The sequence below is a fragment of the Patella vulgata genome, chromosome 7 (genome assembly GCF_932274485.2).
Source record: "Patella vulgata chromosome 7, xgPatVulg1.2, whole genome shotgun sequence".
In the NCBI taxonomy this organism is placed as follows: Eukaryota; Metazoa; Mollusca; class Gastropoda; family Patellidae; genus Patella; species Patella vulgata.
Genome location: NC_065885.2, coordinates 8,672,093 through 9,171,476, shown reverse-complemented (window position 1 = coordinate 9,171,476; position 499,384 = coordinate 8,672,093). Strand labels below are relative to the sequence as shown.

The window sequence follows — 499,384 nt, the reverse complement described above, 5'->3', positions numbered from 1 at the left end:
TCAGAGCAACGAGGGGGTCAGGAAGTGTTCTCAGGGGTGCTGTAAAATTGACGGACAATGTATCTATTGATTTTATGGTCGACAATTTTTTCACGGGGGTGGGGGGGACTTCTTGTAGAGGGTCTCCCCCGCCCCGCCCCTCCCCCTAATTGATCCCCGAATCAACAGTTAAAAGGGGACATATTCTGGACATCGTCAAATGCATCTTGTACCCGAGTATGGTAGATAGATGGATTTATCATTCAAAGCATACAACATTATAGAAAAACATTATAAATTACATTTTTTATCAAAAAACTTATTTGAGGGCCCCTTTTATGGTGAGACCCCTGGGTGCAACCCAGCCCCCCCCCCCTTAATCAAGTCCTGCAGGTGAATGTCGACCTCTATTTTCCATAATGAAAATATCACCATATAATCTAGGCTTTTACTCAATAATGAAACCGAGAAGAACATGTGCCGTCCATTTTCTATACAATAATTACTGACGTTTGACCCTAATCCGTCTACGAAAAGATTTTTAATGGATTTATTTATAAGGGCATTGAATAGTCTGATGAGTGTAACATATTGTATTGATATAGAAATCAAATTAAATGAAATTGGATTTAATGTCCTACTGTTCTGCTCCTATACTGGCCTACTCTTATATCGAATTCCAACTGCCAAGTGATCTTTTACGTGCACGTCAGTGTATATATGGGACCTCGGTTTTTCGTCCTATTCGAACGACTAGACAGCTGTCCTTGTCAGGCCCTCTTTCTGCACCACTGACAAGGGGAAACCAGGTCGGAAAATCTCGATGAACTTACATTCGTTCTAGGTATATTAAAGTTATTATTGACTTTTATTTAGTTACAATTACTTTTTCAAAAAATAATATAATACATAAGATTTTCAGTACTAATTGTATTATAGCTGTCTAGTCGTTCGGATGGGACGAAAAACTGAGATCCTGTGTATACATTGGCACGCATGTAAAAAAAAATCCCTTGGCAGTTGGGAATCGATATAAGAGTAGGACGTATCGCCGCTGTCTGGGAAAAATTTCCCTGATAGCATACTGCATGACGTATGGCCGTCTTCATTAGCCCAGTCGGGGCAGAACAAGTAGGACGTCAATCCCCATTTCATTTCATTTTTCCTTCTTACTCAATTACAATCATAAATTTCATGCAAAAAATAAAACCGTCGGCATTGGCCCGATTGGTGCAGACAAAATAGACCGACAAGAAAGGAAAGAAAGAAATGGGGTTTAACGTCCACTCGACACAGACTAGGTCATTTCGGGACTAACATATGGTTTAATTTTATTTCAATAATTCGCTTGCGCATAGGGGTCTTTAGCAGTGGGAGGAAACCGGAGGACCCGGAGAAAACCCACGAGGTTGGAGAGGCGACTCAACTCCTTGTCACTTTAACCGGGGATTCGTCATGGGTCACGAGATGTAAAACAGGGCTTGCACTAATCCCAACCCTAACTCTAACCCTGGACCTAGTCCCAATGCTTACCTTAAACCCAACCTACAATCTCGCCAACAATCACGTTCCCTAACCTTATTTACAGCTAACTTGACAAAAGTTGACCTGGCCTTAACAAATAGATTTAGCCGGGCTTTTACAAAGTATCTTTCAAATACTAATTGGGAAACAAAATAAGATAAGATATTTATTGTAGTGAACACCCCATTAAGGTAGTAGGGTATTAGTAAAACAAATATACATTGCAATACATAAATCTCAATACAATCTCAGCATCATAAACAATAATATAGAGTTACGATATAATAATTAAAATGACTTGACCCTCTTGATATGGGTGAATAATAAACTTATCAATTTCATAGGATTTTATATGTTAATTTCTTTTTTTTTCTTTTTTGTTATTTTTTTTGTTTGTTGGATGAGATGTCTTCAATCAACCTTTGACCTCTATAGACTCTCTCTCTCTCTCTCTCAAAAACGTTATGCCTAAAAGGATTCTGGATTTTTACGATTGGGAATATGTAGAATGAAAGATTTCTCAGGTATCCCATGCATGGCAGTTTAATTTGACTAGTATTACAATTTATTTACAAACAGAATAACAGAGGCCATTGTTATTTTTACAATTTGGGAAAATAAGGGATCCGCCATAGTGATATAAAATGGTGAGTATCGAGTTATTTCTTGGGGTATCCCCCAGCAGTTGAATTTGATATTCTTCTAGGAGAGGACTCCAAACTGCTTTAGTCTCAATGGAAAGAAATGCACTTAACCACGGAACCACGACTCACCTGGGATCCACATTGGGTCGTCTTTGACAAAGCAGTACACGGGGTCCCTTTCTAACATACATAGATTAACATGGGGCCCCTTATATGCTCATGGTGCCCTCGGGCAACTGCTCAGTGTGTCCACTGATACACAATCTACATACAAGGGACATAACTCACATTAACTTCATTTTTCTTTTCTTTCTGAAACAGATTTTATTGATTTTTATATTATTTGTGGGTGCGGCACTTTAGGTCTGCAGCACTGAGAGAAAATGGGTGTTTTTCTGGACAGTATAAGGGTACAAAAGCTTGATACACTTTAATTCTTCATCGAAAACACTGTTTTTCGCACGGGGGGGCCCGAACCCTTAGCTCTAAACAACACTCGGCAAACCTCAGCAGATTCCAGTACCCTACATGTAGCCTTGGCTATATGACGATAAGTGATATACAGTTTAGTTATTAGGAAAGCTTGCCGCTTTTAGAAAGAAGTTGTAACAATTGCGTCGTTCGAAGAGTGTGCAGAATTTTCAGTGCAAACTTGTCCTTGTCTAGAGAAAATCGGATAAACTTGAGAGAAAAACAGCTTCAGATTTTCAAATCTTTGTATGATAAAACATTCTTCACAGGCGTCGTCATACCGGGCAACGTCGTTGGTAATCCGGGAACTTGAAGGTAGTTCCAATTGCGGACTTCGTCATACAGCCGAGGCTAGATGTAGTGTTCCGGAACCCGTCGAGGTTAGCCGAGTGCTCTAACCAAGTCATTGATCAAGAACCGTCTGGCCACAGATCACTAAACATTTGCCCATTGACTTTAATGTTAATTCTCGTCTCTTAGACCGGCTCTAACTTTTTCCCAAATTTTCGTTGGGTAGAACGCTTTCTACCACAGATGGAGCAACATGTGGCGACTTCTTGCCCAAAAGCACGTATGAGGTTCACCATGGAAAACTTGAAATACACAAGCTGGAAGTAGAGACATGAAAACATGCAATTTTGGACCCTACATTACAACCTAACCAACCTCTCAACTCTTGTATCCTTCCGCCTCAAAATCATGAATATTCACCAAAACCTGGTAGAAAATGTATTTTCAAACCCTTTTCTTCGATTCTACACCAACAAGTCAACAAAAATCGCCATGCAAAAGGGAGGGAAAGGGAGAGAAAGACTAAAAATAACTTTTGCACTACATTCGTGCGTAGAAATATTTGGTGAGCTGTGTCCTATATAGGGGTGAAACTTCAGGTATCACCAAAAAGTCGTTTTTATATGCTTCCCATATGTTCTGGTAACATACCGGTGAAAGGAAATCAAAATCAAATAATAACTGCAAAAATGATGGCCCTTTAAGTATACATGCCGTTTTATGTACAGTAGTGCATCTCAGGTCCATGGGCCTTTTGTGCTAAAATTTAAAAATCTTTCTTATTAAAGGCAGTATTTGAGTTCTGTAAAAAAATTAGAAAAGTTACAAACAAATTACACAGAAAACACTCATAAGCTGGATTTTTTTTCAAAAATATAATTTTTTACTGCCATGTCATGAAAAATGTACAAAATTTACATGTAGCATCTTTAAAAACCCCCCAATTATTTTCCACTTTTTAGATAGCCAGACCGAAAAGGGATATATTTTTAGAAATCCTGGCCAATATACAAACAGAAAAATCACAAATCAGCTTCATTGATTGTAATATTAGTGATCTATACTTAAACATGTATCCCCACCCCCTAAATATGTCACTGACTGAATGAATCTAATCTTTGGTTGCAGAAGTAACATCATCAAAGCAATCTGTCTAATAGCTATGTTTTACCATCCCTGGCTAACATATGTACATATAAACTAAAATATGTGCAATAAATATGAATTATGGTTAAAAATAGGCCTTGATGAAAGAAAAAAATGCCATATTTGGTCTATGACCACCCCTCTCTAACAAAAGGGTCACAGAATACACAATTTTCACAAATTTGGGAAAATTTCAATGTTTTCAACATCTCAAGGCTCAGAGGCACCATACAAATCTTTATTGCAATTCTTGTGCTGAAGCAAGATGTCTGGACCTTTACATCAATTGCCTGAAAAAATTAAGTCCAAAAAGTAATTATGACAGAGTTGACAAGATGAAGGAGGCCTGAAAAGGAGCAATATTAACATTTAACTGTTCTATAAGTAACATAAATGCAACAATCACCACAAATCCTAGACTTTGATAAGAAAATATTGAACATTAAGCTGACATTTACACATCTACACCAGTTTTATATTAGGGTGTGGTCTCATTGGCCTGACATGTCTCTGGGTTCTAAGTTTGACTTTAAACAAAAAGGCTTAGAAATCTTTGAAATGTACAAAATAGCTATATATTAGTGAAAAACAACATTCCTAGCTGTAATTCAACCACAAATTCCAATTACTATCATTTAATTGTCAACACAGGTGCAATTAAATTTCTCAAAACACATTAATAAAAAGGGTGGGGTGGGGCATTTATAGCCTCTCCTAAGGAATTGGTGGAGTTAAAAATGGCTAGAAAGACTGGAATATTGCTTTCTACGTGAAGGAAATGCAAGAATTTAATGTTACAAAGAAGAAAAAAATGCTTGTTCTGGGTAAAACAGTAGCAAAATTGAGCCAACCCGTTTTGAACATTTTGTACAAACCCATCTGCTGTACATTATTAACTCAGTTTTACCATTTTTTAATTTTCTGTAGGAAAGCTGGGGCTATTTCTAAACCTGATAAACTTGTAGATCCCATCTAAGTTATATTAGCAATGAAAATCAGATGCATTTTAGACATTTTGACTCATTTGAGTAGTCATGAAAGGATTGATTTCTACATTGAAATGGGGGGAATTCAAAGATTTTCTGTGAATATTCTTGATTTTTAGACAAAATTTGGTGAAATTACAATACTGTTCACTGTATCTGTGCTTTCTGAGGTTGAATAAGCCAAAATTAGGCATTAAAATATTTTTCTTACTATTAGAAATTAAATAAAAACTGAAAATTGAGAAATTTGCAGTAAAATCACAATTTTTCTCTAAATTTTGATTTTTTTTTTTTTAAATTTAACTTTTTTTGGTTTTTCAGTAGTCAAAATATTTTATTCATATTTTCTGAGAGTTTAATCTTCATATTTTCAAAACTAAGGCATATCAGTCTCAGCCTGTCACACATAGACAGGCCACAGATCACTAAACATTTGCCCATTGACTTTAACGTTAATTCTCGTCTCTTAGACCGGCTCTAACTTTTTCCCAAATTTTCGTTGGGTAGAACGCTTTCTACCACAGATGGAGCAACATGTGGCGACTTCTTGCCCAAAAGCACGTATGAGGTTCACCATGGAAAACTTGAGATACACAAGCTGGAAGTAGAGACAAGAAAACATGCAATTTTGGACCCTACATTACAACCTAACCAACCTCTCAACTCTTGTATCCTTCCGCCTCAAAATCATGAATATTCACCAAAACCTGGTAGAAAATGTATTTTCAAACCCTTTTCTTCACCAAAAAAAAGGGAAAGGGAGAGAAAGACTAAAAATAACTTTTGCCCTACATTCGGGTGACGGCGTAGAAATCTTGGGTGAGCTCTGTCCGTCTGTATGAGCGTCTATCATTCGGCAAACCTCGACAGATTCTACGCATCTAATACAGGAATCTGCCGAGATTTGTCGAGCGAGTGTCTATGGCACATCGACCTGACTTTTGGTTATACTAACAGTAGAATCTGTATTAAGCAGTCACTCAAGGGATTTTCATAAATGACTACTTAACGGTAGTGACGTCTTAATAAAAATCTCAGTGTTTGTTAGTGCTGACAGCAAATAAATTTTACGCTTGGATGCATTGGGAGCAAACATCAGTACATGCATCGGTAAATTTGGTCGTCGCTGAAACGTGCTTGGAACGAAAATTCTTTGACTCAGATCTCGGATGTAACATGTACAATGTCCGCGTAGCATAATAGTTCTAACGATGGCATCTCATGTAAAATAAATTTGGTCAAATACAATAAATACGAAAATCAAACGAATAATGTTTTGCTTCTGGCCAGAGTTATATCCCTTGTTATTGGTTATTGCACCACTCCATGTGTAATGTAATAAATATCAGTATTTTATATATTTATATCGGGTGAGCCACGGTTTGTGGAATAAGTAGCATTGTCTACTTTCCTTTGAGACTAAAGCACAAGGATCTACCTCTTCGGGGGTTTACCACAAGACTAATTCGATACTCACTCTCTCTTTTTTTTTCACTTTGAAAAAAGAAATGTAGTCACTCCTTTTTTTTAAAAAAAAAAGTTTCAAAATTAATAAATAAAATCCGATTAAAAAATATTTAAACATGCATTATGCAAGACCAAAATCTGCTTATTACAAGTCTTTCTTTAGGCTTGAAATGTTATCTAAATTATCAATTAGACATTAATTAACTTATCCAGACCATAATAAACTCTCGATGTCAAGGCTAGCCTTCGATGTAGGCTGGATTAGATTCCTATATGCCGCTAACGTCCAAAGATAATTAAATCAGAAAAGTGGATAATCGAGACTATGCTGTTTATATTAATGATTTTAGTAATGATAACCGAGACTATGCAAAAATTTCACCGGCTTCTTTCTCGGCTCATAGTGGATCAATTTGACTGAAATTTTCAGCAAATTACCTTTACACTATCTAGTTTTTAGCTATTATAGCGAGAACTGCCATCTCTTTATCTTATCTCCCATAATGTATCTTTAAGTTCAATTTTATTTACTATATATATACTATTCAAAAAAAGTAGGGGATATTTGATTTTGGGGGCATAATACTAAAATATGCAAATGACTACGAAAAAAGTCACTATAGAACCTAACAGAAGAAACATTTCCAGTTACATGTGACGCCCAAACGCACCAATAGCTACCGCATGGAATGCAGGTGATGCTTGGGATCATCATGGGGGTCCAACCCAAGATTTGCACGACTCTGACTTTGAATGTTACAATCATTGTGGCATTGAATTCCAGGGTGGAAACATCAGTTTAATTGTTTTAGTGACCAGAAAACAAATTTTTATATGCGTCGGTTTACCCAAAATGAAAGTTTACGTGCCTTTGGCATGCTACAGATCGGCACAACACAGGCGGTTGTGGCGCGGACGATGAATGTTTCTCAGTCTGTCATAAGCAGGCTATGGTCCAGATACCGTGATACACAATCTGTACAGGACAGACCACGCTCAGGTCGACCAAGGGCGACAACTCAAGCCCAGGATCGATTTATCCGTACCTTGGCCTTGAGAAATCGTGTCATCACAGCAAATCAGATCAGCGCTCGTCTTCAAACAGACACTGGTGTGAGAGTGAGTGGCCAGACGATTCGGAATCGACTGCATAGGGGTCACCTTCGCGCCCGACGTCCTCGCGTGATCCCTTGTTTGAGAGATCATCACATTCAGGCAAGACGTCGTTGGTGTAGGGATCGTCAACACTGGGATAATCGACGCTGGAGCAATGTGATGTTTTCAGATGAGTCAAGGTTCACTGTTGATTTTTTGGACAGACGTAGGAGGGTGTGGCGTCGTCGAAACGAGCGCTTCCAAGACGTTAACGTAATCAGACATGATCGATTTGGGGGTGGTTCTGTTATGGTGTGGGGAGGCATCACTGTTGCTGGAAGAACGGCTTTACATGTTGTTGCAGGGCGTGTTACAGGCCAGTACTACCGGGACAACATCTTGGCAGTCCATGTTGTGCCGTTCGCACGACGTCATGGCCGCCGTTTCATCTTCCAGGATGACAACGCAAGATGTCACAGGGCCAGGATCGTTACAGGTTACCTCCAACAACAGAACATCACCACATTACCTTGGCCAGCACTGAGTCCCGACCTCTCCCCCATCGAGCATGTCTGGGACATGCTTGGACAGAGGTTACGTCAACGTCAACAACGTCCTGCCAATGTCCAAGAACTTGCTGCTGCGTTGCAACAGGAATGGGACAATCTGGACCAAAATGACCTTAGACGTCTCATTAGGAGTATGCCACGTCGGATCAATGCTTGTTTGGCAAACAGAGGAGGATTTACCCGTTACTGACTTGGTTGTGATGCTGTGGTAACTTTGCTGTTTGACCCCGGGTATCATTTTACCCTTATAATGGTCAGTCTGTGCCTTACTTAGTCTAACGATCATTTGGAATAAATCGATGAATGTGAACTTCATTTCATTTTGTCATTTGTTTCTTCGTCAGTTTCATTAGGTGACTTTAATAACACTTAAAAATCAAATATCCCCTACTTTTTTTGAATAGTATACTAATTAACTGATTATAAAAATTACATTATATTTGTTAGGGAGTGGGGCTTTACGTCCGGGGGCCTGGCGCCGCAACCCTGGCACTTATCATACTTATTTCTCTCGTTATACTCACACTTTATCCAAAATAAAAAAAAATACCTGGTATTATTATCTTAAAGCATTCCTCGTGGGTTTTCTCCGGGTCCCCCTGGTTTTCTCCAACTGCTAAAGACCCCTACTCGCAAGCGAATTATTGAAATAAAATTAAACCATATGTTAGTCCCGAAATGACCTAGTTTGTGTCGAGTGGACGTTAAACCACATCTCTCTCTCTCTCTCTCTCTTTCTCTCTTTCTTAAAGCATTCCTCGTATCAAAACATTCAAGATATAACGCAATTTCTACATGGAAATAATAGATAATAATAATTTGTCTTAACTGAAACAGACGCAGAGATGTGGGGTTTAATTGAAATAAGGGGAATTAATTATCTTTGATCAATAATCGATCAATCATGCGTATAGATCTTGTAAACAGATCTTTTGTGTCCCTTGCATTGGTTATATCCAAGATAACGCAATGTTTACATTGAAATATCAGATAATAATGATTTGTCTTAACAGAGATGTCGGGTTTTAATTGAAATAATAGGAGTTATTTATCTTTAATCAATAATCAGTCAATCAGTCATGCGTTTTGATAACTGTCTCCGCCAAAGGATGTTGTTAAGAGTTATATCCCTTGTATTGATTGTTGCACCACTCCATGTGTAATACCATAAGTACTAGTATTTTATATATTTATATCGGGTGAGCCACGGTTTGTGGAATAAGTAGCATTGTCTACTTTCCTTTGAGACTAAAGCACAAGGATCTACCTCTTCGGGGGTTTACCACAAGACTAATTCGATACTCACTCTTTTTTTTTTAAACTTTCTTTAAAAAAAAACACAAACTACAAACAAAATTTTAAGACAAAACCGAAAAATCACAATCACGCCAAGAAGCTTTCTTTATATGTGGTTTATATGATAGAATATGTTTTATAAAACTGTAGAAAAATAACGAAATGATCATTTTAAAATAGGAAATATTAATTAGTCTAGCAATGTGCACCGACGGCGACATGATAGGCGGTAATTCACTATTTCCGTCCTTCTTGTGTTTAATTCCTGATAGTTATAGCTCTGTCAATTTTATACAAGATTTGGAGCAAAGCATTGCCAGATGTTGTTCCGTCTGTGGCAGAAAGCGTTCATCCGAACGAAAGTTTTGAAAAAAATTCGAGTCGGAACTTTGGTGGTCTGCATCGGAATACTTTTAATTTCAAACAAGAGTTACCTACCTTTAAACGAAAATTAGTCGCTTGTATGGTCGAACGCCCCCGCCAAAATGCTAGTATTTTACTGAAATAATGTCCTATTTCATAATTGGACTGAAAGCTTTCCAGATAATGCAATGATGTATTTTTTCAAGATTTGCACCAAAGACGCTAAGTTGCCAGTATCCGAACCACACAACTTATTTACATCGCATACAGATTGAGATTATGGAGTTGTTTTTTTACTAATATATAAATGCATTCATTCACTTAATTTGAATTGTTCGTTTGTTCGTTTGTTTGTGATTTCTGCGTGTTGTGTCATGTCCGTATATTTGTTTTTGTGTAAATTATGTGTGGTGCAGTCCCCCTGCACTTACTATTGAAGACGAGGGCAATGTTTTATCCCAGTTTCACTAACATAAGTAGACATGGTATTTCCCTGCCTCGTGCAAGACGTACACTAGTCGTTCCCTTTACTAAGACCAGGATGTTGACATATTAAGGATGAACGGGTGCTTTAGAAATCACGAACGTTTGGTGCAAAAATGATTTTCGAGATTCACTAAACTCTTCGTTGCGAGTCTTGCAAGTTTTAAGTGTTTTTTTTTTTTTTTTTTTTTTTTTTTTTTTTGGGGGGGGGGGGGGGGGGGGTGGTGGTAATGAATTCGACGAACACTTATGACAAACGCATTCTCTAGTAGTAAGTGTAAGGGGATCGCACCACACAACAACAAACACCCAAGGACAAACCCGCGGACAATACACACAATATACACATAAATTATAAACAATACACACATTATACACATAAATTATAAACAATACACACATAAATTATAAACAATACACACAATATACTCATAAATTATAAATAATACACACAATATACACATAAATTATAAACAATATACACATAAATTATAAACAATACACACAGTATACAAATAAATTATAAACAATAAATTATAAATAATACACACAATATACACATAAATTATAAACAATACACACAATATACACATAAATTATAAACAATATACACATAAATTATAAACAATACACACCATATACACATAAATTATAAACAATACACATAATATAAACATAAATTATAAATAATACACACAATATACACATAAATTATAAACAATACACACAATTTACACATAAATTATAAACAATAACAGCAAAACTAAATCAAATTAAGTGAATGGATCCAGAATTTTCAATAATTAGGTGATTTGTAAGGTTAATTTGGATATAGTATTACTTGAAATCAATTACATTTATTTTGTCTGTGAGAATGAATGCGTGCACGTTAAAGATCCCTTGACAGTTGGAATTCGAAATAAGAGTAGGCCGTATCGCCGTTGTCCGGGCAAAATCTCCATCATAGAACATTGCATCGCTACGGCCTACTCTTATATCGAATTCCAACTGCCAAGAGATCTTTTACATGCATCCCAATGTGTACACGGGGCTCCGGTTTTTCGTACCACCTGAAATACTATACGTTGTCCCTTGCCAAGCTCTCTGTACTGCAGACAGTATCTTTGTGTTAATTGTGAGACGTAAATAGAGCGATTGGAATCAGCATTTGTTCGAAATTAAATATTTAAACACCTTTCAACAGAAACACCCACACTAGTGAAGGAAGTTGCCACGACATAAAACTAAATATAAACGGCTACTGGGCTGATCTACAAGGGCAATGTGTGAAGTGGTTTGCGGTTTCGCAGTTCAAGAATAATATAGGGGGACGAGCGGGGGCGTTTAGCCCGACCTAGATTACATATAGACCGTCAGCTACTTCGCTTCATTTTACAATGACATTAAATTGACAAATACCCATCAGACTGATTCAAATTCAACTGCTGTCGGGCAATTAGACAATCTGTATCAATTTACAATGAATATAAATCATGAGAGAAAAATCAATACACATATCCTTACAACTTAGCTGAATAATGTGGTTTATTTATTTATGCACCTCACCTGAATTAAGAATTATTAATTAAGATATTGTACGTCTTTAACAAGCTGAAACAATCTATACTTTACTCGTTATGAGTAAACACTCTAAAATGAGTTATAGTTGTGTTACTAGTGCAATCAACGCCGTATTTTACAACAAAAAAAACCCCACTAAAATTGTACTACACAAATACTTTTGTAACACAATTTACGGTGTAAAATTAACACCTTATTCGGAGGAATGTTTCCCTAAAATAATAACACCTGTTCGTGTAAATGCAATAAAACGCTTGTAGAGGGCTAGTTGATCTCAAACACCCTTTAGCGGCTACAATTACACCTATCCCGGTGTTCAGTACCCATGAATATCGATTTCATTTTTGCAACCCAATAAACGCCGTAAAATTAACGCTGTGCTATGATTTATTCCCCCGTAATAGTTATACACCCTTTGGTAGTGGTGTAACTTATCCAAAACACCTCACAATTACACCTTTTCAGGTGTTCACTAGTCACGAATTTCGGTTACACTTGTTAGGTGTAGTTCTTTTAGTTGGTTATCCTTGGAAAAGTATTACATTTAAAAAACGCTGGCTGTGGTGTAAAGTTTACACTTTATTATTAACACGGCTTATAGTTTTTAATTACATCCATTTTTAACAGTGTACTAAACATATTCCAAATCTGCAAAGCCTTCAAATGGGGCAGGGGCAGGGGCGGATCCAGGAATTTTCGCAGGAGGGGGTTTGCCAGGTCCCTGAGACAATGTATCCCCCCCCCCACCTCCCGCATGGTCTCTATCGTCATTTTGGCGTATATACATACACGTTGAGCTTTTTAAACAGAGACATTCAACATCTCGTTTGACGTCAATTTTTATTATGAATTAATACAATGACATTGTGATTCAATTTCATGGATGCAAAGCATCAATTGTGATATCACATAATGTCTATATCATTATCTCGTGCTTTGAATGCCCATCCTGTCCCACATCTGACGATAAGGGATAAAGCACACGGCCGAGAAACTTTTCTAATAAAAAGTTTTGATTTACAAAAAAAAATATGTAGCTGAGCAGGGGGGTCGCGCAGGGGGGGTTTCGCCCCCCCCCCCAACCCCCCCCCCCCCCCTCTGGATCCGCCCCTGTGGGGACAATATTTGCCTCATAAATAACATGATCTGGGACAAAAAGATAATCGTAGAATTTACTGTAGAAAACACTATAAATAAACCTATAGAATACTTTATATTTTTATTTAGACATTTTAGGATAAATCTGTAGGAAAATTATAGGATTTGCACTACAGAAACTGTAGAATATTTGGGCCCATTATTTCCTACAGACCCCCAAAATTCTGTAGAATATTATATAATTACATCCTATGCAAAATGGAATAGACCCCCCCCCCCCACCCCCGCGCCCACCCTCATCACCGAACCCTCTAGAATATTTTTGGCCATTAGTCCTTCTGATGAGACGAAAAACCGAGGCCCCGTGTATACATTGGAATGCACGTAAACAATCCATTGGCAGTTGAAATTCGATATAAGAGTAGGCCGTAGTGCCGCTGCCCGGGCAAAATTTCCCTCATAGCACACTGTGTGGCGTATGCCTGTCTTCATTAAACCCCATTTCATTTCATTTCATTTCCTACAGACCCCCACAGTCTGTAGAATATTACATAATTACACCCTATGAAAAATGGAATAGCCCCCCCCCCCCAACCCTCTAGAATGTTCTATAGAAAGTTACACTGGAAATGGGGTTTAACGTCCACTCGACACAAACTAGGTTCTTTTGGGACTAACATATGGTTTAATTTTATTTCAATAATTCGCTTGCGCGTAGGTGTCTTTAGCAGTGGGAGGAAACCGGAGGACCCGGAGAAAACCCACGAGGTTGGACAGGCGACCCTACTCCTTGTCACGTACAACCGGGGATTCGAAACCACGCCAGTTGACTCAATGACAGGTCTTATGGTACAGCGCGCACGTGCTAACCACTCGACCATCCAACACCCCCCCCCCCCCCCGTTAAAGATAACAATCCATTAACTCCATGTTGACGAGTCGTTAAAAGTTAGCGGATCTTTGAGCAACCGGCCCCATAACTATTTCTGGAATCTTGTTATGCAGCATCTGAATCTTAAGATGCGAAACCTGACCAGAAAAATGGGGCCACGCCCCTTTCTTTTTCCCCTAAAAAGTAGGGACGGTGCAAACATTTGCCTCTTAACAGTTGGAAATCTTTGAAGAATAGACACAAACACCGCTGTCTTGGAGAATTTCTCGGATATTCAAATCTCCAATCCATCTTTTTCAGATAGAACAGGCATATGCTGCCTGGTTCACCACATCTCATTTGTAGAAATAATTTGACAAAGGTATTGGAGAAGAACGGCGGGGCTTTAGATAAAGGGATGGCGCCTATAATACGCCATACAGTGTGTTATGAGGGAAATTTTGCCCGGACAGCGGCAGTATGGCATAACTCTTATATCGAATTCCAACTGGCAAAGGATCTTTTACGTGCACGCTAATGTATAACGGGACCTCGATTTTTCGCCCCACCCGAACGACTAGACTGCTGTCCTTGTCAGGCCCTCTATCCTGCAACACTGAGAAGGGGAAACCGGAGCCTTATATATAAGGCTCTGGGGGGAAACCACGTTGGAAAATCCCAATGAATTTTATCAGTCAATGTAGGGATCGAACACGCGATCTCTATAGGCCAGCGAGCCAACGTCTTACCTACTTAGTCACCACCGCGGTTCCAGACAGCTTAGAGCGATTTGTGTTGGTATATTGTAATATCATACTAAACCACCATCTCTCTCTCTCTCTCTCTCTCTCTCTCTCTCTCTCTCTCTCTGTGGGGGGTTGGATGGCTGAATGGTTAGCATGTGCGCGCTGTATCATAAAGTCTGTCAATGAGTCAACTGGCGCGGTTTCGATTTCCCAGTTGTACGTGACAAGGAGTGGGGTCGTCTGTCCAACCTCGTGGGTTTTCTCCGGGTCCTCTCACTGCTAAAGACCCCTACGCGCAAGCGAATTATGGAAATAAAATCAAATCATATGTTAGTTCGGAAATGACCTAGTTTGTGTCGAATGGACGTTAAATCCCATCTCTCACCTCTCTCTCTCTCTCTCTCTCTCTCTCTCTCTCACACACACACACACACACACACACTTTAGTCGACAGGTTAGGTAATCGGTCTACTATTTGACACCATTATGAAACTGATCATTTCAATGAACGGTGACATGTCATGACATTACCTGGTCATTGACTTTTCGTATGTCAAGCGTGTGTTTTACCTGTATGTGTTGCTATTAACAACAGTAATATTTTGGATAAGAATACATTGATAAATTACATAATGTTTCCACTTTCGGCAAATTACAAAAGATAATAACTACGTTTTTTTCTTCCCTATCCGTTTATCTTCCTTTAAATGTAGGCCTATTTTAAAGTAACACCATTTCCTGCTATAGAAGCCCGTATAATGAGAAGCCAGTTGACTCAGTGATAGACCTTATGATACAGCGCGCACGTGCTAACCATCCGACCATCCAACCCCCCTTATAATGGGAAAGCATAGTCACATAGATTCAAATGTGTCTCCAAACACCGAATTCTTTTATTTTAAGACTACCAAAAACATGGTTATTTCTTTGGAAAAAAAAATATATTTTAATGCGTGCGTGCGAACGGGGAAATTTTGCATGGACATCAGATAATGTAGGTCAAGTCTTCTATATGAATCCAAAACGTATTTCAATTACGAGACTTGTACATGACAAGAAGGGTCGCCTGTCGAACCTCTTGGGTTCAACTATGCCCCTCCCCACCCCCTACACACACTGCTAGAGACCTCTACACGCAAGCGAATTATTGAAATAAAATGCACCACATATTAGTCCCGAAATGCCCTTGTTTGTGTCGAATGGGTGGTATAAACCTAACCTTCACCTTCCCTCTCTCTCTCTCACCAACCTCGTGGGTTTACTCCGGGTCCTCCGGTTTCCTCCCACTGCTAAAGACCCCTACGCGCAAATAAAATCAAAAATCATGTTAGTCCCGAAATGACCTAGTCGAGTGGACGTTACCCCCCCTCTCTCTCTCTCTCCCTCTCTTTCTCTCTCTCTCTTATAAATAACCTCGATATTTGTTGAATATAGAAACTATCTGTATGTATCAGTAATAACATCAAAAATCTACCTGTGGTACTTGTCTTTTTATACCTAGCGGCCATAACAAGTCCGCTAACAAAATATTCAAATTACTGTCGTCACAACATTTTGAGCACACATTTCTGTGCGTCACGTGTATTTATCGGAAAATACTCAAATTGATTATTTAAAGATACATTATGTAAGATTTAGATAAACAGCTGACCGTTCTTGCTATAATAGCTCAAAAATAGATAATGTAAAATGATAATATTGAAAATTTCATTCAAATTACTTCATTCTGAGCCACGTTAGCACGTTGATCCCGCCTTAACTACTGTAACAGTGCATATTGATGAACTATGCACAAATAGTTTAATTAAATATTTAAAATAACATATTTCATCAATATACATGTTACACTATTTTGTAAAACTGTCGGACGTTGCTCCAGGAACATGATAATGCCCCTTTAAAGGGACAATAACACCCTTGCTGGCTTGACAGCTCCAGAAAATAAATAATAGCCTTGTTCTAAGTACTAGATGTGTTAGTGTCCTACCTTTTGTGTAAATTATCCATTAAATCCTATTTTACTTGTCCAGAGGGTTCAAAAATATTTTTAAATCCAAGTAACATTTGAAAAGCTTTACGTCAGGCTTTTCAAATCATTTAGTTCAATTTTTCCAATTTTTTAAATTAGGTGTTTTAAGATGAAATTTGTATCATCAATTAATTTCTTGACCAGAATAAAGATTAGGACATATTATTCAGTTACAACAAGAGTGGTATTGAGCCTTTAAACATTCGTTTTAGTGTAGCTTGTGCAGGGGATTCCCCAATCACTCAAATGGCGTTCAGCTACTTCAATTTATCACAAAATGTATTTATTTATTTTCATTCCTCATTCGAAACAATAACAGTCATGGTATATACAACTTGTATCCTTTTGTTATTTTAGTGTCTATTTCAGCTTTATTCATTCAGAGGCGTTTGATTATTCCACCGACCACGATTCCTTGGGTGGGGCCAAAACAACAATATTCTTTTTAGTCTTGGGAGACACAATGATTATCATACTTTAGGCGTTTTTACGAGAAACCGATTATGGTTAATCGATTTGCAGATCCTTTTCAAACATATTCACGGCAAAAATTAGCCTAATCGGTTTCACTTAATTGTCGTATTTACCACGACGATTTGCCAAATCGATTATGCAAATCTTGCTCGCCTGCCGGATTGACGATTCGATTTCCAAAATGGCGTCCCCCACAAGGGACACGACGTGCTCGACGTTAGTTTATTTTCTTTTAATTTCACGTTAAAATATGAGTATCATGGAATTCCTTATACGAATACGGGGCATTTTGGAACAGTCAACTGATACAACTTCTCGTTTTTATTTTTGGGCGGTGTCCTCAAGAACAGAATAAAGAAAAATGAATTTTTTAACATTTTTCCTTAATTTTTCAGACTTCTCGGCCATCTTGCGAGGCAACCCTTCGCGTTTATTAGAACCGATTCGAAACCGATTTGTTTTCTCGAAAAAACGCCTTTTATATAGTGACTGTATATTGACCAATTGCTTTCACATCTGACGTACTGTTATGACAGATGACAATCGAACAGCTTATATCACTGTGTCCCTTTTACTTTGACCTGGATTCAACTCATGTTCCTGGGGGTAAGGTTTTGGCCATGTATTGATCAACAAATATCGTTTGATAAGATTACACGCAACCTGTAACGTTTCTGTCCATGTCACGTCATTCCAAGTTCTAGTTTCATAATTATTCTTGGCATCGAACAAAGGAAGTAGAACTAAAATAGGTAGTCAATTGGACGGATTTTTAAAGCCGCCATCAGATGATTCACAACATTTCTATAAAGTATATGTAGCAAAGATCTCTGTGTTAAAATTATATTTAGAATTTGTTCGATCCCTGCATTGGCCGAGAAAGTACATACAGATTTTCCGACGTGGTTTCCCCTTGTCAGTGATGCAGAACGGAGGGCCTGACAAAGGCAGCTGTCTAGTCCTTCGGATGATACGAAAAACCGAGGTCCCGTGTATATATTGGAATGCACGTAAAAGATCCCCTGGCAGTTGGAATTCGATATAAGAGTAGGCGATAGTGCCGCTGCTCGGGCAAAATTTCCCTCATAGCACACTGTATGGCGTATGCCCGTCTTCATTAGCCCAGTATAGGAGCAGAACAGTAGGACGTTAAACCCCATTTCATTTCATTTCATTTCATATTTAGAATGTGTTTAAACCAGTTCTCAATCTCCATCATAGAGATAAGTTTTTGTGTATCTCTGGTAAAACTAGCCGGCCATACGGGGGGGTTGGATGGCTGAATGGTTAGCGTGCGCGCGCTGTATCATAAAGTCTGTCATTGAGTCAACTGGCGTGGTTTCGAATCCCCGGTTGTACGTGGCAAGGAGTAGGGTCGCCTGTCCAACCTCGTGGGTTTTCTCCGGGTCCTCCGGTTTCCTCCCACTGCTAAAGACCCCTACGCGCAAGCGAATTATTGAAATAAAATTAAACCATATGTTAATTCCGAAATGACCTAGTTTGTGTCGAGTGGACGTTAAACCCCTTCTCTCTCTCTCTCTCGCCGGCCATACGTCGGCCATTTTGAATGTCACGTGCTGTATCCTTCCGTCAGTCGCTCCACAAAGATCCAAGATGGCAGCTCAAACTCGCGTTTCTGTAGAAATTTCAAGTATTTAGCCGAATCACTCACATTGTGCGCTAACAATAGTTCCCGGAAAATCATCAAACGGCTATTTTCGAATGAACTTTTGATGTCAAGATCTGGAAAATGTTCCAAGGATCATTAATATGTAACTCATGCAAAGAACCGATGCCCAATTGTCGAGAAATCCTGCCAATCAGTAACCACAGAGGGTGGAGGTAAGGAACCGATTTCACACTGATGAATGGCCGGTGAGTTTTGCCAGAGATAAATGAAGGGTAAATTTATCTCTGGGATCGAAATTGACCAGTTCTGTCAGATTTGTAATATTGACTGACACCAACATTGTCCTTTAAAGGGACAATAACACTCTTGCTGGCTTGACAGCTCCAGAAAATAAAAAATAGCCTTATTCTAAGTACTAGATATGTTAGTGTCCTACCTGTTGTGTAAATTATCCATTAAATCCTATTTTACTTGTCCAGAGGGTTCAAAAATATTTTTAAATCCAAGTAACATTTGAAAAGCTTTACGTCAGGCTTTTCAAATCATTTAGTTCAATTTTTAAATTTTTTTAAATTAGGTGTTTTAAGATGAAATTTGTATCATCAATTAATTGGAATACTGTAAAATAGTAAAATTTGTTGACCAGAATAATGATTGGGACATATTATTCAGTTACAACAAGAGTGGTATTGAGCCTTTAAACCCGCGTGTCCCTTTAACGTCCAATGATATCAAATGCATTGATTCGTGTCATTATATTTGGCAAGAATAAAAGTCAGTGTATAAAAAAACTATTGATTATTTTTGAGAATATTGATTCAAGTTGCGGAGTGTAAATAATTTGACCAGTTTTAATACGACTTGTTTAGCTAAACATAGACACATTTAGTTTATTTATAGAATCACGTACCGCCTAATACGGGCAAATTATCATTACATATCTCCTCACAAACACGGCATCCCTCGTTAAATTACTCTAGATTCTGTTTGAGAACAAAGTAAAGAATGGAGTTAAAATATCTCCAAGAAAATACGTCGGTCATTTCAAGACTAATATAGAGTAATTTATATTTACCGGGGTCACTTGTGCATTGGGAGGAATTTTGCTCGGATATCGGTGTTTTCGCCGACATTTCTTCGAAGGGTCAATTTTCGTGGAACCGGACCTTAACTAAAGGTTATTTCACGTGTCACAAATAAATGCAATATTTTCACAACTGGAAGACAATCTGATTCAGTAACTTTACAAATATACCGAAATTAAACAAATATAATGTCATATTTCGATTAACGAATACCGAAAAATAGTTTAAGATGTTGTACATCTCTATATTCTTTTAAAAAACAACTTAAAACACATTTATTTAATCAGGCTTTTAACTGACTCTGTATACAATCGTTAACATGCCCATAATCTTGTTGTTTATGTATGATTTACATTGTCACTTTGTAAAGTGCTCCTGAACATGTTATATGAAAGGGTGCACTATAAATATGCTGTAATAATAATAATAATAATAATAATATAGTTTCATCAGTCTGAATGATAGGGACTATATAACGTTAACCCAACGTCACAATTATTACCGTGACGTCATATTGCAAAAGGTGCGCGATACGTCATTATAATAACCAAGTTTGATACTCCGTGTTATTAAAACCGATCCAAAAATTGATTATTTGAATTATATCGAAATTCATTCTAATAATGGCTCAGAATATTCGAACGTTATCACTAGCACAAAAGACGGGTTCAACTGATTAATTTTGAATAATCGTACAACAGAATATGCCGGGACTTCGCCCCTTTAGGAAATCTAGGAGACTCCCCAAATATTATCGGTATATTACCTGCACTGCAATTTGTCTGCGATATCACCTCGGTGGAAGCGGACGTAAAATACAACTAACCCATCAATGCACTGCAATCAAAAGAAGTAATACGTCTTATTGTCCAACAGAAAGCCACCCGTCCAACACCACCTCGTAGCGCCGACACGGATGACATCTCCATGTATATACAAGAACATGTATAGAACAAACTCGGAAATAACTTGTCTGCGATATCACCCTTGGTGAAAGCGATCATTAAACTCCACAAACGTACGAACAATCTGGAATAAGATGTTTACCGTGTCTCAATCTTCCCTGGGAATACTGCCTCTACCATTGGCCTATCGTTCGTTCTATCTCTGTCTCAATCTTCCCTGGGAATACTGTCTCTACCATTGGCCTATCGTTCGTTTTATCTAGGTCTCAATCTACCCAGGGAATACTGTCTCTACTATGGGTCTATCGTTCGTTCGGTCAATGTCTTAATCTTTCCTGGGCATACTGGCTATGTATCAATCTTCCCTGGGTATACTGTCTCTACCATCGGCCTATCGTTCGTTCGATCCTTATTTTTCTCGTTTGGTTGACGTCTAGCTAACCTGTTCCAAAAAATAATCAGCATTCTTTTTTCTGAATGTCAAATCGTGTCTCGAGGTTGGCTTGAAAATACGTATGTGTAACTGAATAAATATAAACCAAACAATCTGATTAAAATACAGATCTATATTTCGTTTCGTTTTTTTATACTTTCGATGGCCTACGCTACATGAAGATCTGATCATTTGTACTGGGAGGTCGCGTCAGTGGTCATACAAGCGGCTTTTGACAGAATAATCAATCAGCGTTGACATTTCTAGTTGTTTACCCACAGTTCCGTGCATCAAACACCAAGAACTCGCCGTAACATTGGCTAATCCCTCACTCCATCCAAAACGCTAGTTATATATCAACTCTTCCAGATCCGAGTGTAGTAAAGACAAGTAAAACGAAATTTTGAACTATAAAAAACGAAACGGAATAGGATCTGTGTTTTAATCAGATTGTTAACCCAAAGTAAAAAGATATTGGAAAAAATGATCTTTCACTAAGACATGTTTTTCTTTTAGCTCGTCGGAACGGAAATCTTCTAAATAAACATTCATTAATATTACATACATATAGTGTATCGTGTATACATCTTTTAAACCTATAACATACACGTGTAAATACTGTGTATTATAAAGTGATGTGTATTGTTATATGTATTGAGGTAATACACATTAAATACGTCGTGTTCCCTGTGTATTCCCTTATACAGAGAGAGAGAGAGAGAGAGAGAGAGAGAGAGAGAGAGAGATGGGGTTTAACGTCCACTCGACACAAACTAGGTCATTTCGGGACTAACATATGGTTTAATTTTATTTCAATAATTCGCTTGCGCGTAGGGGTCTTTAGCAGTGGGAGGAAACCGGAGGACCCGGAGAAAACCCACGAGATTGGTCAGGCGATCCTACTCCTTGTCACGTACAACCGGGGATTCGAAACCACGCGAGTTGACTCAATGACAGGCCTTATGATACAGCGCGCACGTGCTAACCCCCCATACATCTACAGAGTTGTATGTGAATTGTAAAAAAGGTAACTTTTTTTTTAAGTTTATACGATTTAGCTTTTTGTGGAATTAGACGCTATGGGGCTGTTTAACGAGGTAGATCGTGTTTACGACCATCGATGTTTCAGCAACAGAGGTTAAATAGGCACCAACTCAAGTGCACATACCCTTGTCAGTGATGCAGGACGGAGGGGCTAACAAGGAAAGCTGTCTAGTCGTTCGGATGGGACGAAAAACCGAGGTCCCGTGTACACATTGGCGTGCACGTTAAAGATCCCTTGGCAGTTGGAATTCGATATAAGAGTAGGCCGTAGTGCCGCTGTCCGGGCAAAATTTCCCTCATAGCACACTGTATGGCGTATGCCCGTCTTCATTAGCCCAGGTTAGGAGCAGAACAGTAGGACGCTAAACTCCATTTCATTTCATTTCATTTCAAGTGCACATACGAGCTAACTTATTAGTGGTACGGTTAGGGTAAAAATCCACTGTGGTCGAATCATCGTACATTTGATTAACACGCACAAGATTTTATACAGTTATCATCAGAAATAAATAAAAATACCTAAACAACATATGACGTTGCAAACTGGGTTAGGAGACGTAACGCGCACCTGTCGAAATGTGATGTCACTGTGACATTTGTGAAGTGCTCCACATGAATTAACTGTGTCTGGTGCCATTTCTGAATACTTCTAAAAAAAAAACAAAAACAAAACCCCACAGCAAAGTCAACTAATGAGTCCAATTACAGGTTCCGTTAAAACAATTTGTGACATCCTTGTTTCTGTTTCATATGTTCACATATAGTCTGTGTCAGTGGCGTAGCTACAATTTCTTACCTATAAAAGCACCCCACCCCCACCGATATTCCCTCCCTCATATATCAGCTTCTGTATGTAGGGCCTAGCTATTATGAAACATGATTTATTTCTATTCTCAATCTTCTGTCAAACATGTTTTATCATTTAAAGATATATGTAGTGGGATTTCTCTAGACATGTATGAACATATTTAGCGTTAATAATTAATTACATGTACACGTCGAGCGACAAATTGCTATGACAGGCATGTTTTTACTGGATGATAATGTTCTCTTTTTTTTTTGTGCTTTGTTGCTTTGATATATTTCTGCGTTACATCAAATGCACAGGCTAAAATCTTAAAAAATAAATAACTTATATATTACTTTTTAGTACTTTTGTAGAAAAACTATTTCGTACCATGACATAAATAATTCTCATGATGAGTTCTTGTCTCTATCTGTTCTTGTTTCAGAATATTTAATGCGGCAATCTTTTGGAAATTATTCCGAAAAGATAAATTTTCAATTATTAATAGGGAACTGCGATGTATTATTATTCGAAATAAATTTAACAGTCGTCATAATGCCGTAGATTGGTCGTTATGGCAACGCGATCGATCGCTATTTTGATATTTTCATGAAAAAAAGATTTCCGAAAAATCATGCTATTTGCGGAATCTTGAACTTAACGGAACCAAAATAGATAGCTAAGTCTCGGTTCTATGTCTAGAAATGATGAATGAATGATTTTCGACATGTCAGCCAGTGTATATTATTATTAATATCTCGGATAAACAATTGAGCTTATTATGGCCCATACTTCATTTATTATGTCCTAGAATGCATTTCACATTATAATGAACAAGGCGTCGCTTTCCTAATCTGCGCATGCGTCAACTATCCGGGGGTTACCGCTACTGTTTGCAAGGGCACCGCACCCAAGATTGTCGACCAAAAATTGTAGCGATATATGCCGTGAAAAAGGGGGAAAATTTGGGTCTTTATGACTATTTTGGCGGATATTGTTCATATTCAATTTTCATAGGGTGAGTATATTTCATGTGTGTGGTTTTTCCGTGCTTTTATGATGCATAAATCGTGAAAATCGGCGTGTTAGTCGAGCTAGACGAACAGTCATGTCGGATGGCTCTATGCAAATTGTCGTTATGAGGCCAAAATAATATGTCTTTTCTTCAGTTCCTGTTATCACGAGAATAACGTCGACACTTTCTTTGACCAGAAGAATATCTCCTGCTGTCGTTTAGGTAGGCGTTTCGCTCGTTTTGCAGTGTAAAGTCTTTTCTTTTTGTGTTTATCGAAGCGTTCCGCATAATGATTTTACTACACGACCATAACGGTGATGTATGAAATATGGCTGGCTACAATGTTGCAGACGTTGTCAACAATGTTGTGTATTTCACGGTCTGTTGTGATATCAATTGGAATAATGTGTTTAGATGTATTTAATGCATCGTTTTAGACCCGGATATTAATAAAAACCTCAGAATAAACGTGAAACACGATTCTCAAATTCTCACAGAATCATCAAAGATGGCGAAGAAACCGGCATTGGTCGTATCGATTATGCAGAAATACACGGTCGCCATTTTAAAAGCTGAAAGACTGCAAAATTACATTGCAGGATCCATGGCTTTTTTACGCGAATCTGCAACATTGTATACAGTTTATCCCGCCTTTTTGTGAACCGAATAAAAAACAAATTCGTGAAGAGGGATATGCACCATTGTTTTGACAGTTTTGACCCAGATTTTAGACGTCAAATGGATTTCAATCCAATGAACCTGATGTCTGATAATGGATGGAAGACTACAGAAAGGGCTGACTCATAAACCGATTTCACATTTTATGTGATTATTTGTGTGGCTTTATGAAAATATTAGATTACCACCAGTTGTTGTTTGTTAATAATCAAATTTTTGTGACTGGAGCAATTAATCACAGCTGTGAGATTCTCATTATCAAAGCCCATTGTCTGAGGGACCTTTGTCTAATTGAAGAAATTTAAGGCTTATAATGAGGCACAGAAGTCCCTAAATTATGTAATCTCTCTTACTGTACAAAATAAAACAGTTTTTGCCATCGAATATCCCACAACGATCTGAGAAATGTTCCCATTTCAGTAATGATATATTTTGAAACATTTTTTGGGGAAACTTGACTCCCTTTTTTGTGAGGATATTTTTGAAGTGACTCGTACCTTCATCAAATTGTAGAACGGGGTTCCTGAGAAAATGTACTTAGTATCTTCGTCTTAGAATGGAGTTATTTTAGGAAAAACAATTATGAAATCATACAGAAGCCAGATATAAATTTAATTCTTTCTTCAATACTATCCAGGAAGACATGATATGCCTATTTTTACACCTGCTGTAAATTAATTGTGTTTGATGTTGGTTGTGATGAAATATAGAATAATAATTGTATCTTTTTCTATTGCAGATTTTTTTATTTCTAGAAAATAACCATGAGTAGTGAACTAGAAGCCCTCCGCCAGGAAACGGAACAGTTAAAAAACCAAATCAGGGTAAGAATGTTGTAACAGTAAAACAAAATTTCCCCGTTATTCAGAGCCAGCCTCTAGAAAATCCACTGGGAATCATCCATCATGCTTGTTAAATATAGTTCGCGTCATTACTAGTGACTAAAGACCAAGCTTTCTGGATCTATACTAGAGGCTTGTTATTATTTATCACAGGCGCGTTGGTCACTTTCAGCCATATACGAATGATGACATAATTTTGTGACCAGTTCGACAAAAAGTTCTGTCTGTCCAAACAAATATTTTATGAACAATTCTTTTTTTCCTTGGAGTTCAGTGCATGGTTATCACACAGTTTTAAATACAGAGTGTGGAGTCACCAATTTCTGCCCTGTTGGTATGAACACAGATCAGAACGCTTGTTCTACTGTGGATGTGAATTTCTAGAGGCAAGCTCTGAATAATAAATTTTCTGTATATATGGTCAGGTTTTCCCTATACATCATACTTCATGTTCTGAAATGTATTCTGAATATTGTAACCAATGTTCGTCTCATCTTCCGGTACATGTACAAAAATAAGGGATCACGTGGGTAAGTGGGTAAGACGCTGGCTCGCTAGCCTGGAGGTCGGGTATTCAATCCCTGCATTGCCCGAGAAAGTTCATCCAGATTTTCCAGCGTGGTTTTCCCTTGTCAGTGATGCAGGACAAAGGGTCTGACAAGGACAGCTGTCTAGTCGTTCGGATGGGACGAAAAAAGGAGGTCCCATGTACACATTGGCTTGCACGTAAAAGATCCCTTGGCAGTTGGAATTCGATATAAGAGTAGGCCGTATTGCCGCTGCCTGGGCAAAATTTCCCTCATAGCACACTGTATAGCGTATGCCTGTCTTCATTAGCCCAATTTAGGAGCAAAACAGTAGGACGTTAAACCCCATTTCATTTCATTTCTATGGCCTAAACATCTGGGACTTTTTAACTTTTAGTCATTTGGATGAGACAAAAACTGAGGTCCCATGTATACATACATTGGCGTGCACGTAAAAAAATCCCTTGGCAGTTAGAATTTGCTATAATAGTAGGCCATAGTGTTGCTGTCCTGGCAAAATGTCCCTCATAGCACACTGTACGGTGTATGCCCATCTTTATTAGCCCATTAGTAGCAGAACAGTAGGATGTTAAACTTCATTCATTTTAAGTTTCAGGATAATGTTAAAACATGCATTTTAATTACCAAATTTGTAGCCAACAGAATTGATATATCTATATATTTATCCGGATATAAATATAATCTGTTGTAATTCAGGAAGTGAGTGCACATCACTCCCCATATTATTGGATTGTGTGCTACCACACACCAATTTCTAGCCCACAGAACGAATATTTCAGTGTATTCACAAATAAGTCCATCTGGTTTTACAGTCAAAACTTTCATGTTGTAATTCCACTTCAATTATGCACTACCAGAAAGCACAAATAAAATTGTATTGCAAGAAGTGAGTGCATATCACTCCCCATATTGCTGAATTATACACTTTCAGAAAGGTGAATAAAATTGTAATGCAGGATTAGGAAGTGAGTGCATATCACTTCCCATAATTATTGAATTATGCTTTACCAGAAAGTGTGATTAAAATTCGTGATGTAATGATAAATATACATGTAGTGCAATGCAGTGAGACATATATTTACTTTTATGAGCATGGATATTGATTTTCCACGTTAACACGAACCCCAACTTTTTCAGTAGGTTATGTTGTAAATAAAATTCCCAGGCCACATCAGAAATGCCTGGAGGCTCTTGATGTAATAACCTTGGTTAATGTTTTGTTGGATTGAATATGAAACTTGATTGAAAAATATGAGAAATCACCAATTAATTGTCACACAAATATCTGTTTGGTTGTTAAATATGAAATTTGATTAAAAACAAAATGAAATGAATAACAAATTTATTCTCACACAAATATTCAAATAGCATTAAAGGAGCTAAATCTCATTTTTTGACACATAAAAATGGACACAAATGGGTCACAACACATATAATAATGTAATGTGAATGTATATAACCTTATTTACCTTCAATCTTTTCTGTTTTTACTGTAATTTCTAATCAGTAATGTTTGGCAAAATGTGGAAAGAGTCCAAATTGAATGACAGTCTTTGGGGGTCGGGTTATTCCAGTCTACACTGGTGGTATTCTCCTGTGGGATGTGTTTAGCATCGTTTACAGAGTTGCTCAATTACAAATGTCGTTAAAAAAAATTCTGGCATGCAATGCATGTGCCAATTTTAAAACTTTCATTTTGTCTTAAATATTGGATCAGAAGCCCATCTTTTCACGGTAAGATAACATCAATGTTGATAAAATTGACCAATAAGTTGTGTTTGCAATGTCGAAAACTGTGGATGATATTGAGTTAAAGACATGCCTCCTTTGATGAAAATTAAAATTACCTATTGTAAGTCTACGTGTATGTTGAAGACAAGGAATTTGCTGTTTTTTGTTTATTTAATGGAGATCCGCTAATATACAAAAAGATAGAGAAATGGAGTTTAACACGCACACAACACTAGGTCACAAACTATCTGATTAAAACACATATCCTATTTCGTTTCGTTTTTTTTTTTATAGTTCAAAATTTCGTTTAACTTGTCTTTACTAAACTAGGAACTGGAAGAGTTGTTATCATTGACGTGTTCTGGATGATGTGAGGGATTGATTAGCCAATGATACGGTTTGTTACGGTGAGCTTTGGGTGTGAACTGCATGGAACTGTGGGCAATCCACTAGAAACATCAATGCTGATTGGTTAATCATACATGTATATCTGATGTCATAGGGTCAAGCACCGCTCGTATGAGCTCTGACGAGACCTCCCAAAACAACTGGTCAGATCTTGTAGTGTAGGGAAATGAAACGAAATATAGATCTGTATTTTAAACAGATTGGGTCAAAAAGAGATGTATGAATCCAAACCGATCCAAAAACTGGCTGTTTCCATGAAATCAAATGTTCAAATAGTATTGGAATAATGTCTTATAATATTGAGATGTGACCAATAGCAAATTGACTTAAAAATTATATCCAAAACTTATTTACTTTATTGTCTCTTGCTTTTTCGAGGGATGCAGGAAACTATTGAAATAGGTTTGTTCGTACGTCCATCCGTCCATCACACCGTGTTGAAAAGAATAACTCTTCTTCTAATTCATAGGTATATTATGTTAAAACTTAGTGTAGATGTTGTTTATTCGGTGAATGTAGTGTTTAAAAATAAAAAAAAGTGAAATATACAAGTAATTGTACTCATGTGAATATTAATTTAAAATCCATGAGTATTACAGAAGTGTTATGCTCATAATGTTTGTATTTCATTCTTGAATAGCTTGTTGATAGAATACACAATTAAACACTAATATAAAAGATAAATCGAATGCACAATACAACAGCAGTATATAGATTATAATGCACAATTCAACAGCAATATTGTAATACAACAGCAATATAGATTGTAATACAACAGCAATATAGATTGTAATACAACAGCAATATAGATTGTAATCCAACAGCAATATGGATTGGAATACAACAGCAATATAGATTGGAATACAACAATTCAACAGCAATATTGTAATAAAACAGCAATATGGATTGTAATACACAATTGAACAGCAATATTGTAATACTACAGCAATATGGATTGTAATACACAATTGAACAGCAATATTGTAATACAACAGCAATATGGGTTATATAATACACAATTCAACAGCACTATTGATTGTAATACAACAGCAATATGTAGATGGTAATACAACAGCAATATAGATTATAATACAACAATTCAACAGCAATGTTGTAATACAACAGCAATATGGATTGTAATACACAATTCAACAGCAATATAAATTGTAATACAACATCAATATATATTGTAATGCACAATTCAACAGCAATATTGATTGTAATGCACACTTCTACAGCAATAAAGTTTGTAATGGACAGCAATAATAGAGATTTTAACATACATTATGGACTGTGTTGAAAGAGCAAGATCTAAATACATGTAGAAGTTACGAAAATGGTTAAGGGGTTATGGCCTCTAACATTACTTGGTAATCATAAAAAATAATGAGGAGTAACATTGCCTTCCTAACCTCAGTTCCTCCCACTGGAGGGGAGAGCAATAGTTTGTAGGTTCTGACTTTAATAAAGATATATTTCAAAGAGAATCTACATGTATAGTCGATTGACATACCGATCGGGTCAATGATCTAAAATTTATTCCTCCCCATTGAATGGTCGTATTTTATTCATGAATGAAACAAATATCTCCCTTTATGCTTGTCTTGCTTAATTACCATATTATTCTAGAGAATACTGTACTTATAAATAGTATATTGGTAATTATACTAGTGTAGTCATAGCTACTCTATTAATGGGTATAATATCAGTCTCATATACAACCTTTATACCATACTCCTGTATATACATGTATGGTATATAATATATAGATAGGGCATTATTGTTATACCATAGCTACACTATTAATGAGTATAATATCAGTCTTATATACAACCTTTATACCATACTCCTGTATATACATGTATGGTATATGATATATAGATAGGGCATTATTGTTAGCTATACCATAGCAGTGGGTACATGTATATATATTACAAGATTTTAAATTACACTGTTAACTTTTAGCCCAGAAGGTGGGGTTGGGTCGTTTAGTGGTTTAACGCATGCACATTAAATGACAAGGTCTGTCATTTGGTCGTCTTCATTAGCCCTGTTCGGAGCAGAACAGTAGGACGTTAAACCCCATTTCATTTCATTTCATTTCTATCATTTGGTCAAGGGGCATGGTTTAGATTTCCCGCTTATATAAGACCCCTACCCACAAGTATATTATTGAAATAAAATTGAACCATATGTTATTCCCGGAATGATCTAGTTTATGTCAAGTGGATGTTAAACTCTTATCTGTCTCTCTCTCATGAGCTTCTTAAACAAAGCAGGGAGCCACTGTGGCTAAGTAAGACGCGGGCGGTGTGCGAGAAAGTTCATCAAGATTTTCCGGCATGGGTTTCTCTTGTCAGTGGTGCAGGATGAAGGGCCTGACAAAGACAGTTGTCTGGTTGTTCGGATTGGACTTAAAATAGAGGCCCTGTGTAAACATTAACGTGCACATAAAAGATCCCTTGGCAGCTGGAATTCAATATAAGAGGCCTTAGCGCCGCTGTCCAGACAAAATTTCCCTCATAGTCAACTGTATGGTGTATGCTCGTTTTGATTAGCTCAGTCGGAGTATGACGCTAAAACCCCATTTAATTTTCCTTTCTTAAACAACTCATAGTTGTCTCTCTGTCTAGTCAGCAGACAATGATTTACTAATTGGAAAATTTGCTCAAGTTGTCCAAGAGAAATGGCAGACACTCCCTCATTAATGGTGGACAGTAGAGACAAGCTTTCTTAAACAGGACAGAGCCAGTATAATTATTCATTAGAGTATAGCATTAATTACTAGTACCTCTGCTGCCCTACAGATCTTATATCACATTCCATACATAGCCATAAAGATTACCCTGACGTTAGTCTCTAGACTACCTCAAAATAAATTACTCTTACATTATTGAAAATATACATGGTACGGTACATGAGTTTGGCCCGATGTATCAGGGATTTAAGAAGCTGCGTACAGGAGTTTGGCCTGATGTATCAGGGATTTAAGAAGCTGTGTGGATCGATAGTTATACTATCTCTCTGTTGTTGTGATACGCACAGTGTTTTGAACATGAAACTACTTACTACATACACTGCACATAGACCACAACTTCCTCACAAGGCAGACCGCAACGTCCTCACATAGCCCCCTCATAAGGCAGACCACTACTTACTCACATAGCCCCCTCACAAGGCAGAATAAATACTGTTGTCCACTATAATCAGATTGCTGTTGACGCACACTTGCTACTGTAGACAATATAATAACATAATTGTCATTGAACATTTTCAAAATCAGATTTTCGTGACTTGCTTCTGCAGACAATATAATACCGGTAACTTAATTGTTATTGAACATTATCAAAATCAGATTTTTGTTGCTACATTCATTTTGGTTGATGCAATCTTATCTTCTGAGCAAAGGTGAGGGAGGAAAATGGTATCAAATATCTTGATGAAGGGGTTGTTTCCAGTAATTATGGATGACTGTTGATGATAGATACCAATTAACACCAGATATTCCTTATCTAGATTTAGCTGGATTTCCGCCAAACCTGGGTTGTTGGGACCTCACACATTAAACTACATATTCATCCAGAAAATTTCAGTTTTAAGCAGACAGAGGAACTTGCAAGGACAGTGTCAATTTGTTCGGGAAAGACAGAAAACCTGAGAACTCGTTTACACATTTGCATGCATGTAAAAGTACCCATGAGATTTGGAATTTGAAAGGAGAGTAAGCCGTTAGTCGCTGTCCAACTTCCAAAAATAAGATAGTTTCACTTATTTTGAATTCCTAATCTGTTATGAACAAAAATGGTTAATTGTAATGATGAATTAGCAAACATAATTATTGTTAATGCCTTAAAATTAACTGAAATATTGTGGAAGTTGAAAATAAAAAAGGAATTGCTAATTTGTCAAGTCATCTTTCTAATCCAGTTGAATTCTAGCCAGGAGATTCTTTTGAAATATTTGGACAATTTCTGAAATATGCAAATGATGATCATTGATTAGAATCGATACATGTACATATGCAATTTCCACACAAGAAAACTTTTTTTTTTTTCAAAACAATAAAGTATAGACAGAAAAAAAACCCATAGGCTACCTAAGCATAGCAGAAATTACTTCCATTATTATTGAAATATCATCAAAAAAACATTTATTGGATATGAATTGTTGAATGTCACAAGTCTAAAGTAATAAAAAAAAACTGATTTAGGTCATGAACATAAAATTTTAATGAAAAACAAAAATTGCCTCGAGTAACAGTAAATTTAGATGATTATACCGGTAATCAGCCTTTGTTGGCCTATTTTGATTTGAATTCACACGTGACATTTCTTCAAAACAAAATGCTGTGTCCGTGTACATTTAAGAGCAGAGATCAGAAGATCTGTTCTAAAATTTGGGTAATCAGTCAACATATATAACTTAAAATAAAACAGGAAATACATTGTTAAATCTAAACGGCCCTTGATTGTATTTGTCATATTTGTCAATTTTGAATGACTGAAAGTGAAATTCAGTCGGTGATCGTTTAGTTAATAAAAGGGATCTTTTTTAGGACATATTTGTTATTCTGACCATTTACATGCCATAAATTTGAAGAATTTCTAAAACCTTTGGACCACTGCTTATTTTTCCTCTGTGTCTTATCCGAAGAGCTAGAGGATCTATTTATATGGAATACAACCACAAAATATGTGAGTGCCCTCTTGTCAGTGATGTATCTGTCTAGTCGTTAGATAGGATCAAAAAATGTGGGCCCGTGTATACAGTGGCATGCATGTAAAAGATCCCCTGGCAGTTGGAATTCGATGTAAAAGTAGGCCATAGTTCCGCTTCCCAGGCAAAATTTCCCTCTCAGCACACTGTATGGCGTATGCCCGTTTTCATTATCCCAGTCGGAGCTGAACAGTAGGATGTTAAACCACATTTCATTTATATTTTAGTGCAACGTTTCAACAAGTGTTCTCTTATTGATTTTAAGAACATATAAAACTCCCCACTCAACAGTCATACAAATTTTATTCGTCTTAATGTTTCGGGTAATATTATGGCCCTTTTTCAAATCGTACTTTATGTCTACTCTCTCTGCCTGCATCGTCGTTTGATCCAGCAGCAGCTATCCTGTCCAGCCTGTGCTACTCTTTTCAGGGAGTGTTGCCTTCCACCAATCCACCCCACCCCACCCCACACTCTATTCCAGCTTTTCAGGGAGTGTTGCCTTTCCCCTTCCATATTTCCTGTATACATGTATATAGTTATATTGCCATTTACATGTAGTATTTAAAAATGATAAGAGAATAGATGTTTTTCTACAGCATGAACATGCTTAATGGTGTATGAAAAATATCACTTTCGGGCTGTGTCTGTCAGTGTAACCATGAACATTAAACATATATTTGTAAGGCCATGTAAAGCCGAAGTGAGGGTAGTATTTAGTCTGAGATAGAGTTTGTATATATTTATATCTCCAGTGTGTTAAATACATATCAATATACATTCTGGCTTCGAAAACTTTGCAGAGGAAATAACCTCGACTTGAATTCATAGTTGTCTACTATGTTGGTTAAAGCTCCCTGTCTTTAATCTGCAAGCTAAAAATAAACTCAACTAATGAGACTGACTCACTCTTAGGCCAAACAAGATATGGAGTAATATGTAGTCAGTACATTGTACCGGGTACACATCGGATTAATTTATCTTGATCTTATTAACAGAACATCGCCACAGATGTGCACAGGAGATTTTGTGGATATATTTTCCCAGAAATTGCGGATCAATATGTATGGAAAATCCTAACTTTTTTTTTAGGCTGAAAGTTTATGCCTTCTGGTGTGTGTCTTTTATCTCCGATTTTAACTTTCTCATTTGATAATGCAATGCAATGCAATGCAACAGAAGTTTAGAAAATATATGTAATACATGGATTCAATTCTGGGCCCTGTTTCTCGAAATCTTAACTAAAGATAAAATCCAAATTTTAGTAGATTGTTCAATTTTGATTGGCTAAGCACGAAAAGCAATCTAATATTATCCAATCAAATTACTAAAATTTGGATTTTGTCTTAGTTAAAATTTCGTGAAACGGGGCCCCTGTTCTGTATTGGGGTGGGAGGGGGGGGGACACTGTGACAAGAGTAAGGTGCTGATTGACTAACCAGGAAGTCCCTTGTTTGATACCGTTGTTTTCCGAGAAATACATCAAGATTTTCCTGTGTGGAATAGTGTCTAGTCATTCAGATGGGACAAAAAACAAGGTCTTGGGTACACATTGTGTACATGTACATGAAAGATCCCATCACAGTTGGAATATGAATTACTGATCTGGCAATATTCATTTTATTCATTATCCATTTTGACCAGTCTTATCTTTCAGGAAAAAAATTGATTTTTGGACCATCTTTTTCTTGGGGTGACACTCTACGAAAAAGCCTAAGTCTCCGTCAATTAAAGTCTGATCAATATGAAAATTGGCATGCTCATTCTTTGAACAATTCTGCATCGATTTAAAATGCATTATATTTATGAATTTCATCTGACTACATGGTCAGTTTCTGGTCCTCAGTAAAGTCGTACTTGTTTTCATTCCTAACATCAACTGGCTGTCAATTCATCTAAAAATAGGGGGGTTGGATGGCTGAGGGTTAGCACGTGCGCGCTGTATCATAAAGTCTGTCATTGAGTCAACTGGCTTGGTTTCCTCCTCTGCCAAAGAACCCTACGCGCAAGCGAATTATGAAAATAAAAGGGAACCATATGTTAGTCCCGAAATGACCTAGTTTGTGTCGAGTGGACATTAAACCCCATTTCTCTCTCTCTCTCTTATCTTAAAATAAGTGTGGAAAATGAACTTTAAATTACATCTAGGTCATTTTTCAATCAATAAAAAATCTGGGAATTCTTTTTAATAATATTCTAAAATAACTCCTGTATTTTAAGTAAAATGTGTAATTTGATCTAAATGTAATTTTGTACTATAAATAAAATTAATCCACTAGGATGTTTTCTCTTTAGGTTACTCATTAAAAATAAGGTCTATTTTAGAAGACTAGTGAGTGTTTTTTTCATTGATGAAAATACATCAAATAATTCTCTTGATACATGTTCGAAATGAAAAAAATAGATATTAAGCGTTGTTTTTAGCCATTTCGGTATTGGGTAATAGAGCCTCCTTCACCTCGTGACATTTAAGTATTGATCGGAATTCTATCTGGAATATAGCCAGTATTCTGGATGTTTCTCAAATTCAACAATAGAGAAAAAAACCAAAATCAATTAAATTGAACAGAAATTTTCATTCATAATGGTAGATTCTTATTCAGGACGGAAATAAAAACATCTGATATGAAATCAATAGTAGAATAGGATTGACACTACAGTACTTCTTTAGAGAGGAGTTCACTTTGATTGTCCATTCCTGTATTGGAAATCATTCTTGGCAAGAATTGTACCTTTAATATTCCATTCCTGGCTAGATTCAGTCTTTTAAATTGTGTACCATTTAAATTCATGTATTTGAAACCGTTCATGAAGAGAACCATACAATATGGTTAATATTCCATTCCTAGAAAAGTCATGGCTCTTTTTGAAACTGTGATGGTGTCATTTTAAAAGTCATAGCTCTTTTTGAAACTGTGATGATGTCAGTTTAAAAGTTGTGGCTCTTTTGGAAACTTTGATGGTGTCAGTTTTTGAAAGTATGACATCGTCTGTTTAATTGGCGTACTATCAAATTTTATCATCACTTTAGACATTTTGACATGTAAATAAGTAAATTAATGAGATACAATCCTTAGAGAGCACAGAGGCTCTTCAAATACACATTTAGATGTACGGGCCGTATATTTTGATCGACCAGCCTTGCCAAATTCAATTCACTTTCAATTAGTTTAGATCATTCTGCTACTTTCAAATTTGATAAATAAAAAAAGAGAATATTCCATTAACTTAATCAAGCGAGACAGACACCTTTTACGATAATATGGCTGCCTTTCTCGTCAAATATTTATACTTAACACTTTTAATTGAGTTAGAATTGATCTTTAAATTGTTTTTTTTTTTTTACGACGGCTCAAATTTTTTGTGTGATATTGTCGAGAATTTAGTCTGGTTACATTAATTTTTAAGTAAATTTCTTTACTTATCTACTAGTATTGATTCTGTTATGTTCATTAATTATGAAAAACAAAGAAAATTTCTGTGTTAAATGAGAAACAAAGTCCAAAGTTTAATCACTTGAGTCACACATTTTACAATTTCAAAGTGGGTGTTGATACATGCTGGTTTTTGACAAAGTGTGTGTGGTTTACAAAGTGCGTTTGTCGTTGACTGGTCATTGACAAAGTGTGTGTGTATTTGACATGGTGTTGAGAAAGTAGGTGTGTGTTTGACATGGTGTTGAGAAAGTAGGTGTATTTGACATGGTGTTGAGAAAGGTGTGTTGACATGGTGTTGAGACAGGTGTGTTTGACATTTTGTTGAGAAAGTGTGTGTTGACATGGTGTTGAGAAAGTAGGTGTATTTGACATGTTGTTGAGAAAGTGTGTGTGTTTGACATGATGTTGAGAAAGGTGTGTTGACATGATGTTGAGAAAGTGTGTGTTGACATGGTGTTGAGAAAGTGTGTGTTGACATGGTGTTGAGAAAGTAGGTGTATTTGACATGGTGTTGAGAAAGTGTGTGTGTGTTTGACATGGTGTTGAGAAAGTAGGTGTGTTTGACATGGCATTGAGAAAGTGTTTGAGTTGGCTACTACTGTTACATGTACTTTACCTCTACTACTGTCACTACTACTACATGTACATGCTTTATGAAAAGAGTGCTTAAATATTATTCATAGCATCATCTTGCCATATATAGTTCAATAAATTAATACATTTCTTTCATACGTGATCAGATGAATAGCTCCTGTCAGTTTCATATTTCATACAGCAGGATTGGAAAAAATTCAATATAAACATTTATTTTAGGAAGAAGATTTCCTATTACAATCTAATGAAAACTTAATATCTGTAGTAATATATTTCAAATTTTTCTCTTTTCAGGAGGCACGAAAGGCTGCTGCAGATGCCACCCTAGCCCACGCCACGGCAAATTTAGAAGCCGTGGGAAGAATACAGATGCGTACGAGACGTACACTTAGGGGCCATCTTGCAAAAATTTATGCCATGCATTGGGCGTCAGATTCCAGGTTAGTTTGTACCCTGAAAAAAAAAAATTAAATAGTTGTCCCTGTTCAATAGGACATATTTATATCTAGTAGGGCACAGATATTTAAATTTTTCTTCATCAGTTGTAATCACAGGGAGAACAAAGAAAAAAAATTTTTGATAAAGGAAATATTCAAAAATCCAAAGTAATTTGAGTTTGTCCAAATTCAGTGCTCGACAACCTTTTAGGATTGCATTAAAGGGACGATCCCGATTTAAACAGAGTCTCAAAAATAAAAGTCTGAGTACGTATGACATTTAAGTGCCAAAATATAGAGGAATGTTGTATTTACCTTGTCTCAAATTTTCAGCTCAAAATATTGAGTCGCTTGGACGTGAACGTTAAAACTGCTTATCCAGACACTTAACCCTTTTAAGATTTTGGGTCAATTTTTTCATTGCGTAAACTGATAAACGATTCCGGTTCCTTAAAAGAGGTCTATTTGGCATTTGTCGAATATCAACCATCGATTTGCAACATGTAGTGATATCCACTGTTTGAACCAGTGCAATTAATTTAATACTTTTATTAGATTTAGAATTTAATTGAAAGCTCTATTACATGTATCTATAAATAACATTTATAGATCACTGTTTTAATATTAGGATAGTATTAGGATCGTCAATATTAGAATAAAAGTAACTGGTTACTGCCGAGCACTGAAAGTTTAGACTTTACATGTTTTATCTAACAGTTATATATGCAGATCCTCCTTAAGATCATTCTTAGTCCTACACGTAGTTACTAAGTAATAAGATTAAGGTTGCTACTACATGTAACTAACTCCAAGCTGATATACAAATTAGAATTTGGATCTTTCTCCTAATATGTAGATTTTGATATATTATGAGCTGTATTTACTCCACATCCAGCATACTAAACTTTCCTTCATTTACTAGTACAGAAGAAAAAGTTAACAAAAATAGAGGCAGAAAGTGTACTGATAAACAAAAAGCACAATCTATAACTTGATTTGAAAGAAATTTTAGTTTGTTGGATGAAAGTAAATAATATAATAATTCTTTTACAACTAAAGATATGCAGATTTATAGTTTTAAGAGCTAGAGAGAACCTTTCGATTAGTAATCCAGATGGCAGAGATATTTATCAAATATTACATTATAGGATCTAGCTAGTAGTAGTACATATTATACATCAGACATCTTCATGATATCAAGGTACTATGCTGTACATCTGTTACCTTGAATGCTCCAGCCGACTTTGTTGTACTGTACAAGATTAGTGAATCCAGCTTGTTAACTGTACCAATCACAGTACATATTGTAATTCAATATATTAGGTGTTCTATTTTGAGCTTAAGTGTTTTCTCTTTGCTTGGGTGCCTGGGTGTTCTCTTTGGGCTTGGGAGCCTGGGTGTTCTTTGGGCTTGGGTGGCAGGGTGTTATCTTTGGGCCTGGGTGCAAGGGTGTTACATGTATCTTTGGGCCTGGGTGTTTTGCTTGGGTGTATGGGTGTTATCTTTTTGATTGACAGGGTTGTGTGTTCCTGGGTTTGAATTGTATCCTTGGGCAACGTATTTGAAAACTTACAACAAGGGATTGAACTTAAGTACAGAAAATTGATTATTTCTACCCAGATGTACAGCAAGGTTGGCTGAATGCCGACTTGGTATACGTATCTCATAACACCTTGATGTTGTGAAAATGATAGTATAAAATCATATTGGTTCTCAATTCTACTTGTATACTCATTGCGGACTTTATTTATTTTAATATTTTCAAAGTGAAATAAGGTTTGTGCCCTAAAATGCCAATATATTCAAAAATTTTAATTCCCTTGAAATTGACTAAATCAAATAAATCTTTTAGAAATTTCATTAAAAATCAATATTGAATCTTGATTAGAAGTCAATTTGTAAAAGGTTTTAAATTTTTGAAACTGAGGCGTGGAAATTTAGTTAGTTCTAAAAAGACTCAAATTTATTTTTAGATTTGCTCTGCTCCTTTTTAACGCATGTTTAAACCCTTAGATAGCTTTTTAGTTAACCCAATTCCACCCTTTTTTACAATTTATTGATTCTGGGATTTCCTTCATCAAACTCCTGTGATAGGGTAATTTTTGAATTTGAATAAGAATTTGCAAGGAATTTTGTCCCAAGAGGATTTTGTAGACCTAGATATTGGAAGTTTGATGAAAGGTTATCCCAACATTGTTTGTTGTCTACAGCAACAAAGCAGGAGATGAAAATCATTTATTTCCAATAATATTTCCTTTTGACATTATTGAACTTGATAGAGTTCATGTAGAATGCACTTAGTTTAATGAGAAAAACCTAACACACAAATTAGAACAGTTTTCATACCACGTTCAAATCAAATCATTAGCTTTTAAAGGCAGTAAAAGTTGAATGTGTTACTGAAAGACAAACTTTCAAGTAGAATTTGACATTTCATAACTTTCAAGCCATTAAATTATTCTTTATCGATAAAAAGGCTTATTTCGATATTTGTCATATCATTGCCTTTAAACTTTCAAGTAGAATTCAACATTTCATAACTTTGAAGCCATTAAATTATTCTTTATCAATAAAAGGCTTATTTCGATATTTGTCAAAAATGACGTCATTGCCATTAAATAATAAAACAAAAATTGTTCTGATTTGCGCCTTAGGTTTTAAAATAGTTTGATTTTTAATGTAACTGTTTTCTCAATCACTTCTAGAGATTTTCATCTTCATACATGTAAATGTCATCCATTCCACTTTTCAGACTTTCTTACTTTTAATCTAATTACTAATTTTACTTGTCATTCACCTGTGTCTTAAACCCTGTATTTGTTTACCTAAAATATGTGTCCTATGTTTTATCCTTTTGTTTTAAAAAAAAAAAACAACAAAAATCTTGAAAATAACCAAATAAGTATTTAATGAAAGAAGTTTTCATGAAAAGCCTAAAGAACATTTTGAATTTGAAGTCGGTTCTTCATGTTATATTTGATTGAGCGAAGGAAAGATGTTGTAAAAGTGCAAAAATTATTCGGTGGATGTAACCAGTTTATGACTGAAATAGACAGTCAGGGGTTGGAATCGTAGTGTTGGTTTGAGGCGATCCTATGTCAGGTTCCTGTTACTATTTTGTCATTATATGATCCACGTCCATATTGAGTGCTCAATCTCTCACAATACCATCAACATAATTTTCTTGCCCAAGTTCCAAGTAAGATAAACAATGAATAAAAAAACCAACTTGCCATAGAAATAAACCAGAAGTGTACTGTTCGATCTGTGAGAAGAAATCGCTCCCTTATGTCGGAATTATTTATCGTATCTGTTTCGATGAGATGTTTATTTCTGAGAATTCAATCTCTATGGCCGGATGGTATAAATAATACTTAGTTATCGCTTTTATGTGTATTGGTAATAGGAAAGAAAATAATAAGGGAATAAGGGAATAAATGAATTTAAAACACACCATAATGATCAATAGGCTTAAACCATCTAGATATTATTTCATTTACAATAACTTGTAGTAGTCGGACGCTGAAGACTTGTCATCTTGAAACAGCTAGTGAAAATAGCCACGAATTATTCACAGCGTTGAAGAAATCAATAATTCTACTAGATAATAGAAAGGTATCCGGGGAGATGAGTGCAATTATAGCGCACGACTATAGACGAAGCCCAGCATGCAACATTTCTAACGAGATCTGTAGAAAAACACAGCCTGTTCTTGTACTTGAACGGCGAAGTATGGAATGAAGAATATCTGATTGAATAAAAGAACACACTTCACATACATGTAACTGGTTTAAAAAAACCAAAAAAATAAAGAATATTAAAGGAAAATTATATTTTGATCTGTATAGTCTTAACAAATTCCAGCCTTAACTAGGAGTCTAATTGTAAAAGGACAACATATGGTGCTTACAACAAACTGTCTTTAGATTGACAAGTCTTTACTTAATCCTTCAAAAATATACAGACACATTTATCAAGTTAAAATATTTGAAGCAAGTGTTGGTGACAGCCGGCTGCAGTCTGGGATATATAATTAAGATAGGACAAACATTGTGTAGTTGTAAATTTATTTTATAAAGCTTTAAATTCATTACCATGCGCAGGATGTGAATCAACCGCAGAATGTGACTCAACCGTTTGTGAAATTTTATCTTTACATTAGAAGTTAGACGAGATTCATCGTCTTGTATTATACAAATATATATCGGAATAGCCAACTAATCTAACTTCCAAGATAATAATTTTAAAAAAACTCACAAATTAATGCAAAATTATGTATTCTCCTTTAGATAAAAAAAAAATCCAAAGAAAGAAAAAGAAAAGTTGTGTGTCTTCAAAATGGTTGATAATAGCTTCTAAATATTTTAAAAAAAGTATTTCACTCTATAAAAGCCAAATATAAGTCAATTTTAATTAGCAAATAGGGTAAATATGCCTGTTTAAATGACCAAAGTATTTCATTTTCTTAAAACAAATTAGAAGACAGTTTTAATCGCAACAGTATTGGATTCCGAAATAGAATATTTGTCATCAACATTCATTGTCACACTCATAAACCAAAATCTCATCTCGTAACATCTAAACAGTAAATATCTTGATTTTTATTTTTATAAGGATTTTAAAGTAAGTAAAATAAACCAATGTCGTAAAATGACACGAATCAATCAATATTAGTTATTGATAACGAGGAAACGGTAACTCTCAGTGTTTATGTATAAATATTTATATATATACAGTGTAATACAATATAATCAACAGTTCGATATATATATATATGTAAATGTATGTTAAAATCGTCCATATAAATATTTGTCATGAATTGTCAAAACTATTTATTATGTGATGTTTATTTATTCAAAATTTGTGTTATATTTATGAAGTTATATATATATATATAGATGATACATGCTGGAAATGCTGTGTATTGTCACATTTTTTTGTGTGTACAAAATGTCTATCTAAAATGGTATTAAGTGTTCTGGAGGAAAGTGTTTCAGACATGTATGTGTCACCGTCCACTTAAAATGGAGCGATACCGTTACACGGAAAACATCCTCTGTGCGTGCTGTCTCGTTATTTTACAAATACATGTAAGTCTGGCCCCCTGAGTTCACAAGTCTGAGGATGCTTTGTGAACTCGGGGCCAGACAAAGCCTGCTGTGAAACAGATGGGACCCCAGAAAATTAATTTGAATTCAAAGTAAATTTAGTAATGCAAAACAAGTTCGTCAATGTTCATTATTTGGTGTAACTTCATTATATATTTATGAAAACGTGTCTTCCTTGTTCCTCCTAATATTACTAACAACTGTACTCCATTCTTTTCAAATCCTCATTTACGGAGAATTGAATCTGTACTTTAAATCAAGTAGGAGTTGGTTTTGTGAAAGAAGGTCCTGTGTGGTCCTGTGTACACATTGGTGTGCACGTAAAGGGATCCCTAGCAGTTGGAATTCAATTTAAGACTATTTCCTGAAATCACAATATTAGGGTCTTTGAAATATGTGGACTCCATTGGCTTCAATTTGATTTGGTCTGATCCCAAAAGGACTTTCTACATTGGATATTCACGAAAATGCATGTGAAAAATACCGTCACATTTGGAATTGAAAGAAAATTTGGATGAAAAGCACTGTCTTGCCAAAAATCTCCTGCCTTGAATTGCACATGTAACCATAGAAAATACACATAACAATATGTTAACCCCAAAATTACTGTATTATTGTGTAGGGAGATTTATATCTCGATCGTTGCATTTCAAGAATACAAACAAATGACTTCAAGAAAGAAAACATAATGTAATCTAACAGGAATCGAAACAAATCTATCAATCTATTTGGAGAAGGAGATTCATAATAACCTTCCCATCGGGAAACCTTTTAACAAAATACAGATAATTTAACAAAAGTATTGTAACCTATTTAAATATCTAATAAAGTATGTAGTGTCTTTAGTTATACAATTCTGTCTTGTAATGCCTGCATGTTGATGTTGTAACATTTTGCCATGATTCAATATTAAAAAAAAATCTTTTTAATGTTTATGAAAATTATTGATGTTGTAATCTTAGCCTACTACCCTTGTTGGCTTCTCAGTATTATTATTTATGTCAGTAAAAAATGTTTTTAAATATTTTTTTTTATTATTTATTTATTTAAATGACAATATAATTTAAGATAAAGTTTTCAAATTGTCATGAATTTAATTTTATTAAACCATATTTGGTATTGAATAATTTACATGTAATCAAATAATATTTTTGCTAGATTTAAAAATGTTTCAATCCTAAATAATTTTTATGGGAATTTTTTTTAATTTGAACTGAAATGAAATGAATGTATATGAAAATATTTTGCTAACTAATAATTGTTATGCTGTCTAAGTGGTAAGCTTGACATGACTAAATCCCACAGTTGACAAAAAATAATGGCTTAATTTGGGCAGAGGGGATGAACTCAAAAGGGATTTTGTTTGTCAGAAGAGGTGCCATAAGTTTGTCCAAAAAGTATTTGTTAAAAGAAATCAAAACGAAGGTGGCTTAGTTTTGTTTGTTGAAAGAAGAATAAATAGGTGACTGGTGAGAAAAAAAAAAAGTTTAATCTGCCAAAATGTTTTGACAGATAAAGGAAACAAGTTGCTATAAAGGAGTTCTGTTTTCTGAGAGAAAAGGCAGGGTTAGAACAAACTGAGGAAAGGGTTTAATATCATGATGGCACTTGCTCAAAGTCTATGATTTTATAGATATTGATATTCAGGCTTCTGCAGTTAATGTCCAAGAACATTCGTCTGATAATTTTGATGCATTATTATTGATCGAACATGATGAGATGTAGTAAAGGTATGCGATGGCCATTATGATAAAGAAATAGTCTTGAGGTCATATTCCAAGGATGTATGGAACCTCCAGGCAACTACAATATTTGGATGGAAACATCTGTGGTAATTTTGAAATCGTCTTGATAAAGTGTTGAATTTCCAATCATAAAATCTCTATGGATATTCTCTACAAATTTTTTCCGTTGGAGACGTGGAGTAAAATATTTTGAGCTAATTTTACACTCTTGTTTTTGGATGATGTAAAAATGTTGGCAAGTTGTCAAGTTTCCGTCGTCGTTAATTATCGTAGTTGGACTTTGGTTTATATTTTTTATTTGGCAGTAATTATTGCATGTCGTATACAGTCAGACAGACTGTGTAACCATTAATAGGATCATCATGTGATTATGAAATGAATATTGTTTAAGCTGATACAATACCCAAAAGGCATAGGATACTGCACATTCATTAAGATCCATTTTCAGATGATTCTTGAAATATTTGCGGGTTGGGTGGGGTGGGCAGGGACAGTGTGAATGTTATATAAAGTGAAAGCCAACTTAAGGCTTTGCGTAAAGAGGTAGTTAATGTTGGTGGGGTTGCTTCAGTTTCATTTTTGCTTAGCATTTGGTGAGTTCTGGTTATTTGTAAGGTACATTTTTTGCGAAAAACTGTTGAGGTTAGTTAAAAGGGGGCGGGGGGAGCAAAATCCATGCCTGGCAAGGTCTTAACAATCCATGTTAAAATAATGTAGGCTACATAAATATTTTTGTTTTGTTTGTGTTTATTTGTGCCGCCAATGCCCTGTCTTGTATATTTGTGGTTCCAGTTCCTCATCTCAACTGTGTGTGATCCGCTCGCTATCTGAGTAGTCTCCACACAGAACGTACTTCTATTGTTTTATCCAAAAGTGAAAGTGGACTTTGTTCCTATGGTTTTGTATCTTTGTTTTCATTGTGATGTGTATCGCTCCCCCCTCTATTCGATGTTCTACCCCTCTATCTAAACAGCTCCTGCAGTGCTGACATCTATTTGTACAGTGGTGTTATTCGATAAATAGGGCTGCAATGATACCTGATAGTGGATTATGTGATTAAGATATGAAAAGTCGAATTGTTTTCATCTGAACTTGCCCGGAATATAATAACTCTGACAAAAACCTCAAATATCAAGGAATTCAGCTTCAGTATGCTGCTCTGTCAAAATCTGTGTGGATTACAGCGTTGTTGCAGCCCTAATGTCAAAAGAATTGATTCCGGGTATCCCCAAACACAAACTAAAAATGATGTTTTGAACATATAAAATGCTCTTAATTATACGAGTCGGGTTGAGGAATACCAAAAGCCTTTAGTAATTCAGTGTTGTTAATTTCAGTATACAGGTTCTCTCCCCTTTTATCCCACGATTATCCTACTAACGATGTGTCTCCACTCCAACCTTATCTCAGCTGTGTTGTTGGCTGTAGTGCTAAATTTTTATGTCATCTGTGCATGAATTAAAATTTTGAAAACAAGTAGCATACAAAATTGAAGATATTCCCCAGACTTCGGTGTATTAAGGTTGGTTTCTTAAAAGCTTTACCCCCAAAAATAATATTTAAAAGGTCAGGGCAGTAAATTGGGGGATATACACATTAGAAAAATCATTACTCAGATGATAGTATTGACATATATTTTTCAAGGCACCCCCCCCCCCACTTACCTGTTAATTAGGACTGATAATGAACTGTATTTGCCTATAGTAAGCCATGGTATAATACAACTGAAAAAACAATGAAAGATTGTTTCTATGCATGGTTAATTAGATGTTTTGTAGTATAATAAACTACAACTTGGCAAATTGTCAACGTCAACCAGGAACTAAATAAACCACAATTACTTACTTACATATAAAACCAAGAAATATTTTCATTGTGGAAATACAGTTTAGTCTTAAATATTTACCTTTACTGTTGGAAGGGGATGGTGGAAGAAAAGGGGTTTGAAACCTATTCATGGGTATTTTAAGATTCATTTAAATATCCAGGAACGGGGTCAGCAAAAATTGATTTTAAAGGGACAATGTACAGGTTTCAGATAGAAGATATTTATCAAAGGATAATTAAAATCAAGTAAGAGTTCTGTCAAGAAAAATGTTTTTAACCGAAGAATGAGAGGGTTTTGGCTATATTTATCAAAGGGTTTTCATTTCTATCAATTTAAAGGGATAATGAAAGGGGTTTCTATTTTCTAATATAATAATATTTATCAAAGGGAGATCCGAGTTATATCTTGAAAAAGATGGTTTTGAAATGAACAGGAAAAAATTGAGTTTTATAATCTACATTTATATGCATGTCAAATTGATGAGTATAATCATGGAATGGTATTTAAGCATGCCATACATGTAACCTAACTCCGCATTGGGTAGAATGAAATAATTTGGAAAATAACCTAGTCCATAGAGTTCTGTTATTTAATGAATTGGTACATTATGAATATCTATCGTCTTCAATTTTCCCTAACTATCCCACTTGTTTCACTCGTAAATTCAGGTTTTTAATAGTTTTCAAATTGGTTCAAATTTCATCACCCCACCCCCTCCGGCCCTAAATCTTTTACCCTACTTTTGACTAACAACTCATTACCCCTACTAATGTGTTATTGTCAGCATTGTTTGAGAATACCGTGTGTCCCCTTGTTTACCAATTCATTCTACTTCTGCCACCTTTATATAATCCCAATTGTTATGATTCAATCCATTTTCTCTTGATGTGCTTCCACATGTTATATCTTGATTCTATCCTACTTGTTACACCTTGATCTGATTCCACTTATCATGCGTGTGATCCAACCCTACTTATTACTTGATCAAGTCCCACCTGATATATCTTGATCCGGTTTCCGATCTCACTATATCTTTATCCGTTTTTCTGTTGTCACTTGCTATATATTGATCCTGTCCCACTTGTAATATCTTGATCCGCTTTCTGGTCCCACTTGTTATATCTTGATCCGGTCCCACTTGCAATACCAGTCCCACTTGTTATATCTTGATCCTGTTTCTCTATGGCTATATATAGCTATATATAAAAGTTGTATTGGTCTTTGTTGATTTCGTTTCATTGTGCTTCTAAATGGTGTTATGATTACTGAAATAAGAATTCCCAGAAGATGCTCAACTATGGACTGCCGCCATCTGCTTTCATTTTTTTGTCCTTGCAGCTTTTATTCCCCCCCGTTTCCTAGCAATATATTCTTGGTATCATGGTAAATTATCTTATTAAAATACAATGTTACGTGCAAGGTTTGTTTTTTGAAACGTGTTTTGATTGTTAATGATGTAAATTTGTTGTATTCAGAAATCTAGTATCAGCTTCACAAGATGGTAAATTAATAGTATGGGATGGATATACAACTAATAAGGTAGGTTAATTGTCTCATTACCCATTGGTGGATATTTGTTTGAAGGTGGGGGGAGGTGTCTCATTAATCAATGGTGAATATTTGTTTGGAGGTATTGTGGGGTGGGGTGAGGGTTGGAGGTCGTCCTCCGAGGAAGTTTGAACCATTGTGGTGTTGTGGTGATATATGTAGGTGTCACATATCTGAAACCGAATATAACATTCAGTTTCGTCAGCTGCATCAACCCAACCAACAAAAAGCTCAAATTGACTTGTTAAATAGAAACAGAATAAAAGTGAAAATTTTATACTGTTACGTTGATTGTGGGAGAGTCTGTGGTCCCCACCAGGATGCGCCACTTTCATTGATGATATTCATTAACTTAATTGTTCAATTCCTTTCTCGGCTCCGCAAATTTGGTTTTATAGAATAGAAGCCTTTGGTATCAATTTGTTGTTCTTGTGGAATTTATATAGTTTCCCAATACACAAATGTTTATGAAGGAACTCATTAGAGCCAAAGAGACGCAGTCTAAATTATTTCTGGTTTTCATGTTCGCAAAAAAACGATTGCTTTTAAATTTTAGTGTATTTTTTTTGTGGGGTTGCAGATCTTTATTTGATAGGGTCTTAAATTTTATATATTTGTCAATTTCAGGTACATGCTATTCCATTGAGGTCCAGCTGGGTTATGACGTGTGCCTATGCGCCATCCGGCAGCTATGTGGCTTGCGGGGGTCTGGATAATATTTGTTCAATATACAGTTTGAAGACACGAGAAGGAAATGTGCGAGTTAGTCGAGAACTACCAGGCCATACTGGCTATCTATCATGTTGTAGGTTTATAGATGATAACCAAATAGTAACTAGTTCAGGAGATATGACCTGGTAAATATAGTCTACTCTACTTTTACTTTAGCATGCAAATTTTCACGAAATCTTAAATCTGAAATATTCATTGACTACGAGCTGAAGTTTGTATTAGGATTTTTACCCTCAACCAATGAAAAGTTCATATCTATAAGACATTGAGTCGACTGGCGCGGTTTCGAATCCCCGGTTGTACGTGACAAGGAGTAGGGTCGCCTGTCCATACTGGTGGGTTTTCTCCGGGTCCTCCGGTTTCCTCCCACTGCTAAAGACCCCTATGCGCAAGCGAATTATTGAAATAAAATTAAACCATATGTTAGTCCCGCAATGACCTAGTTTGTGTCGAGTGGACGTTAAACCCCATTTCTCTCTCTCTCTCTATCAGACATGTTTTAAGTTTTTATGAAAAAGTCTGTATGTCTTCCTGTAGGACATTGTTCCAAAATATTACTTTCAACCAAGACTATTTGTTTGGATGGGATTTAACACCAGAGTCCACTTTGTATTCGTTGGCATTATGATGAGGAGGAGGTAGAAATGTTTGGTTAAAATTCCCCTCATGGCAAACTGCATGGTGTATGCTGCCTTCATTTCCTGCTTAAAATGTATCACTTAAGTCAATTATTGTAAATTGACCATCTGAAACTCCTCCGGGTTGCTCAGATACATAGGGTCAGAAAATGTCCATGTACGAGTTTTGTAATCTGATAATGAATCCAGTGATTGTTACCATTTCTGTTAAGTTTTGACAGCCACCATATTGATGTCATCATTTTTACTTTTATTCCGTTTATTTTATCTTATAGTGCACTGTGGGATATAGAAACCGGTCAACAAACTACATCGTTCACAGGTCACACCGGCGATGTTATGAGTTTATCTTTAGCACCAGATTTTAGAACATTTGTTTCAGGGGCCTGTGACGCCTCCGCAAAGGTTTGTACAAAATTTGGTTTTACTATTCCTTGAACGATGATCATGAATGATGGCTTACGTTTGAATAAATCATGACCGGCTGAAATTGTCAACATAATAGACTCTTTATTTTACAAGGATAGCAAATATTGGGCATATATTCAAGTATTCAAAATGGGACTTCCCATCTGATAAAATGAAATGAAATGGGGTTTAAAGACGTACTGTTCTGCTCCGACTAGGCTAATGAAGACGGACATACACCGTACAGTGTACTATAAGGGACATTTTGTCCTGAAAGCAGCGCTGTGACCTACTCTTGCATCCAATTCCAACTGACAAGGTATCTTTTATGTGCACGCCAATGTGTACACGAGACACCAACTGATAAATGAGGATTGGATGGTAGAGTGGTCTAAAGCATGATTTAGATCATAGGATCTGTCATTGACTCGAGTGGTGTAGGTTCGATCCCAACCTTGTACCTCAGAATCTGAAGCTACTTAGACAAACTGCTTACTGAAACTTTTTTGTCCCCCGCCTTTCGAAGAAAGCAGGGGACTATTAAAATGGGTTCGTCCGTCTGTCTGTCTGTCTGTCTGTCTGTCTGTCTGTCTGTCCGTCCGTCTGTCTGTCCTTCTGTCTGTCCGTCTGTCTGTCCGTCACACTTTTTGGGACACAATAACTCTCTTCCTAATTGAGCTAGAATGTTCAAACTTGGTGTATGTGTTTATTAGGTCAGTGCCTTGATGGAGTTCGAAGATGAGCATTTTCCGCTTAGGGTAAGCAGAGATAAGTAATTTGATTGGTTGATGCTTTGGGACACGATAACTCTCTTCCTAATTGGGCTAGAATGTTCAAACTTGGTGTATGTGTTGATTAGGTCAATGCCTTGATGGAGTTCGAAGATGAGCATTTTCCGCTTAGGGTAAGCAGAGATAAGCAATTTGATTGGTTGATGCTTTGGGACACGATAACTTTTAATTGAGCTAGAATGTTCAAACTTGGTGTATGTGTTTATTAGGTCAATGCCTTGATGGAGTTCGAAGATGAGCATTTTCCGCTTAGGGTAAGCAGAGATAAGCAATTTGATTGGTTGATACTTTGGGGCACGATAACTCTCTTCCTAATTGAGCTAGAATGTTCAAACTTGGTGTATGTGTTGATTAGGTCAATGCCTTGATGGAGTTCGAAGATGAGCATTTTCAGCTTAGGGTAAGCAGAGATAAGCAATTTGATTGGTTGATGCTTTGGGACACATTAACTTCAGTTCTAATTAAGTGAGATTGATGAAACTTGGTGTATAGTTTCATTACAGTAATACCTTGACTAAGTTTGATAATGAGCATTTTCTGCTCAGGGTAAGCAGAGCGATACGCAATTTGATTGGTCGAGACTTTGGAAAACAATAACTCTCCTACTTTGATTGTCCCCCGCCTTTCGAAGAAAGCAGGGAACTATTAAAATGGGTTCGTCCGTCTGTCTGTTTGTCTGTCTGTCCGTTCCGCTTATGGTAAGCAGAGATAAACAATTTGATTGGTTGATCTTCGAATTGAGTAAATGTTCATGCTTATTGTCCCCCGCCTTTCGAAGAAAGCAGGGAACTATTAAAATGGGTTCGTCCGTCTGTCTGTTTGTCTGTCCGTTCCGCTTAGGGTAAGCAGAGATATACAATTTGATTGGTTGATGCTTTGGGACACTATAACTTTAGTTCTAATTAAGTGAGAGTGATGAAACTTGGTGTATAGTTTCATTACAGTAATACCTTGACTAAGATCGATAATGAGCATTTTCTGCTCAGATTAAGCAGAGCGATAAGCAATTTGATTTGCTGAGACTTTGGAACACAATAACTCTCTAATTATTTTCCTATTTCGGCGGGGGACATCAGCCTCACTGTTGGCTTGTTATTTACATTTTGCGATAGAATTTTCTCAACTAATAACTGACCATTATTTATTGTTTTTTTTTTCAGCTTTGGGATGTTAGAGATGGCATGTGCAAACAGACTTTCTCAGGACATGAGTCAGATATCAATGCAATCACAGTAAGTTTTTGAATATTTGTACAACTCATGAAAATAGACTAAAACGGATCAAGGTGTCAAGATCTCAACTGACTTAAAATATTTTAAACTATCCTGACTTCTGGGCGGTTGGATGGCCGAATGGTTAGCACGTCCGTGCTGTATCAAAAGGCCTGTCATTGAGTCAACTGGCGTGGTTTCGAATCCCCGGTTGTACGTGACAAGGAGTTGGGTTGCCTGTCCAACCTCGTGGGTTTTCTCCAGGTCTCCGATTTCCTCCCACTGCTAAAGTAGCAACACTGGTATCAGTGACCTATTTTCAAAACTGACATTGTTTCTATTGCACATTTTCATGTGGCAAGCAGTAGGATCACCTGTCTCATCTGGAGGGCTTTCTCTGTGTTCTCCGGTTTCTTCCCACTGCTAAAGAAACCTATGTGCATGAAAAGTATTGAAATAAAAGTACATGTTACTCCCAAAATGACCTAGTATGTGTTGGGTTGACTTTAAACCCAACTTCTTATTTAATTTCTAATATTGTGTTTTTGTACTTCAGTACTTTCCCAACGGATTTGCATTTGCAACTGGATCTGATGACGCTACTTGTCGTTTGTTTGATATTCGAGCTGATCAAGAGATCGGCATGTATTCACACGATAACATCATTTGTGGTATCACATCCGTGGCCTTCTCTAAGAGTGGACGCCTTCTGTTGGGAGGCTATGATGATTTTAACTGCAATGTATGGGATGTCCTAAAGCAAGAACGAGCAGGTACGATATTCATATTGCAACATTTTTAGTCCCAGCCTTTCGAAGAATGCAGGGGACCTTTAACCCCTATCCTTGCATCAATACAAGTAATTAATGAGTATCATTTATCTATTTCTGGATTGACTCGGGTGACATCAGACTCACTGTTGGCTCATAGTTCGGTGCAGGCGTTGCATCGACTTCCTGATCCTTAGGGGGAGGTCTGTACCTTTTGGGATCTGTGTGTAGTTCAGAGAAGGGGAGTTGGATGGCTGAATGGTTAGCATATGCGCGCTATATCATAAGTTTGTCATTAGTCAACTGGCATGGTTTCGAATCCCAGGTTGTGCATGGCGAGGAGTAGGGTTGCCTGTCCAACCTCGTGTGTTTTCTCCAGGTCCTCCGGTTTCTTCCCACTGCTAAAGACCCCAACACTCAAGCAAATTAATGAAATAAAATTGAACCATATGTTAGTCCCGAAATGACCTAGTTTGTGTCGAGTGGAGTTAAACCCCATTCCTCTCTCTCATATGTCAGCTTAGAGGAAGTCTCAACTTTTAATAGCAACCAAGCCCCTGTCACTTGCGTATGTTAATTGTGATGTTAAACTAAACTTGCTTGTGATATTGACTATTTGAAGTTAAGTGGACTGCAGCCACTGCTTGGGCAAAATTCTCTTTTCAATAGGTCACCAGTTTAGACATTTTTGTTCGCCCACATTGAAATGTGGTGGTATATTGCCATCACCCCCATCCATATCTACGTACGTCATCCACAATTTCTTGTGAACACTCTACAGACTACATTTATCATCTGATTGTCTTGAAATTGATATATGTTTACATCAGTGAGTTGAAGAACTCTATTTTATTAGATGTTTCTTAATTAATTTAATTGAATTAAAATATCATTAGTATTAAAATATTATTATTAATGTTTTACAGGTGTATTAGCTGGTCATGATAATCGTGTTAGTTGTTTGGGTGTTACCGAGGATGGCACAGCCGTAGCAACCGGATCCTGGGATAGCTTCTTAAAAATCTGGAATTGAGGCTAAATGTCCTCACGAACTTGTGTCTTGTTAGCTTCTCTTTTCTATTAACGGCAGTTTAAATCGTGAAAGGGGAGGCAATTCTTGTATTTGACAAGTCAAAAGAACTATTAATTTAGACTGTTGACATTGTGCTAGAAGATTTCAATATGGCCAGAAGAAGAAAATAACAAGATAGAACAGAAATATAAAATGAAAACTTAAAAAAAAAAAAAACAAAAAGAAAAAACATCATTGAGTGTAAATATGTAACTGGTGTACTAAGACGTACAGCGGACAATTTATGTAAATGTACTGTCTCTTCTACTTGACCGTTTTGTTTCCTTTTATTTGATTGGTAGGTTAGCTCATCACAAAGCTGCCAATTATAATATTACCCACAATACAACAGTCAAAATGGATCCAGTACATCTGCTCAAAAAACAAGGATGACAATATTACAAGCCTCTTCAAATTACCCGACAAATAATAATTCTTCTCTCTCTTCAATTTGACGGAATTCTATACTTCATGTTTTTTAATCTTAGGTGTTTGTTTCATAGTTGTCATGACAACACGATGTTGTGACAGTAATTGATGAGATGGAGACCTTGGATCTATTCACACACCTGTTTTTGAATTGTGAGTCGCCTCGTTGACGTCGTTATCATTGGCTTTCTGATATTCTGTAGTTTTCGTGACTACGATTTGAAGGAAGCGGTTTATTTTTGTTCCGCTTATGGACGGAAATTGCTTAATTCTGTTCGCGAACAGGGGTAAGAATGAATTCTCTCTAATTTTATTAATTTTTGTTTTTATGAATTAATCTGTACCATTATTTATAAAAGATTTTTTATATTGATATGATGATCATGTAATGCATTTTTAATTAACAGTAAAAGTGATAAAAATCCAAAAACTCCTGTGAAGATATAAATCAAACTTGACTTAATTTTTTTTGTTTTTCATCATTTTTAAATTTTATTTTGACGGCACGATCCGAGTCATTCTAAACAATAAATATTCAACTTTTTTTTTTTTATTTCTGTACTCATTACCACATCAGAAAAATGACAAGTTTGAAAACAAAACTTGAAAGGAGACCCAAACATTCACGAGCTCAAAGCATTTACAATTAATTATTTTATATGTGCGTGATGTAAAATTAGATGTTGCCATGAAAACAGTAGTCTTGATTAACTTGTGATCGAAACGTTTCATTTCATTTTGTGTGAATTTGAACTCGTTTTGAATGCTTGTATAATAGAATGACCAGGTTTTATCTTTTTCGTCAGTTTGAATCGTAAATAGAAATAATAAACAATATGGCTTAAATTTTGGGCGTGTGCAATTTGTAAAATTTAGATTTAATTACAAAATCTTTAAAATACATGAAATTGTGTACAGTGATCTTTTCTAGATTTTTTTTTTTATTATTTGGTTTCAAACTATTGTGATTAAACCAACAAAATAGGTCATAACAGATTAGTAAATGTATGAAGTTTTTATAGCGCGTATCTTTGTAAATATGATTTCTATTTAAAAATTCATCAGGTTCCGAGCAGATGATGAGGATTCCAAATCGAGATCGAAAGATTAAAAAAAAAATCGCAAATTGAAAATTGTGTCTTAAATCATGTAAAATAAAGAAACATCATTATTAAAACGGATGTTAAACTGTTCTATCCTTTGTGTCCAGAAGTCGCGAAATAATGCGATTATTAATTTGCAAATTTTCTATCTTGACAGTATTACTCGTAATTTTTCGACCTCGTTTTCAAATCCTTGTCGATTAGGTTAGTTGTCTTTACGTATTTAACGATTGAGTCAGATGAATGCCGCTATTTTTTGTCCATATATATATATATATATATAAATATATATAATTATGAATATTTGTGTGTTTATGGAATTCCTAAACCCATTTTAAAAACCTTGATGTATGATCATGAAGGGAATTAGGTAAGGGATTTTGTATATTCATCAGTTTATGTAATTAAATATTGTCCTGTTAAGAAGATTCCAAAGCAACGTCATTTTGTGCTAAATTATAACACAATTAATGCCTACATTAGCTAATATGTCTCGTCAGATTTCATAAAAAACATTGACAGTAATAGTTTCAACAAATCTAAATTATTAGTCAATATGTCGGGTTTGATGGCTGTGAATTCCAATCTAGTTTTTGTTGGCAAATTCTGAAAATTCTTCATTTTTCTACGAAATTGAGACACAAATCTTGACATTGAAATCTGGACTTAAATTTATGGCCGTCCCACTCGACTTTAAAAATCATAATATTTATTGCAATCATCTTTTCTGTTTTAATTTTTGTCACTATTAGAAATGTAGGATAATTTTTAAAAAGGGCACGTGACCGAGAAATGCTATTTCCCTTGATCCTTCAATTAACTCTTTATGAAATGTTGTCCATCGCGTCTTTTATCATTCGTCATCATGAATACCGAAAGACCAAGTATATAATCTTCATTGAAACATGTAGATATTAATTAATTATTTGTGTGATATTCGGCAGTGTATGTGCATGTTTGTGGCTAGATTCTCACTAATCGGTGTGCACTCATCTTTTAAAAAAAAAAAAAACACAGCGTTTCTCTTAAAAGTAAAGAGAAAAGGCCTTGCCAAATTTCATTCACAAAACGACACAAATATTAAATTATTGTTTCTGTTATATATTTCGTTTCTTAATTTTTTATTGACTGATTATCGCGATCTGAAGCACAAAATCGTTGATCAACACCTTCGTTCAAGCGTGAATTTACTAAGAGCAAGAAATGTACGTCGACCTCCCTGCAGGTTGGTTCAATTTTATGATTGGTCAATTACTTGGGTATTTCTATCATCATTCGTTTTGAAAGTATGGCACATGTTTGAAACGTTTACATCTCGGGGACGATTGTCCTTTCATCTCTAGTTCTGCTTAGAATAAATCATAAATTCGCTAGAATAGGTCAAAGGTCAGTCAAGCTTTTGTATTTTGCTACCATCTATCTGCATCTTCGACATATCTTAGGAATTTTTCTGTATTCATTTTGAATATGGACGTGCATTGTTGTAAGACTAGAACGTACAAGGCTATGAGATTATTGAATGCTTTCTCATCAATTCATAATTCTCTTTGTTTCCATAGAAACTAGTTACTATGGCTACAGGTGCTGCACATTGTCATAGTTACTAAGCCAGTCGTGTAAGTTTATGATTTGGTCCACTTTGATTTCCTCCTCTCAAAGCTGACTTGGACCATTCATAATTCTATTGTCGTCGTGGAAACAAAGTGAAGAAACTGGTGTCAAGTTTTTATCGTCATCTCATTTTGGAAGACGGGATCTGTCGTCTTCGCTAATGAAATCATTCTAATGTTTCTAAGTTGATTAAATGATATAAATGTGTTATAATAGTTAAATAACTTATAAATAAATGTAGCGCATGAATTGGATTTGATATAACACCACCATATTTGGACTAAAGTTATGAATCAATCAACATTTGATTGGATAACTGGTCGACCAATGAAATCTTGTTCCCACTATTTAAATACTACCATAATCTATGTATGCGAGAATGTTGATATAGTGTTGAGTGTCTGTATGTACTGTTTATTCTCCAACCTTTGCTTGTGTACCAATGTAAGTAAACTCTTCAGAAACATGTTTTAAAAATTGCTTATGTCCTTTGGTATAATTATAATAACTGTATATTTAGTCTCTTCAGTTTTTAGTGCAAACAACAAAGACAACAACTTTTGTTCAATTTGTTAATTTAATTACAATTTATCATTGTCACATGTAGAATTTGTGTTAAATTAAGCGACACATTCGAAGACATATGATTTAATTTTTTTTGTAAAAGCAACTGATAGGTCTGTCCCTCGTGTTTAAAATGGTACGGACCAATCAGATTCGTCGACTAGTCTGATGATAAAGAATTACGTTAACCCACTCATATTCTATGTGTACATGTATTATTTCATTTGTCAATTAAAGCTATTGGTCTTTAAATAAAAAAAAACATGTCTGCTTTATTTCTTCAAGACAAGAATAAGACCAGGGCCCTTATTCACGAAAACTTAAACTAAGATACAATCGAAATTTTAAGAAATACTGCAATTCGATTGGCTGACCAGTAAAATCAATTTGCATATATCCAATGAAGTTGCAGTATTTCTTAAAATTTTGGTTGTAACTTAGTTTAGGTTTTCGTGAATAAGGGCCCAGGGCCCTGTTTCTCGAAATTTTAACTAAAGATAAAATCCAAATTTTAGTAGATACTTCAATTTTGATTGGCTAAGCACTAAAGTCAATCTAATATTATCCAATCAAATTACTAAAATTTGGATTTTTATCTTAGGTACAATTTCGTGAAACAGGTCCCAGGGCACTCGTTTCGGTCATGGCGAAGGGGGTTTGGGGGTCGATTGGTCAAAAGATGTGTGCTTTAGATCATAATGTCTGTTATTAAGTCAACCGACGTAGTTTCGATTCTCAGCTTGTACAGGACAACCTAGCGGGTGTTTTTTTTTATCAGGTCCTCCGGTTTCTTCCTAGTGCTAAAGATCCCTATGTGCAAGCGAATTATTAAAATAAAATCAAACCATATGTTCGTCCCGTAATGACCTTGTTTCGAATCTCAGCTTGTCCAGGACAACCTAGCTGGGTTTTTTTTTTTATCCTGGGCCCTCTGGTTTCTTCCTAGTTCTAAAGATCCCTGCGTGCAAGCAAATTATTAAAATAAAATTGAACCATATGTTAGTCCCGAAATGACCTAGTTTGTGTTGAGTGTTATTGAGTCAACTAACGTAGTTTCGATTCCCAGCTTGTACAGGACAACCTAGTGGGTGTTTTTTTTATCAGGTCCTCTGGTTCCCTCCTAGTGCTAAAGACCCCTACGTGCAAGCAAATTACCAAAATAAAATTGTACCATATGTTAGTCCCGAAATTACCTAGTTTGTGTCAAGTGAATGTTAAACCCCATTTCTTTCATACTTCTGTATCATATCCTATTCGGGTTACTTACTGATTTTTGCAGAGTCACATTTCAACCAATGTTCCCTGAAGCAATGTCGTCGCAAGTTTTACAACATCTAGCTTCATAAGATGTGCGTAGTTCCGGCGAGATCAAGCCTTCTATTGAAGATGATTTCAACCAGGATTGTCTAGTCCTGTTCAGGCTGCTTATAAAAGGTCGCTCAGTAAGAAATAAATACAGTTGTAGTAATTGTTTCGCATCGGTACGAAAACGAAAACATCATCGATTCGTGTGTACTTGTGACGTCAATCCGTAATGAGTGTTCGGCCAGTGAAAAACGTTACGCGTATGGAGCTGGATTTACGTAGGTATGCAAACGAATATGTTTCTTGTCTCATATATTGAACTTTTGCACCATTTTTCGAGGCTTTGTGTATATTGCTGTTTGTGTAGGGTTCGTAGAATGTGCTCAAAAGCAGTATTCTGCTTGATTTGTTGTACATCTGCCCAAAAATTGATTGAAAACATTGACTTGACCGAGAAGTCCATGGAGTGGAAAATCTATTATCGTCAACGGGTTGCGAAACCGAGTGTTAGAGGATACAAAAACCGAAAACGTAAACGAACATATGTTCATTTTGGTGTTCGTTTTCGTACCGATGCGAAAGGTCCACTGTCATTATCCTGAAACGGGATAGCCTACAGTAGAAACAGTCAGAATTACAATTTAGTACTACAACAGACATGGTCGCTGTAGTCATGTCATGGGCTCGAATCTGAGTACAAAGTGCACTGCGCGTAAAAATAATCCCTTGACGGCAATTCTGCAAAGAACTCAGACCGCAGAAAGCGTGTGCTAAGTGTTGTGGTTTGGGTCCAAGCCATAGACATGGAGTGTATCTTCAAAGCAAATACTGCCAAATCTGATTAAGACACAGATGCTATTTCGTTTCGTTTTTTATAGTTCAAAATTTTGTTTTACTTGTTTTTACTACACTATAGTGTAGTGTAGGCCATCGACAGTATAGACAAACGAAATATAGATCTGTGTTTTAATCAGATTTATTACTGCCTCAGTTGAATTCTGTATGATGATTGATCATAATCATTAATTTGATTGTAAACCTCAATTGCATTTTTTTATGACAGTTGATCATATTATATTTATCACCAAACCTTCACTGGGGCTTAAATTATAACCCATTTAGACAGTTGGATGGCCGAATAGTTAGCGCGTGCACGTTGTATCATAGGGTCTGTCATTCAATCAACTGGCGTGGTCTCGATTCCCCGGTTGTACGTGATGAGGAGCAGGGTCGCCTGTCCAACCTGGTGGGTTTTCTCCGGGTCCTCCGGTTTCCTAGCACTGCTATAGACCCCTACGCACGAGCGAATTATTGAAATAAAGTTTAACCATATGTTAGTCCTGAAATAACCTAGTTTGTGTCGAGTGAACGTAAAAACTCTCTCTCTCTCTCTTCTCTCTTGGTTTAGCTTGACTGCATGTATACAAGTCGGTTCGCCTGAATTACAATAGACAAAACCCTGTTGTTTGAAATAGTAGATTAATCCTATAGCCAACCTTTGCACCGGGGAGAATCTAATTATAAAACCTACATCAACATTCAAATGAATTTTCGGGTTGTCGGCCATCTTTCTCTCAATATATACACTATAATTATGTACTGTGATTTCTTCCTGTCGATTATGCAGGACGAAGGGTCCTGCAAAGAACAGTGTCTAGTTGAGTAGATGGGACAAAAACACAAGCTGTGTGTACACATTGGCGTGCACATAAAAGAACCCTTCACAGTTGGAATTCGATGAAGAAATGCCACTGTTGACATACAGTTTTTCTCCAAGCTGATTAAAACACAGATCCTATTTCGTATCGTTTTTATAGTTCAAAATTTCGTTTTACTTGTCTTTACTACACTTGGATCTGGAACATGTAGTGTAGGTCATCGAAAGTATTAAAAAAAAACGAAACGAAATATAGATCGGTATCTTTGTCAGATTGCTTTTTCTCATAGCACTCTGCATAGCAACCGATGCATTGTAAGCAAGACCCAAATCTGCCTATTGCAGTTCTTTATTTTGGCTTCAGATGGTTTATAAACTATTGTTTAGTCATTTATTCGCATGCCAAGCCTATAATCAACTCTCTATCGGATGGCCGAGATTTAAACGGATTATAAGACGATCACCATTTAATTTAAATATTTTATCTTCTCTGCAGAGCCCTGGATTAACCACATGGTCACGAGCTTGGTGCTTGTCAGTCCCTCCATCAACAGCCTCTCGCCATATTAGCGTTTAACGCAAATATGGCGGACATGGTCTAAGCAACTCAATATCTAAGCCACCCGATCATCTAGAGAGTTGATTGATTACGGGCTTGCCGTGTGAACACGTGTTTAAATAATAATTTATATAACATTTGAAGCCAGAAACACGCCCGACAATAGGTAAATTTAACTCTCGTATAATTCCTCTTTAATGGCAAGAAAATCTATATGCTGCTATTTAAAAATGTGGGTGTACATATCATTGGTAATTCCAATAGCGTATACTATGCTATGGTATACGATAGAAACAAATGCACCACGCCCAGATTATACCCGTTGGCGCGTGTAATATAAAATGGAAGTCAAGCTATATAATAAAATATAATATGACATGTCGGACTTTATTGCGATACTTTGTCCTTCCGTGATTCATTATCTCTTGCGTATTATAACCTCATCATTAAGGGAGATTAAAGAGACATTCTACACACAGGTTCATCTACTTCATACTTCGAGAATATATCTCTGCCCCAAATGGCCGGCATATCCAAAAATAAGTACATGTATACTGTTTGCTCCGAAATCTGAGAACCAGGCTTGAAATCATTCTGCACACTGAGATCCAACTACATGTACTTCATACTTCGAGAAAAAATGGGGGGTTGGATGGCTAAATGGTTAGCGTGTACGCGCTGTATCATAAAGTCTGTCATTGAGTCAACTGGCGTGGTTTCGATTCCCCAGTTGTACGTGACAAGGAGTAGGATCGCCTGTCCAACCTCGTGGGTTTTCTCTGAGTCCTCCGGTTTCCTCCCACTGCTAAAGACCCCTACGCGCAAGCGAATTAATGAAATAAAATTAAACCATATGTTAGTCTCGAAATGACCTAGTTTGTGTCGAGTGGACGTTAAACCCCATTTCTATCTCTCACTCTCTCTCTCTCTCTCTCGAGAACAAATCTCTGTCCTAAATGGCAGCCATATCCAAAAGATAGTATATTGTTTTGTAATGTGGTTCTACCCCGTTTCTCATCTGGCATAAGCACAAGGGCTAAATAAACCTATTTAATTCCATTAAATGGAAGCAGAATAAATACTTCTTAAAATTCTCGAAATATACTTAGTGTTTTCGACTAAAATCGTCGATTTTGGACTTAAAATGTCGGTCAACATGCTTATAGTGTCTGTTCTCAAGTGACGCTAACTGTAGACAGACAGCCTAAGTTTAATATGGTAATCTACGTCATAGTCTATATCGTGCTTTTTAAGACACATTCAGCGTGGTGTGGAGGGGTGGTGTGTGGTTGGGAGGGGGGGATGTTAGCGTAGAGACAAGGGTGACTCTAGTTCAGCTCTGAACGTAGTTGTAATGAGACCTACGTTCAGAGCTGAACTAGGATAACATAGGTCAATAGGTCGCTTTTTTTGGTAGAAGAAAACAACAAAGTGGGCCGAGGCCGTAAATTATGCCAGATAAAAAGATTGGGGACCCTTGCGGTCTATATTATAGAATTATGCTATGTCGAAAATTATTAAGACGGCATACCTCTTTAAATCAAATAAAGCTAATCCACACCATCCACGTTTTTTTTTTCAAAAAATTAATTATTTGATTTCCGACTTAATCATTTCTGAGTGTTTGGAGAAAGATAAAGGTTTGTCCAGTGTAATCAATTGAATACATGCTAACAATAATTAATAAATTCCGAAATGTCTTCCCAAGATTAAATTTATCCACGAATCGATTCATCATCGAGTCTCCCCAACAAACGTCGATAAAATAAAATATAAAGCCGGAGACCTATAAATTTGACACGTAGTTAGCATCAGGGCGTGGTGACCTTTTGTTTTGCTCGTGGAACAAGATCATTGGGAGGGGCGCAACAACTGAAGCGGACACAAAAACTCAATGGACAGAATCTGTTCTTCCTTCAAACTTGACTGGACGTTTCTGGCAGAATTAGCCTACCCGGAAACATTAGTTTGCGCGATATCACCTCGAGTCGAAGCGGTCATTAACCCCCGCCACCACTTTTAACGGTTTGACATGTGCAGTTAGCGTTCCTACATCTCGGTTTTATTCATATCCAACTAAGCTCGCATATTTGCACACGGCCTCTTATTGGTGAGAGAGAGAGAGAGAGAGAGAGAGAGAGAAATGGGGTTTAACGTCCACTCGACACAAACTAGGTCATTTCGGGACTAACAAATGGTTTAATTTTATTTCAATTAGCTTGCGCGTAGGGATCTTTAGCAGTGGGAGGAAACAGGAGGACCCAGAGAAAAACCCACGAGGTTGGACTGTTATTGGTTCCTGGTTTCTATACCTCAACTATTTTATAACATCCGTACGTTGATTTAGTTTTATATTATATAGTCCTATGCATTTCTTGATTGACGTGCTTTAAGTCTAAATCTTCAATACCCTATCCCACCATCCCCAATAGAGAAAATTGAGAGAGAGAGAGGGGGAGAGAGAGAGGGGGAGAGAACGTCCAGTCGACACAAATTTACTAGGTCATTTCGGGACTAACATATGGTTTAATTTTATTTCAATAATTCGCATACACGTGCGCGCTGTATCATAAGGTCTGTCATTGAGTCAGCTGGCGTGGTTTCGATTCCACGGTTGTAGCTACATGACAAGGAGTAGGGTCGCCTGTCCAACCTCGTGGGTTTTCTACGGGTCCTCCGGTTTCCCCCCACTGCTAAAGACCCCTACGCGCAAGCGAATTATTGAAATAAAATTCAACCATGTGTTAGTCCCGAAATGACCTATATAGTTTGTGTCGAGTGGATGTTAAACCCAATTTCTCTCTCTGTCTTTTTCTTTCGTATATAGTAGTGTATAGTAGGTCTATTAAGCCTGAAGGGGTTGAAATTTCAATGACATGACCTACCCACAAGACGGAAGTACGTGTAAAAAAGCATGTCTGTAAATTCTATTATACTCTTTTCACATAAATTACGTTGTAAAGTGTAATAAACAACGCGATATGTTTTCCCATTATTCAAGAAGAAATGCACGCCGTCTTGTTGCCGCGTTGGGTTATCGTATACAGAACTCTATTGGGGAATAATGCCCTTACACCATCAATTGATTTCCAACGCTTAAGTTTCAGGAATGAATTTTAACCAGTACTAAGTTGTAAGAATTATTACTCTAGTTCCTTTCGTCGATCTATAATAGTACTCCGCAACCTGGAATAGCCTGAACAGGATTTCACCGTTACCATGGCCACAATGACGTCAACGAGTAGAAATCAATGCGGAGTATTTCTCTGCGTTCAGGTTGAAGAACACGAGCTGACAATGTAAGCTGTTGGAATTATAAAAATAATTGTCAGATTTTGAAACATTTTTACTATCATTATCCCACAATTTCCAAGTGCATTTTAAATTTATTAATGTTTTTATTTACATAAAGCTGAGAAAAAAAAATACAAAAAATACAGCATACTTATTTATAGTAGGCTACACACGTTAAGTGGAAATCTATATTATATATTCTATGACGTCATTGGAACGGTTTATCGTCTAGACTAAATGCAGCTTAAAATAGCGCGTAGGGTTTTATTTGAATAGTAATATTGGCACGTGCTCGATAGATTCTTATTAACCGTACTCCACGGAACAAATTTAAATATATTCTAAAAATATAACAAAAACAACCAGAAATAAAACTTAAACCATTTAAAAAGCTAAACCAAATAAACCAGTACTTATTTCGATAAAATTGGACTATTCTATATTCCCTATTTGTTTTGTTGTAATATTCCGATGATGCAATAATAATAAATTGACCGCTAAAGGGCACCGATAAATATAAATATAAGGTTAAGTGAGTATAGGGGTTTTCAGGAATTTGAACAGGGGAGGGTGGAGACAGCATCTAGGGGATTACTCGAAAATTGTATACAATTAAAATTAGAAGCCCTTGAGACAAAAAAAAAAATCTTCTTTATAGGTTCACACGTGTATATTATGATTATAGTGGGCAGAAAAACGGTGACAATTCGCATGTTTGACGGCATTGTTCGATCAATGCACAGGAGAACAAAATATGTAAGCCCGTTACCCCCCCCCCCTCTCCCTCTCTCTCTCTCTCTCTCTCTCTCTTTCTCTCTCTCTCTGGCTGCTGACGGTCTTTGTATCGATCTAACGTTCTAGCAAGTAGCCTAGATGCACAGCCCCAACACAACATGGCACGTTTAATTGTGCAGCCTATGTTTTACTAAGATTTCAATCTGTAAATGAATGTCGTGTCTATTCTACCTCCGATTATAGATTACTGTAATGCCTTTTTGTTAAATCTGTCATAAAAGTTAACAACATGAAATGTTATAATTTCTTAGAAAGCAAGAGCAATGTATAGATATTAAGCATAAAATGCGTTATTTAAGAGATCATCGGTGGTCGAGAATTGAATTGAATTGAATTGAAACATGATCGGCATGTAATAATTCATTCGGCACACAGATATCCATCTACTCCATGCTTCGAGAATAGATCTCTGTCCTAAACGGCCGCCATATCAAAAAATTAGTAGTATACTGTTTTGTAATGCGTTTCTACGTACTCTCCATTTCACATCTGTCATACACACTAAAGACTAAATAACCTTTTTTTAAATTTTATTAATGGAAGCAGAATGTATATTAAACAAAATTATCGAAGTATTCTTAGTGTTTTCACATCTGTCATACACACTAAAGACTAAATAACCTTTTTTTAAATTTTATTAATGGAAGCAGAATGTATATTAAACAAAATTATCGAAGTATTCTTAGTGTTTTCACATCTGTCATACACACTAAAGACTAAATAACCTTTTTTTAAATTTTATTAATGGAAGCAGAATGTATATTCAACAAAATTATCGAAGTATTCTTAGTGTTTTCGACTAAAATCGTCGATTTAAGACTTAAAAAATGTCGGCCAACTAGCTTAGTGTCCGTTCTCAAGCGGAGCTAACTGTAGACAGACAGCCTATACCTGCTCTGTTGTATTCAGAATCTACCGACCCGATCTATTCAGTAAATGTTATCTGTTGTATTCAGCGTGTCATCTATTGTATTCAGTATGTCATCAATTGTATTCAGTGTGTCATCTATTGTATTCAGTATGTCATCAATTGTATTCAGTATGTCATCTATTCAGTATGTCATCAATTGTATTCAGTATGTCACCTATTGTATTCAGTGTGTCATCTATTGTATTGTAGTGTGTCATCTATTGTGTTGTAGTGTGTCATCTATTGTATTCAGCGTGTCATCTGTTGTAATCAGTGTATGTCATCTATTCAGTATGTCATCAATTGTATTCAGTATGTCACCTATTGTATTCAGCGTGTCCTCTATTGTATTGTAGTGTGTCATTTATTGTGTTGTAGTGTGTCACCTATTGTATTCAGCGTGTCATCTATTGTATTCAGTATGTCATCTATTGTATTCAGTATGTCATCTGTTGTATTCAGCGTGTCATCTATTGTATTCAGTATGTCATCTATTGTATTCAGTGTGTCATCTATTGTATTGTAGTGTGTCATCTATTGTGTTGTAGTGTGTCACCTATTTTATTCAGCGTGTCATCTATTGTATTCAGCGTGTCATCTATTGTATTCAGTATGTCATCTATTGTATTCAGTATGTCACCTATTGTATTCAGCGTGTCATCTATTGTATTCAGCGTGTCATCTATTGTGTTGTAGTGTGTCATCTATTGTATTCAGCGTGTCATCTGTTGTATTCAGTGTGTCATCTATTGTATTCAGCGTGTCATCTGTTGTATTCAGTATGTCATCTGTTGTATTCAGTGTGTCATCTATTGTATTCAGCGTGTCATCTGTTGTATTCAGTATGCCATCTATTGTATTCAGTATGTCATCTATTGTATTCAGCGTGTCATCTATTGCATTCAGTATGTCATCTATTGTATTCAGTATGTCATCTATTGTATTCAGCGTGTCATCTATTGTGTTGTAGTGTGTCATCTATTGTATTGTAGTGTGTCATCTATTGTATTCAGCGTGTCATCTATTGTATTCAGCGTGTCATCTATTGTATTGTAGTATGTCATCTATTGTATTGTAGTGTGTCATCTATTGTATTCAGTGTGTCATCTATTGTATTCAGTATGTCATCCATTGTATTCAGCGTGTCATCTATTGTATTCAGTATGTCATCTATTGTATTGTAGTGTGTCATCTATTGTATTGTAGTGTGTCATCTATTGTATTGTAGTGTGTCATCTATTGTGTTGTAGTGTGTCATCTATTGTATTCAGTGTGTCATCTATTGTATTCAGTGTGTCATCTGTTTTATTCAGTATGTCATCTATTGTATTCGGTGTGTCATCTATTGTATTCAGTGTGTCATCTATTGTATTGTAGCGTGTCATCTATTGTATTCAGTATGTCACCTATTGTTTTGTAGTATGTCATCTATTGTATTCAGTGTATCATCTATTGTATTCAGTATGTCATCTATTGTAGTGTAGCTAGCGTGTCATCTATTGTGTTGTAGTGTGTCATCTATTGTATTGTAGTGTGTCATCTATTGTATTCAGTATATCATACATTGTATTGTAGCGTGTCATCTATTGTATTCAGTATATCATCTATTGTATTGTAGCGTGTCATCTATTGTATTGTAGTGTGTCATCTATTGTATTCAGTATGTCATCTGTTGTATTCAGTGTGTCATCTGTTGTATTCAGTATGTCATCTATTGTATTCAGCGTGTCATCTGTTGTATTCAGTATGACATCTATTGTATTCAGTGTGTCATCTATTGTATTCAGCGTGTCATCTATTGTATTCAGCGTGTCATCTATTTTACCTGACCTATTCCATTTTCCATGTATTTCACCTGATCTATTGTCTTCAGTGTGTCATCTACCCTACCTGATAAATTCATCGTTTCTTCTACCCCCACCCCCCGTATGAGATCCATTTTACCTGATCTGTTGTATTCAGTGCAGTTAAGGCATTCGCTGATAACGCCCATCACATTAAATTTATGTAATCTCTCGATGACGTTACTTATCTCGAACATTCGTTATTTTGGTTGCCAACTAATTTAAGTTTTTTTTAAACGTTATATTTGAGAATTTAAGAGTTTGTATATTTCATAAAGTTTGTTGTCAACTGTAATACAGCGGAATGGTTAACGCGTGCGCGTTGCATCATTAGGTCTGTCATTGAGTCAAGTGGCGTGGTTTCGATTCCCCACTTGTACGTGACAAGGAGTAGGGTCGCCTGTCCATGCTCGTTGGTTTTCTCCGGGTACTCCTACTGCTAGACTCCTAGCTACGCGCTAGCGAACTAATGAAATATAATTGAACCATGTGTTATACCCGAAACGGCCTAGTTTGTGTCTAGTGGATGGTGACCCCCCCCCCCCCCTCTCTCTCCCCCCCCCCCTCTCTCTATATATATATAGTTGAATATTCTTGGTTATATTATATTCTATTTAACTCTCTCTCTCTCTTCTCTTCCCTGTATAGGAGCAGAACAGTAGGACGTTACAAACCATTTCATTTCTTTTCATTTCTCTCTCTCCCCCTCTCTCCTCTATTATTATAGGTGAACATTCTTGGTTATATTATATTCTATTTAGCTCTCTCTCTCTCTCTCTCTATCTATAGATTAACATCCTCGATTGTATTATATTATATTGTATTCTGTTCATGTTCGTACGTGTATCATATAGATATGATATATGTATGTATTCGTGAAGATATGGTTAATAAACGACCGGTAGATATTATAGGCTATATTAATTAATAATACGGACAGAGGGGAGTATATAAATCTATAAATAACTTGACCGGTACGGAAATACACTTCTTGATAGATCACATTTATTACTATCATATATACATGTCACATGATTCAGCACCCAGTATGCGTCACACTTAAAATATGCTGATCATCCATTTTTCTCATATCTAATTGTTACGACTTTTAATCCACGCTAAAATGGAACCAAATTGATTGATAATCATTTATTAAAGATACATTATGGGAGATTAGATAACGAGTTGACAGTTCTCGCTATAAAAGTTAAAAACTAGATAATGTAAAGGCAATTTGCTGAAAATTTCAGTCAAATTGATCCACTATGAACCGAGAAATAAGTGATTGAAAGTTCCGCATAGTCTCGGTCATCATTACTAAAGTCGGTACGACAAAAATCATAGTCTCGATTATCCACTTAATCGTTAAATCGAGAAGGAAAGTTATGCAGCAAATCGTATCATAATCCAACAAATATCGCAGGCTATAGCGTTGACATCGAGAGTTGATTATGGTCTGGATACAGTAATTAATGTCTAATTAATAGTTTATATAACATTTCAGGCCTAAAGAAAGACCTACAAGTACAATGGGCAGATTTAGCTCTTGCATAATGTATGTTAAAAGAATCAAACCAAAATACAAAATATCAACGATGGATAATCTCCCAGTTCTGATTTAATCGGGCTGAAAAGTGTGGCGCTGGCTTATTTATGTTTTCGGCAGAAGATGCCAAATGTTGTATTTATTCAGTTCATTATATCCTTGTAGCCTAATGTTGTATTTATTCAGTTCATTATATCCTTATAGCCTATTAGTTTTAGTGATCCAGCTTTCATAATATTGTAGTTCTCTGTCAATTCAAAATATCTTAAATGACGATCATTAGCTTCGATCATAGTGGATCTTAAAATTCCCAGGCCAGAACATAGCAGGGTTAGCTAGCATGAGTCTTAAAGTTCCTTGAGGAACGGAGCGTCCGATCAGAGACGGTTCCTAAAGGAACTACGGTCTTGCTAACCCTGTTAGACAAAATTACCAAGAACACCAACCTATCCTCCATCAACTTCACGTCATTATCTTAATATGCATGCAAAATCAATATATAGAGAGAGCTGTCTAAAAACCGGTTTGAACTCCTTCGCGATGGGAAATCGGTAAACCCAGAGAGAAAGAGAGAGAGAGTAATGTCCTATCGACACAAACTAGGTTATTTCGGGACACGCAAGTCTACTCCTTGTCACGTACAAGTTGGGAATCGAAACCATGCCGATTGACTCAATGACAGCCCTTCTTACCCAACGCGCACGACACCCAACCCCCCAGAAAAGGCAAAGAATGTTCAAGCGTGGAAGGTCAAGGGAATTAACTCCAGTTAACAACCTCATTTTCGACCATAAAAAGACGTGAAATTACAAGGATTCACACCAATATAGAAAGGCACAACTCAGGTCTCTCATACAAAACTATTTTCTCGTAAAACTCAACGTTTTCTTCCTAGAAGTTCTTTAATCATTCAATTATGAATATTTGCCTGAAAAGCGATTTAAAATCAACAAAAGTCTTTCTTGTGATTAATGAATGAAACCCAAACAAAACATATATGTTAAAATATTTTATATAGCAAGATGTAAATTATAATAAAAATATATTGAGTTTCCATAGAAACGTCTTAAAATATAAAAACGTTGGCAGTGATGAATAACAGAAAAAAGTTAAAGGAACATATTGGGATTTTCCTGCAAGTCTGCTTAGAAACAAAAGAATTTTGCACAGTCAATTTCCACTGAACTCCTTGAAAAAAACTTGGCACCATCAAGGCTACAAGCTATAATGTGTAAAATTCGTATAGAACCCTAGAACATCTACACAGACAAACATATTCACCAAAATCTCAGGTCGTCTCTTGGTCCCATTCAGGCTACAAGCTATAATGTGTAAAATTAACAGATTCACCAAAATCTCAGGCTACAAGCTATGTGTAAAATTCGTATAGAATCTTAAAACTTCTACATCTTTACTCATGAACAGATTCACCAAATCTCAGATAGTTTCAACAACCAGACGATGTAAAAACTTATATTTTAGGCTTAATGAATGAATGGTGTTTAAAATAAACTACAAGTATTATACTATATCCAATTCCTTGGGCCCCTATTAAACCAATCTGATTAAAATACAGGGGCCTATTTCACGAAATTTTAACTAAGATAAAATCCAAATTTTAGTAATTTGATTGGTTAATATTAGATTGATTTAAGTGCTTAGCCAATCAAAATTGAAGTATCTACTAAATTTTGGATTTTATCTTTAGTTAAAATTTCGTGGAACAGGGCCCTGATCTATATTTCGTTTCGTTTTTTTTTTTTTTTTTATAATTTCGATGGCCTACACTACATGAAGATCTGACAAGTTATAGCGACGTGAGTTTACGTCTGGGGTCAAACAAGCGGCTTTTGATCCTATGACGTCAGACATTAATTAATCAATCAGCGTTGACATTTCTAGTGGTTTACCCAGAGTTCTGTGCATTAAAAGGCCAAAACTTCCCGTAACAGACCGTTTCATTGGCTAATCCCTCACATCATCCAGAACACGTCAATGATAACAACTCTTCCAGATCCTAGTATAGTAAAGACAAGTAAAGCGAGATTTTGAACTATAAAAAAGGAACGAAATAGGAACTGGCCCCATGTTCACAAAGCATTCTCAGACGTAAGTTAAGAATTTACTCAAAATTGTTCTTCTTATTTTAACTATAATATAGCCCTTTATAAAACTTTTGTTTCTTTAATGTAGCAAATACATTGATAAGAAAGTATATGCAAAGTTTTGTGTTTCTGGATCAAAAATATTTCTCATAAACAGTGATTAAAAGTTGAGTAAATTCTTAACTAAAGTCTGAGAATGTTTTGTGAACCTGGGGGGCCTGTGTTTTAATCAGAAGGCTGTTGAACAGAAGCACACATTGAGACTATAATTATTACAGTTATAGAGTTATAACAATACATGATATACATATAGATCTCAGACTATTAATTACACAACAGATTTTTAAACAAAAAAAATCAACAAGAAATAAAAATAAACAAAATGTACAAAAACAATAAAATGGTGGCAGTGAGAACAATAACAAAACAATTTTATATTATTTACATCCACAAATATAACCAGACAAATGGTGCTGGAAATAAGACACCCTCATCAATTAGAATTATACGCACAATTTTATATTATTTTCATCCAGAAACATTACCAGACAAATGATGCTGGAAATAAGACACACCCATGAACTAGTTTTATATTATTTACATCCGCAAACATTAGCAGACAAATGGTGCTGGAAATAATACACACCTATGAACTAATTTAATCAATTTACATCCACAAATATAACTGGACATATACATCACTGGTCCCGGTCACCATACACCACTGGTCCCTGTCATATACACCACTGGTCCCTGTCACCATAAACCAGTGGTCCCTGTCACATACACCATTAATTGGTCCATGAAATACACCACTTGTCCTTGCCACATACACCACAGGTCCCTGTCACATACACTACAAGTCCCTGGCACCACTGGTTCCTGTCACTTACACACTACTAGTCCCTGTCATATACATCATTGGTATTTGTCACACACACCACCGCTCCCCATCAAACACACCAGTGTTCCCAGGCCCACACACACCAGTGGTCTCTCTCACATACACCACTGTTCCCCGTCCCATACACCACTGTTCCCTGTCCCATACAACACTGGTCCATGTTACACACACCACTACTCCCCCGTCACACACACCAGTGGTCTCTGTCACATACACCAGTGGTCCCCGTCACACACACACACCAGTGGTCTCTCTCACATACACCAGTTCCCCGTCCCATACACCACTGTTCCCTGTCCCATACAACACTGGTCCATGTTACACACACCACTACTCCCCCGTCACACACACCAGTGGTCTCTGTCACATACACCAGTGGTCCCCGTCACACACCACACCAGTGATCTCTGTCACATACACGACTGGTCCCTGTCACATACATCAGTGGGTTCTGTCACAATTCAGGTTTTATCGAACACCAAATTTCATAGTTTACAGATGTTTCAACTACCAATGTTTCTGCCACATACGGTAAGGTCACATAGCTTAAATAGATGCTAACTAGTGCTAACAGTTCGGGTTACAGACCTCTCTGTTCCCTGAACATCCAGGTAAATAAAAAAATCATTCTCCAGGCATAGTAAATCTGATAAATGTATAAAAATATAAAATATTAAATGCATAGTTTTAGTCCCAATCAACTTTGAGCAACATTTTATGAACAATAATGAGTTTTCGGATAAATATATAGCACGATTAGAATCATCAGCAGTTCAAGACGCTGTATATCGCCAAGTTTGACGGTTTAAAGCAGTGATTCTCAACCAGTGTGCCGCAAGATCTTTCTAAGTGTGCCACGAAAATTTTGAACGGCACACTAAGAAAATGCAAAAAAAACATTGAGTATTCACTGGTGTCTACTGATAAGTTCATAGCTGTGTTTTTCTTTATTTAGTTTGAATCATTCTATGTGTCTATGACTAGTCTCTGTCTGTTTTATACCGTCTGACTTGCCATGCTTTTATTTTGAAAAATTCAAATATTTTTCATATATATTTAGCCAGGTGTGCCACTATTTTTTTATGTGTTTCAAGATGTGACCTTGGCAAAAAAAGGTTGAGAACAACTGGCTTAAAGGGACATTAGGTAAGATTAGATAAAGAGCTGACAGTTCTCGCTATAATAGTTAAAAAATAGATAATGAAAAAAAATGTACTGAAAATTTCAGTCAAATTACTTCACTTTATGGTTATATAGCACGATTTGGTTCATCAGAAGTTAAACGTGCTGATCACCAAGTTTCATGCCTTAATCCGCACTATAATATACTCTCATTAATCATTTAAAGCAGCATTATGGAAGATTAGATAAAGAACTGACAGTCCTTGCTAAAATAGTTAAAATATAGATAATGTAACAGGAATATGCTGAAAATTTGATTCAAATTACTCCAATCTTAGCTGAGAAATACTAATTTAAAAAACACTGTAGCCTCGATTGTTATTGTTACCGTTGTTACGGTAAATCATGAACGGTCTTTAGACTGCAGATCAGATTCAAATCAGATGGCAGGCTAGCTTTGACATCGAGAGTTGATTATGGTCTTGTCATGAATGTTAATAAATATCTAGTTAATAGTTTATATAACATTTCAGCCTGCAATAGGCAGATTTAGCTCTTGAATAATGTGTGTTTAACATTTAATTAAAATATCAATCGAATTATCATCTGCAGAGTAGGCCTAATATTGACAAATACTGAACTCATATTCAACTTTCACAATATTGTAGTTTACAACGGCTTCAATTTCCCTTAAATAACGATCACAAGACCCAGCATTTTTTACTTAATCCCCGGAGGCTTACCAGCTGAAGGAGGATCCTGGCCTGCAGCCCCCAAAGTCCATGGCTTAATCTGTGGGCAGGTCGGCCATATTTAAAGATCACCTCGTCCTGCTATAAATAGTTACGGGGTAGCCCTTTCTAAAAATACACTTTTCACTGCAAGTACTGAGCTAATTCTGATCAAATAAACAACACGATCATATCTAAATAATCCAGGAAATTGAAACCCTGAACCTGATTAATCATGCATAAGAAAAGAATGAATTAAAATGAAATGAGCAATAAAATAGGGGAATACAAAAATGTTTAAAAGCAAAAATGATTGATAGCTGCAGATTGAAGGATGGAAGCTTCTGTTATATTCTGATACATGATCCATATCTTTCAGCCTGATCCTATTCCAGGAAAGAGATAAACGTGTGGCATTCGTAGTGAGCTTTTATATTCGGACATCTGTGACATCTGATCCATGTGTATGGTTGGTGTTCGCGAAATTTTCTTCGATACAACAGCATTTACCTGAATCACAGAAATATCAGAAAAGATAAAATGTGGTTTACCATTCTCCTCCAATCGGGCTGATGAAGATGAGTGAAAAGATAAAAAAATGAGTGAAAACTAGGTCATTTGTAAATTTGTATTTTAATTTGCATTTCAATTTTGTATTTTAATCTGTATTTTAATTTCGACCAAAGCTGTTCAGCAACACAGAAAAAAATCGGAGATTACAAAGACGTATTACGTATTATGGATACAATAAAGACTTGCAATAGGCAGATTTAGCTTTTACATAATGTATCTTTAATGCAATCTGAAATTGTATAGATCATTTGGCACAAAAGTTGTGCTGCCTCTGGTATACACAATTACATAGATGTTTTTCTACGATTTTGATAACGAAACCTAGCTACTCACTCTGTTGAATAAAGTACAGATATCGTCATGTTTAGCGTGCTTCATGAAAACTTTAACAATGGCTTCAATATACCAACTACCTCGTTCACGATTTCTCCATGCATAATATCCTGAAATTAAACATTAAAGGCATACATCACAATTTCTCCTGAAATTAAACATTAAAGGCATACATCGTTCTGTGATTAACACAAAGACATTAATACCAAAAAGGTAAAAAAAAACTTACACTGTGAGCTATGATAGAAATTTCACTCTGAGAATAATGTTTCTACTCAAATGTACTCTTTCCAGAGTGGGAGAGAAATAGGGTTTAATGTCCACTCCACACAAGCTAGGTCAATTCGGGACCAACATATGGGTCAAGGAATTATTGAGCGTAGGGGTCTTTAGCAGCGAGAGGACCCAGAGAAAACCATGAGGTTGGACGGGCGACCCTACTCCTTGTCACTTTCAAGCATGGTATCGAAACCATGACACTTAATGACAGACCTTGTGATTTCAGGAGCAATGTTAACCCACTAGACCACCCAACCCCCGTACGCGTAAAACCACTTGACCAACTTCCACACGCGTTACACCACTAGAACATCAAACTTCCACATACGTTAAACCACATGACCACCCAATCTCCGCACATGTTTAACTGCTAGACCACTCAACGCCCTGCACGCTAATGTGAATACTGGACCTAATTCTTTTGACTAGATGCAGTTCCTTGCCAGTCCCTCGTCCTGCAGCAATGACAAAGGGAAACCAGGCTGAATCTTTCTCAGTCAACACCTTCTGTCTAATGAGCTAGCGCCGTTCTCACTGAACCACCATGCTCTATTTAGAATCAAAGTCTTTGAGAAATAATTACTTAAACTCACCAGCCTGTGTAGGATAGCCAATAATCATGTCGGATAAAGTGGGAACTTGTTTCACCACTGGACTACCATCTGTTTCATCTAAACTTACACCACGATCAAACGTTTCTATAAAATATACACATTTAAATCTTACTCTCATAGATTCAGGAAATATCTATATCACGGTTAGTGCTAAATCATAAGGCCAGCTAAATTTTTCGTCATAGGTCATGAGATGTAAATAGGGCTAGCACTAATCCCAACCCTAACCCTGGACCTAGCCCCAATGCTTACCCTAACCCACAATCTCGCCAACAATCACGAGCCCTAACCTTATTTACATCTCAGCGACCTTGACAGAAATTGAGCTGGCCTTAACAAATAGATTTAACCCTATATCATTATATCAAATATACAATAGAAATTATTTCAAATGTACTTCTACAAAATATATACACATTAAAATCTTACTCTCTTAAGATTCAGAAAATATCTACAGTACATGATTAAAATACAGATTTATATTTCGTTTCGGTTTTTTTTTTATACTTTTGATGGCCTCTACCATATGTAGATCTGACCAGTTGTAGTGGGAGGTTGCATCTGGGGTCCTACGAGCGGTTTTTGAACCTATGACATCAGACATTTGATTAACCAATCAGCGTTGATGTTTCAAGTAAGATACCCACAGTTCAGTGCATCGCGCGCCAAGAACTCGCTGCAACAGACCGTCTCATTGACTAATCCCTAACATCAACTAGAACACAGGTTATATAAGAACTCTTCCAGATCCCAAGTAAAACGAAATGTTGAACTATAAAAAACAAAACGAAGTAGGATATGTGTTTTAATCAGATTGTAAACATACAATACAAATCCTTGCAAACGTGGGAGATTGTGTTAGCAAAAGGACTGACCAAGAAAGTCAGCAAGGTTATTATCTATTAAGATTTAGGACTGGATAATCTATGTGTTACACAACTATTTTCCATTAAGATTTAGGACTGGATAATCTATGTGTTACACAACTATTTTCCATTAAGATTTAGGACTGGGTAATAGTCTACAAGGGTGAAATAGTCCAAGGAAATGGTCGTTTATTTTATTTACTACTTTAGATTTCGCTTGAAATCCCTCTCGAAAAAAAAAAATACAATACACATCAAACATAATTAAATTGCTAAACAAAAGGCAGTGTTTTCATGGGACAATAAAGTCGTGTCAGATTGAATTGAAAATAAAGAAGTTTTTCTGTTCAGGCAGTAGAATGATTTACGACACCTGACACGACTTTATTTTCCCACGAAAACACTGCCTTTTGTTTAGCAATTTAATTATATTTGATGTGTATTGTATAATGCGTCTCCAAACAAAGGGCCTTCTTTTAATAAGACTACAGGTATTCCTACCTCCTCGACATGCCTGTATTATAAATATCTTCGGCTTTCCACGTAATCCGCTACATCTGTTATTATCAAACAACGAGAAAACATAGTCTAACACAATCTTCTCTCCATCTGTTCCGTAAATATACCCTTCTTCTCCGTGACTCAACAAACAAATAAAAGATGCGTTACTTTCTTCATGTTTCTCCGATTTTGAAAAGTTGGTGACTTTTTCCAGGATTTCCTGAAACAGGTAAAATGATACTGACAGTATGAATATAGTAGAGAAGAGATTTTATAAAAATGATAACATGTAACATTGAGAGAAATGGGGTTTAACATCCACTTGACACAAACTAGGTCATTTCGGGATTAATATATGATTCCCCTTAGTGTAGGGGTCTTTAGCAGTGGAAGGAAACTGGAGGACAAAGAAAATACATGAAGATGCACAGTGAGTCGAAACCATGCCACTTGACTCAATGGCAGACCGAAACAATATTTTATTCATTTAAATTTACAAGAATTCCAACTGAAACGGGATCTTTTACGTGCATGCCAATGTATACTTTGGACCTTGGTTTTTCATAGAATCCGAACGACTAGACAGCTATCCTTGTCTGGCCCTCCATCCTGCACATGTCGGAAAATCCTGATGAACTTTTCGGCCAATGTAGGAATCGAACACCTGACCTCCAGGCTAGCGAGCCAGTGTCTTGCCCACTTAGCCACCGTGGCTCCAAAATTCTGTACAAATTAAAACCTAATTTAATTGCGTAATAATTAAAACTGATTTTATTGGAAATTTTTAAATAACCTACCCTTGCAGTCAGACCATCAGTATCATTATATACCGTCACATTGAAATGTAGTTGAAGGAGAAGAAAATGGATATTATCTCTGTCGATATCAGTTCCCCGTCTCGGGGGTTTACCTGTCACCTCATTAACGTTAATTATTAACGCTTCACCTCGTGGTAATTTTTTCATAGGATATGACTGAAATAAAAACCAACAAAATTAGATGATTTCATTTGTTTTAACTTTCTATGAACCCAAGATTGGATAATAAATGTTGAGTATTTAAACTATTAACTCCCCCAAAACATTCTCCATATCCGTCTTGGTATTCAGTGGCAGACACAGGATATTTGGTGATGTCAGGTTCCCACTGTCGTGCGATGCTTTAAAGGTCACCGGAAAAGGTTCATAAATTTTTTAAATAATGCAAGTAATTATGTCAACATATCCTTTCCATAAGTATAACACGAACCCGAATGTCAATATTACCTGCAACAGGTAAATTTCAACGTTAGCAATTTCCGCCATTCTCCGTGGGTAGTCGTAACTTTCCGTAAATTTGACGTCATTTTAGTCCTTCTGCTCATATTCTAGTCTATATTTCTATGTGCAGAAGGACTAAAATGACGTCACGGATTGCTTATTGACGGAAAATTCCGACTACCGACGGAGAACGGCGGAAATTACTAATGTTGAAATTTACCTGTTGCAGGTATTATTGACGTTCGGGCTCGGGTTATACTTATGGAAAGGATATGTTGACATAATTACTTGCATTATTTAAAAAAAAAATTGATGCTTTTCCGGTGACCTTTAAGATCGGATTGTCCCTATTAAGTCCACCATCTGGCACGTTTTGATACGTTCGGATAAGTTTCAATACGATCAACACAATTGCTACAACTTGATAGGACCACCACAATTAAAACCACGATTTCAATCGCAGCATTAATCGTGATAGTGGGAACCTAGCATAAGCAGAGGGAGGCCCAGGGTCCTCCTCCGAGAAAATTTGTAAAAATTGTCGTGTCAATGGTACATTGTGGTGCATATCTGGACACAAATATAAAATTCAATTTAATCAGCAATAAACAACAAAAAACTCAAATTCACACGTTTCAATGAATATCTTAGACTGTGTCTTACGGGAGGGGGAATACCCAGTATTGTTCAATTATTGTTGTAAAATATATTTGGTACTGGCATGTAGATAACACCTGGGTGATGTTGATACTGATAACAGATAGAAAGTAAATAAAATTACTGATTCTGGTAAATTTCTGGCTGTTCTGAGACTCGGTGATAAAAGATAGTGGGGATAAGCTCAAAAATTTTGTATGTTCTGGAATTTTGTTCCACTGACTCAATGATAAAAGATTGGGGAAAAAGATTGGTGTTTTGTAATATTTTCTATCAAGTACAAATTGTAAGTATATCTGTGCCTCATTACCAAAAATCTGACTGACAGATATAATTCATAGTCAGACATTTTCATTGAGTCAGATGAGGCTAAAAAGATGATCAGAATCATGGATATCCAGTATATAAGATAGTAACAGAACTCGGAACACTTCAAATTTCAGGAGGTTTTTTTACCAGATTCCAGGAGATCCTGTATAGAATTCTACATCATAATGTAATTTTTTTACGCTTCAAGAACATTGTTCGACTGACACCAGTCCATTTACGGCAACGAACTCGTGAACTTTTGAAGAAACATTTGATGACTATGATCAGTTTTATATCTTAAAATATATAGCAAAACCACAAATGTTAATTTTCCAGGAGTTTGAAGGAGAAATCTTGTGTTTCCAGGATTTTCCAGTAGTGGAAATCACATTTTCATTTTTCCAGGATTTTCAAGGAGTTTCAAGGAGTGTGCGAACCTTGTTTATGGGAAACAATCACAGGTTTTATTCTATAAGTATGACGTACCCAATATATTCGATATTCATAGTGAAGCCACTCAACATACATTATGCAAGAGCTAAATCTGCCTATTACAGGTCTTTCTTTATGTCTAAAATGTTATATAAAATATTAATTAGACATCTATTAACAAAACAAGGCCATAATCGACTCTTGATGGCATCGAATACTAGAGATTTTAACTAGATTAAAACGGTTCTCTATTTAAAAATTTAATTCAAAAATGTGAAAGCGAGGCTAAGATGCGATTATACCAGTGCCCTGGTTACCACTGTGCACACATCTTGTCAAAACTACAAACAATGATAACTTGGCTGAGAATGAAGTTTTCAATATTTTCTTTTTTTATCATCTATTTTTGAATTATTATAGCAAGAATGACCAACTCTTTATTAAACTCTTAACTAATGTATCTTTAAAGATTATGTAAGACAGCAGACAACACCCTGATGGTTTTTAGAATTCTGTATCGTTGCAAAAGAAGTCCTGACAGTTGTGACTAGAAAAGAATTACCTGTCTTTGATTCTCTATAAAGAACTGCCTGGTTGAACTTTCTACACATACATTAACAGGTCCATCTGTTAGATCTATATCATTATCAACCATATTATCACATATTACACGCTGTTCATTTGATACGACTTCTCTTCTTATCACTGGTTAAAATATGAAATATAAAATACCCATATTAAATATTCTATCATTTTACTATTGGGCTTTCCCTTTTTCCATTAAAGGACAATAGTAGTGTCAGTCATTATCATGTGATAGAACTGGTTAAACACATTCCAAATATAATTTTAACACAGATATCATTGCTACGATAGATGTGTTATTAAGATTTCAAGAAATGGAAGTGATGAACGCTAAAGAAAAACTCAAGTTATCCTTCTGTTTAACTGACATTTGGTCTTCGAAGGAATTATTAGTGAGAAGAAATTCGCCTGTGTATCTGTTATCACTCGTCACTTCAGTCAGTTACTGGTATAGAAGGATAACTTGTGTTTTCCTTTTGCGTTCGTCACTTCCTATTGTTGAAACATTGATTACTCACCTATCGTAGCAATGATCTTTGTGTTAAAATTATATTTGGAACAGGTTTAACCAGTTCTATCTCATATGTGATAATGACTGGCACCAATATCGTCCTTTAATACAATATAATTGTGGTACCGAGATTCGCAAACAATTTAACATTAGGTCAGTCTCAGATAGGAAATCTGTCTTCATTACCTCAGTCGGTGCAAAACAGTAGAATGTTTTAATAAACCCCTTTTCATTTCAGATAGGGAGAGTGAGAGAAATGTAATTTTAACGTCCACTCAACACAAACTATGTCATTTCAGAACTAACAGACAGTTCAATTTTATTTCAATAATTCGCTTGTGCGTAGTGGTCTTTAGCAGTGGAGGACCCGGAGAAACCCCACAAAGTTGGACAGATGACCCTACCAATTGACTCAATGACAGACCCTATGATACACGCTCATGCATTAACCATTCGGCCACCCCCCCACCCCACCCCCTATTTTACATAGAAAATAATATGACACTGTTCTCAAATAATGTTCAGTTTCCACTTTTTAGTAGTACACACTCGGGAGACCAAGTGGCTCAGTGAGTAGGTTGCTGGCTCACTAACCTGGAGGTCCCCTGTTTGATCCTGGTGATGGCGGAGAAATATTATCAGGATTTTCTGGCATGGTTCCCCCTTGTCAGTCGTACAGGACAGGGGGCCTAGCAAGGAACAACGAATGGTCGTTCGGATGGGACATGGACTAGACAGTATTTCATCACCACGTTAATTCCATTTCACAGTGGTATCATGAGACATGTAAACTCGTTGCTATTGCCAAACTCGGCCTGTGTTTGCTCAGTTGGTGGAGACAAGTAGGCCATTAAACCCGATTCCATTTCCATTTATGTGTACATAAGACTTGCATGTTTTTTGTGAAACAAATTATGGCAAGCTTAATTTCCTTGATTCTACATCTACTCACCTGAAACATATGAATCATTTTCTACTCTAGAGTTATCTCTCTTGATTTCACTCTCTGTTGATTGCGAATCTCTTCTAGGTATCAAATTCCTCATGGTATCTAAAAAAAATATATCAAATAAAAATAAATAAAGCCTTAATAAATAAATGTTTATACAAACAAAACAGCCATCCCCTACCAGTACCAGGGAGTTCCATTGTAAACTATTTTATTTTTCAAATGATCAATGTTAATACATTTGCTGGCACCAGGCAAAACATTACATTGTTTTCAATTTTCTTAAAGGACAATATTAGTGACAGTCATTATCACTGTGTGTGAGATTGTGAGAGGATATCTGACAATTCATGAAAAAAATTGACTGTCACTATATAAGAGAACACGAAAGAAAAATAGAAAAAGTCTGTAAAATGAAATGAAATGAAATCGGGTTTAACGCCCTACTGTTTTTATAAGGTACAGAATGAATAAACACATTAGGGAATGTACAGGCTATTTCTATTTTTCTTGTGTTCTCTTATCTAATGACATTCAATTACTTTTTTGAATTGTCAGATATCCTATTACAGTCCCATATAACAACTTTTGGTCTTCGAAGGAATTATTAGTGAGCAGAAATTCGCCCATGTATCTGTTATCACTCGTCACTTCAGTCAGTTATATAGAGGGATAACTCGTGTTTTCCTTTTGTGTTCGTCATTTCTGATTGTTGAAAACTGCATTACGCATCTATCGTAGCAATGATCTCTATGTTAAAATTATATTTGCAACGTGTTTAACCATTTCTATCACATATGTGATAATGACTGGCACCAATATTGTCCTTTAAGTGTGCCTCTAATAATTGTTATTTTAATAAGATTTTTAAATACTGGTGGACGTCAATAAATTAATAAATTTTAATAAATTTACATACAGATTTAAAAAATAAATACATCACCTATACTATCACATCGTGCGAGTTTCTCCATTGAAGGAGAAACAGTTTCTGTACACTGTTGATGATTTTGTGTTGGAACAGGAATAAATTGAGAATTAGGAGTTTGACTCATGGAAGCCCGTGGATCTAATATATAATGTTTTGTCAAAAAAACTTGCTCGTTCACCATATAAGGTCTTTTGGAGGCAAGTAGCAATCTTTCTGGATTCCCATACTGTGAAACATATTTTAGGGCTATATCTCCTTCTTTGGTATTTTTGATAAAAAGTTGTGTTGGCGACAGGGATCGTGTTCTCTTGACCCCTCGGAGTTCCTCGTTCGAAACTTGTACACTGGATTTAGGTTTCAAAAACTCAGTCACGATACTTTCTTGGTCATCGGCTATCAGAGCTTCACAAAATTTGTCGAAACAGTCGGGACCACGTTTCGGTAAAATATCTAATAATTCTTCGGATTGTTCATCTGGACTTCGACCATTCTACAAAAAAACAAAACATGATCAGCAGGCCTGGAATTAATGGCAAGCATCATCAAACTGGTAACTAACATTTATAACTTCGTGCCAGATTAAGAACATCAAAAACAGTCGTTGTTGTATTTTAGAGGAGAGTCGAAAAAAGCTCCTCTTAATCAACAAATTGAAAAAATCGTTCCCCTAGAAAAGCTCTCCCAGTTTCGATAAGAGTGATGTAGAAATTAAGAAGAGTGATTTAGAAATTAAGAAGAGTGGTCTGATATTAAGGAGAGTGATTAGTTGTATGTATGGGAAATGGTTCTGAAGATCAATAACAGCATGTTAGGGGGTCATTCCTGATTTTATAAATGATAATAAACACACGATGACTTTGTAAAGGAGAGTTATTTTCAATTTTAAGGAGAGGGAGAAAAACTCCTCCTCGGTCGACATTTAAGTGAGTAGCAGGCGCCCGTGAGCGATCGCTCGCCTTAAAAAACAACGACTGCAATAAAAACACTGCAAAAAAATTTATTACAGACTAAATGACAGACAATAGAGGATTTATGCCTGGTCAAGACTGAATTTGTCAATTACAGGTACCTTATTTTCAGGCTTCATGATAAGCTAACGGTACATACATGAAAGCATTAATCAAATTCTATGATCTATTCTTTAAATGGCATTTAGTAATTGGATCATAATCAAATAACACACTATTTATGGATAACAATTACTGTGGTTTATTTCACTGCGACGTTTCAACAAGATTTTACAAGTCGTTATCAAGCATACTGTCCCTACAGTATATTAGAATATATTAGACATCAATATGGAGATGTGGCTGTCAACCTTATTAACCAAATATGTAAGTGTGAAGATAAGTATATACGTACATGCAACAGTGTTACCTTTTTAATGAGATGTAGGGACAGTATGCTTGATAACGACTTGTGAAATCTTGTTGAAACGTCGCAGTGAAATAAACCACAGTAATTGTTATCCATAAATAGTGTGTTATTTAAATTCTATGATCATTAATATCATTTTTTAAGAGATTGAGGCATGTTTATCTTCTGAGTGTGGGAGCCACGATGACTAAGTGGGTAAGACACTGGCTCGCTAGCCTGGAGGTCGGGAGTTCGATTCCTGCATTGGCCGAGAAAGTTCATCAGTATTTTCCGACCTGGTTTCCCCTTGTTAGTGGTGCAAGACGGACAGCCTGACAAGGACAGCTGTCTAGTCATTCGGATGGGACTAAAAACCAAGGTTCCGTGTATACATTGGCATGCATTTTGCAAGAGATGGATAGAGAACAAGCTAAAAACAAAAACTATTTTTTGTATAATCTGGGGCCATAATTCAGGAAGTTACAATGCGATATGAGTGAATATCGAAAGGAAACAAGATATTTGGGTTATAAACATGCATTTCAAGCTTCATCAAAATCGGATCAAAATTGTGACCTCTAGAGTGTCCACAAGCTAAAAACGTGATTTTTCGTACAATCAGGGGCCATAATCCATGAAGTTATGGTCCGATACATGCCAATATCGAAAGGAACCGAGATCTTTGGGAGATAGACCTATATTTCAAATTGTGACCTGTAGGTCCACAACCAAATTGTGGATGGACGGACGAACGGATAGGGGCGACGATAATATACGTCCACATGAAAATGTGGACGTATAAAAATTTAATGATCATATAAATATAATCTTAAAATGATGAGGCATATATTTTTTCTGAGTCCACATTCATACAAATTTCTATTTTATTCAACCTACCCTGATCGTTCTGACCATTCGTTGATTTAAAACTTTGCGGGTTATAAGCTGAGTAAACAGACCATCGTTGGTGTTTAAATTCTCCACCAGTTCTGAACGCTTCCGTATCAAAAGATCTCGATGTTTGGGATCCATCTTCAATCATTGAATCAAGTTTTACGAATAATTAGCTAGGCTAGACCATCAGGGCTACAAGTAATGAAATTAATTCTATGAACATAAAAGCAAAAATTTTAACATGGCGAAAACAGAATCGAATTAAATTCAGTTTAATAATTCAAATTGATTTAATTAAATGATTAATGCTTACAAGTCTTAATTCATTCCTGGCAACTTGAACTGAATAATTTTCTCAGTTCTAAATTTAGGCCTATATGTATGCCAGTATTAGAAAGTGACATCAGCATTTGAAATATTTCTTTCTTTGTTTCCAAAACTTTAAATCTTCTACATGTTCAGACAAGTATGATGTAACAGCTGCCCATTTAATTGGTACCGTAATTGATTGGTTTCCATGGCAACCGAGATGAGAAAAACTGTCGCTTGATTTATTTCTCATTCGGCACTACTACTACTAGTGAAAGTTTTTCGAGAAGACCAAACTAATTTTTCCTTGGACTTCGACAACTATTGAAATGGAGTGAAAATTGCGAAGTTTTTAACAGGCCATGCAAAAGGATGGAGGGGTGGTGACTGATGGATCCGGGAAAGGGGGACTATTTCATTATTTGACAGTTGACAACATTTAGCTCAAATTTGGTTTAACCCACTTGATCACTTCAATTATCCGCCATTTTTAAAAGGATCGTCCAAGTTTTGAGCTGAATCAGTTATTAACAACTTATTTCTATATAACTAAATGAGTTTAACCAAACAACTATTGCATATCACCTGTACATTCTCAATTTAACGGTACATAACACCATACGCAATAATCGTGGGGTATCGTTTGGCGCCAATTAAGCGTGTAAAGAAGTCCAGTTTTACCAGACCCTTTCCACATTCAGTTGAAAACAGCTAGAGATACTGGACAAACAGGACCACGTACCGTTATCTATATGACGTCATGAACAGGTGCCCGAGGGGAGATAATCATGTATGGGAACTGGGATCAGACCACAGTTTATATCTCCAATGATTTTATTCAATTTCTTCTTGAACATTACTGGGAATCTAAAAGAAACAAACATGTGCTGTTACAATCAGCTTATCAAAAACTGTGAGCGGGGTACAGGGGTTGTTGACACACAATCTAATTGAAAGTTGTGGCAGCCCCCCCCCCCACGGCCCACCCCAACTACACAACAACCACTATGTCTAGCCTAAAATCTAAAATAAATCTAAAATAAAAACAACCAGTCCTGGAAGTTGTATATAATCAATTAGTTATTATCATGGACTATAAAGTCCATGCAGCCTATATGGCGCAGGGCAAAAGTTTCAGTGACACCCCCCTCCGCCCCCCCTTGTTTCATACTGTAACTGCTTTGTTCAGTACCCACTCTCAGTAGATTTTTTATGATTCAAAGAATTTTAAAATACAATATTTATTAAGAATATTCTTACAAAATGAATATTTCTGGTATGCACTTAGATAATTTGCACCCCCACCCCCAAGAAGTGTCCCCCTCAGCCTCCCCCTATGTGAGGGCCCTGGGTCCATGATATTATGTAAGAGATTATAAATGATATATAAGGCAACAGTAAACTATAATATATTATTGTTTATTGATCTAAAGATCCATGACTGTATTGTGGAATAAATATTATTAAGTTCACCACCTGTGATATTCAATATTTGATTAACATGTACCCTGGTTATATAGCAATCATAACATTATCCTAGCCAATTTACCATTGGAATTGCTCAACTTGCAACTGATAGTAGCACTAGGTATTTTCAGCCAAAACTGGAAAACAGTCTTGTACTAACAACATACTCAAAATATACATAATTTGGGGAAAAGTTATTTTTAAAATATTCACTAAGCCACCCTTGGTCCCTCTGATTATTTCAGGGAAAGTATACAACAGCATATAATATTATGTACTGTACTGTACTGTACTGTACTGTACGAAACAAGAGGGGGGAACAGCAATACTCCCTTAAAAAATTAGCGGAGGCTGAAACAGGGGGGCTTCTAGTGGTTCATCAATGAGTCAACTGGCGTGGTTTCGATTCCCTGCCTGAATGTGACAAGTAGTATGGGCGTCTGTCCAACCTCGAGGGTTTTCTCCAGGTCCTCCGTTTTCCTCCCACTGCTTATGACCCCCTGCGCAAGTGAATTATTAAAATAAAATTGAACCATATGTTAGTCCCGAAATGACCTAGTTTGTGTCGAGTGGACATTAAACCCCAATTTTCTCTCTCGTTAACCCGAAATGTTATGAAAATGAATAAACCTCCCTTCGTTTCTTACTTAAAGAACTGCTGTAGAGCTGGGATGTTTTAAATATATATTTTATGTACCTACAAGACTGGTTATATTAACAATACATAGTTTGATGACCAATTTATACATAATATAACATTATATGACATATTGTTATATCACATGGTATAAGTTATTGTTCTATAATTACCTATAACCATCAGACAGTATAACAAGTAATTAATCAGACAGAGAAACAACACACCATTGTCTGATATTATATGTAATGCATTATAGCCATTGACCTATGACCTGTCTTGTATCAGTTGTGATTGACACAAGACATGTCTCTCATTAACATCTGATTGTAAGTTTCAGTAACTAATAGGACATTTAATTTGTATTGAATGGTTCATTATAGCTTCTGTTCAACTGTCAATCAAAGTCTGTTACTAAGAAATTGAAGAAATAAATGATTCTCTTGTTTGATCAAGGGGTGCAGGTTCACAAATGGAATATTTGTTTCTGAACCATCTAGGCCTATTTATGCCTTAAAATGTGCTATGAGTGGAATTTGACTTGACAGCCTATTCTTATTGTGAATTCCAACTGACAAGGAAAATGAAATGAAATGAAATGGGGTTTAACGTCCTACTGTTCTGCTCCTAAACTGGGCTAATGAAGACGGGCATACGCCATACAGTGTGCTATGAGGGAAATTTTGCCCGGGCAGCGGCGCTACGGCCTACACTTATATCGAATTCCAACTGCCAAGGGATCTTTTACGTGCACGCCTATATGTACACGGGACCTCGGTTTTTCGACCCATCCGAACAACTAGAAAGCTGTCCTTGTCAGGCCCTCCGTCCTGCATCACTGACAAGGGGAAACCACGCTGGAAAATCTGGATGAACTTTCTCGGCCAATGCAGGGATCGAACACCTGACCTCCAGGCTAGCGAGCCAGCGTCTTACCCACTTAGCCACGTGATCCCCCAACTGACAAGGGTTCTTCATGTGTACACCAATGTATACACAGGACCACCAAATGACTATACATTGTACCCACACTGATCAGCAGTGAATTTTCGCTAGGCCACCACTACAATCACTGATAATAGGATGACATCGATGCAACTTAATGAGTCCCAAATATTAACTTTTTTCTTCCGTCAAATTAAATTCTAAAACATTTTTTTCATTTATTGGAAAAATAAATAAAGACGTTTGAATTGTTTGTAGGTAAAAATCATTTCCTATTTAGTGTAAATGGGTATTAAAATAAGTAAAATTCACCATTTAGCCCGAATCAGTAACGTCTTATGTAAACAATCCACGCACTATTGAGCCAATGATTGACGCCGCGTGGTGATGTGACGTCACGTGTCGAAACAGTCATCTGTAACAGAGATATTAAAAGATCTCTGTGAAACAGATTGCATTGTCCCTGGAAAATCCTAAGCTACAGCCTTATTTCAAATTGCAACTGTTAACAGTTCTTTAACTGACATGCTGACATGTACACAAGACCTTGTGTTCGTACAATCTGATCGACTTGATGTTGTTTATTGTCAGACAGGAACCCTGTCTTTAAAGTTACAATTTCATATTTTGAAGTTATATTTTTAAAATTTATTAAAATAAAGCCTTAAAATAGATGATATCTATAAACAGCCCTACCTTGTTAAAGAATAATCCTAATAATAATATAATTCACTATTTGCAGTTGAGAAATTGGCAAAAATATCATTTTCAACTTCAAATTCAAATGTTTGAAGATAGCTATTCCATGGGGGGAATAGGAAAACAAGGGAGGTAATTGTGTTATTATTTCCTGTGTCAATGATTTTTAAGTGTGGGAAATAATGCCTATGATCGTATAATAGTGAGTTGATAACCTATTGAGCAAAAAACAAAGAAATAATTATGTTTTGACTTTCTTAGAAAATATGAAATTCTCGCTTTAATAAAATTGTCTTTTACCATGGGTTTAATGTTTTACATTATTCCTGCATTAACCTGCTAATGAAGACCGGGATACACCATGCAATGTGCTATGAGAGAGAAAAATAAATAGGGTCATTTTGGGACTAACATATGATTCAATTTAATTTCAATAATTCCCTTGCACGTAGGGTTTTTTTTAGCAGTGGGAGGAGATCGGAAAACCCAGAGAAAACCCATGAGGTTGGACAGACGACCCTTGCCACGGACAACCTGGGAATCGTAGGGTGTTTTAGCAGTGGGAGGAAACCGGAGAACCAAGAGAAAACCCATGCGGTTTGACAGACGACCCTTGCCACGTACAACCTGGGAATCGAAACCATGCCACTTGACCGCCTGAGTATTGTGGCAGTGCTTAACTCACTGCTCCTCTCCTGTCTTTAATAAGATTATCTTCAACCAAGTAATCCTTAATACTTTCTCTATTCTCCCCCACCCCCCTCCCAACACCTCAAAATACATGAAATGGGGTTTAGAAGATGGGCTAATGAAGATGGGCATACGCCATACAGTGTGCTGTGAGGTAAATTTTTCCCGGACAGCCATGCCACGACCTACTCTTATATCAAATTCCAACTGGCAGTGGATCTTTTACATGCACGCCAATGTGTACACGAGACCTTGGTTTTTGGTCCCATCTGATCAACTAGACAGCTGTCCATGTCGGGCCCTCTGCCCTGCATCACTGATAAGGGGGAAACCACGCCAGAAAATCCTGATGAACTTTCTCGGCCAACACCAAAATAAAATAAACAAAAGGCGTTTAAGGTACCTATATTTAATTTAATATTTTATTATCATAAGACAGTTAATGGACACTCTTGCATTTGAACTAATTTAGCCAAGTAACAATAAAGCATACAGAGAGAATTGTACATGTAAATCTAGTTACTACTAGCCAAGGGGAGATAATCACAAGCATTTACCTAATATTAACTATCCTATAATCAATAATATTAATAATCACTAGGGGGAATTCAACAAGGTCAATTACAGATCCTTAAAAATATCATGCATGTGCTTCTTGAGATACGTTGTAATGAAAATTAGTCGGAGTTCGCCAATATGAAAATGGAGTTCCTTAAACAGCTAAGTGAGTACATGTAAAACATAACTAAAATTTATAAAATTGTGATAATAAATTTAAACATAATATTTAATATGTAAAAAATAGCAAAAAAAGAATGAGATAGCTCTCATTGTCGTGAATTTCTCACTAAAAATTATTTTTAAATCTGAGAAAAGATTGCAAATCTAGGGAAAGATACTTTTTTAAAATATTTTTTTTCAAAATCAAGTCTTAGTGAGAAAAGATGAAAAAAATCTGAGTTTGGGTCATTTGGTTGGTTTTTCTTTTTTCTAATTATTAAAAACACACCTCCAAGTCTCAGATCTTTGTGTTTAGTAAGAAAACACATAGCAAAAACATTCAGAGGCCAATTTCTTAGTTTCCTTATTTCTATGTTTTAATTATAGATCGTGGATTGAGAGTCAAAAAGGTCTACGAAATTCACTTCTTTTTTTTTTCTATTTTTCAAAATCAGAATTTCCCTGCACGTCTTAAGAAACACAAGATCTTTTGTACGCTATTTCAATGTGACGTTTCTATACAATATCGTGATTCTTAACGTAATTCGTGTTTTGGCACTCAACAATTTGATCAAAACTCGGATACAACCTTTTGAATCTGCAGTGAGGCTGTCCACCGGTTAAATCTCCCAAAATCAAGGAAAAAAGAAGGGCGACGATGTCCAAATATAATTGTCCTTAAAATTGACCATAATAAAAACAGAATGTACATTGAGATATTTATATAAATATTATTTAAAAATTTTCTACATAATAACATGTTAAAAATCACAACTTCCTAATTAAACAGAAATTCTATTTCTCCATCAGAATTATTTTATTTTTAATTAGTAAGTATTAGGTTTAGTTTTCTTATGTTGTATAACCTTTCGACTTGATTTAAAAAAATTTAGACTCAAATATTTTCAAGATTGTTTCTTTTCTTTTGTTAAAATTTGTACTACTAATTCCTCCAAAAACGCAAAAAATATTTCAATTTAAATTTTTCTGAATACCACTTCGGGCTATATAAATACTAACAGTTTTCCTCAACAAGGCCTCTATACAATAAGCTTGGCAATCTAACTTTGAAAAACAAACTTATCAGAGTCACCGTGGTATGATACAGGTAAAGGAAATTGAATAAACTAAACCATTACCAGTTGTAGTCATAACAACCATAGTCACCATATATGGTTAGCAAAGTTATGAGTAATACTCGTACTCATTAACCATTGCTACACTCCTGTTTTGTACATGTATCAACAATAATATTCAATAATCCATATTGTATTCATTGTAGTGACCTCTAGGGTGCTTTGTTTCCAATTCAGGGCCTATTTAATCAGAACGAATGTGCAGGCTTACTTTTACGTAGGTGGAGCTTACAGAGTTCCAAGAAAATTCAATGGATGAACGTGGTTTTAATAATAAATTGGACTAGATTAATCTTTCTCCTTGGTCCAGTCCACAACTAAGTTAGTCACCCAGCCTTGGTATAGACTTAGCTATGATTGTCATACTACCATCCCTATAGAATAGAGACTAACCAATACCCATTACTTGTAGTACATTGTGCTTGTCAATACGACAATTACAGCACAATCCTTAACAAGGACGTCCCAACACAGTTGTGGTCAGAAGAGTTGATACCCTTGGTACAGACTTAGCTATGATTGTCGTAGCACCATCCTTAAAGAATACAGACTAACCAATACCCGTCATGCTTTTCAATACGACAATCACGGCACAATTGTACCCAGGACGACTAATGCAGTAGTAGTGGGCAGAAGAGGTGACAATGTGTGATGTAATAAGGAACATTTAAATATAAGCCAATAATAATGATCAAATATAATAGTAATTTTAAAAATTCACATAATTAAAGTAGCTAGTACAAATGTTTATCAAAACAACAAATGAAGTCATCTACAGTTCTTCTGGTTGAGATTCAACTAAAATTACATACTAGTGCTCGATCGAATACCCTTCAAAAATATTATAAAACCAAGTTTCAAACAGTACAAGGCTAAGTATTAAAAATTTAACAAAATTCTGGAAAACATACAGGCATTATGTGTGGTCTAAAGGTCAATGTCATGCTCAAAGATCATTTAACAACTTAAAATACAGATACTATCTCGCATGTGCATTTTAATGAAATCATCCCGCACGTCCAATAATTCATCTAGTATAAATAATAAGACTATTGGCACAATGCCCAAATTATTCTTTGAAATAATTATACCCAAACATCAAAGGATGACCCAATCATCAAAGGATGATGTCACATCTGTATTTTAAGTGTAATTAAATAGTCAAGTGCGAAACATGTGTCCAATATTTCAACTAGTATAAATAATGAGCGCCTAGCACATTGCTTGTACCACTATTTGAAACAATGGTACGCCAACATCAAAGGATGATGTCACATCTGTATTTTAATAACACTTAAGATCTGACATATGAGGTACTGTTTTGTTCTAATGCCAGCATCCTTTGATTACCTTTTCTGATAATTAAAAGAAAAAGATTAACTAGGTTATCAAATTTATTTGGAGAAAAAAACACTCAGATTATTACACTTGCCATTTGTGCAACTAACCGAGTCAATATTTGACTAGTGAAGTTTGATCATTTTTAAACCATTGATCAATTTTTTCAAGGCATGGCCTATAATTGCAACTAATCATTATAGAAATTTGTTCTTATTATCGAAAATATTATCAACTAATTATTTCAGAAATTTGTTCTGATTATCGAAAACATTTTCAAAGGTGTTTGAATATACGTCATACTCGAAGAATTTCTATCAACTAATTATTTCAGAAATTTGTTCTGATTATCGAAAACATTTTCAAAGGTGTTTGAATATACGTCATACTCGAAGAATTTCTATATTTTGTTAAAACTGTTTGAAGTAGAATTGCATGTAATTCCCTGAATTACTAAGCAAGGTATTATTATTATTACTATAGTCTAGTATAGAATGGGTTCGTAGGAAATGTTTTAAATATGGAGATCAAAAATACCAAGTGCATAATAAAAAAAAAAAAATCAAAAAAAATCAGCAGTTAATGCAAACAAAAAGCTCTGATGCATTAAATTAAAACAACATTTAATTCTTCCCCGTTCTACATTCTAGCTTGGCATTAAAATACCAGATTCAATTTAAATTAACACTTTTCCCCCATCTTAAATTCAAAATATTTCGAAAAAATCTGAACCCTCACACTCAGGCAAATGAAATAAAAATAATAAACTAAAAAAACAAAATAAACTATAATTACAATGTTTTATATCCAACTCACTTCTAAAGTGTACAAAATGGTGACTTGATATTTTACAAACTGGATTTTCATTTCTTAATTTAATGATACTCCACAAAAAAACTGTATTACATGAATTGATAATTTACAATTTGAATTTCAGATTTAGTTTTAGCAATTTTAACGCAGAGATGGAAGGCCTACAATCACTGAAGCAACAAGTAACATGACAGTTAAGCCAACAATTCAATAATTAACAGGACATTTTACAAGGGCATAAATTATGTACGGCACTACTGGCTTGGCCACATGGATTACAAAACACAACTACTAGCTCTCTTAAAACTAGAAATCAGACAATCTGTATCAAAAATTGAAATTATATCCACTTACTATCCTTTCCATCATAAAAGTTCTGCTAAAATGGTATCAACGAAAACAGTTACCTCTGGTGACTAGTGGCGTCCATTTCAGAAGGATTTTTCATAAGGATTTGGTTTTACTTAGTATGATAAATATTGCGTTTAAATCTTATTAAGCTTAATGGAGAGGAAATATCTAAATTTATTTCAAACTTAGAAAAAGATTGCCTGATCTGCTTTAATGTTGAAGATCGCATGTGAAATAATGTTTGTAATGCATGTGTCAAAGACAGTAGTTTCACGTGGAACAATCGTGGACTTTAAGCCATTCATCACAAAACAAAAATGGCAAACTCGTGAAGTTATATATATATCTTAATCTATATATAGACATCAAAAGATCCTGCCTGGTTTTTTATTCAACTCTTTAGAGACAAAGAGAGACAAACAACTGAATAAAAAGAAAGACAATTGTGTTGTATTTCACTGATAATACACGATTATAAATTGATAATATTTCAAGATTAAGAAATGACTAAATGAACATAATATCAAAGTTGAATATTTATTATTACGGTAATTGAATATCCATACATTTGGTCACAATCTAAATAGTGTCAGGATAAAATCACCATACATAGCTTTTAAATAAAGGGCTAGGCAGTTGAGTAATTAATGTCAGTTTGCTGGCTAGGAACACATTTAATGTCACAAAGTAACCATTTCAGATTATTAATAGTAATATATCGTTTACGTCACTGATACTCGCCAAGCCAGACACAAGGTCTGTGTCTGCACCGCATCTATGTAGATCGTACAAGTTAGATCAACGTATAGGCATATTACATTCTGCATGGTAATCATAAGGTCAAAAGCATTAAATAGTTCTTTCTAAATGATGAATCTCTAATCTTGTTCCTCGTTTTCTCCCGAGACATCGGAGGTCCAGAGCGTTAGATTATCACGGAGAAGCTGCATTATTAATGTACTGTCCTTATAATCCTCTTTACTTAGACCGTCAAGTTCAGCTATCGCAGCGTCAAATGCTTCCTTGGCTAAGCAACATGCCTTATCTGGTGAATTTAGGATTTCGTAGTAAAATACAGAGAAATTTAGTGCAAGACCGAGACGATTTGGATGTGTTGGTTGCATCTTGTCCTTCGCAAGATCATACGCCTCAAGATAGGCAGACTGGGCATTATCTATGGCAGCTTTTCGGGCATCTGCTTCAGCAAATTCAGCAATATACCTAAAGTAATCTCCCTTCATTTTCAAGTAAAAAACTTTAGCATCGTCGGCTTCAACGTTGGGCAATAAATCTTGGTCTAACAGTTCTAGTACTTCTCTACAGGTTTTATTCAGCTCATCTTCAACATTCTGTCGGAATTTCTTGGCGATTTCTTTCCTTTTCGGCGTCTCGGCTTTATTTTCAATCATGCATATCACTCTCCAAGACGATCTTCGGGCTCCAACAACATTTTTATAAGCTACTGAAAGTAAATTTCTCCTTTCCGAGGACAGTTCTTTTTCGCTTTTCGTAACCTTTTTCATGGCCGTTGCCATATCATCATATCTCTCCGCCTGCTCGGCTAATTTAGCCCACTGAATATTATCTTCGGTTTCCTTACACTTGTCGGGCATCTTGGTTGGTTTTTAGGTTTTAAAATTAGAGGAAAATATCAAAATAGCTAGTAGTTTTTAGTCTGTAGTTTTAATACAAACCCGGTAATTTAGAGAAGATGGCCGCCTTCTTGATAGTTCATTTGTTCCTACTTGATTACCCAGCCGCTAAAAATAACATTGAAATAGACATTGGCAATGGTTGTCTGGACAACTGAGATTAAAATCGACCGATTTCTTGACACGCGCAGTGCGGCGTCTTTCCAGGAGTTGCTTCCCTTCCACTGAATTTACCGTTATGACAGCTAAAAATAGTACGTTGATTTATTCTGCCCGAATCGTCACTCAACAAGTATTTCTACTCAAACGGAGAATGAATCACCGATAAACTAGCGCGAGTTGTAATTCTAGAATAAATAGAATATATATGATGTATTATGATTGCCCTTCTCTTTTACATCAATGAATAAATATACAGCATACAGAAATTTATTGTCGGTGAGATTAGGCTTATTATAATGTTATATTGTTTCATGTGTTCAATTCGAATGACACATAAATAAAAGTCTATCTATTACAATATATTGCGTAATGTAGTTTTTGTATATTAATACACGTTATGTCCCAACATTCTACAATAAAGGTTATAAAGAGTTTAAGATAATACACAACCACAATATTAGCCGATTTCATTAAAACTTATGTTAAAAAGTTAGGCCTACAAAAGTAGCCCACTTTCATCAAGAACTAGTTTAGTCTAAGTAAAATCTGACTATTCAAATCATCAATTTGAAGTTATGGTCCTTTAATTTAAAGTTTACACAACGCCACCTTTATGTGTTTAACACAAATAAAGAAATGACTCTCCTATCGTGTTGGTTACGTACAAGCCATGCGCGTGTACAAAGGGTGGGGATGGGCCCAAAATGGAAATGAAATGAAATGAAATGGGGTTTAACGTCCTACTGTTCTGCTCCTAACATGGGCTAATGAAGACGGGCATACACCATACAGTATGCGATGAGGGAAATTTTGCCCGGGCAGCGGCGCTATACGGCCTACACTTATATCGAATACCAACTGCCTAGGGATCTTTTACGTGCACGGTGCACGCCAATATGTACACGGTACCTCGGTTTTTCATCCCATCCGAACGACTAGACAGCTGTCCTTGTCAGGCCCCCCCATCCTGCATCACTGACGAGGGGAAACCACGCCGGAAAATCTGGATGAACTTTCTCGGCCAATGCAGGGATCGAACACCCGACCTCCAGGCTAGCGAGCCAGCGTCTTACCCACTTAGCCAGGGATGGGCCCAACCAGGCTGTATATTATTCCACAATATACCCTTTCTTCCTCAGCAATATGCCTTCTGTTGTAAATATTTCCACAATGTACCTTTTTTACCTCAATATGCCTTCTGTACTTTTTCACATCCCAACCCCTTGTGACAGGCGCGTATCCGGCGCACGCCCCCCACCCCCATTTTTTGCGGTGGCGAACAATATTTTGCTAAAATATATATTCTCGCGGGAAAGGAATTAACAGTCAATTTAGGTTGGAAATCGTAATTTACTCCGAAACGAGCCGGTTGGTGACTTGGTTGATTGCCCGGCAGTCCGCCCACCGAGGGCCGGGCTTCGCACTACCGAGTTTGGCCAGCCCCCCCCCCCCTTCTGAAAATCCTGAACCCGCCCCTGTGTGATCCCGGGTCTGAAATGTTTTGAAAGTTGCATGGCCTTTAACGTCATAATTTGGAGTATATCTGGGGTAACTGGTGGTCACTTTGCATTATATCATGTCTATTAATTGTGTGTTCTCAAAATAATTTGTCAGTGAAAATAATATCCGTTGTCATAGTCGAAGGATAAAGAGGAAGCGAGGGAGAGAGTGTTTGACGTCCACTGGACACAAACTAGGTCATTTCGGGACTAACATATGGTTCAATTTTATTTGAATAATTAGCTTGCGCGTAGGGGTCTTTAGCAGTGGGAGGAAACCGGATGACCCGGAGAAAACCCACGAGGTTGGACAGGCGACCCTACTCCTGGTCACGTACAACCGGGGAATCGAAACGACTCCAGTTGACCAAATGACAGACCTTATGATGAAGGATGAAGAAATATTTTTCAAAGAGTTAAAGAAATCTTTTTATTTTTTGTCATTCAGCGAATAACGTCAAACAAACAAACGTAAAACGCAATGCTGCTGTTTTAGCCTCGCTCCACTCTAATCGTTTTCATATATTATTATTTTTTTTTACAGCATATTTGTAGTGCGCTCTTTCATATAACATGTTCAGGGGCACTTTACAAAGTGACAACGTAATCATAAATAAACAACAAGATTATGGACATGTTAACGATTGTATACAGAGTCAGTTAAAAGCCTGATTTATTAAAGTTGTTTTTTAAAAAGAATATAGAGATGTACAACATCTTAAACTAAATGGTAGATTATTCCATAAAACAGGTGCTTGATAACTATATAAAAGAGTGCTGAGCATAAGAGACTAGTTGAACAGTTTGGGGCTTTAAAAGTAGTTTATCTGATATACGTAATGTTTGGCCAGGTGTATAAAGTTCTTAAAGATCTGAGAGGTAAACAGGAGCTAAATTATTTAAACATTTAAAAGTAAGTAATAAAATCTTAAAATCAATTCGATATTTAAAAGGTAACCAGTGTAAATTATATAAAACAGGAGTTATGTGATCACATTTCTTAGTTAAAGTAACAAGTCTAGCTGCAGTATTCTGTACTTATTGTAATTGATCTATAAGCTTTAAAGGTAAACCAACTAAAAGTGAATTAAAGTTATCTAATCGAGAAGTGACCAGAGAATTAACAAGTGACTTAGTGGCCTCTACAGTTACAAATTTACGTATTTTACCTATATTTCTGATATTAAAATAGCACAATTTACAGATATTATTTACTTGAGCTCCCATAAGCATAAAACTATCAAAGATTGCGCCAATATTACGAGCAGAATAAGATGGAAATATATCACAATTACAAATTACAACAGGGGGGTTATCATGTGCAAATTTACATAATTGTTGCCTTGAGCCTAATAACAGATATTCGGTTTTATCATCATTCAATTTTAGAACGTTCTTTGACATCCATTTTCTAATTTCACTAATACAGTTCTCAAGTTGCAATTTTGAAAAATTGAAAGAAGATGGACAAATTGTTCTATATTTTATAAATAAAACTTAAGTTAGAGACAGGTCTGTAATTTTTAAAACATTAGGATCCAGTGTTGTCTAAATGAGCACAAATCTTGCCTCAGATTTGATAAGATTCTCGGGTAATCACCAAGACCTCACGCCAAATTTGACGTTGTCTCCATCTTGGACCCCTCGCCCCCCCCCCCCCCCCTAAATGCTCAAATTTATGATTACGCCCCTGCAAGCCAGTCCAATCGAAATAAAGTTTTTATTATCTACACGTGTAATTAAACAACAGTCTGTACATTAAAATAGTGGGTCACATCCTTTTTTTTTAAAAATTTTGCCATAAAGGTAAACGACCTAGTTTGTTGTGACTCAGTGGCACTCGGCAAACCTCAAATGGAGGGCAGGCTACCGGAATCTGCTGGGGTGTGCCGAGTTACTCAGTAGTTATGGCTTTAGCACGTCTATCGAGTACCGAGTTCGATTCCGGTCTTGGCCGAGATAATTCCTCGGGATTTTCCAGTCCATCCTGCCCTCACCCCACCAGAACGAAAGGCCCGGCAAGGATAACCATACCGTCGTTTAAATCATGAATGGGACGAAAACCCGAAGTCCGCGTGTACGTAACAAGTACAGCTGTCTAGTCGTTCGGGTGGGACGAAAAACCGAGGTCCCGTGTATACATTGGCATGCACGTAAAAGATCCCTTGGCAGTTGGAATTCGATAGAAGACTGGGCCATAGTGGCGCTGCCTGGGCAAACTTTACCCTGTAGCACACTGTATGGCGTATTGCCGACTTCATTATCCCAGTCGGAGCAGAACAGTAGGCCGTTAAACACCCCATTTCATTTTCATTTTGCATTAACATGAGTTAAGCGTGTATGAGGGTGTCGGGGGGGGGGGGGTAGTTTACGTAATTAATCGAATGAACTGTACACCAAGAACAACAAAAAACCAACAACCCAGAACAAACGCTGGTATACAGTGTTCTATTTTTGTCGATTTACTGTCTTTTTATGCCATAAGGTGGGTCGGTAGGTATTTGGAGTACAATACAACAGATTAGCACCCTAGCAGATGGTAGTATGTGTGTAAAACCTTCAATAATTCATTGTCAATAATTACCTAATTTATTGATTAACAAAATGTCGTGTAAGATACATTATGTAAGATTTAGATAAAGAGCTAGCCGTTCTTGCTATAATAGCTCAAAAATAGATAATGCAAAATGAATATATTGAAATGTTATTCAAATTACTCTATTCTGAGCGAAGGTATTAGCCTTTGAGGATTTGACAAGATGTGTGCATTGATTGTAACCAATGTTACTGATTATTTGAAGTTAAGCCTTGTTTCTCCAGAGAGTTGGCAATGGTCTTGTATCAGCTAGATACGTATCAGTGTTAAGCCCGTTTTCACTGATTATTTTTGTCAAAAGTATCGAGCAATCAAACTACACACTAAGTTTCATCACTCTCTATCAGATAGAATCAAGATTATCTTGTCCCAAAGCATCGACCAATGAAATTGATTAGCTCTGATTAGCTTTAGCTTGAAATGTTACTCATTGAAATCAGTCAAGACATTCACCTAATGAACATTTACATCAGGTTTAAACATTCTACCTCAATTAAAAGCAGAGTTTTTATGTTCCAAAGTCTTGACCAATCAAATTGCTTATGCTCCTTAGCCCAGGAAGAAAATTCGCACAATCGAACTTAGTCAAGGTAATGATATAATAAATCTATATTCAGAGTTTCATCGCTCTCACTTCATTATAACCAAAGTTATCGTGCCCCTAAGGTATCAACCACTCAGATTGCTTATCTCTGCTTATGTCTGTAAGCAGACAATGTTCATCATCGAACTCCATCAAGGGATTCACCTAATGAATGCCTACACCAAGTTTGACATTCTACATCAATTAGAAGGAGAGTTATTGTGTTCCAAAGTCTCGACCAATCAAATTGCTTATCGCTCTGCTTACCCTCAGCAGAAAATGTTCATTATCGAATATAGTTATGGCATTGATGTAATAAAGCTATACACCAAGTGTCCTCACTCTCACTTAATTAGAACTCAGGGTTATCGTGTCCCAAAGCATCAACCAATCAAATTGCTTATCTCTGCTTACCCTAAGCAGAAAATGCTCATCTTCGAATTCCATCAAGATATTGACCCAATAAACACTTACACCAAGTTTGAACATTCTAGCTCAAATAGAAGAAGAGGTATTGTGTTCCAAAATCTTGGCCAATCAAATTGCTTATCACTCTGCTTACCCGTATTGATGTAAATAAACTATACACCAAGTTTCATCACTCTCACTTAATGAGAACTAAAGTTATCGTGTCCCAAAGCATCAACCAATCCAATTGCTTATTTCCGCTTTCCGGAAAATGCTCATCTTCGAAATCCATCAAGGTATTGACCTAGTAAACACCTACACCAAGTTTGAACATTCTAGCTCAATTAGAAAGAGAGTTATTGTGTGACGGACAGACAGACAGTCAAACAGACGGACGGACAGACGGACGAACCAATTTTAATAGTCCCCCGCTTTCTCCGAAAAGCAGGTGACAATTATTGAAAACAAGAGTAGCCCCCCCTTTTACTAAAAGCTTATTAACCAACGTTATTCCTCATGCCACAAAAATCTATCTCTTTTAGAAAGTCCAGTATTCTGCTACAGAGACCCGCTGGGTCAAATGTCCACAGGTTTGACGCCCACTCGACACAGACTAGGTCACTTTGGGACTAACACACCCACGAGGTTGGACATGGGGTTTAACGCCCACTCAACACAAACCATGTCATTTCGTGATTAACATTTGGTTCAATTTTATTTCAATAATTCGCTTGCGCGTAGAGGTCTTTAGCTGTGAGGGAAACCGGAGGACCCGGGGAAAACCCACGAATTTGAACAGTCGGCCCTATTCCTTGTCACGTACGACCGGGGAATCGAAACCACGCTAAATGACCCAATGATATACCTTATATATCTTTGAGATGCTTGCACTAAGTCACAATAAGCTTGTTACTGAAATTAGGAATAGGCAAGGTATTTATAAATATCATAATGATAACTGACATGACTTGAATTCTACATCTGTGTAACTATATATGATTTAAAACGATTATACGATAATAGCCTAATAATTATAATAAAGTTCAGCTGAAGAAATTAAAATATAAACACGAACGGAAATTCGCAAATAAAGTGAAATGTAATTGAGCATGGTTGATCGTTCAGTTTGTATTTGTAAGACACTGTAGACAGTAAGATAACGCAATCTTCTTCTACTAAACCTTTGCCATTGTTTGGTTCACCGTGGTTCCACCTGTTGATATCTGGAGTCGAACCATCGACCCACACCATCTTACCCTCTATATCTATATCATTCATCCCTATCCAGTAAATGCCACCTGAAAACAGGAGAGAAGACAATCAACACGAATTGGTCATTTTAGGACTAACCAGGCCCGTAACTAAGGGGGGGGGGGGGTCGAAGCCCCCCTGCGAACAAATTGTCGACTATAAAAACAATAGATATCCATTGTCCGTCAATTTTACAGCACCCCTGAGCATTGGCGTAGGAGCTCAAAGTAATTCAGGGGGGCATAAGAGAAAATTGCCCGAAATCAATACCGTTTTTTCGGGCATACATATCATAAGAGAGCTTCGGGTATATTTTCGGGCATGCAGTGGACAAGAAAAAGACGAGAAAATACTTTTCGGGCTGTGTGGATCTCATAGAAATAAGTTAGTTATATTTTTTCTCTAAACGTTAATAGAAAAAAAGGTCGTCGAATTTGTCATTGCCTATGCCCCTGAGAACACTTCCCACCCCCTTGTTGCGCTAAGCTAGTTACGGTCCTGGGACTAAAATGTACGCTTAGTTTATTTCATTAATCCGTATGGGCGTATCAGTCTTTAAAATAAAGATGTGACGTCACCCATTGATGTTGGCGTACTATTATTTCAAATAATGGTACGGGCCATGTGCCAAACGTACATTATTGATACTATTATGTATTTCATTAAATTGCACGTGCTGGATAGTGTCTGTATTTTAAGTTGTTTAATGGTCTCGTGCGTAATAAATAACGTGTCAGATACATTATGGAAGATTAGATAAAAATTCCCGAAGTTTACTCTGTGTTTCGACTAAAATCGTCGATTTAGGACTTAAAATGTCGGTCAACTAGCTTAGTGTCTGTTCTCAAGAGGAGCTAACTGTAGACAGACAGCCTAAGTTAAGTATGTACTAAAGTCTGTACGATTAAAAACATAGTCTCGATCATCCTTTTCATGATTAAATTATGAATGGAAGTCGAGCAGCAAATGAGGTCATAATCCAGTAAATAACACAGGCTAGCAATGCCATCGAGAGTAGATTATGGTCTGGATAAGTTAATTAATGTCTAATTAACAATTTAGATAACATTTAAGGCCTGTATCACTTTGGTCTTAAAGCAGTAACGAGGTCTGGGCATAACAAGACGAGTCACTTCAAAAGATAACTTTACTAGCGGCCATGTTGTACAGACTACATACGTAAGTAGAACGTGTATGGTAATTAGGTCACATGATATTATAATGCGATCACATGCTACATCTCCCTTCTTTTAGTGTTTACCTTTAGGTTGAAATAAAACATGTAGAAATGTATATATCATGTGAACAAGTAAAACAAACAGTCTGTAACAGTTAAACTTTATGTTATTTAACATGAACATAGAACTATAAATCAAATGTCTTATTGTTTAGTGTCACACATAGGTATCAAGGCTTGTTAGTCCATCACGTAGTCTTTAAAACGCTGCGGTTGCTGAATAACTCTACCAGACCGAGTTACTCGTTGTTCACGATTCTAGGTAACACACTGAGGTGGAATATCAGGAACTTTGACAGGTGGTCTAGGAATTGCTGAGCTATCCACAGAAGGTTGGTTGGACTCTAGCGGAGGAGAGATATTGAAGCTAACACCAGATTTCCGTAAATGACGTCGATTTCTATGGATCTATTGTCCTCAGTAACCACGTTGTATGATCGCGCGTTTACATTTCCGGTTACTTTGGCTTTAAGCCAGGTCTGTCCACGAGTCTGACCTTGAGGTTGAACTTGCACCACATCCCCTTTCCTTAGTGGAGGTAGGTCTCTAGCACTCACGTTGTAGTACTTCTGACGTTTCTTTTCATGACGTAGTTTGGAAGAAAAGTTAGATACCTGTGGTTTTAGGAGTTTTTTGGTAGTTGGTAACAGTGTTCGAGTTCGTCGACTCATTAAGCGTTGTGCTGGACTGGCTGCAATGCCTTGAGTTGGTGTGTTGCGAAAATCCAGGATTGCAAGATACGGATCGGGGATTTTGCTGTTTTGACGGCTTGCTCTGCTTTACCGTTACTCTGGGGAAATCCATGTGATGAAGTGTTAGTCTTGAAATTCCAGAGTTTGCTGAATTTAAGTAATTCTTCAGAGGTGTAATATGAAGCGTTGTCCGAGAAGAAAGCTTCAGGAATACCATGTCTAGCGAATTGGGATTTTAGTTTACGAATGATTGTAGCACTGTTAGTAATTTCAAGATAGGCCAACTACCAGAAATTTGAGTAGTAATCTACAGTAATCAAATAATTATTACCGTCAAAAGTGAAAACGTCACTACCTACTTTGGTCCATGGTTGACTTGGTAGGTCGTGTGGATGGAGAGTCTCCTTCTGTTGCTTCATAACAAAGGATCGGCAGATATCACACTTGTCAACAAAGCTCTGCGACAACATCCTTCAATACCAACATGAGAAGCATGTATCCGTTGTAGCATATCACGTCTCAGTGACTGTGGAATGACAATTTGTTGACCTTTGAGAATAATTCCATTCTCCACAGTTAACTCATCACGGATGTTAAAATATGGTACCACTGCTGGGTGTAAACTGTCTTTATGCTCTGGCCAGCCTCTTTGGATAACCTGACTAACAGCTTGTAGGCCGTTGTCAGTTATTGTGTGGTCTTTAACATCTTGTAGACGTGTAGAAGTAATTGGGAGATTTGAGACTTGGTTGACGTTTTCCATTTCAATTGCAAAGGAGCTCGGTTTATCGGGAAGCGGTGCTCGGCTTAAAGTGTCCGCTAAGTACATACTTTTTCCAGGATAGTATACAATAGTTGTGTCATACACTTGAAGGCGGAGTAACATTCTTTGCAATCGTTTGGGGGCTTTGTTGAGAGATTTCTTGGCAATGATTTCCAGTGGTTTGTGATCTGATTGTACTGTCACGTGTCATCCATACGTGTAATGATGAAACTTCTCGAGACCAAAAATCACCACCAATAATTCCTTCTCTATCTGCGCATATCTAGTCTCAGCGTCAGATAGAGTTCTGCTTGCGAATGCAACAGGCTGTCCATTCTGAAGAATTGCGGCCCCAAGCCCAGTGTCCGAAGCGTCGCACTGTAGCGTAAGTTCCTCTTTAGCATTGAAGAAGCGAAGAACGGGGTCTTTGCTCACCAGGGACTTGATTTGTTTGAAAGCTGCTTCCTGAGTGTTATCCCAGTGCCACAAAGTGTCTTTTAAGGTCAGCTGTCGCAAGGGCCCACACAGATCACTAAGCTGCGGTATGAACTTTCCCAAGTAGTTGACAAAACCTAACAGCCTTTGTACAGCGGCGACATCTGTAGGTTTAGGCATGTCGACTACCGCACGCACCTTTTCCGGGTCCATCTTTAGGCCTTTGTCCGAAATTACGTGACCCATGAATGTAACCTCAGGCCTTCGAAGTTTTACCTTGGCCAGATTCAGTTTAAGGTTTTTCTGTCGACAGCGTTCCATTAAGTTTTCCAAGTTTCTGTCGTGATCACGCGAGGCGTCGTCGTACGCGGCGCCTTCACCGTAGACAAGTTTGTCGTCATGTATAGATTTGACGCCTTTCAAACCTTCCAAGACTTGTTCCTGTCTTAGTTCATAGACTTCAGGTGCGCTTGAGATGCCAAACGGCATTCTACGCCATCGACACCGGCCGAAAGGTGTATTAAAGGTTGTTAAGTACGAGCTGTCGTCATCGAGTTTAACATGCCAAAATCCGTTTTTAGCATCAAGGGTAGAAAACACTTTGGCATTAGTGAGATCGGGCAATATATCTTCTTCAGTGGGTATCGGGTGGTAGCTACGTTTAATAGCAAGATTCAAGTCTTTTGGGTCAAGGCAAATTCTAAGTTTGTTTGGTTTCGACACTAAAACCATACTAGAAACCCATGGGGTCGGCTCAGTAACAGGAGCTAGGATATTTAAGTCGGTTAGTCTATCAAGCTCAATTTTGAGTTTGTCTTTGAGAGCGATTGGCACTTTACGAGGTGGGTGTACGACTGGAGTAACCGCAGGGTCAATATCAATCTTGTATTTACCCTCAAGTAGCCCCGTGCCCTTAAACACTGTAGGTAGTAGACAACTGATCTACAGAAATAGGTGAATGTATCTTAGCCGACTTAGAGTCACTCACAGAAAGAATGTTATCAAAGTTCACTTGTACTAGGTTCATGGCTTGAATAGCTTGAGCACCCAGAATTGGAGTACAAGATTTATCGTTAACAATCACAAAGTACGTTTTGTAACGTTTTCCGTCTTTAGGGTTTTGAAATTTAATAGAGCATTTCCCAGTTGGTTTGATTGTAGATTTGTCATAAAGAGAAAGCATTTGAGAGGTCTCTTGTATGTTATAGGAAGAGAGGTCACCAAGTTCATGAGATGGCATGACGTTACACGTAGCCCCACAATCTAATTGGAATTTTACATGTTTACCTTTTACCAACATTGTTGCAAATAAACGCTTAGGGAACCTCTGTTCAGTTACAGCATTAACTGCGCTATCGTCTGGGAAATAGTCAATAGTTTTTATTTCAAGGTATGTTTCGTCTTCTTCTGAAGATGAATTCACCGACACAAGATTTAATTTACGTAGTTTACGACACACTGAGGTAAAGTGATTTTTCTGGTGGCAATTATAACACTCAAGGCCAAATGCCGGACATTTATCACGTCGTTTTTCATGCTGCTGACCACAAAACTTACACGGTCGATCAAGTTGTTGTGACCTATTTTGGTTGTGTTTCGGAGTATGCTGTTTATAGGCTGTTGTTTTACTTCTATAGAACTTTGCTTGGTTGTCTGTCAGGCTTGTTTTTAACAGCATGAACAGTGGATAAAGGGCCATTTACTGTAATGCTTTGTTTCTTAGAAATTTCCGAAGCACGACAGATATGTATGCATTTGTCAAGGGTCCGATCAGCTTCTCTGAGTAGCCGTTCTCGGCGTTGTGAATCCTTAATGCCACAAACGATCCTATCTCGAACAAGGGAATCATTGAGTTCACCAAAGTTGCAAGTTGCTGCTAAAATACGTAAATCTGTCACGTATTTATCGAAACTCTCTGATTCCTGGTTACGCATGAAGAAATGGTAGCGTTCAACAGTCTCATTCTTTTTTGGATCACAGTGTTCGTCAAAAACACGAAATACGTCGTCCAGTGTACGCTCGGCTTCGGCGTTGCCAAATCAAGCGTTGAATATATTTCTCTGCCTTGAGGTCTAATTAAATATTTGAACAGTTTCAGTTTTAAGTCTTCTGGCTTGCCAATCATAGCTAATTCCATATATAGTATTAGCTCTTCCTTCCATTTTTTTCCAATGATCAGCAATATTACAAGCGTCCATATCAAGTTGTCTTGAAGGTTTAAGTATAGACATAGGCATGGCTTGTTGTTGTTGTTCTGTCATTATTGTGAAACAGGCAGCACAGATTTAATTTAGTCTGTGTTAGATTAATGCTGAAGGAGTACTGTATTTAGAAAACGGCACAGACTAAGGTAGCTTGATGAAGAAATTCACTGTGCGGTAGGCCTAATCCTAATGTAGATTTGGAAGTCTATAGACACAAAACAACTGTAGGTCGGTAGATTTCTTAAGACAGTTCCTAATTGATTAGCGTAGAGATCTCGAGGGTTCTATTCACAACTTCTGACACCATGTATCACTTTGGTCTTAAAGCAGTAACGAGGTCTGGGCATAACAAGACGAGTGACTTCAAAAGATACCTTTACTAGCGGCCATGTTGTACAGGCTATATACGTAAGTAGAACGTGTATGGTAATTAGGTCACATGATATTATAATGAGATCACATGCTACAAGGCCTAAAGAAGACCGTGCAATTGGCAGATTTAGCTCTTGCATAATTTATGTTTAATGTCTCGCACTCGACCATTAAACCACACTTAATTGATCAGTCTAGATTAATTTTAACAATGAATGTGGATTACATAAAATGTTAAGCACTCCTTCGGTTGACAGGGTGTGTGTGTGTGTGGGGGGGGGGGGTAGTCGAATTGTAAGTGCGTGCGCGTTGTATTATAAGGTTGTACGTGACAAGGAGTAGGGTCGCCTGGCCAACCTCGTGGGTTTTATCCGGGTTGTCCGATTTCCATCCACTGCTAAAGACCCCAACGCGCAAGCGAATTATTGAAATAAAATTGAACCATACGTAAGTCCCGAAATGACCTAGTTTGTGTCGAATGGACGTTACCCCCCCCCCCCCCCTTCTCTCCCTCCCTTCCCCTTTCTCCATCGGATGACATGTTTGGAAATAATAGATCAGTAAATGTACCTGTTCATCTCTTAAAGATTTCTAGGAAATTACATAAACAAATATCGAATACTTGGTGATATGAGAAACAAAATGAATAATTTAACATCTTTCATTCAAACTATGTTGCAGTGGCGCATACAGTTTTCAGCCAATTAACCGTTTTCAACATTTTAAAGCTGGCATAACGGAGATTGTAATCTTCTTTTGTTAAAATGAATAATTTAACATCTTGGATTTAAAAGTCGGTGATGCATTTATGAATATCTTTTCCATCCAATTAACCGTTTTCAACATTCTAATTCTGGCATCAGTGGCGGTGGCAACGGCAAATCAAGCGATGTGATTTTATACAGATTAATTTCTCGAACTCCTCATTAGACTTTACGGTATCCTTATAGTTAAATGGTAATTTTTCAACCCGATATGTATTCCTATCCGGTAGTGACGAATTTCTCCAGTTTAGAACTTTGAAATTTCCAAATGCAGCAGTTGAAAATTGTGAAATGATCGATTTCAATATTTTCGTAGTTTTTGTATGCATTTTGGTTTTGCTTAATACTCCAAATTCCCGCATGTAAAATTATGAAAATAAAGTTCAGGTATAATACTGTTCGGAATGATGATTAATTGTGCAGGAGTAAAAATTAAAAGAGTGTTTTAGTAGGTTTGTTTTTAACGAAAACACGACATGTTTTTTTTCTCGGATTTACATGGGCGCGTCCGAAGTAAACAAAGACGATGTGTTGATACATTTACACCCCAATCATCAGTTAGTAGTCTGTCTATGTATGGGTTGCAAAAAAAAAAAAAAAAAGATTAGCAAGATTAATAAAAATATTATGAATTGATCTCTTTTTCTTTGCTTTTGAAATTAATACTGGTAATTGCGCGAGGGGAGGTAATTTATTTTAGTCACGATTGTCCGGTCTATTTTTTGCCAAGGCACAGAATTTTAAAGGCTTCGTGGACGTTGCCTGTCCATCTATACACGGTCCATGGTCAAACGAACGGACTTGCGAACCTTGACGAAGCTCGCCCATGAGCGTCAAGTAGGGAGTCCTTACGGAGAGTATGGGGGTCCTCCCCCAAAAAATTATGGAAAATAAACCGCCGGAAATGAAGTCTTACAGTATTCAGGCACCGAATGTCGAGATAAATAGAGCTGACCAGATACCGTCTGTCTCCTGAGCATTAGTTTGAGCACAGGAGCCTGTAACGTGGAAAATATTTGAAAATTAACATCATATCTACTAAAAGAGAATCGGCTTCAGACGAGTTATTTGCCCCTAAGTTAGAAATTGGAATCAGACCAGTTATTAGAATCCCACATTTCTATCGCTATGCCCCTCTGGAGAGCCTACACAATTCATACATACATGTATTTCACATTTTGCGTAAAAGGCAGAGCCTATAGCTCTAGAATGCAAGATCTGACGCGTACCAAAGTCGAACTCATCAAATAACTTTTGATCCTTGTGTTAAGTTTCATCTAATGAATCGGACATGGTTAGCGTTTGAAAAAAGGAGATTTTAGATATTTTCAAAGCTAATTTTACAAAAAACCGACAAGGATATGGCTTTTAATGTTTGTCCATATAGTGTAGCAAAATTTCTACACTGTATCGAAATGCTGATTTTCTTTTTTGCATAAGTATCAATTTGTGGCATTTAAAGGCTCAATACCACTCTTGTTGTAACTGAATAATATGTCCCAATCTTTATTCTGGTCAACAAATTGTACTATTTTACAATATTCAAATTAATTGATGATACAAATTTCACCTTAACACACCTAATTTTAAAAATTGGAAAAATTCAACTAAATGATTTGAAAAGCCTGACGTAAAGCTTTTAAAATGTGGCTTGGATTTTAAAATATTTTTGAACCCTCTGGACAAGTAAAATAGGATTTAATGGATGATTAACACAATAGGTAGGACACTAACACATCTAGTACTTAGAATAAGGCTATTTTTTTAATTTCTGGAACTGTCAAGTCAGCAAGAGTGTTATTGTCCCTTTAAGCACCCCATACACAGTTGACGGTACTTGTTGTTATGTAAAATTTGATGGCAAATTCTTCATCTATATAAATCAGAACACCAAAATCGAGTCATAAAATAATAGTTTCAAACCTTGCGAAAGGGTACCGCGATTCAAAAGGTCATATCTCAGTCAATATTAATACCAGTCATATTTTCTGAGGGGGTCAATTGATAATTTTCTGAGAATGTCTGCTTGACATGGAATGCCATTATTCTATAAAAGACCAGAATATGGGTGGCATTGACGATGATCATTTTAATGATCTACAAATTTCCTACTTTGTGATATTATTACAAAAAACAAAGAGACAAAGGGAACCATTTAGGTAATACCACCCGTGTTTGTTCTGCATAAGGGATCTTCACTACAAAATCTACGAGGGAGGCCTGCAGTCCTGAGCTGTATCATTTACTATCTTTAATACTTGAAAATTTGTTTGAAAAAAAGTGAGATATCGACTCTGTATAACACGGCCTAACGGTTCAGTGACCATCTGCCGCATAGGCGTACGGGGAAATTTTTGACTGGGGGGGGGGCGGTGGTGGTTGGTGCCCAAAAAATGTAGTTAGGTTCTTAGTATCTTACATAATAATAATAAATTCGCTGTTAAATTGGACACATTGAAGAACACAATATTTTTTTAATACAACTTTTACAAAGTACAATTGTGTGCCCAAATTTTCCAAGCATTTGGTGCCCCCCTCCCCAGCTCGTACGCCTATGCATCTGCGTAGTATTTGAAGCAATGACAAGATTCCTTGACTAAACATGTCCGTCGTCCAAGATACGCTATTGATATCAAAGTAACTTGTTATTCGTCAAATATACGGAACATTAAAGAGAAAACAAGAACAATGGATAACGAACCAATTTAATTGCAGATCGCCGAGGCGGATTAATGAACCGTTCATCGTTTTTGTAATTACTATCAAATAGCTGGTTTACATGTTACGTTAAGATACCCACGCATGCTTATGTAAATCGAGATATTTTAATGCCAGAAACAACACAAACCAGTGCTCAAGTTTATCAAATAACACAAGCTCGTGTTGAAACTTGTTTGAAAATCTACACATCACTTGTGTTAAAATTTATGAAGCTTGAAATTGATAGAAAAAATTGAATTAGCACTGCCAAATCAATACTAAATAGATACTTTGAATGTTATAAAACAACTTTAAATCCAATACTAATAAAATACTAATGACCCCCCCCCCCCCCACCTCTCCCCACCCAATAACAAAATAAAAACTATTTAATTTTTAAAAAAATAGATATGTACACGACGCACCTACTCATCCCCTCTACCCCCTCCCCCCGCAAGATATAATTTCAATAATTCTCTTGGGCGTAAGGGTCTTTAGCAGTGAGAGGAAACCTGGCGTTTGCAGTGTATAATTGGCTGGGATTCTTTGTATAAGCACGAGTGTTAGAGCGGGAGCCCAGGGGGGGGGGGGGAATCTAGTTGAAAGGTAAACCAATTTTCTCCTATATGGTATTAATGCATGCATATCTGGTATCATCAGACTTTCGAGCTAATCTAGCCTTGTTGGTTGGCATGGCATTTTGAGCGTGGAATACCACACCCACCACCAGATACCCGGCAAACTTACATTCTGATGATACCAGATATACATGCATTGATACCATATAGGAGAAAATTGGTATACTTTTCCACTAGGTTCACCCCCTGGGCTCCCGGTCTATGTTACATTGATGTGCCTGGAGGATCTATAAACATAGCAGGTACCGGGTTTCCTACCGTAAGAAATGGAGATATTGGAGTATGTAAACTGAGACGACTAAAACAACAGTAATACCTGGGCCCTTATTCACGAAAACTTAAACTAAGATACAATCGAAATTTTAAGAAATACTGCAATTCGATTGGCTGACCAATATGCAAATTGGATATATGCAAATTGATTTTACTGGTCAGCCAATCGAATTGCAGTATTTCTTAAAATTTCGATTGTATCTTAGTTTAAGTTTTCGTGAATAAGGGCCCAGGGTGGCATGAAATGGTAATGCGAGAAACTCCTGGGCCCTGTTTCTCGAAATCTTAACCAAAGATAAAATCTAATTTTAGTAGATACTTCAATTTTTATTGGCTAAGCACTAAAATCAATTTAATATTATCCAATCAAATTACTAAAATATGGATTTTATCTTAGTTAAAATTTCGTGAAACAGGCCCCAGATAAGGAAATTGTTAGTTACAGATGCTCTTTGGTACCTTAGTTACATGTAAGGATAATGTGGGAGCGCTAGTGGATGAAAACAACAGTCATTTGTCAGAATGGTTGTTGAAGTTTCGAAATCCTAAAGGTCAAGAAGCACTGTGGCTTGAAATACTAGCGGAATATCGATTCGTTATCAAGCACAGACCAGGACGTGAGCATAGAAATGCCTGTTCAGGACACCATGCGTACAGTCTTGAAGATGATGTTCTCTACAGATGCTCAACACTGAAAACAGGAGAGAAGACAAGGAACAAAGGTATACTATCCCCAATCGGATGGACAAGTAGAGAGATTCAATAGGACACTACAAGATGTGCCTTCGGCTGACCGCATGAGAGAAAAGTATGTTGAAATTGTTCCACTTTGTGTCCCAAATAGGCCTGCAGCGACTACAACATCTCAGAACACAAGATTGTATTAATGCAATGCAAAACAACACAAGCTTGTGTAGAATATTTTAAACACAGGTCCAACACATATTTTTGTCAGTGTACAACAGCCATCGTTAAACCACACTTAGAACATAAGAAGTCTAAACACTAGTTATCTCATCCACGCGGTCTAAATACAGATGATCCTTTACTGGCTTGTTCATGTCGACTACATGTCGAATACATGTATTCCCAAAAGATCTTTTTAACCCACTAATCATTTTTGTCTCAACCAGTAAGTACAATAATAGATTTATAGTATTAAATCTTCGTACGCAATTATTAAGACGAGTTTTAAAGAGTTTTTAGCTTAAAATAAAGGGATGATAATTATGATATAGCAGTGACAGATAATGTCTGAAATCAAAACATAACAAGGGGTGGGAGATGGGGTTTAACGTCCACTCATAAAACAGGCCACCCCGGGACTAACATATAGTTTAATTTTATTTCAATAGTTCGCTTGCGTGGGTTGGTTTTGAGAGAAAGAGATGTTAATTTAAGTATTGTAATGTAAACTAAGCTTGTAACCTATGTATCCAGTGCTTGATATAAAATTTAGGAACGAATTGGTGCATTGTTATTCCTGGTAGACAAACGTCTTAACGGCTATAAGAAGAGAATAAGAAACAAATATAACCATAGACAATAATAGACGATCACAAGGCTCTTAAAAGATGTAGTAGAAGAGAGTATGCGTCATGCGTTGGGTGTGGAGAGTTTTTGTCGCTGATACTTTCCGCATCTAGCCAGCGATGCATAGCACTGCATATCACTACATGTACATCTTACATAATGCCTGTTTAAACCTGAGAATGCTTTGTGAACTCGGGACCCGGTATTCTTTGCGGGGTTTAATATTTAATATTGATTTACGACATCGAGAAACGTTTTGTAATATTGTATAAATAATGGTGTACTTAGTGTACTTACTACGCATCATCTTTATTCCTTCAAGTTTTAAAGCTAACTCCGTCTGTTTCATGATTAACAAATTCCCACCATCTTGCTGACATGTTGTGTTAGCTGTCGACCAATTTAATCCATAGTTAAATGCTTCCATACAAAATATTCCACCAAACAATGGCAGGTACGCAGACTGATTTTTACATCGTTCTGTAAGGATTAAATGAAGAAAATGTCAGCGAGTTTATCTGTCGAGTAATCAGGGCCGTAACTAGCTCAGAGCAACGAGGGGGTCGGGAAGTGTTCTCAGGGGGGCAGTAATATTGATGGACAATGTATATCTATTTTTTTTATGGTCGGAAATTTTTTCACGGGGGGGGGGGAGCGAAACTTTTTGCGGGGGGGGGGGGGTCGCCAGTCTACTATCGGTGTAGTAGACTGGAATAAACAGACGCTAGAGATTTCCATTCGATTTGAAATTAGAGTAAAAACGGAAAAGATTGAATCTAAATGAGTTTTATACTAAACAGCAAAAAAAAAAAGAAAAAAAAAAAAAAAGAAAAAAAGTACGATTTCAAAATCAGGGAGGCACTTTAATCAAATCATTCTAGAAAACGACTAACTAAATGGATAAAAGCAATTTTTTGTGAACAGCATGTTGACACATTCGTGATTAATTCATCACGATTCCAAGACATTACGAGAAGGTTTAGAGTCTGTACACAGTCTATTTATCAGTATCTGGTGTGTCCACCGCGAGTGTCAATAACAGCAGCGCAGCGTCTGTACATGGAGTGGACCAGACGATTGATGAACGCCATTGGCACCTTGAACCACACTCTCAGAAAAGCTTGGCACAATCCATCGACTGTATTTGGTCTCGGTACGACGTTATTAAGTCTCCTCTGAATTTCATCACAAAGATGTTCAATCGGGTTTAAGTCCGGACTAAGGGCTGGTCAGTGCATAACGTAGACACCGTTCTGCTGTAGAAGGTCCCGAGTAACTCTGGCGGTGTGGGCACGGGCGTTGTCATGCTGGAAAACGTTGTTTCGATTACGTGCGAAATGTATTATGGTGTGGGGTCTGAGAACTTGGTCGATGTAGCGCACTGCTGTGATGCCGCCTCCTCTCCCTGGACCAAGATTTTGGAACACCACAGGATCAACTCTCTGGTTTAGGCCGATTCCACCCAAACCATTATGGCGAGGGGTGAGGATCGGTGCACGATAAGGTCTACGGCAATGGGTGTTCTCTCTGGTGAGACGTCGGCGCAGTGTATCGGTACTGATGTGTCTTCCGTGTGTTCCCACTGTCTGACGTGTTGTCTCAGATGCCTGTGTGAAGGGATTCTACACGTGCTATCGCACAACATTGAGGTCTTGTCTACCTGTGGTAACCTTTGGTCAACCAGTTCGAGGTGTTGGTGGCCCGAAAGCGTTGCTGACGCCTACAGATGGTCCGAATATTGGCCAGCGTCGAGTCTTTCAAGCGTCTGGTTCCTCTGAGCTGTCGTGAGTCGTGGCATGCTGCTGACGATGTAGTGTGAATGATTCAACCAGGTATGGGTGTGCATTTTATAGGGCTGGTCCCGCTGAAGAGCACGTGCAGCATGAGCTACATGAAAATCATGGAGAACACATTACCATCTCAGAAGTCAGGTTGCGTTTTTGAGAACATTTCCTGGGTTCAATTCTATGTTTGGGAAAGAGCCTTATTGCTCAGGTAAAGTTGGAGAGGTCGTTACAAATATACAATAAAAACATTTGACAAGTTTTATGCAATGCATCTATTCAGAGTAACATACCAACCTGCCGTTTCTTTGGCTGATTAGTATACATTCATATTACATTATTATATCCGTTGTGACCCATTTGTGTCAATTACTAGGTCCCAAATATTAGCGATTTAGCTCCTTTAAAGTAGCTAAGTCTCTAACTCAGTTTCATCCAAAGTCTTCAACATTGAAAACACAAATTATTTGTCAATTTAAATCAATATTGACGCTGTGATCTTACCGGGAAAAGATGGGCTTCTGATATTCAATATTAAGAAAAAATAAACATTTTACCATTGGTACACGAATCGTGTACCATAATGCGTTTCAGCACCATTTGTAATAAGGTACGCGAAGTACGAGGCAAGACATATTCCACAAATCATGTCAAACGGTAACCTCATATTCTTTTCTGGACAGCATGTGCAATAAATACTATCAGTGTAGACTGGAATAACCAGACGCTAGAGACTGTCATTCGATTGAGACTTCTGGCGTATTTCCCTGAACATAAATGATTAGAAATTACAGTAAAACAGAAACGATTGAATGTAAATCAGTTTATATACGTTCATATTACATTATTATATGCGCTGTGACCCATTTGTGTCAATTACTAGGTCCCAAATAATAGCGATTTAGCTCATTTAAACTTACCGTTCAAATACTGATCAACATGTAGAGATGTTATGTTGACGGAACCCAGCCCTTTATCCACCATATTTAAAATATAACACGTATTATCACCACGATGGTGAAATAATTTACATCCATGGTATGAGGTACATTTCATGCCACACGTGGTCAAAGACACGTCTTTAAATGAAACAGAATAATCCATAGTAACCTTATTTTCTAATTCAATTTGTTTGTAGAAAATGGCCTTTGAGTCTGTCGTCGAAATGAAAACATACATCAGGCTAATATAGAAAAGACGTAACCTGGACATATCTAGATGTATTATTATCTTTAAAAAGCGATACAAAAGTTCGTCTAAACGTTATGATGTTTCCTTTACTCTTTGCTAATTAAAAGAAAGCACGCAAAGAAGCAATCAATACTGCTTCACGATACCGGATTTGTTCGTATTATTTATGAATGCCCAGTGTTTTTTTTTATAATATTCATAATCTTTGAGGGGCATTTAGTAACTGGATAGAGTAATAAACTATACTTATGGAAAAACAGCTACTTAATTTATTGGGGCGACGTTTCAAAGACTATTCTCTCAACGTTATCAAGCTAATACATTAATACTAAATTATGAAGCTAATATATACAGAATATCTATAACAACAATTCATGAAACCATACAGGACAACAAAAAGATCAATGAGAATGATATTCTACAAACACTAATTAACTAAAGTTAAACATACATTGGATACTCGCGATTTTAACTAGATTAGAATGATTCGCCATTTAAAAATCTAATTAAAAAATGGGAAAGCGAGGCTAAGTCTCCAATATATCAGTGCCCTGGTTGCTCAATAGGTTGTCAACTCACTATTATACGATCGTAGGTTATCTTTCTCACACTTACAAATCTTCACACCGGAAATAATAACACAATCCCCCCCAATTACCTCCCCTGTTTTCCTATTCCCACCATGGAATAGCTATCTTCAAAAGTTTGAATTTGAAGTTAAAAATGATATTTTTGCCAATTTCTCAGCTGGCAATAGTGAATTATAGGATTAATAGGATTATTCTTTAACAAGGTAGGACTGTTTATAGATACCATCTATTTTAGGGCTAAATTTTAATACATTTTAAAAATAAAACTTAAAAATATGAAATTGTAACTTTAAGTGAAGCCGTTAAGTATTAAGCAATTTGGTAGCTATGATGACAGATACAAGACTGCTGACAGAATGGAACAGCAACTACAATATAATTTACATGATATACCATAGTATGCTTAGATAACGGAAATTAACTTAATTGTATTAATGTATTGGCTTGATAACGTTCAGGGGGTAAGTGGGTAAGACGCTTGCTCGCTAGCCTGGAGGTCTGCTGTTCGATCCCTGCATTGGCCGAGAAAGTTCATCCAGATTTTCCGGCGTGGTTCACCCTTGTCAATGATGCAGGGCGAAGGACCTGACAAGGACAGTTGTCTAGTCGTTGTCTAGTCGTCCCGTGTACACATTGGCATGTACGTAAAAGATCCTTGACAGTTGGAATTCGATGTAAGAGTCGGTCGTAGTGCTGCTGTCCGGGTAAAATTTCCCTCATAGTTCACTGTATAGCGTATGCCCGTCTTCATTAGCCCAGTTCGGAGCAGAACAGAAGGACGTTAAACCCCATTTCATTTCATTTCATTTGATAACGTTGAGAGAATACTCTTCGAAACGTCGCCAAAATAAATAAGCAGCTGTTTTTCCATAAGTATGTGTTATAGTTTATAATATTCATGTTAACTATAATCAACGACAAACGAAACGCATATCAAAATAAAAATTTCACTAGGGTAAATTTAAAATGGCTGTGGAACAGTTAAGGGTTGGGATTAAGAGACAGAGAGAGAGAGAGAGAGAGAGAGAGAGAGAGAGAGAGAAATGGGGTTTAACGTCCACTCGACACAAACTAGGTCATTTCGGGACTAACATATGGTTTTAATTTTATTTCAATAATTCGCTTGCGCATAGGGGTCTTTAGCAGTGGGAGGAAACCGGAGGACCCGGAGAAAACCCACGAGGTTGGACAGGCGACCTTACTCCTTGTCACGTACAACCGGGGATTCGAAACCACGCCAGTCGACTCAATGACAGACTTTATGATACAGCGCGCGCAAGCTAACCATTCAGCCATCGTAATTAAGAAGGAAGTAGTTTACAAATTTATTTACAACATTAATATGATGCATCTTTACAGTCAAAACGAGGCTGAAACTTAGTAGGGTGTATGTATGTCCTCTATTAGCATCAACACCAACTACGCACCGGCGATACATGGATGCAATAAGTTAGTTTATAACAGCCCTAGGTAATCGAGCCATGGTTCCTCGAACTGCCTCTGTAAGTTGTACAGCTGTCTGTGGCCTGGAAATCATTTGGTCAATCCTCCTTTTAAGCTCTCCCTTTATGAAGGGGAGCCGGGTGGTCGAATGGTTGGATCATAAGGTCTGTTATTGAGTCATAGAGTCAACTAACGTGGTTTCGATTCCCCGGTTGTATGTGACAAGGAGTAGGGTCGCCTGTCCATCCCCGTGGGTTTTTCTCTGGGTCCTCCGGTTTCCTCCCATTGCTAAAGATCCCTACGCGCAAGCGAATTATTGAAATAAAATTGAACCATATGTTAGTCCCGAAATGACCTAGGTTGTGCCGCGTGGACTTTACCCCCCCCCCCTCTCGTCTTTGATTACCTTATATGATACATCACATCTGACACTATGCCCGGTCTCGGGTTCGCGCCAATCTGATTAAAACACAGATCCATTTTCGTTTCGTTTTTATAGTTCAAAAATTCGTTTTTACTTGTCTTTACTACATGTAGTGTAGGCCATCGAAAGTATAAAAAACGAAACGAAATATAGATCTATATTTTAATTAGATTGGGGTTCCCGCCGTGTATTGAATGTTTCGCAGTGTCTCAGAGCCATGCGGCCTCGGGTTCGCTCTCGGCGTTGGCCAGTGGTGCAGAACGGATGTCGTGACAAAGACAGTGTCTAGTCGTTCAAATGGGACGAAAAACCAAAGTGCGTTAAACCCCATGTCATATCCAATCTAATTAAAATACAGATCTATATTTCGTTTCGTTTTTTTTATTATACTTTCGATGGCCTACACTACATGAGCATAAGACCAGTTGAAGTGAAAGGTCATACGAGTGGATTTTGACCCTATGACGTCAGACATTTGATTAACCAATCAGCGTTGGATGTTTCTTGTGGGTTACCCACAGTTCCGTGCACCTCACGCCAAAAAACTCGCCGTATCAAACTGTTTCATTGGCTAACCTCTCACATCACCCAGAACGCGGGTTTTTTAATAACTATTCCAGATCCCAGTGTAGTAAAGACAAGTAAATCGAAATTTTGAACTATAAAAAACGAAACGAAATAGGATCTGTGTTTTAATCAGATTGCGTCATATCACATTGTTCAACATTTTGACTTCATGAACAATTTGTTAAGTGAGTTAATTTAATCCCAATTTTTTGCGTGTTTTATTTGTAAATGTTTGTATCTTCAGTAAAATACAAAACAGAAAGTATATTTTTTGTATTTTAATGGGGGGATCACGTGGCTAAGTGGGTAAGACGCTGGCTCGCTAGCCTGGAGGTCGGGTGTTCGATCCCTGCATTGGCCGAGAAAGTTCATCCAGATTTACCGGCCTGGTTTCCCCTTGTCAGTGATGCAGGACGGAGGGCCTGACAAGGACAGCTGTCTAGTCGTTCGGATGGGAAGAAAAACCGAGGTCCCGTATACAAATTGGCGTACACGTAAAGTTTCCTAAGCAGTTCGAATTCGATATAAGAGTGGGCCGTAGCGCCGCTGCCCGGGCAATATTTCCCTCATAGCACACTGTATGGCGTATGCCCGTCTTCATTAGCCCAGTATAGGAGCAAAACAGTAGGACGTTAAACCCCAATTCATTTCATTTTCATTTTGTATTTTATTGGTCGTATTACAGTTACGGTTTATTAATATCAGTTTACATTTATATTAAATAATTAAATAATTTCACAACTTTACATTCTAGTTCCGTAATAGTTCAATGTCTTTGTTTAATTTAGTTTTGTATGTATTAAAATTTGTTCTAGTCTTTTCTGAAGGCCCCAAATATCAACCCGAACGCCTCACAACATGGGTCACAACAACAATGGACACACAGGGCCCAGAATTTCTGTAAACATCCACAATTAATCTCCAGAACTTTGAATAACGGAGTGACGAACCACACGTGGGTAAAGGCTATTCTAGCAAATTCACATCCCCATTCAGCAGCAATACACATACCACAACACAAGGTGGCGAGTTTATAGATGAAATTTTTCCATATATTGAAACAGAAGAAGGAGGCTCTCCATACACAATCTATACTGTGAGCACCTTCAGGTTCAGCTAAAACATCCTCAAATTGAACCTGAATAATAAAGAAAACATGGTCTTAAAGGCATGAAAGGAAATGAAATGGGCTTTAACGCCCTACTGGGCTAATGAAGATGGGCATACGCCATACAGTGTGCTGAGAGGGAAATTGTGCCCGGACAGCGGCACTATGCCTACTCTTATATCGAATTCCAACTCCTAAGGGAGCTTTTACGTGCACGCCAATGTATACACGGGACCTCGGTTTTTCATCCCATCCGAACGACTAGACAGCTGTCCTTGTCAGGACCTCTGTCCTGCACCACTGAAAAGGGGAAACTACGTCGGAAAATCCCGATGAACTTTGAACTTTCTCGGCCACTGCAGGGATCGAACAAGCGACAACGAAAGCCACAACAAGTGAAAAACAATTTTTTGTACAAAATATTATTACACTGTGCAAATTTAACTGAGAATTTTGAATATATGATATAAATATTCAGTAAATAATAAGTTGCTAATACCCCCGTCAGACCGGGGTGGCGTCCTTACCGCACTGCTATGGCGACGGAAAATGGTCTCAGAGCGCGTCAAGATCGTCCAAAGTGCTGTGAAACGCCAGATATGGTGCTGTATTCTCCATGGTCGCCAATGATCGCCGAGTCACAGCGTTTGTTTTGAGAATGTTCAAAATAAAGGCCAAGGTTCTGTGATCTGACCCGGATAGCTGTGAGAACGCGGCTTTTTAAAATTTGGAATTTTTTGGGACATTTTCTTGCATTGTTTTCACGTTAGCCGGCGACTTTGGGCGTTTCCTGGTTGCCGTACTGCCGCATCAGCGCAATAAGGACGCCACCCCGGTCTGACGGGGGCATAAAATAAGATGATACAATATATATTATAAAGAAATATAACACTTAAACAGCAATTGTTACCAGGTATTGAAACTTACACCAACAAAATCATTAATGTTATTAGGATCCCTGTTAACCATATCTAGATCAGCCATTTTGATGTCAAGTTTGATAGTTGGTAGATTCAGATGAAGGTAAAGAGTAAATGTTACTAGTTTGTGGTTATCGGGCAATTTATATCGTATAACTGTATATCGTTGTCACGTGACACAAACATCACCTTAACAACCATAACTACTTGCAGTTTAGCGTTTATAACACCTATGCATTCCGTGACTACTTTCAGTTTAGTTCTCTTATATAATCAACAAGAAATAAACGAGTCTAAACATTTGCTGATCACTGGGGAATTTATGGTTAATACATGGGAGTTATAATATTTCATTGATAAGCCTGCATTATGACGTTAATCTTATTAAGAAGATTATCTGATTAACAACTGTTGATATTATAGTTAATTGACGGGGATTGTTTCAACTGGTAAACGGTATTCGTAAATTGATTAAATAATCCTATTTTCAACTATTTTATAATGTTGATGACTTTTTTGTTAATTTAATGTCGTTTAGGTTAACTTGATTGTCCATACGGTGGAACAGGACAGAGAGCCAAGCAAGACCAAGCGTCTAGTCGTTCGGATAGGACGGAAAACTGGGGTTCACCCGTGTACACGTTAACGTATCCTTGGCAGTTATTCTTTGATGAAGAGCGGGAGGGAACACCGCTATCCAATCAAGACTCCTTCCTAACGCACGTGGAGCCACGGTGGCTTAGTGAGTAAGACGTTGGCTTGAGAACGTTCATAGGTATTATACGGCGTGATTGGCCACGAAAATTCATAGCGATCATCCGGCGGGTTTCCCAATGTCAGAGGTTCTGGAAGTTGTGGAATGATTCTTATTTGGTTCTTTCACTTTCGTATTGTTCGTAGCAGTTCTTAGCTCGACCGCGAACGTTTTAGCCTATCTACGAATTTCGGAATGTGTAGATCTATCGTTAACCCGTCATAACCCTTTTGTATCGTCCGTAACAGCTTTCCTTTCGATTCTTTGACAACTGAATCGAACAGGATGCTGTTACGGAGGATAAAAAAGGATTATTGCGTGTTTACGAATTATATTCGCAGACCGGCTACGAAAGTTTTTGATGAACAAAACTTTAATAACAGAGCTACGAACAATACGAATATGTACGAATCAAATAAGAATCATTTCCGAAATTCAAGAACAGTCGACGATTTATCTACGAATTGAAAAAGATCTATGAATTGAAAAAGTTTGGATTCGGGACGATTCGTGATATTCGTAGTCCACGTGAAAGCGGGGCAACAGATGGGGCACATATCCGTTTCCGACATAACAGTGTCCTGAGCCCAAGTGGAAACATCTTCCGGGACTACAGCGAATTGCGGGTTCGGCAGCGATAGGTGGCTTTAATAGTGTTTAGGGACGCAAGAACATGCCGAATCACCACTAATATTGCCGAATATCGTAAACTTTTCGTAGTTTTATCGACATCATTCGCGGCGATCGTGTCGTATTCATTTTATATAAAGTATCTTTGTATATAGGCTAGGACAAAAACAAGCCTGTCTTCGTTGATAGATCTCAACACCACATAAACGTATTGTATCCACCGCCATGTTTAATGGGGTCATTGCTGATTGGCTATAATTTTTGGAGTTGGATAGAGGTTCTAATGGAGACAAAATTATATTAGATTCCTTGGCTATATTTTGAATTATTATTGTGTTTAGATGGATTTAAATTAACTTTAACATAACAGCTAAAATAGCTTTGCCTAGTTTCTCATATACAAATGGAGAAATACATTTCCCAATCTTATTCACAACATGTCTAATTTTCACATTTCTCTTCGAGTCTCACATTGAGTCACACGTGTTTGTTTATGTACGGTAAATCTGTCTCCAGAATAACTTCACCCTTCAGTAAATATACGGCGACACGAGGGCGACTTCAACTTCGCCCTAGGTTCTTTGGAGGGCGAAATCAGCGGTAGTTGGGCGACTATTTCGAACACGTTGCCCACTAGTTCGAGCCCTGTTTGTAACTGCTTCATAGTTGCCCCCGATTCTCTACGATTGTTTTAATTCTTAGCCGAATCGCCACGAATTTCGATTCGGCACTATTCCGTGCGATTCGTGGTGTTCGTAGCCCTCGTGAAAGCGAGACATAAGTATAATGTCTGACGTTTATTATGTACAAGTTCATGCATAAGAGAAATTAAGATATAATACTAAAAAGGGTGATCAGAGTCAAAGTCTCCACTACCCCTACATTCCGCCAATCAATTCTGACTAGTCATAGAGGGGACGCCGCTAGCCATAAAGTTGACTTTTTCACCCAGGAGATATGCCAAAAGAAGCACCAATTAGTAAAGAGTCCGTCACCCCCTCAGGATTTTACGTTAACTCGACACATAGTTGTCTTTAGCAGAAGGAGGAAGCCGGAGTACCTGGGGAAAGCCCAGGATGCTGGACAGGTGGCCCTATACTACTTGAGTCAATGACAGACCTTATGATCTAAAGCCCACGTATTAGAATCCTCGACCAGCCAACCCTAAGCAAAACTAAGAAATGCACTGCAACTGAGTAGTTGTTGCACGTCTGAGTTATAAACTAACTCATGCAGGACACGGTGAGTTATAAACCAACTCATCCAGGACACGGTGAGTTATAAATTTACTCATCCAGGGCACGATTATCTATAAACTAACATCCGGGACACGATGAGTTTTAAACTAACTCACCCAGGACACGGTGGGTTATAAACCAACTCATCCAGGACACGGTGGCTTATAGACTAACTCATCCAGGACACGGTGAGTTATAAACCAACCCATCCAGGACACCGTGAGTTATAGACTAACTCATCCACGACACCGTGGATTTAACGTTAACTCGACACATAGTTGTCTTTAGCAAAAGGAGGAAGCCGTAGTACCTGGGGAAAACCCAGGACATCCACGACATCGTTTGATGTGGGAGCTAAAGGACATTGTGGAATCTAAAACTGCACCAATGTTTTTGGCTTCTGGAGATTGAGCAAGACTTTCGTGTTGAAATTTAAGAGGTGGTATTGATAATCTACTAAGTTGTTGTTTTGTTCCAATTACCAGATACCGAGTTTTTTCAGGATTTAGTTTCAGAAAGTGTGATGTCATCCATAATCTGATTTACCAAACTTTTCAGCAATTTTAGTTGGTATAGGGCACTCCATACATCACAGGGACCTTAACAGATTTGACGTTATCAATCTTGATACATTGTTGTCTGTTTTCTAGTTATGCTCGGAACTAGTTTAAAGCAGTGGCACGAGCCTTTATTTCTTCCTGCAGAGCTTGGAGAAGGTCTTCGACATCGAGAGTATCAAAGGCAGCCGATAGGTCCAAAAGTATCAGCAAAATACATTTTTAATCATTAATAGTTTGGTATATACATGTATCATTAGTTATTTGGATTAGAGCTGTCTCGGTGCTGTGAAAATGTTTGTAAGCAGACTATAAGATGTTTGTTAAGTTGTTCAATTCCATGTGTTTTGATAGTTGATCAAGTACACAGTTTTGAAGGGTAGCTAAGGTTACTGACAGGCCTGTAATTTTTCATCATAGCACGATCAAGGTTCTGTTTCTTGAGAAGTGGTCGAATGAGGGCTTTGCTCAGTTTTTGGGGGAACACCCCTCTTTTAGGGAACTGTAAGAAGAAGATGAATGTTGTCTTTGAGAAGGGTGGTTGGTGCTGGATCCAACTCGCAAGATTTCGATTTGGTTTCCTGGATTATCTTAAGTAGTGATTCGTTCGTATAAATATGGAAAGTCTTCCACAAATTTGCTGTTATGATTCTGTAAGTAGGCATTGATAGTGTCATAGAAGCTCGAACCCCCATGGTATCAGTCCTAATCTTTAGAATCTTATCCCTAAAGTAGTGGACAGACCAGTCTGCCAGTTCATTAACAGAATTATGTGTTGAGAGGGTCTCGCTGAATAAATTATTGGTGATGGAGAATATCTTCTCGTGGATTCGTTTGTGGTAAAAGTCACGCTTTTTTGCGTCCACAAGTTTGGCCACCCCTTGGGATTCTGTTGCAAATATTTGTTTATGTATTTCAAGTTTAGTTCTGGTTCATGTCATTTCAGCCTTTATGCCTGATTCTTCTAGCATCCCTAATGGAGTCACCGAACCGTGGGTATTGTGCGTTCACAACTTTAGCTCGGTTCCGTTCTGGGGCGTTATAATTATATCTATGCCTTATTTGACTGTTACGTAAATTAATAAGTGCATTACATGATAACATTCGAAGAGACGACTGAAGTGGTCTTTCTGCGATGTGTTTTGAGAACATTTCAGCATTGACTAGTCGCTTAGGCATGAATCAAAAATTTGAATATCGGAAATACTTAATTCTTCCGTTCTAGTTAATACTAGGTCTAATGTATGACCTTTTGAGCAGGTTCGTTGATTAACATGTTGTGTGAGACCGAGTGTGTCTATGGTATCCTTAAATTTGATGGAAGCATAATCATTTGGATTAGCAACATTAAAATTAAAATCTCCACAATTGGCACGTTTACCACTCTTTAGAACAAGGGACCCAAAATAGTCAGAAAAATCAGAGAAAAAATGTGATGTTTTCTTCGCAGACTTGCTGCTTATTGGTGGTCGGTAGATTACAACGATACGATAAGTTAAGCTTTTAGATTGCACAGTATAGTTTCCATGTGCTCAAATGATCCAAATCTGTTTGTGTGTAATATTCTGGTTTGTGTAAAATTCCTACTCCCCAAACTCTTCCCGGTCTAGAGACACACTCGAGGTGGAAACCAAGAGACTTTAATTCACTTCTAATAGGTCCAGAAGTCTTATTGTTGTAGCACCATGGGTCGTCTGTCAGACGTGGAAAGCGGACATGTCGCAAAACCGATCGACACGCCCAGCGTATGACCCATGCATTCTTTTCTTACTACATATTTTGGAACAGCCCTTGATCGTCTAGTATTGTCCCTGGTTGTATTTGTAATGCACTTCTTTAACTCACGTTGTGTATCCTTAAATGCCATTCTGACATCCCACGTTATCGTATGATTAACAAACAAGATGGCAGGTACAAAAGTGCGGTTTCTACAGTTTTATATCAAGCTGGATTCATAGTTAAAAGCATAGATTATAATAAAGTCATTCTCTACTCTCAACCCAGATATCCCTTGAAGGGGCTGACAAGGAAAGCTGTCTAGTCGTTCGGATGGGACGAAAAACCGAGGTCCCGTGTACACATTGGCGTGCACGTAAAAGATCCCTTGGCAGTTGGAATTCGATATAAGAGTAGGCCGTAGTGCCGTTGTCCGGGCAAAATTTCCCTCATAGCACACTGTATGGCGTATGCCCGTCTTCATTAGCCCAGGTTAGGAGCAGAACAGTAGGACGTTAAACTCCATTTCATTTCATTTCATTTCATATCCCTTGAACCTCAACGGTCTCTCCTAATGAATTTCTTTATAATGTTTCCTATCTCAAATCTTCATGGTGTCTACCCTAGAGCGAACATTCTATTATTTATATACTCTCAGATTCACAGCCCTTAATTATTCTTTTGGTTAATTATGATGTAATTAATCATGTGATTGGTCACTCATGCCAAATATGGAATGGTAACTTTCCTATCACGTGTTTTTAGACATAGAATTTATCCCTGGCCTTAGACCCCTTTTGCTGTTATTCTCACAATATTTCATAAACATCTTAATTTGCGTTTCAAATAAACTCATACCATAGCTGATGAGAATAATTAATCAAGGTTGTAATATTATTATACATATGTGCACAAAAACCGCCTTAATAGTAAATGAAATGAAATGAAATGGGGTTTAACGTCCTACTGTTCTGCTCCTAAACTGGGCTAATGAAGACGGCCATACGCCACACAGTGTGCTATGAGGGAAATTTTGGCCGGGCAGCGCCACTATCGCCTACTCTTATATCGAATTCTAACTGCCAAGGGGTCTTTTACGTGCATTCCAATGTATACACGGGAACTCGGGTTTTCGTCTCATCCGAAGGACTAGACAGCTGTCCTTGTCAGGCCCTCCGTCCTGCATCACTGACAAGGGGGAACCACGCCGGAAAATCTGGATGAACTTTCTCGGCCAATGCAGGGATCGAACACCCGACCTCCAGGTTAGCGAGCCAGAGTCTTAAGCCAGGCTGACACTTGCACGACTTTTGGCCAAGATTTTGTCGTGGCAAGTCGTGTCATTTTGGGGCACGAACTGGGAGGCTCCCACACTGTTCACGACTAGTTCACGCATAGTTCACGACGAGTTCACGAATGCGTGTCCATCAGTGTCCACATTGACACGAACTGGCACGACGAGTTAACGCATAGTTTGCGCATTGTTTACGCACTTCCCGCATTGGCACGACGAGTTTGCGCAATTCGGACGGTGTCGTGCCGACTTGGGCACGCCATATAAAAACGGGGCCTCCCCAACCCCTGGTCATTTTTGGATTGGCTGTGGAAGAGACAACATGCTGAATGTCAGAGACACAATCATTGCAGGGAAGAGAAGATGCCTATACCTGGCAGCTGCTCTAGCCATTGTTCAAGAGCAGCAGAAAAGGCTGGAAGAGGCAGAAGAGCAAGAAAAGGCAACCCCACTTCGAAGAAAGAAACAAAGGAAAGTGTGGGTCAGGGAATGGTTGACCTGAAGGCAAGAGTTTGGACAGTATGACAGTTTACTGACTGAACTCCACAAGGAAGATCAAAGGGGCTACAAAAATTACCTCAGAATCACACCTGACCTGTTCCAAGAGATGGTTGAGAAGTTAACCCCTCGCCTCCAAAAGCAGTCCACCTTCATGAGGGAACCGTTTCAAGTTGGACTCAAGCTAGCTGTCACCCTCCGCTTCCTAGCCACTGGAAATTCCTATCCAAGTCTGCAGTACAGCTTCAGGGTTGAAGCAAGTACCATCTGCAAGTTCATACCCGAGGTGTGTAAAGCCATCATCGCGGTCTACAAGGACGAAGCGCTGCGCTGCCCCAAAACTGAAGAGGAGTGGAAGGAAGTTACTGCCAGGTTCAGCTCCAGATGGAACTACCACAACTGTCTGGGGGCTGTGGACGACAAGCACATCGCCATGAAGAAGTCACCCAATGCTGGCTCTCACTACTACAACTACAAGGGCTTCCACAGCATTGTTCTGATGGCAGTGGCAGATACTACCTACAAGTTCCTCTATGTGGATGTTGTGTATCAACCCATACACCTTGAAAACAAGGTATATAACTATTACTTATATGTCTATGTGTTTGTCATTTTAGCTGTGTATATACACCCATTTTGTTTCTTTGTTTTAATACTATGTATGTATATTATCTAGAGAGAGGGGTTTTACATAGACTGAGCCTGTTCCCCTATCCCATTCATACATCCTGAATAAAAATATTGTTTATAAAAAAAAAACTATGCCAAGAGCAAATGGCCGTACACTCCATTTACTCGAGAACACAATCTATATTTTTATCTAAACTCAAACATGTATTAAACATGCATTATGCAAGAGCAAAATCTGCTTATTACAAGTCTTTCTTTAGGCCTGAAATGTTATCTAAATTATCAATTAGACATTAATTAACTTATCCAGACCATAATAAACTCTCGATGTCAAGGCTGGCCTTCGATGTAGGATGGATTAGATTCCTATATGCCGCTAACGGCCAAAGATAATTAAATCAGAAAAAGTGGATAATCGAGACGATGCTGTTTATATTAATGATTTTAGTAATGATAACCGAGACTTTGCAAAAATTTCACCGGCTTCTTTCTCGGCTCATAGTGGATCAATTTGACTGAAATTTTCAGCAAATTACCTTTACACTATCTAGTTTTTAACTATTATAGCGAGAACTGCCATCTCTTTATCTTATCTCCCATAATGTATCTTTAAGTTTTTACTTATTAATAATTATTTCAGTCACACATTATAAATCTCTTATTTCATAACGTGACTTGCACACACAATCTGAAGAGAAGACAACATAATACCAGAATCTAATCTTTTTAATAACTAGACTAAAGAGTACAATGTGACATTATCTCAAATGACACGTTCATAATAACTTCGCGTGAACAATTTAAAGCAAAAAGCATCCTCGCGATTTATAAGGCATAATACTTAATGCTGGCAATTCTACTGCCACAACTTTAACCTTTATACTCAAATAGTAATTGCAGGGGGACTGCAGCACACAAAATTTACACAAAAACAAATACATGGACAAGACACCATACTCAGAAAAACACAAATAAACAAACAATTCAAAAAAGGTGAATGGATCCGGGGGCTAGCCGTAAGCGTCCACTGCGCTGTACAGTCCCGGGTCTGTAGTGACACAGACTTCACTCAAATTTGAAAACAATCAGGAATACAACCCAAAGAAACCATTGTGTAATGCCAGCATGAGTCATGATATAACCCCCTTTATTCTTTAATTTCTTTCTAAACGCTATTCGCGATTTATACCGGGTTTTTTCTCTTATTATAACCTAACCTTATATACAAAAGTTAAACTACTTATTTTACCTTTTACTTGGCTAACTTTACTTGAACTAAGAGTCTAAATCATTTTAGCTCTACTTAGCTAAACACATATATGGACGACACAAATACGAATTTTAACGAAAGGCCAACTTTATCCTTAACTCTGCCGTCTTTCCACTTTGATCCGGAGACACTGTTAATTCTTTATTTTATTCCCTATTCCGCATTATTGTTATTCCTCATATATCTAAAATTTACTAACCTACTCCCTACAGACCCACTTTAAATTTAAAATAGCGCAAACTTGACATTCCAATAGCTAATCGTATTACATTGCTTATCAACCTGTCCATCAAAACTTAAAGTAGCTAAGTCTCTAACTCAATATCATCCAAAGTCTTCGACGATGAAAACACGAATTATTTGCCAATTTAAATCAACATTGGTGTTGCTATCGTATCGTGAAAAGATGGGCTTCTGACATTCAATATTTGAGACAAAATAAACATTTTACCATTGGTACACGAATCGTGAACGATACTACGTTCCAGTGCCATTTGTAATAAGGGACTCGAAGAATAAGGCTAGACATATTCCACAAGTCATGTCATACGGTGAGGCCATAGTCTTGTCTGGAGAGCATGCGCAATAAATACTATCGGTGTAGACTGGAATAACCAGACGCTAGAGATTGCCATTTGATTGACACTTCTGGCGTATTTCGCCGAACATAACTGATTTGAAATTAGAGTAAAAACGGAAACGATTGAATGTAAATCAGTTTATATACATTCATATTACATTATTATATGCGTTGCGACCCATTTGTGTTAATTTCTAGGTCCCAAATATAAGCGATTTAGCGATTCGTCCATCACCCCCACCCCCACCCCCATTCATTAACAGTGTAGATTTTGGTCAAGTTAGAGGTGAATAACATTCATCCCTCCCTGTTTAACACTTCGATTTCTTTAAAATACACAAAATGCAGAATACAAATTTAGAAAACACTGCATCTACCATGATCCTTGATATCACACACAGTTGTAATGAAATTTTCGCACAGAAATATTAAATGAAATGAAATGAAATGGATTTTAACGTCCTGCTGTTCTGCTCCTATGCTGGGCTAATGAAGACGGGCATACGCCATACAGTGTGCTATAAGGGAAATTTTGCCCGGGCAGCGGCACTATCGCCTACTCGTCAGAAATATTAAAATACAGTTAAGTTAAACAAAACACATTTTACAAATCTGATATGACAAATGTCTGATTTATAAAACAAATATTGATTTGAAGATACAAATTTAACTTTAGTGTACAGATGAAGAAATAAGAATTAAGGACACAGCTTTAAGAACTAAGCACACTGAATAATGAACTGTTTGGTCTTCCATACATTTGACAAGGAATGACCCTACAATTATATCTGTGACTATAATTCACCCTCGGTTACCCAGTGTACTCATTCCGTTCTACTCCACTATACCCTGGGTTAATCGATAGGGTTTTCACGATTTCAAAATATCTGCCCTGGCCTAGAATGTAGCTACAGTCTACGAACCAATCAGAAAACAGTTTACAAACCAATCGTTTCGCCTTCGTTTTTATAAGGGTAGATAACCATATTCATGTCCATTTACTGAATGATTTATGTAAATAATGTATATATTTATAATTTATTTATATTTAATTGTATTATCAAAATCTGTAGTATGTGTTGTTGATTTCAAATATAACATCTATATGTTTGACTTTTGTTATTATTATTACTATTCGTTCTTTGTCAGAAATATGTCATTCTGTTATGTTTATTATTATTGAACTTATACTTGGCAATTTGGTTCACAATAACTTGTCAACGATATCACTTTGACATAAAATTCCGGGAACGAACGAACGATTCTCAATAAAATTAATGACCCTACATTAGTTATATGAACGTCTGGTCTTCATTAATATAATATATAATTGGTTGTTAATAATTACGCATTTAGAATAGGCCAACTCCTAACATTGTCCGATGAGAGTTACTTCCCTTTGCCAATTTTCTTTTGAAATAACAATTTATGGGATTGGTCGATAAAAATAGCACAATCATCAACTTGAAAACGTGTCTCCCGCATAGATTAACCCAGGGTATAGTGGAGTACACTGGGTAACCGAGGATGACTATAATTTGACCTAGAAATGAAGTGAAATGATGTTTTACATCCATCTTTTCTGCACCTATTGGGCTAATGAAGACGAGTCGAAATATAGAATATTTGTTACTGAAAGAACTGATCATCATTGTCCATTTTAACAGTAGGATGTTGAACACAATCTGATTAAAATACAGATCTATATTTCGTTTCGTTTTTTTTATACTTTCGATGGCCTACACTACATGGAAATCTGGCCAGTTGTAGTGGGAGGTCGCGTCAGAGGTCATACGAGCGGCTTTTGACCCTATGACGGAAGACATTGATTAATCGGCGGGGGGGGGGGGCGAATGGTTAGCACGTTCGCGCTGTATCATAAGGTCTGTCATTGAGTCAATTGGTGTGGTTTCGATTCCCCGGTTGTACGCGACAAGGAGTAGGGTTGCCTGTCCAGCCTCGTGGGTTTTCTCCGGGTCCTCCGGTTTCCTCCCACTGCTAAATCCCCTACGCGCAAGCGAATTATTGAAATAAAATTAAACCATATGTTAGTCCCGAAATGACCTAGTCTTTGTCGAGTTGTGCGCTATACAAATATACAAAGATAATAATAATATCACAGAGTCTAATAACATATTTTATTATGTGCATATTATGATGAAATCGATTCTCCCTTGTCGTTAATTAATATTAACTATTTCTAATATTATTCATGTGTCATATAAAATCATCAAATGTTAATAATAAACATTATTTGCTTCATATCATTATTTTATTTTGTCTACATTAAATATCAACGGGTTCTAATAACTTAAAATGTTCCATATAACATCTAGAGTTTAATCATATATTAAAACACAGATCCTATTTCGTTTCGTTTTTTTATAGCTCAAAATTTCGTTTTACTTGTCTTCACAACACTAGGATCGCGTTCGGGTTAATGTGAGTGATAAGCTAATGAAATGGTCTGTTACGGTGAGTATAACGGTAAAGAGATTTACCGTTATAGGTTTATAATGGGTGATAAAACGAATTCTCTGATATGAGAGAGAGAAATGGGTTTTACTGTTTAGCATATCTTTGCTTTAGTGTGTTACGCTTCATTTGCAATGGCATGCTTCAAATAGGTTCTACACAGCGAGCAGTAGCCAACATGCTTAATGTGTCACAGTCTGTGTGGAACCGGTACCAACAAACACACAATGCTGATGATAGAACTCGATCAGGTCGTCCTAGAGCCACTACACAAGCCCAGGATCGATATATTCGCACACAGGTCCTGCGAAATCGAGGACAAACGGCCAATCAGCTTTCTGTAAACTTGTACCAAGTTACAGGAATTCGAGTTACACCACATCCTGACACCGATAGTTCTGTCCTTTGCTCAATGTGCAGGTCGACGTTGCATCTTTCAAGGTGACAATGCCCGTGCACATCGCTCGTGTCGTGAATGACTACCTCCAGCGTCACCATATAGTCCATATGCCTTGGCCAGCCACGGGTCATGACCTTTCCCCTATGGAGCATGTCTGGGACAAGATTGGGAGACGTGTTCGTCGACGTCAACGTCAACCGACAACACTGCAAGAATTGACCGTGGCACTGCAAGAGGAGTAGGTCAGATTGCCCCAAATCGTGATTGGACGTTTGATTAGGAGCATGCTGAATGTCTGAGGATTGGTGGAGCAATTACTCATTATTAAGACAAAAATCAAAAACGTCAATTTTCACTTTTGACAGTATATCTCTTTGCGAGTGAAATGGGGCCGTCAGATAAGCCGCCCATATGAACTGTTTATGTTCATGAGTAGGCAATTGGCCTGGTATTAACATACACTGATTACCTCTAATAAAAACAGCAGTGCGTTTCCGCAGTTTTGTATTGTTTCTGAACATCCCCTACTTTTTTTGAATAGTATATTACGCAATGACCATTGCGTCGTCGGACGCAGGGCTAGCTCGCTCGCTCGCGGACAAGGCGGTTGGAGGGTAAAGCTCGGGAGCCAGGTTTGGCCGCTAATCCACGCAACGGCCGGCCCGCGGAATTCCAGCCCGACCGTCTCTCAACCGCATCTCTCTCAAACCCTCGAGCGCCAGCCAGTGGGTCTCGAGACGGCCACTCGTCGGACGCAGAGCTAGGAATTCCAGCCCGACCGCCTATCGGCCGCATCTCTCTCAATGACCATTAAACAGCTTAAGATACAAACACAATCCAGCACGTGCTTTTCAATGAAATACGTCAAGCAAGTCCAATATTTCATCTAGTATACATAATGTACGATTGGCAAGTTGCCCGTACATTATTGGAAATAGTGGAACGCCAACATCAAAGGATGACGTCACATCTGTATTTTAAATATCCATACCCTGTGTTGTGTTTTGTTAACCGTACATCTAGATGTTATTGAAAGAACTGATAAATTATATAGAATAAACGAACCAAAATACAAATAGAGAGAGAGAGAGAGCGAGAGAGAGAGATGGGGGTTAACGTCCACTCGACACAAACTAGGCCATTTCGGGACTAACATATGGTTTTAATTTTATTTCAAGAATTTGCTTGTGCGTAGGGGTCTTTAGCAGTGGGAGGAAACCTGAGGACCCGGAGAAAACCCACGCGGTTGGACAGGCGACCCTACTCCTTGTCACGTACACCAGGGATTCGAAACCACGCCAGTTGACTCAATGACAGGCCTTATGATACAGCGCGCGCGTGCTAACCATTCGCCCCCCCCCCCCCCAATACAAATAAGACATACATGTGAACATTGAAATCATCTAAAAATCACATTAATTTCTTTAATGAATAGGTTATAATCATGTATTACTAAGACTAAGTGTTTTTTCAATGTTTCTTAAATAACGGGCCTTGAACATAAAATAAACAATATCCAAATGAACATAAGTTTGCAAAACAAGCATGTGTCCCGTTCACGACCTGAGAATTCCTTCTCAGGAGGGGCGTACTCGTCACAAACTAGACAATTTGTTCATTCTGAGGAAACCGGGGGACCTAGAGATAACCCACTATAGTAGCAGTACGATATTTACTTCTTGCCACGTCACCGCAACAGACTCTAGGTAATGGGTCACCCCGTATTCCCTCCCCTAAATGGCCCCCCCCCCCCTTCGAACGTACAACAAACACTATTATATTTTAACCACGCCTTGTTGTCGTTATGAAGAGTGTATCACCACGCCCTATTGTCATTGTGAAGAGTAGCCTATCACCACGCCCAGCCCCCATTCCTATCTTTGATGTTCTGTTGATGTGGACGTGGAAAGTTTTACAGAATTAAAATGACGGGTTGTAGTTGGACTCAATGGATATTTGTCTTTTACAGTAAGTATCTAATAATTAATATTTAGAAATATTATATAACAAAAATATGATCAAATAAAGCCTCAAATGATATTTATAAAAAAATAAAATAAATAACTACACAAAATCATCAGCTATTGTTAAGAGAGAGAGAAATGTGGTTTAACGTCCACTCGAAACAAACATTTCGGGACTAACATATGGTTTAATTTTATTTCAATAATTCGCTTGCGCCTAGTGGTCTTTAGCAGTGGGAGGAAATCGGAGGACCCGGATAAAACCCACGAGGTTGGACAGGCGACCCTACGCCTTGTCACGTATAACCGGGGATTCGAAACCACGCCAGTTGACTCAGCGACAGACTTTATCATTCAGCGCGCATGTACTAACCATTCAGCCATCCAACCCCCCATTTTTTTAATGGATTGTTGGCGTGAATCATTGGGACAGTGTGGTAGCGATTTTGTTTTTGGGTCGGAGGATGAACAATTTTGCTTTTCAAATTTAGTGAGAAGCGTATTGGAGCCGGCGAGGTGAAATCTGATTGATATCTGTCTAGGACTATGTGTTACAGAGATACGATAAATACCAAGAAACGTTTGTAAAATTATCAGATTACTTCAAATGAAATGAAATAGGGTTTAACGTCCTACTGTTCTGCTCCTAACCTGGGCTAATGAAGACGGGCATACGCCATACAGTGTGCTATGAGGGACATTTTGCCCGGGCAGTGGCACTACGGCCTACTCTTATATCGAATTCCAACTGCCAAGGGATCTTCTACGTGCACGCCAATGTATATACGGGGCCTCGGTTTTTCGTCCCATCCGAACGACTAGACAGCTGTCATTGTCCGGCCCTCCATCCTGCATCACTAACAAGGGGAAACCACGCTGGAAAATCTGGTAGAACTTTCTCGGCCAATGCAAGGATCAAACACCCGACCTCCAGGCTAGCGAGCCAGCTTCTTACCCACTTAGCCACGTGATCCCCCAGATTACTTCAAGGCCCTTATCAAATTTGGACATGTATGTTTATGACTATCTTTTTCTCTAGACATACCTACTGTGGCGGGGTTGGGGTGGGGCTATCTTTAAATTAAAAGATAATTTATTTATTTATTTTCTTTCGAAAAGACGCTGTCGGAGCTTGGGTTGTGCTGGGGTTTAGACTGAAATATTAGAAGATAGGGTATTTGCTGACGGGCTGACGGGGGGTGGGGGTGTTGGATGGCCGAATGGTTAGCACGCGCGCGCTGTATCATACGGTCTGTCATTGAGTCAACTGGCGGGGTTTTGATTCCCCGGTTGTACGTGACAAGGAGTAGGGTCGCCTGTCCAATCTCGTGGGTTTTCTCCGGGTCCTCCGGTTTTCTCCGACTGCTAAAGACCCCTACGCGCAAGCGAATTATTGAAATAAAATTAAACCATATGTTAGTCCCGAAATGACCTAGTTTATGTCGAGTGGACGTTAAACCCCATTTTTCTCTCTCTCTGACGGGCTGACAATTTACTGGATTCATGCATGTTGTAATTCCAAACAGGATCACAGTCGTCATTGCGTGTGGTTTAACATTAAGTAATATATTAAAACAACACGAGTAAAATACAGACACTCGCACGTGCTTTGCAATAAAATACGACACACGGGTCCAAAATTTAAACTAGTATAAATAATGTACGCTTGGCACATTGCCCATACCATTATTTGAAATAATGATACGCCAACATCAAAGGATGACGTCACATCTGTATTTTAAAGCATCTTAATTACATTGATTGATAAATATTTATTCATATAAATGAAATGAAATGAAATGTGGTTTAACGTCCTACTGTTCTGCTCCGAACTTGGCTAATGTAGACGGGCATATGCCAAACAGTGTGCTATGCCCAGACAGTCAATGGATCTTTTACGCGCACGCTAATGTGTACACGGGACCTTGGTTTTTCGTTCCAACCGAACAACTAGACAGCTACCCTTGTCAGACCTTCCGTCTAACATCACTGACAAGAGGGGAACCACGCCGGAAAATCTGGATGAACTTTCTTGGCCAATGCAGGGATCGAACACCCGACCTCCAGGCTAGCGAGCCAGCGTCTTACTCCCTTAGCCACTGTGATCCGCCTTCATATAAATAACACAGCAGTGGGTTTATTGTTCGCTAAATAGAAAAACAATTCTTACAAATTCCTGTTTTTAGTTTTCAGTTTGTTACCATACCATACATGGGCAGCACTTCCAACACCAATAATAACATGTCCGCTTGATCAGCGGTTGTGGAACCACGTAAAAGGTTGTCCCGAAAACATAAATGCATGGCACCCAAAACTGACGTACAGACCTATATATTGGAACAACTGTTACGCAAATATGGAATTTTACGTCACAGAAAAGTGGGATTCATTTACGATAACATTGGAGGTCAATCCTGAAAGCGAATCGGGTATTATAATGGCCTATAGTGACGATATGGGTATTGTTGAATTTACCGTTGAATTGATAAGTGGCACATTGTGTGTGTTACTAAAACATGCCTATATGATCGGTGGTAATCTTCTCACCAACTCGTGGACAAGTCTAGCTATCAGCTATAATTCACAATCAGGTAAACTTGTATTCATAGTAATATGACATGTAGAGAGATTAGATAGTAGTATTTATACACGAGTATAGAAATACACACGTTAAATATAGATATATAGATACACAAATAGTATTTATACACGAGTATAGAAATACACGAGTTAAATATAGATATATAGATACACAAATAGTATATATACAAGATGTATAGAAATACACACGTTAAATATAGATATATAGATACACAAATAGTTTTTATACACGAATTTAGAAATACACGAGTTAAATATAGATATATAGATACACAAATAGTATTTATACACGAGTATAGAAATACACACGTTAAATATAGATATATAGATACACAAATAGTATTTATACACGAGTATAAAAATACACGAGTTAAATATAGATATATAGATACACAAATAGTATTTATACACGAGTATAGAAATACACACGTTAAATATAGATATATAGATACACAAATAGTATTTATACACGAGTATAGAAATACACACGTTAAATATAGATACACAAATAATATTTATACACGAGTATAGAAATACACACGTTAACTATAGATATATAGATACACAAATAGTATTTATACACGAGTATAAAAATACAGACGTTAACTATAGATATATAGATACACAAATAGTATTTATACACGAGTATAGAAATACACGAGTTAAATATAGATATATAGATACACAAATAGTATTTATACACGAGTATAGAAATACACGAGTTAAATATAGATATATAGATACACAAATAGTATTTATACACGAGTATAGAAATACACACGTTAAATATAGATATATAGATACACAAATAGTATTTATACACGAGTATAGAAATACAAACGTTAAATATAGATATATAGATACACAAATAGTATTTATACACGAGTATAGAAATACACACGTTAAATATAGATATATAGATACACAAATAGTATTTATACACGAGTATAAAAATACACACGTTAACTATAGATATATAGATACACAAATAGTATTTATACACGAGTATAGAAATACACGAGTTAAATATAGATATATAGATACACAAATAGTATTTATACACGAGTATAGAAATACACGAGTTAAATATAGATATATAAATACACAAATAGTATTTATACACGAGTATAGAAATACACGAGTTAAATATAGATATATAGATACACAAATAGTATTTATACACGAGTATAGAAATACACACGTTAAATATAGATATATAGATACACAAATAGTATTTATACACGAGTATAAAAATACACACGTTAACTGTAGATATATAGATACACAAATAGTATTTATACACGAGTATAGAAATACACGAGTTAAATATAGATATATAGATACACAAATAGTATTTATACACGAGTATAGAAATACAAGAGTTAAATAGATACACAAATAGTATTTATAAACGGTAAATGACAAAACAAAAGATGATTTAGAATAGGTGGAATAATCAATTTTGGCGAACCAGCGAGATCCTATATCCAGTGACCGAGATAATTAAGTCAACTCTGCGAGATACTTAAGTCAAATCTTTGGAATAATTAAGTAGAATCTTTGGAATAATTAAGTCGGATCCAAGGGATAATGAAGTCCAATTTTTGGGATAATTAAGTCGAATCCGTGCGATAATTAAGTCTTATCCGTGGGATAGTTAGTTCAGCGCTGAAGATACAGTTTGTTCCTTTCAAATGGACGCTTTTTATTATAAATAAAAAATAATTTCTCATGGCGTCGTTCTTAGAATTTTTCAAAGGCGATGCACGACTGGGCTAATAAAGACAGGGATGCGAGAAGGGGCTGAAATGTTAACAGTGTGGTTAGGGAAAATATTACAGCCAAATTAAAAACTTGACACTGATGAATTTCAACAAATTTTTTTTTCTGGTAAGTCAAATAAATTGTTAAGTGTTTCTAACGATAGTAAGTAGTAAGAAGCCTTTAATTTCATAACATTATAAAGTCACGTGGATCACGTGACTTTTGAGCATATAAAGATGAAAAACCTGAAAAACACGTGCAAACACAAACTCGTGAGGTCAATCGATGCAAGTTTGCTTAAACTGAACACGCACACGTAACTTGAACTGGAAAAACAAATTAAAATTGTTATTTTCATCTTTGTTAGAAAATACCGCGCCTTTCAAATGTAGAACGTCTACGTGCTATGGGTAGGCTCTATGCTGGTCCGTCTGTGGTCACTGTTGCAAGAGCCTTTAATTGTTCACGCCAGACAATAATTAATCTTAGAATGAGAGTGCTTCAAACTGGAACTATTGCCGACCGCCCAAGGGCGGGAGCGCCACGTGTGACGTCACTCCAGGAAGATCAAGCAATACGATTACGTCATCTTAGAAACAGATTTGTCACTGCAACCTCCACAAGTAGAGAGATGTTTGGTGGAAGGATAACTGCACAAACTGTTCGAAATCGCTTGCAGGCTGCTGGTCTTCGAGCTCGGAGGCCCTATGATGGACAGTGGAATTCGGTTGTCTTTAGTGACGAATCTCGATTCACTTTGAGATTTGCCGATGGCAGGGCCCGAGTGTACCGAAGACGAGGTGAACGTTACGCTCAAGTATGCGTCAGAGAAGTTGACCGATTTGGTGGTGGCAGCGTCATGGTTTGGGGTTCTTTTTGTGCACATGGACGTTCTCCTTTTGTTGTTGTCCAGTACAGGGATCAGATTTTGCAACCCGTTCTTCTTCCGTTTATGCAGAGACATGGGCCTGGACTAACGTTTCAACAAGACAATGCTCGACCCCATACAGCAATTGCTACCCAGAATTTTTTAAGAAATGCCGGTGTCCAAGTCCTGGATTGGCCGTCGCTTAGCCCCGACCTTAATCCTACTGAACACATCTGGGACGAACTGGGTCGACATGTTCGTCAGCAAGTGAATCCACCACTGACGTTGCAGGACCTTTAACATGCTCTTGCTGAGCAGTGGCGACGTCTTCCTCGGGTAGTGTTTACTAATGTTCTGAGATCCATGAGAAGACGTTGTGTGGCAGTACGAGACGCTAGAGGAGGCCACAACCGTTACTAAACACTTTATTCCGATTGTTCTCCAAGTCTGTGAATTTCATTTTGGGGGGTACTGTGACATCACGAACGTTATCAATGTCAAGGACTTTCGGCGAGACGTATTCTTGCTTTCTGTTGATGTCAAGGTCGTCTGTGCACAACATAACACTAAAATAGTTGCCTTAAACCAAATATTAAAAATCTAGCCCCAAAAATCCTGAGTGTCAAGTTTTTAATTTGGCTGAGTATATCTCAAACAAAAAGTACCAGATCGGAATAAATATCCAACATACCTTATTGACAGGTCGCTGATTTTATTAACAGCAACTTCGATGACGCAGGTAACCGATTTGGTTATCGAATTGGGTAGGGTTGGGATAATAACCCGATCCATTCTGTTATCCTGCAGTCTTGACTACAGGTGCGTTCACACTGGGGGTTTAATCTGAATTGAATTCAGAATAAAGTCTTATTCTGGGTTTAGAGGGAACGGGAGAGAGAGAGAGAGAAATGGGGTTTAACGTCCACTCGACACAAACTAGGTCATTTCGGGACTAACACATGGTTCAATTTTATTTCAATAATTCGCTTGCAGTAGGAGGACCCGGAGAAAACCTACGAGGTTGGACAGGCGACCCTACTCCTTGTCACGTACAACCGGGGAATTGAAACCCCGCCAGTTGACTCAATGACAGACTGTATGATACAGCGCAGCGCACACGTCCTAACCATTCGGCCATCCAGCCCCCCCCCCCTATTCCGGGTTTAATTGTCACACCCAATACGTTAAAAACCGAACTGAATTTGAAGTAACGAGTCCGATTATTTTTCCGAATTCAGATTTGAGTGTGGCACGCATTCAGATCAACGGGTTTACCGGAACCGAAGATATGGTGTGTTCAGATCACGGCTGGTCATTCATGGTCTAGACCCTAGGGACAGGGACGGCTAGCTCCAGACGTCTTGAGTGTAGGGGAGTCTAGCTTCTAGCATTGTATATAGCTGGATGAAAATGACAACAAAATGTCGTGCTTTACATTCTGTATGTTTAGTGTTGAAAGGATTTTGATATGAAATGGGAGCCACGATGGCCCAGGGAGTAATCATCATCATTCGCCCGACGCTGAGTGGCAATATACCGAATATGCAGGACCCTGCTTGCCTCAGGAAATTAAACATTAGCAACAGAAGATTACGAATACGAATGACGAGCGCATCCATCTTGGACATTAATGACTTCAATTCTTCTAGGCATGCGCATTCAATTTGAATTCAATCCGAAACAAGACTAATAATGTGACACGCCACTTTTAATCCGCGACACAACAATCCAAATTCCGGAGGCCGGTCGCCGGAATTCCCATTGAATGCGCAAGCAATGTGAACCCACTTAAAGTATGTCGCACAGACGTGAGACGGTTTGATTATCTCTAGCGCTCGACTTTTTGGGCCAATCTGATTAAAACACGATTCTATTTCGTTTCGTTTTTTATAGTTCAAAATTTCGTCTTTACTACACTAGGATCTGGAAGAGTTGTTATATAACCCGCTTTCAGGATGATGTGACGGATTAGCCAATGAAACGGTCTGTTACGGCGAGTTTTTGGCGTGAAGTGCACGGAACTGTGGGTAACCCACTAGAAACATCAACGCTGATTGGTTAATCAAATGTCTGACATCATAGGTCAAAGGCGGCTCATATGACCTCTGACGCGACCTTACACTACAACCGGTCAGATCTTTATGAAGTGTAGGCCCACACTGATCCGCAGTGAATATTCGCTAGGCCGCGACAATCACTGATAAGGATGACATCGATGCGACTTAATGAGCCACAAATATTAACCTTTTCCCTCTGACAAATTAAATCCTAAAGCATTTTTTTTTATGTATTATAAAAATAAATAAAGACGTTTGAAGTATTTGTAGGTAAAAATTATTCCTATTTTAGTGTAAATGGGTATTAAAATGAGTAAAAGGAGCCATTCTGCTCGAATCAGTAACGTCTTATGTAAACAATGCACACGCCATTGAGCCAATGATTGACGCCGCGAGATATGACGTCATGTGTTGAAGGCAGTCATCTTTTACAGAGATATTAGAAGACTTTCGTAATACTCTGTAAAACAGATTGGTGTAGGCCATCAAAAGTATAAAAAAATGAAACGAAATATAGATCTGTATTTTAATCAGACTGGTTTGGGGCATGTCCTTAATCAGTCACTATAGTAACGTAATTCATGGTATGTATTTTCTGGTATTTGTGAACTGTATAGCTAATAATATTTCTTGTTATTTTATATTTCAAGATTCATTAGCTAAGAGCTAAATATGCCTATTGTAAGTCTTTCTATAGCCTTCAAATGTTATAAAAATTATTTATTTGACCTTTGTTAACATGACAAGCCCAGCATCAACTCTGTAGACCCTCGGATGTCTTGGATACGGTTTGGATTTAAACAGTTGTCCATTTAATATTTAAATCATTAATTGCCTACCGATGAAAGGATTGACAACCGAGGGTACCATAGGCATTGAGATAGTTACTTGATAATTGAGAATATGTGGGCAGAGTTACGGTCTGTCAATCAAACGATCGGCAGTTCTCGGAAACGGTGCGGGGACAGTAGATGCCTATTTCTAGTCCAAACTGCCAACAGTGATAATTTCGTTCAGAATGGAGTAATTTGACTGAAATTTTCAATATTTTCCCTTTTTATCGTCTAATTTTGAACTTTTATATCAAAAATGGCAAAGTCTTTATTACAATCTTAACTAATGTATCTTTAAAATGTTGTATGTGATTACATTATATTTTACTAATATCACTTAATCTGGAAAGGTATATTCTATCTGTACGCCAATGGTTACCTGATGGATAGCATCAGTTATGGTCACAATGACATGTACTTGCTGAATGATGGTACTCTTCAACTAGGAAATGACGCGTACGAAGATGGAATTGATCACTTTAAAGGGATGTTAGCATGTTTATCTTTTTACAACGTGTCGGTGGTACCTACCTTTGACAGATACAAAATGATGCATAATGAAGCACTGAAAATGTGTAACCAGGATACAATTACGACAACACTGTGTGAGTTACAAATCATTTATGGTTCATATTCTGAATTCTTAAAACCACGCGTTTTATTTAATTTTTATTGATATTTACAACAACTTCTAATTTAGGGTTAACGGTCACATTTTGATGAGAAATCAGGAATGCGTTAATTCGTATGATCAAATCATCGGGGATCCGTAAAACAGACAGATGTTAGCAGACAGTGGATATGTAGTAGACAAACACATATCACTGACGACTTCAAAGGAGCTAATTCGCTAATATTTGGGTCCTATAGAAATTGACACAAATGTGTAGTAACGCATACAATAATGTGATGATGTATATTAACTTATTTACATTTAATTTTTTCTGTTTTTATTCTAATCTCTTATGTCAACTCAGTTATATTCGTTGAAATACGCCAGATGTCTCAATCGAATGGCAATCTCTATAGCGCCAGCTTATTCCAGTTCTCCAAATAAGAATATGCCGTCACCGTTTGACATGACCTGTGGAGTATGTCTAGCCGCGTTCTTCGAGTCCCTTGTTACAAATGGCGCTGAAACGCATTATGGTACACGATTCGTGTATCAATGGTAAAATTTTTATTTTGTCTTAAATATTGAATATCGGCAGCCCATTTTTTTCCCGGTAAGATCACAACATCAATGTTGATTTAAATTGACTAATAATTCGTGTTTTTAATGTCGAAGACTTTGGATGATACTGAGTTGGAGACTTGGCTACTTTAAGTTTTTTAGGGATCACGTGGCTAAGTGGGGAAGGCGCTGGCTCGCTAGCCTGGAGGTCGGGTGTTCGATCCCTGCATAGGCCGAGAAAGTTCATCTCGATTTTCCGGCGTGGTTTCCCCACGCAGAACGGAGGGCCTGACAAGGACAGCTGCCTAGTCGTTCGGATGGGACGAAAAACCGAGGTCCCGTGTACACATTGGCGTGCACGTAAAAGATCCCTTGGCAGTTGGAATTCGATATAAGAGTAGGCGATAGTGCCGCTGCCCGGGCAAAATTTCCCTCATTGCACACTGTATGGCGTATGCCCGTCTTCATTAGCCCAGTATAGGAGCAGAACAGTAGGACGTTAAACCCCATTTCATTTCGCGGCTTTTTGTCCACAGACACTAGATTTACAAAATAAACGACTTACAGTCACATAAATATTTATGGTCCAGCCATTTAAAGATGCATTATGTAAGAGCTCAATCTGCTTATTGTCTTCCAATATTGTATAACCTATATAAGATACATTATGGGAGATTCGATAAAGAGCTACCAGTTCTCACTATAATAGTTAAAAACTAGATATTGTAAAGTGAATTTGCTGAAAATTTCAGTTAAATTGATTCACCCTGAACCGAGATTTTAGCGATTAAATTTTCGGCTTAGCCAGCCTCGATCATCATTACTAAAGTCGGTACGATAAAAAAACATAGTCTCGATTAATTATCCATTTCATTAGGAGGGTAATCTAATAAACATCACAGGCTAGCGATGACATCAGGAGTTGATTATGGTCTGGATAAGTTAATTAATATCTAATTGATAATTTAGAAAACATTTCAGGCCTAAAGAAAGACTACGCTATATTTCAAACATCAGGAGATATTAGCCTTTGAAGGTTTGACAAGACGTGTACAATAATTTCAACCACCGTACTGGTTGTTCGAAGCCAAGTCTCGCTCCTCAACTTTTAAATTAAATTAAAACATGGCTGAACCGTTCTAATCTATTTAATATCAGAGAAATCCCATGCACCGAGAGTTGATTATGGTCTTGTTATGTTTATAAATGTCTAAAGAAAGACCTGTATTAGGCAGATTTAGCTCTTGCATAATGTATGTTTAAATGGACAATAAACCAAATTTAAAACCGGATCTCTTTAACTCATAAGGTCGTCTTGTTTTTCGGTTTGAACAAAAAAACGAAGTTCCATGTAAACCATTGGTAGCACGTTAAAGATTTACCTCGGGGAACGGGGGGATCACGTGGCTAAGTGGGTAAGGCGCTGGCTCGCTAGCCTGAAGGTCGGGTGTTCGATCCTTGCATTGGCCGAGAAAGTTCATTCAGATTTTCCGGCGTGGTTTCCCCTTGTCAGTGATGCAGGACGGAGGGTCTGACAAGGACAGCTGTCTAGTCATTCGGATGTTACGAAAAACCGAGGTCCCGTGTACACATTGGCGTGCACGTAAAAGATCCCTTAACAGTTGGAATTCGATATAAGAGTAGGCCGTAGTGCCGCTGTCCGGGCAAAATTTCCCTCATAGCACACTGTATGGCGTATGCCCGTCTTCATTAGCCCAGTTCGGAGCAAAACAGTAGGACGTTAAACCCCATTTCATTTCATTTCATTTCTCGGGGAACGGGAAATCGGATAAGATTAGGCCATAACGCCAGGGAGAAATTCCCCTCATAACTTATGAGTTCATGGCTTATACCCGTCTCTATTATCACGACTGACAGGGGTGTTGTGAAAGGAAATTTGTGAGTAGGCTACCACTACGCATGCGCGCCTTGATTTTTTTTTGTGTCACGCTTAATATTATAAACATTTTATAATTCAGTCGGATATTACAACTACCTAGAAACAACGACAACTAGCAGACCGTTTTACTGGCTATCAACAAGTTATGACATCATGGTTTCTAACAACAAGGTAAAAACAACAACTGGTCAACCGAGACAACCACCATCCAGTCTTTCTAACGGAATGTCTTACTTTTTAATAGGTAAATGTATATTATAACAATATTAAAGTTCTACATATTGATATGTAAAACATAAAATATTATAACAATACTAAAGTTCTACGTATTGATAGGTAAAATATATATTATAACAATACTAAAGTTCTACATATTGATAGGTAAAACATAAAATATTATAACAATACTAAAGTTCTACGTATTGATAGGTAAAATATATATTATAACAATACTAAAGTTCTACGTATTGATAGGTTAAACATATATTATAACAATACTAAAGTTCTATACATTGATAGGTAAAACATATATTATAACAATACTAAAGTTCTATACATTGATAGGTAAAACATATATTATAACAATACTAAAGTTCTATACATTGATAGGTAAAACATATATGATAATAATACTAAAGTTCTATGCATTGATAAGTAAAACATATATTATAATAATACTAAAGTTCTATGCATTGATAGGTAAAACATATATTATAATAATACTAAAGTTCTATACATTGATAGATAAAACATATATGATAATAATACTAAAGTTCTATACATTGATAGGTAAAACATATATTATAATAATACTAAAGTTCTATACATTGATAGGTAAAACATATATTATAATAATACAGTACTAAAGTTCTACGTATTGATAGGTAAAAGAAGCGCCAGGTTGGTATGTTATTCTGAATAGACGCATTGCATAAAACTTGCCAAATGTTTATTTCTGACCACATCTCTAACTTTACCTGAGTAATAAGGCTCCTTCCCAAATACAGAATTGAACCCAGGAAATATTCCCAAAAACGCAACCTGACTTCTGAGATGGTAATGTGTTCTCCATGATTTTCATGTAACTCATGTTGCACGTGGTTGAATCATTCACACTACTATGCCAGCGGCGCTTTGAAGACTCGACACTGGCCACACTGCCCAAGTCGTTGCGAATCACTTTCAGTTCAACGTTTGGACCATCTACTGGCTTCAGCAACGCTTTCGGGCCACCAACATCACGGATGATCGCCCCAGCACTCGTAGACCAAGGGTTACCACAAGGCGACAAGACTGCCCTTTGTGCTATAGCACGTGCAGAATCCCTTCACACAGGCATCTGAGACAGCACGTCAGACAGTGGGAACACGCGGAAGACCCACCTGTACCGATACAGTGCGCCGACGTCTCCCCAGAAAGAACATCCATTGCCGTAGACCTTACCGTTGACCGATCCTCACTCCTCGCCATAGACGTGAACTTCTACAATTTTCCCAACAACACCAGAACTGGCGACACAGGCAATGGAGAACTGTTCTGTTCACAGATGACAGTCGGTATTGTGTATCAACTGCAGATGGCGGGACCAGAATATGGCGTCGACGTGGCCAGCGTTATTCTGACCAATGTGTCATGGAGCGAGATTCATGGGGAGGTCCAAGCATAATGGTTTGGGGTGGAATCGGCCTGAGCCTGAGAGTGGGTTCTGTGGTATTGGAAAATCTTGGTTCAGGGAGAGGAGGTGGCATCACAGCGGTGCGCTATGGCGGGGTATCGGGTTCAAAATGCAATCTAGACTAAAAAGCAGAAAGTCAACAGTAAAAAGTAGAAAATCTAAAGTAAACGGGAAAATTCTTATCTAAAAGGGTATTTTTATGGTGAAAACCTATAAATTTATGTACTTAGTCTGCAGAAACATCAAGCTTTTCAACTTTCATGGACATAATTTCTACTTTCTACTATCAACTTTTGACTTTCCGCTTTCTACTTTCTACTGTTAACTTTTGACTCTCGACTTTCCACTTCAGATTTTCTCCAATACTATGGTGGCTGATAGTGGCCATGTAATTTTTCGCCATTTTCATAACCCGTCAACAAGACATAATCACATAACGACAGTATTAGTGAGAGCATACGTCAATGTAGACTTGGATATTATAGACTTTTGGCTAGCGGAATCTTTCACATCCGTGATATCGTATACGTGTAGATATTGTGTGTGACGTCATCAATGTGTGTGTATTTCTCATACGTGATACGGCACACGGATGCGGCAGCACGTATCGAACAGCTTTCATACGGAAAGGGTCCGTATAACATCGTCGTCTTTTTATCGCCTTTTTTGCTACTTTTTATTGCCTTTTTTGCTACTTTTATACGCTGAAATGTTGTTGCATAGCGTTTTTATGAATCTATGTGTATCCTAGAATACGAAGGTGTATATTTGATGTGATTTTAACCATGATAAAGACGGGAATTTAATCATTATTTTTGATAAGTTTTTCTCGGTATTTGCATGCTGAATGATCTACGTGCTAAATTTAGGGAGGTGGGACCATGCAAATCTGTAACTGATGTGATTCTACCGTAAAGGTGTATAAACTTTCTGAAATGAGTAAAACCAAAAATTGCTATCGAGTCTAGGCATTTGTGGCTAGGCACTTGACTAGCACTGATGGTGATTTTGGTAGATAACCGTCGTCATGTTGTAAGAGCTAAGCGAAGCTCAACTACAACCATTGACTCAAAAATGACAACGATACTGCAATTGTGAACTATCTAGAATGAATAATCTGAAAAAATTTCGAAAATATATTGAAAATTAAAAAAGTTATAGCGTTTTAAAGAAGGCAAACCAGAGGCGCTAAAAAACGGCTTTTTTTAAAAACCGCAAAAAAGTGACCGAAGCCAATATCTCAGTAACTATACAAGATAGGTCTATGAAAATTGCACTAATTAAAGATCTAGATGTACTTGATAAAGCCAAATTGTCGCTATAATATTCTAGTATATACTTTTTATGTTACAGAGGTTCAAAGTTGGGATCCGTGCCGATTTCGCACAAATCACAGCAAATTTTTTTTCAAATTTGTGTGTACTTAAATTGTAGCGCTTTGACATTAATACAGAGGCTTATTTTTTAATGAATAAGCACACATAAAAGTGTTTTCAGTCTGTTGTTATTTATTTTTTGCATGACAACACCTTAAATCACAATTTTTGACTGTATGATGTCAATGTCGAAGAGAAACAAGTTTATGTATGTAATTGGGCACCTACTGGTTCCGAGGCCATTGACCACTGGCCATTCACAGTCATACAACAATTATAAACCGGTTATACTAACGTATACTGTGGATATTTTTAAAAATCATGAAAGTGTGTGGCAAAATGAGAAATAAACCTGTAAGCTTTTGGCAGATTTGCCGCCTTTGCCACGCCAACTGCTTTAGTTTAGAAGCTGCCATGTACATCAATTTGAAATTGTTTGTTTCAGGAATGAAAATTAACAATTAAACTATGATTTATATAACAGCTATATTTTTGTGATCAACATCACTACAATTTCAAATAAAAACAGACATAATTAATAGACATAATTAAAACATTTGAATATCTTAAAAGAGTCCAAATTAAAAGGTAAGCTTATAAAAAGTAAGATATGATCTACATGAAAGAGTATTAAAAAAATTAATTTGTGATACATGTGCATTACGATATACTATATTATAATATCAGTGGTAGAAGTCTAGCTTTCTTGTTGAGACATTATCCCATGAAAATAAAAACAATATAAACATTCAGATGGTGATACATCTTGCCGAGACATTATCTATGTCATAAAAATATAAAAATATTAAAAACAAAATCACAATAAGATCAAAATTCATATCTGTTACTTTTTAATATGAAATTAAAAATGTTCACCCACCGGTTTAAAATAAATGATAAAAAAAAAAGAAACCATTATCACATTTATCAACAAATATAAGATTTCTAATACATGTATCTTCTTACAAAAACAAACAATAATAACAATATAAAATAATCACATTATTCATATGCGATATTTTTCAAAATAAACAAAAACATTTGACGCATCAGGCCACTTCTTTCAGGTAGAAAATGTTAAAAATAAAATAAATATCACAAATATTGAAATAACAAAAATAAGATTACTAACACTGATTTCAAACAATAAATTAAACTAACTTCTATGATTCATACCAAATTTATAATAATTATGGACTTTCTTGAGAATACTGAGAAACAGTCAGTTTCAAGCCCCCCTTTTTATAGTCCTCATGCAAATTGTATGAGTAGGCCTATATATCATCATCATTTGTCTATTTTATGTTGTACCAAGTAATATCAGGGATCGCCTTTGGCTATGTTTGGATTTGGATGAGTATATATTATGTAGCTTACTTCTTCAGCTACAGTTCCTGAAAAAATAATCCAAGGTGGTCAACAACATTCACAATTTTTATCCTTTGTTAGTGAAATGTCTGGCTAAAGTTTGGTTGGTAGCTTTAGTAACATTCAATATAATAAAAAAAAACCTGTCCAAATCTAACATCATTTTTTTTACACTGAAGTTTGTGTGGGGGGGGGGGGGTAATTATGGTCTGAACCCTGATCAACCACGAGTTACCTACCTTTGATTCCACATGGTTCAATTTCAGCCATTTTACGAATTCCTACGGGGGATACGGACTTAACAAATGGTCAAACTAAGTAGTTAATGAATTGGGCTTTCCAAATATACCAAAATCTTGAGCGTCGAGGGCCTTTTTCGAAAATTTCTCTCAACTTCAAATTTTCAATTCATGAAAAATATCAGAAAATCTTACCTCAGCTTCTCAAAATCCTACTCGACAGCAAGTTCATCTATTTTTCTCGATGGTAAACATCACGTGGTCAATGTTTGACACTTTGAATATTCATGACAAGGCGTAACACGACGTATACTTTTCTCGGTCAACTTTTTGTGATGTCTGTAAATAGTACAGCCAGCGCTCCTAGCGGCGTTTAGCATCGCTACTCTAAAGGTCCGTTCATACTACATCCGTGTCCGTATCTGTAAATACGCTTAGAACATAACCTCATTTTTCTTCCAATCAGATACCTTTAAAATGACCATGTGACACGTTCTATTTCATGAAGAATGAAGTTATCTTAAGTACTTGCCATTGGCTGTAGAAAACCCCACCCACAGCTCAGGTCATGGTATGTGATCGCTAATTGGGATTAACACAGTAAGCTAACTACACGGTCTGCTGATTTAGGGTGAGCTAAATAAAGGATAAAGACAACAACATTTAATATAATTTAATTGTGGTTATATCTTAATATTTACAATATAATTTACATGCATTATATTTCAACCGTTACAGTTTTATCTTTTTTTCGCAAAACTACTTTATTTACACAATCTGGAATTATTATTTCGAGAGTGTTATTAGCACTTGAAGGCACATCTTGGTTTACGCAAGTTTTCAACTTCTTAATTTCCTGAATTTCGTCATTATCTTCTTGTGTACCGGTAGTTTTAATGTCATTTATTTCAGGCGGCCCCAAAGACTTGCTAACACTATCTTTAATAGAAAATAACTCTCTTTGGTATTTCTGGACAGCGTTGCTTCTATGGGCACTCCTTGACGTCACAGCCTTATCCGAAAAACCATCATTGTACAAAGTTGTGCAACAAGTTACCCGACCAGAGTGGTTTGATATTGTTCGACCCTCAATACTAAGTCCAGCTTGTTGATAAAATTTTTTAAACATTTGAGAAAGTTTATTAAAAGTTATATTGGCAGCACTAAACCTGGGATGTTGACTTTCATCAGTTACGGTTGTGGTCAGTGGTTTTTTATATAGAAATCCTTTACGGGGAATAAGCGATAGATAATAATCATACATTTTCACCAAACAACGCTCATTATCTGGCTGTTCATAGTGTTCAATTGGTGTAATTGTCACATTTTTTCGTTTTAATCCACCTTGCGAGTTTTTTTGTATCCTAGGAGTGAATCTTATAAATTTTCTCTTGTTTTTTTGATCAGTCAAAATTTCAAATTGTTCAGCTTCAACACACTTATGTTGCTCCATACCTCTAAATGCAAAGGCTTTTCCATTATAGAAAAATATCGCGTTACTCAGTCCTTCTGCTGTGTTCATAGAAAAAACACCCTTATCCCACATTACTTTTTCCTCTTCTGGAAGCACTGGTTCACATGATTTTACTTTTGTTCCAAATCCAAGAGATGTCAGTCGTTTCATTTCGGAATCCAATATTTTGCGGAATGTACTAAATTTCTCATCATCATCTCTCAAAATATGCACATTATTTCTGTTACAATCATTTTTGATATACCTTTGTAATCCCGAAACAATTTGAACAAGAGTGTTTGGTGGATAATTTGTCGCATCTTTACGCCTTATCTCAACAATAAATCTTTGCAGCCAAAATTGTAATTCTTCATCATTTAATGTATTAATGTCCGTAGGAATTAATTTTCCTTTCTCAAAATATGTCTCTGGCTTAGAGTTCCTATTATCAACCCAGTCCTTCCATAAATTTAACGCCCATTTGTTGTTGTTTCTGGTCTTGATTGGAACTGAACAATTTTGTATATTTTCTAAATCTGCCTGCTTCACAGGACTAGAAAAACGTCCTTTATTATCACGAGTCACACATGGCATATCCACTAGTTGTTGCGTTGGAATATCCATCACTTGCGATAGGCTAATTAGTTCATCATCTGATGGAAACGATGCCCAGTCGACAGCAAAATCTGGCACATCCATATTGAAGTACATTTACTATAGTGACTATAAAATTACTACTGAATGAATGAAGGAACATAATAAGATTAAAGTTGTACTCATTAACGATCAAAAGTTACTTGTAATCACTTGTAATCACCTTTAATTTCTTAATCTCATGACTTATACAGGTGACATTGAATGACTCCACCCAATTGTCAATCACTCTATGACCACACCTACAAATTATTCAACTTTAACAAATTTCATATTTCAATTAGTTAAGTGTGAATACGTACTGGTATACTTTAGTCATTTTTAGAGAAAGGGTTCAAATAGAACCCGGCACGTATTGCGCACAAAAACAACTGCGTCCGTTAAGCCGGATTGATTGCTCCCAGACCGTATTTTTGTAAAGTGCGTCCGGCATTTCGGCTAGTGAGCCGAGCTTTAGCCAATCAGCGAGTACTTTCCCCTTATTACATCATCTCCCCAAACAGAAACTCAATCTCTGACAGACAATTCAGTCTTGAAAGCCGGACGTTTTCGCGTTTTCTATTTGAACTGCAAAACGCGGATACGGATGCGGGTGCGGATACGGATGCGGATACGTTTATGGATACGGATACGTTTATGGATTCGGATACGTTTATGGATACGGATGTAGTATGAACCGAGCTTTAAACTACACTGACGCAACGTATCACGTATACGATATCACGGATGTGAAAGATTCCGCCTGCCAAAAGTCTATAATATCCAAGTCTACTTTGACGTATGCTCTCACTAATACTGTTGTTATGTCGTGTTGACGGGTTATGAAAATGGCGAAAAATTACATGGCCACTATCAGCCACCATAGTATTGGAGAAAATTTGCGTTAGAAAATCGTGAGTAGGAAATCTGAAGTGGAAAGTCGAGAGTCAAAAGTTGACAGTAGAAAGTAGAAAGCGGAAAGTCGAAAGTCAAAAGTTGATAGTAGAAAGTAGAAATTATGTCCATGAAAGTTGAAAAGCTTGATGTTTCTGCAGACTAAGTACATAAATTTATAGGTTTTCACCTTAAAAATACCCTTTTAGATAAGAATTTTCCCGTTTACTTTAGATTTTCTACTTTTTACTGTTGACTTTCTGCTTTTTACTCTAGATTACATTTTGAACCCGATACCCCGCCATAGTGCGCTACATCGATCAAGCTCTCAGACCCCACACCATAACACATTTCGCACGTCATCGAAACAACGTTTTCCAGCATGACAACGCCGGTGCCCACACCGCCAGAGTTACTCTGGACTTTCTACAGCAGAACGGTATCTACGTTATGCACTGGCCAGCCCTTAGTCCGCACTTAAACCCGATTGAACATCTTTGGGATGAAAATTCAGAGGAGACTTAATAACGTCATACCGAGACCAAACACAGCCAATGGATTGCGCCAAGCTTTTCCGAGAGTGTGATTCTAGGTGCCAATGGCGTTCATCAATCGTCTGGTTCACTCCATGTACAGACGTTGCGCTGCTGTTATTGAGACCAGTGGTGGACACACCAGATACTGACGTATAGAATCTGTACAGACTCTAAACCTTCTCGTAATGTCTTGGAATTGTGATGAATTAATCACTAATGTGTCAACATACCGTTCACAAAAAATTGCTTTAATCCATTTAGTAAGTCGTTTTCTAGACTGATTTGATTAAAGTGCCTCTCTGATTTTTAAATCGTAATGGTATATATTGGTCTGTCTGGGATTTAACTCAATCACCCCAGTAGTTATTATAAGCAAGCAGTATGATTAGTCGTAAAGTCCAACTCCTTCTCGTCTTGTTGTCAGTAACTGTTGAAGCCATGTTGGAGAGGGGGGGGGGGGGCGAGTGGTTAGCGCGTTGTATCATACGGCCTGCATTTCAGTCAACTGGCGTGGTTTTGATTCCCCGGGTCGCCCGTCCAACTTCGTGGGTTTTCTCCGGGTCCTCCGGTTTCCTCCCACTGCTAAAGACACCTACGCGCAAGCGAATTATTGAAATCATTGAACCATATGTTCGTCCTGAAATGACCTAGTTTGTGTCGAGTGGTTTTGAGGTTCAGACTTTTTCCATAATGTATGAACTGTATGGATCTTCGATGTAGTTATACCACTTATTGTATCTTCATTTACATATAGTTAGACATGTATATGAGGCTAACATAAATCGCCACCAACCACCCGGACACGGCCCCTAAAGTTATATACATTGATAGGTAAAATATAGAAATGTTGCAAACATATAAACGTTCTACAAAAAAAAGTATCCAGTAGACGTGGTACAAGGGTTAATCAGCGAACTGGATGTATGAGATGTGTTGTTGACGTTTGGGAAAGTAGGACGAGGGGAAATGTGTAGGGAGTGAAGTGCTGTAAAGGGATAGTTAGATGTATTATGAATGGTTAGAGTGGCTGTGGTGTTACGGTGAAATACTATGCCGCCACCGTAACACCACAGCTTTATGATTTGTTAGACAGGAGTGATGTAATGGGTGTCAACAACTGGTACCGTCGCAACGTAGCCGTGAAATATATATTGTGGGGGGGGAAGGGCGGAAACGGAAAAATATACAATGTTGACAGTATGTGCCAGACATGAGGCTGCGCAGACCGAGCGGCAGCTCGATAGGGAGTGTGTAGGAGGGTCACCCTCATAAAAAAATTTTTTTTAAATTTCAGTTTTCTGTAAGCAGTGAAAACACTATTTTGGCATTGTTTGCGGGGTTAAACCTAAAAATCACATTAATACACCTATTGCACGATATTGTGAAACTAGCTGACGAAGACAGCTCGGGCGGCGATTGTTCGACTCGGGGCTGCTCTGTCAGTATCTAACAAACGCATTTAGTTCGCGTACAACTTTTAAAAACCGAATGTCAGTATGGTATTTCTCACATAATTGGTTATCGCAAAAACAGAGTAAACTGAAAGCGAGTAATCTCGACTCAAACCTATAGTCTATAGCCTACTTACTACACTCGTCACTAGGCTTCCTATATTATTGTTTGTGGACGGTTTACTACTCAGTGATAAGCCTGCGCCGCAAAAAGAGGTCTCGCCTTTTATTATTAGTATAATGACTTCCTCATGTGCGGCAGGTTAGTTTGCTTCTAAAAACACTGTTTTCCGTTCCAAAAAATACAAAAGTAATTTTCTACCAGATGACCAAGGTTCTTTTCACCGAGACTAGATAATTTCTCTCGGTGTAAGGATATAGCTATGGATAAGTTCATACAAGGTCAATAAATCCGCGGTCACTTCGGGTCACACTGTTGAGAAAATAAACCGATGGGTTTGTTTAGTAGCAAATCGAGCGTGAATCAACTGAGTTTGTACTGAAAAATTTTTGAGTGATATGTATGAACTGTCTTCACACATTCGGTTTATAATTAGCGATACACAGGTACAGTGGCAAGTGTTGTACTTCCCAGACTGTTTACCTCCGAACTACCTCCGCACGAAATCCCCGATTTGGGTACTTGTTAAAAGAAAAGGAAATAGTACCTGTGCGCATGCCAGTAAAAAAAACCTAAGAGTTCGCGCATAAAAATGCCCGAACGTACCAGGCGCCAGGTCATCTAGCTAACAAAAAGATTCGGGATTACGTTCTTCGCATTAATTAATATTCACTGTAGATAAAGTATTCGGGATTAACTGGCACAATATCCTACATACACGTAGTACACATAGTACACAGTTCTTATATTCCACATAAACATAGTACACAGTTCTTAAACATACAGTATGCAAGGGCTAAATCTGCCTATTGCAAGTCTTTATTTAAGCTTCAAATTATTAATTAGACCTTTATTTACATGACAAGCTCAAAATCAACCCTGTAGACCCTCGGATGGCTTGGATACAGCTTGGATTTAAACAGTCGTCCATTTAGAATTAAATCAATAAATGACTGACCAAGCTAACGTTTACCGTTAGTCACTGACGTCACTAACGGAGACTGCCGATGAAAGGTCTGTCAAGCGAGGGTGTAGCTATTGAGAATGTTACTAGATAATCGCGAATATGCGGGTGGAGTTATCGTCTGTCAATCAAACCATCGGCGATTCTCGTAGACGGTGCGGACACAATTGATGCCTATTTCTAACAGTAACAAGTCCGTTCAGAATAAAGTAATTTGACTGAAATTTTCAATATTTTCTTTTTTGAATTTTGAATTATTATAGCAAGAATGACCAACAGTTTATTAAACTCTTAACTAATGTATCTTTTGAGTTTTTATATTTCTATATGTATTTGCAGTTGGCCTTACTGTTATTGCTGTCAGTCTATCGGTGATCATTGGTCTCTTGGTCCTCCTTAGGTAAGATGTAGAAAATTAACAAAGCGCTTTTAAAGATACATTATGCAAGAACTAACTCTGCCTATTGCATAACAGGTCCATAATCAACTATCCAGGTCAACGAGTGGCTTAGATATCAAATGGATTAGAACACGATAAATGGATAATCGAGGATTTGTTTATTATCATAGAATGGCAACAACAACGGACAGCACGTAATCTAAAGCTTACATAATGTATCCTTAAATCGAAAGGAAAGTAAATAGTAAATAAATTAGTTAGCCATAAAGGCGTGGTGTTCATATCGATTAAGCCAGCTTAAACATGCATTATGCAAGAGCTAAATCTTCCTATTACAGGTCTTTCTTAGACATTTCTTAACATGAAAAGACCATTAATCAACTCTCGATGCCATCTTATGGATCCAATTTTCATTGGATTTGAATCAGATCTGTTGATAATCGAAACTTTGTGCATTATCGTACCAACGGTAACAATGACAGTCGGTCGAGGCTGCAGTGTTTTCTAATTGATGTTTTCTCGGCCCAGACTGAAGTAAATTGACTGCAATTTTCAGCATATTCCGTTTACAATATAGCGCGAACTGCCAGCTCTTTATCTAATATTTTATAATTGATGCAACCACAGTTTGTTGTCTTATATGCTGGAAATTCAAACCGTGGTGCCCTTGCCATAGCCTTTAAAGTTCAAAGAAGTTTCTATGTACTAAACGCGATACAGTGTGCCATGAGGGAATTTTGCCGCGGACAGCGGCGCTACCGCCTACTCTTATATCGAATTTCAACTGTCAAGGATCCTTATACGTGTATGCCAATGTGTACACGGAACCTCGGATTTTCGTACCATCAGGAAGACTATGTCCCTTGCGATAAACATAATAGAAAATATCCTTGAAATATTGGTTGTTGTTTGGTTTCAGGTGGCAAAAAATGAAAACCAAGAGAGACAAGGCTGTGACATCATCAGAGCATGAACACCGAAGTCACAAGTGCGTGGAAAATATCTATGTGATGTCCTAAAAAAGAAGAAGGTGATGGTATGACGCATGACGCTTCAAGTCGTCGCTTAATGGTTTGTTTAAACACGAAATTAAATAGTTCGCGGTAATACAGTAAAACCTGTGTAAGCGGACACTATATAGAATCAAATAAAATGTATGTGATTCATGTGTTGAATGTTATAATGTGAAAACGCCATTTTAGTCTGGAAAATCTGTACATTACCGATAAATGTGAATAATGTAATGCGACCATTAGGTCGCATTTTGTCTATTCACTTTTTGCGTCAGACATGTAACAATGTCTTTCTTTAATGGTGTCACTTCGTAACAATGTCTTTAATGGTGTCACTTCTATCGCAAAAAATAATAATTTATATACAGAAAATTTATAGATTTGAATTTGATTGAGTCATTCATCAAAAAGTGGACAGGCTATATCTGAAGATAAAACATAATAATGCACAACACGACCAATCAGAAATGAAATGAAATGGGGTTTAAGGTCCTACTGTTCTGCTCCGAACTGGGCTAATGAAGACGTGCTATGTGGGAAATTTAGCCCAGAAAGCGGCATTACGGCCTACTCTTATATCGAATTCCAATTGTCAAGGGATCTTTAACGTGCACGCCAATGCGTACACGGGACCTCGGTTTTTCGTCCCATCCGAACGACTAGACAGCTGTCCTTGTCAGGCCCTTCGTCCTGCATCACTTACAAGAGGAAACCACGCCGGAAAATCTGGATGAACTTTCTCGGCCAATGCAGGGATCGAACACCCGACCTCCAGGCTAGCGAGCCAGCGTCTTACCCACTTATCCACCGTGATCCTCACGACCAATCGGTCTAATATGAAATGTAATGAACAATACAGCCTGTAACCAATCGGTCTAAGAGAGAGAGAGAGAGAGAGGGGGGGGGGAGCGTGTGAGGGAGAGAGAGGTGGGGTTTTACGTCTGACAAAGGGTTAAACAACCTAAGGTACTGCTCTGACTTGTCTGATAAAGACGGGCAACACAGTGTGCCATGATTGAAATAACGTCCACTCGACACAAACTAGGTCATTTCGGGACTAACATATGGTTCAATTTTATTTCAATAATTCACAGCGCGTAGGGGTCTTTAGCAGTGGGAAGAAATCGGAGGACCCTGAGAAAACCCACGAGTTTGGACAGGCGACCCTACTGCTTGTGTCACTTGACACAAACTAGGTCATTTCGGGACTAACATATGGTTCAAATTTATTTCAATAATTCGCTTTTCGCTTGCGCGTAGGGGTCACTAGCAGTGGGAAGAAATCGGAGGACCCGGAGATAGAAATTATCTTATCAATTATGTAGGAATTAAATATGTTTTAAGTTTACCGGTAAGATAAAATACATAGCCTCTATTTCAACTACAGTTTGTCAACTATAACAAGTAAGTCTTTTCTTCTTAACTTAAAAGTCTGCAGCCCGAAACGGATTTATTCTTCATAATTTGCCTTCCACGCTATATTATTTTCAAAGCATTAACGTTAAACATACATTATGCAAGAGCTAAATCTGCATGTTGCATATCTTTTTTTAGGCCTGAAATGTGATATAAATTATTAATTACATATTTATTAACAAAACAAGACCATAATGAACTCTCGATGGCATCGGATGCCCGAGATTTTAACTAGATTAGAACGGTTCGCCATTTAAAAATTTAATTTAAAAATGGGAAAGTGAGGCAAAGTCTCGAATATACCAGTGCCCTAGTTACCACAATGCACATAATACTAAGCAGCAAAAGAAACTTCAGGTTGGTATGCAAATAACTTGCCAAATGTTTTATTGTATATTTGTGACCACATCTCCAACTTTACCTGAGCAATAAGGCTCCTTCCCATACACAGAATTGAACCCAGGAAATGTTCTCAAAAACACAACCTGACTTCTGAGATGGTAATGTGTTCTCCATGATTTTCGTGTAACTCGTGCTGCACGTGCTGTTCACCGGGACGAGCCCTATTAAAAAAATGCACCCCCATACCTGGTTGAATCATTCACACTACAACGTCAGCAGCATGCCACGACTCACGACAGCTCAGAGAAACCAGGCGTTTGGAAGACTCGACGCTGACCACACTGCACAAGCCGTTGCCAATCACTTCCCGGTTTACGGCGGTATATTAGATTAATAATAATAATAATAATAATAACTTTATTTAATGAGGCAACGTATTTAGTTTGAAAAACAACAAAAAAACTAATCTTCCATAGGTCCCTCCTAAGCTACAAAGACATATATACATGTAATATCAGGATAAATTTAAAATCATTAGAAATGCAATAGCATTTTAAAGTGGGAAGTTGGATAAGTCACTCCCAAACTCCCAAACTACAAAACATATACATTATACAAGAACACTATAATTACACACAAAATAAAATAGAATGCAGTTGCAAGTTAAAAATAATAAGTATGTCATCAGTTAAATATTATGGTTCCTTCAATGTGCAAAATAAATGAGTTTTCAGTTTAATCTTAAAATTTTCAACATTTTTACACATCTTTATATCAAAAGGCAGATTGTTCCATAAAAGACATGCAGAATAATGAAAAGTACGTTTCATGGATTCCGTTTTGCATTTTTGAAGAAAAAGAGATTTACTGGTCTGTGAACGGAGCAAGATATCCGTTTTGGAAACAAGAGATTTTTCAATAAAATAGGAATTTAGATAAAGTGGAGTATTAAATGTAATAATATGGAATGATAAGACAATTTTATTGTAAAAAAATCTCTGTGTAAGGGTAAGCCAACCGAGTTTAGTAAATAAAGAGGTGGACGGAGTTTCAATCGGTGCATCAAGAATAGTTCTTGCTGCCGTCTTTTGTAATTTTAAAAGAATGTCTAATCTACTTTTGGTAGCATTTTCCCAAATAATAGAGCAATTATCAAATATTGGTAGTATGTAACTGTTATAAAACAAAATTCTTGTCTCGTAAGATAAATGATCTTTTATCTTATTTAGGAGAAATATTTTTGATGCAAGTTTTTTAGACATATCTGATATCTGTGCTTCCCAATTAAGGTCTTGGTCAATTTGAATTCCAAGTAATTTTGCGGTAGTAACCGTCTCAATTTTCTCACCATAGAGTGATAAAGTTAGGTTTTTCTGATTTCTTTTGTGTTTTGATGAAATCAGCATTGATTTTGTTTTCGAAGGATTGATTACCATCTCATTGTTTTCACACCATTTAGCAACCAAATAGAGATCATTTTGGAGATTATTGGCGATGGATAAAATATCTTTGTGTGGACAATGCAGACTGTCATCAGCAAACAAATCTATCTGACTTGATTCAATATTGAGTGGGAGATCATTTATAAAAATAAGGAATAGGAGAGGACCCAGGATCGAACCTTGTGGAACCCCGCATTTGACTGTAGTAATTGAGGAGGTAATTGATCCTAAACATACTTTTTGCTTCCGTGAATCAAGATGTGATTCAATCAAAATTTGTGAATTATTATCAAATCGATAAAGATGTAGTTTTTCAATAATAAGCTTGTGACCAATGAGATCAAATCCTTTGCTAAAATCAAGATACACTATACCACTCATCGCACCATTATCAATAGCATCAGCCAATTATCTGTCATTCGGATCAGTGCAGTAGCACATGAATGATTTGATCTAAATCCAGATTGGTAAGCATAAAGAACATTGAAGGTTTCCAAATAAGTTTGAATTTGAGTGCTCAAGTGCCTTTCGAATATTTTTGAAATTGTGGGGAGAATTGAGATTGGCCTATAATTGTTCGGATCATCTTTAGCTCCCTTCTTATGTATATGAATAATTTTAATACAAAGATTAATGATATATGCCAAACTGCTACAAATTGTATACGCAGACAATTTTAAAATTGTGGGTCCAATACCATCACACTCAATGGCTTTGTTACTATTTAAACTCAATAAATGTTTTAATACCTCTGTGGTAGTAATACAATTAATAGAAAAGTTGTTATTTGGGGGAATCTTATCATTTACGTAATCTGATATATTTCGTTTGCACTCTTGAGAAAGTGTTGTATAGGGGGGCTTAATGTCATCAGTTAAATTAGTGAAGTAATCATTCATTACATTAGCAATAGCATTAAGATCATTAACTGTTGTTTTTCCATATTTAATACTGTTGGGATAAGGGCAATTATTGGGTTTATTCTGTATGTCACTAAAATATCTCCATATGTTTTTAGATTGCTCTTCATTTTCGATAGAGTCCTTGATAAAGTTTCTTTTGGCTTTATTAATGAGATTTTTGGTCTTATTTCTCCATATTCTGTTGTCGTCACACCTCTCGGAGGCTTTAAAGAAGTCCCTGAACTTTCGGGCTTTATTTATTTCCTCATTAAACCACTTCGGTTGATAATATATTTTTACTCTTTTTCGCTTTTGCGGAGCATGGCAGTCTAAAACACCTATAAAAAGGTTATACCAAGTATCAAGGGCAGAATTTGGATCATCAATTGACTCGACTAGTTCAAATGGAATTTTAGCAAGATCATTAATAAAATTACAATCATCAAAGTCTTTGTAATTTCTGTATAGAATTTTAATTTCTAACGTGCTCTTGTCTAAATTCTAACTTCTATTCATGTAATTTCTAAATTAAAACAATGTATAATCCAATTCCTTTATTTGTTCAGCGTAAATTTTAAATCGATGGGCCGTGTTCATCCAGGTTCAGGTCCAGTGACCGTATTAACTATTCTGGTACACACCTGGTTAATTGGGCTAAACTGGGGTCGACCCACAGAGTATGAACATAATAATATATTAACTTGCCAAACACTAGTCATTGCTGTATACTAGCTTGGATCTTATCTTGTTTGATAAGAAAACAAATTCGGGTCAAGTGACAATACAAGCTTCGATCATTTCTTGTAGATGAAGAAGATGACGAATTGCTGGTGGTTGTTGTTTGTTGTTGGGATAAATTTGGTAAACCTTGACAATAGTAGAAGCGTCACTAAACGAGAAGGTGAGGTCTTAATTCAAATTTTGCTTTCAGCTCAATTCAAACCCCGATTTATAATTTGGTTAACAGAACACAGTTTTTATGGGATAGGGGGGTCACGTGGCTAAGACGCTGGCTCGCTAGTCTGGAGGTCAGGTGTTCGATCTCTGCATTGGCCGAGAAAGTTCATCCAGATTTTCCGGCGTGTTTCCCCATTATCAGTGATGCAGGGCGGGGGGTCTGACAAGGACAGCTGTCTAGTCGTTCGGATGGGACAAATAAACGAGGTCCCATGTACACATTGGCGTGCACGTAAAAGATCCCTTGACAGTTGGAATTCGATATAAAAGTAGGCCGTAGTGCCGATGCCCGGGCTAAAGTTCCCTCATAGCACACTGTATGGCGTATGCCCGTCTTCATTAGCCCAATAGGAGCTAATTTCATTTCATTTTCATTTGCTTTCAGCCCAATTCAAACCCCGACATATTATTTGGTTGGGGGTTGTCTTCATTTCTATTGCTATACGGACTACGAACGCACATCAACCGCACACAACAATATTTTCTTGTGTTGTCGACTAATGACACATTCCTTGAGGATGCTCCGTGTCCGACACATCCGCTCTTACATCTGCGTAGCACACAAAGAGCTGACAAGCAAAGTATGTCTACGTTGTGAAAGTTTGGAAAAAAAGGTCCACCCTTTTATACGTTTAGTAGTTGAAATTAAAAAGAAAAATAGGCGGAGACACTGCTGTCCGCCTGGAGAGAGAGAGAGAGAGTTTAACGTCCACTCGATAAAAAATAGATCATTTCGGGACTAACATACGGTTCAATTTTATTTCAATAATTCGCTTGTGCGTAGGGGTCTTGAGCAGTGGGAGGAAACCGGAGGACCTGGAGAAAACCCAAGAGTTTGAACAGGCGACCCTACTACTTGTCACGTACAACCAGGGATTCGAAACCACGCCAGTAAAGCGCGCACTGCTAACCATTTGGCCATCCACGAAAACCCACGAATTTGGACAGGCGACTCTACTCCTTGTCACGTACAACCGGGGAATCGAAACCACACCAGTTGACTCAATGACAGACCTTATGATACTGCGCAGACGCGCTAATCATTCGACCTTCCAACCCCCGCTGTGTGGGATGATTACATACGTAAGAACAGAAATGAAAATTGTCACATGACCGAAGTATTGTTTTAACGAAAGGTTAAAACCGTACCATATGGTTTTATATTTCAGACAAAGTTTTATGGCAGTTAGATAAATATAATAACTTTGATACGTTATATCATTTTAAACCTCTAGAGGTGGGATATTATAACCATGGCTCCCTTTCAAGTCAAACGGACCCTACCGACAGCGACAGGAGGGTTATCAGAGTCTTTTATATGAAGGGATCTTATTCCCAGACAAAGGGATACCGAGGAGCCCAGTTTTACAGCACCCCTACTTCTCCACAGACGTCTATGAAATTCTCCTATGAGATTTACTTCAACGATGGGTTTGATTTTGTCAAGGGTGGTATGCTCCCTGGACTAGCTGGAGGGGAGCTCGCTCATTGCTCCGGTGGAAGTCATTCCGACACCTGCTTCTCGTCGAGATTCACGTGGCGGGAACATGGTGACGGTGAAGTATATGCGCACATACCGCAGCAATCCAGCCATGTCTGTGCTCGCAAAGATGTCATCTGCTCCTCTAGCCACCAGTCTGTTTCTCTGGGTCGTGGGAGTTTCAGATTTAAAAGTGGAAAATGGATGAAGATAAGTCAATATGTTGGGTTAAATGATGTTGGTAAAGATAATGGCTTCCTGCAGATCTGGTTGGATGATAACCTGGTTTACACGGGGCATGACATCACGTGGAGAACTAAAGATGAAGTTAAAATCAGTAGCATCTTCTTCTCGACGTTCTTCGGTGGAGCTTCGTCTGATTATGCGGCTACTGAGGATAGCTACACTTATTTCAGAAATTTTGTTTTATCCACCGGTTCTGATTCCCCAGTCGTGGGTTAAATATTTCTGAAATAAAATAATCCCATACAAATTGTTGTTTGTTTGTTGGTTTTTTTTTTTGTTTTTTTTTGTTTTTTTTTGGTTTTTTAGATTTTCAAGCAAAACATCAAGATTTCTGTTGCTATATATGGGTATTCGATTATATAATCCAAACCCTAATCCTAGTAGCTTTCCTCCGTTCAACTCAAATTAACCCTCCTTGGCTACAAAATCATAACAAAACCGTGGAAAGACGTATGGTCATGTGATCAAATAATCAGACGCGCTGGTTTGGTCAAAGTCGCAGGATAATACCCTCGGTTTCAATTCACGAAATGCAGTGGGAAAAAATCGGAGGACCCGGAGAAAACCCACGAGGTTGGACAGGCGACCCTACTGCTTGTCACGTACAACCGGGGAATCGAAATCACGCCAGTTGACTCAATGACAGACCTTATGATGCAGCACGCACTCGGTAACCATTCGGCCATCCACCCGGCCTACCTGAGAACCAAGCCTGGCCTTGGGACATTTACTTTCCATTACGATTACAGCGGCCCTGGTATTTATATAAGGATGGGTTATTATATCACGCTCGTGATAGAAATTATCTTATCAATTATGTAGGAATTAAATATTTTTTAAGTTTACCGGTAAGATAAAATACATAGCCTATATTTCAACTACAGTTTGTCAACTATAACAAGTAAGTCTTTTCTTCTTAACTTAAAACTCTGCAGCCCGAAACGGATTTATTCTTCATAATTTGCCGTCCACGCTATAATTATTTTCAAAGCATTAACGTTAAACATACATTATGCAAGAGCTAAATCTGCCTGTTGCAAGTCTTTCTTTAGGCCTGAAATGTTATATAAATTATTAATTACACATTTATTAACAAAACAAGACCATAATGAACTCTCGCTGGCATCGGATGCTCGAGATTTTAACTAGATTAGTACGGTTCGCTATTTAAAAATTTAATTTAAAAATGGAAAAGTGAGGCTAAGTCTCGAATATACCAGTGCCCTGGTTACCACAATGCACATAATACTAAGCAGCAAAAAAAACCGTCAGGTTGGTATGTTATTCTAGACGCATTGCAAAAAACTTGCCAAATGTTTTTATTGTATATTTGTGACCACATCTCCAACTTTACCTGAGCAATAAGGCTCCTTCCCATAGCCAGAATTGATCCCAGGAAATGTTCTCAAAAACGCAACCTGACTTTTGAGATGGTAATGTGTTCTCCATGATTTTCATGTAACTCGTGCTGCACCGGGACCAGCCCTATAAAATGCACCCCCAAACCTGGTTGAATCATTCACACTACAACGTTAGCATCATGCCACGACAACTCAGAGGAATCAGGCGCCTAGAAGCCTCGACGCCTACCACACTTCCCAAGTCGTTGCCAATCACATCCAGGTTCACGGCGGTATATTAGATTCAAAATTCTAACGTGCTCTTGTCTAAATTCAAACTTCTATTCATGTAATTTCTAAATTAAAACAATGTATAATCCAATTCCTTTATTTGTTCAGCGTAAATTTTAAATCTATTTTATTATTAAGACCAAAAATACTTCTTTGACGCTTTACATTTTTAGCATGAACGTCGAACAAATTTAAAATTTTGACACTTCCGTCTAGCAACCATCACCAAATGGAGCACGCAGTGGCGACATCGACGACTCCATAATGATGGTTGCTAGGCAGAAGTGTAAAAAGTCTACATTTGTACGATGCTAAACGTGTAAAGCGTCAATGAAGTAGACATTGATCCATTGATGATAGAAATAAGATGAAATAGATTTAAAATTTACGTTGAAGAAAAACAGAAATTGGATTATGCATTGTTTTAATTTAGAAATTACATGAAAAGAAGTTAAAAATTAGACGATTAGAATTTTGAATTTAATATATCGCCGTAAATCTCGGCTTTGGTTGTTTTTCAGCATAACCCCGGGTTTGACCCTTTTGAGCATAACCCCGGGTTTGACCTTCTCCAATATAACCTTCGGTGAAGCCTATTTCAGTTTCACAAACCCACATTTATCCTTTTCACCTAACCCACGCACAAACTGTCTGGCAGTGGCCATTCATCATTCCTGTGGTGGTACTGGACAACTCCAAAGTTGTTTTAGGTGGTACAGATTTCAGCTATTCGAGCCTAGCTGTGATCTGGAAATTGGATAACTAACTCTTGTCTGGAAAACTCCGCCACTACAGATGTCTGGCAATTACATAGCTGTGTCAGGGGAACCCCACCACTAGAAATGTCTGTCGGAGTGTTTTTGTAATACCTGAAGGTATTTTCATGTGGTACACTTTTGAGTTAATCTAGCCTAGTTGGGGGGGGGGGGGGCATGTCATTTTGGACGTGGAATACCACACCCACCACCAGATACCCGGCAGACCTACATTCTGGTGATGCTAGATGTGCATGCCTTGACACCATATAGGAGAAAATTGGTACATTTTTCATCTAGGTTGACCCCGACCTCCCCGGGTTTGCTGGTGTATTTAGACATATCGACGGGCCGTGTTCATCCAGGTTCAGGTCCAGTGACCGTATTAACTATTGCGGTACACACCTGGTTAATTGGGCTAAACTGGGGTCGACCCACAGAGTATGAACATAATAATATATTAACTTGCCAAACACTAGTCATTGCTGTATACTAGCTTGGATCTTATCTTGTTCAAGAAGAATACAAACTTGGGTCATATCGGGTCAAGTGACAATACAAGCTTCGATCATTTCTTGTAGATGAAGAAGATGACGAATTGCTGGTGGTTGTTGTTTGTTGTTGGGATAAATTTGGTAAACCTTGACAATAGTAGAAGCGTCACTAAACGAGAAGGTGAGGTCTTAATTCAAATTTTGCTTTCAGCTCAATTCAAACCCCGATTTATTATTTGGTTAACAGAACACAGTTTTTATGGGATAGGGGGGTCACGGTGGCTAAGTGGCTAAGACGCTGGCTCGCTAGTCTGGAGGTCGGGTGTTCGATCTCTGCATTGGCCGAGAAAGCTCATCCAGATTTTCCGGCGTGGTTCACCCTTATCAGTGATGCAGGATGGAGGGCCTGACAAGGGCGGCTGTCTAGTCGTTCGAATAGTACGAAAAACCGAGGAGCCCTGTATACATTGGCGTGCACGTAAAAGGTCCCTTGGTAGTTGGAATTCGATATAATAGTAGGCCATAGTGCCGTATGCCCGTCTTCATAATCCCAGTAGGAGCAGAAAAGTAGGACGTTAAAAGCAATTTCATTTCATTTTCATTTGCTTTCAGCCCAATTCAAACCCCGACTTATTATTTCGTTGGGGGTTGTCTTCATTTCTATTGCTATACGGACTACGAACGCACATCAACCGCACACAATTTAGTAATCTGGAAATAGTTTCTTGTGTTGTCGACTAATGACATATTCTTTGAGGGTGCTCCGTGTCTGACACATCCGCTCTTACATCTGCGTAGCACACAAAGAACTGGTTATACGTTTAGTGGTTGAAATTAAAACAAAAACAAAACAAAAAAATAGGCGGAGACACTGCTGTCCGGGATTATAAAACACGTAAAAACAGAAATGAAAATTGTCACATGACCGAAGTTTAACGAAAGGTTAAAACCGTACCATATGGTTTTATATTTCAGACAAAGTTTTATGGCAGTTAGATAAATATAATAACTTTGATACGTTATACCATTTTAAACCTCTAGAGGTGGGATATTATAACCATGGGTCCCTTTCAAGCATGTCGGATCCCACCGACGACGACAGGAGGGTTATCAGAATCTTCTACATGAAGGGATCTTATTCCCAGACAAAGGGATACCGAGGAGCCCAGTTTTACAGCACCCCTACTTCTCCACAGACGTCTATGAAATTCTCCTATGAGATTTACTTCAACGATGGGTTTGATTTTGTCAAGGGTGGTATGCTCCCTGGACTGGCTGGAGGGGAGCTCGCTCATTGCTCCGGTGGACGTCATTCCGACACCTGCTTCTCGTCGAGATTCATGTGGCGGGAACATGGTGACGGTGAAGTATATGCGTACATACCGCAGGAATCGAGCCATTTCTGTGCTCGCAACGATGTCATCTGCTCCTCTAGCCACCAGGCTGTTTCCCTGGGTCGTGGGAGTTTCAGATTTAAAAGTGGAAAATGGATGAAGATAAGTCAATATGTTGGGTTAAATGATGTTGGTAAAGATAATGGTTTCCTGCAGATCTGGTTGGATGATAACCTGGTTTACACGGGGCATGACATCACGTGGAGAACTAAAGATGAAGTTAAAATCAGTAGCATCTTCTTCTCGACGTTCTTCGGTGGAGCTTCGTCTGATTATGCGGCTACTGAGGATACCTACACTTATTTCAGAAATTTTGTTTTATCCACCGGTTCTGATTCCCCAGTCGTGGGTTAAATATTTCTGAAATAAAATAATCCCATACAAATTGTTGTTTGTTTTTTTGGGTTTTTTTTGTTTGTTTTGTTTTTTAGATTTTCAAGCAAAACATCAAGATTTCTGTTCGTAGATGTTTGCTATCAATTGCTATACACTATTTTATTCCAATAATTCGCTTACGCGTATGGGTTCTTTGGTTGCGGGCGACATACCACAGCACTGGCTTGTGGGAAAACAACACTGACTTAGATGATAACAGAACCGACTTAAAAGGGATTGAAATGTATATACATTTTCAATATCATTCTGTAGCAAAACATGTTTACAGGATGAGCTCAACCTGTTTAATCCGTGACTACACGAATAACCACGTCATTGCCGAATTTGGCCCAAATCTATGATTAGAATCAACATATGTTACAGCATATGTTTCTATCTTAAAGGTCCAGTATATTTTTTTTTAGTTAAGCCTGAGATAGTCCGTAAAGTACAAGTAGGCTGTACTCCGTAACACATGCTACATTCTTATTTATATCTTAAAGGTCCAGTATATTTTATTTTAGTTTAGTTTGAGATAATCCGTAAATTAAAAGTATATGGTACTCCATTACTAGTAACACATGTTACATTCTTATCTTATCTACAGCAGAATAAAATATATTTTAAAAAATCACCCCAGGTATTCAGGTGGATAAGACGGCATCTTTGTATTTTGTTGTTGATAGGACGGTATATTTGTATGTTGATAGGGGGATCTGAATATGGCTGTGGAAGTAAGTATTCATTTATTTCATTTTGTTTCTTATACTTCATCAATCTAGATCAGTAATTCCAAATCTTCGTCTACTCGCGTTCACCTTGAAAAAACAAATTCTTTGAGAACCCACACATCTCCATTTGTGCCCCTGTCAGACCGGGTGGCGTATTTACTGCGCTGCTACGGCGGCGGAAAATGGCCCTAGGGCGCGTCAAGATCGTCATAATCGTGGTAAAAGCATGGAAACGCCAGATTTCGCGCTGTTATCTCCACGGTCGCAAATGATAGCCGAGACACGGCGTTTGTTTTGAGCATGTTCAAAACAAACGCCAAGGCTCTGCGATCTGCGCTGAATGATGTGTGAACGCGGCTTTTTTTCAAGTTTGTAATTTTGTGGGGCATTTTCTCGCGTTGTGTTCACATTTGCCGGCGAGGGGGCGGGAAGTGTTCTCAGGGATGCTGTAAAATTGACGGACACTGTATATCTAGTTTTTTTTATGGTCGACAATTTTTTCACAGGGCCTGTGACCCCCCCCCCCCCCCTGCGCCCCCTTTAGTTACGGGCCTGATTGTCCTTAGCAATGTATTTGTTAGTTTATATCCGAGTACTCCCCATTGCCAACTGTCAAGGTTTCATTTACGTGCACGGAAATGTGATACGGGACCGGGTTTATTTATCCGACCCGAACGACTAGATAAGCGCGTAAAAGAATCCTTGATGGTTGTAATTCAATTGCCCCCCCCCCCCCCCCGTATGCCCGTTAGTCCGGTAGGTGCAGAAAAGTTGGACGGAAACCATTTCATTTCCCCATTCCCTAATTTTTATTACAGGTGAGACATGTGTTAATTGTGTTGAGCTTGGTTGGATCTAACCTGGCTAGCTCGGTAAATAGGACAACCGTCAACAAGCGTGCAAGTAAGTATCTCATGTAAATAAATATAGGTTACCAGGAAACATCAGATTAAAACACAGATCCTATTTCGTTTCTTTTTTTTTTTATAGTTTAAAATTTCGTTTTACTTGTCTTTACTACACTACTATCTGGAAGAGTTGTTATATTACCCACATTCTGGCTAATGTGAGGGATTACCTAATGAAACAGTCTGTTACGGCGAGTTCTTGGCGTGCGATGCACAGAACTGTGGGTATCCCACTAGAAACATCAACGTTGATTGGTTAATCAAATGTCTGACGTCATAGGTCAAAAGCCGCTTTATGACCCCTGACGCGACCTCTCACTACAACTGGTCGGATCTTCATGCAGTAGAGGCCATCGAAAGTATAAAAAAACGAAACGAAATATATATCTGCATTTTAATCAGCCCACTAAGAGTTTATGGGTCGTCACCAATTTGAATAACAAAAACTACCAAACGAGGTTAATAATTGACTATACCCACTAGATAGCTTTGTCACCCGAAACACTGTATTGGTCGTCTCCAATTAAATTTGGAAAAAAAGGTTTCGAGTACGAGGGGATAACTGCTTTCAACTTTCAGTTTTAATATTATTCATAATTGCTAATAGATACTCGCTTTATGACACAAATATACGCATATATTTTAATGAGCACAACCAAACCCAGTTGTAAAGTAAGCCAGTAGTCCACTGTTCGAATGTTAATGGGATAGGAGAGGGGGGGGGGGAAATAACATGGAAAATAAGAGAGAAAATCAGGGGGCTTCCTGGTCGATAATTATCCCAATCTAATTAAAGCAGATCTATATTTCGTTTCGTTTTTTATACTTTCGATGGCATCTACTACATGAAAATCTGACCGGTTGTAGTGGGGCGCGCGTCTGGGGTCATACGAGCGGGTTTTGGACCTATGACGTCATGCATTTGATTAACCAATCAGGGTTGATGTTTCTAGTAGGATGCCCCCAGTTCCGTGCATCGCATTGGCTAATCCATCACATTAACCAGAACGCGGATTATATAACAACTCTTCCTAATGTAATAAACAAAAGTAAAACGAAATTTTGAACTATAAAAAACAAACGAAACGAAATAAGATCTGTGTTTTAATCAGATTGTATAATTATCTCCCTTACCTTTCCTTCACTTTGGGCCATGTTTATGCATTTTAGTTTTATTTCAGGTAAAATATTATGGCAACTTGACAATTTCCCTAATTCTGATCCTTTGAAATATTTCAAACCACACGATGATGGATTCTACAACAAGGGATCTTTGTCGACTTTTGCTGATCCAGAAGACCCTCACAGAGATGTAATAAGGGTGTTTTATCAGAAAGGAACCTATTCTTCTATACAGGGTTATTATGGGGCCCAGTTTTATAGCAGACCAATATCAGAGCAAACGTCCTTGACCTTCTCCTACCAACTCTATTTCAGTCCTGGATTTGATTTTGTTCGAGGTGGTAAACTCCCGGGTCTAGCAGGAGGCGAAGAAGCGACGTGTTCAGGTGGACGACACTCGGAAACTTGCTTCTCTGCCAGATTGATGTGGCGCAGAGAAGGAGATGGGGAAATCTACGCCTACTTACCTGAACAAGTCGACGATTTCTGTGAGCGACCCGATGCCATCTGTTCTCCGACCATCAAAGGAACATCTTTGGGACGCAGCGATTTCCGGTGGAGAACGGGTGTATGGATGAAAGTGAGCGAACACGTGACACTGAATGACGTGGGTAAAGATAACGGAATTGCCAAGCTTTGGATTGATGACAAGTTGGTTTACTCGGGTCATAATATCAGATGGAGAGTTCGAGATGACGTCAAAATCAGCAGCGTCTTCTTCTCCACCTTCTTTGGTGGAAATACTCCCGAATGGGCGGCGACTGACAACTGCTATACATATTTTAAAGAATTTATTTTATCAACAGGAGACCAACCACCAGTTGCAGGGTGAAATTGAATGGTTTTATCTGTGAAATAAAATGATTTCCCACAAGACAATATATCATATCTATTATACTAATATTTGTGACTGTCGTTTGTCTGTCTGTCTGTCTGTCTGTTCGGGGTTGGCGGCTACACTAGGTCTGCCCCGAGTCTGAGTCTGAAATTTGGGGTATAGGGGTATTGGGGTATAGGTGGCGTTAGTCTACCACTTTCGGTTTCGGGGTTATGACCCCCGAGCGAAGCCGGACATTCTTCTAGTATCTTATAATTAGATTCAGAAATGGCAATTTCCTCTTAGTGTGTGTGTGGGGGGGGGGCTAAGTGGTTAAGACGCTGGCTCGCTAGCCTGGAGGTCACGTGTTCGATCCCTGCATTGGCCGAGAAAGTTCATCCAGATTTTCCGGCGTGGTTTCCCCTTGTCAGTGATGCAGGACGGAGGGCCTGGCAAGGAGAGATGTCTAGTCGTTCGGATGGGAAGAAAAACCGAGGTCCCATGTACACGGTGGCTTGCACGTAAAAGATCCCTTGGTAGTTGGAATTCAATATAAGAGTAGGTCGTAGTGCCACAGCCCGGGTAAAATTTCCCTCATAGCACACTGTATGGTGTATGCCCGTCTTCATTAGCCCAGTTTTGGAGCAGAACAGTAGGACGTTAAACACCATTTCATTTCATTTCTCTAAAAACCTTTACCATGAAAATGCAGTCGATGGTGGTTGCTTGTGATGCTGAACTGGAAAAGTATATTCATAACAACATAGCCTAGACACACCGTGTGAATGTGATGGATATATGGGCAATCATTTCTTAGATTCTTGTAACCCAGAAGCAGAGCACTATCTATTATATGCATAGTAACTGGGAGAGAGAGAGAGAGAGAGAGATGGGGTTTAACCTCCACTGGACACAAACTAGGTCATTTCGGGACTAACATATGGTTCAATTTTATTTCAATAATTCGCTTGTCGACTAATGACACATTCCTTGAGGATGCTCCATGTCCGACACATCCGCTCTTACATCTACGTAGCACACAAAGAGCTGACAAGCAAAGTATGTCTACGTTGTGAAAGTTTGGAAAAAAAGGTCCACCCTTTTATACGTTTAGTAGTTGAAATTAAAAAGAAAAATAGGCGGAGACACTGCTGTCCGCCTGGAGAGAGAGAGAGAGAGAGAGAGAGAGTTTAACGTCCACTCGATAAAAAATAGATCATTTCGGGACTAACATACGGTTCAATTTTATTTCAATAATTCGCTTGTGCGTAGGGGTCTTTAGCAGTGGGAGGAAACCGGAGGACATGGAGAAAACTCACGAGGTTGGACAGACAACCCCACTCCTTGTCACGTACAACCCGGGAATCGAAAACAGGTCAGTTGACTCAATGACAGACCATATGATACAGCGCGCACATGCTAACCATTGGGCCATCCAACCCCCACCTCGTATCTAAACGAATGGTTACTTGCATGCATTATCATTATCAATGACAGACCTTATGACATGCTAACCATTCCGCCATCCAACCTCCCATAAGAAAAATAAACACAAGGTTTTGGTCAATGAATATGTTTAATGAGATAAAAAAGGGAGATTTTATTTTACAACTTATTTCAGTCAATTATCAGTAAATAAAGTTTTCACAACAAATGGAAAAATAATAAAACAAGCAGGAAAAAAATAATAATTAGAAAATTTGTTTTGAGTATTAATATAAAAGATAGGAAAAGTGAGTATAACTGCTGTAACAGGCTATAAAGGAAGAAATCAAATTGTTAACCAGGCATCCTTTAAAACACTGATCTGGGGCCTTTTCACAAAATTTTAACTAAGATAAAATTAAAATTTTAGTAATTTGATTGGATAATATTAGATTGATTTTAGTACTTAGCCAATCAAAATTGAAGTATCTACTAAAATTTGGATTTTACCTTAGTTAAGATTTCGAGAAACAGGGCCCTGGACTTATTTATAACATTATTTTGAGACCTGCTTTTGTCTTTCTATCAATTTCAATCTTGGGACAGATCTGGAATGTCCAGACCTAGAACGTTCAGTTCACATCTAGAACGCCCAGACCTATCAGATGCAGTCAAGCTCTTAGTGGCAGCTCAGATAACAATTCTGAAAACCTCTGCACTCCATATTTTAAAGTTTGAATTAGTTTTCTACGCCGACTTATTCATCTAAATCCCAAGGAATTAAAAATCAAACTGTTTTGTCAATGCAATTCTGTTTCCTGTGTCCTCAATAAACACTTCTCTCATGTCGACTTCATTCTGATTAAAATACAGATCTATATTTCGTTTCAGTTTTTTATACTTTCAATGGCCTACAGATCTGACTTGTAGTAGTGCAAAGTCGCGTTAGAGGTCATACGAGAGGCTTTTGTCCCTATGACATCAGACATTTGATTAATCAATCAGCATTGACATTTCTAGTGGGTTACCCAAAGTTCAGTGCACCTCATGCCACAAACTCGCCGAAACAGACCGTTTAATTGGCTAATCCCTCACATCATCCACAACACCGGTTATATAAACAAATCTTTCAGATCCTAATGTAGTAAAAACAAGTAATACAGAATTTTAACTATAAAAAACGAAACGAAATAGGATCTGTGTTTTAATCAGATTGTGTGGACATTTGAATCATAATAATATAGTTATTGGTGATTGTAATCACTATGGAAATATACCATGGCCATTCAGATACCATGAATCAAAGGCAACATAAGTAACAAATATACCAATGACGGAACCCTCCCCAATATAGTGAATATTATTGGTGATGTTTTTACCTGATGATGAGCAAGGTGTCTAGAATATAACTCGGCAACAATTTCCTGTTGGTACTCATATTTTAAAATTAACCATCAATAAAAATGCATTATCTAAGAGCTAAATAGACCTATGGCAGGTCTTTCTTTGGGCCTTAATGTTATATAAATTATTTCTTAGGCATTTATTAACAAAACAAGACCATAATCAACTCTTGATGCCATCGTATACTCAAGATTTTAACCAGATTAGAACGGTTCGCCATTTAAAAATTTAACTTAAAAATGAGAAAACGTGGCTTAATCTCGAATATACCAGTGCCCTGGTTACCACAATGCACACACCTTGTCAAAACTACAAACAGTGATAATTTAGCTCAGAATGAAGTAATTTGAATGAAATTTCAATATTTTGGTCAGCTCTTTATTTAAATCTTACTAAATCTTACATAATGTATCTTTAAAATCATTTCAAGATATTTATTTTTTTTGATGAATGGGCCATGCTTTGTAGACCTAGTTTACAGGAAGCAATATATATTATACAGGCAACATAGTAGGCATAACAATAACAACATCAAATACTATAGTTGTTAAATAAGGTATTCTTATGCTTTCCAGAACACCTGACAACACTTCTCATTTATCTGAGAAGTTCTCATGGCTAGCAGATTATTCTGTACTTCTGTATCCTAATCTAAATACACAAATAAAATACATCTATTGAACATGTTCTTATATACACTAACAGCTCAAATATACAATTAAAATACTCAACAAAATAGAGTTAACTCCCTTAGACATTATCAGCTCACATAATTTGTTCAACAAATATACTGTATAACTAAGCAGCCTGGTCTCGGTTTAATTTAACACTAATAGCTAAAATATACAATTCATAATACCCAATACACATTCAATTTAAACAAGGTTATCTCCCTTAATACTACATAATCCCTTTAAATCAGCAAACGTTTTTTCATAAAACAGATCACAGATAAATATATTTGTGCAAGGGATCTAAAAGCAAGATGGGGTAAATTAATTCATCAGGTTCGGTCTTAATTTCAATAAATAAACCTGACTTATTTATTTAAGACAACATATTATGCCTCGATAATCAAGTCTAAAGATATCTATATATCAGGTTATCCAGTCTGTATGTCCTATAGCACACATTTAATCAAACTGTTTCTACTGTATGGCTGCAATGAGTTAATATAAATAAATAAATATTAATGTAAATATAATTGAGCACTCATTGATATCTTCTACTATTTATCAGGTTATATTACTTGGAACAAAACAAAAACCAGAACTCTTTACTTTTATACTTTCAAATATTGCCAGACCCAATATTCTTACTTGAAATTAATAACTTAAAGCTTACTCTTCCGGACACCTGTTACCCAGAGAAAACCCACGAGGTTGAACAGGGGACGCTAATCCTTGTCACGTACAGCCGGGGATTCGAAACCACGCCAGTTGACTCAATGACAGGCCTTATGATACAGAGCGCACGTGCTAACCATTCGGCCATCCAAGCCCCCGTCTAATGATTTGGATTGTTCGTACTTGGTTTTATTTTATTATTACTTTAAAGTAAAGGTAGGACTGTTTTTTTTCTGCATCTATTTCTGTCTTGCTTTTATGAAATAAAACATGATTTTAACTTTTAACAGAAAGAGAAGACAGATTCGGTTTTTAAACCTGCTTATCAGTAATAGTTATTACTTGCATTTTTTCTGACGAACTCAGACTGGCAACAAATGGTACAAATTAAGAGTCCTGGAACAAAATCATCAACAACAAAAAAAAAACCAACAAGAATTAAATATATATCATGAACTGGGGTATTTAACTAAGCAGTTAATGGGACAAATATATGGGAAACACTCAATATGAAATTACAGGGTCATCATCTTATTATTATGTACACAGAGATATTGGGTCATCATCTCGTTATTGTGTACACAGAGATATTGGGTCATCATCTCATTATTGTGTACACAGAGATATGGGGTCACCATCTCATCATTGTGTACACAGAGATATTGGGTCACCATCTCATCATTCTGTACACAGGATGATGGGTCACCATCACATTATTATGTACACAGAGATATTGGGTCATTATCTAATTATTGTGTACACAGAGATATTGGGGTCATTCATTATCTCATTCAAAACATTTCTCTAGCGGTTTCATGCTCTAACAGAACACGGTTGTTATGGGATACAACCACTAGTTTTATTCTAAAAGCACAACGTTTCTACAAGTATCCTCTTATCGTTATCAAGCACTGATTGTATCCCATAAAAACTGTGTTCTGTTAATGTGTTTCTGATCGCTAAATGCCACTTAAAGATTCATTTCATGCTCATTGTGTCTTTGCTCCATTTTCCTGTTTATCTATGAACAGGAATCAGAGATTTGCGAGTAGTGAAGTTTTTTTTAGTGGTAATTGAATATTTGTAATATAAAATACATCATATTTACAAATTATTATGAGAGACATTAACCTGTAATGTTAATTCTAATCAAAATGATTTCTATACAGCCACATTCTACAGGCCTTGTATTCTACTGTGTGAACCAACTTTTGATGAGGGTCGGCTAATTTATCTTCCAAGGATAAATACTAATTCTACTGCAATGTTTCCTTTATTTGGCCTAAGATGTTAGATTCAAGAAAACAGAGAGATAGAGAGAGAGAGAGATGGGGGTTCAAGGTCCACTCGACACAAACTAGGTCATTTCGGGACTAAGATATGGTTCTAGTTTATTTCATTAATTCGCTTCTGCGTAGGTTGACAGGCAACCCTACTCCTTGTCAAGTACAAATGGGGAATCAAGTCCACATCAGTTGACTCAATGGCAGACCTTATGATTCAGCATGCATGCACTAACCATTCGGCCAGCCAATCCCCCAATTAAGAAAACATACCTGCCCCAGATGTCAGAATTAAGACCTTTTTTGGACCCACAATGTCAGCATTAAGACCTTTTTATGGTCATTTTCCTGCACAGAACATGTAGAATGTGGCCGTATGAAACATCCACGTTCTCATCTATAAAATATTATTTCTAACCAGATACACAGAATACAGATATATATATGTATAATACACAATCAATTACTTACATTGTCTTACGATTTCAAAACTTACTAATAATTTGACTAGAAAATAAACAATTTGAAGAATACTTGTATGATGACCTTCCTACGCCGTCACGAACTTATCATTCACTGGTCATTATAGGGATTTTAATTTCCAACAAAAACAATGATAGCTGTTGTCTCCAATAGAGGAGAAAACTGAATCAAAATAACATGTGCTGTAACATACAATAAATATACTTCATTAATACATGGTCTTTATTTAGCAAATTGCACATCAAACTTCATGAAGGTGGGACAATTAACGTGAATTAAATGAAGTGGCTCCACTAGAAGAAGTTTGTACACAAAGTCACCTTTCTAATAGTCCTATAGTTAAAGTGTCCATGTATTTCACCTTTCTAATGGTCCTATAGTTAAAGTGTACATGTATTTCACCTTTCTAATGGTCCTATAGATAGAGTGTCCATGTATTTCACCTTTCTAATAGTCCTATAGTTAAGGTGTCCATGTATTTCACCTTTCTAATAGTCCTATAGTTAAAGTGTACATGTATTTCACCTTTCTAATGGTCCAAAAGTTAAAGTGTACATGTATTTCACCTTTCTAATAGTCCTATAGTTAGAGTGTCCATGTATTTACCTATCTAATGGTCCTATAGATAGAGTGTCCATGCATTTCACCTTTCTAATAGTCCTATAGTTAAAGTGTACATATATTTCAACTTTCTAATAGTCCTATAGTTAAAGTGTACATATATTTCACCTTTCTAATAGTCCTATAGATAAAGTGTACATGTATTTCACCTTTCTAATAGTCCTATAGATAAAGTGTACAGGTATTTCACCTTTCTAATGGCCCTATAGTTAAAGTGTATTTCACCATTTAAGGGTTTTGGCGCCATTCATCAATCAAGTCCCATTCCCTCCCCTATAATGTATCGGTTACTATGGTTTTGAGACATAATTCTGTGAATCTGAAAATATACATGACATATTTTCTACTCTATTCTATACAAATAAAATAAAAATTATTGGTCTTTTTACAAATTGTAATCAAAAATAAAATTCTTTTTTTTTTCTTCTTCATTATGGATCTACCTATTTCCGTTTTAATTTTTCAGGATTATTGGAAGCCATATTGGAAAAATCTTTAAACACATCTTGAAAAGTCTCATCGCTGGTCTGTCCAAAATATCCTTCTGTTTCCTTCATCTCATCGTTTAGTTTTGATAGACGTAATCTAAAATGATAATTGTATTAATCAATGGATATTCAGAGAATAAACATAAAATAATATGAAATAATTACGACAGAAATGCCTGTATCAATCATTTTAATACATTATGCAAGAGCTAAATCTGCCTATTGCAGGTCTTTCTTTAGGCCGGAAATGTTATATAAATTATTAATTCAACATTAATTAACTTATCCAGACCATAATCAACTCTCGATGGCATCGCTAGCCTGCGATATTTACTGGATAATAATGCCATTTGCTGCTTGACTTCCATTCATAATTTAATCATGAAATGGATGATAGAGACTATGTTTTTTATCGTACAGACTTTAGTAATGATGATCGAGGCTTGGCCGAAATTTCAATCGCTTAATCCTCGGTTTATAGTGGATCAATTTGACTGAAATTTTCATCAAATTCCCTTTACATTATCTAGTTTTTAACTATTATAGTGAGAACTGCCCCCTCTTTATCTAATCTCCCATAATGTATCTTTAATAGAACGAACCCAACACATCCAAATAAATAGAGAGAGAGAGAGATGGGGTTTAACATCCACTCGACACAAACTAGGTCATTTCAGGATTAACATATGGTTCAATTTTATTTCAGGGGCAGGTGCAGGGGAGGGGGCACAAAGAAAGAAATATATTTACAATGTAACAATATCAGCATTAGCAGCTTCAACAGCTATAGTCAATGGATCCTGAAATACAATTAATTATAAATAAGTACAAGGAAACATATATGTTTCTGAAATACAATTTTATGTGTACTACATCACTTCACGATAGATTAAGAGATTTGTATGTATTTTTTTAAAAAAAGTTCTTGAGGAAATAAATCTTTAAATGATATTTAAAAAAAAGGCTTCTACTAACCTTGCCTGAATTATCTTTGGCATTTAAATCAGCCCCTCTCTTCAAAAACTGACAAACTTGACTGGAAGAAAAAGGATATGAAAAATGAAATGAAATTGGGTTTAACATCCTTCTTTTCTGCACCACTGGGTTAATAAGATGGGAATAATAGCCCTGCAGTGTGCTAATAAGACAGGCATAGACCTGCAGTGTGCTAATAACATGGGCATTCACCCTGTAGTGTGCTAATAAGATGGCAAAGCCCTGCAGCGTGCTAATAAGACGAGCATTCGACCTGTAGTGTGCTAATAACATGGGCATTTACCCTGTAGTGTGCTAATAAGATGGCAAAGCCCTGCAGTGTGCTAATAAGACGAGCATTCGACCTGTAGTGTGCTAATAAAATGGGGCATAGCCCTGCAGTGTGCTAATAAGACAAGCATACCTGCAGTGTGCTAATAAGATGGGCCTAGCCCTGCAGTGTGCTAATAAAATGGACATGGCCTACCGTGTGCTATGAGGGAAATTTTACCCAAACAGCTGCTCTACAACCTACTCTTATCAAGAATTTAAACTGTCAAGGGTTCTTTTACGTGCACACCAATGTGTACATGGGACTTCCAGATAAGCAAGTCAACCCCTTATACACTGAACTAACACAGCTTCCAAAAGGCGTAGGAATACATCAATAAGACAAAAAGAGGAGGATAACTGCTTTATCTGACTAGTATGAGGATGTCTGGTAGCATGATGTAACTTACCCAGTATGACCATGTATGGTAGCATGATGTAAAGGTGTTTTTCCAGTAGTATCTTTACGATCTAACTTTGCACCATTCAACAACAAATATTCACAGGCTGTTAGAGATCCCTAGGAAGACAGAACAATTTACACTACACATCAGGAGTCTTATTACTATTCATACTGATTTAACACTCCAGAATGTCTAAACCAGTCATGTAGGTTTGAGATGCACCCAGAGGTTGCAGTCACGCAAACAATTTTTCAAAATAAACGCAGAAAATTTGCTGACATGAGAATAATTAGATTATTATATGTAGTAGTTTGTACACTACGTCATCAATTTATGTGCTTCACGTGGCATTTACACACCACTACTGTGCGTAGTCTCCTTAGGTTTTTACATTTCCTCTTATTTCATTCATAATCTTTAAGTTCATGGCAAGCCTTCTATATGTAGCTATTCTGAGACACCCTCTATTTTGCCATACTGGAAGTAATAGAGCATATTTCATAGAAGATTTTGGATTGGCTAGAACATGATAAACTGTTTACATTCAGCCAATCAAATATTGGCTTTCGTAGCGATAGTTTGCTGTTTACTTCCTGTCGAAGTGAAAGATTAAAATGACTGTCGTCAACCACAGATATGCTGTCAACTTCCAGTCTTCATTAGACTAAATACAGTATCAATAAAATATGGACGCTTAAAACAGGGTTGTTCAAAATCAATTTTACTTGCTTCTATTAAGTATTTTGCGAGGCTCTAAGAAGAAATCACACAGATGTAGAGGGCAAAAACGCAAAATTTTAGAATGTCTGCATATTTTTACGCAACTTGAAATGTATCCACTGCGACCACTGGACGCATCTACTGCTTGCATTTGTTGATGTTAACTCTTCATCAGCGAAAATAACATAATCATTCACCCAGGAAACGTTCATTTGATTTGAATCTCCCTGTGAAATTTAGAGGACTCTTAAGGGGGGCTCAGATCGACCTTACGACGCGACTCAACTGGTCGCCGACTGGTTTTCATTCAGAGCGGCGAATGAAAAATCATAAACAAAAATTTGAATCCCTCGAGGTAATTTAAATTGCTTTCTCACTATAATTTCGCTAATTAGATGGAGAGATTATGGAATAATTAGGCATATTATTTTGTATTTTTATGGGAAAAATCTGTGTGCGCCATTTTGAACGAGTCACATGATCTATTCATGAGGACGCCACAAGTCGTTGTATCGGTGTCGATGTGAGCGCGCTCGCGTTCAATCGTACGACCGATAGCAACTGGTCGGCGATCATTGCTGAATTCGATCTGAGTGCAATCTACGATAGTCGCCGACAGTTGAGTTGAGTCGCGTCGCAAGGTCGATCTGAGCCGGGCTTTATACTCATTCGACACTAAGTTTTAGACCAATCAGAATCAAAGAAATTTCCATATTGGGCTACAAAAGATTTTCATCAGTGTGGGAATAGATAAGACATTTAATTCACTTTCATCAAAACTACATCATTTCGGGATTAACATACATATCTTTACTTGATACTTCAAAATTCTGCCAATTTTAATGTATCTTGTTCAGCTCAATTTTTAGCATTATCCTAATTTTAATACACAGGTCTTACATACTAAAGCCAAATAAAATGTAATAGGGTTTAACGTCATACTGTTCTGCTCCTAAACTGGGCTAATGAAGACGGGCATACGTCATACAGTGTGCTATGAGGGCAATTTTACCGGGGCAGTGGCGCTACGGCCTACTCTTATATCAAATTCCAACTGCCAATGGATCTTTTACGTGCTCGCCAATGTGTACATGGGACCTTGGTTTTTCGACCCATCCAAACGACTAGACAGCTGTCCTTGTCAGGTCCCCGTCCTGCATCGCTGACAAGGGGAAACCACACCGGAAAATCTGGACGAACTTTCTCGGCCAATGCAGGGATTGAACACTCGGCCTCCAGGCTAGCGAGCCAGCGTCTTCCTAAAGCCATAACTGTATCTATTGAGATTTATGAAGCGGGGTTGGATGGCCGAATGGTTAGCGTGTGTGTGTTGTATCATAAGGTCTGTTATTGAGTCAACTGGCATATTTTCTCCGGTTGTACGTGACAAGGAGTAGGGTTGCCTGTCCAGACTGGGTTTTCTTTGGGTTCTTCAGTTTCCCACTACTGCTAAAGACCCCTACATGCAAGTGAATTATTGAAATAAAATTGGGCTATATGTTAGTCCCAAAATGAACTCGTTTGTGTCTGTTTGTCTGTCTCTATCTCTCTGTTTCTCTCTCTCTCTGTCTCTCTGAATTAAGATTAAATTCTTTGAAACTAATTCCATGATGACATGTGAATTCACTGACAGGTAAATTCTTCAAATGGTCAACTTCAGATTCTCAGGTTTAAGTTAAGAATTTACTCAATTTTCAATTACTGTTTATGAGAAATATCTTTGATCCAGAAACACAAAACTTTGCACATAGTTTATTATTGATATATTTGATACATTAAAACAACAAAGTTTTATAAAGGGCTATATTTTAGGTAAAATAAGGAGAACAATTTTAAGTAACTTCTTAATTTAAGTCTGAGAATGCTTTGTGAAGTCAGGTCCTGGTGATATTTCCTGAGTTGTTTTCATAACAAATTTTACTCACAGCCTCGACAGCCTTCATTATAGGTGTCTTCCCCTCATCGTCCTTATTAGCCCAATTAACATCTGCTCCATGAGTCAAAGCTTCCAACATAACAGCAAGATTTCTAGCCTCCGCAGCTTTATATAATAATATATTTGGATCTAGTTTACTCATATCTTCCCACGACGTGGTTGATTTTGCATCTCCTTCCTCTTCTTCTTCAGTGGCAGAACCCTCGGAACTATCAAGATCTAAATCTAGTAGAAAAAATAATCAAATAAATAGTTACTGGAGATACACATGCACGAGGCAGGCTATGCTTACATTTTCGATACCCCTTCACTTGCTCAGGCTATGCTTACATTTTCGATACCCCTTCACTTTGCTCAGGGAAATCCATAGTATTCATAACTATTACAAACTCCTCTGAATTACTCACCATATCCAACCTTACTCACATTAGCCAATCAAATAGTCTGTCTCTTACTGAAGCACTCCTGTTAGCCATTCAAATTGTCTGTTTCTGAATCATGTAACTAAGGGACATGGTCACACACACACAGCATGTAACCATGGGACATTGACAAACATTTTGGTTATAAATTTAAACAAAATCAGTTTTTCTGTGCGACAAGACAGTGAGGTAGAATATAGAAGTGCTTAACTGTGAAAGGATAATGCCTTTCATCCCTAAAACTTTAAAATGCTGTTTTAGTTCAGTCAGGCTGTTATTCTGTGACAATAAATTACATTTTACAAATTCTTTTCACAATAAATTCTATTTTGTGTCAATTCAGGAATTAACCATATTAAATATATGTGTGAAAGGCCAGGCGTTTGATTATACGTGCTGGGTAGAGCAATTAAATCAGTTCATTTTTTCCCCCAGTGTAGTCCAAAATCTGCTAAGGAACTTCTATTTATGGGTATAATGCATGAAGCAGGGCATGCTAACTGTAGCCAGAACAACTGATACCACATCTCATTGATTAAGAAACAAATCAATTAATGTTGTTGTAGTTTTGTATATTGTATTTTGTTAGTTATTTCAAAACAAAAATAAATCATAAAAAACTTTGACAACACAACACTTCTTACTTTTACTGAATTCAGCCACTTGTTGTATATCAGTGCCAAAGACAATGACGTCAGGCGAACTGCCACCTAGACCACTGTCACTGTCTTTATTCACCGACGACACCGACATGACAGCTGAAAATGACAAATCAAAACATGGAATGGATGCTGTTAGATGACGTCACAAACTCACAAATTAATTGTTAACATTAACACCACATTTTTACAACAAACTTTATTTCAAAGTTTACACAGTGCTGCTACCTTTCAAACAAAAACTATAGACATAGCATCACTGTGTGCCAATCATCAGACCACTGTTAAAGGATTTACATTGGCTTCCAGTGGAAAGCAGAATTAAGTTCAAATGAAATGAAATGAAATGGAGTTTAACGTCCTACTGTTCTGCTCCTAACCTGGGCTAATGAAGACGGGCATACGCCATACAGTGTGCTATGAGGGAAATTTTGCCCGGACAGCGGCACTACGGCCTACTCTTATATCGAATTCCAACTGCCAAGGGATCTTTTACGTGCACGCCAATGTGTACACGGGACCTCGGTTTTTCGTCCCATCCGAACGACTAGACAGCTTTCCTTGTCAGCCCCTCCGCCCTGCATCACTGACAAGGGAGAACGACGCCGGAAAATCTGGATGAACTTTCTCGGCCAATGCAGGGATCGAACACCCGACCTCCAGGCTAGCGAATTAAGTTCAAACTTCTGTGCATGGCCTACAAATGTCATAAAGGTGACGCACCAGACTACTTGTCCTCAATGTTTGTTTATTATGTCCCCACAAGAAAAACAGAGAGAGAGAAATGGGGTTTAACATCCACTCAACATAAAATAGGTTATTTTAGGACTTACGCATTGGTTCAATTTTATTTCAATAATTTGCTTGCAAGTAGGAATTTTTAGCAGTGGGAGGAAACCGGAGGACACGGAGAAAACCCACAAGGTTGGACAGGTGACCCTACTCCTTGTCACGTACAATCGGGGAATCCCCCAAAAGAAATCTTTGGTCTCAACATGAACATCGTCTTATGATACCGAACTATAGACTTAAGACATTTGGCCATATATGCTTCTCATACACTGTACCAAACCAATGAATTTTCTACCCTTGACCATTATTAACAGTAAAGAAAATAAAAGAAAAATAACCTTTCCTAAATTTCAGACAACCCTGAATTTATCAGAAAATATGAAGGAATACGAAATGAAATGAAATGGGGTTTAATGTCCTACTATTCTGCTCCAACTGGGCTAGTGAAGACGACCATACGCCATACAGTGAGCTAAGGAGAATTTTTGGTCGCACAGTAGCGCTATGGCTTACTATTCTTATATCGAATTCCAACTACCAAGGGCACAGGACTTCGTGTTGTTTTTTTTGTCACATCAGTTGTCCCTTGTAATGCCCTCTGTCCTGCACCACTGACAAGGGGGAACCACGCCAGGAAATCCTGATGAACTTTCTCGGCCAATGCAAGGAAAAGAACAATGAAACCCCAGGTTAGCGAGTCAACATCTTACTCACTGAGCCACCGTGGCTCCCGTGAAAGAATACCAAATGATCTCAAATATCCAGGGTATGTTAAATGTCCGATAAACGGACTGACGACAAAACTGGTTTAAAAACTCAATCTTGAATCTTGAAACCAAAAAATACAAATTCTAAAAAAAAACTGTGTTTATATATCATATATTGTTTTGGGTTTTTTTTTAACATGCAGCAGGTTTGGCTTGAAAATGGATAAGGGAGGCAACTCTCAAAAGGGATGTGACACATGCAAGTGAAGTGCATGAACTGTGTATTGTTTTTTGGTGGAAAACATGCAAAAGGATAGGTTGCCAGGCAACAAAACATACACCCACAACAGCTAAATCGTCAGGGCAGTCAACAAGAGTTGTTGCATATTTTTTCTTTTGTTGATAATGAAACATTTAAGAGTAACAACTTATTAAGTAATTATCAGAAAATCATTAGAATTTGTTTGGCTTCCAGTTCTACCCCATGCTAACGTTTAGTATACAAAACATTTAATATCATGGATTTAGCTGTTCCAGTTATCAAGAATCACTGAAAATTAATATACTTTGTTCAATGGACGGACGGATGGATGGGGGCGATGACAATATATGACCACATTTCAATGTGGGCCTATAAAAACAAAATTACAATATTCTATATTAGTCAGTACAAAATTCACATGTAACAGATACAATTTGGTGAGAGCAGCTGATCGATTTTTGTATTATGCTAGGTTCCCACTAACACGATTCGTGCTACGATTGAAATCGTGGTTTTAATCGTAGTGATCCTATCATCAGGGCTGCCGACAACCAGTATCGCAGCGCAATTTGCGATACATATTTTGTCCGTTGCTTATCAAAAATTGAAATCTAACGTTTTTAATTCACTGTAACTGCGAATCATTAATAATTGACACGAAGATTTATCCACATTTTGAAGACTTTCTCAATATTGTCAACTTTCAACGTGTATAAAATATCAAATAAATTCTATAAGCAAAACCGAATTCTCCGTGTGACATTTTCTTCTCGAACTACCCAGACTCAATTCATTATACTATATAATACAGGGACATAACTCTATGACTAGTGACTATTAAACTGGAAATAGGGAATCAAGTAGTACCACTCATGTTGCAAGACATGACAATTTCAAGTAATTATATCAGTATTCAATTTGGACAAAATAAATTCAGTGTATCCCCCACGTATTGTCAATAAAATATAAAAAATAAATACGTGTAAACGTATTGTAAACTGAGAAATCAAAGTAAGAATTCCCGTAGAATGTTATTGTTTATATCGCGTGCGTCTAGTTAATCGAGATTATTCGTAAAAAAACTGTGTGCGTCCGATTGAAAAAAATAGTAACACACGATAAAAAGCAGACAAAATTGTTTTCTATTGAAGAAATAAGAATTAAAATGAGTGGGACTTCGGAAGCCACTGCCAAGAATTGGCTTCAGACATAACCAAAAGTCTACATTCAGAAATGTTCACAGCTACCTGTAGCAGTGCTAAAATTTTAAAAAATCTTAAGAATGAAATCTAATCATTTGTTATAAATTAAAGTAATCTTGTTATTTAGGTGTTTTATGTTGAAACCGAAAAACTGCTAATCAATTTTTAAATTTGCTAATCAAATTTGGCAAAATTGGACTTTTTGATTAGCAGTGCTGCTAATCATCTGTGAAAAATTACCAACAGCCCTGCTTATCATGTGGTCAGTCGTAGCAATCGTGTTGATCACATTGTAACGTATCTGCATGCACCAGAGTGTGGACTCAATAGCGATAATCCTATCGTAACACATCAAACGATAGTGGGAATCTAGTATTACCAATTTGAACAGGGGATCTTGGTTGTTATCCGATAAGAACAACTCGATACTCCCGGAGTAATACTTGATGTGTGTGCAACTCACCCTCCATCAAACCACTAGCGACATCTTCAGACTCAGAATCCTCTCGGGAATTTTGTTTAGTGGTTGTTACAGATTTACGTATTTTCTTCTTCACGCTCCAACTGCGTATCCGTTCCCCAGACGGTGATTTCGCTCCCGGTAATTTATTGACGAAGGCTTTTTTCACATATTTTGCTCTAATCCACGCTTCTCGTATATTTCTGAATAACAAAGATAGAAATAAAATGAACGTCTACTGAACACAAAACCAAGTACTTTCGGGATTAACACTGTAACCTGGGTAGCATTAAATCTTGTGTATCTAGCATTAATTTCTTTCATTCATTCAATATCAAATCATTGTTTAAAAATTCGTAAAAATTGTTTAAAATCACCAATGATCATCTAATTGGTACTTGTGTCCAGTTTAAAGCTGACCATTCAATTTTGATAATGAGTGTCCAATTTACAAGCATTTAATTTCTTGATCACTTGTGTGCAGGGAGGAAACCGGGGAAACCGGGGAACCCTGAGAAAACCCACAAGGTTGGACAGGCGACCCTACTCCTTGTCACATACAACAGGGGAATCGGTGGGGAGATGGAAATGGTCTTTTTAAGGTCAATTTTACCTTTGAATAATGACCAGGTAAATAAAATAAATGTCAATTTTACCTGTTACTCTCAGGAGTTGCTGGAACGGCTATCGAGTCATTTAACTTGGCCGCGTAAACTCTATTGATGATGTCATTTCCTAGTTCCATCATGACCTTGGTTTGTTCTGGATCCCAGGCATCAAGTGTTATAGATCGTACTTTAGACATATGAACACCAAATGACCTAAAACAATCAAAACCGTCAACAATAAAACATGCATGAAACACAATAAAACAACTGTCCTATTTTTTCATTTAATATAACTTTGCTAAAAATACGATCTGATTAGAACACAGATCCTTTTTCGTTTTGTTTTTTTATAGTTTGTCTTTACTACACTAGGATCTGGAAGAGTTGTTATATAACCCACGTTCTGGATGGGGGGGGGATTAGCCAATGAAAAGGTCTGTTATGGCGAGTTTTTGGTGTGGGGTGCACGGAACTGTAGGAAACCCATTCCAAACATCAATGCCGATTGGTTATTCAAATATCTGACGTCATAGGGTCGTATGACCTCTGACGCGACCTTTCACTAAAACTGGTCAAATCTTCATGTAATGTAGGCCATCGAAAGTATAAAAAAAAAAACGAAATGAAATATAGATCTGTATTTTAATTAGATTGCCAAAAATAAGTTGAACAAGGGAAATAACTCTGTAAGTAATGATTCTTCACATAATTTATATCCATGTATAATTTCCAGTGGGGCCCAACATCAGGGTTAATCAAAAGAATCCCATGGGACAAAGAAGATCTATTGTTTGTATTTAACATAATAGCTAATTGTAAATAGATTGTATATAATTAATATAAAGATAGGTTGCCAGGCAACAAAACATACGCCCACAGCAGCTAAATCGTCCAAGCAGTCGACAAGGGTTGTCACATATTTATTCTTTTGTAGGTAATTAGGGGAATTTAATAGACAATTTCATACAGATGACATTATAATTTTCGTTGTTTGAAGGTTCACAAGGTTCTAAAAACTAAGACAAGGGCTGTAACTCTGGAAGCAATCTACAGAAATTGTTCAAATTCGACAGGCTTTTTTCGTTTTACTAATTCAAATAATGCATATACATTTCATACAGATTGGATGATAACTTTTGTTGTTCGAAAGTTCACAAAGTTCAACAAAGTAAATCAAGGGCCATAACTCTAGACTTAATTGACGGAAATTGCTGACATTCAATAGGCTTGTTCGTCTTCATTTCACTAATTAAGGTGATAACTGAAACTCAATAGGCTTGTTTGTTTTACTTATTTAAATGATACATATAAATTTCATACAGATCGGATAATAACTTTTACAAGGTACAACAAAGTGAAACAAGGGCCATAACTCACGTCGTAATTAACGGAAATTACTGAAATTCAATAGGCTTCTTCGTTTCACTAATTTAAATGATGCATATCAATTTCAAACAGATCGGATGATAACTGTTGTCATTAGAGCGTTCACAACATTCAACGAAGTGAAACAAGGGCCATAACTCTAGATGTAATTAACGGAAATTTCTTAAATTCAATAGGCTTCTTTGTTTTACTAATTTAAATGATGCATATAAATGTCATACAGATCGGTTGATAACTTTTGTCGTTAGAGCATTCACAAGGTGCAACAAAGTGAAACAAGGGCCATAACTCCAGAAGAAATTAACAGAAATTTCTGAAATTCAATAGGCTTCTTCATTTCACTAATTTAAATGATGCATATCAATTTCATACAGATCAGTTGATAACTTTTGTCATTAGAGCATTCACAAGATTCAACAAAGTGAAACAAGGGCCATAACTCTAAATGTAATTAATGGAAATTGTTTAAATTCAAAAGGCTTCTATGTTTTACTAATTTAAATGATGCATATAAATTTCATACAGATCCTTCGGTAACTTTTGTCGTTAGAGCGTTCACAAGGTGCAACAAAGTGAAACAAGGGCCATAACTTCAGAAGAAATTAACGGAAGTTATTGAAATTAAATAGGCTTCTTCATCCCACTAATGCAAACTACATATATCAATTTCAAAACAATCGGTTGATAAATGTAGTCTGTAGAGTGTTCACAAGAAATTGTGAACGATGGACGGACGGACGGACGGACGGGGGCGACAGCAATATACGACCACATTTCCATGTGGGCGAATAAAAAGTTATATATAAATAGATACATTGCATATATTTAATATAAACAGTTAAATGTAAATAGATATATTGCAAATATTTAATATAAACAGCTAAATGTAAATAGATATATTGCATATATTTAATAAAAAAAAGTTAAATGTAAATAGATATATTGCTTATATTTAATATAAACAGTTAAATGTAAATCTATTTACCTGTGTATACCCGAACATTCTATACAGAGTGTGATACCCAGATTAATACTGGCCCATCTTGGATCAGATGCTCCACAATCACAACACTTATCATTACCTGGTATCTGTAACAACTGTTGACTACTGTAATAATAATACACATAACAACTGTTGAATACTGTAATAATACACATAACAACACATAACTGTTGACTACTGTAATAATAATACACATGACAAAATATCACAGCTTCCAAATTAAATCAAATCAGGTCAAACTTTCCAACTTTTCTATTTTTCTTTCATGTTCTCTTATCTGATGACATTCAATTTCTTTTTTGAATTGTCAGATATACTCTTACAGTCTCATATAACAACTTTTGGTCTTCGAAGGAATTTTTAGTGAGCAGAAATTCGCCAATGTATCTGTTATCACCCGTCACTTCAGGCAGTTATAATAGAAGGATAACTTGTGTTTTCCTTTTGCGTTCCTCACTTCCTATTGTTGAAACACTGATTACTCATCTATCGTAGCAATGATCTCTGTGATAAAATAATATTTGGAACGTGTTTAACCAGTTCTATCACATATGTGATAATGACTGGCACCAATATTGTCCTTTAACATCCTACTGTTCTGCTCCAACTGGGCTAATGAAGGCAATATGTCCTACTCTTATATCAAACTTCAACTGCATAGGGATCTTTAACATGCACGCCAATGTATACACAGGACCTTGGCCAATGCAGGTATCGAAACGCGACCTCCGGTCATCAAAGCAAATATGAGGAGATAACTTACATGAAGGCTTTACTTGGTCTAGGTGAAGGTTTTGATTGGGTGTTAGGTATGCTGACACCAGATGCTGGATCTAATACACTAGGCTCACTTGATTCTTCTGGCTATGAAACACACAATAATAAAATAAAACCAAGTACGAACAATCCAAACCATTAGACAAAATTCGAAGTCCTAAAAAAACGGTATAGGCAAAATAGTGTAATAAGGGAAAATAGTGTAATCAGCATATGGCTAATTTAACTCAGATTTGACTAAAGAAAAAGAGATTTATATGATATAACAACTCAGTAATCGAGGCAGATAAATAGGGTTTAATGTCCACTTGACACAAACTAGGTCATTTCAGGAAAAACATATGGTTCAATTTTATTTCAATAATTAGTTTGTGCGTTGGGGGGTCTTTATCAGTAGGAGGAAACCGGAGGACCCTGAGAAAACCCATGAGGTTGGACAGGTGACCCTACTCCTTGTCACATACAACCGGGGAATCGAAACCACGCCAGTTGACTCAATTACAGACATTATGATACAACATGCGCCTGCTAACCATTCGGCCATCCAACCCCCCAACTCAGTAATCAATATAGTAATAAAGTAAAGATACTATTCCCCAAGTAATAAACTTGACAGGACTGTACTGTAGAAGTGGAGTAGTTTTAATCCAGGACACGTTACTTTATTATTTCACTTTTGGTCCCCAACTGTATCTCTGCGATCTGATCTTGCCTGCACTGTACAGGGATTCTTCCATCCATAGACAGGACTTTCAGTAAGGAGTTAATTTGTCACGGTCTTGAATTTTCTCATTTATATAGTATTAATTCTAGTTATGTGGTATTACAGGATGGTTAACATGAGATAATTGATTAATGTTGTATTACTGATAGTGTAATATACAAGTTTACTGTCTGGATAATGCATGTGAATTGTTGAGCTATGTGAGACTACTGGGTGTGATATTAGGATTGAGTAATGTGAGACTACTGGGTGTGATATTAGGATTGAGTATCATAAGACCATGGATGTGATATTAGGATTGAGTAATGTGAGACTGCTGGGTGTGATATTAAGACTGAGTAATGCAAGACTACTGGATGTGATATTAGGATTGAGTAGTGTGAGACTATTGGATGTGATATTAGGATTGAGTAGTGTGAGACTACTGGATGTGATATTAGGATTGAGTAATGTGAGACTACTGAATGTGATATTAGGATTGAGTAATGTGAGACTGTTGAGTGTGATATTAGGACTGAGTAATGTAAAACTACTGGATGTGATATTAGGATTGAGTTATGTATGACTACTGGATGTAAAATTAGGACTGCGTAACATGAGACTACTGGATGTGATATTAGGATTGAGTAGTGTGAGACTATTGGATGTGATATTAGGATTGAGTAGTGTGAGACTACTGGATGTGATATTAGGATTGAGTAGTGTGAGACTACTGGATGTGATATTAGGATTGAGTAATGTGAGACTACTGAATGTGATATTAGGATTGAGTAATGTGAGACTACTGTATGTGATATTAGGATTGAGTTATGTATGACTACTGGATGTAAAATTAGGACTGCGTAACATGAGACTACTGGATGTGATATTAGGACTGAGTAATGTGAGACTGCAGGATGTGATATTAGGACTGCGTAACATGAGACTACTAGATGTGATACTAGGATTGAGTAGTGTGAGACTACTGGATGTGATATTAGGATTGAGTAATGTGAGACTACTGAATGTGATATTAGGATTGAGTAATGTGAGACTACTGGATGTGATATTAGGATTGAGTAATGTGAGACTACTGGATGTGATATTAGGATTGAGTAATATGAGACTACTGGATGTGATATTATTATCAAGTAATGTGAGACTATACTGGTTTAAAATACTTACTGGGTTATTGTTTCGGGTTTGATCTCTGTAAGCCCAGGATATATTATTTATTATAGCATTCATCCATAACTGACATTCATCTTCAGATTCAGCTTGTAACGTGTGACTCCTGCAATGTCAATATTTAGATATCATCAATACCATCAATATTTAGATATCATCAATACCATCAATATTTAGATATCATCAATACCATCAATATTTAGATATCTCTGAGCAAAAATCATCTTGTCTTATTGTATGATATATTTGTTTATGTTTTCAATCTGTTCTGCACAATACGAAGAGCTATTCACATAGTTTGAGGCAGTTTATCGCAGTTTATCGAACAGTTCTGGGAGTCCACAGTATAAAACTGGGTTGAGAGAGAGAGACAAACATTTGAATTTTACATTTTTATAAAGTTAAAGAGAGAGAGAGAGATAGAGAGAGAGAGAGAGAGAGAGAGAGAGAGAGAGAGTGGGGTTTAACGTCCACTTGACACAAACTAACAGTAACATATGGTTCAATTTTATTTCAATAATTCACTTGCGCATAGGGGTCTTTAGCAGTGGGAGGAAAGCATAGGACTTGGAGAAAACCCACGAGGTTGGACAGGTGATCCTACTCCTTGTCACGTACAACCGGGGAATCGAAATCAAGCTAGTTGACTCAATAACAGCGCTAACCATTCGGCCATCCAACCCCCCTCCAGGGCATGAAACTGGGGTAGTCAATACTTACATGTACTAATTAAGTGCTAAAGGGATAAGTTACATTGCTATAGAATTTAATGGGTTTAGAGAAAATCTGAATAAATTCCACAAACCTAGCTGGAGAGAGAACTTCAAAACAAAATCTACGTTCTGTTTCTAGAACTGGTTTAACGGTACATAAACGTAGATCTTCCTCCATTATTGTCAGAGAATCTTTTGATCTTTTACGATAAACCAATTTACCCTCTTTTATTGTAAACCATCTCCTACAAGAAAAGAAAATCCAACATTTTAAATATTGTTGTTTCAGACTTCAAATAATTCACAACATAAATTAAAGGACAATATTGGTGTCAGTCATTATAAAATATGAGATAACTCGTGTATGTCATGTTTGTCCTCACTTCCCGTTTCTTCACGTGCTTGTTACACATCTCCCGTAGCAATGATCTCTGTGTTAAAATTATATTTGGAATGTATTTAACCAGTTCTATCACATATGTAATTATGACTGACACCAATATTGTCCTTTAATAGTCAGCACCAAGAGCGGTTGATTGGCTTAGTAGAAGAGAGCCTGTGTTTGTACGCCACAATCTGATTAAAATACAGATCTATATTTCGTTTCGTTTTTTTATACTTTCGATGGTCTACAATACATGAAGATCTGACCAGTGTAGTGGGAGGTCGCGTTAGAGGTCATACGAGCGTCTTTTGACCCTATGACATCAGACATTTGATTAAACAATCAGCATTGATGTTTCTAATGGATTAACCAAAGTTCCGTGCAAAACACGCTGTTACAGACCATTTCATTGGCTAATCCCTAACACCATCTAGAACACGTCAATGATAACAACTCGTCCACATCCTAGTGTAGTAAAGACAAGTAAAACAAAATTCTAAACTATAAAAAATGAAACGAAATAGGATCTGTGTTTTAATCAGATTGTGTACGCCAAAAAGTAAACATACGTTGGGGCACACATGTGCACACTTCACGTTACAATAAACACTGCAAAAAACTTTTTTCCACATGTGGAAACGCTTACATGTAAACGGTCCTATTATATTTGCATTAGACCCAGTTTTTCATCGGTGGAAATTCAAACATTTAAATGGAAATGGGAAAGCGTGCCTCAAACTGTGTAATTTATATAAATGAATTGATATTCGATAATTTATAATAGACAAGACATTAGTGAGGCTGATGTCCCACACCAAATTGAAAATGTTGAACAGACAGACAAGCCATTTCAATAGTCTTCTGCTTTTTGTCCTGCAAAAATCTAAATACACAGTGCTAGGGTGACCCATGTACTCACAGAAATACAGTCCACCGCTGATAGTTCGAGACCACCACTGAAGCGCGCACATTCGCCGTGCCGAGACCAACTTTCTGACAGTATGATACTATAAATAGCCATGGCACGTGCAATTCTCTACAAATCTATCAACTAATACAGCCGTAAAAAATTTATTGTTGACGATTTTGAATAGCAGTTAAATTAAGCTTCTTGGTTATTACAGCAGATTTAGAAATTACGTTTGTTTCATTTTTTAAATCGCTTTATCATTAACTGTACCGTTAAGAGCGGCATCTTTTGGTTTAGTACAAATAATATCTCTGAATCACTCGGGTTAGGCAGGAACATGATACTAGCAGAAGTTTCATTTTACTTTAACAAGCTTCTTAAAACGATTGTTGAGCTACCTAACGTGCTTATTTCTAAATTCAATTTCTTGTTCTAGCTTTCTGTTACGTTTCGTAAAAAAGTAGTCTTGATTATCCCGACCTGTCAATCAGACGTAGAATGGTCGATAGACTGGTTAAGCGAGACTAATTTCAAAACAAGGGCACGTAACCCATCTTTTACTCAAAAGTGTCTGGATGTTATGGACGACTCTTGGAACCAGTTTTCAGTCTATTATTTATACATGATTAATGGTCATAGCTTATTAAGTACAACATGATTGTTTATTTAGTGACTATAATTGTGTGAAACTGATTTGAGGCTTAACATATATATAAATATTGTGGCGTAATTGTCGAGATATATGGAGATATTTATTTATGGTGGGTCACCCTAACAGTGCAGTGTGTTTTAATAGAAATGATCAACAGCCAAGCTTATCAAATTTCATTTGACCTGCCAAAACATAAAAAAAACTACATAATAATAATAATAATAATACAGACTTTACATCAAAGCTTTAACTTACAAAAACAACACATTAAACTTCAATTAACAGAATATTATTTTTTCCTAAAACATTAAATATTTTTTCACATGAAAAAGTAAGTTGCTGTAATTTCACAGCTAATTTAACTGAATTTCGAAAAAAAAATCAAAACTCTATATTTACAGATGAATTAAGGATGTTAAATAAAATAAAATAAAATGGAGGAAAATTGTCCTACTTTTCTGGATCAACTGCTTACATAAAGCGAGAGAGAGAGGGAGAGAGAGAGATGGGGTTTAACGTCCACTTGACGTCATTTCGGGACTAACATATGGTTTTTAATTTTATTTCAATAATTCGCTAGCGCGTAGGTGTCTTTATCAGTGGGGGAAACCGTAGGACCCGGAGAAAACCCACGAGGTTGGACAGGCAACCCTACTCCTTGTCACGTACAACTGGGGATTCGAAACCACGCCAGTTGACTCAATGACAGACCTTATGATACAGCACGTGCTAACCATTCGGCCATCCAACCCCCCACTTACTTAAAGCAGCATTATGTAAGATTAGATACAGAAAATGAAATGGGGTTTAACGTCCTACTGTTCTGCTTAGATGAAAATCTGACAGTTCCTGCTCTAATAGTTAAAAGATAGATTGCCAGGCAACAAAACATACGCCCACAGCAGCTAAATCGTCTGAGCGGTCAACAAGAGTTGTCGTATATTTATTCTTTTGTAAGTAATTAGGGGCATTTAATAGACAATTTCATACAGATGACATTATAATTTTCTTCGTTTGAGGGTTCACATGGTTCTATAAACTAAAACAAGGGCCATAACTCTAGAAGTAATCTACAGAAATTGTTGAAATTCGACAGGCTTTTTCGTTTTACTAATTCAAATAATGCATATCAATTTCATACAGATCAGATGATAACTTTTGTCGTTCAAACGTTCACAAGGTTCAACAAAGTAAAACAAGGGCCATAACTCTAGAAGTAATTGACGGAAATTACTGACATTCAATAGGCTTCTTCATTTCACTAATTTCAATGATGCATATGAATTTCATACAGATTGGGTTATAACTTATGTCGTTCAAGTGTTCACAAGATTCAACAATGTGAAAGAAGGGCCATAACTCTAGATGTAATTAATGGAAATTTGCTGAAACTCAATAGGCTTGTTCGTTTTACTAATTTAAACGATACATATAAATTTCATACAGATTAGATAATAATTTTTGTCGTAAGAGCATTCTCAAGGTACAACAAAGTTAAACAAGGGCCATAACTCACGGCGTAATTAACGGCAATTGTCGTTAGAGCATTCACAAGGTACAACAAAGTGAAACAAGGGCCATAACTCACGGCGTAATTAACGGAAATTGCTAAAATTCAATAGGCATCTTCGTTGCACTAATTTAAATGATGCATATCAATTTCAAACAGATTGGATGATAATTGTTGTCATTAGAGCATTAACAAGATTCAACAAAGTGAAACACGGGCCATAACTCTAGATGTAATTAACAGAAACTGCTGAAATTCAATAGGCTTCTTTGTTTTACTAATTTAAATGATGCATATAAATTTCATACATATCGGTTGATAACTTTTGTCGTTAGACCATTCACAAGGTGCACCAAAGTGAAACAAGGGCCATAACTCCAGAAGAAATTAACGGAAGTTATTGAAATTAAATAGGCTTCTTCATCTCACTAATGCAAACAACATATATCAATTTCAAAACAATCTGATGATAAATGTAGTCTGTAGAGTGTTCACAAGAAATTGTGGATGCCAGACGGACGGACGGAGGCGACGGCAATATACGACCACATTTCCATGTGGGCGTATAAAAATTTATAATGAAAAAGGAATATGTTGAAAATTTCAGTCATATTTTTTCACTCTGAGCCGAATTATTGCTGATACAAGAACAGTGTAGCCTGGATTGTCATCGCTACCGGTGGTACGATAATAAACAAAGTCTTGATTATCCATTTGTATGTTAAATTATTAACCGCAAATCGTATTTAAATCTGTATAAAATCTAGAGCATCCTATGGCATTAAGAGTTATTTCTAGGTCTTGCTAAATTAATTAATGTCTAATTAATGATATATTTAAGGCCAAAAGAAAGACCTGCAACAGGCAGATTTAGCTCTTGAATAATGCATCTTTACTGAAAGTGGGTTTTACTATTCATATAACTCCCAACTGGCTATTTAAAGAGTTTTTATACAATCTGAATAACCATATGCTTTTTTCTGTGCCAGGCCCTCTGTAACACACAAATGACAAGGCTGGGAAATGCACTCAAGATTTTTCTAGGCCAACATTTACTAGGACTAAAGCCAGGACTGTCTGGTTAATGAGCCATAGTACTCACTGAGTCACCATGCCCCCACAACTATGCATAATTGACTTCATTTCAAGATTCCATCAAAACATTCAATATTCAAAATAATATTTTTAAAGATAAAAAAAAAATAAAAAAAATAAAATTCCAAATGTTCTCACAATAATTTGAACAAGCGTATGAGATTATGTCTGAAGTTTACTTATGTAAAGATAATATTTTCTGTTACATCGGAACTTTATATTTTAAAATAACAGAAAACAAAGCCAACTGGGTAACAAACACATGTCTAATCTTATCATTGATAGGTTTCCGGCCCTAGATGGTTAATAATAAATCTCTTCAAAAACACCAGAAATACCAGTTGACATAAAATAACAAACATTCTAATTTTACAGTTTTATCAAGTTAAAGAGAGAGATGGAAATGGGTTTTAACATCCACTTGACACAAACCAGGTCATTTTGGGACTAATATATGGTTTAAATTTATTTCAATAATTCGCTTGCGCGTAGGGGTCTTTAGCAGTTAGAGGAAATTGGAGGACCCGGAGAAAACCCATGAGTTTGGAAAGGTGACCCTACTCCTTGTCACAACTGGGGAATCGAAACTACACTAGTTGACTCAATGACAGACCTTATGATACAAGGCGCATGCGCTAACCATACCAATAAAGTTAAAGGGACAATAACACTCTTTACTGGCTTGACTGCTACAGAAAATAAATAATAGTCTTATTCTAAGTACTAGATGTTTAAGTGTCCCTACCTGTTGTGTAAATTATCTATTACATCCTATTTTACTTGTCCAGAGGGTTTGAAAATATTTTTAAACCCAAGTCACATTTGAAAAGGTTTACGTTAGGCTTTTCAAATCATTTAGTTGAATTTTTCCAATTTTTTAAATTAGGTGTGTTAAGATGAAAATTGTATCATCAATTAATTGGAATATTGTAAAATAGTACAATTTGTTGACCAGAATAAAGATTGGGACATATTATTCAGTTACAACAAGAGTGGTATTGAGCCTTTAAAGAGAAACTGTCTTACACAATACATCTAGCTTCAGATGTTTAACAATTTTTGCAATATCTTATTTGAATCTGACACAATGCTGTCTTAACACCACCTTGGTGAACTCTAAGAAAACTCTAAAACCATGGGTGAATTCCAGCAGTACTCTAAAATCATAGGTGAATTCCAGGAGAACTCTAAAAAGAGGGCTGATGTCCAGTGCTGTAATGTTTGTAAAAGACTTACCTAACCCAGGTACGAAAGGCGTTAGTTGTTCGTTTAAACAGGTATCCCTCAGTTACAACAATCTTATCTTCATCATCAGTTGATGTCTGATTTGTTGTTGATTTTACTTCCTGTAAATAGATGATATAAATAAATAAAATGTACCTGGACTGCTATGTTACCACATGATCTTCTTCAGTTTCAAAATGTCATTGATTCTTTGTATGTGTGAAATGTGTCCAAGACAGGGTTGGGGGTGATGGACATGTTTGAAACATGCCAAAGGTTCTTCTCAGTTCACACCAGGATTTCAACTCCAGGATCATCTAGACTAGAGTCAACAGTTCAGTCATCGCTTGACTAAAGCAACCCTAGGATCATCTAGACTAGAGTCAACAGTTCAGTCATCGCTTGACTAAAGCAACCCTAGGATCATCTAGACTAGAGTCAACAGTTCTATCATCGACTAAAGCAACCCTAGGATCATCTAGACTAGAGTCAACAGTTCAGTCATCGCTTGACTAAAGCAACCCCAGGATCATCTAGACTAGAGTCAACAGTTCAGTCATCGCTTGACTAAAGCAACCTTAGGATCATCTAGACTAGAGTCAACAGTTCTATCATCGACTAAAGCAACCCCAGGATCATCTAGACTAGAGTCAACAGTTCAGTCATCACTTGACTAAAGCAACCCCAGGATCATCTAGACTAGAGTCAACAGGTCTATCATCGCTTGACTAAAGCAACCCAAGGATCATCTAGACTAAAGCAAACCTAATATTTTAGTTTGAATTAACAAATAGAACAATGGCATGAAATCTTGTGTATTCAAAGGGGGAGCTAGGTGTTCTGAATATTATATTATATTTCTTCGTCATTTACAGAAAATAGGTTGCAAGGCAACCCCCCCTCCCCCACCCTGTCAAAGCTCCTCCGTTCAAGCAGCAGTCCATAAAAAATTTCATATTGTGAATCTTTAGATAATAAAAAGCTAAATCTCTATACTGTAAATATCATTGATCTATGACCAGATTCTACACCATAATCAAGGGCAATAACTTCACAAGTAAATATCAGAAATAGCTGTAACTGCTATTCAATGTGATGATCGAAACAAAGAATATAATCTGAATAATGTACATGGCTTTCATACAACCTGGTTGATAACTTTTTGATTAGAGCATACACAAACGCAATAACTCTAGAAATCATAATTAGAAACTGGGGAATCAAACAGGATTCTTCAACTCAGTAATGTAAATGTAACATAAATAGAGAGTTCACAAGCTGAGGATAGATGTAGTCTGTGGAGTGTTCACAAGATGAAGATAGATGTATTCTGTAGAGAGTTCACAAGCTGAAGATAGATGTAGTCTGTAGAGTGTTCACAAGCTGAAGATAGATGTAGTCTATAGAGAGTTCATAAGCTGAAGATAGATGTAGTCTGTAGCAAGTTCACAAGATGAAGATAGATGTATTCTGTAGAGAGTTCACAAGCTGAAAATAGATGTAGTCTGTAGTAAGTTCACAAGATGAAGATAGATGTAGTGTGTAGAAAGTTCACAAGCTGAAGATAGATGTAGTCTGTAGCAAGTTCACAAGATGAAGATAGATGTAGTCTGTAGAGAGTTCACAAGATGAAGGAAGATAAATGTAGTCTGTAGAGAGTTCACAAGAAATTGAGGAAGAGCACAATACTGGTGTAAGGGGATGTTTTAAGAAGATTCTACAAAGTGATCAAGGGTTATAACTCTGAAGTTTTATAAATTAAACAAAGTTTGACTGTAAGATAAACAAGTGGAGTGTATAATACCAGATAAACAAGTTTTATTGGAGGAGATTATAAACAGCAAGTCTTATTTCAACATCAACCCTCTTCACTCTCTCTCTAGTACATGTACATCTATATCATATACTGTAGTCAACCTAATAAACACACATGCATCAAATAGCCTAATGAAGACAGGTATATGTCATACAGTTTGCTATGAGGGAAATATTGCCCGCACAGCAACTGAATTTGAACAGTCGTGGGTTTGTAACACGCGAAAATGTACACATGACCTCAGTTTTATATGTCAACATGTACATAGTCCATACAATCGGAACCAGAAACATTTTCTTGCTAGGTCCTCCATCCTGTTTGAAAACTTGGTTATAAAATGACTGAATACTAACATCATGTACTGTTTAATAGTGGTATTATGTTCTTTTATATAACACACACCAATAGCTGTGTCAGCAGTATCACTGGCACCAATACAAATGTAGCTGAATCAGCAGTATCACTGGCACCAATTGCTGTATCAGCAGTATTACTGGCACCAATAGTTGTATCAGCAGTATTATTGGCACCAATAGCTGTATCAGCAGTATTATTGACATCAATAGCTGAATCAGCATTATCACTGGCACCAATAGCTGAATCAGCAGTATTATTGGCAGTGTTAGCACCAACGCATAGTAAATTATTAGATTGATAACGTTGAGACAATACTCTTCAAAACATTGCTGTTTTTCATCAGTTATCTATGACATTTCAGGTTCAAGAAGAGACAAATCGAAGAATCACCCTCTTCCAGACCACAGATTGAATCACCTACTTCCAGACCACAGATGGAATCACTCTCTTCCAGACCACAGATTGATCCACCCTCTTCCAGACCACAGATGGAATCACTCTCTTCCAGATCACAGATTGCATCACTATTTTCTATACCACAGATTGAATCATGCTTTTCCAGACCTTTTCACTCTCTTCCAGACCACAGATTGAATCACCCACTTCCAGACCACAGATGGAATCACTCTCTTCCAGACCACAGATTGCATCACTCTCTTCCAGACCACAGATTGAATCACCCTCTTCCAGACCACAGATTGAATCACCCTCTTCCAGACCACAGATGGAATCACTCTCTTCCAGATCACAGATTGCATCACTCTTTTCCAGACCACAGATTGAATCATGCTAGTCTTCCAGACCACAGATTAATCACCCTCTTCCAGTTCACAGATTAATCTGACCAAATTATTCCGTCCTACTTTTAGTAACAAATGCTGGTCTACACCGAAACATTGCATAGTAGATTTAGTAAAAGTACATTTTTTATTTTTTTTAAGAAGAATACGGTTTTCAATACTTGCACGCTCTGTATACATACCAGGTGACTTAAATTATGCTAATTATAAAGGTCAAACAATACTTGTATAAGAGAGGTGTGATTAACTAAGGTCAATATTATAATATGTAAATATTACAGGTCAAGTGTCATGGTATATCTAATAGAGTGTACTTATAATATCCATCATAGCTGTTATTCGATGCTAGACGATACAAGCTACAAGTACATGAAGGAATAATAAAAAAGGTTCACAATTAATTATTGGAACAAATAGTTGCGAAAGGTAAGGTTTTTACTCTATTTGCAAGATTCAAAGCAATTATTGCACAGTTTTAAAAGATTAATATTTTCTTGTGATATTTTCATCATTTTCACTATTGACTTCTTAGGTTTGGGATGAAAAATATTTGGGATCTAGAAATTGACACATGTCGCAACTTGTAATATGAATTTATATAAACTGATTTACATTCAATCGTTTATGTTTTTACTGTAATTTCTAATCCGTTATGTTCGGCGAAATACACCAGAAGTCTCAATCGAAAAGCAATCTCTTGCATCTGGTTTTCCAGTCTACACCGATAGTATTTATTGTGCATGCTCTCCAGATAAGAATATTTCATCACCGTTTGACATGACTTATGGAATATGTCTAGTCTCGTTCATGTACCAAAGGTACGGTGTTTATTTAACTTAAATATTGGATATCAGAAGTCCATCTTTCCCGGTAAGATCATAACATCAATGTTGATTTAAATTGACAAATGATAACCTGCATTATCATTTTCCATTTTTGTGGAAATTCCACACTGGATTTTTAGGACTTGGTTTGTTGATTATTTCAAGTAACTTTTATCTCTGTATTTGTAAGAACTTTACTCAAGAGACAGAGTTGGAATTAGGGCTGTGATATATCGATCTGTAAAATACTGTTTGATCAATATAAAACCGATATGGATCTTGTATTAGTAACATTTTAATAACGTTGAATGTAAAATAAATATCAATATAGAATTTGTTAAAAAGTTGGCAGCTGTAGGACAGTATCTAATCTTTCATGCTAAAATATATGGCACTGAACTAAAAAAAACAAAACAAAATTATCAAGGGTAGATAATTTCTTGGCATGGATGAAAAACAACAGGCAATGTAACCTGGATATCATTTAATCTTGTGTATTTAACACTAACTTCTCTCGTTCATTCAATATCAACTCTTTGTTTAAAAACTCGTAAAAATCATTTAAAATCACCCAAAAACATCTAATTTGTACTTATGTCCCATTTAAAGCTGACTGATTAATTTTGATAATGAGTGTCCAATTTAAAAGTGTTTAATTTCCTGACCCCTATTCAAAAATTAATCATTATACATCAATAATCAATTGGGTTGTTTATTTTTTTAACAGTGATTGAGAAGTTAAATGCTTGTAAATTAGTGCTAAATACACAAGATTAAATGATATCTTGGTTACAATGAGAGTTTCCTAAAACTTATAGGTGGTATTGGTTTGTTTCTATCATCTGAAGAGGATGATTTTTACTACAGAATAATTTTTATTTCACTATTCCCTTTGTTTTTCCTTCGAAAAAGAAGGGGTAGAGTCGCCTGTCCAACCTCATGGGTTTTCTCCGGGTCCACCGGTTTCCTCCCTACGCGCAAGTGAATTATTGAAATAAAATTAAACCATTTGTTAGTCCCAAAAGGACCTAGTTGCGTCGAGTGGACCTTAAACCACATTTCTCTCTCTCTCCCTTTGAAAAGACAGAAGGAGATTGAAACATTTTGGGATTTAATATCTTTTTTAGAGATTCAACATTCACAATATTTGCAAGCCTACAAAGTCTCATTGTAGAAACATACGGGATAATCAATCAATATTAGGGGTTTCAGGGGACAGGGGAAAATACCTTGACAAAAAGGTGAGATAAATACAGAATATATCATATTACAAATTATTTTGTAAACAAGATATTGGGTTACAAGAAACATTGTTGACATGAAGATCATGTTTAAGTGGAGTATAATACTTGTCCAACCAACTTAAAATATAACCATCTATTATTCTGAAAGGGTTCAAGGTTTGACATGAGAATTAACAGCTGTATCATAAAATATATTTTTACATTTAGAAGAACAGTAGGACGTTAAACCCCATTTCATGTTACATTTGAAGATACATGTACACTCTCTCTCTCTCCTCTCTCCAACCCTGGAAATAAGGCACCTGTAGGGGTGATGATCTTCCGTGATCGCGGAAAAAACGCGGAAATCGCGGAATTGTCCACTCAAAACGGAATTTGAAATCTCACACGGAAAAAGATGGAAAAGCCGATATTTGCTGATACTAAACACAAACTCAAAATAATTTTGCAGTTATCCAAGTATTTCATCTTTTCATTCATAAAAATCGGAAATATTGAATGATATCGCGTGGTTTTGTTACTGTCTATTTTAGTATTTCGCTACTTTCATTTCATCATTTAGGAATCATAATTTTAATCGAAACGAAAACCCGTCTTTCATGTATCCCATTATAAAATTACTCTGTAGTTTAACTTGAATTAAACATTGTAATGTATATATATGTCTTAAAAAAAACTTCTGTCACTTCATAAAAGTAAAAATCGTTTCATTTACTTCTTATTTTACTGCCGGGCTCGTGACTCCTGTTTATCAGCATTAACCACGTGACATCAGAAATATACCGTAGCCTTGTGAATCCAGCCCTTATTCTCGAAGAAACAGTAGTAACTACGAAGATGTCTGGATAAATCGCGACTACACCTAGCAGCTGAGAAAAATGGCTTCGTCTGCTAAAAAGATGAAACGAGCTCACAAGATGTAATTTTCTGTTATTTAATTCGGGAAACAGGTTTAAAGAATAACTAGTCATTGAACATTACAAGTCATTCACAATTCAACATTTGTTATCATTGGTTTAAAATGATCCGTTTTGTAATAAAAGGCATTTTAAGATATTTTATTCATTTATTCATAAAATAACATTTTATCTCGAGAAAACGGAATATGGTCAGCTCTGAAACGGAAAATAACGGAATTAAAAATACTTAAAACGGAATTTGCTATTTTCTGAAACGGAAAATCATCACCCCTACACCTGTCACAAACATTGTCAGGAAGAAATTCAGTTTTTGTCACACATCATCATTATCTCCTGGAACATTATCTCACGTTGGTGAGAACCAAACATCAAATTTCGAATACAAGACAATTAATCAGGAGCTTAGTTGAACTGAGTTCTTAAAATTAAACAAAATGTCTGAAATATTTAATATTATATTTGATTTCTTTGGGAATAAATTAATATTTGAAGAGTCCAAGGGAAGAGCAATCTAAGTCACATTTTTGTCTTTTCGCATAAAAGGCAAAAAAAACTTTTGGGATGAGAATGCTTGACAAGAACAGAACAACAAGTGGGTTTAATTACAACTTCAAATTGATGTTTAATACGAATCATAATTACCAGTATAACAACTGACTTCCACTTTTCAGTCAAATTAAGGTCAAATAAAGGGTACAATGGACATATTTGTCCAGGAGGCCATTTCAGAAGGGCCTTGGTTCGATGTGACTGATCGTTTTTACCTGAAATTAATTATTCCACAGAAAGCTTATAGAATTTGCTACCAGATGGCGCCATTAACTGGGGTTCGTTGAAAAAGTGACTTAGATTATTCTTCCCCGGGGCTCTTCATTTTATTTTTTGAATTGTAAATTGAAACTGGTTTGTTGAAATCTTTTAATTCGCCTTGTATCAGAACATCAGTATATCATCAATCAGAGCTCGCTAGCCTGGTGGTCGGGTGTTCGATCCCTGCATTGGATGAGAAAGTTCATTCAGATTTTCCGGCATGGTTCCCTCCTTGTCAGTGATGCAGGAAGGAGGGCCTGACAAGGACCTGTGTACACATTGGCATGCACGTAAAAGATACCTTGACAAGTGGAATTCGATATAAGAGTAGGTCGTAGTGCTGCTGTCCGGGCAAAATTTTCCTCATAGCACACTATATGGCGTATGCCTGTCTTCATTACCCCAGTTCGAAGCAGAACAGTAGGACGTTAAACCCCATTTCATTTCATTTCAGTTCATACATCAGAAATTAAAATCTACTTTTAAAACCTTTATCTCCAAAATAAAATGCTGACTTTTCAAGATTTACACGCGTTCAAATTTAATTGTGTGTTTGGTAATAAATCTGAACAATTCCCCTTTCTACGTTTCATGGATTTCTCAAGGCGAAAGCCTCTTAAAACATGTACATTTTTTTTTATTGTAGTTTAAATAAATTGGGCTACAAATCATTTGCTGCTTCAATGGATTTAATGTGTGGCCAATTGTTTATGACATCACTGGGTGGCCAATTTAATCATAGGGGTATTCAGTTTTCTAAATATGTAATTCAAGAGTTTTCCATACAATTACGTGAAATATGAGATAACTAGTTCTACATGATCACAGACACACAGATAAGTGACTGTTTTACAAGGACAATGTCCTTTAAAGTAAGAAATAAATATCCCCTCAAAAACTCCTCAGTTTATTTTAATTTTTGTGCTTTTTTAAAACTTTTATGTCTCACACACTAACACTATTTATGGCATTCTGATTAAAACACAGATCCTATTTCGTTTCGTTTTTTATAGTTCAAAATTTCGTTTTACTTGTCTTTACTACACTAGAATTTGGAAGAGTTGTTATCATTGACGGGATCTGAATGGTATGAGTAATTAGCCAATGAATCGGTCTGTTACGGCGAGCTTTAGGCGTGTTTTGCAAGCAGTAACAGGCCGTTCCATTGGTTAATCCCTCACTTCAACCAGAAAGCTGGTAATATAACAACTCTTCCAGATCCTAGTGTAGTAAAGACAAGTAAAACGAAATTTTGAACTATAAAAAACGAAACGAAATAGGATCTGTGTTTTAATCAGATGAGTTAAAACGTTAATATTAGTGTTATAAAGTTGTGCTAAAATAAACGTCACTGCATGTTGCATGTTTATAAATCTGTTTACACAATTTCATGTAAACAATTCATTTTATTTGTTTAAACTACAGCATCTGGCAGTTTGGGAAATACAGCTTTCATTTTATTAAAGACATATCATGGGAGATTAGATAAGAGCTGGCAGTTCTTACTATAATAGTTAAAAACTAGATCATGTAAAGGAAATTTGCTGAAAATTTCTGTCAAATTGATCTCCTCTGAACCGAGAATTTAGCGATTGAATTTTGGGTGTAGCCTCGATCGACGATCATCATTACTAAAGTTGGTACAATAAAAACATAGTCTCGATTATCCATTTCTTGATTTAATCATGAATGAGCGTAGGACAGCAGATCGTATCCTAACCCAGTAAATATCGCAGGCTACCGATGACATCGAGAGTTGATTATGGTCTGAATAAGTTAATTAATGTCTAATTAATAATTTAGATAACATTTCAGGCCTAAAGAAAGACCTGCGATAGGCAGATTTAGTTCTTGCATAATGTATGTTTAATCATCAAGCTTTAAAAGTCAAATACAGTCGCATATACAAAATCCCACAACAATGTAGGAAATTTATGATGATAGGATTCTTACTTATACACTAGTCAAGAATCCAAATAATCCTGTTCACAAGCTTAAACGGTAACAGGGAGATAACTACACAATGTTTTATCGAAAAAGACCTCTGACCTGTAGAGCGTTCAAAAGAAATTGTGAACAGACAACAGACGACCAGCCAGACAAACAACCAGTTTCATTCCATTCGGAAAACTGGAAACTACTACCCCAACCCTTTGGCTTTGATTACCACAGCCTCTGTCTATACAGGCATCTATTACCCTGACCCTTTGATTACCACGGCCCCTGTCTATACAAGTATCCAGTACCCCGACCGCTTGACTACTATAGCTTCCGTAACATTATATGTAGGTTTCAAGTTAAATGTTTAAGTTAAATCATCCCAAGTTTCTAGCATTAAAATAGATGTTCATTTTAAATTTAAAGTAAGTTTTTCTACAAGTAGAGGATTGTAATCAATGTAATGTGTTTATTCTAAATATAACTTCACAGGTCTGTTATTCACCAATGTTTAGTCTGTTTTGTATTAAGTATCTACTTATCCTAGCTATTAACTATTCTTAATTTTAGATGTAATCACATGGGTGGTAATAACCTGTCCAGTAACCATAAGCGAGAGAGAGGGAGAAATGGGGTTTAACATCCACCTGACACAAACTAGGTCATTTCGAGACAAACACATAGTTCAATTTTATTTCAATAATTTGCTTGTGCATAGGGGTCTTTAGCAGTGGGAGGAAACTGGAGAACCGGAGTAAACCCTACTCCTTGTCACGACACCACAAAATTTTGACTCAATGACATACCTTATGATACAACGCGTACACGCTAACCATTCGGCCATCCAACCCTCCATAGTCAGAAGCACCTTGCAGTAGTCACGCAACCTTTTTATCTGGAATACCTGACATCACATTGTTAACCAATTCTTTTTTTACTTTTATTTTTTAGGACTAGACAATCAAGAGTTAAAGAATGAGACAGGTATATACATCAACTTAAAATGGCTTTTTACTGGATAATTGTGACTTTAGTAGCTATACTTGTTAATAATGTTACTGGATGTCCACAGCAATGTCGATCATGTGCCAATAATGTAGCTGACTGTAGCGAGGCAAGCATCAATAGTCCACCTAAAAATTTTGCAGAGGGAATATCCATAATAAACTTAAGCAGCAATAGATTTTCTGTTCTCGGTCCAAGATCATTTCAGCGACTTGCGTCGGTAGAAATTTTGAAGGTACGTGGGAATCGAATCCGTGTGATTCGATCATCCGCTTTTCGTAACTTCCGAAATTTAATGACCCTGGATTTAGCTGATAATCAGATTGTGAAGATTTATGGGCGGGGATTTCTGGGGATGAGAAACTTAGAGACATTGACATTATCCAATAATCGTCTTAGGTCGTCATCGCGGATTTTCTCATATACGCCAAAACTTTATCAACTGAATCTTGCCTTTAATGCTATAAAGAAAGTAGGCGATGGCGACTTCTCCAATTGTAGAAATCTTCATCAATTAGATCTACGTGGTAATCAGATAACCAGTATCCATAGAAACGCGTTCCAAAACCTTGTTAATTTACGCACGTTGTTTTTGAACAGCAATCCTATAGCAATTCTTCCCGACCTCAATTTCGGAAGCCAGGTCTTAAATTTATTGGACTTTTCCGAATGTCAACTGACACGAATTCCCAAAACTCTTCCAGCATCGATTGGTGACTTACGATTCAACAAAAACAAACTAACCAGAATTAACCAATCAGATTTAGCCAATGTGACAGGACTAAAAATGATTACGCTAAACTATAATGAAATTGACATTGTTGAATATTTTGCGCTGGGTAATGCCCTTGGATTAAAAGAAGTTTGGTTACGTGGCAACAAGCTTGTGTACATTCCTCGCGGACTTCCAGATAGCGTCACACAACTACACATGGGCTCAAACATAGTCTATCAAATCGAAGGACGACTTTTCTCGAACAAATCTCAATTAGAGTTTGTGGATATAATGGACAATAATGTGGTGAATATCAGTAGCCAAGCTTTCAAAGATCTGAAAAAATTACGAATTTTAAATTTTCAAGGGAATCAACTGGAAGACATTAAGCCTGGAACGTTTACCAACCTGAATAACTTGACATCATTACTTCTCGCTAACAACCCCATTACAACCATTCATGATGGAGCATTTAGTAACCTTGCCAACCTTACCACCTTGACTATCAATTACAACCCCGTAGAGGATGTGTTTTTTGAGGAAAACTTTCTGGAAGCAATGCCAAAATTAGAAACGCTTGATTTAATGGCGAGTCCTGGAATGACCAAAAATCTCCTGCGACTTCTTGATGGTACCAATCTTGTAATGGAACATGTTAAGATGGTGTCACTGACATACAATAATTTGCATAAACTGGCGCCAATTTTCCGACAAGTATTTCCCAATATAGAAAAAGTGACATTAGATGGAAATGCTTGGATTTGTGACGACAAACTTTTGTGGTTAAAACAATGGATTGATTCAGCCAGTTCTGATGTCGTGTTTTACGAATATTCTCCTCCGAAATGTGAGACTCCGTATGGTTTGAATGGACAGGAAATACATGAAGTTCCAGACAGGGATTTCATAGCTCCAGACGAGAATATGTTGAATGATTTCCCGTACTGGTTGATAGAAGAAGAGTTTAAAGATTTCAACGAAGGTCAATATGATAGGACTAGCGATGACAAGGTGAAAGACAAACAATACGATAGAAAAGGTGACAAGGTCAAGGACAAACAATACCACAGAACAGATGACAAGGTCAAGGACACACAATACCACAAAACAGGTGACAAGGTCAAGGACACACAATACCACAAAACAGATGACATGGTCAAACAATACCACAAAACAGATGACAATGTCAAGGACAAACAATACCGCAGAACGGATGACAAGGTCAAACTATACCAAAGAACAGATGACAAGGTCAAGAACAAACAATACCAAAGAACAGATGACAAGGTCAAGGACGATGAAAAGGTAAACAAGCCGAAGGTTAGCCAAAAGGTCAAAGATCAAGAAAGAAACCAAGCTGTGAAGAAGGAGAGAAGAAACAAGAAGAAATCAGAAAGAAAACTTTCCAAAATTGACAAGAAACCATCAGTGAAGAAAGCAAGTGAAAGAACTCAATCAGATGATAAATTAAAGCCAATCAAAACTGCTGTTTCAACAGATTCTAACCAACCCTTGGCAACAGAGCAAAATAAAGTCTTAACCAACAACGATAGCATACCTCCAACACCAATGAGTCGTCAACAAAAGTCAAGAGGTAATGGCCGTAAACATAAAGGTAAAGGTCGCAAACATCGAGGAAAGGGTAGAAAGAGAAATCGTCAACATAAAAAGAGAAAAGAGAAAGAAAGATTGAGAAAACGTAATCCTGTGTGAGTAGATGTTCCATATTCAACATTATAACTTTCACATGTTGACGTATCAGAGTGGGAGGTGCTTGTTACACAATGCATGTTATTCTAACCAATGAGAAACTAGGTGCTAATGTGTCTAACCAATCAGTAATAACATATCATTTTAATTCATATAACTTTTCAAAAAGACAATAGAGATCATAATTGTTTACTTTATTTATATAACCTGGAACCAATATGTATACTGATGATTTGTAATAAATTAAGTTACATGTAGATCAGTGGTATGTACATGACACCCTACAGATCTGCACATGGAATCAATACTGATGATTTGTGATAAATTAAGTTACATTTTGATCAGTGATATGTACATGACAACCTACAGATCTTAACAGTATTTATATTATCTCTTGAATCAAGAAAATAAATGTAATTTAATAAACTCCATATTTAAAATAACCCAATTTGTTCAATATTTTGGGCGAATGAAGAGAAATGGGGTTTATCGTGCACTCGACACAAACTAGGTCATTTTGGGACTAACATATGGTTCAATTTTATTTCTATAATTAGTTTGCGCGTATGGGTCTTTAGCAGTGGGAGGAAACTGGAGGACCTGGAGATGAGGTTGGGAAGGCGACCCTAGTCCTTGTCACGTACAACCGGGAATCGAAACCACGCCAGTTGAATCAATGACAGACCTTATGATACAGCTCGCACGCTCTAACAATTCAGCCATCTAACACCCTAATTTTTGGCGGAGTAAAGAATGTGATGGAGATCGACGTGGGATGTGTTTCAAAGGTTTTAAATGAGCATCAAGGGGGCGCGGCCTATCCATCGCATAATAACATGGTATATCCAGGAGGCGTGGCTTATCCAATGCATGCGATATAACATGGTATATCCAGGTGGGTGTGGCTAATTACTTGGCATGTCCTGGGGGAGGGGTCTATCCTTGGCTATAAGAACAAACTATCAACATTAGCTCGTTATTATAATGTCCCTAAATATTTTATAGGAATGACCCTGTACATAGTTTAATTCTGTATGATGTATGACTTTGGCTATATAGTAAAAGAAGAAGAAACCTACCTTTTGTTGGACTAATGTATGACGTTCTTCCATTTCCTTCCTTTCTACTTTTGCTTTAGCACTTAATTCATCCACCTGAATATAAATAATGCAAATCATGAAACCACGTCAGAAAAACCCAATGAACTTTCTCAGTCAAAATCAGGAACGAACCCGCGACTTCAAGACTAACAAGCCAGCATCTTACCCACTTAGCCACCTTATTTAGTACACTTAAGAAATCTGTGCAAGAAAGAAATAATGACAGAGATGTCACTAATCTTGATGGACGGCTGTCATCTGCTGTAGCATTATTAAGAAGAATTTTAAAAACACTACAATATGGATTGTAAGTTAAATCTGTCATATACCCCCACAAGTTTGCCTTATTGACTTAATTAATCCAACCCCTAAATCAGTCCTATTTTCTTTTGCCCTAAATCAGTCCAATGTCTTATCCTAAATCAGTCATTTGCCCCATCGCCCTTAATCAGGCATATGCCCCATTGCCCTTAATCAGACATATGCCCCATTGCCCATAATCAGTAATATGCCCCATGGCCCTTAATCGGCATATGCGCCATTGCCGTAAATCGGTCATATGTAAACATCCTGCGTGTATGAATCCACATCATTTAACTTTATACTGATATATAACGCTTGACAGTGGGCAGATTGTAGTTGAATACCAGCCAGACATAACCAAAGGGAGAGAGAGAGAGAGAGAAATGGGGTTTAACGTCCACTCGACACAAACTATATCATTTCGGGACTAACACACGGTTCAATTTTTATTTTCATAATTCGCTTGCGCGTAGGGGTCTTTAGCAGTGGGAGGAAACCGGAAAACCCCGGAGAAAACCCATGAGGCTGGACAGGCGACCCTACTCCTTGTCACGTACAACCGGGGAATCAAAAACACGACAGTTGACTCAATAACAGACTTTATGATACAGCACGCATGTGCTAACCATTCAGCCATCCACCACCCCCCCTCCCCATAACGAAAGGACTCTGGTGCTATCAGCAAGACATAACGAAATGGATGGATATTAAACAAACTGACCTGGGATGCGACATCTTTCATATAAACTTCTAAATCAGCAAATAAATCATGACCTTGATGAAAAAATGTATTCTGAGCGTGCATAAATGACAACATCTGAAACAAATAAAATCAAAAATTAAATCTAAACATGCCAAGAAATAAAAGTCATGTTTTAATATAAAAGTGTCTCAAACTTACTCTAGTTGTAAAAAGAATAATTTGGTAATCAAAACAATAACATGATTCAGAAAACCTGACAAAAACGTATGGCTGTGGATGTAAACTATCTCAAGTGAGATAGGCAAACCATAACCTTCATCAATTCATTTAGTAATTAGTAAAGAATAAGTCTACTACAAAAGTTCTTTTGTCAGCTCAATTCAGCTACAGCATATTCAGATTTTTGGTGCTGTAGTAGAAAAATCCTAATTTTAAGCATAGTCATGCTTTACTAATTAATTGTGCAGCAAATAATTTCTCATTAGATGTTGTGTAGTAAGCGTGACCGATTATTCCTTCGTTTCCTGACTAACAATGACATACATCTACATCAATTACCATGACAATCAAGGTATTTTAATGTGTAATATATTTTAATAAGTCACTACCGGTAATCGTATCTGTGTATTGGCCAACATGTTTCACTGATAGTAGCCATATCGGTACAACACAATTTTGATTTGCCATTCAGTGGTTAAATTTCCCAGTAAGATGGGTCTGCAAACATTGTTAACAGTGCGTCAATAGTATTATAAGAGCAAAGGCCTAAGAATTTAATCACTTCTTTGACATTCTATGAGTTGGCCAATTCTTAACACACTGTCTGGCACCTTCCCTACTAAAGACATGACTTAGGAAAGAAACACCCATTTGAGTCATGTGCACTCCTTTGGGTCCATTTTTAGTTTGAGTCCAATAGTCTTCAAAATACTTGTTCCAAATTTAATAAGTAATTTTTAAACATTTTTTAAAAAATTATTATGTCTTCTAAATACATTATGCATTTTTTAAATACCAATTTTTTCATTACACGTTAAAAAGTGGAAGAGCATTCCAAAACCCAAATGGCACAGTTTGTTCAAAATTGCTGCTGTGTACAGCAAATGAAGATTTCTGTCTAACATTATTATCTAACTCGACTGGACAAAAGCAGCTTTGCAAACCAACTGTCGAGTATGAACAGAACCAGAAACAGTTTCGATTTGTGGAAACAGTAAACGGCTATCACTTATCAGGTGTGTTGTGACCTAGTCTATGCAAAAGAGAGAGAGAGAGAGAGAGAGAGATGGGGTTTAACGTCCACTCGACACAAACTAGGTCATTTCGGGACTAACATATGGTTTAATTTTTTATTTATTTCAATAATTCGCTTGCGCGTAGGGGTCTTTAGCAGTGGGGGGAAACCGGAGGACCCGGAGAAAACCCACGAGGTTGGACAGGCGACCCTACTCCTTGTCACGTACAACCGGGGATTCGAAACCACGCCAGTTGACTCAAGGACAGACCTTATGATACAGCGCGCGCTAACCATTCGGCCATCCAACTCCCCTCTATGCAAAAGAGTTACGTAACTAAACATTTTGCATATATAACTGTGAAAGGTCTATATAAAGGGAATTAACTCTAACATGTAACTTACTGTTCCTAATACTTCAAATCTTTTCTTCGACTGTAAAACATTGATCTGAAAAAAAAATATAAGTTGGATAATATCTGGAATCAAGAACACTTCTGACAGTGTCATTTCGTTTACTAATATCTGGTGACGGTGGCATTTGATTTACTAATGTCTGCTGACAGTGGCATTTGATTTACTAATGAATACACACAAATTTTTCTGTGATTATTGACTTATTTACTTTCCCTTCCACATTTTTTAGCAGAGGAATATTTGATGTAAATGCCAGGAAAGGGGGCTGATTGCATACAGCATCTCAAACAGAAATAACTGAAGTAAACACCTGTAATTTGCTTTACCTGAAAGACGTAATCAAGAGAAGTGTGAGCAAAACAAGATTTCATGGCTGTTAAAACATTATATGCTTCCTCACATTCAGGTTGCTTAGATCTCTGAGCAGATGCATTCCTTATTAAGGCATTGTCCATATCATCACTAATCTTCTCAAAATGTTTCCTTGCTTCCTTCACTTTACGTACATCACTAAAATAAAAACAACACAGAAAATTACAAACGTTTTTAGTTTTAATGAATTATGAAATTGTGTGCAGCTGTCTCAGATTCTTTCACTTGATATATACAGTAGGCCTACCGCTGATTTCGTAAACTCAATGTTGGTTCTGAAATCTCTTTCATTAAATCCCTTAAAGTAAGTTCACTATTAAAAAATTCTGGATTTCAAAAAGATTCTGTCATGATCCCAAATAATGATGGAGATCAGTTGCCCGGGTGACAGGTTACCATGGTGATGCCATCTGTATGGTTACCATGGTGACACAAAATCTGTATGGTTACCCTGCAGCTCATTTAATACCTATTCCATGCCTGATCAACAGCATTTATGACAATAAATAGAACTATTAAATAATTGCAAAAGATAATGTTTCAGGTACATGTATTGTAAATATATAAGGATTGAATGTTGCATTTTTGAGGTTTATAAATTTCTCTTGGTTGCCACACCCACAATAAACAGTGAGATAAAATATCATCTTACTTTTTAATAAAATTATTTAAATTTTTACAAACACAGCGATTAGCTTGGTCCATTAATATCTGAAAACAGAAAATATTAAAATATTGATAGAATGCTACAAACAAATTCTCTTTCCCTATGGTTGCAAACAGAAGTAGATCATGTTGAATACACCACCGAGACAGTAAAATAACGGAAGACAACAGTAATTCAAATGAACAAAGTGTTATAAATGACAAAATGGGGATATTTATAATGAAGAATATCTGTGGCATGTTCAAAGCACAGCCTGTCATTACCATGGTTCAGGGCACTACATATTATCATACTTCAGGGCAATGAACATTATTACCATGGTCACAAAGAGAGAGAAACTAGGTCATTTCGGGACTAACACATGGTTCAATTTTATTTCAATAATTCGCTTGCACGTAGGGATCTTTAGCAGTAGGAGGAAACTGGAGGACCTGGAAAAAACCCACAAGGTTGGACAGGCGACTCTACTCCTTGTCACACACAACCGGGGAATCGAAAATACGCCAGTTGACTCAATGACAGACCTTATGATACAGCACGCATGTGCTAACCATTCGGCCATCCAACCCCCCACCATGGTCACAGTTCAGAGCAATGTTTTCTGGGATACTGGTAAAGTTGGATGACCAGCCATAACCATATTTATTTTTATTACCAGTCAGTCATGCTGTAAAACAGTTATTTTTTTCATACACCAGTACCCATCGTGGAATTAAGAGATAGACCAGCTAGTCAGAATACAACACACGATAATGCTAGTTTCTTTTCATATAAATATATGAAATATATACTATTCAAAAAAAGTAGGGGATATTTGATTTTGGGGGCATAATACTAAAATATGCAAATGACTACGAAAAAAGTCACTATAGAACCTAACAGAAGAAACATTTCCAGTTACATGTGACGCCCAAACGCACCAATAGCTACCGCATGGAATGCAGGTGATGCTTGGGATCATCATGGGGGTCCAACCCAAGATTTGCACGACTCTGACTTTGAATGTTACAGTCATTGTGGCATTGAATTCCAGGGTGGAAACATCAGTTTAATTGTTTTAGTGACCAGAAAACAAATTTTGATATGCGTCGGCTTACCCAAAATGAAAGGTTACTTGCCCTTGGCATGCTACAGATCGGCACAACACAGGCGGTTGTGGCGCGGACGATGAATGTTTCTCAGTCTGTCATAAGCAGGCTATGGTCCAGATACCGTGATACACAATCTGTACAGGACAGACCACGCTCAGGTCGACCAAGGGCGACAACTCAAGCCCAGGATCGATTTATCCGTACCTTGGCCTTGAGAAATCGTGTCATCACAGCAAATCAGATCAGCGCTCGTCTTCAAACAGACACTGGTGTGAGAGTGAGTGGCCAGACGATTCGGAATCGACTGCATAGGGGTCACCTTCGCGCCCGACGTCCTCGCGTGATCCCTTGTTTGAGAGATCATCACATTCAGGCAAGACGTCGTTGGTGTAGGGATCGTCAACACTGGGATAATCGACGCTGGAGCAATGTGATGTTTTCAGATGAGTCAAGGTTCACTGTTGATTTTTTTGACAGACGTAGGAGGGTGTGGCGTCGTCGAAACGAGCGCTTCCAAGACGTTAACGTCATCAGACATGATCGATTTGGGGGTGGTTCTGTTATGGTGTGGGGAGGCATCACTGTTGCTGGAAGAACGGCTTTACATGTTGTTGCAGGGCGTGTTACAGGCCAGTACTACCGGGACAACATCTTGGCAGTCCATGTTGTGCCGTTCGCACGACGTCATGGCCGCCGTTTCATCTTCCAGGATGATAACGCAAGATGTCACAGGGCCAGGATCGTTACAGGTTACCTCCAACAACAGAACATCACCACATTACCTTGGCCAGCACTGAGTCCCGACCTCTCCCCCATCGAGCATGTCTCGGACATGCTTGGACAGAGGTTACGTCAACGTCAACAACGTCCTGCCAATGTCCAAGAACTTGCTGCTGCGTTGCAACAGGAATGGGACAATCTGGACCAAAATGACCTTAGACGTCTCATTAGGAGTATGCCACGTCGGATCAATGCTTGTTTGGCAAACGGAGGAGGATTTACCCGTTACTGACTTGGTTGTGATGCTGTGGTAACTTTGCTGTTTGACCCCGGGTATCATTTTACCCTTATAATGGTCAGTCTGTGCCTTACTTAGTCTAACGATCATTTGGAATAAATCGATGAATGTGAACTTCATTTCATTTTGTCATTTGTTTCTTCGTCAGTTTCATTAGGTGACTTTAATAACACTTAAAAATCAAATATCCCCTACTTTTTTTGAATAGTATATATAAATATGTATAAAATAAACTTACACTAAAATATTTCAACATTTCATTCATTGCATGGGCAAATCGACTTAAACTGGCCTGAAAATATAGTACAATTAGACTAATAAGATATAGTTCAAAATCTTAGGTTAAATTCCTAAAGATGATTAAATGTACTGATGGAGCTATCCATCTGCCTCTGTTTCATTCTAGTAGTTAAAAATGATCTTTTCTACTTTTATTTTCTTCCTTTAAAACAACAAGAGAAGTATGCTAATCATGAATTATTCTGTATATATGTATAATGGAGAGAGAGAGATGGGGTTTAACGCCCACTCGACACAAACTAGGTTTATTTCGGGACTAACACATGGTTCAATTTTATTTCAATAATTCGCTTGCGTGTAGGGGTCTTTAGCAGTGGGAGGAAACTGGAGGACCCGGAGAAAACCGACAAAGTTGGACAGAGTTTACAAAAGAAATGAGGATTGAAATTAGTAGATATATGATCGGGACCCCCCAAAACACACCACTCTTAAATATGCAATATGCAAGAGCTAAATCTGCCTATTGCAGGTCTTTCTTTAGGCCTTAAATGTTACATAAATTATTGATTAGACATTTATCAACTTGTCAAGGTCATAATCAACTCTCGATGCCATCGGATGCTCGAGAATTTCAACGGATTTAAACATGATTGACAGTTAATGATTTAATAAAAAAAATGGATAATCAAGACTTTGTTTACTATCGTAGTCAAATATTGCGCTTTGGGGCTCTCGTTCTTATATTTACTACATGTAATTCTAGGCCTCCATGTGTTTTTTCTCCAGATGTTAATTTAAAATTTGCATTGTATATAAATATATAAATAGGTCTGTCTAGCTTCTGGACTACATGTATATACATTGTATAAAAATAGGCTAGACTAGCTCCTGGATCATATAAACATTGTATATAAATATAAATCAATGAAATAATATTATTTTAGTTTCTATCCTTTCGATATCAAATTTGTTTTAGACAATTCAGGAGTCAAATCCAGTCACTATAATTGTCACAAATCTGACACCCAATAATTACCCATTTTACAGAGCTACTAAATCTGGCATGATCTGCTACCACCAGATACCATATCCTAGCATGATCTGATACCAACTGACATCATATACTAGCATGATCTGATACCATCAGATACCATATAGTAGCATGATCTGATATTATCAGATACCATATAGTAGCATGATCTGATATCAGATACCATATAGTAGCATGATCTGATACCATCAGATACCATATAGTAGCATGATCTGATGCCATCAGATACCATTTAGTAGCATGATCTGATACCATCAGATACCATAGCCTAACATGATCTAATACCAACTGACACCATACACTAGCATGATCTGATACCATCAGATACCATATTCTAGCATGATTCTACCAAATGAAACCAAAGTCTAGCATAGGCTGGTATCAACTGACACCAATACTATCAGACACCATAACCTGGCTTGTCAATGCCAACATTCTGATAAAGCCTACATCTAGCTAGCCATATCTAACACCACTGGAAACCATACCAAGCCTACATCTAGCCATATCCAACACCCCTGGAAACCATACCAAGCCTACATCTAGCTATATCCAACACCCCTAGAAACCATACCAAGCCTTAGGCATTCATCCAACCCTATAACTCTAATGTTAGCTCTAAATGTTAACTTCTTTGACATTTTTTTTAGCCAATCAACTACATTCTACAAATTTGCAGACCAATAAAACCCTAGTGTTTTTTTCAAACTCAAGAAATATCAGAAAATTAATTTAAGTTCTGATCATTCAACGCCTGTGTATAATACACCAGTGATTGTTGTCCCGTATAATTCTCTTAGTTTTGTAATAAGTTGTCTTTCACCAATAACACTTAATGAGTTTGAGATTCAAGTGAGACTGTTAAAAATCTTAGTCTTATGAACTTTACAAAGTTCAAATAGAGAGAGAGAAATGGGGTTTTATTGTCCACTTGACACAAACTAGGTCATTTTGGGACTAACATATGGTTCAACAATTTGCTTGCGGGTAGGGGTCTTTAGCAGTGGGAGGAAACCGGAGTACCCTACTCCTTGTCACGTACAACCGGGGAATCGAAACCACGCCAGTTGACTCAATGAACCTTATGAACTATTCGGCCATCCAACAACCCCCCCCCCCCCTTAATGAGTTTGAACTTCAAGTGAGACTGTTAAAAATCTAAGTTTTATTAACTTTACAAACTTCAAATAAATGGATTATCCAAGGCAATGCAACTATAATCTGTTTGTAAATATGTTAAACATACATTATACAAGAGCTGAATCTGCTTACTTCAGGTCTTTCTTTAGGCCTGAAATGTTATCTAAATTATTAATTAGACCTTAATTAACTTATCCAGCCCATAATCAACTCTCAATGTCATCGCTAGCCTGCAATATTTATTGGATTATATGTGTTGCTTTCATTCATGATTTAATCATGAAATGGATAATCAAGACTATGTTTTTTTATCATACCGACTTTAGTAATGATGATCGAGGCAAGGCTGAAAATTCAATCGCTAAATTCTCGGTTCAGAGTGGATCAATTTGACTGAAATTTTCAGCATATTCCCTTTACATTATCTAGTTTTTAACTATTATAGTGAGAACTGACAGCTCTTTATCTAATCTCCCATAATGTATGTTTAATTATATATATATACAGTTATATCTGTAATTATTTTACACAGAAGATTGTATTGGTATTTATAAGATTGTGAATTGTCATATTTTTTTATAGGAGTAAATTGTTCATATGTTCATCATGGTTTTTTTTATAGTTTAAATACAAGTTCGTGGCTTTCCTTATTGATATTATATAACTGTAACGAGGAAAAAATTAAAAATATATATTCTAGTTACTTTATCAATAATGGCTTAAGGAAAAACATAAAAATAAAGACATGGTAAAGTCAGTTGTCTACATGAATGTAATCAGAATTTATAACATTAACCTGGAATCCCATAATACCAAATTATATAAACTCTACTGTAACGTTTTTGTTGACTTTATTGTGGCCATACATATGTAATGGGCAGTATATTCTCCAAATCCAAGTTGGGCATTACCTAAATGACTAATAATAATACTTTTCACTTATTGGTCTGAAAACAGTCGAAAATTTCCAGGTGTAACATCATAGTGCCCACACTAGTTTACATCTGGATGCCCAATATCTTGGTCCCAGAACGTCGTTCTAATATTCAGGGACTCCAATGTTCGGGGTTCGGGGAGGGGGAGGGTGTGGGGGCGGGCTTATCCAGGAAGACAGGAAGCCAGTCTAATCTTCAGGAACTCGGAGGGGGGGGGGGGGGGGCAGGAAGTCAGTCTAATCTTCAGGAACTCAGGGAGATTGAGATAAAAAATATATCTCCTTATACAGCAGAGCAATCTGGTGTTTTGTACAGGAAGTTCTGTACAGGAAGTCAAGATTCAAACTCTTTCACAATGCAAAAATAAATTCACATGCTTACAGTATTACATATCAGTAATGCTTGGAAATCAATATGACGTATGCCTAGTTATGCTGTTTTCATGCAGTTTCTATATTTCATTTGTTCTCAAATTAATAGTAATGCGGGTTGGGGGTGGACACTATGCCTAGTTGCATTAAATGATTTCATGCTACATTCAAACTGTTTTTGAACATTTCAAATTTGGCACCACTAGTGTGGTCTTTTATTCCGTTCCAAATTTGAACAATCTGCAAAATTCTAAATATCCATATGGGGCTAAATTATAAAAATGCACAAATAAAGAAGAAGCATGCAATGAAAAAACTTGAAATAAAAACAGAAACTGAAATAATTTCATATTTAAATTAATAATAGTGTCTACAGTAACACAAGTCTACTTTGTTCTTTAATGGGCGTCCTCGCTGAAGGAATTCCCACCAGGTGTCGCCAGTAAAAAGGCGGTTCCACGTGACCATGTCGATGGTAAAAGGACCGTGTTTCAACGTATAGGGATTAAATTCCATATTAATGACAAAAACTAACGTTTATCAACACATCAGTTTGTATAGCACGTACAGGAAAACAATGCTGTGCGGTATACAATGAGGTCATGTGGGACCGGCTCCTCTTTGAAATGATGTCCCTTTATCTCTAGCGAGGACGCCCATTGATCAATTAGCATGTGATACTATCGGTTTACCTGTGGACAGTGGAAAACATCAATAAGTTACTAGCTATTGACAGTGGTGTAAATACTGTATGTGTGATATACATGTACTGAATATTCCCCTAGTTTTATAAGGTATGTGTGGTATACTGAATATACCCTTAGTTTTATAAGGTATGTGTGATATACTGAATATTCCTCTAGTTTTATAAGGTATTTGTGATATACTGAATATTCCCCTAGTTTTATAAGGTATGTGGATATACTGAATATTCCTCTAGTTTTATAAGGTATGTGTGGTATACCTCTAGTTTTATAAGGTATTTGTGATATACTGAATATTCCCCTAGTTTAATAAGGTATGTGTGATATACTGAATATTCCCCTAGTTTTATAAGGTATGTGTGATATACTGAATATTCCCCTAGTTTTATAAGGTATGTGATATACTGAATATTCCCCTAGTTTTATAAGGTATGTGTGATATATTGAATATTCCCCTAGTTTTATAAGGTATGTGATATACTGAATATTCCTCTAGTTTTATAAGTATGTGTGATATGAATATTCCCCTAGTTTTATAAGGTATGTGTGATATACTGAATATTCCTCTAGTTTTATAAGGTATGTGTGATATATTGAATATTACCCTAGTTTTATAAGGTATGTGTGATATACTGAATATTCCCCTAGTTTTATAAGGTATGTGATATACTGAATATTCCCCTAGTTTTATAAGGTATGTGATATACTGAATATTCCCCTAGTTTTATAAGGTATGTGTGATATACTGAATATTCCCCTAGTTTTATAAGGTATGTGTGATATACTGAATATTCCTCTAGTTTTATAAGGTATGTGTGATATACTGAATATTCCCCTAGTTTTATTAGGTATGTGTGATATACTGAATATTCCTCTAGTTTTATAAGGTATGTGTGATATACTGAATATTCCTCTAGTTTTATAAGGTATGTGATATACTGAATATTCCCCTAGTTTTATAAGGTATGTGATATACTGAATATTCCTCTAGTTTTATAAGGTATGTGTGATATACTGAATATTCCCCTAGTTTTATAAGGTATGTGTGATATACTGAATATTCCCTTAGTTTTATAAGGTATGTGATATACTGAATATTCCTCTAGATAAGGTATGTGTGATATACTGAATATTCCCTTAGTTTTATAAGGTATGTGATATACTGAATATTCCTCTAGATAAGGTATGTGTGATATACTGAATATTCCCCTAGTTTTATAAGGTATGTGTGATATACTGAATATTCTCCTCGTTTTATAAGGTATGTGTGATATACTGAATATTCTCCTAGTTTTATTAGGTATGTGTGATATACTGAATATTCCCCTAGTTTTATAAGGTGCGTGATATACAGAATATTCCCCTAGTTTTATAAGGTATGTGATATACTGAATATTCCTCTAGTTTTATAAGGTATGTGATATACTGACTATTCACCTAGTTTTATAAGGTATGTGATATATTGAATATTCCCCTAGTTTTATAAGGTATGTGCGATACACGTAAGTAGCTGTGTAACATCATTTATGACAATGAAAACACAATCAAATAACTAGTTCCTTTTTTTCAGACAGACCTAATACTTGTGATGGATTCATGTGAGAAAGAACAATAAATATAAAAATACTTATAATACCTTGGGTGTATATCACTGTAACCTGGGTATCATTTAATCTTGTGTATCTAGCACTAATTTCTTTCACATTCATTCAATATCAAATCTTTGTTTAAAAATTCATAAAAATTGTTTAAAATCACCAAAATTCATCTAATTTGTACTTTCGTCCAGTTTAAAGCTGACCATTCAATTCTGATAATGAGTGTCCAATTTACAAGCGTTTAATTTCTCAATCACTGTTAAAAAAATAAACAAGCCAATTGATTATTGATGTATAATGATTAATTTTTGAACAGTGGTCAGGAAATTAATAACTTGGACACTCATCATCCAAATTAATCAGTTAGCTTTAAACTGGACACATATACAAATTAGATGATTTGGGGAAAATTTTGAATAATTTTTACGAATTTTTAAACAAAGATTTGATATTAAACAAATGTGAAATAAATTAGTGCTAGAAACACGCGATTAAATGATACCCAGGTTACAGTTTATCTTATTGGCTAAATTAAAGGATGTACAAATTTAACAAATTTGTCACAAAGGAATGCAATATACACGTACATAGTGGTCAAACTTAAACATGAAGTAGTCAGATCTAAAGTCTCATAAGTTTTTTCATATATCTAATAAATCCCAGGACAAGACGGACCTATTTTCAGCAGTCTCTTAAGATGTGTTGCCAGGCAACGAAACATATGCCCACAGCAGCTAAATCGTCTGGGCAGTCAACAAGGGTTGTTGCATATATTTTTCTTTTGTCAGTAATAAAAACATTTACAACACACTAAAATCTGATTTTGAATAACAAACTATTTGGCTTCAAGTTCAGCCATATATACTGACGTTTAGTATACAAAATATTTCATATCACGGGCCATAACTCTGGCAGTAATTATCGGAAATTGCTGAGAACCAATATTATTCCTCTTCTCATGACCTTAAACACTGTGTATAAATTCACTGTCAATCGGATATTAACTTGAGCCTCTAAAGCGTCCACATGATTTTTTAAAGCGATCAAGCGCCTTAAGACTGGCAGTAATTATTGGAAATTGTTGAAAATCAATAGGATTGCTCATCTCATGACTTTCAACATGGTGTATAAGTTTAAAGTCAATCAGATATTAACTTTAGCCTCTAGAGCATAAACAAGAGTTTTCAAAGTTATCAAGGGCCATAACTCTGGCAGTAATTATCGGAAATCGCTGAAAATTTTCGTCTCATGACCTTAAACACGGTGGTTTAATTTAAAGTCAATTGGACCTCTAGAGTGTCCACAAGATTTTTCAAAGTGATCAAGGGCCATAACTCTGGAAGTAATTATCGGAAATCTGTGAAAATCAATATGATTCTCCGTCGCATGACCTTAAACACTGTGTATTAACTTTAGCCTCTAGAGTGTAAACAAGGTTTTTCAAAGTTATCAAGGGCCATAACTCTGGCAGTAATTATCAGAAATCGCTGAAAATCAATTGGCTTCTTTGTCTCATGACCTTAAACACGGTGGTTAAATTTAAAGTAAATTAGATATTAACTTTAGCCTCTAGAGCATAAACCAGATTTTTCAAAGTGATCAAAGGCCATAAATTTGGTAGTAATTATTGGAAATTGCTGAAAATCAATAGCTTCCTTGTGGACACTGGACACCTAACCGACAGACGGAGACGACGACAATATACATTTCAATGTGGGCGTATAAAAAACCTTTAATGCACTTTACAGACGGCATGCCTGAATATCCATTCTGTTAGTTGCTTTGTTAATTACTAATTATATATATAAATACACAATCTAAAACTCAAATAATCCACAGCAAAGCAAGCTTCCATTTTCTTATAAAAATCAACTACTGTACTACAACACTCAATAGTTGATATAAATACTGTCTTCTAATTGGATCAACTCACATGTTACAATGAAATACAATCATAAAATTCCTTCAAATTATCTCCCTTGCCATCAAATTGCTCACGACTACCTCTAGAGTTGCATTTTGAGTGAGGTGAAATGAAGTTTCTTAGAATTATCCCCCTTCCATCAAATTGCTAGCGGCAAAGCTGCATTTTGCAAGACGTGAATAAGAGTAAATGCAAGCTGAATATGTGTGCTGTGTTAACTCTCTACTTAAAGGTTGTACACCCAAACATTATCCTGAACCCTCTGTTTGTTCAACATCATTGGAGTATTAATACAATGAACTACATGTATTCAGAGAGAAAAGGGGAGTTAACTCTACTTTCAGGATCAGGGGGAGCTGTTATTGATTGTACAGACAGAGATACAATTTGAATTATTTAACGAACATATCGGTAAAATATATAAAAACTCAATTTATTCTGTCTATCAATTGCTTACAAAGATTTCATAGCACCAGCGACATTACGATCATTATATGTCACACATTTCACGAAAATATAACTTTTTGGTCTAAATGTTTTCATGCAAGTTGTCTGCGATATCACTTCAGTGGAAGCGGACGTAAAATCTCCTGTTTAATTTAACAAAAACTTCTGCCAAATTAGAGCAAATTTTTTGCGAAATGCCAGTACTTAAATGGACGACATTCAATGTATTCATTGTAACTTGTAAGTTTATTGATGAGAACAGAAAACAGTATTTTAACTAGCTACTTACTGCTACTTTATTGTCACCCTGTTAGTGGAAAAAAATACACAATAATAGAAAAATAAACAATATAATAATTCAACCATCTTAAAAATCACTAGAAAGGCTTTATAAATTTTTTAAATAATGCAAGGAATTATGTCAACATATCCTTTCCATAAATATAACATAATCCCGAATGTCAATGTTACCTGTCACAGGTAGATTTCGGCCGTTCTCCGCGACGTCCTTTTTGTCCTTCTGCTCTATATTTCTATAAACAGGTCTAAAATGAAGTCACAGATTGTGTATTGGCGGAAAGTTATGACTATTCACGGAGAAAATCGCTAACATTGAAATGAAGCTTTTAAATAACTGACCATTTTATGGGTTCAAAACTTGTCAGTGAAATGTTGCAAAAACTGTCACCATGGTTGGGCCACATATATTGTCTGTCACATGACGTTATTTCAACGTATTTTAATACTTTTTATACACATCATTTCAATGGCTAATATTACACAACATTTTCTTGAAACTTTTATGACATCTGCCTTTTTTTAATTTTAGAGAATAATTTCTTTGTACCCGACATTTTGATTGCTTTTGAAATAATTGATGTTAATTGCTGTAACATGCCAACATCTGGTTTGACATTATAAAAAATCTTGAATCCCAAACTATTTTGTACAACTGTACGGTCAAATGAAAAGCTAATACATGATAAGAGTTACTTCCCTTGAGTAAAATCTAGCTGCCATGACACCATCAACGAGAACATTCACTATATGATAAGTTTTATACCCAGACCAAGTTGAGAAGAATTACGGGTGTACTGGGCATGTTGTTGTTTAATGGGGTAAACAAGTTATTGTTATTGGGAAATAGAAACCTTGTCCCGACACACATGTACCGGCCACCAAAATATGAGATTTAGAGAGAGAGAGAAATGGGGTTTAACGTCCACTCGACACAAACTAGGTCATTTCGGGACCAACATATGGTTCAATTTTTATTTCAATAATTCGGTTGCACGTAGGGTCTTTAACAGTGGGAGGAAACCAGAGGACCCGGAGAAAACCCCAAGGTTGGACAGGCGACCCTACTCCTTGTCACGTACAACCGGGGATTCAAAACCACGCCAGTTGACTCAATGACAGGCCTTATGATACAGCACGCACATACTAACCATTTGGCCATCCACCCCCCATATGAGATTTACCCAAAGGCATAAACCATATAGGCAGGCATAACCAGACACTTTATAGATGAGAGCACAGCAACTAATGCTTGCCCATATCTATGTATGAAATTATCTGAAAACTTTACTGCACTGTTTTTGGTCGGAATTAATTTCTGAAATACCATATTCACAGTAGTCGCATGTCTTCCATTCCCCCAGTTAAGATCAATCTGTTTCACAGAGAATTACGAGTCTCGTATAATATCGAAGTCATAGATGACTTCCTTAACACGTGCTGTCACAGCACGCGGTGTGAATCATTGGCTGAATGGCGCGTGCATTGTTTACATAAGACATAACTGCTTCGGAGAGAATGCTGCATTTTAGTCATTTTAATACCCATTTACACTAAATCGGAAATAATTTTTAACTACAAATACGTCAAACGCCTTTATTTATTTTTCCAATATATACAAAAAATGTTTTAGAATTTAATTTGTCGCAGGAAAAAAGTTAATATTTCTAGTTCATTAAGCCGCATCAATGTCATCCTTATCAGTGACTGTCGCGGCCAAGCAAATATTCACTGCGGATCAGTGTGAGTTAAGATATACATCAAAGTTGGAAGTTCAGAAATGAGCTTTAACAATATACATCATGCAAGCCTTTCCTGGAACCCAACTATACATTCTGACGGCAAAATTCATTTGAAGACATCGAAATACTTAATAGAAACCTTCAAATAGCAACAATAGGGACCAATTGAAATCTCCAAGGAAATAATCATGCTTTAACAACAAAGAGGTCAAATGAATGTTAAAAACAAATACGTGTGACAGTGTTTCCCGTTTATTCGAACCTAGACAGATTCTACGTGCAAATGTGAGAAAACGTAACAAATGAAAAAAAAAAAAATGAAAAATTATTTATAATTTATAAATCACATTTATTTCATATTTTTACTCAAAGAAAATTAATTGTTTTAAAGGGGCAGGCACTTTCACATATGAATATTTAGCAAGCTTTAAGCCCTATATATCTAAAAAGCATTTTTTCTGTTAAGCTACATGTAGGCAGTTCAAGGAAGGGATTCTCTATAAAGAAGTCCTGATAGGAAATTAAAATATTTTAAGCAAAGCTTGAAGCCCAGATACAAACATGACCAAACTATTGAAAACGATAACTTACCGAGACAAGACTGTCATCGTGAAAATATGAGGCTAAATCTCGGATACCGTTTATAAATCCACTGAAATATAATAAACATGGAATGAATATCTTTTATAACAATCTGGAGATACACAAGCCTGGAAATAAGGCACCTGTCACAGACAATGTCAGGCACAGATTCAGGCTTTGTCAGGCACAAAACCTCTGGTGTCTGTCATTTTGTCCGGCACTGATTTGTCTTTTTTATTGATATAATAAATACATGTCCGGTACTATGTTGAAAATGTCAGGTACTATTTCATTAGTGCCTGACATTTTGTTAGGTACACCTAAAATCGTTATTTCCTCGCCTGGAGATACAGTAATTGTCAGGGTTACTGTCAAATATGGTTTAATTCCATTTGGTACTTTCAATAAGATGAGCCGAAATTTCAATTCTATGCCAGGAGATTATTCAGCATACATGTAGATATTTTGATTTTTTTTTTTATCTTATTTAAACATACATTATGCAAGAGCTAAATCTGCCTATTATTGCAGGTCTTTCTTTAGGCCTGAAATGTTATCTAAATTATCAAAATGACATTAATTAACTAATCTAGACCACAATCAATCCCTGATGGCACTGCTAGGCTGTTATGTTTATTGGATTAAGTTCCGATTTGCTGTTCGACTTCCATTCATAATTAAATCATGAAATGGATAATCGAGACTATGTTTTTTATCCTACCGACTTCAGTAATGATGATCGAGGCTAGGCCGAAAAAATTCAATCGCTAAAATTTTCAGCAAATTCCCTTTACCGTATCTAGTTTTTAACTATTATAGTGAGAACTGCCAGCTCTTTATCGAATCTCTCTCATAATATATCTTTAAATGTTAAAAAAACCATATATGAGTACACACATCAGAGTAGATCGAGTGTGAGAAATTTGATATTGCCCGAAAAATGCAAATCACACACATCGATTTTAATTAAAGATACATTATGTAAGAAGATTTAGATAAAGAGATGGCTGTTCTTGCTACATTAGTTCAAATATAGATAATGCAAAATGAATATATTGAAAATTTCATTCAAATTACTTTCTTCTGAGCAAAGATATTAGCCTTTGAAGGTTTGACAAGATACATATGTGCACTGATTGTAACCACCGTACAGGTTGTTTGAATCTTAGCCTCGCTTCACCATTTTTAGATTAATTCATTCAATGGCTGAACCGTTCTAATCTACTCAAAATCGGACCTATCCAATGGCATCGAGAGTTGATTATGATCTTGTCATGTTAATAAATATCTAATTACTAGTTTATATAACATTTCAGGCCTAAAGAAAGACCTGCAATAGGCAGATTTAGCGTTTAACATCCACTCGAACAAATTAGGTCATTTCGGGACTAACACATGGATCAAATTTATTTTAATAATTTGCTTGCCCGTAGGGGTTTTTAGCAGTGGGAGGAAACTGGAGGAACCAGAGAAAACCCACGAGTTTGGACAGGCGACCCTACTCCTTGTCACGTACAACCGGGAATTCGAAACCACACCAGTTAACTCAATTTGCATAATGCATCTTTAATTGTATTATAGAAGATGTGTATAATAGGTTAATCATGAATTATAGAAGATGTGTATAATAAGTTAATCATGAATCCAATGATTATATTATAGAAGATGTGTATAATAAGTTAATCATGAATCCAATGATTATATTATAGAAGATGTGTATAATAAGTTAAATAACCTGTTGGCAGTGTTGAAAGCTTTTCCTGTATCCATCATTATATTACATAACTTGACCAGCTGAAATTGAAACCACAAGGATGTATATAATATATGATATATATCTAATAATAACACTCTACTATATATACTTGTAATTAACATCCCTGATAACATATAGCCCCATGTAATAACCATCCCTGTCCAGTCAATAAATACCAATACACACTATGTATGATCAGAGAGAGAGAGAGAAATGGGGTTGAACGTTCACTCAACACAGACTAGGTCATTTCGGGATTAACATATGGTTTAATTTTATTTCAATAATTCGCTTGCGCGTAGGGGGAGGAAACCGGAGGACCCGGAGAAAACCCACGAGGCTGGAGTGTATGATCAGGTATTTAGTTCATTATCAAATGAAATAACAGAAATGATCATTTAGATTTAACACCCCCTCTAATCTGAACATAATCAATGGTTAATTTGGAATAATTAACTACAATGATAAAATATCATCCATTTAATTAATTTACACACCTTTTCTAATTTTAACTCTAAACTTTCAATATCAGATTCGGCATCTTCCAGCGAGGCCCTGAAAAATCAATTGAGAACAGAAAGCTATAAAGAGATGTCTAATCTAATAATAGACCATTTCATAATACTTCTAATTTAGGTGGTAAGTTCACAATGTAGGCAGTGTTTGTTATCATTGATCCAATTATAACCAATATAACCATATATCAGGGTAAAGAACAGTTCCTGCTGATGGTCATGACATTGCAAAATGGTTTACAAAAATAGTTCAATTTCATTCAGTAATTAAAAAGACATGATCAATTAAAAATTTTAAAACATTCAGAATTCTCTGCAGACAATATAGTCTCGGTCACCCAGAACCTCCTAGTCTTCAGCACTGAACATGCGTACTGGGAGTTCGGTTTTTAATGTGGTTAATTATCCAGTATCTTTGGCCAGGTCAAGTAAGGCCAAGTCAAGTCAGAGTTGTGCCCCTTCCTGTAATAAATCCCATAATTCTTGCATTAATATAAACAAACATGAATCTTGATTCGTGATGATGAATCAGGATTAATTGAAAATTGAATAAAACATAGATATGGCCCATGAAGAGAGAAAAAAAAATTAAAGAGTGTTGGATATTGAACTAGAGTAGCAATGCAATCAAATAGATTTTCTGAAATGGAATTTTTAAATTAATATCATGGGCGTGAACATCTTGTTTTAGGACTAGTTACCTCCCTTAGACTTTGTTTATGATAATGTAAAAGACTGGATAATCTACCCAATGACCTATTATTCTCAAATGTTGACAATGCATCCAGACTTATATTCGTTGAATATTTTTCTGGATGATAAAGACTAAACAATATAAACAAGCCACCTATAAAATTTTTTGACGGCCATGTTTGTAATCCAATTGAAACCAATGGGATACTATCATCAGTCAATATTTAAAGGAGCTAAATTGCTAATATTTTGGACCTAGAAATTGGCACAAATCGGTCGCAACACATATAATAATGTAATATGAATTTATATGACCTGTTTTACATTCAATCGTGTCCGTTTTACTGTGAATTGTCATCAGTTATGTTCGGCGAAATACGCCAGAAGTCTCAACCGCAAGTCCGTTTCTAGTGTCTGGTCATTCTAGTCAACACCGATATTATTTATTGCGCATGCTCTCCAAATAAGAATATGATATCACCGTTTGACATGACTTGTGGAATATGTCTAGCCGCATTCTTTGAGCACCTTGTTACAAATGGCGCTGAAAAGCATTATGGTACACGATTCGTGTACCAATGGTAAAATGTTTATTTTGTCTTAAATATTGGATATCAGAAGCCCATCTTTTCCAGGTAAGATCACAACACAAATGCTGATTTAAATTGCAAAAAAATTTGTGTTTTCAATGTCGAAGATTTTGGATGATATTGAGTTACGGACTTAGCTACTTTAAGTTCAGTTGTCTTAATTAAAATGTTACATGATCACATTTATCATAAATAATGAACAATCAGATATTGTCAGAAAATACTATGAGATCAGTAACATTTAGGATCTGCCACTTCTACCTAACAATAACCTATCAATAATATTGAGCATAACAAGGAATAAAAATTTTTATTCAAAATAATAATTGTTTATAATAACAGAAGAGGCCTACAGGTATGTACAACTCTTTATTGTTAGCTAAAATAATTTTTGGATGCAATTCAAGTTGACTAGCCTACCTTATATTATAGTATATAATGCAGTTCAAGTTGGCTAGCTTTAGCTTATAATATATTATTATTTAATTGTATAAATTTTTTGGTTGAATGTCAATGATCTGTGTTGTATTCAACACCTCAATGCAACATTTCACTGTCTGAATAAATAACCCCCAGCAAATGACCGGGCAATTGGCCAATTAATTAAATGTCACAGTGGTCTGCAACTTCTAATTTATCAAAATTTTACATGAATTCAACCTGCATTTTTTTTATTTTAACATCGTGCCTAATGTTGTTGACTGAATTAAATACCAATGAGTAAAAAACAATGTGTTAAATAAAAATACTGGATCAAAATGCACAGTGGATATAACAGTGTGAACTGATTAAAATCAAATCCTTGATTGACATTATGATTATACAGTATGACTCAATTTCTTTCTTCCTGTCACTGCAGCCACTGTGCTGTCTCGTCATTTCGACTTTCGTCCGTTTACACATTTACCTAAATTTCGGCGAATCCTTGAGACATTCGTTAAAATCGACGGAATATTTCATTTTGGATGATTCGGTTACACAGTATAATTAATCTTTATCGTTTTTAAACAGCTAAATCATTTTCTGTAGAATATTTTCATTGATTCTCTCAATCACATGAACCACCGCCTTCCATGTTTATTTCCAGATCCACCGCCAGGTGGAGTTGTTATATCAAAATACGAAACTATATTTTTGATTATTAGTGTTTACATCAAAATTTATCAGTAATTTCCAGGCTGTGCATGGTTAATCTATAAAATATATATTTTAATGAATTGACAGAGTTGTTGAAATTTACACAAATGTGAAAATAAATAACAATGTGAAAGGGTCAAGGTCTAGTCTTGATCAATTAGACTCTCAGCAGGTCAACTCAGGTCACAGATCTACATGGCTCAGGAGAACGCGATAAGACCCAGTTCTTCGTCAAGGTCGTCGCGTTAAAATACATTGAAAGGTTAATAGATCAGGACAGGTGTCAAACTCATTTCGATTCAGGGATCATAAAAATTTAACTTCAAGTGAACCGGAGTCTCCGAGATATACCAAAAATTCTAAAATCAAAGTCAAACGTCCTTGAACTTTACTGAATTCTAAAAACCAAGTCAAACGTCTTTGACACGGGTAATTTTTTTAGACTGGTTTCCAAATTACCAAGATATAATATTGAACTCAACGTTCTGTTGTATTAAATACAACTTAGATAGGGGGGTTGGATGGCTGAATGGTTAGCGTGCGCGCGCTGTATCATAAAGTCTGTCATTGAGTCGACTGGCGTGGTTTCGAATCCCCGGTTGTACGTGGCAAGGAGTAGGGTCGCCTGTCCAACCTCGTGGGTTTTCTCCGGGTCCTCCGGTTTCCTCCCACTGCTAAAGACCCCTACGCGCAAGCGAATTATGTAAATAAAATTAAACCATAGGTTAGTCCCGAAATGACCTAGTTTGTGTCGAGTGGACGTTAAACCCCATTTCTCTCTCTCTCACACAACTTAGATATCTATGACATACAGTACAGAAATTAGAGTTTGCTGAGACCCCACCCCTCCCCAGCTACAGAAAGAAAAAGTAAATATGAGAAAAATGTTACGGTCGTGTGCTTTATCCTTTATCATCAGAAGATGGTGGGATGGGATGGGCATTCAAAGCCCTAGATAATGATATAATATGTGATTTCACAATTAATGCTTTGCATCCATGAAATTGAATCACAATGTGATCCTATTAATTTTACTTCATTATAAAAATTGGCGTCAAGCGGGTTGTTGGATTTCTCTCTATAAAAAGCTCAATGTGTATGTATGCCTACGTAATTCGGAGACTATGATGGCATCATGCATTGTCAACTGTCAAATTTCCTTAAAAGAACCCTGGAAAGACTCCCTTTCTGTAAAAATTCCTGAATCCGTCTCTGCCTTAAAAGACTGGATTAGCAGTATTAATATTTTTTAACGAATTTACCCCACCATGGAATGTATTATAATGCTCGCGAATTCGTATTTAATCCACTTCCCTGGTACAGTTTATGCAAAATTAAATGGGGTTAAGCTTTCATTTCTTTTGAACATACCTGTCAAATGAACACGGGACAGTTCGTGCGATCAATGACTGCATATATCGAGAGACTGGATGATCAAGACAAATCCAAGGTCACGGTTAATTTCAAGGTCATATTTAGTTGACTTCTGGGAAAGTTGCCGGTTGCAAGCTCATCATTAACAGACTAATTCAGGTGAGTTTAGTTTTACTGGAACTGCATTTTCTGGATAGCATTTTTATCCATCGACAGTGTGATAAAAGTAATTTTTCTGGTCCCAATTGTAAGTTTGGATGTGGGCATCCAAGAAATCAGTCCTTCATCATTCATGTCGTTCATAATGTTGAAATCAATCATGAGAACTTCATACTTTTTTTTTTAGTGATTTACTTTTAGTCGGATGATGATATGATTATTAAATTATATCCGCCGATTTGTAAAATAATTGTCACATTGACATTCAATTCAACATTATATGCATGTGGTTGAAAAGGATAAGAATTACAAACATAATGTTGTATAGGCCTATAAGTGACATTGTGTGTGTCACTTTTGGTCAGTTTCAAGAGGTGGGGTTTTTTTTTGACATGGGTGTTTTGACATGGCTGTTTTGACATCAGAATGAGAATGTTTATTTAATAATAGATACATTATGGGAGATTCGGTAACGAGTTGGCAGTTCTCACTTTAATAGTTAAAAACTAGATAACGTAAAGGCAATTTGGTGAAAATTTCATTCAAATTGATCCTCTATGAACCGAGAATTAAGCGACTGAAATTCCCATAAGCCTCGGTCATCATTACTAAAGTCAGTACTATAAACAGCATATAGTCTCGATTATCCATTTAATCGTTAATCAAGAAGGAAAGTTATGCAGTAAATCAGCTTACAATCCACTAAAGATCGCAGGCTAGCGCTGCCATCTAGAGTTGATTATGGCCTGGATAGGTTAATTAATGTCTAATTAATAATTTAGATAACAATTCGGGCCTAAAGAAAGACCTGAAATAGGCAGATTTAGCTCTTGCATAATGTATGTTTAATAATCAGGAATAGCTAAGTCCTAATTCAATCAAAATCAATAAGAATTGACTGGCTGCCTATTATGGCAATGTCAACTGAAATGAATTTGCCCATCCTTAAATAAATGAATGTGACCCAAGTGTTATCAAACTGAACATTTTACTTTAAAAAATTTCATGGACTGTTCTATTGTTGAGATAAGATTTGCTTGTTTGACATTTGTTATTTTTGGTCAACATGCGTACAAGTCTTTTCACATGTACATGTAGGCGTGTTATCTTATAAAGCTGTCTGTTATTAGATGTGTTATCGTATAGATTTTTTAGTTGGTGTGAAGATTACAGTTGATTACATTTACACCGTCTTATTAATCATCATGTAGGCTACCAAGTACAGCTGTACATGTACTTAAATTTTATTGCAAAACAGTTTTATTTTTTTTTAAGCTATATGATGATATATGTCCTATAGACATACATTGTAGGCTATACATGTACATATGTCATGTGAAATGTGGGATGGTTATTTTAAGAACTTGCAAATAAATTGTTGAAGAAGCCTCAAAATTGACAACTTGACATGTCAGGATTTCACTAAATGTGGTTATGTTTATTTTTTTTATTTTTTTTTCCAGTTCGCATCCAAGATGCCCATCAAATCGATCAAAGCTCGTCAAATTTTTGACAGCCGTGGTAACCCAACTGTAGAAGTTGATCTCACCACTGAAAATGGTAAATATATAAAAACTGAAATTCAAACTATTATTAGATATATTTACTAGTTTGAGTGCGTAACTTGATAATGATCAGGTCTTCTAGTTGTAGTCAAATTGTTTGGTCTGTTGCCAGCCTGTGGCATGCATTAAGGGCGTTTATACAGGGGAAAAGAACTGAATAAATGGTGGACTATGGATGTACATGTATAACCCTGCCTTTACTTGTATAGCAGGTTACTTTATAATGTGTGGTTAGATTGATCAATTATATAAGCTCTTTACAAACCCAATGGGTGGACGCAGCAACTGAAAGATAAAAAAACAAAAAGTGCATTGTCAAATTTTTCCCAAATCCATATATTGTTTTTAGTTTCTTTAATTTTCTCATGAATTATTTAAATTAATCTTCTATACACTGAATTCACTTTGATTGAATGACTTGAAATTTATTAAACCTAGAAATGAAATGAAATGGGGTTTAAAGTCCTACTCCTATACTGGGCTAATGAAGACAGACATACGCCATACAGTGTGCTATGAGGGAAATTTTGCCCAGGCAGCGGCACTATGGCCTACTCTTATCATAGACCTTATAAGGTTCATGCTCTTATATCAAATTCCAACTGCCAAGGGATCTTTTATGTGCACACCAATGTATGTACGAGACCTCTTTTTTTTTTGTCCCATCCGAACAACTAGACAGCTTTCTATGTCTGTCCTGTATCACTGACAAGGGGAAACCATATTGGAAAATCCCGATGAACTTTCCCGGCCAATGTAGGGATCGAACACGCGACCTCCAGCATCTTACCCGAATAGAAGACAAGTTATCACACAACAGATATATTATAAAATGTAACTTGTTTAATAATATGTCTTTGAGTTTGACAGGTGCCTTCTGTCCAGTCCTGTTTTTAAATGTTTTGGGTCGTTTAATGATAGAATAGATGATTCCAGACAGATTTCAGTGTATTGAGGTGTTGGATAGGTGGTTCCAGATAAATTTCAGCCTATTCAGGTGTTGAATAGATAATTCTTGATAGGATTTCAGCCTATTCAGATGTTGAATAATTTAATGATTGTATTTTTATAGGTTTATTCCGTGCCGCTGTACCAAGTGGAGCATCAACTGGTATTTATGAAGCGATTGAATTACGTGATAAAGATCCAAAAGCCTATCATGGTAAAGGTGTCTCCAAGGCTGTAGAAAATGTCAACTCACGAATTGCTCCATTATTGTTAGAAAAGGTTTGTATCCTTTAGACTAAAATACCAAACTCATTACTTTAAGGGAGCCACGGTGGTTAAGTGGGTAAGATGTTGGCTCGCTAACCTGGAGGTCGGGTGTTCGATCCCCGCATTGGAACGAGAATAGTTCCCCTTTGTCAGTGATACAGAACAGAGGGTCTGGCAAGGAACAACATATAGTCGTTCGGGTGGGACGAGGTCCTGTGTACACATTGGTGTGCACGTAAAAGATCCCTTGGCAGTTGGTATTCGATATAATAGTATAGCGTATGCGGTTCTCCCTTGTCAGTGATGCAGGACGGAGGGGCTGACAAGGAAAGCTGTCTAGTCGTTCGGATGGGACGAAAAACTGAGGTCCTGTGTACACATTGGCGTGCACGTAAAAGATCCCTTGGCAGTTGAAATTCGATGTAAGAGTAGGCCGTAGTGCCGCTGTCCGGGCAAAATTTCCCTCATAGCACACTGTATGGCGTATGCCCGTCTTCATTAGCCCAGGTTAGGAGCCGAACAGTAGGACGTTAAACTCCATTTCATTTCATTTTCATTTCTGTCTTCATTAGCCAAGGTCAGGAGCAGAATAGTAGGAAGTTAAACTCCATTTCATTTCATTTCATTACATTAAGAAAGTTTAAATTGTTCTGAAAATTAGATTTCCTGTTGAAACATTGTAAAAATAGTCTTCTTGATGGTGATATTTCTAGAGTAGGTTGATCATGGGGGACAGGAAGCCGAAATATTTCTATGGTAGTTGTTTGACATAATTATCTGGCATGCTGGTTGATGCAAATGAATTAATTTGTTAAAAGTAACATGGATTTATTTGTTTTTCTAGCAACCTGATATCAAAGATCAGGCAGCTGTTGATCAGTTGATGTTACAATTAGACGGAACAGATAATAAGGGTAGGTAACTCTATATAATATATAGGAGATAAACACTTCCTGTTTCGTATTTAGAGGGTTGTTAAAGTGCAATAGACCTATCCTGAGATGATTAGGACCTAAGAAGCGGTCAGTACCAGATATCAGATTCCAGGAGAACACTGGGTAGACAAGGAGTGCAGAATATAAACAATATTATGATATTATTTTTGAATACATAATCCCAGTGCAATCTCAGGAAACTAACAGTTGCTTCATAAAATTTCAACTTTAATTAAAGATGCATGTTTATTTTGCCAACAAAAGTTATATAAACTATTTAGACAATTATTCAAATCAAGTCTCTAGATTATCAGAAGGTGGATATTTAAATAGATTAAAACACGATTGCCATTAAATGATTTAATTTTAAAATGACAAAATGAGGCTAAGACTTGAATAGCCAGTACCGTTGTTCCGATAATAAACAATCTATGCCATGTATTGTCAAAACTTTAATCAGTGATAACTTCGCTCAGAATAAAGTACTTTAAATGAAATTTTAAATATATTCATTTTGTATTATCTATTTTTGAACCAGTATGGCAAGAACAACCAGATCTTTATCTAAATTTTACATAATGCATCTTTAATCAGTACATAATGCATCTTTAATCAGTACATACATGTACATCATCGGATGGTATTACCATGGGCGTCACACCTTTTGGGGGTCTGAATATACTTGGACCCCCCCAAAATTTACATAGTAAGCCCTAACTCCCATTTATTTACAACAATTATTAGGATTAGTTAAGATTCTATCTGTATAAAACCTGTACATATCCCAATATGGTTTACATTGCTAAAATAAAACACAGAGAGAATCATCCTGGAAACATGTGTGAAGTGAAAAGTACCCGAGTTCCATAAAATTGTTTCTAGTTATCCTGTCAGTAATATTTTGTTAATTTTTTTCTGCCACTTATCAGAGTGAATCGCATGTAGGTACCCAAAAACATTATCGCCTAAACCAAATATTTATCGCCCACTCAGTCAGCCATGTTGGCGATGTCTGGGCCAATCAGCAAACGAGATGTGTAGACAGCATAGCCACATGGTGTTTGTTTATATTTTTTAGGGGTTTTAAAAAAGGGTTAGGGTTAGGGTTGCGGACCCCCCCCCCCAATATATATTTCACGGCTACGCCTCTGGGTATTACAAATGGTGTGAAGACTAAGATAAGTGTGAAAACTAGCGGACATATTAGGAATTACATCAACTTAACAACTAATTAGGCCGAATTAGGGATTATTTTAATTGGCATTTGAGAATACAGGATTTCCTGAATAATTTTAGAATCGAGAATACAGCCCTGAATGATGATTATAATCAAGAGTCCTGAATGATAATTATAATCAAGAGTCCTGAATGATGATTATAATCAAGAGTCCTGAATGATTTTTTAGTCAAGGAAACATGTAATCAAAGTGTTTGGACCAATGGCTGTTTACTTCCTTATTTTATGAATTTTTGTTTGTGTATATTTCAGGAACCCTTGGAGCTAACGCTATCCTTGGAGTGTCACTAGCCGTCTGTAAGGCTGCCGCTAACCACAAGGTAAGGGATATAACTCATTTTACTAGATCTAGTTGTGTTGAGGGGACGTAAAATTTTTCTTTCTCTGTGATTGGTGACCTGTGTTGGGGGCTGGATGGCCGAATGGTTAGCATGTACAAGCTGTATCATAAGGTCTGCCATTGAGTCAATGGGCGTGGTTTCGATTCCACGGTTGTACTTGACAAGGAGTAGAGTCGCCTGTCCAATCTCGTGGGTTTTCTCCAGGTCCTCTGGTTTCCTCCCACTACTAAAGTCCCCTACGCACAAGTGAATTGTTGAAATAAAATTTAACCATATGTTAGTCCCGAAATGACCTAGTTTGTGTTGAGTGGACATTAAACCTCATTTCTCTCTCTCCGTCTCAGTGTGATTGGTCATATATATTGTTTCTATCGTTGCAGGGTGTCCCACTATACCGCCATCTTGCTGACCTGGCTGGTAATAAACAAGTTATCCTCCCTGTACCATCGTTTAACGTCATCAATGGAGGAAGTCATGCTGGTAATAAACTCGCTATGCAGGAATTCATGATTCTTCCATTAGGTGAGTACACCTTACGTCTATTGGTACCAGTACGGGAAAAGTCTGGTTTTAAAAAGTTTCCACCCTTGAATTGAGTTTGACTGTTTTGATATCAAGTTCGTTATTGACTGTTTTGATATTTTGTATACAAGTTCCGTTATTGACTGTTTTGATATTTTGTATACAAGTTCCGTTATTGACTGTTTTGATATTTTGTATACAAGTTCTGTTATTGACTGTTTTGATATTTTGTATACAAGTTCCGTTATTGACTGTTTTGTGTATTTAATTTAAGGAGCTAAATCATTCACTGAAGCGATGAGAATGGGAACAGAAGTTTATCATCATCTTAAAGCTGTCATCAAGAAAAAATACGGACAAGATGGTAATTAAATTTTTATTGATTTTCTTTATGTTTTACTCAGCGGGTTGGATGGCCGAATGGTTAGCTCGTGCGTGCTGTATCATAAGGTCTGTCATTGAGTCAACTGCCGTGGTTTTGGTTCCCTGGTTGTATGTGACAAGGAGTAGGGTCACCTGTCTAATCTTGTGGGTTTTCTCCGTTTCCTCTGGTTTCCTCCCATTGCTAAAGACCCCTACGTGCAAGCGAATGATTGAAATAAAATTGCACCATAGGTTCGTCCCAAAATGACCTAGTTTGTGTCGAGTGGACATTAAACCCCATTTCTCTCTCTCTTCATGTTTTCCTCAATAAACTCGGCTCCCCTAATTTAATATTTATTAAATTCTGGAGAGCAAGATCTATAGCTTTTGTTTTCATTTCAAAAGCATTGTTAATGATAGTATATGGGTTAGGATGATATTTTAGATAAGGTATAGTCAATAATTTTTGATTTTATAGTATGATTGTTTCAGCTGGTAATGTGGGTGATGAAAGGGTTTTATACAACGATTGTTTCAGCTGGTAATGTTGGTGAAAAGGGGGTTTTATAGAATGATTGTTTCAGCTTGTAATGTGGGAGGTTTATAGAATGATTGTTTCAGCTTGTAATGTGGGTGATGAGGGGTTTTATAGAATGATTGTTTCAGCTGGTAATGTGGGTGATGAGGGGTTTTATAGAATGATTGTTTCAGCTGGTAATGTGGGTGATGAGGGGGTTTTATAGAATGATTGTTTCAGTTTGTAATAAGTTGGTTTATAAATGAATGATTGTTTTTCTTTCAGCTTGTAATGTGGGTGATGAGGGAGGTTTTGCACCAAACATTCAAGATAATAAAGAAGGTTTGTGATAGCATTTTACAGATTTACTTCTTTATTCAGAAGGAGTTGTGAGAATTGTTCGTTATCACAAGATAGGGGTGGCTCAGTAAGATGGTGGGTGCCACGGTGGCTGAGCAAGTAAGATGGGGTTAGGGAGTGGCTCAGTGAGTAAGAATGGGGGGGGGGGCACAGTGGCTCATTGAGTAAGATTGTGTGGGTGGGGGGTGAGTGGTGTCATTATGGCTCAGTGAGTAAAATGGGGTTTGGGGGTTGTCACGGTGACTCGGTGAGTAAAATGGGGCTTTTGGGTTGCCACGGAGGCTTAGTGTGTAAGATTTGCATTGGGGGGGGGGGGCACAGTGGCTCTGTGAGTACGATTTGGATTGGGGGGTGCCACAGTGGCTTGGGGAGAAATCTTAGTGTTGGTATAGAAAGTAATATATCTATGTCTTTTGCTCAATAGGTTTTCAACTCACTATTATACGATCATAGGTGTCATTCTCACACTTAAAACTCATTTACACCGGAAATAATAACACAATTACCTCCCAATTACCTCCCTTGTTTTCTATTCACCACCATGGAGTAGCTATCTTCAAACGTTTGAATTTGAATTTGAGAATGATATTTCTGCCAATTTCTCAACTGGCAATGGATACCATCTATTTTAGAGCTTTATTTTAATACATTTTAAAAATATAACTTAAAAATATGAAATTGTAACTTTAAGTAGAAGGAATCCTGGTCATTACCATAAACTGAAGTCAATAAAATTCTGGGCCCTGTTTCTTGAAATCTTAACTAAAGATAAAATCCAAATTTTAGTAGATACTTCAATTTGGATTGGCTAAGCACTAAAATCAATCTAATATTATCCAATCAAATTACTAAAATTTGGAATTTATCTTAGTTAAGATTTCGTGAAACAAGCCTCTGACCTAGAAGTTCATTGGGAACATGTGACAATGGTTGATTTTATATTTTATTTTGTTTAATGACAGGTTTGGAACTTTTAAAAACAGCCATTGAGAATGCTGGATATACCGGACGAATTAAAATTGCCATGGATACAGCAGCTTCTGAATTTTGTAAAGACAAAATGTACGATTTAGACTTCAAAAATCCTAACTCGGATAAATCTCAATGGGTAAGTTTATACAAATTTATATCTATATTAACTCATTATTAAAATATCTGTAAGGTGTGGCTAGGGTTTTTATTTTCAAAATTATATAAGCTGTACTTTTCATCAGGATTTCATGATGATCTCAGTAACGGAAAGATTATATGTGAACTGTGGGGGGGATTGGATGGATGTCCAAATGTTAACACTTGCGCGCTGTATCATAAGGTCTGTCATTGAGTCAACTGGTGTGGTTTCGATTCCCCGGTTGTACGTGACAAGGAGTAGGGTCGCCTGTCCAACCTCGTGGGTTTTCTCCGGGTCCTCTTGTTTCCTCCTACTGCTAAAAACCCCAACGCACAAGCAAATTATTGAAATAAATTTGAATCATGTGTTAGTCCCGAAATGACCTAGTTTGTGTCAAGTGGACGTTAAACGCTGTTTCTCTTTCTATATGTGAACTGCTGTACTTACCATCAGTTAACATGATCCCACTAAAGAAGAAATTATATGTGAACTGCTGGATGATTTCTTAACCTATTCATTGAATATTTAGAGTCAAGGTGGCTCAGTGAGTAAGATGTTGCCTTGCTAACCTGAAAGTCCTGTGTTCGATCCCAGTGTTGACTGAGAAAGTTCATCAAGATTTTCCTGCGTGGTTGCCCCTTTTTAGTGGTGGAGGACAGGGCATGACAAAAGACAACGTAAAATCCTTTTAATTGAACAAAAGACGGAAGTCCTGGGTAAACGTTGGCGTGCACATAAAAGATCCCTTGACAGTTGGAATTTAATATAAGAGTAGGCTGTAGTACCGCTGTCCAGGCAAAATGCTTGTCTTCATTAGCCCCATCTGAGCAGACTAGGACATTAACCCCATTTCATTTAATTGTATATTTTAAATTATAATTTTAGTTGACGACTGATCAGTTGGCAGATCTTTATCGTGGTTTTATTAAAGACTATCCAATCGTATCGATTGAGGATCCATTTGATCAGGATGATTGGGAAGGTTATAGCAAACTTACAGCTTCTGTTGATATACAGATTATGGGGTACGTATGTTTCATATATTCCGGTCATTTACGTCATTCATAAATGCCACATGATAGACTGGATTGTCACGATTCATATAATGCCACATTATAGACTTGATTGTCACGATTCATATAATGCCACATGATAGACTTGATTCATAAATGTCACATGATAAGACTTGATTGTCATGATTCATATAATGACAAATAATAGACTTGATTGTCATGATTCATATAATGCCACGTTTTAGACTTGATTGTCATGATTCAAAGAATGCCATGTGATAAACTTGTCAGGATTCTTTATGTCCGGATTCCTAGAATTAAACACAGTGGGCTTGGTTGTCAAGCAGGGCTTGAATTAGCGGGCGACGTGGGCGAAATAGTCGCCAAACCCATTGATGACTTCGCCCTAAAAGGCAATAGGGCGAAGTTGAAGTCGCCCTCACTTCGCCGTACATTTGTGCAAGGGCGAAGTAGGTAACAGGCATCGATATCGAGTATCAACGGTAAACAAAGCATTTTCAAAACAACACAACATGCGTTCGCATTGTGAGCTTCGAAGGGAAAACTGAAAATTAAACAAGTTGTGAAAAGCAAAACATGTATTAATATTTTGTTTTTCGACTTTCTCTGTGTTGGCTGTGACAATGTTTAATAGTTTCAATGATAAACATTGTATTTGATGTCAACAGGAATTACAATTCTTTAAAATAAAGCGAAGGAATCGAATCATAAATCTCAGTTACAACCTCTGGCTTCGTCCAGAGAAAACAGCCAATCAAAAGCTGTCTTCATTAGCCCAATTCGGAGCAGAACAGTAGGACGTTAAACCCAATTTCATTTCAGTTAGGTCTCCAAGTAATGTGTTAATGTAACTTGAAACTATTTTATTTTCTAGAGATGATTTATTGGTAACTAACCCAACTCGTGTACAGAAAGGTATTGATCTAAAAGCCTGTAATAGTTTATTATTGAAGGTGAATCAGATTGGTACAGTTACAGAAGCTATTCAAGCGTAAGTTATTATCAATTCTTTATCAGTGCTAAAGATGCCCATGCAAAAAGGAGCTATTGAAGTAAAGTTGTGCATGTGTGTGTTAGTCACCTAAAGCCTTAGTTTTTTTTCATTCATCTAAATATTATTTAAAGATTACCTTTCAGTCCTTAGTTTTGTTAAATCAGCTTAAAGAGTGACTATCTGTTGTTTTTGATTTTAATTGGACCACAAGTTGAGTTTATTTTACTTAAATCGGTGGCTGTATTTTAACTGTGTGTGATTTATTGTATTTAACTATTTATAGATGTAAAATGGCGCAGGCAGCAGGTTGGTCTGTGATGGTATCACATCGTAGTGGAGAAACAGAAGACTCGTTTATTGCTGATCTTGTTGTTGGTTTATGTACCGGACAGGTTAGTTATTATATCTCCCTGTAATACTCTTGTCTAGTTAATATATCTCCTTGTAATACCCTAGTTAATATATCTCCCTGTAATACCCTAGTTAATATATCTCCCTGTAATACCCTAGTTAATATCTCCCTGTAATACCCTAGTTAATATATCTCCCTGTAATACCCTAGTTAATATATCTCCCTGTAATACCCTAGTTAATATATCTCCCTGTAATACCCTAGTTAATATATCTCCTTGTAATACCCTAGTTAATATATCTCCCTGTAATACCCTAGTTAATATATCTCCCTGTAATACCCTAGTTAATATATCTCCCTGTAATACTCTAGTAAATATATTTCCCTGTAATACCTTAGTTAATATATCTCCCTGTAATACTCTAGTTAATATACCTCCCTGTAATACTCTAGTTAATATATCTCCCTGTAATAATCTAGTAAATATATTTCCCTGTAATACTCTAGTTAATATACCTCCCTGTAAAACTCTAGTTAATATATCTCCCTGTAATACCCTAGTTAATATATCTCCCTGTAATACTCTAGTTAATATATCTCCCTGTAATACTCTAGTTAATATACCTCTCTGTAATACTAATACAGAGGCTACACAATTTTAGCGTAAGGATGAACGTCAAGGGTAGGTAACCCTAGATAACATTAACAGAGAATATCACTGACTACTCATCATCTAAATTGAATAACAGAAAATATCATTAGCTATTCCTCATATAAAAAAAAGTTTCGTATCGAAATGACCTCCCAATCAACCTGAAAATAAACAACACACTCTCAGTCATTGTCTTAACAGGAAACCCCTGAATTGACCATCTTCAAAAAAAAAAAAAAAGAAGTTTAAAATTTGGAAGACTTTTTGTACATTTGAAACTATGATACCATGTCTAAAATTTGATTTTCTTCATTTTCAGATTAAAACTGGAGCTCCATGCCGATCTGAACGATTAGCAAAATACAACCAGTTGTTGCGTATAGAAGAAGAACTTGGAAGTGAGGCTGTATACGCTGGAGAAAAATTCCGCAATCCTCTCGCATAAATTAATATCTTTGATTTAGTATTAGAGAATATCATTGGCTGTTAATCATCTATAGTGAATAATTTTATTATGATTTAATTTTAGCTTTTCCTAGTTCCTAGTCTTAGGTGAAATGGGGTACAAAACCTCATAAATATCGAGCTCTAAATTCAACCTTGAAATTTTTGAAATTGGTTTGTTTGAATGATTTTGGTTGGTTGACTCTGCGGTTTTAGCTTATGTCAAGTTTTCTGATTTCTGTTTTAAGTCTTGATTCACAAACAGACCTGAACAAGAAACAAGGAGAAATTAAGTTTTAAAAAAAAAACAGTGCCTGGTCTTAAGTAACAGCTAAGCATTAAACTAGATCCTGATAATATTAATACTATTGACTATTAATGGTGAAATTATTTGGATGTTATTGATGTGTCTTTACAAACTAACATTATTTGACTCATGTTACCAGAAACCTTGTTCATTTAGCGGCTATTACAAACAATGATCTTGTTACAACCTAGTTTTTGTATGTAAAAATAAAGTGTGCTCAATATTGATGATATCTGAGGATTTCTCTGCTGATGGGTAGAGATGTAATGTTTCGTATATTGAACTCTTTAATGTTTCTGATAACATGGTCCATATTTAATATCTGTAAAATTACAATGTTATTAAAGTTTGTCTTGTTGGCTTTTTCGTGGTATTAGCTAGTCTGCTCCTTGTCCTTTTGGTATATTATCAAACCAATACCCTGTTATTGGGGCTTCTCATCCTTGTATTGTCTAGCCTGGAGTCTGCTATTATTTATCCATGCTGTATAATCCCTGCTTTCTAGATTAAAGGTTTACTTTATAGGTATAGAGAATTCCTTATACTAGGTGGTCAAATTCAGTTTGAACTTGCTTCACTCTGTGTATTATGTAGGTGAAACTTGCGTCATTCTGTAGATTATGTAGGTGAAACCTGCCTCATTTTGTGTATTACAAATTATATCCAAATTATTCTCCTGAGTAAATACAGTGCAAAAATTCCACTTAATTAACTTTTGGAAGTTAAAACAAGATATTATGAATCAAAAATTATGGATTCATGATTATTGATGAAATTTGTTTTTATATTTGAACAATTTTGTAAATAAATTGCAGATATATTTGATTTGTGCCATATGTTTAACAAATTGTTGTTAAAATTTATTGTTTCCAAGCTTTGCCATGTTTGTTTACAAGTTGTGTTTTGTTTATATTTTTCCTTGTTGAGATAACTGAAGGGTGCTAACTCTTATTCCATTCCTCAAATCCGTTCTACACTACATCACTTCCTGTTCCGGTTTTTAGACACAAATAGAAAGAACTCCATCCTTTCCTGTTCCGGTTTTTAGACAACAAATAGAAAGAACTCCATCACTTCCTGTTCCGGTTATTAGACCCAAATAGAAGAAAATACTAGATCATTGTATCATCTGGAAAATATCTTTCTCTAGGGTTAGGGTTCGGGTTAGGTTTATAAATTACATGTGTACAAATTGAAGCTGTTACAACGGTGGATTGTGGCTAAATCTATTCTGAAGGGTTAGGGTTAGAATTGTGGGTATAAACATTGACAGATATTTTCCAGATCGGTCAAGATCCAGTAGCGTGCAAGAAAATGATCTAGCTGCCGTACCAGACTCTTAAAAGTTAATAAATGGAACAGACTTATTTTAGAATTCAACCAGATCATCCATGGCTACTTCCAGGGGCCTGTTTCACGAAATTTTAACTAAGATAAAATCCAAATTTTAGTAATTTGATTGGATAATATTAGATTGATTTTAGTGTTTAGCCAATCAAAATTGAAGTATCTACTAAAATTTGGATTTTATTTTTAGTTAAAATTTCGTGAAACAGGGCCCAGACCTTATTTAGTCTGTTATTAATCTCAGTCAAGTTATAATTTTAGATATTTGAGAAATAGGATCAGCGTTAGAGCTCATTCAGTTATCCATGCCCAGCATCATCCTAGTGCTATATTATGATGTAACAACCAATTTCATTGGTTCAGATATACTGTATTGTATAACGACTGGTGTTATTGGTTAGTTTAATATGATTTGTTGAAATATTTCCTAGATTATTTTGACCAAATTAGCGAAAGCCAGTGAAGAAAATTGTGTATTTATTTCAATTTTACAATTTCTATCACTTATGACCCAATTCCTTGTACCTAGCTATTAAAATTATAAAATAAAATTCAGTATTTGTTATGAGAATACCCAGTCTATGGGATGTTATGCTGTCGCTGCTGCTGTATCATTCCTCAGTATAATGGTTAAAGAGCAGGATATGAATCCCTGTAGAGAACATCGATTTGTTTTTTGGAATCCATAATAATGGGTTGTGAATTATTATAATAACAGTGGGTGCCTAGTACCAATCCTTGTGGAACATCAGTTGTTATAAATCAAAATGATAGCTTATGTGAAGGCAGATCAATTGACTTAAAATAGATATAAAAATAGGTCGCTCGTGGAATTGGACTTCCTAACAACTAATACCTCAATTTACATCTCCGTGAGCTTGAATTTAAATTTCAAACCTCACCCAATTCGAGATAAACATCGGAATCAATTGACACCTACACGTAAAGTGTTAAAAACAGACTGGAGACTACTCTTCCCTGATCTTAAACCAGAAGGGGGGGTTGGATGGCTGAATGGTTAGCGTGCGCGCGCTGTATCATAAAGTCTGTCACTGAGTCGACTGGCGTGGTTTCGAATCCCCGGTTGTACGTGACAAGGAGTAGGGTCGCCTGTCCAACCTCGTGGGTTTTTTCCGGGTCCTCCGGTTTCCTCCCACTGCTAAAGACCCCTACGCGCAAGCGAATTATTGAAATAAAATTAAACCATATGTTAGTCCCGAAATGACCTAGTTTGTGTCGAGTGGACGTTAAACCCCATTTCTCTCTCTCTCTCTCTCTCTCTCTCTCTCTCTCTCTCTCTCCTACATTCATGGAAATAACGCCGTTTTGACTCACTCCACTGAAATCCAAACTCGACTTTGTCTCCACCTTGTCCCCCGCTTCTCAAATTCCTGGACACGCCCCTTAATGTCCCTTCACTGGCTCCCAGTTCACCAAAGTATAAAGTTTAAATTACTCCCTTGTCCAAGCTCCATCGTATATTTTTTTAAAAGTCGTGTCTAGCCTTATACTGCCAGTAGAAATCTCCATTCTAAGAAAAAACATCTTCTAAAATCTCAAACTATTAACTTTCAAATTGCAAAACGCTCCTATCCCTATGCTGGACTCTTTCTCTGGAATAAACTAAAAACAGTCAGCGAAACAATTAACGCCAGTGGTCCATTTTAAATGAAAAGAGATTTTAACTCAAAAAGTTATTGTTTCAAAACCCCGATCTGTAAATAATCAGTTAATATAACAAACAGCGCCTTAGGAACTGTAAACCGGTCTTCGGTATTAAAATGCTTTCAAAATGTACGTTTTCGATGTAGCTGTATCCATTTTTGTACACATTTTAGTGATTAAGTGATTCCCCTGTGTCAATATAGGAGAAATTCAAATTAGGGATTTAGATTTCCGATTAGGGATTGGAGATGAATGATACTCCTACCTTAGACCTAATACAATGACATTCATCCAGTATCAAGTAAATTTCATTTGGAATGTCTCACTGCGGTAGGGGTATGTCGACTGCGGAAGCTGATCATGCCTATTGAAGCAGGTGGCGAATATAATTCACAAAATGGTTCAAATGTTGCGACACAAATGGATACAGTATCGTCTGTTTGTCAGATATGCAGTGAACCATTTGATAATGAACAGCCCATCGTTATTCCGAAAATAACGGTTATTAGAGGCCTTGCACAATGTTGTAACGGAATTGAAGTGGAGGAGTCTGTATCAAGGTCTAGACGGTCCGTAGTACAGGGGCGACGACAATCTGGTTAAAACACAGATCCTATTTCGTTTCGTTTTTATAGTTCAAAATTTCGTTTTACTTGTCTTTACTACACTTGCATCTGGAAGAGTTGTTATTTAACTCATGTTCTGAATGGTGTCAGGGATTAGTCAATGAAACAGTCTGTTACGGCGAGCTTTAGGCGTGTTCTGCACGGAACTGTGGGTAATCCACTAGTAAGATCAATGCTGATTGGTTAATCAAATGTCTGACATCATAGGGTCATAAGTCGGTCTTTTGACCCCTGACGTGACCTATCGTTATAACTTGTCAGATCTTCATCTAGTGTAGTGTAGGCCATCGAAGGTATAAAAAAAACGAAACGAAATATAGATCTGTATTTTAATCAGATTGGGGCGACGACAATATACGTCCACATGAAAATGTGGGCGTATAAAAACAATTCCGGCAGCCTACGATGTTATTCATATTATCTACGATACGAAATGCACTTATTTATCAGAAAAAAGTTTCGCCAGTAAACAATCGCTTCAGGCTTTACAAAATCCCATTTGGGAACTTTATCCAGTGTTCTTTCATGTGCCTCAAATGTGATCCGGATAGAAAATAATTCGGCAAAATGAAATGGTTAGCGCGTACGCGCTGTATCATAAGGTTTGTCATTGAGCCAACTGCCGTGGTTTCGATTAAGCAGTTGTACGTGACAAGGAGTAGGGTCGTCGCCTGTCCAATCTCGTGGGTTTTCTCCGGGTCCACCGGTTTCCTCCCACTGCTAAACGCGCAAGTGAATTGTGGAAATAAAATTGAAAATATGTTAGTACCGAAATGACCTAGTTTGTGTCGAGTCTCTCTCTCTCTCTCTTGGGATTCTATATTTTAGCGGCAAGACAGCTTCGTCTATATTAATTGAATTGGACAAATACTGAATTGTAATTCGTGTTTTTAATTTCAAATATTATGGAAAATATTGGGTTAGATGTTTAGCTCCTTTAGAGTTCAAACCACATGAAGTATGCCACGTGAAGCAAGTGACGCCAGGGCCCGCTACAGAGCTCTCTGGGCCCTATGACAAGCAACTCGGTCAGGGGATATAACACGACATACCGTTTTAGTTTTAATGATGTAATAATAATCAGATGAACACGATTTTGACAGGACATTTTAAGCAAGCAATCAAATGGAAAAACAAAAACCCTGACCATCAGACACCAAAATATCAAAAAGAAAATTTTCTTCATAACGATTCGTTCATTATTTTTCTTTTCCGAGGGGGGGGGGGGGGGCACGGTGGCTAAGTAGGTAGGATGCTGGCTCGCTAGCCTGGAAACTAGGTCGGGTGTTCGATCCCTGCATTGGCCGAGAAAGTTCATCCAGATTTTCCAGCGTGATCCCCCTTGAGTGATGCAGGACAAGGACAGCTATCTATAGTCGTTCGGATGGGACGAAAAACGAGGTGCTGTGTACAAATTGGCGTGCACGTGAAAGATCCCTTGACAGTTGGAATTCGATATAAGGGTAGGCCGTAGTGCCGTTGTCCTGGCAAAATTTCCCTCGTGGCACACTGTATGGCGTATGCCCGTCGTCATTAGCCCAGTTCGGAGCAGAACAGTCCGTAGGACGTTAAACCCCATTTCATTTCGTTCATTTGTTTTTTTTTAATACCCAAAATTATGTTGAACTTGATTCAAACGGAAAGGGGTCCGGATACTCTGACGGCGACGAGAGCCTCGAGTCGAACGAGGACGGGCCGGGGCCCCACGGCGCGTAGGCTTTTAGTTATTGCTTTTAATTCATCATTTTGTTTTAAAAGGTGGACTGACAGAATCCGATTCTTATCCTACCCCCGCCAATAGGTATCCTTATTCAGAAAAAAGTCATCGGTATTCTTCTACTTTACGATAAAGGAATAGTGTATATTTTTTATAAATTTATACAAATTACTCGAGGCTCCGAGCCACTGGATAATTGTTTCAGCCTCACCCCCCCCCCCCCCCTCTCACGGGCTCTCTAGTGACGACAATTTCCACCCTGAACTAAAGGCGTATAAAATAGGTTAACACTTATATTCAATATAATAGTTCTTCTCCGTGCTGCACAATAATACAGTTTGGGTCTATGTATAAATAAAGGGTTTTTTCTTAAATTGAACATGCCTGCTTTGTTGAGAATTTGACTTGACAATATTATGGGATGTCCTGACCTTGAAACGCCCACTCTAAGTACGAATGCGTGACGTATATCGGACCTAGTGTATTACCGTATTATCCATAAGAATTTATTGTCCCGCGCCTTTCAAAGAAAGCTCGAGAAGGAGGGGTGGGGGGTATTAATCTGTCCGTCTGTCTGTCTGTCTGTCCGTTACACTTTTCGGGACACAATAACTCTCTTTTAATTGAGTTAGAATTTTCAAACTTGGTGTAGGTGTTTATTAGGTGAATGCCATGATGGAGTTCAAAGATAAACATTTTCGGCTTAGGGTAAGCAGAGATAAGCAATTTGATTGGTCGATGCTTTGGAACACGATAACTTTAGTTCTAATCAAACATACATTATGCAAAAGCTAAATCTGCCTATTGCAGGTCTTTCTTTACGTCCGAACATTTATTAACATGTCATCTGATATCTCCGATATTAAACAGATTAGAACTGTTCAGCCATATTTTGATTTAATCTAAAAATGGAGGAGCGAGACTTACCTTCGAACAACCAGTACGGTGGTTGCAATTAATCCACACGTCTTGTCAAACCTTCAACGGCTAATATCTTCGCTCGCATGAATTTTTAAAAATTATTCATTCACATTATCGATTTTAGAACTATTATAGCAAGAACGGCTAGCTCTTTATCTAAATCTTACATAAGGTATCTTTAAGTGAGAGTGATGGAACTCGGTGTATAGTTTCATTATATCAATATCTTGTAGGTGACAAGGAGTAGGGTCGCCAGGCCAACCTCATGGGTTTTTTCCGGGTACTCCTGTTTCATCCCACTGCTAAATACCACTAGGCGCAAGCGAAGTAATGAAATGAAATTGAACCATTAGTCCCAAAATAACTTAGTTTGTGTCGACCGGACGTTATTAAACGCCTTTTCTCTCTTCCTCGCTCTCTGGAATACAACTCAGTCTGGTGTTTACAAGGTTAATTACGGTAAAAGTGGGATCAATTTTCAACGTCTTAATAAATAAGAGATTTATATTTCTGTAGACTAGATCAAAGTTGACGATTGACACCAATAATACATTTATTCATGCGATGGTTTCGATTATCCAGAAATATTTACATTGTATTTAAATAAAAGAATGAATCTTAGATAAATAGTCATTTTAAAACAAGTCATTTCACGCCAAATTTTAACGTTGATATTAAAAAAAAGGTCAATGTACAATCAATCATGTGTTTACATTTTAAAGGATTGCTCGGTGAACTTTGGTTTTATCACCCGAGAATTTGTCGTTTTATTTTATATTTTAAAATATTATTTTAATTTGTGAGGGACATGTTGCCCGAACAGCGACACTACGGCCTACTCTTATATCGAATGCCAACTGTCAAGAGATCCTTTACGTGCACGCAAATGTGTACACGAGACTTCGGTACTTTGTCCCATCCGAACGACTAGACAGCTGTCCTTATCAGGACCTCCGTCCTGCATCACTGACAAGGGGGTGGAGGACCACGCCGGAAAATCTAGATGAACTCTCAGCCAATGCAGGGATCGAACACCCGACCTCCGGCTAGCGATCCAGCGTCTTACCCACTTAGCCACCGTGCCCCCCCCCCTCCAATTATTTTGTTAGGACAGAGACATAATTTCTGATAATCAACTTTCAAATGTTGTATCTGACATCCCCAGCAGTTTATATATATATATTTCTCTGACGAGACAGACGCCATTAAAGGCACAATCATACAGTAAGTAATTGTTAGCACGTGCGCACTGTATCATACGGTCGGTCATTGAGTCAACTCGTGGGGTTTCGATACACCGGTTGTATGTGACAAGGAGTAGGGTGGGTTTTCTCCGGATCCTCCGGTTTCATCCCCCTGCTAAAGATCCCTACGCGCAAGCGAATTATTGAAAAACAATTGAACCATGTGTTAGTCCGGAAATGACCTAGTTTGTGTCGAATGGACGTTAAACCCGATTTCTCTCTCTCTCTCTCATAAGTTAATATTCGTTTGGTCACACGGGGAACATGAAAGGGGCTATGGGCAGATATATAGCTAGGCCCTCGGTTCAACTGGTTTTCCTTGGACCCTATCGAGACTAAAAAATAACTGACAAAGCTATAGAAAATGACTGAATCACCTTTTCCTCACCTCAAGTGATAAATCATTCTTCTCCTCGGATTTAGCCGATTTTCCGACGTGGTTTCCCTTTGTCAGTGGTGCAGAACTGAGGGTTTGACAAGGACAGCTGTCTAGTCCTTCGGATGAAACGAAAAACCGAGGTCCCGTGTATACATTGGAATGCACGTAAAAGAAATTCGATATGAGAGTAGGCGATAGTGCCGCTGCCCGGGCAAAATTTCCCTCATAGCACACTGTATGGCGTATGCCCGTCTTCATTAGCCCAGTATAGGAGCAGAACAGTAGGACGTTAAACCCCATTTCATTTCATTTCCTCGGATTTAGACCATTATTTTTTCAGTGGATGTGTGAAGATAACCTTTTCTTTTTAGATATATGTATAATGGTTGTTACTTTTTCAATCGGAATCCATGGACCCCAGGCCCCTCATCGTCTCCAGATCGCGTCCGGCGGTGAGAGGCCCAACCCCACCATGAAAAGGACATAATATACCAATTAGGGCATGGATTTCGCCCGTCTATAGGTAGCATATAATACCATTACTAAGAACCTTCCTCTTAAAGGCTCAATACCACTCTTGTTGTAACTGAATAATATGCCCCAATCTTTATTCTGGTCAACAAATTGTACTATATTACAATATTCCAATTAATTGATGATACAAATTTCATCTTAACACACCTAATTTAAAAAATTGGAAAAATTCAACTAAATGATTTGAAAAGCCTGACGTAAAGCTTTTCAAATGTGACTTGGATTTAAAAATATTTTTGAACCCTTTGGACAAGTAAAATAGGATTTAATGGATAATTTACACAACAGGTAGGACACTAACACATTTAGTACTTAGAATAAGGCTATTTTTTATTTTCTGGAGCTGTCAAGCCAGTTAGAGTGTTATTGTCCCTTTAACGATCGGGAAATACACTGGTTTATCTGACATATACAGAACAAGAAAATAACAAAAAAATAATAAAATAAAAAAAAACATCGAGCAAACAAACGAAAACGGCAATAAAACAAAATTGTTGCTGTGTGTTGTTGTTTTTTTTTGTTGTTTTTTTTTTCTCTTCTTATCACCGCCTCGAGCGTCTCATATTAGTGTACATAGATTAATAAATGCATTGTCTCAACATTCAAATTTGATTAGAATCGAAACATTGAAATCAACCTTTGATGTGGCCATATATTCCCAAATAAGTTTATTGGCAAGAAATCATAAAATTGTTATATGTAGAAACCTATAACAGCTTTATTTGTTAAAATATTCAAATTTAAAGGGTATTTTACAGTCATCATGCTAACGGATAATTGAACTTTTAAATCTATATAAATAAAATCAAAGATGCCTGTGTGTATGTGTGTGTGTTCGCCAATTACGCTTCGTCGCCGCTCTCCATCCTCCAAATATTATGTAGCATCAAATTAACCAGCATGACTCCGTGGATGTTTTAGGCCATCAAATGCGAATTAGACAACCGCCCAGGAGAATTGGACACCGGGCGAATTTGGACTCCTGACGAAACAGGTATCCTGTTAGTAGGCTATATAATACCGACAAGTCTATATAGTGTTTATATTTTTGAACGGGCATTTATAACATTTTTAAAAACATTCGGATCACTTCATAAATTGGTAGAAAAAACGAAATGCGCCCATTCTGTACATACTGTTGATCAGCCAGGGGCCTGTTTCACGGAATTTTAATCCAAATTTTAGTAATTTGATTGGATAATATTAGATTGATTTTAGTGCTTAGCCAATCAAAATTGAAATACCTACTAAAATTTGGATTTTATCTTTAGTTAAGATTTCGAGAAACAGGGCCGTAACCCAACTGGAAGGTGCCTATCTATGGCATTTAAAAATAGAACATTCTTCACCAAAACTAAACAGATTGACTAAAAGTGTTGCGTAAGTCATAAACAGTTAATATTAAAAATGGAATTAGGAAACAGGGAGAAAAAGAAAAAAAAAACGCGATCATGTGAACATTATTTTCGTATCGCATTATTATCGCTCTTTCTCCGAGAAGTCCAAAAAGTGTTAATATAATATTTCCCGCACTTTAGGTCAAAGGTTATTCGGCTGCTAGGTAACGCTACTGGTGGTAATAAAGCTATTCTGACGTTTTACTTTTATTGATCCCCTTAAGTAAAGTAGTTCAGCGAAATAATGTCATTTAATAATGGTATTTGAGAAACCTCTTTCCTTTATATCAAATCTATTGGATATATATTGTTATGTGATGCTGGTGAAGCAACAATCCGTGAGGAAATCGGTACAATATTTTTTGTGACCGCGGATGAATATATGTCGTCATCGGTAAACAAATGTAGTGCAAGTACCTGTAAAAATGGCGGAGCTGGAAAGTAGCCTGACGGCAATGGACTGGCTTCACCGCCTCCGTGTCGGTGGGGCGATTACCGGGGGACATATAGGAGTTGGGGACAATATCAGTAAAACTGCCGGTGGGCAGTTAGCGATGAGAAAGGGGCCGAACTCCCCACTCGACACAAATGCCATGTACGAAAATGGACACAGTCCTCCTGGACATCCGAACACTCAAAAAGACGGTAAACCACCGTACAGTTATGCTAATCTCATTACGTTTGCGATTAACAGTACGGGCAAAAAGAAAATGACACTCAGTGAAATTTATCAGTGGATTTGTGAAAATTTTCCGTATTATAAGGAAGCTGGTAATGGCTGGAAGGTGAGTTCAACTGTTAATTAGGTCAACTATCGGGCTATTCCAGTCCTCCGCATGTCTTACAGTGCTCATGTCATCAGGTAGTTCCATCGAAGTGTGACGGAGCACCGACACTCCGTCGATAAAACTGATTGACCCATATTAATAGATCTTTACGTAAATAATTATGATAATTAGATTAGTGATTAAACTGATAAACACCAATTTAATCATCTCAATAGATAAGCACGTAATCACTTTGATGGATCGGATTAGCCTTGACTGATGTGATTACCTTGAAACTTGGGGATTGATAGAACTCAACTAGGTCAAGTTCCTTGACATATTCAGGTACGACACAGAAATGGTCAATACAAAGTTTTGGTTTGGATAATGGAATCAGTATTGTTGGATTGGCAATCAATAAATGTTTCTTATGTTATAAGATTAAGAAACAACTAATACTAATACTAATCACTATTACAAAATGTGTTTTAAAATTGCACAATAGATAGGCATACTAAATGAGAATATAGAACTGTCAGCAATATAAATATGAAATAAAAGTTTAAAGTACTGATTTTTATTAATTTATTAGCTTGATGCTTGAGGCTTGAGCTTCACAGATAAGATTTTTAATAAGATAAGATTTTTTTTGTATCGAAACATCTATTTAGGACAGCATACAACAGATATCACCATTCTCTCTGTGATATCATCATCGGTTAACATGGGCGGTTCTGCCCATGATTGAATTAAAGAATGATATGGAGCCAAAGTTATGATACACAGACTATATGATTGATTATTTTATACTCGGTTAACAATGGCCGTTGCATACATGTAGGCGTTGATTTGATAAAATTATGACTAAAATGGTGACCAGTGACCACTGTCCGCGTTACAGCACAGGAGTAACCGTTTTATTAAAGAGATGGAAAGGAAGAGTTACAAGAATTTATTGTGACTGCTTACAAGGAGATGTCGCTAAAACCGAGTGGCTGCTATAAGGCTGACCTTAAAAATATCTTTGTTTCGCCTAACGCGACCGACTAACTAAAACCACCCCCGACTTAAATTATTTTATTGCACTTTTCCGCGATCTTTTTATTTTATTTTGTGTGTCAACCTGAAATATATCACGAGAGTTATTTCCCTTTACTATGGCTATGGTTTGATTCATTATTGAAACTGGTTGATCAAGACGAAAGCGTCATAGGTGTCGCTTCTCAACAAAATGGTTGCAGACGAAAGCACGTCCATTCCCACGAAATGATTCTGCCTCTATGTCTGTGGGGCGTCGTTTTAAACATGACGACGATATTTTCAATATCCGTTTTCGAGAAAAATAAAGGCACAACCCGCACGATCGTTAAAAACGTGTTGAGGGAGTTTCAAACGTGAGTTTGTCGCAATTTGTGTGCGAGTCGTGCATCAAGAAAAATCCCGATGTCATTGATTTGTTTGCCAATAAAAGAAGACGAATGTTTGCACCCGGAAAATTATCAAGCTGTCAAATTAGCTCTTAAAAAAAAAATCTGAAAAAAAACCCGACCTACCGACCCTTCTCCTCGATTGTGGGTCGGGTTTGGTGAAACAAAGATATTTTTAAGGTCAGCCTAATGTTCGTAACTACTGTACATGTAGAGATGTAAACAAACTGACTTATAGCTTAATATTTTGAAATATATTTGATCGTTCAGCTGTGGTCCCATCACTAATAGTAATAGAAATATAATTTAATCATTCAGCTGTGGTCCCATCACTAATCAGCATTTGATTTATATTCGAAATCTTTAGCTCCTATGGAATAGGCATATAATCTGTTTAGAGACTTAGGTCTCTAAAATTTTCATATTCTGAATATTGTTGATGGATAAACCAAAAGCAAAAGATTCAAAATGTGATCAACTTGCAAGATCGTATTAAATTATACAAGTTTACCAATGAGAAATTGGGTTATATTTTCTATGCATGTATTTTTGCAGAATTTGTTTTTCTTTTACAGAATTCAATACGTCATAATTTATCATTAAATAAATGTTTTCTCAAAGTTCCCAGATCTAAAGATGACCCTGGAAAGGTAAGTAAATATATTTTTTGTATGGTGTACCTGTACTACAGTACCAATCTGATTAAAATACAAGGGCCTTTTTCACGAAATTTTAACTAGGATAAAATCCAAATTTTAATAATTTGATTGGATAATATTAGATTGATTTTAGTGCTTAACCAATCAAAATTGAAATATCTTACTAAAATTTGGATTTTATCTTTAGAAGAAACAGGGCCCAGATCTATATTTTTTTTTTTTTTTTTTTTTTTTTTATAAATATATATTACATGTATATACTTTCGATAGCCTCTACTACTGTACATGTACCTGAAGATCTGACCAATTTTTCGGGGGGTCACATCAGACCTCCTACAAGCTGCTTTTGACCCAATGATGTCAGACATTTGATTAACTAATCAGCGTTGATGTTACTAGTAAGAATACCCACAGTTCCGTGAACCGCAGTTCAAGAACTCACCACAACAGGCCGTTTCATTGGTTATATAACAACTCTTTCAGATCCTATTGTAGTAAAGACAAGTAAAGTGAAATTTTGAACTATAAAAAACGAAATAGGATCTGTAATTGATACAATACAGTACATGTACCTGTACATAAACCTCGGGTGTCTGTCAACGTTGATCTGTGACACAGGTATAACTAGACATGACATAACATCCAAATTTATATAGCGCAATAAATACTCCTATTAGGAGTTTCAAATGTGCTTGCAAAGTTATAAATTTTGGTTCCATTTCATCCCTATTGTTGTATGAACAGATGAGTTTTCAGTCTTGTTTTGAAATTGCAGACAGACTCTGATTCTTTTATATGAAAGGGTAGTGAATTCCACAAATAGGTACATGTACATGTATAAGCCTAATGGTCAGTTTTTAAGATAGTTTGTTTACTTCAGATATTTTTTCAGGAGTGGGAGGCAGCATTTGACTCCTCTTTCGATGCATTCAATTTTAACTTGACTTTCTGTAAATTAGCCCATTGTTAATAATTGTATTGAAATTTAGAATATCATAATTATAAGTTCTGATACAATTCCTGACTAAATATTTGGAATGACGTTAAATTTAGATCCACAAGTAGTACACGTGGTTCGCTATTTTCCTGAAAATCTTTTGTGTAGCTTTCTGCTTCAGTCGATAACTTCCCAATACTTCAAATCTTTGTTTTGGATCAAGGATCAATCATAGCAAAGATCTCTATGTTAAAATGATTTTCATATCTCGAATATGTTTAACAACCAGACACCAACTTTGTCCTTTAATTGCGACATATATTTCTACATGTTATTTAAATTACAGTCCTTCACGTTTAAGGGGAGCTTTCACTCCTGCTCCTCTTGACGCACGTCAGCTTTCCTTCGAAGGGCAGGACGGAGGGGCTGACAAGGAAAGCTGTCTAGTCGTTCGGATGGGACGAAAAACCGAGGTCCCGTGTACACATTGGCGTGCACGTAAAAGATCCCTTGGCAGTTGGAATTCGATATAAGAGTAGGCCGTAGTGCCGCTGTCCGGGCAAAATTTCCCTCATAGCACACTGTATGGCGTATGCCCGTCTTCATTAGCCCAGGTTAGGAGCAGAACAGTAGGACGTTAAACTCCATTTCATTTCATTTCATTTCCTTCGAAGGAGTCATTAAAGACTCATGCAAATTAGCTAAATCGCTCTCCTAAATATTGAGATTAATAAACTACTTTCAGTTTTTGTTTACTTTTAAACTGCATATATTCAAGGTATCAGGAACTTTTTATGGCTCCCGCACAATTTTATAAACATAAAGGACTGAAATTAATTCCTCATGACCCTCTGCTTTATTAACAAACTTGCTGTAGGGACTACTGGTACATGTAATATGCTTATAGAAAAGTTGATGAATGATTAGATGATTGACTTTGTTTATTTTTGAGATTCCTTAGATGAGCCTTTGGGCATAGCCATGTTTGATTGGATAAAAATTTGAGTATAGTTTATGTTATTCAATCTTAATTCCTGATTCTTCGACTTTTTTCAAAGAGCATTGGCTGCAAGAACAACGAGATGCGTAGCGTGTCCAGGAGAAATATATGCCACACAAAATGTCATTCACCACTACCAGATATCGCGGACTTGTACCTGAAAGTGCCAGAGTTGGTTCTTGACGTTGTCAGTTACAAGTGCGGGGATCACGGTGTCTAAGTGGGTAAGGCGCTGGCTCGCTAGCCTGGAGGTCGGGTGTTCGATCCCTGCATTGGCCGAGAAAGTTCATCCAGATTTTCCGGCGTTGTTCTCCCTTGTCAGTGATGCAGGACAGAGGGGCTGACAAGGAAAGCTGTCTAGTCGTTCGGATGGGACGAAAAAAACGAGGTCCCGTGTACACATTGGCGTGCACGTTAAAGATCCCTTGACAGTTGGAATTCGATATAAGAGTAGGCCGTAGTGCCGCTGTCCGGGCATAATTTCCCTCATAGCACACTGTATGGCGTATGCCCGTCTTCATTAGCCCAGTTCGGAGCAAAACAGTAGGACGTTAAACCCCATTTCATTTCATTTCAGTTACAAGTGCGTTAATTACAGGCTTTGCTTGTATTATTATGGTAATTTTATTATTTCAGGGATCATATTGGGCAATAGATAGTAATCCTCCAGATGATCCACTTCCAGCACGACATAAAAAACGCCGACCTGGGGAACGGGTAAGTTTTATTTAATTACACCATCATACTTTATTAACATTCATCTGTACTAAATTAAGTTCGAATTCTTCAGGCTCCAGATATTAAAGTTCAGACATATTAAAATAATAAATTCTCACAAGTTAAGCCCAACACAGACTGACTATAACAATTGTTGGCGTCTAACAAAACAAATGGAGACCATATTGGCTAAAATGATTGAATCTGTTGACAACATACATGTACATGTAAGGTACAATTTTATGGATACATAATTGTACCTTGTGTTAATATGTTCAATTAATAAATGCCAATCAAAGAACAGTAAATACTTTGATTGGTAAGTGTTATGAATTAAAACAGGGGAGGTGTACATTTTAATTTGCTGTGTATATTTATATAAAAATTCAGCTAAAATTTCTTAGCTGCAAATATGCAAATTGATTTTACTGGTCAGCCAATCAAATTACAGTATTTCTTAAAATTTCGATTTTATCTTAGTTTAAGTTTTCGTGAATAAGGGCCCCGGATCTATATTTCGTTTCATTTTTTTATACTTTCGATGGCCTACACTATATGAATATCTGACCGGTTGTTCTGGAAGGTCGCGTTATGGATCATACCAGCGGCTTTTGACCTTATGATATCAGACATTGATTGATCAATCAGCGTTGACGTTTCTAGTGGTTTACCCACAGGTCTGTGCATCGCACACCAAGAACTCTGCGTAACAGACCGTTTCATTGACTAATCCCTCACTTCAACCATACATATAACAATTCTTCCAGATCCTAGTGTAGTAAAGACAAGTAATACACAATTTTGAACTATAAAAAATGAAACGAAATAGGAGATGTGTTTTAATCAGATTCCATGTATAGGAACTCCTGACAAAACGATGAAGTTATATCAGGAGTGCTAGTAATAGTCAGCATACACTGCCTCGTGCATGTCACTGTTTACATATAATAGATCAACAGTTTGAACTTTGATAGTTGTAATAAGTTTGATGATTGAAACAAGTTCTATAGATTTCGTTTTATTTGACAGGATTCTCCATACAGTCCTGATCACGGAGGTACGCCAATATCTAATCCAACCTTGACCTCTATTAATCTACAAGTTACAACTGCTCCTGCATCTCATCAGGTAATAATGTCTATTTATAGAATCATTTATAGAATATCTCACTGAAACATTTACCTCTTGTATTCCTCAATACATCATAATACATGTCTGACATAGATGTTGTCTCACTGAAACATATACCTCTTGTATTCCTCAATACATGTCTGATATAGATGTTGTCTCACTGAAACATTTACCTCTTGTATTCCTTAATGCATGTCTTATATATGAAGCGTTTGGCTGAATGGTTAGCATGTGCGCGTTGTATTATTAGGTCCGTCATTGAGTCAACTGGCATATTTTTGATTCCCAGGTGCTCGCTAGCCTGGAGGTCGGGTGTTCGATCCCTGCATTGGCCGAGAAAGTTCAACCAGAATTTCCAGCATGTTTTCCCCTTGTTAGTGATGCCTGACAGAGGGCCTGGCAAGGACAGCTGTCTAGTTGTTCGGATGGGACGAAAAACCGAGGTCCTGTGTACATATTGGTGTGCACTTAAAAGATCCCTTGGCAGTTGGGATTCGATGATATAAGAGTAGGCTGTAGTGTCGCTGCCCGCGCAAAATTCCCCTCATAGCGCACTATATGGCATATGCCCGTCTTCATAAGCCCAGTTTAGGAGCAGAACAGTAGGACGTTAAATCCCATTTCATTTTATTTCATTTCATTTGATTCCCAGGTTGTACGTGACAAGGAGTAGGGTCACCTGTCTAACCTTGTGGGTTTTCTTCAGGTCCTCCGATTTGCTCCCACAAACAAAGTATTAAAATAAAATTGTACCATATGTTAGTCCTGAAATGACCTTGTGTGTGTCGAGTGGACGTTAAACCCCATTTTCTCTTCCAGTCTCTTACTGTTATATAAATGGATATTGTGATATAATTATTGATGTATTTGGAGATAATATTTATATTATTTATGTATCAGGCACTCGGCTGTTGTTTGTCGGTTTTATATAGTTATAGATGAAAATATAGAATTTATAGATTACCGGGACTAAGTATGGTTATATATAAATCAGTATATTTTAACATTAGTAGTAATATGGTTGGAATGTAGACGAGATCATATATAAATCAATATATTTTAACATTAAATAGTAATAGGGTTGGAATGTAGACTAGATCAATATAGTATTAATGTCACCATGACAATACCTTATGTCATAAGGTGAATAACAGGTCATCAGTTGTTTCAATGGGCTAGGTGGAGGAGGATACTGGTCTGGTGGGTGGGGTGGAGATGCTGGTCTACTGATTGTATCAGTATACGCTGAGATAATTCATCAATGACTTCAATATCAATGAGTTAATTCACCGAAAAAGTTCAAAATTTGTGAAACATCTATTTATAGTATCATTGACAAATGGAATGACAAAACATAAGATAAATAATTCGGTGAAGTTCTTATTTCCTTCACCTGTTATAGATTTTTATACGCCCACATTTTCATGTGGACGTATTATGCCGTCGCCCCTGTCCGTCCACAATTGTTTGTGGACACTCTACAGGTCACAATTCTTATCCGATTTAGACGAAACTTGAAATATAGGTTTATCTCCAAAATATTTCGGCTGCTTTCGATATTGGCATGTATCGGATCGAAACTTCATGGATTATGGCCCCTGTTTGTACGAAAAATCACGTTTTTAGCTTGTGGACACTATAGAGGTCACAATTTTTATCCGATTTTGTTGAAACTTGAAATGTAAGTTGATAACCCAAAGATCTCGGTTCCTTTCGATATTCGCGCATATCGGACTGTAACTTCCTGAATTATGCCCCCTGATTGTACAAAAAATCATGTTTTTAGCTTGTGGACCCTATAGAGGTCATAATTTTTATCCGATTTAAAAAAAACGTTTTATTATATCACCGTTACACCCTAAGGGTGGCCGAGTTCGAATTTCGTGAAAATCGGCCCAAAATTGACAGACAAAATGGCCGTCGTTCGTTCTCAAATAGCGTAAAAATATGGTATATCAAGGTTGTGGACCCTATATAGGTCACAAGTTTTATCCGATTTTGTTGAAACTTGAAATGTAAGTTTATAACCCAAAGACCTCAGTTCTTTTCGATATTCGCGCATATCTGACTGTAACTTCCTGAATTATGGCCCCTGATTGTACAAAAAATCGTGTTTTTAGCTTGTGGACCCTATAGAGGTAATAATTTTTATCCGATTTAAAAAACCGTATTATTATATCACCGTTACACCCTAAGGGTGAATGAGTTCGAATTTCATGAAAATCGGCCCAAAATTGACAGACAAAATGGCCGCCGTTCGTTCTCAAATAGCGTAAAAATATGGTATATCAAGGTTGTGGACCCTATAGAGGTCACAATTTTTATCCGATTTTGTTGAAACTTGAAATGTAAGTTTATAACACAGAGATCTTGGTTCCTTTCGATATTCGCGCATATCGGACCGTAACTTCCGGAATTATGGCCCCTGATTGTACGAAAAATCGCGTTTTTAGCTTGTGGACCCTATACAGGTCATAATTTTTATCCGATTTAAAAAAACGTATTATTGTATCACCGTTACACCCTAAGGACGACTGAGTTCGAATTTCATGAAAATCGCCCAAAATTGACAGACAAAATGGCCGCCGTTCGTTCTCAAATAGCGTAAAAATATGGTATATCAAGGTTGTGGACCCTATAGAGGTCACAATTTCTATCCGATTTTGTTGAAACTTAAAATGTAAGTTTATAACCCAAAGATCTCGGTTCCTTTTGATATTCGCCCATATCGGACCGTAACTTCCTGAATTATGGCCCCTGTTTGTACGAAAAATCATGTTTTTAGCTTGTGGACCCATTAGAGGTCATAATTTTTATCTGATTTAAAAAAACGTATTATTATATTACCGTTCCACCCTAAGGACAGTTGAGTTTGAATTTTGTGAAAATAGCCCCCAAATTGACAGACAAAATGGCCGCCGTTTGTTCTCAATTAGCGTAAAAATAGAGGTCACAATTTTTATCCGATTTTGTTGTAACTTTAAATGTAAGTTTATTATCCGAAGATCTCGGTTCCTTTCGATATTCGTGCATATCGGACCGTAACTTCCTGAATTATGGCCCCTGATTGTACGAAAAATTGCTTTCTTTTTAGCTTGTTATCTATCCATCTCTCGAAAATGTGGGCGTATCCTGCCTGGCAGCCGCTGGTTTTTTGTTGGAAAAGTTGACCTACAATTGGGCCATAAATCGCAGTCATATCATACTCCCCGAAGTATTTCGTTTGATTAGAGCTAATCACACTAAACACTGCTTTAATGGAAGCAAATTTCGGTTCCAAATTATGACTGGTCAATAGTCTGATTAACAACCAATAGCTAACTGCGTAACAATATTAAGCTTTAATCATAGCTCCACATTGGACCGAATATGTTTAAATAATGTTACGTCATGACTCACGATTTTATTATACCCAATTAACCAATATTGCAGAAAAACTAATTGTGTGACAAACGAGGCTATCGATTCTGATAGAATGTAAACAATACTAAAAAAAAAAAAAACACAACACAGTTTATATGGAAATACAATCACTGGTTTATAGGCATAGCATGTTTCAACAAGTATTCTCTTATAGTTATCAAGCACAAATGTGTGTTAATGAACTTAGTAAACTATTTTCATCATTTGTGCTTGTCATGTTGCTGTACTTGGGATTGATTTGATTGAACGGGAAGAATAGACACACACCCTCAAAAGCTCAAGTACATGTATCTGAAGCCAATCCAGCAATGGGCAGAGAGGGATTTCTTGGGTCATTGCTTCCAGAATATGGAGTCATATTAGTGATGCATATTGATTTCATCTCATAACATATATATTAACTGTGTTTTCAGCTTGGTAAATCTATATAAATTAAATTAATGATGTGTGTATGTTCACCTATCACTCTTCGTTGCCTTGCCGTGCTGTACCCCTACATATGTGGTATCAATTTAACATGTGAATGTGTCAGACCATTGAATCTGGGCACGCCGGCACGGCTGAATCAAGGTTTGTCGGCGTGCTCCATCCCCACATACATAGTATCAAATTAACCAGCATGACCATGTGAATGTTTCAGGCCATCCAATTTGGGCCCTGGGTAAATTAAGTCCCTGGGTAAATTGGGACCTCATACAAATTTGGGCCCCGGTGAATTTGCATCCTGGGCGATTTTACCTACACTACATGAAGATCTGACAAGTTGTAGCGAGGTCAGAGGTCATACAAGCAGCTTTTGACCTTATGACATCAGACATTTGATTAACCAATCAATGATAACAACTCTTCCAGATCCCAGTGTAGTAAAGACAAGTAAAACATAATTTTGAAACATAAAACATGAAGCGAAATAAGATCTGTGTTTTAATCAGATTGCGAACAAAGCCGGGTATTGTGATAGTCATGAATAAAGTATCTTGCTGTGTCTGGATGGTATTGATGAATTAACCACATATTGATTGGGAATTTTTATCATTTCAAGTCTTTCCATGCATACAAGACAACTTACACATTTTACAAATAGTATTGAGTTAAAGATGAACCCCCACCAGTTATGATAATTAGTCTGGACTGGAAACAATGCCGGCTCTATAGTACTTAAACCATTGATGTGGAGTCAAAAGATTGTATCTGATGGGGGATGGATTGCCGAATGGTTAGCATGTGCGCGCTGTATCATACAGTCTGTCATTGAGTCAGCTGGTGTGGTTTCGATTCCCAGGTTGTACGTGACATGGAGATGGGTCGCCTATCCAACCTCGTGGGTTTTCTCTGTGTCCTCCGGTTTCCTCTCACTGCTAAAGACCCCTATACGCAAGAGAATTATTGAATTAAAATTGAACCATGTGTTAGTCTTGAAATGACCTAGTTTGTGTAGAGTGGATGTTAAGCCCCATTTCTCTCTCATTCTCTCTTGTTTCTGATATTTGCACAATTGTATTGGAGAGCCAGAAATGGCATTTGGACTTGGGACGGGGGGCATGTTTAACTCTTTATTTTTCAGCACCAACTGGGCATACTAAAGACTTGGCATATATATACATGTAGATTTACTAGCATGGTCATATTTCCTCTGGGGGGTTGGATGGCTGAATGGTTAGCACGTGAACGCTTTATCATAAGGCCTGTCATTGAGTCAAGTGGTGTGGTTTCGAATCCCCGGTTATACGTGACAAGGAGTAGGGTTGCCTGTCCAATCTTGTGAGTTTTTTCCGGTTCATCCGGTTTCCTCCCACTGCTAAAGACCCCTACGCGCAAGCGAATTATTGAAATAAAATTAAACCATATGTTGGTCCCGAAATAACATAGTTTGTGTCGAGTGGACGTTAAACCCCATCTTTCTCTCTCTCTCTCTCTCACTCTCTCTCTCATCTTTCCTCCATTCTCAGCCAAAACTGGGATCAGACCTTTGATCTCCTGATTAGTGAGCCAATATCTTAAACACACTGTTTTGGTAATAAAGTAGACTCATATTATTGTTTGTTGAGTGGTGTTATGCTTTGGGACATAATGAATACATTTAATTAACTTGATATGAAATCTGAATATCAATTACATGATGGATAATTGTTTGCGATACGATTATCTAACATTGGATGGCTGGATGGTTGGTGTGTGCACGTTGTATCATAAGTTCTGTCATTGAGTCAGCTGGCAGGATTTCGATTTGTCAGTTGTATGCGACATGGAGAAGGGTCGCCTGTTCAACCTTGTAGGTTTTCTCGGGGGTCCTCTGGTTTCCTCCCACTGCTACAGACCCCTACTCGCAAGCCAATTAATGAAATAAAATTGAACCATGTGTTAGTCCCTAAATGACCTAGTTTGTGTCGAGTGGGCGTTAAACCCCATCACTCTCTCTATATATATACGGCTGTATAGATCATTGATTAACCTGAACTATAATATCCAGGTTGTTATATAGAAACAGATTGTAATGCAAGCTATAGATCTTTGATTAACCTGAACGCGATGGGCAGGTGTAAAATCAATACATTGATTGAATATGTTGAATTCTTGACATACCTGGAGTTCTATTGACGGTAGTACAAGTAGACAATAAATCGATAAGGGAGAACTTTTACCTATAATACTCACTGGATAGATCATAGCTATTTCCTATTATAGACTTGTATATCCAGTGATAAGTCTATCTTCTCTTTGAAAGAACTACATGTAAATGTACATGTAATTGATGTCATCTTGTCAATTAAAAAGCACTTATGGATCTAAGCTTTAGACTAGAATGTCTATGGGAATCAGTTCGCTGTATTTACATGTATTGTGAGGATTTCTGCTTTAAAATTAAGTGAATGTTATTATGATGGGTTATTGGAAAATTACACAGAAAATTAAAATTATAGGATCCCAGAAATAGATAAAAATTAAAATGCAAATTATAGAATCAGTAAAATAGATTAAAATAGTCACGTGTCCACATATAAAGTAGAAATTCACACCTGAAATGTATAAAATATCTCATTGGTATGCACGTAAAAGATCCCTTGGCAGTTGGAATTCGATATAAGAGTAGGCCGTACCGCCGTAGTGCTGCCGTCCGGGCAAAATTCCCTCATAGCACACTGTATGGTGTATGCAGGATGTTAAACCCCATTTCATTTCTTATATTTCCGTTGTATTTTAAGATTACCAACAAAAAAAATTACTGAAATATACGATGAATCTGTGTAGTAGTAGAATTTATAGAAGTGTTCTACAATATTTATTACAGCATCTTCTGCAATAGGTTTATTGATATTTTCACTGTTATGTTGCAATACAGTGGTTGTATTGATATTTTCACTCTGTTATGTTGTAATACAGCGGTTGTATTGATATTTTCACTGTTATGTTGTAATGCAGTGGTTGTATTGATATTTTCACTCTGTTATGTTGTAATACAGCAGTGGTATTGATATTTTCACTCTGTTATGTTTTAATACAGTGGTTGTATTGATATTTACAATGTACTGATATTTTCACTCTATGTTGAGAGCATGCGCAATAAATACTATCGGTGTAAACTGGAATAGCCAGACCCTAGAGCTTGCTGTTCGATTGAGACTTCTGGCATATTTCGCTGAACATAATTGCTTGGACATGTAAATGTAGATTATTGTGTCGAAGTTGTGAAATGAAATGACCTTTAACGTGCTCGTGTAGACCTATATCAATATGCTATATACACGTACTACTCTAACCAATATTAAATATTACTGGTCTATTTTAAACATACATGTATTAATAAACCCTTTTATTTACTTTAATATACATATCTAGAACCCTGATCATATACATGTATGGCATACAGCCAGTACACTGTAATATCTGCTGGATTATTGCCAAATGACATAGTAAAATAGTAAACATTTGATATATACATGTAATCACTTGTGAAATATATAAAATATAGTATAACTTATATACTGTACGAATTTAAAAAAAAATAGTATGCTACACCATTTATTGTAGTTTATTTAAATGTTGATTTATTACCATTACTCGACAGGCATGAAATGCCAAAACAATAATCCCAGATATTGTATTAAACTATTGAAGTGTAAAAATTAGGACTACACTCTGTAGATAATGATTAAAATATTTAAAGATACATTATGGCAGATTAGATAAAGAGCTGGCAGTTCTCACTATAATAGTTAACAACTAAATGATGGAAAGGGAATTTGCTGACAATTTCAGTCAAATTGATCCACTCTGAACCGAGAATTTAGCGATTGAATTTTGGGCCCGAATCAAACATGTTTAATATATTCGGCCGAATTATATTCGCCTGGTGTATCCGCTTCGCCAAAGCATTCGGCCAAAAATAGAATTCATTAGCCAGTCACCACTCATATCGAGAAGTCACATGATAGATTGAAGCCATAGACGCCGCCATGTTTAATCATGTGACGTGAAAGGTGATGCAATCGACAGGTTGAATTGGGCGAAGCATTCGGCTAGTGTGTCCACCCATTCGGCCGAATAAAATTTGGCACCGATTGATTCGGCCATTCGATTCGGCTTATGTGTCCACTGCTTTAAGCAGCAGATCTGGTACTAGTTTATAATGCCTGGTTTATAATGTCTGGTACTAGTTTATAATGTCTGGTTCTAGTTTATAAAGTTTGGTTCTAGGTTATAATGTCTGACACTAGTTTATAAACTATGTTGTCTGATACTACATTGTATGTTATAATGTCTGGTACTAGTTTATAATGTCTGGTTCTAGTTTATAATGTCTGGTTCTAGGTTATAATGTCTGGTTCTAGGTTGTAATGTCAGGTGTCTGGTACTAGTTTATGGGCACCTGACATTTCAACAGGGAAACCTAAAATCAGTATTTCCAGACCGGGTTACTGTAATCTAAAAGATTTCCAAATAAAATAAATTGATGTGTGCAGTGTTTAATATTGAAACAGATCAAAGCAAGATCTTTTATTTTTCTATCTTCAGCTATTTTTTTCTGATGGTCTATAAATAATCGTTTGAACAAGTTTTATAATAGCTCAAATATTGATCAATACCGGAACTTGTCTGTCTTCGGTTAGCGTCCTATACATCCCTCCAGCTATAAAACTTCTATTAAAACGTTTGATAGACTACATGAGATGTAAACTCTGTATTGTGATGATCAATCGATGATTTAAATTGTTGTTTGTAGTAATTGTACTTTACCTGCTGGCGTCCTTTATTGAATGTCAACTTTTAATATCAAGTTTAGAAGTCGATTGAAAATGAATACCAGAATTGATTATTACTGAATGTTAGAAACTTGAATTAAAAACTATGGATATTTACGAATATTCATAAACCATTAAGATGAATACATTACAAATGGTTACTTAATTTCAAATACTATTTTACGTAATTAGCTTGTGAGACTTTGATGTCATGCATGTATATATTGACTTAAAGAGTTTTACCACATAATTAATGAACTATATTTTAGACTGTTCTCACATACAAGGGCATGGATCTGTCATAACTTTTGGGGGGGACGGACGAACCCTGGAACCTTTCATTACCAAACCAAAATAATAATTACGAACAGGTTACCAGTGTTATTTCGATGAAAGCTGTAACTAGGGGTAATATGATGATGATATGGTAAAATTGACTACCTACAATTAAGGAGGAAGATATCGTGAAGATGAATTACTGTGGCGAGACCCAAGGCAGTGGTTAGATAGCCTTCAGAACGGGACATTCATGTGGATAAAAACCTGAAAATCTGTCCTTGCGATCAAAATCATGGGGGGGACAGAGACCTATTCATCCCCCCCTTCCGATTCCAAGGGGGGGACCCGTCCCCCTCGTGCCCCCCCCCTAAATCCACGCCCATGATCACATAATGAACTATGTTTCAGACTGTTATCACATAATAAACTATATTTTAGACTATTATCACATAATTAACTACATTTCAGACTGTTATCACATAAACTATATTTCAGACCGCTACCACATAACAAAACTATACATATATTTCAGACTGTTAGCAAATACATCTAATATTAATAACCTATATTTCATGTTGTTATTACATGTACTGGTGGTTTATATTTTAGACTGGTATTACCGGTGATTTTATATTTCAGACTGTTATTACCCATGGTTTTATATTTCAGGTTTTATATTTCAGACTGTTATTACCCATGGTTTTATATTTCAGACTGTTATTACCTATGGTTTTATATTTCAGACTGTTATGACATGTGTTGGTTGTTATATTTCAGACTGTTATTACCGGTGGTTTTGATGGAAATCCTGTCAACAGTGAAGATTTAAACAATTCATTCATCACACTTTATAAATCAGTGTTTGAAAATTCTACAGGTAAGTTTATTCAGAAATACCTAGACAGGTGAAATACCTGGTAATACCAGGAAATACCAGGACAGGTGAAATATCTGGACAGTCACAATAGCTGGTCAGATGAGTTCATTGAGAAATACCTGGCCAGGTGAAATGCATCTGTCTAAACTTGTGAACTTAATAGATTTTATAAGTAGACCTATTCAATAATTATCAGGTTGTTTACAAGAAATTAAATGATATTGATGATATTCACAATTAATGATTATAATATTATGGATAAAACACTACCAGTAAACTAATATTATAATTGAAATAAGCTTATACATGATATCTAATACAGCTGTTATAATATACATGATATATAAAAACAACTGTTACAATATTACATGATATATAATTACAGGGAATTTAAACGCTTTATTAAATGGAACTCAACCTCTCAATTTAACTGGTAAGGTTAATTTTATTATAAAGGGGATCAGAAGGTCTTGTGAAAAAGTGTAGGTCAGCCCACCTGACTATTTGGGGTTTCCTGCATCTGTTAAAGCCCCCAACACATAAGTGGTTAAGTAGAATACTATATCTTAGTCCCAATACTATCTGTTATAGAAACAAATAAAACAGATAATTACCATGTTATACCATGGAGTCGGCTCATAAGTTTTTAGATATCTCCACTTGTGGCACTTGATGAAAGTAGACCACCAATAATTACCTCCTGTAGGATCGCCCACCATATAGAACATAGAATATTTCTCTCCTTTGGCTTGATTTCACACCCAGTCTTCATGTAAAAACTGTTGACTGTTAGCCTGTTACATTTGATTTAACATTCAGATTGTCAGGTTGCCATAACAGTAGATTTAATATTAAGATTGTTAGGTTGCCATAACAGTTGTATATATTTTCAGGTCCTAATTTAAGCAACTCAACTGCTGAATGGTTACAGAATTTAGATACGTTAAAAGAATCGATGAGAACGTCTGATTGGCAGAGTATAGATATGACACAATTTCAAGGTAGGCAACTCTATTTACCAACAACTTCCATAATCACAAATTATCTTAGCATTTGATCATGTGACATGGCGAGCTAATCATAACATTTGATCATGTGACATGACAAGCTAATCATTACATTTGATTACAGTCACACAGAATTTGATTAATAGGAAAATTATTTCATGTAATTTGTGATTTAGATTTCTCCTTGATTCCCTCAGAATCTTCCAGCTTTATACTCCTTGGGGTTTCCTAGTTTATCTGAAAATCGTCTCAGAAGTGTCATGAACATTAGACATGGATCAAGGATCTTTGAGCATAACATTCCAATCTTTAGTACCAAGAATGTGACTAATATTATGAATAGTCCTGTATGCTGTTCACTACTCCTTGGTATACCCATTTTTTCAAAAAACACAGTTCGGATTACAGGCCTGATACATCATTTGCATTTTCGCTAAAATATCCAGTTTCTCATAATCTTGTGGCTTGGATTCAATCGGATTAGGCCCATTCGGTTCTCCACTACCAATAATGAACTGGATCAGATCATTTTTGGACTGATATTCCTATTAGAGGTCAAACTTTCCCAATATTGTGGGTTTCAACAAATTCCTATAGCACTCAGGGGGGTTAGCACGTGCGCGCTGTATCATACGGTCTGTCATTGAGTCAACTGGCGTGATTTCGATTCCCTGGTTGTACGTGGCAAGAAGTAGGGTTGCCTTTCCAACCTCGTGAGTTTTCTCCGTGTCCTCTGGTTTCCTCCCACTGGTAAAGACCCCTATGCGCAAGCGAATTATTGAAATATAATTCAACCATGTGTTAATTCCTAAATGACCTAGTTTGTGTCGAGTGGACGTTAAACCTAATTTCTCTCTCTCTCTCTCCCCTATAGCGCTAAATGATGCATCAGTCCTTTGAAGTTGTTATTTTATAAAATAGAAATGATATAATGTTATATATATATAAAATATTATGCTTAGCATGCAAGTTGCATGTACGTGTATTATATAGTCCATTCATGTATACGGTTTAGTCATATTCATATAGTATAGTCCATTCATGTTCATAGTCATTCATATGTTTATAGTCCAGTCATATTCATGTACATGTATATAATCCAGTCATATTCATGTATATAGTCCAGTTATATTCATGTTTATAGTCCAGTTATATTCATGTTTATAGTCCAGTCTTATTCATGTTTATAGTCCATGTTTATAGTCCAGTCTTATTCATGTTTATAGTCCAGTCATATTCATGTTTATAGTCCAGTCATATTCATGTTTATAGTCCAGTCATATTCATATGTTTGTAGTCCATTCATGTTAATAGTCCAGTCATATTCATGTTCATAGTGGAGTCATATTCATGGTCCAGTCATGTTCATAGTGTATTCATGTTCTTAGTCTAGTCATATTCATGTTTATAGTCCAGTCATATAGTCATTCAATCATTTGCATGCTTCTTCTTCAATCTGCTTTGACCCTGACTAAAACTGACTGTCAATATATTTATTGGAATTTCAAAATCATGATATCCGTTTTAACTTATGAAAGATTTAAATCAATTTATTATAGATTCAAATTGATTTAAATCTTTCACAAGTTAAAACGGATATCATGATTTTGAAATTCCAATAAATTCCAATTACGTTGTTATGATTTTATATCATTTGCTTGTAATAAACAGTTGCTTTCATTGAAGATCCTTACTTTGCTGATTTATTTTGCTTTTTTTAATGTTGACGGCCATTCTTCAGATACTTTAAGCAACACTTAATTATATTCAGACACTGTTAGAAATAAAATATTCAATCAGGGTAGAAAACGTATCGAATAGACTAAATGGCACATTGTGCATCATCATATTTGGCACTCGTCGCGTTTCTGGCGAACCGACGAATCTGATATATTTAAGTATGGAGAATTACAATGTATGCGTTTGAAATTTTTGTATGGAGAATTACAATGTATGCGTTTGAAATTTTTGTTCTGCTGTTATCTCTGTAGCCATCAAATATTAACATTTATTTATGATTTAATATTTTATACATATACATCAGGACGCGGAACGCCATTTACATAAATGTTATTATTTGATGGACATAGAGAGGGCAAATTTCAAACGCATAATTCTCAATACTTAATTATTTCAGATTCGTCGGTTGGCCAGAAACGCGATCACAATGAACAGATTATATTCATCTTTTATGAAACAGACCTGGCTATCAAAACAGGTTATTAATTGGTTCCAGTTATACAAATGATGAAATATTAGATTTCAAATTGTAGTTTTGCACGATATTATTTGCTTTTTATTTCAATGTGTGGCACCTTCATCATCCAACCATGTTACATCATACAACACTTGTTCCAGAGGCCAAACCAATCATATGAAGTCTTACAATACTCATGTAATAGGTACAACCAATCATATTATGGCTTACAATACTCATGTGATAGGTACATGTACAACCAATCATATTAAGTCTTACTATACTCATGTGATAGTTATAACCCAATCATATGAAGTCTTACAATACCCATGTGATAGGTTCAACAACTACAACCAATCATATTAAGGCTTACGATACTCATGTGATAGGCACAACCAATCATATTAAGTCATACTATACTCATGTGATAGGTAGGACCAATAATATTAACTCATGTGATAGGTACAACTAATCATATTAAGGCTTACAATACTCATGTGATAGGTACAACCAATCATATTAAGTCTTACAATACTCATGTGATAGGTACAACCAATCATATTAAGTCTTACTATACTCATGTGATAGTTATAACCAATCATATGAAGTCTTACAATACTCATGTGATAGGTTCAACAACTACAACCAATCATATTAAGGCGTACGATACTCATGTGATAGGCACAACCAATCATATTAAGTCTTAGGGCCTACTATACTCATGTGATAGGTAGGACCAATCATATTAACTCATGTGATAGGTAGGACCAATCATATTAACTCATGTGATAGGTAGGACCAATCATATTAACTCATGTGATAGGTAGGACCAATCATATTAACTCATGTGATAGGTACAACTAATTATGTAATATATTACAATAATCATGTGAAAGGATCAGTCAGTATGAAAGGAATCATAAATCTTTTAATAGTCATCCACGAGAGATAACCAGGGGAGGTAACTTATGAGCAATATACAAAGGGAAATAACTATTGTTGTAGGTTTGATGGAAACGTTGAAGAATAAAGATCTGACAGCAAATGATCCGGATGTCATTGACCTTGCTTCTTCCCTCAATAATTTCTTCAACCAATCGGGTATGGCGTTATCTCACGCTGCCCTCACTGCTACTGACTCTCTACTCTGTGGTTAGTACATTGTACATACACTTCAAAATATGAAAACCTGAAACGCTACAATTAAACTATTAACACATACTTATGGAAAAAAAACAGCTACTTATTTATTTGAGCGACGTTTCGAAGAGTATTCTCTCAAGGTTATCAAGCTATATTTGTTATAGTTTTCTTTATAAATTAGGGGGGTTGGATGGCTGAATGGTTGGCGTGCGCGCGCTGTATCATAAAGTCTGTCATTGAGTCGACTGGCGTGGTTTCAAATCCGCGGTTGTACGTGGCAAGGAGTAGGGTCGCCTGTCCAACCTCGTGGGTTTTCTCCGGGTCCTCCGGTTTCCTCCCACTGCTAAAGACCCCTACGCGCAAGCGAATTATGTAAATAAAATTAAACCATATGTTAGTCCCGAAATGACCTAGTTTGTGTCGAGTGGACGTTAAACCCCATTTCTCTCTCTCTCTCTCTCTTTATAAATTAGCCTCATAATTTATGTATTACTGTATTACCATGATAACCTTGAGATAATCCTTTTCGAAACTTCGCCCAAATAAATAAGTAGCGGGTTTTTTTTTCCATAAGTAGGTGTTATAGTTTATTGCTCTATCCAGTTATTAAATGCCTCTCAAAGACTGCTACAATTAAAGGGAGCTTGATTGAACATAACTCTTTCGACTTTCAAAAACATGTTAAAAAAGGCACCGACTGAAAGGCATTGAAAAAGGTAAGAGGAGCCTTATTGGACAAAAACGTTTAATTTACAAAAAATATTGTTAAAAATCACATCCTTTATGCGTTTGACGTGTGTCTGTCCAGAATCCAGGGAGTTGTATCCATGGGGAACTCCTTTGATTGTATCTCCAATTGAGTTATGTTCGTCAAGAACCTGTTTGATTGTACCCTATGTTAACCCCTATTGTTTGTATTGATAATGGAGGTGTCATATAATAGTATTTCTGCATGGCTTATGTTTGAATGAAATTATTTTATTAATTCATGATAGATTAGTTTTCTGAATGTTTTAGATTATAAATTGATGTGTTTATTGGTGCATGTAAATTTGTTAAATTAAATGAAAGTATTTGTATGGTAATAGAGAAGTAGCTAAATCCTGTTTTTACTGTATTTTAGGAGCTGGTAATAATTTTTGTAACAGTTCTGGATCGTTACAAGGTCCGTTGGGTGTTGATCCATCGTCTGTCGACACTGTTAGTCCAAACTCTCAGGTATGGTCAAATAAAGATAGCGTTATATTTATAGCACGATTCTAGGTTGTGGCTATTCCACATTCTATGCTGGAACCTAGTGGGAGCCATGGTGGCTAAGTGGGTAAGATGCTGGCTCGCTAGCCAGGAGGTTGTGTGGTCGATCCCTGCATTAGCCGAGAAAGTCATCAGGAATTTCCGATGTCGTTTCCCTTTGTCAGTGGTGCAGGAAGGCGGCCTGACAAGGACAGCTGTCTAATCATTTGGATGGGATGAAAAACCGAGGTCTTGTGTATACATAGGCGTGCACGTAAAAGATTCCTTGGCAGTTGGAATTCGATATAAGAATAGGCCATAGTGCCGCTTCCCGAACTAAATGTCCCTCATAGCACACTGTATGGCATTTGGCCGACTTCATTAGCCTAGTCGCAGCAGGAGGTTAAACCCCATTTCATTTTCCACATCCTCTGCGTGTTAGATGATAAGGGCTGTCATTGAGTCAAGTGGTGTGGTTATGATTCCCTGCTTGGTTTTCTGTAGGTCACATCCAAGTGAGTTATTTAAATAGAATTAAACCATAGGTTTGTCTCTCTCTCTCTCTCTCTCTCTCTCTCTGGACAGTGACATGTTTATCTATTCTTCATTGAATTCCAGGTTTCAAGGGTTCGATAACAATCGAACTGTACATGTACATATAAAATAAATTAAATATATTTTCTATGTTTTAGAGTGCATCTGAAAGTTTTTCATCCGTCAATACTGCTGTTTCTGCTGCCACGGCAACCACACAGTTTCATCCTGGTGAGGAAATCGAGGAAGACGACTTTAATTGGGATAAGTTGTTATAGTTTCAGGGTTTCCATAGTTACATGTATCACATGATCAGTCTCATCCAATCATATTAATCAAAGTAGTCACCAGATAGTTATAAAAACTGTGTACACACCCCGTTGAATTTACTGAATGAAGCGCAATGCATACAGATTTTCGTGCCTACGATTATTTCTTGGTGTGTCCAGTATATATTTTAAGGGCTGTTTTTATTTTTTTTTCAAGAATTCCCTGAAATGTTTGTAAATAGTTTAATGGACTGCACTTAAACCAATATGGTTTGTGTTAATTAGATGACACTATGTATTTTACTGATGCTGTGCATTATGTAAGAAGACATTCATGTCTGTTTATGGATATTGTTGTTATATTATTTTATTTATTAAACAGTTATTTAATTACTGTCTGTCGTTATGGCAACAGAACATATTGAGGCACACACTGCTTCACACAGGTGGAGCTGCATACTTTGTGTCACTTGGTATATATATTATTGTAAGGCGCTGATGGTCATTGGTTAAAATTAACATTCCATATTTAATCCATCCAATCAAATACCTCTCGTAAATGTGGCCTTTTTAATCGATGGAGAAAGTTTTGTTGTTGAGAAAGTTTTAGGACTGATATCGGCCCCTAGATCTTTTTTTTTTAGGACCACAGAAATGAAATACAATTGGGTTTAATGTCCTACTGTTCTGCTACAAACTGGGCTAATAAAGATGGGCATATGCCATACATGTACATTGTGCTAGGAGGGAAATTTTGCCCGGACAGCGGCACTACGGCCTACTCTTATATCGAATTCCAACTGTCAAGGGATCTTTTACATGCACGCCAATGTGTACACGGAACCTCGGTTTTTCGTCCCATCCTTCCTGCATCACTGACAAGGGGGGGGGGGGGACCACAATGGATTTATACTGCCGTTTGTGACTGAAAGTGTCTAGGTTTCTGATTTTATTATATGTTAATATAAGGAAGAAACGAAATATAAACAAAACCAATTGAAGTAAATAGAATTCATACCTCTTTTACAGGGATCTATGGGCAGATCAGTCCAATTATAACTTATACTCAGACAGCTATTTCTTTTAAATTATTTATATTATTGTTTTGTTTTTGTTTTTATTTTTATTTGATTGACTAAATTATTTCTAACTTAAAACCAAACCGTCTTGAACTGTTTTTATTCAGTCTGTTTTATACAGTGATCAGTATATATGTATAGAGAGATTTTTTTATTTATAACTGAAAGTTGCAGATTAAATGGTAAGTCTATTTAACTTTAAGAGTACCAATAGAGAAACTGACAAGTGTCATGTGTATAACAGATTATGCTTACACAAGATATCACTTGGCTTGTTATCAATTTAACACGTTTTTTAACTTACAAATTCTACTGTATTATTAAAACCCCTGTTGTTCATTTGCATTTTTCAGTAAATATCAAATTGTCCATAGCTTACTCCACTCTAACTTGTACTGAAATTGAGTATCAGGTCCCCCGAGTTCACAAAGCATTCTCAGACTTAAGTTAAGAATTTACTCAACTTTTAATCACTGTTTATGCTCCAAAAACACAAAACTTTGCACATAGTTTCTTATTGATGTATTTGATACATTAAAATAAAAAATGTTTTTTATAAAGGGCTATATTTTAGTTAAAATAAGGCAAACAATTTTGAGTAAATTCTTAATTTAAATCTGAGAATGCTTTGAGAACATTTAATTAAGAAAACAAAATATCAGCAATAGATAATCTCTAAACTTGGATTCAGTTGCATTAAAAAAAGAGGTCCATCAAAAGTTGGCAACGTTTTGTATTTTGTTAAACTGAATGGATTGAACCATCTTTGGACTGATATCGTCGGTGAAGTGTCAAAAGGGTGTATCTAAGAATTTCTAAAGATTAAGAAATAGAACCTTTTGCATTTCAAAATTTCCACAAATCAAGATACAACATTTGTACACATGATACCCAGAACAGTTCTAATTGGCGTAGAGATACACAGCTTAGGCAGAAATGTACATATTAATTGGGAGATTTTAAAAATGCAAAAAAAAAAGTGTATTTGACTAATTTCCCAAGATACATCCTTTTGACACTTCACCGACGATATGCCTTTTAAAGATTCATCTTTCCCAATTTTATAGTTTACAAGAGGTTCCACAAATGACAATAAAAGATTATGTTGTTTTGAGTCTGATATGTAAATATTATGTGCCATCATCCAATGAACTGTTGTATTAAGAATTATTGTGTAAATAGAGAGAGGAACTTAGATGTTCAGATTGTTTTATTTTTAGTTATATTTTGATATTTATTAGTAAATATTTGACTCCTGCACGATTTGATTCTGCACACGCCACTAAGTTAATGCCTGATATATTGTTAGTATAGATTTTATAGATTATAGCTGTGACTTAAACCCGAAATTTTTTAAATTAAAAGAATGATTATGTATAGAATTTGTGAAATGATAATATTCTTTGTTAAAGATACATTATGTAAAATTTAGATATAGTGGTGGCCGTTCTTGCTATAAGTGTTCGAAAATAGATAATGCAAAATGAATATATTGAAAATATATCACTGTTTGTAGTTTTGATAATATGTACATTGTATACATTGATTGTTTATTATCGTAATCACAGTTCTGGTATATTCAAGACTTAGGCTCGCTAATCCATTATTAATTTAAATCATAGAATGGCCAAACTGCAAGCATCCGATGGCATTGAGAGTTGATTATGGTATTATGCTAATAAATGTCTAATTAATAATTTATATATCATTTAAGGTAACCACCGTACTGGTTGTTCAAAGCTTAGCCTAGCTTCACCATTTTTAGATTAAATCAAAATGGCTAAACCATTCTAATCTACTTAAAAATAGGAGGTGCCCGATGGTATTGAGACTTGATTATGGTCTTGTCACGTTAATAAATGTTAATAATAGTTTATATAACATTTAAGAGCTAAAGAAAGACCTGCAACAGGAAAAAATGAAATGGGGGTTTAACGTCCTACTGTTCTCCTCCGACTGGGCTAATGAAGACGAGCATATGCCATACAATGTACTATAAGGGAAATTTTGCCCGGGCATTGGCACTATGGCCTGCTCTTATATCGAATTCAAACTGCCAATGTATACACAGGAGCTCGTTTTTTTCGTCCCATCAGAATGACTAGACAGCTGTCCTTGTCAAGGGGAAACCACGTCGGAAAATCCTGATGAACTGCAATAGGCAGATTTAACAATTGAATAATGTATCTTTAAGGAAGAAAACCAAATTGTCAGTTCGATAATCAATATTATAAATCAGGCTAAAATGAAAGTAGTCCTGCTCATTAAGTGCAAACAACTGTCTTTATTTCATTTTGACTAAAAAAACTTTTTATTTTTGGTCAGATTGAAAATTTAACAAATCATGTGTTTTTTAAGCTTTTAAATGTATTTATGAAAGGTCATGATATGAATAAATCTATTTGCAAGATATACATTTGTTTATGACTGAAAAACGTTTATTTTTGATCAGATTGAAAATTTAACAAATCATGTGTTTTTTAAGCTTTTAGATGTATTTATGAAATGTCATGATATGAATAGATCTATTTTCAAGATATACATTTGTTTATGAGTAATATATAAGTGTTGATCAGTGTTATTTGTGGCTCAATGACAATAATTGAACAATCCTGTTTCCTACTTCTCAGTCCTAATAAAACCTTTATTTATTATAAGATATAAATTATGTATGAAAATTGTATATTATTTTTATCTTGACATGTTTTAAAACCATTTTTAACCTTGAACTGTATTTTATTTAATGTGCTTATTGTGGATTATTCAAGGACTTTTTATACGTTAAATTATTTGTAACATGATTAATTGTTTCAATTTGAATTATTATGCCGTCCAAGAATCTAGTGGAAAACCAAAGTATTGATATTCGATAATTCAGATTGGGGTATTTTTTTAAAACAGTTTTTCCGTCCTATTGAAATACTGACATTACTTTTTTGTGTTATTTTTAACAATGTAGGTAATAATAACAGTGGTTTGACTTATATTTTTTTTAACAGATATGTTTAAAATTTACACTGGTAGCTGACCCCTCTTATGGTCTGCCATGACTTGAGTACAATTTAGCCAAGTCTGGACATTCTAGTTGTGCCTGACAAACTGTCGGACACTTACAAACTAGAAGGTAACATTTTAAACTTTGTACTAAACATGGATTAAAAAAAATGAGTAAAAATTTGCCAATCTTTGTGACTGAGTTCCCTTTCCAGGCCTTGGCACGGTTTGTCTGTTGTGTGATAGGTGTTACTGGTTTCAACACACTGTGTCGTAGTCTGTTCACGGCACTGTGTCCCAGTCTGTCCACAGTGTTGCAGTTTGTCCATGGCACTGTGTCCCAGTCTGTCCACAGTGTCTCAGTTTCTCCACGGCACAGTGTCCCAGTTTGCCCAACACTTAGAGATATTCAGTATATTTATAATGTAATATTTATATCTTGAAGAGTTCCGTCCTGTTTTTAACAGAAATGAATTGTAAATAATTTTGTCATCACTGCTTCAATTATTCATCATTTTATTATCATGGCTTTTCATTGCTGAGAATATCATTATTATATAGAGGACTTGAAATGTACAACATAATGAAATCTATGTCAACATGTTAAAATCAACTGAATGGATGCCACAACTGTGTTGTGATAAAATCTAGACTTGAGTTCACAAACCATTCTCAGGCTTACTTTAGGAATTTACCCAACTTTCAATCATTGTTTATAAGAAATATCTTTGATCCAGAAACACAAAACTTTGCACATAGTTTCTTATTGATGTATTTGATACATTAAAACAACAAAAACAAAAGAGTTTTATAAAGGGATATATTTAAGTTAAAATAAGGCGAACAATTTTAAATAAATTCTTAAATCTGGGAATACTTTGTGAACTCGGAGCCAGAAACCCAGTAACAAGAGGCAATACAGCGCTATTCGGAATACAAGAGCCAAAATATTTTGGTTTGTTACTCAGCTGTATCGATATGTTGTTGTAATGTTATTTGGTAAAACGAAACGTTTTGGTTTTGATCATTACCTGAGCCCGAATCAATGACATGTATCCGAGAAAGAGATTTTTCGTTGCTTGTTACAAATGAAATGAAATGGAATTTAACGTCCTACTGTTCTGCTCCTAAACTGGGCTAATGAAGACGGGCATACGCCATACAGTGTGCTATGAGGGAAATTTTGCCCGGGCAGCCTTGTTACAATTTGAAACTGGATGATTGTTGGGATTTATTGTTCTTTAAGGCAGTTAGCTATGATGTTTAGTTGATTTATTTCATTCACTGAAAAACATTTTTAAAATGATATATAGGAATCTGCCTTGTGATTGGCTATACAATTATTTTCTGGTAGATATAACAAACAGTTCAGTGTATAGAATGGCAGATTTCTTGAAAGTCGTAGGGGTATTGGAATCAGAACTTGTAGCATCTCAAATGATTTAAGTTTTTTTTTTTCTAACTCTGGTAATTTGAGAAGTTTAATATAGCTTGTATGGTATGAGTATCAGGGTGTTGGGTGGTAACACTCGAATACCTTGCAGCTTGTATGGTATGAGCACCAGGGTGTTGGGTGGTAACACTCCATGGGTCAGGATTTTTTAGTGTTTTGGTAATCCTTGTAAACATGCTCAATAAGAAATAAAACTGTTGATTATTTTAATTATTATAGTTCTGGCATCTTTTATGCCTATTTATGGGTCAACACATGTAAATAGTTTTCATTCACTTTGTCCAAAAAATACATTTATAAATAAATAAGAATTTCGGAGATGAATTTAGTAGGATAAGGTGCAATAATTAATCCTAGGAGGTATCCATTGGTAACTTGAACCATTTAAGAATACCGCCTTTTGATTGGTTAATACCTAGGATTTTAACAATTAGCCAATCAAAATGCAGTTTCTATGAATAATTATAATTATTTAATTCCTTGCAATTTTTACATCATGGCTTTGTGAAGTTGTAAATGTCTGAAGTAAAATAGTTGAAGTTGTAGTCTCTATCCTTTAGACAAATATTCTATGACTAGAAGGTTCTGGGTGTCCGAGACTAATCTCTAACCCTTTATTTAGAATTCACATAAAGTTGTAATTGAATTACAGACAAATAAATATAACTGTACGATTTGTGAGTCAAATTATTTTATCTGTTTTGTTTATTCAACAGTCCAGATATAGCTAAATAAACTCTGAAAAACCACACGTTTTATATTTTGTTTTAAATCTTCTAGGGTGGTTTTAATCACCATTAAAAGGAGGGAGAGAAATGGGGATTAACATCCACTCGACACAAACTAAGTCATGTTGGTATTAACACATGGTTCAATTTTATTTCAATAACTCACTTGCGCGTAAGGGTCTTTGGCAGTGGGAGGAAACCGGCCGACCCAGAGAAAACCCACAAGGTTGGACAGACGACCTTACTCTTTTTCACGTACAACCAGGGAATCGAAACCGCACCAGTTGACTCAGTGACAGACTTTATGATTTAGTGCACACATGCTACATGTAACTATTCGGCCATTCAACTCCCCCCCCCCCCCCATTAAAGGACAATATTTGTATCCACCAATATCACAAATATAATTTTAACGCCAAAATATTTGCTAAATTTTTTGGCTTCAAAGAGGATAACTCTTGTTTTTCCATCAGTTGCTGCTTCTTCAAATCCTTGTTACACAGATCTCTGTTTTAAAATTTTATTTGGAATGTGTTTAACCATCACATATTTAATATTGGTGGACACCAACAGTGTAGAAAATAGTACCTAGTGTGAGAGTGACAAAATATTTTGGTTATAAATTTCTGTACTAGTCTGAAGAATTATTGGCAATTCCTTTAGACGTTTGTTCTGTAAGGGTCTGGTAAAGTGTGGGTTATATCTAGGTAAAGGCAGGTGAGGGTTCAGTAAAGTGTGGGTTATATCTAGGTTAAGGCAGGTGAGGGTTCAGTAAAGTGTGGGTTATATCTAGGTTAAGGCATGTGAAGGTCCAGTAAAGTGTGGGTTATATCTAGGTTAAGACATGTGAGGGTCTAGTAAGGTGTGGGTTATATCTAGGTTAAGGCATGTGAGGGCCCAGTAAAGTGTGGGATATATCTAGGTTAAGGCAGGTGAGGGTCCAGTAAAGTGTGGGTTAAGGTCACAAAATCTCAAAAACATTGATCATCATCTTAAACAGACAGAAGTAAAAACAATCTTAACCCATAAAGTTAAATACAAATGTGAAATGTTTGGAAACCATTTATTAATGTTTACAAATTATAATATATACATGAGTGATTGAGATGAAGCAACTATAACAGATATATTGATCAATGATCTTCATAAAACTTGGGTAATTGGTTTCCCGTTAGATTAACTCGTTCTACTCCATCTTTAGTAATGGCCGCCAGTCGAATAATACCCCCACTAGATCCATCTCTATTCATAGCAAGAGATAAAGCTGAAATAGAATCAGTAGCAGTTATAATATAGAAAGGGAGAGCGAGAAATGGGGTTTATCTTTCACTCAACACAAACTATGCCATTTCGGGACTAACACATGGTTCAATTTTATTTCAATAATTCACTTGCATTTAGGGGTCTTTAGCAGTAGGAGGACCCGGAGAAAACCCTCAAGGTTGGACAGATGACCCAACTCCTTGTCACGTACAACAAGGTAATTGAAACGTGCTAATCATTCGGCCATCCAGTTCCCCATATAGAAAGGGCACTGGCGCTACAGCCAGATCTTAAACATGCATTCCACAATGTGTACACAGGACCTTCGTTTTTTTGACCCATCCAAATTACTATACGTTGTCCCCTGTCGTGCACCACTGACTAAGGTGGAAACCACGACAGACAATTCTGGTGGACTTTCTCGGCCAACACAGGGTTCAAAATTATAATATCAATGTTCGGGAGGTAAATTAACTTGTTGTTTTGTCAGAAGAGCAGCATGATCGATCCCCATCCTGGGTAATTGTTATTTCCTCTTGTCTTTAATTATGGAAATGAAAGGGATTCAATTTCTCATCAACACAATGAACCAGTTTCGTCAAGAAAAGTTGTAGGCCAATAGGACTCGCTGCCATTCACGAAAGTTGTAGGTCCCAAAATTTAGTTGTGGGCCCAATAAATATTAAAATAACACACGTACACTACCCCACCCCAAATGCCTTTATTTCTAAGTTCTAGCCATTTGGGACAGGTGAAAAGTTAAAATATGTATTTAATATTGATTGGCTGTACACATTACAATTTTAACTTTTGAAGGATTTAATGTTAATACTTTGTGTAAAGAAAGATAAAAATCATTCCACCCCTATTTTACCCAGACTTGATATTTATTTTTTCTGTAATAAATAAATATTTACTTGTAGTTGTAATAATCTTAATGATTATATACTATTCAAAAAAAGTAGGGGATATTTGATTTTTAAGTGTTATTAAAGTCACCTAATGAAACTGACGAAGAAACAAATGACAAAATGAAATGAAGTTCACATTCATCGATTTATTCCAAATGATCGTTAGACTAAGTAAGGCACAGACTGACCATTATAAGAGTAAAATGATACCCGGGGTCAAACAGCAAAGTTACCACAGCATCACAACCAAGTCAGTAACGGGTAAATCCTCCTCTGTTTGCCAAACAAGCATTGATCCGACGTGGCATACTCCTAATGAGACGTCTAAGGTCATTTTGGTCCAGATTGTCCCATTCCTGTTGCAACGCAGCAGCAAGTTCTTGGACATTGGCAGGACGTTGTTGTAACCTCTGTCCAAGCATGTCCCAGACATGCTCGATGGGGGAGAGGTAGGGACTCAGTGCTGGCCAAGGTAATGTGGTGATGTTCTGTTGTTGGAGGTAACCTGTAACGATCCTGGCCCTGTGACATCTTGCGTTGTCATCCTGGAAGATGAAACGGCGGCCATGACGTCGTGCCAACGGCACAACATGGACTGCCAAGATGTTGTCCCGGTAGTACTGGCCTGTAACACGCCCTGCAACAACATGTAAAGCCGTTCTTCCAGCATTAGTGATGCCTCCCCACACCATAACAGAATCACCCCCAAATCGATCATGTCTGATGACGTTAACGTCTTGGAAGCGCTCGTTTCGACGACGCCACACCCTCCTACGTCTGTCCAAAAAATCAACAGTGAACCTTGACTCATCTGAAAACATCACATTGCTCCAGCGTCGATTATCCCAGTGTTGACGATCCCTACACCAACGACGTCTTGCCTGAATGTGATGATCTCTCAAACAAGGGATCACGCGAGGACGTCGGGCGCGAAGGTGACACCTATGCAGTCGATTCCGAATCGTCTGGCCACTCACTCTCACACCAGTGTCTGTTTGAAGACGAGCGCTGATCTGATTTGCTGTGATGACACGATTTCTCAAGGCCAAGGTACGGATAAATCGATCCTGGGCTTGAGTTGTCGCCCTTGGTCGACCTGAGCTTGGTCTGTCCTGTACAGATTGTGTATCACATGTCTGGACCATAGCCTGCTTATGACAGACTGAGAAACATTCATCGTCCGCGCCACAACCGCCTGTGTTGTGCCGATCTGTAGCATGCCAAGGGCACGTGACCTTTCATTTTGGGTAAGCCGACGCATATCAAAATTTATTTTCTGGTCACTAAAACAATTAAACTGATGTTTCCACCCTGGAATTCAATGCCACAATGACTGTAACATTCAAAGTCAGAGTCGTGCAAATCTTGGGTTGGACCCCCATGATGATCCCAAGCATCACCTGCATTCCATGCGGTAGCTATTGGTGCGTTTGGGCGTCACATGTAACTGGAAATGTTTCTTCTGTTAGGTTCTATAGTGACTTTTTTCATAGTCATTTGCATATTTTAGTATTATGCCCCCAAAATCAAATATCCCCTACTTTTTTTGAATAGTATATATAGGTCTATTAGTACTGACAATATATCTCAAAATTCCATTCACATAGAAATCTGAAGATTATGGATTAAAATGGCCCTTTACACTCTCCGAAAATTAACAGAAAATATTGTTCATTTGAATGAAATGAAATAAAACTGGCCTTCAGGTCCTTCCAGACATAGATTAATGTCTTACATTTCAATAAACATGTTAAATTTACTGTCCGGTAGCAACAATCATTTTATTTGTTTCATTCATCATGACGTGTGGAACTGACCGTGACCTCTTTCAAAATGAAAGTAAACTATCACGGCTGTTTGACAGACGACACATCATTTTTTATCATTATTAAACTGACCTGATGTCACACGTTGGGATAGTCCATATTTATGAAACCATAAACTCTTTGTTATTCTTTCTATATATGACATATTGTACGTGCCTGTTTTCGAAGACTTGGGTCTCCATTACGGTAGTGAAATCGTCATTAAAGAAATAGACTTGATAATCAAGTCTGCTAGTAAATTACGAGAGTTAGAAAGAATGACGGGAAAGGTCACTCGTTTTTACATCACTGGAATTGTATTGTTACCAGTAGTTAGGCTTTCAGGGAATTTTCAGCTCTGCTTTTTCAATTTCATTTTTACAAGACAAAGAATTTATATCATGTGAATTTTTATTATTGGATTCATGACAGTACAGTGGATGGACTAGTTTAGTAGCACAGTTTGGATTTCACAATTGAAGGAATTATAATATGCCGGATTATGCATGTGTGTATTCAATATCGGATAAAGACAAATAAGACAGTAAGTAAGGCATACTATCGGAACACACATTCATCTATTCCATACTTGATTAAAATGGTTAAATAATATTCTGCCTAACTCTGGGAGCGTGCTGATATTTGCAAGCACAACCTCACTCACTCACGATTTCTTTCGGTGGACAATTTTATTTTCATTTCCGATAATGAAATACAGTTAAATATCTGGATGAAATATATTACGGATAGGGACAACATAAATATTTTCAAAGGAGAATTTGATAGAACCATGAACAAAATATCCATGACACATATTTTTCCGACAAAAACAGTCGGCTCACAGGGCCGACCCACCATCTTCAAAATAAAAAGATGTCGGCCCGCCAAGTTATTTATCGGCGCTGGGCGGACGGACCGACGTAAATTTTAAACACTGCAATGAACTAAGACTTACTGTCACAAGAGAGAGAGAGAGAAATGGGGTTAATGTCCATGTGACAAAAACTAGGTCATTTCGGGACTAACATATGGTTTAATTTTATTTCAATAATTCGCTTGCGCGTAGGGGTCTTTAGCAGTGGGAGGACCCGGAGAAAACCCACGAGGTTGAACAGGCAACCCTACTCCTTGTCACGTACAACCGGGGATTCGAAATCACACCAGGTGACTCAATGACAGGCCTTATGATACAGCACGCACAAGCTAATCATTCGGCCATCCAACCAACCTACTTTGACGAGGGGGGACAGAAGCGTTTCCTCCTTGTCTTCAAATTTTAACTGCCAAGGATACATTAATGAGCCCAGTTTCTTGTCCCAGCCGAACAATATCAGTTTCATCCCCTTGACATGGTTGTGTCCAATAATCCCCAAAGAAAACACACTGATGGGTACAACTCACCATTTGCTACGAAAGGTAGACATTCTTCTTTAGTCATATTTTTCTTAAACTGTGAATCAACGTAACCATAGAGATATGTACTTCCTGATCCCCCGATAGCAAATGGCTGCCTTATTACCATACCACCAAGTGGTACAGCAAAAACCTGGATAAAAAATAACATCAAAACATTTATAAAATGTAAAACGAATGGGGTGTAACATCCTTCCCTTACTGGACGAGGAAATGTTTAACATCCTGCACTGACTGGACACAAATGTTTAACATCCTGCACTGACTGACGAGGAAATGTTTAACATCCTACACGGACTGGGCGAGGAAATGTTTAACATCCTACACGGACTGGGCGAGGAAATGTTTAACATCCTGCGCTTACTGGGCGAGGAAATGTTTAACATCCTGCACTGAATGTGCAAGGAAATGTTTAACATCCTGCACTGACTGGGCGAGGGAATTTTTAACATCCTGTACTGACTGGGCAAGGAAATGTTTAACATCCTGTACTGACTGGGTGAGGGAAGACTGGCATATCCAATACAGAGTGCAATGAGGGAAATTTTGTTCGGACAACGGCACTATGGCCTAGTTTTATTTTGAATTACAGCTGTCAAAGATTCTTTTACATGCACATCAATGCATACACGAGACATCAGCTTTTTGTCCCTTCCAAATGTTTAGCCACTGTCCCTTACCAGACGCTCAGTCCTGCACCACAAGGGGAAAACACAACGGAAAATCCTGAACCACCATGGATCTCTTTATTAAATGCAGAAATCTAAATTTATTGTAAAGAAATTTCACACAGCAATGCATAAAAAAAATCTGCTAAGCTTTAACTTTTATTTTCTGTATTGCGTTCACAAGATCGTATTGCGTTCACAAGATCATATTGCGTTCTGTATTGCGTTCAAACTTTCAAAGGAAAGATAAATCCACTCAAAATTACAACAGGGTAACAAAATTTCTTTACAGAAGTCTTCCATGTTACCATTTTCACAAGCTTTTATAAATTTGGAAGTACACTGGGAGATAATTTGGAGACTTGCTCAGACTGGAGCCCATTTTATTATAGAATAGCGAAAAATAGCAATGGTCACAATAAGCTTGTAATACTATTGACCAATAGCGAATTGTCATTAAGTGGAGCCTTAATTTTGTGAAACATGCTTATCGGGTTTTGTTTTATTATTAGAATGGACAAAAAGCAATGACCACAGGAAGCTGGTTAATAATTCACACCAGGGTGAAAGATAACAAAAATGAAATGTGGTTTAACGTCCTACTGTTCTGCTCCGAACTGGGCTAATGAAGACTGGCTTACTCTTACATCGAATTCGAACTATCAAGGGATCTTTTACGTGCATGGCAATGTGTACATGGGACCTCGGTTTTTCGTCCCATCCAAACGACTACTAGACAGATGTCCTTGTCAGGCCCTCCGTCCTGCATCACTGACAAGGGGGAACCACGAAAAACAATATAAATGGCCACAGGAAGCTGGTTCATAATTCACACCAGAGTGAAAGATAATGAAAACCAGAAACTGTTTTAACTACGAACCTGTCCTCCTTCCTTTTTATCCCAACCGGCTACAATAATACCAGCCGAGATGTTGTCACGGTGATCATAACATAATTCTTTAAATTTGTGAGCTGCTGTTTGTACAAACGGTTCTTCTCCCATCTCCATTCTAAATATAATAAATAAACAAGTTAGATTGCCAGAAAATGGAACAAACACCCACAGTACAAAAAGGCAATAATGTCAATTCTTAAGTTCTATGACACAATCAAGGGCAATCACTCCATAAGTAATTGTCAAAATTTGGTGATATTCTACAGGCTTCTTTGCTTCACTAAACCAAAGAATGTATATAATATAAGATTCAAGCAGATCAAATAATAACTTTTGATACTAGAACATTCTACAAAGTGAGCAAGAGCAAAAACTCTGGAAGATAAGGTCAGAAATTCCTGATCATTTGATAACACTATTTGTCATTTTAGCATGAATAAGATAAAGCAGAACCACTTGATGTCAACAACCTTTCACACCAACATTATACATTTCACATAGAATCAGGTTAAAGGTGCACTTACTGATAGAAATTCAGCTGATATTTGACGACATCTGCAACGGCTTGCGTGTCGGCTGCTGAACCGGATCGACAACAATAAATCTTATCTGAAATTTTTGTTAATTTATCTGTAACTCTATTGGCAATATACGCCCTGAAAATATAAGCAAACAATAGATAGAGAATAGTACTGGATTAAAAAGGTCTATTAGATATTCGATGAACAATAGTGCCATCACACTGTTTTATTGATGAGATGAATTAAGATTCACCTTCTTGTTATTCACGGTATTCAATTGCGAGATCGTAAACCAAAACGTTAAGTCAAGTTTTTAACAAGGTTAAAGTTCAACGTACCCCGATGTTGTTCTAGAATCTGCACCAATCACAACACCACCATCAAATTCTACAGCAGCTATAGTTGTCTAAAAAAAATACAAATGACAGAATACAGTCAAAACTATCAAAGTTCATAAAGCCCATTTTTGGTAATTTTTCTTGAAGCTTCGAAGGTTGAGAGGATATTTATATTAACAATTTCCTCTATGCAACCCCCCCCCCCCTCCCAACCCCTTTTTATGGAATGTTTTGTCAATAAACTATTTTTCTGAAATATAAAAATGTACTTTAAAATACAGTCAACAGACTAAGCCTATTACGGTACAATTATTAGTCTATTTCTGACTTGTTATTATCAAATCTTGATTGCATCATCAATTAATATTCTATGACACTGACAAGATAAATAATGGTTCCTGTTTTTTTTATATAATTAAAACAGAAGAAAAGTTTATATAAGTAGGGTGGCCCATGATAAATATAATTCCCACTTATACTGATATTCATATACTGTTTTGATATAATGCCACCACTATTCATACTGGCTGGGAATGCCAGTTAACTCGTTCACAAATATCAAAATACATGTACATGGATTGATTCATCCTAGCGGCATTGGTTGACTCGTAAACACGCCCATGGCGACTAAATTTGTTACTGGGCGAATGAATTAAAAAAAAAAAGCCTTAGAAATACATGTACAATGTATCATGCCGTAGAATAGCTGAAAAACATTTAACGGTAAATTTGATAATCCCGGAAATATACAAACTGATTATTGATAGGAATTAGTTACAGTAAGTTGCCTTTGTGAAAATAGGCCATGTGGCAAATAACGCATTGACAGGTAATTTTGATAACCCCATTAACTTGCTGGTTTTTCTTAACAAGGCCAATACTTGACCGATTGCTATCCCAAAATAATTATTCTCTGTGAGCACGGTGCATTCACTGGTCAATAATAACATATTCAATATTACCTATATATTAATAATAATAACCATTTCTATACATAAAGAACAATTTTTGTCACAAATCCATTTGAAATTCAACAATATGATGCTACTTTATTGTCTTTATTACCAAAACATCTCGGTCATAAACAGAGAGAGAGAGAGAAATGGGGTTTAACGGCCACTCGACACAGACTAGGTCATTTCGGGACTAACATATAGTTTAATTTTATTTCAATAATTCGCTTGCGCGTAGGGGTCTTTAGCAGTGGAAGGAAACCGGAGGACCCAGAGAAAAACCCACGAGGTTGGACTGTTATTGGTTCCTGGTTTCTATACCTCAACTATTTTATAACATCCGTTGATTTAGTTTTATATTATATAGGCCTATGCCACGTACAACCGGGGAATTGAAACTCCGCCAGTTGACTCAATGACAGACCGTATGATACAGCGCGCGCGTGCTAAACCATTCGGCCATCCAACCCCGGCCATAAACACTTAAAACAGTCAACCAAGCTAGTTGATTATTGGGCAAATAAATGTTCAAAATGAAATGGGGTTAAAGGTTCTACTGTTCTGCTCCGACTTGGCTAATAAAGACAACATACGACATATAGTGTGCTATGAGTGAAATTTTTCTCGGGCAGTGGCTCTATGGCCTACTTTTATATCGAATTCCAACTGCCAAGGGATCTTTTATGTGCATGTCAGTATATGTATATACTCGGGACTCGGTTTTTCTTTCCATCCAAATGACAAGACGGCTGTCCTGCACCAATGACAGGGGTGAAACCACATCAACAAATCCTGATGAACATTCTTGGCCAATGAAGTGATGGAACACGCGATCTCCAGGCTAGCGAGCCAACATTTATAATAATCCAACATTTTTATTTTGATAAAATGTGTTAGTCCATTTGATAGAATTTATGCAATAATTGTTCATGTGTGTTGAATAGTTGTGATAGACTACATTTTTTTATTTTACTTGATATCATTTAATTAAATCTTGTATTCCTATATTAAATTTAATTATTGTTCATGTGTGTTGAATAAAAAAAAACTTGAGCAAGTTTAGTCTATTAATTGCGGTACAGCACGAATTTTCGTTTATGATAAAAATACCATTCCTAAATTTGGAATATTGGTTGAGCGCAGTTATGAACCGGTCTGCGCAGACGTCAGTTCAGAATGGCCGCCACATTCAAATGAATGTTGTTTGTGTTTTTATATCGTACAGTTCTACATGAAAATAGTGTTGGATTATTATAAATTTGTGTCAGATGTGTCAGGAAATGATTCCTGTTGGTGATCAAAGAAGAATCACTGCGAAAAATAGACGGTAAGGATTCCAAAATAGCCTTAGAACCGAGACGAGGAAAAGTCTTATTTTCATACTAGTTGCCAATAGAAGCTGGCAGTAACGGATAGAGTCCAGGTACTAGGACTATCATATTTCGTTACTAAAGTAACTACGGTATGACACACTACAGAGGTGGGAACAGCAATGTCCTCTCCTCGTATGGATGCAACAGAACTGAAAGAAAAATAACTGTTTTAACAGTTTTTGAGACATCTGCTCAATTGTGTGATATTATATTAATACTACTACCACTACTCAACTGTAGCCTACTAGTATTAGAGTCTATACGGAGACGCTACACAAATGTGACAAAATATTCCATCCATGATCATGATTCCTCAAATGAAAGTGGTGACATCATATAAAATATACGTCCTAGACATTTATAAAAATGAATAAAACTGAAAGAAATGTCTAAATTGATAAATACCCCTGTCGTAAGTTCTGTTTTAAGCCAGTCGGGCGTCAAATTCGACATAAAAGCCGGTTCGCGATTTTTGCTTATCATGCTGGTAGCCATGTTGGAAAATAACAGTAGAGAACATGCGAAGGGAAATAACTCCATAAATTTAGTCTACCAGGGTTGAGACTACTGTTGCTCTTCCGACATTGCCAATGTTAAATCAGTGCCATTCTAAAATTCCTGAACATGTCACAATCATCTAACAATCTAGATTTATCTTTATACACCCTGTCAAAGGAGATTGTAGACTATGACTTCAGTTTCGCACGTGATTTCCACTATTTCATGTCTGTTTCCACTAGTTCCCGATCCTTCCGGGTCAAAATCATGAATATTCATTAAACCTGGCAGAATATGTACATTCTGAGCTGACACCCTTCTTCGATTCTAGACAATAACAAATATTGCCAAGTCAGAGAGAGAAGGGGGCGGGGGGGGGGGGTAGGAGAATTACTATAAATAGACTGACCACGGTGGCTCAGAGAGTAAAACGTTTCGTTTTCTATCCCTGTGTTGGCTGAGAAAGTTCATCGGATTTTCCGTCGTGGTTCGCCCTTGTCAGTGGTGCAGGACAGAGGACCCGTGTATACATTGGTGTGCACGTAAAAGATCCCCTAACAGTTGTAATTTGATATAACAATAGGTCGTGGCACCGCTGTCCAGGCAAAATTTCCCCCATAGCACACTGTATGGCGTATACCCGTCTTCATTAGCCCACCCGGAGTAGAACAGTAGAACGTTAAACCCCATTTCATTCCATTTGAGTAACGATCTATAGGGAAGTAATTACTAGCCTTGATCCTTTTAAGGAATTTTTAAATTAATAGTTCAAGAACATCCGCGAGTAAAAAAAATAGATTTTAGAAAACGTACTAGTGACCCTGATATTAGTAAAATCATAGGACAAAGAGAACAGCATAAGCAGAATTTGATTGAACACAAAATTAGAATCTCAATTTATCAAGCACTTTAGCTGTTTACGACGTTAGCTAAAACATGAATTATAGATTTGCCTTAAAGGGAGTGCAATTCTATTCTTTGGAACCTCCAGAGAGACGAAAATGGATTTAAAGCACATATAAAGAAAAGAAATGAAATGAAATGAAATGGGGTTTAACGTCCTACTGTTCTGCTCCTAACCTGGGCTAATGAAGACGGGCATACGCCGCACAGTGTGCTATGAGGGACATTTTGCCCGGGCAGCGGCGCTACGGCCTACTATTATATCAAATTCCAACTGCCAAGGGATCTTTTACGTGCACGCCAATGTGTACACGGGACCTCGGTTTTTCGTCCCATCCGAACGACTAGACAGCTGTCCTTGTCAGCCCCTCCGTTAAAGCACATATAACATAACATAACATAACATCCAAATTTATATAGCGCAATAAATACTCCTATTAGGAGTTCCAAATGCGTTTGCAAAGTTATACATTTTGGTTCCATTTCATCCACAGTGTTGTATGAACAGGTGAGTTTTCAGTCTTGTTTTGAAAATGCAGACGAACTTCGATTCTTTTATATGAAGGGGTAGTGATCGAATTCCACAAATGAGCTGAAGAGTGCTGGAATGAACGTTTGGTCAACAAGAGTATTTTAAATAGTATTCGTTTGTGTACAGGAATATTGTAAAATAGTACAATTTGTTGACCAGAATAAAGATTGGGACATATTATTCAGTTACAACAAGAGTGGTATTGAACCTCTAAGCAATTATTATAAAATTGTTATTTTGTCCTTTGTGAAAGAGCCATTACTAATTACTTCCGCATTGTCTTGTAGGATATTTTGTTTGTGCTCATTACAAACCTTGTAATACACGATTCGTGTACTGGTTATAAACTGTTCATTGTGTCTTTGGATATTCACAGCAAGATAACAACATCAATATTGAAATGGACCAATATTGATGTGTAATTCGTGGTTAGCATGTGCGCGCTGTATCATAAGGACTGTCATTGAGTCAACTGGCGTGGGTCGCCTGTCCAATCTCGTAGACAGGGATATGGGGTTTAACGTCCACTCGACATAAACTAGGTTATTTCGGGACTAACATATGGTTCAATTTTATTCAATAATTCGCTTGCCCATAGGTGTCTTTAGCCGTGGGAAGAAACCAGAAGACCTGGAGAAAACCCACGAGGTTGGACAGGCGACCCTTCTCCCTGTCACGTACAACCGGGGAAACGAAACCACGTCAGTAGACCCAGTGTCAGACCTATGATACAACGCGCACGTGCTAATCAGTCGGCCAACCAACGGTTAGATCTATTAGATAAGGATAATTTCAAGTTTGGTCAGAGGTCACGAGATATAAACAAGGGTCGCGCTAATCCCAACCCTACCCTGAACCTAGCCCTAACCTTATTTACATCCCATCGACCTTGACGAAAATTGAGCTGACCTTAACAAATAGATTTAGCCGCCATCCAACTCCCCTTGGACTATATGACAATGACATATTATGTTTTTGTACCTTGTCTTGAAATATCTTATATACTCTGAAGTATTGATAGATAACCATCAAGTCATGAATTATACAAGATGTTTTTCATCAGTGCATCTTAGTCACTTTAAATCTAATAAAGTGACATCACTATGTATCATAGTTATACGACCAAATATGGCAATGTGCCATGCTAACATCAATATACCAGTCTTTATCGATCTGCAGTTTTCTCGTTCAATTTATTACTCCTCATCTCGCCCACAAAACAAATATAACAAAAAGATAAAATCACAAAAAAAAAAAAAAAAAATAAAAAAAAAAAAAAAAATCCTCAAAAAGTAAAAAATCTTGGATTAATTGTGTCATGTTGGCCTAGTTCTGATCGATATTATGCTGTCCTCGTTTAGAAAAAATAAAGAAATAGTTCCGTTTTTATAAAAAGAGGATTAACCGTAAACAAACAGTTTAGCCCCAAGGATGACCTATATGTTATAATTACTCGTTCATTGGGCTTGGTTGTTTTTATCACCGATAAACATCAGTCGATAACTGAAACAGAAAAAAAAAGCAGGGCTGTTTAGCACATCATCTGTCTATAAAGGTTCGATTTATCGGCGCCGATAGCTGAACAGTCAAAGGTTTATAATGGAAACCCAGAGAGAGGCTGACTGGGTATAGCTCTGGGCCCTCGGACCCACTAGTTCCCCTTCCCCCCACACACACACCGGCTCTCCCCATCGCGGCGAAGAACACGTGCCATGATCTATCAGTATCTATCTATTTCCTCGGATTTAGGCTATTATATATTTCTCACTAGATGCTAAGATGAATTTTATTGATGTTGGATTTCTTTGTATCCCAAATAGCAAGACAACTCCCATGTATCTACAAAGCTCCGATTTATCGTCGCCGATACCTGATCGAACAAAATACCAAGCCTATTTATTTCAACAACACGCATATTTCTGTATTTCACAAACATGTGTTACCATAGAGAAATTGGGTTAAAGAAGGGAAGAATACACCACACAGTGTGCCATAATGGAAAGTTTGCCCTGACAGCTAGCGCTACGTCCTGCTCTTATTTCAAATTCCAGCTGTCAAGGGTTCTTTTACATGTACATGTAAGTGAATGTGTACGCGAGACCTCGGGTTTCGGTCCCATCCGAACCACTAGACACTGTCCTTGCAAGGCCACCCACCCTGCACCACTGACAAGGGGGAATCAGTCCGGATTATCCCGAGGAACACTGGGAGAGAACCCGAGACCTCCTGGTTTAGCAAACCAGCGAGTTACTCACTGAGCCACTGCGGCTTCCTTGTGTTACCATAATAATCGAGAAAGGGTAAGCTTTGCAGAACAGAGAGAGAGAGCGAGAGAGAGAGAGAGAGAGAGAGAGAGGGGGGGGGGGGGTAACGTCCACTCGACACAAACTATAGGTTATTTCGGGAATAACATATGGTTCAATTTTATTCAATAATTCGCTTGCGCGTATAGGGGTCTTTAGCAGTGGGAGGAAACCGGAGGACCCGGAGAAAACCTACAAGGTTGGACAGGCGAACCTACTCCTTGTCACGTACAACCTTCAAAAACAGATGTCCGTTTTATACTATTATGAGACTAACAGAGTGTTTAACGGAGTTTAGATAAAACTGTGACAAATAAGTGCAGTTTTCATACATTTGAAACTAGATATCTGACATCGAAATATGTCACCCTGTAGTTTAATAATTTGATAGAACATCTGATCCATAAATCGCCATAAGTACTAATGGGAAATACCCCGTCTCAAAGCTTAAAGATACATTGGTCCCAAAATGACCTAGTTTGTGTCGAGTGGACGTTAAACCCCAGTGAGAGAAATGGGGTTAACGTCCACTCGACACAAACTAGGTCATTTCGGGACTAACATATGTTTCAATTTTATTTCCATATTTCGCTTGCGCGTAGGGGTCTTTAACAGTGGGAAGAACCGGGAGTAAACCCACGAGGTTGGACAGGCGAACGTACTCCTTGTCACGTACAACCGGGGAATCGAAACCACGCCAGTTGACTCAATGACAGACTTTATGATAAAGCGCGCACGTGCTAACCATTCAGCCATCCCCCCCCCCTCTCTCTGTGTAAAGATGCATTATATAAGAACTAAATCTGTCTATCACAGGTTTTTATTTTGGTTTCAAATGTTATATAAATTATTATTTATACATTTATTCACATGACAAGCCTATAATCAACACTTCAAACCACTTGATGGCCGATATTTAAATGGATTAGAACATCCGCGAGATGTAAACTAGTAAGCTCTTTGTGTATATTTTATATAAACAACTACTACTCAACCCACATGAAGTCAATCTGAATAAAATTAATTTTATTTTATTTTTGATTTACATTGACTTTAAGTCTTACAGCTGTCAGAGAAGAATGTAGGTATGTCAACTCCCCTTGAGCAAAGACTATGCAAACTATGTGATAGCAACCACAGGCGTCTGTAACGTGGAAAATATTTCAAAAATAACATCAAACTATGACTAAGTATACATTGTATGTCTAAAGTCTATTACGTCCAGGGTGTCACGAACGCTAAGTGGGTAAGACGCTGTTCGCTAGTGTTCGATCCCTGCATTGACCGAGAAAGTTCATCCCGATTTTCCGGCGTGGTTTCCCCATGTCAGTGATGCATTGGAATGCACGTAAAAGATCCCTTGGCAGTTGGAATTCGATTTAAGAGGTGATAGTGCCGCTGCCCGGGCAAAATTTCCCTCATAGCACACTGTATGGCGTATGCCCGTCTTCATTAGCCCATTTCGTCTCGTGATCTTAAACACTGTGTATAAATGTAAAGTCAATGGGATATTAACTTAGGCCTCTATAGTGCCCACAACATTTTTTTAAAGGGGTAAAGTGCTTGGAGACGTTTCTACCGTGACGTCTTAAATGACAGCTGGGAGCACGTGTTCGGACTCAATTTGAGATTTCCAGAATAGCCTAGCAGCCAAACCCCATTTTAAGCCTTGACATGGAAATATAGCCCACCTAACGTTTTTTGATGGATTATATATCTTCAATATGTGTAGATTCAGAATTCGGATGATGCCACCCTGGAACCCTTGAGGAAATTTAGGTAAATTCATGACATATTCTCTTGGACCTAGGTTTGAAGGTGGTTTCTGAAGGAATTCCAGCCCCTAAAAACGTGAAATATAGGTTTTCGGTGGATTATGTATCTTCAATATATTTAGATTCAGAATCCGGATGATGCCACTCTAGTTCCGATAACTCTTTTTTCTAGCCTCAATATCTCTTTATTCTGGTTACAATAACTCTCTATTCTAGTCCAGTAACTCTTTATTCTAGCCCTAATAACTCTTTATTCTAGCCCCAATAACTCTTTATTCTAGCCCTAATAGCTCTCTATTCTAGCCCAATAACCCTTTATTCTAGCCCTAATAACTCTTTATTCTAGCTCCAATAACTCTTTATTCTGGCTCCGATAACTCTTTATTCTAGCTCAAATAACTCTTTATTCTAGCTAGCTAGCTACAATAACTCTTTACTCTAGCTACAATAACTCTTTATTCTTGCTACAAGGACTCTCCATTGTGGCTACAATAACTCGTTATTCTAACTCCGATGCTAGCCTCAATACAACGTTATTCTAACTCCAATACCACTTCATTCTAACTCCAAGAAACTATCTGAAATACTGTCCTTCAGTTGTCTAATCGAATTGTTTAGCATTCAGGTGATCACCCGAGCTAACAAACTGGGCATACTCCATGCATTGTGGCGTGGTTTCGTTTCCCCGGTTGTGTGTGACAATTAGGGTCGCCTGTCCTGTCACTGTTAAAGACCCTTACGCGCAAGCGGATTTTTGAAATAAAATTGAACCATATGTTAGTCCCGAAATGACCTAGTTTGTCTCGAGTGGACGTTAACCCCATCCCTCTTGCTCACTATTTAATACATGATCATCATGGTGATATGAATGAAATGAATATACTACGGGACCTCGGTTCACTGATCACTCCATCCGATGAACTATGCGTCTGGGTGGGGAACGTCTACTACTAATCTTCCATTTGCATGTTAGTTAGAAATACACCCATCTCAATAAATTTTATCAGCAACACCCCCTATAATTACTAAAATCTGGCCCGAATCAGAAATCGTAGTCTCACCCGTGGAATCCCGCCTTAAGGGAGATAACTGAAATCGATATAATGCTCCGTCATCCAGTGACTCAATGCTTATAGCGCTGAACACCGTTGGTTAAAACTAAATGCGTAGATTCATTAATTAAACGATTTATTTGTCATGGGTCAAACTGACCGGAATGATCGAGTATTTCCTTATAAAAACTTTCTAGTGTTTCCCCAGTCTTCCAAATAAACAGAGGCCATAGAACGAGAAGAACGTGCAAATCTAACGTGGTTTAACAGTTAACCGCATTCTGCAGGGGGAATTCCCGATGTCGTAAAGACTATAAATAGTAACAGTAGTTATATATTATATTTTGGCGAGAAGTCGTGTACCGCCTACCTATATATATGACCTGACGTGTAAAGGATGTGGTGTGACTCAGTCTGATGAAATAGTTTTAGTCTGTTATAGAAGTTAGGACACTAGTTAAATGAGGACTGTCCTGCACGAGACACGTGTTTTAACATGTTGTATTCCAAACAGTGCGTTCTTTAAATGACGTCACCATGTAACACGAGGCCAGGTAAGATAAGTTAAAATATTTGTAAATCATTCATCAGATCTTTCTTGACATTTCCGTATTTAATCAAACCAAGAAATATAATTAATGAAATATTTCACCCCACTTTCTTGGTACTCGTTAAGCCCACTTTCCTGGAAATGAAACTTAAGTCGATTATATTTGAAAATAATACGTAGTTTAACGTTATATTTTTCTGCATCAACCGGGATAATGAACACGGGTTTATCACATGCATTTTGTTATGAGAGACATTTTACCCCGGTAGCGGCGTGTCAGCACTATTCATCGAATTCCAACAGTCAACGGTGATATATATCCATTATAACACATGGATGGAAGAAAGTTGAAGACGGTTTACAACATTTCAGGTGCCATTCATAAAGTTGTAATAATTTATGAGGGAATATTCTCGAATATTAAAGCACGTGTTACGGTGAGTAGGCGACCTGGGCTATATTGTAGTAGGTGGATGTAATAGATAAAATATATTACAAATCAATAATTAACCCCATGTTTATATAAAAATAGATCAATAATAGGTAGGTACATGTACTATCAGTGGGTAGGTAATATTGTATACAATAATATATCATAGGTAGATAATACTGTATATTATATACCATAGGTAGGTATACAATATATCAATAGTATAATACTGTATGTACAGGGGGACACGGTCGCTAAGTGTGTTAGACGCTGGCTCGTTAGTCTGGAGGTCGGGTGTTCGATCCCTGCGTTGGCCGAGAAAGTTCATCCAGATTTTCCGGCGTGGTTCACCCTTATCAGTGATGCAGCTGTCTAGTCGTTCGGATGGGACGAAATCTCGAGGTCCCGTGTACACATTGGCGTGCACGTAAAAGATCCCTTGACAGTTGGAATTCGATATAAAAGTAGGCCGTAGTGTCGCTGTCCGGGCAAAAATTTATGTATATGGCCTATGCACGTCTTCATTAGCCCAGTTCGGAGCAGAACAGTAGGATGTTAAACATCATTTCTTTTCATTTCACAATGCATATACAATATACATATTGTTTTAGGACGCCTTATCGTGTAGAGGCTATTCACCGACCTACGTTATGACACATCAAATCTTACGTTGTTTAGTTTTGTTGCAGAGAGAGAGAGGGAGAGGGATTAACGTTCACTCACTTTACTCAAACTAGGTCATTACGGGACTAGCACATGGTTAAATTTTATTTTAATAATTCGCTTGCGCATAGAGGTGTTTGTCAGCAGTGGCAGGATACCAGGCGACCCTACTCCTGGTCAAGCACAAGAGGGGAATCAAACCACGCCACTTGACTCAGTGACAGACCTTATCATCTAAAGCGCACGCCTTCAAGTGAACGGCAACATGAAAGATTGTTTTATAGTGAGTATGGAACTTGAGGAGTTTTATTCCCAGTTGAGATTTCACAGCCATGCAGAGAGGCCGGTTGAAAAGTACATACATGGCTATGATAAGAGGGGGGGGGGCAGACCTTATCATCTAAAGCGCACGCCTTCAAGTGAACGGCAACATGAAAGATTGTTTTATAGTGAGCATGGAACTTGAGGAGTTTTATTCCCAGTTGAGATTTCACAGCCATGCAGAGAGGCCGGTTGAAAAGTACATACATGGCTATGATAAGGGGGGGGGGGGGGGTGACATCCCTTCTGGCGCCGCCGCTGTTTACATTTAATACAACGGGTATCCTGACGAAAACCCATATAGTATTATTATCGGACAAACGAGTAGAAGGGTCAATAAAGGGACATTATTTCCAGTTCTGTTATTATCGGAGGGGTGTCGACTACATACATGACACATGCGCTCTCAATAAATGGCGTATACGTTTAAACCAGAGACCTACATATAAGGCTCTGGTTTAAACTACTAGCAGTTCCATTATGATCATTATATCGGTCGACATGACGTCATTGAGAGCCAATTTGCCAAAAAAATTGTAATACAGACTCAATCAATAACAATTATTATACTCACAGTTTTAATTAAATTCATTAATTTTATCTTATTTTCAACTCAACATTAGCTTATATTGATAGCAAGCCCGACCGTTCTTTATACAGGGCGTGGTGGGGGCGTGGTGGGGAGGGGCGGTGGCTCAAGGAGTAAGCCACTGGCCTATTAACCAGAAAGTCTTGGGCTTGATTCCAGTGTAAGCTAAAAAAGTTTCCCGGGATTGGTCAGCGTTGTTTCCCCTTGTCAGTGGTGCGCCCAGTCGTTCGGATGGAACGGAAACCGAGATCACTTGTCACGTGTGAACGTTTGAATATACATAAAAGAATCCCAGGCAGCTGGAATTTGAAATCTGTCCGAGCAGACTTTCCCTTCTAGCACACTGTATGGCGCACGTTCGTCTTCATTAGCACACTGATGCAGAAACGTAGGACGTTTAACCCATTTCATTTCATCTTTAATCTGCCGATAACAGTAGGACCCCCACCCCACCCATCATTGAAGCGCATCTACATATTTTCTTTTTAGAATATTTATGGACTGATATATTGGCTGTCTCTTTAAAAGAACATTATGCAAGAGCTAAATCTACCTATTATAGGTCTTTCTTTAGGCCTGAAATGTTATCTAAACTATTAATTAGACATTAATTTATAACCTATCCAGACCATATTCAACTCCCGATGGCATCGGATACTCGAGATTTTAGCTAGATTAGAACGGTTCGCCATTTAAATATTTAATTCAAAAATGGCAAAGCGAGGCTAAGACTCGAATATTCCAGTGCCCTGGTTACAACTATGCACACATCTTGTCAAAACTACAAATAGTGATAACTTGATAACGTGGCTCAGAATGAAGTAATTTGAAAGAAATTTTCAATATTTTAATTTTACATTATCTATTTTTGAACGATTATAGCAAGAATGGTCAGCTCTTTATCTAAATCTTACATAATGTATCTTTAAATGAGAGGTTTTTCTTTAAATAGTTGTTTACAACCCCATTCACGTTGTTTATATAACTACACGCGGTTCACCTGTAACACAAGGTGAAGGTCATAATTTTTAAAGTACAACATAACAACGAACAAAATGTCACAGTATCGGATAATAAAAATATATTTTATACAATCTGACTGTCTGATACAATGAGAGAGAGAGGGAGAGAGAGAGAGAGAGAGAGAGAGAGATTAACGTCCACTCGACACAAACTAGGTCATTTCGAGACTAACATATGGTTTAATTTTTATTTCAATAATTGGCTTGCGCGTAGGGGTCTTTAGCAGTGGGAGGAAACCGGAGGAACCGGAGAAAACCCACGAGGTTGGACAGGCGACCCTACTCAATGACAGACCTTATGATACATTAACGCACACGCGATACCCCCCCCCCCCCCTCCCCCGATACAATGATGACAGACACAAATTGTATGAATGAGTGTAGGAATTATCTTGAAAAGGGGGGAGTGGGAGTGTGTCCTGGGGGTTGGGGTTGGGGTGGAGAGGATGCTATGAAAACGTAGAAATCGTTGCATAACATATTATTAAGGCATTTGTATCTTATATAAAGTAAGTTTAAAGTCAAAAAGTTTGAATAATGAACATGGCGTATCCCACGCATCACTTGGAGATATGTTCCTCTACTTCATGGTTCGGTATGAAATATCACCAAAATTATGTAAATCAAGTAATATCTATCTGCTTACACGATGACAGCTTTAAATTAAAACGCAGTTCATATTTTTATGGGATTTTTCTGTATTTTTCTATGAAATAACACGTGTTATGGGTATTATTAAATAACAATAAACTATGGTCTATATACCGTATTATTATCATATATCTAACATCGTACTCGGTTGATATTTAACTGCGCAAAAAATTGGCTAGATCTTCTGATTGGTTAAAGCTGTCACTGTTTGGTAAATGAATGTAAAACTCAGCCGTTTTAAATGTCGTCGAAGAGGGCTTTGTCTGTGCCATTTAATTTGTTATTTCTTTTAGAATCGTTGTGTCGGTCACTTTGGTTTTTCTATGCAGTATTTATATACGTATTGTTTGTTCCTGTCAGTTAAGAATTTGGTTGTGTCGTGTAAAGTTATAATGTGAATAGAACGCAGACATACTCAAGATCGACGTAAGTTTACAAAATATATTGGAGAACAAATACGCTTTGATATGACTTATCTAGGTTTTTTCTAAATTAGTATTATTTACAAAAATAACAACAACCGAGAAAATAACACCAAGTACAACGTGGATAGAACAGGGGGCATAACTCATGCTTTGTGGCGAATTTATCTGGAGTTATCTCCCCTATTCAATCTGCAGCGACCTCTTATGACAATTACAATAAATTACTTTGGCGAATTATTTATTTAAATTCTCAAAACCCGGTTATTCGACGAGATATATTTGTTCGCTCCACGCCCTTTATTGCCAGAAATATCCCATAATTACATTTGACCTATGGTATTTTGGATACACCCCGTCGTCTTTGAAGAAACGCATTGTGAACGCCTAGTATTGAATCTAAGAATGTATTGTTCATAATCAGTCATCATGCGATATTAAAGGAGCTAAATCGCTAATATTTGGGACCTAGAAATTGACACAAATGGGTTGCAACGCATATAACTATGTTATATGAATGTATATAAACTGATTTACGTTCAATCATTTCTATTTTTACTGAAATTTCTAATCAGTTATGTTCGGCGACATACGCCTGAAGTCTCAATCAATCGATTTGCAAACTCTATATAGCGTCTGGTTATTCCAGTCTACACCAATAGTAGGCCTATTTATTGCGCATGTTCTCCAGATAAGAATATGTCTAGCCTCGTTTTTCGAGTCCCTTGTTTTAAATGGCGCTGAAACGCATTATGGTACACGAATCGTGTACCAATGGTTAAACATTGGATGTCTGAAACCCATTCTTTCCCGGTAAGAACACAGCATCCATGTTGATTTAAATTTACAAATAATTTGTGTTTTTAATTTCGAAGACTTTGGATGATATTGAGTTATATAGAGACTTTAAAACGTAATATTTATTTTCATCATGCGATATTTAAACGTACAGCCACAGTGGCTAGGTGGTTAAGGCGCTGGCTCACTAGCCTGGGGGTCGGGTGTTCGACCCCTACATTGGCCGAGAAAGTTCATCTGGATTTTCCGACGTGGTTTCCCCTTGTCAGTGGTGCAGAACGGAGGGCCTGACAAGGACAGCTGTCTAGTCCTTCGGATGAGACGAAAAACCGAGGTCCTGTGTATACATTGGAATGCACGTAAAAGATCCCTTGGCAGTTGGAATTCGATATAAGAGTAGGCGATAGTGCCGCTGCCCGGGCAAAATTTCCCTCATAGCACACTGTATGGCGTATGCCCGTCTTCATTAGCCTAGGTTAGGAGCAGAACAGTAGGACGTTAAACCCCATTTCATTTCATTTCATTTCATGTATTTTTAGATTTAAAATATATCTATTGAGAATAAAATCTTTTATGCGGGGGGTGTAAAAATAAATTTCAATACAATCACCGCCTGTTAGCAGAAGTCTTTGATTCTCGAGATTGCTACAAAATTATATATAAATATCTAATTTTAAAACAAGTGCATATAATCATTAGCTAACATTCTGGGATGTTTTACGAAAATATGATGTTCTATCTGTTACAGATGTTTTAAACGATCTGTCGCACTATGCTGTATATATATATATATATATATATATATATATATATATATATATATATATAGCTATGTTTATATAGAAGTAATAATATCCACTTATTTACGGTGAGTGGGTGGGAGTGGATATTATTACCAGCAGTTGTTATATCTTTTGTTGTCTGTTTGGGTTACAATTTGTCTTGTTTCTGTCTGATGCCCATCCCAACTTGTCTGTAACTTAGAGATTAGTTTTTGTGTGGTCTGGACCCGACCTTGGACTGTGTTAGAATGGCTATATTATGATCATACAGTACATTAATCCTCTATTTTGTGGTGGGTGGAACATTTAACCTACTGTGTTCTATATGCCTCTATTCTATTGAATACTAAAACGTGTCTAAATTGACATAGAACATTTACCTGTTTTTTTTTTATAAGTGGCTACTTTAGTTAAATTTTACTACAATATGCATACATTCATATTTTTTGTAACATATAGCAGACCATGACTCATGCTGGCATTACACAATGGTTTCTCTGGGTTTTATTCCTGATTGTTTTCAAATTTGAGTGAAGTCTGTATCACTACAGGCCCGGGACTGTACAGCACAGTGGACCCCCGGATCCATTCTCTTTATTTGAATTGTGCGTTTGTTTGTGATTTCTGCGTAATATGTCTTGTTCGTATATTTGTTTTTGTGTAAATTATGTGTGGTGCAGTCCCCCTGCACTTACTATTAGACTAAATCTTACCCAATAATATAAAAATTTAACTTTAACAATAGTAGATGTATTGGTGTTAAAACTTAAGTCTGTTTATACACATGTGCTCATAGGCCTGTTTCCAGTAATCAAAGGGATTGGCGCATGGGAATAGACGACAGGGCGGAGTAGGTGGTGGGGTTCTCTTCTGTCCAACAGTAGATTTGACATGGTGACGTTGTATTTGTGACGTGGACGTACGCCCTAGAACTGGCTTGATGAGCATAACAAGAGTACGCCCTAGAGCTGACATTTTGGTGTTGATGACATTGGAGTACTCCCTAGAATTCAGATGGTGGTGTTGATGACGTTGGAGTACTCCCTAGAACTGGCATGGTGGTGTTGATGACGTAGGAGTACGCCATAGAACTGGCATGGCTGTGTTGATGACGTATGAGTACGCCATAGAATGTATTCATTCCATACAAATATTGTCAAGAAGAACTCCTTCTGTTAAATTGTCGTTCCCACTTGATCAGACCACGAGCTGGTCGACATTAGTTCATTGATTGAGATTGTATTAATGGCAGAAGACGGGCTATTGCAAGTCGTTGTTGTTAAGGAAAATAGTTTCACTGACTTTAATCGACAGATCACGTGTTTGAGATGTCAATAATTGTGGACATTTCCACCAAATACATGTATATGATTTAAGTTCCCTCGGTCCACTCTGAAACAAAAAAGTCAAAGCCGCCATCAGATTTTCCCACACTGGAGGCAAGTTTATAGAGTACGCCGTATATCAAATCATATATGATGTTACTTGCTGTGTTTGGAATGAACCATAGACAATAACATTGACAGAATAATTCCACACATTCCTTCAATGATGTAATAATTAATTCTTCTATATTGCCTTCTATTTTTTTTTATCTCAAAACTCAATACAGATGGCGGTACTTGGCTTGGGTTAGGTATTTTAGTCTGACGATGAGAAGAATTTATATCAAATAAAATCAGCCCCTCGAAGAATCACTAACAACATCCATATATAGAAAAGTTATTTTTAACTGTTTAAACTTTTGTAATATTTATAGAGTCTTGCAAAACCCAAGATCAATAGCTGTACTGTATGATAACAGATAGAAAATAGTTCAATTTAAAATTGTAAATAACTTTCAGGTCCAATCTTTCAGTGCACTGGATATTTTTTTTTTAGTTCGGTGTTTAATCAAATAGCTGTACTGTCTGATAACAGAAATAAATAGATAAATTGAAATGTAAATGTGTAAACGAAACTTCTATGCTAGATATATTTCGTAGTTCCTGCCATCTTTTGAACCCAGTCCAGTATGTTTGAATCCAGTCCAGTATGTATTTTGTAATTCTATTTTGAATCCAGTCCAGTAAGTTTGAAGCGTTCCACCACCCAGAGTGTTGCTGGTATTTGACATGATTTGGTTCAATAGCATGATGTTGTTTAGAGGTGAAATCTTGTAGATTATTTGCGAGGTTAACACGGGATTGGTTTCAACTGATAGGCATGGTTTATACGTGTATACACCTTCGTGTCGAGGTTGGGGGGGTCGAATGGTCTAAAGTATATATTTAAAGTGACTATACTAACTTACATATTATGGCTATAAGATATGTTGCAAGTGTAAACGTCAGCGTAAAGGGTATGGTTTTAACGTCAGCATAAAGGGCATAGTTTTAACGACAACATCAAGGGCATAGTGTTAACGTCAGCATTAACGGCATGGCGTCAGCCACAGCATTAAGGGTATTAGTGTTAACGTCAGCACAAAGGGCATAGTTTTAACGACAGCGTTAACTGCACAACGCTAACGTCAGCATTACGGGCATATTGTTAACGTCAGCATTAAAGGGACAATAACACTCTTGCTGGCTTGACAGCTCCAGAAAATAAAAAAATAGCCTTATTCTAAGTACTAGATGTGTTAGTGTCCTACCTGTTGTGTAAATTATCCATTAAATCCTATTTTACTTGTCCAGAGGGTTCAAAAATATTTTTAAATCCAAGTAACATTTGAAAAGCTTTACGTCAGGCTTTTCAAATCATTTAGTTGAATTATTCCAATTTTTTAAATTAGGTGTATTAAGATGAAATTTGTATCATCAATTAATTGGAATATTGTAAAATAGTACAATTTGTTGACCAGAATAAAGATTGGGACATATTATTCAGTTACAACAAGAGTGGTATTGAGCCTTTAAGGACATGGTGTTAATGTCAGCATTAGGGACCGGTGTTAACGTCAATATTTAGGGCACCGTGTTAACGTCAACATTAACTGCATTAACGACACGGTGTTAATAGCAACATTAACGCAGCGGCGTTAACGTCAACATTAACGGCGCCGTGTTAACGTCAGCGTTAAGGGCACACTGTTAACGCTAGCATTATGGGCATAGATAACAGATTTAACGAGCTAAGCCCATTTGTCATTGGGGAATGAAGGGTGAAACAATAGCACGTCTATTTCTGATTCTTCAATACCTGACTGTAGAAATACGATAGGTAGGCTAGACTTAAGGTGGGTCCATTTATTACACAGGTAACCACCATCAGTGGCAGACATGGAATGGGGTTTAACGTCCTACTGTTCTGCTCCGACTGGGCTAATGAAGACGGGCATGCGTCATACAGTATGCTATGAGAGAATTTGGCCCGAACAGCGGCGCTACGGTCTACTCTTATATCGACTCACAACTGCCAAGCGTAATTTTACGTCCACGCCAGTACGCCTGAAAATCACGATGATCTTCCATTAGTGGCAGAAATAACCGCGGAAGTCACCCACACGTCTATTAAATAGTCGGTCAAGCTATAAATATTATATTTTGTCATAAAAAATTGAAGTGGACACGAACCTTATAATGGAGTTCAGTTCGAACATAACAAGCTCGATCCGTCGCAAACACTGGCCGAGAATATGTGTTTATCACTGACGCCTGAAAAAGGAAATCAGAAAAACAATAAATCAGCCGGACACATAGCGCCATAATCATTTCTCCCCATTCATAATATCATATTGTTGACGTCATTACTCCAATCTATCAATTATAACAGTCTAAACTACGTCATTGGACAGATGATTGGATATTAATTGACGTAGGTTCACCATGGTTTTTTCACAACCTTGGTCATGTGTTACCTTGTAATAAATTAACTATTTATTTATAATTAATCTCACCTGTTTGATCACCCACTAGTATTGTATTATGGAGTATTAGGTTTTATATTTAGATATTTATAACAATCTGTTCAATTAGTCGCCCCTTTATTTCATTTAATCTAAGGTCATCAATGGGCTGATAGTTAAACAATTTATTCATTCATTCATTCATACATTCATAATTAAATAATCTTTGAATCATGTCATTTGAGTGTTCGTTCATTCACACACCCATTGATTCCTTCATTCTTCCTTGATATATGTTAATTGTAACCTAGTAGGCTATCGTTCATTCATTCATTCACAATTAAAAAATCTTTGAATCCTTTCATTTGATTGTTCGTTCATTCACAGAACCATTGATTCCTTCGCTTTTCCTTGATGCATGTCGTTACCTAGTAGACTATCGTTCTGTGTTATTGCTTTAGTAAACGCGTGTGAACAAATTTCATTCATACAACCTACAGATATATACATATATAGAATCTATTTTTGGCTATTGGTCATCATTGAGTCACGAGGTACCACGTGTTTAGTGTATGGAAGAGACCACGTGGTAGCTATGTGTACAGTGATGTATATACAGTTCCGGTAATAAACATCACGTCTGCTATGCATGCTTCAACTACCGTTAGAATGTAAGTAATCATATATACATATACTATTCTTATAAAATAGTCAATTTTAATCACTGTAAATAATAATAACGCCTTATATTTCCCATGTACTACAAACTGGTTGAATTTCATTATAGTTATTGTCACTCGTGGAAATTTAAACAGTGGATCTTTAATTCACTGATTGTTGTTTTTTTGTGATAAAATCTGTTTTATAGTTGTTGAGAATTTATTATCTATATCAAAATACAGCATTAGCTCGTCGGTTATCTTTCTAACGCATAAATGATAACAATAGTCTAATATGGTCATCATTGTATTGTTGTTTTTTATTTATTAATTTGTGAAACTTTGGTTTCAATTCAAATCTATTACTTGAGATACCAATTTGCATTAAGTTATAATTATTTCGTTAAATTCTAAGTTATTGGTTATTTTATTTGAAGGTAAATTGTTTTCGTCTCTAGGTAGATATTGTTGTGGTTTTCCCCTATCAACAGTTTTACGTCTTACATTAAAGCTATTTATAGACGTGATTCAATATCCCATTGATATTCATTGTTCTTCATATTGAACCGTTGACCTCGTCATTCATCCTTCATTCCATCGTTTTTATAATTTATCATTTATATGTTTATTTTATTCATTAATAGTTTCTCTCTCTCTCTCTCTATAGAAATGCAACTTTTCACCCCTGGAAATTTTTCATTCAGACATATTGCAACATCCGTATTAAACAGAATTCGAAATGTCGCATCTTTTCACCCCTAGGATTTGCCAATCAGACATTATAAAATCCGTATTAAACAGAATTCGCAATTGTTTCATGTTAAAGAATTAATTGCGCGATAATATAATTCCATAAAACTGAATATTTGAAGGTTTTAAATGCAACTCGGGGGTTGGATGTCTGAATGGTTAGCGTGCGCGCGCTGTATCATAAAGTCTGTCATTGAGTCGACTGGCGTGGTTTCGAACCCCGGTTGTACGTGACAAGGAGTAGAGTCGCCTGTCCAACCTCGTGGGTTTTCTCCGGGTCCTACGGTTTCCTCCCACTGCTAAAGACCCCTACGCGCGAGCGAATTATTGAAATAAAATTAAACCATATGTTAGTCCCGAAATGATCTAGTTTGTGTCGAGTGGACGTTAAACCCCATTTCTCTCTCTCTTTAATGTAACTCGTCGCATGTCACTTTAAGTTTATCGCTGGTTGGTTGACAGATTTTATCTTGTTCAACATCTTACGTGCTCGTTTTTTAGTTCAAATTATTGAGTAACTAAATTTCCAGAAAAAAACTCCCCAAAAACTCTGTAACATTCTTGAACCATCCCAGACGAAATTACTGGAAAATATGGTTGACTCATAACGCCTGGTCAATCTAGACTACTGTAGGTCATATTGACCAGGCATTTCACGGTTCATTGATAACCAGGAGCTATATCGACTGGGTGAGCGTGACTTGTCCCGCCTCCGCATGCCAAGAGGTCAATGGGTGCAGAATAAGCCAATCCTGTGTATGTTAGATAACTTGAAACCGGTCCCACAAACAACGTGTCGATCTCATAATGTCGATCGTTTGTAAAAATGAAGATTTAAAATGGGCATTTGATGTTTAAAAAGGGTAAGTTAGGATTCATATTCTATTTCATTTTCTTTTTTTTCCGGGCAGTTATTTAAACTATGTACATACATCCGGTTTCACAAATTCAACATATTTTTGTTCAAATTGACACAAAATAACCAAAAATATTTCACATGACTCTGTTGATGTTTCCAATTTCCTTTCTCTAGATTCGTAGTAGTATTTTTAAATGGGAATTTCTGCTTTTATTTTCATTCGGATGAGACGAAAAACCGAGGTCCCGTGTATACGTAAAAGATCTCTTGGCAGTTGGAATTCGATATAAGATTAGGCCATAGTGCCGCTGCCCAGGCAAAATTTCCCTCATAGCACACTAGCTGTCGGAACAGAACAGTAGGTCATTAAACCCCATCTCATTTCATTTCATATTTCACAGCCCACACGTACATATTAGAAATTCCGAGTATTAGTAATATCAGCCTTAAATTGACCGACTTTATAACTATTTTATCGATATGATGGTTTATAGTGTTGATAGATGTAATGAGGAAGGAATGTAGTCAGGTATTACAAATTTTACAATTGATAATATATCTTTATTAAAGGGTCATGGGCGGTAACCGTGCACTACAATAGCTTCTTTATATCTTATATTTTTTTTTTTGTTTAATATTAATGAATTCATATCTAAATTGTTTAAGTGGCATTTAGTAACTGGCTGAGATTAACACGTGACACAATTATATGATGGAGTACAAGTTACCAGCAACGTTTCGACGAGGGTTCTCCCGTCTTTATCAAGATTGACGAGATTGACTGGCACATCTACATGTTGATGACGAATAAATTGTTCAAGTGACTTATATTCCATATAATTGTGTCATGTGTTAAATCATATCTAGATAGGTGTATACTGGGTGGCGTAGGATATATTTAGTATTGGGGTCGATTTAATGTATCTGAGAGAAAACTTGAGTTATATGCCCCCCCACCCATTTACATAAATTGACTTTAATGCGAGAGATAAACTAATGGGGTTTGGCATTAAAAACCAACAAGGTTTAATCAGGATTAAGGTGTTCTGGCATGATCTGGTTTTATTTATTCATATCAGCTGCGGTAACCGAAGAAAACTCCAGAAAGTGTTATCAAGGGATCGAGCTCACTCCCTTCTAGTCATAGGACAGAGCTCAGATGGGATCAAGTTCGCATGCAATAATGGAATAGAGATCACACTCGATCATGGAATGCAGATCAAATCCAATCATGGAATGGAGATCACATCCAATCATGGAATAGAGATCACATCCAATCATGGAATAGAGATCACATCGAATCATGGTATAGCTAACACATTTAATCATGGAATGGAGATCACACCCAATCATGGAATGGAGATCACATCCAATTAAGGAATGGAGATCAAATCCAATCATGGAATAGATAACACATTCAATCATGGAATGGATAACACATTCAATCATGGAAAGGAGATCACACCCAATCATGGAATAGATAACACATCCTAAATCTAGCATATCGTCATTTATATCGTTATATCATGTCGTCATTTAACTTTAATAAAGTGACGTCATATCATTTAACTTTAATAAACTGACGTCATATCTAGCATATCGTCATTTAGCTTTATAAACTGACGTCATATCTAGCATATCGTCATTTAGCTTTATAAACTGACGTCATATTTATCATACCGTCATTTTAACTTTACGGGGGGGGGGGGGCAACGGTTAGCGCTTGCATGTTGTATCATAAGGTCTGTCATTGAGTCAGCTGGTGTGGTTTCGATTCCCCAGTCGCCTGTCAAACCTTGTGGGTCTTCTTCGGGTACTCCGGCTTCCCCCCACTGCTAAAGACCCCTACACGCAAGCGTATTATCGAAATAAAATTAAACCATATGTTAGTCCCGAAATGACCTAGTTTGTGTCGAGTGGACGTTCCCCCCTCCCCTCTCTCTCTCTCTCTCTCATTTAACTTTAACATACTGACGTCATATCTATTATTTCGTAGATGTTTTGATGTTGATTAGTTAGTAATAATACACGTGAGAATTTCAAGTAAAAGTTGTAGATAGTTGATGAGGTATTGAGGAAACATCCTGGTTATATATTTAACCGTCACGACATTGTGTAAATTCTAATATAATCCGGCAAGCTCTTAGTGTTTAAATGGGACACGTCGTTCAAATCCGGAACTAAAGATCAGAATAGAGTAGAACGTTATCACTGGTATAATTCCTCATCCTCATCATCATCGTCATCGTCATCATCACTATCCATCATCATCCTCATGATCCTCATCATCACTATCCATCATCATCATCCTCTTCATCAATATCATCGTCCTCATCATCACTATCCATCATCATCCTCTTCATCCTCATTATTACTATCCATCATCATCATCATCATACTCATCATCATCATCATACTCATCATCACTATCCATCATCATCCTCTTCATCATCATCATCATCATCATCATCATCACATTCCATCATCATCAGGCAAAAAATGTTAAAATTCTTGAAGCAGATTTTAGCAGCATGTAACGCATACTTCAACAGGCATTATGCAAGAGCTAAATCTGCATATCGCAAGTCTTTCTTTAGGCCTGACATGATATATAAATTATTAATTAGACATTAATTAACTTAAGAAGACCATAATCAACTCTCAATGGCATCGGATGGCTGAGATATAAGTAAATTTAGATACGTTTTGTGGTCGATGCGGTTACCGTAAAAATGGATGATCGAGACTTTGTTTATTATCGTAACAACGATAACAATCAAGGCTAGACTATAATTGTCCCTCGGTGGACCCAATGTGCCCTCCACGTGTAATTGTTCTAGTAGAGTCTGATTAGCTGAGATTCTACATTCTCAAACAACTGGCCCAAAAGGTTGTTTTATTGTAAGATGACCAGGGGGCAATTAGCTACAGTGAGTTGACCAAGAACGATAACTCCAGACTGGACCATCCGGGAGCTTGGAAACATCCATTAATAACATCCTGCAGTCAACTCCTAGTGATATATGGACGAATGTTGATTGATATTGTTTACCACTTGCTTTGTTTTATCCTTGTCCCAACCAGTAATCTTGGCTATCAGGAAGTCCGCTTCAAACGTTACTATTAGACGTCCTGGTGATCTAGACAATATGCAGTCTTGGTTACCAGGATGTCCCCTTTGAACGTTACATTACTATAAGGCGTCTTAGTGATCTATACGATATGCAATCAAATGAAGAAGCACGTGACCCAGTATATTATCCAATGATTGATTAAACTGACAAACGTCACACACTGATACCACAATTTATAAAAAAAAAAAACCCACTGGATCACGTGATTCTTGATAAGATTATAAATAGATTAACCGGTTTTAAATCAGTACAGATTGAAAACAAAGAGATGACTATAGGACGTATATTTAGCCTTTATTGGTAGTCAAGTCGTTTGTCCCAGCAATCGACGATGTATGTTATAATGTCTTCTGCCCTGGGTCCAATCTGACCCCGCTTTTCCCTAGCAACTCACTGATCATTTGCACCGGAAGTAAGTAAATGATAAAGTTAGACGGTTCGTGAAGCTATTGGGCATGACATGTTACATACCCCTGTGACTGTTATTATAATCATTATCATGATGTCACGAAGTACAATAATGACTCGACAATATATATAATATTAACCGTCATGATGACTTGGTCATTTTAAAGCTGTACTCCCACCCCAATCTGTTTCACAGAGGGTTACGGAATCTTCTAAAATCTCTTTAAAAGATGACTACCTTCAACACGTGACGTCACATCACGCGGTGTCAATCAATTGCTCAATGGCGCGTGCATTTTTTTTTACATAAGACGTTACTGGTTCGGGCAGAATATTGTATTTTACTCATTTTAATACCCATTTACACTAAATAGGAAATAATTTTTACCAACAAATACGTCAAACGTCTTAATTTTTATTTCTAATACATAAAAAATAAATGTTTTAGAATTTAATTTGTCGGAGGAAAAAAGTTAATATTTGTGGCTCATTAAGTCGCATCGATGTCATCTTTATCAGTGATTGTAGAGGCCTAGTGAATATTCACTCCTGATCAGTGTACTCCCATCCCTGTGTCATCGCCACACCACAAACTTATAGGATTCGAGACTTTAGTGTTTTCAAGGAACATTGTTGTTATTTGACACGATTAGTAGAATTCTGACAAACTTTGTAGAATTCTGACAAGATTAGTAGGATTCTGACAAGATTAGTAGAATTCTGACAAACTTTGACTATGTCTGACGATAAAACTGTTGACATGCTATCTTAGTAAAAACGTTCGGCGGCCTTTAACAATGAACGACCTTTAAACCCTTTCTCAGTGTTTCATCATGTTTGATATAGTGTGTAATAATTTATTTTTATATATTGTGTGATATTTAGACTTTGAACTATATATCTGTACCGTACCGGTACCCAGATTATATACATTAAACATGCATTATTCAAGAGCTAAATCTGCCAATTGTAGGTCTTTCTTTAGGCGTGAAATGTTATCTAAATTATTAATAAGACATTAATTAAATTATCCAGACCATAATCAACTCTCGATGTCATCGCTAGCCTGCGATATTTATTGGATTATAAACCTATCTGCTGCTCAACGCTCATTCATGATTAAATAAAAAAAAATGGACAATCGAGACTACGTTTTTTTATCGTACCGACTTCGGTTCAGAGTGGATCAATTTGACTGAAGATAACTGCCTTAAAGTTTGGGAATTGCAGACTAATCTAGCAACACCTAGATGTTGTAAATCTCGAAGTCGTTGCTCCAGGAACATGATTTACCCAATGACTGGATCTGACTTACTTACGATGAAATATAATCGCGTTTTTAGCGTCCTACTTTTCAAGTAATGACTTACGGCGAACACGAGATATTATTGTCTATGTACAACAAAAGGGTCATCCAGCTGCTATGGACGCATGTTTCGTTTCCTGGTGACCTGTCTTTTTTAATTCTAATTATATACAAAAGGAAATCATCTATTAACGTGATGTGGTAATATTGATGGATTTTATATTGACTGACTTACGTACATGTATCACGTGATCTTTTGATCAATGAAAACTATATAGTCATCTTTTCACACGGACATTTATATAGTATGTTTTGTTTGTAAAACACCCACTAACCGAGCGTATTATATGACACGTGCTACTTATTTCTATTATCCAGTCTCAATGAATTATTAATGCTTTATTAGCACGTTTGACTGATTTAATTAAAAATGTTGAAATCTGGTACATATGTACTACTCTGGGAATTTGTTTATTATGAAATTATTGGTAGCCATTGTGCAATTTGAATGAGAGCAAGAAAAAATGGGTTAATCGTCTTAGTTGAGGTGAATGGTGATTAATTAGGGTCGAGTAGGAGTATATCCCAAACCCTTTTGAAAAGGATGGACGTCTCCCCCCCCCCTCTCTCTCTCTCTCTCTCTCTCTCTCAAAGACCCACCCCATCTGTTGTAATGCATTATTACGAAACTGCTGAATATCTTTGACAATAACCGTGAGGGACAACCTAGACGCAATGGTTTCGTTTTAAGAAAACAAAAATGGCTCGTCTTTTTATCCAATAGATGAAGATGTCGGTCGATAGTGGATACATTCAAATATTTGTCCGTTGTAACGTGACCTGTAAGCTTCAAATATTTGGAGTAATTTTAGCAGAAGGTTTTGTAATCGTGAACTGGTTATAAAAAGGGAAGGGCAAGTGGTAATAAAACAGCACGCGCTGCGTGGGCGGTGACGAGAGACTTGATCGGTAGAGTTGTCTTTGTTAAAACATATTTGAGATGGGGTTAATGTATAATATATACGACGATGACCAGGTTAATGTAAAATATATACGATGAGCTAAAAAATGCTTATTTATTTAGTCTGGTCTGGAGAGGAATAGAACTAGTAAGTAAAATAGGATAGATATTTAAAGATACATTATGGGAGATTAGATAAAGAGCTGGCAGTTCTCACTAGATACTTTAAAGGGAATTTGCGGAAAATTTCAGTCAAATTGATCCACTCAATTTAGATATTTAAAGATACATTATGGGAGATTAGATAAAGAGCTGGCAGTTCTCACTATAGTTAAAAACTAGATAATTTAAAGGGAATTTGCGGAAAATTTCAGTCAAATTGATCCACTCTGAACTGAGAATTTAGCGATTGAATTTTCGGCCTAGCCTCGATCATCATTACTAAAGTTGGTACGATTAAAAAACATAGACTCGATTATCCATTTCATGATTTAATAATGACTGAAAGTTGAGCAGCAAATCGGATCCTAATACAGTAAATATCGCAGGCTAGCGATGCCACCGAGAGTTGGTTATGGTCTAGATAAGTTAATTAATATCGAATTAATAATTTAGATAACTGTTCAGGCCTAAAGAAAGACCTGCAAAAGACAGATTTAGCTCTTGCATAATGTATGTTTAAATAATGAAATATATAACCCAATAATGTTCACTGATTGATATGGTATAATGATATATTTAATGTAATTATTATATGGAATTATTATTACGTGCTGATTATAAACCCAAATAGTTTTAATGAATTGGATACAAAGCACGTGGTATACTGAATTTAATCGTTAGCGATTTATTGAAAAGAACAGAAATTAAATTATTTATTTTGTGGGCAAATTTTTACTAGCTTTATTCTCTTAGCTTGATACTTCTCTACCATCATTAAAGGCCATTCACAACACTTACAGGTGCTTGCGAATTATGAATTGCTATTTAAATACAACGTTTCGGTCACACGCCCTTCCATGGGTTAGAACCTCCAAATATTACACTGAATGCAAGAAAGGAGTGATCAAACATCATCTAAACAACAAACATCTCCATTAGCTCCGCTGTTTAACTTAGTAATAGTGTTAAAATCTCAACTAGTACGTGTTTACAGTAATGGTGTTAAAATCTCTGTTAGTACGTGTTTACAGTAATGGTATTAAAATCTCAATCAGTACATGTTTACAGTAATGGTATTGAAATCTCAATTAGTACGTGTTTTACTTATTAAAATCCCAATTAGTGCGTGTTTACAGTATGGGCATTAAAATCTCAATCAATGCGTGTTTACAGTAATGGTATTTAAATCTCAATCAGTACGTGTTTACAGTAATTGTATTAAAATCTCAATCAGTACGTGTTTACAGTAATGGTATTAAAATCTCAATTAGTACGTGTTTACAGTAATTGTATTAAAATCTCAATCAGTACGTGTTTACTTAGTAATTAGTGCATGCCTTCCTGTTTAAATTGCATTTATCAATTTTCAAATTTGTAATTAAATTCAATTGGTAATTAATTATCAATCGATATATATATATATATATATATATATATATATATATATATATATTTAATATATATTTAATATATTTAATATTTAATATTTAAAAAAATGGATGTGTTCTGAAAACTTATCCCCTTAAAATCCTTTTCAGTTACATTTATTCGGTCTCATTTTATTGCTTTCCTCTGTCTATATCCTGCGGTTTAACACAATTGAGTAAATTAGGTCGACATACTTACAGGTGAAGCACGTCTTCTCATTTAAAAAAAAAATAATAATTCATGGACCCCCCCCCCCCCCCCAAATAATTCATGGTTAAAAAAATCCCAAAAAATTCATGGATAAAAAACCCCCCAACAAAATCATTCATGGATTAAAAAAAAATGAAACCCGAGAACAATCCCATGTTAAAATGCATGTAAATTATATACGATATTGTATATAATCCCATGTTAAAATGCATGTAAATTATATACGATATTGTCCCTACCGGATTCAGGATTTTATTAACATAACCGGTTTACTTTTAACAATACTTCTTCAACGACCAATTAATGAAGAGATACGTCGTATCCCAGACAACGACCAATTAATGACGAGATCAAAAAAATGCCCGAGTTCCGTAAATGCCCCCCCCCCCCCGCCAATTAATTCATTTACAAGAGCAATTTGAAGCACAAGTGCATAAATTCTATTTTGCTCGAGAAAGATGTATTTTCTGATTAAGGGGACACTATCCTGTTTAACTTGATTCATTTATTTATGTAACCAAGGTCAGTTTTGAGTTGTAATTATCATACTAGGAAGTGTTGTTATATTATTTGTAGATTTATGTATTGTTTGTATAACATGTATGTTTCACGAGTCAGTTTATTTCACTTTGTTCGCGCTGTATCATAAGGTCTGTCATTGAGTCAACTTGCGTGGTTTCGAATCCCCGGTTGTATGTGACAAGGGTTAAAGACCCCTAGCTCCGCGCAAGCGAATTATTGAAATAAAATTGAACCATGTGTTAGTCCCGAAATGACCTAGTTTGTGTCGAGTGGACGTTAAACCGATTTCCCTTTCTCTCTCTCCCTCCCCCTCTCTCTCTCTCTCTCTCTCTCTCTCTCTCAAGCGATTGGCGGGATCCATTGTTTGAAATACTTCTTTGATGCTAAGGGTTTTATCGTGGGTACCAACTATTTCTAGTCTCTATCGTGGGTACACACAGTGTCTAGTCTACTATCGTGGGTACAAACAGTGTTTAGTATATTTTCGTGGGTACCATTTCTAGTCTGCTATCGTGGGTACAAACTGTGTCTAGTCTATTATCGTGGGCACCAAGTATTTCAAATCTGCTATCGTTGGTACAAACCGTGTCTAATATACTATCATGGGTACAAACTATTTGTGTTCTACTATTGTGGGTACCAACTATTTCTAGTCTATTATCGTGGGTACAAATTGTACCTAGTCTACTATCGTGGGTACCAAGTATTTCAAGTCTATTATCGTGGGTTCCAACTATTTCTAGTGTACTTTCGTGAGTACAAACAATTTCTAGTCTGCTATCGTGGATCAAACTTTGTCGAGTATGTTATCGTGGGTACCAACTATTTGTGTTCTACTATCGTAGATACCAATTATTTCTAGGGTTTCGGCTTACGTAAAGTTTATGATTTAGTTTTTTATTAAATTCCCGAAATTGCATTTTCTATATCGATAATTATAATCATATTTTTTGGCAATCTGATTAAAACACAGATCCTATTTCGTTTCGTTTTTTATAGTTCAAGTAGGCCATCGAAAGTATAAAAAAACGAAACGAAATAGATCTGTGTTTTAATCAGATTGTTTATTTGGAATCTGATGTCAAGACAACAAAGCCTCCGTGCTACCGTTCTGCTCCGATTAGACTAAGGAGAGAGAGAGAGAATTGGGTTTAGCGTCCACTCGACACAAACTAGGTCATTTCGGGACTAACATATGGTTTAATTTTATTTCAATAATTCGCTTGCGCATAGGGGTCTTTAGCAGTGGGAGGAAACCTGAGGACCCGGAGAAAACCTACGAGGTTGGACAGGCGACCCTACTCCTTGTCACGTACAACCGGGGATTCGAAACCCCGCCAGTTGACTCAATGACAGACCGTATGATATAGCGCGCGCACGCTAATCATTCAGCCATCCCCCCCCCCCCCGGTTAGACTAATGAAGTTGGGGTTTGAAAATATAATGTACAAAGACAAGTTTGTGGTCTTCAGTGTTTGACAGGATTGGCTATATAATTGATATACTCTTTTATATACTATTAACTCCGACACATTGTCTAGTATATACACTGTCAATATGTCGTCTCGCACCTGAACAGCGGAAATAATTTCCGTTTTAGAAAGTTCAAAGAGAAGTAGGTAACGATTGGGCCAGGTGATATACCTACCTAGCTCGTAAATTGAGCTTGTTAATAGACTGTTTCATCTTTTTAAATATTTTATATGAATTTGAAACCTTATTGACGTGGCATAATGATGGTGCATTATCATTGGTCGACATGGTGTGAAATAGGCGTGGCTTCCGTTCAATAAGATGGGCGGGGCATACAGTCACTTATATTTTAAAGCACAAAGAATTAATATTTAAAGAAAGTACAGTATCTTTTGCTACCCAGTTGGTGTTGGACAGAAGAGGCGAAGGGCTAAATAAAAGGCATTGGCGTACGTTGAGAGGTCACAAAACTATGCACCCTTTACAGCTTTGAACTTATAAATGTAAAGGTTTGCATGTCGCTTGAAACTGAACTAAATACACCCTAATCTTTATGTCGCGGCAAAAAATGGGGCCAACAGTGTCTCGCTTCGGTCTCTGGCTGGCCGATCACCTCTGGTTTGCGGTCGTAGTTTCGATCCCTGGCCTGAGCGTGTGTGGCTTGGAGATAGGGGCGCCTTCGTAACCTTGTGGGGTTACTCTGCGTACTCAAGTTTTCCCCACACGAAAGACCCATGCGTGTGCGCTAACATAATACAAATACATGTATGGCTTGTGTGTAATATCACCTTCGATAAAAGCAGACTTTAATCACCAAGAAGATCAACACCTGATGGATCTGAACGCCTTAGCGGCCTAGCCGCTTCATACTGTGTTTCAAATAAATTAAATATTTTCCTTACCTAATCTCAATAACAGCTACATTTAAAGGAAATCGTGATCCGCTAAAAAAAACAGTTATAGTTTTACTTTCCATAATAAATATTGTTAGTACATGTACATATCTACTGAAGGCCAGGAAGTCTGCCATAAATGTGGTTTCCTCCCACTGCTAAAGACCCTTACGCGCAAGCGAATTATTGAAATAAAATAGAACCATATATTAGTCCCGAAATGACCTAGTTTGTGCGAGTGAATCTTACCCCCCCCCCTCTCTCTCTCTCTCACTCATACCATGTTTGTTTCCTCAAAATTTCTATTTTCATATATACAGGTAGACCATCAGTCAGAATATATTGTTTTGTGCGGAATAATACTGTTATTGTAGTAGGATTTTCCGACGTGGTTTCCCCTTGTCAGTGGTGCAGGATGGAGGGCCTGACAAGAACAGCTGTCTAGTCGTTCGAATGGGACGGAAAACCAAGGTCCCGTGTATAAATTGGCGTGCAAGTAAAAATCCTTTGACAGTTGGAATTCGATATACGAGTAGGCCATAGTGCCGCTGTCCGGGCAAATTTTCCCTCATAGCACACTGTATGGCATATGCCCGTCTTCATTACATTAGCCCAGTCGGAGTATAACAGTAGGACGTTAAAGCCCATTGCATTTCGTTGTTGTAGTATCTTGTGATTTTTGTGAGACATAGTACTATTATTGTAGTATCTTGTGATGATTTAAACACTGGTATATTGTTTGTTTTTTGTCGAGTAATTTGAGGAACTCACAGACATTAATTGATACTAGTGAATCTCGAGAATTACTCATCGTTTTCTAGTAGAACGCAGTATGATTCACAGTTCACGATCTTTTTACTAATCACTATGATGAGATAAAGTTTCACAGGTATTTTCTGTTTAGTACAAGTCACATGTATTTCCTAGGTTTAGTACAAGTCACATATGAAGACTCCCGGGGAAAAATGGCGATGTCACGTTTTCTGACTTTTGAGTAAATGGAAATTTCCAGTTTAAACACTCATTTCATTTCTTCGGAAGTGTTTTTTTTTAAATATTGCAAGTTTCTATGCAGAATCATGCATTTAGTGAGAACATTAATTAAGCTAGTGCACACTCCCATAGAATTCCTATGGTGTACTTTGGGCATTTGACTTGGACATCACCAGTTTTTCCCTTTTATGCCTTTCAAAAAACCCTCTGTAAAGAGTGGCATGTCCGGTTTTCCATACAATATTTATAGAGAAGAATGAAGGGACCAAGGGGTAAAATCAGGGGAAGTAATCGAACAAAAGCATAAATGTGGACATCACCAGTTTTTCCCTTGTGGTCTTCATGTATTTTCTGTGTTTAGTACAAGTCACGTGTATTAGTTGAAGTCAAATGTATTTTCTATATTTAGTACAAGTCACATGTATTTCTTAGGTTTTGTAGAAGTCACATGTATTTTCTATGTTAGCTGTATTTTCTATGATGAGATAAAGTTTAGTAGATGACATGTCTATGTGAAATAGGTTAGACTGACCCTCTTTGCTCTTCTCATATGAAATGAAATGGGGTTTAACGTCCTACTCTTCCGTACCAACTTGGCTACAGATGGGACATTTTGCCAGGACAACGGCGCACGCCAATGTGTACACGGGGCCTTTAAATTGCAGATTCAACACTTATGGGGCTTCCAGTGTATATTAGCTTTGAAAGTACAAAATACAAGTTGGCCTGTTCGAAGGTTTACATATTAAACAATTAAACACACAGCGTTCAGATTGAAAAGTTCGAAACGCATGAGCTTCAATAAGATTTTAAATGTATTGTCGTTTACCTTGTACGATTCCACGATTGAACGTGACAAGAAATAGGATCGCCTGTCCAACCTCGTGGGTTAGTCCCAAAATTACCAAGGTTGTGGCTAAGTGGGTAAGACGCTGGCTCGCTAGTTTGGAGGTCGGGTGTTCGATCCCTGCATTGGCCGAGAAAGTTCATCCAGATTTTCAGGAGTGGATAGCCGTCTATTCGTTCGGATGGGTCGAAAAACCGAGGTCTCGTGTACACATTGGCGTTCACGTAAAAGATCCTTTGACAGTTGGAGCAAAATTTCCCTCATAGCAAACTGTATGGCGTATGCCCGTCTTCATTAGCCCAGTTCAGGGCAGAGCAGTAGGACGTAAAACCCCATTTCATTTCATTTCAAACCCCATTTCTCTTTCCCTCTCCCCTTTATCTTGTATTTGTTAAATTTGCGATAATCAGACAAATGCACGGTGTAGATATCGCTTTCTGATTGGTTAATGGCTATGACTAACCGATTGATCTATTATCAAGTAAGTGGGGAGATTTGTCGGTGACTCAGGTTTTACCTGTTTGGAACATTGCCAATAGTTCTATATACAATGCTGATATTACTAGTCATCACTATAATTATCCCCCCTGACTAGAGATGCGGTGTATTATTAACAGGATTGGTGGATGACTAACTTATTCGTTAAACCGTGGAAGAAAACACACAGCCAGACATTATATCATTCTACATAACTCCACGCTTTCAGAAAAAAACAAAAAAACATGTTATTCATTTAAAGGCTAAAGTTAGTTACATTCAGACGAAGATGCCAATTTCCAACGATCTCCAATATTTACTTTAGGAGTTAGTGCCCTTTATCACTTTTTGACAATCATTCTACATAACTCCACGCTTTCAGAAGAAAAAACATGTTGTGCATGTAAAGGCTAAAGTTATCATTCGGGTGACTTTGATAGTTACATTCAGACAAAGATGCCAATTTTCAACAATTTCCGAGTCTCCATGGACTGCACGAACGACGTAGTCACTTGCGTTACTTTTCCTGGTAAGTTATCTAGTCATTTCGGGTTAGCAGTGGGAGTAAACCGGAGGACCCGGAGAAACCCCACGAAGTTGGACAGGCGACCCTACTCCTTGTCCGGTACAACCGGGGAATCGAAACCACAACAGTTGACTCAATGACAGACCTTCGGAAACAGCGCGCACGCGCTAACCATTCGGCCATCCACCCCACCTACATTTATGATAGACTTCCCGGCCTCCAATAGACCTGCACTAACAATATTCAGGACGGAAAGTAAAACTATAACCTTTTTTTTAGCGGATCACGATTTCCTTTAAATAAAGCTGTTAATGAGATTAGATAAGGAAAATATTTAATTTATTTGAAACTTTTATGTCATGATAACTTTTAGGTCTGAATAATAAACAGAGATTTGATAGACAGTTAGGTTTTATTAATATGAATCATTTGAAATATTTCCAGGTTATAGAATCCACAAAGGTTTGATATCATAAGGTTTTTTATTGATTCAACTGGCAAGGTTTTCTCCCACTGCTAAAGGTCCCTAAAATTGAACCATATGTTAGTCTCGGAATGACCTAGTTTGTGTATAGTGGACCCCTCTCTCTCTCTCTCTCTCTCTCTCTCTCCATACACGGAACATACCCATCCTTCTGCCTGCAATCCATATTTCATCCAAAATTATTTTTCAAAATATCAAATGCAAAATCCGACATAAAACCGAGGAACTACGAGCTAGAAATCAGGGCCCTGTTTCTCAAAATCTTAACTAAAGATAAAATCCAAATTTTAGTAGATACTTTAATTTTGATTGGCTAAGCACTAAAATCAGTCTAATATTATCCAATCAAATTAATAAAGTTTGGATTTTATCTTAGTTAAAATTTCGTGAAACCGGCCCCAGATAAGTGCAGGTCCAAATACAGTGGAATCTGTCACTTCCGACATTGTACGAGAAAACACAGCACGACAGACCACTCATTTCAACGCACAATGTTATCTTAAACCCTCGACAGAACGGACGTATATGGCCACAGATTACTAATGATTTCCCCATTGACTTTAATGTTAATTCTCGTCTCTTAGACCGGCTCTAACTTTTCCCCAAATGGAGCAACATGTGACAACCACTTGCTCAAAAGCATATACTAGGTTTACCACGAAAACATGAGATACACAAACTGGAACTAAAGACCAGTAAACATGCAATTTTCCGACCTTCATTACAATCTAACCAACCTCTCAACTCTCGTATCCTTCCGAATCATGAATTTTCACCAAAAACTGACAGAAAATATATATTCAAGGCCTTTTCTTCGATTCTACAAAAATCGCCATGCAAAAGGGGGGAAAAGGGAGAGAAAGACTAAAAATAGCTTTGGCCCTTGTGGGTGACGGCGAAGGAATATTTGGTGAGCTGTGTCCATATAACAACGTTTCGATTCCGAGTTACTGCCCTTTTTTGGATGAACTAACTGCTGTAGGTTTAAATGAAATGAAATGAAATGGGGTTTAACGTCCTACTGTTCTGCTCCTATACTGGGGTAATGAAGACGGGCATACGCCATACAGTGTGCTATGAGGGAAATTTTGCCCGGGCAGCAGCACTATCGCCTACTCTTATATCGAATTCCAACTGCCAAGGGATCTTTTACGTGCATTCCAATGTTTACACGGGACCTCGGTTTTTCGTCTCATCCGAAGGACTAGACAGCTGTCCTTGTCAGACTCTCTGCCCTGCATCACTGACAAGGGGAAACCACGTCGGAAAATCTGGATGAACTTTCTCGGCCACAATGCAGGGATCAAACACCCGACCTCCAGGCTAGCGAGCCAGCCTGTAGGTGTAAAGTTCGTTGTCTGGCAAGTCTGTGTTTCTAAACCCGGTTAAATTCAATGTTTAATTTTACGGATTAAATGAACATGGAATCACTTCTGTAAAAATGGTTTTTGCGATCATGTTACTGGTTTGTCGGTGCAAATTAAATGGAAACGATGTACTGATTAATCCTCGCACCCCCAGTTCATCTGATAATAACATATTTATTTATTTTATGTACATTAAGTACTTGTATCAGTTTGGTTTTTGGGAGACCTTGAACAGTGCACAGATTAGGCTATTTCCCAAGCCTAACCGGGTGGTCTAAAATTTCCAGAAGAGTGCATTACGCCACTTTAGTAAGTGCATTATACGTCACGGTAGTAAGTACAGTACGTCACGGTAGTTAGTGAAGTACTTTACAGTAATGGGGGATTGGATGGCTTAATAGTTAGCGTGCGCGCGCTGTATCATAAAGTCTGTCATTGAGTCGACTGGCGTGGTTTCGAAACCCCGGTTGTACGTGACAAGGAGTAGGGTCGCCTGTCCAACCTCGTGGTTTTTTTCCGGGTCCTCCGGTTTCCTACCACTGCTAAAGACCCCTACGCGCAAGCGAATTATTGAAATAAAATTAAACCATATGTTAGTCCCGAAATGATCTAGTTTGCGTCGAGTGGACGTTAAACCCCATTTCTCTCTCTCTCTCTCTCTCTCTCTCTCTCACTCACTTTACGGTAATAAGTGGTGTAGTACGTCCCGGATGTAAGCGCTTTACGGCACGGAAGTAAGTGCTTTACGTCGCGATAACTTTGAATGTTGCACAAGTTGACTGGAAAAGTCTAACAAACTAAAGTTGTATCAAGAAAGGGCTAGCGCACCCCGCTTCGTGTAGTTCTCTACTTACAGTTGAATGGGGTTATGTTGTAAATGGAGAAATTTTACGAAAACAACATCTTCTTCTGTTTAACATTAGTACAAGACAAGCGAACGTCAAGGTACCCAAGGTCAATTTCCGATGGATGAGAGATATGCGTCGCTAGGTTGCAATGACGGTTGATCGTTTGACAGTCACAGATCGGCAGTATCCGGCGAAATAAGATAACAACCCTGCGCTATTTTAACTGTATTAAAACAGAACTGAATGAACTCCGGATTAACCGAGTTATAAAATATGCACCAATATATCCATCTAAATTATTTACTGTGAATTTGTTGTTAGAGATTAAGAAGGTGTTATATTTCTAGATACTGGTTTACCGAGTTAATATCAGAATATACATGTCTTTAATTAAAATACCACTTGTTATTTTTACTTCATATAAAGTCATCTAGTATGTTGTTAGGCTTTACTTCATATAAAGTCATCAAGTATGTTGTTATGCATGTTGAAACATTGAACACAATCAAAGAGTTTAATTCGCCCAACCTTCACATTCCAGAATGATATTGAAACAAATAATCTGTTTATCATTGAAACACACATCATCTTTGTGTTATTGAATCACTGGAACACATAATCTATGTGTTATTGAATCACTGGAACACATAATCTATGTGTTATTGAATCATTGGAACACTAATCTATGTGTTATTGAATCACTGGAACACTAGTCTATGTGTTTTTGAATCACTGGAACACTAATCTATGTGTTATTGAAACACTGGAACACATAATCTATGTGTTATTGAATCACCGGAACACTAATCTATGTGTTATTGAAACACTGGAACACATAATCTATGTGTTATTGAATCACTGGAACACATAATCTATGTGTTATTGAATCACACATATTGGAAATCTAAAAATCTCAGATGTGTAAAGTGCTCTGCCTAAATATCCACAAATGCGGCTGTCTATTTGGCAATGGCATGAATATAATAACCTTATAGCTCTCTTTCTCTGGCTTTTAATGTAAACCTGGTTGTAGTGCAAGCTGTATCGTGAACAGATTAACTTGTGTGTGTGTGAGAGAGAGATAGAGAGAGAGAGAGAGGAGGGGGGGTAACGTCCACTCGACAAATACCAGGTCATTTCGGGGGTCTTTAGCATTGGAAGGAAACCGGAGGACCCGGAGAAAACCCACGAAGTTAACAGGCGACCCTACTCCTTGTTTTTAGCACAACACAACCATAACCCTAACTAGGTAATTTCGGGAAAGACCTACATGACCTCCTACTAGACATAATTGGTCAACCTGTCTCATATCAGATGATAAAATCACGAGCGTTGTTTGTGACTGTTGGTGAGGAATATCATCTATATATACACACTTCAGATCCTATAATAATTATATCGTCAATATACACTTCAAATGAAATCCGCATCGGGAAATACTCGACTATAATTGGTCCAGATACTGGTACGGATTAATTACTTGTGTAGGTTACAATATAAAAACTACTAGTCACATGAATGGGAAATGGTATCAGGTGTTCCGGGTAAATTTAAATATGCTGACTACAACAACACGCGGATGTGGTATAAATTACTTTCTTATAATAAATGAGTTTTTTTTTTGTAGAGGATACACTTTAAGATGTAGACCATAACGTAAAGTATTTATTGTGCAATAACGTATATATCTCATAATACAGTCTCCTAACCCCGAATATCACATGATACTGCACCCTGGCCCCATGTCAAACACAAGACAACTTTAATCTTACTATTTCACAATCTGATTAAAACACGGATCCTATTTCGTTTCGTTTTTTTTATAGTTCAAAATTTCGTTTTACTTGTCTTCACAACACTAGGATCTAGAAGAGTTCTTATATAACCCGCGTTCTGGATGATGTGAGAGATTAGCCAATGAAACGCTCTGTTACGGCGAGGTTTTGGTGTGAGATGCACGGGACTTTAGCTAAACCACTAGAAACGTCAACGCTGATTGATTAATCAATGTCTGACGTCATAAGGTCAAAAGCCGCTCTTATGACCCCTAACGCGACCTTCCAGTACAACCGGTCAGATATCCATGTAGGGTAGGCCATCAAATGTATGAAAAACGAAACGAAATATTTCATAAACCAACAGCGGTTGGTTTTGTGCGAATTCTGAATGTACACCGAACAATGTTCCGACTTAATATTTGAGTGTTCGCTCCATGAAATCTCAATCTTTAAACCCTATACCAACAAGTGACGTGGGTCGTGCTAACAGCTGTTTCAAGACCACCTGATACCACCTACTTCACTTACTATTACCACCGAGCTTATTACCTTTGAAGATAAACACGTCTATTCACACACGGGATGAGTTTCTATTGTCTGTGTTGTATTGTCGCCTTTTGTACAGTTTTATTATAGACCCACTTTGAAATTCTAATGATTTTCTGATAATTAATTAATGAGTTGTTATTTTAATCAGATTTTAGTGTATTATAAATGTTTCATTACCGACAATATAAAAAATATGCGACAACTCTTGTACACTGTTCGGGCGACTTAGCTGCTATGGGCGTATGTTTCGTTGCATGGCAGCCTACCTCCTTGAAGCATGTAAAGTCTGATACAGAACAGGCGTGATTACATTTTGCTGGATTGAGCTTTCCTTTAGACGAGGATTGCAGAGGCCGAAGCTATCTGGCAGATACCGTACCCCAAAAAACAAAAAGAAACTGACTCCCCCCCCCCCCCCAGTAGAACTGGTTAGCAAGAACGTTATTGCTTTAGGAATTGACCTCCGAAAGTACGTCGGCAGGGATGTGATTAGGGTTTTACCAACTCTATCAATGTTAACCGACAGGAATGTGATTAGGATTTTACCAAGAATATACATCAATGTACACCGACAGGGATGTGAATAGGGTTTTACCAAGAATATATATCACTTTACACAGACAGGGATGTGATTAGGGTTTTACCAAGAATATATATCAATGTACGCCGACAAGGATGTGACCACTGAGGTTGCTATTATCATATATAATAGGGGTATAATAGGGCAACCCATTTCCTCTAATACTAGGTCATCAATGATATCAGCTCGCTGTGTTACTTTATATAACCCAAGTTTCGCTGACTCAACACGCATACACCTCAAGTTGGACATATTTAAAATGATTAATAATTATGTTGGATGGAAAACGGAACAACGGTTGTTATTTTATGAAATTATACAATACACGTATTTTAAAGACATAGAAAGTCAGATCAAATAAACATTCATTGCAACTTGCATTCTCAGACTTAAGTTAAGAATTCACTCAAGATTGTTCGCCTTATTTTAACTAAACTGTACCCCTAATAAAACTTTTGTTGTTTAATGTATCAAATGCATCAACAAGAAACTATGTGCAAAGTTTTTCTGTTTCTGGATAAAAGATATTTTTCATAAAAAGTGATTGAAAGTTGGGTAAATTCTTAACTTAAGTCTGAGAATGCTTTGTGAGCTCGGGGCCAGATCTAAAACAACAAATAACTGCATTAATTGATCAGAAATCAGAAATCTGAAAGCTCATCTCTAAATCAAATTTAAACCAATTCAAAATCTCAGACTTTTATTTCAGACCTTGACTTACTGTCTAGACAGGGTTCTTTGTTAGTACCAGGGTGAAATCACGTCATGTCTGAAACTGTCTGGTACTAGTTCCTGGATAGAAGTTTCAGAATGAAATCACTCCTAGCCTTTAATTTCTCAGAACAGTTACTTGATAGACGTTTCGATATAGGTCTTCATTCTATAGATCTAATCTCGAAGTATTAACTTTATTCCATCCAAATGATTTATATAATTTCTTTTTGTTATAATTGTTTCCGCCTCTTATGGCTTTGTTTTTTCCAGTGAGGTTAGATGGCCGAATGGTTACAGCGTGTGCGTTGTATCATAAGGTCTGTCATTGAGTCAACTGACGTGGTTTTTTCGATTCCCTGGTTGTACCTACAAGGAGTAGGGTCGCCTGTCTAACCTTGTGGGTTTTCTTCGGGTCCTTCGGGTTGTTCTCACTGCTAAAGTCCCCTACGCGCGAGCGAATTATTGAAATAAAAATGAACCAAAGTGTTGGTCCCGAAACGACTTTAAACTGATTATCAACGTATTTATTTATTGGCGGCTTTGAGAGGATTCCGTAAAATTCGTGTCGTAAAATAAGACAATCGAGACTAAAACGCAATAAAAATGAAAATTCTTGTAAATACAAACTAATTGTTTGAATGAAAATTGGTTTCAACTGAGTAAAAGGAACTGATTGACATCCATGATATAAAAACGAATATAACTTGTGAAGCTGAACATGGGTTTATATTGAATAAAAGGAACTTGACGACCTTTTTATACAAAATATCATATATATTCGACCCATTTAACATAGACAAAAAACTATAACCAAGAACACGGAAAAATAGCAATTTATTATAAGTACCTATTTTTGTTTTTTGCAGATTTGTAAATGACTAATTCTTCAAGGGTCCATACAATACCAGAATACTGCAGGTTTCCGGTGGCTGTACATATTTGTGGTTTTTGTCGACCTGTTTCTCCGCACCCACACCAATCCTTATTCGGCACCTTCATTTGAATAACCTTTATTTCAACCAATGGGAAGAAAGATGATGTCTTTGTCCAAGCTTTCAGTTGCTGTGTTTGAGTTGTTTGTCCCGTTCTCTCCATGTTCTGGTCAGATTTCATCTTTCTTCTGCACATTTTTCTGCTCGAGTTGGTGGGAAAAGGTTGCCGTTTCTTCGGGCTCTGTAAAACTTGTCGTGAAAGGTAAGTTTTTTTTGTATTTGCAACAATCTTATACCCTGGTCGGAAGGGTACGCATCAATTTAAACTTAGTCTGAAGGATTAAGGTTTTGATTATCGGAATGCGAAGATTCTTCAAATTAACTTTTAATTAAATATCACATAAAAATATCCTTGAAATGTCTTAAACTAGCGATGTTAACAAATTGAAGCAGAGAATGAATCCTTCAAAATATTTTACTAATTGTAAACTGTAGTTTGTGTTGTACCTGACCTTATTTTTACATCATACCTTCGTTTTGAGTTTAGAATTCACCTTGTTTTCATTGCTTTTCCCAGACAGAGTTAAATTTGGGAAAAAAATCTGAAGCAATCAAATAAATTTAGAAAGTAAAACAAAATAATAACAAAAATGTAAGGCCGATTAAATATAATTATAAGGTCGATATTTTGTCTGGTTTTACTATTGTAGTTATGAACATTTATTACATATATAGTAGGACGTTAAATCCCGTTTCATTTCTTTTCATTTGTTACATATGTAAAATCAGAATTTGAATATAAAAGACTGCCAGTAGTATGCGCTAATGGGCAATATCTAGTCGTCAATCTCTAAATATGGCTGAAAGTCATTAGAATATTAAGAGTTTAATACCATTGTTTTCAAGGCCGTCGTTGCCGATGTATAAGAATTCGGAACAAATATTTAAAGGTAGTATTCAGGCATCACTGACAGAATTCCCTCATCATTCAATATGAGATGATATTAAATGATATAGAAGAATTAAATGATCTATAAGAATTGGATCTAAATGATATACAAAAAGTAAACCTTAGAATGTTTTAAGTGAATCTGAAAATCAGGATATAGTTTTTAATGTGAATGCCCTTTATGAATTCATTATTAGTTAAACCAGATTATTAAATTATTAGTTAAACCAAATTATTAGTTAAACCAGGTTATTACATTATTAGTTAAACCAGGTTATTAAATTATTATACATTATTCGTTAAACCAGATTATTGCTTTATTAGTAAAACCTGATCATTACATGATTAGTTAAACCAGATTCTTGCATTATTAGTTAAACCAGATTCTTGCATTATTAGTGAAGCCAGATTCTTGCACTATTAAAACTTACTTGAGCTAGATTTGCTTAATACCTGGACATTTGTGTCGTGTTAATTTTATTAACATACTAACGCCCCCCCCCCCCCCCCCGGTGAATTCCGTTCTTCAAGCTATTAAACTATGAAACCGAGAAATATGTTAACAAAGAGAGATCCTTTCTCTGTATTTCTAACGAACTACACAACAAATACTCTCCATTTTTCCATATTTAAAACGCCCGAATTAAAAATAAAAATGCCGATTCCATTGTGAGAGATAATTGTTTACCTTGACCATATCCTACAATGTAATAAAAATATCACCTTGAATGTTGATCGTAATTGAATTAAACTATAAATTATGGAATAAACTATGGAGAACGTTATCCTTACGATGTGCAGATCAGTTCTTAATTATGGAACAAACTATGGAGAAATTTATCGTTACGATGTACACGTCAGTTATTAATAAAAGCCGACTAGACTTATAACCAACAATTTAGGCAAAACAATTTCCACTTCAGTTGTTTCGAAACCTATTTGAATGACAAAATTAACATTTTGATTTTTGTTTACACTGATGAATAAAAATAAATAGATAAATGTATAGGAAATAGGATAAACGTTTATTTATTTAAATGAATGAATTAATAAATAAATGAATAAATGAATAAAATCCCGCTTGATTTCCAACATTTCGAACTGTTTTATTTACAGAACTTCACCAAAGAAATAATAGATAAATGAACGAATAAATAAATACATAGATAAAAATAAATAGATAAAAATAAATAAAAATAAAATAGATAAAAATAAATGAATAAATAAAAATAAATAAATATAAATAAATGTTAATAAATGAATGAATAAATGAATGAATAAATGAATGGACAAATAAATATATATTTATTTTAACTGCAGGTTTTTTTTATTTTTTTATATATTTATAGAAATAAAAAACAAATTTATTGATAGAAATGAATAAATAATATATATATATATATTTTAACTGCAGGTAATTTTTTATTATTTATTTTTATTTATTTATAGAATTAGAACACACCTATGAATAAAAATAAATGAATGAAATGATAAGTGATTAAACCAATAGAAATGAGAAAAATGTACAAATAATAATAATAATAAAAAAATAGATAATTACATTTTAAATAAACTACTAAATAAATTTAAACAAAAAAATACAATAAATGGGATAGAAATAGAATTTAGATATTTAATAGAAAAGGAATTAACTCAATAGAAATAAATGGAAATACGAAAAATATATAAATAAAAAAAAAAAAATAAATAGATAATTACTTTTTTAATAAACTAAAAAATAAATGAAAATATTACTATACATGGAATAGAAATAGAATTTAGATATTTAATAGAGAAGGAATGTAGACAGAGAATTTGTTTTGGGTTATTGGTCTGACAGTGATTAGTAGATTTGACAAAGGAAGTTCAAAATATGTTCTAATACAACCTTTATCACAAACCTACCGCAATCACACAACCCCGTACTTATTGTACCTACCGATATCACACAACCCCGTACCTAACGCAACACACAACCCCGTATCTACTTTACCTACCGCATCAAAAAAACCCATACCTACTTTACCTACCGCAATCACACACGATTAACGATTACTGAATTTTGAACATGAAAATAAAAGATAATTGATGATAAAAGAAATCCCATCATTTTATCAGCTTACGATCAGCTTTTTTTTTTTTTTACTTTTCTGAGGATTTTGTTTATTTTTGTATTTTCTGGATCAAATCACCAAAGTAATTTTTCCTGCAGTGGTTACTAACCCTAAATATAAACGTGTAAGGAAAAATCCCGCCTTCCCCTTAATTTGGGATATTTCCTTCTAAATGTCACGCATACTGAGGAAAATGTAAATATTTTAACATTTAATTCACAGTCCAATCTTAAATCGGCTTATTTAACTAAAATGGAAATAAAATCAGTAGTTCAATTGACGAAATCGGCCAAATCTACCGACGACCCTTCGGATGAGAAAACTTGTCTAATGGTAAGTAGTAGGCTACCGAAGTGTTTATGAAATGATAGTCTTGTTATTTACTATCAGTTGAGTCAACTGGCGTGATTTCGATTCGCCGCTTGTATGTGACAAGGAGTAGGCTCGCCTGTCCAACCTCGTGGGTTTTCTTCGGGTCTTCCGGTTTCCTCCCACTGCTAAAGACTCCTAAGCGCATGCGAATTATTGAAATAAAATTGAACCATATGTCAGTCCCAAAATGACCTAGTTTCTGTCGAGTGGACGTTAAACCCCATTTCCCTATCTGTCTCTTTAGAATCTAAATTAAAGAAACGTTTAAAATCAGAACCACCTCTCTCTCTCACCTATCAATTGTTTTATCAACTATTTGACCCTTATCCATATATTTTAGCGCACAATTTGAGGCGAAACGTTGTCAATTTTTTTAGAAAAAAACACTTTGTGATGAAATCCAGACCCTTTGTGATCACGAAACAAACACCATGATATGTTAGATATGAATGGAAATAAAGATATTGTGTCTCAGTCAAGCGGAGAACCGTGGCTATTAAGTTTGATTGTGTGACGTCACTGTGCCCTATCCGTCAGGAACTGTGATCTATATTAAAACCACAGGTCCTTCCGATAGGGTCCAGTGCCATACACTTAGCAACAGTAAACACGGAAACCACAAGACCTTCCGATAGAGAGCAGTATCATACATTAGCAACAGTAACCACGGAAACCACAGGGTTTTCCGATATGGAAGCAGTATCATACAGTAGCAACAGTAACCACGGAAACCACAAAAGCTTCCGATAGGGAGCAGTATCATTCAGTACAAACAGTAACCACGGAAATCACAGGGCCTTCCGATAGGGACCAGTATCATACAGTAGCAACAGCAACAGAGAGAGAGAGAGAGAGAGAGAGAGGGGTTGGATGGCCGAATGGTTAGCGCTGCGTGGTTTCGATTCCCCGGTTGTACGTGCAGCATCGTGGGTTTTCTGGAGTACCCGATTTCCTCCCACTGCTAAAGACTCATATGCGCAAGCGAATTATTGAAATAAAATTTAACCATATGTTAGTCCCGAAATTACCTAGTTTGTGTCGAGTGGACGTTAAACCCGTTCCAACCGGTACAAAAAAAAAGAAGAAAAAAAGGAAACGAATACCCACACATCCTCGACGTTGTGCTTACTGAAGTAATTTTCATTGGGCAGCGAACAATTAAGATAACTGAATAACATAATTATTACTTTAAAGTAGCCAAGTCTCTAACTCAATCTCATCCAAAGTCTTCGACATTGAAAACACGAATTATTTGTCAATTTAAATCAACGCTGATGTTGTGATCTTACCGGGAAAAGATGGGCTTCTGATATCCAATATTTAAGACAAAATAAACATTTTACCATTGGTACACGAATCGTGTACCATAATGGGTTTCAGCGCCATTTGTAACAAGGGACTCAAGAACGAGGCTAGACATATTCCACAAGTCATGCTTATTTGGAGAGTATGCGCATTAAATACTATCGGTGTAGACTGGAATAACCAGACGCTAGAGATTGCCATTCGATTGAGACTTCTGGCGTATTTCGCCGAAAATATCTGATTAGAAATTACAGTAAATACGGAAACGATTGAAAGTAAACCAGTTCATATTACATAATTATATGCGTTGCGACCCATTTGTGTCGATTTCTAGGTCCCAAATATTAGCGATTTAGCTCCTTTAAGATATCAAATTAACCAGATTTTTAATATTCATTTATTACTCCTTTAAAAGGCGATAAAAATATTCAAAGGATATAAAATGAAATTGTTTTAATAACATTATGATTACGTTCAATGGCTTCAATGAGTTTGAGAGAAGTGTCATTGTTTGTCAGATTTCAAAATTCCTCAAATCATTTTCCTCCTTTCCTTCTTCCTCACACGAATCGTGACTTCCTGTCTGCCTGTTTTACCATAAAAGGAACCCCGAGTCGTGGTTTAGAGTATTACATCGAACTAGTTGTTGAGGTAGTAAGGCGGAACAGCACCAGTTGGTTTTATATGACTATCCTCAGATGGTCAAGACATCCGGAAACCGCACAGAGACCATGAGTTGCCAACACAGGAAAAAGGTTTGTTTCTAACATTTATCATGGAATGCACAGGAGGACGTTTTCGATACTGGAATTTGTTATAATTAAATAACCGGTCGAGATTTGACAATTTTTAAAGAAGAAAAAGGATTTGTTCTATTTAATTAAGGAAATCCACATTTTTGTAAGAATAAGTAGGTATTGTTAACAAAAGGTAACGTGAGATGACTTTTATTTTGACAAGATTCCCGAAAAGTGGGGGTACGGCGGATCGATTGAGTTGAAAAATATGACTTAAAATGTTTGGTTTGGAAAGAGTTCAACTAGTGTCTATTTGTCGAAATCATGAATTGGTTCTGATTTTAAACATTTCTTTAATTTAGATGAGAGATTTTAAATTCACTTAATACAAATTAGCTCATTTCGGGACCAACATATGGTTGAATTTTATTTCAATATATTAGCTTGCGCGTGTTGGTGTCTTTAGCTGTTGAAGGAAACCTAAAGACTAGGTTGGTTAAAGGTGAGAGAATAGTCTGGTTGTTGGAAGTGAAATTAGGAGTTTTAAGATGCTGTCAATCAGTAGAAATAATGTCACACACTGATCCGCAGTGAATATTCGCAAGGCAGCGACAATCACTGATAAGGATGACATCGATGCGACTTAATGAGCCACAAATATTAACCTTTTTCCTCCGACAAATTAAATTCTAAAACATTTTTTTTTATGTATTAGAAAAATAAATAAAAGGTTTGAAGTATTTGTAGGTAAAAATTATTTCCTATTTTAGTGTAAATGGGTATTAAAATGAGTAAAAGGCGCCATTCTGCTCGAATCAGTAACGTTTTATGTAAATCATGCCTGCGCCATTGAGCCAATTATTGACGCCGCGTGATATGACGTCATGTGTTGAAGGCAGTCATCTTTTACAGAGATATTAGAAGACTTTGTAATACTCTGTGAAACAGAATTATAATATCAATGTACATTCTCCAGTTATTCAAGATTGTCTTGAATAAAAATATTGTTTAAATGGAAAATAGAATATTAGGTTATTAGTATTTAAACATACATTATGAAAGATCTAAATCTGCCTATTGCAGGTCTTTCTTTAGGCCTGAAATGTTATCTAAATTATTAATTAGACATTAATTAACTTATCCAGACCGTAATCAACTCTAGATGGCATCGCTAGCCTGCGATCTAAAGTGGATTGTGAGCCGATTTACTGTAAACTTTCCTTCTCGATTAAACGATTAAATGTACAATCGAGACTATGCTGTTTAACGTACTGACTTTAGTAATGATAACCGAGGCGAGGCAGAAATTGTATTAGCTTAGTTCTCGGTTTATAGTGGATCATTTTGAATGAAATTTTCAGCAAATTTCCTTTACGTGATCTAGTTTTTAATTATTATAGTGAGAACTGCCAACTCGTTATCGAATCTCCCATAATGTATCTTTAAATTTAATTCATTTATCGAAGGTAATAGAACATGTCTACGACATGTAATTATTGCAAATTATTTCATCACTTAGTTGTCCAGACCCCACTATCACGATTCGCGCTACGATTGAAATCGTGGTTTTAATCGTGGGGATCCTATTGGGTCTTATATATTGTGGCCAGTCGTTGCAATCGTGTTGGCCTTTGGGGTCGGGTGTTCGATCCCTGCATTGGCCGAGAAAGTTCATCGAGATTTTCCGGCGTGGTTCCCCCTTGTCAGTGATGCAGGACGGAGGGCCTGACAAGGACAGCTGTCTAGTCCTTCGGATGAGACGAAAAATCGAGGTCCCGTGTATATATTAGAATGCACGTAAAAGATCCCTTGGCAGTTGGAATTCGATATAAGAGTAGGCGATAGTGCCGCTGCCCGGGCAAAATTTCCCCCATAGCATACTGTATGGCGTATGCCCGTCTTCATTAGCCCAGTATAGCCCAGAACAGTAGGACGTTAAACCCGATTTCATTTCATTTCATTGCAATCGTGTTTATCGTATCGAACGTATCAGCACGTACCAGATCCTAGACTAAATAGTGAGTATAATATAAATAGTTCATAAGGAAATATTTGAAGTTGTCTGGCGGAAGGTTTTATATTTAGAATAAGGAAATAGGTGGATATGTGTGATGAGGTCATTAGATTAATTTCCATATAAGGCACGAGTTAAAATGAATTAAACAAGGAAATATTTGATTATTAATCACAGTCTAATATTGATGAGTTGCTTGTAGTTTTTCACTCAGTTCATTTGGTTGATTTTTGAGGACATAAAGAACTGGTGAGAAAAACAAACGGAAGTTCAACGACTACTTTCGTTTTCATTTGTAAGGGCAGGTCAAACACTTATTAGAGACTGTCTGGAGAAGAACAGCGTCGTAGTGGGGACAGCTCCGGCGGAGATCGTCTTTATAAAAACTGCTGTAGTAGGGACACTTGTAGTGCGGACAACGCGAGTGCAGGAGGGTGTGTGGGTGGGGTGTGTGGGTGGGGGGTATGTTAAAGGTTTGTCAATAGAAGATTTTCTAGGACAGTTATACCTCTTTTTAGAGATTTATGGGAAGTGTTATAATAATAGCGTTCACGGGGAACAGTCTTTTAAACGAAAAATATGAACCGTTTTCATTCTACTATAAATACAGTTGGTAGTCAGTACAACAACACAAGCTGACCTGTTGGACCAGGACAAAACATGTCGCGCTAACCAGCCAGCAAACAAAGATCTATGCAGTTAAATAACTAGACATTTGAGAGAAGTTGACGAAATCCTTAATTTTAGCGGGAAGTAATATAACATGAAAATTGGTTATCAGTTAGATTGTGACATGCCATGCCATTTTTATCAGTCACTGTGTTCTACAATAATTCACAGTGTCTGTAATAATGGTTTGATGGGTCGCTTTATTCATCTGTTTATTCCTCATACAAATCGTCTGTTAGCCCTGGATCGCATGGAGTGGTTACTTCCCGTATACTTAATGATTTATTGTGTTTATTGCCCCAACATTCCATCACTCCAGAACCGAGAGTAGTAGTGTACTGGATAAATAATAATTATTCCAGCATCTACATAAATTGTGGTAAGTGTTAAATATCCCAACCCTGGATGCCATCTAATGTGTCGGATTTTAACTGGATTTCATTGCGATCTGCTGCTCAACGCTCAATGTTGACTAAATCCAAAAAGTGGACAATCGAGACTATGGGTTTTTTTTTATCGTGCCGACTTTACTAAATGATGATCAAGTCTAGGCCTTAAATTCAATTACTAATATCTCGGTTCAGAGTGGATCAATTTGACTGAAATTTTCAGCATATTCCCTTTACGTTATCTATTTTTTAACTATTGTATCTAAAACTGTCATCTCTTTATCTAATCTCCCATGATGCCCCTTTAATGTCTGTGGGTCATTGGTTCTTTGGTGTCTTATGTATCTTGTGTGGACCGGACTTATCGTCCCAACCGAACGACCAGATACGAAGAACCAACGCCCCATAGGCCACTGTTTGGATCTGTGATGGTTAGGTAAATCTATTATAATTTAAAACGTGAGTATTCAAAATGTAGTTGACCTACATTCATTTATTGGGTGAAATTGATAGAGCCATTAAAGTTGCAATTTCATATTTTTAAGTTGTATTTTTAAAATGTATTAAAATAAAGCCTTGAAATAGATGGTATCTATAAACAGTCCTACCTTGTTAAAGAATAACCCTATTAATCCTGTTCATCCAGATTTTCCGGCGTGGTTCCACCTTGTCAGTGATGCAGGACGGGGGGCCTGACAAGGACAGCTGTCTAGTCATTCGGGTGAGACGAAAAACCGAGGTCCCGTGTACACATTGGCGTGCACGTAAAAGATCCATTGACAGTTGGAATTTGATATAAGGGTAGGCCGCTATCCGGGCAAATTTTGCCCCCTGGCATACTGTATGGTGTTTGCCCGTCTTCATTAGCCCAGTTCGGAGCAAAACAGTAGGACGTTAAACCCCATTTCATTTCATTTCATTTTCTATTAATCCTATAATTCACTATTGCCAGTTGAAAATTGGCAAAAATATCATTTTCAACTTCAAATTCAAACGTTTGAAGATAGCTATCTATTGGGGTAATAGGAAAACAAGGAGGTAATTGTGTTATTATTTCCGGTGTCAATGAATTTTAAGTGTGGGAAATAATGCCTATGATCGTATAATAGTGAGTTGACAACCTATTGAGCAAAAGACATAGAAATAATTATGTTTTGACTTTCTTAGAAAATATGAAATTCTCGCTTTAATACACCTTGTAACAAAATCACGACCTGTCAGGTGTCGTTTGACCAAAATACCTAATAACCATCTGTGCAGCCACCAGTATTATTTACATTCAGATAAAGATTTTGGGAACGGGGCTGGCACTTTAGATCATAAGGTTTTCTAACTGCTAAAGCCCTTTACGTGGCTAAGTGGGTAAGACGCTGGCTCGCTAGCCTGGAGGTCGGGTGTGCGATCCCTGTACTGGCCGAGAAAGTTCATCCAGATTTTCCGGCGTGTTTTCCCCTTGTCAATGATGCAGGACGGAGGGCCTGACAAGGACAGCTGTCTAGTCGTTCGGATGGGACGAAAACCCGTGTACATATTGGCGTGCACGTAAAAGATCCCTTGGCAGTTGGAATTCGATATAAGAGTAGGCCGTAGCGCCGCTGCCCGGGCATAATTTCCCTCATAGCATACTGTATGGCGTATGCCCGTCTTCATTAGCCCAGTTTAGGAGCAGAACAGTAGGACGTTAAACCTCATTTCATTTCATTTCATTTCGATATAAAACTGTACCGAAGTGACCTAGTTTGTGTTGGGTGGACGTTAAGCCTCGTTTCTCTCTTCCTGACATGCTTTCAGCTGCAGGCCTATTATTTACATTCAGATATAAATCCAGTTTCTGAGTGGAACGTTTATGGCATTAACACTGCGAATGAGTTTATTACTTTCATATACCCTTTAAAGTAGACAAGTCTCTAACTCAATATCATCCAAAGTCTTCGACATTGAAAACACGAATTATTTGTCAATTTAAATCAACATTGATGTTGTGATCTTACCGGGAAAAGATGTGCTTCTGATATCCAATATTTAACACAAAATAAACATTTTACCATTGGTACACAAATCGTGTATCATAATGCGTTTCGGCGCCATCTGAAACAAGGGACTTGAAGAGGCTAAACATATTCTTATCTGGAGAGCATGCACGATCAATACTATCGGTGTAGACTGGAATAACCAGACGCTAGAGATCGCCATTCGATTGAGACTTAAGGCGTATTTCGCATAACATAACTAATTTGAAGTAAGTGTAAAAACAGAAACGATTTGAATGTAAATCATTTATATACATTCATATTAAATTGTTATATGTGTCAATTTCTAGGTCCCAAATATTAGCGATTTAGTTCCTTTAAGTATAGACATGTTATTTTTAATTCCTATTTTTCCTCCGAGCACTGACTCATCAAGTAAAGCACTGGCTCGCTAGCCCTGACGTCCCGTGTTCTATCGCTGTGTTGGTCGAGGAAGTTTCTCGGGATTTTCCGGTTTGGTTTCCCCCTTGTCAGTGATGCAGGACGGGGGAGGGGCTGGTTAGGAACAGCGTCTAATCTTTCGGATGGGATGAAAAACGAAATCCTACTAATAACCGACATACAAGACCTGTTAAAATACAATTTTGTCAAATTTTTTTTTTATGAAATCAACAAAATATTAAATATAATTTTTAGAATGTGCATGTCTGTAACATATCTTTCCTTCTCGTTCACTTTTTGCAATATTTCTGGCGCTTTTGACCCTATTTTAATTGTTGTTTTTTTAAACATCTCGCCAAATATTTCGTTTATTTCTGTCGTTGTTGATGTATTGTGTTGATAGTTTTAACGTCCCAACAATCTTGATTGACGGTAGGAAGGCAGAGCACCAATTATCCCCCCCCCCCTCACCATTGACTTAAATGCTATTTCTGTATCCTTGTCCATCCCAACTTTTCTACACAACAGACAGTCTATTCACAACAGACAGAGCAACAAATGGCAAATGGTCTTTTCTCCAAAAGTTGTGTTAGGTTGATCAGTGAAATTTTGTGATACACGTATTGCTGGTAGTAAGATACCAAAAATATGTAACTATCCGCTGTACATATCACCGTTACCAGCATCTTATCCTTCCGCCTCTAAGCCATGAATATTTACCAAAATCTGGCGTAAACTGTTAATTCAAACCGAATCAACAAATAGGGCCCTAATGGAGGGAGAGGGGTCTAGATGGTGATTGGAAAATAAGGGGATCCTGTCCATATATCCACCTTTATCAATAATTGTGTTAGTTTCTGAATGGATTTGTAAATGGCGATTTACAAAGGTGATTATGGGGGGTTGGGTGGCCGAATGGTTAGCACGTGCGTGCGCTGTATCATAAGGCCTGACATTGAGTCAACTGTTGTGGTTTCGAATCCCCGGTTGTACGTGACAAGGAGTAGGGTTGCCTGTCTTTTCTCCAAAAGTTGTGTTAGGTTGATCAGTGAAATTTTGTGATACACGTATTGCTGGTAGTAAGATACCAAAAATATGTAACTATCCGCTGTACATATCACCGTTACCAGCATCTTATCCTTCCGCCTCTAAGCCATGAATATTTACCAAAATCTGGCGTAAACTGTTAATTCAAACCGAATCAACAAATAGGGCCCTAATGGAGGGAGAGGGGTCTAGATGGTGATTGGAAAATAAGGGGATCCTGTCCATATATCCACCTTTATCAATAATTGTGTTAGTTTCTGAATGGATTTGTAAATGGCGATTTACAAAGGTGATTATGGGGGGTTGGGTGGCCGAATGGTTAGCACGTGCGTGCGCTGTATCATAAGGCCTGACATTGAGTCAACTGTTGTGGTTTCGAATCCCCGGTTGTACGTGACAAGGAGTAGGGTTGCCTGTCCAACCTCGTGGGTTTTCTCCGGGTCCTCCGGTTTCCTCCCACTGCTAAAGACCCCTACGCGCAAGCGAATTATTGAAATAAAATTAAACCAATGACCTAGTCTGTGTCGAGTGGCCGTTAAACCCCATTTCCCTCTCTCTCTCTCTCTCTCTCTCTCTCTCACAAAAGTGATTGCCATAAATACAGATGGACACAGTAGATCACCAAATATTTCTACGCCGTCACCCGAATGTAGGGCGAAAGTTATTTTTAGTCTTTCTCTCCCTTTTCCCCCTTTTGCATGGCGATTTTTGTTGACTTTTTTGGTGTAGAATCGAAGAAAAGGGTTTAAAAATACATTTCATGCGAGGTTTTGGTGAATATTCATGATTTTGATACGGAAGGATACAAGAGTTGAGAGGTTGGTTAGGTTGAAATGTAGAGCCGAAAATTGCATGTTTACTTGTCTCTACTTCCAGCTTGTGTATCTAAAGTTTTTCACGGTGAACCTCATACGTGCTTTTGGGCATGAGGTTGCCACATGTTCCTCCATCTGTGGCACAAAGCGTTCTACCCAACGAAAATTTTGGGAAAAGTTAGAGCCGGTCTAAGATACGAGATTATCATTAAAGTCAATGGGGAAATATTTAGTTATCTGTGGCCTGTCTGTGTATGATAAGGCTCTGACTGATATGCCTTAGTTTTGAAAATATGAAGATTAAATTCTCAGAAAATATGAATAAAATATTTTGACAACAGAAAATCTAAAGAAAGTTAATTTTTTAAAAGAAATATTTAAAGTTTGGAGAAAAATTGTGATTTTACTGCAAATTTCTCAATTTTCAGTTTTTATTTAATTTTTAACAGTAAGTAACATATTTTAATGCCCAATTTTGGCTTATTAAGCCCCAGAAAGCACAGATAAAGTCAACAGTATTGTAATTTTACCAAATTTTTGTCTAAAAATCAGGAATATTCACAGAATATCTCCAGATTCTCCCATTTCGATGTAGAAATTAATCCTCTCATGACTACTCAAATGGGTTAAAATGTCTAAAATGCCCTTATTTTCATTGCTAATACGACTTAGATGGGATCTATAAGTTTGTCAGGTTTAGAAATAACTCCAGCTTTCCTACATACTGAGTTGATAATGTACAGCAGATGGGTTTGTACAAAATGTTCAAAACAGGGGTTGGCTCAATTTTACCCAGTTCTCTAATATTACAATCAATGCAACTGATTTGTGATTTTTCTGTTTGCATATTGTCAGGAGTTTCTAAAAACATATTCCTTGCCAGTCGGGCTATCTCAAAAAGTGGAAAATTATTGTGTTTTTTTAAAGATGCTACATGTAAATTTTGTACATTTTTCATGACATGGCTGTAAAAAATTATATTTAAAAAAAAAAAAAAATCCAGATTATGAGTGTTTTTTGTGTAATTTATTTGCAACTTGTCTAATTTTTTCACAGAACTCAAATACTGCCTTTAATAAGAACGATTTTTAAAATTTAGCACAAAAGGCCCATGGACCTGAGATGCACCGTTGTACATAAAGCAGCATGAATACTTAAAGGGCCATCATTTTTGCAGTTATTTATTGATTTTAATTTTCTTTCACCGGTTTGTTGCCAGAACATATAGGAAGCATATAAAAAAGGCCTTTTGGTGATACCTGAAGTTTCACCCCTATATAGGACACAGATCACGAAATATTTCTACGCCGTCACCCACGAATGTAGGGCGAAAGTTTTTTTTAGTCTTTCTCTCCCTTTCCCTTTTTCACCCTTTTTGAATGGCGATGTTTGTTGACTTTTTGGTGTAGAATCAAAGAAAATTGTTTGAAAATACATTTTCTGCCAGGGTTTGGTGAATATTCATGATTTTGAGGCGGAAGGATACAAGAGTTGAGAGGTTGGTTAGGTTGAAATGTAGGGCCGAAAATTGCATGTTTACTTGTCTCTATTTCCAGCTTGTGTATCTCAAGTTTTTCAAGGTGAACCTCATACATGCTTTTGGGCAAGAGTTTGCCACATGTTGCTCCATCTGTGGCAGAAAGCGTTCCACCCAACGAAAATTTTGGAAAAAGTTAGAGCCGGTCTAAGATACGAGAATTAACATTAAAGTCAATGGGAAAATATTTAGTGATCTGTGGCCAGATGGCGGTGGCACAGATTGAGTACAAGTAGAGTTATGTTCCCTTTGGCAATCCTGTGTCGACAAACATTCAAAATTATAAGCTGGGAGAAGATACAATCAAGAGAAAAGAGAACCTCTGTAAACCATATAAACCAACAACGGTACTGTATTGTTAGTGATGCAGGACAATGCGCCTGGCAAGGAAGGGACGACCAGTCGTTCGGTAGAGATGAAAACCATGTCCACCCGTGCACTCGGGTCACATCCAGAACCCTTGGAAATTTGATAAAAAAACATTAGGCGGAAATATCCTTCACAGCACACAACATATAAATTATTTAGGGAGAGTGGTTTTACATAGGCTAAGTCTGTTCCCCAATCCAATTCAGACAACCCTAATAAAAATATTGTTAAAAAAACCTCCCAAAAACATGGCGTCTGCCGGTTTAGTACAGATAAGCAGGTCATTAAAAACACATCTCATTTCAATGATTAATATCTTGCACTTTTAAAATCATATATATATATAAAGGTTATTTCGTCCACATTGAGACGCATCTGCTGTTTACAAGTTAAAACGTCTTCTTTTCTCTAAGCATTATCTTTATCAATTCATCAGTATGACATCATAAGGTGAACCCATTACATCCCTATCCCATAATTCCTGTGGTCAGTTAAACAATGGCTGCTTACCAGCTGTCGTACAAATCGCTTCAAAAATACACAATTTTACCCGATAACTTTGCATACAGCTGTGGAGTAAATATTTTATAAATGACAAAAGATAGTCTCATCTAAAATATTAATAGAGGGATGGTTTTGACATAAAGTACTACTACGAGTCGAGGTCACCTAGATACGGCAAATATTTATCATATTAATTTGAATGTGGTTCATTCACAAAAAAATGGAAGACAAGAATTTCGTTCCTTTTGATCAAAAATTTTAAAATAATATTTTTTTTACAACTAATCTGATTAAAACACAGATCCAATTTCGTTTCGTTTTTATAGTTCAAAATTTCGTTTTACTTGTCTTTACTACACTAGGATCTGGAAGAGTTCTGAATGATGTGAGCTATCGTACGTAATTAACGTACGGAAATTAATTGGTGGCTAGCTTTTTTTTCGCACGTATACAGTGAATGGCCATTTTGCTCAGTAATCCCAGCCAGAATTTGGCTATTTTCTAAATTTGCGTTAAAGTTTAAAATATTTGTTTTAGAACTGAAACACATTAACTATTAGTCAATCCCAACACTAAAAACATCAACAGAATTGATTGTGTATATCTGAAATAGACCCGACCGACGCACCAAATAGTGCAATATGGCGGCCTCTATGAACAACCCTCGCAGACGCTGTCATTGAAGACAACGTCAATTCTGTGAGTTGTAGATGTTATTTTTGTAAAAAATCATTGGAAGAAGAGAGAACATGTTGGGACTGTACGAATTATATAGTCTTTATGGGTGCAACGGACACAATGCTGAAGATAAACTTATTGTTCACAATGTTGACCTCATGACCCATTGACGCCAATGTCATGACCTGTGATGTGTCGATCACGTGATATGGATATCATGGCTACTGACTGTGTCTGAGATACTTCTCCGCAGGTAGCGTGTCTCAGATGTTAAGAATGGTGAGCTATTAGCTAATAAAACGGTCTGTTACGGTGAGCTTTAGGTGTGTTTTGCACGGAACTGTGGGTAATCCACTAGTAACATCAATGCTGATTGGTTAATCAAATGTCTGACGTCATAGGTCAAAAGCTACTCGTATGACCTCTGACGCAACCTATCGCTACAACCGGTCAGATCTTCATGTAGTGTAGGCCATCGAAAGTATAAAAAAAACGAAACGAAATATAGATCTGTATTTTAATCAGATTTTATAACAACCACATGTAACACGTTTCATTGACACAAAATTAAGATTCGAGTGTTCCAGATCGGTTTGAACTGGAATTTAGAAATCCATCGCCCAGAACCTACCTATGATGAAGTGAAGGGTGTCGTGAAGTAAGGCAGAATATGTTTTCTATACATCTTCGCACCAGACGAGTGGGATATCCATATCTATTTCAAATAGCTGACCACTTACAGACATGTTGTCATGTGACTAGTTCTCTAGCTTAGAGTTATGTTGTCATGTGACTAGTTCTCTAGGTTAGAGTGGTGTTGTCATGTGACTAGTTCTCTAGGTTAGAGTGGTGTTGTCATGTGACTAGTTCTGTAGGTTAGAGCGGTGTTGTCATGTGACTAGTTCTCTAGGCTAGAGTGGTGTTGTCATGTGACTAGTTCTCTAGGTTAGAGTTGTGTTGTCATGTGACTATTTATCTAGGTTACAGTGATGTGACTGGTTCTCTATGCTTAGAGTCATATGGTCATGTGACTTGTTCTCTATCGTGTGGATTGTTATCTGTGTTTGGAGCCATGTTGTCATGTGACGGAGCATAGTTATCCAGGCTGATTCAACGAAGAAACTGTATGACTGACATGAGGTTTAACGTCCTACCGTTCTTCACCAACCGGGGTAATGAAGGAAGATGGGCCACTCCGAAACTGCTTGGGACACGGAACAACTGAGAGAAAAAATGAAATGTTCTGCTGCGACAGGGGTAAGAACAAGACGGGCATACGTCATACAGTATGTTATGAGGGAAATTTTGCCCGGGCAGCGGCACTATGGCCTACTTTTATGTAGAATTCCAACTGCCATGGGACCTTTTTACGTGCACTCCAAAGTATACACGGGACCTCGAGTTTTCGTCCTATCCCAACGACTAGACAGCTGTCCCGTTCAGGCCTTCCATCCTGCACCACTGACAAGGGGAAACCACGTCAAAAAATCCCGATGAACTTTCTCCGCCAATACAGGAATCGAAAACGCGACCTCCAGTCTAGCGAACCAGCGTCTTACCCACTTAGCCACCGTGGCCCCTTTAACGGAGAGACAAGGTAATGAAATACTGAAAGATACATTATGGGAGATCACATAGAGAGCTGGCAGTGCTAGTTAAAAACTAGATGATGTAAAGGGAATTCGCTGAAAATTTCAGTAAAATTGATCCACTCTGAACACTGAATTTAGCGATTGAATTTTAGGAGTAGCTTTGATCATCATTACTAAAGTCGGTAGATAAAAAACGTAGTCTCGATTATCAATTTCTTGATGTAATCATCGATGAGCTTTGAGCAGCAGATCGGGTTGTAATCCAGTAAATATCGCAGGCTAGCTATGGCATCGATAGTTGATTATGGTCTGGAAAAGTTTATTAATGTCTGATTAATAATTTGGAGAACATTTCAAGCCTAAAGAAAGACCTGCAATAGGCAGATTTAGCTCTTGCATAATATATGTTTAATGTAATTAATAATAAAGTAAAGTTAGTGCAGATTATTTATTTTTTATTATGAACATTTAGATCTATATACAACTCATATAATAAATATAATAAATAATATCTATTTATTTCACACATCCTGAACAACCCCGGATATTTAAAAAACTTGTCCCAGGCAGCCCAATCCAGGGATAATCTCACTGTTTCAATTAAATTGATTGATATTATTTTCCTGTGATGCTTTTTGCCACTAATCTACACATTTAAATAAGGATGATTGACATCATTTTCATAGTCGCCACTATCTACAGTGGGCGGGGAATAGGAATCTATTTTAAGGAATCATGGCGGTAAAAAATGGCGGGAATTCTTGGCCATGTGAACAGAAATGGCGGCCCATGTATACGGGGTTATTCAGGGTGATCAAAATATACACCACATTCTACAATACTTATTATGATAATATCACGTGACAATCATAGTTACTATAAATATATATATACATATACAGAGGTGACCACATAGCAACAATTGAACATAAACACGTGACACATTGTAACCAATCAATGGGCTATAAAATGTAATAAATTAAGATATAATTTGTGAAATGCTGCCGAATTATTAATACATTTTACGACAGTGACATTTATATTCTAATGTAACAGATGTAATTAACATATTAATGAACTGTTCCGAATATTTCGATTACTTCCCTTTGGTCATTCCGAATATTTCGATTACTTCCCTTTGGTCATTCGATTATGTCTTGATTCTGGGTTCGATTCTTCCGAAAAGTTTTCCAGATATATTGCCCTGTTTAAAAGGAACCCATTTGTATAATTAAAGACTTTTGTTAGGCGTTTACGGATCTGAAATAGAAAAAAAAGTATGGATATATATTATAAAATGTATCATATAACTATTATACAATATTGAACCATCGCTCCATACGTTCAAAATTAAAAATGAATGAAAACCAATGACATTAGTAACATCGCCCCAAAGGTGATGAATCACAAAATGAAAATCAATGAAAAGTAGGACCATCTACCCTAGAAGTGAAGCAACCTGAAAGCCCAAAATGACAATCGTGGTACCAGTATGTGGGTCTCACCACTGGTACATCATTTTCAATAGAAGGCTTGATCTCGCTTTAACTACGTACATCTTATCAAGGCGTTCACGTAATACCCTGCATATTTCGGCACTAATTTCGATCGGGTACAAGCTCAGCTTGTGGGCCTACCAGATTCCTCGGTCATCGCAAATACCAAATCTTGCACTATCAAGCTAAAATGTCTACCTGTGATAATGGAGCTGCAAAGTTCAAGATTCGTTCAATGTCAAGGTTTCCGTGGAGGTCGCGATGTCACAACCTCTGATTGGTTCACGTGTCTGTAGATAACCTAGCTATAAGTTCGGGAATTGTGAAGTAATCTAGCAACGTCCAGATGTTATTGTAAAACTCCCAGTCGTTGCTTCAGAAACATGCTGGCACATATGAAGTTGACCGCAGTGTTCCAATAGCAAAATAACTTCAAATAATTTAATAGAAAAACGAATTTCTATTTCTCATTAGCCATGTTTAGAGACATAAAACTTCTATTATTTAGAAAAGTCATAAAACTAGCCGAGGTACATTCACAGGGAGTGGATTGTCTCACGACTGACACCGGATTGGAGAATATTGTCCGATAAATATTTATTGAAATTCTTAAACACGCTGACTACAGACCAAATTTATGCCACAGTAAAACACACCTTGCTAATTGCGTCCAATTGTGTGACCTGTAACACAGAAAATGGAGGTACTAAAACTTCTTACTCGCTCTTCCATTTTCACCCTATGCTTAGACTAGACTAGACTCCCATTCACGACTTGGGTGGGGTGGGGGAATGGCCGAATGGTTGGCGTGTGCGTGTTGTATGATAAGGTCTGTCATTGAGTTAGCTGGCGTGGTTTCGATTCCCCGGTAGTAAGTGATAAGGAGTAGGGTCGCCTGTCCATCCTCGTGGGTTTTTTCCGGGTCCTCCCACTGCTAAAGACCCCTTCGCGGAGGGCGAATTATTGAAACAAAATTAAACCATATGTTGGTCCCGAAACGACCTAGTTTGTGTTGAGTGGACGTTACCACCCCCCACCCCCTCTCTCTTTCTCTCACACTCTCTCATTCACGAATAGCTTTTCCTGGGTGAAAGCAGACGTAAAGCCCCAGAAAAAAAACTGGTCCTAAATGTTTATAAAATCTAAAGTTCATGATAAACTCATAATGCCCGAAATATTCGGGTTAAGTATCCCCCCCCCCCGCGATTATATTCAGTAAACATTCCCTGAACAAACACTGACCGAGTTAACTCTGCGATTGATGTTATTATGATAAATTGGTTAGGATTCCCCGGTTGTACGTGACAAGGAGTAGGGTCGCCTGTCCAACCTCGTGGGTTTTCTCCGGGTCCTCCGGTTTCCTCCCACTGCTAAAGACCCCTATGCGCAAGCGAATTATTGAAATAAAGTTAAACCATATGTTAGTCCCGAAATGACCTAGTTTGTGTCGAGTGGACGTTAAACCCCATTTCTCCCTCTCTCTATAAATTGGTTAGACCCATACTACAACTTGACGTCATGTTTACAGAACTCTTTCTTCTTTGAGCGACATTTAGCAATTGACACACGTAATAAACACAAAAACATAATATGGAAAGCAATTACTAATTTAATCAAATCGACGTTTCGTTGAGGGTTCTCTCACTGTGTTCAAGCAAATCATTCAAACCTCAAGTGTTGGTATATTTACAAAAGAAGATCTTTACCTGAGTTGATTAACAGGCGATATCTAGATTGGGAACAGCAATGGTACAACCTAGAGCAGATGATGAATCACTACCTCCAAATGTTTCTAACAATTTGGTTAAATAACCATTTAATAAAATCTGTATATCTCGACATTTCGAGTTATCAATACTTTGTGTAGCAGCTGCTGTAACTGGGATGGTAACTGTACCAGAACTTTTTACAACGGCACAAGCTAGAAAACAAAAAAAACCCACATCTCATATAAAATCATCATTTATCCAAATAAAGTGGATATGCCAAAACCACGCCAAAGGCTGTTAAATATATATTCGAACAAGAAGTGGCCGGGGTTTCGGTCAATAAAATCAAATGTAGCTGAATATAACTTGCATCGGATAAATATAACTTGTATCAGATAAGGTGTCCACTGGAAAAACTAACGGGAAGCTGCGTTTAAAGGCCTACCTTTCCTAGCCAACCGGGATAATGAATGCGAGCACACCCAATGTACCTGACAGTGTGCTGCGAATTCCAACGGCAAAGGGTAATTTTTTTTTTGGCGTGCCAGCTAATTTTTCATGGGTGCCTTTTCTTTCCAGACCCCCCATTCTGTGAACAATTCCTGACACCGTAGCTCGCTATTTTAAAACAGAACATAGTTTCTCGCTTTGTTTCAAATATGAGAATAATGTATAAAGGGAAGTAAATCTTAATGTCTAAATATGTATACGGGCACAGCACTCAATCCAATCTTTCATTATGTGTGGTTTAATGGTTGAGAGCGAGATATTAAGTAATATATTGAAACAACACGAGGTAGAGAGAGAGAGAAATGGGGTTTAACGCCCACTCGACACAAACTAGGTCATTTCGGGACTAACATATGGTTTCATTTTATTTACATAATTTGCTTGCGCTAGGGGTCTATAGCAGTGGGAGGAAACCGGAGGGCCCGGAGAAAACCCACGAGGTTGGACAGGCGACCCTACTCCTTGCCACGTACAACCGGGGATTCGAAACCACGCCAGTCAACTCAATGACAGACTTTATGATACAGCGCGCGCACGCTAACCATTCAGCCATCCAACCCCCCACAACACGACCTAAGTGTTTTTACAATAAAATAAAACCAAGTACGAACAATCCAAACCACGCAATGTCTTAAGCTCGAGACCATTTAACCACTTAAAATGCAGACACTCGTACGTGCTTTGCAATGAAATACGTCACGCAAGTCCAAAATTTCAACTAGTATAAATAATGTACGCGTTGCACATTGCCCGTACCATTATTTAAAATATCAAACATCAAAGGATGTATTTTAAGGTGTTGTGATTAACCTCAAGATTTGCTAATTTTCATCTTTCAGATAAACTAGACATTTTATTTGTTCTAACAATAGTTTCAAATGTATACGCGTCTTGCTACGGTGTAAGATAAGGAATTAAAATGATCAGGACTTTAATTAAAATAACTGAAATGACGATGACTATATTTAAAATTATTGAAATGATAAAGACTATAATTAAACTAATTGGAATGATGAAGACTATAATTAAAATTATTGAAATGAGGAAGACTATAATTAAAATGTTTAAGACTATAATTAAACTAATTTGAATGATGAAGACTATAATTAAACTTATTGAAATGATGAAGACTATAATTAAAATGTTTAAGACTATAATTAAACTTATTGAAATGATGAAGACTATAATTAAACTAATTGGAATAACGAAGACTATAATTAAACTAATTGGAATAACGAAGACTATAATTGAAATGACGAAGACTATACTTACTGCCTTGACTAGTGGATGCTGATGTAGCACCGTTCGAGAAGGGTGGAACTAAACCGGAAGTAAGACCACTCATACCGTGACCAAGTAACGAGTTCATCAGAAAGAAGTCACGAGCTGTTTTGGAGGTGTTTGAGTTCGCGTCTTTGTTCCTAGTGAGAAGAGATCGACAGCCGTCCGTACAGAATGGATCCTCTTCTAAAAATGGCGAGTCAACCATAGGTGGAATAAACGGTGGTAGCATGGATGCTATGATGACGATGTTAGGTAAGTCAGCTAATGACGGCGTGGCCGATGATGGTGACATCGTCGTAGAGTGCATCATTCCACCAATTGGATATGGCACCATCATGGAACCTCCCATTTGTCCCGTCATGCCTTGTCCCATCATCTGAGGCTGTCCCATCATGACACCGTGTCCATAGCCTTGTTGGCCCATCATGCCATGTCCATAGCCTTGTTGACCCATCATGCCATGTCCATAGCCTTGTTGACCCATCATGCCTTGTCCGCCCATCAAATTAGAGAGCAGGCCACCCGCGTAAACACCCTTATTACCCTTACTTCCCTTGAACAATGGTTTAAATGTTTGCGCTTGGTTGAAAACAGGTGTTTGTGGATAATAACTGGTACTCTGTCCTTTACCCAAGAACGGGCTCTGTCCATAATTTGCACTAAGGAAGGGATTTTGTCCGTAAACTCCATTCATTGGTCCGCTAATAAACGGACTCTGTCCATAACCACCGCCAACGAAAGGACTGTATCCACCGCTGCCGCCGAGAATTGTTCCATAATATCCGCCATAACCGCCTGCTCCAAAACCACCTGATCCATAAACACCCTTTCCATACCCTTTACCGTACCCGCCCTTCCCATATCCTCCCTTCCCATAGCCACCCTTCCCATAGCCACCCTTCCCATAGCCACCGCCATACCCGCCGAGTCCAAAGCCACCACCATAACCACCGCTTCCATACCCGCTCATCCCATAGCCACCTCCATATCCCCCTGAACCATACCCACCACTGCCTCCGTATCCGCCTGAACCATGGCCTCCACTGCCTCCATATCCTCCTGAACCATGGCCGCCACTGCCCCCGTATCCCCCTGAGCTCCCTCCGTATCCACCGTAACCTCCTTTATTTCCACCATAGCCGCTATCACCTTTATTGTTATGTGCGTGAGCACCAGAGATATCTGTCCCGTACCCAGAGTTCGTACCACTGTTGTAATTAGAGCCATGACTATGACCGTGCGATTCATATCCGCCAGAATTACCGCTGTCATAACCCCCGGAATTTCCACCGTCGTAACCTCCAGAATTTCCACTATCATAACCTCCAGAATTTCCACTATCATAACCTCCAGAATTTCCACTATCATAACCTCCAGAATTTCCACTATCATAACCTCCATAATCGCTGCCACCAGAATCACCACCCTTGCTCCAACTATCAGAGCCTCCGCCATGGTAACCCGAGTCACCACCGCTATCATAATCATTATAATCATCATAATCATCATCATCATCTCCTTTATCATAGCCACCACCCTTATTACCACTGCTATAACCACTGTTATAACCCCCGCCCCCTCCTCCTCCCCCTCCTCCTCCTCCTAATCCTTTAGATTTAAGACCAGCATAATAACCCTTGCCGAAACCTGTATTATACCCAGTACCGTAACCACTGTTATATCCACCCTCGTAATTTCCATCATCATCATCTGAAGAACTGTCACTACTTCCACTGTCTCCTTTACTGTAACTCTGACTATAGAAGTCCTCGTACTCATCCACCTCCCATGAGTCATTCACATCCGAGGCGCCTCCGCCACCTCCACCTCCGCCTCCTCCACCTCCGCCGCCGCCTCCGCCGCCCCCTCCTCCTCCACCGCCTCCCCCATTACAGTTGACATCTTTCGGCCAGTTGCAGACACTTAGAGTCATATCAAACAGTAGGTTTCCAGGACAATTAAATCGGTACTCAATAGAATTGGCGCATTGATAAAACACGCTGCAGTCCTGAGGGTCCCGTCGGAACGCTCCGGTTACACAATCTGCAGGTACCGCGTTCTGGTTTTGGAGACTGCTGCTCTGCCATGATCCGCCAAATACCTGCGATATACCTGAAATAGATGTATTATTTCATTAAATACATATGATACACCTGAATAGATGTAATATTCCAGTCAGTTGAAATGATAAAATAAAGCTGAAAAAGATTTAAATCACGTTACAGGCATTTAAACATACATTATGCAAGAGCTAAATCTGCCTATCGCAGGTCTTTCTTTAGGCCCGAAATCTTATCTGAATTATTAATTAGACATTAATTAACTTATCCAGACCATAATCAACTCTCGATGTCAAGGCTAGCATTCGATAACGACTGGATTAGAATCCTATATGCGGCAAACGCTCATTGATAATTAAATCAAAACATTGGATAATCGAGACTATGCTTTTTAACGTACTAACTTTAGTAATGATGAACGAGGCTAGGCGGAAATTTACAAAGCTGATATCTCGGTTCATAGTGGACCAATTTGACTGAAATTTTCAACAAATTACCTTTACATTATCTAGTTTTTAACTATTATAGCGAGAACTGTCAGCTCTTTATCTAATCTTCCATAATGTATCTTTAATAGTTATATTAACACAAGGCATTGTTTATGGATAAACTATTTCTGAATTGTTTCAATGGCATTTAGTAATTGAACTGGGGTAAACAGGTGACAATTTTATGGAATACAATTACTGCTTATTACTGAGCGACGTTTCGACTAGGCTCTTCTCTGGTCATTATCAAGCCATCGGAACGTCGCTCAGTTTTAAGCAGTAAATGTATTCCATAGCAGTAATTGATTTCCACAGAATGGTGACTTGTATATTTCTAAATTGTTTACTTTCAACGAGAATATTCTTGTGTTTATGTCGCAAATGATACACAGAAAGAGAGAGAGGGAGAGAGAGAGGGGGAGATGAGGCTTAACGTCCACTCGACACAAACTATGTCATTTCGGGACTAACATATGGTTTAATTTTATTTCAATAAAGAACAAATTCATGAATACATGAAACATATATGTTACAAAGAACAAATTCATCAATATATGAAACATATATGTTACAAAGATAGTACGGAATTAAGAATAAGCCGAAACAGAGAAAATAATATTTTTATAATAAACAAAAGTACCAATACCCCCCCCCCCCCCAAAAAAAAAAGCCCAATTGCTGCAACATTTGAAGTATATCTGTTGAAAAAATAAATAAAATAAATAATAAAAATAAATAAAAAAACCCCTAAGAATAATAAGCTTAAACTAATATTTATAAATTTAAATTTTATAAGAAGAATTACTGAAATATTTGAATCATAGTCGTTATAAAAATTATCACAAGAAGAAACTAGAAATATTTGTTTTCGATCCCCCGGTTGTACGTGACAAGGAGAATGGTCGCCTGTACAACCTCGTGGGTTTTCTCCGGGTCCTCCAGTTTCCTTCCACTGCTAAAGACCCCTACGTGCAAGCGAATTATTGAAATAAAATTAAACCATATATGTTAGTCCCCAAATGACCTAGTTTGTGTCGAGTGTTAGTCCCGAATGATCTGGTTTGTGTCGAGTGGAAGCTAAACCCCATTTCTCTCTCTCTCTCCTAATATAGAGCCAAAAGAAAAATTAAAAATATTTGTTTATTTTTTTAATCTTTACTACATGCGCCGTAAAACTTGCAGTCATGTGTAGAATATGTGTAATAATTAAGAATCCTTTTGATGATTTGTTGATTGGGGAGATTTTGTTGGGAACTGTTTGATGGTGCCATGTATCAACAGTATAACACCACCTAACACCACCTCAACACTCAGATTAACCGTTTAATCTGTGTCTATACTGACCCACCACGTCCTCAACAACTCCTCGTACTGGGGACGAGACACACAGTTATTTGTCACAAGCACGGAGATAAACAAAACAGGTCAACAAATAAACAAACAGTGGTAATGTTTAAAGTGGACTTCGATTGTTCGACATTTTCAAAATGAAATGAAATGAAATGGGGTTTAACGTCCTACTGTTCTGCTCCTATACTGGGCTAATGAAGACGGGCATACGCCAGTGTGCTATGAGGGAAATTTTGCCCGGGCAGCGGCACTATCGCCTACTCTTATATCGAAATCCAACTGCCAAGGGATCTTTTACGTGCATTCCAATGTATACACGGGACCTCGGTTTTTCGTATCATCCGAAGGACTAGACAGCTGTCCTTGTCATCGACATTTTCAACATGGTATAAAAGGCAAGCATGTTAATACATTACATTGGGGGGGGGGGGGGGGTCACCACTGGCTTTAGCGGTCGTGGTCGTAGTTTCGTACCTCGGTGAGAGAGTTTGTTGCTTGGTGACCTCTCAACTTCGTGGGTTAACTCCGGGTACTCCTGTATTCACTCACAGAAAAGACCCCGCGCGTGCAATAATATAATACAAATGAAATTTTGACAACTTGTCTGCGATATCACCATCGGTGGAAGCGGACGTTAAACACTAAGAAGAATAAGAACAACACTACATTACACGTAGATACACTGTTAGGAATAAATGTTAATTTACCATAAGAATATGAGAGAAAGAGAGAGAGAGAGAGAGAGAGAGAGAGGGGGGGGGGGTAATGTTCACGCGACACAAACTATGTCATTTCGGGACTAACTTATGGTTTAAATTTTTATTTCAACAATTCGCTTGCACGTAGGGGTCTTTAGCAGCGGAAGGAAACCGGATGACCCGGAGAAAACCCACGAGGATGGACAGGCGACACTACTCGTTGTTACGTACAACCGGGGATTCGAAACCACACCAGTTGACTCAATGACAGCATAAGATTATGGTAAAATATTTACATAGTTGTATGTTATTTTACATGTATATGTTTTGTTACAACAAAATAGGAGTGATAGTACAAATAATCGTAAAAACCCAACATTTTTTACAATTGATTTTACCCTAAAATAAATCATTTTACAACCGTCACTTCAAAATACAGAAATTTACAGTGTATTCCGTCCGACTATGATAAGAGGTGTCGTAGTCCAAATTGGTTGTCGTAAATATTTACTTTCACAGAATTAGCCTATTCAATGATTTAAAAAATTAAAGGTTTTTGTAAACAATTCTCAGCATACAACCAAATCACAGTAATATATAAGTTTATAATATTTACTGATTCTTTACGTCATGTTTAAATCTTTGTATCCTATTTAGGCTAGTAATGTCTAAGTCCAAGGGGGTCACGGTGGTTAAGTGGTTAAGATGCTGGTTTGCTAGCCTGGAGGTAGGATGTTCGATCCCTGCATTGGCCGAGAAAGTTCATCGAGACTTTCCGGCGTGGCTTCGCTTTGTCAGTGGTGCAGGACGGAGGGCCTAACAGCTGTCTAGTCGTTCGGATATGACGAAAAAGCGAGGTCATGAGTAGACTGTAGTGCCGCTGTACGGGCAAAATTTCCCTCATAGCACACTGTATGGCATATGCCCGTCTTCATTAGCCCAGCTCGGAGCAGAACAGTAGGACGTTAAACCCCATTTCATTTCCACGACCAAGTAGTAAATAACAGCACGACAACCATCAGGTTTAGCTTCCTCGTGTTTTGATTTTCGTTTATACATACATTAGGCCTACATTTATCAGGGACATGAGTTTTAGTTTGAAAGAAATGAATAGCATATTTGTAAATTGGTGGTAAGCGCGTGCGCGTTGTGTCATAAGGTCTGTCATTGAGTCCCCGGTTGGGCAACCTAAAGCCCAAAAAGACAAATCGTTGTACGTGGGTCTCACAACTGGCACGTATGAAGTTGTGTTCCAACAGCAAAATAACTTCAAATAATTAAATACAAAACCCGAATTTCTATTTCTCAATAAAATTGAACCATATGTTAGTCACGAAGTGACCGAGTTTGTGTCGAGTGGACGTTAAACCCCAAGATAAAGTTTCAAAAAGAGCACCCCATCCCCACCCAAACACGCACCCAACGAAACCTCAAAGGGTTGTCGTTTTACTAGCTACCGTATCAATAATTCAGGAGGTCTGTAGATCAAAATAAAGGTAATATACACAAGTCCCCCGCTCTCCCAGACCCCACCAGGCCAAACAAACACAAAGAAACCCCAAGGGACTGCCGAGCCGTTTTGTTAGGATCCGTATTGATGATTCAGAAAGAATCCCGGTGTTTAAATTAAAGCACGATTCCACTTTGACTGGGCGTATATCACATTGTAGCCATCTTTAAATTGCAGCAGCTTCGCAAAAAATTGTCGGAAAAAAGTTGAGACCGTGAAAATTATTCAAATATCTTTCTAGTGTATGTGTCGAGACTAATTCACAAAGTATATAGCATATCACTTTGACAAACAAATCAGAATGACAGTGTCAATTTCTTTTCGGATTTTTTTACTGAGTTTTGTTTGTTTTAAATGATCGTTATCACAGAAATATAAAAAAAATTGTTTTCCTCCCTTCTAAATATTTCACGTCGATGCTGAAAATAGTTTCATTGTCTCAAATCTATCACGTCCTCATTTCAACTTTTAAAAAAAATCAACACTACTTCTAACTCTGCTGTATATAATTCAACACGGAAGACAATAATACATTAAACATTCCTTAAATAGATGGTATCAGATGTTCTGAAACCATTAAGTATACAATGTCTCGTGCACAACACGTGTTACCACAGAAACAAACATGATACTGACATAAAATAAGATGACGAGCTCCAACATGCCAATCAAACTGACAAACTATAATTAATGTTTAACTGCAAATCTTTAGACAACGCAGTGACAAGATGGCAAGATCTGCTAGTTTAGTTTTGGTTTCGATTCCCCGGTTGTACGTGCCAAGGAGTAGGGTCCCCTGTCCAGCCTCGTAGATTTTCTCCGGGTCCTCCGGTTTCCTCCCACTGCTAAAGGCCCCTACGTGCAAGCGAATTATTAAAATATAATCCCGAAATGACCTAGTTTGTGTCGAGTCGACGTGACACCCCACCCCAGTGAATTTCAATATATTCCTGGGACTCAGAGCGATTTGTATTCAGTGAAATTAAAAATGTTTCCAGGAATCGAAATGTCTAGAGAAATCAAAATTTAGGAATAATAAAGACTGTAACATTTTCTTCTATTGATAAGTAAAAAGTTTCCGGAAATTAAACGCTGTAAAAAATATTTTAGTCTTACCTATAAATAAAGGCAAATAATATCCAAGCCGTTCTATCCGCATCATGTCGAATTCAACTCTTTCAAATAGTCCGGATAATTTTTTGCGTCCTCGTTATATAGACGATAGCGCTATCATGGCGGAGCAGAGCAGAAGAACCACAGTTTCATGTCAGAATGGTGAACAATTGTTAAGGTCACGACTTATCCCCCCTGATCAACTCTCTCGTGTTGAAAGAAAAGATTATGTATAAGATGTAACGTACGGCGGTGAAATAGTTACTAGGTGATCACGTGATGAATAGAAGCGACGGTACCATAAGGTAAAGTTGTTACACTGGTACAAAAACCTCTCAATGAGAACAATGTTGTTAAGATGGACGTTATTAAACAAAGATACCTCTCACAGTTCACTGGTACATGACCAATACCCGTGTAAAAACACGTGGACTTATGTACACGTCACACGATACATACAAATACGTCACCAATGTGTGTAAAGTAATTTTAAAAATATCCTGTTGACCCGACTATATTAGTTTATTTTGTGGTTTGAGTTGATTTTCAAGGATTAGGAATCTGTGTCAAATTATTGAACACCGCGTGAAAATTTTGCTTTAAAAATAAAATGAAACAATTCATAGTGTTTGTAACTATGAAGGCATATTGCCTTGAAAAGGCCGTAGTGCTGATGTCCGGTAAAATGCCCCTCATAGCGCATTGTGTGACTGTATGTCCGATTACATTAGCCCAGGCTGTGCCGAACAGTAGACCGGTAAACACCATTTGATGTCAAATATATATAGTATGCCAAAGTGACTTGTCAAAACGGAGTCAATAACATTGCACGACTGTAGATTTTGATGGACCTCCTTAAAATCGCATGCGCCGAGCGATGCGATGCTACAAATATACAGTAAAGCTGCTGATGATTAGGATGTTGGATGGAGGAATTGTCAGCACATGCGCGTTGTATCATAAGGTATGTCATTGAGTCAACTGGCGTGGTTTCGATTCCCCGGTGACAAGGAGAAGGGTCGCCTGTCCAACTTCGTAGGTTCCCACAGCTAAAGACCCCTATGCGCAAGCGAATTATTGAAATAAAATTAAACCATATGTTAATCCCGAAATGACATAGTGTGTGTCGATTGGACTTTACTCCCCCATCTCTCTCTCTCTCTCTCTCTCTCTCTCTCTTGCAGCCAGAGTGTAAAATATGAATGTATAGCGTGGGTAAAATATAACCGTGTTTGTTTTTTCAGGTGACCTGTGACTTTTATAAACCAGATAATAAACATGATTATTTGAAGGTTTCAGGGGAGATATTTAAAGGTTGATGTTTGTTTAAACTTTAACATAAAACTAAACAAACTCTTTATGTCAGTGTTTTTTATTTTACTTTCTTTTTAAACAACAATCATACACACAATACAAACACCAATATGGACAGTTTATTATACATATATTAATATATCATAGTCAACTATCCAATACATGTATTAATAGAACATACTAATATACCGGAGATGTCGGACCAATATGGACAATATATTATAGATCATAGTCAACTATCCAATACATGTACTAATATATCATACTAATATACGTTAGAATAGTCAACTATCCAATACATGTACTAAAATGTCATACTAATATACCGGAGATGTCGGACCAATATGGACATTATATTATTATGCATGTATTAATATATCATAGTCAACTATCCAATACATGTACACATAGAACATACTAATATACCGTAGATGCCGGGTCAATAATCAAACGATCTAAAAAGATTGCATCTGAAGACAGATGTCTGTCATTACCACAAGAACATCTCGAGACACTCGGCAAACCGGAAACTTTGAAAGTGGTTCCAATGGCAGACTTCATCATACAGTCGGGGCTAGATGTAGTGTACTGGGGTCTGCCGAGGTTTGCCGAGTGATCTCGGGAATGAAGTTGTTCCCGGTACTGATTTGGATCCTGTAGGATAGTCAGTATCATTTCTAGACCAACCAGACTTTCAAAGATTTAACATGAGTGCATCTGAAGATAGCTGTCCTCAATTACCACTGGAACATTTCACGGTATTAATTAGTCTGCTGTAAGGTAATCAGTATCAGTTCACGGTATTAATTAGTTTGCTGTAAGGTAATCAATATCATTTCTAGTCCAATTAAACATTTTGTTATAAAATGAAAACTGCCGAGAAAAGAATAATATACATTATTTTATGAAATTATGATATGGTGATGTTCTGGATAATCAAATCTTTACACACAGTTACACAAGTTGGAAATTTATATCTAGATGAATAAAGGGCGAATATGATTATAACATGAAGGTTTTTAGGGATGTTAATAAGGACAAATTTAGAATTTTACACTTTGGTTATATCATCTGTCTAAGAGGGGGAGGGTGGGGGTATGATTGGTTGAAAGCTGACAGAGAAGGCGGGTGAAGGGATAGGGATCATTGATAGTAACGACATTCAACACGAAGACGCGACGTGGATTAATTGATAACAGTGGAAAGGAATAGCCAGGGAATACAAATAAAAAGCTAATTATTAAATAGCTAATCAATAACCAGCTAATCAATAAACAGCTTATTAATAATTAGCAAATCAATAAACAGCTAATCAATAAATAACTAATCAACAAGTAGCTAATCAATAAATCGCTAATCAACAAATAGCTAATCAATAAATAGCAAATCAATAAATAGCTAATCAATAAATAGCTAATCAATAAATGTTATTATGATAGAATCCTTTTCTATTCAAGAACGAGAACTGTTCAAATGTAGAAAACTATCCTTTGTTGGCACACAAGGAACTCACTATTATATATAGATGTTATTTTATATAATATATGATATAAGCGAGAAAAGCTATTTTACAGGAAATAGTTGAATAATACAGGACATGAACTGAACAATTAACATTTACAGCTAAATATTCACCAACAAGTAGATTTAAAGTAAGTTATGAGTAATGGACCTTGAGAAAGGTGACTCAAAATTTATTGAAGTTTCTGAGAAAACAAATTGTAGGTAGATCGCATGATGATGAGGAAAATGTTAGGAGTGATAGCATGCTACAAGGGTAAGGGGGTGTGGATTAAAGGGAAGGGAACACAAACATACATTTCATTCATTCATTAATTGATTCATTCTTATAACAATCTGTTGAATATAGAAATTAGTGTGAGCTGTTGACTGGCGGTTTGTTTACTTACACTCCCCTGGATTTTTCTGTTTTATAACTCTAATTTCCCTCTTCAATAACAATTTATGAAATGTTAAGCAAGAAAGATTGTCTGTATATGACAATAAAATAAAACCAAGTACGAACAATCCAAACCATTAGACAAAATTCGAAGTCCTAAAAAAAGGGTATAGGCAAAATAGTGTAATAAGGCAAAATAGTGTAATCAGCATATGGACTGTTCACCGTGTAAAAAATACACGACAAACAGTGGTAACAGGTGTCCGGAAGAGTAAGCTTACCCTGCCTGGCCACTGATACTATAAAAGTATTAATTCACTGCCGAATAAGTAAACGTACATGGCAAATAGTAACAGCGAGGGGGTGGGGGTGTACAGTACATAATAATTACCAAAACAAAAACTTAAGTGTTAAAATTCTAAGTTCTACATTTTCAGACAAGAGTTGTTTATGGCAATATCACGAAAAGAAGCTTCCAGCGTTTAATTTCCGCTATAATTGTTTTGATGACGGAAGATACAAGGGTGCATGCATTGTTTGGTTTAAGTTATAGATGGTTGAAGTAACAAGTTAGTTTGATGACGTCATGATACAGATGCTGATATGATGATTGACTGTAACCAGGTTTGAATTACGAGTTTAAGGACAGACGAAGGTGATCAAGGTCATATTACAATTGTTGAATGGACAGTTGGATAGATTTAAGAGGGCGCTGTTGGTCACTGATTCAAGACGAGGCAAGTTGGCACCGAGTTTTGTGCAGACATCAGTTTCTAGAGACACAGATTGCCGGTCACCTGCAAAACATAAAAAAAGAGTAAAATGTAAGATACCATTTTGTTGGGTTAAACACATAATTGTATCATTGACGTGATACTATATAAATTATTGCAGCAAAACTACAGGAACGTGAGAAATATAACCTATACTATAGACAACCCATATAATAATGTGTAGAAACCCGCTTAAAAAGGAAGTAACCATCTTTTTGTAAGGAATGAAATGGGCTTTGACGGTCGGATGAAAACGGGGATACGTCATACTGTGTGCTATTAAGAGAACTGAATTCTAGCTGTCAACACGATAATGTGTAAACAGGACCTCGGGTTTACGTCCCATCCGAATGACTACACTTTGTTTCCTGCCAGGCCCTCCGTCATTCTCGCAGATAAGGGGACACCATGCCGGAAAATCGCGGGATCGAACCCGTGATCGCTTGGTTAGCGAGTCAATGCCTTACTCATTGAGCCACGGCAGCGCCGATCTGTTTGTACTTACCAGGTAAACTGCTTAATGGCGTAAAGGAAGGCATAGGTTGAGCTCCACCTCTAATAGTAGCCTGTAACAGTTGCCAGAAGTTGACGTTCTGTTCCTGACACTTCACGTTAGCAGTGGTTGCACATGCTCTACTGGGATAATCATAGGCTTGGTCAGCAGGACAGGTTAGTAAGGAAAGGTTAAAGTTCAAACATGACCAGTATTTATTACAGGTGATATCAGTCCAATCAGGCATGGTACCATTAGCAACCTGACAGAAGAGGAATTTAGAAAACTGGGAGGAGTCTTGCTGCATTTGACCTTGTAAAAGTGGGTTTGGTCCTTGTGGGAAAGGGGTCTGTTGGAAGGGAAAGGGATTTTGTTGGAATGGATCAGCGGCAAATGTGTTTTGGAAAGAAGGCATGGGACCTGGTTGTTGTTGGTAAGGATAAAAGTTTTGAGGGATACGACCAGGGAAAGGAGCTCCTTGAAATGGTTGCTGTGGAATTTGTCCAGGAATCTGCGGAGGAACTTGTCCAGGAAATGGTACAGCTGGTCCTTGATTAGTTTGTGGTGTTTGACCATCGACTGCTGGTACCTGTGGTACCTGTGGTTGATTAGAAACTGGAGGTAGAGAAGGCTGTTGCCCTTGGTTGGGATCTTGTACTGGGGCTACATCAGCACCACCCGGTCCCTGGGCTGGTGGCACCTGAGCTTGGTCTGTTGCTGGGAAGAAATTAGGAACAGATGCGGTGTCTTGTTGACATCTCGCTATACAAATCAGGGCTGAAAAGAAAACAATAAAAAATGCAATAAAAATAGGGTTCAAATCCTACGTACTGTTCTACACCGACTGAGATAATGAAGACGGGGATGCGCCATACAGTCTGCTGTGATGTACATTTTGCCCAGATAGTTGTACAACGGCCTACTCTTAAATCGAATTCAAACTGCCAACGGTTCTTTTACCAGTACGCCAATGTGTACAGGGGACCTCGGTGTTTGATAACAACAAATCATCGGGACAAGTTGTATTTAGTAAGAATTTGTATTTAGTAAGAATTTGTTATCACCGTGAAGATAAAATTCCCACTTTTTAAAATAAATTGCGAGTTCGATATATAATGTCGCAATAGTTTTAAAGCACGAAATATATGCGAAGGAGTAGCAAATAGTAATATATTAATGCGCTTAAATCTCAAGGCGACACGTGACATATTTTAGTCTATATTTCTATGAGCAGAAGGACTAAAATGACGTCACGGATTGTTTATAGACGGAATGTTACGACTACTCACGGAGAACGGCGGAAATTACTAACGTTGATATTTTACCTGTTGCAGGTAATGTTGACATTCGGGTATTTAAACTTTTTTAGATGCTTTTCCCGTGACCTTTAAACTTATTAATATACCTCAACGTTATATAAATGACTAATTTATTAATATGATTACATATACTGGAAGAATCCGGGATAACTTTTTTCTTATATCTAAATTACTAATGGACGTACCAAATAAAACCAAGAATTTTTTCTTAAAAACAGAAAGATACCGTGACCACCCAATTAAGTCGTAGAATTAATATTACGATTGTTTAAAGTATTAAGATATTCACACTTTTGTTGGTTTGTTTTTTGCCTCTGTACATGGAGATTCCCTGGGGGTATTTTCATAATTCCATTAATTCATCTTAACCTAATGTGGTAAAATGTCACAGCCACGGTAATTGTATATTTATAATATTATTTTTATCTGGTCGGATGGCCGAATGGTTAGCATGTGCGCGCTGTATCATAAGGCCTGTCATTGAGTCAACTGGCGTAGTTTCGATTCCCCGGTTGTACGTGACAAGGAGTAGGGTCGCCTGTCCAACCTCGTGGGTTTTGTCCGGATCTTGAGGTTTCCTCCCACTGCTAAACGAATTATTGAAATAAAATTGAACCATATGTTAGTCCGAAATGACCTAGTTTGTGTCGAGTGGACGTTAAACCCCATTTCTCTATCTCTCTATAATAAGTATAAATGTTTACCTGTTAAAACAGTTATTCCCACCGTTACTGCCATTCTAAAAGATTAAACACTCTCTTCAACTAGATGTATATATATAATTCTCAACACGATGCTGATCTAGACGTAAACTGACTAAAACTATATCATCAGTGGTCCCTTATATACATACCGAGGGGACTATACACGATCAGAAACAATGGGTGGTCTCAACATACACCATATTTTACCTATAGAGACATTTTACAGGTGCCCGTTGCTAGCTTAACATTGTTTTAGCAGGAAGTTTGGTAGGTCACATTGATTGTAATTAACTATTTTGTATTAAAGCTGCTTACTAATCAGGAAGTAAACACTAGTTTTAATTGTAATAACGTGATTTAGGAGAAATTATAATCGTTTAGTGATTTGAATCCATTGTTACCGATCTCAGTCATCTGCATGTCAAACTGCAACTGTTTTTTTTAAACTCCAAATAAAATAGTTTAGAAGCTTACAGATATTTTTAAAATTAAAATTTTGACTTTGTTAACAGAGAACAATATAGCCACTATCTATGTTTAGGATAATATGCATAGCTTGTGGCATTCTACCAACCAACCAACCACCAACAAGTGCATGTGTCCTGTAATTAGGGACAGGGAATTGTCCTATGATTAAGGACAGGGAAACTGTTTTACGATTAGGGACAGGGAAAGTACTCTATCATTAGGACCAGAGGAACTACCCAGTGATTAGGTACAGGGAAAGTACCCTGTGATTAGGGACAGGGGCTGTACGATGTGATTAGGGACAGGGAAAGTACCCTGTGATTAGGGACATAGAAAGTACCCAGTGATTAGGTACAGGGAAAGTACCCTGTGATTAGGGACAGGGACTGTACGATGTGATTAGGGACAGGGAAAGTACCCTGTGATTAGGGACAGAGGAGTATCCAGTGATTAGGTACAGGGAAAGTACCCTGTGATTAGGGACAGGGACTGTACGATGTGATTAGGGACAGGGAAAGTACCCTGTGATTAGGGACAGGGAAAGTGATTAGGGACAGGGAAAATACCCTGTGATTAGGGACAGAGGAGTACCCAGTGATTAGGGACAGGGGAAGTACCCAGTGATTAGGTTCAGGGAAAGTACTCTGTGATAAGGGACAGGGAAAGTACCCTGTGATTAGGGACAGCTACGGAAAGTACTCCGTGTTTAGGGATATAGAAACTAATCTACGATTACAGTCAATCGTCAATAGTAGAAATATCCTTCCAGTTATCTCTATAAAAAAATAAACAAGTTGTTATATCAACTAAACGATTAAAAAGGTCGAATCTTCCATAATTAAAAAGGACACGTGACATTAACTGCACTGTTCTTTTTTTAACTATTATCCCTTTGTTTATTTTTTTGTTGACAAGTACAGATAAGCCGCTTGTTATGTATTTCACCTCTCTTCTAGAACTTAAATCCTACATAAGCCCTATTTATAAAGTATTATTTTAATATGTTTAAATTTTTATATCATAAATTAAAATATTGTAATTAAAAATGTAAAGAGGTTGTTAAGAACATTTGTACATGTCAAATTAAATAAGAGTTCGCAGACCATAAAACACACACCAAACTAAGGAATGTTTGGTGTGGTGGGAGTCCATATTAAAAGACAGTTTACCATAATACACAGCAAGTTATTATAATCTTTTAAGGCGTGTTTTAAGGTGTAGACCTGGCACATGGTGTTTGTCTCATATTATTCACCCCATAGACCTATTATCAAATTTGAAAAATAAATTTTCGATAACCTTTGAGACAAATGGTCTGCCTTCTTTACTGGACGCAAAAGACAAGCCGCATGAAGTCGCATTAATGTGTGATCTATATGATTCAACAGCTGATATCATTAGATTTTACTATTTTATGATTCTCTGTTCACTATAATGTTAACTAATTGGTTAAATTATTCCCGGGTTTTTCCGGTGTGGTCTGACCTTTTCAGTGGCACAACTGATGGAACAAAACACAGAACAGAGATCCCATGTACACATTGTCATGCACGTAAAAGGACCATTGACATTTGGAATTCGATATAAGAGTAGGCTGTAGCGGCGCTGTTTAGGCAAAATGTCCCTTATAGCACACGTATATGTAGCCGATTTCCTAAATTTCACCGAGAATTCTCCATTGCATCACTACAAGTATGACATTATCGGATTATCAAAGTACTAAATTTCTATGAAGTTGACCACCAAAATTTCAATTCAATGAAATTCTTAGCACAATGGGGTCCGAATATCTTTCCCGTTTTAGTGGTGAAACAAAACAAGACGTCTTTACTCATTTTATTGTCCGCCTTAAAAGTCTTAATATGACACCAAACCAGACAGAAAATAGCAATCTACATTAATTCTACACCAAACAAACAGGAACGTCTAATCGGATGGCAAGCTGGGCAGTTGTCCCAGGCCCATCGAGCATATGTGACTTGCTGTCGATAAATAAGTAAACACTGAATAAATATAGGTTTAAATTTATCGACCATTGACATTTTTATTCCTGTAAGTGGTTGTTGTAAAAGTAGGGCATAGGTGCAGTGCTTTACCCCGGGGCCTTGCCAAAAACGCTACTTACACATGCTTGAAAGAAAGACACAGAGAGAGAGAAATGGGGTTTAACGTCCACTCGACACAAACTAGGTCATTTCCATAATTCGCTTGCGCGTAGGGGTCTTTAGCAGTGGGGGAAAACTGGGGGACCCGGAGAAAACCCATGAGGTTGGACAGGCGACCCTACTCCTTATCACGTACAACCGGGAAATTGAAACCACGCCAGCTGACTCAATGACAGACTTTATGTGGTAACCATTCAGACATCCAACCCCCCTGCAAGAAAGACAGAAAAGAGTAGAGAGAAATATATCTAAATATTTTTCGAACTATATTTGGGGTACCAATTAGATAAGGGGAATTAACCGGTGGTCCGGGCACAGATCACTAATGATTTCCCCATTGACTCTAATGTTAATTCTCGTCACTTAGACCGGCTCTAACTTTTTCCCAAATTTTCGTTGGGTAGAACGCTTTCTACCACAGATGGAGCAACATGTGGCAACCTCTTACTCAAAAGCACGTATGAGGTTCACCATGAAAAACTTGAGATAAAGATCAGTAAACATGAAATTTCCCGCCTTACATTTCAACCTAACCAGCCTCTTAACTCTCGTACCATTCCGCCTCAAAATCACGAATATTCACCAAAACCTGGCAGAAAATGTTTTTTCAAACCCTTTCTTCGATTCTACACCAAAAAGTCAACAAAAATCGCTATGCAAAAGGGGAAAAAGGAAAGACTAAATATTACTTTCGCCCTTCATTCGTGGGTGACGGCTTAGGGATATTTGATGAGTTTTGTCCTTTTGGACTGAGGGTCTTGGTCCAGATCTTTTAATGATGATCTGTAGACATTGGCTTTATATATTACACTTCTGGTGAATGTGATAGTGTATTAGTTTACCCACATATGGACGGTACAGTCAAATCTTCAACCCTCTCCCTCTTGTCATCGACTGATCTGTATGTATTTCTGATTGCCAGTTGTCTGGCGGCTCCGTTTGAGGTAAAAGGGCAGTTTGAGCGACGCAAAGAGAGAGAGAGAGAGAGAGAGAGAGAGAGAGAGAGAGAGAGAGAGAGAGAGAGAGAGATGGGGTTCAACGTCCACTCGACACAAACTAGGTCATTTCGGGACTTACATATGGTTTAATTTTATTTCAATAATTCGCTTGCGCGTAGTGGTCTTTAGCAGTGGGAGGAAACCGGAGGACCCGGAGAAAACCGACGAGGTTGGACAGGCGACCCCACTCCTTGTCACGTACAACCGGGGAATCTCGAGCGACGCAGATAGTGACATAGGTCTTTGGCGTTGCACTACCTCGTCCAGTTCAAATACAGTTTCCAGGATGAAAACAGTCTAGGAGTTTAAGTATGAAGTTTATTTATAAGATATCCATGTTATGTTATGTCACACCAGACACGTGATAGCACTTTATAAGATAATCTAGTAACTTGCTATATTCAACCATCTATCTCCATGTCTAGCTGTATGTTTAATTAGAACCATAAAAATCTATACCGTATGTACATGCATATGAATTAATTACATCTAATAAAGATGATTTCTAATCCCTGTAATTGAATATAATTACAACTTGATATGTACATAAGACCCTAAATGTATATACATAGAGAGAAATGGGGTTTAAAGTCCACTGGACACAAACGAGGTCATTTCGGGACTAACATATGGTTTATGGGAGGAAACCGGAGGACCCGGAGAAAACCTACGAGGTTGGAAGGCGATCCTATTCCTTGTCACGCACAACCGGGGATTCGAAACCACGCCAGTTGACTCAATGACAGGCTTTATGATACAGCGCGCACGTGCTAACCATTCAGCCATCCAACCCCCTCCACCTAAATGTATAAGTTGTGGTGCAGGGACTAGGAGTTGTATAGTCACGGGCATTATAGTTTCCATGGTATTATAAACTTAAAACTTGTTCCATTCCGTTTATAATTACAATGTTTGTAATTGCACTGTTCAAATCTGAACTTGTTACACTGGGGAGTCATGGGGTCTTCCCCCGACTTCACAAAACATTCTCAGACATAGGTTAAGAATTTACTCAAAATTGTTCACCTTATTTTAACTTAAATATAGCCCTTTATAAAACTTTTGTTGTTTTAATGTATCAAATAGATCAATAAGAAACTGTGTGCAATTTTTGTGTTTCTGGATCAAAGATATTTTTCATAAACAGTGATTGAAAGTTGAGTAAATTCTTAACTTAAGTCTGAGAATGCTAATTAAACTTGGGACCTCCCATAAGACATCCCATGGCCAAACCAGTATTCAAAATATTATTCATATTATTTGATTTAGGGTGTGTAACTAAGTGATTATTAGGTCAAGCAAATATGTTTTATGACACTACAGTCATCCTCCAGATCATGCTAAAGGTGCCATCTGGGCATCATAAGGTTTGTCATTGAGTCAACTGGTGTCGGTTCGATTCCCCGATTGTACGTTACAAGCAGTTGGGTCAATTCCGGGTTCCCCGGATTCCTTCCACAGCTAAAGACCCCTACGCGCAATCAAATTATTGAAATAAAATTGAACCATTTGTTAGTCCCGAAATGACATAGTATGTGTCAAGTGGACATTAAACCCCAGTTCTCTCTCTCTCTCTCTTTTGTCATCTGGGCATAGATGTGTACAATATTGCCCTCTAATAAATACACCCAGTCACAAGTCATGCCAGCAGGACGTTAAACCCCATTTCATTTCATTTCACAAGTGATGCCAGGTGTTCCACAATAGTAAGCACTCTTATAACTTATTACAATTATAACAACTAGTCCCAAACTAACCGTGATCAATATAGGTTGCATTTTTATATATTTAAAATAAAATGAAATGGAGTTTAACGTCCTATTGTTCTTCTCAGGTCGGACTAACTAAGACGGACATCAGCCATACAATACAGTGTGCTATTAGGGAGATTTGGCCCGGAGAAAGTTTTTGCACCCTACTCGTAAATCGAACAAGCCAACAGTGAGGCTGATTTTCCACCGCCAAAATCCCTAAATAAATAGATGATACATTTTAATTTATCGCACATCTATTTTTTTCAAAAGTATCTAGCAATCGAACTGATTATCAACTATACACTAAGTTTCATCACTCTCTATCAGATAGAATCAAAGTTATCTTGTCCCAAAGCATCGACCAAGGAAATTGCTTATCTCTGCTTAGCTTTAGCTCGATATGTTAATCATTGAATTCGGTCAAGACGAACATCAACTTCAAGTTAGAAGCAGAGTTGTTATGTTCCAAAGTCTTGACCAATCAAAATGCTTATTGCTCCTTAGCCTAAGCAGACAATTCTCATCATCGAACTTAGGCAAGGTATTGATGTAATGAAACTATACACCAAGTTTCATCACTCTCACTTAATTAGAACTAAAGTTATCATTTACCACAGCATCAACCTATCAAATTGTTTATCTCTACTTACCATAAGCAGAAAATGCTCATCTTCGCACTCTATCAAGGCATTGACCTCATAAACACCTACACCAAGTTTGAACATTCTAGCTCAATTAGAAGGAGAGTTATTGTGTTCCAAAGTCTCGGCCAATCAAATTGCTTATCGTTCTGCTTACCCTCAGCAGAAAATGCTCAATATCGAACTTAGTCAAGGTATTGATGTAATGAAACTATACACCAAGTTTCATCACTTTCATTTAATTGGAACTAAAGTTATCGTGTCCCAAAGCATCAACCAATCAAATTGCTTATCTCTACTTACCCTAAGCAGAAAATGCTCATCATCATACTCCATCAAGGCATTGACCTAATAAACACCTACGCCAAGTTTGAACATTTTACCTCAATTAGAAGGAGAATTATTGTGTTCCAAAGTCTTGGCCAATCAAATTGCTTATCGCTCTGCTTACCCTGAGCAGAAAATGCTCATTATCGAACTTAGTCAAGGTATTGATGTAATGAAACTATACACCAAATTTTATCACTCTAACTTAATTAGAACTAAAGTTATCGTGTCCCAAAGCATCAACCAATCAAATCGCTTATCTCTGCTTAGCCTAAGCAGAAAATGCTCACCTTCGAACTCCATCAAGGCATTGACCTAATAAACACCTACACCAAGTTTGAACATTCTAGGTCAATTAGAAGGGGAGTTATTGTGTCCCAAAAAGTGTGACGGACAGACAGACAGACGGACAGACAGACAGACGGACGAACCCATTTTAATAGTCCCCTGCTTTCTTCGAAAGGCGGGGGACAATTACAAATGCCAATGTTTACATGGGACCTCAGATTTGTACCATTCGAACAACTATACGGTGTCCTCCTGCCAGGTCCTACTCCATTGGAAAGGACGTGGGGGACCACGTCGGACAATCCAGATGAACTATCTCGGCCAACACAGGGATAGAACACGGGACCTCCAGGTTAGGGAACTAACGTCTTACTCATTGAGCCACCGTGGCTCCCAGTTGCATACTTCGACTCTACAGCAGTGTCATTTATTTATCTGTTACCATGGTCACCATCTTCAAACTGTTTAACATTTATTATTAAAAATATCAACATTTAAAACAAGATACATACATATATTTATTATGTATTTATACAGAACATTATAGAAAATATGACAAGTATGAAAAATATGACAGGTATGACAAAAATTGTATTTATAAATTTGCAACCCATTTCCCCCATTCAAGATCGTCTTCAAATGCGACAGGTGATCAGTTCGTCTTCAAATACAATACGTGATCAGTTCGTCTTCAAAATACGACAGGTGACCAGTTCGTCTTCAAATACGACAGGTGACCAGTTCGTCTTCAAATACGACAGGTGACCAGTTCGTATTACTGCCTTTATAGTGTTAATCTACAGCAAATACGATAGGTGATCAGTTCGTATCTACAGAAATGAAATGGGGTTTAACTTCCTACTTTTCTGCACCAGTGCGCTAAGAAGGTTTGTTCGACAAGAGACTTTTCTGCACCAGTGTGCTATGGATGTTTGTTCGACCAGAGGCTTTTCGGCCCCTTCTTCATCGAATTTAAGGAACCAAGGGTTGCTCTTACGTGGACGCCAACGTGTCCGGGAGACCTCGACTCTTCGCCCCGCCCGAACGACTAGACGATGTTCCCTGCCCGTCCTTCATCATGTATCACTAACAAGAAGAAACGAAGCTGATGGGGCCAAACGTTAAGTGAGCCAGTGTAGGGAATAGTATCAGGGATTATTTTGAAAGTAACATTTAGAAATTTTAGCCAAGTCGAGATAAGAAAAAAACATTATATTATTATTGATTTTCATCTATTTATAATACCATAGAAATTACAATATGGCCAAAGTATTTCCCTCCATTACATATATTTAATAAATCTACATAGCTTGTGTCGAATTAAATATATAGGTTTAAACTTCCAGGTACACAATACAACAATCAAATAAAACATATGACTTAATGGTGTTGTTCATGCAAATGTCCTGCAGTTGCTTCACAAACATAACTATTTTACAATAGATTATCACAAAAGGCAATGTCTAGTAGTTAAGCTATATATCTGTACACCATTTTATAAATTCTGACCACTGTCATTCATCGAACCGAACACAATCATTGTTATGTCTTTACAATGACAGTGCTGTTAAATCTCCTACTTGCACATATTTGTATGACGGATGACCAGGGTTTAATTTTATGGCACTGTTTATATGATGGTCATTGATAATGGTATATGAACTATGATTTAAAAGTTTATTAAATTTAATATAGTTTTTGAAGCCATATGAAAAAATATATCACTATTAGTCCAGTTAATAGACGTCACTATGTTTTAGTATCCGCGGGTAATGTATTGTTTACACTGAGGAATATGGGAACATCAGCACCGGCGTTAACAATATCAGTTAGGGTACTGTTAGCTACCACAGCATCTGTAGATACAGTTACGTTACTTTGGTTCGCGTTCGTCAAGGTTGAGACTGACCCTGACTTTGCAGCCCCACTTGTTCCTAAATCAAAACCCTGAAATCCTCCGTTGTTTCCAAAATTATACCCCGAATTTCCAGGATAACCTAAGTTCGCCGGACTCAAAGAGCCCGTCTGAAAATTAGGCTGGCCGTTTGTGTTACTTCCTTGATTGTACCCAGTGTTCGTTGGAAATCCTACTGTATCGGGGAATAAAGGGTTTTGATTGTATACTGACCCTGGAAAACCACCAAGAACCGCCGTTCCACCACCACTAGACGCAGCACCTGTAGGAATATAACCACCAGACGCAACACCTGTAGGAATATAACCACCAGACGCAACACCTGTAGGAATATAACCACTAGAACTAACTGGGAAGGTTCCGCCACTGTTTGCATACCCAGTTGGGGCGTTGCCTCCTGTATTACCAGTATATACACCAGACTGCGGAACATAACCTCCTGTTCCAGTTGCGACCGGTACAGCTGCGCCATTATTCGGGACATAACCACCTGTTCCAGAAGACACTGGCGCAGATCCGCCGCTATTCGAAACATAACCCCCTGTTCCAGTTCCTACTGGCACAGCTGCGCCATTATTCGGGACATAACCTCCTGTTCCAGTTCCCACCGGCACGGCTGCGCCATTATTCGGGACATAACCACCTGTTCCAGACGACACGGCTGCACCGCCGCCGCTATTGGGAACATAACTTCCTGCTCCTGTTCCTGTTCCCACCGGCACAGCTGCACCATTATTCGGTACATAACCTCCTGTTCCAGTTCCAACCGGCACGGCTGCGCCACCATTCGAAACATAACCCCCTGTTCCAGTTCCCACCGGCACGGCTGCGCCATCATTCGGGACATAACCACCTGTTCCAGACGACACGGATACAGCACTACCGCTTTTGGGAACATAACCTCCTGTTCCAGTTTCCACCGGCACAGCTGTACCAGTATTCGGGACGTAACCTCCTGTTCCAGTTCCCACCGGCACAGCTGCACCAGTATTCGGGACATAACTCCCTGTTCCAGTTCCTACCGGCACAGCTGCACCAGTATTCGGAACAATACCCCCAGTTCCAGTTTCCACCGGCACAGCTGTACCAGTATTCGGGACATATCCTCCTGTTCCAGTTCCCACCGGCACAGCTGTACCAGAATTCGGGACATAACTCCCTGTTCCAGTTCCCACCGGCACAGCTGTACCAGTATTCGGGACGTAACCTCCTGTTCCAGTTCCCCCCGGCACAGCTGCACCAGTATTCGGGACGTAACCTCCTGTTCCAGTTCCCACCGGCACAGCTGTACCAGTATTCGGGACGTAACCTCCTGTTCCAGTTCCCACCGGCACAGCTGCACCAGTATTCGGGACGTAACCTCCTGTTCCAGTTCCCACCGGCACAGCTCCACCAGTATTCGGGACGTAACCTCCTGTTCCAGTTCCCACCGGCACAGCTGTACCAGTATTCGGGACGTAACCTCCTGTTCCAGTTCCCACCGGCACAGCTGCACCAGTATTCGGGACATAACTCCCTGTTCCAGTTCCCACCGGCACAGCTGCACCAGTATTCGGGACATAACTCCCTGTTCCAGTTCCCATCGGCACAGCTCCGCCATTGTTCGGAACATAACCTCCGGTTCCAGTTCCCATCGGCACAGCGCCACCATTATTCCGAACATAACCGCCTGTTCTAGTTGCCACCGGCACAGTTGCTCCATTATTTGGAACATAACCACCTGGTCCAGTAGACACTGGCACAGATCCGCCGCTATTCGAAACATAACCCCCTGTTCCAATTCCCACCGGCACAACTGCTCCAGTATTTGGGACATAACCTCCGGTTCCAGATGTCACTGGCAGAGTTCCACCATTATTCGGGTAATAGCCACCTGCTCCATAATTGGGAAAAACATTTCCGGTTCCAGATGCGATGGGAACGACACCACCGGTATTCGGTATATAACCTCCAGCAGCGTTAGGGTTATATCCACCAAAATCAAAACTTGTTGGAACATTTCCACCAGAAAGCGGAACGGTTCCTCCTGTGATTGGATTACCAGTAGGAACAAACCATCCTGATGTATCAATACCTATCGGAACCACTCCCCCAGATCGTGTATTTATTGTTCCTGTGTTCATTGGAATGTTCGAAGCGGTCCCACTGTATCCGATAGGTACAACGCCGCCATTTGCACCATTACTCACAAACCCCCCTGTTCCACCAGAATTAATAGGCACTACGCCACCACTACTAGGGTTGGACCATGAACCAAAACCTGTTGGGAAATATCCAGCCCCTGAACTAACGGGAAATGTGCTATCGGTTGGTGTTAAGCCTGTCGGAATATAGCCCCCAGTCGCCCCAGAGCCTAAAGGGGAAACACCACCAGTTACAGGATATCCACCCAAACCATTTGAACCTCCAAATCCTACTGGATAAGTTCCCGTATTACCAGCCCCTCCAAGATTAATATTTGGGGTAATAATTCGCGTTTGAACACCACCGGTGTTTAGATTTGTATTTCCAGTGTTTGGTAGGAAAGGATCTGTTGATCCATAAAATCCTCCATTTCCAATTACTCCTGTGCCAACATTACTGAAACCAGTGCCTGACGTGCCAAAGATTCCCGAATCAACATTATTGGTGCCGAACGTTCCTGTATTTGTAGCGGTACCAGCTGGATAGGCTGGTGTGATAGTTATTCCGGTACCAGTGAAGACCCCAGCTCCCAAATTAGTTCCTGGAGTCCCGACGCCTGACCCAAAACCTAATCCCGGAATAAAATTAAATCCCTGATTAATCAAATTAGGGGAATAACTTGTCAAGGGTGTAAAACCATTTCCGTATATCAAGGGTGTTATGGGGATTCCAGTGTTTACGCCTAACCAATTATTCAGTCCGGCAAAATTTCCTGACACACCAGCATCATAAGACGGCATTCCAAATCCAAATCCTGTCTGTGGTGCACTGAGAGCTGGAATGTTTAGAATCCTAGGAATGTATTCGTTTATGCCTGTAAAACTCGGAACGCTTCCTCCGAATTGACCTCCAGGGTATCCAAGGGAGTAGATATCTGGAGAATATGCGCTGATTCCAGTTCCTGTAGGAAAAGCCCCGCTCCAGGAAATCCCTGGGAATCCAAGATCAGGAACTCCAGGTGAATAAACATCTGGGAAGGGGAGGTTGTCGTAAAGTGGATAATCAATCGAATCAGATCCAGTATAAAAGGGATAGACACCAGTATCCCAGGGTAAATCCGGAACATATGCGGGAATAGTAGGCAGATATTCACTTGGAAACCCAAATCCGGGGATGTCTTCTAGGGTTGGGTATATCGGAAATGTAGGATCCGTATATATGCCATCATAATATGGAAAATCGGGAACAGGGAGACGGACACCAGCTCTGTCGTAATATTCAGGGTATGGCGCAATAGGAAATATATCTGTTGGGAATGGATTGAAAGGTACATCTAGCGGATCAACAGGGAAGGGTGAAGGATACATTGTATCGTAGTAATATTCGTCTGGAGTGCCACCCCCATACTGCATCTCATTCCACTGCTGTATCTGCCACTGGCACCAAACTTCCTGTTCCGGTTGACACACACGGTTCTGAAAGTGGAATTGGTAACCATCTTGACAACTGTGTAGATCTGATTGGTATCGATGACAACGAAAATATGTATCACAGCCTTGGGCGTCAATATTCGGGAAAACTCCTTCTGATGTTAAACAGATCAACGTTAATCCATCAGGAAACAACGATACGCCTGAAATTAAGAGAAATAAATCGAAATTAAGAGAAATAAAACGACATTAATAATGTATTTGGATGTATCCGACTTCAATAAAAAATTTGAATGATCCTCTGTGTGAAATAGCTTTATTCAACGGCTGATTCCACTGAGGTGATATCGTCTAAAATTACATTATTAAGTTAGCCCCTAATGTTTCTTGTTTCATATAAAACACGAGTTTAGAATTCCGTACAGGGAACTGGTCGACATACAGGACTGAATTAATATACTAATGTCCAAAAGAAAGTATACACTGTGCATTTTGTGCTGCATCAACCAAAGTCGTTTATCCATGGTATACGGTATTTGGGTAGAATGTCAATTTGTTTCAAATTTTTATTTTGCTTAGAAATGTTGAGTTTGGACGCAAGAGACAAACTCAGTAATGCTTTATCAAATGTTTTTAATCTAAACAAAACTTAGTTATACTTTTAGTATGTATACTTTCTTTTGGACATCAGTATATATCTAAAACTTGCTTGCGTATTTGCGGTGCAATGACAAGTGACTTCCGGTAGAACCAAAAAAAAACTAGCTATTTTCAAGTATGTCTGCAAAGAATTATTTAAAAGGTTTAGATTTATTGAATATCAAATTAACGCGCATTTAATTTAATAAATGCTATGGTGTTGTGTAGCATTTGTACACACAATCAAAATAACACATTTTCTATTGTTCTAAACTCAAATATCAAATAAGAGAGAGAGAGAGAGAGAGAAAGGGAGAGAGAGAGAGAGAGAGAGAGAGAGATGGGGTTTAACGTCCACTCGACACAGACTAGGTCATTTCGGGACTAAGATATGGTTTAATTTCATTTCAATAATTCGCTTGCGCGTAGGGGTCTTTAGCAGTGGGAGGAAACCGGAGGACCCGGAGAAAACCCACGAGGTTGGACAGGCAACCCTACTCCTTCTCACGTACAACCGGGGATTCGAAACCACGCCAGTCGACTCAATGACAGGCCTTATGATACAGCGCGCGCATGTGCTAACCATTCGTTCACCCCCTAAATAAGAAAGAACAATATCCCGCGTTTAATAGAAGTGGGAAAACACTTACCTAAAGCCAATATGAAAAGCAACATTTTTCAGCTTAACGAACCATAGATGAAGTAATAATTAAATGTGTACTATATACCAGTAATATATCCGATTAACGTGTATATAAGACTAGTGAACAGTATGTAATAGTATGTATACCTCTATAAAACCATATTAAATATTCACACCTCATTGATATATCATAATACATTCAATATCCTGTATAACACGTTCTCGGGATTAACCACAGTTACTCCCCCTTGGACTTAAGTGAGAGTAATCTGTCGTTAATCGCTCTCCTGTCAAAAAGTTTACCAACTGTCAGTTTATTAATTCATTAAACGTTTGATAAACGTTGAAACATAAACGAAAGGACAGCCCAAAAGCACCAAGGGTCAGAGGGTCAACGTGTTTTCGTTTCCTCAATATTTGATATCAACATGACAATTAGTCTGTTGCATCCACGGGACAGTTAGTCTATCTGTTGTGAATCATAACTAATTTGGGGGTACCTAGTGACTAAGCCGCTGGCTCACTAGCACGAGATCGATCCCGTTGAAGACCGAGAAAGTTTCTCAAGATTTTCCAATCTAGTTTCAGGAATGTAGGATAATGGGGTTAACCATTGGAAGAGTTTCGTCCCTTGGATAGTTCGAAAAACACCACGATTCCGTGTACGTAATACGATGAATAGTAGGAGCAAACGCCATATTGACACTTACAAAAATAAATAAATGTGTTTTATTCTAAGAAATGAATACCGCTAAATATACTGGCTGTGATGATTAAAAATATCACTAAGAATATAAATCTCATTTGTTTTATATCCCATTTATTTTAATAATATCAGTTACTGACAATGTGGCAGTTAAAAGAGATATGGTTTAAGCGGATTAAATGACAGTTGTCATATCTGTGTTTATAACATTATTATAATTACAACTTAACAGACGATTTATATTTATATAGATTATAATTACAACTTAACAGACTATTTATATTTATATAGATTTTAATTACAACTAAACAGACGATTTACTTACTTTGAAGTTGTTATATTTATACAGATTATAAGATTTAGTTCAGTATCAAAAACAAAAATTGTCTGTTTCAAAACGATGTCATTTCAGTTCAGAGAGAGAGAGAGAGGGGAGAGAGAGAGAGAGAGAGAGAGAGAGAGAGATTAACGACCACTTGATAGAAACTAGGTCGACTAAAAAGCATAAATAGATTAAACATACTTTATGCAAGAAAGAGGTAAATCTGCCTATGACAGGCGAAATTTTATCCGCATCAGTGGAATAAAAGTGACTGAAGAATGAAGGCGTTTAACTATCATTCGGTTGCTGTTAATACCACGTTACAGTACAATATGACCGTGTAAATAGTTTTTATTGTCTCTTTTTTTATAAGCAATATTTTTATTCATATTTGTATCTGAATAGGGATTGGGGAACAGGCATAGCCTATATTAAACAGCTCTCCGTATTGTCTCATTGCATTCGGAACCCTTGCACAATATTGTGATAGATTGCCCCTCCAAAGATTAAAGAAGAGAGAGAGAGAGAAATGGGGTTTAACGTCCACTCGACACAAACTAGGTCATTTCGGGACTAACATATGGTTTAATTTTTTATTTCAATAATTCGCTTGCGCGTAGGGGTCTTTAGCAGTGGGAGGAAACCGGAGGACCCGGAAAAAACCCACGAGGTTGGACAGGCGACCCTACTCCTTGTCACGTACAACCGGGGATTCGAAACCACGCCAGTTGACTCAATGACAGGCCGTACGACACAGCGCGCGCGTGCTAACCATTCGGCCATCCAACCCCCCTGATTAAAGAAGAGTAACATTACATATTTGAAAGTTGAAAATTCTAACATCAACCTTTTAAGTTCCATTAAAAATATGGGTGTTATCATGGAAAATAATCTATCAATAGAAAAATAAGAGCAATTTCCTCTGCAAAACATGTCATTACCACATTCGAAACATTGGTTCAATACGTCATTTCATAACAGCAGATGCTGCAACAATTCTGGTCCGATGTCTATTATCTGGTATTACGAAAGAACAACAAAATCGCCTTCAAAGGATACAAAATTCATCGGCAAGAATTGTTTCACGAACAAAAGTTCGCGACCACATTTCACCTGTTTTATCCTCTCTTCATTGGCTTCGCATAAATGAACGCATTGAATTCAAATTACCGTGTTTAACATATCAGGCAGTTCATAAAATAGCACCTGTGTACCTCCAGCTGCAGGAACATTTACCCTCTAGGAACCTTAGATCAAACAATAATTTTCAGTTACAGTTACCAACGTACAATCTAAAAACTTTTGGAGCAAAATCATTTTCATATCTGGCAGCTTCACATTGGAATAATCTACCTAATCATTTGAAACAGTGCCCAACCCTATTAATTTTCAAATCATCATTGAAGACTTATCTGTTCCAACGCTATGTTTAGAAATGTGCTTTGAATTGTTGCTAAGATTGTAAAAAACTGAACTCGTTGCGTACGCTACGAGCATACAGTCAGTGTGGAATAGCACTATACAAATGTTCACATTATTATTATATTATTATTATTATTATTATAGATGAACCTCTAATATGAATATCGCTCCAAAAAACGGCTAAATTCCATCAAGCTATGATGCTCGATCTCTTATAAGCCCGCCATCATATTTTGCAGAGGAACACGAACAGAATTGATAGGCCTATTTTATATTAGATTGAATCCGGGTCTGGCGGGGTTGGGGTGGGGGTAGGGTATATTATTTTTTTTATTATTTTGTTTTCTTAATTAAATGTTAAATAATCAATATGAGGACATTCTAGCGTGGGTTAATTCCATATTTTAGCGAAAAAAGCAAATGACGCATGGTTACTTTAATGTCAGGATACCATGACCTGAGTGACCTCAGACATTATACCATGGCGTGTATGACCCGAGTGACTACATACATTATACCATGGCGTGTATGACTTCAGACATTATACCATTATACCATGGCGTGTATGACTTCAGACATTATACCATGGCGTGTATGACCTTAGACATTATACCATGACCTGATTGACCACAGACAATATACCATCACCTGTATGACCTCAGACATTATAGACATTATACCATCACCTGTGTGTCGTCATAAAATCAGATCACTTCAACTAGGTCATGTATTAGTCTAAATCACGTGAACACAATAATAGACAATATTAGTTTATTAAATCTTATAGTTTTAATTATAAAGCGCGCGTGTTGTATGAAAAATCCCCCCAAAACGTGTTTCGTGAATAATTAGAAAACGTGTTTGTATGAGAAATAAACAGCAAATATACTGCAGTGAACCAAAGCTCTTGCTGTGATATTTATACCATTTCTTAATTCACGTTCTCAACAATATTTCCATATTTCCGCTATTTTGTTTGATTTAAATATAGCCGTATTTAATTAATCCATTAATTCCAATAAAAAATGTGGAAGTTGAATATTTATAAGAAACAGTAATATACGACACGATGAAGACAATAGATCCTTTAATCTGTATAATCCTAGCTGAGTTAAATCAGTAATACCGGATGTAATGTTACTTGTCGTTTACCTTTCCTTTCGGGGGGGGGGGCGGTCTAAGGGTCGCTTACCTTTCCTTTCAATAGTGGGGGGGGGGGGGGTCGTGGTTACGATTTGCCGCGTGTATATGACAAGGAATAGGATCGACTGTCCAACCTCGTGGGTTTTCTCTGGGTCTTCCTGTTTCCTCCCATTGCTACGGACCTCATGCGCAAGCGAATTATCGACATAAAATCGAACCATATGTTAGACCCGTAATGACCTAGTTTGAGTCGAGCGAGTTAGTAATCGTTAACCCCCCCCCTCTCTATCTCTCTCTTGTCCCTCTCCCCCTCGCTTGTTTGTTGTATGATTAGTTTGGTATACTTATTGATATAGTGTAAAATAAGGTTCGCTCAGGGGCAAATATATCTTATAAAACGAAAGAGAATCGGTTTCAGACGAGTTATTTGCCCCTGAGTTAGAAATCAGAACCAGACCAATTGTTTGATAATCTCGCTTACGAAATATGGACGTAACAGCCTTTAGACATTATACTTAGTCATAGTTTAATGTTATTTTTGAAACGTTTTCTACGTTACAAGCGCCTGTGATCTAACCTTGGCTGTATGACGTTTCCGCCATCGCCATATTGGAACTACTTTCAAGTTCCTGGATTCAAAATGACGGAGCCCATGGATTAAAAATGGCGGCGTGCATGAAGACGCCTGTGAAGAGTGTTCTATCTCAAGAAACTGTATATTGTTTGTAATGTACTTCCAATAGCAAACGCTTACATTGTTTGACTAAATTTAAAGCTAGGAAGGGTGCCGGGGTCTGCGTACGAATGTCTTCGAAAAAAGCAATTTTGAGATCTAAAGGGAAATAATCTTAGAGGTTAAACAAGAGTTATGTCTCTCCAAAGCAACTCCGTTGTGGTTCGAGTTGAGTTATCGAGAGAGAGAGCGTAAAATTGAAAAATTGCCATTTTTTGGTTAATATTTCTTTTTAATATATGCATTAACCAATCTTCAATATGCAGTTCTGTATCATCACTTATTCATTTCATTATCTTATTCTGTTCTTTTCCCAACATGTATTTCTAAGCATAACATTAGTCAGGCCTGGGCTTTAGCAAATAATTTGACAAAGTTCCAGTCCTAGGTCAAGGTGTGTGTGTCTTTATCATCGTATCTATCACTGTTAGGCTGATACCGTTGACTAATGAAGCTAGTCCTTTTAGTAATAACAATTGTGGTCATTAAATCATATAAGTGGTCAATATTCTAAACTAATGTTTAGCATGTATAGAAAGTGGTTAGAAATTATACAGTTATTCATTAATTAGCAGGTGTGTAACTAGCTGTTAAAGATGTCACTACCAGTGTAAAAGCGTGACTAATTATGACACCCATCACTATTGAAAAGACAAACCTGGACAATAGTGGTGTAATCAATAGTCTTAGTTTTAACACCTTAGAGTGACATAACACCTACTTAATGACTACAGCCTAATTACTAACAATTCTAACTGACTAATAAATAATACGTATATATTTAGTATCGTATAATACTTACGGTTAATTATAAAAGTTATTTGTTGTTTAGTCAACGATATCAGCCTTACAGTGAAAAAACACTATAACCTATATGTAAGTACATAATATACTAAACAGCAAAAAAAAAAAAAAAAAAAAAAAAAAATCAAGAAAAATCAGAGAATCACTTTAATCAAATCATATGTCAGACCATAACTTCATCAATTATGGCCCCTGATTGTACGAGGCACTTTAATCAAATCATATATCGGACCATAACTTCATCAATTATGTCCCCTGATTGTACGAAAAATCACGTTTTTAGCTTGTGAACACTCTAGGAGTCACAATTTTCATCAGATTTTGATGAAACCGGAAATGCATGTTTATAACCCACAGAACTTGGTTCCTTGCGAAATTTGCGCATATCGGATCATAACTTTTTCCTGAATTATGGCCCTTGATTATAGGAAAAATCGTGTTTTAGCTTGTGGTCCCTCTAGGGGTTACAATTATTATCCGATTTAAAAAAAAAAGATTCGAATATATCACCTGTTACACTCTAATGATGGTTAAGTCCGAATTTCGTGAAAATCGGACCAAAACTGCCGGACAAAATGGCCGCCCCTCGTACGCAAATAGTGTAAATATATGGTATATTAAGGTTGTGGGCCCTCTAGAGGCCACAATTTTTATCTGATTTAGATGAAACTTGAAATACATGTTTATAACCCACAAATCGTGGTTCATTTTCTTATTCGGGCATATCAGATCGTAATTTCCTTAATTATAACCCTTGATTGTACGGAAAATTGCGTTACACCCTAATGACGTCTGAGTTTGAATTTCCTTGCAACGTGGAGAGTCCGGCCGGATGTCACGGTCCGCGTAGTTATGTTCGCGAATTTTAGGAGAGAGAGAACAAAAATGGAGTTAACGTCCACTTGACACAAACTGTCATTTCTCGACTAACACATGGTTCAATTTTATTTCAATAATACGCGTGCGCGTAGAGATCTTTAGCAGTGGGAGGAAACCGGAGGACCCAGAGAAAACCCGCGAGGTTGGACAGGCGACCCTACTCCTTGTCACGTACAACCGGGGAATCGAAACCACGCCAGTTGACTAAATGACAGACCTAATGATACAGCACGAATGTTTTTTTTTAAACCCTTTAGTGTACCAATTGTGAATACTGTCACTAAATATGGATAATGTTATCTCCCTCTCCAACTTAACCCAATCTGTCCAGTCTCCAGGCCTACTGGAGATCCTATTCGGGATGGGACGAAAAACTGAGGTCTCGTGTACACATTGGCGTGCACGTAAAAGATCCGTTGACTGTATGACTTATGCCGGTCTTCATTAGCCCAGTTCGGAGCAGAACGGACGTTAAACCCCATTTAATTTCATTTCATTTCATTTGTTCTCCATTGTGTGTGTGTATTGTGTCTTATTGTTTCTTTGTTTCTGAGCGTGAACGGTGTGGTGCGGTGAAATGTCTGATAAAGTTTCATGAGCGTTGGTTGGGTGTTTTGTGTTGGGATGGGTGTAAACTATCCACTAACCCATCCCAAGGGATTTGTATACACTGAAAATGAAACATCAGACGAAAACTTATCAAAAATATTTTATTATTAAAAAATAATTTGTTATCCATCAGTTTATAACCTAAGAAAAATTAGAATGGACCCATCGTTCCCAAAATATATTTACAATTTGAATGAATCCATGAACATCTCTTGTGTTTCAAAATCTTAAAGAAACTGAAACGAGTCCATACACTTGCGTATCAAAGTCTAACATAGTTTATGAGATCTTCACTGTAAATAATTTTTGTGTATTTTTACCGTAAATTTACTGGCAACTTTCTGCCAGTAAAATGATTGTATTTTAACATTGACTTGTAAATTTACACATAAGCGGTAGATTTAGATTTACAAACACCATGTAAATTTACAGTGAGTGTAAAATAACTTCGATGTAAATTTACATAGTGCTTGTAAATTTACACTGTGGTTGTAAATTTACCTCAAAGTTATCTTGCACCCACTGTAAATTTACCTCAAAGTTATCTTGCACCCACTGTAAATTTACACTGTGGTAGTAAATTTACCTCAGAGTTATTTTACACTCACTATAAATTTACGTGGTGTTTGTAAATATAAATCTACCGCTTAGGGGTACATTTACAAGCCAGTGTTAAAATACAGCGATTTTACTGGCAACTTTCTGCCAGTCATTTTACGGTTAAAATACAATTTAAAGTGTATATTTACTTGAAATATACTTTGAAAAGGTGACATTTTTTATAGGAAATTCGTTTTTCCCCACTCGGCTAAGTAGCCCTAGGTTCGATCCTGGCAAACACTTAAAGGTTTTGCGGACCTTTCAGCCGAGCATGCAAAACATCATTCGATAATGGAAAGAAATTAAATAAAATGACGTTTAACGTCCTACTGTTCTGCTTCTTACAATGGGAAGTGTAGGAGACATGACACGAAACAAAATGTTCCACACAACCCTATGTATGGCATATCACTGTGTTCATACGCCAGTTAGGTGCATTCAGATTTTAAATAACCTATTTCTCTAAAATAGGCTAATCTTACTGACATAACAGTAAATATTTCGCACAAAATTCGATATGTGGTCGAAGGGAAATAACTGATTTGAACACCATTTGACAGTAAATTTACAATTTGTTGTAAAAATACTATTTCAAATGACATTTCTTTTAATATACAGCTCACATAATGTAAACTGACATATGGTTGTATTTCTATATTACGTTTGATGTAATATTACATGTGGCCAAAGAGGGAATGCAGGGATCGAATACCCAACCTCCAGGCTAGCGAGCCAACGTCTTACCCACTTAGCCCTCGTGACCCCCTCATAAGTGGACTATAGACGAAAAGTAATAAAGCCCTTCAAAGGTCTATCAATGTTAAAGTTCTAAAGAGATGTACAATTATACGTTTCCTGTAAATTGTACACAAATATATCCCGTATTTAAACATGTTTGAATAGTAGAATTACTCCATAAACAGTTAAAATACAACATACATGTACTTTTAACCAACATAGCTGTATCAATACAGATACATGTAATAAAAATACAGTTCTAACTTGTAAAACTACACTTGTATTGTTAAATTACCATTTTCTTTTACAGTAATCCCATGTTACCTCACTAATACAGTAAATTTATAGTATAAAAACATGCAGTGGTGTTATTACAGATTACATGTAATAAAAATACAGTTCTAACTTGTAAAACTACAATTTTATTGTTAATTTACCAATTTTTTACGGTAATCCCATGTTACCACACGAATACAGTAAATTTAAAGTATAAAAACATGCAGTGGTATTTTAACCGCGTTATGTTAAATAAATTACATATTTTTCACTGTAATTTTACATTTATTTTTAACAGTGTTCCATGTCTTAAAACACAAACATAATCACAAGAATCATCAAATCTGATTAAAATACAGATCTATATTTCGTTTCTCGTTTTTTTATACTTTCGTGGGCCTACACTACATGAAGATCTGGCTGGTTGTAGCGATAGGTCGTGTCAGAGGTCATACGTGCGACTTTTGACCCTATGACGTCTGTCATTTGATTAACCAAAGCTCGCCGTAACAGACCGTTTCATTCAGAACACGTCAATAATAAAAACTCTTCCAGATCCTAGTGTAGTAAAAAGTAAAACGAAATTTTGAACTATAAAAACGAAACGAAATAGGCTCTGTGTTTTAATCAGATTTAGAATCATCTTGCCTAACGCCAAATCCAACAACTTTTGGTTTCCTCTTCTGCATATCATGATTATTCAGGCAGTGTACTAAACGAGATTCCGACCACTGAAACCGAATCTGAAGAACTTATAATAGATGTTGTTGATATAGTTTTACTGACAATTCTCGATGCATTGGTGCCATGGTTATTACTAGTTCTCTTAGATCGCACGTTGTCATTATTTCTATATCTCGACAATCGAACACCGCAACTCGAATTCCTCAGCATCGCTGCGATCTCCTTTCGGAATCGGGAACCACTGAAGCAATACAGAATAAAATTAATGGCGTTTCCCGAGTACATGAGTAGATTCTCCACACACCATATTAGACCTTGTTCCGCCGCTTGTTCTGGTGTCGGAGATGGTAAATAACTGCTTAATATAATATGAATGGAGATGGGAGTGGTACAGATTAAAAACAGAATACTTATAGCGATCAACATGGTGGTCATTGACGACATTTTCTTCTGTCTATTCATCTGTTGTCGTTTATCGGACATGGATTCTTGTGATTGTAAATTTGAGAAGAAAACTTGTCGAATGAGTAAAGCGTTTCCTACAATTATCAAACCCGATGGTAATAACGAATAGACACATAAATCCATCCACGGCCAAATATCTTCCAAAAATGTTAAATAGTCTGCATTGTTCGTAGCACAGGTGTAGGAATCTACGGCAGCCTCCAGAAGTTCCAACCCAACTAGAAAATGGCCGTTTACAAGCGAACAGGCAACAATGACGAAACTTAAAACAAAGTAACACACTTTTGTGGTGCAAAAGGTTTTAACTTTATGTGGAAAGTAAACAGAAATTAGTCTTTCAATTGTCACAGCTACGATTGTCCAGGCGGATATGTCCAATGAAGTATAGATTAACCAGGTAAGTAGTTTGCATGTTACAAGATGATATGATCGAATGTCATACTCTACGAGGTAATATAACCACTGCCTTAATAACCCGGAATACAAAACGACTGTGTCACTGACAGCTAAAACTGTTAAATATCGGGATATTGTCGATCTAAAAGCTTTTCTACTGAATATAACTATAGTCAAAATATTCCCAACCGTTCCCAGTAGCAACAGCATGGGCGGAACTATGTCCCAAAGGTACGTCGCAATGACGGTTGCGATGGGTTCTTCCACTACACTTGTCTTTAACGTTTCCGCTGTACTGTCGGTGGTGTTGACCGGCGTTTCGGTAGTCAAGTAAGAAAACGGAACAATTTGTGAGGCTTGGTCTTCAATAAGCATCTCCATATTCAGTCGTTGTGTTCGAGTTTAGCCGTTCCGTAATACCCACTTCTACACAGCTGTTATAATTCTGAACGGTCTCATGAAACTGTTGTCTATATTCAGTCGTTGTTTTCGAGTTTAGCCGTTCCGTAATACCCACTTCTACACAGTTGTTGTAATTTTGAACGGTCTCATGAAACTGTTGTCTATTTGAAATTACCGGACAAAGTTGTTTTATAATGGATCAGAAGATGGAGTTTGGAAATCTATATCGTCATATTGAACAGTTGAATCTGTAATGTAAACAAAATATTTGATTATTGCGATTGATCTAACATTACCCAATATCGACCGAAAAATATTATGTAGTCTATAGAATATCATAAATCAAAACATGGGTTGCCAGGCAACAATCCCATCACACAAACACATCAACTAGTTCGCCCGGGAGGTCCATAAAACTTGAAGTAAATAACAATCAGTGTCTATATACTGTAGAATATTATTTGCGTATGGACAAAACCCTGTGACATAATCAGGGGCAATAACTCTATAATAATCGAAACAACTTTGATGTGGTTCTTTGAATTCACTAAACTGAACAATAAATAGACATAAACACCAAGCAGATTGGGTGATAACTTCTGACGTCAGTGATCAAGTACCATGACACTATAGATAATAAACGGTGGCAGACGACTAAATATTCTTCAATTTTGACTTTGCCCGACTGCAACTGTTCCACAAAGTTTCGTTACGCTGAAAGGGGAGCTAACCCTAGTCTTGTCTTGATTCGGGGGGGGGGGGGGGGTGCCGAATGGTTAGCGCGTGCGCGCTGTATCATAAGGTCTGTCATTAGGTTAACTGGTGCGATTTCGATTTACCGGTTGTACGTGACAAGGTGTAGGGTCACATGTCCATCCTCGTTGGTTTTCTCCGGGTCCTCCGGTTTCATCCCACTGCCAGCCAAAGACCCCTACGCGCAATTTTTACTAAACCAACTCTGTGTATATCTGGCAAATCGCAATCTCAGGCGTGACGATTTGAATCCATCGAATATCACATATAAAAACGTTTATAAGCTATCTTAAACGTACTTTCAATTATATGTCAAGAACGATAACTGAATCAATTATTGACGAATTTCTTCTGGATTGTCGTCAAAATCTAATACAAAATATAGACCCAGGGTGACGACAAGATGTACACGTTAAAAATGGGCGTATTAAAATAGGGAAAATACATGTTGGTAAATCACACTTAGATTATTAATTATTTAATCGTAATCCTATGATCTTTAAAACGTAGCCAACGCGTGACTTGGACAGTTACCGATATTCAATAGGAAATCCATTTTTCCGTAATTAATATTCTGTATTTATCCCAAACTAGAGCAATATTAGAAGTGGGTAAATACTAGATAATGTAAAGGGATATTGGACGTTCTTTAGCAAAGTACATTGTAAACAGCTGACTTGATTGAAAAGGGAAAATGTCATAAGCAGATATATTACGCTATACAATAAAACTTTAAAGGAGCTAAATCGCTAATATTTTGGGCCTAGAAATTGGCACAAATGGGTCGCAACACATATAATAATGTAATATGAATTTATATAAACTGTTTTACATTCAATCGTTTCCGTTTTACTGTGAATTGTCATCAGTTATGTTCGGCGTAATACGCCAGAAGTCTCAACCGAAAGAGTTTCTAGCGTCTGGTTATTCCAGTCAACACCGATAGTATATATTGCGCATGCTCTCCAAATAAGAATATGACATCACCGTTTGACATGACTTGTGGAATATGTCCAGTCCAGCCTAATTCTTTGAGCACCTTGTTACAAATGGCGCTGAAAGAGAGAGAAATGGGGTTTAACGTCCACTCGACACAAACTAGGTAATTTCGGGACTATCACATGGTTTAATTTTATTTACATGGAGAAAACCCACGAGGTTGGACAGGCGACCCTACTCCTTGCCACGTACAACCGGGGATTCGAAACCACGCCAGTCGACTCAATGACAGTCTTTATGATACAGCGCGCACGCTAACCATTCAGCTATCACCCCCCCCCCCCAAATGGCACTGAAACCCATTATGGTACACGATTCGTGTACCAATGGTAAAATGTTTATTTTGTCTTAAATATTGGATATCAGAAGCCCATCTTTTCCAGGTAAGACCACAACACCAATGCTGATTTAAATTGCAAAAAAAATCGTGTTTTCAATGTCGACGATTTTGGAAGATATTGAGTTACGGACTTAGCTACTTTAAATAATTATATAACTACTTGTGTGTTAAGGCCAAATATAATACACCTGTGTTTACGGTAAGCCGTATATGTTAAAGATACATTATGTAAGATTTAAATAAACAACTGACCATTCTTGCTATAGTAGCTCCAAAATAGATAATGTAAAATGAAAATATTCAAAATTTCATTCAAATTACTTCATTTCGAGCCAAGTTATCGCTGTTTGTAGTTTTGACAAGATGTGTTCATTGTGATAACCAGCACACTGGTATATTCGAGACTTAGCCTCGCTTTCCCATTTTTAAATTAGATTTTGAAATGGCGAAAAGTTCTAATCTTGTTAAAGTCTAGAGTATCCGATGCCATCGAGAGTTGATTATGATCTTGTTTTGTTAATAAATGTCTAATTAATAGCTTATATAACATTTCAGGTCTAAAGAAAGACCTGCTATAGGCAGATTAGCTCTTGCATAATGTATGTTTAATGCAAAAAGCGCCGACATTATATTTTTTTCCCTCATATCCTAGCCCCCTTTAATCTGCCTTGCTGCGGTTCCAACACTGAAATATCAGTTTTTATAATAGTCCGAATCGACATTAATTTCGCGACCTGAATATAGCCATGTTGGTATTTGAAATAAATTTATACTAGTTCAATTAGCTCTACACAATCGGCCTTCAAGCTCACGCCAGGATTCAAACTCGTGATGTTCTAGTCGGAATTGAGTATCCTTGTGCCAGACCTCGCCCAATCAATGACATGCTTCCAGTCCCCCCCCCCCCCCCGCATCGGCCTTCAAACATCTCAAATCTTCCTCAAGCTCACACCAGGATTCATATTCGTGATTCTCCAATTGAATAACATGGTGTTTGATGCCACGTCATCCCTGACGGGTCTCCATTGGGCCAAACCTCACCCAATCAATGACCTGTCATGATGTGAAATGGCACATCAGCAGTCACTGGGCTATATTGCGCCAAACGTAGCCCAATGAATTATATGTAGTTACATGGCACGTCATCACTAACCGATATACATACATTGCGCGCCAGACCCCACTCTCTGTGGGTACCAAGACTATTTGAGTAAAGTCATTGAGTGTCTATTATTAAATTAGGCTAGACTTCTAGTAGCAATCCGTTACATAGGATTACTGAAAGACTCCAATAATTCCAAATGACCAGCAATTGTGTAATCTTAAAAGGCTTAGAAATGTGATTTTAACGTTCTATTGTTCTTCCCTGGCTGGATTAAGCACGATCAAACAGTTTTATCTTATATTAGTTCACATTGAACGGTCATTGCTGGCGAAATAGGAAGATATAACGTCCAGGGGAAGATAACTGGATTTCATCAGTACTGAGAAGGGTGCAGACCACCATTATTTTCGCCATTGACTTCAATGTTAATTCTGGCCTCTTTGCCCGGCACCAACTTTTCCCCACTACAGACAGAGGAACAAATGGCCATGTCTTTGCACTGAAATTTGTATGAGGTTGACCACCAAAATTTTGAGATACACAAACTTGAAGAAGCATACTAAAAACATGTAACTAGTTGCAGTACATATCACCGTAACCAACCTGATTACGCTGTTATCCTTCCGCCTCTAAATCATGAATATTTACCAAAACCTGGCAGAAAATGTTAATTCAAACCCTCTTCGTCCATTCTAGACCAAAACATTAACAAAAATGGGCAGGCAAAAGGGGACAAAAGAAACGCAGAGCGAATTGCTATAAATAGACGAACTACAATTTGTGACTACCGGCAAGATGGTGGTCTGCCTCCAGAACGTTGAATTAATGGGATTAGTGCAGCAACATGTCGGGCATTTGCGAAAGTTATACCTGATATTGAATGGTGTCATTTTCAATTCACCAAAGTTATCTAACATGACATTTTAATGTTGTATAAATATCATTGTATTGATAATTAATAACAAATATTATTATATAAGCGGGCCGTTTCACCCCGGGCTTTTTGTATGAAAGGGGTCATTCACTCCCCAATGATTTTTTGATAACATTTAATTAACTGGCTAAGAGTTGATTTGTCTTTACATATATATATATATATATATATATATATATATAACCTATTGTTAAATAGATCGCTAAACACTTCATTACTCGTTATGGATTAATAACAAAGAAATTGAATTAGCTGGGTGAAGACTGAGTTGTATATAAATTTAAAATACAGATGTGACGTCATCCGTTGATGTTGGCGTACCATTATTTCCAATAATGTACGGGCAACTTGCGAATCGTACATTGTCTATACTAGATGAAATATTGGACTCGCGTGACGTATTTTATTGAAAAGCACGTGTGGGCTAGTGTCTGTATTTTAAGTTACCAATAACAGAACACAATTTTTATGATTATTTCCCAATCACTAAATGCCACTTAAAGATTATGTATTTAAGTTGTTTAATGGTCTCAAGCTAAAGGCATTGCGTAATATATTGAAACACTCGGTAACGCCTCGTGCAGTATCAATATTATTACTTAAACTGTATTTACCGGTAATGATAATTCCAATAAATATGATATATGATACATGCCTTAAATGTGGCTAAGTGGGTAAGACGCTGGCTCGCTAGTCTGGCGGTCGGGTGTTCGATCCCTGCATTGGCCGAGAAAGTTCATCCAGATTTTCCGGCGTGGTTTCCCCTTGTCAGTAATGCAAGACGGAGGGCCTGACAAGGACAGCTGTCCAGTCGTTCGGATGGGACGAAAAACCGAGGTCCCGTGTACATATTGGCGTGCACGTAAAAGATCCCTTGGCAGTTGGAATTCGATATAAAAGTAGGCCGTAAAATTTTCCCCATAGCACACTGTATGGCGTATGCCCGTCTTCATTAGCCCAGTTTAGAAGCAGAACAGTAGGACGTTAAACCCCATTTCATTTCTTAAATGTCATGATAAAATCTACTCTCATAAACCCCAAGGAAAAAATTATACATGGTCTAAAATTTGTATTATTACTGGTTTTATGTTGTTTGGACAAACATATCTTTTTGATGAGAAAATATTAAAATATATTGTTTAGCCATGGCCGTGTTGACCACAATGTCTGACGGTTATATGCCCATAAGTCATTAAGAGTTTATCATTCCTTCCGAAAGTCCCGGCGCATTGAACTGGTTTAAAACCACGACTGCTAATGAAGATTAGCATGAAGTCATTTTCATGGTGTTAAAATCATATTAAATTCACCACGACTTGATCCACGCTTTAACACAGTATTAGTAATACTGCTATTGTTTTTATAATTGTGAAAGCCTACGCGCGTCGGAATAATCGAATCAACACACGGTCGCCATTAACGTTGATTGACAACTCACGTTTTTCCTCGTCCACTAAAGAACTGTTAGGTTTCTTTGCACATACTACAATAACATAGGGATTATCGGTTAATCAGCTTTATTTATCCCACTTTGATAGTTGTCATTTCTAATATATTCCAAAAAGAGTTTTCTTTGTACGCACTAATTCATCGATTGGTACTGCTATCTATGGCAAGTTTGTCAAGGAATGCATGTCGACGTGTAGCTTACGGATTATCTTACGGATTATCATTAAAAAATTATAGGGGTTTGTAATAACAGTGCATGTCGAGTAAATTATATTTACTTTTGTTTTTTGTGTAGGTCATTTTGAAATAAATTCTACAGCATATTATTCATATTTAAAAAAATAAATTACTTTTACAGGAAACGATGATAAAGAATCGTAAGTGGAACTATGTTTTATCGTTTGGTAAAGTCTTTTAAAGGAACAATACCACTCTTGCTGGCTTGACAGCTCCAGAAAATAAATAATATCCTTATCTAATTACTAGATGTTTTAGTGTCCTATCTGTTGTGCAAATTATCCATTACACCCCCTTTTTACTTGTCCAGAGGGTTCGAAAATATTTTTAAATTGAAGTTATATTTGAATAGTTAACGTTACACGTTTCAAACCATTAAGTTGAATTTTTCCAATTTTTTAAATAAGGTGTGTTAAGATGAAATTTGTATCATCAATTAATTGAAATATTGTAAACTAGTACAATTTGTTGACCAGAATAAAGATTGGGACATATTATTCAGTTACAACAAGAGTGGTATTGAGCCTTTAATAACCACGTGTTTCATGTTAATATTTTCTTTCGTGTTTTGAATTGGCCTATTTCTAATCAATTCACCAGCTACTTTTTATATACATACTAGAAGAATGCCCGGCTTCGCTCGGGGGTCATAACCCCGAAACCGGAAGTGGTAGACTAACGCCACCTGGCCTATGTTACTCCCCGGTCCCAGCTACCCGTATACCCCGAATTTCAGACTCGGGGCAGACCTAGTGTAGCCGCCAACCCCGAACAGACAGACAAACAGACAGACAAACGACTGTCACAAATATTAGTATAGATAGATTACAGATAATCATTCAACATTGAAAATTTTGCAGTTCCTTGAGAGATTTATACGTAGCGTGATCCGCGATTCAACGTGCTGTATTTGATTGCGAGCGGTACATTTTGCCTGCATGTTATTTTTTTTTATAAAATCGCTTTTGGTTTATTATAGATTGATTTGACAGTTGTGTTCAACCTTTTCTTTCAACTTATTCCCGAGTCCGAAACGTCACCTACCCGAGTCCGAAACGTCACCTACCCGAGTCCGAAATGTCACCTGCTCGAGTCCGAAACGTCGAGGCCATATGTTTCTGAGTTTGAAATGTCGTAAGTTCGAAATGACGCGGGACCGAAATGACATGTAAAACCTGATTAATACCCAAGTACTCTAAATATGAGGACTATAGCGTCATATACAGACAACATATTCAGTGTAGGCCTACCAATTAAACTTAAATACAAAAAAAAAACCCCAAAAAAAGAAGACCCCCCCCCCCCGAAAACATGACCTACGTAGTAACAAAATATTATACAAGTCGTTTTATAATAATCCCACATATGGTAACCCATGTATCCTATATTTCAATATGGGGATCACAATGGCTTAGTGGGTAAGGCGCTGGCTCGCTAGCCTGGAGGTCGGGTGTTCGATCCCTGCATTGACCGAGAAAGTTCATCCCGATTTTCCGGCGTGGTTCCCCCTTGTCAGGGATGCAGGACGGAGGGCCTGACAAGGACAGCTGTCTAATCATTCGGATGAGACGAAAAACCGAGGTCCCGTGTACACATTGGCGTGCACGTAAAAGATCCCTTGACAGTTGGAATTCGATATAAGAGTAGGCCGTAGTGCCGCTGTCCGGGCAAAATTTCCCTCATAGCACACTGTATGGCGTATGCCCGTCTTCATTAGCCCAGTTCGGAGCAAAACAGTAGGACGTTAAACCCCATTTCATTTCATTTCATTTCATATTTCAATATACTAAAGCATTAGAATAAAAACATGTACTACATACCAAAATATTAAACAAGTCGTTCTATAATAATCCGAGATCTTTTGAGTTTCGTTCTCACCCTCCACGTCTTTCTCTTGTAGTGTTCACGTTTGTTCTGATTCAGTTGAGTAACCGCCTTTCTCTGTCCCCCTCTCAGTCACAATGGGGTTTAAATGTCCACTGACCTACAAAATGTTGCGTTACGTAATAGCAGCCTCACTTTAATTGTGACGGGCACCTGTTACTCGACTTCAATGCAGCGGGTTTTACAGTTATTAAAATATACTGCTTAATCTATAAGACTCTATAAATAAGTTATATTAATCCTTTCAACACCAATGAAAAATACGAAATCCCCAAACCAACACCCTTTTCAACACCAATTAGACGTACGGTACCTAAATCGTATAAGGCCAATTAATTATTTAACATTCGACCGATAAGAAAATAAGCCACTCAACCCCCATTAATCGTTGTCATTTATTGTAATAAAATAACTCCTATCTTTTTTGAACACTTGACAAATTGAGAAAATGGCCTCTAGCTACGATCGGCTTCTTCTGATAAATTGACTAGCCCGTTTCTCGAAATCCAAATTTTAGTAGATACTTCAATTTTGATTGGCTAAGAACTAAAATTAATCTAATATTATCCAATCATAGGATGACCCGTGCACTCTACAGAAAGTTGGTCTCGACACGGCTAAATGTGCACGCTTCAGTTGCGTGTCTCGAACTGATTTCTGACTACCCCGCACTCTCTTTGAGTCGATAAATAGCCATGGCACGTGCAATTCTCTACAAATACATCAACTATTACAGCCGTAAAAAATCTATTGTTGACGATTTTGAATAGCAGTAAAATTTAACTTCTTGGTTATTACAGCAGCTTTAGAAATTACGTTTGTTTTATTTTTTAAATTGATTTATCATTAACTGTACCGTTAAGAGCGGCATCTTTTGGTTTAGTACAAATAATATCTCTGAATCACTTTCGTTAGCAGGAACATGATACTAGCAGTAGTTTCATTTTACTTTTACAAGTTTCTTAAAACAATTGTTGAGTTGTCTAAAGTGCTTATTTCTAAATTCAATTTCTTGTTCTAGCTTTCTGTTATGTTTCGTAAAAAAGTAGTCTTGATTATCCCGACCTGTCAATCAGACGTAGAATGGTCGATAGACTGGTTAAGCGAGACTAATTTCAAAACAAGGGCACGTAACCTATCTTTTACTCAAAAGTGTCTGGATGTTATGGACGACATTTGGAACCAGTTTTCAATCTATTATTTATAGATGATTAATGGTCATAGCTAATTAAGTACAACATGATCGTTTATTTAGTGACTATAATTGTGTGAAACTGATTTGAGGCTTGGTATATATATAAATATTGTGGCGTAATTGTCGAGATATTTGGAGATATTTATTTATGGTGGGTCACCCTACCAATCAAATTATTAAAATTTGGATTTTATCTTAGTTAGAATTTCGTGAAACAGGCCCCAGAAATTATACAAGATGGTAGTCTGCTACTGAGGAGGGGTTTTAGGATGGCCTAGTGGTCTAGAGTGTCACGCTTCGAACTCCCGCTGGTCGGTCACCTCTGACTTGCGGTTGTGGTTTCGATCCTTGGTGTGAGCGTATGTGGCATGGAGATAGGGGCGCCTTCTCAACCTCGTGGGTTTACTCCAGTTTCCTCCCACAACAAAGACCCCTGCCCGTGCGCTAAGACAATAAACTTGTCTGCGATATCACACTCGATGGAAGCGGACGTTAGACATTAAGAACAACAACTGCTACTGAGGAACTGGCCCGTTCTCAGGTTTCTAGATATGGGACCACATGGATCTCGTCTTATGTCGTTAAATGCTATTGACTGTGAACACCTTCAATGGACACACGGTATCACAAAATGGGCGATTGCGGCTTTAATTAAGGAAATTGAAGAGCTTAAATTTCTGAATCTTTCAACTATCTCCAACCTACACTAGACGAGCCTTTCACCTACGAAATATCTGTCTGCGATATGACTTTAGCTGGAAGCCGAAGTTAAGCCCGACAAGAAGAATTGACTTGGGCCTAACGTCCAATCGACACAAACTAGGACATTTCAGGACTAACATGTGGTTCAATTTTATTTCAATAATTCGCTTTTAAAAGCCGTGGGACCAGACCGGAGGACCCGGAGAAAACCCATGAGGCTGGAGAGGCGACCCTATTCCTTCTGGGAATCGAAACAACGCCGATTGACATATGGTTCAATTTTATTTCAATAATTCGCTTAAGCAGTGGGGCCAAACCGGAGGACCCGGAGAAAACCCATGAGACTGGAGAGGCGAACCTACGTACGAGCTGGGAATCGAAACAATGACAGACCTTATGATCTAAAGCATACGTGTTAAACCATTCGGCAACCTCAACCCCCAAATGAGTAATAAGCAGCAATACAGTGAAATGAAATGAAATGGGGTTTAACGTCCTACTAGTCTGCTCCGAACTGGGCTAAAGAAGACGGACATACGCCATACAGTGTGCTATGAGGGAAATTTTGTCCGGAAAGCGGCACTATGGCGTACTCTTATATCAAATTCCAACTGTCAAGGGATCTTTTACGTGCACGCCAATGTGTACACGGGACATCGGTTTTTCGTCCCATCCGAATGACTAGACGGCTGTCCTTGTCAGACCCTCCGTCCTGCATCACTAACAAGTGGGAACCACGAACAATACAGATAGAGCAACACTTCACAAGATCATAAGACAAAAGATGTCAGTTTAGAGAATGCGGTCAATAAATGTTGCACGGCTACAACATGCGACATTTATAATTATCACACTTATCGTATATAAATAAACTATAACACAAACTTATGAAAAAAAACAGCTACTGATTTAGGCGACATTTCGAAGAGTATTCTCTCAACGTTATCAAGCTTATACAATATAACAAAATTTAAAGCAAGATATAAGACAAAACTAGAAAATAATGCAGTAGCTGTTTTTCCATAAGTATGTGTTATAGTTTATTTCATCTTTAAGTGACACCTTGTCGAAACATTTAGTAATTGAGGTGAACATTAATAACGATACGGGAATACTTGTCGAAACATTTTTAGTACTTTAGGAAAACATTAATAACGATACGAGGCTAGTTTGTGTCGAGTGGACGTTACCCCCGCCCCCCTCTCTCTCTCTCTCTCTACCTGTAAGGGTGAATTACGGGAATACTCTCTAAATCCTTGACTAGTTATCTTTCCGGCCATATTATGACTTTCGAAGTTTTCGAACCAGATGCAGAACAAAGCATGTTAAACCTCGGTGGAATTGTTAAGCGGACCGACTCGTGTATAGTGAAGAACCCTATCAAACACCAGATTGTAACTTTTCGAAGCGTATTTTGCAGATGTTTCTTTATGTTGACATTTTCGCTTTTCAAGATTCTGAAATGAAATGAATGGTGTTTAACGTCCAGCTGTTCTGCTCCGACTGGCCTACGATGTACTATAGAACAATTTGCCCAGACGATGACACTAGGGCCTGACCTTATTTCGAATTCCAATTGTCAATGTTTGTTTTACGCGCAGGCCAGGGGCGGGGGTGCATGGCCGAATGGTTAGCGCGTGCGCGCTGTTTCAAAGGTCTGGCGTGGTTTCAATTCCCCGATTGTACGTGGGAAATAATGTAATTAGAATAAATAAAAATCTAACAGAGTTATCCCGACGTTTTGAGGAGTTATCTTTCCCTTTATAATTTTTTCTTTTAAGGTTTGTGAACGCAATTCTGGATCCATATACCCCTGGGAATGCTTTAAAAACTTAGTTCGGTTATTTATAACTTGCTCAGTGGTATCTAGTTCCATTGCTTTTTGATTTAGCACTGATGACATTATATACTATTCAAAAAAAGTAGGGGATATTTGATTTTTAAGTGTTATTAAAGTCACCTAATGAAACTGACGAAGAAACAAATGACAAAATGAAATGAAGTTCACATTCATCGATTTATTCCAAATGATCGTTAGACTAAGTAAGGCACAGACTGACCATTATAAGGGTAAAATGATACCCGGGGTCAAACAGCAAAGTTACCACAGCATCACAACCAAGTCAGTAACGGGTAAATCCTCCTCTGTTTGCCAAACAAGCATTGATCCGACGTGGCATACTCCTAATGAGACGTCTTAGGTCATTTTGGTCCAGATTGTCCCATTCCTGTTGCAACGCAGCAGCAAGTTCTTGGACATTGGCAGGACGTTGTTGACGTTGACGTAACCTCTGTCCAAGCATGTCCCAGACATGCTCGATGGGGGAGAGGTCGGGACTCAGTGCTGGCCAAGGTAATGTGGTGATGTTCTGTTGTTGGAGGTAACCTGTAACGATCCTGGCCCTGTGACATCTTGCGTTGTCATCCTGGAAGATGAAACGGCGGCCATGACGTCGTGCGAAGGGCACAACATGGACTGCCAAGATGTTGTCCCGGTAGTACTGGCCTGTAACACGCCCTGCAACAACATGTAAAGCCGTTCTTCCAGCAACAGTGATGCCTCCCCACACCATAACAGAACCACCCCCAAATCGATCATGTCTGATGACGTTAACGTCTTGGAAGCGCTCGTTTCGACGACGCCACACCCTCCTACGTCTGTCCAAAAAATCAACAGTGAACCTTGACTCATCTGAAAACATCACATTGCTCCAGCGTCGATTATCCCAGTGTTGACGATCCCTACACCAACGACGTCTTGCCTGAATGTGATGATCTCTCAAACAAGGGATCACGCGAGGACGTCGGGCGCGAAGGTGACCCCTATGCAGTCGATTCCGAATCGTCTGGCCACTCACTCTCACACCAGTGTCTGTTTAAAGACGAGCGCTGATCTGATTTGCTGTGATGACACGATTTCTCAAGGCCAAGGTACGGATAAATCGATCCTGGGCTTGAGTTGTCGACCTGAGCGTGGTCTGTCCTGTACAGATTGTGTATCACGGTATCTGGACCATAGCCTGCTTATGACAGACTGAGAAACATTCATCGTCCGCGCCACAACCGCCTGTGTTGTGCCGATCTGTAGCATGCCAAGGGCACGTAACCTTTCATTTTGGGTAAGCCGACGCATATCAAAATTTGTTTTCTGGTCACTAAAACAATTAAACTGATGTTTCCACCCTGGAATTCAATGCCACAATGACTGTAACATTCAAAGTCAGAGTCGTGCAAATCTTGGGTTGGACCCCCATGATGATCCCAAGCATCACCTGCATTCCATGCGGTAGCTATTGGTGCGTTTGGGCGTCACATGTAACTGGAAATGTTTCTTCTGTTAGGTTCTATAGTGACTTTTTTCGTAGTCATTTGCATATTTTAGTATTATGCCCCCAAAATCAAATATCCCCTACTTTTTTTGAATATTATATTAGAAAATGGGGCTTTGAAGAATATGCTAGTTTTACAGCTACAAATTGACCGATGGGCCCCCGCCTATGTTTAAAATTGTTTATGAAACCGAATTTCGCTTGTTTGTTACAGGTTGCAATATACTTTGGTAGACCTACGTAATGGTATCAATTATTTCCTAGTTGACACTTACAGATTTACAAATGAAAAGAAAATGGGTTTAACGTCTTACTGTTCTGCTCCGACTGGACTAATGAAGACGGACATACGCCATACAGTGTGCTATGAGGGACATTTTGTCCGGACAGAGGCAGCCAAGGGATCTTTTACGTGCATGCCGATGATTACACGGGACCTCGTTTTTTGTCCTATCCGAACGACTAGACAGCTGTCCTTGTCAGGCCACGTCGGGAAATCCCGATGAACTTTCTCGGCCAATGCAGGGATCGAACACCCGACCTCCTAGATAACAAACCTCATCTCTCAACCCTCCGTGTTTCGAGATAAGAGATGGTGGTATATATTGCCACGTAGCAAAGCCCAACGCAAATCACATCGGGTCTCAGTAAGCAAAATTGACAATATTTTTCATCAAAACGACGATTGAATATTGTTATTTACAATATTTCTGCCACATCCAACTACAATTAAACATATAATCCTACCTGAAACGAGTATAAATTATCGTATTAAAAATCGGTGCGTTAAGACGTAACTAGGAACGTCATTTTTCAACGGGAGATGTATGACAGTGTATGTCGGACAAAAACAACGCTTCATTAATTTAAACGCGAATATTTGGAGATAGGCGATAGTTGTGCCACTACATTGGCCTCTGTCAGTTTAATTAGTCATAATAGTATAAAATTATCTTATTTTTTAAAGATGTTACATGCATTAATAAAGAAACTGAGTTTGCCAGGTGAAACTAAAAGCACCAAATTGTAGCTAAAAACAAGCACATCAGTATATCTCAACGTTTTTTAGCTTCGTTCTCGTAGCTACCGACCTCCAGACTAGCAAGCCAGCGTCTTAGCTACCGTGGTTCCTACAGATTTACGGTACACGTTCTTTCATCATCCACTCAAATACAATCTTCATAATGTACATGTATGTAAAATATTAAACTAAAACGATCAACGTTGTTATTGTTTATTACAAATTTAACTTTCAATTTTTTTAAAAATATGATATTATGGACAGGTTGATTTAATTAAGTTATTTAATGGGTTGAAAATTGGTAAAAACACAAAATGAAAAAATCCGTGTATATCAAGTCACCTTAAAATTGGTAAAAATAAAAGAGTCCTTGTATATCAAAAAGTCACTTTAAAACACACTTATAAAATCGCTGTCGTGAGAAAAGAAGGCAGGTCATAAAAAAAAACAGGTTAAAACAGTAGGTCCAGCTGAATATCAGTGCCGATAGAAAAAAACCGCAGTGAAAATGAATCCGTTTGCTTTATGTGGAAAACTAAAGTGCTCACGGTAAGAACCACACAACTGGACCCTTGGATTATTTAAATATTAAAAAATGTTCGTCCAATAAGTTTCATATGGTTAAAAGTTAGTTTAAAAGAAAACTAGTGACAAAAATATAATTGTATAGAACTTACCCCATCACTAATCGATATTTCATGGCACCAAGCCAATCATATATTTTGATGTTAATCAAGGGGACGTAACTCCTTCGATACCGATACAATATACAGATAATGAACAGTTGTCTTTATGGACAATAATTGAAATCAACTGTCCGAGATTTATGAAATGAATTAATAATTAACATAGATTAATTGATTAGATTAAAATCAACTGTTTCATTCAATAATCCAGGTCACGTGATTGAAACGAATTCATTAATTCATTAATCTAGGACGATTTTAGGGAGATTTATGCATTATAATAAATATGGATTGAACTAAATAAACGTTTGTTTGTTAGGCAAATGTTTCTGTCACGTGATCGCAACCAATTCATTAATCTATGGTAACTTAAGGTTGCCTTTTATATTTATTATTATCTGCTAATAGTGGGTTTTATCAAATAACACTATGGTTGTTAGGGAAACGTATCTGTCACGTGATTTAAACAAATATAGGGTATATATTGTATGATTATTATTACCATAACATCATCAACATTACTTGAGTTTCATTTACCACCATCAACAACTACCGATCTGAAATCAAAATGGCTGATCTAGATATGATTAACAGAGATCCTAATAACATCAACGATTTTATCGGGGTAAGTTTCGTTTCGTTTCGTACAGATTGAAATACTTTAGAATGCATAAAAATATGGCGAAATATTTTGAGGAACCGTTGTTATCTCCCTTCTCTGGTCTATAAACACCCATCAACTAAATTTTGAAGTGGAGTCGGGGGCGGGATGACCGAATGGTTAGGGCGTGCGCGCTTCATCATAAGGTTTGTCATTGAGTCAACTGGCGTGGTTTCGATCCCCCGGTTGTACGTGACAAAGAGTAGGGTCGCTTGTCCAACCCGGTGGGCTTTCTCCGAGTCCCACGGTTTCCTCCCACTGCTAAAGACCCCTACGCGCAAGCGAATTATCGAACTAAAATTGAACCATATATTAGTCCCGAAATGACCTAGCTTGTGTCGAGTGGACGTTAAACCTCATTTCGCTCTCTCTCTCTTGAAGTGGAGTCCCTTTCATCTTGTGGTAAAATGCAATTGCAAGTATCTACTAAAATTTGGATTTTATCTTTAGTTAAGATTTTGAGAAACAGGGCCCAAATGTTTTATGGATTATAAGTGATAGTCTATTTAATCCATCAATACTATCTAAACATAACATCATTTACATCTACCTGACGTTTCAGATTCACTGTTATTTATTTTGTGTTCCAGGTTCAATTTGAAGATGTTTTAGCTGAACCTGAAGGTGCTCACAGTATAGATTGTGTATGGAAAGCCTCCTTCTTCTGTTTCAATATATGGAAAAATTTCTTCTATAAACTCGCCACCTTGTGTTGTGGTATGTGTATTGCTGCTGAATGGGGATGTGAATTTGCTAGAATAGCCTTTACCCACGTGTGGATCGTCACTCCGCTTTTCAAAGTGCTGGAGATTAATTGTGGATGTTTACAGAAATTCTGGGCCCTGTGTGTCCATTGTTGTTGCGATCCGTGTTGTGAGGCGTTCGGACTGATATTTGGTGCCTTTAAGAAGAATTAGAAAATGTTTAAATAATCTAATCGATTCAAGATTTTTTTTAATACAAGCAAGTCACTTGGACTTGAAGATATTTTTATATTCGTTAAATGTACAGATTTACATAAATGTTTTATATTTATAAAGAAATAAAAGCTGTGATTTAATTTACAATATATTTATTCGTGACATTATAAAAGTGTTTTTTTGTTTTTTAATGGCTACCAGTAAGAAATATTTAGCTGGATATTTGAATCGCTTTCATGGCGAACCCCTATACAATACTTTCAATCACCCAGTCTGCCCCTTCTGTGTAACACGGCGATTTTAGGATGGAATACGTTTTCAGACAATCAACTGAATTGATTCATGCAACGTTTCGAGCAAATGATAACATATATGTAAAACACCTAGTATTTATATACAGTAAAAAGAAGCCATAAATATAGACATTATATATAACAAGCACTGATCAAAGCGATGATGACAAACTTAGCACACTAACACTATTGATGGAATAACAATAACTGGTTTATTAATATGCAACGTTTCCAAGATGATACTTTCATCTTTATTAAGCAAATTTGCTTATTCCATAAATAGTGTTAGTGTGTTACTGTTCAATTACTTAATGCCACTCAAAGAAGTACGAACCCACCAGAGATAAAAATATAAAATTAGTACCTCTATATTGTCCACAAACAAATGTGAACAGACATACAAAAGGAAAGGGACAGCGGAATAATACGTCCACATAATAATGTGATCGTATACAAATGATATCTTAGAATTCATTTGATTCTGTGAAAATAGCCGTGGATCATTTTTGTTTCATGTCGTCTAGTGAGCATCATTTATTAAAGACCTACCGATTCTGACCCCACAAAAGACTACCCCCTTAGCTACTTCACCTTATGGATTTGTTTTTGTCCTTATACTGAACTAACATACTGTCCTCTGCATCTCGAAAAATCACAATAAATATGAAAAGTAACGACATAGTCAGAATACTTAAAACAAAAATAAACCAAGAACCCTCTATTACACATGAAGGAATACATATTCCTGAAGAAATGGCCCGAGAAATCCCTCTCTGTCCATTGCTGGATTGACTTATGATACTTGAGCTTTTGAGGGAGTGTGTTTATTCTTCCCGTTCAACCAAATCACTCCTAAGTACAGCAACATGACAGCCCTTCGTTTAATCTGGGGTCCAAAATATTAGCACCTTCAGCTACTAATAATTCAATCTTCGCAATGGCATCTATTTTGGATTGACAGCAGTCGAAAAGGGGTGTTCGTCCCTTTAAATTTATAATATTTACATCCATACCAATATTTTGTACCAAATATTGGACAGTGTCTAATGTACCCTCACGACATGCGTGGTGCAATATGCTGTCACTGTTTCCATCTTTATGATTAATTTCAGACTCATTGTAAGACATCAATAATTTAATTTTAGGCACTGGATGTATAACTGATCTTGCGCAATACATTAAAGGGGTCATATTTCTTCTGTCTCGTCCATTAACGTCTTTGCCACTGTCTATCAACTCTTTTACATTTTGTAAAGTGCCATACATACAGCTGGTATGTAGTGATTCAGATAAATCAACAAGCTCCTGGTTAGCTTCGAGTTTAGCCATATCTTCAGTCATTCTGTTAATATTTGGTATTGTCGAAGGTAAAGTATTTACCATTTCTGAAAAAAGATCCATGAAAGCTTTAATTATATGGCCTGGTTTTGAAAATATGGGGTCTCGAACAACATCTTGTCAAAATATATTCTTAACGGACATATCACCAATGAACAATCCCCGGAAGTCTAGAGTTTTGTCTTTCACGAGATTACACGAATCTAAACCTAAAGGGGGATAACTATGACCGGAGAAATAACTCCGCAATTGCGATAAAATTAACGATCCTAACATTTTTAAATTTGATAGGAAATAGAATCGGGTTTGGTGCACAATCCCGATTAGTAAAGATGGGCATGCGCCATAAAGTGTACTATGAGGGACATTGTCACAAATTCGCATAGGTGTTCGGGCTCGATGACAATTGGGAGTGGGGGCAGAACCCGAAATGCCTGAAAAAATTTCGGGTTACAGACGGCGGCGCCGTTCTTCTGCAAAAGCGGAGGAGCGGAGCTCACCGTGTAGGGACCTCCAAGAATATTATGGAAAATTTAATGGCCGCAAAAGCGATTTCCTGCTATTCCAGCCCCTGAATACAGCAAACTCAAAGTGATCTAATATAGCCTAATTAAGATGGCTGACTCGAATTCCAATCAACCAATCAATCGTTTACAGTGCACAGAGTCGGGGCCGTCGGGAGAAAATTTTGGAAATTTAACTGAAGCAAACGCGTTTTCTGCTATTTCAGTCTCTGAATATAGCAACTTCAGCTGATCTGCACCCCCCCCCCCCCAGCCCGTACGCCTGTGCAAAATGGCAAGTTAACGTTAACAAGAATTCATCATTCGGAATCAGGATAGGATTCTCACCTTTGCACAATTGGAAGTTTAAAATATGTCGCGAAGACGTTTATACCGTAACACGTCCCAAAATACAATCGAACGGTTAATCCCGCAAAATACGATAGAAATTTTCAATCCAAAAAATTTGAAATTCTACATAATACCCTTTTGAAAAAAAACTAATTATCGGCAAATTGGGGAATGACACCGAAATCAACGACTGGAATTAAACAATTCCTGCCCATTGAAGTAAAAAAAAAAATCAACACAAGAACCGTAAAGTGCACATGAACAATTTAACAGACAATTATTGATTGATTCCCTTTATGACTAAATGGACCCTACTTGTCAAGAATATCGGGATTCACCGTTCGCGGATTTGTATTTGAATGTCGGTCTAAGCATTTGGAACTCTTTGGATTGATAACTATGACTATTAAATAGGCAAAACCCTCTAAAATTTACTTACGGTTCTCAGTTTGTTCAGTGTTGTTGGATTGTAGATCTGACTCAGTAGTTGCCAAACCCGTGTCTTTTAATTGTTCTGAAACCATGTGTCGTGTTCGTTGCATCATCGTTTCGGGGGATTCCTTATGCGAATAATAATTGACTGCCATTCCTTTTAAATATGTATTAGTACCCTGTTGTGTATTCATAACAGTTCCCACTGATACATTCTGTAGTTCTAACTGCTCTACTTCATAACGAGCCCGTTTCAAAACATCGTTTTCCCTCTGTAACCCGTCCAATCTCTTCAGCTTCTCTTCATCTTCCCTTTTAATTTGATTGAGTTCTGTGGTAAGCTCTTTGTTTAATTGTTGTAAACTTTCAAAGGCCCGTTTCTGTTGTTTCAACTCATCGTTTTCTCTTTCCAGCTCGTCCAGTCTCTTAAGGGTGCCTTTATTCTCATTTTCAAGCTGTTTTAACCGTTGGATCTCCTGCTGCAAGTTTTTAATGGCTTGATTTTGTTGCTCCTCGTGTTCGTTCTCCACCGTTTTCAAATGGCCTATCTCTTTATTTTTTGCTTCCAATTCTTCCCTTAGTAGCCTTTCAATCCTCGATTTTTCTTCCTCTATCTGTTTTATTTTATATTCATACATTGATTTAGCCTCTTCGTACATCTCATTTCTATAATAATCCCAATTGTTGATTTTGATGGTTTTTAAAATGAGGTTTATCACATGCCTCACCTGCGATTGTTTTATCTTGGGTTCCTTCTCTTCGTTATTTATCAAAACATATCGACCATTGCAATAAACATCAAGAAAATGCCGGAATTCACCATTGGCTGATTCTAACCACGTTTCAAACGATTCGTTCTTATCCAAATTGTCTTGACCCGTCAAAACTATGATTCCGTACTTTTCAAGGCAACTTCCAAAGGTGTCTTTCAGAAACTGTATATTGTCAATTATATCCCCGCAAATTCTATCCAATTTGAAGACGACAGCAAAGACGTGTGGACCTGGCTCTAACCCTTCGATACATTTGACCAGTTCTTTAGCCGTTTCTTTGTTGTCTTTGGTAGTGTCTGATAACCCAGGAGTATCCAATAGCTTCAGAATGATATTTCCATCCTCAGAATGCACAGCCTTTTGTTTTAGCTCAATGTTTTTTGTAACGGAACATGCACTAAATTTCGATGGAAATATGTCACCCCCCTTTAGATTGAGCAAACTGTTTCCTAAGGCACTCTTTCCTGCCCCAGTTTTACCAATAACTACAACTCGCACTTCTCGTTCTGAAATTAAAAAATATTAGATCTTAAGAAGACAAAACAGTGTTAGTTTTCTTGTAGCTGCAGTGTGGACATTGTACAATACATGTCAGAGAGGGGCAGACAGAGTGTGTTTAAAATCCACTAGACTTTTATTGACAGGTGACCTGGTAAGCGACACATTCGCGTTCATAGTTAAGGACTATGAAGTAAGAACACTGAATAAAGAGCTGTTTGGTCTTCCATAGTAAGTGAAAGGGTTTGTGTAACAATATGTAAAATATATGTCGCTTCTCATACCATCAGGTGTAATATGTTATACTTACCTTCACCTGTTACTACTATGTCTTCTTCTTGATTGCATTCTGGAAAAATCATAATACATATATATATATATATATATATATATATATATATATATAAAAAAAGTTCGTGAACGTGAAATTGAATACGAAAATAAAACAAGACATTTACAGTCAGTCTGTTCGCTTTCCGTTCCCCTTGTGTGTAGCCTTACTCGATTATCTATTTTTGCATTTAATCACCAATGCGCGTTTAATCATCAAAATCCCAATCAACATCTGGAGAGAACCCACGACGTCCAGACTTGCAAGCCAGCATCTTTCTCACTTAGCCACCATGACTACTTCATACCTCCGTTAAAATCATACCAGCGGCTGCCAGGCAGGATACGCCCACATTTTCGAGAGATGGATAGAGAACAAGCTAAAAAGAAAGTGATTCTTCCTACAATCAAGGGCCATAATTCAGGACATTACAATTCGATATGCGCAAGTATCGAAAGAAACCGGGATCTTTGTGTTATAAACTTACATTTCAAATTTCAACAAAATCGGATACAAATTGTGACCTCTATAGGGTCCACAACCTTGATATACCATATTTTTACGCTATTTGAGAACGAACGGCGGCCATTTTGTCTGTCAATTTTGGGCCGATTTACACGAAATTCGAACTCAGCCATCCTTAGGGTGTAACGGTGATATAATAATACGGCTTTTTAAAACGGATAAAATTATGACCTCTATAGGGTCCACAAGCTAAAAACGCGATTTTTCGTACAATCAGGGGCCATAATTCAGGAAGTTACGGTTCGATATGCGTGAATATCGGAAAGAACCGAGATCTTTGGATTATAAGCATACATTTCAAGTTTAAACCAAATCGGATAAAAATTGTGACCTCTACAGTGTTCACAAGCTAAAAACTTGATTTTTCGTACATTCAGGTGCCATAATCCATGAAGTTACAGTCCGATACTAACCGAGATCTTAGGGTGATAAACCTATATTTCAAGTTTCATTGAAATCGGATAAAAATTGTGACCTGTAGACTGTTCACAAACAATTGTGGACGGACGGACGGACGGACAGAGGCGACGACAATATACGTCCACATGAAAATGTGGGCGTATAAAAATTCATACTCTCATTATCTTCATACTCCCTCACAACTTCATACATGCATCGATATCATTTATTAATATAATATCATTTATTATATTCCTTTTAAACAAGCCGTTGGCATCTTTACGTTTCGTTGAATCAGTTTGTTGCGCCACTATCTAATCGATTGAATCCAAGACTGCAAATTATCTATCGTTGCGATCTTGATTTTTGATTGTTTAATAATCAATTTGTGTACATTCTGGCTTGGATTAACAAAATTTTCTGAAAACTGTAAATGACGTTCTGTGGCTTCAAGGAGAGCATGAAATCAATGAATCATTAATAAATGATATCAATGAGAGTATGAAGTTGGTGGGATTATGAAGTTAATGAGAGTATGAACTTAATGAATGGTTTTTAATGAGGGCATGAAATAACGAATGATACTAATGGGAGCATGACCTGATTGTGCCGATCCCGTAACTTACAAAAGTATTTCGTTGATCTAGCTATCCCACAAATCAGTGTAGGGCGATCTTCAAATAAACTAGTTAGAGCACCTTTTTCATGTGATTGACCCTAATGGGCTTCTCCGTATCTTGTTATTACAATATAGTTATATAAAATGGTTATCTTGTAATTACAAGATAATCAGAATATTCTTTTTTTCATTTGATTCCGTAAATTATTCTGCCCCCAAGCGAGAATGATTCATCTATTATGTAAGTATTCCTCACTAGTGTTCGATATCAGACCAGAACTTAGGTGCCTCACACAGCCCCAAATATTGGCTCTAATAAAGGCTGAATTTATCTGCACTCTACCACAGGAAAGGATTAATTATGAGAGCATATCTAAAGGGTCCACTCCCTTTATTATAAAGGCCCAAAAGTTTGACAAACATTAATGCCATTTTCAACCATTCCAGAATGGTATAGTTTTGCGTGAGATTCTTGAACAGTGAGCTATTGTTACCTCGAATCTCCTTTTGATACGGTTCTATTTCAATTACAAACTTTCTCAGATTTGTCATATATTACACTGCTTTAAACTTACCTGAGCATAACTCGGCCACCACATGATTAAAGCCAAGTTTTTTCAAACAACATATAAATTTTTCGAATGATCCATCATGCGAGCGCATTAATATTTTAAGTAATTCATCTATCGCGGTGTCTTGGTCCTCTGTTTTAATCACTTTATCTATTTTTGTTTTATCGGCTCTGTTCAACACCATTTTCGCAAATAACGCATCTCTTATGGAAGTGACGTGGTCGCTAAGATTGTCTTTTAGAAATTCCCATTTCTGTTGTATTTTCTTTTGATCTTCGGGCGACATCGGGTTTTGTTCTTTTTCTTGATCCATTTTGTGTATATTTTGCCACTTCGTTAACCTATTTTGAAAGGAAAATAGAGAAATTATTCAAATTTTATTGCTTTGTGACCATTATTTCAATCCACTGACAGGGATACCACACCGAAAAACACCAAGGAAGTTTTTCGGCAAAAACGGAATCTCCTAGGTAGTGAGCCAGCGCTTTCTTGAGCTACCGTGGCCTAACTGATTGTTATTTACTGATGTATATAATTTGTTGTGTGTTAAGCCATTGAAGCTATAAATTATTGTTATATACTCATGTGCATAATTAAAGGGACATTATGGGAAATAAGATAACGAGCTGATAGTTCTCACTACAATAATTAAACACTACATGACGTAAAGAGAATATGCTGAAAATTTCAGTCAAATTGTTCCACTCTGAACCTAGATATTAGCTTTTGAATTTTAGGATAGCCTCGATCATTATTACTTAGGTCGGTACGATAAAAAAACAAAGTCTCGATTATCCACCACAAAATATATTCAAATCCAGTAAATATAGCTAGCTATCGATGACATCGAGAGTTGATTATGGTCTGAATAAGTTAATAAATGTCTAATGAATAATTGAGATAACATTTCAGGCCTAAGGAAAGACTTGCAATAGGCAGATTTAGCTCTTGCATAATGTATGTTTAATGTTGTGTTAAGTTATTAAAGACACGTGTCGTTATTTGCATGTTTGGTCCCGTGTACACATTTGCGTGCACGTAAAAGATCCCTTGGCAGTTGGAATTCGATATAAGAGTAGGCCGTAGTGCCGCTGTCCGGGCAAAATTTCCCCCATAGCACACTGTATGGCGTATGCCCGTCTTCATTAGCCCAGGTTAGGAGCAGAACAGTAGGACGTTAAACCCATTTCATTTCATTTATTTGCATGTTTCGTATTATATCTAATGTTTCATGGCTTAAAGATACATTATGGGAGATTCGGTAACGAGTTGGTCAGTTCTCACTATAATAGTTAAAAACTAGATAATGTAAAGGCAATTTGGTGAAAATTTCATTCAAATTGATCGACTATGAACCGAGAACTAAGCGACTGAAATTCCCATAAGCCTCGGTCATCATTACCTAAAGTCAGTACGATAAACATCATAGTCTCGATTATCCATTTAATCGTTTAATCGAGAAGGAAAGTTATGCAGTAAATCGGCTTACAATCCACTAAAGATCGCAGGCTAGCGCTGCCATCTAGAGTTGATTATGGTCTGGATAAGTTAATTAATGTCTAATTAATAATTTAGATAACATTTCAGGCCTAAAGAAAGACCTGAAATAGGCAGATTTAGCTTTTGCATAATGTATGTTTAAGTCACGCTAAATGTGCTCAACTGATTTTTATTTTTATTTTAAGAAGAAATCATTTTCAAGTTTGAGCTATGTCATTATTTTCAACAAACAATTCTAACAGTTTCAGACTGTTAAGTATGAATGATATTTGTCGTCTGTAAACTTGCTCATATGTACATGTAGGTTACTTCCCTTGATTGAAAGTCTTTGGCAGACCCTCTCATTTGGAAAAAAAGCTATAATCTTCCCATTTGTATTTAAAGCCATATATATTTACAGAAACTAAATAGATAGAAGTATATACACGTCTTCTCCATAAACAGACAAACATATTGAATAAACATCAAATAAAGTACATTCTGTATTAATATTATAGATTAGTCAAAATTATAGCTCGATTTTACATTAGCCTTTTCAAAATAGCTGAAGCTTAGTTTTATGTACTCTCTCGTGTCGGTTACTTTATAACAATGATATAGAAGTTTGAAATGTTTTATGAGAGGTGCCAACGTTAATTCTGTGTGTATGAAATTAACAAAAACTCGGTAACATATTCTTGAAGTAAGAGGATTTGTTACATGGGCGGGAAATCTTCCTTTTTTCTTTTCGTTTAATAAGCAGATTGTTTTTCCTCTAGTAGATTGGCTGGAGCTTAACCCACTCGGCAAATCTCGACAGATTCCGTTACCCTACATCTAATCTCGGCTGTATGACAGTAAGTGATATGTACCTACGCCCATACATTTGCGATGCGGCTGCCGGTTTACTTTAAACAGGAAAACGTGTCGCTTTTACAAAAAAGTCCCAAATTGCGTCTTTTGTAGAGAGTATATACCTAAATGAGCAGAGATATTGTCTCAAGGCTGCTGGTTTGATCAAATTCCCTGGTAATTCCCCAAACCCAATGCCAAACGTGACGTTTGTTGATATAATACACTCTCCACAGAAATCTCCATGGGGGCAGCCATTTTTCATTCGGAACCTTTAAAATAGTAGTTCAAATATGTCGGAAATGGTCATACAGCCGAGATTAGATGCGTAGAATCTGTCGAGGTTTGCCGAATGGGGCTTAACCGTACAAGACATTTTCAATATTATTGCACACTTTTGCTGGTTTACGCTAGTTTTAGTAGAAATCATATAGAGAAGTGGGTGGGTTTTCTGTGCAATAACAATAAGCATGTTGAGCAGGTGTCAATGTTACAAGTCATTCTATAAATATAACATAAATACCCGTTATTCTTTCCTAATTCTTTTCGTTTAAAATTTTAACACATTCTGTAACTTGGTACACGGCTGATTCGGACCATAGCTGATTCGGACCTTGCTGATTCGGACCACATTCGTGTCTGATTCGGACCAGATTCTTGGCTTACTCGGACCAGATTCTTGGCTGATTCGGACCAGATTTTTGGCTGAATCCGACCATGACAAGGCTGATTCGAGCCATTATTTGAATAACGAGAGTATTTAAAACATGTTTCCATTTATTATGACAAAAATGACAATAAATACAACCCAGTATTATCATCAGTATAATTACTGCAACGAATAACCCAGTATCATCAACCAGTGGCATATATTGTGACCAGTATAATTACTGCAACGTATCTGCGATAATTTGCAATGAATAAAGTTGAAATAAGGAAAGACAATTGTTCTTTGAATGATATTTTAAACATTAAATATCATTTTATTGGTGCGAAATTACTTGTATTACTTGAAAATCCCTAAAGCTTTATTGTCTAGGGTCAAAATAAAATCGATTAATGTATACATAATGAAAGCAAGTAAAATATTGCACAATGCTGGTTCGCCACGACGTATGGTTCTGTAAAATGAGTTTCGCGGAAAGCCTTTGTGTTAATACTATTGTCAATAAGTATTTGAAATATAAATATGACGAGTCTTGTCAGGCCTACAAATACGCTCAGTGACAGCAGATTAGTCTGTTCAAGCTATTAACGATTAAGGTCAATTTAACAATTGGTGTTGAGCATATTTCAAAACATAGGTTGTCACATAAAGAAACATTAGCCGACTAGGACAGCTTTTATGATTTACAAAACACGTAACTGTTTTTAGTTTTGAAATTTATTAGTTCTGAATACATGGACCGAAAAATCTACATAAATGTAATAATGATCCAATGGACTCTGATTAACATTCAAAGAGTAAAAATCGAGATGGGGCGGGGGGCGAAAATCGTCACAAACAAATGGGCTATTTCTTTTTAATTAGCTGGGGCAATTCGGATAACTGTGAGTGAAATAGCTTTATTTAACGTCCGCTTCCACCGAGGTGATATCACAGAGAAGCTCAGATCACTTTTTCGTTTGTTTCTAGAGTTTTACGTCCACTTCCACCTTAGGTGATATCGTAGACAAAATGTTTCCCAAGAAACTTACTGGAGGAAGCCCTAAGGATTAGGCTTGATCCACTTTAATTTGAGACATAGTGTCTTTGCAAGGGAATGCCCAAAGTAAAAATCTCATCGAAAGGAGAAAGTTCGGGACTCAGATAACTGTTTTTATAGCTAATGGGATATAATTCCCACTAAACGATGCCATGGCAATTGGCCGCAAATGGAAAGACGGCAAAATTATATTGCAATATAAACTTTCTGCTTCTCCAAATTCTTGTCACCGATATCACTATTAGTACTACCCGATTGGCTAACAATTCTACTACAATGTGAACATAATATACGTCCATATAAACAGAACCATAACTCGTAGAATTGTGTTTTGATATTGCGATCAACAAAGTTTGAATTTTGATAGGGTTCGCCCGGTTACGAACCGTGGGTAAGATGGTTGCTAATAGGGCAAGACACTGGCTCGCCTAGCCTGGAGGTCGCGTGTTCAGTCCCTGCATTGACCACAAAAGTTCATTGACTTGGTTTCACCTTGTCAGTGGTGCAGGATACAGGGCCTGACAAGGTCATCTGTCTAGTCGTTCGAATGGGCGGGTGGGTCGTGGTGGGGGTGGGGGATACTCACTGTAAATTTGTAAACAAACGTCCTAACAAAATAAACAAAATGACATAGCAGACATATGAAGGTCACCACAATATACATCTAAATTTAATATGAGCTTAAGCTATTACAATATTTGATGGGAGGACAACAAACATGAAAAATAGACTCACTCATTAAATAGTTCAAAAATATGGTTTTAAAATTACACTTCTTATCCAGTAAACTATTGGGTTATCTCTTCCGGTGTTTAATTCACGTAGAAGAACACAATCCTCCCTTCTTCGATTTAACTTCATTATTAAACGAACTTTTACTTTCTCATTTGTATTTTTCTTAACGCTAGTCGTCACATACTGTCACGTTTTCGCAATATTATTCCAGCTTACACAGTTCCATTTGGATTTGTCTTAAAGCTCAGATTAACATTGTTACCTCAGTATTCTCGCTAGTCGTCACATATTGTCACGTTTTCATAATATTATTCCACTTTACACAGTTCCAGTAGTTCTTGTAGTATTTATGCCAGACGTGTGTAAGCTTCTCGTTAATTGTTGCTAGCAACCATTTGTAAACACGTTACTAAATAAAGATACGCCTCGTTAATCAATACAGTTGGGCGTTGTCTGTTCGAGTTATATGCATATGTGCATTTAGCAGAATGAATAATACTAAGACGGCTGACTGAAAAGTTCTAAGCACCGAAAAGGATCGATCAACATGGTTGAAACACTTTTTCCATCAACAAGTACCAACATTGAAAGGACTAACCCCTACACGGATACATGCCGACATGGTCTCCACTTTTTCGGGTGATGCCCCTTCCCTTTCCACAGTAAATAAGTGGACTGCGGAATGTAAGTGTGGTAGAGAACGAGAGACGGGCCTGATTGACGATTAGCTACTCGACTTATTGTCAGTGTTGTGGGCATCTCTCATGAGTGGGGGTTGGGGGGGGTGGGTGAGCACCTGACAAACGTTTCTGCAAGATGGGTGCCAAATCTCTTAACTGTGGATTAGAAACGTGTCAGTTTCCTGGCGCCCCGTGACAATTTTGTGGCCAGATGTGTAACCATGAATAAGACTTGGGTTCACCAATTTCAATCAGAATCCAAAATTCATTCTAAACAATGGAAACATCTAGAGTCGCCAGTCCGCCCAAAAAAACAAATCGATTCCTTCTGCTGGAATGATGCATGGTTTTTGGGGTTCTAAGTTGTATTCTACTGATTGACTATCTTGCAAAGGTCAGACTATCAATGGAAGATATTATGCTGGTCTACTGAGACAGTTGCGTGAAACTGTCAACGCTAAACGACGGGGAATGCTCACTATAGGCGTCCTGTTCCACGAAGACAATGCTCCTGTTCATAAATCGGTGAGTGCCATGTCAGCGATCCATGATTATGGCTTTGACCTCATTGACCACCCACCTTACTCACCCGATTTGGTCCCGTCAAACTTCCACTGTGACTGTGTAGAAAAATAAATGGAAACCATCGTATTACATGATAAATGATGATAACAGTGTGTCTTTATAATGTTGACATTTCATTCAGTGTGTTCTAGTGCCGGCGCTCATCGCCCTCTACATTTACACATGTACAATGATATGTCGATGCAATAAAATAAGTTTAAACTAAACTAACTAAGAAGCAAATGTATATATTTGTATTCGCAAGATGTGTGACAAAGCTTTCGACTGCAGATCAGAAACATGTCAGATTCCTGACGTTCCGTGACATTCTGGCCCGATTTGTAATGCATGGATGCAACCTGTTCCCAAAAATGAAGAAAAAGGAACTAGCCGGTCATCATTTTCCTAGTAATGATGACGTCATGTCAGCTGTGAACGATATTGTTAGGGTGGCTGAAGAAGATTTGCTTCCTGACCGGCACCCAGGCCTTGCAATATCGTGTGTACACCTAGAAAGGGACTATGTATAGAAATCATTGACTTTGTACAGGTATTCCACAGATAGGCTTAGAACTTATTAGCCACCCCTCGTATCTCCCCGGAACGGTCTTTGTTCAGCATTGGACAATAATAGTGGCTCGTGTATATGTATTATTTAAAGATACATTATGGGCGATTCGATAACGATTTGGCAGTTCTTACTATAACAGTTAAAAACTAGATAATGTAAAGGCTATTTGCTGAAAATTTCATTCAAATTGATCCACTATGATCCGAGAACAAAGCGATTGAATTTTCGCCTAGCCTTAATCATCATTACTAACGTCAGTACGATAAACGGCATAGTCTCGATTAGCCATTTAATCGTTAAATCGTGAAGGAAAGTTATGCAGTAAATCGGCTCGCAATCCACTAAAGATCACAGGCTAGCGATGCCATCTAGAGTTGATTATGGTCTGGATAGGTTAATTAATGTCTAATTAATAATTTAGATAACATTTCAGCCCTAAAGAAAGACCTGCAATAGAAAGATTTAGCTCTTGCATAATGTATGTATAAAGTCTTTGCTGCCAATCATTAGTCAGCGAGTTCAACCTTTTCGTGTTATTAATTAAACATACATTATGCAAAAGCTAAATCTGCCTATTGCAGGTTGGAAATGTTTTCTAAATTATTAATTAGACATTAACTTATCTAGGTCATAATCAACTCTCGATATTAAATAGATTAGAACAGTTTAGCCATATGTTGATTTAAGCTAAAAATGGAGGAGCGAGACTTAACTTCGAACAACCAGTACGGTGCTTGAAATTATTGCACCGCGCGTTTTTATCTGTCCGCACTGATGACGTCAAACACCAGTCAGCACGACCTTCTCTTTTAACCTGGTTTTTATTATGACAAAGAGAGAAGATGACCCGCCCTCTCTTCTCACGACAGTGATTTATAAGTGTGTTTTAAGGTGATATTTTGATATACAAGGATTTTTTTTTTACCAATTTTAAGGTGACTTTAGATATACACGGACTTTTTTCTTTTGTGTTTAACCAATTTTCAACCCATTAAGTGTAAATAATTTAATTAAATCAACCTGTCCATAATATTATGTTTAATGTATTGGACGTTAAATCTGTAATAAACAACAACAGCAACGTTACTGCGAATGACCATAAAATACCCGAATATTATTACTATGGTGAACGTAAATTTCAGAATATCCATTCCAGACTTCGTAACTGTAAAAGTGCTCTAAATTTCCATAGATTTTTAATGCATATTTCTGATAATCCGACATGCAGATGTGGTCATATCCAAGAAGACAGCGCTCACTATTTTCTCCATTGCCCCAACTGTGCCACTCAGCGTAACACAACATTAAACACCCTCCCACTTAAATCCAAACACTCAAAAGCTTTTCTTTATGGGGATCCCGACGAAAGTATCTCGCACAACGGGGTCATTTTTAGTCACGTTCACAAGTATTTTAAACTAACTAAACGCTTTGAAGAAAATAAGAATTAGCAGGCGATGATGATTAATGATAAATGATGATGATGATGATGATGATGATGATGATGATGATGATTTATTTATTTATTTATTTATTTATTTATTTATTTATTTATTTATGTATTTATTTATTTATGTAAATATGTAATATATACTTTTACATTATGTACATTTTAGTAATTGTATTGAAATGTATAAATTACATGGAGAGGAATTAATATAAGCTTCGGCTTGTTTTCTAATCCATTACATCAGTGTTGTAAATATTCTTAATGTACTTGAAATAAAATATTGTTTAAACCAACGTTACTAGTTTTAGTTTAATACTTGACTGACAGTGAAAAATAAAATCACAACAATGACGCACTGCCCATATACATTACACTTTTAACGAAGATTGTATTTGAGTGGGCGATGAAAGCACGTGTACCGTAAATCTGTAAGTGTCAACTAGAAAATAATTGACACTATTACGAAGATTGTATTTGAGTGGATGATGAGAACACGTGTACTGTAAATCTGTAGGAACCATGGTGGCTAAGACGCTGACTCGCTAGCCTGGAGGTCGGGTGTTCGATCCCTGCATTGGCCGAGAAAGTTCATCCGGATTTTCCCTTGTCAGTGGCGAAGGACGGAGTGCCTGTCTAGTCGTTCGGATGGGACGAGAAACCAAGGTCCCGTGTACAAATTGGCATGTACGTAAAAGATCCCTTGACAGTTGGAATTCGATATAAGAGTAGGCCGTAGTGCCGCTGTCCGGGCAAAATTTCCACCATGGCACACTCTATGGCCTATGCCCGTATTCAGTAGCCCAGTTGGGAGCAGAACAGTAGGACGTTAAACTCCATTTCATTTCATTTCATCAATTAACATATTGTTTATTTGTCCTGGTTCCGATTCATGTAATAGACCTATTTATTGTAGCATATCACTTATAGGACCTGTGTTATTTTCAACACAAGTTAGGTGTCTCTATTTAACAACTTTTGTTAAATGTTGAAACAACACAACTTGTGTTAAAGTTTATCAAATAACACAAGCTTGTGTTGAAACTTGTGTTGTTTCATACAAACTTGTTTTATAGTGTTACGACAAGCGGTTGTATATAATCACCAATAAAAACTTGTGTTGTATTTTCCCAATTTATATGCAGTAAAGCAGCACTTCTAATTTAGCGCCCCGCTCTTTGCTTTTTATCATTTGTAATGTCTGATAAATGTCTGATATTAGACAGTATTTTCATATAATATATCATTTATAAAGACTAATGTCACTAAATCATTCCAGACTGTATCTCCCTAATTAAAAACTACTTTCATATAATTAATTCCCGTGTCTACCCAGTTCAATTACTTATTGTCGCTGAACAGTTTCCTCAAATGAGAAATGGTATCAGATTACTCATTAAGAGTAAGCATATCCCGATACGTGCACAACACCCATCACCACTGATTAAATGTTCTGACCTATATTTCTTGGGGTGGGGGACAGACCGGTCTAAGGCGTGCGCTCTGGATCATAATGTCTCTTAATGAGTCAAGTGTCGCTGTTCCGATTTCCCACTTGCACGTGACAAGGAGTATAGGGCCGTTTGTCCAGGTGCTTCAGCTCCCCCCCCCCCCAACACAATTGAATTATTGAAACAAAAAATGAACAATATGTTAGCAACGAAATGACCTGGTCTTAGTAATTGAACTGTAATACACTAACACTATTTATAGAATAACAATTTATGGAATAAGCAAATTTACTTAATATAGATGAGAGTATCATCGTCGAAACGTTGCAAGTTAATAAACCAGTTATTGTTATTCCATCAATAGTGTTAGTGTGCTAAGTTATTTGGTTTCGAGAGGGGGGGGGGCGAATGGTTAGCACGTGCGCGCTGTATCAGACAGTCTGTCATTGAGTGCACGTGCGCGCTGTATCATGCAGTCTGTCATTGAGTCAACTGGCGGGGTATCGATTCCCCGGTTGTACGTGACAAGGAGTAGGGTCGCGCTGTCCAAACTCGTTGGTTTTCCCCGGGTTCTCCGGTTTCCTCGAACTGCTCAATACCCGTACGCGCAAGCGAATTATTGAAATAAAAGACTGAACCATGTGTTGGTCCCGAAATGACTTAGTTTGTGTCGAGTGAACGTTAAACCCCATTTTTCTCGCTCACTCTATTTGGTCTCATGTAATCTAATAGCCAAGCCTGAATTACCGACAGTAGGCTATTGTTCTACGACTTAACGCGTTAATGGGCTTAGTTGCAAAATAATTCTCAACGACGTTTTGTTACTTCTCAAGTCAACTGTAGATAAGGTAATCGCTTATTGTTTATCCATTGGTCGTTGTTATTGACAATAAACTGAAAGTAGAAGTGTGGTAGTTATGGCGATGTTTGTATCACGTGATGTAATGACTATAGGGTATATATTAAGCGATCATTATTAACATAAAATCATATTCCTTAGTTCTACCTTCTCTTATCAACAACTACAAAATTTTACCAAAATGGCTGATCTTGATATGGTTAACAGGGATCCCAATAACATCAACGATTTCGTTGGGGTAAGGTGTTTTTTATTTCATTAAACATACATTATGCAAGAGCTAAATCTATCTATTGTGGGTCTTTCTTTAGGCCTGAAATGTTATCGAAATTATTAATGAGACCATAATCAACTCTAGATGGCATCGCTAGCCTGCAATCCTTAGTGGATTATGAGGCGATTTACGCCATAAATTTTCTTAACGATTTAACGATAAAATAGATAATCGAGACTATGCTGTTTATCGTACTGACTTTAGTAATGATGATCGAGGCTAGGCGGACATTTCACTCGCTTAGTTCCCGGTTCATAGTGGATCAATTTGAATGAAATATTCAGCAAATTGCCTTTACATTATCTAGTTTTAACTATTATAGTGAGAACTGCCAACTCGTTATCGAATCTCCCATAATGTATCTTTAAGTTTTCAAATTCGTAATTTCAGTATTTAGTTTGAAAATAATTTACCTAATGACATCTATGAGGTACGCAAAGGCAGCTAGTAAGGAACTGATAGCTAACCAATAGGTCACGTGTTCGATCCCGGTGATTGCCGAAAAACCTACTTGGGAAATTCGGGCGCGGTTTCCCTTTATCAGTGTGCAGGGCGAGGTGGGGGTGGCTTGACATCTAGTCTTTAGGTGGTGTGAAAAACCAAGATTCCATGTACACATTGATGTGCACTTAAAATAACTCTGGACAGATGGATTTTAAAATAAAGTGTACTGTAATGCCTCCTTAATGTATCAAATTAAGGAAGTAGTGTCAAATAGAATAAGAATAATCTGGCAAGCGATAAAGGAGATATCTATCTCTTGTAGAATCAATTCTAGACGTTGATCAATTGAGAAAGGATGTTCGTTAACAGATCAGAATAATCTACCTCATCTATCTGAATCCGTTTGTCAATGTAGGTTATCCATTTACTCAATCAATAACACAATTTGTATAAACGCAAACAATTATTCAGATACATTTCCATGTGCGTTTTTAAGGTTATGAAAATTATTTTACTGTTTATTCTTGTCAAACTAATTCATCAGTATTTACTGTTTTCTAGGTTCAATTTGAAGATGTTTTAGCTGAACCTGAAGGAGCTCACAGTATAGATTGTGTATGGAGAGCCTCCTTCTTCTGTTTCAATATATGGAAAAATTTCTTCTATAAACTCGCCACCTTGTGTTGTGGTATGTGTATTGCTGCTGAATGGGGATGTGAATTTGCTAGAATAGCTTTTACCCATATTTGGTTCGTCACTCCGTTATTCAAAGTTCTGGAGATTAATTGTGGATGTTTACAGAAATTCTGGGGCTTGTGTGTCCATTGTTGTTGTGACCCATGTTGTGAGGCGTTTGGGTTGTTATTTGGAGCGTTTAAAAAGGAATAAAGGCCCTTTTTTGTGTTACGGTACCTTAGGTTTTAAATTTCGACAAATTTTCGCGTTTTTACATTTATAGTGTATATAACATTAATTAATATCTATGACAGTATATAATTTTATACTGTATAGAAAACCCAAAGCAATTCTGTGATAAATTTGTTGATATTTTTTGTGTTATTGAATTAAGCACATTAAGAAATTTTGTATAATATGATTTGTATATGTAGTAAGAAATATAATAATTTATTGAATTAAGGACATTAAGAAATTTTGGTATATAATATTTATATATGTATTAAGAAATATAATAATTTCTATCGACTTTCAGCTAATCTGTGATATTTTGTAAATAAAAGCTTGATGTTTCCATGGAAATTGTGCTTTTTGTTTTGTTATTTTTTATCATTATTCCATTCAGATTCTGTGTCATCCATTTAAAACCATGAACGACCTTGAAGTTTTATAAACACTTGTTCAGACAATTATTTTTAAAACTTGTCAGAATATTGGAGTATTTATCTATTGGTGGATTTTAATTGTTAAATCTGTGATTGAAGAAATTGAGAGTATGTGCGCTGTTATTTACAGTTATATAATACCTGGACGTTTTTTTTTACAAATCAGATTTATACACGGTCTACCACAGATGAGATTGTATAAACTCTCTACATGTGTTATGAGGGAAATTTTGCCCGGGCATCGGCACTACGGCATACTTTTATATCGGATGCCAACACCAATGTGTACATGGGACCTCGAGTTTCCGTCCCATCCGAAATGTCGGCACTCATTTGGTGGGTTTTTTTTCATCTCTTCTATAAAATCATAACGGGGTAATATTTACCACGCTTTACAAGCAGCGGGGTGACGTGGCAAAGCTACGGCCAATCTGATTAAAATACAGATCTATATTTCGTTTCGTTTTTTTTTTATAATTTCGATGGCCCACACTACATGAATAGGGTCGCCTGTCCAACCTCGTGTGTTTTCTCTGGGTCCTCTGGTTTCCTCCCACGGGTAAAGACCCCTACGCGCAAGCGAATTATAGAAATAAAATTGAACCATGTGTTAGTCCCGAAATGTGTCGAGTGGACGTTACCCCCCCCCCCCTCTCTCTCTCTCTCTCTCTCTCTCTACATGACGATCTGATTGGTTGTAGCGATAGGTCGCGTCGGAGGTCATTAGTCCAGTCGTAGTGGAATAGTGGGCCCATTGAACCCCATTTCATTTCCTGTTTGATAGAAAAAATATAAAATAAAGTTTACAAGGCATCAGTCAAGGCATACAACACATTTTATTGAAAATATACAAGGACTTCTGTTATCTTCGTCATTTTGGCATTTTGGAGTCGATGAAAGAGATAGTTCATCAGTAATACATCAGACCATCTGTTATCTTCGTCAATTTAACATTTAGGAGTCGGTGAAGGAGGTAGTTCATCAGTAATAGACAAGGACTTCTGATATCTTCGTCATTTTAACATTTAGGAGTAGGTGAAAAAAGGAGGTAGTTTATCAGTAATACACAAGGACTTCTGATATCTTCGTCATTTTAACATTTAGGAGTAGGTGAAGGAGGTAGTTCATCAGTAATACACAGATGAGCCAAACCTGGAAACAAAGATCAATATAGTCAGTTTTATTTCTGTCACAGTCCAACCGACATTCTACACACAGCTGTCTCACTAATCAGGTTCGGGGTTCGATCCCGGTTGTGGACGAGATAGTTCCAACGGAATTTCCAGCCTGGTTCCCCCTTGTCAGTGGTGCTAGAGGAAGAGTCTGGCAAGGAACAGTGTCTAGTCGTTAGGGAGGACCAAAACCGTGCACCGTAAAAGACCCATTGACGGTTGGAATTCAATTCCAGTCCAGGCAAAATTCGCTCTTACCACACTGTATGCCCGTCATCATTATCCCAGTTTTCGCCGTAAAGTAGGACGTTAAACCCTATTTCATTCATATTTAAACGGCAAGATTTCGTTGAATTAACATTAAGGTCAATGGGCTGGTAAAATTAAAGGTTGTGTGTATCCAAGTGAAGTAATACGAGTTATTAAGAATTATCCCTCTTTGTATAGAAGCGTACAGTTTGTATAGAAGCGTACAGAAGTATAACTTTACTGTGGCCTGGGTCTCAATATTTACCTTTACGCTTAGCAGACTGAAACACTAGAGACTCGGGATCTAGTTCAGCCAGTGGCGGTGTATAGGGAGTTGATTATACCCAAATCTATTCCGCAATGTCTCTACTGTCAATTAATATGCAATATCCTACCTGCACAAGCAGATTGTAGACCCATATTGTAGACCAGGGCTACTTCATTTCTAACATAATCGCTCCGATCATCAACCCACTCATCCTTCGGATTAGGTCCACCAACCAAACCTCCCACTAATAGATGGGGATTGGGAGCCGTGCTGATGTTGTAGGCGTTCCAGCCACAGAAGATGTTCAAATCAGGACACGAACTGAAAATTAAAAGATGATGAGAAATAAAACAAAAGATCATATATTTGTAAATGTGGTGTATGTTTATTGTGCTATTACTACTGGAGAGAGAGAGAGAATGAATGAATGAAATGTGGTTTTATGGCACGTCAGCTCCAACCGGGCTATATTGCGCCAAACATATGGTGCAATTATTCGAGACAAAATAAATGAAATCACAGAAATATATTTATATCCATAAATAAAAACAAGTATCACAGATAATATATAAAATTAAAAATAAATATCAAATACTTTATGAATATAAACTTTTAAAATGAAAGAAGACGGTTTACATATATACAATTAAAACTTACAATAAAATTTTGTCTCTTTTAAAAAATTTAGGATCTTACAATATAGCTCCGGTTGAGCAAATAAATGTTGTAATATCTGACAACGGTAATATTTTGATCTAATATTTCCAAGATACTTGCACTCAATCAAAATGTGCTTCACCGTCAAAGGAACATGACAGTGTTCACATTCTGGTTGAGGCTCTCACTTCAAGATGAAAAGGTGAGTTAAAAAAGTATGACCAATGCGAGAGCGACACAAAACAACTTCATCCCTCCTGTTAGTTCTATAGGAGTTAGGCCAATCTCCTAAGAGAGGCTTAGTGTGATGAAGTTTGTTTGTGCCTGCAAGATCCCACAACCGTTGCCAACGGCCATAAATTAAATGATTAATTGAATGTTTAAAATCCTTATATGGAATTAAAAAGGGTGATTGGGGAAGATCTAAAGCAGCTTTGGCAGCAAAATCTGCCTGATCATTCCCCCTTATATCTACGTGACTGGGGAGCCAGCAAAAGACGACGTCTTTAAATGATTAACTGATAATGCACTAGTTTTACCTTTAATCCTACGAATCCTATCCCATACCGACTTAGATGTGGTACGGGAATTAATCCTTGAGACGTAACCTTGCCATGAAGATTTCTTTGCTTGACGTATGGTTCTACGGGCCTTCGCCCGGACCATCTGGTATGCCGCAATATTCTCCATAATCGTCTCAAGATGCGATCATGCTCTTTAAGAGCGGATTTGTAATCATCGTTGTACCATGGTTTATTGAAACGTTTTCGAGTAGTCGTGGTTTTTGGAATCGCCTGCTGAGCTACATCTTGAAGAATTGAAGTGAATAAGGCCATGGGCACATCTGCATCTTCTTACTCTTTTGCATCAAAAGAGAAGAGACACAAAGATTCAAATAGAGCCCAATCAGCCTTATGCAACCTCCACCTCTGTGGTCTTTCGACCGGATAGGGTCCATTATTATCTATCAAGATCGGATAGTGGTCACTGCCACACAGATCTCCATTTACTCTCCATGAAAAATCCTGAAACAAGACCGGAGAGCAAATGGTGAGATTGAGGGAAGAAAAAGAAGCTGTGGCAGGATGTAGATAAGTAGGCGAGTCATTATTTAATAAACACAAATTATTAATGTTAATGAAGTCCGCTATTTGTTTACCTCTGTTGTTATCATCTGGACTACCCCAGAGTGGATGATGACCATTGAAATCTCCCGTAATAATAAACGGGAGAGGAAGTTGTGCAACAAGGTCATCAAGATCTCTGGTATTAAGATGTAAACTTGGTGGAAGATATATAGAGCAGAGTGTTATAGGAATATGTAAAGTCAACCTAACTGCAACTGCTTGTAAAAGCGAGTTGAGGGTGACTTGAGAATAATAGAAACACCCCCTTGAGCTCTACCATCGCCAACTGAGTGGTGATGGTAACCATGGGTTGCAGAGAAAGGGCTCGCAAGACAAATCCCCACTCAATTACCAGGATCCCACTCTCCACCGACACGGGTCGCAACGCACGGCAAACACGTTGCCCCATTACAGGGGTCCTTTTAGTTGTCTGTTACGACACGCAGGACATACGAAGGGTATATTCTTATCACCCCCTACACCCCAGGGGGGAGAGAGAGAGAGAGACAGAGAGGCAGCGAGACAGATGGAGAGAGGGGGGTAACGTTCACTCGACACAAACTAGGTCATTTCGGGACTAACACATGGTTCAATTTTATTTCAGCTCATAAAATTGATGCAGTTTCATTCATCTTGCGACACGTTCATTGATCTAATTAAAACCCGACAAAGTCTCATGTATAACACAGCCGACTAGACGTTAACCGCTCTGAATACATATTAGATCTTATATAATGCAGAGACCACAAACCATAAGGACGAAACAAAATAAAGATATTTTCTTTACCTGGGTCTGTGATGAGGGTGAACGGGGTATTTGGAACCAAAACCAATGACGTAACTCATTTTATAATTATTATCTCCCAGGATATAGTTTATTTGACTCAAAGCCCATTGACGATTTTCTGTAGCATCAATACCCAGGTCTGCTGCCCATATGGCAGCGTATGCTGCATTCGCTGTAAACAAAGAGTTAATGGTTCAAGATAAAATTTGTAGTTGATTAAAACTATTCGACAAAATAAAAATAATTTAGTACTCGACTAAGTCTATAATACCCCTCTCCTATTTGACAAATTTAAAATGAACAACGACACGCTGAATAATGTTGAGGGGTCTTTCAAATTGGGTCAAAATACCCAATAAAAAGCAGATTAAGGAACAAGCTCTTACCTGCAAGCCGACAACTTCCCCATCTTTCAAAATATGCCAAACCACATGGCGAGTACGGCGTGGAACTACCAGGCTTCCATTTCGTTAGGAAATTCTGTATTTCAACTTTATAACTATCGTCACGGGTTAAGTCATACAACATTAACTAGAATATAACAATCGTCATGAGTTAATTCATACAACATTAACTAGAATATAACAATCTACATGAGTTAATTCATAAAGCATTAACTAGAATATAACAATCGTCATGAGTTAATTTATACATCAACTAGAATATAACAATCGCAATGAGTTAATTCATACATCATTGACTAGAATATAACAATCGTCATGAGTTAATTCATACATCATTAACTAGAATATAACAATCGTCATGAGTTAATTCATACATCATTAACTAGAATATAACAATCGTCATGAGTTAATTCATAAAGCATTAACTAGAATATAACAATCGTCATGAGTTAATTCATACATCAACTAGAATATAACAATCGCCATGAGTTAATTCATACATCATTAACTAGAATATAACAATCGTCATGAGTTAATTCATGCAACATTAACTAGAATATAACAATCGTCATGAGTTAATTCATACATCAACTAGAATATAACAATCGTCATGAGTTAATTCATAAAGCATTAACTAGAATATAACAATCGTCATGAGTTAATTCATACATCAACTAGAATATAACAATCGCCATACATCATTAACTAGAATATAACAATCGTCATGAGTTAATTCATACATCATTAACTAGAATATAACAATCGTCAAGAGTTAATTCATGCAACATTAACTAGAATATAACAATCGTTATGAGTTAATTCATACATAAACTAGATTATAGTAACTAGAATATAACAGTCGTCATGAGTTTAATCATAGTAACTAGAATTTAACAATCGTCATGAGTTAATTCATATAACATTAACTAGAATATAACAATCGCCATGAGTTTAATTATAGTAACTAGAATATAACAATCGTTAAGTGGGTAAGGCGCTGGCTCGCTAGCCTGGAGCTCGGGTGTTCGATCCCTGCATTGGCCGAGAAAGTTCATCCAGATTTTCCGGCGTGGTTCTCCCTTGTCAGTGATGCAGGGCAGAGTGCCTGACAAGGACAGCTGTCTAGTCGTTCGGATGGAACGAAAAACCGAGGTCCCGTGTACACATTGGCATGCACGTAAAAGATCCCTTGGTAGTTGGAATTCGATATAAGAGTAGGCCGTAGTGCCGCTGTCCGGGCAAAATTTCCCCCATAGCACACTGTTTGGCGTATGCCCGTCTTCATTAGCCCAGCTCGGAGCAAAACAGTAGGACGTTAAACCCCATTTCATTTCATTTAATTCATATAACATCAACTAGAACATGCAATCGCCATATGTAACAATATCATGGCCTCGACTTCATATTGGTTCCAAGATTATAAATCAGTTAGACGCCATGTAATCCAACGGAAATAAACGACCTATAGGGGAAAATAGAGATACTGACTGGTCATGTATCTTTTTGGTCTTCATAAACAAATCATATCTGTTCATGTTTCATATTGATTGTGATTGCACTTTAAATGGAAATTTACCAGATATTCTCTCAAGGCTATTGTCCATATTTGTCTAATTCTGTCGTCATTGGGCGTAACTGATCAATCGGGGAATATAAAAGGCAAATGATAGTCTTAAGCCCCAAACAACAATAACAACAACAACTTAAGCCCCAAACAACAATAACAACAACTTAACAAATTAGATTAGAAGAGGGCGTAAAGCCTTAAGCAACACTAGCGTGGTTTCGAATCCCCGGTTGTACGTGACAAGGAGTAGGGTCGCCTGTCCAACCTCGTGGGTTTTCTCCGGTTCCTCCGGTTTCCTCCCACTGCTAAAGACCCCTACGCGCAAGCGAATTATCGAAATAAAATTAAACCATGTTAGTCCCGAAATGACCTAGTTTGTGTCGAGTGGACGTTAAACTCCATTCCTCTCTCTCTCTCTCTCTCTCTCCCAAAGCAACAATAACAACAGTTTAACAAATTAGATGCCAATGAGATTCTGAGAAGACCATTTATAGTGTTTTCCAGAAGCCTATAGCTACGCTAGTTATTTCAATACGGCTAACCAAATCAGATATAATATGCCAGGAACAACAAGAGTTTCTAATATGCGTTTTATATCGAAGCAGGATGCATAATCTATAAGTAATAGTTTACATAATACTAAAATAATATGTCTTCCATTCTCTCAATCTGACTCATGCAAAGTCTAGTCAGCGTGGCTAGACTTCTGGAAAACGCTGCATCGGGGTCATCTCAGAATCTCGATGGCATCTGATTAACTAAGCTTAAGTTTACGTCTTTTATATTCCCCGATTTCTCCTATTTATCAGCTGATTCGTTAAACAGGAATTATGAAAGAGGTAAATCTGCCTATTGCAGGTATTTCTTTACGACTGAAATGTTATATAGATTATTAATTAGACATTTATTAAATTACGAAGATCATAATTAACTCTCGATGCGGTCAGATGGCTGCGATATTAGTAGATTGAAATACATTTTGTGATCGATGCGATTACTGTAAAAATTGATTATCCAGAATTGAAATTTGACTGAACGTTTCAGCATATTCTCTTTTTATTATCTATTTTCTTGGAGGATCACGTGGCTAAGTGGGTAAGACGCTAGCTCGCTAGTCTGGAGGTCGGGTGTTCGATCCCTGCATTGGCCGAGAAAGTTCATCCAGATTTTCCGGCGTGGTTCTCCCTTGTCAGTGATGCAGGACGGAGGGGCTGACAAGGAAAGCTGTCTAGTCATTCGGATGGGACGAAAAACCGAGGTCCCGTGTACACATTGGCGTGCACGTAAAAGATCCCTTGGCAGTTGAAATTCGATATAAGAGTAGGCCGTAGTGCCGCTGTCCGGGCAAAATTTCCCTCATAGCACACTGTATGGCGTATGCCCGTCTTCATTAGCCCAGGTTAGGAGCAGAAAAGTAGGACGTTAAACTCCATTTCATTTCATTTCATTTCTATTTTCTTGAACTATTATAGCTAGAACTGTCTCTAATGCCGCTTTAATTACACCCAATGACGTCAAGATTACGTCAACAAGACTGACTAATGCGGATTGGTTCTAGATTAATCTCAGATCTCACGTAATGTTATTCTCAAAACATTGAATAAATAATAATTACGTTTGAAATAAACAGCTGTCCTAAACGAGAACTTTTCTGTCAGACTGTTTTCCTACTTACCTAATGTTACTATTCACCTAACGTTATTATTCATATAGCATATTCACCTTAATTATATTACAGAAGAACATATATTTGGTAAAAAGTAGTCCCGACAGTATATTCACCTAACGTTATTATTCATATAGCATAAATCACAATTATATTACAGAAGAACATATATTTGATAAAAAGTAGTCCCGACACCATGGTCACCAGGACAGTCACCGGTCAAGTAAACGAAAATTTGAAGGTCAGAGCAATGGTTTCATTTAATATGCGACTAAATAAATTCGTGCCTTATCTGGTTGAAAGATCGGTTAGTTCAACAACAACTGATTGTATTGGTCAGAAGAATTTGTGTGCGATAATGTTTTGTAATAGTAAAGTTATATTGTCAAAAATATCCCCCACTACGTAAGGCCGAACCAACGAACGAATTACAGCTGGTGCCGCTCAGTTGTTACCTGACATGCTGCAAGACCATTATCCCAGTCTAAACGTTGAGGAACATTAGTTTTATGAGACAATTTGGCATCGTTCAAATACGTCTGATTACCAGTAGCTTTGAACATCCAGGCACCAGCTAAACATAGTTCATCAGTATAACCTTTTGAACTAAAATAAAGATTTTTATTATAAAACATATATACGATTTTCTTAATATATCTAACATAAAGATTTGGTTTTTTGTTTTTCCTTCATAAAAATAACAAATATGATTTTTCTTATTTATGAATATTTTTTAATTATATGAAAAAATAACAATAAATTTTTTGTATGAAAAAGTAACAAGAAATCTTTACGTTAAAAAATAACAATACATCTTTATGTTAATTTTTTTGTATATATAAAAACAATAACAATTATATGAAAAAATAGCAATATAATTTTTTTTATATAAAAAATAACAAATGTTTTATATAAAAACTAAATTTTTGTATATAATAAGATAACTATAAATACGATATTTAATAAAAGTAACAAATACGATTTATATTGAGAAACAAACGAAAACGATAAGATTTGTATATAAAAGAAATAACACTTCTATTAAAAGAATAACAATATTTCTTTTATATATAAAAAAACCTAAATATTTTGTTGAACAATACGTTCAGCTGGTATTTTATGATTTTAAAAATAAGTAAGTTCAATACACATAATATTTAGAAGAAGGCGTTATTCCTTTATAGGTGACCGCAAATGTGTACAGTGATTTGGCAGCTTCAAGAAGTTGTGCAGAATAAGTTGGATCTGGAAAACAATGAAAAGGGATAAATAGCGGAAGTGCGTATTATTCATATAGCATATTTACCTAACGTTATTATTCATATAGCATATTCACCTAACGTTATTATTCATATAGCATATTAACCTAACGTTATTATTCATATAGAATATAATATATATATATATATATATATATATATATATATGTTATTATGGACAAGTTGATTAGATTAAGATTATATGAAAAAATAAGGTAAATAAAAGTTCTTTTATATAGAAATATCAATTTAAAACACTGTGTAAAAATTCTCTGTCGTGAGAAGAGAGGGTGGTTCATCTTCTCCATTCGTCATAATAAAATGATGTTGAGAGTTAATTAAATCGACCCGATCGTTCGTTCCTTCCTGGAGTTTTACGTCCACTTCCAACGAGGGTGATATCGCCCCGATGTCACCCCTTTCAGTAATTGTAGCAGCCAAGTTAATATGTACTGCTGATCAGTGCTGATCAGTTTGGAGGATCAGCTGATTGATGTTAATTTTAGCATTACCTGTTTTCTTAAAGGCGATGGAACCTGCAGCAAAAGCTGCCACCGTTTGACCAGCTACGTCACTTCCTGGTTTAGATGGAGAAACGGAGAAAGCTGGTCGAGCCATCGTCATATCTTCAGGTCTACCCCAGAATTTATGATCTATATCACCATCACCAACCTATTGGCATAGTTTAATTTCATGAATTTATATTCGATTGGGGTGTCACGGTGGCTCGCTGAGTAAGAAGTTGACTCGATAACCTGGAGGTCCGTGTTCGATCCCTGCGTTGGTTGAGAAAGTTCATCACGGCCCTGGCAAGGGGTAGAGTATAGTCATTCAGATGGGACGAAAACCCGAGGTCCCGTCTACACATTGGCGTGCACGCCATAGATCCCTTGGCAGATGGAATTCGATTTAAGTTTAGGCCGTAGAGCCGCTGTCCGGGCAAAATGTCCCTCAGTGCAAAACCCCATTTCATTTCACTTCATTGTATATTAGATCGGTTTCAGGGCTGTTGGGTAAGCTGTTGCCATTTAAACAAAACTTCGTCACTATAAATAGTATTATTCCGAATAAAAATGAAAAATCCGGTGCTGAACAGCAACTGGTCTCCATCCCAACTATATATACATGGATGTATATAACAAATACTAGCTAACAGCATAGACACGGTCAACTAGACAGCCCTTATATTTCAATAGGAATTGGGGTTTTCTATATACCATAAAACGTACCACGTGTTCAGGCCTGCCTAGTGTTGTAATAATTAAATAAAGGTATTTTACCTGATAATAGTAAATTTGTTTTGAAGGAATCCAACATTTAAGGAAATAATCTAATTCCCATTTAACCGAATCTAAGGCCATGTTGATTTGTCCTAGAGCTGTATAAGTATCATACCACCTCACTATGCCATTTAATAAAACACGTACGGTTGCTGAACCAGGAAGATTAAACTTGACCAGATCCCCAGCTACAAATAAAACATATCAATATGTATTTAATAATCAAATAACAGAGACTCTCTCTCTCTCTCTCTCTCCCTCTCTCTCTCTCTTTCTCTCTCTCTCTCTCTCTCTCTGAATGTATCAAATTACTTACCATCGTACCATCCACCAGATAAATCCTCTCCATGATCCCCCTGATCGTTGATGGCTGAATCCCCCCGCCAGGGTATGGGGTTATTAGCAGGTAGTTTACCAGATCGTTGAGCATCGTAAAATAAGATCGATTTAGTTACAACTTCACCATAATCATACTTGGCTTTAGAACAAATACTCGCTGTCATTATATCATTCTATTTAAACATACATTATGCAAGAGCTCAATCTGCCTATTGGAAGTCTTTATTTAGGCTTCAGATGTTATAGAAACTATTAATTAGACCTTCATTTATACGAAAAGCTTAAGATCAACTCTGTAGACCCTCGGATGCCTTGGATACAGCTTGGATTTAAACATTGGTCCATTTAAACTTTAATCAATAAATTGGGGACAAGCTAACGTTTACCGTTAGTCACCGACATCACTAGCGGAGACTGGTGATGAAATGCCTGCCAAGCGAGGGTACCATAGCCATTGGGAATGTTACTTGATAATCGAGATTATACGGGGGGAGGGGGTATCGTCTGTCAATCAAATGATCCGCAATTCTCGTAGACGGTGCGGACACAGTTATTGCCTATTTCTAGTCCAAACTTCCAACAGTGAAAACTCCGCTAAGAATAAAGTAATTTGACTGAAATTTTCAATATTGTTTCCCTTTATCATCTATTTTTTGAATAATTATAATAATTATTATTATAGCAAGAATGAAGAATGGCCAACTCTTTATTATCCTCTTAATGTATGTATCTTTAAATGACATTGAATAATTGAGCTGGAAATACACAACTGTTCATTAGTAAGGTTCTCTAGATTTTTATCATCAGTATTATATTGCCAGCTTACTCTTCCGGACACCTGTTACCACTGTTTGTCGTGTATTTTGTACACGGTGAACAGTCCATATGCTGATTACACTATTTTGCCTGATTACACTATTTTGCCTATACCGTTTTTTTTAGTACTTCGAATTTTGTCTAATGGTTTGGATTGTTCGTACTTGGTATTATTTTATGTTAACATCGCGCAGTAATAAATACCAGTTGTATTCCATAATGAATTGTGTCCTGTAAAATTCTGCCACTAGGTAAAAAATAATAAACGGTAGTTGCATTCCATATAGAATTAATTGTATCTTGTTAACTTCCGTCTCTTGGTAACAATTATATAATTAGATAATTGATCTCAATTTTATAAACACAATAATATCTTTTTCAAATGAAATGAAATGAAATTGAGCTTAACCAGACTAATCCAGACCTCGATACACGCCAATGGTTGTGATATGTCGAAACTTTTGCCCAGGCAGTGCCGTTTAGACAACTTCTTCATTGAATACAAACTGATCAGCTGATAAAAGGAGAATATAGTTATAGAGTTTCATGATTTTCAAATAGTTTAAAAGGACGAAATATTATTTAAGAAAATTGAATTCTTACCTGTAGCCACCATATAGAACATGGACGTCAAGGCCACCAGAACCTTCATCCTGCCTGAACTGTCCAAGAAAGTAAAATGTATGTCAATGGTCGCTGATTATTCAAATCAACTCGGAACTTTTAGAATTTAATTTTGACCATTGATATTGTGGACACAATCAATAATTATTCCAGAAGAACGAATCATCCTGTTTTAAGTATACGTGTATTTTAAGAAATGTCTAGAAATGGGCCTGTATTTAATATAATATGTGAGTATAACGACCCCTAGATTATATATTAGACTTACCTGTGGGCGTGGATCTCTGTGTTTAAAAATTCACAACAATCTACAGATGGCGTTCTACTGTCTTATCTGATCTTGTCTGATATATATTTTTATATAGAAAAAGGATATTCAAAGACAGATGGCAAAGAACTGGGTAGCTAACCAGTAGGTCACGTGTTCGATCACGTGGTTGCCAAGAAACCTGCTTGGAAAATTCTGACGTGATTTCCATTTGCCAGTGTGCAGGGCGGAGTGGGGTGGGTTGGCAGCTAATGTTTAGGTGGTATGAAAAACAAAGATCCCATGTACACGTAAAAGAAAACTTGACAGATGGGTTTCGAAATAACAGTGGACTGTAACGCTGTTGTCCGGGAAGAAAGTAGCCATGTAAAATCTCGCCCTTTCGCTTTACTCAAACGGAACACTTGCGTTTTTCCCGATGTTAAGCAGTGCCATGTCACACGTTTTGCACGTGCATTCCCTGTATTCCTTTAAATACAGATCAAAATTTCAACATTCATCACTTCGGAAAAATGCCACGCCTTACACAAGAAAACATGAACAGAGCTATTGGCATGCTGGATCAGGGGGCTTCACAGGTAGCCGCCCATCGACCATTGCTCGCCTCAGACAACGCTTCCACGCCACTGGAAGAATTGCCGATCGACCCCGACCTGAAGCGCCACCTGAAACAACCGCTGCTCAAGATCGCCACATCCAACTACAGCATCTGCGCAACAGGTTCCAATCAACTACTGCTACTGCCAGGGGAACGGTTGGAACACTCAACGTCAGATCAGCCCTCAAACAGTCCGAAGACGCCCGGCTGCTCTTGGGTTACGCTGCCGTCGACCTTACCAAGATCAAATCCTTTTGTATCGTCATAGACTTGCCAGACAGCAATGGGCCGCAAATTAGGGGTATCTGAACAACACATCATGGCGAAATGTCATCTTCTCGGATGAATCCCGATTCAACCTCAGTTTTCCTGATGGACGTCACCGTATATACCGACGTCAACATGAACACTTTGCTCGTAACTGCGTGCTGGACAGGGATCGTTTCGGGGAAGTGGCGTCATGGTTTGGGCCGCTATCAACGTCAACTTCCGATCCCAGTTGGTGGTGGTCCAAGGCGATCTCAAGGCTCAACATTATGTTGAGACCCCATCCTTCGTCCGGTATTGCTTCCATTGGTGGCTCAACATGGCGTCCGTCGACAGATGGTTTTCCAGCAGGACAACGCCGAACCTGAAGGTCCCATGTTGGATCCCTGCGTTGGCCCAAGACAGTTCATCAGGATTTTCCAGCATGGTTCCACCTTGTCATTTGGGCAGGACCGAAGGCCTGACAAGAAACAACGGAAAAACAAGGTCCTGTGTACATATTGACGTGCACGTATAAGATCCCTTGGCAGTAGCAATTCAATAAAAGAGTAGGCCGTAGCGCCTCTGTCCGCACAAAATTTCCCTCATAGTAGACTGTATCATTGGAGCAGAACAGTAGGACGTTAAATTTTATTTTATTGTATAGATAATGACTCACCTTCCTCTTGTAACTGTGTTAAAAATAAAGTAAGATAAGTATCAGATATAAGTTCTGGACCAGTTAACAAAGAATTTAAATTAAACCACTGATGACCCAACTTTCTAACAGCAAACCAATGTTGTTGAAAAATTACAAATAAATGCTGTTCATTACTAAAATAGAAAATAAAGGTTTTACATGTAAGTAGCAATAATCAACCCTTTGTAATTTAGCCGAAAGTAGATTGATTTATGATACCACTAGAAGAATGCCCGGCTTCGCTCAGGGATCATAACCCCGAAACCGGAAGTGGTAGACTAACGCCACCTGAGCTATGTTACTCCCCGGTCCGAGTTACCCCTATACCCCAAATTTCAGACTCCGGGCAGACCTAGTGTAGCCGCCAACCCCGAACAGACAAACAGACAGACAAACGACAGTCACAAATATTAGTATATATAGATAGTGGCTGGTTCATTGTTTTACCAATCGGCACCCTAACCCTACCCCTAACCCAGTAAAGTGGACAGTTCCAGAGCTCTCAGCACCCTAACCCAGTGAAGTTGACAGTTCCAGAGCTCTCAGCAACCTAACCCAGTGAAGTTGGCAGTTCCAGAGCTCTCAGCAACCTAACCCAGTGAAGTTGACAGTTCCAGAGCTCTCAGCAACCTAACCCAGTGAAGTTGGCAGTTCCAGAGCTCTCAGCAACCTAACCCAGTGAAGTTGGCAGTTCCAGAGCTCTCATCACTCTAACCCTAACCCAGTGAAGAAGTCGACAGTTCCAGAGCTCTGAGCACCTGTATCAGCTGAGTGTGAGTGAAATTATCTGGCTGGAGAAATTCATTGACAGGAGCCCTATTTTAAGTTTGGAAATCAAAGTTTGTTAAAAAAATTAAAAAAAAAGGTGAGAATAAAGAAATTGCCAGAAACAAATCTGTTAAAAATAAGTAAAATCATGTTGGTGTGTGGAAAGACTTACTTTAAATGGAAAAGAGTTAGTTTGAATGGAAAAGACTCACATAAAATGAAAAAGACTTACTTTTTTCAATGAAATTTTTTTTTTAAGGGCAAACGCTTACTTTGAGGGAGAAAGGCTTACTTTGCGGGGAAAAAGACTGACTTTAAGGGTGGAAAAAATCACTTTGGTGGTGCTGGGGGGAACTTACTTTGAGAGTGGAAAAGACTTACTGTGAGGATGGAAAAGACTTACTTTGAGGAGGAAGGAGGGGGATTTACTTTTGTTGGGAAAAGACTTACTTTCAGGGGAAAGGACTTACTTAGGATTTATTCTTGCTTGATAAGCTTGTTCTGTTTGACTGTTGTATGGTATCATCTCTAACCCCAGACTGTTAGGACATCGGATATAACTTGTACAGAGAAAAAAACACTGTCATCAAAATTACTGGAGGGTTGCTGTTAATATTAAATACAGTAAAATTACTGGAGGGTTGTTGTTAATATTAAATACAGTAAAATTACTGGAGGGTTGCTGTTAATAATAAATACAGTAAAATTACTGGAGGGTTGCTGTTAATATTAAATACAGTAAAATTACTGGAGGGTTGTTGTTAATATTAAATACAGTAAAATTACTGGAGGGTTGCTGTTAATATCAAATACAGTAAAATTACTGGATGGTTGCTGTTAATATCAAATACAGTAAAATTACTGGATGGTTGCTGTTAATATCAAATACAGTAAAATTACTGGAGGGTTGCTGTTAATATCAAATACAGTAAAATTACTGGATGGTTGCTGGTAATATTAAATACAGTAAAATTACTGGAGGGTTGCTGTTAATATCAAATACAGTAAAATTACTGGATGGTTGCTGTTAATATCAAATACAGTAAAATTACTGGAGGGTTGTTGTTAATATTAAATACAGTAAAATTACTGGATGGTTGCTGGTAATATTAAATACAGTAAAATTACTGGATGATTGCTGGTAATATTAAATACAGTAAAACTGCTGATTGATCTAGGCCTACTTTCAAGTCTCACCTTTACGTAGTGATATTTTGAGTTACTTTACCTAACGGTATTTATATTAACTTAACCTTATGATATTTTCCGTTGCGTTCCTTTATCTTGTGGTACTATACTTTCGGTGACTTTACTTTCGGTTACTTTAATTTATGGTATTTTATTTTACTTTACTTGGTGTGGGGACATTATTTAGGGGAATGGAAAGGAACAATTGTGGAAACATTATTTAGATCGGGAAGCTGGAGAGCAACAGATGTGGCAATATTTTCATAAGGATCCAGAAACTTTTTTTTTTTTGCCAACTTAACAAAATGTCAATAATTACCGGAGTATCGGTCGTCTCTTGAAATGTCAAACCAAATGAATAGCCTTCACATTTCACCATTCCCTGAATATACGCCAAAAACTTCCCACTATTTTCATTTAATACCTTGGGTGAAACTTTCAATGACGTGATAATCGGGACTTCTCCGACCACAAGATTCGATTTACCAGTCACTGTCGTCCATTTAGTGGAGATTGTTACGGCAGAAGTCCATATTTGCATAAATATTTGATCCGTTTCCATAAATTAGACACTGCAGTATCCTAGTGCATAATTTGTACTATGCGTAACCATGTACCAATGTATACTAGAGCAGAAAAAGAAAACGCAACGATGAATTAACGTCCCTAAGTCCCCCAATCTGGTTAAAACACAGATCCTATTTCGTTTCGTTTTTATAGTTCAAAATTTCGTTTTACTTGTCTTTACTAAACTTGGATCTGGAAGAGTTGTTATTTAACTCGTGTTCTGAATGGTTTAAGGGATAAGCCAATGAAACGGTCTGTCACGGCGAGCTTTAGGCGTGTTTTGCACTGAACTGTGGGTAATCCACTAGTAACATCAATGCTGATTGGTTAATCAAATGTCTGACATCATCGGGTCATAAGTCGGTCTTTTGACCCCTGATGTGACCTATCGCTATAACTTGTCAGATCTTCATGTAGTGTATCGAAAGTATAAAAAAACGAAACGAAATATTGATCTGTATTTTAATCAGATTGTAAGTCCCCTCACAAGTTGTAAGTGAATTTTATATTATTGTGAATATGTTATAAGAATTTGTAGAGCATTTTTATGTCAAATTCATGTATTGGAAACGTAAAGATATGATATAAATTACGCATAAATTACGTATATCGCGCATATGGTTTTGTAATTTCATATTTCATTAGGTCAAAAGTTTTGGTTATCAGTTAAGTTTATATCTTTCACTTACACTGTTCGTTGTAATAGTATTGTAATTCACTGTTATTGTTATAATTTCAGTGAAACCACGTTCGTTTGCTGAACTGTTTACTTTCGCTTAATTCTGGAAGGTGTATTGATCTTAACGTGTAGGGCCTAACCTGTGTGTTATTATTAACGTAGGCCTATAACGTGTGTGTTTATTATTAACGAATAATGTATAAACCTGTATTTCAACGCAACGTAATGATCATGATGTAACGTTCCTTCCTGTATTTAACGCAACGTACCGATGTAGTAATAAACATAATAAAGCTGTTCACAAACTGAACGCGTGTTTGACTTAGGAGGACATCGCAACGGGATTGCTTCTGCAAGTCACTGTAAACTGTAGTTGCCTTCTACACAATATTACAATGATAGTTTTAAAATGTTAATATTTTACATGGCACCATATTGCCATGTTAATGTTACAATGTCACCATGTTATTGTTACCACCATGTCACAATGTCACCATGTTATTGTCACCAGGCCAACATGTTACCATATCGCCATGTAATGACTGTCATGTTATCGATGATATTTCCTGGTAACATCGATTGTGCCTGCAACTTGACAACTGCATTGATCCATTACTCAACCGCATTACCAATAAAATGGTTTCCTGTTATATGCATGGTGTTGCACGCGACTCTAGTTGACTTGGACTTTCCATAAAGTGTATATATATTTTTGCTTTGAACAATAAATATGACAATTAATGAATGTTTAATGTTTCGACAGCACCCGACTTTCTTTTCAGAAAATAAACAAATCACCTGATGATTTCACAGGTATGTTAATAGAACAAATTATTAAGTATTAAGGTATTTTCGTATGATCTGCAATAATTTAACATACTTGGAAATAGCTATATTTGACATCATCATGAATCGATAGAATACGATGTACAATTCAAATTCCTTTCGACGTCATGGCAGGTCACGTGATATGTTTGATTAGCGAGGTATGGTCTAGACATAATCATTAGAATATCGGGGTGTATTTTACAGATCATATAGCGTGTTGGATTCGGGCCCGTAGCCAGCTCGTAAAATTTGGTGGGGCTATGGAATTTTTGGGAGGGGCTGAGGATGTCTCCGGCTAAGCCGGCCACCGCAAAGCTCCGAAGGCTCGAGCCAGGGCGGGGGATCTGGCGGTCCTCCCCCAGAAAATCTTGAAAATTTGATGCTCTCTCTTAGCATCTGAGTGCATTCCTGGGCTTCAGATTGAAGTGCCCTAGGCAGGGTTTTATGGCTGAATTTTCTGGAATTTCCTTCTTCGATTCCTCCCGCCGATATCATCTTGCGGGTATTAGAGTCGAGTGTCTTGATTTACGCGGAGAACTCTAGGCCGGGCAATACAGCTGTATTATCAAATTTCAAGTGAACTATAGGTATTCTATTATTCTATTCATAAAATTACAGTATAGGCTGCACAATAGGCACCTTATGTTAGACACAATAGGCACCTACATTTTAGGCGCCCGTAGGCACCGTACATCGGGTGTAAGCAAATGCAAACATTTGAACCGGCGCCTTTTAGGCGAACAAATAAACCAGGGCCTCTTTTAAACCCGTAAACCGGGTATAAAAGGGCAGGTCCTAGGAAAATGGCGATAAATTATGCAGTCTCTGGTACCATCAAGAGCTCGAGATAATTTTTAACTATTTCTTCTTCCTATAGCGTAATGAGGTGGACAACCCGTTACTAATAACCCGTGCAGTTTTAAAGGGACTACCCCAATTAGAACAGGGTCTCAAAAATAATAGTCAGAGTACGTATGAAATTTAAGCGCCAAAATATAGAAGAATGGTGTATTTATCTTTCCCCAAAATTTTAGCTCAAAAAATTGAGTCGTTTGGACATGAACGTCAAAACTGCTTATCCGGACACGTAACCCTTTTAAGATTCGGGTTATCTTTTTTTGTTGGGCGACCTGATGATCGATCCCAGTTCCTTTAAAGGTCTATACAATGAATGACCCATGTGCTGTACTTGATAACGAATGGTAAATTTCACCTACACATTATTTTTATAAAATAAAAGTCTGGTTTTATCCAGACACGGTATAATACAGCTTGGGACACCGGTCTCCATTTCCAGATGAAGATTGGCGGGTTTTAAGTTGTTTGAAAACCTATCACATATATTGACTTAGTTGCTCGGTCCTAAGGTAGAGAATTTTAACACAGAATTAAGCAGTTTTATTCTCCAAAATATTACTGGGATTGGCCCTTTAAATTTGCGTGAATGAATGATTGACACAAACGGGCACTTGGTATCGTAGCAACGCGCGTAAACAAAACAAAGCGACTCAAGCTGGCGCGGCTCATTCAGATATCATCAGCGTAGCGGCTTACCTAATTCGTCTGATAATACTCAGCGGTAGAGTCTATGATACTATAAATAGCCATCGCACCTGCAATTCTCTACACATATATTAACTATTACAGCCGTAAAAAATCTATTGTTGACGATTCTGAATAGCAGTGATATTTAGCTTATTGTTACAGGGTTCTTAAAACAATTGTTGAGTTGCCCAACGTGCGTGTTTCTAAATTCAGTTTATTGTTCCAGCTTTCTGTTATGTTTCGTAAAAAAGTGATCTTGATTATCCTGGCCTGGTAATCAAACGTAGAATGGTCGGTAGACTGGTTAAGCGAGACTACTTTCAAAACAAGGTCACGTAACCTATTTTTTACACACATGTGCTCGGATGTTATGGCCGACACTCGGAACCATCTTTTAGTGTATTATTTATGGATGATTAAATGGTCATCGCTTATTAGAGATATATTGTGGGGATTCGATAACGAGTTGGCAGTTCTCACTATAATAGTTAAAAACTAGATAATGCAAAGGCAATTTGCTTAAAATTTCATTCAAATTGTTCCACTATGAACCGAGAACTAAGCGTTTGAAATTTGCGCCTAGCCTCGATCATCATTTGGGGGTTGGGTGGCTGAATGGTTAGCACGTGCGCGCTGTACCATAAAGTCTGTCATTGAGTCAACTGTCGTGGTTTCGAATCCCCGGTTGTACGTGGCAAGGAGTAGAGTCGCCTGTCCAACCTCGTGGGTTTTCTCCGGGTCCTCCGGTTTCCCCCCACTGCTAAAGACCCCTACGCGCAAGCGAATTATTGAAATAAAATTAAACCATGTGTTAGTCCCGAAATGACCTATTTTGTGTCGAGTGGACGTTAAAACCCATTTCTCTCTCTCTCTCTCTCGATCATCATTACTAAAGTCAGTACGATAAACTGCATAGTTTCGATTATCCATTTAATCGTTAAATCGTGAAGGAAAGTTATCGGCTTATAACCCACTTAAAGATACATTATGGGAGATTGATAACGAGTTGGCAGTTCTCATAATAGTTAAAAACTAGATAACGTAAAGGCAATGAAAATTTCATTCAAATTGATCCACGATGAACCCAGAACTAAGCGAATGAAATTTCCGCCTAGCCTCGTTCATCATTACTAAAGTCAGTACGATAAACAGCATAGTCTCGATTATCCATTTAATCGTTAAATCGAGAAGGAAAGTTATGCAGTAAATCGGCTCATAATCCACTACAAATCGCAGGCTAGCCATGCCATCTGGAGTTGAGTATAGTCTGGATAGGTTAATTAATTTAGATAACATTTCAGGCCCAAAGAAGGTCCTGCAATAGACAGATTTATCTCTTGCATAATGTATGTTTAAGTACAACATGATCGTGTATTTAGTGACTATAAATGTTTGAAACTGATTTAAGTCTTGGTGTATATATAGTTATTGTGGTGTAATTGTCGAGATATTTGGAGATATTTATTTATGGTGGGGCAACCTTTTCATGGGGACAATAACATATGCACAGTTTAAATGTTTGAGTTTTAAAAAGAGCGGTGTATTTGCTTTCCCCTTTTTTCTGTAAAGGGCCGTTGACGCCTACGGCTACCCCTGGGGTCCTTATATACGTTGTTGTTTGAAATGTCTGTGTATATTGTGTGTGTGTTGCCCATGGGTCTGTCTTGTGTAATTGTTTATGGGTCATTCCATGTCAAGTGGGCCAGGGATGGGAAAACGACCCCCTCGAAAAAATCTGGAAAAAATATATGTATGAATAATTTACTAGAGGTTTAGATATCTTGTTTTTAACTTTCTAGTGAAGATATACAGCTCAAATTTGGTAGTCTTAAAGAACTTGTTGTGTAGTTTACGAATCAGATTACAGGTGAGTGGTAGGGTTTGCATCCTACTTGGCCATAAATACCGAAAAAAATGGTGCCGGTAGTATTTCATAAGAAACAGATGAAAACGCACCAGTCCTCACTAGATTCCCAGAAAATTGACCCCGAATATGGTTTCAGAGACAATTTTTTGAAAATCTAAGCATATAAACCAAATTTCAGCAAAATCGAAGGGGGTACGGTTTAACTGATTGGGTGATAATTGACATGGAATGACCCAAAACACGGGGACAAGAACGGTTTTAACATATGTTAAGGTGCTCATCTACCGGGTTCAATCGGTTCGAAAATACGGTAATAGACATAGATTGACCCAAAACACAGATTTTGAAAAAATCGAAAAAATATCGAGATGGCATGGGACAAGAAAAGCTGTTACATATGTTGGAGACATTAGTACAAACTATAATTACACCAAGTTTCAGATTTTTTAGATGCTCATCTACCGGGTTCTTTCGAAAATTTGTATCTGAAACCATATTCGAGGTGAGTAAAGGCTGACACGTCTTCACATGTTTCTTATGTGTTACTACCGGCAATCTCTGGATAGGCCAAACTATGGGTCTATATCTATTACCTGGAGCACTACAAAATCCAGACAATATACAATTACACCATTTTTTTTTCGGTTTTCATGGCGAACCCCACCACTCACCTGTAATCCGATTTCAGATTCGTAATCTACACACACAGTTCTTTAAGACCACTGAGCTGTATATCGTCACTAGAAAGGCAGAAACAAGATATCTGGAAGTTGAGTAAATTTTTGATACATATTTTGTTTCGAAAACTTATGGGTAACTCATGAAACTCAAATGCCTCTTCGTAAAATGGCAAGGCTTTCACGAGTAGAATCGTCATTTATGTCTTCAAAGGTGTATTTTACAATATACTTATCTTACATCCATGTTTACTCATCCATATTGTATAGGGGATCACGTGGCTAAGTGGATAAGGCGCTGGCTCGCTAGCCTGGAGGTCGGGTGTTCGATCCCTGCATTGGCCGAGAAAGTTCATCCAGATTTTCCGGCGTGGTTCCCCCTTGTCAGTGATGCAGGACGGAGGGCCTGACAAGGACAGCTGTCTAGTCCTTCGGATGAGACGAAAAACCGAGGTCCCGTGTATACATTGGAATGCACGTAAAAGATCCCTTGGCAGTTGGAATTCGATATAAGAGTAGGCGATAGTGCCGCTGCCCGGGCAAAATTTCCCTCATAGCACACTGTATGGCGTATGCCCGTCTCCATTAGCCCAGGTTAGGAGCAGAACAGTAGGACGTTAAACCCCATTTCATTTCATTTCATTTCCATATTGTATATCTTCAGTCATCACATAAACAATATTAGCAGCAGATGTTCTTACAAAAGTAAACATGTCGTGATCCATACTTAAGATATCAAAATATCTAAAAGAGTCAAGTAGCTGATGACCATTTGCATCTTCAGGACAATATATAATGTTTTCATGGCCTCATCCACGCTCAAATATTCACGAATATTTCTCTAACTCTAACTCAATATTTTCCATAATATTCGAAATTAAAAACACGAGTTCGAATTTTATATTGATCAATTTCAATCAATATTGCTGTTTGTTATCTTGTCGAGCAACTATAGGATCTAATATCCAATATTTAAGACTAAATTAACATTTTATAATCAGTACACGAGTCGTGTACCCTATGGTTTTGAGTGTCATAATGAAAAAATAAAACTTAACCTACAACAGAATGTGGAAGTAAATAGTAAAGGCTGATTCACAAACGACAAAATAATAATTTTAAAAAACGTGTAGAATCCATTAAAAAGGCATAAACTACTGCGGTTCAATTTGAACTGTTCACGTATTTCACCGAACATAATTGATTAAAAATTATAATATTTATTTCAATAATTGAATATAAAACACTTTACATACATTTTTATCTATTTCAAGGTTCCAACAAATAGAGACATACGCCCTTGGAACAGTACTCTCGGCTTGGATTTAATCAGACTTAAAAGAGGAATTCAAATTGTGGGAATATTTATATTCACCATACCGTTGTAAATATTGTTGGAATTGAACCATTTTGAACTGTTATTTCTTTCATAGATTTTGACTTTTACAATATTGTAGTTTGCCCATCCACTCATATAGTTAGAGACTTTAATATCTAAACAATACTATTTATATTTGTAGATTTGATATGGTATGATAGTATGATTTGATATGGTATGATAGTATGATTTGATATGGTATGATAGTATGATAGTATGATTTGATATGGTATGATAGTATGATTTGATATGGTATGAAATTCCAGGCTGAGCTGTGCTTATTTTTCTCAGAATACTAAACCCGGATTTCGTCAACTTGCAATCAACGAAACCATCATGGAGGCGGTTAGTTTTACTGTTCGAAAAAAAAATAAAACTTTACCTTTTTCATATAGCATTGTCCATGCTTGTACTTGTTATTTACTGTGTGGTCTTTATTTCGAATTACTTAACACGGTTATAACTACTCGTATTATTAACATCGATACTTTTAATCTTGAGATTGGTTGGCACGGACAATATGACGTTATTACTACATCTTCTTGGTTCAACAATGGTGGACACCCTATCAAGGAAGATAATGAAACTGTTACAGCTGTGGTACCTGTAGGCGAAATTCTAACCATTTACCTAAATGTTGCCGCGGTCGAAGAGATGGACATTTATCATACCGTGAATGGCGCACCACCGTTAAAAACACCTTCTAGATTCAGATGTTCAAGGCTCAAGTTATTTCAAAGGTCATGGGCATACATTTTCATCGAACCGTTCAACAAAATAATCAAAATTAAGAAAGATCATTTCAAAATGAAATTTTGTCCAAGTCCAGATGGATACGGAACGTATAAGTTTTTTATACGTCGACAAGTTTTTAACAAGGCGTTGAATAAATCAGAGACAAATGAGTTTCAATATTCTACAGTGTTCGACGTCTTGGCTGATAAATCACAGCTATATGATAACATATTTTTTACTGTTTCGACAATTAATAATGGACCCCTGAAATTGAATGAATCTACTGCTGGATTTATTCTAGCAGAGACAAGATATTTGTTGATTATTGATTTTATCGTTACTGTAGCTATCGGATTTGTGGCTTTCGTCATGGCATTATTGGAGTCAAATATGATTTCTTTGTTGTTATTCGCTTATTACCAGTTGCCTGAACCCCGAAATACTCATTTCGCAAGTGTAATAGTATACCATACGTGTGATGTATACTGTGAATACAAAATAACAAAATTTCATATTTTAATTATTGCAGTTTTAGGCATCTTACACGTGTATGTGACGAACATTACATTACGGGAATGTCTTTTATATATTGGTATAGCATATGTCTTTTACTTTATATTTCTGAACCAGGTATTGACTTTTATCTATTATGAACTAGTTCCATGTGACAATCGTGAATCGGAAGCATTAGGTGGAATTCCTCCCACGGATCAGATTGTATATCATATTCTGATCGAGATATTTCATTCGTTAAAGACGAAATTCTGCCAGTTTTACAGAAAATTGGGTTGCGGGTATTTTTTCGACATCACGATGTATTGCCCGGAAAGTCAGTTTTAACTGAATGTGAAAATGCGATTTGTTCGAGCAAGGCTTTTATCGCAGTTGTTACAGGCAGCTATCTGAAAGACTACAGTCGAAATAACTTCGAATTATCGCTTTTAAAAAATGTCGTGAACAAATCTGATATTCCAGATAGCAATCTGCTAATTTTGATTTCCCCGACTTGTGCTTGGAATGAGCATATATTTGATAAACATACAATAATTGCTATTGCCAGTGAAACCGTTTTACACGATGACGAGAAATATGAAATTGGTTTATGGCTAAGACAAATTGATGATGACTATAATGTCCTCGCTATAGAACATGGTTAAAGATGCACTATGGGAGATTCAGATAAAGAGCTGGCCGTACTTGCTATAATAGATCCAAGTTAGATCACGAAAAATTGATATATTGAAAATGTCTGTCAAATTACTGATTCTCTGTGACGTTACCAGTCTTTTTAAGTCTTGACAAAAAAATAGACATTGACATTGCTGATTGTGAAGTACCATTGCCTCGATAACAAATGAAGTCTGGAGTTTTATTCCTTTGGTCGTTATAGTTTCCATGAGTGCCCGTCACCTTCTCGATTAACGCAGACATGTCGGACATAATCTAACCTAAGCCATGATTTCACATTGGAAGCTTCCTGAATAAGGAATATTGGTAAAGGGCCTGCAACGGAGAATCAACACCAGCAGTAGATTCATTCTGATTGACATCCAAGACCATAGATATAACCCGTTTTCTATGATTCACTTACTATTTTGCAGTCTGCGCACCCCCGCCCCCTCCTCACCCACCGCCAATTATTTAATGCTAATTCTTCTTGATATTTATATAACAGCCTGAGACTTGGCCCCAAGTTCACAAAGCATTCTCAGACTTAAGTTGAGAATTTACTCAATTTTTAATCACTGTTTATAAGGAATATCTTTCATCCAGAAACACAAAACTTTGCACATAGTTTCTTATTGATATATTTGATAAATTAAAGTAGCCAAGTCTCTAACTCAATATCATCCAAAATCTTTTATTTTATTTGTCGGTTTAAATCAACATTGATGTTGTGATCTTACCGGGAAAGATGGGCTTCTGATATCCAATATTTAAGACAAAATAAACATTTTACAATTGGTACACGAATCGTGTACCATAATGCGTTTCAGCGCCTTTTGTAATAAGGGACTCGAAAAACGAGGTTAGGCATATTCCACAAGTCATGTCAATAAATACTACCGGCGTAGACTCGAATAACCAGAAGCTAAAGATTGAAATTCGATTGAGAATACTGGCGTATTTCGCCGAACCTAACTGATTAAAAATTACAGTAAAAACGGAAACGATTGAATGTAAATCAATTTATATACATTCATATTACATCATTGTATGGGTTGCGACCCATTTGTGTCAATTTCTAGGACTCAAATATTAGCGACTTAGCTCCTTTAAAACAACAAAAGTTTTATAAAGGGCTATATTTAGTTAAAATAAGGAGACAAATTTTGAGTAAATTCTTAACTTATGTCTGAGAATGTTTAGTGAACTCGGGACCAGGGGCCTGTTTCACGAAATTTTAACTGAGATAAAATCCAAATTTTAGTAATTTGATTGGATAATATTAGATTGATTTTAGTGCTTAGCCAATCAAAATTGAAGTATCTACTAAAATTTGGATTTTATCTTTAGTTAAAATTTCGAGAAACAGGGCCCAGGACTCAAGGGGAGATCATGAAGTGTTTTGTTTTCATTGTTTTAGTTTAAGATTGTGAGTGTAACTGTTCCTGGTTTAAATAAACACTAAATAATATTTATGTTGTCATTACCCCCAACAACACAATATTTATACCCGAGTTTTTCATTTTTCCTATAGTTTCAATACCAGTCTAGATTTAAGTAAAAATTACAAGAAACAATTAATTGATTGCATTGTATTGTATATTTCCATCTCTACATTGTCTGTAATAAATTTGTTTATTGGATACAAAATATTTGTCTTGTAATATCTTCTTCGTATTAAGCAGTCTGTCTCGTGTAAAACATCCGAAGTTTGGAGTGGTTGCTTTATGGATTCCATTGACGTTGCGCAGAAAAATCTATACTTTCTAAAATAAAATGTATCATGTTTATGGCATTAGATATTATGATCCTCCAAAGGTTCAAAAAGATATGCCAAAAAATGCCATGGTATTAATTCGAGAACATAATTTCTGGATAACTAATTGAAAAGTTTCAGGTATGTGTGTAGGGGGGGCAGGGTCTTACCCTTCATCCTGTCTGGAAAATCGTGACTCTGCCAGGATAGTCTTACATTATGGGTTTTCAAATAGCAGAAGTTTTCGGCTTTCGTCGTTTAGTGTAGTATAAAACGTGTTATTGATTCGGGTGGTTTCATTGCCCCAACAATGATTTTGTAATCTGGGGAATTTTAATCTCATTCCCTCTTGTGATGTCTGAATATACATCAGACTAACGCAGTATTTGATACAAGAAATAGTTTGTGTGGAAATTAAATGGGGTTTAACGTCCTACTATTTTGTATCGACTGGGCTAATGAAGACGATTATACGCCATACAGTGTGCTATGAGGGAAATTTTGCCCGGACAGCGACACTACGACCGACTCTTATTTCGAATTCAGACTATTACGGTTTGCACGTCAATGTGTACACGGGCCTTCGGTTGTTCGTACCATCCGAACGACTATACGTTTTCTCTTTCCATGCCATTCATCCTGCACCACTGGCAAGGAGGAACCACGAGCCCGATGAACTTTCTCGGTCAACACCGGGATTGCACTCGGGGGTCGGATGGCTGAATGGTTAGCGCGTGTGAGTTTTATCGTAAGGTCGGTCATCGAGTCAACTCGCGTGGTTTCGATTCCCCGGTTGTGCGTGACAAGGAGTAGGTTCGTCTGTCCAACCTCATGGGTTTTCTTCGGGTCCTCCGGTTTCCTCCCACTGCTAAAAGACCCCTACGCGCAAGCGAATTATTGAAATAAAATTGAATCATAAGTTTGTACCGAAATGACCTAGTTAGTGTGCGTGACAAGGAGTAGGGTCGCCTGTCCAACCTCATGGGTTTTCTTCGGGTCCTCCGGTTTCCTCCCACTGCTAAAAGACCCCTACGCGCAGGCGAATTATTGAAATAAAACAGAACCATATGTTTGTACCGAAATGACCTATTTTGTGTCAAGTGGACGTTAAACCCATCTATCTATCTCTCTGTCTCTCTCTCCCATGTCTTGTATACGGGGTTTCCAGGTTAGCGAGCCAGCGTCTTACTCACCAAAAGTTTGGCCCGTATCAATATAGACCCTACTAGTCGGGCGTGCTTGTTCACTTTAAACAGTATTATAACAGTATAAAACGGACATTTTATTTGATCAATGTAAGAGATACAACCATTTGTTGTAAGGGAAATAACTCCTCTCAAACTAATCTGGCGTGGGACTACGAATTATTTTAAGTAATTCATGATTAATAAATTAAGTACACATGATTAATAAATGTTATGGGAAGAGGAGGTACGGATTGGAGAAATTTGATCGAACATTTCCACTATGGGTTCATCTCATTTAGTAGTGAACAATTGATCGCGTCAGTCCGTTTGATATTTTAATAGATTTTGTGCTCTTGGTTGATACAAAGATGTCTAAACACCGCGGAATCCGCTTCAAAACAGTCATATCACCTGGTAGTGCATGAACGTAAACGATTTCACAGGGCATCGGTTCACAAAGATCGGCTTAGGTATGCGAACTCAAATCTGCCATCATTCCCAATTCTGGAAATATGGCCTTGATGATTTCATGAGTTCAACCATGATTTTACATTCAAGATTGATTGATTTAGGTCAGGAAGGAGTAGTGCTTAATGTAAGAGGGGGGGGGGGGGCGAAAATGTCCAATCTGTTTTCGGTGCATGGTACAGAACAATAAACATTGTAACACCGACTCAGTCGAGGATACTGAATTGTCCACAGTGCTTTTGGTTCCTTGTAATCAGTATATATGTAATTGGAACCACTTAAAGTAAGTACCGGTTATATTGTTGCTCTGTTGACACATGTGATAATTGACAAGATAATTCAAGACTCTATATTCCATGTTTATATCCGAATGCAAAGATTAATTTTACTGCTTCGTCCAGAAATTTAGAAAGAAGGATCAAATTCAACACAGATCGATAGTTTTGAGAATATTTCTGTCTAATATCGGAATCAAGGGGTTTTAAACCGGGTCACAGAAATATGACGGAGTCATGCCAGCTACAATTAATGATAGGTTTTATTAATGGGGGAAGAACATTAATGGGTGTCATTAATTTAAGTTGTACTTTCTTTAAAGGGCTAATCCCGATATTTTTTGAAGAATAAAACTGCTTAATTTTGTGTTAAAATCCCTTAAAATCATCTAGCTAAAGGTCGAGCAACTAACTCAATATTTGTGATAAGTTTTGAAACAACTCAAACCCGTCAGTCTTCATCTGGAAATGTAGACCGGTGTCCCAAGCTGTATTATGCGGTGTCTTGATAAAACCAGACTTTTATTTTATAAAAATAATGTGTAGGTGAAAATTACCTTTCGTTATCAAGTATAGAGCACATGGGTCATTCACTATACAGACCTCTCAAGGAACGGGAATCGATTACCAAGTCACCCAACGAAAAAACTGACCCGAAATCTTAAAAGGGTTACGTATCCGGATAAGCAGTTTTGACGTTCACGTCCAAACGACTGAATATTTTGAGCTGGAATTTTGAGAGGCGCTTAAATTTTATACGTACTCCGACTTTTATTTCTGAGACTCTCTTGAAATCGGCATAGTCCCTTTAAGCATTGTTAACCTTTTATTCTACATCAACACGACTACGGTAGTGCCGAAACCGTAGTATATATATATATATACTCTTCTTTTTTGAATTCTACTGTCACGGGATCTTTTACGTACACGCCAATGTGTACACGAACCCTCGGTCTTTCTTCACATCAGAACGACTATACGTAGTCTCTTGCCATGCCCTCCGTCCTGCACGGCTGACAAGGGGGGACCACGCGGTATAATACCTTCTAAAATCTATTAACTTACAAATTGGAAAACCGTCTGTTACCAATGCTGGGCCATTTCTGTGGAATAAACTACCACAGTTAATGAAACAGGGTCTTCCAAAGTAAACGTATGGTGCTATGACCACCCAAAGAAAAATTTTAAATGTTCCTATTATTAATTAGAACAGGTTTCTCTTTAGTTTTTTTATATTTTACGCTGACATTTATTGCTTTAAATCTTCCTAGTGCTAAAAAGGAAAATTTCACCTTTTTACCTCCGGGGTCACAAAGAACAAAGTTGAATTTAGCAAGTTTACATTTTTATTGAAAGGGTGATTACTTTCGATCATTTTCAGCTTATTTTCATGATACAAGAATGGCTGCGCATTCACTTTCAGTGCAAATGAACTCATTTGACCTTTGACCCCGAATATCTCGAAAACGCCCCAACGGCGGACTGGTTACCACTCGGCATCGTATTCTACGCGAAAGTTTACTATACAAAAGTTGGGTCTGGTTTTGTGCCCATTTGATGGACACCCCTCCGCACTGAGCTTCTGGACTATAAGGATGATCAATATTTAGATGAATGATTGATGGTTTCTACATCAGTGATTAATGAGCCGATGAAAACAAGAAATTCTACTTGATGGTTGATTTAACACAATGTGAAAAGCGTTTTGTTTTCAACTCCCAGCTCTGTGCTCGTTTTAAAACACTGATACCCAGCTCTATTTCCCATCTTCTTTCGTGATACACAGTTCACTTAATTCATTTAAAGTTACAATTTCATATTTTCTAAGAAAGTCAAAACACAATTATTTCTATGTCTTTTGCTCAATAGGTTGTCAACTCACTATTATACGATCATAGGTGTCATTCTCACACTTAAAACTCATTTACACCGGAAATAATAACACAGTTACCTCCCAATTACCTCCCTTGTTTTCTATTCTCCACCATGGAGTGGCTAACTGCAAACGTTTGAATTTTAAGAGGAAAATGATATTTTTGCCAATTTCTCAACTGGCAATAGTGAATTATAGGATTAATAGGATTATTCTTTAACAAGGTAGGACTGTTTATAGATACCAACTATTTTAAGGCTTTATTTTAATAAATTTTAAAAATATAACGCAAAAATATGAAATTGCAACTTTAATACCTGGATAACTATCTGGTCAAATGGAAAACGGGAGTAGTACAAACGACGAGCCTACTTGTTCAGGATGACGATATTTGAAATTAATAAAAGTAACAAATGAGAGATGTAATAACTGTTATATAAATTAGTCCCTGACTTATTAAGGAAATTAATGTGTTTATAACCGAGCCAAATTTAGAGAGACCGTGGGCTATTACTCTTATAAAAGTTCAATAGCACGCAGCTTCTAGCAGTGTAATAGTACGCGGCTTCTAGCAGTGTAATAGTACGTGACCCCTAGCTTTGTGTCTTGTTGTTGTAATTTCCACACTTTCCAGTTCCAGTCACATGATTTAACATGAATAGCATAACCAATGTAACATTAAATATCCAATATTATTTCTATATAATGCCAAACAATACCAATAACTCCTGGGACCAATAACATAAATAACCGCCACTGTTCTTGATGAAATAAATATAAGCATATTAAGTGTAAACACGTGTTAATTCAAATGATTAAATGTTTCAAGAACATGACTAGAATTTCTCTAGTACATTTGGTCCTGTTCATAATTTTAAGATAATCCCCTGCAAGAAATCAATTTATGATAATTTGTCGCCATTTTGAGATATTACCAAGTAGGAAGTCAATTTACTGTAAATTGTCTCGATTTTCAGATAATCCCATTTCGGAAGTCATTTTTTGGTAAATTTGCTCCATTTTTAGACATTACGTTGTAGGAAATCAATTTACTGTAATTTTGTCTCGATTGTTAGAAATTACCATAGAAGAGATGAATTTACTATAAATTGTCCGATTTTGAGATATTACCATTGTAGGCGGTCAATTTACCATAATATACAACCAAATATTCTATGCATAACGTTCACGCATAAAAAATCTACTTTGACGACAAATACCGGAAACAGTTCATTGAGAGTTTGAAGAATGCCCTACGATAATGGCCATCAGTGTGTTTACCTCGGAAATGGAGTGTCCTTGATCGAGAATGTTCTCCCATTGGTTTATCAGAAGCTCTAAATTATTTTAAAGATTACCACGTCTCGTTTGAAGAGAGTAAAATACACAGTATTATACCTGCTGAAGGAAAAGCGGATAGTCGTTTGGGTGCGATGAAAAACCGAGGTTTCGTATACAGATTGGCGTGCACTTAAAAGATCCCCAGCAGTTGGAATTCGTCGAAGAGTAAGAGGAAACGCCGTTGTTTTTTAGATATTATCTTGTAGGAGATGAATTTACCATAATTTGTCTAGTTTTTGAGAAATTACCATGTAGGAAATCAAATGTACCATAATGTGTCTCCTCGATTTTAAGACATTATTACCATGTAGGTGGGGGCGACGGTGGTTTAGTTAGTGGGGCGTTGGCTCGCTAGTCTGGATGCCCCGTATTCGATCCCGGCGTTGACCGAGAAAGTTTATCGGGATTTTCCGGCATGGTTCCCCTTGGCTTTTCCCCATCCGAACGACTATACAGCTGTACTTATCAGGTCCTCCATCCGGCACCACTGACAAGGGAAACCCAAATCCCGATGAACTTCTCGGCCAACACCGGGAGCTACACAAAAGACGCATTTATTAAAGTAAACTGTCTTTCACCTCGATTTGGTTAATCAGTGATAATGTATTATAACAATGACATCAAACATGGACACGTTTCACAGTTGCGTTGCTACTGGTTATTTCTACGTCAGTAAATGGTTACGCTTATTTTCCATATAGTCCGTTCTATGTTGCCATATTGGGGCTTCCGTAGAGCGGCAATATGTACAAGGGACTTTTGACTTTCTTTATGCTGGATAGTAGGACGTTACACCCCATTTCATTTCATTTCATTTGTCATATAATGGAAATAAAACGGAGTTTAACGTCCTACTGTTCTACACCGATCGGGTTAATGAAGATGGACATACAGTGTGCTGTGAGGAACATTTTGTTCGGATAGCATGTCTCAACTGTTGTCCCGTTGACAAGGAGTAGGGTCGACTGTCCAACCTCGTTGGTTTTCTCTGGGTCCTCCCACTGCTAAAGACCCCTACGCGGAAGCGAATTATTGAAATAAAATTAAACCATATGTTAGTCCTGAAATGACCTAGTTTGTGTCCAGTTGTCCATACCCCCCTCTCTCTCTCTCTCTCTCTCGCTCAACTGTTGTCCGGGCAACCCGGGGGCGTTCTCGCCCAACATCGGGATTGAACCCCGGATCTCCTGGTTAGTTATAGCCAACGTCTAACTCGCTGAGTCACCGCGGCACACATCCATTAAACAGAATCAACTCATTTCAGATACAATGTAATGAAATATATTACTGTTCTGCTCCTATGCTGGGCTAATGAAGACGGACATGGTGCTATGAGGGAAATTTTGCCCGGGAATTCCAACTGACAAGGGATCTTTTACGTGCATGCCAATGTATATACGCGACCTCGGTTGTTCGTTCCATCCGAACGACTAAACAGCTGTCCGTATCAGGCGCTCAGTCATGCAGCACTGACAAGGGTAAACCACGTCGGAAAATCCTGATGAACTTTTGGCAAATGCAGGGATCGAACACGCGATCGAACCCATGTCATTTAACTTAGTGACAGACTTATGACACAATGCACACGCGTTAAACCATTCGGCCCCGCCCCAACCATTAATTTATATCACATCTGTGCTTGCTATTTATTTCTCTGTAGTTTACGTGATACAATAGTTTCTTTGGGTTGCATTCCTTATTGTTTTCAAATTTGAGTGAAGTCTGTGTCACTACAGACCCGGGACTGTACAGCGCAGTTGACGCTTACGGCTAGCCCCCGGATCCATTCACTTTTTTTGAATTGTTTGTCTGTTTGTGTTTTTCTGAGTATGATGTCTTGTCCGGGTATTTGTTTTTGTGTAAATTTTGTGTGGTGCCGCCCCCCCCCCCTGCACTTACTAATAGAGGTATAATCAGATGTTTAATTGAAACCCAACAAGTGGACGGGGATTTTTCACGATAGATGGGAAACCTACACCAACGGTAATCGGCAGAATAAAGGATGCCCCTGTTTCGAGAATCCCGGGTATTGATGGGCGTTTTTTCTCGCGTTTATAATGTGCATGCATGCCAATCCGGATGTTTATGTTCAACTGCCCCTTAATCAATCCATAGCGCTTGTTTTGGCATGTTCAGCTTCAAAATGGTAGATAATTATCCAATTCCTTCTTAAGTCTTAGCAGTGGGAGGAAACCGGAGAACCCGGAGAAAATCCACGAGGCTGGACAGGCAATCGAAACCACGCCAGTTGACCCATGACAGACCGTATGATACAGCGCGCGCGTGCTAACCATTCGGCCATCCACCCCCCACTCGCAAAGAGATACACTGTCAAAAGTGCAAATGGACGTTTTTGAGTTTTGTCTTAATAATGAGTAATTGCTCCACCAATCCTCAGACATTCAGCAATTCGTCGTGGCATGCTCCTAATCAACCGTCCAATCACGATTTGGGCAATCTGACCCACTCCTCTTGCAGTGCCAGGGCCAATTCTTATCAAGATGGGAGAACCCTCGTCAAAACGTCGCTAAAATAAATCCTTCAAGTAACTTGTATTCCATATAATTGTGTCATGTGTTATAATTCATCTTATTTAGTTTCATTTCACATCCCGTAGCATAACTCTTGTTTTCTGGAGGCCCCTGCTCATTGGGTGGGGACCGTTTTCAACATTCATTAAAAGAAAGAAATACATTATGTTTAGCCTGAAATGACCACAGTATCGGCGTACAATAGGATCCCCTCAAATCAATATGGCAATTGTAAAAAAAGGAACGTGCTCGAACACAGCTCATCAGCTGGGAAACACATTCTGCACCCAGTAATCTATCTACTTTGGGTATAGATCTCTGCCTTGAATGACCGCCATATGTATACTATTTTGTAATGTGGTTCTAGCCCCTTTTACTTCTTTCATAGACACAAAGAAACATTTAGATTTTATTAAATGAAGCAGAATAAACAGTTAAAAATTATCTTATCGAAAGTATGCCCTCAAAAACAATTTGACATAAACCGTTAAAAATGGAAGCCTGTATAGTACTCACGGGGAGTGTTGGCAATGGGATAACTCCGGAAGGGAATGTCGATGAATGCTGATTATCGATAGGAAATGTCCTCTTATAACACGAACACCTCCCACGTTCGTCACTTAGTATGTCTCTTTTAATATATCTCTACCGTGAAATATCTTAATCTGAATAAGATATAGTCGAATAATATATTCAGAATACAATGTCACTGTCATCATAAGAATCACTTTCAAGTAAGACACCAAAACAGGTTGCGCAAAGAAGCTTTCGGATTTGGGGTTGTTTTTATTTTAAATATAATTTATTCCTCAAAGATATATCCATAATATATATTTACAATCGATGTTTTTTTATAAACAGTATGTTATTCACTGAAAGCTGACTGAGGAAAAGACTAGTCCTATATTACCCCATATCTATATGTTAAAATTAATATATAAGACATAATTTAATACCTATCAATAATGCATGACAACATAGCTATAAATGATTATAAACAAGATAATAAATAAATGGGTATGGAAATACAGTTATAAATAAGTTAAAAATAATATACAAGTTGGAATATTACGGCAAAATGGCTATCTTTCAAATAATGGCGTCCCATACTATGACGAAATACTCAGAAAAAAATGTCAGCATTGGTTTTGTGTCATCAAACATCAAAACCTACAAAATAAAGCTTGCTCCACGACTTCTATACTCGAAAAGCTGACGGATTTAAATTAAGGATCGGACTGCAACAGTTTTGAGGAACCAACATTTAGTACTAATGTGTTTTAGCCATAAGTCAATTTTATATTTTTCTTCCAAACTTAAAACTCTATCATTGTTTAGAATAATTTTCGGATATTTATCAACCATATACTTATTCCAAACACCAGTCGGTGAAATCAAAACTAACAAATTAGTATTTGGAATACCAGATTCGTTCACGACATCTCTTATAGGCGTTAATTCAGAGTTATTTAGACAGAAATCGTTTAGATAGTTGTCAGTAGCCACTGCGATAAATGCCTTGCTCGAACAAATCGCATTTTCACTTTCAGTTAAAACTGACCTTCCGGGCAATATATCCTGATGTTTAAAAAACACACGTCACCCTCTTTCCTTTAAAATAGGAAGAATTTCGTCTTTAACGAATATAATATCTCGATCAGAATAAGATAAATAAACATCATAAAGTTTAACAAATTGATCCATGGGAGGAATTCCACACAAGGCTCCCGATCTCATATTGTCATCTAAAACACGATCACCATATGTATAAATCATTACCTTGTTAAATAATAAGATTTTAAAAAATAATATTGTTTCAGACAAACTAAGTATAAAATCGGTTAACAAATCAATATAACCTAGGCCTAGATATCCTAATATTTTGAAATATCTGTTTAATATGAATATGATCATAAGAATAATATCTCGTTTAAACCCAGAACGGTATTTGAACATTACATGTATATCGGTTTCGATCCGTAACATAATGCTGGAGATGTTAAAAAAAACTAATAATTTCTTTTGAAATTTTGAAAATCTTTTTTCAAGCCGACGATTTAACAGATCCGTGACATAATCATTCGTGATAGTTTCTGCCCGGTAATATAAAAATAAATAAAAGAGAATGCTAACAACGACACTAAGAACAACGAAAGGTCTGGTCTCTGCTAGAATGTGTCCAGCAGTAGATTCATTCAATTCCAGGGGACCATTATTAATTGTCGAAACAGTAAAGAATCTGTTATCATATAGCTGTGATTTATCAGCCAAGACTTTAAACACGGTAGGATATTCAAACTCCTTTGTCTCTGATTTATTCAACGCCTTGTTAAAAATTTGTCGACGTATAAAAAACTTGTAAGTTCCGTATCCATCTGGACTGGGACATATGTTCATCTCCAACATTTTGTCTGAGTGATCTATTATCTTATCAAAAGTCAAAGAAAATGTTTTCTGCTGCCATACAATCAAGGGATATAAAATCCACGAACATCTGAATATATTAAATTTTTCCGAAGGCAGTTTGTTATCTATTGTATAATAAATGTCCAAAGATTCCCTGTGAGAAATACCAGGCAGCAAGAAGGTTAGAAATCCACCTATAGCCACCACGCTGCTGACTGTCTCTGCTGCCGCAAATCGAACAATAAAATACGTTGTTATGGTTTGTGTATTTCCACCACGACACATACACTGGTAATGACCTAAATCGTGTTTGTCTATGGTCGATATATGCAGTGTTGACGTATATATATATAAATTAATACTAGATGTCGTTATTTTGTGTCGATGATCTCCTGTGATAGGAATTCCTGTTTCTTTAAACCAGGAACACTCTTTAAAATCCTTAATGATAAAGTTAAAAGACAAATCTATGTTACCGCCTTTAAAGGCCCTTACGTCTGATCTAGACCAAGCTTCAACCTCAACCATGCTGTCTTTGAAACAATCAGGGCAAAGAACCAATAGACTAAAGAGGGGAAAAAGTATAATAATAATAAAAAACAGTAGAATGAACGCACGACAAATGTCCCATTTCCAATCTAAAGTTATGCTTTTTTTACGAAACAAAAAACGATGATTTGCTATGTTCATTTGGTTTAGATCTTCCGATTGGTCCATCTTGACGATTTCCTCGAATGACGATCAAACCTGAAATAAATGAACAACATTTTGTTGATAATAATCATGATCTTCATCCATTAACCAATATCAGAGCTGATGAAGATGTACATAAATCGTAGACGGTTTTTGAAGTTCGTTATTGTTTCTTATTTGGTTCATGCACATTCTTATTGTTGGCAGTAGTTTATAGCACGTCCACGAAGTTTCTGTTTGTCAAAAGCTTTCGTGGCGGGTAAACCCGTTGTAACTCTTTCGTATCCTCCGTTACAGCTTCCTATTTGATTCTTTGACACTCAACGTTCACGAATGTCCCGAATCCACCTGGAACACCCTACCCTGCCCCCCGCCCCGAAATGGCACGCCCTGCTACAACGCATTGCGCGGCCTTGCAGTGACAAAAATTGTGCCATGGTCGCTTAGAAGTATCCGAAATCAACTATGAATCGGCAAACACTTTCTCGGCTATGTAAATGCCCCGCTTGCTTCCAAGAATGATGCCCATAGAGCAACGGGAAGCTTACAAAATTGGCGGGTTCTATCCCGGTGTAGGCCGAGAAAAATTCATCGGGATTTCCCGGCGTGGTACGCCCTTGTCAGTGGTGCAGGACGGGGGCCTGACAAGGACAGTTGTCTAATCGTTCGGATGGGACGAAAAACCGAGGTCCCGCGTACACGTTGGCGTGCACATAAACCCCATTTCATTTATTTTATATACAAGTATAATACATTTGTAGGGTTTATCTGCTCTCGAATACCAGATAGGCACCAATAGCATTACATTATGCGGTTCAGGGATTAAAAATGTATTACATTTGTAGTGCCTAATAATCTGGCTCGGTTTTCGAGATAATTTAACATTTACCGGAATGTTGGTCGCCATTTTGTATTTATGTTAAGTAGGAGAAAACTGATTTCGATAGATTTTCATTAGGTGAATATTGGGGTCACAATGAGTCGATATAAATTAAAAAAAAACTTTGGTTACAAGGTAAAGGTAACTTAACGTTGTACTCGCATGTACATACCTGTGAGTTGAATCGATATGGATATATATCTGATAGGAGAATGGTGGATTCTGTATTTCTATCTTCTTTACTCCTAGATTAATATTACTAAATATATAATATAGCATGGAAAAACCCATATACGTCAGATTTTTAAACTGATCCGCAGTAAATATTTACTCGTATCACCACAGTCAATGAGAGGAATGAAATAGGGACATATTAATGAGACGTAAATACTACAATTTTACAAAGGTGTGTACTAATTATAAAAACACGTGAAAATGGTATCATGGCAACGGAGTTGTATGTGTGTGCAAATTTGCATAGTAATTTTACTATTACCCCGTACAGAAATATCTATGAGCTTATTTGCATATATGAGTAAATGTTGTACGTGCGATATTGAACAAAATATCCCAATCGATTTTGCTACCATATGTTACCAGCTTTGTTAATAAACTCTTAAGAATTGTTGAACGAAGCCATTTTGCAATAAGTTGTAGTTTGTAATTTTATATCTTCGATTGAAAATTTTAAAATAGTCAAAACCGATAAAAGAAACAAAACCTGTTTACTTTGAAATTTTTTTTACTCTTAATCACTATTAAATATTTCTATAAGTGTATTTCTAGTCAAAATGTATTTGTTTGCCGTTTAAATCCAAGTTGCTTTAAGGGTCTATTGATAGGGTGCCCCACCATAAATAAATATCTCCAAATATCTCGACAATTACACCACAATATTTATATATACCGCAAGCCTTAAATCAGTTTCGCAAATTTATAGTCACTAAATAATCGGTCATGTTGTACTTAATAATAAACTATGACCATTTAACCCTCGATAAAAAATAGACTGAAAATGGTTACGAGTGTCGGCCATTTCATCCGGGTACTTTGAGAAATAAATAGGTTACGTGCTCTTGTTTTGAAATTAGTCTCGCTTAACCAGTCTACCGATCATTCTCCGTCGATTGAGCAGCCGGGATAACCAAGACTATTTTTTTTACGCAACATAACAGAAAGCTGGAACAAGAAATTGAATTTAGAAACACGCATGCTAAGGAACTCAAGTAAAATGAAACTATTGCTATAGTATCATGTTCTTTCCTAACCCGAGTGTTTCAAAGATATTATTTGTACTCCTAACGATATAGTCAATGATAAAGCAATTTAACGAACGTAATTTCTAAAGCTACTGCAATAACCAAAAAGCTAAATATTACTGCTATTCAGAATCGTCAACCACAGATTTTTACGACTGTAATAGTTAATAGATGTGTAGAGAATTTCACGTGCGATGACTATTTATAGACTCATAAACGCTTGCGCTGAGTGTTATCGCACCACGTGACTAGCCCGAAATCCCTTCGAGACAAGCCACTGAACCGAGCACATTCGCTGCATGGGGCACCCTACTATTGAAGGTGTTTATGTTATTGGTCAGTAACGTCACAAGAGCTGGCAATTTGACAATTACATTGATCTATTACTCAACTTTGTAAGTTTTATTTCCGACCTCATTTTATAATTACATAATTGCTTGTGTCACAAAATGCAGTCCTATGAGAATTCTTAATTTTTCGGTTTCATCGATTCGGCCTCTTCTATAAAATGACGATATTCTACATGGCTAAATCTAATGTTGGATGTTCAGACTCTCGACGACGATCTTATAGGCTACCTGATGTGCGAGGCTAGACTAGAGGTCTAAAGTGTACGCATTTTATCTAAACAAGTCATGGATTCAATCACAAGTGTATACCCTCTCTCTCTCTCTCCCTCTCGCATTATATCACCACTCCCTCATTATCGTAATATGAACTGGAATTCGCAATATAATTAGCAATGCTATGTATTATATACAAACAGCAACTAGAAGCTGCTGTAACAATGTTTTATGTTTATTCAATTACATAATATATTTCCATATAACAGATTTAATTATTGGATACAAGAACATTTTTCTTGTAATATCTTTTTCATATTAGCCATAGTCTGCCTCGTGTAAAACCCCAGATTCTCGAGTGACTGTTTACAGAATTCGTTGACTTTGCGCAGAACCCTTTCTTAAATAATTGTGTCATTAGATCCGTGGAATATCCAAAATAGATATGCCAAGTCATGCCATGGGACTAATTCAATTACCGTATCCATTGTTTCTTGCCCACCCTCCTCCCTGGAAAATCGTCACGCTGCCAGGATGGTCTATATCCTGTTTCGTCTGTAATTGTTCGTCACCTTAGGCTAGTGTAGTGTTTTCTTACCGCACTAACAATTTTGGATTTCCGCCAGTGCTTTAATTGTTAGTCAAGTAAAGCAAAAACTGAAGACAACAACTATTTTACAAACAAGTTTCCTAATAGCGATAGTTTTAACAGCGCTAACCCTGATTACATCTCGTGACCTACGACGAAATCTGCAGTTGGCCATGTGAAAACCTTTTATATCTATATACCATCCAGATTAGCCAAACCCTAGAGTCACTTGATTTGCAGTCGTGATGATGTGGACAATGTAGACTTGATCATCTGCTGTAAATGTGTAGAACGACATTCCAGCGAAGAATTAATTTTACTGGATTACAACATGTAAACAGTCATAACTTGATCGACATATTCCTTCAATCGAGCAGGATCACGTTCGTAAGCAGATGGTATAGAATGATGACTTGAAATGTCCCGACCAGATAGAAGCATGGTTAAATGGAGACCTGTTGACATCGCTGTGTCCAGACGTTTCTGCGTGTTGCCTCTCTTAGAAAGTTTTTAAAAAATGACACGTTCTTCGCTATTTAGTGTTGGTAGTAGTGATAGATCTCCAAGCAACGCAAATGACCATGTCTATATTTTCCAGTTAATCAAAATGACGGGTTCACTGCCTAGTTTCAATAGTGGTATTCAAAACCCATGTCGTGTTTGATGTCACTAATTGCAAAAAAACCGAGGCTGCAGATATGCATAAATACCAATTAGGTTTTTTTTTTTGGTACGTTTTTCCTTTGAAATAACATTCAGAATGACTTAGAATTTCATGGGGCCGGCAATATGCTATTATTCAACTTTTTTGCAATGTCATTCTCATTTAAGATGTGAAGGAGTAATAAATAAAATGTGATAACCCATAACCCCACAAATTTATCTGTATCTAAAACTCACTTTAAAACATGTTAAAATTCCATGTCGTAAGAAGAGAGGGCGGATAATATTCTTCTTTTGTCGTAATTAAATCATACGTGATGAATGTGTGAGATAGCGTTATTTAACGTCCGGGTTTAAATTTATACATGTTAGAAAAAGGCCAAATCACTTATGTAGTAACACTTTCCTGGTCGCGGCTTTCAAAAGGATCGATGTGATACTATGGTCACACTTATGTTGTTTCACTACTTTCCTTTGTCTCGAAATTCACGTTGTGTATTTTTTTCACTCCATGATCAATTAACTCTGGAACACCGTGTTGTTATAACTATGTTTATATGTCTTTATAATATCCATAATACAAAGGTTATATACAGGAAACTACATACATGGCATTAAATATAAGCTAGATATAAGTTTCCTACCACTTAGCCTGTGTTTTGTAGCGAGAGTTAAGCTCTTCTTTCCATGTTTACATGAAGATCACCCCGACCTCTAAGCCGAGGCGCCTAAAGGTGAGGATCTCTAGGACCACTGCATGTTGTATTTATCCCAGCCTCTAAGCCGAGAAGGCTGTGTCTATGCTTTCTAAGAACCCCGCATGATGTCTATCCCGGCTTCTAATCCGAGGTGGTTGGACGTCCTTCAAGGAACGCCGTATGATATCGGAGACAAATTTAATTGCGCCCTTTAACTTATATAAAACATTAAGATACGTCAGCTATTAGGGCAGACCATTACCACATTTGGGTAACCAGGTTATGACGTCAATGACTGATTTTAATCTACGAGTTATCTAGAGATTACCTACAGATGGGTGACGGGTAGATTTTGGCTAAAAGCTAATTAAGGCATTTGACCAAATGCCTAGGTGTTTGGCCAAATATCTGGTTTGATAGTTTGAATGTAACAGATATATGCCATGCTAAGGTACAACCAGCGGCTGCCAGGCAGAATACGCCCACATTTTCGAGAGATGGATAGAGAACAAGCTAAAAAGAAAGTGATTTTTCCTACAATCAAGGGCCATAATTCAGGAAACTACAATTCGATATGCGCAAATATCAAAAGGAACCGAAATCTTTGGGTTATAAACTTACATTTCAAGTTTCAACAAATTGGATAAAAATTGTGACCTCTATAGGGTCCACAACCTTGATATACCATATTTTAAAGCTATTTGAGAACGAGGGGCGGCCATTTTGTCTGTCAGTTTTGGGCCTATTTTCACGAAATTCGATCTTAGCCGTCCTTAGGGTGTAACGGTGATATAATAATACGTTTTTTTAAATAGGATAAACATTATGACCTCTATAGGGTCCACAAGCTAAAAACGCGACTTTTCGTACAATCAGGGGCCATAATTCAGGACGTTACGGTCTGATATGCACGAATATCGAAAGGAACTGAGATCTTTGGGTTATCAACTTACATTTCAAGTTTCAACAAAATCGAATAACAATTGTGACCTCTATAGGGTCCACAACCTTGATATACCATATTTTTACGCTATTTGAGAACGAAAGGCGGCCATTTTGTCTGTCAGTTTTGGGCCGATTTTCACGAAATTCGAACTCAGCCGTTCTTAGGGTTTAACGGTGATATAATAATACGGTTTTTTAAATCAGATAAAAATTATGACCTCTATAGGGTCCACAAGATAAAAACGCGATTTTTCGTATAATCAGGGGGCATAATTCAGGAAGTTATGGTCCGATATGCGCAAATCTTGAAAGGAACTGAGATCTTTGAGTTATAAACTTACATTTCAAGTTTCAACAAAATCGGATGAAAATTGTGACCTCTATAGGGTCCACAACCTTGATATACCATATTTTTACGCTATTTGAGAACGAAGGGCGGCCATTTTGTCTGTCATTTTTGGTCCGATTTTCACGCAATTCGAACTCAGTCGTCCTTGGGGTGTAACGGTGATATAATAATAAGTTTTTTAAAATCGGATAAAAATTATGACCTCTATAGGGTCCACAAGCTAAAAACGCGATTTTTCGTACACGCAAGATAAGCCCACATTTTACCTAGCGGGCCCACAACCTTATATATTCAAATGTTTATTTTTTTTAAAATTGGTTAAAAATTGTTACCTCTGGGATTATAATCCAGGACCGCACGGTCTGATAAGCGCGAATATCGAAAGGAATTGGGATCCTTAGGTTATAAACATACATGTCATGTTTCATCAAAATCAGATAAAAATTGTACACAAGCTAAAACGTGATTTTTCCTACGGTCAGGAGCCATAATCCATGAAGTTACTGTCCGATATCGAAATGAATCGAGATCTTTGGGAGATAAGGCTATATGTCAAGTTTCGTCAAAATCGGATAAAAATTGTGACCCGTATTCAGTTCACAAATAAATTGTGGACAGACAGGCGGGCAGAGGCAACGACAATAAAAATGTGGGCGTATAAAATCAACAACTAATAGCCGATATTCGAAAGGGAAACCACCTAACAGATCTAAAGGACATAAATCTTATAAAAAAAAAACATATACAAAATAAAGCAGCATTTAATTTGGCCATAACCAAACCACTATTATATACTGTTATTCAGTAAATTTATCTCAATGAAATTAATTTTATAAAAACATTCTCGGCAATCTATCCAATAATAATAAGGAAAACACTCCGCCCTGTTCAGTTAATTTAAATAAAATTTATAGAAGCATTAACACAGAAATAACAATAGGCTAAATGCACCTGGAATAAGATAAATACTTGTTGAAGTAGCTTTGCTATAAGTTCTGTTGATATAGAGCGGTTGATAATGTATTGATTAAATAGAAGATTTTTCTTTATCCAACATTGTTACACTTCGGTATTGGAAAACATATGAAGATTCCAGGGGAAGAACGATCTAAGTCACATTTTTGTCTTTTCACATAAAAGGCAAAACAGACTTTTGGACGAGAATGCTTAACGCGAACAGAACACCGAGTGGGTTTAATTACAACTTCAAAATGATGTTTAATACGAATCATAATTACCAGTAATTACAACTGACTTCCACTTTTCAGCCAAATTAAGGGCCTTGGTTCGATGTGACTCCGATCGTTTTTACCCGAAATTGATTGTTCCACAGAAAGCTTATACAATTTGCTACTAGATGGCGCCATTAACTGGGGTTCATTGAAAAAGTGACTTAGACCGTTCTACCCCGAGACTCTTCATATACTAATGATTTCACATAGATGATATTGTGACCATCTCCATAAATCAAATTTAAAATCTATAAATCTAGCACAGAATGAAAGCTATGTACATTTTAGTTTGCCCACCAAACAAATTAATACTCAATATTTACGCGGGGACGAATAGGTCAATCAATAATACGACCTCAGATTCGTTAGCGAGGAAACTACCGCCGTAGCCATAAATCAATTTCATTTTTCTCCTCCTTGTGTAAAAACTGGTCATTTGTTATTTTAAGTATTGTATATTTATCAAATATATGCTTATTCGAAGCACATGTTGACGACATCATAATTAGCATATTATTCGGAATATCTGATTCGTTAACGACATGTTTTAAAAGCGGTAATTCGAAGTTGTTTCGACTGAAATCTTTCAGATAGTTATCAGTAGCCACCACAAGAAATGCCTTGCTCGAACAAATCGCATTTTCACATTCAGTTAAAACTGACTTTCCGGGCAATAAATCGCAATGTCGAAAAAACACCCGTAACCCCTTTTCCTGAAAAATTGGAAGAATTTCGCCTTCAACGAATAAAATATCGCGATCAGAATAAGATATATAAATATCATATTCTTTTACAAAGTTGTCCATGGGAAGAATTCCACCTAATGCTTCCGATTCGACAGTGTTATCTAAAACCAGTTCTACAAAAGTACACGTCGTTACTCGGTTTACAATCATTAGTTTAAATAATAATAATGCGTTAATTTCAATTTTATATTGGTATGTACATTCTAATATTTCGAAACTGATTAATCCAAAAAATATTAGTATTATGATGATAAGAATAAAATCTATTTTCGTTGGATCACTGTTTCTGAACTTTACAGCTTTATGCACAGTGCAACGAATATATAAACCAATTAGAACCTCCTTTAGAAAACCAGAAAGTCCTTTATTTATATCATGGGTTAAAAGTGAACCAACAACAATATTCGAAAGACTTTCTGCGTGTAGAGTGGTCACTATAAAAATAATAAAGCAAACAATAACATCTATAAATGAATTAAGTCTGGTCTCTGCTAGAATATGTCCAGCAGTAGATTCATTAAATTCCAGGGGTCCATTATTAATTGTCGAAACAGTGAAGAATATGTTATCAAATAGTTGTGATTTATCATATCAGCCAAGACTTTAAACACGGTAGGATATTAAAACTCCTTTGTCACGGTTTTATTCAACCTCTTGTTAAAAATTTGTCGACTTATAAAAAACTTGTAAGTTCCGTATCCATCTGGACTAGGGCAAATGTTCATCCTGAACAGTTTGTTAGAATACTGTTTCACCTTATTAAACGTTTCTGGAAAAAAACCTTGCCATATAAAAAAGCTAGATGCAACCCACGAACATCTGAACATACCCTTTGTTTTTATGGGTGGCTTATCATTGACTGTATAATATATGTCCACATGTTCCCTGTAAGGCAATCCAGTAACAGGTAATGATAAAGACAGAATTGTTCCAATGGGTACAACAGTTATAACAGTCTCTTTCCGAAATGGTTCAACGTGATACTTTCCTGTGTACCGATTACAATCGCATTTATCTTGGGTAAAACCGTTTTTATTTGTGGCCGATTTATGCAAACCAAAGAAAAGGGAACTAGTGTTTGGTATCCTGTGTTTTTCATCTTCGCTCATAGGAATACTTTTTGTAAACCAAGAAAATTCTTTAACATCATTAGCGTACCAGTTACATGGCAAATCTATGCCACCACCATCAAACACTCCTACATCTGTATTGGGCATAGATTGAACTAGGCTGTCTTTAAAAATACTGAGCGAAGAAACAACGAAATAAAAGTAGGCAAAACAAACTGCAGTAACGCTCACGTGAATGGGCACACGGACAATGTCCAATTTCCAATCTATAAAGTTACGCGTTTTTTACGAAACATCACCCGAGGATTCTCCATGTTAAACTGAACGATTTCGTCGAATGATTCTCAAATCTGAAATAAATGAAATAATTGTTTAAATACTGTTTAAATGGCTGCAACTGGATGTTTCACACATTTAATTATTTTCGGCATTGTGAAGTTAGCTCGATTTTCGATATTTGTGAATATTTCTGTTTTGATATTGGCGAATAACGAAAAACAGGTAGCTCATTTTTCGATATTGTCGAATAAAGAAAAGCAAGCTACTCGTTTTTCGATATTCAGATTTTAAAATAAAAAAGAACAGATTTGATGGATGGATAAAGAAACGCATTTTATTAAATCAAATAATAAGTCTAACATTATAAATAAGAAAATAGTATATGAAAATGCCTGAGCTGTGGATTCATTATAGAATATCTCCAACACATATTTGACTAAATCAGTTTTCTAAAACGAATTAAAGATATCATCAATGACGATGACTGGGTAGTGAATTCACATAAAAACTGATCTTTCTTCTTGTTTTTTTTAATATTGGATTGGCGAATGATATTTAAACTTGAATCTCCAAATAGCAGTCTGTAATCGTATACCAAAATACTGCCCCCAGAACACATTGCATTCAATCTGTCTCCTCAAACGTACTAAAGATATCACAAATGAGGATGCCTGATCAGTGAAATCACATAAAACAGCGCCTTCTCCTTGTTTATTTTTTACATTGGCGAATGACAAAAAACGATTTTGATTAAATTAGGTTTCTAAAATGAACCAAAGGAGAAAGTGCAGTTTTTATGTAAATTAACTGCTCAAATATCCTCATTTATGACATCATTAGTTCGTTTTAGGAGACAGATTGAATGAAATGTGATTTGAAGACATTCTGTAGATTAAAATCTGTTATTTTTTAATTTAAGTCTAAATATCGAAACACGATATCAAAGAAAAAGGAGAAAGTGCAGTTTTTATATGAATTCATTGCTCAGACATCTACATTGGTGATATCTTAGCTTGTTTTAGAAAACTTATTTAACCAAATGTGTTTTGGGCACATTCTACTCGGTTTTCGTTATTCGCCAATATCAAAAAACAAGGAGAAGGTACAGTTTTTATGTGAATTCACTGCAGTCATCCTCATTTATGGTATTTTTAGTTCGTTTTATAAATCTGATTTAATCAAATGTGTGTTAGATTTTGATCTTTTAGAGGCATTTAGTAACTGGATAGAGCAATAAACTATAACACATACTTATGGAAGAACAATTACTGATTTATTTGGGCGACGTTTCGAAGAGTATTCTCTCAACGTTTTCAAGCAAGTACAGTAACAAATGTGTAGAGCAATTATATATAGACAAGCAATAACAACAATTCAGAAACCATGCATGACAACAACAAGATCAAAGGATTAAAAAACAACATGATCAAAGGCAATATACATACGACGGATTATAGGGGTAAATAATTTTAATTGGACAACCAATCATGACAAATGAGAAACCATACATGATGTGATTGGCTAGGTGAGGGTACATCAAGGGAATAATAAAGGACTGATAATAGGGGTAAACATACCATTAAACCAAACAAAAGGGAAGCCATACATGTTACGAAAACATCAGAGGAGTAGTGAGCTACATAGGGATTAAATGGTTAAGCCATATTTAAGTGAATTACAAAATATTAGTATTAAAATGCACACAACATAGCACACCTAATGATAGTCCAACATTCTTCCTTCCGACAGACTCACACATACATTTATTCCTAGGATAAGTACAAGAGACACTTAACTGTTTACAAAGGATAATTACATAAATGACCATAAATAAGTGGTAAATGTAAATATTGGAAAGCCACACCACAGTCCTATCCACAGGCTTCTAAGTAATTATGTCCTGCACACTCCTTCCCATTAGACACACACACTTATTAAAATTAGTTCTACAAATGGATAACGAGAATAAACAAGTAATACACATGATACGCGAACTAAGTAACTTAAGCACGTATGGAAGTCTAGGCATGTACACATTAGTTAAGAATTAGTTCATCATACGCTCTTGGGAGGAATATTCCTGTGTCGCGATTGAGGTCTGGTTTGGATCTCCTGATGTGTATTGCTTCCATGATTTTCCGCGTCTTTTCGTTGTGTTGGTTGAGGACTAGGGTCTTAGAGGACTGGATTTTGTGGCCTGGATTGGACTGGAGGTGCTGGGCAACTGCTGATTCTGCTGATTTATTATTCAATTTAATAAAATGTGTTTCTGAGTTGTTCTCTATCCATCTCTGGAATCTGAAAATCGAAACACGAGCTACTTATTTTTCGACATTCGCCATCATCCAAAACGAAAATCGAGCTAACTTTACACTGCCGTTATTTTTAGTTTTTTTAAATGTTTGTTTGGTGGTGCTCTTTTACAAAGCACGCCTCCAAACATGTCTCCTTTGTCTAAATTAGATGTCAATTCTTACTTGTTGTTCGAGATGAAATCGTCATTAGGCTATATACAATAACTATTTCCCTTTGGAATTGGTTTAATCCCAGCTTTAACTGGCGACGGTGTGCTAGTTAGGCAGCTTCGCCAAAGTTTCGGTAACTTACTTTTACTTTAGCTTTCAATTTTGGATAGGTACCACTTCCGTTAAATATAAAACTACGGCAATATTTGATATTCAAATCAAGATCTCAATGTGATGTCTAAATCGGCATTAACAGGATTATGGAATAGGGTTACATCATCTAGAAAAGGCACTACTTCGAAATTTCCACCATGTAAAAAGCCTAGATATCTCTACCAATATCACAGCTTTTACACCACCCGGGATCGCAGAATTAAAGCGTCAAGGAATACAATTATACCATTTAGAAAAGAGTCAGTTCGCAGCGATTTACGTTGAAAAAGAAAACCTCGCTTCATTATGATCTTAGAATACTGTTGTCACTGAAAATATTGCATGGATTGTAGAAATGTGTGTGACAATAGCACCCAATGCACATTCACAGAATCCATGCTATGACTACAGTACCTTAAGATCATACAGATTCGGATATTCTTTCAGCTTATAGGAACAGATTCGTTTCCCAGCGTACTTTAACGTTTTCATACTTGTGTTAAAAAAACCCAATCTGATCCTGTTCCAAATGATAAAATTGATTTCTTGGACCTTCTACATATATGTTTAAACAGCAAAGATTGCGATCTTAACTGGTGCAGAAGCTGGGATACTAATTTGTGACTAATTTATTTTCCAACAAATCATGTTCTGTTTCTGATAAACCTAGTTTTTAAAAAATGCACGTTTGATTTTTTTTGATTTTTTTTTTATTTTGTGTGTGTGTCAATTAAAGATAGACGTTGACATGGTACCGTTTGTAGATGGAATATCTTGACCCTCAAAATGTAGGTTTAGATACTGAGATATAGGTTTTTACATAGCTAAATTCTTGAAGATCCAAGATGGCCGCCATACCATATTTGGAGAAGGCTGTGCCTATCACAAATGAGAAGCTAGTGTTAAATTTGTGGATTATTTGGCGCTTTTTTCCGCGACCTTCACATCTATCTCAATTCCTCTCACAGTCTCGCATAACAACTTTTGGTCTTAGAAGGAATCATTAGTGAGCAGAAATTCGCCCGTGTATCTGTTATCTTTTTCGACGTCCCAAAGTAAACGTACGGTGCTAAGACCACCTAAAGATAAATTTTAAATGTGCCTATTATTAATTAGAACAGGTTTCGGTTTAGATTTTATATTTTACACTGACATTTATTGCTTTAAAGCTTCCTAGTGAAAAAACGGAAAATCTGACCGTTTAACCCCCGGGCTCACAAAGAACAATGGTGAATTTAGCAAGTTTACATTTTTATTGAAAAAGTGATTAGTTTCAATCACTTTCAGCATGTTTTCATGATACAAGAATGGCTGCGCATTCACTTTCAGTGTAAATGACACCATTTGACCTTTGATCCCGAATATCTCTTAAACGACACAACAGCGGACTTATTACCACCCGGCAACGCATACTACGCAAAATTTTATTACCGAAAAGTTTGGTCTGGTTTTGTGCCCATTTGATGGATACCTCCCCGCACTGAGCCTCGCCGGTCTATTATATTATTTTATTAAATAATGTGCAGAAATAGGAGAGAGAGAGAGAGAAATGGGGTTTAACGTCCACTCGACACAAACTAGGTCATTTCGGGACTAACATATGGTTTAATTTTATTTCAATAATTCGCTTGCGCGTAGGGGTCTTTAGCAGTGGGAGGAAACCGGAGGACCCGGAGAAAACCCACGAGGTTCGACATGCAGAAATAGGGACGATCCTATTGCTTGTATAAATAAAATAAAACCAAGTACGAACAATCCAAACCATAAGACAGAATTCGAAGTCCTAAAAAACGTTATAGGCAAAATAGTGTATTCAAGCAAAATAGTGTAATCATGACTTACTCTCATTCAACAAACACTATTTTATAATGCACGCTTGAAAGGTTTGAATAAATGGATGTTGTGTTTATATTATCAATGTAAGGTGTGGTGAACATCTAAAATTAGAAACAACAGTTTCACAACTTTATATACCTAATGTTACTGATTTATACAGAAATTGGCATATTTATAACAATTAAAAATCTTTGGTTCAGGTCAAATAACGATTATTGATTATTAATGAGGTTGGCTTTATACGATTAAATTTGCCAAAAATAAAATCTTAGTCTTAGTTTAAAAGTTTGTCTTACGGTGTCAACAGTGAAACACAAAAAGGTTAAATCCCCAGGCTAGTTTTTTTTCTATGGGTGTAAAATTTCTCGAAGAAAACAGATTTTCCTCACATACAAACAGAAAATCAAGGTACAAATCCCGTGGTTCTTCATTCTCAAAAAATCAAATGCCTTAAAAGTCGTAAATGAAACACCATATCTACCCTATCATTTGAGGGACGACGGCTTTACTGTGGTTTGTTAACTGCAAAATGTTTATAAATCTCGGTAGTTTTAATCTATGTCACCAAGTTAGAACCAAGTTAACTCTGTAATCACATGTGCATACCTGTGAGTTGAATCGATATGGATATATATCTGATAGGAGAATGGTGGATTCTGTATTTCTATCTTCTTTACTTCTAGGTTAATATTACTAAATAAAAATATATCATGGAAAAACCCATAGACGTCAGATTAATAAACTGATGCGCAGTAAATATTACTCGCATCGCCACTGTCAATGAGAGGAACGAAATAAGGAGGCGCCAGTACAGCACTATGTTCGCATGTACCCGTATACATATCATGCACTTTTACAATAGGTGTCTGCTAATTACACTAAAATTTGAAAATAGTGCTATGACAACGCAGTATGATGTGTGTGCACATTTGCACACACGTAGTATATTTACATCATGTAATGCGGTAGTACAAATGTATAATTACACTTGTTCATATCAGCATAATATAAGCACAAGACCTCACATTTTTCATCGGTGCTGTCAATCACTGTGGTCTTACAGATCATGTTATATTATCACCACGCTAGTTCTCTGATCGATCATAGAATTTCTACCGGAGGGGGGGGGGGGATTTATCGTGACCGCTTACAAGATGTCACTGAATAGGAGTTGCTGCTCATAGAGATTCTACTGTATATTCACCATATTGCTGCCATAGCGGGGGTTGTGTGGCTGAATTATGATTAGGTGTGTCATTTAACAAATGGTGTGGTCTGTGTCCCTAACTTTAAAATGACGAAATGTCTTCTCACTGCTAACGACCAATTGGAATACAATTGACTGTTTAATGGCACGACAGCACCAGGTTTTCTTGTACAATGCCAAGTTCAAGGCCAACCAACCGATACATTTCGAAACCAATAATACGCAATAAACCCATTTTTTTCACCTCTCTACGACTGTCTGGCCATGTGCAAACATTGCTGCAACTTATGAAAGTATGTCCATTGATATTGTAACCGCTAGTTCATCCTGTCAACAGTGTTCAGTTTCAAAGCGTATATGCTTACACCCTAAGGGCCCACATCGGAAATGTGCACTGCGCGGGCGCAGTACTAAAATTTATTAAAATTGCATTTTAAGTTACAATCGATCTTCGTGAAACACGTAAAATTTAAAATTTAATTTTGATTTTAGTGATTTTACCTAAAGTTTTGTGAAACAGGGCCCAGATCTATATTTCATTTTGAACACGTCAATGATAACAACTCTTCCAGATCCTAGTGTAGTAGACAAGTAAAACGAAATTTTGAACTATAAAAAACGAAACGAAATAGGATCTGGGTTTTAATCAGATTGATTATTAAGGTATAGCATGTTTGATTAATGGGGAAATGAATCTGATAAACAATTTTGCGTTCCCCATTTTTTCTTGAATTTGTTTACCTATTGCTAGAAAATTTCCCCTTGGCAGTGATGCAGGACAGAGGGCTTGGAAAAGACAGTGAGTTGTCGATTGGATGAGCGGCACAGTGAGGTCCCTTGTACACATTGACGTGCACGTTAAAGAACGCTTGACAGTTGGAATTCGGAATAAGAGTAGACCATAGTGACGTTCTCCGGGCAAAATATCTCCCAAACCACCCGCAGGTTTGCCTGGTGTGTAATTGTTTATCTGTTGTGAAGACCTCCTGCACTTACTGTTGTACTATAGAATATTGAAATAACAATCAATCAAATCTTTTAAAAATTTTGGGAAATTTTATGGAATTAATACTTTCAAAATTGTCGTTATTTTTATCGGAAATTGATACGAACATTCATAGCGTTATATTATAGTCATATTCCTGAAGCAATGGCCCGAATAACCCCTATCTGGCCATTGCTGGATTGGCTTCTGATACTTGAGCTTTTGAGGGAGTGTGTCTATTCTTCCCGTTCAATCAAATCTGTCCCACGTACAGTCCTTCGTTTAATCTGTGTCTTCCCTAAAACTTTGGACAGTGATTTAAGGTATTAAAAACGGTGAAAGTATTGTTCGTTTCCAAACATTATTATTTACATGGTATCCGTGTTGATAGCTTCGTTTGTCACGCAAATATTTTTTTTGCAATATTCTGCTATGCACTGGTTAATTGGGCATAATAAAATAAAATCTTGAGTCATGACGTAATGTTAAGTAAACATATTTGATCCGATTTGGAGCTCTGTTTAAAGCGTAATGGTATTGTTACACAGTTAGCAATTAGTTGTTAATCGGACTATTGAACAGGAATCTGCTTCCTTTACAGCAGTGTTAAGTGGGATTAGCTCTAAACACTGCGAGGAGTATGTATTATAGTGGGACATTGGTTCTACAGAAAGATACCGAGTTTGTAAAAATCGTCTTGGATTTGTTAAAAAAATAATTCAAAATCGAAATTGTTAACTTTATTCGAAATATTTTTGATTTTCCGATTGCTAAAGCGCCCCAAATTTACAAACCAACAGCTAAGATAGTCTTTATAAACCAAGTTAAAGCTGGGAGATAATTCTACCAAATCTCCTCTTCGTAAAAGTCTTTCACGAGTAAAATCGCCATTTATGCCTTCAAGGTGTAGGAGCCACGGTTGCTAAGTGGGTGGAACGTGGGCTCGCTAGCCTGGAGTTCGCGTGTTCGATCCCGGCATTGGTCGAGAAAGTTCATCGTAATTTTCCGACGTGGCTGCCCCTTGTCAGTGGTGTAGGACGCAGGACCTGACAAAGGCAGCTGTCTAGTCCTTCGGATGGAACAAAAACCGAGGTCTCATTTATGCATTGGTGTGTATGTAAAGGATCCCTTGCCAGTTAGAATTCAATATAAGAGTAGACCATAGTGCCTCTGTCCGGGTAAAATTTCTCGCATAGCACACTGTGCAGCGTATGCCCGTCTTCATTAGCCAAGTCGGAGCAGAACAGTAGGCCATTTAAACTCCATTTCATTTCTTCAAGGTCTATTTATACTAATCTTACATCCACGTTTACCCATTCAAATTGTATATCTCCAATCATCACATAAACAATATTATCAGCAACATGTATTAGTGGTATCAGATGTTCTTACAAGAGTAAACTTATCGTCAAGTATCTTAGACAATCCCCCCATAGAATTTTTTATTAACGAGTTGTGCATGCGTCGCAAATAAATATAATAACAACGTATAATGATTTATTCATATAACTTGGCGTTTATTGTGTGGACGTCTATGTTATTAGCTATATTTTCACATAGGTGTTTATGTGTAACACAGGGACTGACCGTAATTTAAAACAAGAAAGTTTTTACCTGGTAGCCAACATGGTAGATGTTATATCCACCAGTCTACTATATATTAACCAGTTTTATGATTATTGACAATTTTCGAAGGGGCAGCACACAGGTCAGTAAACATAACGCACCAACTTTATATGGCTTCTTTCACTGTTAAACTGATACCGTTATGAACCCAGGTCTTTCGCTGTTAAACTGATACCGGTATGAACCAAGGTCTTTTACTGTTAAACTGATTACATTATGAACATAAGTCTTTCACTGTTAAACCAATGAACCTAGGTCTTTCAATGTTAAACTGATTCCATTATGAACCTGAGAGAGAGAGAGAAATGGGGTTTAACGTCCACTCGACTAACATATGGATTTATTTCAATAATTCGCTTGCGCATAGGGGTCTTTAGCAGTGGGAGGAAACCGGAGGACCCGGAGAAAACCCACGAGGTTCGACAGGCGCCCCTACTCCTTGTCACGTACAACCGGGGATTCGAAACCACGCCAGTCGACTCAATGACAGACTTTATGATACACCGCGCGCACGCTAACCATTCAGCCATCCAACCCCTCCCCCCCCCATTATGAACCTAGGTTTTTACTGTTAAACTGATTCCATTATGAACCTAGGTCTTTAACTGTTAAACTGATTCCATTATGAACCAAGGTCTTTACTGTTAAATTGATACCGATATGAACCAAGGTCTTTACTGTTAAATTGATACCGGTATGAACCAAGGTCTTTCACTGTTAAATTGATACCGGTATGAACCTAAGTCATTCACTGTTAAACTGATACCGGTATGAACCTAGGCCGTTCACATGCTGTTAAACTGATACCGTTATGAACCCATGTCTTTCGCTGTTAAACAGATACCGGTATGAACCCATGTCTTTCGCTGTTAAACTGATACCGGTATGAACCCATGTCTATCGCTGTTAAACTGATACCGGTATGAACCCATGTCTTTCGCTGTTAAACTGATACCGGTATGAACCTAAGTCTTTCACTGTAAAACTGATACCGTTATGAACCTCTGTCTTTCACTGTTAAACTGATTCCGTTATGAACCTATGTCCATAACTATTGAATACACAAACCTGACCATTGGTACTCTCCCATTTCGACTACATCCCATTTCGACTACGGCTTATAACAACAGATTATACAGTATTGTGGTTTTATTATCCCTACTTATATACCCTCTCTATAGCTAAAATAGATTCTTCCATAAAAACACCCCATTTCGACTACAGCTTATAACCAGTCTCAAAACCACCGAAATATTGTGTTGACGAGACGTTATTCTTAATTCATCACTCTGCTAATCTTGGCGAATTTGATCTTCAATAGTTGCTTTATTTCATTACATGTTAAATACACTGATGTATCAAAAACTCGGTGGTTTGCTTCAAATGTATTATTATCACCAATTCTAAGTCTTTTTACAAGGAATTCTACAGATTTTATTTATTTTACTGCTACTCTTACTTGAAATTTACTTCCGGTTCCACCTAGTTGGAGACAAGACCAAAGCTATAGCCCACTACAATCTGATCTGACATAGGATTTCGAACACTTTACTTGGCCTACGAGAATGAAAAATGAATTTTCTTCCACTAAAAAATATTTTGATTCATGTGTTCACTGTATCTGTCTACCGAACAATCGGAAAAGGAATAAAAACAATTTCTTTAGAGATCTTTTCATTCTAAATGCGCTTCTAAAGGTGGAACACAAATACGTTTTTAAAAGAAATTTCGAAACTTCCATTGTTCCAACACACCAACTTTGACATTTCTTAAAAGCATATAGCTATTACATTGAGAGTAGAATTATACAACGTTTGGTCTCTTTTTCTTGAGTTGCTTCCTTTTTTTAGTGAGTTTTTCATTATGACATAAGTCTCACTTCAGGCCCGGGACTCTACAGTGCAGTAAAAAAAACAAATCCAGAATCAACTCTCTAGAACCTCGGGGTTTTGATTTTCAACAGATTTAAATACCAGTGTTAGTTAATGATTTAATTCAAAAATGAATAATCGAGATTTTGTTTATTATCATAACAACGGTAGCGATGACAATAGAGACAACACTGTTCTTCATCAGAATGAAGTTATTTTTCTGATATTTTCAACATATATACCCCTTTCATCATCTATTTTTAACTATTATAGCAAGAACCGTCAGCTCTAAATCTTATATAATGCATTTTTTAATAGGTTATTTATCTATGGCGCTGTTATATTTACATTTAGCTTTAAAGAAATAGTCAAAAGTTTTTATGTTTAGTTACTTCTTTTATTCTTATTAAGTTTATTAACAGGGGTGGATTTTCAACATTCTGTTCAAGTGTCGGGTTGATACAACTTTTCTTGCTGTGGCGTGTGTTTCGAATTCGAATAGTAATAACGCCCTTTAAGTAAACCTTAAATTTCTAAATTTATTTGCCTTGATCCGACGACTCAATGTTTAATAACACAATAATAATGTCAATTTGATTGCCAATCCTTTCACAATTTTTGAAAGAAATATCCCACACAGAGAGTTAATCTGTTTTCAGTTTCTATATATTCATTAGTTTATTACGTTATTCGTGTATTATAAATACTACAGTTTAAGAGATCAAAACATTTCGCTTTTACACACCAAACAATACACGTAGACCTAAATACGCGTATAAGAGAGAGAGAGAGGGAGAGAGAGAGGTTGATGGGGGGGGGGGTGCATTACTATCTCAGAGTCAAGTTATGTTGCGTCATGTCAACATGTTATTATTATCATGTTTTTGTTACAATGTTATAATGATATTGTTACCATGTCACCATGTTATTGTGATCATGTTATTGTAACCATTTTATTGCACCAGGTCGAATCCCCGGTTGTACGTGACAAGGAGCAGGGTCGCCTGTCCAACCTCGTGGGTTTTCTCCGGGTCCTCCCATTTCCTCCCACTGCTAAAGACCCCTACGCGCAAGCGATTTATTGAAATGAAATTAAACCATATGTTAGTCCCGAAATGACCTGGTTTGTGTCCAGTGGACGTTAACCCCCCCCCCTCTCTCTCTCTCGCACCAGGTCAACCTGTTATTATTACCAGGTTACCATATTATTGTTATCATGCTACCATGATATTGCCACCATGTTATTATTATCAGGTCATCAGGTTATTGTTACCATGCTATTATTACCATGTCACCATGTCACATTTTACCATGTCATATGTTACCATGCTATTGTTACCATGTTAAAATTGTATTACCACCATGTCCATGTTAGTAGATAATCTCACTGCTTGGATTCTATCAGAATTCTGTGAAAATCAGGAGGCACAGGCTTGTACTGACTTATATCCTGGTGGATATTTATATTCATCATTTCGATGGAACTGAACTATTTTGAACTGATATTGTTTTGTAGATTTAACTTTCACAGTATTGTAGTTAGAGACGAATTTGTCAACCACTCATATAGTTAGAGACTTTAATATCTAAACAATACTATTTATATTTGTAGATTTGATATGGTATGATTTGATTTGATATGGTATGAAATTCCAGGCTGGTCTGTGCTAATTTTTTTCAGAATACTAAACCCGGATTTCGTCAACTTGCAATCAACGAAACCATCATGGAGGCGACTAGTTTTACTGTTCGAAAAAATAAAAAAACTTTACCTTTTTCATATAACATTGTCCATGCTTGTACTTGTTATTTCCTGTGTTGTCTTAATTTCGAATTACTTAACACGGTTATAACTACTCGTATTATTAACATCGATACTTTTAATCTTGAAAATAGTTTTCACCGGAAATATGGCGTTATTACTACATCTTCTTGGTTCAACAATGGTGGTCACCCTATCAAGGAAGATAATGAAACTGTTACAGCTGTGGTGCCTGTAGGCGAAATTCTAACCATTTACCTAAATGTTGCTGCGGTCGAAGAGATGGACATTTATTATACTGTAAATGATGCACCACCATTAAAAACACCTTCTAGATTCAGATGTTCAAGGCTCAAGTTATTTCAAAGGTCATGGGCATACATTTACCTCGAACCGTTCAACAAAATAATCAAAATTAAGAAAGATCATTTCAAAATGAAACTTTGTCCAAGTCCAGATGGATACGGAACTTACAAGTTTTTTATACGTCGACAAGTTTTTAACAAGGCGTTGAATAAATCAGAGACAAATGAGTTTCAATATTCTACAGTGTTCGACGTCTTGGCTGATAAATCACAAATATTTGATAACATGTTCTTTACTGTTTCGACAATTAATAATGGACCCCTGAAATTGAATGAATCTACTGCTGGGCATATTCTAGCAGAGACCAGATTTTTGTGGATTATTGATCTTATCGTTACTGTAGCTATCGGATTTGTGGCTTTCGTCATGGCATTATTGAAGTCAAATATAATTTCTTTGTTGTTATTCGCTTATTATCAGTTGCCTGAACCCCGAAATACTCATTTCTCAAGTGTAATAGTATACCATACGGGTGTTGTATACTGTGAATACAAAATAACAAAATTTCAGATTTTAATTATTGCAGTTTTCCCCAACTTATTAAGGCAGTATGTGACGAACATTACATTACGGGAATGTCTTTTATATATTGGTATAGCATATGTCTTTTACTTTATATTTCTGAACCATGTATTGACTTTTATGTGTTATGAACTAGTTCCATGTGACAATCGTGAATCGGAAGCATTGGGTGGAATTCCTCCCTCGGATCAGATTGTTAAAGTTTATGATATTTATATATCTTATTCTGATCGCGATATTTTATTCGTTAAAGAAGAAATTCTACCAGTTTTACAGAAAATTGGGTTGCGGGTATTTTTTCGACATCACGATGTATTGCCCGGAAAGTTAATTTTAACTGAATGTGAAAATGCGATTTGTTCGAGCAAGGCTTTTATCGCAGTTGTTACTGACAGATATCTGAAAGACTACAGTCGAAATAACTTCGAATTATCGCTTTTAAAAAATGTCTTGAACAAATCTGATATTCCAGATAGCAATCTGCTAATTATGATTTTCCCGACTTGTGCTTGGAATGAGCATATATTTGATAAACATACAATAATTGCTATTGCCAGTGATACCGTTTTACACGATGACGAGAAATATGAAATTGGTTTATGGCTAAAACAAATTGATGATGACTTTAATGTCCTCGCTATAGAACATGGTTAAAGATGTACTACGGGGGATTTAGATAAAGAGCTGGCCGTACTTGTCATAATAGATCCAAATTAGATCACGAAAAATTAATATATTGAAAATTTCTGTCAAATTACTGATTATCTGTGACGTTACCTGTCTTTTAAGTCTTGACAAAAAAATAGACATTGACATTGCTGATTGTGAAGTACCATTGCCTCGATAACAAATGAAGTCTGGAGTTTTATTCCTTTGGTCGGTATAGTTTCCATGAGTGCCCGTCACCTTCTCGATTAACGCAGACATGTCGAACATAATCTAATCTAAGCCATGATTTCACATTGGAAGCTTCCTGAATAAGGAATATTGGTAAAGGGCCTGCAACGGAGAATCAACACCAGCAGTAGATTCATTCTGATTGACATACAAGACCATAGAAAATAACCCGTTTTCTATGATTCACTTACTATTTTGCAGTCTGCGCACCCCCAAACCCTCACCTACCGCCATTTATTTTAATGCTAATTCTTCTTGATATTTATATAACAGCCTGAGACCAGGACTCAAGGGGAGATAATGAAGTGTTTTGTTTTCTCTGTTCAGTTTAAGATTGTGAGTGTAGCTGTTCCTGGTTTAAATAAACACTAAATAATATTTATGTTGTCATTACCCCAAACAACACAATATTTATACCCGAGATTTTCATTTTTCCTATAGTTTCAATACCAGTCTAGATTTAAGTAAAAATTACAAGAAACAATTAATTGATTGCATTGTATTGTATATTTCCATCTCTACATGGTCCATAATAAATTTGTTTATTGGATATAAAATATTCGTCTTGTAATATCTTCTTCGTATTAAGCATAGTCTGTCTCGTGTAAAACACCGGAAATTTGGAGTGATTGCTTATGGATTCCATTGACGTTCCGCATAAAAATCTTTACTTTCTAAAACAAAATGTATCATGTTTATGGCATTAGATATTATGATCCTCGAAAGGTTCAAAAAGATATGCCAAAAATGCCATGGTATTAATTCGAGAACATAATTTCTGGATAACTAATTGAAAAGTTTCAGGTATGTGTGTAGGGGGGGGGGGGTCTTACCCTCCATCCTGTCTGGACAATCGTGACTCTGCCAGGATAGTCTTACATTATGGGTTTTCAAATAGCAGAAGTTTTCGGCTTTTGTCGTTTAGTGTATAAAACGTGTTATTGATTCGGCTGGTTTCATTGCCCAAACAATGATTTTGTAATCAGAGGAATTTTAATCTCATTCCCTCTTGTGATATCTGAATATACATCAGACTAACGCAGTATTTGATACAAGAAATAGTTTGTGGGGAAATTAAATGGGGTTTAACGTCCTACTATTTTGCATCGACTGGGCTAATGAAGACGATTATACGACATACAGTGTGCTATGAGGGATATTTTGCCCAGACAGCGGCACTACGACCGACTCTTATTTCGAATTCAGGCTATTACGGTTTGCATGTCAATGAGTATACGGGCCTTCGGCTGTTCGTCCCATCCAAACGACTATACGTTTTCTCTTTCCATGCCATTCATCCTGCACCACTGGCAAGGAGGAACCACGAGCCCGATGACCTTTCTCGGTCAACACCGGGATTGCACTCGGGGGTTGGATGGCTGAATGGTTAGCGCGTGTGAGTTTTATTGTAAGGTTTGTCATCGAGTCAACTCGCGTGGTTTCGATTCCCCGGTTGTGCGTGACAAGGAGTAGGGTCGCCTGTCCAACCTCATGGGTTTTCATCAGGTCCTCCTGGTTTCCTCCCACTGCGAAAAGACCCCTACGCGCAAGCGAATTATTGAAATAAAATTGAATCATATGTTTGTACCCAAATGGGGGGTGGGGGTGGATGGCTGAATGGTAAGCGTGCGCGCGCTGTATCATAAAGTCTGTCATTGAGTCGACTGGCGTGGTTTCGAATCCCCGGTTGTACGTGGCAAGGAGTAGGGTCGCCTGTCCAACCTCGTAGGTTTTCTCCGCGTCCTCCGGTTTCCTCCCACCTCTAAAGACCCCTACGCGCAAGCGAATTATGTAAATAAAATTAAACCATATGTTAGTCCCGAAATGACCTAGTTTGTGTCGAGTGGACGTTAAACCCCATTTCTCTCTCTCTCTCTCTGTACCGAAATGACCTAGTGTGCGTGACAAAGAGTAGGAGTGGACGTTAAACCCATCTATCTATCTCTCTGTCTCTCTCCCCCATGTCTTGTACACGGGGTTTCCAGGTTAGCGAGCCAGCGTCTTACTCACCGAAACTTTGGCCAATATCAATATAGACCCTACTGGTCGGGCGTGCTTGTTCACTTTAAACAGTATTATAACAGTATAAAACGGACATTTTATTTGATCAATGTAAGAGATACAACCATTTGTTGTAAGGGAAATAACTCCTCTCAAACTAATCTGGCGTGGGACTACGAATTATTTTAAGTAATTCATGATTAATAAATTAAGTGCACATGATTAATAAATGTTTTGGGAAGAGGAGGTACGGATTGGAGAAATCTCATCGAACATTTCCACTATGGGTTCATCTCGTTTATTAGTGAACAATTGATCGCGTCAGTCCGTTTGATATTTTAATAGATTTTGTGCTCTTGGTTGATACAAAGATTACTAAACACCGCGGAATCCGCTTCAAAACAGTCATATCACCTGGTAGTGCATGAACGTAAACGATTTCACAGGGCATCGGTTCACAAAGATCGGCTTAGGTATGCAAACTCAAATCTGCCATCATTCCCAATTCTGGAAATATGGCCTTGATGATTTCATGAGTTCAACCATGATTTTACATTCAAGATTGATTGATTTAGGTCAAGAAGGAGTAGTGCTTTATGGAGGGAGGGGGGGGGCGAAAATGTCCAATCTGTTTTCGGTGCATGGTACAGAACCTTTAACATTGTAACACCGACTCAGTCGAGGATACTGAATTGTCCACAGTGCTTTTGGTTCCTTGTAATCAGTATATATGTAATTGGAACCACTTAAAGTAAGTACCGGTTATATTGTTGCTCTGTTGACACATGTGATAATTGACAAGATAATTCAAGACTCTCTGTTCCATGTTTATATCCGAATGCAGAGATTAATTTTACTGCTTCGTCCAGAAATTTAGAAAGAAGGATCAAATTCAACACAGATCGATAGTTTTGAGAATATTTCTGTCTAATATCGGATTTTCGCTCAAGGGGTTTTAAACCGGGTCACAGAAATATGACGGAAACATGCCAGCTACAATTAATTATAGGTTTTATAAAGGGGGAAGAACTTTAATGAGTGTCATTGATTTAAGTTGTACTTTCTTTAAAGGGCTAATCCCGATATTTTTTGAAGAATAAGACTGCTTAATTTTGTGTTAAAATCCCTTAAAATCCTCTAGCTAAGGGTCGAGCAACTAACTCAATATTTGTGATAAGTTTTTAAACAACTCAAACCCGTCAGTCTTCATCTGGAAATGTAGACCGGTGTCCCAAGCTGTATTATGCGGTGTCTTGATAAAACCAGAATTTTATTTTATGAAAATAATGTGTAGGTGAAAATTACCTTTCGTTATCAAGTATAGAGCACATGGGTCATTCACTATACAGACCTCTCAAGGAACGGGAATCGATTAACAGGTCATCCAACGAAAAAACTGACCCGAAATCTTAAAAGGGTTATGTATCCGGATAAGCAGTTTTGACGTTCACATCCAAACAACTCAATATTTTGAGCTAGAATTTTGAGAGAAGGTAAATACACCATTCCACTATATTTTGGCGCTTAAATTTTATACGTACTCCGACTTTTATTTTTGAGACTCTCTTGAAATCGGCATAGTCCCTTTAAGCATTGTTAACCTTTTATTCTACATCAAAACGACTACGGTAGTGCCGAAACCGTAGTATATATATATACTCTTCTTTTTTGAATTCTACTGTCACGGGATCTTTTACGTACACGCCAATGTGTACACGAACCCTCGGTCTTTCGTCACATCAGAACGACTATACATAGTCTCTTGCCATGCCCTCCGTCCTGCACGGCTGACAAGGGGGGACCACGCGGTATAATACCTTCTAAAATCTATTAACTTACAAATTGGAAAACCCTCTGTTACCAATGCTGGGCCATTTCTGTGGAATAAACTACCACAGTTAATGAAACAGGGTCTTCCAAAGTAAACGTATGGTGCTATGACCACCTAAAGATACATTTTAAATGTTCCTATTATTAATTAGAACAGGGTTCTCTTTAGTTTTTATATTTTACGCTGACATTTTATTGCTTGAAATCTTC

At 37.1% G+C, this 499,384-nt stretch overlaps 17 protein-coding genes and 4 long non-coding RNA genes across 26 annotated transcripts; 10 read left to right on the top strand and 11 right to left on the bottom strand.

The window, feature by feature from the left end:
• Window positions 1-23,860: 23,860 nt before the first annotated feature.
• LOC126828884 (guanine nucleotide-binding protein subunit beta) lies at window positions 23,861-57,223 on the top strand. The gene is made up of 9 exons (XM_050558963.2): window positions 23,861-24,015; window positions 25,430-25,514; window positions 37,261-37,406; window positions 47,560-47,623; window positions 48,260-48,489; window positions 49,278-49,407; window positions 51,362-51,433; window positions 51,969-52,185; window positions 53,109-57,223. Exons 2-9 carry the CDS (start codon window positions 25,455-25,457, stop codon window positions 53,213-53,215), a joined length of 1,026 nt encoding a protein of 341 aa, XP_050414920.1. The 5' UTR covers window positions 23,861-24,015; window positions 25,430-25,454; the 3' UTR covers window positions 53,216-57,223.
• Window positions 57,224-69,867: 12,644 nt separating this feature from the next.
• On the bottom strand, window positions 69,868-85,806 carry LOC126828866 (caspase-2). The gene is made up of 10 exons (XM_050558942.2): window positions 85,677-85,806; window positions 84,786-84,974; window positions 82,545-83,022; window positions 81,605-81,703; window positions 80,119-80,261; window positions 77,697-77,873; window positions 76,900-77,119; window positions 75,512-75,616; window positions 74,640-74,749; window positions 69,868-74,243 (listed from the first exon to the last, which is right to left on the bottom strand). Exons 2-10 carry the CDS (start codon window positions 84,918-84,920, stop codon window positions 74,109-74,111), a joined length of 1,602 nt encoding a protein of 533 aa, XP_050414899.1. The 5' UTR covers window positions 84,921-84,974; window positions 85,677-85,806; the 3' UTR covers window positions 69,868-74,108.
• Window positions 85,807-89,922: 4,116 nt separating this feature from the next.
• On the bottom strand, window positions 89,923-95,652 carry LOC126828887 (14-3-3-like protein 1). The gene has a single exon (XM_050558967.2). The coding sequence runs from the start codon at window positions 95,498-95,500 to the stop codon at window positions 94,766-94,768; it is 735 nt and encodes a 244-aa protein (XP_050414924.1). The 5' UTR covers window positions 95,501-95,652; the 3' UTR covers window positions 89,923-94,765.
• A 2,362-nt stretch (window positions 95,653-98,014) lies between these two features.
• Window positions 98,015-158,977, top strand: LOC126828904 (uncharacterized). Of its 2 annotated transcripts, XR_007683288.2 has the most exons (6): window positions 98,015-98,113; window positions 137,869-138,273; window positions 144,156-144,410; window positions 146,959-147,123; window positions 157,929-157,989; window positions 158,909-158,977. It is a non-coding gene; the product is annotated as an uncharacterized LOC126828904 (long non-coding RNA). The 2 variants fall into 2 exon arrangements; XR_007683289.2 differs by lacking the exon at window positions 137,869-138,273.
• A 1,399-nt stretch (window positions 158,978-160,376) lies between these two features.
• Window positions 160,377-166,039, top strand: LOC130013628 (uncharacterized). The gene is made up of 3 exons (XR_008788832.1): window positions 160,377-160,406; window positions 163,912-164,005; window positions 165,231-166,039. It is a non-coding gene; the product is annotated as an uncharacterized LOC130013628 (long non-coding RNA).
• Window positions 166,040-166,618: 579 nt separating this feature from the next.
• Window positions 166,619-170,446, top strand: LOC126828900 (uncharacterized). Its single transcript, XR_007683281.2, has 3 exons — window positions 166,619-166,688; window positions 168,755-168,848; window positions 169,643-170,446. It is a non-coding gene; the product is annotated as an uncharacterized LOC126828900 (long non-coding RNA).
• Window positions 170,447-170,977: 531 nt separating this feature from the next.
• On the top strand, window positions 170,978-174,076 carry LOC126828899 (uncharacterized). The gene is made up of 3 exons (XR_007683280.2): window positions 170,978-171,170; window positions 171,986-172,070; window positions 173,257-174,076. It is a non-coding gene; the product is annotated as an uncharacterized LOC126828899 (long non-coding RNA).
• Window positions 174,077-177,205: 3,129 nt separating this feature from the next.
• LOC126828855 (arf-GAP with coiled-coil, ANK repeat and PH domain-containing protein 2) lies at window positions 177,206-236,802 on the bottom strand. Of its 4 annotated transcripts, XR_008788686.1 has the most exons (25): window positions 236,624-236,802; window positions 234,416-234,473; window positions 233,898-233,956; window positions 232,172-232,232; window positions 229,831-229,848; window positions 221,370-221,423; window positions 219,008-219,066; window positions 218,310-218,493; window positions 217,972-218,016; window positions 216,351-216,446; window positions 215,306-215,380; window positions 202,100-202,209; window positions 196,404-196,556; window positions 195,596-195,704; window positions 193,694-193,794; window positions 192,913-193,035; window positions 190,590-190,754; window positions 189,937-190,136; window positions 186,496-186,609; window positions 185,419-185,654; window positions 182,780-182,889; window positions 182,040-182,100; window positions 181,815-181,864; window positions 180,726-181,161; window positions 177,206-180,561 (listed from the first exon to the last, which is right to left on the bottom strand). XR_008788686.1 is itself a non-coding variant. In XM_050558921.2 (24 exons), the coding sequence occupies exons 1-24, from the start codon at window positions 236,674-236,676 to the stop codon at window positions 181,020-181,022; spliced, it is 2,436 nt and encodes an 811-aa protein (XP_050414878.1). In that variant the 5' UTR covers window positions 236,677-236,802; the 3' UTR covers window positions 177,206-181,019. The 4 variants fall into 4 exon arrangements, 3 of the variants coding, with proteins under 3 accessions (XP_050414878.1, XP_055958091.1, XP_055958090.1); XM_050558921.2 differs by having other exon boundaries at window positions 177,206-181,161; XM_056102116.1 differs by lacking the exon at window positions 186,496-186,609 and having other exon boundaries at window positions 177,206-181,161.
• On the top strand, window positions 205,374-214,669 carry LOC126828856 (leucine-rich repeat-containing protein 15). Its single transcript, XM_050558927.2, has 2 exons — window positions 205,374-205,486; window positions 211,748-214,669. Exon 2 carries the CDS (start codon window positions 211,800-211,802, stop codon window positions 214,227-214,229), a length of 2,430 nt encoding a protein of 809 aa, XP_050414884.1. The 5' UTR covers window positions 205,374-205,486; window positions 211,748-211,799; the 3' UTR covers window positions 214,230-214,669.
• Window positions 236,803-238,256: 1,454 nt separating the features above from the next.
• LOC126828872 (enolase) lies at window positions 238,257-252,233 on the top strand. Its single transcript, XM_050558949.1, has 13 exons — window positions 238,257-238,386; window positions 239,850-239,946; window positions 241,024-241,178; window positions 242,011-242,080; window positions 243,591-243,658; window positions 244,060-244,201; window positions 244,476-244,565; window positions 245,367-245,423; window positions 246,404-246,549; window positions 247,438-247,577; window positions 248,461-248,577; window positions 248,864-248,972; window positions 249,904-252,233. Exons 2-13 carry the CDS (start codon window positions 239,862-239,864, stop codon window positions 250,027-250,029), a joined length of 1,305 nt encoding a protein of 434 aa, XP_050414906.1. The 5' UTR covers window positions 238,257-238,386; window positions 239,850-239,861; the 3' UTR covers window positions 250,030-252,233.
• An 8,350-nt stretch (window positions 252,234-260,583) lies between these two features.
• On the top strand, window positions 260,584-289,280 carry LOC126828875 (forkhead box protein J3). Of its 2 annotated transcripts, XM_050558952.1 has the most exons (10): window positions 260,584-260,950; window positions 262,935-263,009; window positions 265,592-265,672; window positions 266,702-266,800; window positions 276,523-276,622; window positions 277,008-277,055; window positions 277,516-277,623; window positions 280,832-280,978; window positions 282,093-282,187; window positions 282,895-289,280. In XM_050558952.1, the coding sequence occupies exons 1-10, from the start codon at window positions 260,591-260,593 to the stop codon at window positions 283,012-283,014; spliced, it is 1,233 nt and encodes a 410-aa protein (XP_050414909.1). In that variant the 5' UTR covers window positions 260,584-260,590; the 3' UTR covers window positions 283,015-289,280. The 2 variants fall into 2 exon arrangements, with proteins under 2 accessions (XP_050414909.1, XP_050414910.1); XM_050558953.1 differs by lacking the exon at window positions 280,832-280,978.
• Window positions 289,281-290,303: 1,023 nt separating this feature from the next.
• Window positions 290,304-299,927, bottom strand: LOC126828888 (proteasome subunit beta type-6). Its single transcript, XM_050558968.1, has 6 exons — window positions 299,805-299,927; window positions 297,074-297,141; window positions 296,739-296,870; window positions 296,200-296,329; window positions 294,640-294,784; window positions 290,304-290,523 (listed from the first exon to the last, which is right to left on the bottom strand). The coding sequence occupies exons 1-6, from the start codon at window positions 299,892-299,894 to the stop codon at window positions 290,393-290,395; spliced, it is 696 nt and encodes a 231-aa protein (XP_050414925.1). The 5' UTR covers window positions 299,895-299,927; the 3' UTR covers window positions 290,304-290,392.
• A 57,392-nt stretch (window positions 299,928-357,319) lies between these two features.
• LOC126828092 (uncharacterized) lies at window positions 357,320-363,448 on the bottom strand. The gene is made up of 3 exons (XM_050557670.2): window positions 361,869-363,448; window positions 360,084-360,298; window positions 357,320-358,141 (listed from the first exon to the last, which is right to left on the bottom strand). The coding sequence occupies exons 1-2, from the start codon at window positions 362,848-362,850 to the stop codon at window positions 360,093-360,095; spliced, it is 1,188 nt and encodes a 395-aa protein (XP_050413627.2). The 5' UTR covers window positions 362,851-363,448; the 3' UTR covers window positions 357,320-358,141; window positions 360,084-360,092.
• A 7,007-nt stretch (window positions 363,449-370,455) lies between these two features.
• On the bottom strand, window positions 370,456-375,729 carry LOC126828886 (uncharacterized). The gene is made up of 3 exons (XM_050558965.2): window positions 375,603-375,729; window positions 373,592-374,356; window positions 370,456-373,110 (listed from the first exon to the last, which is right to left on the bottom strand). The coding sequence occupies exons 1-3, from the start codon at window positions 375,634-375,636 to the stop codon at window positions 372,953-372,955; spliced, it is 957 nt and encodes a 318-aa protein (XP_050414922.1). The 5' UTR covers window positions 375,637-375,729; the 3' UTR covers window positions 370,456-372,952.
• A 7,724-nt stretch (window positions 375,730-383,453) lies between these two features.
• LOC126828850 (PE-PGRS family protein PE_PGRS4) lies at window positions 383,454-389,101 on the bottom strand. Its single transcript, XM_050558869.2, has 2 exons — window positions 389,002-389,101; window positions 383,454-387,915 (listed from the first exon to the last, which is right to left on the bottom strand). The coding sequence occupies exons 1-2, from the start codon at window positions 389,024-389,026 to the stop codon at window positions 383,993-383,995; spliced, it is 3,948 nt and encodes a 1,315-aa protein (XP_050414826.1). The 5' UTR covers window positions 389,027-389,101; the 3' UTR covers window positions 383,454-383,992.
• An 8,651-nt stretch (window positions 389,102-397,752) lies between these two features.
• Window positions 397,753-407,016, bottom strand: LOC126828876 (FMRFamide receptor). The gene is made up of 2 exons (XM_050558954.2): window positions 406,811-407,016; window positions 397,753-399,421 (listed from the first exon to the last, which is right to left on the bottom strand). Exon 2 carries the CDS (start codon window positions 399,150-399,152, stop codon window positions 397,923-397,925), a length of 1,230 nt encoding a protein of 409 aa, XP_050414911.1. The 5' UTR covers window positions 399,153-399,421; window positions 406,811-407,016; the 3' UTR covers window positions 397,753-397,922.
• A 7,359-nt stretch (window positions 407,017-414,375) lies between these two features.
• LOC126828893 (caveolin-1-like) lies at window positions 414,376-415,450 on the top strand. The gene is made up of 2 exons (XM_050558975.2): window positions 414,376-414,432; window positions 415,059-415,450. Exons 1-2 carry the CDS (start codon window positions 414,376-414,378, stop codon window positions 415,383-415,385), a joined length of 384 nt encoding a protein of 127 aa, XP_050414932.1. The 3' UTR covers window positions 415,386-415,450.
• On the bottom strand, window positions 415,416-419,922 carry LOC130013549 (ankyrin repeat domain-containing protein 1-like). Its single transcript, XM_056102187.1, has 3 exons — window positions 419,887-419,922; window positions 418,313-419,584; window positions 415,416-417,066 (listed from the first exon to the last, which is right to left on the bottom strand). Exons 2-3 carry the CDS (start codon window positions 418,962-418,964, stop codon window positions 416,534-416,536), a joined length of 1,185 nt encoding a protein of 394 aa, XP_055958162.1. The 5' UTR covers window positions 418,965-419,584; window positions 419,887-419,922; the 3' UTR covers window positions 415,416-416,533.
• A 15,595-nt stretch (window positions 419,923-435,517) lies between these two features.
• Window positions 435,518-445,363, bottom strand: LOC126828093 (endoglucanase E-4-like). Its single transcript, XM_056102229.1, has 9 exons — window positions 445,177-445,363; window positions 444,861-445,048; window positions 444,093-444,252; window positions 443,470-443,566; window positions 442,777-442,927; window positions 439,071-439,215; window positions 438,685-438,856; window positions 436,241-436,434; window positions 435,518-435,576 (listed from the first exon to the last, which is right to left on the bottom strand). Exons 1-9 carry the CDS (start codon window positions 445,361-445,363, stop codon window positions 435,518-435,520), a joined length of 1,353 nt encoding a protein of 450 aa, XP_055958204.1.
• Window positions 445,364-469,773: 24,410 nt separating this feature from the next.
• LOC126828868 (uncharacterized) lies at window positions 469,774-473,509 on the bottom strand. The gene is made up of 2 exons (XM_050558944.2): window positions 473,433-473,509; window positions 469,774-472,434 (listed from the first exon to the last, which is right to left on the bottom strand). Exon 2 carries the CDS (start codon window positions 472,402-472,404, stop codon window positions 470,881-470,883), a length of 1,524 nt encoding a protein of 507 aa, XP_050414901.1. The 5' UTR covers window positions 472,405-472,434; window positions 473,433-473,509; the 3' UTR covers window positions 469,774-470,880.
• Window positions 473,510-489,867: 16,358 nt separating this feature from the next.
• On the top strand, window positions 489,868-495,877 carry LOC126828867 (uncharacterized). Its single transcript, XM_050558943.2, has 2 exons — window positions 489,868-490,007; window positions 493,409-495,877. The coding sequence occupies exon 2, from the start codon at window positions 493,523-493,525 to the stop codon at window positions 495,098-495,100; it is 1,578 nt and encodes a 525-aa protein (XP_050414900.1). The 5' UTR covers window positions 489,868-490,007; window positions 493,409-493,522; the 3' UTR covers window positions 495,101-495,877.
• The last annotated feature ends 3,507 nt before the right edge of the window (window positions 495,878-499,384 follow it).

Excerpts from the sequence above, each read along its gene's own strand:
- LOC126828884 (XM_050558963.2), top strand. The coding sequence starts at position 25,455 with ATGAGTAGTGAACTAGAAGCCCTCCGCCAGGAAACGGAACAGTTAAAA. Across the intron at positions 37,407-47,559 it reads CATTGGGCGTCAGATTCCAG|AAATCTAGTATCAGCTTCAC; the intron begins GTTAGTTTGTAC and ends TGTTGTATTCAG. Across the intron at positions 49,408-51,361 it reads CCTGTGACGCCTCCGCAAAG|CTTTGGGATGTTAGAGATGG; the intron begins GTTTGTACAAAA and ends TTTTTTTTTCAG.
- LOC126828866 (XM_050558942.2), bottom strand. The coding sequence starts at position 84,920 with ATGGATCCCAAACATCGAGATCTTTTGATACGGAAGCGTTCAGAACTG. Across the intron at positions 81,704-82,544 it reads CGCACGATGTGATAGTATAG|ATACCATGAGGAATTTGATA; the intron begins GTGATGTATTTA and ends TATTTTTTTTAG. Across the intron at positions 77,120-77,696 it reads CTGATGGTCTGACTGCAAGG|GAAATCCTGGAAAAAGTCAC; the intron begins GTAGGTTATTTA and ends TACCTGTTTCAG.
- LOC126828887 (XM_050558967.2), bottom strand. The coding sequence starts at position 95,500 with ATGCCCGACAAGTGTAAGGAAACCGAAGATAATATTCAGTGGGCTAAA.
- LOC126828856 (XM_050558927.2), top strand. The coding sequence starts at position 211,800 with ATGGCTTTTTACTGGATAATTGTGACTTTAGTAGCTATACTTGTTAAT.
- LOC126828855 (XM_050558921.2), bottom strand. The coding sequence starts at position 236,676 with ATGAAATATTCCGTCGATTTTAACGAATGTCTCAAGGATTCGCCGAAA. Across the intron at positions 196,557-202,099 it reads GCCTTTCGTACCTGGGTTAG|GAGATGGTTTACAATAAAAG; the intron begins GTAAGTCTTTTA and ends CTTTTCTTGTAG. Across the intron at positions 190,755-192,912 it reads GAATGTTCGGGTATACACAG|GTCATTTGGTGTTCATATGT; the intron begins GTAAATAGATTT and ends TGATTGTTTTAG.
- LOC126828872 (XM_050558949.1), top strand. The coding sequence starts at position 239,862 with ATGCCCATCAAATCGATCAAAGCTCGTCAAATTTTTGACAGCCGTGGT. Across the intron at positions 241,179-242,010 it reads CTCCATTATTGTTAGAAAAG|CAACCTGATATCAAAGATCA; the intron begins GTTTGTATCCTT and ends TTGTTTTTCTAG. Across the intron at positions 244,566-245,366 it reads GAAAAAATACGGACAAGATG|CTTGTAATGTGGGTGATGAG; the intron begins GTAATTAAATTT and ends TTTTTCTTTCAG.
- LOC126828875 (XM_050558952.1), top strand. The coding sequence starts at position 260,591 with ATGGCGGAGCTGGAAAGTAGCCTGACGGCAATGGACTGGCTTCACCGC. Across the intron at positions 260,951-262,934 it reads AAGCTGGTAATGGCTGGAAG|AATTCAATACGTCATAATTT; the intron begins GTGAGTTCAACT and ends TTTCTTTTACAG. Across the intron at positions 277,624-280,831 it reads AGATATGACACAATTTCAAG|GTTTGATGGAAACGTTGAAG; the intron begins GTAGGCAACTCT and ends CTATTGTTGTAG.
- LOC126828888 (XM_050558968.1), bottom strand. The coding sequence starts at position 299,894 with ATGGCTACCAGCATGATAAGCAAAAATCGCGAACCGGCTTTTATGTCG. Across the intron at positions 294,785-296,199 it reads ATAAAAAGGAAGGAGGACAG|GTTTTTGCTGTACCACTTGG; the intron begins GTTCGTAGTTAA and ends TTTTTTATCCAG. Across the intron at positions 290,524-294,639 it reads TCTACCTTTCGTAGCAAATG|CTTTATCTCTTGCTATGAAT; the intron begins GTGAGTTGTACC and ends ATTCTATTTCAG.
- LOC126828092 (XM_050557670.2), bottom strand. The coding sequence starts at position 362,850 with ATGAGCGGGTATGGAAGCGGTGGTTATGGTGGTGGCTTTGGACTCGGC. Across the intron at positions 360,299-361,868 it reads AGCATCCACTAGTCAAGGCA|CTTGTGCCGTTGTAAAAAGT; the intron begins GTAAGTATAGTC and ends TTTGTTTTCTAG.
- LOC126828886 (XM_050558965.2), bottom strand. The coding sequence starts at position 375,636 with ATGGCAGTAACGGTGGGAATAACTGTTTTAACAG. Across the intron at positions 374,357-375,602 it reads GGGAATAACTGTTTTAACAG|CCCTGATTTGTATAGCGAGA; the intron begins GTAAACATTTAT and ends TTTTCTTTTCAG. Across the intron at positions 373,111-373,591 it reads GCCATTAAGCAGTTTACCTG|GTGACCGGCAATCTGTGTCT; the intron begins GTAAGTACAAAC and ends TATGTTTTGCAG.
- LOC126828850 (XM_050558869.2), bottom strand. The coding sequence starts at position 389,026 with ATGTTGCTTTTCATATTGGCTTTAG. Across the intron at positions 387,916-389,001 it reads GCTTTTCATATTGGCTTTAG|GCGTATCGTTGTTTCCTGAT; the intron begins GTAAGTGTTTTC and ends TCTTAATTTCAG.
- LOC126828876 (XM_050558954.2), bottom strand. The coding sequence starts at position 399,152 with ATGGAGATGCTTATTGAAGACCAAGCCTCACAAATTGTTCCGTTTTCT.
- LOC126828893 (XM_050558975.2), top strand. The coding sequence starts at position 414,376 with ATGGCTGATCTAGATATGATTAACAGAGATCCTAATAACATCAACGAT. Across the intron at positions 414,433-415,058 it reads ACATCAACGATTTTATCGGG|GTTCAATTTGAAGATGTTTT; the intron begins GTAAGTTTCGTT and ends TTTGTGTTCCAG.
- LOC130013549 (XM_056102187.1), bottom strand. The coding sequence starts at position 418,964 with ATGTACGAAGAGGCTAAATCAATGTATGAATATAAAATAAAACAGATA. Across the intron at positions 417,067-418,312 it reads CACTGAACAAACTGAGAACC|AAATGGTAAATACTTTACCT; the intron begins GTAAGTAAATTT and ends ATCTTTTTTCAG.
- LOC126828093 (XM_056102229.1), bottom strand. The coding sequence starts at position 445,363 with ATGACAGCGAGTATTTGTTCTAAAGCCAAGTATGATTATGGTGAAGTT. Across the intron at positions 438,857-439,070 it reads GGGAAGTTGTCGGCTTGCAG|CGAATGCAGCATACGCTGCC; the intron begins GTAAGAGCTTGT and ends CTTTGTTTACAG. Across the intron at positions 436,435-438,684 it reads CACCCTCATCACAGACCCAG|TTCGTGTCCTGATTTGAACA; the intron begins GTAAAGAAAATA and ends TTTAATTTTCAG.
- LOC126828868 (XM_050558944.2), bottom strand. The coding sequence starts at position 472,404 with ATGGACCAATCGGAAGATCTAAACCAAATGAACATAGCAAATCATCGT.
- LOC126828867 (XM_050558943.2), top strand. The coding sequence starts at position 493,523 with ATGGAGGCGACTAGTTTTACTGTTCGAAAAAATAAAAAAACTTTACCT.